This window comes from Homo sapiens, chromosome 7 (assembly GCF_000001405.40).
Source record: "Homo sapiens chromosome 7, GRCh38.p14 Primary Assembly".
NCBI lineage: Eukaryota > Metazoa > Chordata > Mammalia > Primates > Hominidae > Homo > Homo sapiens.
In genome coordinates, this window is record NC_000007.14 from 105,446,917 (window position 1) to 105,943,393 (window position 496,477).

Genomic DNA, 496,477 nt, shown 5'->3' on the forward strand with positions numbered 1-496,477 from the left:
GTGGCACAATCTCGGCTCATTGCAACCTCCGCCTCCCAGGTTCAAGCAATTCTCCTGCCTCAGCCTCTTAAGTAGCTGGGACTACAGGCACCCGCCACCATGCCTGGCTAATTTTTGTATTTTTGGTAGAGACGGGGTTTCACCATGTTGGCCAGGCTGGTCTCAAATTCCTGACCTCAGGTGATCCACCTGCTTTGGCCTCCCAAAGTGGTGGGATTACAGGCGTGAGCCACCGTGCCTGGCCAGCAATTTTTTTTTTTTTTTTTTTTGAGACTGAGTCTCGCTCTGTTGCCCAGTCTGGAGTGCAGTGGCGCTATGTCAGCTCACTGCAAGCTCTGCCTCCCAGGTTCCCGCCATTCTCCTGCCTCAGCCTCCCAAGTAGCTGGGACCACAGGCACCTGCCACCACGCCTGGCTAATTTTTTGTATTTTTAGTAGAGACGAGGTTTCACCATGTTAGCCAGGATGGTCTTGATCTCCTGACCTCGTGATCCACCCGCCTCGGCCTCCCAAAGTGCTGGGATTACAGGCGTGAGCCACCATGCCCAGCCAGCAATTTTTTAAAGTAGTGAAAAATTCACATGGTAAGAGAGGAGAGAAAATGAGTTATTGCTCCAAGCACAGATGACAACTCCTGGAAGACTGGGCCCAAGTTCTGGAGGGAAGATGATCCTACTTGGCATCACTTCGTCTTCCTACCTCTGTGGACAGCCAATCCCACCCAGATGGGACTGTGTACAGGCTTCTTCCTTAGCCTGCAACAGTGGGAACTGATGGTGCTGTGATGGGTCCACAAGGAGACATGTGCAATGGAGTTGATGACAATGTTGTTTAGGGTGATGAGGAGTTAGAGGCAAATCTGATGTCCATCCCTGGAGCTCCGTGTAGTCCACGTGTGATGGGTGCACTCCATGGAGTACTCTGCAACAGTTAGCATTGAGGGATTCTCTGGAGAAAGCTGAGGTCCGGAGGAGGGATGTGGATCTCTGAAGGTCTCTGAGCAACAGTCAGTGGCAGGGCCAGGACTTCAGCCTGTGCATTTTGACTCCTGGTTTGACGTCCTTTCCTCTTTATCACAGCAGCCTCCAGTGCTTTATTTACTTTTGGATTTTCACCTTTTGGAGTTATCCACATCATGACTTCCTCCTAATTAATGTGCAGGGGTCCTAAGAAACCAGGATGGCACAGGAAAGAAACAGACTTTAGCTCCACTTTATTAGACAGATATTATTATTAGAAAAAAGGATCAACTAAGACTCTATCATCTTTCCAGCTAATGGAAGGTGGCTAACTCGTTAAGTGGAATGACTCTGTGTCAGCTTGACGAGCAAGTTTTTTGGTAGTGAAACATTTGTCTAGGCCAAAACAGGTAGTAAGATCTTCTATGTTGAAAATTAATTTTGTAAACAGGAAGAGAGAAATGTAGAAAACAGGATGAATGTGGCTAGTAGAGAACAGACGTGGGTGCTGGGCTAAGGAGAGTTATGTTCCCCATTTGCAGCTCTCAGAGGGTGCAGGTGGAGTTGAACTGAGCTGAAACAAAAGCGTTCCCAAGTGCGCCTAAGTGGTTTTTTTTGTTGTTGTTGTTGTTGTTTGTTTGTTTTGAGACGGAGTCTCACTCTGTCGCCTAGGCTGGAGTGCAGTGGCGAGATCTTGGCTTACTGCAACCTCTGCCTCCCGGATTCAAGAAATTCTCGTGCCTCAGCCCAGCAAGTAGCTGGGATTACAGGCGCCCACCACCACGCCCGGCTAATTTTTGTATTTTTAGTAGAGACAGGGTTTCACCATGTTGGCCAGACTGGTCTTCAACTCCTGATCTCAAGTGATCCGTCTGCCTAGGCCTCCCAAAGTGCTGGGATTACAAGTGTGAGCCACCGCTCCTGGCAGTGCCTGACTATTTTCATCCTGTAAAGTTATGGTTGTGAATTCTTGCGCTTAACCCTGAGCCCTCCCAGTCATGAAAATCCATTTTCAGATGGTTACTGTGGACACTGCAGCAATCTAGTTATTATGGACACCATAGGAACTTAGTTTAGAAACAAAATTTCAATAAAGAATAACTCCTACAGCCTTTAAAACCCAACCCTCAGCTGGGCGCAGTGGCTCACGCTTGTAATCCCAGCACTTTGGGAGGCCGAGGCAGGCAGATCACGAGGTCAAGAGATCGAGACCATCCTGGCCAACATGGTGAAATCCCGTCTCTACTAAAAATACAAAAATTAGGTGGGCGTGGTGGCATGTGCCTGTGGTCTCAGCTACTCGGGAGGCTGAGGCAGGAGAATCGCTTGAACCCGGGAGGGGGAGGTTGCAGTGAGCCAAAATCACGCCACTGTACTCCAGCCTGGTGACAGAGCAAGACTTTGTCTCAAAAAACAAAACAAAACAAAAACCCAACCCTCAAGAAAGTAAAGATAGGCCAGGCTCAGTGGCTCAAGCCTGTAATCCCAGCACTCTAGGAGGCCGAGGCAGGCAGATGGCTTGAGCTCAGGAGTTCAAGACCAGCCTGGACAACATGGTGAAACCCCATCTCTACCAAAAATACAAAAATTAGCCTGTAGTGGTGTGTGCCTGTAGTCCCAGCTACTTTTAAGCCTGGGAGGTTGAGGCCTCAGTGATCCGTGATCGTGTTACTACAGACAGCCTGAGCAACAATGAGATCTTGTCTCAAAAGAAAAAAAAAAAAAAAAGAAAGTAGACAACCCATGGAATGGGAGAAAATATTTGCCAATCGTATACCTGGTAAAGGATTTGTGCCTAGAACATACAAAGAACTCTAGATCTCAACAACATAAAGAAAAATAACACCCCCCAAATGGGCAAAAGATCTCAATAGACATTTCTCCAAAGAATAGACAAATGGCCAATAAGCATACAAAAATATTCCACATAGTCATCAGGGAAATGCAAATCAAAACCGTAGTGAGAAACCACTTTATTTTCATTTGTTTAAATTTATTTTTATTTTTGCTTTTGAGATGGAGTCTTGCTCCCTCGCCCAGGCTGGAGTGCAGTGACGCAATCTTGGCTCACTGCAACCTCTGCCTCCTAGGTTCAGCAGTTCTCCTGTCTCAGCCTCCCAAGTAGATGGGATTACAGGTGCCTGCCACCATGTCTGGCTAATTTTTGTATTTTTAGTAGACATGGGGTTTCACCATGTTGGCCAGGCTGGTCTTAAACTCCTGACCTCAAGTGATCTGCCCAACTTGACCTCCTAAAGTGCTGGGATTACAGGCGTGAGCCACCACGTCCAGCAGAGAAACCTCTTTATACCCAAAAGGATGGCTACAATCACAAAGACAGATAACAACAAGTGTTGACGAGGATGTGGAGAAAATAGAACTGTCATACACTCCTAGTGGGAATGTAACATGGTGCAGCTACTTAGGAAAACAGTCTGAGAGTTCTTCAAAGATTAAACACAGTTATATGACACAGAAATTCCACTCCTAGCTTTATACTCAAGAGAAATGGAGACATATGACTGTACAAAAACTCATACCAAAATGTTTATAACAGCATTATTCATAAAAGCCAGAAGGTGGAAACAACCCAAACGTCTATCAATTGATGAACATGAATAAAATGTGGTATATTCATAGATGGAGTATTGTTTGCCTAAATAAGGAATAAAGTACTTTTACGTCACAAACTGGATAAACCTTGAAAACATTATGCTAAGTGAAAGTCAGTCCCGCATATTGTATAATTTCATTTATATCAAATGACTAGAAGAGACCAATCAACAGAGATTGAAAGTAGCAGTTGCCAGGGGCTGGGGCTGAGGTGATAATAGGAAGTCAACGCTAATGCATTTGAAGTTTCTTTTTGAGATTATAAAAAAATGGGCCGGGCACAGTGGCTCACGCCTGTAATCCCAGGGCTTTGGGACATTGAGGCAGGCAGATCACGAGGTCAGGAGTTCAAGACCAGCCTGGCCAATATGGTGAAACCCCTGTCTCTACTAAAAATACAAAAATTAGCTGGCCATGGTGGCACGCACCTGTAGTCCCAGCTACTTGGGAGGCTAAGGCAGGAGAGCCACTTGAACCTGGGAGGCAGAGGTTGTGGTGAGCTGAGATCACGCCACTCCAGCCCGGGCAACAGAGCGAGACTCTGTCTCAAAAAAAAAAGTAAAAATGATTGTGATAATGGTTGCGCAACTCCAAATATACCAAAATCCTTTGTACACTTAAATGAGTGAATTGTATGGTATGTAAATTATACCTCAATAAAGCTATCATTAATAAAAGCCAAAACAAAACCTCAGCCCTGCCTAATCACCTTGCCATCCTGTACAACCTGAGTTCTTAGCTTCATGTGCTGTTTTCACAAATTTTTTTTTACTTCTGACTCTATCCTTATTCTCATCTCCCAAACCTCAATTTATATTCCATGAACATGGAATTTAAAATCTAAATAGAAGGCTGGGCACAGTGGCTCATGCCTGTAATCCTAGCTACTTGGGAGGCTGAGGCACAAGAATTGCTTGAACCCGGGAGGCGGAGGTTGCAGTGAGCCGAGATCACACCACTGCACTCCAGCCTGGGCAACAGAGCGAGAACCTGTCTCAAAAATAAATAAATAAAAAATAAAATAAAATCTAAATAGAGGCTGCACTGAGGATTAGCTTTTCATTATTTATAGGTGAAAGAAAATTGTAGGGTGTTATCTGAATTGCTTGGAAAATTTCAAACACTCTGATAATATTTTAGAACCTAATAACAACCATGTTTGTTATGTGCTCCCATAGCAAAAGTATTTACTCCCAATCAGTATAAAACTTAACAATCCAGTAAACATTTCAAAATCATATTTAACTAGCTGTGCTTCCAACCTACATATTCCCAATTTAAAAAATCAAACCTTAATACTCAAATTTACCATTATACTGGTGACATGCAACAAAGAACAAGTGATCTTTCTGAAGACTCAACGTCCAATGTGGTAGCCATTGGCCACAAGTGGCTATTGAGCATGAAATATACAGCTAGTCCAAATTGATATATATTTTAAGTGTAAAATACACACTGGTTTTTTAAGACAGTACAAAAAAGAGAATGTAAAATATTTTTTATATTACTTATAAGTTGAAACGATATTTTGGATATGTTGCTTTATAGAAACTACGTCATTAATTTTACTTGTTTCTTTTCATTTTCTTAATAAGGCTACCAGAAAATTTCAATCACATACATGGCTCACATTATATTTGTATTGGACAAAGCTGCTCTAAAGATCCATGTAGGGCTTTTGAGGGGACTGTAAATATGCATTAGGAGACAGGGGCTTTGAATAACTTCTCCCACCATGGTTTCCTGTTGTCATCTCTTTTTACATACTGGGTACTTTCCAGGAGTCTAGCACAGCTGGATAAGCCGTAACAGAAAATCAACACAGTATACCCGAAGGACAACACAATAATATGGGCTTTCTGGCCATTCCTGCTTTTTGCAGCTGCTGCTTTCATAAGAAGCTACAGCCAAGGAGTTTTTAATTACAACAATTATGACTTTTTTAGAGGGTGGAGGGTAAATTTTCTGTATGGAGTAACAAGGCCACAGTGCCTTAAGAATGGTTTGACGAAACCTTTGGACAAGGGTAGCAAAGAAAGAAAAGGCGGGGAGCAGTGACCCACGCCTGTAATCCCAGCACTTTGGGAGGCTGAGACGCGTGGATCACTTGAGCCCTGGAGTTCGAGACCCACCTGGCCAACATGGCGAAACTTCTTCTCTACCAAAAACACAAAAACACTAGTCAGGTATGGTGACACGTGCTTGTGGTCCCAGCTACTCGGGAGGCTGAGGTGGGAGGATTGTTTGAACCCAGGAGGCAGGGGTTGCAGTGAGCTGAGATCCCGCCACTGCACTCCAGCCTGGGTGACAGAGTGAGACTCCGTCTCAAACAAACAAACAAGGAAAAAAGAATTATTAGTGATCCTGGAGGAAGCCAAAAAATAAGAAGCATGGAAGTGAGTTTAAGGAAGGCTCTTAGCGATCTCAAGTGTGAAATCTTAGATCATCAATATGAGCCTTGGATCTAATTACAATGTAATCCCTTTTGCACATATATTCATTGTTTGCCTGTAATCATCAGCATCACCAGGTGTTGATAGATGCAAGAGGAAAATACAGGGGAGGGTCCCAGGAGAATCTTGGACCGGCCTGAGCACTGGGAGAACAGGATGGAGTCAAAGAAGTTCATGCTGCTTGCAGGGGGAAGGAGCCTGGGTTCTTCAGTTCCTGTGTATGGCCTGGAATCAATCTGTGAGGTGGGGCCTGTTAGCAGAAACCCCTCTTGCTTTGCTGAGAGTTTTTTTTCTTTTGCCCATTTTGCCCAATATATTCTGTTCTGCTCACCCTTCAATGTGTCTGTGCCTAACTTTTTCCTGGTCATGACATAAGAACTTGGATTTAGCTGAACTAAGGAGCAGAAATTCTGCAACATTTGCAACTGTATTACTTTTTTTTTTTTTTTTTTTTTTCAGATGGAGTTTCCCTCTGTTGCCTAGGCTGGAGTTCAATGGTGTGATCTTGGCTCACTGCAACCTCTGCCTCCTGGGTTCAAGCAGTTCTGCCTCAGCCTCCCGAGTAGCTGGGATTACAGGCATTTGCCACTATGCCTGGCTGATTTTTGTATTTTTAGTAGAGACGGGGTTTCACCATGCTGGCCAGGCTGGTCTTGAACTCCTGACCTCAAGTGATCCGCCCGCCTCGGCCTCCCAAAGTGCTGGGATTACAGGCATGAGCTGCAGCGCCCAGCCTGCAACAGTATCACATCTGATCAGTGTAGACTCTCCTTTGTATCTCAGGTGATTGATTTATTAACTGCGTCAGTGCTGTACACCACAGAGCCACTAGCCATATATTTGGCTATGGAGCAGTTGAAACTGTGACTGAGAAGCTTAAGTCAAGTTTAAGTAGTCACATGGCTAGTGGCCGCTGTGTTGGCCAGTACAGGTCTGGAGCCTGGCTGCTTCGTGTGTAACAGCAGCACATGTAGGGAACTGGTTAGAAATGCAGTATTTCATATTCTACCTGGACTTCCTGAAATACATCCTGCAGTTTAAGAAGATCACCAGGTGACTGTTAAGTACATTAAAGGTTGGAAAGCACTTACCTAGAGTAGGGGGTCTTATTGAATACATTGAAGCCCCTAAAATTGTATAAAAAGTTTGCATGAATTTGTAACACACACACATATGGATACACTTTCCCGCTTTCCTTCTCCTGGAAGCAATGTCTATACTTCTCCCTCAGATTTTCCAAGGTGTTCATGATCCAAAACTAAGTTCTACCCTACACAAAGTGGAAAAGCAGATTTCACTGAACAAAGAAAGCCTTAAAGTTATCCTTTGCTGAGCAAGCAAATGCTTTTGAATTTACAAAGATGAGAAGCTGGCCATATTCAGCTTTGTCATTCTTCCAGTGTGGTTTCATTTCTTCATATATCTGAAATAAAAAACTACATGGTACACTCCAGGTCTGCTTTGGTTTCAAAAAGGCACATGCACATCAGTGCACATTGGTAGCTATAAAACATTTATATGTATTCTATTTTGTATTACACACACGCATCCTTATTTTTTTAAGTGCAAATTGACCACAAAATGCATTCCAGTGCAAATACCAGTCGATGTTAATTCATACAGCCTGGAGCAACTGGTGAAGTTTTAAGTACTGATGTAGTATTGCAGCTGTTACCAATTTTTTGGTTGATTCAGGAATCAACCAGAAATTTTTTAAACTGGTATAATGGCTGTCTAGTTATTACCTACAACATGAAACCATGAAGATTCAGGAAGCAATCAGGATTTTTTTTATTAGTATAATAGCAGTCTAGTTATTATCTACAACATGAAACCATGAATAAAAACATTGGAAAGAACAATTTTGATTATTTAGCTTCCTTTCCTGTTATGGAATAGTGTTGGTTTTACATTATAATAAAAAGAATGATCCTTTATTATTTCTTTTAGGCAAAAATTTAGGAAGCAATGATACTTTTATGTTGAGGATGAGGTTGCTTTCAGGCTTTATAAATTTGTCTAAGAGAAACTTCCTCCCTTTCCAAACAACAAAAAATGTTCTGAATTCTATGCTAAGGCAATGATTTATTTCAGGTTGAGTAAGTCCCTAGAGTTAGGTGGTGTGCCCCCTGAGTCTCAAAACAGCTTGAAGAATCCGCCTTGAATCATTATTTATCCACTGGTGTTTATGAAGAGACATGTACAAACTGGTACTAGCTAACACAGCCAAGAAAGTTAACAATAGAGCCGTAAGTATTTCCCAGATGAAGAAAACACAAGTTTAGCTTCACTTTTGTTTTGGAATGCAAATTTATACTGGTTGAGCATCCCAAATCTGAAAATCCAAAATCCAAAACTTGCTCATTGGAGCATTTTGGATTTTTGGATTCCAACCAGTAAGTTGAAGTACAAATCTAAAAAAAAAAATGAAAATCCAAGACACTTCTAGTCCCAGGCATTTTGTGTAAGGGATACTCAACCTGTAAATGCAGAACTGCTGAATGCAATTGCAACAGAAAGACTTAGATCCCTTCATAAATAATTTTCTGTCAGATGAAGGAGAACTCCAGCTATTACTGGAAGGTACAGACAGGACTACTATACATTTAATACATGTTTAGCTTTTGTAAGACAAAATATATATATATATATATATATATATATATTTGAGACAGGGTCTCACTATGTTACCCAGGCTGATCTCAAGCTCCTGGGCTCAGGCAATCCTCCCACCTTGGTCTCCCAAAGTGTACAGGTGTGAGCCACCGTGCCTGACCTAGGACAAAATATTCTTTCAAAACTAGCTAGCAAAAAGGATAATTTACTGGGCTGGGCATGGTGGCTCACGTCTGTAATACCAGCACTTTGGGAGGTAGCAGTGGGCAGATCACTTTAGGCCAGGAGTTTGAGACCAGCCTAGCTAACATGGCGAAACTCCGCATCTACTAAAAATACAAAATTAGCCAGGCCTGGCAGCGGTGCCTGTAATCCCAGCTACTTACGAGGCTGAGGCACAAGAGTCACTTGAACCTGGTAGTGGGAGGTTGCAGAGAGCCAGGATCACGCCACTGCACTCCAGCCTGGGTGACAGAACAACAATGTCTCAAAAAAAAAAAAAAAAAAAAAAAAAAAAAAAATATATATATATATATATATATATATATATAAAATTTACCATGCTATTTCCAATCTTTTTTAAGCCTCAGCAGTGTGGTGGTGATGGATGTCATTAAAACAAAAGGGTTGAAAAACAGTTCCGAATCTCATTTCTACTACCAGATACGAGACAAATGTCATTCACATTCCCATGGTGCAATGCTCCTGGTACGGTAGCTCTTTTCCATTCCTTTCTTTTCTACTCCATAAAGCACATTGGAAGGTGAGTGAGTGATTCCAATAACCTGGAGTCCAGTCCAACACAGTCAATTATTCGTAGCATTTGACTCAGATTATCCTCATACTTCACAGCTGATCACAACACATTTTGGTGTCACCACCATTTCTGATGAGGATCCCACATTCATTTAGTTCCTTACCTTTAGTCAAGGTCAAGATTCTTATCTGCACTCATTTTGATATATTTATTTGATTTATTTACATAACCAGTAGAAAGGAGATTTTAAAAATATTTATTACATTTGTTTCTAGAAATCATAGAAAATAAAAATTGATACAATTTTGATATACAACTTTAGAAAGGCATATTTATCCTTTCACACCAGAGAAGTTTATGCAATGCCAGACATGGAAATACCAAAGCCACTGGTGACAAAGGGTAAACGCTACTGATAGAAGAAAGCCTTGTCCATTTTTATAGTTTTCTTCTCTACCATTATTTATTTTTGAGCAAATACCAGTCCAGTGGAAAGAGTTCTGAACATAAAAGGCACCTAGAGTAAAAATTAGACCTTAACTAATAAAACAGCTGTACACGTTTACATCAAGAAAAAAAAACCCGGCCAGCACAGCTCATGCCTGTAATCCCAGGAGTTAGCCTCGGCAACATGGCCAAACCCCCGTCTCTACAAAAAAATACAAAAATCAGCTAGGCGTGGTGGTGCGCGCCTGTACTCCCAGCTACTTAGGAGGCTGAGGTGGGAGAGTCACTGGAGCCTGGGAGGTCGAGGCTGCAGTGCAAGATTGAGAATTGCAGGATTGCACTGCAATCCAGCCTGTGCTACAGAGTGAGATCCTGTCTCGAAAAAAAAAATAAAAAAATAAAATGGGCCTATCAATGCAACGTTCCTGCAAGGCATTGATAATATAAATGCAAAAGCCACCGCAACCAAAAAGTCTATAATGCTTGCCTGAATCTAGTACATAAGCAGGATAATGACAATCACTTTTTGTTTATAAATTTGTAGATGTCTTATTATTTCAGTCAGCATGAGTACTGTATTTATATTTGTGGGTGGCAGCTCTCAAATTATTTATCCATAGTCCAGATTTGTTTTGTTGCATTTGCTCTTAAAATGCATTGTTGTATACTCCATCACAGATGTGTCAAATACTCCTGCTGTCTTTTGAGAATGTAGCAAAACCTAAACCTGCTACTTTAAACCAAAGTCCTTTTTTTATTATTGTAAAGCTGACATTTTACTCTGATTTAAGCACCTGAAGTGTATTTTGACTAATTTATATTCTGAGCTAAAATTAAGAACCTCAGGATTTGTGTACATGTACAAATATTGCAAATTATTTCTTTAAGCTAATAAAAACTTAAAAATACAAATAATTTTTATTACAAAGATTTGAAATCCATATATGAGTCTGAACTAAGACAAAAATGCACAGGGAGCCAGGAAGCAAACACTTGTGTACGTTTTCTAATCTGTGGACAAGGTACTGCTCAGCGAAGCCAGGTTGTATTCAGCTGCGTCTGGTTCTTGATACTGGTATCCATTTTTAGCACTTCTCGAATGGCCATGGTGGCGTAAGTAGAAGGGGGTAGAGAAAAATCCATTTTCAGAGCCCTGTATTTGCCTTCTGCAAGGCAAGAAAGAAAACAGTCAGAAAATGAAGGCAGCTGCAGACAGACCAGCGAGAGTCACATAATCTCTAAGCAAATACAAAGAACTGTGCTGCTTTCCTTAGACTCCACTTCCTAGGGGGCCTTGGAGAATGAGACCATGGAAGTAAGAGATCTGTGAGTGTGAACCTGCTGAATGGTTACAGAAATTCTGCCCAGGAACTTTCACAAAAAGGCAGATGACAGAAGAACACAAAAGAGAAACGCATGTAAAGTTAAAGAAATAATAATAAATTACGGCCTGGGAAAAAACAGAACAAGAATTTGATGATGAGAATGCCAATTTAATTAATTAATTAATTTTTTTTTGAGACAGAGTCTTGTTATGTTGCCCAGACTGGAGTGCAGTGGTGTAATCTCAGCTCACTGCAGCCTCCACCTCCCGGGTTGAAGCGATTCTCCTGCCTCAGCCTCCTGAGTAGCTGGGATTACAGGTGCCCACCACCACGCCCGCCTAATTTTTTTTTTTGTATTTTCAGTAGAGACGGGGTTTTGTCATGTTGGCCAGGCTGGTCTGGAACTCCTGACCTCAAGTGATCCACTTGTCTCGGTCTCCCAAACTGCTGGGATTACAGGTGTGAGCCACCACGCCCAGCCACCAATTTTTTTTTTTTTTTTTTTGAGATGGAGTCTCGTTTTGTCACCCAGGCTGGAGTGCAGTGGCGTGATCTTGGCTCACTACAAGCTCCGCCTTCTGTGTTCACACCATTCTCCTGCCTCAGCCTCTCCAAGTAGCTGGGACTACAGGAACCCGCCACCACACCCGGCTAATTTTTTGTATTTTTAGTAGAGACGGGGTTTCACCGTGGTCTCGATCTCCTGACCTCGTGATCCGCCCGCCTCGGCCTCCCAAAGTGCTGGGATTACAAGCGTGAGCCACCGCACCTGCCCAACCAATTTAATTTTTTAGACTCTTCCTGAATTTTCACTCACCTTTGGTAAGTCTCTGTGGGGGATGGGGAGAAATACTCCATCACCTAATATCACAACCATCTATAACATGCACTTATTTTCAGGAGGATTTACTGGTTTTAATCACTAACTTTCAGCCATAATTGTGAAAGTAAGGTCATAAAACACAACAATGAAATCATGGGTGGTGGTAGTGCTTGTAAGAGCAGTTTTCAAAAAAAAATTATGTTTTTGTTTAACAAAACATTTCAAAGTCAACACAGAGCTGATGACTGAGTAAACTTACCAGAAGCAAAAACTGGTGGTGTCTTCCCTTCTAGGTTGTCCACATCTGTGTTGAAAAGTGGAATTTTGGGATCATCATATGCAACGACTTCCCTTCAAAACATATGAATAAAGATAAGTGTGAATGTGAACTTTCATAAAAGGTACTAAGCCACTCATCATCATTTATTTAGCAAGAAAAACAAGTAAGTTTACTGTAAATAATTATAGTTAGGAATCTTGAATAATATAGCAGGGCCAGATTTTATACCTAAGTTTTGCTTATATATATAATTTTTTTTTTTTTTTGAGATGGAGTCTCAACTCTGTCACCTAGGCTGGAGTGCAGTGGTGTGATCTTGGCTCACTGCAACCTCTGCCTCCTGGGTTCAATCAATTCTCCTGCCTCAGTCTCACAAGTAGCTGGGACTATAGGTGTCTGCCACCATGCCTGGCTAATTTTTGTATTTTTAGTAGAGATGGGGTTTCACTATGTTGGCCAGGGAGGTCTCAAACTCCTGACCTCAGGTGATCCACCCGCCACAGTCTCCCCAACTGCTGGGATTATAACGTGAGCCACTGTGCCTGAATATAATAGGCTCAATCCAATTATATTCTATTAGTTATTTAAAAATGCACAACTGGGGCCAGGCATGGTGGCTCATGCCTCTAATCCCAACACTTTGGGCGGCCGAGGTGGGATGACTAAGCCCAGGAGTTCAAGACCAGCGTGGGTAACATGGTGAAACCCCATTTCTTCACATTAATAATTAAAATTTTAAAAATGTACAACTGACAAATCTTTTTTTCTTAGACGGAGTCTCGCTCTGTCGCCCAGGCTGGAGTGTAGTGGCGTGATCTTGGCTCACTGCAAGCTCCGCCTCCCGGGTTCACACCATTCTCCTGCCTCAGCCTCCCGAGTAGCTGGGACTACAGGCGCCCGCCACCATGCCCGGCTAATTTTTTGTATTTTTAGTAGAGATGGCGTTTCACCGTGTTAGCCAGGATGGTCTCGATCTCCTGAGCTCGTGATCTGCCCGCCTCGGCCTCCCAAAGTGCTGGGATTACAGGCGTGAGCCACCGTGCCCAGCCGACAATTCTTTTTAAATGAAGTTGAGAGTCAGTAAACTTCACTTTGCACAGCTGTGATCAAATTACTTACGGCATTTACATTTTCTCCAGACTGGGTGCCACAACCAACAACAGCTTGTTACTGAGAAGGAACAGTTCTCTGGAGTGGGGAAGACAAAGTCCAACCATGTGGACCTCTTGCCTATACTCCAGAGAGGAGGAGGTAAGAGAGATGGAGAAGAGAAGGAAATAGGGAATAAAATAATTTCCTGGAAATAGGCAACTAGTTCAGGATTTCATTTTAAAATTATCAAATAAAGCTTTAGATAATACTGAGTATTAAAATTTGTTTTTGAGGCCGGGCGCGGTGGCTCACGCCTGTAATCCCAGCACTTTGGGAGGCCGAGGCGGGCGGATCACGAGGTCAGGAGATCGAGACCATCCTGGCTAACAAGGTGAAACCCCGTCTCTACTAAAAATACAAAAAATTAGCCGGACGTGGTAGCGGGCGCCTGTAGTCCCAGCTACTCGGGAGGCTGAGGCAGGAGAATGGCGCGAACCCGGGAGGCGGAGCTTGCAGTGAGCCGAGATCGCGCCACTGCACTCCAGCCTGGGCGACAGAGCGAGACTCCGTCTCAAAAAAAAAAAAAAAAAAAAAAATTTGTTTTTGAGACAGGGTTTCGTTTTGTCACCCAGGCTGGAGGGCAGTGGCGTGATCACAGCTTACTGCAGCCTCGACCTTCCAGGCTCAAGCAATCCTCCCACATTGGCCTCCCAAACAGCTGGGACTACAGATGTGCACCATCACACCAGGCTAATTTTTGTAATTTTTTGTAGAGATGGTCTTGCTATGTTGCGGAGGCAGGTCTCAAGCTCCTAGGCTCAAGTGATCCTCCCACCTTGGGCTTCCAATAAAGTATTTTTAAACGAACTAACATAAGTATATTTTCCTCTCTAGAAACATGATATTAAAACAACCAGAGCGGTGTTTGGAACTCACAGCTAATTCTAAGTAAGGTAATTTGCTCAGAGATAGCTCTGTAAGCAAATCTAAGTTTTTAGAAATAGGAAAAAAGTTCACTCTACACATTTCTTCAATAATTCAGTGATGCCAATAAAATGTAAATGAACTCACTTCCCATAACTGTTTATATTCAAAACAGCTTCTTTATTTCTTTTCTTTTTTTAGAGACAGGGTCTCACTATATTGCCCAGGCTTGTCTCAAACTCCTGACCTCAAGCAATCCTCCCGCTTCAGCCTCTGGAGTCTCCGGGCTTACTTATGAGACACTGTGCCCGGCTTAGCTTCATTTACTTCTTGATGATTTGAAAAATACAAAGTAGTAGCAGTAGTGGTAACAATAGTAGTAATAACAATAATAACTAACACTTATGAAACACTTAGATGCTAGGTTGTAAGCACTGAAAAAGTACAGTCATGCACTGCTTAACAAGAGGGACATGTTCTAACCCTTGTCAGGCATTTCATCACCGTGTAAACATCACAGAATGTACTTACACAAACACAGATGGTATAGCCTACTACACGCCTTGGTTACAGACTATAGCCTATTGCTCCTAGGCTACAAACCTATACAGCATGTTACTGTACTGAATACTGGAGGCTGCTGTAACACAATGGTTTAAGTACTTGTGCATCTAAACATAGAAAAGGCACAGGCTGGATGTGGTGGCTCATGCCCGTAATCCCAATACTTTGGGAGGCCGAGGTGGGAGGATTGCTTGAGCAGAGGAGCTTGAGGCTGCAGGAAGCCATGATTATGCCACTGCATTCCAGCCTGGGTGACAGAAAGAACCTGCCTCTATTAAGAAAAAAAAAGAAAAGAAAGAAAAGAAAAAGATAGAAAAGGAAAAGAAAAAGAAAAGGAAAAGAAAAGAAGATAAAAGAGAAAAAAGAAAAGAAAAAAGGTAAGGCCAGGTGTGGTGGCTCGTGCCTGTAATCCCAGCGCTTTGGGAGGCCGGGGCAGGAGGATCACCTGAAGTCAGGAGTTTGACACCAGCCTGGCCAATATGGTGAAACCCTGCCTCTACTAAAAATACAAAAATTATCCAGGTGTGGTGGCAGGTGCCTGTAATCCTAGCTACTCTGGAAGCTGAGACAGGAGAATCGCTTGAACCTGGGAGGCAGAAGTTGCAGTGAGCCGAGATCATGCTATTGTGCTCCAGCCTGGGTGACTAGTGAAACTCCGTCTCAAAAAAAAACCAAAAAAAAAACAAAAGGTAAGTAAAAATATGGTGTTATAATCTTATGATACCACCATCATATAAGCAATCTGTCACTGACTGAAAATTCTTGTGCAGTACATGACTCTATATAAAGTGAAGCAAAAGCTTACAACTTATATGGTAATTCAGTTCTATCTCATTCTAGATGATTACTCACCAGCTAACATTCTGAGGACGAATAATGATCTTTCGGTAGGCCCCTGACAAGGAATAATCTCGAATTTTGTGTCTCATGTTGTCAATATCAAGATTGTCAGCTGTGAGCATTTCCCTGTAGGCTTCTTGAACTAATATAAAATACAAAAAGTTAGTTGAAATGCAGCTTGTCAGTCAAGTTATCCTGAACTAGATTATAAAGAGAGTAACAATGTAAGTTCAGTTAGACTGCCCTAATAAAATTAGTCACCTTAATTTATAATCCAAAATCTGTTCCCTGGAATCAAAATTTAGTGACTTAGTAACTAGGACTACAGGGTGTACTGAGCTTTGGTTTGGCCAATTTTTCAGTTATTTTTGCAACCAGTCATAGTACCTGTGGTGTAAGGTTCCCAAGCCAACTACAAAAGGCCATTTCATCCAAAGTTGCTAAACTGCATTTTATATGGGCTGAGAGTTGGAAGACAGCATATACAGAGGCTTCAAACTCTCTCTGGAAGAGGCAGTTATAAATAAATGTATAAAAATAAGAGACCTTGGAAAACCATCTGGCTCACCCGCGCACCTGATGTAGAGTCTTTTTTATAGCACTCAAGAGAGACAGTTTTCCAGCCTTTGCTTGCACAGTCATTAATGGGGAAATACTTCTTTGTGAGGCATGCAATTATTAGAAAGTTCTTCCTATTCCAAGCTGAAATCCATTTTCTTCTAACTTCTGTTGACGCTTTGGAACACAGTGGATTAACTGTCTTCTTCCACATATAGTCATAAGTACTGGATCTTTCAGCCATATCTTCTCTAGACCAAACAATGCTTCCCTTAGCTGTCCCTCCTTTAACATTTCTGTATTTCCCACCAAACCTTTTATCTGCCCCAGGGTAACAGGCTCACATACAACAATAACTCCAGATATTTTAAGCTTTTTATACAAACTACTATCAAACTGGGCCTTTTCTATCGGCATTTGATCACTGGGCATAAATGTGGGAATTTACATTTATTCCTATTAAATACCTTCTGCAGTTCTTTTTTTTTTTTTTAACATCTTACTAAATTATTTATTGCAAACTTGCCCCTCTATTACAACTTTTGCTAGCCTTCTACTCATTCAGTAACTAATATAAGACATTGAATATGAGGTGTCATACATATTTGATAAATTAATGGATGGACAAATGCAAATACATTGAAATTGTGTTTTTAAAATTAATACTGCAATAGAATATTATGCAATTCTTAAATATGTATTTTTCATATAATTAATACTAACTATTTTGCACAATTTGCAAATATAACAAGCAAATTTCTTTGTTCAAGTTACTCATAAAAAATATTGGCTAGAACAGGTCCCTCACCACACACTAAGGACAACAGGGATCCCTCAATCAAGCACTGTCGGGTACCAGGTATGCATGTGTTACATACCCAGAAACCTGAAATATCACCCATCCAGTCTACAAATGGCCATCCTGGCTACAAGGTTTTCATGAATGGCTTTGTCAAAGGCTTTGCTGAGTTTATGTTCTAATTGGTACTGGCAAAGTTCCTGATCCCAAAAGGTTTAAGAGAGAAGAGGAAAATAATGTTTTCTTTCTTATGATAGTTGATTTTGGGTGTCAACTTGACTGGGGTAAGGGAGACCCCAACAGCTAGTAAAACATGATTTATTTTCACTGCTTCAGTAGGCACTGAGCTCAGCCTTCTTCTCAGAGGGAAATCCAGGTGGTTTGGCATTTGATTAGAGTGACCGGACTGTGCCAGCTGTGTCGGTGAGGGTGTTTCTAGAGAAGACTGGCATGTGAGTTGGTGGGCAGAGTGGGGAAGATCTGCCCTCAAGGTGGGCACACACCTCCAGTCGGCTGGGGGCCTGGATGGAACATAAAGGCAGAGGAAGGCTGAATTCTCTCCCTCTCCTTCCCAGAGCCAGATGCCCTTCTTCGCCTGTCTCTGGATGTCAACTCCAGGTTCTCTGGCCTATGGACTCTGGGACTTATACTGGTGGTTCCCCAGGTCTCAAGTCTTTGACCTCCAACTGAGAGTTACATCATTGGCTTCCCTGGTTCTCAGGCCTTCACACTTGGACTAAACCATTCTGCTGGCTTTCCCAGTTCTCCCATTTGCAGATGGCCTGTCGTGGGACTTCTCAACTCCACAATCAAGCAGGCCAATTTCCCTAACAAATCCCCCTCTTCCCTTTTTTTTTTTTTTTTTTTTTCTGAGACAGAGTCTTGCTCTGTCGCTGAGGCTGGAGTGCAGTGGCATGATCTTGGCACACTGCAACCTCTGCCTCCTGGGCTCAAGATATCCTTCCACCTCAGCCTCCCAAGTAGCTGGAACCACAGGTGTGCACTACCAGGCCCAGCTAATTTTTGTATTTTTAGTAGAGACGGGGTTTTGCCAGGTTGCCCAGGCTGGTCTCGAATTCCAGAGCTCAAGCGATCCACCCATCTCAGCCTCCCAAAATGTTGGGATTGATTATAGGCGTGAGCCACCGTGCCTGACCTATTTATTTTATTTTATAATTTCAACTTTTATTTTAGATTCAGAGGTAGAGTTTCTTAATTTAAATTTTCCATGTGAATGCATCCCTTTCTGGGAGACTGTCATAAATAACCAAAGTTTATATATGCTTGAAATAGTAGCTTCATTATGTTAAACTTGTTTTAACTATTTTCCCCATACAGGGAACTTACTTTTATGCTTTGGGTAGATAACATCGAAACCAGGCAAGGGCATTACCACATCATGGATAGAGTAATTATTAACATCATCTTCCTCAATATAGGTGGCTGTGGCTGTAAATTCACAAGTGAACAATAAATTAAGAAAATAGGCAATATTGTTATGAACTCAATCTTCTAAAATTATATACATCTAAGCAAGTCAGAAGTACAAGTTGGTACAGGTTCAGTGACTTAAAAGCTTAAATTATGCCAGGTGCGGTGGCTCACACCTATAATCCCAGCACTTTGGGAGGCCAAGGTGGGTGGATCACCCAAGGTTGGGAGTTCGAGACCAGCCTGACCAACATGGAGAAACCCCGTCTCTACTAAAAATACTAAAATTAGCCAGGCATGGTGGCGCATGCCTGTAATCCCAGCTACTCGGGAGGCTGAGGCAGGAGAATTGCTTGAACCCGGGAGGCGGAGGTTGCGGTGAGCTGAGATCAAGCCATTGCACTCCAGCCTGGGTGACAAGAGTGAAACTCCTCTCAAAATAAAAAAGAAAGAAAAAAAGGAAAAAGAAATTAAGCTGGGGCCAGGAGCAGTGGCTCACGCCTGTAATCCCAGCACTCTGGGATGCTGAGGTGGGTAGACTGCTTGAGCCCAGGAGTTCCAGAGCAGCCTAGACAACATGGCGAAACCCCATCTCTACAAAAAATATAAAAATTAGCTGGGTGTGGTGGCAAACACCTGTAGTCCCACCTACTTGGGAGGCTAAGGCAGGAGGATCACCTGAGCCTGGCAGGTTGAGGCTGCAGTGAGATGTGACTGCACTACTGTGCTCCATCCTGGGTCTTGGAGTGAGACCCTGTCTCAAAGGAAAAAAAAAAAAAAATTAAGTTTGGATATATATCCTTCTGTCTTTTCTACTCTACCCAAGAAATAAAAATCAAGGACTTAGAAAAAGTAAAAGAAATTCTTTTTTTGTTTTTTGAGACAGGGTCTTGCTCTGCCACTAAGGCCAGAGTGCAGTGGTGTGATTAAGGTTCACTGCAGCCTCAACCTCCTGGGCTCAAGTGATCCTCCTGCCTCACCCTCTCGAGAAGCTGGGACTGTAAGTGTGTGCTACTACGCCTGGTTAGTTTTTTAATTTTTTGTAGAGATGGGTCTTTGTTGCCCTGGCTGGTCTTGAACTCCTGGGCTCAAGTGATTCTGCTGCCCTGGCCTCCCAAAGTACTGGGATTACGGGTGTGAGCTACTGCACCAAATCTGAAGTAAAATTTTCAATGAAAATTTAAAAACATTTATCTCTCAGCTGCATCCACATTTTTTTGAATGCCTACTATTTAAAATCAGTTCCTCTATCTTTCTTAAATAAAGTAACACAAGAAAACACTTTGAAAAGCCACCATACTACAAAATCGTATTTGCAGTGGCATCATAAATGGATGCATTTTGCTGGGAAAAAAAAAAAAGTTAAAAAAAAAAACTGGAATGTACTTAAGAGGATGAAACACAGCGGCACCCAGGACATTAAAATACACTGGATGTGACCAACATGGCATGAGGAAAAGAAGCTAAATCAGGAAAAATAATTTAAAATTTCTGAACAGAGTTAGAACCTTAGTGGGTTTATGGGGTCTGCCTGCAGATGAGCAGATCATGTATTCAGCTAATAGATGGTAGCCTAGTATGCCAGAGACACACATGGAGTTTGGAATCAGATAGAACTCTGAATCCCAGTTTTTTCTGTTTTTTTTTTTTTTTTTTTTTTTTTTTTAACTAGCTGTGGAACTTTGGGCAAGTGACTAAACCTCACCTGAAAAAACAGAGAAAATACTTCACAGTAACACTGAGGCTTTAAACTAAAAGACACAGGTACAGGGCTTAGTGCCAAGGCCTGGCACACACAATGGGCTCCATGGAAGATGGGATATTAGGAGTGTCTTGGGAACATTTTGGGCATAGCATATACTAAATGCCCATTCTATTTGAGTTTGAAGAAACTCTTCTTTTTTTTTTTTTTTGAGACAGTCTCCCACTGTCGCCCAGGCTGGAATGCAGTGGTGTGATCTCGGCTCACTGCAAGCTCCGCCTCCCGGGTTCACGCCATTCTCCTGCCTCAGCTTCCTGAGTAGCTGGGACTACAGGCGCCTGCCACCACGCCCGGCTAATTTTTTGTATTTTTAGTAGAGACGGCGTTTCACCGTGTTAGCCAGGATGGTCTCGATCTCCTGACCTCGTGATCTGCCCGCCTTGGCTCCCAAAGTGCTGGGATTACAGGTGTGAGCCACTGCGCCCAGTGACTTGAAGAAACTCTTTAAGGTTGGCTAACAAGACACATCCAGAGGTGTATTTATTTGCTAGACCTAGATCGAAGTTTCGAAAGTGATTTCAGCCATCCATTTAGCCCAAATCCTATTTGAGTTGAGAAAAGGGAGGCCCAGAGAGAGGTGCTTACTCAGGCCGGGCACAGTGGCTCACACTTGTAATCCCAGCACTTTGGGAGGCCAAGGCAGGCGGATCACCCGAGGTGGGGAGTTCGAGATCGAGGTGCTTACTCAAACCAGATATACATTTTTTCTTTAAAAATACAGATACAAACTAGCCAATGTAAGTTTGCATGGTCCCTTCATCTCAAACTTACTAGACATCTCTTTTTTTTTTTGAGATGGCATCTCACTGTGTCACCTAGGCTGGAGTGCAGTGGCACCATCTTGGCTCACTGCAACATCTGCCTCCTGGGTTCAAGCGATTCTTCTGCCTCAGCCTCCTGAGTAGCTGGGATTATAGGCATGCACCACCACACCCAGCTAATTTTTGTATTTTCAGTAGAAACAGGGTTTCTTCATATTGGCCAGGCTGGTCTTGACCTCCTGACCTCAGGTGATCCACCCACCTTGGCCACCCAAAGTGTCAGGATTATGGGCGTGTACCACCGTGCCTCACCACATCTCTCTTTCTTAATTAATAGCCAGGATGGATTTTAAAGCCACTAGTGGCAACTAACTGAACCCTAGCTTAGCTGAGTAACAAAGACATCTGCCTTTTTACCTCCTTTGAGAACGAGGTCCCCTGGAACAGGTTTTAGTCCATAGTCTTCTATCCTCTTGCTTACCATGTTATTCCACACATAGCTTTGGTAGCTATGAATATACATTAAGCGATTATTTCTGGGTATCTGGAGGGAAGGAAAAAAATAGGCAAGAAAACATATTCTAAATATAAAAAGTGCTGTACTTTTTTTTTTTTTGAGATGGGGTCTTGCTCTCTTGCCCAGGCTGGAGTGCAGTGGCACGATCTAGGCTCATTGTAGCCTCCACCTCCCGGGTTCAAGCAATTCTCCCACCTCAGCCTACAGACTAGCTGGGATTACAGGGGTACACCACCACACCTGTCTAATTTTTGTATTTTTAGTAGAGACAGGGTTTCACCATGTTGGCCAGGCTGGTCTCAAACTCCTGACCTCAGGTGATCCGCCCACCTTGGCCTCCCAAAGTGCTGGAATTACAGGCGTGAGCCACCACGCCCAGCCAAAAAGTGCTGTACTTTCTAAGACATTTTGCTTGTTAGTGGTAATCGTAGTAATAAGAAACTTCTACTGTACTTATTTATTTACTTTTATGTATTTATTTTTGAGACAGGTTTTCATTCTGTCACCCAGGCTGGAGTGCAGTGGCATGATCATGGCTCACTGTAGCCTCAAATGCTCAGGCTCAGGTGATTCTCCCACCCCAGCCTCTTGAGTAGCTGTGACTACAGGCGTGCACCACCATGCCAGGCTAGTTCTTTGAATTTTCTTTCTAGAGACAGGGTTTTGCCATGTTGCCCAGGCTGGTCACAAACTCCCAGGTTCAAGCAATCCACCAGCCTCAGCCTCCCAAAGTGCTGGGATTACAGGCCTGAGCCACTGCACCCAGCCAAAACTTCTACTTTAATCTCTCATTTTTTCTTTTTCTTTTTAATCTCTCATTTTTCTTTTTTCCTTCTACTTTAATCTCTCATTTTTTTCTTTTTTATTTTTTTGAGACAAGGTCTCACTCTGTCACCTAGGCTGGAGTGCAATGACACGATCTCAGCTCACTGCAACTTCCGCCTCCCAGGTTCAAGTGATTCTCCCACCTCAGCCTTCTGAGTAGCTGAGGCTATAGGTGCGCACCACCATGTCCAGATAATCGTTTTATTTATTCATTTTGAGACGGAGTCTCACTTTGTTGCCCAGGCTGGAGTGCAATGGTGCCATCCCGGCTGAATGCAACCTCTGCCTCTTGGGTTCAAGCGATTCTCCTGCCTCAGTCTCTCAAGTAGCTGGGATTACAGGCGTCTGCCACCACGCCTGGCTATTTTTTGTATTTTTAGTAGAGACAGGGTTTCACCATGCTGGCCAGGCTGGTCTTGAACTCCAGACCTCAGGAGATCCACCTGCGTTGGCCTCCCAAAGTGTTGGAATTACAGGCGTGAGCCACTGCGCGGGCCTGTTTTGTATTTTTAGTAGAGACAAGGTTTCACCACATTGGCCAGGTTGGTCTCGAACTCCTAGCCTCAAGTGATCTGCCCACCTTGGCCTCCCAAAGTGCTGGGATTACAGGCATGAGCCACCATGCTTGGCCATAATGTTTTAGGAAAAGTTTACAAATTTGTGTGGGGCCACATTCAAAGCTGTCCTGGGCTGCATGTGGCCCGCAGGCTGCAGGTTGGACAAGCCTGCCTTACATCAATGGCACAGTCTTCAAACTTAAGGAATTTACACATCAATTTTCAAGCTAACAGTGCTTTTTTCTCCCATAATTCCACGGTTAAAGAGAGAACCTAAATGATTGAACTGACAACTAATTCCATGCAGCAAGAATTCTGCTTTCTTTGTGCATCTAGGAAAAGTAAGACTTAGGCTTAAGGGTTAAACTTTAACATTTGTTAACTTTAACTTTGTTGCTCAGGCTGGAGTGCATGGAGTCCTGGATTATACATATCCAAATACTGACATAGGCTACTCTTGAATCACCATGATGAAACCAGACTAAAATGCAACTATAGACTGCTTACTGTTCAACCCTTTTACTAAGGCAGTTTACAGTTCTGGTAACGGAATGATCAAGAAATGACTATACAATAGATTCGAAATTTCTCAAATACCAAGAGACTTAATTTACACAGAATTTCCACTGAAGATTATGTTTTCCACATTGACGCTTTTCTTGTGCCCTCAATAAGTAATGCCCGCATCCACCCCCAACATCACCACTCAGGGTCTGAACAAAGACTACTCAGGTGAAACACCTCAGAGATCACCAAAGGATCCTTATTTACCTTCTGCTCTTTCAAAGTTTAGTAAAATCTTTCAAGATGAAATTTAAAAAGCATTAAAACGCCTTGAGCCATTGCCTGACTTCACAAATTGCACTCACTATGCCAAATGCAGAGACTATATTCTTCATTCCATATTTTGAAAGTCCTCGAAGCAGCTGCCCTTCCACACACCTTTTGACAGGTAGTTTTCTGAGGGCAGCAGTTGGGTCTTTGGTCTTTGCCCATTCTTCTCTGCATTTAACCAAGTAGCCCTTTTCAGCTGCGGGGGGAAAAAGCTAGGGTTAAATGACTTACCCAATAGACAGACTTCCATAACTTAAAGTACACTTCACAGAGAACACAAAATTAGAAAATGCTACTTGAAATATAGGTGCTGTTTATAGCTACCACTCATCTGAGGAAGCGCAAAGATGGGAAATGTAGAAAGTTTACAGAACTATTTGGCTTTGTCAACATACAATCACCCTCAGGTCAAAAGTAAAAGCTATTTAACTGTTCATTATAACAGCTGATTCAACATGACAAAAACACGCTAGTACTTTCTTCCTTCTCTCTTTTTCCATTGTAATGTCAAGTTTAACGGGTTACTTTCCTTAAAATTAGATAATTTTATCTTTTTATAGTCTGCAAATGAATTACCCAAAGTGAGCACAATTATTTTGACAATCAGTAGTTTAATCCTTTTCATTCAAGATGATTTTAGAGATACTCTTTGGAAAGTTTTTGGTGACTTCTTCACACTGCAAATCCTCAAGGTGTTTTTGCCAAGTTTTTATATTCCATTACACTATGTTTTAACAAAATAACCACAAGTAAAATGTTTTAGATTCTTATACACTCAGATTTAGTAGTGAGTGAAGAAAAATATATATTCATTTTTAAAATATATTTATATTGAGTTATGAATTAATACACTGAACAAGCTAAAGAGCTAAAATAGAGGCTGGGCGTGGTGCTCACGCCTGTAATCCTAACATTCTGGGAGGCTGAGGTGGGCGGATCACCTGAGGTCAGGAGCTCGAGACCAGCCAGCAACATTCTGGCTGAGCATGGTGGCTCATGCCTGTAATCCCAGCACTTTGGGAGGCCAAGGCAGGCCAATCATTTGAGGCCAGGAGTTCGAGACCAGCCTGGCCAATGTGGTAAAACCCTGTCTCTACTAAAAATACAAAATGACCCAGGCATGGTGCTGCAAGCCTGTAATCCCAGCTACTCAGGAGGCTGAGGCAGGAGAATCACTTGAACCCAGGAGGCAGAGGTTGCAGTGAACTGAGATCATGCCATTGCACTCCAGCCTGGGAAACAAGACTAAAACTCCTTATCAAAAAAAAAAAAAAAAGCTAAAATAGGATATAAATTATAAATCTTAAATATACATATACAACTGTTGAAAAATATAAATAAACTTATACTTTTATTGTAAAAACAAATAAAATACTGAAACAACAACGTCAATTTGCACAAAAGCTTTTATTCAAAGCAATTTCATGAATACCTAGCCATACATTCTATTTATTTTCTTAACATGAATTTTATTCTCACCTCCAGAGCGGGGTTTCAATATTAAATCCATGACTTCTGTCCAGGAATTTTGTAGTATAGCTCTAAAATTAAACAACATTTATTTTACTAAATTTTGCATAAAGATAAAACTTTATATGCACAAATCTTTGAAGAGTCAACAAATCATATTAACTATACACCGAAGCCTTGACCTCCCAGGCTCTACTCCCAGGCTCTAGTCTAGTGATTCTCCCACCTCAGCTTTCCCACCATCCTGACAGTAGCTGGGACTACAGACGCACACCACCATACCTGGCTAAGTTTTTAATTTATTGTAGAGATGGGGTCTCACTATTGGTCTTAAACTTTTGGGCTCAAATGATCTTCCCACCTTGGCCTCCCAAAGTGTTGGGATTACAGGTATTAGCCATTACACCTGGTCCTACATCATCTCATTAAACTTAAAAGTAGGCAGAAAATCTAATATGATACAGATTTGAAATGTAAAAGAACTTCAAGTGCCAAAAGAACTTTCAAAAAAAGAATAAAATGGAAAACATAATGCTTACCCGTAACATTTACTATCATTTCAGTTTAAAAATGTGATAATAGTATAAATACTACATAGTCATGCTTTAAGTAGTAACACATGGTATTATTTATTTATTATTATTTTTTTGAAGTGGAGTTTCGCTCTGTTGCCCAGGCTGGAGTGCAATGATGCGATCTCGGCTCACTGCAACCTCTGCCTCCCGGTTTCACGCCATTCTCCTGTCTCAGCCTCCTGAGTAGCTGGGACTACAGGCACCTGCCACCTTGCCCAGCTACTTTTTTTTTTTTTTTTTTTTTTAGTAGAGATGGGGTTTCACCATATTGGTCAGGCTGGTCTCGAACTCCTGACCTTGTGACCCACCCGCCTTGGTCTCCCAAAGTGCTGGGATTACAGGCATAAGCCCCCGTGCCCGGCCCACATGGTATTATTTATATAAATCGCAGTTAAGTCTTTACGTGTGAAAACTTGTTTGAAACTTCTCAAAAGATTTATCTATGTTAATACCTTCTTGCCTAGGCAAATAGAATAAATACGATTTACTCTTATCATTCTTGTCAAAATGAAAATATCTACATATTTGATGATTATAAAGGTTATATGCTTTTTAAAAAAATTTTATTTGTTGAGACAGTCTCCCTCTGTTGTCTAGGCTGGAATGCAGTGGCATGATCTTGGCTCGCTGCAACCTCTGCCTCTTGGGCTTAAGCAATTCTCCTGCATCATCCTCCTGCACAGCTGGGACTACAGGCTGAGTCAGCATGCCTGCCTAATTTTTTTTTTTTTTTTTTTTTGAGATGGACTCTCATTCTGCTGCCCAGGCTGGAGTGCAATGGCACAATCTCAGCTCACTGCAACTTCTGCCTGCCGGGTCCAAGCGATTCTTGTGCCTCAGTCTCCCAAATAGCTGAGATTACAGGCTTGCGCCACCATGCCTGGCCAATTTTTGTATTTTTAGTAGAGATGGGGTTGTGCCATGTTGGCCAGACTGGTCTTGAATTCTTGGCCTCACGTGATCCGCCTGCCTCGGCCTCCCAAAGTGCTGGGATTACAGGCATGTACCACTGTGCCCGGCCAATTTTTGTATTTTTAGTAGAGACGAGGTTTCACCGTGTTGGCCAGGATGGTCTTGAACTCCTAGCCTCAAGTGATCAGCCCGCCTTGGCCTCCCAAAGTGCAGGGATTATAGGCATGAGCCACCATGCCTGGCCTATATATGCTTTCAAAAAACTGAACGGTACATAAGAAAGGTTATGTATTATTCAATCTCTAAGAAATTAAGCACTGTTAACACTTTAGAGCATATTTTTGTTGGCAAATCTATAAGTGTATGTAATTCTTCCTTTAACTTTTACTATAGTATTGCTGTACAGAAATTATATTTTGTGTATTACATCTGAAAGTTTTCCTTTAAGATTTCTCATCTTGGAGTCATGTTTAGAAAGACCCTTCCCTATCAAAAGAATATAGGAATCCCCTTCTATTAATTTTTCTGTTTTTCCAGTTAATTATGGTTCTTTATTTTCACATTTAAGTTACACAATACTGGGCATTTCTGGATATTAAATGATCTAAAATGCTATTTGGTATCTATCGATGACATCACCTGGATTTTCAATCCAATAATGTAATTACATCAACAGATTTCCTATTGCTGGCCACCACCACAGTCCTGGAACAAGCCATGTTAAATCAGTCCTTAAATATAGTCCTGGGGTGATAAATTATTTACTTGGATAATCTTTTAGCCAATACTGACAAAAAGAGTATAGTACTAGTTGGTACTAGGGACTGATCTGACAGATATAATACACATAGATTTTTACACTAAAAAACCTTTGTTAGGCCGGGCATGGTGGCTCACACCTGTAATCTCAGCACTTTGGGAGGCTGAGGCACGCGAATCACAAAGTCAGGAGATCAAGACCATCCTGGCTAACATGGTGAAACCCCATCTCTACTAAAAATACAAAAAAAAAAAAAAAAAAAATAATCGGGCGTGGTGGCACGTGCCTGTAGTCCCAGCTACTTGGGAGGCTGAGGCAGGAGAACTGCTTGAACCCAGGAGGCGGAGGTTGCAGTGAGCCGAGATGGTGCCACTGCACTCCAGCCTGGGCGACAGAGCAAGACTGTGTCTCAAAAATAAAACACAATAAAACAAAAAAACCTTTGTTAAATATCAATTACAGCCTGCAGGCACAATCTGATTGTCCACCTAATTCTGTAGTTTTATTGGAAAACAGCCATGCTCATTGCTTTGCATATTGTCCATGGCTGCTTTTGCAGTGTAACTCCAGAGCTCAGTACCTGCAACAAATATTGAATGGCCCACAAAGCCTAAAATATTAACTAACTGTTCCTTTACAGAAAACCTTTGCCAACACCTGATATAACATATTGAACAGTTTCTTAACTGCAGGACTTTTCAACACCTTTAAGATGCTACCATATACTGTAAAGGTTTAGTATACAATGCCATATTAAATATACAGAGATTTGGTTTACAATAGGCTGTACTATCTAGCACGCTGCACATTAAGATGTTTTGTACTTTTTTTTTTGAGATGGAGTCTCGCTCTGTCACCCAGGCTAGAGTGCAGTGGCACGATCTCGGCTCACTGCAAGCTCCGCCTCCCGGGTTCACGCCATTCTTCTGCCTCAGCCTCCCAAGTAGCTGGGACTACAGGCGCGCGCCACCACGCCTGGCTAATTTTTTATATTGTTAGTAGAGATGGGGTTTCACTGTGTTAGCCAGGATGGTCTCGATCTCCTGACCTTGTGATCTGCCCCCCTTGGCCTCCTGGAGTGCTGGGATTACAGGCGTCAGCCACCGTGCCAGGCCATTTTTTTTGTATTTTTTTAGTAGAGATGGGGTTTCACTGTGTTAGCTAGGATGGTCTCGATCTCCTGACCTCCTGATCTGCCTGCCTTGGCTTCCCAAAGTGCTGGCATTACAGGTGTGAGCCACCACGCCTGACCAGATGCTTTGTACTTTTCTTACTTTATCTTTCCTTCTTCTACCTTCTTTTATTTTATTGTGGTAAAATACATGTAATAACATTTACCTTTTTGGCTATTTTTAAGTATACAGTTCTGTGGCATTAAGTGCATTTACACTGTCAGGCAACCATCATCACTGTCTACCTCCACAACTTTTTAATCTTCCCCAGCTGAAACTCTATACCCATTAAATAATAAATCCCTATCCACCCAGCCCCCTAACCTCTGTAAGACACCATTCTACTTTCTGTCTATGGCTTTGACTACTCTAGGAACCTCATATAAGAGAAATCGTACCATATTTGTTCTTTTGTTACTGGCTTATGTCAGGTAACATAAAGTTTCCAATGCTTACCCACGTGATAGCACGTGTCAAAATTTCCCTCCTTTTAAATCACTTGAGCCCAGAAGGTGGAGGTTGCAATGGGCTGAGATGGCGCCACTGCACTCCAGCCTGGGCGACAGAGCAAGACTCCGTCTCAAAAAAAAAAAAAAAAAAAAAAAAAATTCCTCCTTTGAAAGGCTTACATATTCCATTGTATGTATGGGCCACATTTTGTTTGGATAAACACTTGGGTTGCCTGGGTATCTCCTACCTTTCGGCTATTGTGAATGCTGCTATTATGAACATGAGTGTACAAATATCTGGTGAGTTCCCACTGTCATTTCTTTTGGGTATATACTGAGAAGTGGAATTGCTGGTTCATAACATAATTTATATATATATATTTTTTGAGACAGAGTCTCGCTCTGTTGCCAGGCTGGAGTGTAGTGCTACCATCTCAGCTTACTGCAACCTCTGCTTCCCGGGTTCAAGCAATTCTCCTGCCTCAGCCTCCTGAGTAGCTGGGACTACAGGCATGTGCCACCACGCCCGGCTAATTTTTGTATTTTTAGTAGAGACGGGTTTTCACCATGTTGGTCAGGCTGGTCTCGATCTCTTGACCTCGTGATCTACCCACCTCAGCCTCCCAAAGTGCTGGGATTACAGGCGTGAGTCACTGCGCCTGGCCTATAATTAATTTCTTAAGAAATCACCATACTGTTCTCCACAATGGCTATACTGTTTTACATCCCCACCAGCAAAGCCCAGGTTTCTAATTTCTCTGTACCCTTATCAACACTTGTTATTTGTTGTTTTGTGATAATAGCCTTCCCAACGGATATGAAGTGGTACCTCGTGGTGGTTTCGATTTGTATCTCCCTAATGACTAGTGATGTTGAACACCAGTCTGTCTATCTTTGGAAACACATTTATTGAAATCCTTTCTCCATTTTTGAATTGGTTTTTCTTTGGTTGTTGTTGAGTTGTTCTTTATATATTCTAGATTTAAGTCTCTTATCAGATGTATGATTTGAAATATTTTCTCCTATTCTGTGGGTTATCTTTTCATTCTGTTGATAGCATCCTTTGATGCACGTTTTTAATTTTGATAAAGTCCAACTTATCTATTTTTTCTTTTGTTTGTTGCCTGTGCTTTTGGTCTCATATCCAAGAAACCACTGACATATCCAATATCATGAATTTTTCCCCATGTTTTCTTCTAAGAGTTTGCATAAGTGCAGCTCTTATGTTTAGATCTTTGGTCCATTTTGAGTTTATTTTATTTTATTATTTTTTTTTTGAGACAGTTTCACTCTGTCGCCCAGGCTGGAGTGCAGTGGTACAATCTTGGGTCACTTCAACCTCTGCCTCCCGGGCTAAAGCAATTCTCCTGCCTCAGCCTCCCGAGTAGCTGGGATTACAGGTGTTCATGCCACCACACTCAGATAATTTTTGTATTTTTAGTAGAGGCGGGATTTCACTATGTTGGCCAGGCTGGTCTTGAACTCCCGACCTCAAGCAATCCGCCACCCACCTCGGCCTCCCAAAGGGCTGGGATTACGGGCGTGAGCCACTGTGCCTGGCTCACTTTCTTTTTTTCAAAGTTTTTGCTGAGTTATTCAATAATTCACATAACATATAATTCACCCATGTAAGTGTACAATTCAATGGCTTTTAGTATTTTTAAAGAACTGTGGAGCATTACACAATTTTACAACATTTTTATTACCCACCCCCACCAAAAAAAAATCCTGTCCCATTAGTAGTCACTCCCCATTGGTCCTGTTCCAGCTCTTTTTCTATAGATTTGCTCACATTGGAAATTTCATAGAAATTGATTCATTCATTCATTCACAGGCAGGGTCTTGCTCTGTCATCTAGGCCACAGTGCAGTGGTGGTACACTGTTCACTGCATCCTCAAACTCCTGGGCTTCAGTGATCCTCCTGCCTCAGCCTCCTGAGTAGCTAGGACCAAAGCCAGGCAGCAGCACACTCAGCTAATTTTTTAAAAATTTTATTTTGTAGAGATGGGGCCTTGCTATGGTGCCCAGGCTGGTCTTGAACTCCTGGCCTCAAGTGATCCTGCCGCCTTGGCCTCTTAAATTGTTGGGATTACAGGCATGAGCCCCTGTGCCCTGCCTACTTAGCAATGTTTTCAAGGTTCATTCACGTTGCAGAATGTATCAGTACTTCATTCCTTTTTATTGCTAAGTAATATTCCACTGTATATTATTGTATATTACATTGTATATTTTGTTTATCCATTCATCAGTAGGTGGACATTTGGGTTGTTTCCAGTCTTTTGGCTGCTATGAACATCTGTATAAACTTTTGTGTGAACATATGATTTTCAGTTGTCCTCAGTATATACCTAGAAATGCCTGGGTCATAGGCTAACTTTATAACCTTTTGAGGAACTGTCAGACTATTTTCCAAAATCGTTATACCATTTTACATTTCCACCAGGAATGTATAAGGGTTCCAATTTCTCTAATCCTAACACTTGTTATTCTCTGCCTTTTTTATTTTAGCCATCCTAGTGGGTAAGAAGTGGCATCTCACTGTGGTTTTGATTTGCATTTCCTAAAGATTAGTGATAAGCATCTTTTTGTGTGCTTATTGGCCATTTGATTACATTATTTAAAGAAAGGTCTGTTCAGACCCTTTGCTAAGTTTTAGAATGCGTTGTCTTTCTGTTCTTGAGTTGTAAGAGCTTTTAATATTTTGGATACAAGTCATTTCTCCACCTATACAATATAAACTGAAAGTCTGTTTTTTCCCTCAGGAAATTCTATGGTGTTAACAGTGCGTTTCCTTGAAAGCAGGAAATATTCTTATGTTGTGAAAATGAATGATTTGGAATTTTGAGCTGACCGTACTGACCTTTGGTCACGCTATGTAATTTTTGTTGTGGGATAAATTTGACCTCATTTTAATTACTTATATTTATTTACACTATCTTTGGCATACACAACGTATAGGATTCCATGGCTGTCCTTCTGCCAAATTAATTACAAATTTACAGGTTGATACAGTGCTCCCTTATTCTGTCCCATAATACAATTAGCATTTTTACTATTTTATCAATGTCCTCTGACCATTAGCAAGGTTGAAAACATATTAGCAATCACTATATTCTAGGCATAAAAATAGATGTAGCATAAACATCATCTCACTTCATTTTCACCATTCTGTGAATTGGTATTATTATCTCCATTCTACAGATGAGTAATTTAAGCCTCAGAACTCAAGTCTGTTTTCACCTGAGCTTTTTAACCTCCTCAAAGAGGCAGAGGAAATATAGATTTTTATCATTTTGCGCTTTTAAAATCACAAAAATGAATGCAACTTCATAGTTTAGATGCTGAAACAATGGACTGGAAGCCCGGAAAACTCTACTCCCAAACTAAAGCCAAGCAATTGATGAGTTCAGGCAGACCTCTCAAAGCCTAAGTTTGCTAACATGAAGGGTCTGAAAGACAAGGAAGAACATGGACGCTTAGATAACTTCCAGCTTGTAACTACCACAATTCTAACTCCCACGCGAATAATTAGTTTATGTAACAGAGTCTCTGCTGGGCAACAGGATTCCAGAAGTAGATTTAGGAACCCAACTATTTATTGATGGGATTCCCACTGTAGGTTACCCTAGAGGGGTTCTTAATTGTTTAAAAGTAAATGACAATTCTTAAATTCCATGTCACTAATTTTATCATTTATTACATTCTTTAAAGAGTGAGGGAAGGGGCCCAGGCACAGTGGCTCATGCCTGTAATCCCAGCACTTAGGGAGGCCAAGACGGGCAGATCACTGGAGGTCATGAGTTCGAGACCAGCCTGGCCAACATGACAAAACCTCGGCTCTACTAAAAATACAAAAATTAGCTGGGTGAGGTGGTGCATGCCTGCAATCCCAGTTACGTGGGAGGCTGAGGCAGGAGAATCACTTGAACCTGGGAGGTGGAGGTTGCAGTGAGCGGAGATGGCACCACTGCACTCCAGCCTGGGCAACAGCAAGACTTCATCTCAAAAAATAAAAATAAAAAATAAAATAAAATTAAGAGCGAGGGAAGGGCAGATCAAAGTTTAATAAACGTGTTAACACAGATCAGAAAATGTGACATCTCTGTCTGGCTACTCTGGGTCTGAGTTACCCAACAGATTACTGTTGAATCACTTACTGAGCCAAGACTTACCTGTTACAAAATAAAAATAAAAATAGGGCTGGGCGTAGTGGCTCACACTTGTAATCCCAACACTTTGGGAGGCTGAGGTAGGCGGATCATTTGAGGTCAGGAGTTCAAGACCAGCCTGGCCAACATGGTGAAATTCCCGCCACTACTAAAAATACAACAAAGTTAGCTGGATGTGGTGGCAAAAGCCTGCAATCTCAGCTACTTGGGATGCCGAGGCAGGAGAATTGCTTGAACCTGGGAGGTGGAGATTGCAGTGAGCCAACATTGCACCACTGTACTTCAGCCTGAACAACAAAGATTCCATCTCAAAAAAATAAAAAATAAAAAAAATAGCTGGGTGTGGAGGCTCATGCCTGTAATCCCAGCAGTTTGGGAGGCTGAGGTCGGGGGATCACCTGAGGTTGGGAGTTCGAGACCAGCCTGACCAACATGGAGAAACCCCATCTCTACTAAAAATGCAAAATTAGCCAGTCATGGTGGCGCATGCCTGTAAACCCAGCTACTCAGGAGGCTGAGGCAGGAGAATCACTTGAACCTGGGAGGCAGAGGATGCGGTGAGCCGAGATTGCGCTATTGCACTCCAGCCTGGGCAACAAGGGCGAAACTCTGTCTCAGAAAAAATAAATATATAAAATAAAATAAAAAAATAAAAATAGAACCCCTGGATGGGTAACCAAGAGTGGTAGGAAAGCTCACTTTTCAGGTCATATCCTTTTGAACTCCGATTTTTTACCCTGTGCACTCATTAACTTAAAACAAAAATCATGAAACTGTGGTTCATTTGCCCCAGACATGGGAGAACGTAGAAATAATTAAAAACACCACCACCAACAAACCCTGCTTTGTTTATGAGAAAGCTATTTTTGATAAAAGAAATTAAATACCAACCTTCCAACCTGATACGTAGGGACAGCTGTGGTTCCAAATCTTTGCATTCCATAGTAGTTAATAAATCCAATCTCCTTGAGAGAGTTCATAGCTTGCTGTACTTGGTCATCAGTTCCTGTTATATTTCTACAGGGACACAAATTATCCAGAGGAAAAAAAGTTACAGTCAAATACTCAGGGATGCAGCTCATAAATGACTACGGCCTGGCTTCCAAGTCTTTCGTTCACTCTCCTGCAGCTTTCTCTCTACCTCCCAAGGGCTCTTTCTTTCTTTAAGTTGTGGTAAGATATTTATAATGTCAAATTTACTATTTTAGCCATTTTTAAGTGTGCAATTTGGCGGTATTAACCCATTTATGGCAGAGGTTGCAATTTTTTGAATTTTTGCAATCAGACCTTGGCGATGACCTTGAGCAGTAGGATATAAATAATTCCTACATGCTTAGTGTTCCAATAATGGAACACTAGCATAAATGGGTTAATTATATGCACAATGTTGGACAATCCTCACCACTATCTACTTCCCAAATTTTTTCCCGTTTCCAAAATGAAACTCTGTACCCCTAAACAGTAACTTTCCATTACCCCTACCCTACCCTTTCCCCAGTAACCACTATTTTACTTTCTATGTCCATGGATTTGCCTATTCTAGGCGCTTTAAGTGGAATCACAGGCTCAGTGTCTTTTTTTTTTTTTTGAGTTGGAGTCTCACTCTGTCCCCTAGGCTGGAGTGCAGTGGAGCGATCTCGGCTCACTGCAAGTTCTGCCTCCTCGGTTCACGCCATTCTCCTGCCTCAGCCTCCTGAGTAGCTGGGACTACAGGTGTCTGCCACCACGCCCGGCTAATTTTTTGTATTTTTAGTAGAGACAGGGTTTCACCGTATTAGCCAGGATGGTCTCGATCTCCTGACCTTGTGATCCACCTGCCAAGGCCTCCCAAAGTGCTGGGATTACAGGCGTGAGCCACTGCGCCCAGCCGGCTCGGTGTCTTTTACTACAATATTTGAAGGAGATGGTGTCTTTCCAAAGGCTGCACTAGGTTTTCAAGGGGCAAGGTGTCCACACAAATCCTACAGAGGTATTTGCTCTCACAGAGGTATCTGCTCTCCCAGCCCTGCCAGGCCCTGCTCTGCCCTCCCTTGCTGCCACTCCTGTTCTGTTAGTACCAGCTCACCAGGACCTTATGACCAACCGTGAGTAACATACTCAAGATGCCCTGGCCAGACCCTCTGGTCTACATTCCCACCTGCAGTTCTTTACCTGAGAACAACAGTGAAGTGGTTTCCTTGAAGCTCTCCCAATTTCAGTGGGTTTTTTTGATAGCTGAAATTCCCTAGCTTAAAGTTCATCAAGCACTTATTCAGGTGGGCAAGTCTTTGTGCAGTTATTCTTTAAAAAAAAAAAAAAAAGCAACAAAACAAAAAAGAGTAGAAAGAGGATCATGAGATACTGATTGTCTGCTTGGAACAGTACAGAAAACAAGATACAGCACACCTATGACCCCCTGAAAGGAAAAGGCACTGCAGCAGGTGAGGTGGGCGTGTCCTTCTCTTCTCTCTGCATTCTTCCTTCAGTGTAATGGTACGTGCTCCTGTTCAAATTGCATACTCCTGGCCATATTTTATATACTTAAAGCCTCTTGTTATTTACATGCTGATGAGTAACAGAACAATAATATCTGTGGAATTTTCTACTTTTTGTGGGGAGAGGGGTGAGAAAAGGGATGGGGACAGAGACAAATCCCATAGAAAGAATGGTATCAAGCATTTAAAAAAAGGTCATTATTTTTGTCAATCAGAAAAATTTTGTAAACTCATTACAGAAAACTTGGAAAATATAAAAAAGAGAAAAGGAAAAGAAATTCATATTTTCATTGCCTGAAAAAAATTTCCACTGACATCTAACTTTTTATTTCCTCCCTTTCTTTTTTTAAAAGACATGTTATATATAGCTGGAATTCTACCCAAATCTGTATCATGCTGCTATCAATATATAGAAATTTTCATTAGAAATTCCTTGCCTTCTTCAATAGGAAATGTATATAGAGAAACAGAGTACTGAAAAGCCTTTCTCCCCTTTTTATCTCTAGTGTCACCACTAACACCCAATGTTGTTTCTTTCTTTCCTTTTTTTTTTTTGAGACAGTCTCTCTCTGTTGCCCAGACTGGAGTGCAGTGGCATGATCTCAGCTCACTCTGCCTCCCTGGCTCAAGTGAATCTCCTGCCTCAGCCTCCCAAGTAGCTGGGCTTACAGGCGCACACCACCATGCCCGGCTAATTTTTTTTTAGTTTTAGTACAGATGGGGTTTCACCATGTTGGCCAGGCTGGTCTTGAACTCCTGACCTCAGGTGATCCGCCCGCCTCGGCCTCCCAAAGTGCTGAGATTACAGGTATGAGCCACCGTGCCCAGCTAATTTTTATATTTTTAGTAGAGACGGGTTTCACCATGTTGGCCAGGCTGGTCTTGAACTCCTGACCTCAGGTGATCCACCCACATTGGCCTCGCACAGTGCTGCGATTACAGGCGTGAGATAAGTTCAAGAGATTCTTCTGCCTGAGCCTCCCGAGTAGCTGAGAATACAGGTACATGCCACCACACCTGGCTATGTTTTTTTGTATTTTCAGTAGAGACAGAGTTTCACTATGTTGGCCAGGCTGGTCTCGATCTCCTGGCCTCAAGTGATCCACCCACCTCAGCTTCCCAAAGTGTTGGGATTACAGCCATGAGCCAGTGCACCTGGCCATCTTTTTGTTTTTTAGGCTGCCAGGATCCAATTGAGGATCACACATTGCAGCTGTGATGTCTGTTTGGTTTCCACTAAGTGATCTGTCTAGCCTTGTTTTTCATGATATCTGGCCCTTAGAAGAATCCAGGCCAGCGCTTTTACACGTCTTTCAATGTGGATTTATCTGATTGTTTCCTCATGCTGAGACTCAGGTAAACACTTTGGTAGAAATATTACTGAGGTGATATGGCCCTTTTCAATGCATCACATCAAAAGGCAGTGATTTTGTCCAACAATGATAATAACTTTAATCATTTAATTAGGATAGTATTTACTAGATTTTTACACTCTAAGAGTCTCTTTGTCTTTGCTTTTAATTAGTCATCAGTGGGGAAATACTTTTGAAATTGTGTAAAAATCCTGTTCCCCCAAAGTCTTTACCCAATTATTTAGGTACCCAAGCATGATTGTTGGCTGAATTGATTATTACTGTGTTGACTGAAACTGTGTTTCTATATTTGTTGGCATTCTTCTGTAAATAAAAACTATGTAGGGGCCAGGCACAGTGGTTTACGCCTGTAATCCCAGTACTTTAGGAGGCCTAGATGGGCAGATAGCTTGAGCCCAGGAGTTCAAGACCAGCCTGGCCAACACAGCAAGATCCCATCTCTAAAATTAAAACAAACAACTATATGGAGAAACTTTAGTTAAATTCATGAATCTTTTTTTCTTAAAAAAAAAAAAAAAAATAGCTCTGGGACCGGGCGCGGTGCTTCATGCCTGTAATCCCAGCACTTTGGGAGGCCGAGGCGGGCGGATTACCTGAGGTCAGGAATTCGAGACCAGCCTGGCCAATATGGTGAAACCCCGTCTCTACTAAAAATACAAAAATTAGCCGGGTGTGGTGGCACACGCCTGTAATCCCAGCTACTTGGGGGCTGAGGCAGGAGAATTGCTTGAGCCCGGGAGGCAGAGGTTGCAGTGAGCTGAGATCGTGCCACTGCACTCCAGCTTGGCTGTCAAAAAAAAAAAAAGCTCTGAGATTTAACTCATACTTAGGATGTCACCAGTCAGAGATTTTTTTTTTTTTTTTTTTTTTTAAGACGGAGTCTTGCTCTGTGTCGCCCAGGCTGGAGTGCAGTGGCATGATCTCAGCTCACTGCCACCTCTGGCTCCTGAAATCAAGGAATTATCCTGCCCTGGCTTCCTGAGTAGCTGGGGCTACAGGCACACACCACCATGCCTGGCCAATTTTTATATTTTTAGCAGAGATGGGGTTTCACCAGGTTGGCCAGGCTGGTCTCAAACTCAAGTGATCTTCCCGCCTCAGCCCCACAAAGTGCTGGGATTACAGGGGTCAGCCACCACACCTGGTCAGAGATTCTTTTTTTTTTAATCTCAAATGTAAGTAGAGTACTGTTTTTTGTTGTTGTTGTCGTCGTTGTTTTTTGAGATGGAGTTTTGCTCTTTGCCCAGGCTGGAGCGCAATGGCGCGATCTTGGCTCACTGCAACCTCCGCTTCCCGGGTTCAACCGATTCTCCTGCCTCGGCCTCCCGAGTAGCTGGGATTACAGGCATGCGGCACCATGCCCGGCTAATTTTGTATTTTTAGTAGAGACAGGGTTTCTCCATGTTGGTCATGGCTGGTCTTGAACTCCTGACCTCAGGTGATCTGCCCGCCCTAGCCTCCCAAAGTGCTGGGATTACAGGCATGAGCCACCTTGCTCGGCCTAAGTAGAGTCCTTTTAAAGTTGCATTTTAATGTTCAAATTTATGATCCACCTGGAATTTATTTAGCAAAGGGAAATGAGGTAGGGGAGCCACACTTAAATGGTTTTTTAGATGGTTACTCAGTTATCCAACATTTTTTGAATCAACCATTATTTTTTGAATCAACCATTATTTTCTCCACTTATCTTAAATGATACTTTGAATACGTACTAAATCCTTGGATGTATCTGGGTCTAGGATTACTCTATTCTACCTAGTCATGTTCCAGTATGAAATTGCTTTAAGTGCTATATCTCTTTTTTGTTTTTGAGACAGAGTCTCTGTCGCCCAGGTTGGAGTGCAGTGGTGCGATCTAAGCTTACTGCAACCTCTGCTTCGTGGGCTTACAAAGTCTCCAGCCTTAGCCTCCTGAGAAGCTGGGACTACCGGCATGCACCACCATGCCTGCCCACCCTGGCCTCCGAAAGTGCTGGGATTACCGGCGTGAGCCACTGCACCTATCCAGGTGCTATATTTATTTTTCTTTCTTTTTTTTTTTTGTTTTGTTTTGTTTTTGAGACAGAGTGTTGCTCTGTCACTCAGGCTGGAGTGGAGTGCACTAGTGTGATCTAGGCTTACTGCAACCTCTGCCTCTTGGGTTCAAGCAATTCTTCTGCCCCCAGCCTCTCAAGTAGCTGGGATTACAGACGCCTGCCACCAAGCCCAGCTAATTTTTGTAATTTTAGCAGAGACGGGGTTTCACCATGTTGGCAAGGCTGGTCTGGAACTCCTGACCTCAAGTAATCTGCCCGCCTTAGCCTCCCAAAGTGCTGGGATTACAGGCGTGAGCCACCGCACCCAGCTGTACATATTGATTTTTGTATATTTTCTTATCTTATATAACTTTTTCTTCCTTTTTTAGAGACAAGGAATTGCTCTGCCACCCAGGTTGGAGTGCAGTGGTGCAATCATAGCTCACTGTAACCTTGAATTCCTGGACTATGTATGGGAGCAATGGTAGAACCCAAGAGCACGAATTAACCCAGGGATTGTATCCCAAGGAATCTAGAAGCGGAGGATCAGTATGAACAGAGTGAGGAACGGGGGACAAAACTCCTCTTCAGCCAGGAACTACTGCTGTAGAAACTGACAGAACAATTCAGGGTCAGGAGCTGTCCTAGAGAGAGTGTTCCGGAGACTGCTTCCTGATGGTGCCACAGAAGTGCCTGATAGTTCTGTCCTTTTTTTTTTTAAGTTGAGATAAAGTTAACATAATATAAAATTCACAAGGCTGGGCATGGTGGCTCACGCCTGTAATCCCAGCACTTTGGGAGGCCAAAGTGGCTGAATTGCTTGAGATGAGGAGTTCGAGACCAGCCTGGCCATCCTGGTGAAACCCCGTGTCTACTAAAAATACAAAAATTGGCAGGGCATGGTGGTGCACACCTGTAATCCCAGCTACTCGGGAGGCTAAGGCAGGAGGATTACTTGAACCTCAGAGGCTGAGGTTGCAGTGAGCCGAGATTGTGCCACTTGTACTCCAGCCTGGATAACAGAACGAGACCCTGTATCAAAAAATAAAATAAAATAAATAAATATATATATACACATGTATAATTCACCATTTTAACTGTTATAAAGTGTACATGCCAGTGATTTTTAGTATATTCACAACAATGTGAAACCATCACCACTATATACTTCAAGAACGTTTCCATCACCTGAAAAAGAAACCCTGTACCTATTCAGCAGTCACTCCCGTTTCCTCTCCCTGCAGACCTCGGCAACCATTAATCTACTTTCTGCCTCTATAGATTTTCCTATTTCAGACACATCATATAAACAGAATCATACAATATCTGGCCTTGTGCGCCTGACTTCTTAGTGGAATGTTTTTAAGGTTTATCCATGTTTTAAGTATATATCAGTATTTTGTTTCATTCTTTTTTGTGGCCGAATAGTAGTATCAATTCTTGAATATACGATAGACATCCATCTCTAAATTCCACTGGCACAGCAAAAAGCAAGAACTATACTCAGTTCTGGTTGGTATGGGTGCTCCCTGAGAAATGGAATGAAGCTGACAATGTCTTCATGATACTATTCACAGTTTTAATTATGATGATCCCAGATCAAGGTCTTTGGTTGTAAATTTACAGCAAATTCAGTGAGTAACTAGGGAATATAAAAATCTTGCTTTTAAACATCAGGAACCAATTAAGCAACATGATGCACAGAAAACCTTAATTAACAAAGCCAGGGAAATACTGGCCCAAGTTCAGAAAGGAGACTGGCAGGAACAGGCAGGAAAAGAAACAAATCATTCTGAATGAGACTGTTCCTGCCTGAGACCCTGTTAAAATTACTAGGTGGCTTTAGAGTTTCATGAAGCTGAAAAGACGTGCTGCTTATCCCCAGGACCGATCAATCCAGCAGTCATTCAAATGCCTGTGTGGCAGAGTGGGTTTCTCCTGTTCACAAGTTCCCACGGGAAAGGCCAATCTGCCTGGCCCCATGTATCCATTAAACAAACTAAGGGTGTAGCCTGTATCCGTGAGATAAGTGCTGTGTGCTTTCAGAGGGCCAACATTTAGGTGTCTAACACAGTTTCTTACTAAGTCAACAGGAAGATGATAAAGGCAGCAAAAATCTGAGGACAGAGCAGTGTCCTGATGAAGTGTGACATCTGCTGGCTGACCAAGAAAAAAAAGAAATATTCTTGGTCTTCAACTATTCTAAGACTTCACATCAGAAAACGCAAAATAAAATAACAAGATGCCATTTTTTGACCCTCAAATTAGCAAATGACTCCCTGTCCCCATCATAACACCATGCTGAGGAAGATTCTAGGGAACCAGAATAAAGGTGGTAAATTGGTACCACTTTTTTGCAGGATAATTAGGCTTTGCTATTAAAAAAAAAGAGAGAGAGAATTTCTCTGTGTTTTGACCAGCAGATGGAAAGAAAAAAGACAAACCACATTAAAATGTCATATTCCCTTTAAGTCAGTAATTTCACTGCTAAGTTTATCTTAATGAAGTTATCACAGATGTGTGCCAAGATTTAGCTACAAATACGTCTGTCATGGACTGGGTTATAACAGCAAGAAACGAGAAACAATGTAACATTCAAAAATAGAGTAATAGTTTAAATTAGGATATATCCATACATTCAAACATATTTTGCTATATACCTACAGGAAATAAGGTACACCATCTATTGTTCAAAATAAGAATACATAAGTATTGCTGTTTAAAAAGGAAAAAAAGTCCCTCAAAAAATATATACCATGTTGTGAATAAGGTGATCTCGGAAGAAGTACAGTTATGGCAGGCCTTTCATTTTCTACCTAGTTCTTTCTGTGTTGAAAACAAAATAGGCAGAGCCCAGTGGCTCACGCCTGTAATCCCAGCACTTTGGGAGGCCAAGACGGGTGGATCACGAGGTCAGGAGATCGAGACCATCCTGGCTAACATGGTGAAACCCCATCTCTACTAAAAATACAAGAAATTAGCTGGGCATGGTGGCGGGCGCCTGTAGTCCCAGCTACTCAGGACGCTGAGGCAGGAGAATGGCGTGAACCCAGGAGGCGGAGCTTGCAGTGAGGTGAGATCCCACTACTGCACTCCAGCGTGGGCAACAGAGCGAAACTCCATCTCAAAAAAAAAAAAAAAAAAAAAGAAAGAAAGAAAAGAAAAAGAAACAAAATAAACTGACTTTTTTTTTTTAATCAGAAACAAAATTCACAGAGCCAGCTAGAAATCACAGGAGGTGACTAGGTATTTTAGATACCAAAAACAAGGCAAAAACCTTCTGTTGTGACCTCTATCCACAGAGGATGAGAAAGCCTGAGCCTTCAAACCCCTGTCCCCCTACCCCCATTCTTCTGAGTTTCTGGGGAGTCCCTGGTCCATTACCCACAAAGGTTATTTCAAATCTCCACTCTCTTTCAAGCTCCCTTACCCACTCCTGCCCCTTCACTCTGAGCAAATGACTCCACATTCTATATGCCACAGCGAGAAAATGAAACCAGGCCACCAGATAGGAACACCATCATCTTCATGTATTTACTCCTGCTCTCTTTCAAATGCTTCAATATTTGTACACACCACCAGTAAAAGCAATGGTGAGATGACTGCTTTTATGACATCATGCCACTGTCTCAAGGTCAAGGAAGAAAAAGAACTGGAATAAACATTACGATACAACCGGTTCAACAACTACATTATTTCAGGGGAATCAGAAAAGTAGTGGGAAAGAAGCCCAATTGTAGGGGATTATGGGGTAAAGAGGAGATACCACCATAAATTCTTTATAAAAAGATGAGGAAATTCAAAATAAATATATGGGCTGGGCGTGGTGGCTGATGCCTGTAATCCCAACACTGTGGGATGCTGAGGTGGGTGGATCACCTGAGGTCAGGAGTTCAAGACCAGCCTGGCCAACATGGCGAAACTCCATCTCTACTTAAAATATAAAAATTAGCCAGGTGCACTGGTGTATGCCTGTAATCCCAGCTACTTGGGAGGCTGAGGCAGGAGAATCACTTGAACCAGGGAGGTGGAAGTTGCAGTAAGCCAAGATCCCACCATTGCACTCTAGCCTGGGTGACACAGCAAGACTAAAAAAAAAAAAAAAAAATCCGAGAAACCAAAATAAATACATGTATTTAAGTAGAGGTAGCAAACATAGCGTACTTTATTTTTAATTGCAGTATGACTGACATACACTGTACACATTTAAAATGTACAAGTTTTGACATGTGTATAAGCCCATGAAACCATTACCATATTAAAGACAATGCATCCATCACCCCCAGAAGTTTCCTTGCCCCTATGTTATTTCTCTCTCCCACCATTCCTTGCCTCTGGAGGTATACTAATAAGACAGCCTAAATGTGTCTGACACAGTACAGCTATTAAATTCATCCTTTCTCTTTTACCTTCACTGTGACTAACTGGGTTCAGACCCTTATTCTCCCTCCCCAGAATACGTCAATAGCCCTGGTCTCTAGTTTTGCATGTCTTGCTCCACCGGCGATCCATAATCCAGCCTCTATACACCAATCCCCATTTAGATTAAGGTTGAGGCAAAGACCCTCAACCTGACCTAACAGGCCCTTCAGGATCTACATCCTGCCTAACTCCTAGATCCTTATTTCTCGCTATGCTCCTCAAAAACTAAAGTACATGCCAGGTACCAAATATGCTTTCCAACGTCTTTTCTTAACCTGCTTTTTTGGTTTGGAAAAAACAATCCTAAATCCTACCCAGCCCCAGGAAATCTCTACTCATCCTTCTAGAATCTAGACCAGTGGTTCCCAATCGGGGGCAATTCTGGCCTCAGGGAATATCTGACAATGCCTAGAGACATTCTTTGCTATCATAACTGGGCAAGGAGTTGCTACTGCTACATAGTGGGTAGAGACTAGGGATGCTGCAAAACATCCTGCAACGCACAGGACAGTCCCTACAACAAAGAATTATCCAGCCCCGAAGGGCAACAGTGGAGAGGTTGAGAAGCCTTGAACTAAATTAAAACTCAGCATCCCATTTTCTATGAAAGCTTTCCTGTGTTCCCTCCACATCAACTCCCATGCTTGTTGACAGGCATACATTAACATCCAAAGTATATCTCTATTTCAGTATTTATCTCACTGCAGGAGAAGTTCTGATTTACATGTCCGTCTATTCCACTAATTATAATTGCTTCAAAAACACAGACTATTGCTTTTATCTGTAGCTCTCGGGTGTACAACAAAACAGCATGTTCACTATGTTGTAATTTTAAATAACATATTTAACAATGAATGAACAAAAGAGAGAAAGAAGCATTATTCTCTTGGCTTTACCAAAAAAATCTTTAAAAATTACACAAATAATACACGTTTCATAGATAAGAAGAAGAAAAAAACAGAATGAAAAGTAATTTTTAAATAGGCAGAAGCACCATCTAAAGCTGAGAGAGAAACCCCCAAAGTAAATTTGAGAATTCTGAAAAGCAGTGCCAGGATATTTACAGTATAAATCCTGTTACGTGCTCTCTACTTACTTGAGAACAGCAATTTCTTGAACTGTTATAGCCCTTTTATCTTTGGTTCCCATGTAGGAGAATATATTTGGCTTGACTCTGGTAAGAGAGAAACAAGATCATCTGAAGTCACATACTGTAATATTATAAGGAAATCCTAATTCTCATAATTTAAGTTTTAATATAAACATACTTACAATCATAACACAGTAAGAGAAGAATGAGGAGAAACTTTATTTTAACATGAATCCAGGGAGGCTGGGCGCAGTGGCTCATGGTCTGTAATCCCAGCACTTGGGAGGCCAAGACAGGTGGATCACCTGAGGTCAGGAGTTCAAGACCAGCCTAACCAATATGGTGAAACCCCATCTGTACTAAAAATACAAAAATTAGCTGGGCGTGGTAGTGTGTGACTGTAGTCCCAGCTACTTGGAAGGCTGAGACAGGGGAATTGCTTGAACTCAGGAGGCTGAGGTTGCAGTGAGCTGAGACCACTCTGCTGCACTCCAGCCTGGGCCACAGAGACTCCGTCTCAAAAAAAAAAAAAAAAAAATCTACTAAAACAACATAAATTCATATGCAAGCTAGAAAAGTAAATGATAGCCAGGTGTGGTGGCATGCACCTACAGTCCCAGTTACTGGGGAGGCCTGAGGCAGGAGGACTGTCTGCGCTCAGGAGTTGGAGGCTACAGTGCGCTATGATGGTGCCTGTGAACAGCCACTGCACACTACACTCCTGCCTGGGTGACGTAGTAAGACCTGCTCTCTTTAAAAAAAAACAAAAAAGGTAAATGATGGCCAAATAATTCTTCGCTTTTTTTTTTGAGACGGAGTCTCTCTCTGTCACCCAGGCTGGAGTGCAGCGGCACAATCTTGGCTCACTGCAACCTCTGCCTCCTGGGTTCAAGCAATTCTCCTGCTTCAGCCTCCCAAGTAGCTGGGATTACAGGCATGCACCACCACATCTGGCTGATTTTTTGTATTTTTTTTTTTTTTTTTTTTTTTGAGACAGAGTCTCGCTCTGTCGCCCAGGCTGGAGTGCAGTGGCGGGATCTCGGCTCACTGCAAGCTCCGCCTCCCGGGTTCACGCCATTCTCCTGCCTCAGCCTCCCAAGTAGCTGGGACTACAGGCGCCCGCCACTACGCCCGGCTAATTTTTTGTATTTTTAGTAGAGACGGGGTTTCACCGTTTTTTAGCCGGGATGGTCTCGATCTCCTGACCTCGTGATCCGCCCGCCTCGGCCTCCCAAAGTGCTGGGATTACAGGCGTGAGCCACCGCGCCCGGCCGATTTTTTGTATTTTTAATAGAGATGGGGTTTCGCCATGTTGGCCAGGCTGGTCTTGAATGCTCGACCTCAGGTGATCCACCCGCCTCGGCCTCCCAAAGTGCTAGGATTACAGGGGTGAGCCACTGCGCCCAGTCAATAATTCCTTTCTTAGCAGTGTAAACATTTGTGGCTATTAGTAAATAACTGATGTTGTTCAAAGACTTGGCTAGCCAGCAACAAAAAAGGCAACAATGCACTTCCTATCCATCATCTACAATTCATTACATTACATAAGACAGTGAAAGCAAAGAAAAATGCATTCTAGAGATATAATGTACCACTATGAAAATTTATCTTCAGTTTTTAAAAAGTTATTGTGTGAATTTTCCATGCTGCTATTGCTTTGTATTAAAAAATGAAAAAAGCCAAATGAAATGCTAAAACTGGGATCTGAATAGTTTTGATATGAAGATAATAAGTAACCTAGTTAACTAAGAAGTATTTTATAAACTTAACCGTTCCATATGAGAAGGAAAAAGCCAGGAAGGATTTCTTAAATCCTGAGCAATCCTCAACTCCCGATCTTGGAGGAACTCCCTCCCCACCCACCTATTCCTGTCAAGAATCGTCTGTTCTCTCTGGCTCAGGTACAGGCATAGTAGCACAGACTCTCTCCCAGGGAGTTAATAAATAGAGCAAAATAAATGTTACTTAATTGGGTACTGTGTATTATGGGCTGAACTGTGTCTCCCCCAAAATTAGTATGTTGAAGCTCTGACCCCCCAGGACCTCAGAATGTGACTGTATTTGGAGATAGGGCCTTCAAAGAGGTGATTCAGTTAAAATGAGGCCATTTAGGGTGGGCACTAATCCAATCTGACTGGTATCCTCCTAAGAAGAGGAAATGGGGACACACACAGATACCAGGGGTGTGCGTGCACAGGGAAAATGCCACATGAAGACACAGTGAGAAGGCAGCCATCTGCGAGCCAAGGAGAGAGGCTTCCGGAAAAAAAACAAACTTGCCGACACCTTGAGCTTGGGACTGTTAGCCTCTAGAAGCATATGAAAAGTAATTTCTGTTAAGCCACCTGATCTGTGGTATTTTGTTATGGAAGTCCTAGCAAATTAATACACTGTTTCCATATTTAAAATGAGTTAAATATATATTGGAAACCAAATTTCCACAGCATACAGACTTGCTGTGGTGTGTAGCCACTTCCATTTTTAAGAAAAGCTTTGGCACCTTGCCGATCCCCAGAGATCCAGTCTCTGCTATATTTACATTCCTGTTAGAAAATCAGACCGGTCTCAGGTTTAGTCAGTCTCCAGGAATTGAGAGCTCCCAGTCTGGCAAAACCAACCTCTGCAACCACGTCAAAGGATAAGTATAGGCTTTCAAAAGAGAAAGTTAATTTTTATTTTCAACCAGATTGTTAACTCTCAGCTGCATGCGAATCATTTACTTATGGAATTTTCATCTTGAATTATTGGCACTACGTATGTGGGGGTCAAAAAAATTAATTCATCCATTGCCTAAGAAAACTATCCTCACGGCCTGGCACAGTGGCTCACGCCTGGAAGAAACAATGCACTTCCTATCCATGATCAGTGATTTTTTTTTTTTTTTTTTTTTTTTTTGAGATGGAGTCTTGCTCTGTTGCCAGGCTGGAGTGCAGTGGCACAATCTCGGCTTACCGCAACCTCTGCTTCCCAGGTTCAAGCAATTCTCCTGCCTCAGCCTCCTGAGCAGCTAACACTACAGGCACATGCCACCATGCCCAGCTAATTTTTGTATTTTTAGTAGAGATTGGGTTTCACCATGTTGGCCAAGATGGTCTCGATCTCTTGACCTCGTGATCTGCCTTCCTCGGCCTCCCAAAGTGCTGGAATTACAGGTGTGAGCCACTGCGCCAGGCCGATCGGCAATTCTTAATCCCAGTACTTTGGGAGGCTGAAGTGTGAGGACTGCTTGAGCACAGGAGTTCGAGACCAGCCTGGGCAATATAGTGAGACTCTGTCTCTAAAACCTAATAAAATTAGCCTGGCATTGTGGCATACGCCTGTAATCCCAGCTACTCAGGAGGCTAAGGTAGGAGGAATGCCTGAGCCCAGGAAGTCAAGGCTGCAGTGAGCCTGATCATACCATCATTCACTCCAGCCTGAGTGACAGAGTGAGACTGTCTAAAAAAAAAAAAAAAAAAAGAAAGAAAGAAAGAAAGAAAACTATCATTGGGAGGAGCATTTACTATCTGTAATCTGTGCTCCTCCTGCTCCTTTTTCCATTAGCATGGAAAAAGGAATATACGTTTCTGTTGCTTTGATTTTGTATAGGCATAACAACAGTAACTCACCTTAAGTATTTGGAGAGTACATTAATAGCATCCATGGTGTCTTTGTTTTCCTTATATAGTACGAAGTGGCAGTAACTTCCCCTAGATTTTGGCCAAGAATGTTTTCTTGGATCTTGAAAGCAAAAGAATTAACATTATATATACCATAATAAAAGTTATAGATGTAAGAGCTCATTTTTCGCTATAGAACCTTTGAGTGGAAAATCAGTTCTAGTCTGATAAAGAAATACAGGTTAAGTGGTTATAGCTGTGTGGACTAGAGGTATTACATTTCCTGTAATTGGACACTTAACATTATCTATCCATATTAAAAATAAAAAGCTAAAATGTGGCTGGGCACGGTGGCTCACACCTGTAATCTCAGGACTTTGGGAGGCCAAGGCGGGCAAGATGGCTTGAGCTCAGGAGTTCAAGACTGGCCTGGGCAACATGGCAAGACCCGTCTCCACTAAAAATAGCCAGGCATGGTGGTACACGCCTGTGGTCCCAACTACTCAGATGGCTGAGGTGGGAGGATCACATGAACATGTAGGGTGGAGGTTGTAGTGAACCGAGATCATGCTACTGCACTCCAGCATGGGTGACAGAGCAAGACCCTGTCTCAAAAAATAAATAAAAGAAAAACATTTTTAATTAAAAAAAAGAACATAAAAAAATTAAGCCAGGTTAAATGTTAACTTCTGAGCAGCTAGTGTTACTTCAGTTGTTCAATCCTGTGTTAAACAATGTAAGATTTAGGCCGAGTGTAATCCCATGCACTGTAATCCCAGCACTTTGGGAGGCTGAGATGGGCGGATCACCTGAGGTCAGGAGTTTGAGACAAGCCTGGCCAACATGGTGAAACCCCGTCTCTACTAAAAATACAAAAATTAGCTGGGCATTGTGGCGAGTGCCTGTAATTCCAGCTACTTGGGAGGCTGAGGCAAGAGAATTGCTTGAACCCAGGAGGTGGAGGTTACCGAGCCAAGATCGTGCCATTGCATTCCAGCCTGGGCAACAAGAGCGAGACTCCGTCTCAAAAAAAAAAAAAAGTATGCATATCTACACACACACACATATATATATATATATATATATATATATATAGAGAGAGAGAGAGAGAGAGAGAGAGAGGGAGAGACACATACATATATATGCTTTAGATTTAAGCTGCTCAAAATGTTTTTTTTTAAGTACTTTGGGAAAAATATGTAAGCCTAAACTGCACTTTATAGACGCTGTACAATAACATTCATGAGTCCTGTGTGGCACAGAGCTGCAGTTGTTACTTAAACAACACATCTAGTTCATTTGATTACTGTAACTCCATGAAAGAAAAACTGAAAAAATGTTTCATACAACAATTCCTAGAAAGAGTCCTCTTCTTTTAAAAATAATCCTTTTTCATGAACTCATGAATCCCTTATCTTCAGAGGCTTAAGATACTGCTGGTACCGAAGCTGGTACTTGGATACCTGGCTTTGTCAAGGCAAAAGCACTGTTTGGTAAGTTAGTGATAAGTTACAATGAAAAGAACAAAAGACTCCATAAACCATTTCAGAAAACTGCCATAGCATGTATGCTTAGTGAATCACCCTTCCTTCTTGATAAATATGTGAGTTTTTTCTGTCTTGGACAGAAAAGTATTACAAGTATTTCTTTAGTCCTTGGTGTGAATTCCTCACAAGTTCTTCAGAAAACTGTTGAGCAGGAATATCATTTTCGGTTTTCCTTCCAGCTCACTATCAGTTAAGCAAAGTTGTCTATACTTAGCACTTGTGACAAAATCTTTGGCATTTCACTTTATCTACATGAAATGCCAAATGCTCTTACCTGCTGCAGTTCTGACCTCTGTCCAAATGCACAGCATAAAGAGCACAAAAGAGCAATGTTTAATTTATAATATTAAAGTGCTTTAGAGGTGAACATGCAAATGATCGCATGGTTAAGTTTACACTGAGGACTTCTACAGCACCCGGTAGTTATGCGGTGGGTTAACAGCCATTTAGACATTAACAATGGAATGTTTTAGAGGCAAACAGTGAACAAGTAGAAAACTCTTCTACAGGTGCAGCCTCCTTGTCTCAATCCCTTCACAATGGGCATGTTAGTTCACGCTCAAAGCTGCACTGTCTGTACCCATGAGATGAAGCAAAAGGTTTAAGGATAGTAAATGCTTCCCCAAAAAGAGATCTGTTTACTTAAATATGGGAGGACATGTACCAAAATGCTATTTGTGATTATCTTTTTTTTGATAGTGAGACAAGTAACTATTGCTTTGCTTTTTCTGCGTTTCATGAATTTCTTGCATTGAATTATAAAGACTTTTAAATTTGAAAAATGTTAAATATTATAGAAAACAGCTAAGTTCTTTATAGATTAAAAAAGATTTAAGAGACGACTTAAGAGGCTTATCAATGAGTGCAATGTTCTGACCTTGTTTTTATCATTCTTTGAACAAGCCATCTGCATATAAAAAAGACATTTTTGAGATACAGCAAAACCAAATATGCAATAGGTATGTGATAGGAAGAAATTATTGTTGATGTTTTTGGATGTGATAATAGTTTGGGGTTTCAGTCCTCATCTGGCAAATAGATACTGAAATATTTATGAGTGAAAAGCCATGCTATGTAGAATTTCCTTTAAAATGCTCCAGCAAGAAAAAAAAGGAGGAAGGATAAATCAATAAAACAACAGAATGTTGATAATCTTAAAGATGGTTTATGGGTACATAGGTTCCATATACTATTTCCTCTATTTGACTGCAAGTTTGAAAATGTCCATAATAAAAACTTTAAAAACACTTGTGATAAAAGTTGATGAAGTGTAGCTACATTTTTCTCAACTACCCCTTTGGAGTATTCATAATTAAGTATAATGACAAGAAATAAATGAAGCCACAAGACTCAAAAACTAAATGCTGCTATACCTTAAGAGAAACCATGACAACAGAGTATGAGTTTTGGCTCACAAGCATGCATCTTCTATTTAGCAAATCCAAGCACTGAGCATGCATACAATTATCTCCTTTGCAAACAACAGATACAAGTATGCATTCTTTTTCTAAGTACACTCAATATACAAAATAGTAAGCATATGCATTGATTAACTGGGAATATTTTAAATAACAGAAAATCAATGAGTCTCCATTTATTTTGGGCAATTTGTGTGACTTTATAAAACTCCACCCCCTAAGAATGCTAAGCAGCATATACTTAGCTTTACAATTTGAATGAATTTAAAATAACTTGCAGACATTTTTGAGACACTGATTTATACTGCAAATGCACAGAATTCCCAGGCTGGGTAATATGGTTCCTATTTGAAGAAGGCTGCATCCAGCTTCTGAGGGCCTAACAAGGCAGTCCCAGTCTAGCAGAAATGGAAACCAGATAAAAGGGAAACCAAGTTCAGGAAGTTTGATTTATTGAGCACAGACATCTCCATGAATAAAGAAGGAAAAATGTTTCTAGCTGAGAAAGATGAAAAGATGGGGTAGCATGCGGAACATTCCTTCCTTCTTATTCAAGGTCATTCCCACCATCACACCCCTGCACACCAACCTTCAGCTTTTTCAGGGATCCTACTCCATCCATTATCTTTATTTTGTTATTTGCCTCCCTGAATTTTCACCTTCTCTCTCCATTGTCTCTTTCCTTTTTGAAAATATATATTTTTCTTTTTATAGAGATGAGGTTTTGCCATGTTGGCCAGGCAGGTCTGGAACTCCAGGCCTCAAGTGATCTGCCCGCCTCGGCCTCTCAAAGTGCTGGGATTACAGGCGTGAGCCACTGCGCCTGGCCCTCCATTGTCTCCCTTGCATATATAAATAACTCACAGCTCTTCCATCTTAAAAGCCTAACCTATGTTCCCCTCTCCTTAATTATGTTCGCTTCTTCTCCTCTTTGCAGGTTATTTGAAAAAGCAGTCTGTATATACTACCTTCCATCTCAACCTACTATGTAAACTGGTTTCCAACCTCATCATTCCACTAGAATGCTCCGGTGAAAAGACACCAACAACTTCCATGTTGCTAAACTGATAGACAGGTTTCAGAGTAATTATCTTGCTGGACCTATCTGTAGCATTTTCCATTGCCACAGGAATGGAAGCAATGGTAGTCCATTGATCACTCTGATTATTGGGATTCCCTATTCCTGTGGATTCTATAACACCAGTCTTTCCCAGAGAGCTTCTTTGTACCTGTCTAGCTCTTCCTCCTGAGTCTCTATGGATTCCTACATACAGGGATCCCTCCTGGGGACCATTCATTTCAGAAAGTATAGAGAACCTGTACCTATCACATGGCAGAATTTTCTTTTTTTTACATAAGTCTTTAAAAACTATGTTCTTAGAAGCATTTGGAATGTATACTGTCTCAAAATATAAATTAATTTATCAGTAATGTTATGATAGTTTAGATGGTATTTTAAAAAAAAATCACATATACATTTTGGTAGGTAAAGCAATGTGCCCTATCAGACTGGCTTAACACATAAAATAATGTCTGAGTTTAAATAGTTGGTAATTTGTGGTGTTTGGGAACAATGATTTAGAATCCACCACATCTATGTTTTAGGATGCACAGTTCTATCTGAGAAAAGTTCAGGTTAAGAATATTGTGAATCTGCTAGATAATGCATAATAACAATTTCTATCAGGATCTGGTAGTAATACAGCTAAAAAAAAACTGTAAATTACAAAGCTTTGTAATGATACTTTAAAAGCTAAATCATTCAAATGCTAGGCAAGATGGCTCAGGAGGACAAGCTGTCGCTGGTAGAGGGCCATGAACAATAATCTTTGGATACCAGCTCTTCCTCCTTTCCTAGGGGTGTTCACTTTAGGCCACTCTCAGCTTGGGGAGAGTGGGGTCTATAAAAATGAATGCAGGCTCCTAAGTGCCCATCTGTGCCAGGGGTGGCCTTCCATGAGGAGGTGGGAGAGATGGCAGAGATTTAGTCCATCTTTGAAGAAATGTCACAACACCACAAGCCCAAGAAGTGTGGTTCTCTATACAAGAGGGAGTTGATCCAATCTGACTTCCTTCTTGCTTCTTTTTAAAGTGAGAAATTCCTTTCTTACTGAAGGTGTCCAAACGAAAATGGGGAAGGGTGGTTCACATCGCACAGCTCAGTACTTCACTTGTAAAATCTTAAGGAAACTTCGTAACAACAACAACAAAAAAAAGAAAGGCGGGTGTCGCATAAGCAGAGAAAATGTGGATAAAAACACAACATGAGAGACCTGGCGCTGTGTTTAATGAAGGGGATGGGTAGAAAGGCTGTAATGGCTGCTTTGGCCTGCAAATGCCCTCCACCCTCTCACAAAACCCGGCATCCTAAGAAATGATTATCACTTCCAAGAAGCCACCAGTCAAAAAAACAGTTTTTGCTTTTTCCAACCTGCTTCCTCATGACCACACCAAGCAGAGTAAGACCTTGCCTTGTCTTCCCGCCTTCATAATGGGCAGCACTGCTGACCAACATGGGCTGTTTCTTGACAAAAAATAACTCCCTAGCAGCCTTCCCAACTGGGTTCCCTGAGAGAATTAGGACCAAGTGCCCCAAGGCATGGCTGTTTGTAGAAGTCACCTCTCCTCTCCATCTACAGTAGTTACTAGCTACACACTATCCTTGGGAGAACTGAACCAACAGTGGCTCCAATCACTTTCCACTGGGCTTACTCCTCTTTGAGCAACCTTGGCTGAAAAAAGGCTGCTCAGGTGACATTTTATACCATGACCCAGACATTAAAGAAACACACAGCAACCACACCATTCGTTTGTGGAGTAAAAAGTAATTCAGGACTCATGCCCCAAGCAGTTCCAGGACACATCATCTGGCTTTTCTTTACAGTGTTCACTGAAAACTGGCCTCTGATCTCCACCTCTTCCTCTGGAACTGCTCAGGTATCTCATCTCTATAGCACTATCCAGACTTGCTGCCTTGACTAGATTATTTCCTCAGGCACAGCGAAGCTTTCCTCCTGTTCTCTTTTTTGTTATACCCTCTCATTTCACTAGAAACATGGTTATAAGCAATTAAGGCTTCATCCATCACAGTATTATCTTTTGAATTAACCTAAAAGAATACTGACAGAGCCCTAATAAATAAACAGTTTTTTGTTATATGGTCTTAGAATTTTGCCCCAAATATATCTAGGAATAAATGTTCATTAATACAGGCCACCGCTAGTAGGAGAGGAGGGTGAGGAAATAACTTTTTCTTGTTGTAATTTTCATTTAAATTTTATCTGTCAATTTGGTAGGTGAAAAAAAAAATTACCTAATTTTCCTGAAAGGTTATATGCAAATAGAAACTTTTGTGGCTGTAGATAACACATTAGAACATAAATATCAGTGACTCACTGGGACTATGCCCATTTCAAATGAATGATACACAACAAAAGATGGGCTGAGATAAAAGGGTGTCTTTCTATATATTCCATATTTTTTATGTGTGACTGAAGAAGATACAGTTGGAAAGCAAAAGCTCTTTCAATATAGGGGCCTGGCAAAAAAATATGCCTCTTTCAATACAGGGGTCTTGGCCGGGCGCACTGGCTCACACCTGTAATCCTAGCACTTTGGGAGGCCGAGACGGGTGGATCACGAGGTCAGGAGATCAAGACCATCCTGGCTAACAAGGTGAAACCCCGTCTCTACTAAAAATACAAACAATTAGCCAGGCGTGGTGGCAGGTGCCTGGAGTCTCAGGTACTCAGGAGGCTGAGGCAGAAGAATGGCATGAACCCAGGAGGCGGAGCTTGCAGTGAGCCGAGATCGTGCCACTGCACTCCAGCCTGGGCGACAGGGCGAGACTCCGTCTCAAAAAAAAAAAAAAAATATATATATATATATATATATAGGGGCCTTGCAAAAAATGTGCCACTGGGATAGGTGACAAGCGTTTTTTGTTCATCTGAAAGCTTTCTTTCCTCCATGAAGAACACAGAATGAGCAATAATCCTTCTATTTTCTTCTTGAATTGCCACTCAGTATGCTCTGCTCTTCAGGGAACATATCAAATCCCTAAGACTCTCTCTCAGGCACTACTATAATTTCAGCAAATCTTTACTCACATAAAAGACCTAATGCCCCTTGCCAGGCAGGCTGCAGGACTGCGCTGGCATCTGAAGTGACAATACTCACCCTCTCTGAAGGAGGGACATGATCAATATTGTTCTCTGAGCAGCACTATAGTAGCCCTTGAACACGAACGGGCAAGGCTAACGAGGAGCGGGGCCTGCCGCTCACGGCTGCCTGGCAGGAGGAAGCTGCTCACAGACACCTACTTGCCAAAGCCTTTTTCCCAGCTGCGTGGTAGGCTACAATGTATTTCTTCCCCTCCCTATCCTCTGTTTTTGTCTCTAATCCTGGAAACAGAGATTTGATAGCCTGATGGATGATGGTTCTTTTCTCTTTGGTGTCCTCGATAACCTATTAAAAAAAACAGATAGCAATACCACCAAGTTAACAAACATTAAATAGGGAAGTAATACAGTGAATTAGTAAAAACACTGCTCACCTTATTAACTACGCAAAATAACAAAAGTGCCTGCATACGATTTCAAAAATCTTTTATTTTTATTTTTTTGACAGTCTCGCTCTGTCGCTCAAGCTGGAGTGCAGTGGAGTGATCTCAGCTCACTGCAACCTCTGCCTCCCGGGTTCAAGGGATTCTTCTGCCTCAGCCTCCTGAGTAGCTGGGATTACAGGCTCACAACACCAAGCCTGGCTAGTTTTTGTATTTTTAGTAGAGATGGGGTTTCACCATGTTGGCCAGGCTGGTCTCAAACTCCTGGCCTCAAGTGATCCATCTGCCTTGGCCTTCCAAAGTGCTGAGATTACAGGCGTGAGCCACCGTGCCCAGTCTCAAAAATATTTCAGAGCTTCCCAATATTGCAAATCCCGGGAGCCTGTTGATGGAGCACATCCATCTGCCAGACACTGTACAAAGCACTGTGGTCATCATTTTATTTAATCTTTGTAATCTCTCCATCATAACACCATTATATCTATTTAGAAGTGAGGAATTGTGTCTGCGGTTATATAGCTGGAAGGTGGTAGAGCTGGATTTAAAATCCAGGCTGTCAAACCCATGGGCCACCAACCCAGATGCACCTTCTCAGGGTCTCTGCTGGACAGACACCTTAGGGATCCTACATGAAAATGCAGGCAAAGCTAGGCCTTTTGGTATGTGAGAAGCTCAGTCCTTTGAACAATCCAACCTACAGCTGCTTCTTATTGAATTATATTCTGAATTATTTTATAATGAGGTTCTAGCACATGGGTTTACAGTAAAGAAAAATCAACATGATATAAACTCACTAGTTACATGATATTTTCAGCGTGTGAGTGCATCTCATACTGAGAATTTTCCCTCCCTCTTTACTCAATACAACCACAAATGTGTGTGTATATACCTCATTTTAAGAATCGAAAAAAAATTCACAAAACAAGATTCATACTATTTGCAATGCACAAGTATTTTCTATGTTATTGCTATTATTATATATATTTTTTGAGATAGGGTCTGGCTCTGTCACCCAGGCTGGAGTGCAGTGATGCGACCTTGGCTCACTGCAACCTCTGCCTCCCAGGCTCAAGCCATCCTCCTATCTCAGCCTCTCAAGAAGCTGGGACTACAGGCATGTGCCTCCATGCCCAGCTAATTTTTTTATGTTTTGTAGAGATGGCGTTTCGCCATGTTGCCCAGGCTGGTCTCGATCTCCTGAATTCAAGCGATCTGCCCACCTCAGCTTCCCAAAGTACTGGAATTCCATGCCTGAGCCACTGTGCCCAGCCCTTATTTTATTCCATTTTTTAAAAATGCTGGTTGAGATCCACTACTAAACTGATTTCATGACCCATTAATGGGTTGTAACCTGCAAGCTGAAAACATCGAGATACACTGCAACTGCTACTGGCTAAACTTGATGACACTTTTTTTTTTTTTTTTGAGACACAGTTTCACTCTTGTTGCCCAGGCTGGAGTGCAATGGCACGATCTCGGCTCACTGCAACCTCCACCTCCCAGGTTCAAGTGATTCTCCCGCCTCAGCCTCCTGAGTAGCTGGGATTACAGGTGCCCGCCACCACGCCCAGCTAATTTTTCGTATTTTTAGTAGAGATGGGGTTTCTCCATGTTGGTCAGGCTGGTCTCGAACTCCTGACCTTAGGTGATCCACCCACCTCGGCCTCCCAAAGTGCTGGGATTACAGGTGTGAGCCACTGCGCCCAGCAACTTAATGATACTTCAACAAAATAAAAAATGAAAAAAATCCACCAAACTACATTACGATTACAGGTAAATGACTTCTTCATAGCAAAAAGTGAGTCTAGATCTGAAATTACTGATAGCAAGGAGAACGACAGTTTGTGTATATGAATACATGTTTAGACCTCAAAAACTCAGAAAGTCCATCTTCATTTTACAAATGAGGAAGCTTGCCCATAGTTTATGCCTTTTAAATGTACAGACTTTCAGTAGATAGGAAAACCTCAGTTTTTAAGACAATAGTAAATTTTACCACATGTATACGAAAATACATATTATAAGCCTAAGATAAACCTCTGCATTGTACAAGCAAAGGAAACTTGGACCATCCTTCTGGATTGCTCTAGAAATCTGCCAGGAATTTTCCTCTTGGCATTGCTAAAGGTTTTGTCTAAAGATTTTTTCAGTAATGGAAGATTTCTAACATTGCAATACCACACGCTTTTGGGAAGCTCAGGTAAGGAGGGAGACAAGGAGCAGATAATGAATTCTGAAAAGTTGTAGTACGCTTATTAACTAGGAGTGCTGGGAGGGGGAATTTCAGACAACCGAAAACCCCATAGCTCATTAAAATGTAGTACAAAATTAATTTAACATAATTTTTTTTTTTTTTTGATATGGAGTCTCGCTCTGCCGCCCAGGCTGGAGTGCAGTGGTATGATCTCTGCTCGCTGCAACCTCTGTCTCCTAGGTTCAAGAGATTCTCTTGCCTCAGCCTCCCAAGTAGCTGGGACTACAGGCCTGCGCTACCACGCTTGGCTAATTTTTTTGTATTTTTAGTAGAGACGGGATTTCGCCATGTTGGCCAGGCTGGTCTTGAACTCCTGACCTCAAGTGATCCGCCCACCTTGGCCTCCCAAAGTGCTGGGATTACAGGTGTGAGCCACCGTGCCCGGCGAACAAAAGCTTTAACAACAAAATTTACTATTCTACTTAGTAGCTGAGCTCTCCTTTTCTTCAATAGCAGAATTGACCCACGATGAGCAAATAAATGCTCCCCTACTTCCTTTCCCCATTTCCTCCCCTTCCCAGAGTCCCAACTGAGGCCAAGAAGCTGCTGAAGCCAGAATCTGACCTGGGTCACATACCTGACAGACAGCAAATGGTGGTCCTGTTACAACGGACATTGTGGTATAATTGGTACTCTGGGATTCTAAACAACATATGTCGCTGTTCATTTGTGGTCCCTAAATTTTTTTTTCAGAGATGATGTCTCACTATGTTGTCCAGGCTAGTCTCCAATTCCTGGGCTCAAGTAAACCTCTGGCTTCAGCCTTCGGAGTAGCTAGGACTTTGGAATAGCATGTAACACTGTACCCAAATAAAAATGTTTTTAAACAAAAATGTAACTTTGGGGGGGGCTATAGTTTATCTGGGATACTAGTTATCTGCCCCAGTAAAAAAATTTTTTAGTGTAATATCCTTTAGATCCAATAGAGCAAAAAGTCACCCTTTGTTAACCATTGTAATTTTTTCCATAAACACTTAACATCCACCCAAAAAGCAACTAAAACCCTAAATAATTTTTCATATATTTTTGCATTAGTTACCTCAATGGCAACACTGGTTTCCTTATTTTTGAACAGCTGGAGCTCTTCCAATCGCTGCTTTTCTTCAGCTGTCAAAACTGTAAATATGTCTTCTGAAGGGTCCTTTAAAATAACCATGAGAACTCACAATGAATCATACATAGAATTCAAGTTTAATAAAGCTCTATATTTCTAAATCTCTAGGAAATGCTATTTTTATACAGAAGGTGACATTTGCTAAAGAGCTACTTCTACCTCCTCATCCACTGGAATGGACAAGTCATTCAAATGGCTGATCCGTCCATCTTTTCCTATTTCATGAACAACGAAGTCGGAGTATCTGATGAAAGAAAACATGAACTTTCAGATAATTAACATCCTGTTTTCTATTAATTTTAAGATAAAGTTGATCAACAGCAAGCCTTACTATTATGCAAAACAAGGAATTTTAAAAAATCTTCAGTGCAAAATCACATGGAGTTAATTTTTTTTTTCTTTTTTTTTTTTGAGATGGAGCCTTGCTCTGTTGCCTAGGCTGGAGTGCAGTGGCTCGATCTCCACTCACTGCAACCTCCGCCTCCTGGGTCCAAGTGATTCTCCCGCCTCAGCCTCCCGAGTAGCTGGGATTACAGGCACGTGCCACCACGCCCAGCTAATTTTTGTATTTTTAGTAGAGACGGGGTTGCACCATTTTGGCCAGGCTGATCTTGAACTCCTGACCTCAAGTGATCTGCCCATCTTGGCCTCCCAAAGTGCTGGGATTACAGGCGTGAATCACCACATCCGGTCTTTTCTGGTTTCTTAATGAATGCTGAGCCATACCTTGGCTCAAGTTTTATATGAGAACTTAAAGAAAAGACCCTCTTAGCTTCTAGAATATTCTTCCAGAGAAATGCAAAAACAAAAGCTTATTAACATTACCCTATGACGATTCAGGCAGCCCACACTAAATTAAATCACAAAATATGCTATATGGTTAATTGAATCAGAACCCAGTAAGTCTACCATGAACTAGCCTGAAGCTTACCTTTATGTTAAATATTTTACATGCATTATTCAAAATCCTCAACAACCCCAATGTGGTAATATGATCCATTTAAAAATTTTATTTTATTACTATTATTTTTTTTGAGACAGAGTCTTGCTCTGTTGCCCAGGCTGGAGTGCAGTGGCTTGATCTTGGCTCACTGCAACCTCCGCCTCCTGGGTTCAAGTGATTCTCCTGCCTCAGCCTACCGAGTAGCTGGGATTACAGGCGCGTGCCACTACGCCAGGCTAATTTTTGTATTATTAGTAGAGACAGGGTTTCGCCATGTTGCCCAGGCTGGTCTCAAACTCCTGACCTCAAGTGATCTGCCCGCCTTGGCCTCCCAAAGTGCTGGGATCACAGGCGTTAGCCACCGTGTCTGGCCTGATCCATTTTTTAAATAAGGATGCTGAGGTTCAGAGAGGCTAAGTAACTACTAAGTAGCGAACTTCACACTGGGATCCACCTGGCTCCAAAGACTACCTTCTTCTAACATAGTTGTGGCACATTCAAATGAAAAAAGAGTTTAAGATTATAAAACAAACTCAGGAGAAAATCTGAAACCATTTAAATGAATTTATTCATTTACTTATTTTTTTGAGACAGAGTCTTGCTCTGTCACCCAGGCTGGAATGCAGTGGTGCAATCTCGGCTCACTGCAACCTCCACCTCCCAGGTTCAAGCTATTCTCCTGCCTCAGCCTCCCGAGTAGCTGGGATTACAGGTGCCCATCACCACGCCCAGCTAATTTTTGTATTTTTAGTATAGATGTGCTTTCACCATGTTGGCCAGGCTGGTCTCAAACTCCTGACCTCAAGTGATCCGCCAGCCTCGGCCTCCCAAAGTGCTGGGATAACAGGCGTAAGCCACTGTGCCTGGTGAATGAATTTATTTGAGGCATGATCATGCCACTGCATGCCAGCCTGGGTGACAGAGTGAGACCCTCTCTCAAAAAAAGGGAAAAAATTAATTAATTAAAATTTAAAAATCCAAGGCTATTTATTCAGGCAGGTTTCCTTCATCCTATTCCTTTTGATCAGTAGTATAAACAAGCCTTGGAGATGGAAAGCTAAGTGGAAGAATATAAAGCTAATTTCTTTCTAAAGAAGAAACCTAATACAATCAAAATAACTTTATTCATAAACTAAATGTACCTTTCTTTTAAGATTCCCGAGAACCCTTGATGAGAACTCACAAACTTGGTGATGCCTACGTCAGCCTCAGTGAGTCCATGCTTCATCATGTCTGCAAAACTCTCTGATTCCTCCTCCTCGCACTCCTCTGAAAGTCCATCTTCCTCCTCTTCTTCCTCATCTTCCAACTGAGCCTCAGAATTCTTTCCACCTTTCCCAGTACTGACAGTGTCAGGAGGCCGAGGCACGTCTTCACTGATGGACAGAAAGTCATTCTGTAGCCCATCTTGACCTTTGGTTAGACTGCATTCCGACAGCTTCTGTTTTTTTGTCTCTTCAACTGGGACTCCACTGTCATTATCTTCGACAACCAGTGCCCCACGTTTCAGCGACACACCAGTCATTTCTGTCATCTCCATCTTTAAGGCTCCAAGAAAACATTTAAGAAAACCTGTTAGGAAAGAGTAGAAAGTAACAATCACCTATATAAAAGCTGGTTTCAGGCCGGGCGCGGTGGCTCACACCTGTAATCCCAGCGTTTTGAGGGAGGTTAAGGCAGGCAGATCACTTGAGGTCAGGAGTTCAAGACCAGCCTGGCCAACATGGTGAAACCTCATCTCTACTAAATATTAGTTAGGCGTGGGTGGCAGGCGCCTATAGTCCCAGCTCTTGGGAGGCTGAGGCAGGGGCATTGCTTGAACCCGGGAGGCAGAGGTTGCAGTGAGTTAAGATAGTGCCACTGCACTCCAGCCTGGGCGACAGAGTGAGACATTGTCTTAAAAAAAAAAAAAAAAAAAAAAAAAAAGGTCAGGCACGGTGGCTCACACCTGTAATCCCAGCACTTTGGGAGGCCGAGGTGGGCGGATCACAAGGTCAGGGGTTCGAGATCAGCCTGGCCAACATGGTGAAACCCCATCTCTACTAAAAATACAAAAAAAAAACTAGCTGGGCGTGGTGGTAGGCGCCTGTAATCCCAGCTAGTCAGGAGGCTGAGGCAGGAGAATCGCTTGAACCTGGGAGGCGGAGTTTGCAGTGAGCAGAGATCGAGCCACTGCACTCCAGCCTGGGGGACCAGAGCAAGACTCCATCTCAAAAAAAAAAAAAAAAAAAAAAAAAAAGGAAAGAAGTTGGTTTCAGCAGATAAAGGCATAGTTAATGTTGTTCATACGATCCTAAAAATCATTTATAGAAATAATTCTTCCAGATGTTGGCATACACTTTTTGTGGGACAGAAAACCGGCATAATACTTCCGCACATCATCACAAGCCTTAAAAATATGTATGCTCTTTGACCCAGTAATACTACTTTTAGGGATTTATCTTAAGAAAATAATTAAGAAATAATAAAGTTTTAGCTCTAAGGATATTCATCTCCATACTTTTTTCTTTTTTTCAGTGACAAGGTCTGGCTCTTTCACCCAGTCTGGTGTGCAGTGGCATGATCACAGCTCACTGCAAACTCCAACTCCTGGGCTCAAGCAATCCTCCTGCCTCAGCCTCCCCAGCAGCTGGGACTACAGCAGCATGCCACCAAGCCTGGCTAGTTTTTTTATTTTTATTTTTCTGTAAAGACTAGGTCTCGCTATTATTGCTCAGTCTGGTCTTGAACTCCTGGGCTCAAGTAATGCTCTCACTTTGGCTTCCCAAAGTGTTGGGAATATAGGTGTGAGCCACCCTGCCTGGCCACAGTGCTTTTATATTAGCAAAACATTAACAGCAATGAAACTTGGGTACATAAACTGAACAATATGTAGCAACATTGACAAGAAACTGGGAAGGGTGGTTACCTCTAGGAGAGGGTCTAGAAGTGGTGGCTGGGGACAGAGGTGGGAAATTTGCTGTTCTCACTCAATAACATGGTTGTAATCATTTGAAGCTTGTTTGATGTATATGTATTATCCTTTCAAAAAACTGATTAATATTGTGGCCGGGATCGGTGGCTCACACCTGTAATCCCAATACTTTGGGAGGCTGAGGCAGGCAGATCACCTGAGGTCGGGAGTTTGAGACCAGCCCGATCAACAAGGAGAAATTCCGTCTCTACTGAAAATACAAAATTAGCAGGGCATGGTGGCACATGCCTGTAATCCCAGCTACTCGGGAGACTGAGGAAGGAGAATCACTTGAAACCAGGAGGTGGAGGTTGTGGTGAGCTGAAATTGTGCCTTTGCACTCCAGCCTGGGCAACAAGAGCAAAACTCTATCTCCAAAAAAAAAATAAATAAATAAAATAAAATATTGTATAACCACGCTTACTGACATGAAAGCCATACCTATGTCATACCACATTAAAAAAAAGGAATGGGGAGGTGTCATACAGGTGGTATATAGTTCTGCAAGATGAAAAGTTCTGGATAGTGATTGCCTAACAATGTGAATACACTTAACTCTACTGAACTGTACACGTGGTTAAAATGGCAAATTTTAATTTTTTTTTTGAGACAGGGTCTCACTCTGTTGCCCAGGCTTGAGAGCAGTGGCACGATCTAGGCTCACTGCAACCTCCACCTCCTGGGCTCAAGCCATCCTCCTACCTCAGCCTCCCGGGTGGCTGGGATCACAGGCGTGTACCACCACGCCTGGCTAATTTTTGTAATTTTTGGTAGAGACAGGGGTTCACCATGTTGGCCAGGCTGCTCTCGAACTCCTGACCTCAAGTGATCTTCCCACACTGGGCTCCCAAAGTGCTGGGATTTCAGGCATGAGCCACCGTGTCTGGTCTAATTTGATGCTCTTGGTAAAATAAGGATAAAAACTTTTTCTATGTTAATTACATACAAGATGCTGAAGGTAACATACTGATGAATGTAGTAAACATATCCATAAATAAAGCAAATGAAAAGAAAATGAATATGCTAGTTCTCCAAGGCATGGTTAACAAGAAAGCCACCTATATAAGCATCTACAGCAAAATAATAATGATGATTAACTAAATGTTATTTATTTATTTATTTTTGAGACGGAGTCTCGCTCTGTCGCCCAGGCTGGAGTGCAGTGGCACGATCTTGGCTTACTGCAAGCTCCGCCTCCCAGGTTCACACCATTCTCCTGCCTCAGCCTCCCAAGTAGCTGGGATTACAGGCACGCCCGCCACTATGCCCAGCTTATTTTTTGTATTTTTAGTAGAGACGGGGCTTCACCATGTTGGCCAGGCTAGTCTCAAACTCCTGACCTCATGATTTGCCCGCCTCGGCCTCCCAAAGTGCTGAGATTACAGGCGTGAGCCACCGCACCTGGCCCCATTCCCGTTTAAACATCTGTATTCCCTGCCATAACATCTTTTGCCACCTATAGCTACTTGAAGTATGGTCTTGGAGCCTGTTGTACATTTAAGAATAAATTTTCATTTAAAAAAAAAAAAAAAAAGTGGTTGGGTACTGTGGCTCAGGCCAGGCGCATGGCTCATGCCTGAAATCTCAGCACTTTGGGAGGCTGAGGTGGGTGGATCACCTGAGGTCAGAAGTTCGAGACCAGCCTGGCCAACATGGTGAAACCCCTCTCTAGTAAAAATACAAAGATTAGCTGGGTGTGAGGGCACACACCTGTAATCTCAGCTGCTTGAGAGGCTGAGGCAGGAGAATCGTTTGAACCCAGGAGGTAGAGGTTGCACTGAGTCAAGATGACGCCACTGCGCTCCAGCCTAGGCAACAGAGCGAGTCTCCATCTCAAACAAAACAAAACGAACAAAACAAAACAAAAAAGTATTATGACAGCTACAAAAAATAGGAGAGAAGGGATTGAAAAAAATGTCAGTTAAAACAATTTCTGGCGGCCTGGTGCAGTGGCTCACGCCTGTAATCCCAACACTTTGGGAGGCTGAGGCGGGTGGATCACAAGGTCAGGAGTTCGAGACCAGCCTGACCAACATGGTAAAACCCCATCTCTACTAAAAATACAAAAAATTATCCAGGCATGGTGGCGGGCGCCTGTAATCCCAGCTACTCAGAAGGCTGAGGTAGGAGAATCGCTTGAACCTGGGAGGCGGACGTTGCAGTGAGTCGGGACTGCACCACTGCACTCCAGCCTGGGTGACAGAGAGAGATTCTGTCTCAAAAAAAAAAAAAAAAAAAAAAAAAAAAATCCTTTGAAAGACAAGAAATTAAATACAGAAAATGGAAGAAACTGAAACTGGAATAGAAGTAGACCACAACTGTAGTTACATAAAAGTATCCCTAATTCAAAGAAAAAAGCATTTACTCTTTGTCCTGAACAGGTGTAGTCAAAAAAAGAACGCTGGTTTATGAAATGCTGACACGATTTCACTCTCACCTTACAGCAACAAAACTACCCTCAGAGGTTTTGTACAAATGAAGGAGACAAAAATGGACCAGGGCTTACACAAGGACCGGGAGAACACACTGAAGACAAAACCTAACCAAAGACTACAATGCCTGGGCCAAATTTTGTGGCATAAGGAAGAGGAAGGAAAAGCAGGAGAAGGTCATTTGGGGTCACAGGTACAGCATGTGCAAAGGCATGGGGGCGTGGGAGCTCACAGAGTGCTGGAAGAGCAAAAGAACTCATCGCCCACTGTGGGGGTTAGACATACAAGGAGAGTCTGGGGTTACAGCTTGGGAGGGGCGGAGGCCACATGAGGCTACAAGGAGGGAGTCACAACCTGAAAACCAGACCAGCACTGAATTTGTAATTCAGAAAGATTCTGTGGCACCCCTTTGAAGAGAAACTGGGGTTAGGCTGGAAGACCAGGTAAGAGGGTACAGCTGTAATCTAGGCAAGAAATTAATATAATCTGATCTAAGGCTGAAGCAAGGGAGACAGAAAAAGGCGACTTTCAAGAACATTTAGGAAGTAGTAGCAGGGACAGGAGAAGGTGACAAATGTGGGAGGAAAGGGGAAATACTTCAGGATGACTCAAGTTTCCATCCCTGGGGAACTGAGAGGACAGTGGTGGTCCTCCTGATATGAGGGTCCCAGAAAGAAGAGCAGGTGTTGGAAGAAGATGAGCCCACCCATAGTCCTGTGGTGTTGCAGGTTCCTGGGGAGACATCCCAGTGGAGACGATCTGCGGGCACTCATCACATTGTGTCACACATGCCCTTACCAAAAACCTGCAATGCCTCCCCAATGACCATACAAGCTTCCCAGCTGGCATCACAGCTCTACCAGGAGATCCTGATGCCCTTCCAGAGGCCAGAACTCTCAGTAAGGAAGAAAGAGTGGCCAATAACGGCCATTCACACAGCTTGGCACAGGGACTTCACAGTCAGCAAAATATTCACCTCCTCTCCTTATGCAGAAAAAACATCAGGCCTCCCCCTCTCAACAATCTTGGAGACAGATCTAGGTTTTGCCATTTACTAAGTGGGTGACTTAACCTCTCGAATCTGTTTCTTTCTCTGTAAAAGTAAAATATGATGACTTGGCCAAAGGTCTGTAATAGCTCCTCTTATTCAACTGTTAGTCCTTAATAGTTATTATTGATGGGCTGGGCGCGGTGGCTCACGCCTGTAATCCCAGCACTTTGGGAGGCCAAGGCAGGTGGATCGCCAAGGCAGGCCGGATCACGAAGTCAGGAGATCGAGACCAACCTGGCTAACATGGTGAAACCCCGTCTCTACTAAAAAATACAAAAAATTAGCCGGGTGTGGTGGCAGGTGCCTGTAGTCCCAGCTACTCGGGAGGCTGAGGCAGGAGAATGGCGTGAACCCAGGAGGCGGAGCTTGCGGTGAGCCGAGATTGTGCCACTGCACTCCAGCCTGGGTGACAGAGCAAGACTCCGTCTCAAAAAAAAAAAAAAAATAGTTATTATGGATGATTTACATAGCTGAACTGTATTGTTGTTATGTCTGGAGGAGTTTAAAAAAAGAAAAAAAGCTGGCTGGGCGCGGTGGCTCACGCCTGTAATCCCAGCACTTTGGGAGGCCAAGGCAGGTGGATCGCCAAGGCAGGCCGGATCACGAAGTCAGGAGATCGAAACCAACCTGGCTAACATGGTGAAACCCCGTCTCTACTAAAAAATACAAAAAATTAGCCGGGTGTGGTGGCAGGTGCCTGTAGTCCCAGCTACTCGGGAGGCTGAGGCAGGAGAATGGCGTGAACCCAGGAGGCGGAGCTTGCGGTGAGCCGAGATTGTGCCACTGCACTCCAGCCTGGGTGACAGAGCAAGACTCCGTCTCAAAAAAAAAAAAAAATAGTTATTATGGATGATTTACATAGCTGAACTGTATTGTTGTTATGTCTGGAGGAGTTTAAAAAAAGAAAAAAAGCTGGCTGGGCACAGTGGCTCATGCCTGTAATCCCAGCACTTTGGGAGGCCAAGGCAGGTGGATCACAAGGTCAAGAGACCGAGACCATCCTGTCCAACACAGTGAAACCCCATCTCTACTAAAAATACAAACAATTAGCTGGGCGTGGTGACGGGCGCCTGTAGTCCCAGCTACTCAGGAGGCTGAGGCAGGAGAATGGCGTGAACCCGGGAGGCCGAGCTTGCAGTGAGCCGAGATCGCGCCACTGTACTCCAGCCTGGGTGACAGAGCGAGACTCCATCTCAAAAAAAAGAAAAGAAAAGAAAAGAAAAGAAAACAGAATCTAAAAGCTGTTGGAATCCCCAAAACACTTTTTAAGCCTTGAGAGAGATGTGACTATGATCTGAGTCACATATGGTTACAATTTGTTTTTCAGATTACAGATTAGCTTACTTTCATTTTTCCTGTTCCATATAATAACTAAAAATTCTCTCTCATTTTTTTTTTTTTGAGACGGAGTCTCGCTTTGTGCCCCAGGCTGGAGAGCAGTGGCGCAATCTCGGCTCACTGCAAGCTCCGCCTCCTGGGCTCACGCCATTCTCCTGCCTCAGCCTCCTCCCGAGTAGCTGGGACTACAGGCGCCCGCCACCACGCCTAGCTAATTTTTTGTATTTTTAGTTGAGACTGGGTTACACTGTGTCAGCCAGGATGGTCTCGATCTCCTGACCTCGTGATCTGCCCGCCTTGGCCTCCCAAAGTGCTGGGATTACAGGCGTGAGCCACCGCGCCTGGCCTACAATGACTAAAAATTCTTAATTAATGACCCTTGTTAGAGAGGAACTTTCCCTTTGGTGTCCTGCTTATGCTTAAACCGTATGACAGAAAACCCATAACTATTACACCTTCCCCAATGTACTCTCCCCAAAAAGAAACACTGCCTATAACCAATCAAATTGCTGTAACTATGTGAAAACCCTGTACGAAAAATGTTGTAATCCTGCTAAAAACTCCTGTCTCTGCCTATATAAAACCTAAACTTCCCTACTTCAGAACTTTGACTCCATTTTTTTAGAACTGGTGTTTCCAGGTGGGACATCCTCAAACTTTGCACTTGAATAATTTCTCTTTGTACTAGATTCTGACGTTTTTGATTATTTTAGGTTGACAACAGGCCTTTAGGTTGCCAGTCTTTTTCTTGATATTTGTGGACATTTGTCTGATCTCTTTTTCTTGATATATCTAACTGAAAAGACAAGAATAAACTAAACTCACTTTTAAATTTCAAATGAAATTACATTTTTCATTGTTTAAGTCAATGGCCCTATCATAGACAAATTAATTTTTTTTTGACACAGAGTCTTGCTGTCACCCAGGCTGGAGTGCAGTGGCACAATCTCGGCTCACTGCAACCTCCAACTCCTGAGTTCAAGCAATTCTCACGCCTCAGCCTCCTGAGTAGCTGGGCCCGACTAAGTTTTGTATTTTATTTTATTTTATTTATTTATTTATTTATTTATTTATTTATTTTGAGACAGAGTCTCACTCTGTTGCCCAGGCTGGAGTGCAGTGGCATGTTCTTGGCTCACTGCAACCTCTGCTTCCTGGGTTCAAACGATTCTCCTGCCTCAGCCTCCTGAGTAGCTGGGATTACAGGCGCGTGCCACCAAGCCCAGCTAATTTTTTGTATTTTTACTAGAGACGGGGTTTCACCATGTTGGTCAGGCTGGTCTCAAACTCCTGACCTGGTGATCCGCCCACCTCAAACTTGTAAAGTGCTGGGATTACAGGCGTGAGCCACCACGCCTGGCCTAATTTTAGTATTTTTAGTAGATACCAGGTTTTACCAGGTTGGCCAGGCTGGTCTGAAACTCCTGGCCTCAAGTGATCCACCCACATTGGCCTCCCAAAGTGCTGGGATTACAGGCATGAGCCACCGCACCCGGCCCAAATTAATTATTAAAGTATATATAGTACCAATGATTTTTAAATCACTTAATATATATTTTTCTAAGTTCTGTCCTATAGGCCTAAAAGCGGAGAGCATATTTACTAGAAGAACTGTTCAGAGCTCTGGACTAGGAAAGGCAAAACTCAAACTAGTGTCATTTTCGCAAGCAGGAACTACGTGAAAGGGAAGCTGAAATGGAATTTTTTTTTTTTTGAGACGGAGTTTTGCTCTTGTTGCCCAGGCTGGAGTGCAATGGCGTGATCTTGGCTGATCTCGGCTCACAGCAACCTCCACCTCCCGGGTTCAAGTGATTCTCCTGCCTCAGCTTCCTGAGTAGCTGGAATTACAGACGCCCGCTACCACGCCCAGCTAATTTTTGTGTTTTTAGTAGAGACGGAGTTTCACCATGTTGGTCAGGCTGGTCTCGAACTCCTGATCTCAGGTGATCCATCCACCTCGACCTCCCAAAGTTCCTGGGATTACAGGCGTGAGCCAGTGCGCCCGGACTGGAATATAATTTTTAAATTGAGGGTTGGGGAGAGGAGAGAGAGGTGATCTTATGAACATAGAAGAGGCCTGAGAGAATTAAATTGCAAAGAGAAAACAAGCCTGACTACCCCAAGGTGAGAGGCCCAAGGAAATCAGTTTTGCAGTCAGGAAAGCCCAAGCATTCTATCTTGAATGAAGATATAAAGTTACTAGATGTGAAAAGGGGGGAGAGGGCAGTTTTATGCATTTTTTGACATATTTAAAAGAAAAAATTTTAAGAAAACATGCTGCACAAATACACTATCCATGATAGTAATGATGGTATCTTAATTGTCAAGTAAAACCCCATAGACCAGAAGCCTGATGTTAAACCAGGAAGAGAATGAACTCCTCTGATACTTTCCCCAAAACTTAAAATCCTTCACATTTCTTTTTTTGGCGATGGAGTCTTACCCTGTTACCCAGGCTGGAGTACAGTGGTGTGATCTCTGCTCACTGCAACCTCCACCTCCTGGGTTCAAGTGATCCTCCCGCCTCAGCCTCCCAAGTAGCTGAGAGTACATACAGGCATGCGCCAACACGCCTGGCTAATTTTTGTATTTTTAGTAGAGACGGGTTTTCACCATGTTGGCCAGGCTGGTCTTGAACTCCTGACCTCAGGTGATCTGCCTGCCTCGGCCTCCCAAAGTGCTGGGATCACAGGCATGAGCCACCACGCCTGGCCAATCCTTCACATTTCTTTGGAGGGAATGCTAAAATAATGTTTTTTGTTTCCTCTGCACTCCAAATGAGACAACTGAGAATAGAAATATTATAATTTTAACAGTATTTTAAAACCCTTTTCATTAAAATACTAGATTCACCAACTAAGCTTTAAGAAGTACTCTTAGCTGGGCATGTGTGCATGTAGTCCCAGCTAACAGGGCGGCTGAGGCAGGAGGATTGTGTGAGACCAGTTTAAGGCTGCAGTAAGTTATGATCACACCACTGCACTCCAGTCTGGGCAACAGAGGGAGACTTCATCTCTGAAAAAATGCAGGCAGGTAGATGGCTTGAGACCAGGAGTTTGAGACCAGCATGGACAACATAGTGGGACCATGTCTCTGCAAAAAATTAAAAAATTAGCCAGGCAGCTGGGTGTGGTGTCTCATGCCTGTAATCCCAGCACTTTCGGAGTCCGAGGTGGGCAGATCACAAGGTCAAAAGTTCGAAATCAGCCTGGCCAGCATGGCGAAACCCCATTTCTACTAAAAATCCAAAAATTAGCCATGCATGGTGGTGTGGCCCTGTAATCCCAGCTACTCAGGAGGCTGAGACAGGAGAATCGCTTGAACTGGGGAGACAGAAGTCGCAGTGAGCCGAGATTGCGCCACTGCACTCCAGCCTGGGTGACAGAGGGAGACTCTGTCTCAAAAAATAAATAAAAATAAGCCGGGCAAGGTGGCATGCACCTGTAGTCCCAGCTACTTGTGAGGCTGAGGTGGGAAGATCCACTGCGCCCAGGACGTTGAGGCTGCAGTAAGCCGTGATGGTGCCACTACACTTCAGCCTGGGTGACAGAAAGACCCTGTCTCAAAAAAAAAATAAAATCCTTTACACCTATAACAAAAATTAAGTTTAGCATTTTCAAAATTTTAATATAACACTAACAACAGTCTCTTGTTTGTTTATTTATTTATTTTTTGAGACAGTGTCTCACTCTGTCACCCAGGCTGGAGTGCAGTGGCGTGATCTCAGTTCAATGCAGCCTCGACCTCCCAGCTCAAGCGATCCTCCCACTTCAGCCACCCGAGTAACTGGGACTACAGGCATGTGCCACCATGCCCAGTTAATTTTTGTATTTTTTGTAGAGACAGGGTTTTGCCATGTTGCCCACTAGTCTCAAACTCCTGAGCTCAAGTGATCTGCCCTGCCTCAACTGGGATTACAGGTGTGCACCACCGCCCAGGCCAAACAGTCCCTTATTAATTAATTCCTCCAAAATAAACATCAGAAAAACAGCCATTAGTCTTTTTTTGAATTATTTTTTATTTTATTTTGTATATTTTTTGAGACGGAGTCTCACTCTATTGCCCAGGCTGGAGTGCAGTGGCGCAATCTCGGCTCACTGCAACCTCTGCCTCCCGGGTACACGAGATTCTCCTGCCTCAGCCTCCTGAGTAGCTGGGATTACAGGCGCCCGCCACAACACCAGGCTAATTTTTTGTATTTTTAATAGAGATGGGCTTTCACCGTGTTATCCAAGATTGTCTCGAACTCCTGACCTCATGATTCGCCCGCCTCGGTCTCCCAAAGGGCTGGGATTACAGGCCTGAGCCACCGCGCCCAGCCTACAAAAACAGCCATTAGTCTTAATTCTATCATATTATATTTCAAAACTATCCACAACTTTCACTTTGTAAATACATCTTTCCTCCATCCCCTGCAAATTATCAGTAATCTCTATAGCTCTCACAATAGTGAGCATTTTCTTTAGGGCCAGAGCACAGAGAACACACTAATTTTTTTTTTTTTGGAGATGGAGTTTTCCTCTGTTGCCCAGGCTGGAGTGCAGTGGTGCAGTCTCGGCTCACCGCAATCTCCACTTCCAGCGTTCCGGCGATTCTCCTACCTCAGCCTCCCGAGTAGCTGGGATTACAGGCATGGGCTAAAATTACCACATCCAGCTAATTTTTGTATTTTTAGTAGAGAGGGGGTTTCGCCATGTTGGCCAGGATGGTCTCAAACTACTGACCTGACCTCAAACGAGCTGCCTGCCTCGGCCTCCCAGAGTGCTGGGATTACAGGCATGATGTCACCAGGCCCGGCAGACACACTGCATTCTAATATGCAAAATCATTAAGTCTATGAGGGTCATTCATTCTGCAAATATTTACTGAGCAAGTGTCCTATGTGTCTGGCATTGTTGTAGGTACTGGAAGAAAAGGGTAATACCATTTCCTGTCCTCATGTAGCTTACAATGTATTTGAGAATATATCTGAGAACAAAATAAATCTCAGGACATGCGAGCTCCAAAGAATTAAAACAGGGTAAGGGGCTGAGAGTAAGAGGGGTGTTCTTCAGTGATGCCTCGTCTAAGGAGGAGACTTCTGAGCAAAGACAAGGAAGAACCAGACAGGAAAAGATGTGTGTGAGGAGAGCTCCAGGCAGCCCGAACAGCACGTGTAAAGGACCTGAAACCGGAGCAAACTTAGTCGACAGTATGACCAGCTGGATTGTTCTCTCTCTCTCCTAGGTAAGGAAAAACGCTGCTTCATTAATACAGTACATGCATGCCCCTGCCTCTATCAAAAGACACGTTCAAGGCCGGGTGTGATGGCACACGCCTGTAATCCCAGCACTTCGGAAGGCTGAGGCGGGTGGATCACCTGAAGTCTGAAGTTCAAGACCAGCCTGGCCAACATGGTGAAACCCCGTCTCTACTAAAAATACAAAAATTAGGCGGGGCGCGGTGGCTCACGCCTGTAATCCCAGCACTTTGGGAGGCAGAGGCGGGCAGATCATGAGGTCAGGAAATCGAGACCATCCTGGCTAACACAGTGAAACCCCGCCTCTACTAAAAATATAAAAAATTAGCCGGGCGTGGTGGCGGGCGCCTGTAGTCCCAGCTACTCGGGAGGCTGAGGCAGGAGAATGGCGTGAACCCGGGAGGCGGAGCCTGCAGTGAGCCGAGATCGCGCCACTGCAATACATCTCCAGCCCTCAAGCTGGGTGAATGCTTAACGAGTGGATGGAGGTGCTGCCTCTGCAATACATGTGGGCGACAGAGCGAGACTGTCTCAAAATAAATAAATAAATAAATAAATAAATAAATAAATAAATAAAAATACAAAAATTAGCTGGGCATGGTGGCGTGCACATGTAATCCCAGCTACTCCGGAGGCTGAGGCAGGAGAATCGCTTGAACCCAGGAGGCTGAGGTTGCAGTGAGCCAAGATCGTGCCATTGCACTCCAGCCTGGGTGATGGAGTGAGACTCCGTCTAAAAAAAATAAATCAAAAAACAAAGATATGTTCAAGGCCGAGTGTGGTTGCTCAAGCCTGTAATTCCAGCACTTTGGGAGGTCAAAGCAGGAGGATTGCTTAAGGTCAGGAGTTTGAGGCCAGGCTGGGCAACACAGCGAGACCCTGTGTGGTGGCACATGCCTATAGTCCCAGCTACTTGGGAGGCTGAGGTGAGAGGATTGCTTGAGCCCAGGAGTTCAAGGCTGCAGTGAGCGATGATCACGCAACTGCACTCCAGCCTGGGCAACAAGAGCAAAATTCTGTCTCAAAAAAATTAAAAAAATAAAAATAAAAAAACCAAAAACATGTTCACAAGGAGTTGTTAAGTACGTACTGTTGGCTACTTTCCTAATGTTTGAACCTAACAATTGCCTAACCAACCCCTTTTCAATAGTGTTGTACAGTCTGATTTTCGACAGATCCCTCAATAGTCGAGGCTCCCCCAGGCCAATGGGGCATAGTCATTTCATAGATGATTAGAGGCTTGGGGATGGGGGGGAGGGAACCTTAGTAACCCTTTATTTTTGGAATGGAAAAAAAAAGTAGTCTGACGGGACCAAATATTTTAAAAACTAAACTCTTTGCCAACCCTACTCGGCAGGCAACGAAGGTGTGCTTCTAAACACCTCTGCGCAGGGCTGACGAGGAGGACTCGAATTTCAGCTTGCACAGCAGCACCTCCATCCACTCGTTAAGCATTCACCCAGCTTGAGGGCTGGAGAAAGCACTCTGAGTCTGCAGCCCGTCCACTCCTACTCTGGGAAATGCATACAAAGCAAGCAGTCCCCAGAGCCCGCGTGGCGCCTAGTAGGCTCCCAGTGAGCGGCGACGCAGGACACAGGGGTGGAACACGTGGGCTGGACCCACAGAAGGCAGGCGCGGCGAAGCAGTGGCACCGTGAAGGGCTTCAGGGCCAGTGTTCCTCTGACGGAGGGACAAGAGTTTAGGGAGCGTCCGGGGCAAAGAAAGGGAGGAGTGGGAAGGGGGCCCCCGGGGGACAGCGCCGCGCGGGGAGGAGGGGAGCGCTCGGGCGCGGCGCCTCCGGACGACTGGCCGGGCAGAGCGGAGCGGGGAGCGGGGAGCGGAGAGCGGCGCCTGCACCGCCGAAGCGCAGGACCCACTGGGTTCCAACCGTGCTCCCGCTGGCACGATCCATAATGGAGGCGCCGCGGGCTCTGACCACTGCGGGGCCGCCTTCCCAGTCCGCCTTCCCAGTCCGCACTGCCTCTTGGGGCGGGGCCCTGGGGCTGGGGCTGGGGCCAGGGCCAGGCCGAGGAGCCCCGGCGGCCGCGGGGAGGCCGCGCACTTACCCGGAGCCTGGGAGCGCGGGCGCGGCGTGAGCTGGGCGGCGAGGTGGCCAGCGCTCTGGTTGGGACGCAAGAGAGCGGCGAAGGCCACTTGGATGAGCCAGCGGCTAGGGCGGCCAGGCAAAAGCAGCGCTTTCCGCGCGGAGGACCAGATGCGCTCCAGCCGACTCACCGGCGGCCGGGCTCGCACACGTGCGGCGCAGCGACGCGCCGCGGCCCGACTGGACCCGCCCCGGGGGCGGAGTCCGCTCCCTGCCGCCGGCCCCGCCCCCGGCCCACCCACTCGGAGCGGCCTGCAAGCCAGGGAGCGCCCCAACGCGGACTCCCAGCCTACGCGCGTTCACCCTGGACCTTCCTCGCGACCGCGCCTGAGTCGCACCAGCGGCAGAGAGCGATTTCACCAAGCATCTAAGAGTTCTTTAGATCTTTAGGAAGTCTAAGGCAGCGATTGCCTCCTTTGGTGTTATATTCTAAGTGTTTCCTTCACATAGTTGTGGCCCTTTCACGTTGCACCGACCACGCAGTTGACAATAATGGAAAGAGAATCACTTTAGGGACTAAATATTGTTCTACATTTGATCCTGGGAATGTAGTGGATCTAAAAGCACCATCTTCCTACTTCTTACCGCTCTGGCTTGATGGCTTGCCATAGGATCTGCTTCAAGAAACCGGATCATAGGTTTTTTTTGTTTTGGTTTGGTTTGGTTTTGACAGAGTCTCGCTCTGTCGCACAGGCTGGAGTGCGGTGGCGTGAACACAGTTCACTGCAGCCTCGACCTCCCAGGCTCAAGCAATCCTCCCACTTCAGTATCCCAAGTAGCTGGGACTACAGGTGCATCCCACCGCACCCAGGCTAATTTTTTTGGGGGTGGGGGGTAGAGACAAGATTTCACTATGTTGCCCAGGCTCTAATAGTTTTTTTGCTTTTTGTTTGTTTGTTTGTTTTTTGAGACGGAGTCTTGCTCTGTCGCCCAGGCTGGAGTGCAATGGCGCGATCGCTGCTCACCGCAACCTCCGCCACCCGGGTTCAAGCGATTCTCCTGCCTCAGCCTCCCGAGTAGCTGGGATTACTGGCGCACGCCACCATGCCCGGCTTATTTTTTGTATTTTTAGTAGAGTACGGGGTTTCACTATGTTGGCCAGGCTGGTCTCGAACTCTTGACTTCGTGATCCGCCCGCCTCCGCCTCTGTGTTGAGATTACAGGCGTGAGCCACCGCTCCCAGCCTCTAATAGTTTTTCCGTTTTGTTTTATTTTGTTTGAGAGAGAGTCTCACTCTGTTGCAGGGTTCAAGCGATTCTCCTGCATCAGCCTCCCGAGTAGCTGGGCCTACGAGTGCTTGACATCATGCCAGACTAATTTTTTTGACGGGGTTTTTGCCTGTTGGCCTTGAACTCCTGACCTCAAGTGATTTGCCTGCCTAGGCCTCCCAAAGTACTGGGATTATAGGCATGAGCCACCATGCCCTGCCCAATTTGTTTTTTTGTTTTGTTTTTTACACAATGAAATATACTATTACCGGCCGGGCGCAGTGGCTCACGCCTGTAATCCCAGCACTTTGGGAGGCCGAGGTGGGCGGATCATGAGGTCAGGAGTTTGAGACCAGCCTGGCCAACATGGTGAAACCCCGTCTCTACTAAAAATACAAAAAATTACCCAGACGTGGTGGCACGCGCCTGTAATCCCAGCTACTTGGGAGGCTGAGGCAGGAGAATCGCTTGAACTCAGGAGGCGGAGGTTGCAGTGAGCTGAGATCGCACCATTGCACTCTAGCTTGGGCAACAAGATGGAAACTCTGTCTCAAAAAAAAAAAAAGAAATATATTATTACCATACAATTCAGCAATTACACTCCTTGATATTTACCTAAAGGAGTTGAAAACTATGTTCACACAAAAACCTGCACAAGTATGTTTATAGCTGCATTATTCATAATTGCCAAAACTTAAGGACGGGCCGGGTATGGTAGCTCACGCCTGTAATTCCAGCACTTTGGGAGCCCGAGGTGGGCAGATCACGATGTCAGGAGTTCAAGACCAGCCTGGCCAAGATGGTGAAACCCCCATCTCTACTAAAAATACAAAAATTAGCCAGGCGTGATGGTGGGCGCCTGTAATCCCAGCTACTCAGGAGGCGGAGGCAGAAAATTGCTTGAACCCAGGAGGCAGAGGTTGTGGTGAGCCAAGATCATGCCACTGCACCCCAACCTGGGGGACAGAGTGAGACTCCGTCTCAAAAAAAAAAAGACCAAGATGTCCTTCAGTAGCTGAATAAACTGTGCTGTATCCAAACAATGGAATATTATTTGGTGCCAAAAAGAAATGATCTTAGCAAGCCATGAAAAGACATGGAGGAAACATAAATAAATATTTTTTATTTTATGTATTTATTTATTCTGAGATCTAAATAGATAAGGTGATCTGCCCACCTCGGCCTCCCGAAGTGCTGGGATTACAGGCGTAAGCCACCATGCCCAGCCTTAAACGCATATTACTAAGTGAAAGAAACCAATCTGGGCCAGGCATGGTGACTCAGGCCTGTAATCACAGCATTTTGTGAGGCTGAGGCAGGTGGATCACTTGAGGTCAGGAGTTCGAGACCAGCCTGGCCAACACCGTGAAACCCCATCTCTACCAAAAATACAAAAAATTAGCCAGGCATGGTGGCACACACCTGTAATCCCAGCTACGCGGGAGGCTGAGGCGGGAGAATTGCTTGAACCTGGGAGGTGGAGGTTGGGGTGCGTCGGGATCATGCTATTGCACTCCAGCCTGAGCGACAGAGTAAGACTGTCTAGAAAACAACAACAACAACAACAACAAAAAAAAAAAACAAAAAAAATCTGAAAAGGACACGAGCTATATGAATCCAACTAAATGACAAAATGACATTCTAAAAAAGGCAAAACTATATAAGACAGTAATAAAATTAGTGGTCGCCAGGAGTTAGGAGAAAGGGAAGGATGAATAGGTGGAGCACAGAGAATTTTTAGGGAAGTGAAACTATTCTGTATGATACTGTAATGCTGGCTGTATGTCATGATACATTTGTCCAAGCCCATAAAATCTACAACAGGGGTCCCCAGCCCCCCCAAGTCACGGACTGGTACCAGTCAGTGTGGCCTTTTGGGAACCAGGCTGCACTGCAGCATTCCCGCCTGAGCTCTGCCTCCTGTCAGATCAGTGGTGGGATTAGATTCTGATAGGAGCGAGAACCCTACTGTGAACTGCACATGTGAGGGATCTAGGTTGCATGCACCTTATGAGAATCTAATGCCTGATGATCTGAGGTGTAACAGTTCATCCTGAAACCCATTCCTACCCCCTAGTCTGAGGAAAAAATGTCTTCCATGAAACTAGTCCTGGTGCCAAAAACATTGGGAACTGCTGATCTACAGAACTAACAGTGATGTAAACTATGGACTCTGGATGATAATGTGTCAATGTAGGTTCATCAATTATAACAAATGTACCACTTTGGTGAGGGAGAGGCTATGCACGTGTGGGGTCAGGAGGTATATGAGAAATCTCTATACCTTCCTCTCAATTTTGCTGTAAACTAAAACTGCTCTAAAAAAGTAAAGGCTTAAAAAAAAAATCTCTGAGAGGCTGGGTGCAGTGGCTCACACCTGTCATCCCAGTACTTTGGGAGGCTGAGGCGGGCGGATCACAAGGCCAAGAGATCGAGACCATCCTGGCCAACATGGTGAAACCCCATCTCTACTAAAAATACAAAAATTAGCTGGGTGTGGTGGCACTCACCTATAGTCCCAGCTACTTGGGAGGCTGAGGCAGGAGAATCGCTTGAACCTGGGAGACGGAGGTTGCAGTGAGCTGACATCTCACCACTGCACTCCAGCCTGGTGAAACAGCGAGACTCCGTCCCAAAAAAAAAAAAAAAAACTCTGAGAGTGCAGCCCAACTCCTCATAAACAGATTTAGAGGAAAGATTTTTCACATTTCTTTGGCCATTTCTAAGGTTTCTTAGACAAACCTTACTCGTTTTGCATTTTAGCCAAAACTGCCTAGGTCAAGGTACAAGTGAAACATGGATTTTTAGTTTTCTGTTTTCCAAAATGGGCAACTCTTTATTGGTTTTTTAATTAAAATAACACAAAAGTGTTCAAAACCTCTTCCTAGTATCAACTTCTTCTAATAAACATGTAACAGTTGAATGTTGTCTTCAACTTCAAAATTCCATTCTAACACGTCTATTATGTATAACGTACAGTATCCTGCTTTTAACTCCACCTCACACTACAGATTGCTAGGTGCCTATCACACACACTTTCTCTCTTCTTTCATCCTTATTATTGACTACTATGCTGTCCACTTCGGATGCCTTTCTCCATGCCCCAGATAGTAGTTCACTGTTTTCTGTGTTCCCTCAGTCATTGCCAACATTTCTGTTGTCAAAACTATACACTTAATCTTAAATTATTTATTTACCTATTTCCTTTATCAGAAAGTGGATTTTTCAGAAGCCAAAATTTGGGTTTAGGGCATTATTTTTTCTCCTTTAATTTTATTTTTAATTGTTATCAGAGTTATACATGTTGTAATTTAGAGTCAAATAATTCTGTAGAAACTTTGTAAGGTTTGCAATGAAGCAGCAGGGACTGTATTCCCACTTCAGCCCTCACCTGTTTCCATCTTCTCAAAAGCAGTCATTTCACCTCTTTTTTTTTTTTTCTTGAGACAGAGACTTGCTCTGCTGCCCAGGCTGGAGTGCAATGGCATGATCTTGGCTCACTGCAACCTCCGCCTCCCACGTTCAAGCTATTCTCCTGCCTCAGCCTCCTGATTAGCTGGGACTACGGGTACATGCTACCATGCCTGGCTAATTTTTGTATTTTTAGTAGAGATGGGTTTTCGCTATGTTGGCCAGGCTGGTCTTGAACTCCGGACCTCAGGTGATCCACCCGCCTTGGCCTCCCAAAGTGCTGGGATTACAGGTGTGAGCCACCGCTCCCGGCCCATTTCACCTCTTTTAACTAATTTTTTTGATATTTACCTTAATCTCTCCATGTAATGTGTTTGTATTGTTATTTCTTGATTTTTCACTTTTAGACATTATTTACTGACTTCACTTAATGGAAAATAAAGATTTAGCTCTCTTTCCTTCCCCTTTCTCCACCAAACTTTCCATTCCTTATACTGTCCTTTTTTTGGATTTATGTTTACTTCATTATGACTAGGTAAATATCATTCACATTTTAGGCAAATAAGAAACTATGATTACTTCTCTTCTGTACTGCTTTTGTTTTTCCTCTAGTTAATAATTATCTTATTTTAGTTTACTATTCATCACTAGACCAAGCCCAAACCCCTCAATGATTGTGTAAATCTCCCCTTTCCAGAGGTTTAGATGAGGTGTTCTATTTTCATCTTTCTGAAGCAGTCTCTTCTGGAACCTCCTGGCCTACGCCAATCTACGCCTATTGCACAGTTGTTCTCAGGGCATCTCTGTTCCTGTATTGAATCTTTCTGTTTCCTATATCCTATGTCATCTTTATTCTTGGTTTACTCTCTTATTTTAGTGGAGTACAACCTTCAGTAGCTTCCCGAGAAAGGAGAAATAAATGAAAGCTTGCTGGGCGCGGTGGCTCACACCCGTGATTCCACTTTGGGAGGCCAAGGCAGGCGAATCACCTGAGGTCAGGAGTTCGAGACCAGCCTGAGCATGGCAAAACCCTGTCTCTACTAAAAATACAAAAACTAGCTTGGCATGGTGGTGGGCGCCTGTAATCCCAACTACTCGGGAGGCTGAGGCGGGAGAATTGCTTGAACCTGGGAGGCAGAGGTTGCAGTGAGCCAAGATCGTGCCATTGCACTCCAGTCTGGGTGACAGAGTGAGACTCTGTCTCAAATAAATAAATAAATAAATAAATAAATAAATAAATAAATAAAACAAAAGCTAAATTTTTTGAGATCTTTAATGTCTATTTTTATTCTTGACTACAAGAGTGTTAAAAAAAACCCCACATTTTTATTCTAACCTCACATTTGATTCATAGTTCACTAATTAAGTACAGAATTCCAGTTTTTGGCCAGGCGTGGTGGCTCACAACTGTAATCCAGCAATTTGGGAGGCTGAGGCGGGCAGATCACTTGAGGTCAGGAGTTTGAGACTAGACTGGCCAACATGGTGAAACCCCATCTCTACTAAAAATACAAAAATTAGCCAGGTGTGGTGGTGCACACCTGTAGTCCCAGCTACTTGGGAGGCTGAGACAGGAGAATCACTTGAACCTGGGAGGCAGAGGTTGCAGTGAGCTAAGATCTTGCCAATAAACTCCGGCCTGGGTGACAGAGTGAGACCCCGTCTCAAAATAAAAACAAACAAACAAAGTGTGGGAAGATAAATGTTGATAAATGTTCTAGGAAAAAAAAGCAAAAAACAAAACAAAACAAAGAAAAGGCCAGGCACAGTGGCTCATGCCTATAATCCCAGCACTTTGGGAGGCTGAGGTGGGCAGATCACCTGAGGTCAGGAGTTCAAGACCAGCCTGGCCAATGTGATGAAACCCCATCTCTACTAAAAATACAAAAATTAGGCGGGCATGATGGCGGGCACCTGTAATCCTGGCTACTAGGGAGGCTGAGGCAGAAGAATCACTTGAACCCCAGAGGCGGAGGTTGCAGTGAGCCAAGATCGTGCCACTGCACTCCAGCCTGGGCAACAGAACGAAACTCTGTCTCAAAGAAACAAACAAACAAATAATAAATAATAAAAGGGGCACTCACTTGTGAAAATGGGGAGGATAAAAATAAATAAATAAAATAAAAAGAGCATTCAGAGAACAAAAAATATGACAGCAGAAATTAAAAGCCTCCTGGGTTCAAGCAATTCTTGTTCCTCAGCCTACTAAGCAGCAGGGACTATAGGTGCACGTGCCACAATGGCCAGCTAATATTTTGTATTTTTAGTAGAGACCAGGTTTCACCATGTTGGCCAGGCTGGTCTCGAACTCCTGGCCTCAAGCGATCCACGTGCCTTGGCCTCCCAAAGTGTTGGGATTACAGGCGTGAGCCACTGCACTTGGCCTATCTTTCCACTCTTGAAATTTTAATTTCTGCTGTCATATTTTTTCATCTCTGAATGCTTTTCTTATTTTATTTATTTTTACCCTCCCCATTTACAAGTGAGTGCTCCTTTTATTATTCATTTATTTATCTATTTAATTATTTATGTTTGAGACAGAGTTTTGCTTTGTTGCCCAGCTGGAGTGCAGTGGTGTAATCTCGGCTCGCTGCAACCTCTGCCTGCTGGGTTCAAGAGATTCTCCTGCCTCAGCCTCCTGGGTAGCTGGGATTACAGGCTCCCACCACCAGGCCTGGCTAATTTTTGTACTTTTAGTAGAGACAGGCTTTCACCATGTTGGCCAGGCTGGTCTTGAACTCCTGACCTCAGGCAATTTGTTCTGCCTCAGCCTCCCAAAGTGCTGAGATTACAGGCAGGAGCCACCGTGCCCAGCCAATGCTCCTTTTAAATAGTATCCTTTTCTCTCATATGTGGGAGCTTAACATTAAACAAATTGAATTCAAGGAGATAGAGAGTAGAATGATTGTTACCAAAGGCTGAAAGGGTAGCAGGGAGGAAGGCATAAATTGGGGATGGTTAATGGGTCCAAAAATACAGTTAGGGGCCAGGTGCAGTGGCTCATGGCTGTAATCCTAGCACTTTGGGAGGTCAAGACAGGAGAATCGCTTGAGCTCAGGAGTAGAGCCCAGCCTGGGCAACATAGCGAGTCACTGTCTCAACAAAAAAAAGTTAGCCAGGAATGGTGGTGCCAGTCTATAGTCCTAGCTACTCAGGAGGCTGAGGTGGGTGGATCCCTTGAGCCCAGGAGTTTGAGGTTACAGTGGGTTATGGCTGCACCACTGCACTCCTGCCTGGGCAACAGAGGGAGAACTTGTCTCAAAAAACAAACAAAAAAACCAAAACCAAAACAAATGACGACAACAACAACAATAAAACAGAGTGACTACAGTTAATAATTTATTGCATATTTTAAAATAACTAAAAGAGTGGAATTGGACTGTTCCTAACACAAAGAAATGATAAATTCTCAAGATGATCAATACCCCAGTTACTCGGATTTGATAGTTACACATTGTATACCTGTATCAAAACATCACATGTCAGACGGCTGGGCAGCCATGGCGTCCTATATCGATGAACACGACTGTGAGCCGTTGGACCCTCAAGCAGGAGACTCGAACCAACATGGTGCTGGAGCTCGTAAGGTCACTTTTGAATAGGATGGACTTTGAAGACTTGGGGTTGGTAGTAGATTGGGACCACCACCTGCCTCCACCGGCTGCCAAGATTGTGGTTGAGAACCTCTCCAGGACAGTCATCAGAGGCTCTCAAGGCTGAGCTCAAGTGCCCCGTGTATCTTTTGGAATCTGAGGAGGAGACTGCCATTGAGATGCTTCCCAACACCTTTTTCATTCCAGTTGCATTCTGCCCTGGCTAAGCAAGACAAATTCCTGTCCCTTGTGCCGCCATGAGCTGCCCACTGATGACTACACTTATGAGGAACACAGACGAGATAAGGCTCGAAAACAGCAGCAGCAGCAGAACCGACTGGAGAACCTCCATGGAGCCATGTACACGTGAGGAGGCTGGGGCTGAGCGCCGGTCCTCTGTGTCTTCCCTACAAACCTTGAATCCTCATTAAAATTTCTTTACCCGTCCCCCGCCCCGCCCCAGAAAAAAAGGCCGGGCGCAGTGGCTCACACCTGTAATCCCAGCACTTTGGTACGCCAAGGCGGGCAGTTCACCCGAGGCCGGGAGTTCGAGACCAGCCTGACTAACATGGAGAAACATCGTCTCTACTAAAAATACAAAATTAGACGGGCGTGGTGGTGCATGCCTGTAATCCCAGCTACTTGGGAGGCTGAGGCAGGCGAATCGCTTGAACCTGGGAGGCGGAGGTTGCTGCGAGCAGAGATAACGCCATTGCACCCCAGCCTGAGCAAAAAAAAAACAAACACACATGTACACTATAAATATATACGATTATGTTCCCATAATAGGTAATTTAAAAAATAGTATCCTTGTTTTTTTTTTTTTTTTTAAATGAGACGGAGTCTTGCTCTGTCGTCCAGGCTAGAGTGCAGTGGTGCGGTCTCTGCTCACTGCACGCTCCACCTCCCGGGTTCACGCCATTCTCCTGCCTCAGCCTCCTGAGTAGCTGGGACTACAGGCGCCCACCACCACGCCTGGCTAATTTTTTGTATTTTTAGTAGAGACGGGGTTTCACCATGTTAGCCAGGATGGTCTCGATCTCCTGACCTCGTAATCTGCCTGCCTCGGCCTCCCAAAGTGCTGGGATTACAGGCGTGAGCCACAGCGCCCAGCCATCCTTGTTTTATGCTTGCAATAGTAATTTGTAGCTCGATTATATATCTCTGTGCACATGTATTTGATTTTTCTTCTCACCGTGTGGTTTCTTTTTCCTCTGAGGGTTGCTTTCCCCCCCCCTTGTTTGTTATGGTCTCTATGGTACTCCTTCCGTGTTAGTTTGTTTAAGAGGCTGTCAAGTCCACAGGTCCTCTACACAACCCTTGCTGCTAGGTAGCTCCCTTTCCTCCTCCCTGGTAAAAGACAGGGTTTTGGGCGAAACACATGTTAGATGCTCTGTTCTCTTCATTCAGCTCCCAGAACGCTTATAACCACCTCTACACCCTCTAGGCAGGAAATCAGAAGCTCATCTCTAGGGACTCTGACCAACGTTAAAAGAAATATCTAAAGATACTGACATTCATTGGAAACCCCCAACTAAATATTCGAACCAAATAACCCTGCACCGAAGCTCCTAGTCAACAAGCCCCCCACACTCTCAGAACATCTGGATATTGCCTAAAATATAAATTTAAATTATTCATATTGAATTTAAGGCGTTGGGAGAGGGATATCTTAAAGTTCCATCATTAAGAGCTTCAATAAAGTGGAGGGGACTTTTACCGCGGTGGAGTGAGCGAATCCCTTCTCTGGAGCTCCATAGGGGAGGGTGCCCGCTTCCTGAGTGGCCGTTCCGACCTCCGGTCAGGAGGGGGAGGAACAGAGCACGGCCGGCGGCTGCACGGGCAGGGCCTCTCTGGGCTGAGAGGAAGAAACCAGTGAGACATCGAGAGGAAGTCGCTGTGGCACTCAGTCCTACGGCCTCCGAGGCTGGGTAGTGAGTGTGTCGCTGGCCTTAGCCAGACTCCACAGGCCACGCTGGCTGCGAATGGAGCCGAGGACTCGCGCGGAGGCGAGATGCTACCAGCCGGCGAGATCGGCGCCTCTCCTGCAGCCCCGGTGAGACGGCCCTGGCGTCCCTGGGAGGGGACATTGGTGGCCCATTGAGGTGGCACAGACCTCCCGGGGGAGATAGTCCCGGTGCGGTGGCCCTGTAAGCTTGTGAAGGTGCTTCCTGCGGCTTAGATTAGAGGCCCTTGTAAGACCTCCTAGAGGAGGCGGTAGTCCCCGTGAAGTGGCTTTGGCGGCCCTGGTGAGATGACAGATTTCTCTAGGGAGGTGGCTCTAGTGAGCAGGCAAGGTAACTCCAGGTCCTGCGGAGGTGACACACACCTCCTGGGAAGGTGGCGGTGGCACCAGGACAGTGGCACTTTGAGGTACCTGATTCGGACGGCCCTGGTCGCTCAGAAAGTGGGAGAGCGTCTGGAACCTCTCTTGCCTCCAGTGGGTGCCCTTTGGGAGCCCCGTATGCTTTCCATCCACGACTTTAATCTTAATGTGCTTGTCACATCTGTTCTTCTTCTAGTGCTGCTCTGAAAGTGGTGACGAAAGGAAGAACCTCGAGGAGAAAAGTAAGCCAGCTCCAAACACCTTAGCTTTTTCTTCCCGCCCAAACTCAGCCTTCCAGGGTCTGCAATATAGAAAGGTTCTTTGCCTATCTTTTAGATGCAGTACCGTTTTCTGCACAATATGCTTATATGGTAATACTGATGACCATGATACACATATTTTTGTCTTTCTAAAATTGTAAAATATGGGATGCTTTGGAGAAGAGCACTTCCCGATCCATACCTAGTACAGGGACTAGAGTGTTTTCGCTGGAAGTCTGCCTATCATACAGTACTCAGAATAATTGGGGCCTGCCTGTCATTTTAATGAAACATCAACTTACTAAGCATCAGGAATTTGGAGGGGCCCATGATCTAGGACAGACGACCACCACCCTAATTGGGTTCAAAGGAGGCAAATGACAGTTGTTTAGTTCACCTTCAGTAAATTGGCAATTTAAAATTGCTCTGGCAAGAGCACAACGGATAACTTGGGTTCTGGATCTTGGACTGGACAGGAAAGGGGGAAAAGGTCAGTACCACCATTTCCTCCCTAGTACGGGAGTATATGTCAGGGTTGTGGACTTTTGCCATTTTACTTTGATGGCAGGTTATTGCAAATCAAGGGCTCTTTAGGGACCTTTGAAGTGACATTTTTTGGGAGAGGAAGGGGAAAAGCATGTGATAGCTCTGCTATTGGGATTTTTGGTTCTTTTGACTGTGGCAAACAGTTGGGAATGTGTAGCAGTAAGAAAAACGGTGCCCACATTAGCACATGGCCCTTAGGAGTAAGATTTGCCCTTAACATTAGCGGCTGATAGAATCTGCCTCAGAAAGAAGGCTCTGAGCAGTCCATAGCACATGACTGTCATAACTGCCACATCTCAGCTCCTTTTTCTTGAAGGATTTCAGAGTGCCTTGTATCTCTCAGTTAAACCCTTCCCTTTCCATTTTCCACCTTTGCCTCATTCAGATGCCTGGAAAGTAGTCTGATGCCTACTGAGCTGTCATTTTAATAAAATAATAGATGTAGACTATCATATCAAGGACTTTGACCTTGTTCCTCTTTCCACAGCTCAAACTGCTTTGCAGTTAGGAGTGCTCTTTACAAAAAATAGAAAAGGAGACACATAAAAACCTCCCAAACCACCGGTGTGTCATTTTGAAGAATGTCATTTCACTAAGAATGTACTATGCCACATTTGAATGGTTACACATCAAGGGTGTAATTTTTTTTTTTTTTGAGACTTAGTCTCACTCTGTCTCTCAGGCTGGAGTGCAGTGGCGCGATCTCGCCTTACTGCAAGCTCCGCCTCTGAGTTCAAGTAATTCCCCTGCCTCGGCCTCCTCAGTAGCTGGGATTACTGGTGCCCGCCAAACACCCGGCTAATTTTTGTATTTTTAGTAGAGGCAGGGTTTCACCATTTTGGTTAGGCTGGTCTTGAACTCCTGACCTCAGGCAATCCACCGTCCTCGGCCTTCCAAAGTGCTGGGATTATAGGCATGAGCCACTGTGCTCAGTGGGTGTAATTTTTTTTAAAAAATGAAGGTAGAATTTCCTCCCTAAGATACAGCAACTTTAGCATTCACAAAACATTTCCTGCCTCCATTTATCTGCAGATACACCACACAAATCACTTGTTTTATTTAAGATTTAAAAAAGGCATTGTGAGTTCTGTACATAATAGTAGATTATTATACGTTAATATTATATATAATTATATAGTATAATTAATATATAATTTGTATTATATAGTCCCATTTATAACCTTGAGATATAGGCTGGGGCAAATGTTACAATTTGTTTTCTAGTTGGAAAATTGAGGCATAGTGTTATGTTAATATTGCCTCTCCTACCCTCTAAATTGTCAATTTAAAATTGCTCTGGGAAGGCACAATGTATAGCTTGGGTTCTGGATCTTGCACTGAACAGGAAAGGGGGAAAAGGTCAGTACCACCTCCTGATTCTCACAGCATGTGAAAAATCTTTTAATTTAATTCATATAAGTTAAGTAGAACAAAGGAAATTTTGTTTGTTGGGGTGTAGGGGTGGAGACAGGAACATACTCTGTATAAAACATTGGTATATATTCTGTTAATCTTTACATAAATAGTTGACCAATATCTGACATTTACATTTTGCACTTAGGCATATCATTATTTAGATATTAATATTAATAAGCCTAATGTGTATTGGACTTATTAAATGTCACAAAACAGGTAGTTTATTTGCCATGGAAAGAATCTCACTTTATACTATTTAGTGGTTGCATTTGTCATTTTGATTTTTTCCTAGTAATTTGTTCTCTCATATTTTCTTTTTTCTGTTTCTGACAAAGATATCTTTGTACAATGACATCGATGACATTTGAAGCTTAAAAACCTTTTTTTTTTTTTTTTTTGAGGCAGAGTCTCACTCTGTTGCCCAGGCTGGAGTGCAGTGGCGTGATCTCGGCTCACTGCAACCTCCGCCTCCCGGGTTCAAGCGATTCTTCTGCCTCAGCCTCCCGAGTAGCTGGGACTATAAGCGTGCACCGCCATGCCCAGCTAATTTTTGTATTTTTAGTAGAGACAGGTTTTCACCATATTGGCCAGGCTGGTCTCGAACTCCTGACCTTGTGATCTGCCTGCCTCAACCTCCCAAAGTGCTGAGATTACAGGCCTGAGCCACCTCGCCCAGCCAAACCTTTTTTACTTTTTTGTTTGTTTGTTTGTTTGTTTTTAAGAGATGAGGTCTTGCTCTGCTGTCCAGGCTGGAATGTAGTAGTGAGATCATGGCTCACTGCAGCCTCCATCTCCCAGGCTGCTCAAGCAATCCTCCCACCTCAGCCCACCTGAGACTACAGGTGTGTTCCACCATTCCTGGCTAATTTTGTTAGATGAAGTCTTGCTTTGTTGCCTAGGCTGGTCTAGAACTTCTGGGCTCAAGTGATCCTCCTGCCTTGGCCTCCCACAGTGCTGGGATTACAGGTGTGAGCCCCTGCGCCCGGTCTTTTTAAAAACACTTTAAAACAAGAGTCTTCTTTTGGTGTTGCCCTAGACCATACTACTGGTTCCTTACACATTTTGAAAAGGTATTATTCCTTGTCTATTGAAACCTGTGGTTACTGGATCACACTTTAGGAATTTTTCCTTTAATACTTCCCTCAGCTCTTAAGCATTTTGCAGTAGTTGTTTGATAGAGTGCTTTAGAGCTATTCTTCTGGGCATTTGTCTGTGTGTGTTGTTCTTTAAATTATTAACTTTGTTTTGTTTTGGTTTTGTTTTTTGATACAGAGTCTCTGTCGCCCAGGCTGGAGTGCAGTGGCGCTTTGTTTTGGTTTTGTTTTTTGATACAGAGTCTGTCTGTGTCGCCCAGGCTGGAGTGCAGTGGTGTGATCTTGGCTCACTGCAACCTCTGCCTCTTGGGTTCAAGGGATTCTCGTGCCTCAGCCTCCCGAATAGCTGGGACTACAGGCCTGTGCCCCCACGCCTGGCTAATTTTTGTATTTTTAGTAGAGACGGGATTTCGCCGTGTTTGCCAGGCTAGTCTTAAACTCCTGGCCTCAGGTGATGCACCTGCCTCAGCCTCCCAAAGTGCTGGGATCACAGGTGTGAGCCACCGTGCCTGGCAAAATTATTAACTTTTGAAGGCAGATAAACTGCTTTTATATGTTTTATATTTTCTTTAACTCCATAGTACTTAGTGGCGTTGAGTAATTGTTATTCTTTTGTTGTAGGTGACATAAATGTTACAGTTCTTATTGGAAGTAAACAAGTCAGTGAAGGTACAGATAATGGTGATCTCCCTTCTTATGTGTCTGCATTCATAGAAAAGGAAGTTGGAAATGACCTTAAATCTTTAAAGAAACTTGATAAACTCATAGAACAGAGGACAGTAAGTAAAATGCAGTTAGAAGAACAGGTAAGTATTGAAACTCACTGAAATAATTATCAGTGGAATACTTTTAACAATATAATATAAACATAATCTATTATATATAGAATTTTAAAGATATAGAACGTGACAAATAGTCTATTATATACTGTTTAAGAGGATTTAAGAACGTACATTGTATTACCTATTTTACAAATTAGGTAAAAGACAAAGTTCCTACTGATATGGTTTGTCTTCAAAACATAGTGAGACCTAACATTTTACATAGATTTTCATAGAGTGACTTTTTTTTCCTTTCAATCTGTTTCTAGTGAACATACAGTGACTTTTAAATTGCTTTTACAAGCAAATAATTTCATGGCATACAAAAATATATACCATGGTGTAAACACCATCATTTCAATTTTTTTTTTTTTTTTTTTTTTGAGACGGAGTTTTGCTCTTGTTGCCCAGGTTGGAGTACAATGGCGCCATCTTGGCTCACTGCAACCTCTGCCTCCCAGGTTCAAGCAATTCTCCTGCCTTAGCCTCCCATGTAGCTGGGATTACAGGCATGTGTCACCCTGCCCAGCTAATTTTGTATTTTAGGTAGAGATGGGGTTTCATCATGTTGGCAAGGCTGGTCTTGAACTCCTGACCGCAGGTGATCCACCTGCCTTGGCCTCCCATAGTTCCGGGATTACAGATGTGAGCTGCTATACCCGGCCACATTTCAGATTTTAATAAATGTACCCATAGGGAGAAGTATAAAGTGAAAAGAAGTATAACGTAACGGTTATTTCTGTGTGGTTGGTTGACAAGTGATGTATTTAAAAAATATTTTTAGGCCTGGCACGGTGGCTCACACCTGTAATCCCAGCACTTTGGGAGGCCAAGGCAGGTGGATCACCTGAGGTCAGGAGTTTGAGACCAGCCTGACCCACATGGTGAAATCCCGACTCTACTAAAAATACAACAAAAAAAATTAGCCAGGTGTGGTGGCGGGCACCTGTAATCCCAGCTACTCGGGAGGCTGAGGCAGGAGAATCGCTTGAACCCAGGAGGCGGAGTTTGCTGTGAGCTGAGATCATGCCATCGCACTCCAGCCGGGGCAACAAAAGTGACACTCCGTCTCAAAAATATATATTTCTATGTATTTATAGGTTTTTTTTTCTTTTACAATGAACATATCACTTAAAATAATTTTTTAAAAACCCAATGAGTATAAGCTTAAACAAAAAAATAAGTAGGCCCCTCTACTTGGCAATGGTGTGTTTGTCAAAGATAAAACATTTTTTTCTTTTTTTTTGAGACGGAGTCTGACTCTGTCGCCCAGACTGGAGTGCAATGGCGTGATCTCGGCTCACTGCAACCTCTGCCTCCTGGGTTCAAGTGATTCTCCTGCCTCAGCCTCCCGAGTAGCTGGGACTACAGGCACGCGACACCACGCCCAGCTAATTTTGGTATTTTTAGTAGAGACAGGGTTTCACCACTTGGGCCAAGATGGTTTCGATTCCTTGACCTCGTGATCCGCCTGCCTTGGCCTCCCAAAATGCTAGGGTTACAGGCATGAGCCACCACACCCGGCCAAGATAAAACATTTTTATCATATAGCTACTAAATTAGGTTAAGTAAATTCTGTGTGGGTTATTTCCAGGTTTTTGGTCATCGTATATTCTCCTGTCCCCATTACCTTAGGCCTCCACACCTTCCTGTCTTCCCACCACAACTACTGCTAGTCTTCAAGTTTAGCCTGGCTTTGTCTGCCTTTTCACTCCTGCAGGCAGGTTGTTGTGGGCCCAGTTGGAGGAAGTCATGCAGCTGAGTAGATTGATGCCAATCTATGTGTGTGGTCTGCCACCCTGGCTGAGTCTTCAGCCCCACCAGCAGTCCTTCCATGGGAACGTCAGCTCCTCTGCTACTCCCCTCAACTGTTCTTTCAGATTCTGTTTGAGACATCTACCCAACCTGTCCATTCTGCCCTTTCCTTTTCCCTAGCAGAAAAAAATAGAAGCCTAGCATGAATTTAGTAGCATTGAATTCAGTCTGTTGAATAGTCTATCCCACAATCGACAAATTTATGTGCAGTCATTTTTAACCTCTTCATTCAGCAAAGGATCAGTCGAAGGCAGACCTTATACCCCAGGTTCTCTCTGCCACCTCAGTAAACTTGTGTCACTCTTATAATTTTACCCTGTGTTCGTCAACCAGTCCTATCCCTTCAGCATGTGCACATAGACAGGTCTTTTCCATAAAACCTTAACAAAGAAACAAAAAAACCCATGATCTTTTAGCAGGTATTAGTTCTTTCCTTTGATTGTCAGGCTTCAGAAAGTAACCTTTGTTATCTATCTCTACTTTTTGTCATTCATCTTTTACCCACTGTAATCAGGTTTGTTTCCCTAATGACCACAGAAACTTTTACTGAAGTTCCTTATTGAACCTTAAATTCAGCATGTCCAAAACTATACTGATCCATTTTTTAGAGGCTTGTCTGTCTTGGTTAGATAATGGCACCACTATTTGCCTGTCACCCAGACCTGAAGCCTAGGAGTCCTAGATTCCTTCTTATCATCCTCTCATCCTCTATCCCATCACCAAGTCATCTGAGTTCAGCCTCAACATCTCTGGTATCCATCCCATCTTTCCCACTCTTTTTTTTTTTTTTTTTTTTTTGAGTTGGAGTTTCACTCTTGTTGCCCAGGCTGGAGTGCAATGGCACAATCTTGGCTCACTGCAACCTCCACCTCCTGGGTTCGAGTGATTCTCCCGCCTCAGGCTCCCAAGTAGCTGGGATTATAGGCATGTGCCACCACGCTCGGCTAATTTTGTATTTTTGGTAGAGATGGGGTTTCTCCATGTTGGTCAGGTTGGTCTCAAACTCCCAACCTCAGGTGATCTGCCCGAAAGTGGATCTTGGCCTTCCAAAGTGCTGGGATTACAGGCGTGAGTCACTGCTCCCGGCCCATCTTTCCCACTCTTGCTGATACCATGTTAGTTTAGGCAGATTGGGAGCTTTGTAGAAATGCAGAATCTCAGTCTTACTTCAGACTTACTGTATCAGAATCTGTATTACAACAAGATCTTTAGGTGATTAATGTGCCCATTCATTAAATATAGCCTGTCTATTTTATTGCATTAATCCCACTGTTGAAATTATTTGCTTACAACACTCTTATATACCAAAGTGACCTGAAGGACGGATGCTGTGTCTTGTTTATCTGCATATTTCTAGCGCAGTGCCTGGTACAGAATAAGTATCTAATCACTGTTGATTGAAATTATTCTATAATGTTCTTTGTATTTTGCTGATGACTAATATTTGTATATGTTTTCCCACATACTATAAGAAAAATTCACTTAATAAATGCCATTTTCTTTTTTTTTTTTTTTTTGAGATGGAGTCTTCCTCTGTCGCCCAGGCTGGAGTGTGGTGGTGTGATCTCAGCTCACTGCTACCTCTGCCTTCCGGGTTTCAAGTGATTCTCCTGCCTCAGCCTCCTGAATAGCTGGGATTACAGGCATGCGCCACCATCCTCAGCTCATTTTTGTATTTGTATTTATTTTATTTTATTTTTTGAGACAGAGTCTCACTCTGTCGCCCAGGCTGGAGTGCAGTGGAGCGATCTCAGCTCACTGTAACCTCCGCCTCCTGGTTTCACCAATTCTCCTGCCTCAGCCTCTTGAGTAGCTGGGATTACAGGCTCATACTACCACACCCGGCTAGTTTTTGTATTTTTATTAGAGACGGGGTTTCACCATGTTGGCAAGTGTGGTCTCAAACTCCTTACCTCAAGTGATCCACCAGCTTCTGCCTCCCAAAGTGCTAGGATTACAGGCATGAGACACTGTGCCCGGCTGAATTTTTGTATTTTTAGTAGAGACAGGGTTTCACCATGTTGGCTAGGCTGGTCTCGAACTCCTGACCTCCAGTGACCTGCCCTCCTTGGCCTCCCAAAGTGCTGGGATTACAGGTGTGAGCCACTGCACCTGGCCACTAAATGCCCTTTCTAAAGGCATTGCCTGGATATCATCTCATCAAGTCAGTGCTTCTTAGCCTGGCCTTAATTCAGAATCACCTGGGGTATGTTGGCAAAATATAGATGCTCAGCCTGTTAGAATGAGATCTTTGTTTCCTTTTTTTTTTTTTTTTTGATATGGAGTCTCGCTCTGTCACCCAGGCTAGATGGCAGTGGCGCAGTCTCGGCCCACTGCAACCTCTGCCTCCCGGGTTTAAGAAATTCTCTGCCTCAGCCTCCCAAAGTGCTGGGATTACAGGTATGTGCCACCATGCTCAGCTAATTTTTTTGTATTTTTTAGTAGAGACAAGATTTTGCCATCTTGGCCAGGCTGGTCTTGAACTCCTGACCTTGTGATCCACCCACCTTGGCCTCCCAAAGTGCTGGGATTACAGGTGTGAGTCACCGCACCCAGCTTGCATTTTTTTTTTTCTTCTTTGAGGAGTCTTGCTCTGTCACCCAGGCTGGATGGAGTGCGGTGGTGCAGTCTCAGCTCACTGCAACCTCCTCCCGGTTCAAGTGATTCTTGCCTTGGCCTCTCTAGAGCTGGGATTACAAGGTGTGTGCCACCAAACCTGGCTAGTTTTTGTATTTTTAGTAGAGATGGGGTTTCATCATGTTGGCCAGGCTGGTCTTGAACTCCTGACCTCAAATGATCCGCCTGTCTTGGCCTCCCAAACTGCTGGGATTACAGGTGTGAGCCACCGTGCCCGGCCCTTCCTTTGCTTTGAAGGAAAATATTTAGCAGGTAGAGCATGTATTAATAAGTTTTCTCGGCCTGGCACGGTGGCTTATGCCTGTAATCCCAGCACTCTGGGAGGCTGGGGTGGGCGGATCATGAGGTCAGGAGTTCGAGATCAGCCTGACCAACGTGGTGAAACCCCGTCTCTACTAAAAATACAAAAATTAGCCGAGCGTGATGGCACGTGTCTATAATTCCTGCTATTTAGGAGGCTGAGGCAGGAGAATCACTTGACCCCGGGAGGTGGAGGTTGCAGTGAGCTGAGATCACGCCACTGCACTCCAGCCTGGGTGACAGAACGAAACTCTGTCTCAAAAAAATAAAATAAGTTTTCTCTAGCTGGATCCTCTGCTGAGCCTATGGAGGCAGACCTCTAGATGCTTACTGGAGCCAGTGAGTTAAGTCCCTTTCTCTACATGTATGTGTATATGTATGTATGCATATATTTTTTATTTTATTTTTATTTTTTTGTTTCACTTATTGTTTTCAACACAAAGGCATACTTCTTCCTGCTATTTGTGTGTATATAAAACAGCATGTTATGTTTGGATTGATTAGTACAGGATGAAGAAATCAAACCTTTTTTTGAAGGTTTTGATGGATGATTTTCAGTTCTGTTACAAAAAATGTGTATTTTGAAGGGAACGAACTAATAAAAAAGGTTACATACAGCCTGGGCAACATAGTGAGACCTTATTTCTATTTAAAGAAAAAAAAAAAAGAAAAGCCAGGTGTAGTGGTGCATATGTGTAGTCCCAACTACTGGGGAGGTTGAGGTGGGAGGATTGGTTGAGCCCAGGAAGTCCAGGCTGCAGTGAGCTATGATGGTACCACTGCACTCCAGCCTGGGCAACAGCGTGAGATCCCCTCTCAAAAAAAAAATTATGAAAATTTTATCTGATTGCTGCTGTTCTTTCTTTCTTTCTTTTTTAAAATTATGGTCAGGTACTTACAATTTCATCAGAAATTCCTAAAAGAATTCGAAGTGCCTTAAAAAATGCAGAAGAATCAAAGCAATTTCTTAATCAGTTTCTGGAGCAGGAAACTCATCTCTTCAGCGCCATTAACAGCCATTTGCTGACTGCGCAACCTTGGATGGACGATCTTGGAACCATGATTAGCCAGATTGAAGAGATCGAACGTCATCTTGCTTACCTTAAATGGATTTCACAAATTGAAGAACTAAGGTAAAATGGGCCTCTTTGTTCTCACAATTACTATTTTCCTTTGAGGCTTCTGTCTTAGAGAGTACATGTGTGCCATTAAATAATTGAGTTAATTAAAGATTATAATAATATAATTTTACCAGTTGTTGTGAAAATAGCATTATGATAATGATTCTTTTCCTTTATTGTGAGTGAACATAAGCTTTTCAGGGAGCTTAATTAGCATTTGAAAGAAGGTAATGTAAGTACGTTAAACTTTTAAGTTTTTTTTTTTTGAGATGGAGTCTCGCTCTGTCGCCCAGCTGGAGTGCAGTGGTGCCATCTCGGCTCACTGCAAGCTACACCTCCCGGGTTCATGCCATTCTCCTGCCTCAGCCTCCCGAGTAGCTGGGACTACAGGCGCCCGCCACCATGCCTGGCTAATTTTTTTTTTTGGTATTTTTAGTAGAGACGGGGTTTCACCATGTTAGCCAGGATGGTCTCGATCTCTTGACCTCACTGTCCGCCAGCCTCGGCCGCTGGAAGTGCTGGGATTACAGGCATGAGCTACCGCGTCCGGCCAAACTTTTAAGTCTTACAGTTGGATTATGAACACATGATAAAAACTATTCTTTGTAATGCCAAATTAATAAAACACAAAGTTTGGTAATAGTTATTCTTATTTAATTTTTAGAACTGGTCAGTTAATGAAATGGATTGCTTTTGTATAATTTGAATATTTTTCAGTGGGAATCATAAGAGCTACACAGTATTCTTGGATGAATAACAAGAGTTCTGCTACCTCTGGGTAGGAAAAACAAAAAAGGAAGTAAGGCTTGACCTTAGTTCTTTTTGAGTTGAATACCTATCACTGGTAGTTAATTGTATCTAGCTTTGCCTTTCAGACAACCCAAAGTAACATTTCCACCTAGATTAGTAGATGATAAGGTCCCCACTATCCTTGCATTGTTTTAACTAGTACTTGCTGCAGAGCTGTCAGCAACCATTAATTTTGCCTGGAAAACCTGAGGGAGAAAAGTCTTCTGGGAGTCTTAATGTCCTGTTTCAAATGTATCATAGTTAATAAACCTGATATTACTTTTGTTATGGATATGTTTTATGTATTTCTTTTTCTTGCATATATTTCCCAAAATTTTAAAGAATTTTACATATCAATATAATATAGAAATCTTTGTTTTTAGGCCAGGTGCAGTGGCTCACACCTGTAATCCCAGCACTTTGGGAGGCCGAGGCGGGCAGATCACGAGGTCAGGAGTTTGAGACCAGCCTGACCAACATGGTGAAACCCCGTCTCTACTAAAAATACAAAAAAAAAAAAGAAATTAGCCAGGCATGGTGGCGCGTGCCTGTAATCCCAGCTACTTGGGAGGCTGAGGCAGGGGAATTGCTTGGACTCGGGAGGCAGAGGTTGCAGTGAGCTGAGGTTGTGCCATTGCACTGCAGCCTAGGCAGCAAGAGCGAAACTCCGTCTCAAAAAAAAAACAAAAAAAACAAAAAAACTTTGTTTTGCATGTATGAGGAGTTTTACATATAAAGTGGTTTAGAACATCTCATTCTTGTTTAGATAAATTATTTGCAGTGAAGGAATTTTAAACCTTGCTTTATTTTACTGCATTTCTCCTTGTCCCTCAGAAAGGAAATATCAGTAAGGGGCAATGTTAATAACTTTATTAAGTAAAATACGTTATTTGAAAACCTCACTCTTGTAGTAGCCAAAGTAATAGATTAACTAAATTAGGTCCATGGTTATTGATAAACTTTTCTTTTTTCTTCTTTTTTTTAACATTTATTTTATTTATTTTAATTTTCTTTTTATTTTTTTTTGAGTTGGAATCTTCCTCTGTTGCCCAGGCTGGAGTGCAGTGGCACAATCTCAGCTCACTGCAACCTCCACCTCCCGGGTTCAAGCGATTCTCCTGCCTTGGCCTCCCGAGTAGCTAGGACTACAGGTGTATGCCACCACGCCCAGCTAATTTTTGTATTTTTAGTAGAGATAGGGTTTCACTATGTTGGCTAGGCTGGTCTTGAACTCCTGACCTCAAGTCATCTGCCTGCCTTGGCCTCCCAAAGTGCTGGGATTACAGGTGTGAGCCACTGCACCTGGCCTTGATAAACTCTTCAGATATCTGAATTGTTTATAAGGGAAATATGCCGAGGGATTTATATTAGAAATAGGGATCAAATTCATAAGCAGGTAGAGCACAGTTATTTTTCTGTCTTTAATAATGTGTTATTTCCCTGAGGTCTTTTATGATAATCTCTCCATTTCCAGCTTTCCTTTAGAGCTTCTGGGATTTTCTTCATCTCTAAATTTTTTTATAATGGCCTATTTTTATTCTGATGTACATTGTCTTTTTTTCAAGTAGTTTCTTCTTGCTAGAATTAGCATCCTTACATTAGCTCTGTTTCTTGGATACTATAGTATAGCACTATCACTCTGAGTGAACCTTGTTTCTCTAGCTTTTCCTATGTTGTAAATGTCATTCATACTTTAGTGTTGTGAGGAAATCTATTTCATTCCTTCCTTAAAAGCAGTACTCCTGCCGGGCATGGTGGCTCATGCCGTAGTCCTAGCACTTTGAGAGGCTGAGGTGGGCAGATCGCTTGAGCTCTGAATTCTGTGACCAGTCTGGGCAACATGGCAAAACCCCATCTCTGTTTAAAAAAAAAAAAATCAGCCAGGCTTGGTGGTGAGCACCCATAGTCCCAGCTACTCGGGAGGCTGAGGTAGGAGGATCGCTTGAGCCCCGAGAGGTTAAGATTGCAATGAGCCGTGATTGTACCACTGCACTGCAGCCTAGGTGACAGAGTGAGACTCTTTTAAAAAAAAAAAAAAGGCAGTACTCATATTCTGTTTGTACATTTGAAATTCTTCTGTAATATTTGTATATATATATATATATTTTTTTTTTTTTGAGATGGAGTCTTACTCTGTTGCTGAGGCTGGAGTGCAGCGGCACCCTGTCAGCTCACTGCAACCTCTGTCTTCTGGGTTCAAGCAATTCTCCTGCCTCAGCCTCCTGAGTAGCTGGGATTACAGGTGCCCATGACCACGCCTGGCTAGTTTTTATATTTTTAGTAGAGACGGGAAGGGTTTCACCAAGTTGGCCAGGCTGGTCTCGAACTCCTGACCTCCGGTGATCCACCCATGTTGGCCTCCCAAAGAGGCCACCACGCCTGGCCTCTTTTTCTTTGAGACGGAGTCTCACTCTGTTGCCAGGCTAGAGTGCAGTGGCATGATCTTGGCTCACTGCAACCTCCGCCTCCCGGGTTCAAGCAGTTCTCCTGCCTCAGCCTCCCGAGTAGCTGGGATTACAGGTGCCCACCACCATGCCTGGCTAGTTTTTATATTTTTAGTAGAGATGGGGGATGGGGAAGGGGGGGCGGGGGGCGTTTCACCAAGTTGGCCAGGCTGGTCTCAAACTCCTGACCTCCGGAGATCCACCCATGTTGGCCTCCCAAAGTGCTGGGATTACAGGGTTGAGCCACCAAGCCCCGCCTGGAATTATATTTCTTTGAAGTGGGAAATCAAGTTCAGCTGGGCAAAGTATGTAACAATTGAAGACCATCATACTTGACTTTACCAGATACTACCACATTATTCCCTTGGATTAAGATACTGAAGACTTTGTAAAAGGCAGATTTATCAGAAATGAGTGGTGCCCAAAGGAATATGACACAAAACAGGTCTGTCAGGAGGAGTAGGAAGGGAAAGGTCCCGGGAGAGGTCTTGAACATAGGCTGCAGGCTGCTGCTCTTAGAAGAATGCAGAAGTAGAGGACTCTAGGCTCCCAGAGAGGCCTTGGTAAAAGGCCTCAGGGTGGTGCTTTGTTAAAAAACAAAGGCTACCTCAGGGTGGTGCTTCATTCTTCCTTGGATGTAACTTTATATAAAACATGAAGAAGAAGCACTTTTTCCGAATTTGAAATTATTCTGAGCAATCCGTTCTTTAAATTTGCTTTCGGCTGGGCACGGTGACTCACGCCTCTAATCCCAGCACTTTGGGAGGCCGAGGCGGTCGGATCACTTGAGGTCAGGAGTTCAAGACCAGCTTGGCCAACATGGTGAAACCCTGTCTCTACTAAAAATACAAAAAATTTAGCCAGGCATGGGGGCGCATGCCTGTAATCCCAGCTACTGTGGAGGCTGAGGCGGGAGAATCACTTGAACCTGGGACACAGAATTTGCATTGAGCCAAATCATGCCACTGCACTCCAACCTGGGCAACAGAGTGAGACTCTGTCTCAAAAGAAAAAAAAATTTGCTTTACTTTGTTTACAGTGATAACATTCAGCAATATCTGATGACCAATAATGTACCGGAGGCAGCCTCCACTCTAGTGTCTATGGCAGAACTTGACATTAAACTTCAGGAATCATCTTGTACTCATCTTCTTGGTTTCATGAGAGCCACAGTTAAATTCTGGCATAAAATTCTCAAGGACAAGCTTACAAGGTAGGGAATTTACCCATATTTTGTGGTAATTGCTTTCCGATGGGTATTTGGTGATCATTTGGTGATGTACTGAAATGTATGTGTTACTTTTCCATTGCAGTGATTTTGAGGAAATTTTAGCACAGCTTCATTGGCCATTCATCGCACCCCCTCAATCACAAACTGTTGGCTTAAGTCGACCTGCCAGTGCCCCGGAGATATACAGTTACCTGGAGACACTGTTTTGTCAGCTTTTGAAACTACAAACCTCGTATCTTTGTTGCAGCTGAAAACTTACTAAAATTTCTTTTTTCTAGAATGGGTTTGTGGCTAGAGAGTAAAACTTTTTCAAAGTGGCCAAGAAAGCCAAATAAGAATCCTGTGTTTGGACTTGGTCTGTAAATGTCCACTGAGTGGTGGACTGTACTCTTGCAAAGTGAATTGCTTGTAGGTGTGAGGGCTGTAAGGAAGAGTTCCGGGATACATGACTGATCCAAGTTCATAGCACAAAAAGGTCTCTTGGGGCAACAGAACAAATGGGCAATTGGGAGGAAACCTTTAGTGTCATAGCGTGAATTTAATCAAATGATACTTGAATTTTTTTTGTTACTATTTTAGGAAAGATTTATAGATTAATTCTAATACCATTTTTGTGCTTTTTTTTTTTTTTTTTTGAGATGGAGTTTCGCTCTTGTTGCCCAGGCTGGAATGAAGTGGCGTGATCTCATGATCTCGGCTCACCACAGCCTCCACCTCCCGGGTTCAAGCGATTCTCCTGCCTCAGCCTCCCGAGTAGCTGGGATTACAGGCGTGCACCACTATGCCCAGCTAATTTTGTATTTTTAGTAGAGACGGGGTTTTTCCATGTTGGTCAGGCTGGCCTCGAACTCCTGACCTCAGGTGATCCACCCGCCTCAGCTTCCCAAAGTGCTGGGATTACAGGTGAGAGCCACTGCACCTGGCTCATTTTTGTGCTTTTTTTAAAGACATGGTCTCACTTTGTCACCCAGGCTGAAGTGCAGTGGTGCAGTCATGGCTCACTGCAGCCTTGACCACCCAGGCTCAGTTGATTCTCCCACCTCTTCTTCCTGTGTAGCTGGGACTACAGGCACGTGCCACCATGCCCCGCTAATTTTTGTTGTTTTTTGTAGAGATAGGGTTTTGCCGTATTGCCTAGGCACGTCTCAAATTCCTGTGAAGTGGCCCAAGTGATTAGCCTGCTTCAGCCTCCCAAAGTGCTGGGATTACAGGCATGATTCACTATCATCATGCCTGGCTTTTTGTGCATTTTAACTGAATGTATATTCAATATAAAGAATTAACTGTATGTTTATTCAATATAAAATTAGGTTACATATTATTTGCATCATAATTAACTCTACTGAGTATCTGATACATTTGTTGGAAAAATTTATTGTGTGTGTATACATACATATGTGTGTGTATATTAGGTATGCTTTTGATTCTTTTTCCTTGACTTGATTATGTCAGAGATGAATTACTTACTGAGCCAAAGCAACTCCCAGAAAAATACTCTCTTCCTGCCTCCCCTTCTGTCATCCTGCCCATCCAGGTTATGCTGACTCCTCTTCAGAAGAGGTTCAGGTATCACTTCAGAGGGAACCGGCAGACTAATGTGTTAAGCAAGGTGTGTTTTGCCAGCTCTTGTCCTTGGTTTTTATTGGTAACAAATGTTAGAGTTTCTATACCTTTGCTGGTTTAAGTTAAAATCTGACTCTCTTCACATTTCTGTTTTTTTTCTAAAGGGCTACATTCCTGTTTTGTTACTGCTGTTCATACATATAATTGAGGACTTGTGTTCATATACTGTAGGAAAAATGGTATTTCCGCTCTTGGGCATCAGATATTGCTGAGTTATCATTGCAAAACAAAGCAAAGCAAATAGTAAGCACTTGGTATTTCTTTTCTTTTTTTTTTTTTGTGAGTTGGAGTCTCGCTCTGTCACCCAGGCTGGAGTGCAGTGGCACAATCTCTGCTCACTGCAACCTCCACCTCCCAGGTTCAAGCGATTCTCCTGCCTCAGCCTCCCAAGTAGCTGGGACTACAGGCACATGTCACCACACTGGACTAATTTTTGTAATTTTAGTAGAGATGGGTTTCACCATATTGGTCAGGCTGGTCTGGAACTCCTGACCTCAGGTGATCCACCTGACTTAGCCTCCCAAAGTGCTGGGATTACAGGAGTGAGCCACTGCGCCTGGCATGTACTTGGTATTTCTGCTCTTAAACCTGTATAAGACATGCGTAGTTTTTGTAATGCAGACTAGCAATTTTTTTTTTTTGGAACGAAGTTTCACTCTTGTTGCCCAGGCTGGAGCGCAATGGTGTGATCTCGGCTCACTGCAACCTCTGCCTCCCGCGTTCAAGCGATTCTCCTGCCTCAGCCTCTTGAGTAGCTGGGATTACAGGTGCCCACCACCACGCCCAGCTAATTTTTGTATATTTAGGTGAGACGGGGTTTCACCATGTTGACCAGTCTGGTCTTGAACTTCTGACCTCAGCTGATCCACCCACCTCGGCCTCCCAAAGTGCTGGGATTACAGGCATGAGCTGCCACGCCTGGCCAGCAATTTTTTTCTTGATTTACTTTTTGAAAATAAAAACCATAAGAAAATAATATTAAAATTATTTTCAAATGCTATTTCAAAAAATATAGGCCATCAGTTCTTTGTAATACTCATCATTTTACATATTATTGAAGTGCTAGGTTTTAAATATATATGGCATTGTAAATTTATGAGTTTATTGACTTAAGTCATATTATTGAAATTTGTTGGGAGTACATTAGCAAACATTTGATTATTAAGCCTTGCAGGAGTTTAAAATTTGGAGTAGAAATTGTGCTCTTACATACAGGAATTTTCAACTAATTTTTATAAGTGTTGTGCATATACAATTAAATAGAACCATGTAATTGTAACTTTCTAATTGGAATGACTTAAGAATTCAAACTATTTTCCTCCTTCCTTAGCCAGAATGGTACTTGGCTCAAGTACTTATGTGGATTGGAAACCATACTGAATTTCTGGATGAGAAGATTCAGCCAATATTAGACAAAGTAGGCTCTTTGGTAAACGCAAGGGTAAGAGACTCAGTCATAAGTGTTTCTGTTTTAGAACTGTATGTGTGCATGGATAACTTTTTATTTACATACCTCATGTTTGTGTATTTTTTTAGCTTGAATTTTCTCGGGGCCTTATGATGCTGGTTCTTGAGAAGTTAGCCACTGATATTCCTTGTCTGCTATATGATGACAATCTCTTCTGTCATTTGGTGGATGAAGTACTCTTGTTTGAAAGGGAGCTACACAGTGTTCATGGCTATCCTGGCACTTTTGCTAGTTGTATGCATATTCTATCAGAGGAAACCTGTTTTCAGAGATGGTTGACGGTGGAGAGAAAATGTAAGTGCTGATGTGGCCAGATGGTAGGGAGATATGTCTGTTTCTGTGGGTATACATTTTTGATATTTTTCTTCTCCAGTTCTAAATAGGAACTAGAGCCATTTGAAATTTCCTTTTCAGGGTTTTCTGTTTCCTTCAGAGATAATCTTTTCTTTACTTCACATGAAACTTCCATTTTTCCTGAAATTACACTCTACATATTTCTAGAGTGGAATAGTCAAGCCAGTGGGGTGTTTGTTTTATAGATTTTATCATATAATTTATTTTATTTTTATTTATTTATTTTGGGACAGACTCTTGCTCTGTTGTCCAGGCTAAAGTGCAGTAGTTTGATCTCAGCTCATTGCAACCTCCACCCCCTGCGTTCAAGCGATTCTCCTGTCTCAGCCTCCCGAGTAGTTAGGATTACAGGCACGCACTACCACGCCTGGCTAATTTTTCTGTTTTTAGGAGTGACAGGGTTACAACATGTTGGCCAGGCTGGTCTGGAACTCCTGACTTCAAGTAATCCACCTGCCTTGGCCTCCCAAAGTGTCAGAATATTTTATTTTTTTATTTTTGAGATAGGGTCTCACTTTGTCACCGAGGCTAGAGTGGAGTGGGCCGATCATGGCTTACTGCAGCCTCGACCTCTGGGGCTCAGGTGATCCTCCTGCCTCAGCCACCCCAGTAGCTGGGAGTATAGGTATATGCAAGCCATGCCTGGCTACTTTTTGTATTTTTTGTAGAGATGGGGTTTCCCTGGGGTTTTGCCCAAGCTGGTTGTGAACTCCTAGACTCAAGCAATCCACCCACCTTGGCCTCCTGGAGTGCTGGGATTACTGGTGTGAGCCACCGTGCCTGGCCAATAGAATATTTTTTACTGTAGCTTATCTAGTCAACATAACTATTTTCAGAATTTGGGGATGGGAGTAAAGTATCCTGTTTAAAGCATTAATTAAGTTAAATTTAGTACAACCAGTGGGATATTGTAGGTTTGTTTCTTTTTTATAGAAAAGCCATCATTCCTAAAAAATTACAAGTTGAATAATTAGGAACGACTGTAACTACTTAATTGACATAATTGTTTTGTCTGCTTATCAGTTGCTCTTCAAAAAATGGACTCAATGCTTTCCTCAGAAGCTGCCTGGGTATCGCAATATAAGGATATCACTGACGTGGATGAAATGAAAGTTCCAGATTGTGCAGAAACTTTTATGACTCTACTCTTGGTTATAACTGGTAAGTATGTCTTTTAAGATATGACTTTGTTTTAAAAGTACTGTTTTCACGTGGTAGTTTTTAAAGTAGCTCAGTAGGCTGGGTGCAGTGGCTCATGCCTGTAATCCTAGCACTTTGAGAGGCTGAGACGGGCAGGTTGCTTGAGCCCAGGAGTTCGAGAACAGCCTGGGGTACATGGTGAAATGCCCTCTCTTCCGAAAAAATACAGAAATTAGCCAGTTGTGGTGGTGTGTGCCTGTAGTCCCAGCTACTTGGGAGGCTGAGGTGGGAGGATTTTTTGAGCATGGGAGGTAGAGGTTGCAGTGAGCCATGATCACGCCACTGCAGTCCAGCCTTGGTGACAGAGTGAGACCCTGTCAATAAAGTAATCAATAAATAAGTGGCTCAGCAAATTAATATTATATGATGGTTGTTATCTTCAAATTCAGTTTCTATATTGGTAGAAATCTAACACAATATTCTAACTTTTGGGTTTTTAATAATTTAAGGATTTAAACATTGGTATACATGAAGGAAAACTTCCTGAATAATTACACAAAAACAATTAAATAGGAATTTAATTTTATTATCCAAACTGTCTTGCTATTGGGCTTTTTAGGTGTCTTCAGTAAATGGTGATTGGCCTATATTTTAAATATTGTCTTGATCTTGATTTATCAAAGATTGCAGAAGAGAGTAAAATAATGAAGTAATTTTAAGGATTGGAGTAGTAATAGGAACTTTTGTTACAGTGCAGGGATTCTCTGGCTGGAGGGTAGCCTAGCATCCTCTGGCCCTGGTTGGTCTTTAGCCAATCACGTTGCCCCCTTGTGGGCCTGCTTGTTGTCCAGGTGCCACTGGACCCTCATTGCCACCATCCCTGGCCCTCTTCACCTTCGTCAACCACTAGCCTGTCCGTTTCTTAGGCTTGTCTGGTAACCTGAAGAAGTATCATTCCAGCCCAGTCAGTAAATAATTCCTTTTTTTTTTTTTTTTTTTTTTTTTGAGATGGAGTCTCACTCTGTCACCCAGGCTGGAGTGCAGTGGCATGATCTCGGCTCACTGCAACCTCTGCTGCCCAGGATCAAGCAATTCTTTTGCCTCCGCCTCCCAAGTAGCTGGGATTATAGGCACCTGCTGCCACGCCCAGCTAATTTTTGAATTTTTAGTAGAGACGGGGTTTCACCATCTTAGCCAGGCTGGTCTTGAACTCCTGACCTTGTGATCCACCTGCCTCGGCCTCCCAAAGTGCTGGGATTACAGGCATGAGCCACCGTGCCCAGTCATCATTCCATATTTTTAACTATAAGAAAAATATGAAAAATACTAAGACAAAAAAATTAAGGAAAATTCATGTCTCTTAAAAACTTTTTATTCAGAAAATTTTCAAACATACACAAAAGTAGGATAATATGATGAACTCTCAGGTACCTATTGCCAAAGTTTAAAGCAATTATCACTTTTCTGTTATATTTTACTCCTCAATTTTTTTTTTCTGGAGTATTTCAAAGAAAATTTCAGACATCTCATCATGTCAATTGTAAATTCTTTTTTTTGAGACAGAATTTCGCTCTTGTCACCCAGGCTGGAGTGCAATGGCGCAATCTCGGCTTACTGCAACCTCCGCCTCCTGGGTCCAAGCAATTCTCCTACCTCAGCCTCCTGAGTAGCTGGGATTACAGATGCCTGCCACCATGCCTGGTTAATTTTTTTTTGTATTTTTACTAAAAATACAAAAATTTACAGGCAGTTGGCCAGGCACGGTGGCTCACACCTGTAATCCCAGCACTTTGGGAGGCTGAGGTGGGCAGGTCACGAGGTCAGGAGATCGAGACCATCCTGGCTAACACAGTGAAACCCCGTCTCTACTAAAAATACAAAAAAATTAGCCAGGCATGGTGGCGGCTCTACTAGAGATGGGGTTTCATATTGCCCAGACTGGTCTCGAACTCCTGACCTCAGGTGATCCACCTGCCTCGGCCTCCCAAAGTGCTGGGATTACAGGCGTGAGCCACCATGCCTGCCTGTAAATTGTCTTTTTTTTTTTTCTTTGAGACAGAGTCTCGCTCTGTCGCCCAGGCTGGAGTGCTGTGGCGCAATCTCGGCTCACTGCAAGCTCCACCTCCTGGGTTCACACCATTCTCCTACCTCAGCCTCCTGAGTAGCTGGAACTACAGGCACCCGTCACCATACCCAGCTAATTTTTTTTTTTTTTTTTTTTTTTTTTTTTGAGATGGAGTCTCACTCTGTCGCCCAGGCTGGAGTGCAGTGGCGCCATCTCAGCTCACCGCAAGCTCTGCCTCCCGGGTTCACGCCATTCTCCTGCCTCAGCCTCCCGAGTAGCTGGGACTACAGGCACCCGCCACCACACTCGGCTAATTTTTTGTATTTTTAGTAGAGATGGGGTTTCACCGTGTTAGCCAGGATGGTATTGATCTTCTGACCTCGTGATCCACCCGCCTCAGCCTCCCAAAGTGCTGGGATTACAGGCGTGAGCCACTGTGCCCGGCGAATTTTTTTGTATTTCTAGTAGAGACAGGGTTTCACTGTGTTAGCCAGGATGGTCTTGATCTCCTGACCTCGTGATCCACCCACCTCGGCCTCCCAAAGTGCTGAGATTACAGGTGTGAGCCACCGTGCCCGGCCAACTGCCTGTAAATTCTTAAATGTGTATCTTTTAATTTATTGAAGTTCTTTCTTTTTTAAAAAAATGCTGTTTATTTGTGTTGAAGAAACTGTCATTTTTTTTTCTTTCTTTTTTTTTTTTTGTTAGATGGAGTCTCACTCTGTTGCCTAGGCTGGAAAGCAGTGGTGCCATGTTGGCTCACTGCAACCTCCACCTCCCGGGTTCAAGCAATTCTCCTGCCTCAGACTCCCAAGTAGCTGGGATTACAGGCACACGCCACTACTGCCCGGCTAATTTTTGTAGTTTTGGTAGAGATGAGGTGTCACCATGTTGGCCAGGCTAGTCTTGAACTCCTGACCTCAGTTGATCCACCTGCCTTGGCCTCACAAAGTGCTGGGATTACAGGCGTGAGCCACCACGACTGGCCAAAACTGTCATTTTTATGTATAATTTTTTCATTTGCCTTTTTGAAAACTTGAGGTATAGTTTACATACAGTGTAATGTGCAGATCTTATTTGTATTGTTCAATGAGTTTTGGCAAATGTATATACTTTTGAAACTCACATCCTTAAGAGAGCTCAGAAATAAATCCATTCTTGACTACTGGTCAATTGATTTTTGACAAAAGCACTGAAGCAGGACAGTAGGGAAAACTTATAACTATATCATAGATGGTACCAAAACCTTCATATGTCTTAATAACTTTTTCCACAGACAGGTATAAAAATCTTCCCACAGCTTCCCGAAAGCTTCAGTTCCTGGAGTTACAGAAGGACTTAGTAGATGATTTTAGGATACGATTAACACAAGTGATGAAAGAAGAGACTAGAGCTTCCCTTGGCTTTCGATACTGTGCAATTCTTAATGCTGTGAACTACATCTCAACAGTACTAGCAGATTGGGCTGACAATGTTGTGAGTTAATATGCTTTTATATTAAGTAATATATACTAGTTCGAACTATTTTATTAATACTTTTCAAAATGTTGAATCTATTGCAAGCAAAAATAAACATGCTAGACAGAACCATAGTGCCATAATTAAAAGGTGTAATTAAAATACACATTTTTCTCAATCAAATCTCAAGTAGTTAAATAGTCCTGATATTTTAATGTATTTAATCATTGGAAAGGCAAGCAAGCCTTTCATGAAATAGTTGTTTATAGAGTGAACCATACTTGGAAATATTCATGTATGGTAATTGCAATCACAGGAAGAGCTAAGATTAAATAATGATGTCAAAAGCAATCCAGGACTTTAAGGAAAATAAAAGAATAATGTTTAATACCTCTTGAATGTCTTCAAAACATGACAGATTATAAAGAGTCATGAAAATAGGAAGAAACATTTAAAGTTTTAATTGTTTCATACATTAAAAATCTATTTGGCTGGGTGCAGTGGCTCATGCTCTTAATCCCAGCACTTTAGGAGGCTGAGATGGGAGAATTGCTTGAGCCCAGGAGTTGGAGACCAACCTGGGCAACATAGGGAGACCCCATTTCTCCAAAGAATAAAAAATAAAATAAAATTAGCCAGGTGTGGTGGCATATGCCTGTAGTCCGAGCTACTTGGGAGGCTGAGGTGGGAGGATCACTGGAGCCCAGAAATTCATGACCAGCTGTGCAACATAGTGAGACCCTGTCTCTACAAAAAATAAAAATAAGAAACTAACATTTCATGTATCAAATTTTCAAATATATGCAAGAGTAAATAGAATAGGAAAATGAACTTCTGTGGCGTGGCTATCACTCAACTTCTTTTTTTTTTTTTTGTGACAGAGTTTCGCTCTTGTTGCCCGGGCTGGAGTGCAATGGTGCGATCTCGGCTCACTGCAACCTCTGTCTCCTGGGTTCAAGGGATTATCCTGCCTCAGCCTCCTGAGTAGCTGGGATTACAGGCACCCGCCACCATGCCTGGCTAATTTTTTTTTTAGTAGTAGAGACGAGTTTTCACCTTATTGGCCAGGCTGGTCTCAAACTCCTGACCTCAGGTGATCCACCTGCTTCTGCCTCCCAAAGTGCTGGGATTATAGGTGTGAGCCACCATGCCCAGCTCACTCAACTTCTTACACCAATTTTGTTTTATTTAAACCTCTTTTCTGCCCCCCAATACTTGATTATTTTGAAGCAGATCTCAGATATCATATTTCATGGTAATATTTATATAGAGAGATATATATTAGTATTTATCTCTAAAAGGTAAGAACTCTTTTAAAAAAAAACAGCACTATGATTGTATCTGAAAAAATTAACTGATTTATTGGAAGGTATATTTTAAATAAATCTATAAATAAAAACCTTGGGTCCAGTTAACAAATACCATAAGGCCTTTTCCCTCCAGATTCTACTGACCCTTGCCTTCTCCATGCAGATTCTGACAAGATTTGATCTGCCTAATTAAGTTAACCTACTGACAGACTTGATATGCCTAAGTATAATTATTAAGTAGTAATTTATTTTTACTGTTTTTATTAATTCAAGGAATATCCTGGCTATCAGGACTCTTTGGCAACCAGATTTTCCAATAGATGCTTCCAAACAAAAGTCTAATTAGCCTTTATAACCTTGACATAGACAGATGAATTCTTTTAGATGTTTTAGATATTAACATAATCTCAGAGGACCTTCAGAACTCCCTTCTTGAACAGGGTGCCCTTAGGTTAAGAATCACTGTTCTGAGATCATCTGTGAGAATACAAAATCAACTTAGGTTTATACCAACTTGGGTGTCCCATAAAGTACATTTCATGACAGAACGCATAAACAGAGAACTAGGATGACTATGAAATGGTAAAATAGAATAGACATTAAATATTAAAGAAACTAACTATACGGAATAAATCTGATAATGACTATGAAAATTTTAATATGAATTATTAATATAAAATATATAATTGTGTCATAAAATGAAAACAGAAAGGTAAACAAGACAAATGCAATTTTAACTAAAGACTTAAATATACTATTAGAATGTGATAGGTAAAGTGAGAATTAAAAAATTGTAAACTTAAACAATTAGATTGATTAACTGAAGATTAGTGATACATTCCATAGTATAACAGGGAAAAACACAATTTTCAAGTGTGTCCAGATGAGTCACAAAGATGGACAAGATAAATTAATTTAAAATATCTGTACATTATCTTAATGCAATAAAACAGGAAATAAAAGCGGAAATGAAATATATTCAAACATGGACATGTAAAAACATTAAATGCCTGGATTAGGAAGGAAGTCTAGAAAGCATTAAATTTTAAATTATGAGTTTAGGAATAAAAATTGTAGTATACAAATTAATACACTATATAGTACATTTTGTTATATGTAGAACAAAAATTTATGGTTACTTCTAAAGCATTGTATAGCAGAAAATGTATTCCTCATAATACCTATTTTAATGTGAAAGAAAAAGCCAAACAAAAACCATTTTTATTTAAATTTTAAATAAGCCAAATAAATAGGGGGCAAAAATAAATATAATAAATATACTCATCATAGATATAAACAAGATAAAAATCTGATAAACACAATCATCATAGTTTATGCTTATCTGTACTCTGTCTGGGACTTAGTAATTAGTTAAAGTTTTTTTCCTATAAAAATAACTGAAATCCATGTGCATAATGTCATTCTGCTGAGCAAGGAAAATAAAACAATTATTTCATAATATGATTATAAGATAGAGGGTAATGATCAGTTTGTTTATAAAGTCAGCTAATCAGTCTGGGTGTGGTGGCTCATGCCTGTAATCCCAACACTTTGGGAGGCCAAGGTGTGTGGATCACCTGAGGTCAGGAGTTCGAGACCAGCCTGGCCAACATGGTGAAACCCTGTCTTTACTAAAAATAAAAAAAATGCCTGTAATCCCAGCTACTCAGGAGGCTGAGGCAGAAGAATCGCTTGAACCCAGGAGGCAGAGGTTGCAGTGAGCTGAGAATACGCCATTGCACTCCAGCCTGGGCAGCAAGAGCAAAACAGTCTCAAAAAAAAAAAAAAAATAAAGTCAGCTAATTAGCATACATGCATTCATTTTGTACTTTTATGTGTTGTGTTTCTAATTTAAGTAAGTATTCTCTCAGCACCCCCACAGCTCCATATTCTGCTAAGCGTTTTTAGTAATATGAAACAAATTGTTATTCTTGATTCTTGTGCCAGAATTTTTTCTTCAATGAAATTATTTGTAGAACATCATCAACTGCTTTACTTGGTGCTATAGTCTGTTTAAGAAAGATGGCTGGGCACGATGTCTCACACCTGTAATCCCAACTCTGGGAAGCCAAGGTGGGCTGATCACTTAAGCCCAGGAGTTCGAGACCAGTCTGGGCAACATGGTGAGACCTCATCTCTACAAAAAATACAAAAAATTAGCTGAGCATGGTGGCGTACCCCTGTAGTCCTAGCTGCTTGGGAGGCTAAGGTGGGTGGATCACTTGAGCTCAGGAGTTGGAGACCAGCCTGGGCAGCATAGGGAGACCCTGTCTCTACATAAAATAAAATAAATTAACTGGGCATGGCAGGCATGCTCTGTGGTCCCAGCTACTTGGAGGCTGAGGTGGGAAGATTGCTTGAGCCCGGGAGGTTGAGACTGCAGTGAGCCTTCATCACACTACTGCACTCCAGCCTGGGCAACTCCCCCCGCCAAAAAAAGAAAGATGAATTAGCCATCATCCCTACCCTTAGAAAACGTATAATCTCATGCTGAATTAACTAGGTTCTCTGTCAGCAGAGAAATAAATTTCAGAGTTGATTGTTCAAATTGTGAATGAATTGTGTCCTAGCATGGTTATGATGGTGCAAATCTGGCCGGGTGTGGTGGCTCACGCCTGTAATCCCAGCACTTTGGGAGGCCAAGGTGGGTGGATCACCTGACGTCAGGAGTTTGAGACCAGCCTGGCCAACATGGTGGAATCCCGTCTTTACTAAAAATACAAAAAATTAGCCAGGCGTGGCTGGGCACGGTAGTTGTCGCCTATAATCCCAGCACTTTTGGAGGCCGAGGCAGGCGGATCACCTGAGGTCAGGAGTTCGAGACCAGCCTGGCCAAGATGGTGAAACCCCATCTCTACTAAAAATACAAAAACTAGCCAGGCATGGTGGTGGGCGCCTGTAGTCCCAGCTACTCAGGAGGCTGAGACAGGAGAATTGCATGAACCTGGGAGGTGGAGGTTGCAGTGAGCTGAGATTGTGCCACTGCACTCCAGCTTGGGTGAGAGAGCAAGACTCTGTCTCAAAAAAAAAAAAAAAAAAAAAAAAAAAAGAAAAAGCCAGGTGTGGTGGCGGACGCCTATAATCCCAGCTACTCAGGAGGCTGAGGCAGGAGAATAGCTTGAACCGGGAGGCAGAGGTTGCAGTGAGCCAAAATTGCGCCGTTGCGCTCCAGCCTGGATGACAAGAGCAAAACTCTGTCTCAAAAAATAAAAAACAATAACTATATAGTGCAAGTTCTGTCTTAACCTCAAACATTCTTTAATCATATTCACAGTCCTTCAGCCAGTGAATACTGTATAAGTAAAAATTATTAAAGCTCTTGTATTGCATAATTAGAAAAAGGAAAAAGAATGGACAGAATTCACTTTCCATTTGTTTCAGGTTCTCTACTGATAACTGTCTGCCAGTTGCCAGATTGTGCCAAGCCTGAAATAAGCAGCCATTCAGAATTAGGAATTTTTCAGTTGTAGGTGACAGATATGAAATTCAAACTGGCCTAAGTTGGGATGTGGGGTGAGATATGGGAGGTGAGGATTTTAACTTTCTAAAAGGATTAGGCATGGCTGTTCTAAAGTTGTCAATTTCTGGTTTTGTTCTGAGGCAGGCTCTGGACGTGTGGCCACAGGTGGTTCCAGGCTCACATGGTCCTTCTGCAATCTCAAAAGAAGAGTGCTGCTTCTCTGATAGTTTCAGCAGAAATACCAAGGTGCCTCTCATATGTCCATCTCTGAACAATTACTAGTGCAGCCAGGGCATGGTATTACCAAGTTATGTGTGCATCCCTGGCACCAAAGGATAGGGCTGACACCACCTAAGTTGTCTCAGATTGGGGAAGTGTTTCCCCAAAGGAAAATTGGGGTACTGTTAAAAGGGGAAAAGTTGCCATGTAAAAGTAGTTGATGCCCATGACACATTGCCATGCAAAAAGATATGGGGCGGGGGCACGGGAGGAGAGAGGGAGATGGGGAGAGACAAAGAGAGATGATTTAGGTTCATGTTGGGTAGTCAGAATTTTAATAGTAAATGTATAAAAAAATTAACCACCAGATTTTATGGTTTGTTCGTTATCCATGAAATCTTTGGGAGAATTCTCAATGGCTTTTGGTTTTTAAAATTTTAATTAGTTTTATTTCAAGAACTTTAAAAGAAAAGCAACTGAAAATTCTTAAGAAACCATTTCAAGGGTAGCCAAATGTTTTTTATTTTGGTTTTTTTTTTGAGACAAGAGTCTCACTTTGTCACCCAGGCTGGATTGCAGTGGTGTGATCTTGGCTCACGGCAACTTCTGCCTCCCAGGTTCAAGTTATTCTCCTGCCTCAGCTTCCTGAGTAGCTGGGATTACAGGTGTGCGCCACCATGCCCGACTAACTTTTCTATTTTTAGTAGAGATGGGGTTTCACCATGTTGGTCAGGCTGATCTCGAACCTCAGACCTCAAGTGATCCGCCGCCCCGGGCTCCCAAAGTGCTGGGTTTACAGGCGTAAGCCACCGTGCCAGGCCATCAAGGGAAGCCAAATGTTTGATGACCTTAATAATGGCTTATGATGTGTTCACGGCCTAATGCTATTCAGAGTTTTAGAGAAAAAAAAAAAAAAACCTTGGCAAGGTGATTTATTTAGTCCTCTGTTAATTTTGGAAAAATAAAATTTCAGACCTTTATAATCTTATGCTTAAATGCTTGTTGATAGTGTCGTTTAAAAAATATTTTTAATTTTATTTAGAACAACGCCAGGCATGGTGGCTCACACCTGTAATCTCAGCACTTTGGGAAGCCAAAGCGAGTGGATCACCTGAGGTCAGGAGTTCAAGATCAGCCTGGCCAACATGGTGATACCCCATCTCTACTAAAAATACAAAAATTAGCCAGGTATGGTGGTGCTCGCCTGTAGTCCCAGCTACTCGGGAGGCTGACACAGGAGAATCGCCTGAACCAGGGAGGGGAGATTGCAGTAAGCCGAGATTGCTCCATTTCATTCCAGCCTGAGGGACAGAGTGAGACTCTTGTCTCAAAAAATAAAAAAAACAAGTAGATAGTGTCATTTTTTTGTTGTCATTTTTTGAGACGGGGTTTCACTCTTGTCGCCCAGGCTAGGGTGCAGTGGCACGATCTCGGCTTACTGCAAACTCTGCCTCCTGGGTTCAAGCAATTCTTCTGCCTCAGCCTCCCGAGTAGCTGGGATTACAGGCACCTGCCACCATGCCCAGGTAATTTTTGTATTTTTAGTAGAGATGGCATTTCACTATGTTGGCCAGGCTGGTCTCAAACTCCTGACCTCAGGTGATCCACCTGCGTCAGCCTCCCAAAGTGCTGAGATTACAGGCATGAGCCACCACGCCTGGCCGATAGTGTCATTTTTTTTAAGTTCATGATTACCGTACACAGAAGTTGAAAGAGAAAAATATTTTTCACTATATGTAATCCATGTGATACAAAATTCAAAAGCCACAAAACTGTATATATTGAAAATATATATATAGTGAAAATAAGTCTTAATTCTAATCTTCCCTAAAGCCAATCACTTTGATCAATTTCTTGTATATACTACTAAAGCTATTTATATAAATACTGGTGTGTGTATGTCAACGTGTGGTAACATACTATGCAAACTCTTCTGCTTTTTCCGGTTAACAATATATCTTGAGATTGTTCCATTTCAGAATAGTTTAACATTGACTAGTGGGAATGTAACATGGTACAGTTGCTGTGGAAAACAGTATGGCAGTTCCGCAAACTGTTTTTTTGTTTTCTGAGATGAGATCTCGTTCTTTCACCCAGGCTGCAGTGCAGTGGCACAATCTTGGCTCACTGCAACCTCTGCCTCCTGGGCTCCAGCAGTCTTCCCATCTCAGCCTCCTGAGTAGCTGGGAGGTCTGTGGCCACCACACTCAGCTAATTTTTAATTTTTTTCTAGAGATAAGGTCTCACTATAAAATGATTCTCTGGCCTCAGCCTCTTAAAGTGCTGGCACTATAGGCATGAGCTACCATGCCTAGCCTTTCAAACTGTTAAAACATAGACTTACCATAAGATCCAGCAATTCCACTCTTCAGTACATACCAAGAGAAATGAAACATATGTCCACATAAAAACTTGTACTGCCAGGCTTGGTGACTCACGCCTGTAATCCCAGAACTTTGGGAGGCTGAGGTGGGCGGATCATGAGGTCAGGAGTTTGAGACCAGTCTGACCAACATGGTGAAACACCATCTCTACGAAAGTTACAAAAAAAAAAATTAGCCAGGTGTGCTGGCACACGCCCGTAATCCCAGGTACTTAGGAGACTGAGGCAGGAGAATCGCTTGAACCCGGGAGGCGGAGACTGCAGTCAGCCAAGATCACCCCACTGCACTCCAGCCTGGGTGACAGAGCGAGATTCCGTCTCAAAACAAAAAACAAAAAAACAAAACAAAAAAAACTTGTACAAAAATGTTCACAGCAGCATTTGTTCATAATAGACAAAGTAGAAGCTACCCAAATGTCCACCAGCTGATGAATGGATAAATAAAATGTGGTCTATCTATATAATGGAATATTACCTGGCAATGTAAAAAAAATGAAGTGCTGATACGTGTTACAATATGATACGTGTTACAATATGGATAGACCTTGAAAATGTACTGAAAGAAGACAGTCACAACCAACCATACGTTGTATGATTTCATTTATATGAAATGTCCAGAACAGGCAAATCCATTGAGACAGAAAGTCAATTAGTGGTTGCCTATGAGTTGAGGGAGTGGGGAGACGGTATTAGAGGATAACGGCTTTTTTCTTGGTGATGAAAATGTTCTAAAATTGTGATGGATATACAACTGAATATATAAAAAAATCATTGAATTATACACTATTATTAGTTTTGAGATGGAGTCTCACTTTGTCGCCCAGGCTGGAGTGCAGAGGCATGATCTCGGCTCACTGCAACTTCCACCTTCCAGGTTCAAGCTAGGATTACAGGCACATGCCACCACACCCGGCTTATTTTTGTATTTTTAGTAGAGTTGGAGTTTCACCATGTTGGCCAGGATGGTTTCGAACTCCTGACCTCAGGTGATCCACCCACCTCAGCCTCCCAAAGTGCTGGGATTACAGGCATGAGCCACCGTGCCCGGTCGAATTATACACTTTAAATGGGTGAATTGTATGACATATGAATTCTATTTCAAACTGTTAAAAAAAAAGTATGCTAATGTGTTAACATGTTTTTGCTTTCAGTTCTTTCTACAACTTCAACAGGCTGCACTGGAGGTGTTTGCAGAGAATAATACTCTGAGTAAATTGCAGCTAGGACAGCTAGCCTCTATGGAGAGCTCTGTCTTTGATGACATGATTAACCTCTTAGAACGTTTAAAGCATGATATGTTGACCCGTCAAGTAGACCACGTTTTTAGAGAAGTTAAAGATGCTGCAAAATTGTATAAAAAAGAAAGGTATGTCCTCTATGTAAGTCAGCTCTTAACACCAGTTTGGTAAAAGTTAAAGAATATGTGGTCAGATTTTCAAGGTGTCTAGATAGAACCCGGTTTGGCCTTATGTACTTTATTGTTGATGGAAATATTTCTAAAGTATGTTCTCTTGGACATTTTTTTTGAGACAGTCCTACTCTGTCACCCAGGCTGGAGTGCAGTTGCACGATCTTGGCTCATTGCAACCTCTGCCTTAGAGGTTCAAGTGACCTTCCCACCTCAGCCTCCCAAGTAGCCAGGACTACAGGCATGCACCACCACACAAGGCTAATTTTTGTATTTTTAGTAGAGATGTGGTTTCACATTTTGGGCAGGCTGATCTCCAACTCCTGACCTCAGGCAAGCCACCTGCCTCGGCCTCCCAAAGTGCTAGGATTACAGGTGTGAGCCACCACACCTGGCTGACATTCTTAATCAGAATAAACTGATTATAATTTAGTTGTTTGTAAATATATCAATAGGATAGTGTGTGATCTGGGGTTGAATAGCCTAACCTGTCTCCCATTTTGCAAAGTAAAGTGCACCTGTGGTACTCTGCATACTTTTGTTGTGGTTTATCCCACTACCATTCACTGTGAACACCTGTGTTACTTTCATCCTTGATAGCAAGCAGTATCTTTTTGTCCTAGCATAGTCCCTGCCACACAGAGTGCTTAAAATTCGTTTATTAGTCCTGTTTTTACTAAAAATTAGAGGATAATATTAGCTGATGTCTTAATTAAAATGCTAAAATCAGGCTGGGTGCAGTGGCTCACACCTGTAATCCCAGCACTTTGGGAGGCCAAGGCGGGCAGATTACTTGAGGGCAGCAATTCGAAACTAGCCTGGCCAACATGGCGAAACCCTGTCTCTACTAAAAAATTCAAAGATTAGCTGGGCGTGGTGGTGGGCACCTGTAATCCCAGCTACTTGGGAGGCTGACACGAGAATTGCTTGAACCCTGTGGCTCTAGCCTGGCCAACAGAGCGAGACTCTGTCTCAAAAAAAAAGAAAAACTACATAAATAAAATGCAAAAATTAAGTGACATTTTAAATTGTAATTGCCTTATATCAGTAATTCACATATTAAAATTTGGGGATATTTTGGATATATCCCCATATTAAAGAGTATTTGAGAGTGAAAATATAAATACAGGTACATTTATTTTCTGATAGAGCTTTTAATGTTAGGCTGTATATTTTTTCTTATCCAAAATGCCCTAGGACAGAACACTTCCTCAAATTTAAAATGATTTAAAAACTTGAAAAATAGAAACTGATGAAAATTTTTTGGTAAAAATGTGTTTTTTCCAGATGGTTGTCCTTGCCATCTCAGTCAGAGCAGGCAGTGATGTCCCTGTCCAGTTCGGCTTGCCCGTTGCTGCTGACGTTACGAGACCATTTACTTCAGTTGGAGCAGCAGCTTTGTTTCTCCTTATTTAAAATTTTCTGGCAAATGCTTGTAGAGAAGCTGGATGTATACATCTACCAAGAAGTAAGTAAGAATAGACTGTTTTTGGGCTGTGATAATAAAGACAACTGTTATATGAATTATTCTTTGTTTCAGATAATTCTTGCTAATCACTTCAATGAAGGAGGAGCAGCCCAGCTGCAGTTTGATATGACTCGGAATCTTTTCCCTTTGTTTTCTCACTATTGCAAGAGACCAGAAAATTATTTTAAACAGTAAGCTCAACATTTAACAATTAATATTAATGTATCAAATTGTTACAGGAGGCTAACTCCTTTTAACTTTAGGGTTCTGGAGATGTTTGGGTGGGATAAGATCAGTTGAAATTTTAAAACATTGTCTATCTACTGTATGCTTACAGCACAATGGGGAAACCAAGATGATAGATGTGACCCATGACCTCAAAAAGTTTCAGAACTAGATATAAATTACCTGTTGGGTTTTGTTTTCTAGTATTTGGTTTAATGCTTCTAGTTGCTTAGTTACTGGAGGAATAAATAGAAAATGAAAACAAGTACAGTTGTGCCCTATTCACTAAATATAAGAAATTACAGGGCCGGGCGTGGTGGCTCACGCCTGTAATCCCAACACTTCGGGAGGCTGAGTTGGGCAGATCACAAAGTCAGGAGATCGAGACCATCCTGGCTAACATAGTGATACCCCCATCTCTACTAAAAATACCAAAAAAAAAAAAATTAGCCAGGCCTGGTGGCGGGCACCTGTAGTCCCACCTGCTTGGGAGGCTGAGGCAGGAGAATGATGTGAACCCGGGAGGCGGAGCTTGCAGTGAGCCAAGACTGTCTCAAAAAAAAAAAAAAATTACAAATATGTTTAATACCTAATAGGCCAGGCCTGAAAGAAATTTGTTTCCTTAAACATTTGACATTAATTTTGGTTCTAAATATAATTATAGTTTCAGAATTTGTTGATCTAAAATTTATAGGCCAGGCATAGTAGCCCACATCTGTAATCCCAGTACTTTGGGAGGCAGAGGTGGGAGAATTGCTTGAGGCCAGCTGTTTGAGACCAGCCTGGGCAACATAGCAAGACTCCATCTCTACAGAAAGTATTAAAATGAACAAACAAAAAAAAGCCAGGTGTGGGGGTGTGGACCTGTAGTCCTAGCTACTTGAGAGGCTGAGGCTGTAGTGAGCTATGATCGTGCAGTTTCACTCCAGCCTAGGTGACAGAGCAAGACCATGTCTCAAAAAAAAAAAGTAAAATTTAAATTATGTTTGGGTTTTGTGAGGTTATAAAGCATTCCTTTTAGACTTATAAAATGAAAGCTTATGTTTACACGTTTCATAGGACTGTTTTTAAAATTTATTTTAATGTTCTTTCTGCTGCTTTCATTTATCTCTTATTTTTGTCTTTTCCCATGTTCTAATCTACCTAAAGTTATAGCTATATTTAATATAGTGTTAATATTAAGTATTGTATTTAGGGAAATAACGGATACATATTGAAATAGGGATCGTATTACCTTATAGTAATCTAAAGAAATAGCAACTCTGCACCTGTGTAGTCTTACCATGTTAAAAGAACCAAATAATAAATCCATAAATATTTTTATAGAGAACATGTGGACCAGCAGTGCAGAGAAGCTGTTTAGGATTCTCAAAATTGTAATATAATTGATGCAGATAATGGAGATCTCATTTCCCTCCTTTGTTTTCCCTAAACAGTATAAAAGAAGCCTGTATTGTTTTGAATTTGAACGTCGGTTCTGCACTACTGCTGAAAGATGTACTGCAGTCAGCTTCAGGGCAGCTTCCTGCCACAGCAGCATTAAATGAAGTTGGAATTTACAAACTGGCTCAACAAGATGTTGAGATTCTACTTAATTTGAGGACAAATTGGCCTAATACTGGAAAATAATGTCTTTCAGAAAAAGGTTTCTTTGGTTTTTGTTTCTAAGAAAGAGGAAGCCAATTGGATTTCAAGTTATATGATGAAATTCTGAATTAATGAAACTGGAAAACTTTATAGAATTACTTATTATCTTGGATTTATGGTGTTATTAAAATGCTGACCATATTTCCTTCATCCTCTTGTTCCTAAGGAAACAAAAACAGAAAACGAAACAATGAAAACTCAATTCTATTTACAAGTATAAATGCTGAGTATGTCTGTTGAAGACGAGCAGAGATATTAAATTATAACCAACTTTCAATTTCCTGTGCTAATTAAGGGAAATTCTGTTGTGGATAATCAAACATAGCCAATAAATTTTTTTAAAACTCCCTTTGAATGCATATTTGTAATTGAGGCACCTGTATCTAGTTTGGGAATTAACTGTATTTCCATGAGGAAACTGGCAGGGCACAGTGTCTCATGCCTGTAATCCCAGCACTTTGGGAGGCTGAGGTAGGAGGATTGCTTGAGGCAGGAGTGCGAAAACATCCTGGCCAACATGTCAAGACCCTGATGCATGCCTGTAGTTCTAGCTACTTGGGAGGCTGAGGTGGGAGGCTAGCTTGAGCCCAGGAGGTCAAGACTACAGTGAGCTCTGATTGTGACACGGCACAGCAGCCTGGGCAAGCGAACAAGACCCTGTCTCTAAAGAACAAAACAAAACACATTGTGAGATGGTGAATAAGATAGGATTGTTCTTCATTTCTCACAAATGCCCTTCTATTTTAAATGCTTCCTAGTTTCATTCTGTGTGACAGTGGGCAACCCTTTCTTTCTGGATGAAACATTTCAGGCCATGGCACTCTGACTCAAACATTCCCATGTGGTAGGGAATGTAATTAAACATTTTTATTATTTATGTAACTTATGAGACAAAAGTCTCAAAAGTTTATTTTTTCTTGTAACTTTTCCTTGTCCTTGGGGTATATTCAATAATAGTTACTTGACTAATAAAATCTCAGAGTAAAACTCTTTAAAAAATTGAGCTAGATTCCCTGGAAACTTTCCACAACTATTAAATTTTATTCCAATGGTTTTTCTCTGACTTAGCAGTGGGTTAGTACTTTTAATCCTGTAATATCTCAAAATCTAAAATTATCAGACTAACATGCAGCCTATGCTTCTGATAAACATTTACTTTGTGATAATTTTGAGGAAATATTTTGAGATAGATTCTATTAGTATGTATTTTATAGAGAGAGTTTCCAGCTAGTGTGTTGAGCTCAAAATGTTTCTGTTTGTTAGTTGTCCTAGCATATTGGTGCTTCTTCACCTCATCCTTTGAGAATTGCTGGGGCTTCCTATTTAGAATGGAGCTGGCTGGGCACAGCCCATTACATGCCTGTAATCCCAGCACTTTGAGAGGCCGAGGCAGTGGATCACTTGAGATCAGGAGTTTGAGACCAGCCTGGCCAACATGATGAAACCCTGACTCTACTAAAAATACAAAAAAATTATCTGGATGTGGTGATGCGCATCTGTAAGCCCAGCTACTGGGAAGCTGAGGCAGGAGAATCGCTTGAACCCGGGAGGTGGAGGTTGCAGTGAGCCGACATATTGCCACTGCACTCCAGCCTGGGCAACAGAGCAAGACTCCATCTCAGGGAAAAAAAAAAAAAAAAAAAGAATGGAGCTGCCTCTGGAACTTCCTCTCTAACCCCAGCATTTTCCCTTCCTATTCCCAAGTTTAGGGACTTTACCGTCAGCCTTACCTGTCCTCACTTTCCAGTCAGCTGAAAGTTTCAAGGGAACAAAATATTTCTTTCAAAAGATAGGAACCTGTTTTAAAGGTATTAATTGTGCTTCAAAATCATGCCACCTTATTAAAATATTTGTCACTTAAAAATAAACTTACACTTCCTCCTTGAATTTATCCAAAGTTATTTTATGTCCATCATCTTGTAAATCTTCATCTTCAGTGCATAGACCCAGGGTTTTTAGGGCTGTAAAATAATGAGAAGAAATGAAGTGAGAATTTTACAAAGTGAGAAGTATTTTCTGCTAGAAAAAACTGTGGAATGACCACAAACTATTACCTCAATTTGTAGAATGTACTGACCTTCTTTATACTGCACAAATGATATGGTGCCTCTGCCTGAGGAGTCCATCATCTCAAACATAGCCACAATGTTAGAGTTATCCATAAAGAAAGGAAACGCCACGCCTGTTACTTTTGCAATTCTCAGTCGTTCCAATAGAGATATTAAATATTCTTTTGGTTTTTCTGCAAAAGAATAGTTCCAGCTCTTTCTGATACGAAATTAAAATATGTCGCAAATAGAAGTAGTCATTTAACAATTATTAAACAGCTATAGCAAAGGCACTGTACTAGGCGCTGGGGACACAGGCCTTAGTTTTCATAAACAGTCCAGCAAGAAGGTAAGACATTGAACACTTAAATAATTACATATACAAATGCCCTATCTCAGATGATAGAATAGAAAACTATAGAGACTGGACCTGGGCATTTTTTAGAAAAACTCCCCAAGTGACTATAAGTTGCAGACAGGGTTGAAAACCAAAAACATAGAGGGAACAGCATAATACAGGGAAGAAGTTGGCAACCTAAATAATTGATAAGATATAAATAATAGGCTGGGCATGGTGGTTCATGCCTGTAATCTCAGCACTTTGGGAGGCCGAGGAGGGCAGATCACCTGAGGTTGGGAGTTTGAGACCAGCCTGACCAACATGGAGAAATCCCATCTCTAGTAAAGTTAGCCAGGCGTGGTGGTGCATGCCTGTAATCCCAGCTACTCGGGAGGCTGAGGCAGGAGAATCGCTTGAACCCGGGAGGCAGAGGTTGCAGTGAGCCAAGATCACGCCACTGCACTCCAGCCTGGGCAACAGAGCAAGACTCTCTCAAAAAAAAAAAAAAAAAAAAAAAAAAAAAATATATATATATATATATATATATATATACACACACACACACATACATATACACATACACACACACATATATATAAATATAATAAAAACAAAGACTGATAAATATGGTCCTCCAGGAAGCACATGTACTCATTTCTAACAAAGCAATTTGGATAAATATTCTGTAGTTTAAGCAATTTTAAAAATAAAAAATCACGATCAACTTACTTTTCAGAAATAATGCAGAACAATCATGATGAAAAAGCCAAAAAGAGTAGTGATAGAGCAGTTTGGATGGTATATACCACTCCTGCTGCCTGACCATTTTATCATTTCAATCTTAAGCTTTACTCTTACATTTTTTTTTTTAAGTTAGAGACAGGATCTTGCTATGTTGCCCAGACCAGTCTCGAGCTCATGGGCTCAAGCAGTCCTCCCACCTCAGCCTCCCAAAATGCTGGGATTTATAGGCATGAGCCACCATGCTTGGCCAACTCATATTTTCTTTCAAAAATTTAAGTAACAGCTGGGCACGGTGGCTCACGCCTGTAATCCCAGCACTTTGGGACGCCGAGGCAGGTGGATCATGAGGTCGGGAGATCGAGACCATCCCGGCTAACACGGTGAAACCCCGTTCTCTACTAAAAATACAAAAACTTAGCCGGGCGTGGTGACGGGTGCCTGTAGTCCCAGCTACTCGGGAGGCTGAGGCAGGAGAATGGCGTGAACCTGGGAGGTGGACCTTGCAGTGAGCTGAGATTGCGCCACAGCACTCCAGCCTGGGCGACGGAACGAGACTCCGTTTCAAAAAAAAAAAAATTTTTTTTAAGTTACATCATTACTGAGAATTTCATGTTTATAAAAGTAGACAGAAAAGTAAAATGAACCCATCGCCAACTTCAACTGTTAAAATTTGTGGCCAATTTCACTACAGCCCTATCCACATCAATTTGTGAGGAACAAAGTTAATCTTGTTTGTGCCCTAATTGAAGAGGACTGACAATTAACAGCATAAACAATAGCCCAAACCATCTCAGTTGGTTCATTTTATGCAATTCTGACTGAAAAGGTTAAGCAAACTTTCCACTCAATCAGTGCCAAAACCATTGCACCAGATCAGCTGCAGACAAAAAAGCACAGCTTTCAATGGAAAATTTTAAACGTGGGATCAAGATCCTGAAGCAATTCTTCAAAGAACTGTTAACAGGAGATGAAACGTAGTTCTACAGTATCATCCCAAAGACAAACCCAATCAAAGCAATGGCTACCAAGAGGTGACATGGTCCAGTCAAAGCACAAGTTGACCGGTCAAGAGCAAAGGTCATGGCAACACTTTTTTGGGATGCTCAAGGCATTTTGCTTTTTGAATTTTTGGAGTCCCAAAGAATGATAGCATCTGCTTATTATGAGAATGTTTTAAGAAAGTTAGCCAAAGCTTTAGTTAAAAAAAGCCCAGGAAAATTTCACCAGAAAGTCCTTCTCTACCACCACAATGCTCCTGCTCATTCCTCTCATGGAACAGGGCAATTTTACAAGAGTTTCAATGGGAAATCATTAGCATCCACCTTACAGTCCTGATTTAGCTCCTTTTGACTTTTTTGTTTCCTGATCTTAAAAAAAATCTTTAAAGGGCACCCATTTTTCTTTAATGATATAAAAAAGACTGCATTGACATGGTTAAATTCCCAGAGCCCTCAGAGTTCTTTAGGGATGGATTAAATGGCTGGTATCGTTGTTTACAAAAGTATCTTGAATTTGATAGAGCTTATGTTGAGAAATAATTTTTAATCTTTTAATTCCATTTTTCCATGAACTTTTTGAAGTCCCCGTATACATACTTTTTCATGGTGAGAACACTTATAATCTACTGTCAGCAATTTTCAAATATAAAATATATTATTAACTGTAGTCACCATGATATACAGTAGATCTCTTGAACTTATTCCTCTTTTGTCTGAAATTTTGTATGCTTTGGCCAACATCTCCCCAATCCCCCTGCCTTTCAGCTCTTGAGCATCATTTAACTCTTTTTATGAGTTTGACTTTTTCAGATTCCACATATAATTAAGATCATGAGGTATTCTTCTGTGCGTGATTTACTTCACTTAATGTTTTCTAGGTTCATCCATGTTGTTGCAAATGACAGGATGTCCGTCTTTTAAGACTGAATAGTATTTCATTGTGTATATATCACATTTTCTTTATCCATTCATCCATGGACACTTAGGCTGATTGTGTATAGTGGCTATTGTGAATAGTGCTGCGATGAATACAAGTGCAGGTATTTCTTCAACATACTGATTTCATTTCCTGTGGATATATACCCAGTGGTGGGAATGCCAGATAAGTTCTATATTTAAGTTTTTGAGAAACCACCATATTGTTTTCCATAATGGTTGTACTAATTCACAATCCCACCGGTAGTGTACAAGGGTTCCCTTTTCTCCACATCCTTGCCAACACTTGAAATCTTTCATCTTTTGTTAGCGTTTTAGAGATGGGGTCTCATTATGTTGCTCAGGCTGGTCTTGAACTCCTGGACCCAAGTGATCCTCCTGCCTCGGCCTTCTGAGTAGCTGGGACTACAGGCATGTGCCATCGTGCTCAGCTCTCTTTTGTTTTTTGATAACAGCCTTTCTAACAGGTGTGAGGTGATATCTCATTGTGGTTCTAATTTGCATTCACCCGATTAGTGATATTGAGCATTTTTTCATATACCTGTAGGCCATTTCTGTATCTTCTATGGAAAAATGTCTATCTATGTCCTTTGCCCATTAAAAAAAAAATTTTTTTTTTTTTTTAACTATTGAGGTCTGACATGTTTTGGATATTAACCCCTTATCAGACATATAGTTTGCAAATATATTCTCCCATTGCATAGGTTGTCTCTTCACTCAGTTTATGTTTTTAAATCTTTTAATTTATAGGTTTCCACTGCATCTTTTTCATCCCTGGGAATTTATGTGTTGAAACCAGAAGTAGACTTTTAAATCTAATATTGTGCCTTACTTGTACAAATAGGCTCTAGCAATAAATAGGCTACTAAAGGCAGTCACATTTTGTATGAGGTCTTCTGTTTCTTCTTCCTGGACCATATATCAAATTCAGAAACTGGAAAAAGGCCAAGTTTGAATTTCAACTCACTACATTTCATTTTAAGGCTTGAATAAGTAAATAATGCTAATGGAACTTGGTGTACCACTTTGATGAAAATCCAAACCAGGCTTATTGTGTATCCTTTAGGCTGCATGGGATGTTACAATGTTTATGTTTGGAGACTACAATTTATACTCTACCTGCTTTTAAAAATGTTTTGAAAATGATCACAACATAAATATATATAATAAAGACAGAATCTTTTTAAATCATGAAAGGAAGAGCCAAATGTTACTAACCACCTATGTTACAATGTCAGCTGATATTAAAAACAATTTTTCAAGGGATACAATGTTCAGGTTCAACATCTTAATCATAATAGCTATCTGAGCCCTTACTATATGCCTGGTACTGTGTGAAGCATTTTCTATGGATCATTTCATTTACTCCTCAGAACAGTCACTTGCTCAAGGCCACACAGCCAGTATGAATCCAGGCAATGTGCTTCTAAAGCTTGCAGACTTTACCACACTCTACTAAAATATGGGAAGCATCTTCAATGGTGAAATCTAGTCAGTCATGATAGTCTCCATTGAGTTTTTTCTCAATAGCTTTCAAATTCATTTTACTCTACCACTCCCACAGCAATCTCTCTCATTTGGGTTACTATTAATATAATTGTCTAATTTTATTAAAGCCATCCCCTAAAAATTCATATTCCCTCTTTATACAGCATAGAATTGTCACTGGGAAATGGCAGCATAGCCAGCAACCATATATATACACACATACACACACACAATGTGTGTGTATATATATATATATATATATACACATACATATATATACACACACACCCATATGTATATATACACACACACGTATATATATAGACACACACACACCCGTATATGTACACACATATATACAGTATATATATATATATATACATATACACAGTATATATAAACAAATACATGTACTCTATTAGTATGTTTTCATGCTGCTGATAAAGACATACGTGAGACTGAGTAATTTATACAGGAAAAAGGGTTTAATAGACTTACAGTTCCACATGGCTGGGGAGGCCTCACAGTCATGGCAGAAGGCACAGAGGAGCAAGTCATGTCTTACATGGATGGCAGCAGGCAAAGAGAGACCTTGTGCAGGGAAGCTCCTTTTTTTTTTGAGACGGAATCTCGCTCTGTTGCCCAGGCTGGAGTGCAGAGGCGCGATCTTGGCTCACTGCAAGCTCTACCTCCCAGGTTCATGCCATTCTCCTGCCTCAGCCTCCCGAGTAGCTGGGATTACAGGCGCCCGCCACCATGCCCGGCTAATTTTTTGTATATTTTTAATAGAGGGGTTTCACCGTGTTAGCCAGGATGGTCTCGATCTCCTGACCTTGTGATCTGCCTGCCTCAGCCTCCCAAAGTGCTGGGTTTACAAGCGTGAGCCACTGTGCCCAGCCAGAAACTCCTGTTTTTAAAACCATCGGATCAGGTCAGGCGCAGTGGCTCACACCTGTAGCTTCAGCACTTTGGGAGGCCAAGGAGAGTGGATCACCTGAGGTCAGGAGTTCAAGACCAGCCTGGCCAACATGGTGAAACTCTATCCCTACTTAAAAAAAAAAAAAAAAAAAAAAATCAAAAAATTAGCCAGGCATAGTGGTGCGTGCCTGTAATCCCAGCTACTCAGGAGGCTGAGGCAGGAGAATCACTTGAACCCAGGAGGTGGGGGTTGCGGTGAGCCAAGATCGTGCCATTGCACTCCAGCCTGGGCAACAACAGCGAAACTCTGTCTCAAAAAAAAAAAAAAAAAGTGGCCATCAGATCTCTTGAGACTTATTCACTATCACAAGAACAGCATGGGAAAGACTTGGCCCCATGATTCAATTACCTCCCACCAGGTCCCTTGCACAATGTGTGGGAATTCAAGATGAGATTTGGGCGGGGATACAGCCAAACTATATCATATACATAAATATATATACACATACATATATATATATTTTTTAGATGAAGTCTCACTTTGTCACCCAGGCTGGAATGCAGTGGTGCAATCTTGGCTTACTGCAACCTTTGCCTCCCAGGTTCAACTGATTCTCTTGCCTCAGCCTCCCAAGTAGCTGGGATTACAAGTGTCCGCCACCATGCTCAGCTAATTTTTGTAACAACCAGCAATTATATTTCCCAATATACCCTAGCTGAGGCAAGTTTTTCCTACCAAATTATTTCAGGTCAGGTCAGGTCTTGCTGTTACACTTAACTTATGAAACTGTTGGTTTTTACAGCTTTCAGAATTTTGGAATTCAGAATGGGGGACTGCGTACCTGTTTCCTCAATAGTAATTGCCCAATTAAACTGTCTAGTCTTATTTTCTGCAACTCCTCTGTAATTCCAAGGTTTTCAAATTGGGACACATATCATAATACCTGGGGCTTCAGCTGGGTGCGGTGGCTCATGCCTGTAATCCCAGCACTTTGGGAGGCCGAGGTGGGAGGATCGCCTGAGGTTGGGAGTTCGAGACCAGCCTGACCAACATGGAGAAACCCCATCTCTACTAAAAATACAAAATTAGCCAGGCATGGTGGCACATGCCTGTAATCCCAGCTACTAGGGAGGCTGAGGCAGGAGAATCACTTGAACCTGGGAGGCAGAGGTTGCAGTGAGCTGAGATCGCGCCATTGCACTCCAGCCTGGGCAACAAGAGCGAAACTCCGTCTCAACAAAAAAAGAAATACCAGGGGCTTCACAAAGACACAGGATAAAGCTAGTGTGTCTTTCTAAGCATCAATCATACCTTGGTGAGTAATATAAAACATTTATATTAAGAAATAGGTATAGCTACGAAAGAACAGATCTCATGTATTTTTAGGACAAAACGACTTCAAAGAAACTTCTTATGCCACATCAGGCTAAGGTCCCAGACACTGAATGGACAAGTCCTTTCTCCTCTGCCATTAGGAGGACTTAGGCAGAAAACTTCAACAGCACTGCATACATACTCTGCATGCCAGCCCACCCCTTCTTTAGCTTCATTACCTTCTTATTCTGGCTCAGTGTTTCTGTACCTATGGTTTCCTCTCCCCAGCTTTGGTGTTTATAAAGATATTTTAAGGAATTCTCATCATCATTATTATTATTATTAAGACAGATTCTCACTCTGTTGCCCAGGCTGGAGTGCAGTGGCACAATCTCAGCTCACTGCAAGCTCCGCCTCCCAGGCTCACACCATTCTTCTGCCTCAGCCTCCTGAATAGCTGGGACTACAGGTGCCTCCCACCATGCTTGGCTCATTTTTTTTGTATTTTTAGTAGAGATGGAGTTTCACTGTGTTAGCCAGGATGGCCTCGATATCCTGACCTCGTGATCCGCCTGCCTTGGCCTCCCAAAGTGCTGGGATTACAGGTGTGAGCCACCGCGCCTAGCCGGAATTCTCATTATTGAAGATGGTACCCAGCCAGGTGCAGTGACTTACACCTGTAATCCAAGCACTTTGGGAGGTCAAGGTGAGAGGATCACTTGAGGTCAGGAGTTCGAGACCAGTCTGGACAACATGGCAAAACCCCGTCTCTACTAAAAATACAAAAATTAGCTGGGCATGGTGGTTTGCACCTGTAATCCCAGCTACTCTGGAGACTGAGGCATGAGAATCACTTGAACCCCAGAGGCGGAGGTTGCAGTGAGCCAAGATGTGCCACTGTACCCCAGGCTGGGCGACAGGGCAAAACTCCGTCTTAAAAAAAAAAAAAAGTGGTACCCATGTCTCAGTTTTAAAAAAACAGCTACACTATTTATGTGATAGGTATATAATTAATGTATGAGTATTCCCAGACTTCCCTTCCACCAAAGAGAATTTTGTCTTTATCTGCTTAGGTTCTTTTCCCCCCATAATGCCTTCTACTGGAAAATTCTGGTTTTGCCAGATGGGTGCAAGGCTTTTTGTGCTGGAGGAAAAAAAGAATCTTCAAGATGCTAAATTGTTTGACATAATAAAGAGCTGAGAAAAACATGCAAGATAGGGAGGAGACAGAAGAGTTGGATGGGCTGAGTGTCATGAATTTGGAACCTGATAGGATCTGCAGCTGCTGTGGAGAATACAGCTGGGAACAAGGAGGAAGGACTTTTGAGTGGTTTTACTGTGGATTATGAATTGAAGTCTTTTTGATTCCTTTCAAATTACTCTTGATTGCTGGAATGACTGTGCTGCTTTGAGTGTGATTCTGTGTTGCAACCGAGATGGCCAAATGGAGGCCTCTGTGTGTATTATAACTGTTTGAGATGCTCAGAGACTATCCTGAAGTTCACTCAGATCAGGTAAGTGGGCTCATGTTGTGACTCAGAAAAATTAAGTTTTCATTCAGTTGACCCATTGGCTGCCATGGTGCTTTTGTCTGTTCAATTTTTTTTTTTTTTTTTCCTTGAGGCAGAGTCTTGTTCTGTCACCCAGGCTGGAAGTGCAGTGGTGCAATCTCAGCTCACTGCAACCTCTGCCTCCGCGTTCAAGCGATTCTCCTGTCTCAGCCTCCCGAATAACTGATTACAAGCATGTGCCACTACACCTGATTTTGTATTTTTAGTAGAGACAGCATTTCACTGTGCCACCATATCTGGATAATTTTGTATTTTTAGTAGAGATAGTTTTTCACCACGTTGGCCAGGCTGGTCTCGAACTCCTGACCTCAAGTGATCTACCCACCTTGGCCTCCCAAAGTGCTGGGATTATAGGCGTGAGCCACCATCCCAAGCCTGTCTTTTTAAATTTTGTTGTTCATATCATGTTTAAGATACCCGTATTCAGGATAATCAAAGGTTCCAGTTGGCCTGGGACAGTCCTAGTTTACCATGTTGTCCTGGCATAATTATTAATAGTACCTATTTTCACTCAAAATATCCCCGGTTTGGATGATAACTCATACAGTCATCTTACCCATAAAGAACGACTAATGAAGACAGGAAATGTAAGTATAAGTCAGTGAGGAGCATCAAAATAACAATTTGGTAAATTCTCAAGAGAATCTGCAGATTCATAAATTGCATTCTTCTGATAAAAATTATACAACATATCAAGATGTAAAGTAAATTAGAAAATCAAGCCAAGATGTCCAATATCCAATAATAATTCCAGAAAGATATAGGTAAGGAAAATAAGAAAAATACTTCCTAGACCTGAAAGAAAAATATCTCCAAATTTAATAAGACCATAAAGTACCTAGAGCACAAACATTAACAGCAACCACAACAAAACCATTCCAAGGCATATATTTAGGACACCAGGGATAAGATAAAAAGACAATCCTAAAAAGTTTCTGGAAAGAATAAACTTGCCTCATAGCCAGATCAAGTATCTGATGACATATGACATCAGAATTCTTCAGAGCAACATGAGAAATTAGAAGACAATGGGGCAATGCCTTAAAAATTCTGAGGGCAATATGTTCCAAGTTAAAATTGTGTCCACTCTTATTTTATTTTATGAGACAGAGTCTCACTCTGTTGCTCAGGCTGGAGTGCAACAGTGAAATCTCAGCTCACTGTAACCTCTACTTCCCAGGTTCAAGTGATTCTCCTGCCAGAGTCTCCCTAGTAGCTGGGACTAGAGGCACATGCCACCATGCCTGGCTAATTTTTGTATTTTTAGTAGAGATGGGGTTTCACCATGTTGGCCAGGCTGGTCTCTAGCTCTTGACCTCAAGTGATCCACCCGCCTTGGCCTCTCAAAGTGTTGGGAGGTGTGAGCCTCCGTGCACAGCCTCCACTCTATTAAAAAGTTTTGAATGTAGGAACTCACATTTTTATATACGTGTGTTCCCAAAATCTTTACCCCTCAAAGCACGCTCTCTCAGGAAGCCACTAAAGGATATGCTCCACCAGAAGAAAGCGGTAAAGCAAGAATGAGGGATTACTGGCTGTGCCATAAAACAGGCTCTGAACACTAGAAAGGCGAGGAGTCGTCTTAGGATCAGAGTGAGGGGAAGCCGTGAATAACCACTGTGTAGCTATCAGTCCAGACTGGAGCAGGAAGACACACAGCTGGGGGTACGGGGTTTGGGTGGTGGTGGTGGGGGTAATTACCCAATGAATGCAAATGTAATGAGAGGACAGCTGTACTGTGGCAAAAGAGGGTATGGATGAATTAGTGATGATCACACAAATTTAAGCCAAAAATGTAAATATATTATTAACCAGGGAAAACAACAAGGGAAATATAATCAGCATACTATAAGGATTATAGATACTTGCCTAACAATATTAAAAATTCTGAATACTGAGGATATCAAAATTGTGATCTAAATTTATCTGGAAGATGGGTGTGAGTGGGAACAGGTGTATGAGGTGTGTGTTTAAGAAAGGCGCATTTTCATCTTCCACAGCATAAAGCTAGTATCTAACCTAGAGGGAAAAACATTAAGCAGCAGCAATATAGGCCTGTTATTTAGAAATCTCAAGATAAATAGCAAAGAATATTGCTAAAAGAGTTGAAATTATTCTGTGCAGAAGCTGGGGATAGCAACAGGAATGCTGTTATTATAAGCTTTGGAGTACTTTTCAATTTTTAAACCCCATACATCCACTTCAATAAAAATGAAATTTAAAAATAAATGTTGACAAATATTTTATATAACGAATGTAACATAATATATCCCTTGTTATGATGAAGAAAATTAACATTTGTCTTTATTTTTAGTTTTTTTTTTGAGAAGGTGTTTTACTCTGTCACCTGGCTTGAGTAGCAATCTCCGCTCAATGCAACCTCCGCCTCCCAGGTTCACGTGATCCTCCCACATCAGCCTCTTGAGTAGCTGGGATTATAGGCACGCACCACCACGTGCAGCTAAGTTTTTTTATTTTTAATAGAGATGGGGTTTTGCCATGTTGCCCAGGCTGGTCTATGAACTCCTGAAGTCAAGTGATCTGCCCACCACAGCCTCCCAGAGCGTTGGTATTATAGGCGTGAGTCACCGCCCCCAAGGAGCTTCACGAATAGCTGGGATTACAGGCATGCGCTACCACACCCGGCTAATTTTTTGTATTTGTAGCAGACACGAGGTTTCACCATGTTGGCCAGGCTGGTCTCAAACTCCTGAACTCAAGTGATCCACCCGCTTCGGCCTCCCAAAGTACTGGGATTACAGGCCTGAGCCACTGCTCCTGGCCTATTTTTTATTTTTATTTTTATTTTTGAGATAGGATCTCGCTTTGTCGCCCAGGCTGCAGTGGCGCCATCTCGTGCCCGGCCTTTTTTTTTCTTTCTAATATTTGTTTTAATACTTTAAAACAACTAGCAAGAACTCTGTCTCCTATACATGATATTGGTTGGGTGTTTTTTGGCAAAATTGGAATGTTTGGTATTTCCACTTCCTTACACAGAAGCAAATGGACAATTTTGGCATTTCGGACGCTCCATATGGAGGTCGGCAAATTACAATTCTGCACCCTGGGGAGGACATAAAACCATTTTCACCTAAATATAACTTTTAAATGACACACCACTCCCAAATTACAAAACGATTCAAATTTTGTAGGGGGTTCAGATGTGTAAAAAAAGTCAGGAAAAGCGATCCCCTCTAGAACATCTTCTATCCTACCCTATCAATTGTTTAGTTGCCAGATTAAAAACTTTGGCCGTGCGCGGTGGCTCACGCCTACAATCCCAGCACTTTGAGGCGCCGAGGCGTGCAGATCACCTGAGGTCAGGAGTTCGAGACCAGCCTGACCAACATGACGAAACCCTGTCGCTACTAAAAATACAAAAATTAGCCATGCATGGTGGCGGGCGCCTGTAATCTCAGCCACTCAGGAGGCTGAGGCAGGAGAATCGCCCCTGAGAATCGCCACCAGGAGGTGGAGGTTGTAGTGAAATGAGATCACGCCATTGTACTGCAGCCTGAGGGACTTTTATTGAAGGCCGCAGAGTTAATCAACAGCAGAAGGGCTCACGTGGCTGGGAGGCAGTGGAAAGCGAATGTGTAAGAGGGGGGTTTCGTGTGGGAAGCGAACCCCACATGGAGGTATGGCTGTACCGGGGCATGGGGGCCCTTACCCGGCCGAAAGAAAAGGAGGGCGCTGGTGAGGTAGCTAACCACCTCCTTGATCTGATGCTTTTCCAAATACTCCGCGGCTTGGAGCTCCCTGCTGCTGGTCTCCATCGCTCCGCGTCCCGCTGTTGCTAGGCGACTGCCTGGCGTCTCAGCCGTGCGACTCTGTCTCCCTCTACCCGGCGCGGTCACGTGACACGCCTGACTGCCCTGTGGCTGCGACCCGGACCTGGAATTTCTAGAGCTCACGGTTCAGGGCAAGCCTGGGGCATGTAGCAGGGCAGAGAGGGCAGGTGAGGTGTGGACCAACGTCACTGTCCGCGATCCAGGCTTAGGGCTGGGCCCAGGTGCCTTTTTCCATCTCTCTCTAGCACCTAGCTCGGTACTTGTTGATCCAATGATTAACAAGGCTTGAAGTGCTGGCATCACAACTCAGCATGAACTAATAACAGAAGGAACTTGTGCAATTTTGAGGGTGCCCAGTGGAGAGTTCTTTTTATTATTATTATTTAAGACCTTTATTAACAGGTGCTTGCAGTTTGTTGACTTTTTTGAAAAAATCAAGTTGTAAACTTTTATTACAAATTAAAAATAAAGTGCTTAAAAATCTCATCTTGACCAGATATGAAACAATTTAAAAACCTTTAAAGGCGTATTGAGAAAAACAAGGCTTTTTAAAAAAAACACGTTTGTTATTACCAAAAAGAGACATATTTAGGTAAAAATAATAAAAACCCCATGCTGCATAGATAATGCAGATAGTTCTATTTATCTGGTCAACGGGCAAAAAGCAAGCACTTAAGGTCTTCAGCTCCAATCTTTTGTTCATTTCTTATTGCTGGAATTTCATATTTCTTCTTGTTGGATGACTAAACCGGATGATGGTAGAGATGGTAAGCCGGCATTTACTCAGCCCCGCCCTGCTCAGCCTCGGGAGCAGACGAATTCTCAGCTGGTGGATTGGCTGATTTTGTCTCTTTGCCATCTTGTGATTTAGGGTTTTCTGGGCATCTGCGTTGGTAATTGAAGTTGCTGCGGTACCGACGTTGAGGTGGCTGCTGACCCTGGGTCTCATCTCCTTGATTTTATCTTCTTCATTGCCGTACTCTCTAGGCTGTCTTTGGCAAGGAGGGCCCCTGCGGAATCGTGGTCTATATCCCCGATACATATTCTGCCTCACTGGTCTACCTTGTTCTCCTGCACCCTGGTTGTCAGCACCCTCCATCACTTCTCCCTGCACAGGAGGGCTGGAATACTGTGGTCGACACCCATAGGGTCTCCGCATGTAGTAAGGTGGGAACCTTTGCCTGCGGTAGGGCCGGCATTGTTGGGCCTGGCCTTCGGGAGCATTCTCCGATCCCTCGGTCTTTTCCCCACTCTCACTGTTCTGGTAATTTTGCTGGTAATTGCGTGGAGGACCCCTATGACGTGGATAGCGTCTATAATGGTTACGATCTGCTGCATATTTACCGCCTTGAACTCGAACACCACCAGGATCTGTAACATTTGCTGCCTCCGCACCCTCTTCTCCTTCAACAACATCAAACTCCACAGTCTCTTCATCTCCTACACTGCGAAGGTACTTCCTGGGGTTATTCTTTATGGCAGTCTGGTGTACAAATACATCTTCCTTGGTGTCATTCCTGTTGATGAAACCATATCCGTTCCTTACATTGAACCATTTTACTGTTCCCAAAACCTTCACTGCGATGACCTTCTTGTCCACGCTGGCAGGCGCCGCCGATGTGAGGCCGCCCGGACCACCGCTCCCTGCGCAGCTGCCCGTAGTGCCGGGCTTGGTGTCGGCGGCGCTGAGGGCGGGGGCGGCGGGGGGACGGGAGGGGGGCGGTGGGGGGAAAGGCGGGGGCGGCGGGTGGCTGCTGGGTCTCGGCCTTGCTGCTCATTGGTTGCGGTGATGGAGACTGGGGCCGGCTGCGGCAGCTGCGGCTCCTCCCGTGGTATGACGGTAACTAGGCCGGCAGCGGCGGGGCTGCTCAGGGTTCTCTGGGGTCCGCTCTCCGGGGTCCGCTCTCCGCTCCCGCTACCGATCGAACTCCCCAGTGGAGAGTTCTAAGTGGCATCTCTGGTGTGAGCGGCCTGCAGGCATGGCGCTGGCCACCAGTCAGGAAGGTCTTGGCCTGTTGGCTCGACTGGGTTGTGGGCCACAGAGCAGCCTGGATCCTGAGCTTCAACCCCTGTTTGCTGGAGCTGGTTTTATGAGATGGAGACCACCTGACATATTTATTTATTTATTTAGAGACGGATTTTCGCTCTTGTCGCCCAGGCTGGAGTACAATGGCGTGACCTTGGCTCACTGCAACCTCCACCTCCCAGGTTCAAGAGATTCTCCTGCCTCAGCCTCCCAAGTAGCTGGGATTACAGGCAGGCACCACTACACCCTAATTTTTTTTGTATTTTTTAGTAGAGATGGGGTTTCACCATCTTGGCCAGGCTGGTCTGGAACTCCTGTCTGTTGCAGGAAGTCAGGCACCCCAAACGGAGGGACCGGCTGAAGCCATGGCAGAATATAAATTGTGAAGATTTCATGGACATTTATCACTTCCCCAGTCAATACTCTTGTGATTTCCTATGCCTGTGTTTACTTTAATCTCTTAATCCCATTGTCTTTGTAAACTGAGGATGTATGTCGCCTCAGGATCCTGCGACGATTGTGTTAACTGCACAAATTGTTCGTAAGCATGTGTGTTTAAACAATATGAAATCTGGGCACCCTGAAAAAAGAACAGGATAACAGCAATGTTCAGGGAACAAGGGAGATAACCATTAGGTCTGGCTGCCTGAGAGCCAGGCAGAACAGAGCCATATTTCTCTTCTTTCAAAAGCAAATAGAAATATCACTGAATTCCTTTTCTCAGTAAGGAACAGACCTGAGAAAGAGAATGCCTTTCCAGGGGTTGGTCTCTAAAATGGCCTGTCTTTCTAAAATGGAATGTCTTTTACAGTTGCAGATAAGGGATGAAATAAGCCCCAGTCTCCTGTAGCACTCCGAGGCCTATTAGGATGAGGAAATTCCCACCTAGTAAATTTTTAGTCAGACGGCTTGTCTGCTCTCAAACCCTATCTCCTGATAAGATGTTATCAATGACAATGCGTGACTGAAACTTCATTAGCAATTTTAATTTCGCCTGGGTCCTATGATCTCGCCCTGCTTCCATTTGCCTTGTAATATTTTATTTCCTTGTAAAGCATGTGATCTCTGTGACCCACACCGTATTCGTACACTCCCTCCCCTTTGAAAATCACTAATAAAAACTTGCTGGTTTTGCGGCTTGGGGGGTATCACGGAACCTGCCGACATGTGATGTCTCCCCCGGATACCCAGCTTTAAAATTTCTCTCTCCTGTACTCTTTATTTCTCGGACTGTCTGACACTTAGGGAAATAGAAAAGAACCTACATGAAATAACATTGAATTATTGGGGGCGGGTTCCCCTGATACCTGTCCTCAGGTGATCCTCCCACCTCGGCCTCCCAAAGTGCTGGGATTACAGGCGTGAGCCACCGTGCCTGGCCCTGACAGTTGTTTTGACGGAGGGTCACTGAGTAAGGTGGGATGCAAGTAGCTAGGAGGGCCTCTACTCAGTCATGGGAAGACCTGAGAAACTAAAACTCTGGGCTGGGCCATCTGTCCTTGAGGGCCTGTGCCCACATGCTTCACCCAAGAGTTAGCGCAGAAGCCCCACTTCAAGAAGGGGAATGACAAGTGGTCAGTGAACATGTGAAAATATTCTAAGCCTCTTTGACAATCCAGTAAACAAAACTATAAGAAAATACCATTTCACATCTACCAGACTGATAAAGATTATGAAGTTGAACAATATTAAGTGCTGGCAAAGATGTCACACAATTAATGAGATGGTCAGTGATCATGGGAGCATAAATTGGAACATCCACTTTGGAAAACGGTTTAGAATTATCTTGGTAATTTAAACATGTTTCTACACTCTGACCCAGAAATTCCACTCCAAGAGCAGCTCTTGTCAGTGTATACCAGGAGACATGTACAAGAATGTTTATAGCAGCACCATTCATAATAGAAATCACTGACAACGGCCCAAATACCAAGAGTAAAATGGATTTTAAAAACTATAGTATATTACACATGAATACTATGAACCATTTCAACAATCAGTTGTAGCTACTTGCAACAATATAGGTGAATTTCAAAAACATTGTTTCAATATATACTATATGAATCAATTTAAAGTTTAAAAACATGCCAAACTGAATATATTATTTACAGATTCAAACATATGTAGGAAATCTATCAAGAAACACAAGAGAATGGTAAACGCAAAATTCAGCACAGTGTTTGCCTTGGAGGTGGGAGAAAAGGGAATGGGTTTAGGGAGGAATATTCTAGGGACTGCAGGATTCATTCTAATGTGATTTTAACTGAGGGGTAGGTTCACAGGTGTTCATCTGATTATGATTCTTTATACCTTATATATGTATTTTATAAAATTTTTTGATCTGTTCAGCATTTAGTAAAAATAATTTTTCAGCAGTTGAAAAATAGAGTGTGTGGTGCTGAAGGCTATTATCCTTAGCTAACTAACGCAGGAACAGAAAACCAAATGCCACATGTTCTCACAAGTGGGAGCTAAATGATAAGAACACATTGACATAAACAAGGAAACAACAGACACTGGGGTTGACTTGACAGGGGAGGGTGGGAGGAGGGAGAGGAGCAGAAATGATAACTACAGGGTACTGGGCCTAATACCTGGGTGACGAAATAATATGTACAACAAATCCCCTTGATATCTGTTTACCTATGTAACAAACCTTCACATGTGCCCCCAAACCTAATATAAAAGTTACAAAAAATAGAGTGGAAACAGGAGATAGAAAATGAATGCTAGGAGACTGAACCAAGTCTGAAACAGAAAGTAGCCATGGTACTGGGGACATGTGAGCACTGTGTCTCCAGAGGGCAGGCCTACCTTGAGAATGCTGAGCTATCTGGCAGGCCAGAAAAGCCCTGATCATCTGGGAGAACTAGAGGAGATTTTAGGGCTAATGTTTGGGTCCTTGGTGCAACTTTGAACAGAGAGAAGGGATAATGCTCTTGTCCTCAAGTCTAGAGGAGGTGTTCTGAGGAGGGAAAAGACTTACTCTCTGAAAAGACTTGAAAGCTGTGTGCCCAGGGCAAGGTGAGGTGGCTTATGCCTATAATCCCAGCACTCTGGGAGGCCGAGGCAGGAGGATTGCTCGAGCCCAAGAGCTTGAGACTAGCCTGTAATGCAGGATTTTCTTCTGGGTCACTTTGCAAGGCAGGGACTTCTAGCCTGTGATGCCCTACCCAGGCCTCACTCTCCTGCTGCAGGAGATGGCCTGCCCACTCGGCCTACCCGGGCTGAGTCTGGCCTGTGCTCCAGTCCCGGAGTTCTTATCCCTAACCCAAGAAGAATGAGGATGCGCTGAGAATAGAAGAGAGAGCAAGGAGGGGAGTTTTATTGAGTGACAGAACAGCTCTCAGAGGCCATTGCGGGGAGGTCAGTCCCCAATCCCAACGGTCAGGTGGTTTCTCCCTGTGCTGCTGGGTCTGGGGCGTTTTATGGACTCAGAATGGGGAGTGTGTGCTAGTTGGTGTGTGAGTATGCAAAAAGGGTTAAAGTGAAGACACCACTCAAAGGTGGGCATGAGAATATAGAAAACCAATTAGGAAAGGGTAGGTATATGTATAATAGGGGAAGGGTGAGGATCAATCAGAGGAAACATGCCAAATGGGAAGACAAGTTCTCAGTCTGGTCTGAGGATTTAACCTGTAGCTTGGCTTTCAGGCTTTAAACTGTCTTTGGCTTGGAGGTGGGGTTTCACAATTGACTTACCCCTATCTGCCCAGGCTTTTGGCTGCCTCCTGTTGCTGTCACTTAAACAACATGCAAAACCCCATCTCTACTAAAAATACAAAAATTAGCCAGCTGTGGTGGTACACACCTGTAGCCCCAGCTATTCGGGAAGCTGAGTCATGAGAATCGCTTGAACCTGGGAGGTGGAGGTTGCAGTGAGCTGAGATTGTGCCACTGTATTCCAGGCTGGGCAACAGAGCAAGACTGTGTCTCAGAAAGAAAACAAAACAAAACAAACAAACAAAACTATGTGCCCAAATCTGCACCACTGGCTTGGGTTTGTAAGAAGGGTCTTTCAGAAGGATGTTGGAGACTGTTCTACAAACTTTTTAATAGCAGAATACTTAAAAAAAAAATCATATGTGGAATCTCTTCCCATTACCCCTGTCCACAAATACATATACAACAGATAAAAGAGCACTACACTGGAATTCACATAGAATAAGATCACATTTTCTTGTGTTTTTTTTTTTTTTGAGACTGAGTCTTTGTCACCCAGGCTGGAGTGCAATGGTGCATCTCGGCTCACTGCAACCTCCTCCTCCCAGGTTCAAGTGATTTTCCCACCTCAGCCTCCCAAGTATCTGGGATTACAGGCACCTGCCATCATGCCCAGCTAATTTTTGTATTTTTGTAGAGATGGGGTTTCACCATATTGGCCAGGCTGGTCTTGAACTCCTGACCTCAGGTGATCTGCCAGCCTCAGCCTCCCTAAATGCTGGGATTACAGGCATAAGCCGCCACGCCCGGCAGCAAGATCACATTTTCTAAGCTCCCTTGTTTTGTATCTTTCTTACAGAAGCATGGCTGGCTGCCTGTGTGATCATAGTGACAGAGTTAACTGGAGCCTGGGGAGCTCTGAGGCAGAGACAGAACTCAGCTGACAAAGTTGATGCATTGCTCTGGTGCCTGTGGATCCGAGGGCCCTCTCTGAAGCCTGGTTCCTGATGGGTTCCAGGGAGAGTTTGAAAACTACTGATGTGGATGTTATTCTTCAGTGGTTTTTTTTTTTTTGATCCACTCCCCTGGGGACTTGCTTTACTTTCAGTGGTAGAAGGGAGAGTAAAGCGTAAACAGGAAGACCCAAATTATGTGCCCCTCCTTCAAATTCTGGCTAAGTGCTTGAACCTGCAGGGTTGACCAAAGCTGTATGATCGCTTGGGAAAGCGGCTCTGGCTCTGCTTAGCGGCCAGTACAGCAGAGGCGAGGCGATGACAACAGGGATGAGAAATGGAGGGGGAGCCTGCAGTGGTGACAGTGACTATGAGAAGCAGGAGACCACAGGCCTGGGGAGGAGGATGCGAGTCACAGCAGACAGAGGGGGCTGCTTTACGTCTGCTGTCATGATATCCTTCAACTTGCCCAAGGCCAGTGTGGCCTAAACAAAACAAAGTGGAAAAAATGTAAGGAATATTCCTTAATAAGGGAGAGAAGACAAAGTCCTGATCCCCTGCATACAGTGGTTTCTGCTCAGTGCTATAAAGCACAAGACATTGGGTCTTCTCCTTGAGAACGTCATATATTATTTTTCTGAGACAGTCTTGCTCCGTCGCCCAGGCTGGAGTGCAGTGGTACCATCTCAGATCACTGCAACCTCCGCCTTCAGGTTCAAGTGATTCTCATGCCTCAGCCTCCCGAGTAGCTGGGACTACAGGCATACACCACCACGCCCGGTTAATTTTTGTATTTTTTTGTAGAGATGAGGTTTCTCCACGTTGCCTAGACTGGTCTCAAACTCCTAAGCTCAAGTGAACTGCCCGCCTTGGCCTCCCAAAGTGCTGGGATTACAGGTGTGAGCCACCGCACCTGGCCTATTTTTTATTTCTATTGAGACAGGGTCTTGCTCTGTCACCCAGGTTGGAGTACAGTGGTATGATCACAACTCACTGCAGCCTCAACCTCTTCAACTGAAGCAATCTTCCTACCTCAGCCTCTAGAATAGGTGTGACTACAGGCATGCACCACCATGCCCAGCTAATTTTTTTTTTTTTGTAGGGTTGGGGTTTCACTATGTTGCCCAGGCTAGTCTCAAACTCCTGGGCTCAATCAATCCTCCCACCTAGGCCTCCCAAGTGCTGGGATTACAGGTGGGAGCCACTGCACCTGGCTGAGAACATATTTACTTACTCTTCAGGAGTTACTTGGTCCCTGAATAGCTCTGCTCTTTGTACTCTGGAACCTCAAATGACACTGAAACTGCAATAGTCTGATTTCCTCTGGCTATGAAGTTAGGCTGAGGAGAGCACAGCGGGCCCTGCTGACCTCTTGCCAAGTTTCTGGTTGTTTTCTTTTCCAACAAGGCTGGGTCCTTTCTGCATCAGAGGAACGACACTGTGTGCTCAGCACTCTCTCAGCACAACTCAGATGGTGCCCTGCATCTCCCATTGCCCTGGAAACCACGCTGAAGAGAAGTGTCCGGATGCCACCTAGTGGAGTTAGCTATTCTCTGTTGGTGCCATCTGTTAATAAACCAAACTGGGCTTAATGAATCATCTTCAGCATCCTCATAGCACTGCTCCTTCCACAACTTGTCCTCACCTCCTCATCACTCTTAATATTATGACTAATTCTTTTAGTGGTTGTAGGGTGGCTCCAGGTGGGGGGCATTCATGCTGTGGTTCTCAGTCCGGGCAACACCTTAGAACCACCTGGGAGGCTTTAAAAAGTACTGGTATCTGTGCCCATTTCAGGCCGTGAAACACAATCTCCTGGGATGGGGCTGGGACATTGGTGGTTTTGCTGTTGTTGCTTTAACAGCTCTATTGAGGTATAATTAACATTTGATAAAGTGCACATTTTTAAAATGTTCTATGTGGTAAGTTTGTATACAGCCATGAAATCATCACTACAGCAAGATAATGAACATTCATTCCCCAACCCCATCCCCAGGCAACCACTGACCTACTACCTGTAACTAGAGATTTGTTCGCAAATGGAACCATAGTATGTGGTCTTTTTTTTGGTCTGGCTTCTTTCACTCAACATAATTTTTTGAGATTCATCCATGTTGCTACATGTATTAATATTTCATTCATTTTTATTCCTGAGAAGGATTCCACTGAATGTATATATGAGAATTTGTTTACCCACTTACCTGTTGATGCACATTTGGGTTGTTTTCAGTTTTGGACTATTGCAACTAAAGCCACTATGAATATTCATATACATGGATATACAATTTCATTTATCTCTGGGAAATACCTAGGAGTGGAATGGCTGGATGGTCGGTACTTAATTTTTTTTTTTTTTTTTTTTTTTAACAGTCTCACTCTGTCATCCAGGCTGGAGTGCAGTGGTGTAATTAAGGCTCACTGCAGCCTGGACCTCCTGGACTCAAGTGATCCTCCCAGCTCAGCCTACCAAGAAACTGGGACTACAGGCGTGTGCCACTATGCCCAGCTAATTTTTTTTTTTTTGGTAGAGACTAGGTCTCACTATGTTGCCCAGGCTGGTCTTAAATTCCTGGACTCAAGTGATGTGCCTGTCTTGGCCTCCCAAAAGTGCTGGGATTACAGGTGTGAGCCACCATGCCCGGCTTTTTAAATTTTTATTTATTTATTTAAGAGACAAGGTCTCACTCCGTTGCCCAGGCTGGAGTACAGTGGCACAATTATGGCCCACTGCAGCCTTGAACTGAACTCCTGGGCTCAAATAATCCTCCTGCCTTAATCTCCCACGTAGCTAGGAGTACAGACACATGCCACCACACCTGGCTAATTGAAAAAAAATTTTTTTTAAGAGATGGGGTCTTGCTATGTTGCCCAGGCTAGTCTCAAACTCCTGGCCTCAAGCAATCCTCCTGCCTCGGCCTTCCAAACTGCTGGGATTACAGGCATGAGCCGTTGTGCCCGGCCATGTGTCTAACTTCTTAAGAAACTGTTTTCTGGAGTGGCTATACCATTTTGCATTCCCAAGCTGATAAGCATTAAAAGCTTCCCACATGATTCTAATGGACAACCAGACCCGAGTCCCTGCATTACTCCAAGCTGGGTGGGTTGAGGCGAAGGGCTGGGCAGCGTTTGATCAGGAGTCCACAAGAGTTTGAGAGTACACAGCTTCTGCTTGGTGTAGACTTACTGTGATTCTTGACCCAGCACAAACACTGTAGTCTCCTGGGAAGGCTTTTTGAAAATGCAGCATATCCCACTGCTTCATTTGACTAGCCTAAAAAAGAGAAAGAAATTTAAAAAAGGAAAATGCAGTGTCTGCTCCCTCTTCCCCCAGAGAGTCTGATAAAATTGCTTTGCTCTGAAAGTAGGAGTGTGGGCCTGTTTCAGTCATCAGTTCATTAACAGCTCCCCCGCAGGGTTCTAGAGCATAGAGTGACCAACTGTCCTGATTTGTTATGGAGGGAGGGGTTTCCAGTGCCATGAAACTTTCAGTGATAAAACTGGAAAAATCCCAGGTAAACTGGAACACTTGGTCACCCTATGTGTGGACCACCAGCATAAAGACACTGGGCTTTAGTGTCAGGTAGACTTGTCAGTCTGCCTGTCAGCCTTGAGTTATAGCTCAGGGTGTGTGTTGGCAGGGGAGGGAATTGTATAAGATGGAAAATGAGGAGACATGAGTGTCCAGAACAGACTGGGGCCTGATTTCCTCTCTCCATTTTTTGTTTCAACGAGGAACAAGTCAGAGATGGCTCAGCTAGGAGTTTTGGTTGCTATTAAAAAGGAAGGAAAACAATATAAAGGGTAATTTCCTGAGAAAACACGCAGTGTGCCGTAATGGCCTTTGGAGCCACACTGCCTCACTTCCAATCCCAGTCTTACCACTGCCCGTTAACTGTGTCACCTGGGGCAAAAAGCTAGATTCTCTGCCTCAGTTTCCTCATGGATATAATGGGGATAATATATCTACCTCACAGGGGTTGTCTTCAGGACCGAATGAACCAATATATGTAAAGCTCTTAAAATGGTGCCAGGCATGTACTAAATGTTTGCCATTATCATCTTAGTCTTGTTAAAATGAGAGGAAAAGAAAAATTCCTATAGTCTCTATAACCTATGTCCATAGGCTGTCCTGCTTGGTTTCCTATGGAAATGTTTTTGGAGTAACATTTCAGATTTTGTGTGTGTGTGGTTTTTTTCGGTCCCAGGGTCTCACTCTGTTACCCAGGCTGGAGTACAATGATCCAATCACAGCTCACTGCAGCCTTGACCTCCCAAAGCACCACCATGCCTGGCTAATTAAAAAAATTTTTTTTTGCAGAGATAGAAGTGTATGTTGCCCAGGGTTGTCTTAAACTCCTGGTCTCAAGTGATCCTTCTGCCTCAGCCTCCCTAAGTGCTGGGATTACAGGCGTGAGCCACTGCACCCAGCCTTGTGTTGTGTTTTTTCAAAACTCTAGACTCTTGGTTCTATGTGGCAATGTGAGAGGAAGGCAAGATATTTATTATATGCTTAATATTCTTGTGCAAATCATAAGGGAGACATAAGTTTAGAATGTGATTTTACTTTCACCAAGTTGTTTCATTGGTGAGCTGCCTTTTTTTTTTTTTTTTTTTTTTTTTTTAAGATGGAGTCTCGTTCTGCCTTGCCCAGGCAGGAGTGCAGTGGTGCGATCTCAGCTTACTGCAGCTTCCGCCTCCTGGGTTCAAGCAATTATCTTGTTTCAGCCTCCCAAATAGCTGGGAATACAGGCGTGTGCCACCACATCCAGCTAATTTTGTATTTTTAGTAGAGATGGGGTTGTGCCATGTTGGCCAGGCTGGTCTCGAACTCCTGACCTCAGGTGATCCACCCACCTTCGCCTCCCAATATGCTGGGATTACAGGCATGAGCCACTGCGCTCAGCCAGGGAGCTGCATTTTTAAAGTTAAAAACAACCAACCAAGAACATAGACTAATAGTGACAACTATTAGAACTCAAATCTCAAAAGTTCCATCTCAGTCTTTGTAAAATAACATTTAACATCTGAGGCAGTACAAGATGGACTCGAAAAGTGTATCCAGCCTTTGCTCATTCTTCATGGACCTAAAAAGCAAACATGCTTAAAACATTTTAAAACACTAAATTCATTTTACCAAACATGAAAGTGTAGAAAACATCGAGTGGCCACAGTATGAAGGATGGCAGGACAAGGTTGGGATCGTGGGCCTATGATACCCCTTTACAGTACTTCATTAAAAAAACTTGCTTCTCCCGATGCTAATATCTCATAACTGTAGAATCAGTAAATTGACATTGCTACAATGCTATTAACTCAGCTATAGATCTTATTTGGATTTCACCAGTTTTTACATGCACTCTTTTTTTCCTTTTTTTTTTTTTTTTTTTTTTTTTTTTTTGAGACGGAGTCTCGCTCTGTCGCCCAGGCTGGAGTGCAGTGGCGCGATCTCGGCTCACTGCAAGCTCCGCCTCCCAGGTTCACGCCATTCTCCTGCCTCAGCCTCCTGAGTAGCTGGGACTACAGGCGCCCGCTACCACGCCCGGCTAATTTTTTGTATTTTTAGTAGAGACGGGGTTTCACCGTGTTAGCCAGGATGGTCTCGATCTCCTGACCTCGTGATCCGCCCGCCTCGGCCTCCCAAAGTGCTTCCTGTTTCATTTTTGAGGCTACTTCTGAATTTCAGAACATCATATTATAAACTGAGCCTAAATTTAGCTCCCATCACACTGGCTAGTTCTGTTTAAGCTTTAATTAGGTCCACCAAATTGAAGCCCAGAACAAAATTTATGAACACCAACACTCTTTGATCTTCTATATTATTTATATGAAAGGTGACCACAGATGATCTCCTATTTACACAAGTTACATGGGGAAGTCAAGGACCCTTTCCCAAGAGGCTTCCCCACTTACTAGCTGTTATGATCTTGAACAAATTACCTGATCTCTTTAAACTTTGGTTTTCTCACCTGTAAAATGGAGATAATAATCTTACATACCTCACAGTTATTTTGAGGATTAAATTAGAAAAACTGTGAAACACATGATCAATAACATTATTTACCACCACTGCCACCACCAGGGGAATCCTAGCCCTTTAGCTCATTTCTTGATATCAGAGCAGTGCCGGTACTGCTTAGAGCTGGGAGTCTGCCCTGGGTGCAGACTAGAAGTCTTTGCTCTCCTGGCAGATGGCGAGGTGGAAGGGTGTACTTTCTCATAGCTGGGATGATGGCCAGGTGGCACGCAATCCTGTCTTCCCTGGCTGAAACTGAGAATGCATTTCCCAAAATGCTACTGTATTGATATTAGACTTCAGGTGCATCATGGGGCCTTTATGGGTTGTCCTGCAACCTAATCACCCTTGATTTTGCATTTAAATGAAGATTATATTAGGTTGCAAATGAAACATTTGGAGCATAGCCCACAGAGCGGGGATCACTTATACGAGGAAGACAGATAGTTACTCGTATATTATTTTTGAAACTAAGACATCACTTTGCCTGAATACCCTTTTCAAGCAGAAATATGGTTAAAAGTTTAAAATGGTAAAATTTTTAGTATTGAGTGTTGGTCACTTCCAAAGGACAGCCAGGTTCTCATCGGTGGCTCTAGGGGATACATTATTTCACACAGTCGAACATGAATTAATATAGTATTGCTGGTCACAGTATGTCTGCTGCATTGGACAGAATCGGCAGTATACTGGAGCTGGTTTGCACAGCCTCAGGAGCATCGATGGTGTCTCTTTTCAGCTCTGTGTTCAGTGAGGACAGGCTGCTGCTAGCTTGATATTAGCCATGGTGGGCATATTTCTGTCACAGAAATTCACAGACGCTTTCCCTCTCACCCCCCATAGGCTGTTGTTTCACATTTACCAGCATACCACTAGCTCCTTCATTGTTCATTCAACAATCATTTGTTGTATACCAACTGTATGCCTGATGCTATTTAGGAACTGAACAACACTGAACAAGACAGCCCAGGTCCTTCCCTCTTGGAATTTTAAGGTGATCTCTAAAGACAAATTTGATGTTCACAGAAATATGAAATACACATATTTTTGGAATGAAAAAGCCCCAGAATGTCAATGTAACCCATATGGTAATCCACACCAAGCTTTACAATACAAAATCTCCCTTGGAAAATTGAAGCAGATTGCTTTTAAAGACATCCCAGGCATTCCCTTTTTAACCATTTCCAGAGAAATAGATTCCACAACTTTTCACTGTAATTATTTTTTATCACTTTCAGTTTTTCTCTGGTCCTGTATCCATCCAATCTCTTTAAGCTTCGAAGCACAGGGCCAAACACTGTACTTTGGTAAACATGAAGGTAAGATCACCTAATGGCTCCCCTATATTTCTTTTTTTTTTTTTTTTGAGACGGAGTCTCGCTCTGTTGCCCAGGCTGGAGTGCAGTGGGGCGATCTCAGCTCACTGCAAGCTCCTCCTCCCAGGTTCATGCCATTCTCCTGCCTCAGCCTCCCGAGTAGCTGGGACTACAGGTGCCCGCCACCACACCCAGCTAATTTTTTGTATTTTTAGTAGAGATGGTGTTTCACCATGTTAACCAGGATGGTCTCGATCTCCTGACCTCGTGATCCACCCGCCTCGGCCTCCCAAAGTGCTGGGATTACAGGCGTGAGCCACCATGCCCGACCTTCTTCTTTCTAAAATATAGACAAGATCTTGCTATGTTGCCCAGGCTGGTCTCAAGCGATCCTCCTGCTTCAGCCTCTCAAAGTTTTGGGATTACAAGTGTGAGCCACTGTGCCTGGCCTCTATTTTTTTTTTTTTTTTTTAATGTTTTTGCTTCGTTATTTTCATTTATTTTCTAAGGGTATGTTAAATTCCCTGAAGAGCATTTAAATACAAATGCCTGGATTCCTACTCCCTCTATAAATGCTGATTCAACCGGATTATGGGGTGGACCAGGCAACTGGTAACTTCTTATTTTTATTTATTTATTTTTGTTTTTTTTTTTTTGTTTTTTTTTTTTTGAGACAGAGTCTCGCTCTGATGCCCAGGCTGGAGTGCAGTGGGGCGATCTCGGCTCACTGCAAGCTCCGCCTCCCGGGTTCACGCCATTCTCCTGCCTCAGCCACCCGAGTAGCTGGGACTACAGGAGCCTGCCACCGCGCCCAGCTAATTTTTTGTATTTTTAGTAGAGACGGGGTTTCACCGTGTTAGCCAGGATGGTCTCGATCTCCTGACCTCGTGATCCACCCGCCTCAGCCTCCCAAAGTGCTGGGATTACATGCATGAGCCACCGTGCCTGGCTGGTAACTTCTTATTTTTTAATGTTTTATAATTTTTAATTAAAAATTTAAAAATAGGCCTGGTATCCTTGAGTCCTGAACCTCTGAGTGTTCCATTTAATTTCTCCGGAAAATAACCCTCCAGTTCCCTGCTAGGGACTGGGGGAAGTCACCACTGGGCTGCATAGGTGAAGGGGACTTGTGGGGGTCCAACAACCTCATGTGAGACTTTCAAACCTCCTTCTCCATTTTCAACATCTTGTTACACCCCATCCTCTGTGGTACCTACTGCCTCTGGGAGATGGGAGGAGAAAATGGGCTTCTCATCAGTATTCTCCTCAGAGTACTTTAACTTTCTTCTTCTGATAAGATAATTATCACTCCAAGTCTGCCGTTTGCCTTTTGTGTGTGTATAAACTTTCAAATTTAAGAGTGCATAATAAAATGAACATATCTTAAGTATATAACCTGATAAATATTTCACAAACGATTAGATTCATTTAACAAGCTCCCAGGTCGAGATACAGAGCATTTCCAGCACTGCAGAAATCTCTCTTGTGCCCCCACAAAGGTAACCACTGTTCTATAAATCAGTCTGTTTGTATTCATGGCTTTAATTCACCAAGGTTACTTTGAATACCCATTCATTAATTAAAATGTTAAACAATGCTGGGCTCAGCATGGGCCTGGCAGGAACAACCTCCCAGTGCTGGAAGGTGAGCACGGACTTGGAGGCTCCCTCTCCGGGTCTGTCCTACAGCAGAGTCAGCTGGTCCTCTTCATGTGGAACATCTAGCCCATGTCAAAATGTTCTCAGTTTATTGAGTTGCACAGAACCAAAAGACGTGTACACATTGAAAACAAAACCTGCCTCTGATTCTTTCCAAAAGAAAAGCTCCAGGATCCCCAAGATTTTCCTCCCCATGCCCTTCTGTTCCCTGGGGCTCTGCTTTGCCCTATTCCAATAATATGCAAGAATTATTACTCTCCTCCCCTAGCCTGCAAGTCGTGTTTGGATTGAGGAACATGGAAGAGATTTTTGGGGTACAAAGGGGACTAAAGGTTGGCTATGAAATCAGTAAGGTAAGTGAAGTAGGTTGAAAGAAAATGAAAATTCTAATAGACTTTAGAAGCTAATTTTTTTTTTTTTTTTTTGAGACGGAGTCTCACTCTGTTGCCCAGGCTGGAGTGCAGTGGCGCGATCTCAGTTCACTGCAATCTCTGCCTCCCAGGTTCAAGCAATTCTCATGCCTCAGCCTCCTGAGGTAGCTGGGACTACAGACACGTGCCACCATGCCTGGCTAATTTTTGTATTTTTAGTAGAGTCATGGTTTCACCATGTTGGCCAGGCTGGTCTCAGACTCCTGACCTTGAATGATCCACCCACTTTGGCCTCCTTAAGTGTTGGATTACAGGCATGAGCCATCACACCCAGCTACTTTTTTGAGACAGGGTCTCTCTGTTGCTCAGGCTGGAGTGCAGTGGCGTGACCTTGGCTCACGGCAACCTCCACCTCCCAGGCTCGAACCGTTCTCCACCCCAGCCTCCTGAGTAGCTGGGACTACAGGCTCCCATCAAGTCTGGCTAATTTTTGTATTTTTGGTATAGGCAGGGTTTCACCATGTTGCCCATGCTGGAGAAGCTCCTATTTTAATAGCAGCTTTCTCAGTACTTGTTCAGGTTGCAAAGGAAGCAAACACTTTTGTGATGATGCTGTTTGCTTTACAAATTTACTAAAATATTTGATGGCTGAAGGGGAAACCCAGAAAAGTTCCACCATTTTAAAAATGGAGAACCTTCCTAAAGTTAATGACCTTAGATCAGATTCAAGTTTTGAATTATCTCAATAAATGCAGCACCTCCAAATTGTTACAAGCTTCCCACAATGATTCTCCAATGATTCAGTCTTGAATAGGATTGATTTGGTTTTTGAGGCATTCAGCTTTCTTGGCATCTTTTTCATTTACTTTTCTAGTTGAATGGCTTATGAAGATGTGACGAATAGAAAATAAACTTATTAAAATAAATTCCTGGGAACTTTATTAGAAACATGGGTACTTAAAACCTGCTGCTCTGAATAGCCCCAATGAGATCAGAAAGCAAGAAATAATCCATTAGGCAAGTGGTTATTGCCTAATGGAAAAAAACAAAAAGGAGAAAAATATTTAAGTATAGTAAAACCTAAGTAAACCAACTAGAGGACACATTGAATTTTTTTTTTTTTTTTTGAGACAGAGTCTTACCCTGTCACCCAGGCTGGAGTACAGTAGTGTAATCTTGGCTCACTGCAACCTCTGCCTCCTGGGTTCAAGTGATTCTCCTACCTCAGCCTCCCAAATGGCTGGGATTACAGGTGCCCGCCACCATGTCTGGCTAGTTTTCGTGTTTTTAGTAGAGATGGGGTTTCACCATTCAGTGTGCCTGGCTGATACACTGAATTTTGAAACACCTTTATGGAAATACAGTGGTATAGGAAGAACAGTCTGTGGGTAGAGTTTTCTTTTTTTCTTTTTTTTTGAGACAGAGTCTTGCTCTGTCACCCAGGCTGGAGTGCAGTGGCAAGATCTCGGCTCACTGCAACCTCTGCCTCCCAGGTTCAAGCGATTCTCCTGCCTCAGCCTCCCAAGTAGCTGGGATTACAGGCGTATGCCACCACGCCCAGCTAATTTTTGTGTTTTTAGTAGAGATGGGGTTTTGCCATGTTGTCCAGGCTGGTTTTGAACTCCTGACCTCAGGTGATCCACCCACCTCGGCCTCCCAAAGCGCTGGGATTATAGGTGTGAACTACCGTGCCTGGCCGGTAGAATTTCTTTCTACAGGAAATGGAAAGAGCACTGTTTTGAAAGAACAATCGGGCTTGACCAACAGCCAGCTGTGAGGTCTTAGTATCTCATTTAAACTGTCCCAGTCTTGGCCAGGCGTAGTGGCTCATGCCTGTAATCCCAGCCATTTGGGAGGCCAAGAAGGGTGGATCGTTTGAGTACAGGAGTTCGAGACCAGGCTGGGCAACATGGTGAAACCCCATCTCTACTAAAAATACAAAATGTTAGCTGGGTGTGGTGGCATGCACCTGTGGTCCCAGCTACTCAGTGAGCTGAGGCCGGAGGATCACTTGAGCTTAGGAGGTTGAGGTTGCAGTGAGCCCTGATTGTGCTAGTCTGGGTGACAGAGTGAGACACTGTCTCAAAAAAAAAAGCCCCCCACGTAAACAAAAATAAGCTGTCCCACCTGTAGAAGAGGGTTCTAGGGTTAAGATCACTTCCAGCTTCCTATGGTTTTTCTAGGCCTATGACTAGTTTTGCAAGAGGCTTCACAGAGTTCTGGCTTTGGAAAAAAACAGAATGTACAGGCCCCTTTCACAACAGAGCTTGATGTTACCCAGGCCAGTGCATGGTGATGGACTGCCAGCCACAGACAAGGCTCTCAGTGAACTGGTGGGCAAAAGAAGTCCTTGGTGCAGGAAGTGCCACACTGCCGTTTTGTGACAGTGGGCAATATACAATGTTACAAACATTTATTCAACGTGCCTACTATGTGTCAAGTTTCAAGTCTGCTTCCTCTGGCTTTCTGTTCTGCACCATAGTGAAAATATTCACTCGGGACTGAAGCAAAATGGCAAAAAATCGCCTTAGTTTGCCTGACAGCTTTGGCTCCGAGTGGCCTTGCTCTGCTCTTCGGGCACTCCAACTACTCCCCAAGATGATCTTCTCCATGTCAGGATCTTAGACATGAATTTCAAATGTGCTCTCAGCACTGTCTGTCTGGCAATTTAGTTCTTTACTTTTTTTTTGAGACAGGGTCTCGCTCTGTCACCCAGGCTGGAGTGCCGTGGCTTGATCAGAGCTCACTGCAGCATTGAACTCTTGGGCTCAAAGAATCCACCCGCTGGGACTGCAGGTGCCCGCCACCATGCCGGGCTAATTTTTGTATTTTCTTTTATAGAGACGGGTTTTTGCCATGTTGCCGTCTTGAACTCCTGGACTCAAGCAATCCACCCACCTTGGCCTCCCAAAGGGCTAGGATTACAGGTGTGAACCACTAAGCCCAGCCCTTAATTCTTTCTTTACTTTTCTCAAACTTCTCCCAAGCTTTCATACACATTCATCTTGCCTCATGGTCACTCAGAAAACGGAAGCCATCAGCTGGGCATTCCCTCATCTTCCCAGCAATAAATCTATAAGCTGACTTCCTCCCCATTGCCTTAGAGGTGTCCCTCTTTCTACAAAGGCCAGCATCTCCCTCCCTCCTGCCATCTCAAGGACTTTTTTTTTTATTTAGTCAGATAACTCTCTTTTAAATCACCCTGTATGAGTCTGTTTTCATACTGTTATAAAGAACTACCTGGGATTGGGTAATTTCTAAAGGAAAGAGGTTTAATTGACTCACAGTTCAGCATGGCTGGGGAGGCCTCAGGAAACTCACAATAATGGTGGAAGGCGAAGGGTAAGCAAGACACATTCTTCACAAGGCAGCAAGAAGGAGACGTGCCGAGCGAATGGGCGGGGAGTCGAGGGCGGGGGTTGGGAGGGAAGAGCCACTTATAAAACCATCAGATCTCGTGAGAACTCACTCACTATCAGGAGAACCACATGGGAGAAACCGTCTCCATGATTCAATTACCTCCACCTGGTCTCCCCCTTAACACGTGGGGATTCTGGGGATTCTGGAGATTACAATTCAAGATGAGATTTGTATGGGGACACAAAGCCTAACCATTACCACACCTCTTTCTCTTGCTTTCTTAACCTCTCCCTCTCCTATTTACCTCAGTCTTACCAGCATATGGATTATAATCTGGTCTCTCCTCCCTTGAAAAACAAAAAACACAAAATCCAAAGCCTCCCTCGTGCTAAGCTCCTTAGGATTTGTCTGTCTACAAAAGGAATTCCCTTGCTTAGCTCTCACACACCCTCCAAACCACTCCAGTTTGGCTTTGCCCATGCTCCGCCCTCCCATGCCAACGCTACTCTGTCATACCTGTTTTGCTGAGGCCACTGTGGTATGTTGAATAGTGGCTCCCAAAAGATATGTCCTAACCCCCAGGCCCTGCCAGTGTGACCTTATTTGGAAAACCAGAATTTGCGGATGTTAGGCATCTCCAGATGAGATCATCTAGGATTTAGGGTGGGCCTTAAGTTCAGTAACAGTTATCCTTGTGAAAGAAAGGCAGTGGGAGATTTAAGACATGGGAGAAACAGGGAAGAAGGCCATGTGAATGTGGAAGCAGATTTGAGGGTTGAGCCTCTAAACCAGGGAAGCCAAGGACAGCAGTCACCAGAAGCCGGAAGAGGCAAGGAAGGATTCTCTGCTAGAGCCTTGGAAGGGAATGCAGCCTGCGGACGCCTTGATTTTGGACTTCTGGTCTCTAGAACCATGGGATAATAAATGTGTGTTGCTTTAAACCAGCACATTGTGGTCATTTGTCATGATAACCCTAGGAAACTAATAATTCACCAGTGACCGCCACGTTGCTAAGCCCTAGACACGCCGCCATCCCTGTCTTCCATTTTGCAGCAGCATTTGGTTCAGCTAACTGCTCCTTCCCCAAAACATGTACAGTCCTGGCTTTCAGGGAACCACTTTCTGCTGGGGTCACTCTTTGCTTTGAAGGGCTTCATCTTAGGGTTCCCTGCCAGCTTTCTGGCTCTACCCAATCTCTCTTCTCTTCTCCCTTTACATTCTCTCAGGTAATCACAACAATATTTTTTTTAGTAGAGACGAGGTTTCACCATGTTGGCCAGGCTGATCTTGAACTCCTGACCTCAGGTGATCTGCCCACCTTGGCCTCCCAAAGTGCTGGTATCACAGGTGTGAGCCACCGTACCCGGCCTGCTTCCGATCTTCACTAAACACTCCTGCTGCCAGCCCCTCAAAAAGCCTCTTCCTCCTTTGGTTTTCCATATCTGAAGAAATGACAACTCCACCCAAACTAATTGCTCTACCAGAGACCTGGGAGTCGTTCTTTACCTAAACAAATCTTATCAATTTCATATCTAAAATACATATATCTTGAATCCACTTCTTTTTTTTTTTTTTTTTTGAGATGGGGTCTCTGTTGCCCAGGCCGAAGCACAGTGGTGTGAGCACGGCTCATTGCAACCTTTGTTACAGGGGGCAGCTAATTAGGCACGGGCAGGGCAGGAGAGAGCTCCCTCACCCCCCACACACCAGGAGAGTTGGGTGGCCCTCAGGTCATGTTCGGGCAGTTGTTAACTGTTTCGCTAAAGTAATAATTGGTCACAGCCGGTGCCAGGGAAAGGCAGTCTCCTAATAGAAAACACTTGAAACTATCAGCCGCTTCCCAGTAAGATCTCAGCAGTGGGGAGAAGTAATGCAAGATCCTGGAAGTAGGCCAATGGATAAAACACCCAAGTCAAGAGATCAAGCTGCATGCTTGGTTTCTCAAGTCGCCTGCTTGGTCCACTTCCAATTGCACTTTCCTTCTTTCCTTTCCTTACTGCTCTAAAGCTTTTCTTTTTTTGAGATGGAGTCTTGCTCTGTTGCCCAGGCTGGTGTGCAGTGATATGATCTCAGCTCATTGCAACCTCCGCTTCCCAGGTTCAAGCGATTCTCGTGCCTCAGCCTCCTGACTCCTAGCTGGGATTACAGGCACGTGCAACCATGCCCGGCTAATTTTTTTTTTTTTTTGGAACAGTCTCTCACTCCTTCACCCAGGCTGGAGTGTAGTGGTGCAACCTCCGCCTCCCGAGTTCAAGTGCTTCTCCTGCCCCAGCCTCCCACGTAGCTGGGATTACAAGCGTGTACCACCATGCCCAGCTCATTTTTTGTATTTTTAGTAGAGATGATGTTTTACCATGTTGGCCAGGCTGGTCCCAAGCTCCTAACCTCAGGTGATCCACCTGCCTCGGCCTCCTGAAATGTTGAGATTACAGGTGTGAGTCACTGAGCCCATCCAGCCTCTAGAGCTTTTTAATAAACTTTCACTCCTGCTCTTAAACTTGCCTCGATCTCTTCTTCTGCCTTATGCCCCAGTTGAATTTTTCTGAGGAGGCAAGAACTGAGGTTGCTGCAGATCTGTATAGGTTTGCCACCAGTAACTTGGATACCTTCCACTGGTAACACCTTGACCTACCTCCCAAGCTCAAGCGATCCTCCCGCCTGAGCCCACCAAATAGCTGGGATCACAGCTGCGCACCACCATGCCCGGCTACCTTTTTTTAGGGACAGGGTCTCCCTGTATTGCCCAGGCTGGCACACACTTTTCTTTATAGCTACTGTCATCATCTTTCGATCACACTGATGTTCTTCACTTTGTCTCTTGCAATAGCTTCCCACTGATTCACCACACAGTGGCTAGAGTGCCCTTTTAACAGATCACAGTACCGTGGCCCTCCTTAAAGCCCTTCCAAGGATTCCCACTGAATTGGACACAAAATTCAAACTCCCTAAAGGCCTTCTGTGGCCTCGTCCCTGCCCTCTGTCCATCTCTCTGCCCCTGGTCTGTCCACAATGGACGCTCTTTAGGCTTCAAGAAGTGATCTCTGCCTTCAGATCACTTCTTCAGAGAGAACTTCCTGAGAGCTGCCTCCTCTCCATCGTAAATGTCTCTCCTGTTACTTTCTCTCACAGAATTCAGTTCTTTCCACCATAGCATTTGCCACAATCCGTAATTACACATCTGATCATGTGTGTATTTATTTGCTTTCCTTCTCACTGGGTTGCTTCCAGAAAGCAGCTGGGATCGTGTTTCTCATCCCTGCGCACAGAGCGCCTGGCTCAGGGGCAGGCACAGAGAGGGTGCTCTCTAAGTACTCGCTGAATGAATCCACTGTCTTCTCTTCTCCTCACAGTCGTCTCCTGCCTCAAACGCAGGTCTAGCAGAAAGGCTCTTTTGGTGAGAATACCTTCACCCCCGGCAAAAAAAAAAAAAAAAAAAAAAAAAAAAAAAAAGAAATACCAAAAATTTAAATTTTATGAAAACCCGAAGACTTTGTTTTACAAACATATAAATTATTTTATTTACAAAGCCATGTTACAAAAAAAAAAAAAGCAAAAAAAAAAAAAAAATACAATTGCTTACTGGAGAATATTTCCAGGCCTGGTGAGGAACCATGGCAGTATCAATAGATACATGTTTGTTCTTTCCTTTTAAAACTGTAAGCCATAGAATTTACTATTTACACCTACTTTAGACATTTATTCTGCTTACAATATCACAGGCATGGAATGAACTCTATCTGATAGTGCTAATACATAGAGGTGCGGGACGAAGAAGGAAAATACTTAGTGTTACAAAATATGGATTGTAGAAAAGAAACCCACTCCACAAGTGTGGCATTTGTTTAGAATGATCGGACATGCTTTCTTCAAAATTTTTCTGGAAAAGGTTCTAAAATTGGTAGTAGGAAAGGACAAATGAGCAGGTGCAAATTCTTGTCTGTGCAACAACAGTTATTTAATATACCCCATGACTGACCAGCTACGTAAAACCCACAGAGTTTTGTTAAAGTGCCATGGGCCGACAGCATAACAAAATATAAGGTGTAAATAGAAAATTTCTTTTTTTCCTTTTTTAAAACAAGAGTTCACTGAGAATCAGCAATAATAGAATATGCTGTATAAACTATTCTCTACAAAGGTTGATCAGCATTATTTACAATTGGTACATTGATACAAAAGAAGGCATACAAGTTATCCAAGTCGCTTTTTTTTTTTTTTTTTTTTTTTTATGGCTGACAGGTCTATGCATTGCGTTATGCTTCACAACCAGAGCTTTCGAGCCTCTATGGCTGGCGACAAGTCAGGAGATCTTCAGGCAAAGAGGGGTGTGTGCAGTCAAGGGGCTGGGAGAGAAGACTGAGTGGGTGTGCAGAACAGAAGGACCCAGAGGACATCACCCTAAAAATGTTTTATAGGCTGCTCCAGTTTAACTCCATTAAGACAAACCCAAAGAGAACCTTTTATTTGCATTCCATTTTTCAAGCTGCAAGTTTTTAATACATCATTGTAAAGTAAACCTGTGGTTGACTGCCAAGGAAGAATACTGTGGGCTTTCCCTTTTTGCCCAGTTTTCCAGAAATATCCTCACCTTGGTCATAGCCAGTCTTTTGACAAAGTAAGCAGCATTCGATGAGGGTGGGGGGGGGGGTGGGGGCTCTTTATTCCAGCTTCCAATTCAAGATGTAGAGAGCTACAATGTCTAAACCTATTGAATTGCTCCTTTAGTCCTTGAGACATTATTTCTCAGAAGCAGCCACTTAATCTCTCAACCTTTGTTTTCCCTCTTTGACTATAAGAGTTTATAAATCAGAGGGTTATTTTGTTGTGGAGATTTTGTTTTTTGTTTTTACTCCTGCAAGTTTTACAACTCAAAATAAATTATAAAAAACAACAGACCTCTGAAACCGAACAAGACAAAATTGTGCAAAAATAACAAAGATATGTACATACTTTTCAGTCTGAAGAAATGTACAATAAAAACATAATTCAAAGAACATTTTAAAAATATAAACATTGCTTAAACTTTCCTAAGTTTCATATTGTTTCTGAAACTATTCTGGTCAGTTAGCTCTGTAATATAGTAAAACATAAATTATTACAAAATTAACACTATAAAAATTTACTTTAAGAATATCTTCTAAACTTTTTTTCAAAGGGTCTAACCTTGTTTATAATTTCTTAAACATTTATAAGTCTTAAAATCTCCTTAACCTTTTTTTTTTAAAAAAAGAAAAAGTAACAATCATCCCTTCAATTTGCAGTCTCTTTTCCCAAGACGTAAATAAACCAGCATATAAGTGCACTTTTAACACTGTAGAAATAAAAATGAAATCATCCGAACTAATGTCCTGGTACTTAATATCAACTCCTGATTTTTAAACAAATCATTTTATATTAAAAAATTTAGTAATCCTATAAGAAACACTCACTGTCAGTGCAATTCCATTGATGAAAATCACTCCATTTGCCTCCCGTCTTTGCAATTCCAATTGTGTGGTGAAACTTAACAGTAGTCTGATCTTTGGGTTGGGGGAACGGGAAAGAAAAGGAAAACTTTGGGGTGGGGATGAGGGTTCTGCCCAGCTATGAAACTAGCATTCATTTCTGATTTAAGGATGAAACAAAACCTCCCAGTATCTTTGCTATACATCATATACAAAGTTACATGATTAATAGCACAGAACACCTATTTTATGTTGTGAATTCCTTTCCTGATTATGATTCCCTACTAGAGCTTATGGTATTGCTGTTTCTTTTAAAACTCCAGTGTGAATAGTTCTATGGCTGCAGGGCTCCAGCGTGGCTCTTCCAAATGGCTGTTCTTCACTGAGCAGTGGCTGTCCTTACCATTCCTTCATGGGGATGGCTGTCTCTAAGACAGCAAAAGCTGATCCATGGGTGTGCTGATCCCACCAAGTCCCTGTGGCCCAGGGCATGGGGGTGGGTGGGAAATGCTATTATTTATTCTGACAAAAGGTTTGACACATACCCTTTTGTGGAAGCTCTCCCTGGGGGGCTCTTCCTAGCCCAGGAAGGCAGCCTAAGAACCTTTAGCAGCTGTGGTCACCGTGCCTCCTCATGGAGTGGCTTTCTGGGTTCTCACGACCTTTTTCCTGGGATTTCTCCCTCCTAGCTCACCCTGCTGTGGGCACTGGCACACTGATTCCTGGAAGGGATTCTGCAGATTCCTGACCAGCTCAGACCACCACAGTCTCCAGTTTTTTTAGGGATCATCTCCTACCCACCATGCTCTGCTTGCTGCCACCTTCCCAAACCTGTTCTGGCCCCTGTCCCTGACTGGTTTATCCTTTCTGAGCTGCACAGCTGGACAGTGGTATTAGGTAAACCACATCACTAAACGGCCACTGTTCTCAATCTCGCTTCTAGCATTTGGCTCCAGCCATGGTGGGCTGTGGAAACTGGATGAGGGAACCCCACCCACCCTCCAACTCTCCACTCCCAGCTCCTCCCCAGCAAAGCCCCCTCTCCCTGCACACAATCCTGAGGGGATCCTATGAGAGCCAGGTCCTTTGAAGACCAGTGAGGACCCAGAGAGTGGTAGACGTAGGGATGGAAGGAATCGGGTGGAGATGACAGGAAGAAAAAGGGCTCTGCCTGTGCTACAGTTCAAGAGCTTCAGAGCATGCCAACCTGGAACCAACATTCTGCAATGTCTGCTCTCATGGCTGGAGCAAAAGGATGGTACAGTAGCAGCATCAGGAGCTAGGGGAGTGACCCCAAATTTGGAAGAATGTAAAAACATGGCAAATGAAAGGAAAGACAGCGGAAACCAAACACTGGAACTGTTTTCTGTAAATCTCAAATTCACCTTCTTTTGCCTTTTTAACTAAAAATTGGTCAATTAAAAAAAGAAGAAGAAAGGCCAGAGTCACAGGGAGTGCACAGAAAACAGACTCTCCCCCCAGCCCACTCCCCTCCCTCCTCCTCCCCATGGCCTCCTCGGATGGGATTAGGTGGCCTGGAATTGATGTGGAAGTGGCTTCATAGTCTTGTTATGGAAGAGTCCTTATCCTGCCCGTTCTGTTTGTGTTCTTCTAGGAAAGAAAAGAAAAACTTGTTTCAAAACCATACAGTTGAGATTACCCATGAGAATTCAAGGATGGAGACTTAGTTTTCTCATCTATAATAGAAAGGACAATATCCCACCTCCCATATCCAGCAAAGGGCAGCTGGAATAGCAAGAGATGATGGATCTAAAGGACCCAATAGCAAATGAGGTGACGGATCCATGCATGTAAGGCAGTCACAGAGGTCCTCACTGTGGAGGAAAACACAAGGACGAATGCCGCGGACATTCCTGGGAGTCCTCTTTGGGAGAGTGGACAGAATAATTGATGCCTTCATTTTTGTTCTCCATTAGTTCACCTTTTCCTACCTAACCTATAGATGACACTGCAAATTATCTCAGGAAGGATTCTAGTGTTGGGTTAAACACAGAGGCTCTGGAGAGAGAGATTTTGGGTTCAAGTTACTTGGCTTCTTAGTGTAGCCATCTTCATCTGTAATCATCTTGTCCCTCACAGGGTTGTGAAAAGGTTTAAATGTGTGTAGCGTGTGTAAAGGACACAGCACGTAGCCCTCTCTCTGCAGGCAGAGAGTGCTACACAAGTGGTGGCCATTTGTGTTTGTCAGGGCTGATTGCTGGCATTTTGGGTTCCCAGCAGGTGTACCCGGAGCTATGGGCACATGCAGGCTGTGTTTGGTGAGGGTGAAGTGTAGTCTGTAGGTACACATGACAACCTCTACAAGAGGCCCCATCAACAGAGGCTGACGGCCTGAGTATAAATGTGCCTTCCCACCCCAGCACACATGAAGGGCTGCAAGTGTTCTGGCACAAAAAGGACTCAAAATGGTGAGGAGACTCTCCCTGGCCTGGGGATACAAAAACCATTTCCCCATAATCTTTACCCAAACTCTACCCAAGATTTGTGGGAAAATCCCAAAGGGCAAAATACACACACGTTGCTATTTTGTTATTTGGTGTCTACAAAACATGCGGTACATCTCAGGCAACATAACAACACGGTTATATATACACGCACACCCACACATTTTCCAATCATGTGTAAGGGGCAAAACCCCACCCCCCAATCCTTCCTGGTCCTCCCTAGACACATATGCACACACTCCATTGAGAAAATCATTTATCACAGGTGTACACACCGACTACTCTTATACATCAAGTTTATAAAAACTACTAAGTCTACCCTGAATACTGCTGCCATGAAACTGCATCCTGAATGGTGGCTGCAGCTCATCAGAGGCTTTTGAGAGAGTGCTGATGGACAGACACCATGGGCAAGGCCTCCCCCTCCTCTTTTTTTTTTTGAGACAAAGTCTCACTCTATTGCCCAGGCTGGAGTGCAATGGTGCGATCTTGGCTCACTGCAACCTCCATCTCCCGGGTTCAAGTGATTCTCCTGCCTCAGCCTCCTGAGTAGCTGGGATTACAGGTGCGCACCACCATGCCCAGCTAATTTTGCATTTTTAGTAGAGACGGGGTTTCACCATGTGGGCAAGGCTAGTCTCAAACTCCTGACCTCGTGATCTGCCTGCCTTGGCCTCCCAAAGTGCTGGGATTACAGGCATAAGCCACCATGCCTGGCCTAAAAAAAATTTTTTTTGAGATAGGATCTCGCTCTGTTGCCCAGGCTGGAGTGCAAGGTGCAATCACAGCTCACTGCAGCCTCAACCTCCCAGACTTCAGTGATTCTCCTGCCTCAGCTGCCTGAATAGCTGGGACTACAGGCATCTGCTGCCATGCCTGGCTATTTAAAATTTTTGTAGAGATAGGGTCTCACCATGTTCCTTAGGCTGGTCTCAAACTACTGGGCTCAAACCATCCTCCTGCCTCGGCCTCCCAAAGTGCTGGGATTATAGGTGAGGCATCATGCCTGGCTGGCAAGTCCCTTTTTTACAATTTTTTTCTTGAGACACAGTCTCACTCTGTCACCCAGGCTGGAGTGCAGTGGTGCAATCTCAGCTCACTGCAACCTCCACCTCCCTGGTTCAAGCAATTCTCCTGCCTCAGCCTCCCGAGTAGCTGGGACTACAGGAACGCACCACCACGCCCGGTTACTTTTTGTATTTTTTAGTGGAGATGGTGTTTCACTATATTGGCCAGGCTGGTCTCGAACTCCTGACCTTGTGATCTACCTGCCTCAGCCTCCCAAAGTGTTGGGACTACAGGCATGAGCCACCATGCCCGGCCGCAAGTCCCTTTAATCAAATCATCTTCTTTAATTTTCACAATAGCCTTAGGAGGGAAGCATTAATTTTGCCTTTTAACGAATGAAAAAAACTGAGACTCAGAGAGGTAATGTGCGTACGCTCATACAGCTGGTAATAATAGCTAACACTTGTGGGTTTACTGTGTGCCAGGCATTTTCTAGTGGCTTTACATGAATAGGCTAATCCTCACAAAAGCCATAAAAGGTAGGGGCCAGTATGATCCCCACTTTATAGACAGAGGAAATGGAAGCACAGAGAAGTTAAGTAACTTGCCCAAGGGCACACAGCTAACTAGAAGGCCTAGGTTTGGAAGCCAGGTAGCCATGCTCTTAACTGGAGATGAGGTTTGAATCAGGGTCTGACCCCAGTGTCCAAACTCTTTCCACTCTGCTGATGACCATATGAATTTTTGCCCCACCCCCACCCTCAGTAACTTACCTGTCGGCTGTGTCCTGGGCTGGATATACTTGAAGGACTGGATTGTGACAAAGCTAGGCTGCTATTTTTCCCAACCTGAAAGACACCATTGAAGCCCCACTCAGACACACGAGCCAGCCTGGGAAGGGCCCGCCGATGCCACATGTTCTAGGGGAAAGAAGGGCTGCACAATGCCTCCTTCATTCCCTCAGATTGGCTCGGAACTGGTGTTTCCATCTTAAGTGGCAGAGAAAATGAAAATGTTGCAGAGGGTGCCTTGAGGGATGCCCTCTCCTTCCCAGAGGAAAAGTAGAATTGTGGGGACTCCTCATACTGCTCCCTAGCTGGCCGGGACAGAACAGGGAAGGATGAGGACAAAGGCATCTGGTGGAGATGCCTGGCCCCTCCTGGGAGCTTCACTCAGCAGAGGCTGGGCTTTTCTACCTGTGGCCAAACGGTCACACAGCTCATATACCTCTGACCCTCCGTCCCAAACCCATCTTGTTTCCAGCCCAGACTCCCTCAGCCTGGCTGCAGATAAAACACCTGGATCTTTTGCTGGGTCAGTTTTCCCGGCTAGGAGATGTAACGCACACGCAACTGTTCTTTAGGAAAATAGCACGATGGTGCTGGGCTTCTCCTTCATGTGGATGGAGGACAGGAACGCTATGCATGCGGGTGTGGCCACTGTGCCCTTCCCCTTCCTCTGGGACTGTCCTTCACACAATGGGCCCGGTCCTTGGGGAAGCTGATGCCAGGCACTAACCAGTCCCTGTCTAGTCTGCAAAGGCAGCTTGAACTTTCATCCTATAAACCGCTCCTCTTCTCCATTAACTTGCCTTTATGTAAAGATGTTTGCCTTACATTATTTTATTTATTTTTGAGACACAGTCTCACTCTGTTGCCTAGGCTGGAGTGCAGTGGCACGATCTTGGCTCATTGCAACCTCTGCCTCTGGGGTTCAAGTGATTCTCCTGCCTCAGCCTCCCGAGTAGCTGGGATTACAGGCACGTGCCACCCCACCCAGCTAATTTTTGTATTTTTAATAGAGACAGGGTTTTGCCATGTTGGCCAGGCTGGTCTCCAACTCCTGACCTCAGATAATCCACCCATCTCGGCCTCCCGAAATGCTGGGATTACAGATGTGAGCCACCACACCTGGCTACATTCACAGTCTTGATTTTTTATTCAGTTTAATAGCCCTGTGGCAACTTCTGGCCTTATATCAACCAGATACAATTAAATGGATCCCCAAATTGTTCTCAAAGCAAAGGTTTATCTTGGATTTCTCAATCTCATGCGTTGCCCCGACCCCGATCTCCTAGCAGAATTAACACAGATCCCAAGGGCCTTTGCCTTTACTGAATACTTGGAAATCACCAGTGATAAAGCCTTTTCTTAATGCCCTGCTGACAAGCACCGAGGTATCACCTGCGTTAGAGAACCAATGCTGACCATATCCAAGGCAGCCGTTAAATGCATCCGTTTTTTTGAATTCCCTCCTGATGAGTACTTGGCTGCTCCTTTCACCACCGCTTCTGGCTGACTCAGCATTTACTAAGCATTTCCTACAGTCCTGCAGACCAAAGTATCAACAGAGCCACATCTACTCAACACAGAGGGACTCTGTTAATGGCATGGAGGCTAAGAGGCCAGACTCCAGAGCCAAAATGCCTGGGTTTAAATCCTAGCCTAACTACTGCTTCGCTGTGTGATTTTGGGTGCCTTGCTTAACCCTCCTGTGCCTTGGTTCACCCATCTGTAAAAGGAGAGTAACAGCAAGTAATTATAAAATGAGTTAATACACCTGAAGTGCTTGGAACAGAGCCCATCATCTACGTGTTAGCTGCTGGGACTGTATCTAAAATGAGTGAGATACCACGGCCTTGCTGTTCAAGGCGTGGCCTGGGAGGCTGTTAGAAATGCAGACTCCCAGGCCCCTGCCCAGGCCTGCTGATTGAGAATCTGCATGTTCACAAGCCCCCCGGGGGATTCGTGTATATGTTCAAACTTGAGAGGCCTTGGCTCTGCCCTCCATCCTGGGACCTGGCGGTGGCACCCACCAGCAGTTTAGCCTCCAGGGAGAGCCCTGTGGGTGCCAGCCCCCCTCCCTCACACCCCTGGCCATGGGGAGTCAGAACAGTGCCCTCAGCTCGAGCGAGAGGACCTGTGTCTCCCGCTCCTCTCACCTTGGCCTCGGTTTGCAGCTTGTCTGGCCCTTGGGTTCCAAACTTGCTGTTTCTCATGTGTTTGTGATTTGTGAATCCCCCTCAGGCTGTGCTCTTCATGAGGTTATAACAAGTCTCATAAGTGGTGACATAAAACATTAAAACATCTTTTAACAACTGCCTCCCATTGCTCCAAAGTCCTCAGGTCCCTAGATGGGGCTGGGCTTGGGGTTTGGTGGCCTTGATTCTGTGTAACGGTCTCTGGACACACTGCCCTGATGGGTCTAGGCTCCCGGGCAGGTTGGCCGGCCCTCTCGTCAGACCTGGCTCCCCAGAGAATCCGAGGCCAGGCCCTTCCCCACGTCTGCTCCCTCATCTCTATGCCCAACTGGCCCCCAGAGGCTGGGGCGGGGGTGGTGGTGGGCTTTCCTAAGTAGCCCCCCAGCCGGAGGAGAAGGACTAGACTCAGGGATGAGAACAGAGCTCAAGGGAAAGAAACATGTATCCTTCCCAGACTGCGCCACACTCTCTCAGCTTCCTCACCATACACACTCCTATCTGCACCATGGCATTGAACACTTCTTTGCCAGCTGGTGACAGTTGCAGTTTTTCTTTAGGAAGGAAAGAATTCTATTAGGAGGAGGTGGGGGTCGAGGCAGCCTAGGAAAGTGGGAAGGACAATCACCCGGGAGCCGGGCACAGGCGCTCCCACTCCCAGGTGGGACCCTGGGTCAGCATTTAACCTGCCTGGGCCTCAAGCTCTTCCTAAGGGGGTTCCAACAGATCAGATCAAACCTCTTAGCAACAGAACTCTTTAATGACAATGTTCTCAGAACCTCAAAAGATAAAACTGACCGATGTGGAGTGGGGAACTCAGAATCTCTCTGTGCCTCAGTTTACTCATCTGTAAAGTGATAACTGCACTCACTGCACTGGGGTGTCGTGAGGACTCAGTGAGGTAATAACCGTAAAGTGCCGAGAACAGTGTCTAGCACATAGTGAGCGTGGTATCAAGTACTTGTTCAGTAAAGTGCTCTCAAAGCAGAGGGTGAAAACTGCCTTCGGGGAAAACGAGAACAGGAATCAAGCTTGTGTTACCTGTCGGAGCCGCCCGGCTAAGCAGGGGCGCTGCCCAGCTCCCCCTGCCCCCCAGAGCCGGTGAAGGCGGTGCCAGGAGGTCCCTTACCTGCCGAGAGGAGGTGCTGTTAACGGGATCGGGCACCGGTGCGAGAAGGCTGGGCGGGTTCTTTTTGTGAACGCTATTCATACCAGGCATTTTAGTGATTTTACAGGCTTTGCTACTAGAACTCGAGTTCTTACGCTTTTTTCCTTCTGATTTGTCAAAAGAGAGGGGCAGAGAAGACACAGCATTGTGTGAGGCCAGAGAGAGGTCCCCTGCGTGGAGCGCAAGGGAGGGCACAGAGAGGGGACAGGAGTCACTGCTGCCTCCCACCGCGCCCACCTGTCTCACTATGTCCGCGGGGCCGCCGGGCAGCGAGGTCCGTCCTGAGGGCTCCAGTTTGGCACTGAGTGGGCTCACCCCATTGTTTGAGTTGTGCACAGACAGGCTGTTATAGGGAGGGGCCGCCTGATAGGAGTTCAAAGCAGAACTGGCATTCAAAACACAGTTCTTTTTGTGAGGCCCTGACAGTGGAGACGAGAGGGATGTCTGCAAGGAAGAGGAGGAGGAGGAGGAGGAGGAGGAAGTCGAAGACTGTGGCTTCCTTTTTTTGTTACTTGGAGACTCGTCGCTACGGGTGGACAGGTCTTTGACTTTTGAGGATTTGCTGGTTTTGGTTTTGGATGGCTTGTGGGATGGGGAAGGGATGACGGCTGGTATCGGGGACACGGCGGATGGGGCCTTGAAGGTTGAGTCCATGATGCTGAGGGTTGCGGCCACATGAGGGAAAGCTGTGGTGTGGGACATGAGGGCGCTCGGGTCCGGCGATGTCACGAAAGCTGCGTTTGAGAGCATGGCTGATGTCATTATGTAAGAAGAGGTGAGCCTCGAGCTGATGGGAGCTGAAGGAAGATACACAGCACTGGGGTTGCTGAAAGGCTGCAAAACGGATGCTGGAACGGGGGTGGTGATGTGGGCTGCTGGCGAGGGCAGGGGGCTATCTGCCGCAGGAGGGATCTTCCTAAACATGAGAGAAGAGTGAAAGAGAATCAGTGAGACATCGGGTTGGCATTGCTCAGGAGGCTCGATGACGTTTGAGGATCAGGGCTACAGAGGACACCCCGGCAGAACCAGACTATGGAGAATGGAGCCTTGAAGGATGGGAGAATCTGAAGCATGGCCCCTCCTTATGGCACCCCCCATTGCAACATCCAGCAACCTAATTTTCATCACGCACAGTCTTTCAGATCCTTTTCTCCAGGCTTGGCTACTGGAGAAGGCCTGATTTGGGTTCATGAATAAAAGGTCAATGTTATTTAGAATAGAAATCTCCCCAGTATTCTCCTCTCTCAACCACTGCCCCCACCCCCCAACTCTCTTTTTTTGGCAGCAATGAAGGTGGTTTTTAATGAGAAGTGATCATTTCACATGTAGGTCCTGGTTGCAAGTAAGAAATGTGAGGACAGGGCTTTGCTACCTGGACACAGGGGCCGGAGCTTCCCCTCTCCACCCACTCCAGCTTCTGCCCAGAGACTCTCGGGGCTTTCCCCACCCTGCTCTGGGCTGGAGGCAGTTGGGGAACGGCCCTCTCCAAGGCCAGCATCCTCTCGCCTTTGCTGTCTGCAGCCTCTGGTTCCCTCTGCAGAGAGCCATTTCCACACTGACTCGCGGCTGCTGGCTCCTGGTGGCTGGGCCGTGGAGGGTTAGGGGTTTGGGAATGGTGAGATGGCAAGTTGCCCATTCCCAGGACTAGCTTTGTTTTTTCCTATTCAGCCCATTCTACCTTAGCTCTTGCTCAGAGGAGCTGTCTGGGGTGTGGCTGCTGACCACACCCCACACGGGTCTTCTTGTCCCGTGTTAGGAAATGGTGAGTGTGGGGACCCTCATATGTCCAGAGAAGGAGATCAGGGATTTCTAGTTTGTTCTGAAGATAAATGTAGGATGTGGACAGGAGGAGAAAAACAGGAGGGAAGGGGAAACCCACTGTTTTCTTCTTTGGTCTTCTTGGAGGCTGGGGGGTACCTCAGAGCAAACTCCCTGGAGCCAAGACCAGCACTAGGCTGTGGCTTACTCTTGGGGCCTCCCTGCAAACTCCATCTTCTGATTTGCGCTGGGAGTGACTCCTCCTTCCATCCTACAGCCTGGGGTGCTGCTGCTGCTACTCTGGGGACCGGGAGGAGGCACACGGCCACAGGGACGTTTGTTCGTGATTTTGCAGGAAAGCACATGGCCCTCGGGAGCCAGGTAAATGTGTTCAAGCTGGTCCTTTCCCATTTCTCACCTTGCTCCCTCTCCCGGTTTCCCTGGGAAATCATTTTCACTGTAGCTGGGGCTCACTAGCGATTAGGAACTAGCTTTCCTTCTTTGAAAGCAGCACATGAAGGTGAGCAGGCCCAGAGCCTGTGCCCCAGTGGGCTAGAACACGTGCAAGACAGGGCCTCACACCGTCCTTTCTCTTCTTTGGAGGCCACTCTCCCAGCTGTAGCATCAGGACCAGGTGCCAGCGAACTCTGGAAAGAGGCACTGCTGAGAGATAAATGTCTCTCCTAGCGTTCCTCTCTGAAGATTCTGCTTTTGGCCTGCACTTTGGTGGAGCCTGTGGCATCCATCTTTAGGGTAGAATCCAGAGGAATCCTTGTCCTTGAAAACGTCAGACCAAAGGGATCAAATACAAGAGAAAAATGTTGCCAAACTCACAATGGCCATGATGGCATTGAGAATTTACATTCTCTCAAGCCTAAAGAAGGTAAGAGATCCTGTAAGCACTCAGCAAGGTGCCCCATAAATACTTGTTGCAATGAATGAATGAGTGAATGAATGGATGGATGAATGGGTAGGTGGATGGGTGAGCAGGTGGATTCTCAGCAGCACCATACCCATATTGTCAGGAACTATGCATGGTGGGCAAGGACTCCCATATGATCAGACTGGAAATGTCTACACACATCCTTAGAACTGTCTGGCCCTGCACAACCCCTTCCTAACAGGGGCAGGGAACATTTCTTAGAGGGGGAGGAACCTCCCAACTTTCCTGCTGCTTTTGTTGCCTTGCTGTGGTACTATAGGCAACCCACTCCATCTTTCCTTGACTCAAGTTTGCTTACACTAAAGTATAGATAGAAATACATGTGGGCAGAGGTTTGGCAGTTACTTGGAATAAAAAGTTATTTACAAATACCAGATGGCTCATTTAGAGAGGATCCCAATCAATGACTTTGAATGGGATCCATTTTTTCCATTTTTTTTTTTTAGATGGAGTCTTGCTCTGTTCCCCAGGCTGGAGTGCAGTGGTGTGATCTCAGTTCACTGCAGGCTCCGCCTCCCGGGTTCACGCCATTCTGCTGCCTCAGCCTCCTGAGTAGCTGGGACTACAGGCACCCGCCACCAGGCCCGGATAAATTTTTGTTTTTAGTAGAGACGGGGTTTCACCGTGTTAGCCAGGATGGTCTCGATCTCCTAACATCGTGATCTGCCTGCCTCGGCCTCCCAAAGTGCTGGGATTACAGGCATGAGCCACTGCACCCGGCCTGAATGGGATCCATTTTTAATGTCTCAATTTATAATTTTCCAATTAAATAGTATAAATTCACACTTCAACTTGTGCTGACTAGCAGAGTTGAAGCCCTAAATCTTAACCTGGCTGACACTCAGGATTGGGATGGGTGCTATTTTTAGGCACGCTTTCTATCCTTTTCTTGCCTCACTACTCACAAGTGGATAGCAGGGGCAGGAGGGGAGATAGGGCAGGGGAGAAATAGGGTGAGGGGCATGTGGCAGCTCCCTGTCCCCAGGAGTCCCTTCCCCGCCAAGGCTAAACAGTTTATGTGTTTTTCTAGGTGTCAAATGGCAGTGGATTTCAGCTTTGCTGGGCTGTGCCCTGGTTTAAGCTTTGCACACTGGCCCAGGGAAGTCCCACACTAAAGCCCACAGATGCGAATAAATTACTGACAGTGCCCAACCTCCCCTGCCAGGTGGCATGGAGGTCCAGATGCTGACCTGGCTGAAAGAGAATACTGTGTTGGCGGCTCCTGATGCAGAGTTAAATGCTTGTTAAAGAAAAAAGAGTCTTGGCCGTTCCTTTTCTTCCTAATGTCTTCCACGCCCCCATCGGCTGCCATCCCTCCAGGTTCGGGCCCGCCGGGGCCTGGGGTTTGGGCAGCGAGGTTGAGAGGGTAGCGGGGTGCTACGCTCTCCAGAGTTGACACCCAGGCAGCCCCAATGTTGCTCAGTGACAGCAGATTGGTTAGGCAAGTCCTGAACAGGGGGGAGGGACCTGATGCCCTGTGGCTCGGGTTTCTGTGCCTGAGGAGGAAAGGAATATGGAGCTTGAGCTGACAGGACACCAGGGAGTGAAATACAGATCAACACATTCCTTCCACGTGTCCGGGATTGACACTTCCATAACACAGGGAGCAAAGAGCTGCGAGGATCACCAGGGCTGGCTGCCGTCTTGGGGAACAAGAGCAGAGGCTCAATCACCAAGTAACTGAGAGCACAGTCACCCCACGTGTAGCACCAATTTGTTGCTGTTTGGAATGGACACAAGTAAATATCAAGGGTGCCCTTTACACACACTGGGCAGTCACTTAAATGGGAAGAAATGATAAGCTTCTCTTGTGGCCCTTACCTACCTTATAGTAAATGTTAACATTTAGTACTAAGTCTGCCATGAGAGCTCAATTCAGACACAAATGGGGCTCACTTCTCCTAGAAGTTCAGGTCTGGAAGCTCTTTAGGCTTCCAGAAAGGGGCCTAAGGTGTCGTAGCTGCCTGGGGGAGAGGAGGAATCCTGGAAGAGGGGCAAATTTTGACTTCTGTTCCCTCCCGTTTCTTAGGAATCCCTTCCTTGCCTCTACTGGACCTCAGTGGGCAGCTGGGGGGCCTCAGCTGTTGTCCTTCCTGGACTGTCTAGGCCCAGATTTATGTGATCCATGACTCCAATGGATGATGATATCTTGAGAGCTCACCTTTGTAGGAGTGGGGGATGGGGATACCCAGTGGGCCGGCCTTACATTATCAAGCGGCCTATTATTTCTTACCAATAGCATTCTTCCAGATTAAGGCTTCTTCCCTGTTTATGAATCCCCTATTAAAATGTAAGTACACTGGGAAGTGGATAGTAAAGGAACTTAAGAGAAAGGGAACCTAAGTTGGAGTTTAGGGTAGAGAAGTACAAGTAGAGGTGGGTGGGGAGTCCTAAGGAGGCGGGAAGGGCCAAAGACAAACTTAACCAACTTCACAGCATTGCTCAGGATCTGCCCTGTTGGCAAGTGTACAGATGTTTTCACAGGACAGCAAACAACTAGAAATTAGCAATTGGTCCACAACCATAATGAAATCTTTAGTTTTTTTTTTTTTTTTTTTTTTTTTGAGACGGAGTCTCCCTCTGTCACCCAGGGTGGAGTGCAGTGGTATGATCTCAGCTCACTGCAAACTCTGCCTTCCGGGTTCAAGCGATTCTCCTGCCTTAGCCTCCTGAGTAGCTGGGATTACAGGTGTGCGCCACCACACCCAGCTAATTTTTGTATTTTTAGTAGAGACGGGGGTTTCACTATGTTGGCCAGGCTGGTCTTGGACTCCTGATCTCAGTTGATCCGCTCGCCTCAGCCTCACAAAGTGCCAGGATTATAGGCGTGAGCCACCGTGCCTGGCTGAAATCTTTAGTTTTGATATTGTAGTATTAACATCACAAACAGAAGCATATATATATATATATATATATATATATATATATATTTTTTTTTTTTTTTTTTTTTTTTTTTTTTTTTTTTTAAGAGAGAGGGTCTTGCTCCATTGCTCAGGCTGAGTGCAGTGGCACAATCATAGCTCACTGTGACCTTGAACTCTTGGCCTGAAGCGATCCTCCCACCCCAGGCCTTTCAAGTAGCTAGGATCATAAGTGTGTGTCATTACACCCAGCTAATTTTTAAAAATTATTTTTTGTAGAGATGGGGGTCTTGCTATATTGCCCAGGCTGATCGCAAACTCCTGGCCTCAAGCAATCCTCCTGCTTTGGCCTCCCAAGCGCTGGGATTACAGGCGTGAATCACTGCACTCAGCCAGAAGCATGTTCTTAACATCCTTAGATTCTCTAGGAGCAATAAAAAGGCCCTTTAACTTAGGTAAACAGACAATATATTATCTAACATCCTTCTCATTTAGGAGATTACCAACACAAAAATGGTCTCCAAAAAAGACAAAGCATGTAACACATCATTCGTGTTTCTCAAAACCTTCAGGCAAACCATTAAGAAGAGCTGGTATTTAAGAATTAATCAAGCATCCTGACTTCAGAATCATTTTGTTCTATGAAAAGTCAGCCACTGACATTTATTTAGAAAGTTAAGTTTCAGGTAACTGTGGGGCAGCTTGGATCTTATATTGCACAAAAGCTGCTCACTTACTTCCACATCTGTGAATTCAGGTGTTTTTCTACCATGGAGTTTAGTGCGAATCGAAAACGATCCCATCTTCTATCAAACACATAGTACCCTCGTCCCATGAGGCGACTCCCAAATGAGCAAAACTGTGAGGAAAAAAAAATTTTAATTTTGATTACAGGTTAATAAGCTAATATAAACTATACAGAGAAAAATAACATTTACATAAAAACATACAAGGGCACAGTTTTACTCAAAGAAGCAAACCGTACTGAAGCCAAAAATACTTCTGCAGTTCTGTAGTTTGAGCTCTGGATTTTCTGCAGAACCTCATATTACAACTCAACAATAGCTACATTCAATTTTCTGTGGCACAGAAGGGGCTACGTTTTCTACTTCTGGGATTGAGCCAGCATTTTTGGTTAAGAAACAAATAATGCCAGGCACAGTGGCTCATGCCTATATTGCCAGCACTTTGGGAGGCTGAGGTGGGCGGATCACTTGAGGTCAGGAGTTTGAGACCAGTCTGGCCAACATGGTGAAGCCCCGTTTCTACTAAAAATACAAAAATTAGCCAGGCATGGTGGCACGTGCCTGGGATCCCAGCTCGTAGGGAGGCTGAGGCAGGGGAATAGCTTGAACCTGGGAGGTGGAGGTTGCAGTGAGCTGAGACTGTGCCACTGCACTCCAGCCTGGGTGACAGGCTGAGACTGTCTCAGAGAAAAAAAAAAAAAAGAAACAACAACCAACACCCAGGGTGACTTTTCAGGACCATCTGTTTGTCCTATTATCAGCCACATTTTCTCAAGGAACTTGGTGGTTCCCTGCTTCTCATGATAGTAATGGAAACTGCTTGTGCTGGTGTCCCAGGTCCCACCTTTCCTATCTGATGTCAACAGAGCCACTTTGCTTCCAGCCAGGCTAAATGCCTTCGTTTCCCAGTCTCGACCACATTTCTGCCTCCAATCAGTCTTTGTAGGCTGTCCTGGGACACAGCACCACCTTGAAGCTTTTGCTCCTGCTGTTCCTTCTCCCTGTTGTCTCCTTCCTTCTTCTTTTTGTCAATCCCAATTTCCCCCTCTCTCTCCTGGTTCCCTTATCAAGACTCTCATTTCCAGTGGCTCTCATCTGAGTGATCTTCCCACTGTGAATTCCCATGGCACACCCATTGCCTGCTTTATTACATTTTGCCTTGGACTTATGACATGGCTGTTTTACGTTATACACAGGATGCCTACATACCTGATTCGACTATCAGTGTATAGACAGGGGAGCCCATCCTCTTCCTTCTCCTTAGTATGAGGATAGTAGGCATTTGGGCTAACAAATAGATGGGGGAGACAGGGATCCACAAAATGTTTAAAGCACACTATCTCTCTTAAAATATGTGGATGAAATATTGGCATTCAGATGTTTAATAAACATTTGATTATGATGTTAGGGCAACCGGAAGGCTAGCAGACAGAAATGCAAGAAGCAGCCTCAGAGAAGGTGACATTTGGCTGGTTTAGGGCTCAGGCAAGTCTGCAAATGACTCTATAACTCAAAAGCAGCTCTCCCCCTTCCTCCAGGCCTCCCAGCAGCTCCCTGGCCTCTCTCCCAGACACAGGGCTGGATTGGCACTCATTCCACAAACCCGTCCTGGAACCAGACTTTGGAACAACAGTTCTCAGGAGGAAATGCAAGACCTTCCCTTTGTTCTGTTTCTATTGGTGTTTTGGGGGGTTTCGCATTAAAATCTTATCACCCATCAAATCTGGTACTGCTGATGAAAAACACTTTTCTGCACCTTCATGTTAAGTGCTTACTGACCAAGCAAGAAAACACACAAAGGGAATTTTCCGACATAGAAGCTGGTCCCCGGCAGCATGTGGGAGCTGTTCCAGGTCTAGACATCATTTCTTCCCTCATCCCAATTGCTAAAGATGCACCGAGCAAGCATTCATTACAAACAATGATTTAATGTATCAACTGGCCATGAGAGAAAGGACAAAGCAAAGACACAAATCTGTGGCCTTTCCATTTAAATCAGCAAAACATTAAGGGCACACAGCTGCGCCACATCCCGAGTTTAGCGAATCCACTGCAGCCTGGCAGGTTGTCATCTGGACAAATGTCTTGATGTGCTCCAGAGTCTGGCCTTCTGGCAGAGCCTCATATTTCTTTCAGACTCAGGAGCTGGAGGCACCGTTTTGTCTTTGCTACCTGTGTATCTGATTCCGTACAGATGCGAGGCTAGGCCCTGAGAGGCTCCAGTTCCCGGCTGGCATGTTACGCCTCCAGCAGAGCTGTAGATCCTCACTGCGTGGGCCACCGTGGCAGACCCTACTGGTTGCCAACCTCACCAACTACCACCCACTCCCACCTCTCTCTGTCTTTTCCTTGCTAACAGAACCACACTTTTATTCTGATATCTGACACAGAGCAGTAATCAAGTGGGTCTCCTCCCAGAACCTTGGGATGAATCATGGCTGGTTCCTCCTGCGTCACTGCAACCCCTTCCTTCTCTGCTGCGAATTGATCCGGCGGGGGCATGTGACCCATTTCTGGTAGATATAAGGGGAAGTCTGCTGGGGTTTTCATAGGAAGATTTTCTTTCCTAACATAAGGCAACATCTTGGAAGAAGACCCCTTTTCTGTTTGTCCCTTTCCAACCTGAGTAGCACACCACTGGGTGAGGATGTAATATCGGAGCAGCAGCTGACGTACAGGGACCATGCGTGAAAAGTAGAGGGAATTGCAGAGATTGTCCCTCGGCTCCATGACATCGTGGAGAAGCTGAACCAAGCTTGGGAGCACCTGCCTCTACACGCCCTGCTACGTGAGATGATTAAATGACCTTAGCGCTTGTGCCAGATGAGTTGAATGTTCCACTTCTGGCAGTCAAAGGCATTCTTAATCGTCCCTATTTTCTGTACTAAACAAGAGGCAAAGTCTCAGGCTGATGGTGAGCCACAGGTAAGCATTATCCCCAGGAAAGGAAGTGAACTTGGCCTTCGTTCATGACATGGATAGGAGGGAAGAGGGATTCACTCGATCTTGATGCGGGACCAGGATGGATTTCACTTACACAGTCTAGAGACAGAGCTGATCCTGCAGGACTCAGGCTGGCACCAGAGTAAACCACCATGGGGTCCCATGTTCTAGGCCCCTGCATTTGGCTCTGCAATGGCAGCACCAGGCATTCCCTCCTCAAGTGCTCGTACGCAAACAATAAACAAGCCTCCAGGGGATGCCTCCTGTGAGGTGGGAAACTAAGGTCCCACCTCAGTGTCAATGACCTTCTGAACTGTCAGTGTGCACTCATTCAAGGAAATGGAAAGAAAGTGCCCTTCTTACTAATCAGCAATCATGGTGACCTGAAATGCTTCCTCTTTCCTTCAACACACACACACGCTCAGTTCTGGTGCCATATGGTCACACAACAGTAACACTTAGAACCAACAGGGGAGAATACCAACAAGGGCTGGCCCCTGACACGCTGCTAAGACAGTTTCCAGAGTAGGTGAACCGAGCTAACCCTGGACATCAGAGGCTCCGTTTTTAGATGGACAAGGCCAGAGGGTCAGCTCCTGAGTGCACTTACAGAAACACTATTTCTCACGCGTGCTCGCTTCAAAGCGGGCCATAAATACTCGGGATTATCCATTTTTTCCCCTTTTTTCTTTTTAGTAGTATGTGGAAGTACTTGGGATTATAATAAGCTGGGAGCCCATTCCTTTCCTTTTGTAATGTTCAAGGGTATTTCTAAGGCAATCATTCAAACTCATGGTAAGCCTTTTTGTAAAACACTGCGCAGGCAGCCTTGCCTTAGGAAGGATCATGCCTCTGGTATGATCACCTAAGTGTCTGCAAAGCACAGGCGAAGAACGCATGGCAAGGAACGGAAGGAGGCCTACCGCCAGAGGTCTGGGGTGGTGCGTGGAGAACTGACAGTCTAGCTTCTCGGATTCGTCGGCTCCGTCCATCTCCCCTTCATCACTGGACAGTCGGCTGGCGAGGTCACCTCCAACCGGTGGGAGTGGGGGCTCTGGAGTGTGGCCGCTATGATTTGAAGATGTGCTGCTGCTTATGCTATTTGCAGATGATGGTCTAAGGGCAAGAGCGGAGAACAAACAAAATAAACCAAATGAACCTTTTCTGAGGTAACAAGATCCACCCAGTTTAATGGTGCTCAGAAAACAGCCTGATTAAGGCCAGGTTCGGTGGCTCACGCCTGTAATCCCGGCACTTTGGGAGGCCAAGGCGGGCAGATGACGAGGTCAGGAGATCGAGACCATCCTGGCCAACATGGTGAAACCCCGTCTCTACTAAAATACAAAAAATTAGCTGGGCATGGTGGCGCGTGCCTGTAGTCCCAGCTACTCAGGAGGCTGAGGCAGGGGAATTGCTTGAACCCGGGAGGTGGAGGTTGCAGTGAGCCGAGATCATGCCACTGCACTCCAGCCTGGGCGACAGAGCAAGACTCTGTCTCAAAAAAAAAAAAAAAAACAGCCTGATTAGCCTTGCCAGTACCTCAGGGAGGGCACATTGGTGGTGACTTTGCATAAGGGAAAACAATCAAGGCTGAAGGGTTTGCAGTGACCAGCTCTCTCCAGTGACACAGTCAAGTTAGGTTCTGCCCCACTTGTTGTCCCTGGCGCAGATGACAGGAATGATGGGAAAGCCCAACAGTGTAAGTGGAACATGAGATATGGGAACGTGACAAAGTGAACTGAACCTACACCAGTCTTCTATGAATTCAGTTACAACTATTCACCCATTTGCAGGTAAGTAAGTTGTACTTGCCATACAGTTGCTTTCCTTTGAAAGTGGAACCTGACAGGAAGATCAACCAGGTAAACAAGATCAGGGCAATCACCAAAAATATCAGTAATGAAGAAATGCAGTCCTATGCATACGTTCTTTGATACAAAGCTATGATTTTAGGAAACTGTTATACTGGCATGAAAAAAAGTTTTGTCCTGGTGATGGGCCACTCATTAGTACCTTACTCGGCACCCATGCCTGTTACTTAATATTAAGTTGTAGTTTAATTGTATTTTCTGAGGATGAGTGTTTCAATTTACATTTATTTATTTATTTGTTTGTTTACGAAACACTCTCACTCTGTCGCCCAGGCTGGAGTACAGTGGTGTGATCTCGGCTCACTGCAACCTCTGCCTCCCAGGTTGAAGCAATTCTCCTGCCTCAGCCTCCCGAGTAGCTGGGATTACAGGCGCACACCACCATGCCTGGCTAATTTTTGTATTTTTAGTGGAGACAGGGTTTCACCATGTTGGCCAGGCTGGTCTTGAACTCCTGACCTCAGGTGATCTGCCCACCTCAGCCTCCCAAAGTGCTGGGATTACAGGTGTGAGCCACCGTGCCCAGCTTCAATTTACTTTTTGACAAGCCCTTTTACGCACTGTGGGGCATGATTGGCTCATAGTAGGTGCTAAAGAGATATTTTTTTCAATGAACCAATGAATGAATTCTATGTGTGTATAAAACAACCCAACACATGTCATCTTAATTATGGTTAAGCTTATAAAAAAGCAATGTCACAATAAGAGGTAGAACTACCTGCTTCCTAGGCAGTAAAAAACAAAACAACACAAGGCAAAACCAAAATCAAACACATCCGCATTAGCAGAAGAGTTAGATGAGGAATAGTCACAGTTAACTGTTACTAGCTTTTACTACTTCTCCACTTTCATCAGGTGATTGAGCAGGGAGAGGTGACAAAGATAGGGAGAAAAAGAAGTTTTAGAGAAAAAAATTGTTTTTCTGCTTTCTGCTTTGAAAGCTGCTCCTTCAAGTCTCATGAAGCAGCACTGCTGATCTGTCTCCCTTTTCTCTTATTTTCACCCTGGATACTTTGTTGCTTTGAAATCTTTTCAGGTCTCAAATACTTGAACTTAAAACAGAGTCCAAAAGTATAGTCACTTAAAAACAAAACCACAAACGTGAAAACAACCCAACTGTCCATCAACAGATGACAAGATAAAATATGGTATATCCATTCAGTGGAATATTATGCAAGCCTTAAAAATGAATGAAATTCTGCTACTATATGAATGACACTTGAAAGCATCACACTAAATGAAATAAGCCAGACACAAAGGACAAATATTGGATGATTCCACTTACATGAGATACCTAGACAGAAAGTAGAACAAGAGTTATCAGGAGTTGGAAGGAGCGGGGAATAGGGAGGGGGTATTTAGTGGATATACAGTTCTGGAGATGGATGACAGTATGACTACACAACATTGTGAATGTATTTAATGCCACTAAACTAGACACTTAAAAATAGTAAATTTTGTGTTATGTATATTTTACTATAAAAACAAAACAAGGCCACATGTAGTTTTTCAGTGTCATAAGAATTATGTTGGGATGACAATTTATAGTGGACTATCACCTTCCTGTACTATAAAAACAAAGCTGCCATTCATTCTGCGTGTCTACAGGCCAAAGAACGCATCTCTCCCGACGTTCCTCAATACCTGTTCTTCTGTATCAGGAAGAGCAACAACACTATTGTCTGCTTACCGCTGAAGACCCAAATAATAAAACAATTTAGATGAGGCTGAAACATAAAAAAAAGAAAAAAAACCAGTATCCATAACTCTGCCACCCAAGATCAAGTGTTATTAGCATTTTTATTTACATCCTTCCAGACGTTGTTACTGGGCACACACATGCAAATGCATTTTAAAGCAAGAACTGGATCACACGATCACCCGGAACATGAAATGTGGGTAGTACATACTATTTTGAGAGATGCTTTTTAAAAAACCTAGTGATGTTGTGGACGTGTTTCCATATATAGAACTATATCATTTTAAATATTCCCCAGTAATCCATAGTATGAATATATCACAATTTACTTAACAAATCTTCTGTTGATGAAGATTTGTTTCCAAACTTTCTAACAGGCTCTCTCTCTATGAAGCCCTCTCCATCATGATAGGACCTCCTTATCCTGCAGGAGATAGATTAAAAAGGAGCTGGATTTTACTAAGTGTGATAACAGCATCATGGTTATATAGAAAATTGCCTTTCTTTTTCTGTATTTATTTTTAATTTTTAGAGATAGGATCTTGCTCTGTCACCCAGGCTGGAGTGCAGTGGCATGATCATGGCTCACTGCAGCCACAAACTCCAGGGCTCAGGGGATCCACCCACCTCAACCTTGTGAGTAGCTGGGCTTATAGGCATGTGTCACAGTATCTGGCTAATTTTAAAATTTTTTATAGAGACAGGGTCTTGCTTATGTTGCCCAGACTGGTCTCAAACTTGTGGCCTCAAATGATGCTACTTGCTCGGCCTCCCAAACTGTTGGGATTGCAGGTGTGAGCCACTGTGCTAGGCCTTTTTTTTTTTTTTTAGAAAGAGTCTTGCTCTGTTGCCCAGGCTGGAGTGCAGTGGTGCGACCTCGGCTCACTGCAACCTCCACCTCCCAGGTTTGAGCAATTCTCCTGCCTTAGCATCCCGAGTAGCTGGGACTACAGGTGTGCGCCAACATGCCCAGCTAATTTTTGTATTTTAAGTAGAGACGGGGTTTCACCATGTTGGCCAGGCTGGTCTCGAACTCCTGACCTTAGGTGATCTGCCCTCCTCCACCTTCCAAAGTGGTGGGATTACAGGCATGAGCCACCACGCCCGGTCCTGTCTTTAGTTTTTTTTTTTTTTTTTTTTTGAGATGGAGTCTTGCTCTGTCACCCAGGCTGGAGTGCAGTGGCACAATCTTGGCTCACTGCAACGTCTGCCACCCGGGTTCAAGCGATTCTCCTGCCTCAGCCTCCTGAGTAGCTGGGATTACAGGTGTGTGCCACCATGCCCGGCTAATTTTTGTATTTTTAGTAGAGACGGGGTTTCAGCATCTTGGCCAGGCTGGTCTTGAACTCTTGACCTCGTGATCCACCCGTCTCGGCCTCCCAAAGTGTTGGGATTACAGGTGTGAGCCACTGTGCCCGGCCTGTCTTTACTTTTAAAAGATGCATTTGGAAGGCGTCTGAGGTGAAATGCCATGGTACTTGCAATTTACATCAAAACATATCATCAAAAAATGTAGATGAAGCAAATATAATTGCAAAATATTAATAAGTAACTGTTAAAGCAAGACCTGTAGGTGTTCAATATACTATTCTCTCTACTTTTCTATACATGGGAAAAATTTCATAATGAAAAATAGGAAAAACAAAAACAAGAAGAAAATAGAGTTAGTAGTACAGGTATATGTAAGAAAGTTATTAAAGAACTTCCTATTTTTTGGTATTTTATTTTTCTTCGGTTTTACTGAGGTATAACATCTTACACTTATAATACATAAATAAAATTGTGTGGCCGGGCGCAGTGGCTCACGTTTGTAATCCCAGCACTTTGGGAGGCCGAGGCAGTTGGATCACGAGGTCAGGAGATCGAGACCATCCTGGCTAACACAGTGAAACCCCGTCTCTACTAAAAATACAAAAAAAAAATTAGCCGGGCATGGTGGCGGGCACCTGTAGTCCCAGCTACTCGGGAGGCTGAGGCAGGAGAATGGCGTGAACCCGGGAGGCAGAGTTTGCAGTGAGCCGAGATCGCGCCACTGTACTCCAGCCGGGGCCACAGAGCGAGACTCCATCTCAAATAAATAAATAAATAAATAAATAAATAAATAAATAAATAAATAAAATTGTGTATATTTAAGGTATACAATGTGATTTGGTATATGTGTACACTGTAAAATGATTACCACAAGTTAGCTAACATATGTCACCTCACAGTTACCGGGTTTTTTTTTTTTCCCATGGTGAGAACACTTTTTATTTTTATTTTTTAGAGACACGGTCTCTCTCTGCCTCCCAAGCTGGAGTGCAGTGGAGCAATCACTCACTGTATTCACAGGAACTCCTGGGCCCACAGGATCTTCCCAGCTCAGCCTCCCTAGTAGCTGGGACTACAGGCATGAGCCACTGAGCCCAGTGAAATTTGCTTAAGATCTACTTATTTAGCAAATTTCAAGTACATAATACAGTATTATTAACTAGAGTCACCATGCTGGAGATTAGATCCCTTGAATGTATTCATCTTGTAACTGAAAGTTGTCTAGTATCTCCCCATTTCTCCCAACCCTTAGCCTCAAACAACTGGCACTCTACTCTCTCTGTGAATTTGGCTTTTTTAGATTCCACCTGTAACTGAAATCATACAGTAGTTGTCATTCTCTGTCTGATTTCACTTAGCATAATGCTCTCAAGTTCATCCATGTTGTTGAAGATGGCAGGATGTCCTTCTTCTTTTATTGTTAAATAATATATATAATTATATATTATTTTTTATATATATGTATTATTATTATTATTGTTACTTATTTATTTTTTTTTTGGAGATGGAGTCTCCCTCTGTCACCCAGGCTGGAGTGCAGTGGCGTGATCTTGGCTCAGTGCAACCTCCGCCTTCTGGGTTCAAGTGATTCTCCTGCCTCAGCCTCCTGCGTAGCTGGGACTACAGGCACCTGCCACCACGCCCGGCTAATTTTTTTGTATTTTTAGTAGAGATGGGATTAAGCCATGTTAACCAGGCTGGTCTCAAACTCCTGATCTCAAGTGAACCACCCACCTCAGCCTCCCAAAGTGCTGGGATTACAGGTGTAGGCCTCCGTGCCCGGTCTTATTATTATTTTTTTTTGAGACACAGTCTCACTCCTTCACCCAGGCTGGAGTACAGTGGTGTAGTCTTGGCTCACTGCAACCTCCACCTCCTGGGTTCAAGTGATTCTCCTGCCTCAGCCTCCCAAGTAGCTGGGATTACAGGCATGCACCACCACACCTGGCTAATTTTTTTATTTTTAGTAGAGAGGGGGTTTCACCATGTTGGCCAGGCTAGTCTTGAACTCTTGACTTCAAGTGATCCGCCCACCTCAGCCTCCCAAAGTTCTGGGATTACAGGTGTGAGCCACTGCACCAGGCTGAAATATTATATATATATATCTGCATTCATCCCTCAATGAACACTTAGGTTGTTTCCATATCTTGGCCATAATGCTGCCATGAGCATGGAAATGTGAAGAACTTCCTGTTAAACAGGGCAGATGGATCACACATATTTCTCTCTTCTCTCTTCCAAAATCTTACTAAAATAACAGTAAAGAGATAAAAAAGGCATTAGCTTTAAAGAACAATGAGATCAGCAGAAATGTGGTGATACTTACGACGATGACTTCCTAACATCCATTTAACTCCTAAACCAATAATAGGAATCTCTCATTTTGCTTGCTAATGATTGGTTTAGAAAAGGACATGAGAAATTTTTTAAAAAATATTTTTTGGCGTAGAGGGCTTTTGGAATGCTTTTCCTCACTTTTAAAAAGAGGCATCCAGTCTGGGCAACATGGTGAAGCCCCATCTCTACAAAAAATACAGAAATTAGCCAGGCATGGTGACAGGCACCTATAGTCCCAGCTACTCGGGAGGCTAAGGTGGGAGGATTGCTTGAGCCTGGGAAGCAGAGGTTGCACTGAGATCATGCCACTGCACTCTAGCCTGGGGGACAGAGTGAGACCCTGTCTCAAAAAATAAATAAATAAATAAATAAATAAATAAAAGAGACACAAGGCTCTGGTGGGGGATGTTGATAGTGGCGGAGGGAGGCTATGCATGTGTGGGCAGGAGGTATATAGGAAACGTGTACCTTCTGCTCAATTTTGCTGGGAAACTAAAACTCCTCTAAACATGAAGTTCATTAAGAAAAACAAAAACAAAAACAAAAGAGACACACAGGAAAGGTGGTCTTCAGCTTCATCTGGACCTTGTTATATCTGCATGTGCCTGGAATTGCTACAGTCATTTTGCTATAGGACTTTGAGGATGAAGCCAAAAGACTGAAGAGGGTGGAATAAAAGAAGGGCTGTGAAGGCGAGTCAATCTCTGATGGTTGGGGGCTGGTGCTCCTCCACCTCTGGACCTCATGTAGCATGCGGTAGTTTCCTAATTATTTAAATGTATGGTAATGTATGTTTTCTGCTACTTGCTCCTGAAGCATCCTAACTGATACAAGCATATGAGATTTTAACATTAAGAAAACAGGATGTGGCTGGAGAAGTATTAACTAACGGGAAAGGAACTGACCTACTATAGAACCTCCAAGAAGCTGGCCACCTCTAGGACATTCCTAGAGCTGCAAAAGTCATAGGTGAGGTGAGGACTAAATACAGCTCAAGAGTTAAAGGTCTTAATACATGGCAAGTGGACCTAAAGGTCATGTCTACCACCTTACACAACCAGATGATGAGTTATCACCATTTCTGCCAGGACACCCTCTTCTGTACCCCAGTAAACTTTCTGGAGTCTCGCTTTGTTGCCCAGGCTAGAGTGCAGCGGTGCCATCTCGGCTCATTGCAATCTTTGCCTCCTGGGTTCAAGCAATTCTCCTGCCTCAGCCTACTGAGTAGCTGGGATCACAGGTGTGTGCCACCACACCCAGCTAATTTTTGTATTTTTAGTAGAAGCAGGGTTTCACCATGTTGGCCAGGCTGGTCTCGAATTCCTGGCCTCAAGTGATCTGCCTCCCTGGGCCTTCCAAAGTGCTAGGATTACAGGCATGAGCCATTGCACCTGGCCAATGACAATAAACTTGCTAACAAGAGAGCAAAGGTTTACTTGCCAGAGAAGTTGAACTGGAGAGATTCTAGACACGGGGCCATCAGGCTCAGCGCAGAGTAGGAGTGAGGCACAGGGCTGGACACAGTGGAACTGCGGGCCATTTCTAGTCAGGGCTTCCAGATTGCCTATTGCCAGGCACATCACCAATCAGGTTTCTATCTTTGAGAAACTGAATGGCCCCAGAGAAGGCTTCCAGATCTTGCCTTTGGGAATCCTCAAACAAAAGGCTGAGTGGTGATCAGACAAATTTTGGTCGACAACCTCACACACAGACTTCCAATTAGGCTGTTAGAGCCTCTCTTCCAAATGTGCATGGTTAGGGATGGCCCAACACTGCTGGAGCATCCCCAGTGTGAGACTGCCCAACCAAACATCAAAGACATGAACAGAGGAAGGAAACAAACCTGGAAAAAACTAAGACGATGATGGAAAGAGAAAAAACTAAAAAACTTATCTTCAAAGATATTAGGATGTTATTACCTCTGAAAAACGATAGTATCTTGTGGTAAACAACCAGATAAAGAGAACCAGATCCTAAAAAATAGGAAAGCATCATAAATGATTTAAAATACCATTTTTGAAGATACAGTCAAAGAAAATATTTCAGAAAGTAGAACAAGGAGAGTAAGAGACAAAAAGAGGTAAGAGAGCTAAAGGTCCAACATCCAATTAATAAAAAGTCAAGAAAGAAAGAATAAAGACAATAGTGGGGAGAAAATTATCCAAGATGTAACACAGGAAAACATCCCAGAAGAGGATAAGTATCTCCAGATTGAATGAGCTACTGAGTACCCAGTATGATGAATGAAAATGAGCTACATCAAGAGTGATCAGCTGAGTGCAGTGGTTCACATCTGTAATCCCAGCACTTTGGGAGGCTGAGGGCAGGTTGCTTGAGCCCAGATGTTCAAGATCAGCCTGGGCAACACAGCAAGACCCTGCCTCTGTAAAAAAATAAAAAAATTAGCCAGGGGCAGTGGCTTGCACCTGTAGTCCCAGGTACTTGGGAGACTGAGGTGGGAGGATCATTTGAACCCAGGAGTTTGAAGCTGAGATAAGCTATGATTGTACCACTGCACTCCAGCCTGGGTTACAGAATGTAATCTTGTCTTTAAAAAAAAAAAAAAAAAAAAAAAAAAAGAAGAAGAGTGACTATTGTGTGAACTTTCAGAGTCCCCAGTCTTCAGAGAAAAAAAACTGGACGTGTGCAAAGAAATGATAATCAGAAAAATATTAAACTTCTTGATAAAATTTTCAATGTTACAAGTCAATGAAAAAATGTCTTCAAAATTCTGTAGGGAAATGATTTTCAATCCAGTTATATACTCAAATAGATTATCAATTTAAGTGTGAGAGTAGAATAAAAATATTTTCAAGTGTGCAAGGATTCTAAATATTGACCTCCCACAAATCTTTTCACAGGAAGCTAATGAAAGAGGTACTTCATCAAAATTTAAAGGCACAAACTAAGAAGGAGGCAGTCACTTGGATCCAGGAAACAGGCGCTTGAACACAGAAAGAGCAAAGACATGTTCCAGGATGACAGGAACTGTTTTCATTCTAATTATTTAAGCACAGTTTAATTTTTGAACTATGTGCCTATCTTACTCTGATTTTTAAAAATGCAGGCTGGGTGCGGTGGCTCACGCCTGTAATCCTAGCACTTTGGGAGGCTGAGGTGGGTGGATCACCTGAGGTCAGGAGTTTGAGACCAGCCTGGCCAACACGGTGAAACCCCCATCTCTACTAAAAATACAAAAATTAGCCAGCCTATGGTGGTGGGCGCTTGTAATCCCAGCTACTCGGGAGGCTGAGGCAGGAAAATCGCTTGAATCCGTGAGGTGGAGGTTGCCATGAGCCGAGATCAAGACACTGCTCTCCAGCCTGGGTGACAGGGGGGAGACTCTGTCTCAAAACAACAATAACAACAAAAAAAGCAGTGTAATTAAGAAGAAAAGTGGCTGAAACACTCTATAATAAGTTCCAGTTGCCAGATAAAAGAGAGGAGGAGATGAGTGGAAGATTCCTGGGGAGTATGCTGAGTGTGGAAGCTGTGCTCTAGCCCACAAAACTGGCTGTGGGAGCAAAGGGAGAAACAGGGACACATGACGGTGTGCTCGTGTGTGCACACACACCAGGAGGAGGGAGTTCCGCATCATTTCCTTTTTGGGCTCATTTCCCTCAGGGTGCATGCAGCCTCCTGGAGGTGATATAGTGGTGGATGCTTTCAGGACCTTTTAGCTCTGATTGCTGCACTCCAGGGTGATACCTGGTGGGAAGGAGTTCACTGGAACCAGCTTGGGTCTCGGAAAAGCTGAGGAGTGATAGGGAATGGGGCAATGAGCCACAGGAAGGTGTTGACACAGTCACGCAAGTTTGTTTAGTTGCCGTTCACTGTTTCCCCCTCCGTACTACATCACCCGTCCCCTGTCTGCCCGCCAGTCTGGTCTAACGTCAAAGCATAGGATGATGGGTCTTGTCCAGTTCAACTCAGGGAAATGCAGAGAAAATCCCACCTTACCACTTTGAGGAAGCAGAGCATCAGTTTGTCTGAGCGCATTAGGGAAGAGAGCAGAAGGCAATTGACCTTGATTCAGTCCTTACCATTTGACCTTAATTCAGTCCTTACTATGTGCCAGGCATGAAAGTACATTTCTTATTCCAGCCACCTTAGGTGAGTAAACTAGTATCTGCCTTTCTTAGATGAGAATTTTTTTTTCCCTTTTGGTGGAAAATGGGGTCTCGCTATGTTGCCAAGGCTGCTGTTGAATTCCTGGGCTCAAGCTACTTTCCCACTTCTGCCTTCCTAAATATTGGGATTACATACGTGAGCCACTGCGCCTGGCCTCAGATGAAAAAAACTATTATAAAGCTAATAAGAAATGGAGGGGTTTTGTGCCTGTCTGTACAACCTCAAAGCCCCCCAGACTGAGAAACAGATGTAGAAACAGCACAGGGACAAATATATAAGAAATCAGGGAGAGAATAAGGCGGGGTGCAGCAGCTCATGCCTGTAATCCCAGCATTTGGAGAGGCCAAGGCAAGAGGATTGCTTGAGCCCAGGAGTTCAAGACCAGCCTGGGCAACATAGTGAGACTCTGTCTCTACAGGAAAAAAAAAAAAAGAGAATTGGCTTGCAGTGTGGCAATATCACTATCCTAATGACATACAGAACGGAACAGAAGTTGCTTTTACCCCAGACTCATCCCTGCCCTTTGTCAGGAATCTAAGACCTTCTGCCTGTCTCCACACTGCCCTCGTCAGTCTAAGATTAGCTAAGTTTGCCCTTTTATACTTTAGACTGCATGTGTAAGCATCTATGAGACAGAGGGGACTGTGCCCAGATTTTGTGGCACCAGCTTCCTGCGGGCTCTCAGCCTGGCTTGTCAGATCCCAGCCCTCTTTGCCCTTTCCAACAGTCCTGGTGGGTTTGGCTGGGCTAGTCATCCACAACCCTCGGGCTTTTTGGAGCAAGCAATGTGTTCCTTTAGAGTTGGAGGCGAATAAACTGAACATATGAGTGTGTTATTCCAGGCCCCTCGGGCTGGGGGCAGAAGCACGGAGGGCAGGCATATGGAAACCAGGCAGTGTCAAGGCCGGCATTCACTGCCTTTGCCTTCCTGTGGAGTGCCCCTCCCACTCACTAACAGCTACCATCCATGGACTGCTTCTTATGTGCTTGGTACTTTCTCACTTCACTCTGATTAGCTCTGTTGTACAGATGAGCAATCTGAGGTGAGACAGGCTAAGAACCATGACCAAGCTTACCTAGTTGGTAGGCACGGAGTTGAGATTTCCACTTCAAATCCCATTCCAACCCTTGTTATCTAACTTTAACTTTTCTAATTCTAGACTCAAGTTCCTTTTTTAGCAATCCCTGACAAGAATGGGTTGCAATGTAAGAATATGAGAACTAAAATATTTTCAAGGTTAACGAAAAGATACGTATGAAATAAATTCACACACGTTAGCATTTCCCACAAAGGGAATTCACAAGTGGGAGGGGATGACAATAAATTCCATTCATGTGCGATAGTTTTTTTTTTTTTTTGCCAAGTACAGATAATCTGTGTAGATGAAACATCTATTATATATACATCAATATGAGTAAAGCAACGTTTTTGTAAGTTTTGTGTGATTACAATATTCAACTCTGATCATGCCTATTCAATCTTTAATTGCAGGGGATCTTGTCCTAAACTAAGTGCAGGACATTTTCCTGATTAACTTTGGAAAAGAGCTCACCCCTGAGTTTTCTGGTGCCTATCTCAATCTTGAAAAGCATCCTCAAAGATGACTCTGTGGGCCGGGTATGGTGGCTCATGCCTGTAATGTCAGCACTTTGGGAGGCCGAGGTGGGCGAATCACCTGAGGTTAGGAGTTTGAGACCAACTTGGCCAACATGGTGAAACCCCATCTGTACTAAAAATACAAAAATTAGCCAGGCATGGCGGCACACGCCTGTAATCCCAGCTACTTGGGAGGCTGAGGCAGGAGAATTGGTGGAACCCGGGAGGCGGAGGTTGCAGTGAGCCGAGATCGCGCCATTGCACTCCAGCCTGGGCCACGGAATGAAACTCTGTCTCAAAAAAAAAAAAAAAAAAGATTCTGTTACCAACCTGTGTAATGTGTTCCTCTGCCCCCCCCACCCCCACTTCTTTTCCAGAAACATTCTTTTCTCTGATTAACCTCACCCATCCTTTCCTGCTTCCTTAACAGAACACAAACAGCTGGCATTTCTCTATAGATGAACATTCCCCTGAAAATTAAACCCAAAAGGAACAGTCGGAGCAGATCCTTCAGGCTCCACTGTTTTATTCTTTAATGGCTGCTCCCTTCTTTCTCTGTTAGGCCAGGTACCACTGCTTGGTGAGAAGTGCCTCCATCAGTCAAAAATAGATGGAGATTTGTATAGTCAAAGAAGGCTTTCAAACTGGGTTCCCTGGAGTCCTTGGGGAACCCAAGGATATCCTTGAGAGGGTGTGGGGGACAATGGCTCTGGGTACATGTGTGAGCTTAGCCGGCTTCAGGTGGAGGCAAGTCTACTTTCCTATCAGGTACCCATAATAAGGTTGTGCTGGAATGAAAATGTTCGATAGCTACAAAGAAGTTTAAAAGTCGCTGTATATACAATTGAAGCCCCTTCCAGAAGTTTGGAACGGAATTGTTGCCTCAACTCTAAAACAAGGGTAATATCCCTAACCAACACCCCACATGACAGTGAGAAGTCATTATAAAATGATCTTGCAAAGTGAGGGGTGGCCAGGAAAGTAGCATGTCAACGGTGACAGTAACGCCACGATGGTGAGCATGATGGAAGTGTTGGGGATGGCAATTCCATCTGACCGCGTCCTCCTGAATGCCTGAGGCTGAGCTCGGCCATAATGACAGAGGGACTCTGGCTGTCAAACTAGGTCAGGCTTGCACCAACATGGAAGGCATCAGGGTGAGAGCCTGGCAGATCAGGAGCCACTGCTATCAAATATTTGTTTTTGCTTTAAAAATCAACTCCCTCCCCTTCTTTTACGACTATGTCCTCTTAAAGCCTATTTGCTACCCGTTGAGATTCACACTGTATGCATAAAAAACATCAGATAATACCGTTATCTGCACTTCTCACTGAGTATTATTAATGTTTCCTTTTTATAAAAATTATGGATACTTGTACCTCATTCTTTTAAACTCTAAATTCCTGAAAAGCGGGGTCTAGCTTCATTAATCTCTGTACCCCTGCCTGAGAGTACCTAACATGGAATCTTGCTTATGGAGCGAGCACTCAATAAATATTTTTGAATAAGTGGTTCTCTGTCGCATTATTTGGGAATTGAGCTTCTGCCCATCAAAATGGACATGCATGGATTTTAAATTACTTTTAATCCAAATGAGTGTTAATTCTGTTTTCTATTTTTTCATTTCTGTCCAGGACAACCACATAGAACCCCAAACAGGTGGCCCAGAAGAGTAGCTTTCCTGGTGTGGAGAGACATGTAAGGACAAACAACCTCTGCTATGCCAATTTCCCCTTTCATCCTGATGATAGGAGAGCGTGCAAAACAAATATCGTGGCAACTGGACTAGCATGGTGCAGTGAGCGTCTAAGAGGTGCTAACGACCTATTCACCTGGGTTTCCCTACTCCGCTCCAGGAATCGTCAACTAATATAAAAGCCCAGGCAGCCAGGAAGTCACCTGGCGGCTGATGTGTCACAGTTTCAGGTATTTATTTCCAGCTTACTCTTGCTGTGTAAAAACACACACTGTCTGATATAAGATCTGCTTGTCTGCCATGAAGTCCGCTGCTGCTGACAATGATGATGACAGTGATGATAATAATGATGACAGCAGTAAAATCTGTTGAACACTATGTGGCAAGCACTGGGCTGGGCCTCTTATGTACATTATCTCATTTAAACTTTACTACTTGCCTTAGGAAGTAGTACTATTATGATTTCCATTTAACATATAATCAGACCACATGCCACAGACCCAGCAAGCTAGTCACTTGACCAAGCATTCAGGGCTTCTATCGTCAAGGTGGTACTTACCTAGGAAGTACAGAGTTGGGTGGTCTGGATTTTGCAGGGGATGCAACTTTTGGTTCTGGCCCAGAGCTCCCTGAAGACCCTAGCAGAGAATCCTGTGCCGGCCCGGATTGGCTTGGAAGTATTTCCCTCGTGGAAGTCAGGAGATGCTCTTTATCTTTAACTTCTTTTTCCCGGGACTTTGCTTTGTGTTCTGCCAGGAGGAGGTCAAATTGCTTTTTCCGGCCTGGGACTGCCCTCCGATGGCTTAGCGAATGTGTCTAAGGAGAAGAGAAATGAAAAGCACAGCCTCTTTGATCAGCACATAAACCTGCTTCCCCAGGCCCTCCATTTCAGAAATAGCAATTCATGGAAATTTAGAGGTGCTTGAAAAGTCAACTTCAAGGCAACAGCTCCTGTTCTGTGGCTAGGAAGAGGCAGAGACCACACGAACGCAACCATGCCCTACACTCCTGGTGTTAAGAAGCCAAAGCTTCCTCCAAAAAATGGCATAGGATGACGAGCTTCAGCGCAGAACCCATGAAAACCTCTCTGATGAAAGGCAACTGCGAGGGAATGCTAGAGTTAATCCAGGTGCAGGTGGGAGGCTCGATTCGGCCCAGACAAACAGAGCCACCAAGCAGAGAGGGCCATCGCCTTGATCCCAAGAAGCACTAGCAGTTCAGCATGAAATACAGGGCTTTGGGCGACCCAATGGCGGCCGCCTTGGGTCAGCTGTTCCCCTGGCCACCCCGGTGTGGCTGGATCAGGGGCGCGGCATATCATCCTCCCCTCCAGGGCTGCCTTTCAGGGCGCTGCCGCCGCCGCCGCCGCCGCTGCCGCTGCTCCTGCATACATTAAAACGTAGCAGGCTTTAGAACCGCCTGTGAGTGCCTATAAATACAATTTACTGTCTGGCCTCACAAGTAACAGGGGAAGCCTAGTTTTTTTTTTTTTTTTTTTCTCCTTCTTAAAAAGCCAGCCAGCTTGAGGCAGGCACTCTGCTACCATGGACGAGAAGAAAGCATTTCCCTTACAAAGAACAGCTGGGGGTCATGTCGAGGTTCCACACCCTGCCGTGTGCAGAGAGTGGCATGCAAACATTTCGACAAAGGCCCCAGCGAGAGCAGGAAGTATTTTTTATGGAAAGAGAAATACCTTGCAGGTGAGGGATCTTGTGCAAGGTTTCTTTGTCTCGGGATCCAATACTCCACAGTGTTTATTTGGGTCAAATTCTCTCTCTGGTTTAAGAAACAAACAAAAAATATAAGAAAAAAGGAGACTAAATAGGATTTGGCATTAAGACTACATTTTTTAAAAAATGCACATTTGCACCAACAAGTGAGACATTGTCAGGCAATCTGTTTTTTGTTTTTTTGTGTTTTGTTTTCTCAACCAGCTGCTAAAAGTCTTCCAGAACCGCTCGGGGAAAATGGTGCTCCCCTCTGAACCCAGAGTTCCCAAGTCTAGCTTCGGCAGCACCGCCGAACGCAGCACAAGGCTCGGGGAATAGGGCGGGAGCAGGCACCGAAGGGAAGGAGAGGAGCCGTGCTGCTCTTAATGCTCTTAACGCTTTATTTTACTTGCAATGGTTCCACAGGTCCTTGGCATTTGGGCATAGCTGGCTGCAGACCAGGGAGAGCCACCTGAGACCCAACGACCCCTTTCCTGGGCTGCTCCAAGAGTACAGACACCCTGACTCCAGCTCCTGCCTTCCTGCTAGTTTTAGCCATGTAAATGGGAGATTACTCCTTGACATGTCAGAGTGACCTGCCTCTCTCATGCTTGACAAAGCTCTCGGCGCAGGCTTTGCACACAGCCTTGCTGACCACAAACACCATTTACCTGATTGAGGGGCACTCTAGCAGTGTTACAGGCAGGGGCAGGGGAGAAGGCTGAACTTGAAGGTGCAGAGAGGGCAGGGGCCTGCTAATCTCACAGCTGCTCCCCGCCCCCACTGCCCTGGGTCTGATGCTTCACGTGGGAATAAAACGGGGCAGGCTGCCCCACCAGGATGAAGGATGTCTGTGCGGAGAGGCCAGGCTTCCCCAGCTCCTGCCTTCCAGTTGACTGTGGACAGCTTGTGCGGAGGTTACTTCTAAGGAGCCTGCTCTTTCTATACCCATCTTGGGTCCTTCACCCCTGCCAGGAAGACAATCATGCTGTCCTCACCTTAAAAATGAGGGGATGTGAGGTGATCTCTTTTTTTCATTTTTATTTTTTGAGACAGGGTCTCGCTCCGTTACCCAGGCTGAAGTGCAGTGGTGGGATCACAAGGCTCACTGCAGCCTCGACCTCCTGGGCTCAAGCCTCAACCTCCTGAGTAGCTGGAACTAGAGGCATGCACCACCACACCTGCCTGATTTTGTTATTTTTTGTAGATACAGGGTCTCACTATATTGCCCAGGGTAGGTGATCTCTTAAGGATCTTTTGGGCTTTAAAATTCCACCTCTTGGATGGCCTGTGCCGTTTCTGGAAGGCACCGAGCAAACACATAAGTCCTGCAGAGCAGGAATGACACAGCCCTCTGGGCATGTGGGTAGACTGGCAGCAGTGTTGCTGGTGGTAGAGGGTGTACAGAAATTGGTGGTATCTCCTTAAGACCCTTGAATGGCTGCAAACTCAAAAAAGGTTCCTAGCTGGAAAACTGTCTGAAATTGGTGGAGTAAACTCCGAGCATATAACAATGCTCAGATTATACCATAATAAATGAATGTATTCTATTTTCAAAAGCTTTGAGGGTCATGGGGAGGTTGCAATGGTGTTACTGATGATATGCACAAGAAAACTACTCTATACCCAAGACAGATTCCCTGGCTGGTTACCAAAATGCCTCCCCCCTTTTTTTGCTTTTTGTCTGCCTTTTCTCTCTCTCTCTCTCTCTCTTTTTTTTTTTTTTTTTTTTTTTTTTTTTTAGCTTCACTTAGAAAAAAAACCTGCTAGGCCTGGAGATGCTGGTTTGCTCGGAGCCCTCTCTGGCCAGGCTGCCTGGTGTGGTGTTTTTTTTTTGGGTCTGTCAGAGTCAGGCCTGTGCCTGGTCCCACACCAGCGCCTCATGTCGACCTGGAGCTGAGCAGGCTGTTGGCTGAGGGTAGGAGCTGGCTGCCAAATGTGAAAGTGAGGCAGAAACAAGCAAAAGACCCGACGAAACAAGACAACCCACAAAATGCAAAAACAATGTGCGGCAAAAAAATCCCCAGACAACTTCAGATGGGGTTACAGGCTGGAAGCCACGGCCGTGCTTCTGCTATGGCGAGGAGCCCTCGGCCTCCAGCCACTGTGCCCACGCCTACCGGTTTTCTGGGGATGTTGCCACCACCTCTGAAGAGTGAAACCAAGCTTTCCATGCAGGAAGAGCCAGGTGCTGGGGGCTCCCGCCCGAACTGTGAGGCCCACAGTGCTTAGGGAGAGCACCAGGCTCTACCTTTCTTTCTTGACAGTGGGTGAGCAGCGCAGGCAGAGATGTGCAAGGTACAATGCCTGCTTTATCCGAATGCTTTGGGCTTGAGGGATTTTTCAGACATAATTTTAAAAAGAGTTACAGATGAAAGATAGAGAAACTAGAACTACAGACAAATACAGAGTAGACAATAAAAATTACCCACAATTCCTTGGGTGCTTAAAAATCAAGCTTAACCCGAGGACAGTTTCTCTGTCACAGGGTGGCTGTCACTGTATTTTACTTTCTCTGGCCACCATCAGGGAGTGCCCATGATGTAAGAAGAAGTTATGAAGTTTATAGCTTCTCCTGGTCTTTTGGAGAAAGTAAAAACTGCCACGTTTAGTTCTACAGCAGATCGATCCAAAGCAAACATTACCCACATAGGGGCCTCTAACAAATAACCATCATCCTGTGTGCCTCTTCTGGCACCCCAAGTGTCTGCTCAGACAACCAAGGAGTAGACCCACAAGAGACCGCCCCAGCACCCTATCGGCACTGCCAGCCCTACTGTTCCTGTTTGGGAATTCCAACCTGATTATGGGGGATCGACAGTTGTAAACTCAACTGCAGAATTAACCTGGAAACTCCCGAGGCCAAAGGACAGAGGCTGTGTGTCCCTGTGCAGCACAGCTGTTGGCGGGGCTGTCCCTCACATGCCTTGAGGCACCATGAGATCCCTGTGTGTTGTCCAGCTTCCCAGCAGTGAAGCTTCTATGGAAGCCAGGGCTAGTTCAACCTGTTTGTATGATACAGATACACAGAATCACCTGCTCACAAGACCCTCGGAATCTACAGAGTAGGTCGGTGCAGAGCACCCTGCCTCCTGGGTTGCTAGGGTAACTCCCGCTAAGCACTGAACTGAGTGAGGGACTTCATCTGCCCGGGGAAGAAGAGACCTGGTTTTCCCTTGCATTTTTAGGTGGGGTTCCTGTTTGCAGGTAAACTCTGCATCCCCCTTAAAATGAAACAGACCTGCTTAATGATAACAGCACATCACTCCTTCGTTATGGCTGCGACTCCCTTTCAGTCTAATCATGAGTCAGACCCTGACGACACTGACACATACCTGAAAGTCTCCTGTAAGGCTTGTTGCTGTTTTTGGTGCCATTTTGGTGTTTCTTGTCTATGGTGGTTGGCAGAATTCCTTTGCCATTTAAGATCTTCTCTGGTGAAGGTGGCACTGACTTGGACATCAGGACAGGCTTAATTAAAGGAGGGGTGGAGACGGCAGAGGACGAGGTGGAGGAGGCAGAAACTGCAGTAGTGGTTGTGGAGTTCATTTTGACATTGGCACCATCTGCCTTCACTAGGTTAGGAATTTTCTCTAAACTGACTACAGGAACTGGAACACTGAAAAATAAATGAACAAACACACACAATTGTCTTCTTTGATACATCTAGTCTGCTGAGGAACCATACCCGCTTATCATTATCAGAACATTTCCTTATCACTTATTTATACTCCTTCTATAAGCAAGCAGCATGAGTCCAGTTTTGATGGGAGAGAGTTCTGTGCCCTGGAAAGGATCAACAGGGGGTGCGAGGCTGGCACAGTGTCAGGGGTGGCATCAGGGCTGACTGATTACCGCCCGTGCTGAGCTGTCCCCATAGATCCTGCAACTCCCCACTTCCCGGGCCCTATAGGTTGGCCATTTCCAACACAGCACCTTGGGCAGAACAAGGCGCCTGTTGTGAAGCTCAGGAAGAGATACCGTTTGTCCCCTGAAGACAATGTGCCACTGCTGAATCACGCCCCCTCCCCCCGCTGCTCAGCTAGTCCCCCAGCCCGGCCCGGATCGGGCCTGACATCTGCTTAGCTCCGGAGTGCTGACAGGATCACACCACAAGGAGGCATGGCTTCAGGCCAGCGTGCTGCACGGCGTGCTGTCGGACGGCTTCTGGATCACTCTCACATCCTGGGGATGGGCTCAAATTGAGTGAGCCGCCATGTAGCATTATCCAATATTCCATTTTAGGCAGCTAGTTATGTAAATAGGCAATTCTCAAGGCTGGCAGGTGAAAGGATGAATTTTAAGAAGGCAGAGCACAAAGGTGTGCTTCACTCTTCAGAATCTGTCACCTTAGCCCCCTTCCCTGCTATTTCTCCTGTATGGGATGTGCATTTGATTTCTCTTCTTCTTTAATGCTGAAGGACCTGCGTCTGGGGGGCTGTGGAGAACTCCATCTCTGGGTCTTAAAAGATGAGATGAATAAGCTTTGCTTTGGTCCCTGAGCTAGATTCCCTTTCCTCCTGGCAGGAGGGAAGAATGCTAACATGGGCTCCCCAGTCATCTCTGAGCTGAGAGTGAAGCCTACTTAGCTATTTGAATGCCAAATGATCTAGAATATGGCTTTTACATTCCTGCAGACAATGTAGGGCAGGAAAGAGGGGCTGTTTTTGGCAGGAAAAGAATCTTATCTGTCCACATGGCTGGCTGGCTGGCTCTCCTTTCTCTAAGATTCATTCACAGATTATTTCTTTGATCAACTTGTTCATGAAATTATTTTAGCCCCCTCTCAGCCCCTGCCCCTTTTATGACTCTGAAATAGGATCCCAGCTGTTTGTTACAGATCTTTGCCAGCGAGAAGGGCACAGAGCAGCGGAACAGATTGTGGCTGGACATTACCGACTTCTCCCTTGGACCACGTAGCTTCTTGGCCTGGGGAAGGGTGACCTGGGGCTTCAAGTCCCATGTGAGGGGAAACTAGAATGACAGTTTTTTGTAACAAACCCTGCCACTGCCAATTCCGTCCCTGATCAGAGTGTCTCAATGTCTGAGATAGAGCTGAACTGCTGCTCCTTTCTATTTAATGGCAATTCTCAAAGCACTCCCATATCACTGAAGAATGGCACAAGAAACCCTTTGAGAGTGAGCACACCAAGATGCTAGACAGGTATTACCTGGTGAAATTAGTGCTGCATTCCTGATTTTTCCCAAATGATAAAAAGATGCAAAGCAATGTGATACAGAATTCTTCTAGGCTTATTCCTTGACACATTTAAAAAGCCACAAGTTAAGAAATCAGGGTCCTGAAGAGAGATCTGTACACCCATGTTCATAGCAGCGTTATTCACAATAGCCAAAGGTGGAGGCAGCCCAAGTGTCCATCAATGGATGAATGGATAAGCAAAATGTAGCATCATTCAGCTTTAAAAAGGAAGGAAATTCTGACACGGGCAGGAGCCTTGAAGACATTATGTTAAGTGAAATAAGCCTGTCACAAAAGACAAATACTGTATAATTCCACTTATATGAGGTACCTGGAGTAGTCAAATTCATAGAGACAGAAAGCAGAGCAGTGGTTGCCAGGGGATGGGGAAGGGAGAATGGGCAGTTTTTTTTAATGCCCGTTGAACAACTGTATAGAGTTTCAGTTTTGCAAGATGGAAAAAAAAGTTCTGGAGATTGGTTGCACAACAGTGTGAATGTACTTAATACTACTGAAATGTACATTAAAAACGGTTAATATGGTAAATTTTATGTTATGCTTATTTTACCACAATTAAAAATGTTTTACATGTACAAACTAAAAAAAAATGCAAATTACAAAACTCTTACAACCTAAATTATACTTCAATAAACCTGACTTTAAAAATACAGATCAGAGGCTGGGCTCAGTGGCTCACACCTGTAATCCCAGCACTTTGGGAGGCTGAGGCGGGTGGATCACCTGAGGTCAGGAGTTCAAGAGCAGCCTGGCCAACATGGTGAAACCCCGTCTCTACTAAAAATACAGAAATTGGCCACACGTGGTGGCTCACGCCTGTAATCCCAGCACTTTGGGAGGCCGAGGCAGGTGGATCACCAGGTCAGGAGATCAAGACCATCCTGGCTAACATGGTGAAACCCTGTCTCTGCTAAAAATCCAAAAAAAAAAAAAAAAAGAAAAATTAGCCAGGCGTGGCAGCGGGCGCCTGTAGTCCCAGCTACTCCAGAGGCTGAGGCAGGAGAATGGCGTGAACCCAGGAGGCAGAGCTTACAGTGAGCCGAGATAGTGCCACTGCACTCCAGCCTGGGAGACAGAGTGAGACGCCACCACAAACAAACAAACAAACAAACAAACAAACAAACAAACAAACAGAAATTAGCCAGGGGTGGTGGTGCATGCCTGTAATCCCAGCTACTCAGGAGGCTAAGGTGGGAGAATCACTTGAACCCAGGAGGCAGAGGTTGCAGTGCACTGAGATCATGCCACTGTACTCCCACCCGGGCGACAGAGCGAGTCTCTGTCTCAAAAAAAAAAAAAAAGTGTCAGTGGCCAGTTGTGGTGGCTCATGCCTATAATCCTAGCTCTTTGGGAGGCTGAGGTGGGAGGATTGCTTGAGCCTAGGAGTTTGAGACCAGCCCGGGCAACATAGCGAGACCATTCTCTACAAAATAGAAATAAAAATTAGCCAGGCATGGTGGCATGTGCCTGTAGTCCTAGTTACTTGGGAGGCTGCAGGTGGATCGCTTGAGCTCAAGAGTTTGAGGTTACAGTGAGCTAGGATCATGCTATTGCACAGAGCAAGACCCTGTCTCAACTCCCCCCTGACCCCACTGGCACCCCCCAAACCCAAACATATTGGCCAGGTATGGTGGCTCATGTCTGTAGTCCTAGGATTTTGGGGGGCCAGGGTGAGAGGATTGCTTGAGGCCAGGTGTTTTTTTGTTTTGTTTTGTTTTTGAGACAGTGTCTCTGTCACCCAGGTTGGAGTGCAGTGGCACAATCTCGGCTCACTGCAACCTCGGCCTCTTGGGTTCAAGTGATTCTCCTGTCTCAGCCTCCCAAGTAACTGGGATTATAGGCACCCGCCACCACACTTGGCTAATTTTTGTACTTTTAGTAGAGATGGGGTTTCACCATGTTGGCCAGGCTGGTCTCAAACTCGTGACCTCAGGTGATCTGCCTGCCTCAGCCTCTAAAAGTGCTGGGATTACAGGCATGAGCCACTGCTCCCAGCCGAGGCCAGGTATTTGAGACCAGCCTGGACAACACCGTGAGACCATGTCTCTACAAAAAAAAAAAAAAAAATTATAAATAAGCTGGGCACGTTGGTGGACACACACAGTACCAGCTACATGAGAGGCTGAGGTAGGAGAGTCACTTGAACCCAGGAGTTTGGGGCTGCAGAGAGCTAGGATTGTGCCACTGTACTCCAGCTTGGGTGACACAGTGAGACCCTGTCTTGGAAAAAAAAAAAATTAGAAGAATCTGTTCTGTTCAAAAAGATTTATTGATTTAATTTCTCACCCTTGTTCTGATCTGTTGACTTTTATTTCTTTAGGGAAAAAAATCAAACTTCAAGTGTTGATATGAACACATGGACAGCTAGCAAGAAGAGAAGGTGCTCTAGTACCTGGGCAGCCTTCTCTGATGTATTAATATTTCTTTGTGAAGCCAAGTTAGTTCAGGAAAGGAAATTAGAACTTGCAAGTTCCAGATCTAGTTCTTGTTGCATGAGCTGGTACGAGTTAACATAACGCCTCTAGTTTCTGTGAAAAATGCCCTATGTAGATGTTAGGTCCTCAGGCCTTCAGCAGACAAAGATATGATGCCTGGGATAGAATAATCCAGAGCAATTGTACAAATGGAAATACATTTAAAAAACCGGCTGGGTACGGTGACTCACGCCAGTAATCCCAGCACTTTGGGAGGCTGAGGCGAGTGGATCACCTGAGGTCAGGAGTTCAAGACCAGCCTGACCAACATGGTGATACCCCGTCTCTACTAAAAATACAAAATTAGCCGGGCGCGGTGGCACATGCCTGTAATCCCAGCTATTTGGGAGGCTGAGGCAGGAGAATCGCTTATACCTGGGAGACGGAGGTTGCAGTGAGCTGAGATGGCGCCATTGCACTCCAGCTTGGCAACAGAGCGAGACTCCGTCTCAAAAACAAACAAACAGCAAAAACAAGCCAAGCAGCCCTCAAATGCTCATAGCACAGTCTGCATTACTCCTCTAAAGTCAACGTCAGGCTCTGAATGTGCTCCTTAAGGCAGCCCCACGAGCACAGGTGCACCAGGTCCCAACATTTGGAACCGTGCCAGTTGACTCATCTCTTTGGTGACACTTCTTCCCAACTGTGTGTAACTGAGCTTGGGCCAGGCCAGCTAATGTCTGTGACTGTCTCCTAATTTGGAATTTTTTCTGCTTTATAATGAGTGTGGCCCAATCATACTCTACTGTCAATGATTCCAGAACTCAGCTGGATGCGAAATTGGAGCCCATCAGAAACAGGAAAGACAGCCTCACGTGCAGTCCTCTGGATTGAAGAATGGGAAGCATTGGGGAAAAAAGTCTGATCAAGAATGTTTCAAAGATTTCAAAGACCAGGTGAGTTGGTAAGGGGCTGGGCCACTGAGTGAACACCTCTGATGTGAGGTAAAAGGACTTGGCAGAAGGAGAGAAGGGAGACTGCGCTCTTTTGGGTGTGTTCTAAGGGTGTTCATTAGCTAATGGAGAAGGGCTTAGAAGAGTGAAGGAGAAGAACCTAGAGCTGTCCCTGATACTTTTTTCTTTGGTGTCCCTTCTCTCCCTCAAAAGCTTTGGGCTTTCTCTCTAAGGGAACCTGCCTTGGCCTGGACTGAGAAGACACAGAAGCAGGCAGCTGAGTGATGGTGGGAAAGGCATTTGACCTTGCCATCCTCTTCCCCAGTATACACGCTAGCCATCGGGCCAGCCTTTCTTTACTACAGCTGGCAACAGCCCCAAAGTCCTGAACTGAGAAAGCAAAGGAGGAAACGGTCACAGGATAGTGCCACAGAATCTGGAAAGCCAATCCCAGAGATGATGCTTTTTGAGCAAAAACATTCAGCTGACATAAGAGCCTATTAAGAGCCCCACCCCCCACCTCCCATACACACAGATCCCGCGTGTGCCTATGCTGCAGCCACAGTGCAGTCACAGGGAAGCCAGTGTCTCGGAATTGTCCTCTGCTTCCTCTCACTGGCCCCGTGTGCATCCCCCTCACTTCCTCTGCTGTCACCTTCCCCAGCCAGGAAAGTGTCCCAGCCTTGGGCACGCCCCTTCCAGATGGCTGTGGACCCTGAATGACAGGTTGGACTTTTTTTTCCATTTGGAAAGAATCCAAAAGGTTCTAACCCCTGCTTTCACAGTATGGGCATCTCCCATCTTCTTTGTGTCTAATCACAGTAACGCAAACACCTCCATGTGCAGGTGGTGAGACCTGGGAGGGGGTGGTGAGTTGGCAATAGCCTGATGGGTGACTCAGCAATTTATTACACTGTTTGCTTAGGTGACAAACAAGCCTGGCAGTTACCCCCGAGCTTAGCCAAAGCCCTTCAAAGTTCCTTTCCCTTCAGTCTAAAGGATGCATGTGCACACTTCCCAAAGTCGCACAATTAGTTGCATTTATCAACTCACGATTGTCCTTTCTTTGTGGAGCAGTGTTTGAAAGGGAAAGATGAGTCTCCACTCTTCCCCTGCTGCTTTCATAATGCCTGTTTTGTTCACTTGGGATGAACTCTTTCAGAGAGCTCAGGGCTGCAGCCTGTTCCCCTGCTGTGTCTAATATGCTGGGAGTAGTTCTCTCCTCATCATCTCTGTACCTCTGTCTCGGTCCTGGGAAAGAAACCCAATGCCGAGAACACCCTCCCTCATCCCCCTTGCTACGTGGGGGCGATATCTACCTCTGTTTCTTTTGTGCTGCTTTAGTTGCCCACGTCTTCTTCCTTTGTGCTTGGCCTGTCTGAATTTATCTTTCTAGATCAAGGCGGGTCCTCTGGCTTTAAGAAACATGGTTCTCTTGGCATCAAGTAGATTCCCCTCCCTGCCCAGTGATGTCTGCAAAAGAACAGAGGTGGAGACTCATGACGGTGCCATTGCAAGAGCCACCAATGTGCCGCAGGGCCAGCTGCCCACCTGCCAGCTACGCTTTCCTGGTGATCATGATCTATATTCTTTGATTATCAACAGAAATGCCTTAAGAGAATGGTTCTGAATGTCTCTAGGTCTGCAGAAATTATTGCCAGCCCTTCTTCACTTACCAGAGCACGGTAAAGATGAATTTGACAGGCAGGAGCCTGAAGACATATGGTATTTGTGCTGTGGGTTTTGTGTGTGATGAGAGTTCTCAGCTGTCTGATTTCCTCCACCAATTCCTTCGACAAAAGCCTATGTGCTTATGCTGCTGGCCTGGCAGAATTTTGAGAATCTCTGACTCACTGGCAGAGCCTTAGAAGGGCCATATCACCCAGCCTCTTGGCTTCCAAGCAGTGATAGCATTAAGTCATCCCCAATAAAAAGGAATTTACCCTCTTTTAAAATGCCCTTGGAGAAGGAATTCAATTTGGCTCTCTTGGATGTATTTTGGCAGCTACTATGAGGAAATTATTTATATCCAATCTAAATTCTTTAAGTTGAAGAAGTACTTGGGAGATTCTAGAAGTCTGAGGGGCAGGCAATCACTAAGAATCAGGGTAAATAACAGAGACACAAAGTCCTACTACCGTGGTATGACAGATACAGTTGATACTGCATAAATCCTGACAAGTGAATAAATGGTATTTTTGCGGTGTGTCTGGAAAAATATTGGGAAAACTTTCAGAAAGCCTGTCTGTAAACACCTTTAGCAAACAGAAAACAGGTATTCAACCACAGAGCATGGTAAATAAGAATATCTGCCAGATAAATCTAACATTATTCTGTGGCTGAGTGTCAGGCCTGGTGGTTAGAGAGGAAGCATAGTGTCTAATCTCTCCTGGCCTTTGCACAGTTTTGGATTCTCTCCCACATAACACACCTTCAGTAAACTGGGGAAATGTGGTCAGACCACACAGTTACCAGGTGAGTGGTCCTGGCAGCAGAGACAAAAGAAAAATGGGTTAGCAGGGCTCAATTTCAGCCTAGAGTGATACCATGCAGAGCTCGACAGGGACCCACTGCCGGCCAAGAAGGTCATAGTGTCTTCATCAGTGACTTGGATGATGGGCCAAGACTTTGCTCCTCAATTGGGTTAAGAGATGATTAGCTGCTGAGAACAATGATGTGAGATTTCCTCCTGAGTCAGTTAGGTGGGAGGAAAAATGAACAAGCTGACTTGGAAGAATTGTAAAAATGGCCAGAAGCAAATCAAATAAAATCAGGGAGAACAAGTATGACTGAATTGAAGGTCTGTGCCTTGTCAATATTCTGGCAAATTTATAGAATGTGGAGTGTTGGAAGATAGTTTATAAGGCTTAGATAAGGCTTAGAAATATAGGCTTTCAAATCAGACCAACCTAGACTCAAATCCTGCCTTTTCTGTTGCTGGATGCATTACGGTATCACAGCCTTCTGGCTACCCGGTTTCAGAGCCTCAGTGAGCTTATCAGGACTCTAAGAATGAGAAAGAGGACACCTGGCCTGGCAAGGAGTGAGTGCTGGTTTCAGTCCTGCCTTGGTGGGGTGGTCTCATGCAGTGCAAAGCCCACACAAACATATGTGGCTGCCCTGCCTAACTTATCTCAGGCCTTCCTGGCTCCATGCCTCAGTTTCCTTATCAGTCAAATGAAGATAATAAGAGATATTTGAAGTGATTAAATGAGGTAGTAGATACCAAGTGCTTAGCATAGTGCCAGGCACATAGCAGACTCTCAATAAACTCTAACTAAACCAAAAGGGCACAGAGGATCCCAGCATCTGCTCTCATCCACCGATACTTGAAAGGTATATATGTGGGGTGCAAATCATGGTCACCATCAGAAAACTTCTGCTTCCTTAGTCCCTTCTGGTCCCACCGTGGAAGGAGGGGTGGACAGGGTGGAGGCAGAAGCACCAGCAGAGGGTGGGAGCAGCAGCCTTCCACATTCATGCAGAGTAGAGGACTCCTTCTGGGTGAGGCAGTGAGGAAGAAAAGCAGAACGAGGTGGGGCCAGATTCAATGGCCCTTTTCCAGGACCTGTCAGCCCTACTTCACAAGCCCACCTGCTTCTCCATCTCTAGTATTCTAGGCACTGCTTAAGCCTGGACTAGTGGTTAAAGGTCCCATCTGTATAGGACATTCTGGAAGAGGAGTAAGGAGGAACTCCAGCCTCCTCATGCACAAACATGTTGTCTCCTGCAATCCTGAAGTATGTTAGGCATTGGGGCTCTCTGCTGGTTCTAAGATGCCTCCCAGAGAAATAACTCTATAAGCCCCCCTCTAGGCTGCTCCAATTTTCTGGAAGCAGGAGGCCCCAGCGCATGTCTCCCTGCTGGTCTGTTAGTCTCTCTTGTACTTCTGTTATTCATGGCTTCCCAGGGCATGGAGCTCAGAAGGTGGTCTCCAAACCTGCTGGGAGAATAAGGAGTGCTAAGTGTCCTGACATTCCTGGGGAGTCCTAGTGCCCTAGGACTGTGAACAAGTCAGCAAGTCAGAGAAGAGGAGAAGATAAAAAAGGAAAAATCGAGCCCTCATGCAGTAGGGCATAGGATGCTGCACAGGCTGCCTTTGGGACCAGCTGTGTCTGCAGCAGTGTAGCCTTGGGCAGGGAGTCCAGGAGCGTTTTAAGGATAACCCTAGACCTAATCAACTGCACCTGCTCAGTGCCTTTCCTCTGCAAATGAGAACGAAGAGCCACACAATTCCAATGAATGGCCATTGAAATTCACATCAATAAGGAAATGGTATCAGAGCCTGGGAGGGCAGGAATTGAGAACGTAGAGATTAGGAGGCAATTTGATTCTGCAGGGAGCGCTGGTGCAGGGTGAGGCAGAGCCCCAAGCACCCTGTCCCCAGCACTGGCCCAGAACAGGCTCCGCTCAGGAGCAACAAGCGGGAGCACTCCCCTCGGCAGCCACCAGAGGTCATTGGTTCCTGCTGTTCGAGCTGTAGGCTGCTCTGCAGTGCCTTCCAGCCAGTACAGCCCAGACAGTTACTGTTTCCCAACAGTCCTGGAGGAAACCCTGACCCAAGGGGAGACAGGGCAACTCCTTACAGAACACCCTCCATCCCCCTGCCAGGAAGGCTGGGAGCTGGCACCTTGAGCAGAGACCCTGGGCTCCCATCCTAAGCCTTTGGCCTTCAAGAAGCTTTTTCTGAGCACGCTGAAAGATGAGGAAATGGCAAAGCATCCCAGGCTACTTATCAGTGCTCCAGCTTCTGGCCAGGTACCCTGACACCTGCTGCTCCCAGTTTCCTGCCAGAGGAAAAGCCCTCAGGAGCACCTTCCCTCCCCCAGGCATCACTCACTCACTCTGCTTTTTCCTTTTTTGTATTAGAATCCGGTTCTGGGCAGGCAGCCTTGCACCTGAACCACCTCCATCCAGAAAACAAAGCACATTTTCTTTTTAAACCCTCAAGGGTTTATTCTGAATGGCATTTTTGCCATATTAAAAAAAAAAGTTTATCTTCACACTGACCTACAGCAAACTCAGGATATTCTTTGTTCCAAATTAAATAGACTTTTTCTTTTTTAATCTCTATGTTAGCAATATCAGGCCGGGCATGGTGGCTCATCCCAGCACTTTGGGAGGCTGAGGTGGGTGGATCACTTGAGGTCAGGAGTTGGAGACCAGGCTGTCCAACATCATGAAACCCCGTCTCTACTAAAAATACAAAAATTAGCCAGGCGTGGTGGTGTATGCCGGTAATCCCAGCTACTTGGGAGGCTGAGGCAGGAGAATTGCTTGAACCCAGGGGATGGAGGCTACAGTGAGCCGAGATCGTGTCACAGCACTCCAGCCTAGAAGCCAGGGAGAGACTCTGTCTCAAACAAACAAAAACAACAACAACCAAAAAACTCTATGTTAACAATATCAGCATCCAGTTAGAAACCAGCTCTTCCCTGAAATTCAGTCACTCACAAGTCAGTCTGACCAAAGTCCACCTCTTAAACAGCTGTTAAAAGGTCCAGGCCTCAGCATCGCTTGCAACCTTTCTGGCTTGGCCTCTCTGTGTGTTCTAATCTGTTTGCACTCAGCCACCAACGCAAATCTGACCATGAAAGTCTTTGTGGGCTGCCCAAGGCCCAGAGGTCCAAGTGTAACCTTCACAGCCTGGCCCACCCCACCCCTCCTGCCCCAGCCACCTTCTCCTGTAGCCTCGCTGGACTTCTCACTTCTCCTTGAACACCAGTGCTCCGGCCTGGCTCTGTGCCTTTCTGTGGGCCGGGCTCTCCTGCTGGTGTGCCCTCCCCCATTCTCCAGGTGAACACTCCCCCATCTGTCCAGATCCGGAGGAAACATCCTCTTCTCTCCCAGTGCCTGCTGTTCCTTCCTAGGTGTTTCTGCTGCACTCATCATGTCCTATGGCAAGGTTTTATTTCTACATCTATGTGTCCTGACCAGACTGTGAGCTGCCTGATGATGGGAACCCTGTCCCAGTATACATGTCGCTCTGGAATTATCCCAGCAGCCTATACATTATCTAGCATTTAGGAAGGGCTCGATAAATGTTTGATGAATGAATTAATGTTCTCAGTGGAAGTTAAATCACATAACACAATAAAAACCAAACTGGCACCCCACCAATGCTTGGTAAGAACAAATGCTTTAGGTGGGGATCAGGCTGTGCTGCCTCTCCTCTTCTGAGAAGAGATTGTGCAATGACAAAGGTGAAGTGTCCGCTCATAGCGGCACATGCTGCACACCTACCATGCATGAGCAGTGAGTTATGCACTCACGTGCAATACCGTGTTTAATCTCTATCCCCAATTTCATAGATGTGGAGCCTGAGGCTGAGAAAGGCTTGCCCCAGGTCATTCCACAAAATGAAGGGCAGAGAGAGCTTGACGTCAGGCAACACCGAGGGTGGTGCTCTTTACTGTAGCACTGGAAGCCAGAAGGCCAGGGGTCAAGTCTCAGCTCCTCTGCTGTCCCACTGTGTATGTAATCTCAGCCCATCGCTTCATCTCTTTGGGCTCTGTTTTCTTATCTTCACCACAAAATAGTCTTTAGGCTCAAATAGGATTGGGCTATCAAAACATCTAAAAATCATAATGAGCTATGCAGCTATGAAGGACCATGGTTACTAATCTCTGTGGCTCATCCCTCTTCTTTCCTTCAGGCCATTTTTTTTTTTTGAGACGGAGTCTTGCTCTGTTGCCCAGGTTGGAGTGCAGTGGCACAATCTCAGCTCACTGTAACCTCTGTCTCCCAGGTTCAGGAGATTCTTGTGCCTCAGCCTCCCAAATAGCTGGGATTACAGGGACACACCACTACGCCTGGCTAATTTTTTTTTTTTTTTTTGTATTTTTAGTAGAGACAGGGTTTCACCACATTAGTCTTGAACTCCTCACCTCAAGCGATCTGCCCGCTTCAGTCTCCCAAAGTGCTGGGATTACAGGCGTGAGCCACAGTGACTGGACACTTCAGGCCATTTTCTTCCTTCCCCAGCTGTCTTGGTCTTACTTTTCCTCCCAAAGCTGGATTCCCTATTTCTGAGCACTTCTGTGACTTCACAAGGTTGGCTGCATTTACACCCAAGGAGCTGTCCATTGTCCTTACCTTTGCTCATCTGAAAACCCAGTGAGCAGGCAGCCTTAGATGTTTAAATTCCCACGGCCTCCCTGTCCTGGAAGGGACACTCTGCCCCCAGCCGCAGCCCCCACATGCTTCAATATTCTGGTCTGTCTACCTTCCCACCCTCTCTTACCCCTTCCCTCTGAAGTCCATTACAAAAACATTAAACTTCTACTCTGTAGGCAAACAAGTGGGAGCCATCAAAGAGTTGTGGGCAGAACGGGCTCACATCACTCTGGGGGGGTGTGTGGGGTGGACAGGAGGATGGGCAGAGTGAGGGGCAAGGAGGCCAGGGAGAGGCAACTGCAAGAATCCTGCTGAGGAATGCAGGGCAGTCACAGGGGTAGGGTCCTTGCAGTGTCTGCGGCTCCTTGGGTTGCTCGTATTTCACAGCCTGAGACGACTCTCTGTGTCTTCAGGGAGCCATCAATCCTGAGCCTTGGTCTTGCCCCCAGTTCACGCCAGCACCAGGCAGGAAGAGATAAGCCGCCCAGTTTCTCCCACAGGCATCTGGCCAGGGCCTCTCAGTGATCGCTTCCCTCTCCATAAAGCGTTGGGAAGACTTCCAGAGTGCTTACACTCCCTCAGCCCCAGTTGCTCCGGGAAGACCCGCCTGGTAATTCCAAGCATTTGGAGAGGAGCCCCGCCTACCTGGGGAGAGGGAGCCCTCCCCCACCTGCTGCAGGGCATGCACAGGGAGGCCAGGGAGCCTGCTGATTTTTCTTTTGCTTTGGCTCATTTTCCTCCTGGAGCAGCGGGCTCATCTTCTGCATTTTTAATAGCTGAGCATATTTAGCATTCAACACACACGTGTGGGTTGATAAGGCCCAAAGAGAAGGCAACAAGCCATCCAGGGGAGGAAATCCTCCTCCTACCTCCTCTCTGCCTCCTGCCCACCTCAGCCTACAACTGTGGGTCTGAGTTCCCCATCAATTCGCCAGGCCAGACCAGGGTTACCGAAGTGATAGCAGCTGAGAGAGTCAGACTGGCTGACTCGGTCACTGTGCCAGGGTCTGGTCCCATGGCTGAGCAGGGACTCATAAGTAAAGGCTGAAATGCTCATCGGAGCTCAAAAGGGCCAAACAGCCATAACTCCTTCTTGATTCTTATGTGGGGACCGAGTCTTCTTGCCCACCTCCCTCCACTGTCATCAACTACATAGATGTCAACACTGTGAGATGGTGGCCAGGTACCCCCTGACCTCTGGCTCCCACAGGGGTGGTCCCCACTGTCAGGACAGTGAACCAGTGGAAGGGGCCTCTGAGAGGCTGAGTACAGGGCTGGGGATGCTGGGCAGCCTGTGGGTGCTGTCAGGCAGTTCTGCAGGGAACAAACCTGGTAACATGGCAATGCTCTGTTTTCCCCTTTCTTCTTCTTCCTTTTTTTTTTTTTTGAGATAGTCTCGCTCTGTCACCCACACTGGAGTGCAGTGGTGTGATCTTGGCTCACTGCAACCTCTGCCTCCCAGATTCAAGCGATTGTCTTGCCTCAGCCTCCCAAGTAGCTGGGATTACAGGTGCCCGCCACTACACTCGGCTAATTTTTGTACTTTTAGTAGGGACAGGGTTTTGCCATGTTGGCCAGGATCGTCTTGAACTCCTGACTTCAGGTGGTCCACCCGCCTCGGCCTCCCGTGTTGGAATTACAGGCGTGAGCCACCACGCCGGCCTCCCCCTTTCTTGTAATGCAGTTATTTTTTTAAGCTACTCAGTCACATAAAGGAGAAAATAACAAAACCACAGACCATTTAACCTTGTGCTGGAATGCCAGGAGGTCAGCCTGAACTCTAGAGTAGTGTTTTTATTGCTGTACATGTGAATTTGAGCTATTTGGAAAGGGTGGCCCTAACCTGCTGTTAAATCTAATCTAAGGGCCACGGTCCAGTATGGGTTGGCACTGCTTATGCTTTCTTGGCCAGTAGGGGGCGATACAGAGTTCACTTGGAGCAATGGAACGAACTTGGGCAGGGAGTTCTCTGCACCGCCTGATGCAGGTCTTCCAGGTCTGTTTCCACCACAGACCCAGCAGCACCAGGCCAAGGGGAGAAAGGAGTTGGAATTTAGCAACTCCTGATGGGAGCGTAACATTTAAAGAGATTAGAGGAGCCCAATTGACACACCATTGAATTGAAAAAACCAGAGGGTCCCACCCAGGGTCAGTGGCCTATGTGTCTAGATCCAGCAGCCACTAACCACTTCAGGCTACTAAGCATTTAAAATGTGGCTACTGTGGGGGCCAGGCACTGTGGCTCACACCTGTAATCCCAGCACTTCGGGAGGCTGAGTTGGGTGGATCCCTTGAGCTCAGGAATTCGAGATGGTGAAACTCTAACTCTACAAAAACACAAAAATTAGCCAGGCACAGTAGTGTGTGCCTGTCGTCCCAGCTACCTGGGAGGTTGAGGTGGGAGGATCACTTGAGCCCAGGAGGTTGAGGCTGCAGTAAGCTGAGATTGCACCACTGTACTCCAGCCGCAGCCTGGGTGACAGAGTGAGACCCTGTCTCAAAAAAAAAAAAAAAAAAAAAAAAAAAAAGATAAGAAAAAAAGTGGCTACTGTGGCTGTGGCTGAACGGGATTTTAAATTTCATTTAAGCTGAGTTTGTTGAAATTTAAGAACGGATACTTGATTCAGTTATTAGAAAATGTTTAAGTCTGTTTAGAACAACTTGGGTGTCAATCTATTTTATAACCTTTAGTTTTTATGAAACCTAAAAATGGGTCAAATATTTCTAATGAAAATTTAGTGTCCAAATTGAGATGTGCTGTAAGTGTAATAAAACACATGCAGGATTTTGAAGACTTATGAAAAGAAAATAATGTAATCTATCTCATTGGTTATATGTTGAAATGATAGTATTTTGAATATATTAGGTTAAAGAAAATAGTCATGTGTCACTTCATGATGGGGCTATGTTCTAAGAAATGCAATGAGAGGTCATTTCGTCATGCTAACATTGTAGAGTGAACTAACACAAACCCCTGCACACTGGCCTGGGCGACAGAGCTATACCCCATCTCAAAAAAAAAAAAAAAGTGACCAGTTCCACTTTTCCAATGGATTACCCTCTTCTTGCCGGTCTGGGCAGGATTCTGTCCTGTCAAGTATAAAAGGTGCTTGAACCTAAGCTGTATGGTATAGCCACTTGTTCCTAGATTACAAACCTGTACAGCATGTGACTGTACTGAATACTGTAGGCAATTGTAATATAAGTGTAAGTATTTGTGTGTCTAAACATATCTAAATATAGAAAAGCTATAGTAAAAATAGGGTATAATCATCTTATGGGACTGCTGTTGACTAAAACGCTGTTATGTGGCACATAACTTTTTTTTTTTTTTTTTTTTTGAGGTGGAGTCTCACTTGCTTTGTTGCCCAGGCTGGAGTGCAGTGCCAGGATCTTGGCTCGCCGCAACCTCTGCCTCCCAGGTTCAAGCAAGTCTCCTGCCTCAGCCTCCCGAGTAGCTGAGATTACAGGCATGCGCCACCATGCCTGGTTATTTTTTTTTGTATTTTTAGTAGATACGGGGTTCCACCATGTTGGCTAGGCTGGTCTCGAACTCTTGACCTCAAATGATCCATCCGCTTCGGCTTCCCAAAGTGTTGGGATTACAGGCATGAGCCACCATGCCTGGCCAATGACTACTATTAAAAATTAATTTCATGACTGGGCATGGTGGCTCACGCCTGTAATCCCAGCATTTTGGGAGGCCAAGGCAGACGGATCATGAGGAGTTCAAGACCAGGCTGGCTAAGATGGTGAAACCCCGTCTCTACTGAAAACACAAAAATTAGCTGGGTATGGTGGTGGGCACCTGTAATCCCAGCTACTCAGGAGGATGAGCCAGGAGAATAGCTTGAACCTGTGTGATAGAGGTTGCAGTGAGCTGAGATCACGCCACTGTACTCCAATCTGGGTGACACAGCAGGACTCCGACTCAAAAAAAAAATTAATTTCACCTGTTTCTTTTGTACTTTTTTCCAATGTGGCTGTTGAAAATGTAAAATTAACATGTGTGTCACACATTACATTTCTATTGGATAGTGCTAGTCTAAACAATTCTAGACAAAAGGTCAGCCATCTCCAGGAATGGAAATCTCAGAATCCCTTTCAATGGTCACATCCATTTCATTCAATTCGACAAATATTTACTGACACGAGTACCACGCTTGTTGAGTTGGTGAGAGGTTTCCATACAGGAGGCCCTGCAGTAACTACTGGGCAGGAGGAAGACAGGAAGTGGAGTCTATGGCCGACCAGAGAAAGTGTCACATGTGAGGTAAAAATTAAGTGCTCCGGGGATTAAAAGAAAGGCGATAGCATATCAGGTTGTTGGCAAGGAGGAAGTGAATGAGGAAAGGGCATTGAGAGAAGGTAGCCAGTGAAACGGGCAATAAGAATGGTAAGGATTATGGCCAGGAGAGAAGGGGACTGAATGCTGTGGAGACACCGGGCTTAGCAGACCCAGTGCCCTCAGACTCCTCTTTCCCTGTCCCAATCCTCCATGGCACCACCCTTGGCCTCTGTTCTTCTTCTTCTCACACCATATACCTCCCTGGCAGGCCCATCTGTACCCACAGCTTCCATGCCCACGTCTACACTGATGACTCTCTAGTCCTGGCCCATACCTATCTCTTGACCCCTGGTTCCAAACATTCAATGCCCACTCACATTTCTTTTCTCTTTCTTTTTTTTTTTGAGACGTGTAGATATTTCTTAGATACTTCAAAATCCACTGACTTCCCAGCTGAACTCATCCTTCCTTTCCCTCCCTCAACTCTGGCCCTTACTGTCCTTCCCTTGAGGAAGCGGCAGGACCACAACTCTGCTGTCGTAATGCCTTCCCTTGTACTCCAGCCCTACATATGACCAGCCCCAAAGTCCTGCGGAGTTTTCCCTCCTTAATATTTATCTCACCCAGCCCCTCCGTACACACCACTGCCTGGATCCAGGCTGTCACCACGCCTCGCCTGGGTGACACAACATCCTCACCGTTCTTGCTGCTTCCTGTGTGACCCCCCGAGCCATCATTCTACGTGGCTGTCAAGGTGACCAGACTACATGAGAAAACTGCTCCTTTAACACCGCTTTGAAATTTCCAGGGTGAAGTCCAAATTCCTGAACTTAACACATACAGCAGAACTTCATAATCTGGGCCTCACTCCCCTACCCAGTTTCACATCCTGCCTCTCCCCACATGCAAATACTTTTGCACATTCTGTTCCCTTTGCCTAGGACACCCTTCCAACTCTCTTAGATAGAATTTTTTTTTTTTTTGGTGGTAAAATAGACATAACATTAAAAATTTACCATTCTAATTCCATTCTCTTTGTCTACCTCCTTCCTACTACTTGTCCTTCTAATTTAGCGGAAGTGACCTTTTTTTTTTTTTTTTTTTTTTTTGAGACAGAGTCTTGCTCTGTCGCCCAGGCTGGAGTGCAGTGGCGCAATGTTGGCTCACTGCAACCTCCGCCTCCAGGGTTCAAGCGATTCTCCTGCCTCATCCTCCCAAGTAGCTGGGATTACAGGTGCGCACCACCACACCCAGCTAATTTTTGAATTTTTAGTAGAGACAGGGTTTCACCATGTTGGTCAGGCTGGTCTTGAACTCCTGACCTCGTGATCCACCTGCCTTGGCTTCCCAAAGTGCTGGGATTACAGGTGTGAGCCACCATGCCTGGCCAGAAGTGACCTCTTTTGAAAAACCCTTTCTGAGTCCTCAGCCTGGGTTAGGTACCCTTCTCCTTTGCTACCAACCTCATAGTCCTTATCACTTTGTACTGTGTTAGCTTATGTTTCTATTTACAGACTCCCTAAGACAATGTCTGTGTCTTAACTTTGTATCCCCAGGGCTGCAGTGTACAGTTGTATAGGTTATGCACTGTGAGAGGATGCCTGGCTAAGGAAATAAGCAGTGGATGAAGGCCATTAGTCAACTGTGCACCTGGTACAGGCCTGTATCCAGACTGTTTTCTAATTTGCACAAAGGTGCTTGTGTGACACCAGTGGGCCCTGTGTATCCCCTGTGCTTGTTATAGAGTTGGCACACAGTATTACAATAGGTGCTCATTAAATGTTGAGTAAAGATGGACGGATGTTCTAGGCAAAGGTACCAGGGGTAGAGATGGGGGGAAATCTGGCCTAATAGGGTGGTATTGGATACTCAGTATTGACTTAGGGTGGTTGCAGCTAGTTTGTAGAGGGTCCGTTATGTTGGGCTGAGGGACTAACTCTTTAATTCAGGAGGCAGTGAGGAACTTTGTGAATTTTTGATAGGACTGTGATATAGAATTTCAAAATATTCAGGCTTGAAAATGAGACTCAGAGAAGTAAAGTGACTTTTTCAAGGACACACAGAAAGTTAGAGGCAGGGCCCAGACTTGAATTTGATTTTCTTACTCCTAGCTCAGTACAGGTCTGGGGAACTGCACTCTGGGGAGCTGCACTCTGGGATAGCTCAGAACTGAGGCTGAGCCCTCTAAGGCTCAAAACCAAATCATCCCAGCCTTGGTGACTCTATCTCTTCCCTGACACATGTTCCTGGACGTGTTGGGTAAATGGATGACAGCCAGGCAGATGGGAGGTGAGGACAGTTAGGAGACCGCTGCAGTCCATGGTTCAGCCTCATTCATGGTGCACCACTGGTTCTGTCCTCAGAATATTTACCGACTTGCAGGCATGGCAAATTGCCCGTGCCTTTCTCTTCTTCCCACAGGTGAACATTCGAGTCTTTTCACTACGAGCTATCTCTCTCCTTACAAATCTCTTGGTTGCTCATCTCTGGACCTGGGCTAGTTTCTTTAGATTCTTTCTTTTCTTTCTTTCTTTCTTTCCTTCCTTCCTTCCTTCCTTCCTTCCTTCCTTCCTTCCTTCCTTCCTTCCTTCTTTCTTTTCTTTTCTTTTCTTTTCTTTTTTTTTTTTTTAAGCCAGAGTCTTGCCCTGTTGCCCAGCCTGGAGTGCAATGGAGCGATCTTGGCTCACTGCAACCTCCAACTCCCAGGTTCAAGAAATTCTCCTGCCTCAGCCTCCTGAGTAGCTGGGATTACAGGTGTGTGCCACCACGCCTGGCTAATTTTTTGTATCTTTAGTAGAGATGAGGTTTCACCATGTTGGCCAGGCTGGTCTTGAACTCCTGACCTTGTGATCTGCCCATCTCGGCCTCCCAAAGTGCTGGGATTACAGATGTGAGCCACTGCGCCCAGTCAGATTCTTTCTGCCCCTTTTTGCCCCTAGCTGAAGGGGACTTGACTGTGGCAGGTCTTAAGAAGTGTGTGTTGAGTTGGACTGGATTGAGTGTGGACAATGATTTGAACCAATGGTCTCCCTGAAGGTTTGCCTTTTGGGCGAGTGCTTTTTGGTGCCATGGGGCTACATGAGACCTCTCATTTGCTCTTTTACAAGGAGAGTTCATTGATGATCTTCCCCGAGCTCCCTGGGTCTCCTCCTGGCTTATGTGCTCCTTCCCTGGCTTTCCTTATTTTGTTTCTCTGTAGCTCATTTCTAGACTCTGAATAAATTATTTGATCATTTTTATCTTCACTCTGAGTCTGAAGAGCCATTTCTCTAATTTTTTTTAGAGAGATTTGACTTGTCAATCTTTATCCCAGGATGGAAGTGCTGTCCTTTGGCACACATGATAACATAGTAATAATAACCATGACGTTATGCTAAATTATTTATTGAACATATACTATGATCCAGATACTGTGCCTGCTGCTTTATAAAAACTAGCTCACTTAATCCTCACAACAATCCCATGGAATAGAGCTATTATTGGCCCCACTTTACAGATGAGGAAATGGAAGCACAATAAGATCAAATAACTTGCCCAAGGTCACCCAGCTGAAATTTGTGCCCAGGCCAGTGACTCCAGAGCTTGTGGTTACATCGGGACACCATGCAGCCCCAGTAAATAAACTCTCAGGCACATTCTCAGGTCACAGATAAGACGGATTGCAGGTTAGTGACTGGGAGACTCACATCGCCGGTGGGTGGGCAAACACCACTCTCCGGCTGAGTCTTCCCTAACCAGCTACAGCCTCCTGCAGGATGGACCCGCAATCCCAACAACCCAAGGAGAACAAAGCTTGCCCACGAGGCCCAGCTGTGTGGCAGGTAACTCCTCCACAGCCATGCCTACACCTTTCCACTCCATCACAAGAGGCTCTGTAATTGATCTGACATAATTAGCTCTTTACTAAGTTATCATAATTTCCAGTGTGCAGTGACAAACCCATTGATGGATGATTTTACTCTACAGCTTGCCTAGGTACGAACTTAAGTGCAATTAACTGTCATCAATTAATGGAACACTTTTTTTCTTTAAATACATAAATTAGATGGACTCCACACTTATCCCTTCTCTGTCTTCTCAAGGCTTGAAAGATAAGCATAGAGGTGCTGTCAGAAGCCAGTTCCTTAAGTACTCCAAGGTGGGTGCCAACAGCATTTGAAGATACTCATCTTCCTTGTTTTAAGTTTGGTTTCCTAGCTGTCTTTTCCACAGGCAACCTTTTCTGACTTTTTAGTAAGGGCTGAGATAACAAAATGAATTAAAAGCCTCAGATTTTTTTTTTCTTTTTTTTGAGACAGGAGTCTCACTTCGTCATCCAGGCTGGAGCGCAGTGGCACAATCTCGGCTCGCTGCAACCTCTGCCTCCCGGGTTGAAGCAACTCTCCTGCTTGCCTCAGCCTCCCCAGTAGCTGGGATTACAGGTGTGTAACACTATGCCCAGCTAATTTTTATATTTTTAGTAGAGATGGGGTTTCGCCACGTTGGTCAGGCCGGTCTTGAACTCCTGACCTCAAGTGATCTGCCCACCTCAGCCTCCCAAAGTGCTGGGATTACAGGCATGAGCCACCACGCCTGGCCAAAAGCCTCTGAATTTTCACAGCCCACTCCCCCAAAGGGGTGACCTTCTACTTGGCTTTCTTCTCTTTCTCCCATGGTCAGCTCCCAATTAGTTGCCTCTGCTGGTGGCTATTCCACTATTCCACAGGACCTGGGACCCAGTGTTGCGGGTAGGGCCGTGGTCTTGCTCCACACCAGGCACACTGTCAGTGCTTTTGATTTTACACCAGAGCTTCTCTTCACTGGGGTGGAAAATTGAGAGGTGGCAGCAGAACTGAGAAATATTTCCCTGTTACCCTTTTCTTAGACACAACTTGGCTCAACTCTCAAGAGAATTAAAAAAATCCCCCGTCAGGCATACGGTATATACATGTATATATCTACTCTGTCTCAAATATATATATATATGTATGTGTGTATATGTATAATATATGTATACATATATGTATAATATATGTATAATATATATATACATATGTATAATATATATATGTATAATATACATATATATATTATGTATGTGTGTGTATATATATATATTTGAGACAGAGTTTCACTGTCACCCAGGCTGGAGTGCAGTGGCGTGATCTCGGCTCACCACAACTCCGCCTCCCGGGTTCAAGCAATTCTGCTTCAGCCTCCTGAGTAGCTGGGATTACAGGTGTGTGCCACCACACCTGACTAATTTTTGTATTTTTAGTAGAGACAGGGTTTCACTGTGTTGCCCAGGCTGGTTTCAAACTCCTGACCTCAGGTGATCTACCCACCTCAGCCTCCCAAAGTGCTGGGATTACAGGTGTGAGCGTGGCCCATATGGTACTCTTAAGGTCCCACATGCCCTCTAATATTTAGGTTTATCTTTCCATCATTTTGGGTTTCTGTCCTTTCATTCCTCAGTCCCCCAAATTCCTGCATGTGACACCTAGGAACAAAGCCAGAGAGTAAATACTATTTCCCCATGGTGACAGGAACAGCAGGGGGGACAGACAGCAGCTGGCTGCCAGCCAGCTGACTCACCATGGTTTATCCCTTGATCCTTTCGCAGGAAAGACTGTGTGCTGTTTGCTGCTGGAGGTAAGTAGATTGTCTTTGGGCGTTTTGAATGGCTTTGAGGTGCTGCTGGCAGAGTGATGGCCGCTGAGACAGGCTTTTGTTTTCACCTGTACTAGTGATGTCCTGGGATTGGAGGCTGGAGACACTGGAGAGGGAGAAGGTCTACACATTGAACCGTGTCTTCTCTCTACAGGGGCAGAAAGTAGAGAACTCAGCACAGCATCTGTAGCAGGTGAGGCTCCCACACACTCACATACACTCAAACACACAACAGGCGGAGAGAAGCGCTTTCCCTACAGCACTGGCATTCCTGAAGCCTAGGTTCTGATGAGACGATTTGTCTTGACATATGCTCCTATTCCACCAGCTAGCAATAATTATGTTCTGGGTTTCTGTATCAAATGGCATGCTCAACTAACATCAGGGTTCTCATGGGAGGCATTTACCAGGCCATCTTTCTGCAAAACCACTTCCACAGGAGTAGCAGAGGGACACCAGGTGTCATCTGAACAGTGGGACAACCACACATAGCCAAAGCAATTCCTAGACAGCTACACAGAGGCCACAGGTCCATCAGGGCAGTGGACAGGGCAGGACTCTTAACAAACAGGAAACTCTTGAACCTGACAATCTGCAGGAGCACTAAAGTAAGACGGACCAGCAGGCTTGAATCGAAAGGACTTTGCAAGCGAGGAAGTGGCCCAGCAGCTGTCCTGGGACTGAGAGGACAGTGTCAGCACACCCCTGCTATGGCCTCCTCAGGGTCCACAGAGATTGAGGGCCACATGCAGGAGGATGTCAACGCTTGAGGCAGAATCTGCAATGTGGGGCATGGACTTGGGCCGGCGAGCACAACTTCCTGAGGTTCTACAGAGAATACCAGAGCTCTGGGCAGAGATGCCTCACTTGTTCACATTCTGTTAGCCACTGTGCTTTCGACTGAATGGGCAGGATGAGGATACTGACCAGGAGAGCAGATGCATGAAGTAAAGTTCTAGTGTGCACCCGCTATGGGGTTCTTAAATTGTTTTAGAATAACAGATCTGATAAAAATTTAAGAACCCAGCAAAACACACTTTTACACCTGCCCAAAAACTTTGTACATGATTACAGGAAGGAATCCCAAACCCTAAAAAAGACAAAGCTTCCTGAAACCCTAAGTCCTCTCTGGCTCTCTTATGTCTCACACATAATTAGTGCTTAATTAACATGTGTTGAATAAATAAATGAAATTATAACAGTTCTCCTGAACTAGAGATCTGAAAATCTGGCTGAATTTGATAATGCAAAATGTGACAGGCAAAGATGACAGATCATTCTCTCTCCAGCCCAAAGCTGAGCCTAGGCTTCTCTCATTAGGGCACCTTTCCTGGTTGCTTTTGCAGGCACCCTGACCTGGGAGATGCAAGCCTCCCACCTGTGGCCAGCTGCGACAGGAGTCTGGGGTTTTTCTCTGTACTCCCTTGTACCAATGGGTTGCCAGGCTGTCTCAAAGCAGACTGAATTTAGTCTTCTGATGCAATGGGAATTAGGAGGAAGCAGATTTTTGAGGATCATCCAATTGCTGGGTTTCTTTGCTTGACCAGTGCTCATATGCTGCCTACAAAGAATAAGTTTACAGGGTGCTTTTTCCTCATTGAATCAGAGTAGACCTTTGCATACAGCTTAGTTCTCAGAAGCCATCCTGTTGAAGCTTTTGAAAACAAAGAGCTAGTTCTGGGGCCTCTGTTTTGAGGGCTGGGAGCCAGGAGACCTGGGCTCCCACTCCAACCGCATATACACAGTATTAGGCTCGTGGCCTTCAGTTTACCACTTAAACTTCCTTGGTTCCTGTGTCTTTATCTGTGAATGAAGTGGGTCCCTAGATGGCTTCGAAGCCTCCTTCCACTCAATCACCATAAATACAAGGGATACTTACACCTGTTCCTTCCCTTCTCATCTCTCATGATTCCTGGATGTCAGAGCAGTAATAACAGCCAAAATATTGAACAATTTTACTCAGGCAAGATCTTCCTTGGGGGAATTCGTCCTTTGTAAAATTGTACTGGCTTTTACAACCCCTGTGACACAGGCAGGAAGCAGCCAGGGGTCTCCACCCTCCTCATGGCTGACTGGCCAAAGGAGACCCAGAGAGGTGAGGTGATTGCCAGGGTCAGGGCTACTCAAGGATCAGGGTGCCTCTGTGCTGAGTACATGGGCCTACCTGCCTCTCAGGAAGGCAGGAAACTAGGTGAATAAAATTCGAAGCCAGGAAATTAGAAAATGCAGAACTTAGAATCACTAAAGGTTAGAACTGTATCTTAAAAGTCAACTAGTGGCCGGGCGCGGTGGCTCACGCCTGTAATCCCAGCACTTTGGGAGGCCGAGGCGGGCGGATCACGAGGTCAGGAGATCGAGACCATCCCGGCTAAAATGGTGAAACCCCGTCTCTACTAAAAATACAAAAAATTAGCCGGGCGTAGTGGCGGGCGCCTGTAGTCCCAGCTACTTGGGAGGCTGAGGCGGGAGAATGGCGTGAACCCGGGAGGCGGAGCTTGCGGTGAGCCGAGATCCCGCCACTGCACTCCAGCCTGGGCGACAGAGCGAGACTCCGTCTCAAAAAAAAAAAAAAAAAAAAAAAAGTCAACTAGTATGATCTTTCTGATAGATGAGGTTATCAGTTGCCAGCCTTCAGGTTAAAGCTAGTTAGCGACAATCCTGAGACTAGAACCAAGTCTCCTAACTTCAAGTCTATCGACTTTCTGCCTCTCAGAAATGTCTTGTTTAGCAATTTCTTTTTCGGCAGAGGCTTCCAATATGAAAACAAGATTTCAATTTTTACCATTACTGCTTTAGATTTTTCTGCAGTCTTCATTCACTCCTTTGCTATTACTTACTCAAAGCTGGTGGTGGGTGGGTGTGGGATGTACAGAAATATTTCTTGGTTTAGGTGGGGAGATAAACCTGAATAATGAAGATACGTTTATTTTGCTAAACTAAGGGTTAAAAATTATGCAAGTAAACAAAGATAAATCACAAGGAAGTGTGCCATGAAGGACAAAATAAATGTGCCAGGCCAGTGATTCTACAATCACCTTCTAAAAGAATTCTCGTTAGTGGTTCTGGCTGACACATTCTGCTGCTAAATTTACAGAAAAAACCTTTTTTTTGAGACAGAAAAAAAACTCTGTCACCCAGGCTAGATTGCTGTGGCACGATCATGGCTTACTGCAACCTCTGCCTTCCAGGTTCAAGCGATCCTCCCAACTCAGCCTTCTGAGTAGCTGGGACTACAGGCATGTGCCACCATACCCGGCTAATTAATATGATCTTTTGAGACAGAGTCTTGCTCTGTGGTCCAGGCTGGAGTGCAGTGGCAGGATCTCATCTCACTGCAACCTCCCTCAAGAGTTTCTCTTGAGCCTGGGAGAATCAAGGCTGAAGATTCTCAAGATCTCAGTCTCCCAAGTAGCTGGGATTATAGGCATGCACCATCACGCCTGGATAATTTTTATATTTTTAGTAGAGATAGGGTTTCATCATGTTGGCCAGGCTAGTGTTGAACTCCTGGCCTCAAGTGATTTGCCCGTCTCAGCCTCCCAAAGTGCTGGGATTGTAGGCATGAGCCACTGCGCCTGGCCCCGGTTACTTACTAATTAAAACTTTTTTTTGGTAAGGCCAGGCATGGTGGCTCATGCCTATAATCCTGGCACTTTGGCTGGCCAAGGTGGGTGGATCGCTTGAGCCTGGGAGGTAGAGGCTACAGCAAGTTGTGATTGTACCAGAGCACTCCAGCCTGGGCAACAGAGCAAGACTCTCTCTGAAAACATATATATATATTTTTTTTTTGCAGAGACAAAGTCTCTCTATGTTCCCAGGCTGGTCTTGAACTCCTGGGCTCAAGAGATCCTCTTGCCTTGGCCTCGCAAAATGTTGGGATTACAGGTGAGCTACCACATCTGGCCCACAAAACAACTGTATCAGTGGATAAGCTTTTTTCTTGGTTTCATATTTTATTTTTTGAGACAGTCTCGCTCTGTTGTCCAGGCTAGAGTCCAGCGGCGTGATCTTGGCTCACTGCAACCTCTGTCTCCAGGTTCAAGCAATTCTCCTGCCTCAGCCTCCTGAGTAGCTGCGATTACAGGTACGCACCACCATGCCTGACTTATTTTTGTATTTTTAGTAGAGACAGGGTTTCGCCTTGTTAGCCAGGCTGGTTTCAAACTCCCGACCTCAAGTGATCCGCCTGCTGGGATTACAGGTGTGAGCCACCATGCCTGGTTTCATATTTTAGATTCAGAAACTTGCCTTAAATTGTCAATTGAAAGAACAAGTTGCAGTGAGGGAATATTAATTAAAACCTGAAGACAGCCCTTTGCCCTTAATATAAGTTTTTTTTGGTTGTTTGATGTGTGATTTTGTATTGTAATAAATAGGCGAAAGCAGTATGTCCTACTTGTGAAACTGAATTAAATCAGAAGGGCTCTCACAACCCTTGAGCTATGGGAACAAGCTTGTCCCCTACCAGTGCAGGTGAGAAAGGTCATATAAGAATTTAAAGGCCCAGCACGGTGGCTCACGACTGCAATCCCAGCACTTTGGGAGGCCAAGGCGGGTGGATCTTAGGCTGGGAGTTTGAGACCAGCCAGACCAACATGGGGAAACCCTGTCTCTACTAAAAATACAAAATTAGCTGGGCGTGGTGGCGCATGCCTGTAATCCCAGCTACTCGGGAGGCTGAGGCAGGAGAACCGCTTAAACCCAGGAAGTGGAGGTTGTAGTGAGCCGAGATCGAACCATTGCACTCCAGCCTGGGCAACAAGAGCTAAACTCCATCTCAAAAAAAAAAAAAAAAAAAAATTAAAGTGGAGGGACCAATAGAGTCAGTGGTCAGGGATTCACTCTGGAGGTGAGCTGTAGCTAGGCTTTTGAAAATGGGTAGAACTGATGTCCCAGGTAGGGCAGAGTGAGTGGATTTTACAAAAAGACCTATTCAATCTTTGTTTCTCTAGTCTATGAAGACCTGCCTGTAGTGGACTTACACAGTTTTGCGTTGGTGAGGAGGCGGGTTAGGTTAGTGATAGAAGAAGGCAGGGTCTTATCTTTTGCAAAAAGACGCTGCTGTGCAGGTGAGGTTTCTCTGAGTGAAGCTCTCCTGCTGTACATTACAATCATTCAGATACAAGCCTTCACCCACTTGAGGCTCAATCATGTCTTTCTATGTTTTGATTAAGGGACTGCCTAAGGTAGATCCCTATAGTTATTCTAATTCCATTTGCCCTGCCCAGAAAGAATTTGTAGTACATGATATCCCTCATTGTTAAAATATTTAATACTTAAGCAATTTTAGAGAAAAAGAGCACTTTCCTCTAAATTTTCTTAGTCTTCGTTAATGCATATAGCTTTATTAAGAAAACTGCAATCAATGGATATTTTGGACTATTCTTTGTCAGCTAACATTCTACATATACGTATCAAATTCCCACAAACTTGCTATTTTAAACTGTTAGGTAATATTCAATCATTAACATGGCGCAGATTATTTAGCTACTCTCTTGCTGTCTACCTACTATTTATCTTTAAAAAAAAAAAAACTGATTTGGCCGGGCGTGGTGGCTGACATCTGTAATCCCAGCACTTTGGGAGGCCAAGGTGGGTGGATCACAAGGTCAAGAGATTGAGACCACCCTAGCCAACATGGTGAAACCCCATCTCTACTAAAAATACAAAAATTAGCCGGGTGTAGCCGGGCGCGGTGGCTCACGCCTGTAATCCCAGCACTTTGGGAGGCCGAGGCGGATGGATCACGAGGTCAGGAGATCGAGACCATCCTGGCTAACACGGTGAAACCCTGTCTCTACTAAAAATACAAAAAATTAGCCCGGCGAGGTGGCGGGCGCCTGTTAGTCCCAGCTACTCGGGAGGCTGAGGCAGGAGAATGGCGTGAACCCGGGAGGCAGAGCTTGCAGTGAGCCAAGATGGCGCCACTGCATTCCAGCCTGGGCGACAGCGAGACTACGTCTCAAAAAAAAAAAAAAAAAAAAAAAAAAAAATTAGCCGGGTGTGGTGGCGGGTGCCTGTAATCTCAGCTACTCAGGAGGCTGCGGCAGGAGAATCACTTGAACCCGGGAGGCGGAGGTTGCAGTGAGCCTGGATTACACCACTGCACTCCAGCCTGACAACAGAGTGAGACTCCGTCTCAAAAAAAAAAAAAAAATTTATTTAAAAAGTGATTCAGAATTATTTCCTTGAGGTATAATTCCCAAAGTGAAAGGCTGCAGCTTTATAGCTCTTGCTACACATTTCTTTCCAGACCGTGTAACAGAAAGACCAAACCAATCTACTGTGCTAATATTGAATATAAGCACCACTCACCTACTTTAGGAAAAACAGAAAATCACTATCAGAACACCCGTGCAGAATTAAGTATTCAATACATCAATAACAACCTCAGTGAATGATCTTCAGCCAGCAACCTCTGCTCTCACCCGTTCTGTCCTTTGATCAATAGTAATAATAGTTTTAAGATTTTTCAGGTGGGTACAGTGGCTCATGCCTGTAATTCCCGCACTTTGGGAGGCTGAGGCGGGTGGATTGCTGGAGCTCAGGAGTTCAAAACTAGCTGGGTAACATGGTGAAACCCTGCTTCTACAAAAAATTAAAAACAATCAGCCAGGTGTGTGCCTTTAGTCCCAGCTACTTAGGAGGCTGAGGTGGGAGGATTGCTTGAGCCTGGGAGGTCAAGGCTGCAGTGAGCTGAGATTGTTCCACTGCACTCCAGCCTGAATGACAGAGTGAGACCCTGTCTCAAAAAAAAAAAAAAAAAAAAAAAAAAGAATTTTTTTTTCTTATGTGCCAGGCACTCTTCTAAACACTTTGATTTACCTTATAGCATTTCATTCTTACAATACCTTAAGAGAGGCACGGCCGGGCGTGGTGGCTCACGCTTGTAATTCCAGCACTTTGGGAGGCCCAGGTGGGTGGAACACGAGGTCAGGAGTTCGAGACTAGCCTGACCAACATGGTAAAACCCGGTCTCTACTAAAAATACAGAAATTAGCTGGGTGTGATGGCAGGCGCTTGTAATCCCAGGTACTCGGGAGGCTGAGGCAGGAGAATCACTTGAACCCTGGAAGCGGAGGCTGCAGTGAGCCGAGATCATGCCACTGCACTCCAGTCTCGGCGACAGAGTGAGACTCCGTCCCCTGCCCCCCCCAAAAAAGAGAGGCACTACTAGTTTCTCTTTTCTACAGGTAAGTTTGATTAACAAAGCTGTAATCAATGGATATTTTGGACTATTCCTTGTCAACTAACATTATTCTGCATATACATATCAAATTCCCACATACTTGCCATTTTAAACTGTTAGGTAATATTCAATCATTAATGTGCTGTAGATTATTTAGCTATTCTCGTACTGTCGACCTACTATTTGTCTTTTAAAAAACTGATTTAAAAAGTGATTTAGAATTATTTCCTTGAGGTATAATTCCTGAGGCTCAGAGATACAATGAGTTGCTTAAGGTCACAGAGCTAGAAAACATCAGATCTGGGGATGTTTTCAGAGCCCCTGTCTTAACTCTGGGCTCTACCACCTTGGAATCCTGGAAGATTCTGCTACAGATAGGAGGAATCTGAAAGAGCCAGCGGGACCTCTCCTTTCCCACTGTCTGTGGGCATTTCAGCAGGGCACCTGACTCCCCTAGGGAGAGGAAGAAACACTTTTTAGGTGTTAGGCAGCTGGCAGGTACCAGTCAGCAGCTCATACCATTGCCTAAGACCTCAATCACAAAGAGTTGGGGGGCCCCAGTACCAAAGAAATGAAAAGCCAAATCCTTTTACTTTTGTGCATTTCCACCACAGGAAGTCCAGGCCAAGGCCTCAGCAGCTGACTGTTTCAAGACCACCTGCTTCCCCACAGCCTCCTTAAACATCCAGGTGCAACTCCAGGGGCAGTCCTGGAGATCAGCCAAGCAGGGAGCTTGCAGACACCAGCTGTCAGCATCCCAAAAATCTGATAGGCGCGGGGAACCCTGGTGTCTCCAGTTTGCTCCCCTCACTCTCTGAAGATAAAATCCATCAGGTTCTCAGGCAATCCCATTTCAGTAAAAATTCAGTGTTCCCTTCCCCATACGCTTATTCATGGAGATATTTTCATACTTGCAGCATCAGTGTCCTGTATTTAAAACCTTAGCACAGATGCCTCATGAATGGCTGAGCCGGCTGCAAATACTCAAGGTGGCTCCCTGCACCATTTTTAGAAAGAACTTGTTGAGAATTTTCCAATATGGCTTTTAAGGGACTAACCCCCTCCCAATAGACTTTGAGCACCACAGTCGCTTGTGGCCTGCCATGGTTGTGTAAGCACACTTGGGCTTAGGCCAGCACCTGGCTTACTCACTTGACAGCATGGAGTCTCCTTCAGCCCCCACTTTTGAGGGCAGGTGCTTGGCAAGTCATTAGCCGGTTTCTATCTTATCAGTGGGTTCAATCTGCTTTTGTAGCTGCAGTCAGGATGCTGCCTATAAACACCCTGATTTCCAAGGGGCCTTCTTCCAAAAGTAAACTGGAGTTGGAGAGAGAGGCAGGGCTGGCACCTTGGCACTGGGAGCCGTGCCAGGAGCCAGGCCAGCTGTACTTACAGCCGCTTGGTGAGGTAACGATTCCCCCCAGCTGTGGAAATGGAGACAGACTGCATTTGAGAAACTTGCCCAAAGTCATAAGACTATTAAGTGGAGGAGCTTGGGCTAGAACCTGGGCCTGTTGTCTCATTTGTCACCATCGTAGTTAGATACTAAACTTACTGCCATGGTGTAAGGGGGGATATTGAATCAGCCTTGCTCAGCAGAGGAGGAAATGAAGACACAGGAAAGTCAGGTGATAGGACAGGCTGCGAATGCAGGCAGAGCTGTGCCAAGCAGTTTCCATGCCAGGAGTGCTTGTGAGCTTTTCTGGAGTGCCCATTCCCTTCTCAGACTGCAGTACCTCTTTAAAAGATGGCAGGGCTGAGGAGCCGAGGAGGCGTTCCTTAAGCAAAGGTTATGCTAGGTCTTCTTTACCCCTCTTCACCTCCTACCCACTGCTGGGCAACATGACCTATCTTGGGCACTAAGTTCTTTTGACAAATATGAGTGTGGGCCTGTGGTCTACACTGTTCACACCAACACCAGCTCAGTTCCCAAATCCCTAGGCTCTGGGATGGTTTCTTCGTCATCTGGTCACCCCATGCACATTCATTCAGTTAGGAGGGAAAGCAGGCTTTCTTGAGTACCTACTATATATCAGGCACTGTGTAAGCTGCTTTTCACTCACCAGCTCATCTACCCAATAACCCTACCATGTGGTATGATACCGTTAGTTGCCTTGTTATAGATGGGGAAATTACTATTATTTTTTTTTCTTCTTAGATATCAGATGGGGGAAATTAAAGCTTAGCAAGATTGTGAAACAAGACCAAGGTCACGCAGACCTCAGCAGCTGGCAGGAAAGCCCAGGCTTGCCTGGCCCCAGAGCCAATGCCCTTTCTACCATGCCACCCTGCCTGGGATGTTCCTTTCCCTCCACGCTTTAGAAATGCAACTGGGATGATTCTTACAAGGGCATTTCCCATTCCAGAGCTGCTGTGAAGTCATGTAACTTAGGATCCTTTTTAACTTTTCCCCTGTGGTGGCATTCCCCCTTCCTCCTCCTCTTCTATTTGTCATTTATACTAAGGTGCAAATTTCTGGCATCACCACTATTGGGCAGGATCTGGGGAGTCCCAGGGGCTTTCCAGGGCCCTGAAATACTTCCATCAGCCCCCAGGGATGCCCTCACAAGACACCTAGACTAGCTAAAAGGAAAAACTACAGAAATAGAATCTGTGGGGAGACAAGCACATGTACACCTTGCCAGCGGTACTTTCAAGGGATTACATTTTTCTGGAGAGCAACCTGGTGATAATAACAGGAACTAAAAAGCATCCATAGCCTTTCATCTGGTAATCTGGTAATGTAAGTTTGGAAAATAGGCCTCCAGGAAATATCCCAAAGGGAAAAAAAAAGTTCAAAGATATTCTCAGCACTGTTTACTACAGTTAAAAAAAAAAATACTACAAGCAACCTGAATAATCCATAATAAAGCAATTGGTAGGAGACAGGTAAGAGAGTTATCTCAACCTAAGAAAATGTATGCAAAATAGTACACTCACATTCACAAGGAAATTCAAAATGGCACAAATAGTATGTAGAGACTAATCACTACTTAAAGAAAAATATTTGAGGCTGGGTGCGGTGGTTCACTCCTGTAATCCCAGCACTTTGGGAGGCCGAGGTGGGTGGATCACTTGAGGTCAGGAGTTTGAGACCAGCCTGGCCAACATGGTGAAAGCCCGTCTCTACTAAAAACACAGAAAAATTAGCCAGGCGTGGTGGTGCATGCCTGTAATCCCCGCTACTCGGGAGGTTGAGGTGGGAGGATTGCTTGAACCTGGGAGGCAGAGGTTGCAGTGACCTGAGATCACGCCACTGCACTCTAGCCTGGTGACAGAATGAGACCCCATCTCAAAAAAAAGAAAAAAAAAAGCACTTGATAAATACATGATGATGAGGAAAAAAGAGAATGATATAAGATGCATTGCTTAATAGGCTCTGTCTTTTTTAAAACTGTTTAAGTTCATCCAAGAAGATAAAAACAGACAACAACAAAACACTAACATATCCTTAAGCAGAAAAGGTGGAAGAGAGAAAGTAGGTGCCAATACAAATGCAGGAAGGAGACAAAAATATGGGTTAAAATGAAAGCTATTTCATTCATTCATTCACTCTTTTTTTTTTTTTTTTCTTAGCATTTCCTTGGCACCTACCATGTGCCAGACACTGGGCTATGAGCCCTGGGTTATTACAGTGATGATACAATAGGTTGCTGTCACTGCTAGACCTTTGTCATCAGAGGGCTTCCTGTGCTCAGGGGACAGCACTCTCCAGATCCTGGCTCGCTGCCACAGTTGTCACTCTGAGTGGAGGAGAACGGACGCGGCCCTCAGAAGGCAAGCTGCTGCCCGAAGGACCTGAGTCTGCCGGACTCCACCTGGAGCCAGAACCACGATCCTCTTCATAACATGAGGCCTTTTATGGCTCTATCTGCTCCCCACTGTCTGGGCCCAGTGGTAGCAGAGGGGTTGACAAGGACTCCACATGCATGGCACTGAACTTCTCCATCAGAGTAGCCCCCTCCAAAACCACAAACACACACCGCACAAGTCACATGTGTTTAAACACAGGAGTCACCACAGCTTTGGTGAAAACTGGGGGCTACCAGCTTGCAGATAAGCTGTTGAATTCTACCTTAGGATGACACAGCTGATATCGCCCCCAGAGCACTGATGGGACAGGTATGGCAGACAGCTGGACCTGGGCACGGGGGAGCCACAGACCCCAGGATCTTGGGGAGAAGATCCATGAGCTGGGATTCCCCATATTTAAAATACCTGATAGAATGGCTGGGCATAGTGGCTCACACCTGTAATCCCGGCACTTTGGGAGGCCGAGGTGGGTGGACCACTTGAGGTCAGGAGTTCAAGACCAGCCTGGCCCACATGGGAAAACTCCGTCTCTACTAAAAATACAAAAATTAGCCAGGTGTGGTGGCATGTGTCTGTAATCCCAGCTACTCGGGAGGCCGAGGCAGGAGAATCGCTTGAACCTTGGAGATGGAGGTAGCAATGAACCGAGATTGCGACACTGCACTCCAGCCTGAGAGACAGAGTGAGACTCTGTCTCAAAAAAACAAAACAAAACAAAAAACCCCCCAAAACAAACCTGCACATGTACCCCTTGAATCTAAAAGCTGAAATTTTAAAATAAATACATAAAAATACCTGAACAGCTGGACCGAATCTTCCCAACGCTGTCTTGAGGCAGCATCAGTGACCTTTGCCCTGGTGCCTTGAGCTAAGGCCTCATGGCTTGCCAGGCCCCGTGGAGGGAGGATCCTGGCTGCAGGAGGCAGAGCAGGTGCCAGGCTGCACTTCCACATCAGAGAACACACAGTGCAGCAGCCACTTCTTTACTTTTGGACAGCAGGGCCAGGGCCCCCAAATCTGTGATTTTTTAAAAGGTCCTGAGGTGATTTTCATGCTCCATGAGCTTCGGGAGTCACTGGAAATGCCGACCAAACATGCTGTCTTTGGAATCAGAAAGATCTGGGCTCAAATCCCAGCTCTGTCACTCATTAGCTCTGGGACTTGGGGAAATAACTTAACCCCCTGAGCCCCAGTCTCCTTACCTGTAAAATGGGGACAATAATACCCACATCATGGAGTTACAACAGGACAGGTGCTCGAGTACACTGAGTCCCTCATCTTAGCGCACATCACACGCTGTAATTACTGGTTTACTGGTCTAAGTGTCCTGTGCCTGGACACACCCAGAGGGCAGGTGTCCTGTTTACTCTTTTATCTCCAGCGTTTAGCACAGGGTTTTGCCCTCAAGAGCACTCACTCTATTCACTGTGGAATAAATGGGTGTTGGGAGGATTGATAACATGTAGAAGGTGGCTACCACAGTGCCAACTCATGGGAGACGCTTAACATTAAGTTCCCCTGATACATGATAATGTCCATTAAAAACACACACACAGGTAGTAGCTTTCCTCAGTAGGCAGTTCTCAGCCTTATCCCTGCCCCTGAATTAAATTAGTCCACTTACAAGAATCCTATGGGAGCACACTGTTTAAGGACCACAGGCTGATAAGAGAGGCCACCACTGCTTTATTTCTATCTGTACCAGTGTCTACTTTCAACAGCACAGGGCCATGGTCTCTTATAAGAGAAGGTGAAAAGTCTCCACTCACTGCTAAGCTCATGGTGTCGCTCAGAGCCACTCACCCCACAGACTGTCGTGGTCCCACAGCAGCCACTAATAACGGAACCATTTCTGTTCTCCTTGGAGTGGCAGTTGGCAGCGGCAAACAGGAAGTTGTCTTGAAGTAGGGTGTGGTTATGCCCTGTCAACATATGCGTACAGACACATACTTTTTTTTTTTTTTTTTCCTTTCTGGCCCCCTTTTCTCTCCCTTCTTTAGAAGCAAAAGGTCTGAGTTATTTTGGTGAAAACAAACTTTTTACATGATTTAAGATCAACCATCACTACCACACAAACAAAAACCCAGGACAGAAAGGGGCCTAAAACACAGCAAAGGGTCTATTTTCCTGCCACCAGTCACTCGCTTGTGGCATTTAGTTAGGAACTGACTGTGTGTGTGAGTGGGTGTGCTTTTTCCCCTTTATTTCTCTGGGCACACAGGAAACAGAGCCCTAGCTAGAAACCAGCCAGACACGCTGCCCAGCATCCTAGTGAGCCCGTCAGTCCACCTGTGGGCCAGTCGCCTGCGTTGATTCAGGGCCTGCAGTGTGCATGCACTGGACAAGGACCATCGTGGACAGGAAAGAAGGAAAAAACCAGGGTGCTAGTTTCAAACAATTTGTACAGTTTGAATAGAAAGGACCCTGAACATGTCTTAACACAAAGTACATATAAAAACAACAAAGAAACACAATGACTGAGTAGATAAGTGCACTGAGTAGATAATACACGGACATAAACATGGGGCGTTGGGGTTGACACGCCGGGAAGGTTCATTGCAGCTGGCTTCCCGGTGCTCTGAAAGGTGTGCTAGAAAATTTTCCACTCCACTCCTTCTCAGGCCGGAGGCTGGTGCCTCCAGAAGGGCTGTCCAAAATAGACTGGTCCCCAACCCAGCCTCCTACTCCTGACCTCTTTCTGAGGCAGCTACTCTCCCCGCTCCCCGCCTCAGCCCTGTCTCGGCTCCAGCTCCAGCCCACAGCCGGAGAGCACTGTCTATGCTAACACTCATTTTGCTAAATGCCTCGTGGGCTGCCAGCATGATCTGCCTGCCAGGATCTCTGTTCCGTGACCTGCGCCCAGCCCCACGCCGTCCTGTGTGGCCCTCGTGCCCTGCGCTCACACTTACACATCCCGGGGAGGCTGCCTTGCCGTTTGGATAAGGAGGCTGACACACGCTGGGCAACGCGACTCGTGGTAGTAGATGTTTCCTGGCTCCTGGATGAGGGCCCTGGCCAGTCAGAACGCACCACTTCCCCTTTAAGAGAGCACGCCCAGACGAGATTAGGGAAAGGCAGAAAGAAAAGCCCGGAACAGTCAGGGTTGTATCCTGAATTTGGCAGATGAACTTGGGTATTCCTGAACCACACACACAAGGTGTGGTCAGAGGCAGCAGGCTCCTCAGAGGAGTATCAGAGCCAGCGCTGTGTGTGCAGGGCTGGGCCTTTCCGCAGCCCTGGAGCTGCTGTCTGTCTGGCCTGGGTCCCCGGTCCCCAGGCAGCCTGAAGACACCTCAGGCCTTCCCACTCCCTCTTCGCTCAGGGTCTGACCATCTTGATAGGCAGAGTCCACTTCATTACCTAGCACTATGCCTTAGAGAGAGTAGAGAGGTCATTATAATGATTGGAAAATACTTTTGTGGGTTGTTGGAACTATTGATTTAAGCAGGGAGATTTCATTCATTCTGGATATTTAGAAAGTTTGGTCCCTGATCTTGGCCAAGGACAGTAGATTTGGAGGGGGGAGAATGCCTACCAAAACAATGGTTCACAAAGGCCACACGTTATATGAAATGTCCAGAATAGGTAAAACCATAGAGACAGAAAGCCGACTTGTGGTTGTCAGGGGCAGGCTGGGAAAAGAAGGCGGGGGGAGTGACTGCTTAATGGGCACAGGGTCTTCTTTAGGGGTGATGGTTGCACAACATTGTGAAGGTACTCAATACCACTGAATTGTACATTTTAAAATGGTTAATTTTCTGTGATGCAAATTTCACCTCAATTAAAAAAAAAACAGTGGCAAAGTACGCTTTGCGCATCTTTATCTTCTGCTAGGACCTCTCCTGTGTGGCATCCAACATTTCTTTGCAAAACCTGGTTATTACCTGATGAATATTAAATCAACCTTAGATAAGGGGTACATGCCTTTTAGTAAAAAAAAAAAAAAAAAAATTAAACCTTTAAGACACAAAAGTATTCCAAGACTCAGAAGTATGATTTTCCTGGAGAATTTTGGACTGTGGGGAGACAGCACTCCCTCACGTCATGATCACATACTTCCTCTCATCACACACAAGCTAGGCAGAGCCTACTAGGCATTAGAGAGATTAGAGAGGGCATTATAATGACTGCCTATGTAAGATGGTCTCCTGTGGGGACCATCCCTTCAGCCACTTGAAAACATAACCAAAGCCAGAGACAGTGAGTCCCCCGTGGGAGAATTATTCAGGGAGAACATGACTGGACTTCTGGGTTCTTGGCTTCCTTTTCCCCTCTTGTTGAGAGAGTTTCTTCCCAGAATTGAGGAGAATTCATCAGTTTCAGATTGAGAGGGAGTTGTGCTGGCTGGCAAAGCAGAACTAGTTTCCACAGTTCCATTTGTTTGGAATGTAGTAGGGGGGTGTTGAGGGGGTATAAACTGACCACCCATCTGACCAGCCCTCGTTTTCAGTCATTTGCAGCTTTGGCTGGAGATTGTCTGTTCCCAACAGTTAGGCTGTGGGCGTTGTTCCCTGATCCCAGGCTAGCAGGTCAAGGGCCCCTGGGCACATTCCCTTCACCCAGGGGACTGTGGAGTAGAGGCCTGCTGGATGTTGCAATGCTTAGAAGAAACACAGATGAAAGGGCAGGCCCGAGGCCTGGGAACCTGAGTCTTTCCAGAGAAAAACGTGAGTTGCTTTCCTAGTATCTCTGCAAAGAGTTTCAGGATGACCTGGAGGACAGAGATGGGAACAGCTACTCTTGGGCCAGCTCTCCCAGAGCAATCTGGACCTTCTAGAGCATTGGCCCCTGCCTCTTGCAGCCCTGCTCTCCCTCCCTATCTCAGGTGCCCGTGTAGGCTCTTGGTAGCCTTACACCTGAGGTAGCGTAAGTTCTCAGCAAACATGTGGCTTAGGATAATAAGATGCAATATTTACTCTAGCTTCTGAAGAGCAGCAAGTTTAGAACCGTAACTCTAAATACAAAAACAGGCAGGTTCAATCTAATTTAAAAATGGGCAAAGGGCTGGGCACGGTTGCTCACGCCTGTAATCCCAGCACTTTGGGAGGCTGAGGCGGGTGGATCACGAGGTCAGGAGTTCGAGACCAGCCTGGCCAATATGTTGAAACCCCATCTCTACTAAAAATACAAACATTAGCTGGGTGTGGTGGTGGGCACTAATGACTCCAGTCACCAGTCATTAGGGAAACGCAGATCGAAATCACAGTGAGGTATCATTTCACACCCACTGGGATAGCTGTTAACAAACAATGAAAATAACAAGTCTTGGTGAGGATGTGGGGAAGTTGGATCCCTCGTGCACTGTTGGTGGGAATGTAAAATGGTACAGCCACTATGAAGAAGAGTATGGCGGTTCCTCAAAGAATTAAAAATTGATTCAGCACATGATCACACGATCTAGCAATATCACTTCTGGATATATATGCAAAAGAACTGGTATCTCAAATGTGGGTATACCCACATTCATAGCAGTATTACTCACAATAGTCAAAAGGTGGAAGCAACCCAAGTGTCTATCAATGAATGAATAGAGAATCCTATAATGGAATGTTATTCAGCCATAAAAAGGAAATTCTGACACATGCTACAACCTGGACAAACTTTGGGGACACTATGCTAAGTGAAATAATCCAGTCACAAACAGACAAATAATGTATGATTCCACTTACATGAGGTGCTCGAGATAGTCAAATTCATAGACAGAATGGCGGTTGTCAGGGATTGCAAGGGAGGAGGAATGGGGAGTTATTGTTCAATGGGTATAGAGTTTCGGTTTTGCAAGATAAAGAGTTCAGGAGAGGGCTGGGCACAGTGGCTCACACCTGTAATCCCAGCATTTTGAGAGGCCGAGGCAGGAGGATCTTTTGAGTTCAGGAGATTGAGAGCAGCCTGAGTAATATGGCAAAACCCTTTCTCTACAAAAAATACAAAAATTAGCTGGGCGTGGTGGTGTGCACCTGTAGTCCCAGCTACTGGGGAGGCTGAGGTGGGAGGATGGCTTGAACCCAGGAGGCGGAGGTTGCAGTAAGCCGAGATCACTGTACTCCATCCAGCCTGGGTGACAGAGCTAGACCCCGTCTCAAAACAAAAAACAAAAAACAAAGAGTTCAGGAGAGGATGGTGGTGATGGTTGCATAACAATGTGAATACACTTAATTCCACAGAACTGTACGTTAAAAATTAAGATGGGTAAGTTTCACGTTAAGCATATTTCACCAAAATTAATTTTTTAATAAAAAAGTTAAATATAGAATTACCATATGGACCAAAATTCCACTCCTAGGTATATATCCAAAGGAATTGAAAACAGATACTCACACAAATCCATGTCCACAAATGTTCATAGCTGCTCTATTCATAAGAGCCAAAAAATTGGAAACAACCCAAACGCCCATCCATGGATGAGTGGATAAACAAACACTGTGCTACATACATACAATAAAAGAATACTCAGCCATAAGAAGGAATGAAGCATGATACATGCTACAATACAAATGAGTCTCAAAAACATGATGGTAAATGAAAGAAGCCAGACACAAAAGGTCATATATATATAGTATGATTCCATTTAAATGAAATGTCCAGAATAGGTAAATCCATAGATAAGAAAAGCAGATTGGTGATTAGCAGGGGCTGTATGTGGTGGGGGAGGGGGAATAACTGCTTAATGGGTATGAGGTTTTATTTTGGAGTGTGATGAAACATTTTGGAACTAGATAGAAGTGGTGGTTGCACAACATTGCCAATGTACTAAATGTCACTGAATTGTTCAGTTTAAAACAGTTAGCTTTATGTTTTGTGAATTTCATCCAAATTTTAAAAAAGCCTGCAGAAAGTAAGAGCAAGGATAATCTACAGCAGAACAATTAGTTTCAAGATAACTGAGTTACCTTTAAAACCCTTTCTGAAATCACTTAAAGGAGGTAATTTTTAAGTTAAAGTAATTAAGGCAGCCAGCAGGATACAGCAAACAGGCACTCTAAGACAGCAGTTCCCAAACGCTAATGCTACCAATTTGGGTCCACAAAGAAGTGTTAATTTGTCTTAAACAATGTGATACATAAACACACACATGCATACACATGCATATGTACATACAGATTTTTCTGAGTTTACATCCTCCCTACCTTTCTGCGTTAGGATCTCCTTTACGTATTGATACTGAAGATAGACTGGTTGTGGTGCTTTGTTACTCTTTAGGGGGTGTTGTTTTGGTTTTAGTGCCCATACTTCATAAAATAAAACCTGAATTCAGGGCCAGGCACAGTGGGTCATGCCTATAACCCCAGAACTTTGGGAGGCCAGGGTGGCAGATCACTTAAGGTCAGGAGTTCAAGACCCTCCTGGCCAACATGGTGAAACCTTGTCTCTACTAAAAATACAAAAATTAGCCGAGCGTGGTGGTGCACACTTGTAATCCCAGATACTCAGGAGGCTGAGGCAGAATCGCTTGAATCAGGAGGTGGAGGTTGTCGTGAGCTGAGATTGTACCACTGCACTCCAGCCTGGGTGACAGAGCGAGATTCCGTCTCAAAACAAACAAACAAAAACCCTCTGAATTCAAACAACTACCACCGCCACTACCAATGCCACCACACACAAACACACGCACATGCACACACACGAACACAGGCTCCACTAGCTATTTACAAATGGGACACTGAGGCACAGCTCTTCCTCTTGCCAACCTGATCGTTCATCCCTGATACAGCCGCCATTTCCATAAAGGAATCATCATTCTCCCATGGACTCAGATCTTAGACCTTGAAGTTGGGACTAACAGACTCTCAACAGGCAAGAAAAACCCCACAGGTAACCATTCTCTGCAGGCCCCCTTCTTCAGGAGTGCAGTTGCTCATCCACACTCCTGCCCAGGGGCTGCCAGGCATAGCTTCACTGCAGGCTCCATCTGGGGCGGTGCATCAGGTAAGCAGTGTGCCAGATAAGCGGTGAGCCAGGTAAGTGGTGTGACAGTTTAGTGGCACCTCCCGAGTTCAGTCCCGACTGTTGAAGAGTTCTCCTTTATGCCAAGCTCCCGTGTAATGACCACTCATGAATCCCATGTCTGCGTTGTGGGAGTCACTATGAACCAGTCTAATCCCCCTTCCATGGAACATCTTGCCAAATGTTTGTTCCTTGAAACTTCCTTCTCTCAGGCTAAACACCCTGAGATGACTTCTTAAACTATTCTTTACAAAGCATCATTTTCATTACTCCCTGATCTTGGTTCTCTTGGCTCCTCTTGTTCTTCACAGACCATGGAACTCAGAAGGGAGAGCATTACAGATGGGGTCTGACCAGCTCCTACAGATCTGTTCTGGACATTATTCTCCTATTAATGCAGCCAGAGATCCAATCTAGATTTTTTATTTGTGATAGCTGCCTCATCCCTAAGTTTTATTTCACACATTTTGCTGCCAAGCTGCAAATCCACAGGTATCCTTTAAAAATGTCATCTTGTTGGATTTAGTCTACTGCTCCAGTCTGTTGAGATCTTTTTGGACTCTGATTCATTAACATAATCTGCTCTCCCTCCCAAATCTACCACCTGAAAACTCGATCGGCCTGCCATCAATGCCAATCTTCTTCCAAGTGCTCATACACAACGTGGAAGAGGACAGGCCCAAGAGGGCAACTCGATACATCCCTCAGTGCAACAGTGGCCTTTGAAAAGCACTCTTGAGATATGGTTGTACCGAACCATGTGCCATTCAGGGCAGGTGTCTCACGTGGCCCACATTTCTTCATCTCCCTGGTAGGATCTTGTGGGTGACTTTGACAAATGGGACTAATGATAGGCCTCCTCTTACTGTTGGTTGTGAAGGTTAAGTGCAAAGTTCTTTAAGCAGGGTATTACACACAATGAGCAGTCCAACACTGCCTTTAGTACAGAGAAGAGATGATAATAATAATAATAATAATAATAATAATAATAATAATAATAAATGGTTTTCCAATTCCCAGACAAACTACCTTCCTTATTGGCAACCACATACAGACATTAGAAAGCTGTAATCTATAGAAGGAGCACTGACATCCAAGAGCTGGAGTCCAAATCCCGGCTCTCCTTCCAGAATGTCTATGCTCTGAGGTTAGCAGTACCTCCCCTCTCCAGCGCTATAGCGAAGAGTCAATGACATCAGGCATGTAAAAGAGGTTTCAAAGTTGAGTCAGACTATGCAAACATAAAAGAATAGTATGCTGATTACTGTTATAAATAAGTCAAGATACCATTTCCATTGGCAGAGACCTCCCTGTGAAGCCAAGGAGGAACCTATAGATGTACTCAGGCTGACAGGAGGAACAGGTCTTTCAGCACACAGCAGCTGGATTACTTTGATAATGAGATTCCTGATCTCCTCTCCTGGTAGCAATCATCTCCTCTCTCATCTCAGACCAGAGCCAAAGCTGGCTTATAAAGAAAAAGGAGTGGGTCTTCCTACCATATTTGCAGAGGGGCCCCTCAGCCTGTGGGAACACACTTTCTCTCCATGGTCCCCTTGTTGAGACCAGAACCTGAGTATCAGCAGCAGGGAACCGGCAGGTGATGAAGGGCCGTGAGAGTTACTTTTAGCTCCCCTACGGCTTGACCCCAGTCAATCCCTGAGCTTCCATCCTGGATGGTGGTTTCTAAGAACAACTAGGCTTTAGGCTCTGACATTCTCAGGGCAGGTTCTCAGAAACCCTGTTCTCACTCCAGCTGAGGATGTTGGTGTCTTCAGGGAATAAATGGTCTTCACTAAAAACCAATCTTGGAAACATTTTGCAAAGCATGGTCAGAGGTCACCTGTTGGCCTTTAGAATCTCAGGATCAAGGATATCCCACAGCAGGGGAAGAAGGAGAGGAAGTGGCATGGCCAAACACATGCCTCTGAGAAGAGAGCAGCATTAAGATGGGAGGCAATAACTAACATAAATGAATTTTCCTCTCCTCGTCCATCTAAGGTTAGTTTCCCAACTTCCAGGGGGAATGAACACTAAGGGCAGATTAAAAAAAAAAAATACACAGATGCTCTCTGACTTACAATGGGATTATATCTGGATAAACCCATCATAAATTGAAAATATCGTAAGTCAAAAATGCATTTAAGGGCCAGTCACAGTGGCTCATGCCTGTAATCCCAGCACTTTGGGAAGCTGAGGCGGGTGGATCACCTGAGGTCAGGAGTTCAAGACCAGCCTGGCCAACATGGTGAAACCCCATCTCTACTAAAAATACAAAAATCAGCAGAGTGTGGTGGTGGGCGCCTGTAATCCTAGCTACTTGGGAGGCTGAGGCAGGAGAATCCCTTGAACCCAGGAGATGGAGGTTGCAGTGAGCCAAGATTGTGCCATTGCACTCCAGCCTGGGTGATGAGAGTGAAAGTCCATCTCAAAACAAACAAACAAACAAACAAAACCCACCCATTTAATATAATAACCTACTGAACCTCATAGCCTTAGCCTACCCTATCTTAAATGTGCTCAGAACATAACCTACAGTCGGGCAGAATGCCCTAACACGAAGCCTATTTTATAATAAAGTGTTGAATATCTCATGTAATGTATTGCATATCATATTGAAAATGAAAAACAGAATGGTTACATGGGTACTTAAAGTACAGTTTCTATGGAATGCATGTCACTTCTGTACCATCTTGAAACCAAAAAATCATAAGTCGAACCATTGTAAGTCAGACACCGTCTGTATCTATATGTAATTGTTGGCAAGACACTGAGAGGTTTATGCCAATGAATCTATTAACAGATCAGGGAGTTGGCCCAGAAAGGAGGTGGGAGTGAAGGGGCCCAGAAGGGAAGGTAACAATTCCTGACATAGTTTCTGGAGCCTACTGGTCCACAAGCTTCCCTTACTCAACCTACCCCTAATAAGAGTCTCTCTCGAGACAGGTGAGCTGCCACAGTCACCTGAGAATCATCATAAGCCATATGAAAGCTAATTCAGACTTTCATAGCCACTGATGACTTTTAAACATATTCCTATCTTTCTCTCATTGCATTTCCTTTGACTATGCACCCACACAGAGATGGCGCCTGGTTCTATAAACTGATGCATGAGGGGAATAAACTCACAGATGAATCTGTACCCCATGGAGGTTCCTGCAATGTTCTGATGCTGAGGCAGGACCAGGCTTGGCAGATTGGTGTTATGGGTTAAATTTCTCCACTTCAGACTTCATATGTTGATGTCTTAATCCCTAGTACCCGAGAATATAAGCACATTTGGAGAGAAAGTCTTTGAAGAGGTGACTAAGTTAAAATGAGGCCATTAGGATGGGGCCCTAATCCAATAGGATAGGTGTCCTTAAGAAAAGGAAGGGACGACAATGGCACAAGTCCAGAGGGTGGATCACATGAAGAGGCGGCAAGAGGGCAGCCATCTGCAAGCCAAGAAGGGGCCTCAGGAGAAACCAAACTTGCTGGCACCTTAATCTTGGACCTCCAGCTTCCAGAATCATGAGAAAATAAACTTTGGTTGTTGAACCCACCCAGGCTGTTTCATTTTGTTATGACAGCCCTATCATACCAAGACCAATACCTAAAAACCATGCAAGTTCACTAGATCAGGGAGAAAAAGTATAGGATGGAGGCAGAGGCCTAGGTGCAGCTCGGATGCATCCTCCTCCTTGGGCTGTGTTTCAGAGCAGTGTGACAGAGCAGGAATGTGGCCTGGCTTCAGCTACCCGCAGAAGAGCATTCTTTCATGCATTCCCACTGACCATGAGACCCACACCACTACCTCACTGACACCATACCCACTCACCCCAAGGCTTTAGTCATACAAAGAAAAGAGCCATTCTATATTGTTCTTCGGTGCTCTCATAATGTTTAACCATGCTTTTTACTTAAAGAATTCCAGGAACTGGACTGAAGAGATCCAAAATATGGAACCAAGGTTGCGGAGTGTCCCACCTCAGGAAGGAATGCTGAACAACTGATTTATAGCCTTGTTGTTGCCGGCTAGACCACCAGGTGGCCCATGACTCAAGATAATCATCACAACCAGATACATTGACTTGCATACCCTAACCCTCACATGCGTTGCCCAGCCCAGCCTGCATACCCTACCCTGATATCAATTCCTGTACTTCGCCTAATAAAAAAAATCCCAACTGGGGACGGACACGGTGGTTCATGCCTGTAATCCCAGCACTTTGGGAGGCTGAGGCGGGTGGATGGCTTGACCTCAGGAGTTTGAGACCAGCCTGGGCAACATGGAGGAAACCCCATCTCTACTAAAAATACATAACTTAGCTGGGCATGGTGGCACATGCCTGTAGCCCCAGCTACTTGGGAGGGTGAGGTGGGAGGATCACCTGGGTCCAGGAGGTAGAGGCTGCAGTGAGCCGTGATCGTGCCACTGCACTCTAGCCTGGGCAACACAGAGCAAGACCCTGTGTCAATTAAAAAAAAAAAAAAATCCCAATCGGCTGTTTTCAGAGGGTCAGTCAGGGAATTCTCTCTCTCTCTACCTTATGCCCTGGCGTAAGCGCCAATGAAGCCTTGTCTGGGAAGACTCTTTTCGCCTCATTTCTATTGCACCAAAAGCCCAAGAACCCATGGTCAGTAACAGCAAGGTCAAGGTGGGACAAATCTCCTAAACCCTGATAACTGGCAGTCTGCCTGCCCTGAAGTCCTGAAGCTGAAGTAGTCTACAAGTACACGGAGCAGGTGTGAGTAGCTGGTCTGAAAATGTATGACTCCAGGTCATAGTCTGGGAGTGATCAACTCCTTTTATCAGCTTACTTTCTTGTTTCACCTCTTACCCAAAAAGTAATCTGATTACTGGTTCTAATTAATGTATATGTCATGGCTGTTGTTCCAGAAAAGACAAGACCTTGGGGGTGAATGGACTATGGCAAAGTGAGGTCGCTGTTAGCAGACTCCCAAAGGTTTGACGAAATTACACAGACCATCTGGCTCAGTGCTGCCTTTGGCTGGGAATTCACTGGTCTCTAGGTTCTGCCTGGGTGCCTTGGTCTTCCCGGAGTGTAGGGTGGACAGAACCACTCCCCTGGGGCCAAGAGAGAAGGAGTGGGCTCACAAATGCTCACTGCTGCTAAGGTGCCCAGCTGCCCCGGATCAATTAAGTTTAAACAGCAGCTATGTCACTGGGGCTGGGGTGGAGGGAAGAATCAAAGTGAGGAAGGAGGGTGTTTCTAAGATATTGGCAGGCCAATGTCTGGAGGGCCTGGGAGGGGCAACGTGCTCTAGGAGACAGAGCTGAAAGGCCTTTACTTTCCCAAGGATGGCAGGGTGGGAGGGTTTAGCTCATTCAAATGCAAAAGCCTTTCAGTATTTACTGCCACTCCTCCCAGCTCCAACATAAAGGCCTATAGGTTCTCTTCACATCTTTCCATTCACTTGGGCTGTGGGGGTGATTGACACAGCTGGGGGCAGCCCCCATAATCATTCCTAGCTGAGATGCATACAAACCAACACACACCTCAAGCTTGACACCTTACGAAGGTGGGCCGAAAGTCCTCCCGGTCCCAACCAGACATACGGAGGAGGCACGGGGAAGTGGAACAGAGGCCCCACACACAGGGGCAGATTTGAATCAAATTAGAACAAAGAGTCCCTTAGCATCGTGTCATAGCCAGTTAGCCCAGAGCAAATGGGGGCATGAGGAGGCGAAGGTCCGATGGATCATGTCCGAGCCCGAGTTTTAGCTTCTCAGCTCCCCTGTATGAGCCAGGCCCCAAAGCCAGGCTTTTCCTACTAGGACCAAAGGGCTGGACTTGGCCCCCACCAGCTCAGTGGGGCCAGTGTGAGAAAGCACAGGACAGACTCTAAACGTCAAAGGCCTAAAGCAAGGAAGCCTCATCATTATTCTCTGCAAGGTTAAAGGAGACAGGGCACTTCTTTTTTTATTTTTGAGACGGAGTTTCGCTCTTGTTGCCCAGGCTGGAGTGCAATGGCGCGCTCTCGGCTCACAGCAACCTCCGCCTCCTGGGTTCAAACAATTCTCCTGCCTCAGCCTCCCGAGTAGCTGGGATTACAGGCATGTGCCACCATGCCCAGCTAATTTTTGTATTTTTCGTAGAGACGGGGTTTCTCCATGTTGGTCAGGCTGGTCTCGAACTCCCGACCTCAGGTGATCCGCCCGCCTCAGCCTCCCAAAGTGCTGGGATTACAGGCATGAGCCACCGCGCCCAGCAAAAAAAAGCATTCATATGAATGAGAGAAACATGGAGGAGAAAAGAAAGCCTCTCTTGGCAGCACTCAGCAGTTAGAACTATGTCAAGCCTCATCCTAATGGTCACATTTACCACCTTGGAAATTTCCGTTTTCACTGTCCGTTCTCATTCATGTGATGCTGGGGGTGGGGTTGGACCCATCTGTGTGGGACTCAAGGTCTTGGATCTAAGCAGACCCGCTCCTCAGAAGGCCTTCCGTGAGGCCTAAATGATGTTTGTCGTCTTCTCCTTCTTTTGCGATTTGTTTAGTTTAAAATATTTAACCCGAGGCACAATGAAGTGTCTCATTTACAAGGTTCTCCCGGACCATTAGACTGGGACTCCACATTCATTATGCTGATGAACGCGCTACTTACTCATGCAAATTCCAAGAGCGGCAGACTCAGAGATGGGAGGTGCTCAAGGTACGATATCAAGGGCTGATTTAATTACACAGCCATTCAGTGGGACAAGCACGGCAATTTTTAGCCAACTGTTCTAGTAAATATTACGGGAAACCCTTTTATAGAGTGCTAATTCCGGCTTAGTGTTTTCGCTAAGCTTTAGTTCTTACTCAAACATGCACACGGGCCCCCAAAGATGCTACCACCAGGCCAGAAAATCACACAGATAAAGCATGAGCCCATATGCCATCTTGCAGTCAATCATCCTTTTAAAAATGTTATAAATGTCTGCATATCACTGTCATTTAGGTGGGGACAAACTAAGGTCCAGTAACTTCCCTGTGTCTGTTCTTCCTCCGTCCCCCTCCCCCGTGACTCTGAGTCCTGCAGACCAGCCCTTGGGCATGTTTTGGGTCACCAAATGCCACTGCTCCCAGGAGTTTGACAAAACAACCGCTGTAAACTCATTTCAGACGTTTGAAACAATACCCAATCACTGCATCCACCCTCGAGGAGCGCCCCAGAGGAAATGGCATCATTACTTTCATTTTACTCCGTTTGTGAACGACTAAAGGAAAACAACACGTCCTAGGACTCTCGGGAACGTTATTAAGTGACCCCTAAGAAATTAATCATCAAGAGCTAAAATAACCCTCTGCTGCACATACACCGCCGTTTCTCTAAGTGGAGAAACAAATTTCACTTTCCACAGTTGGAACAGAAACTCTTATGCATCCCCGTTTCTTCAAAAAAAAGTCTATAAATAACCTAGGATCAGCAAAATTATGCAAAACATCCTGCTAGAAGAAGAAATGTAAACTAAAACCACTTACAGAGAGACTCAGGCTGCCAACTTAATCTGATGCTACGACGACTGTAAACATGTTGTACTTTTGGAACCTGAAGCGATCCACATTAGCACGGATGTCAGTAAAAAAAAAAAAAAGAAAAAAAAAAAGAGAGAGAGAGAGAAAGAAAAAGGAGGGAAAAAAATCGCAACGACTAAACAACAACAAAAGCCCAGCCCCAAACAGAGCAACGTGATACGGTATTCTGCACGGTGCACAGCCCGACGGCTGACCAGCTGCAGTCAATACCAGCTATCCGCGCTTGCACACGCCAACTGTTTTGACTACACGCACTTGTTAAACACGGAGTTTCAGGTCCTACCAGTTGGACACCAGAAGTTCATAGAACTGACCCAGTGCCAAGAACAACAAGCACAGAAAGCGAACCGGCTGCCTCGTGCGGGTGTTTTTGTTAACTGTTTATGCAAGCCCCAAAGCAATTGGGTAACAATTACGAATAAAAAAGAACTTAAATTACAAAAGCAAAAGATTACCACCTTGAAGGAAATGTAGATATTGGCAGCTGAAGGACAGACGTCATGCTACTTTATTGGTGGGGTGGGTGGGTAGTTTTCAGAGAGAACTGGTTGGGGGAGGGGGAGGTGTCACATGACACACTGCGGTTATTAGCAGAAGGAACTGGGTGCTTCCTCGAAGCATCTTTTAGAGATTGACTTAGATTTTGCAAATGTGGAGGCTTTGCTGCACATGTGGGGGTGATGGCAGGAGCACTAGAATTTGTCAGTTGGTAAATCCCATAGGAGAAGAAAGGGACATGCTGGATGAATTTCTTTCTTTCCTTCCTTCCTTCCTTCCTTCCTTCCTTCCTTCCTTCCTTCCTTCCTTCCTTCCTCCCTCCCTCCCTCCCTCCCTTCCTTCCTTCTTTTTTTGAGATGGAGTCTGGCTCTGTCACCCAGGCTGGAGTGCAATGGCGCTATCTTGGCTCACTGCAACCTCTGCCTCCTGGGTTCAAGCAATTCTCCTGCCACAGCCTCCTAAGTAGCTGGGATTACAGGCATGCACCACTACGCCTGGCTAGTTTTTGTATTTTTGGTAGAGATGGAGTTTTGCCATGTTGGCCAGGCTGGTCTCGAACTCCTGACCTCAAGCGATCAACCCGTCTCAGCCTCCCAGAGTGCTGGGATTACAGGTATGAGCCACCGCACCCAGCTCTTTCTTTTTTAGAGACCTTTTGCTCTGCCACCCAGGCTGAAGTGCAGTGGTGCCATCAGAGCTCACTGCATCCTTGAATTCCTGGGCTCAAGCGATCCTCCCGATTCAGCCTCCTAAGGAGCCGCACCACTGCCCTTGGCTAATTTTTAAATCTTTTGTAGACACGGAGTCTTGCCACCAGGCTGGTCTCAAACTCCTGGCCTCAAGCGATCCTCCTGCTTTGGCCTTCCAAAGCACTGGGATTACAAGCATGAGCCGTCATGCCCAGCAGAAACACTTCTTAAATTGCTTATTTTAACAGGCTTTTCCATTTTTCCCAGAGTGCATCAAGCAGTATCTCACTGTAGGACCAAGAGAATTAACCAAATAAAATTTTAGTTACCTGAGGAGTTCAGAAAACAATTCCAAGAGAACCTGGGTGTGGACGTAAGAGTGAGAAATTTTTTTTGTTTTTGTTTTAAATAGAGACAAGGTTTCTCTCTTGCCCAGGCTGGAGTGCAGTGGTGCCATCATAGCTCACTGCAGCCTTGAACTCCTGGGCTCAAGGAATCCTTCTGCCTCAGCCTCCCAAGTAGCTGGGACTATAGGTGTCTGCCACCATGCCTGGCTAATTTTTAAAGTTTTTGTAGAGACAGAATCTCACTATGTTGCCCAAGCTAGTCCTGAACTCCTGGCCTCAGGCAGTCCTCCCGCTTGGGCCTCCAAAGTGCTGGGGTTACAGGCTTGAGCTACTGTGTCTGACCGAGTGAGAAATTTTAAATTGCTGGGTGGACTTAAATCTAATGCCCCATCCATCCATCCATCCATCCATCCATCCATCCATCCATCCATCCATCTAATTTGAAGAATAAAATGTCACCCCCTTCCCACTCCACAGGTTTTGGGGAAAGTAATGAGTAAGTAGAAACAGGCTGTTTGGAAAAGCCACTGTGACTGTGGGCCAGCTTCACCTTTGTTTTGGAGAGCAAAGGTTGCTCTTCTGGTTACGGGGCCACCAGCGCCATGGTGGTGAACAGGAACCCACATAGTGGCTTTCTCTTTCCCCTCAAAGTAACCCACATTTTATTACCAACTATATATAGAAATTGTTTCACTGGGATCTGAAATGGAGCCACCCTGGAGTGAAATGCAGCAGTTGCCTGATACATCACAGGAGAAGAGCAAAGGCAACTTAGCACATCCAAGACCAAGGAAGGAGCAGGGGAGGAAGAAGTCGGGAGCAAGAAGTCTGGGGTGGGGAAAGGAGGAGGGTGGAAGGGATGCAGCAAGAGAGAAGTTTCAGGTCCTGAGGGAGAAGTGAGCCTTTTTTTTTTTTTTTAAGGCAGAGTCTCGCTCTGTTGCCTAGGCTGGAGTGCAGTGGTGCCATCTTGGCTCACTGCAACCTCCGCCTCCCGGGTTCAAGCAATTCTCCTGCCTCAGCCTCCCCAGTATCTGGGTCTACAGGCACATGCCACTGCACCTGGCTAATTTTTATATTTTTAGTAGAGATGGTTTCACCATGTTGGCCAGGCTGGTCTCGATCTCCTGATCTCAGGCAATCCACCTGCCTTGGCCTCCCAAAGTGCTGGGAGTACAGGTGTGAGCCACTGCACCTGGCTGAGAAGTGAGTCTTCAATCAGCCCTGTCCTTGGGGTCAGCAACTGTTAAAGTAGCCCCAGGATTTCTGTGGGTTAAAACCCCACAGTTTATGTCTCTTTCATGCACATTACATTATTTGATCCTGTGAGGTGGGAAGGGCGGCTATTATTACCCCCATTATGAAGGAGGGAAACAGGGTTCAGAGAAACCTGTGACTTTCCCAAGTTACACACCCAGGAAAGCTTTCTGATGTCCAATCCTGGGTCTCAGCCTCATGGCCGATAATGTACGCTGGTGTGCAGCTTCATTATTCACAAAGCAGCTTAAAAGGGGCAGACTTTATTATTCCCATTTTCACAGACAAGTAAACTGGGATTTGGAGAGGCTATGTGATTTGGCCAGGGCCACACTGCAAACCACAAACAGCCCTAGGTCTTCCAACTCCTGGCCCGGCCCTCCTTGCTTCCCTCTATGGCGCTTCCAGAGAAAACAATGATAAAACTAAAAAGGCCAATGGAGTTGTTTGACTCTAAAAGCACAACCTCAGCCAGGCACGGTGGCTCACACCTGTAATCCCAGCACTTTGGAAGGCTGAGGCGGTGGATTGCCTGAGGTCAGGAGTTCGAAACCAGCCCAGCCAACATGCTGAAACCTGTCTCTCCAAAAAATACAAAAATTAGTTGGGCGTGGTGGCCGGTGCCTGTAGTCCCAGCTACTCAGGAGGCTGAGGCAGGAGAATTGCTTGAATCTGGGAGGCGGAGGTTGCAGTGAGCCGAGATCACACCATTGCATCTCTACTAAAAATACAAAAATTAGCCGGGCGTGGTGGCCGGTGCCTGTAGTCCCAGCTACTCGGGAGGCTGAGGCAGGAGAATTGCTTGAATCCAGGAGGCAGAGGTTGCAGTGAGCCGAGATCACACCACTGCGCTCCAGCCTGGGTGACAGAGCAAGACTCCGTCTCAAAATAAATAAACATTAAATAAAATAAAAGCACAACATCGCCCTCAATTTTCTCAACATTCCCTGTCTTCATGGCTTTTCTAGTGTTTCATAGTGAATGTGCCTAACACAGAAGGGTTCCTTTCCACAGTGTGGGGGGAGCTTCGGACATCTGCACTCCAGAGCTACTATTTCAATGGAAAACAATCGTCTTGATCCAGTTTGCACCCCATCCTTTGATTTGATCAGTTCACCTAAATGCCAACCCCTGGTTCCTTACCAAATACTAGTCTAAGTTGCAGCGAAGTGGAATGTCCCAGCAGGCCTGACAGCTGTACATTATGAAGCTTGTATATCCACGGTGCACCACTGCACATGTAGAGGGGATCTAGCTTAGCACATGGTTTGGGGGATCGCTTCTCTAAAAGGTGTTTCAAAGTTAGGCCTTTGCTGAGTTCTTTGCAACAGAGGTCACTGAAAATATTGGACCAAATGTAGGTTTCCACTGTCATGTTCCTTTGCCCATGCCAAATGGACACACGCACAGCTTAATCTGGCCTGATACTACTTTTATGTGATACAGGCTGAGCAGGTTCACTGCAGGCGTTGGGCATTTGCTCTGAGGGACAGGGTGGTGGGTTACTGCAGATGGCCAGGAGGTTTGCAGGTAGGGATGAATAGAGGTGTTTGTCAGGAAGTGAAGGCTTGGGGGGCCAAGATCAAAGATATTGAATGTAGAATGCAGAGGGGAGCCTGTCAGGAGCTGATGGTTAGGAAGTTACAGAACGTTCTGCCACGCCCTTATAAATCTGCCTGTCACACTTCTTTCTCCCTGAAAGTACAACACAAGAAAACATACACCCGAAGGTCAGGGAAGTTGGGTGTCAAGGTGGACTTCACGTTGACTGTTATGAAGGTCATGAAGACTAATGAAATCTATGTGCTCCTGTTGACTGGAAATGCTCTGCAGCTTGGCGGGAGGTATATGTAGTGCTTCCCACTGCTAGTGAATACTCACTCTCAAGGGGGTTTCTTCAGGTGGTTTTGGTAACCAGAGGACATTTGCATCCATGCTGCCTGAAAGAATATGGGTGCTAGGTGAATCAGAACAGTCTTGGCACGGAAACTCGTTTGCTTGCAAGACATAAAGTGAGGAGAATATTTCCACGTAACATGTGACTTCTTTGATCATAGAGCCCCACCCATCCACCCCCACTTTTTTTAAGCCAAAAAAGAAGGACCCATGATTTGACAAGCATTGGCATAATAAGGAAAGATAGGGTAGGCTATTTAAAATCAGAACTTCTGAAAGTCCATGAGGCCTAGCCACTGAACTTGTAATATCACATTAAAATGCGCTAATGGAGAGATGTGGAATATTAGCAGGAATCTGTTGTAATTAGTACTGGCATGCTTAACCAAAGCAGTTCCACCACAAACCAGACAAACGCTGTTTTGCTAATGCAGACAGAGAAGGGAGTTTGGAAAATGCTGGAGAGCTCAGTACATCCACCCCACGGAGGATGAAGCTGGGTAATGGGGGACCTGCCCCGAAAATCACGTAGGTTCTTTTCTATTTTCCTAAGTGTCGGCCAGCTTGAGAAATAAAAGGACAGAGTACAAAAGAGAGAAATTTTAAAGCTGGGCGTCCGGGGGAGACATCACACGTTGGTAGGATCCGTGATGCCCCACACGCCACAAAAACCAGCAAGTTTTTATTAGGGATTTTCAAAAGGGGAGGGACTGTGCGAATAGGTGTGGGTGACAGACATCAAGTACTTAACAGGGTAATAGAATATCACAAGACAAGTGGAGGCAGGGCGAGATCACAGGACCACAGGACCGAGGCAAAATTAAAATTGCTAATGAAGTTTCGGGCACTATTGTCATTGATAACATCTTATCAGGAGACAGGGTTTTGAGATCAACCGGTCTGACCAAAATTTATTAGGTGGGAATTTCCTCTTCCTAATAAGCCTGGGAGCGCTATGGGAGACTGGAGTCTATCTCACCGCTGCAATCTCGACCATAAGAGACAGGTACGCCCCAGAGGGGCCAGTTCAGAGACCTACCCCCCTAGGTGCACGTTCTCTTTCTCAGGAACGTTCCATGCTGAGAAAAAGAATTCAGCGATATTTCTCCCATTTGCTTTTGAAAGAAGATAAATATGGCTCTGTTCCGCCCGGCTCACCTGCGGTCAGAGTTTAAGGTTATCTCTCTTACTCTCTGAACAATTGCTGTTATCCTGTTCTTTTTTCAAGGTGCCCACATTTCATATTGCTCAAACACACATGCTATACAATTTGTGCAGTTAATGCAATTATTACAGGGTCCTGAGGCGACATACATCCTTCTCGGCTGACAGGATTAAGAGATTAAAGCAAAGACAGGCATAGGAAATCACAAGGGTATTGATTGGGGAAGTGATAAGTGTCCATGAAATCTTCACAACTTACGTTTAGAGATTGCAGTAAAGACAGGCATAAGAAATTACAAAAGTATTAATTTGGGGAAGTAATAAATGTCCATAAAATCTTCACAATCCACGTTCTTCTGTCATGGCTTCAGCCGGTCCCTCTGTTTGGGGTCCCTGACTTCCTGCAACAGCTGGGGCCCTGTGCCCATGCCCTGGATGTTTATACTCCTCCGAGCGAAGGCAGCTGCCTGACTCCATATGTGGAAGAGGAAGCTGGGCAGGGACGAGCACTGTCTTTATACATGGTCTGGACATGTGGAAAGCTGGCCAAGAAGAGGATGGAGCCAACACAGGATGGAGACTGAGCTTTTGGGAGATACAGAGGCAAGGAAAGCATGTTGGTAGCTGTGGGGGCTATTGGTTGCAGGCTTGGCTTCAATGCTTGGGCTCTAGTGCCTGACATTGCCATGCAGACTTCCCAGTCGTGTCCGCACTCAGCTCAACACGCCTCACTTGTGCCCTGTTACCTGGATTCACAGGGACTAAGCCAGTCTTGCCTGATCATACCTGCAACTAGATTTTGGCTTAATCCTTTGTGATGTGGACCCACAAACCAAGACATTGTAACTGATGTCACAATGTCAGTTTTGCATCGATGGGGCTACATATGCTAGATTTTTCTTTTTTAAAAATAAATTTTTTGAGACAGGGTCTTGCTCTGTCACCCAGGCTAGAGTGCTGTGGTGTGACCATTGCTCACTGCAGCCTTGACCTCCTGGGCTCAAGTGATCCTCCCACTTCAGCCTCCTGAGTAGCTGGGACCACAGGCATGCACCACCATGCCTAGCTAATTTTTTATTTTTTGTAGAGATGGAGTTTTGCCATGCCGCTCATGCTCGTCTCCTGGGGTCAAGTGACCTGCCTGCCTCGGCCTCCCAAAGTGCTGAGATTAAAGGCGTGAGCCACCGTGCTTGGCCATACACCAGATTCTGGGGGAGAGTGAGTATCAATGTCAGCCAGCCTTAGCCAGTACTGCATTACAGTTTGAAAGATGACTTTATGATAAAGATCTTAGATGTGGGTTGACTGGAATCCAGACCACTGGACTGAAGTTCCCTGAGGGCAGGTTCTGAGTCTCAGCTATCTTTGCATGCTAGCCAGAGCATAGAAACTTTGCTATGTGTTTTAAATACGTGTTTTGCATGAACAAATGAAGTCTCTCTTAATCTGAATTAAAAAGATATATATATATACCTTACTAGGCATATCTGGAAAGTGAATATCTTTATATTAAATATGCATCAAATTTGGTGTTTCTAAAAAGTTGTTTGTGGTTCAAGTTAGGGAGAAGGCAGAAAGCCTTTCCATTTAAAATTTATAATGCCAAATCTTTAAAAAGATTGTAGCCACAGTGGAACAGGGCTCTTTCCAAAAGATCTTCATTCCACTGTACTTTTTTTTTTTCTTTTTGGGGTGGAACCTTGCTCTGTCACCCAGGTTGGAGCACAGTTGTGCAATCTCGGCTCACTGCTATCTCTGCCTCCCAGGTTCAAGTGATTCTCCTTCCTCAGCCTCCCAACTAGCTGGGATTACAGGCATGCACCATCACGCCCAGCTAATTTTGTATTTTTAGTAGAGGCAGGATTTTGCCGTGTTGGCCAGGCTGGTCTCAAACTCCTGACCTCAGGTGATCTGCCTGCCTCAGCCTCCCAAAGTGCTGGAATTACAGGCATGAGCCATCATGCTCGGCCATTCCACTGTATTTTGATTTCTTAAGTGGTATACTTTGAATGTTACTTGATCCTTTTTTGATAACTCAAAGTCACTGTTACAAGCATTAATTGCTATAAAATTATGACTTTAGAGCCTACGACTGCAGCTGTCAAACTTTTTGACCCTAATTTACCTTAAGAAATGAATTTTACAGTGCAACCTAGTATTGCAGATATGTAGATGAGACACAAGTTCCCAAAGATAATACTTATCTTCACTACCTAAAAAGCACTGTGATCTCTTGTCTTCTGTTGTTTAAAATGTTGGTCAGGATTCACTAAACCATGATGATTGCCCCATCATCATGGGTGGTGCCTATGGTTTGCAAACACTGAGAAAGAATGCAAGGACTTTCAGCTTCCCCGCTTTCTGGCTTTTACCTGTATTTTCCTGCAGTCTGGTGTCACTTCTTTTTATGTGAAGGCCTGCCCCCACAATCCTCCTTAGAGTTCTAATTTCCTGAACTTGGAAATCAGACCATCAAGTTTGCTGGTATTATGTATAAACTGAGAGTAAACTGTTTCTCAATGACAGCCTGAAGGTGCCCTGGACCATGGCGTGGAGCTGAGGAGCAGCGACTCAGAGCCCCTCCGAGCCGCTCTGAGCTCCTGGCTGGGTTCCCATGCAGCTTCACTCAATGGCAGAGCTCATGATACTGAGATATTATGGAATGCACTACCTGTAAACACCTGCATGTGCACACGATGTTTTCTTTTGTGAAAGGAATATTCCAATGACTGGGGCTGGTGGTGCTAGAAAATGACAAGGGGGGCTGGGCGCGGTGGCTCATGTCTGTAATCCCAACACTTTGGGAGGCCAAGGCAGGCGGATCACCTGAGGCCAGGAGTTCGATACCAGCCTGGCCGACATGGTGAAACCCCATCTCTACTAAAAATACAAAAAATTAGCCAGGCGTGGTGGCATGCTCCTGTTGTCCCAGCTACTTAGGAGGCTGAGGCAGGAGAATTGCTTGAACCTGGGAGGCAGAGGTTGCAGTGAGCTGAGATTGCACCACCATGCACTCCAGCCTGGGTGACAGGGCAAGACTCTGTCTCAAAAAAAAAAAAAAAAAAAAAAAAAGACAAGGTCTCCTGGCAGCAATGTTGCTCCATGAATGACCATATCTGAGCCCCTGTGTATGAGGAGGTTATTCCTAAAGTAATTTACTGCCTCAGGCAGTTTGCAACGATGTGATACCTTGGCTTTCTACCCTGAGCTGCCTTTGCTCTATTATTATTATTATTTTTGAGATAGGGTCTGGCTCTATCACCCAGGCTGCAGTGTAGTGGTGCATCTTGGCTTACTGCAACCTCCACCTCCTGGGCTCAAGTGATCCTCCCACCCCAGCCTCCCCAGTAGCTGCGACTACAGGCGCACACTACCGCGCCTGCCTAATTTTTGCATTTTTTGTAGAGATGGGGTTTCACCATGTTGTGCAGGCTGCTCTCGAACTCCTGAGTTCAAGTGATCTGCCTGCCTTCGTCTCCCAAAGTGCTGGGATTATAGGTGTTAGCTACTGCGGCCGGCCCCTGTGCCTTATTATTTATAGCTCCTCCTAGTGTACACTTTAACTGTCATGGATCTTTCCACTTAAATGCAAACAAAGACAAACATTAATATATGAAATTGCAAAAAGTGTGTCAAGTTTGTGTGTGTAGATATCTTATATTGGTTTCTAAAAATTACAGCAAAAGGGGTAGATACTGTACCCCTAGACAACCTAAATCACAAGCAATCAGGCACTAGTTAAATAAATTATTGGCACATCCATTCAATGGAATGCTGGAGATGCATAAAAATGATGATGCAGATCTATATTTACTAAAATGTATCCATGATAATTTTAGATGAAAAAAAGCATGTTTCAAAGCAATGTCTATAATAAGATTCTACTTTTATTTTAAAAATATAAAATATATGCATGTAGATACATATGTACAACACACAGACAAACACATACACATAGAAAAAAGATTGGAAAGTTTTACATGGAAATACTTATTTTCTTATTTTACTTGTTTAGACTTTTCTGAAATATTGGCAGTTTTTGCAGTGCATTCCTTTTATAATAAGAACAAAGGCAATTTTAACTTTGAAAAAAATAAAACTATATTATTATGCAAAACAGCACCTCTGTTTGGAGCACCACTCCTATTTGCACCCCATCCCATCCTCAAGTCAAACTTTCAGAAGAGTTCTACTCATACAAAAAAAGGGTAAGTTAAATCTTTATTGGATAATTCTTACATTAATGCATTTTATTTTTTTAGAGACAGGGTCTCGCTCTGTAACCCAGGCTGGACTGCAGTGGTGTGATCACAGCTCATTGTAGCCTCAAACTCCTGGGCTCAAGTGATCCTCCTGCCTCAGCCTCCTGAATAGCTGGGAATACAAGCATGAGCCACGGTGCCCAACTCATTAATTCATTTTAAAGCAAACCACTGGCTTATGGTTTTACTTTTAACGTCATGTTCTCTTCCCTGATGGAATTATGGAGGTGGAAACTCAAGCAGACGTGTTTGCTAGTTACTTCCTTGGCAGCAGCAGGCTATGGGCCTCTCCAGCCTTGGAGAAGACAAGTTGAAAAGCTCACATGACCTATATTCTGATGCTAGTTTTCCTAAGCCAGAGTCAATTCAAGTGTAAAACAATGTTAGTTTAAAGATGGGAATGATCCCTAACTCTTGCTAGTGCTTTTCTCTTTACAAAGTTCATTTGCATCCGTGGCATAACTGGTATCTCACAGAAAACTGACTAGGGAGGGAGGGCGAGCAGAAGCATCATTCTCAGTTCACAGATGAGGAATCTAAGGTGGGGCAACTTGCCCAAGGCCACCCTATGGGGACTGGTACAGACGGGATCCAAACCTAGTTTTCCTGGGTTTGTTCTCTTTATTCTGTGCCATTGCATTCTTTCTAGAAATACAGAAATCATATAATTTATCATCCCAACTAGACAGCTTTGAAAGTAAAAGGGGGTGCTAAATGGATGGGCTCCAGGGCAAGAGGTATAAATTGTGACTCTCCCAGGCAAATTAGGACTTCTGGTCACTTTAGATATAACCCAGCCCCTTACACACACACAGACCCACAACACACACACACACACACAGACACACATACACACACACACAGGGCGAATCACATCTTTTAAATAGGAAAGAGAAATGCAGCAGGGTAACAATGCCTATAAAGTGCTAGAGTATTAAAAAATAAAAATAAATAAGTAAATAAAAAGTACTTGAGGCCTGGCGTGGTGGCTCATGCCTGTAATCCCAGCACGTTGGGAGACCAAGGCAGGCGGATCACCCGAGGTCTGCAGTTTAAGACCAGCCTGACCAACACGGAGAAACCCCGTCTCTACTAAAAATACAAAAAAATTGCCGCCGGGCGCAGTGGCTCATGCCTGTAATCCCAGCACTTTGGGAGGCCGAGGCAGGCAGGTCAAAAGGTCAGGAGATCGAGACCATCCTGACTAACAGTGAAACCCCGTCTCTACTAAAAATACAAAAAATTAGCAAGGCGTGGCGGCGTGCGCCTGTAGTCCCAGCCACTTGGGAGGCTGAGGCAGGAGAATGGCGTGAACCTAGGAGGCGGAGCTTGCAGTGAGCCCAGATCTTGCCACTGCACTCCAGCCTGGGCAACAGAGCAAGACTCCGTCTCAAAAACAAACAAACAAACAAACAAAAAACCCCCAAAAAATTAGCTGGGCGTGGTGGCAGGTGCCTGTAATCCCAGCTACTCAGGAGGCTGCAGAAGGGAGAATCGCTTGAACCCAGGAGGCAGAGGTTGCGGTGAGCCGAGATCCCGTCATTCCACTCCAGCATGGGCAAGAAGAGCGAAACTCCGTCTCAAAAAAAAAAAAAAAGCACTTAAGTATAACTTGTATTTTATTGTTTGTGGAAGTTAGTCTAGGCTTTACATTTCCAGGTCATCAGCTTGCAGGCAGTAAGAATACAAAGTCTAGATTGGGCAACTGGTATTAATCAAAGTGAGCCACATTCCAAATGTGGCCAGTTTAAGTTTTTCTGTTATCCATATTTGGTCCAACATTCTGAACACAAAAAATGGGTTTTATTGTTGAAACTTGTGACTTAGTATAATCACTGCTAGAAACAGGCTTTTTACTGGTGCAATTAACGGTATTCAAGGTATGTAGCCTGGCCAAAACCCTGAGAGACACTACCCACCCTTGTATAAACAGGTATTAGAATCCAGCCAGGCCTGTCCCTTCAGGGATGGTGCTCTGGGCTGCCCTGTGTCCAGCCACCAAATCTGGATGGTTTATGAGGGGATGATGCTGCTTTGGGAAAACAGTGTAACAGTGTCCCCTCTCTAGAGGATTCTTGTAGTTGCCTAGGGCGAACCTTTCGTGTCAGGTGTGGTTGGAAAACCTCAAAGGAGAGAGGGCTGGGCCTTTGTCAAGCTTCCCAAACAAGCTGAATCAACTGTTTTGTTTCTACTTGTCAATAAACGTTTGTTTGATAAATGCCTGCATCTGTGGCAGAATTCAGTCTCATACCCACATTCATTCACATGGTATTCACAACTGCAAGGTTGTGCGGGAGAAGCTGACCCTCACCACATCTATCTTTTACAACCTTTTACGCTGGCAACTGTGTCCTACCAGAGAGAACCCAAGAGGCCTATGTGGCCAAACCACTTTAGGTTGGTCCACAACAAACATGCCACTTGGTGAATCTGAAATGGGTAGACTTCAGGAAGGGATCCCTTAGTACATTTTCCTCATCACCAGATTTTGAGCCTCAGGAAAGCAGAGACGGGGTCTGTCTTGTTCACTACTATAAGCCTCATGAAGTGCCTGCCCACAGGAAATGTGTAATTTACATTTGTCAAATGAATAAAATAAGAAAGAATTTTGTCATTTCTAGATCTGGCTTATTAACTGTAATCTGTGATTGTTCTTTATTCTGCTAATGAGAACTGATCTGCACAGATCACAACCTGTTCTTTGCCCTGATTAAGTTAGTACTTCAAAAAGCAACAAATAACAGGCTAATAGTAAAAACCACTGGGATGATACTGTTTAATTCACACAATAATGCAATGAGATTGGTATCATCACCCCCATGTTTGGATGAGGAAACCAATGTCCAGAGAGGTTTTATCTCTTTTTTTTTTTTTTTTTTTTTTTTTTTTAGACAGAGTCTTGCTCTGTTGCCCAGGCTGGAGTGCAGTGGTACGATCTGAGCTTGTTGCAACCTCTACTCACTGCAACCTCCCGCCTCCTGGGTTCAAGTGATTCTTGTGCCTCAGCCTCCCAAGTAGCTGGGACTACAGGCATGTGCCATCACACCCGGCTAATTTTTGTATTTTTAGTAGAGATGGCGTTTCACTATGTTGGCCAGGCTGGTCTCAAACTCCTAACCTCAGGTGATCTGCCCCCCTTGGCCTCCCAAAGTGCTGGTACAGTGGCATTAGCCAAGTTAGTAAAGCCAAGACTTGCACTCAGTTCTGTCAGACTCCAAACCCAAGCACACTCTCCTGTGCTGTGCTACCCAGAATTAGCAATAACTCAGTTTTGTAGAGATTATTTTTTATTTTATTTATTTATTTATTTATTTATTTTGAGACGGAGTCTTGCCTTGTCACCCAGGCTGGAGTGCAATGGTATGATCTTGGCTCACTGCAACCTCCTCCTCCTGGGTTCAAACAATTCTCCTGCCTCAGTCTCCCAAGTAGCTGGGATTTACAGGTGCGTGCCTCCACGCCTGCCTAATTATTGTATTTTTAGTAGTAATGGGGTTTCACCATGTTGGCCAGGCTAGTCTTGAACTCCCAACCTCAGGTGAACCACCTGCCTTGGCCTCCCAAAGTGCTGGGACTACAGGTGTGAGCCACCATGCCCGGCCGAGTATTTTTTATTACTTTTACTCTATTCACTTTCTGCTGCGCTATTGAACACATGCATCTTTTTGGCACTTCATCTTATTTTATCAAAAGCTTTTTTTGGGGGAAAAACTAGATGGATGTTGGAATATATAAGCCTGCCTTCCGGTTCTTTTACTTTTAATTATTTTGATTGACATATGGCCTTGAGGGATGTCTAAGGGCCTCTCCTATCTTTGAGCTGCAGAAGGATCCGTCCCCAGGAATCTGTCGCAGCTCTCCCTGTCTCCAGGGCACCACTCCGACACCCTCCCCCCATGCACCCCTGCCACTTGCCACACTAGACAACTGAGAGCCTTTTGTTTCACGCCTCTGTGGCTTGGTGCACAGTGTTCTTTCTCTGGAATCCTGGTCCACTCGTTTGTTCTTCACCTTGGTTAACTCCTTGTTTTCTTTCAGGATCTAGCTCAAACATTAGCGCATTTGGGACACTTAGGAGATTCCCTGCTATCCTGAACCTCTGCCAGGTCTCACCTGAAGCCCTTTCTCTCTGCTCTCTGGACCCACTGAGCACACCTCCACCTTAGCACCTGGCACGTGGCTCCGTAGTAACAGATAGATTTGCCACCCTTCTTCGCATATAAAGAGCCCAAGTCAGGAACTTTTTCTTAGTACTGGTACATAGCAGGCACTCCAAGTGTGTTAGATAATAAATGAATAAATCAGGAAATAATTAGCCAATCCACAGTAAAGCAAGAGAGAAATGCAGGGATCAGTGGGCAGCAGTCTGCAGTGGTCTGAGAGCTAGCTAAACTGAATTATTTCTCTTAGCCACTGTGCTTATTTTTTAACTTTAAGAGCATCATAGTTGTTTTTGTTTTTTGTTTTTGTTTTTGTCTTTTTTTTTTTGAGATGGAGTATCGCCCTGTCGCCCAGGCTGGAGTGCAGTGGCACTATCTCAGCCCACTGCAACCTCTGCCTCCCGGGTTCAAGTGATTCTCCTGCCTCAGCCTCTGGAGTAGCTGGGATTACAGGCGTGCATCACCATGCCCAGCTAATTTTTTTGTATTTTTAGTAGAGATGGGGTTTCACCATGTTGGCCAGGCTGGTCTTGGACTCCTGACTTCAAGTGATCCGCCTGCCTTGGCCTCCCAAAGTGCTGGGATTACATAGTTGGTTTTTATGAGACAACAGACCATTTAATTCTGAGTGTTCTGCTCCTTTGCCTGTTACAGCAAAAAACACCACCACCACCACCACCAAAAAAAACAAAAACAAAAACAAAAACAACAAACCTCTGGAAAGATATTCCTTTGTGGCCAGTTCTCCATCACTATGCCAGCCACCAGCATCCCCTCTGGGGACTGGGGTGATCTGATAGCGCCCAAGGACAGGCTGCACTCACCAACTCTGTGGCTTCTAGGTCCCCGATGTAGACCAACAAATGACCTGAGCAGAGCTATAGCTCGATCCAACTGTGGGACTCTGGCCTAATGAAAAACAATTCCCAGCATAGCCTGACCCCTTCAAAATGCAGATAAAAATAATTTAGTGATTTCCTCCCACTAAACTCTTGGGCATCAACCAAGAAATCTGCAGTGTGGCTGCTCTGATGCCATTGTACAATGGCAAATAGTTAGGTTTTCTTTGTGCTTTTATCAGTGCTTATTAGCAGGAACACACCTGGCATTTTAAGAGGGTTAATTCTCCGTTGGGTGGAATTGTTCCATGCAATGCACAGCATTTAGCACTTCTACTCCGATGGATGCCAGTTACCACAACAGCCCCCAAATGAACATTTTCCAAACATCTCTAGTGGTAAGAGCCATCAGGAATACTGGGCTTCCTGGTGGAGTTAGATTTGATTAATTTTGCAGCATCTTAGAAGAAATGGAAGAGGCCACCCAACCCAGGCGGTGGGTTGAATTCTAAAGGGACAAGGTCCAGGGAGTTAGACAGCACACATGAAGCAATGAGCCAGTTGGACCAAGGCTTGTTTGTGGGAAGAAGTGGAGGTCCTGAGAGCAGAGAAGGTGCACTGGTTCCTTGAATGAAGAAGTCAAGGCAGCGAGGAAGATGGGCTCACGGAACCAAGAGATCTGAGCTTGGGTAGAGGTCAAAATGGTACAAAAAAGATGAAGAATGAGTGGGGGATGGAGGAAGGCTGGGCTATGGGCTGAACCCTGGCTGCAGTCTGAGCCTCCTCCTCACAGCCTTTGGTATGCAGGGCATACCAAAGAAGCCAAGAAAGTCATCGATTCTGGACAGCTCCAACAGCTTAAAGTTTCTAGTTAGGAACTAGCTGTCTTCTCTTGCTTGGCCTTAAAAGAGCAACAACACAGCAACAACCCTATCACCACTGTGGTCACACCCTGCGAACATGACCTCCTGCAGAGAACTTCTATGTTTCCCAAAGTGACCTAAAAGGGCATTTGTATCCCAAAGGGGGAGAGGCTCTAAAACAAGCCCAGGAGAAAAATCCACTGAAGTGCTGAGTACAGGGCATGAGTACAGAAATCATTGCCCATCACTCTGATTTAATGGCTAGAAGCTCAACAGCTCTAACAGGAGAGCAATGGGCAAAGTTGCAGTGAAGCTACTTATTCCTGTGTCTCATCTTTCTCACTTATTTTAAATTTATTTTATCTTGTTCTGTTGTTTGCAACTTTATAAGTGGCCTTAAATCCTTTTGCAACAAAGATGGGTATAAATAAATAAAGCAAAGAAATAAAATACGTGGCTGCTGTTGTCAGCACTGCCAGACTGGGCGCGAAGTGTTTTATCTCTGATCTAAGAGGAAGGACGTGCTCTGCTGAAGTGAGAAGGGAGGAAGAAGGAGGAGAAAACTCCACAGTGTCGTGGAGAACAGTTGGCTGTGGACCCAGAGGCCTGCGTACTGTTCCGTGTCTGCATCAAAGAATCACAGAACCTCATGCAAGTTACTAACCTCTCGGGCCTCAGTGTCCCTACCTTTAAAATGAAGGATTATATTGAATGATTTCAATGGTCCCCTTATTTCCAAGCACTGTGATTCTGTGAGGCACCCACATTTGGCTCTTGTTCCTCTTCCTCTCTTCCTCAATAAAACAGCCTCTCCAAGTTGAGTGGGCCAGTAAGGGCTCCTTCTAAAGGAGTTTCTAGGGGTGAAGACAAATATAAGTCAGATGAGTCATCCAAAGAAATATTTTTGCCCCATTAAAATAAATTGGAGCGCAACTTATTTGGGAATGTAGGAAACTAAGATTTCATTGGATAATTAACTGATCAATTTTCCCACTGTGAAATGGGTTAAAAATGTTGGCTTTTATCTCTATTCACTGATGAGGTGTTAAGTTCCTTCCTTTCAAATAAGTTCTGTTATAGAAAGTAGTTATCATCTGTTTGTATAATATCTTAAGACTGCTGTACCATTCATTAGTAACAATCAAAAGAATATTATTAGCATATGTCCAAGAAATGGAAGGCATTGCTAATATTCTGGGACATTCTTCTTTTGCTTTCCATTTAAGATTTTAGACTTGTTTTGGTGTACATAGTCTCACAAAACCATAGTCACGCGCCCTATTTGTATACAGAATGTCTTAGGACAAATGTTGCTTTTAGCAGACCCAATTCAGAACATCAGAGAGTAGTGCCCTAGAGCAGTGGTTCTCAAACATCAATGACTCCAGTCTCTTGTTAAAATGCAGATCCTTATTCTGTAGGTCAATGTATTTTAATCATGCCTTTTAAAATTTTTTCTTATTTCTGGCCGGGCGTATTGGCTCATACCTGTAATCCCAGCACTTTGGGAGGCAAGGTGGGTGGATCACCTGAGGTCAGGAGTTAGAGACCAGGCTGGCCAACATGGTGAAACCTTGTCTCTACTAAAAATACAAAAAATTAGATGGGCATGGTGGCGGGCGCCTATAATCCCAGCTACTTGGGAGGCTGAGGCAGGAGAATTGCTTGAACCCAGGAAGCGGAGGTTGCAGTGAGCCGAGATAGTGCCACTGCACTCCAGCATGGGCAACAAGAGTGAAACTCTGTCTCACAAAAAAAAGAATTTTTTTTCTATATTTCCAGTGCTTTGACTTCGTAGGGCCTTGCTTAACCTGGGGAGACTGCTCTTCTCAGGGCCAGCCAATTCCTAGAGATAGTAAAGGACGCACCTACAAGGAGGAGTATATATGCAGACCAACCAACCCGAAGCCCACACCCCAACCACCTCTTTTGTCTGGCTCTTACAATCCAGACCACTAGACCCCTTCCCTAATCACCCCAGGGTTAGGTACCAGACAACTAAAGACAGGCTCTCTACCCTAGAGCCTGCTGAGATTATTCAAACTAGCCAATCCTGAACTGGGTTACTCTGCCTAGCCAATTCTTTCTGGTGGAAATCACCAGAAAGGCTTGCCTACATTTTCTCTCATTCCCTGTGCCTCCTAAGCACTCCTGGTGCTTCCTCATGTGGCTCTGAGGTGTGGTGTGCCCCCTTCTCTTGGGAAGTGTGAATAATGAACTATCATTTCAATGGCAGCCATCTCCTGATCTTCTGGTTTCCCCATACCCAAATAATAATAAAGCTTGCTTTGCTTTTTTTTTTTTTGATACAGAGTCTCATTCTGTTGCACAGACTGGAGTGCAGTGGTGCAATTATAGTTCACTGCAGCCTTCATCTCCTGGGCTCAAGTGATCCTCCCACCTCAGCCTCCTGAGTAGCTGGGACTACAGGTGTTTGTCACCACACCTGGCTAATTTTTCTTTTGTAGAGGCAGGGCTGGTCTTGAACTCCTGGACTCAAGTGATCCTTCTGCCTTGGCCTCCCAATGTGTTGGGATTACTGGCATGAGCCACTGTGCCTGGTCAAAGTTTGCATCTTAAAACAACCAGGGATGATATATTAGTCCATTCTCACACTGCTATCAAGCTCTACCTGAAACTGGGTAATTTATGAAGAAAAGAGGTTTAATTGACTCACAGTTCCACAGGCTTAACAGGAAGCATGACTGGGAGGCCTCAGGAAACTTACAATCATGGTAGAAGGTGAAGGGGAAGCAAGCACGTCTTACTATGGAGGAGCAGGAGAGAGAAACAGTGAAGAGGGAGGTGCCATGCACTTTTTTTTTTTTTTTTTTTTTTTTGAGATGGAGTCTCACTCTGTCACTCAGGCTGCAGTGCAGTGGCGTGATCTCAGCTCACTGCAAGCTCCGCCTCCCAGGTTCATGCCATTCTCCTGCCTCAGCCTCCTGAGTAGCTGGGACTACAGGCACCTGCCACCACGTCTGGCTAATTTTTTTTGTATTTTTTTAGTAGAGATGTGGTTTCACTGTGTTAGCCAGGATGGTCTCGATCTCCTGACCTCGTGATCCACCCACCTCGGCCTCCCAAAGTGCTGGGATTGCAGGCATGAGCCACCACACTTTTAAACCATCTTTTTGGTTTAAACACTTTTAAACCATCTGGCCAGTGCCACACACTTTTAAAGCATCAGATCTTGTGAGAACTCACTCACTATCACAAGAACAGTGTATTAGTCCATTTTCATGCTGCTGATAAAGACATACCCGAGACTGGGCAATTTACAAAAGAAAGAGGTTTAATGGTCTTACAGTTCCACATGGCTGGAGAAGGCAAGGAGGAGCAAGTCACGTCTTACATGGATGGCAGCAGGCAAAGAGAGAGAATGAGAGCCAAGCAAAGGGGGAACCCATATAAAACCATCAGATCTCATGAGAATTTATTCACTATCACGAGAACAGCATGGGGGAAACCGCCCCCATGATTGAATTATCTCCAACTGGTCCTGCCCTTGACATGTGGGGATTATTACAATTCAAGGTGAGATTTGGGTGGGGACACAGAGCCAAACCATTATCAAACAGCAAGGGGAAACCCATCCCCATGATCCAATGACCTCCCACTAGGCCCCTCCTCCAATTCAACATGAGATTTGGATGGGGACACAAATCCAAAGCATATCATCTGTCCCTGGCCCCTCCCAAATCTCATGTCCTTCTCACACTGCAAAATACAATTATCCCTTCTCAACAGTTTCCCAGTCTTAACTCATTTCAGCCATTAACTCAAAAGTCCACAGTCCAAAAGTCTCATCTGAGACAAGGTAAGTCCCTTTTACCTGTGAGTCTGTAAAATCAGAAACAAGTTAGTTACTTCCAAGATACATTGGGGGTACAGGCATTGGGTAAATGTTCTTGCTCTAAATGGGAGAAATTGGCCAAAACAAAGGGGCAACAGGCCCCATGCAAGTTTGAAACCTAGTAGGGCAGTCATTAAATCTTAAAGCTCCAAAATAATCCCCTTTGACTCCATGTCTCACATCCAGGCAACACTGACATAAGCAATGGGGTCCTAAGGGCTTGGGCAGCTCTGCCCTGGTGACTCTGCAGGGTACAACCCCTACGGCTACTTTCATGGTGTTGAGTGCCTGTGGCACTTCCAGGCGCATGGTGCAAGATGTTGGTCTATCTACCATTCTGGGGTGGGGAACAGTGGCCCTCTTCTCACAGCTCCACTAGGCAATGCCCCAGTGCGGACTTTGTGTGGGGCTTCCAACCCCACATTTCACCTCTGCACTGCCCTAGTAGAGGTTCTCCTTGAGGGCTCCGCCCCTGCAGCAGACTTCTGCCTAGACATCCAGGCATTTTCCATACATCTTCTGAAATCTAGGTGGAGGTTCCCAAACTTCAACTCTTGCCTTCTGTGCAAATGCAGGCCCAACGTCATGTGGAAGCTGCTGAGGTTTGGGGCTTGCACCCTTTGAGGTTTGGGGCTTGCACCCTTTGAAGCCACTGCCTGAGGTGTACCTTGGCCCCTTTTAGCTGTGGCTGGAGCTGGAGCGGCTAGGATGCAGGGCACAGTGTCCCAAGGCTGCACAGGGCAGCTGGACTCTGAGCCTGGCCCACAAAACCATTTTTTCCTCCTAGGCCTCTGGGCCTGTGATGGGAGGGGCTGCTGTGAAGGTCTCTGGAATGCCCTGGAGACATTTTGCCCATTGTCTTGGCTATTAACATTCAGCTCCTCTTTAATTATGCAAATTTCTGCAGCAGGCTTGAATTTCTCCCCAGAAAAATGGCTTTTTCTTTTCTACCACATGGCTGGCCTGCAAATTTTCCAAACTTTTATGCTCTGCTTCCCTTTTAAATACAAGTTCCAGTTTCAGAAAATCTCTTTGTTCAGCACATGAGCATATACTTTTAGAAACAACCAGGTCACATCTTGAATACTTTGCTGCTTAGAAATTTCTTCTGCCAGATACCCTAAATCATCTCTCTCAAGTTCAAAGTTCCACAGATCCCTAGGGCAGGGGGGAAATGCTGCCAGTCTCTTTGCTAAAGCATAGCAAGAGTCACCTTTGCTCCACTTTCCAAGAAGTTCCTCATTCCCATCTGAGACCTCAGCCTGGACTTCATTGTCAACATCACTATCAGCATTTTGGTCAAAAACCATTCAACAAGTCTCTAGGAAGTTCCAGACTGTCCCACATCTTCTTGTCTTCTTCTGAGCCCTCCAAACTGTTCCAACCTCTGCCTGTTATCCAGTTCCAAAGTCGCTTCCACATTTTCAGGTATCTTTATAGCAGTGTTTCACTCCTGGTAGCAATTTTCTGTATTAGCCCATTCTCATACTGCTATAAAGCACTACCTGAGACTGGGTAATTTATGAAGAAAAGAGGTTTAATTGACTCACAGTTCTGTAGGCTAAACAGGAAGCGTGACTGGGAGGCCTCAGAAAATTTATAATCATGGCAGAAGGCAAAGGGGAAGCAAGCACATCTTACCGTGGCAGAGCAGGAGAGAGAGTGATGGGGGAAGTGCTAGACACTTCTAAATCATCAGATCTTGTGAGAACTCACTTGCTATCACGAGAATAGCAAGGGGGAAATTCACCCCCATGATCCAATCACCTCCCACCAAGCCCCTCCTCCAATTTGACATGAGATTTTGGTGAGGACACATATCCAAACCATATCAGATGGGGCCTGGTGATGATGATGCAGCTGATCAGAGAACCACACTTGGTGTAGCCAGCCTCTAAATTCTGATGCTGTTACAGAATAGGGTGCCACCATGGCTGGGGTCTGACGGGAATGGCTGTGTTATATGTGTCTGGCCTGTGCCAGAGCCCAATGCGTTGCAGGAATAATGTGGGTGGAGTGGCCCAGGCTACTGCAGAGAGGGCCCTGAGGATAACTGTCAGGTTTCTGTCTTACTTTCCAAACGATGTGGGTCTGTGGAGCTTTACTAGATAGACATTAAATAAAAAGCTGCAGGGAAAAGAAAGCAGGGCCTGAGGCCCTTAAACTATAGCAGGCACAGTGGCAATAAGGGTGACTCAAGGCCCAAAGGGGAAAGGTTAGGACTCCGCAGGTTGGCTGGCTCAGGGCACCCATGGCATGCTGCCAACCTGAGCCATGTCAGACATGGGGCCTGGATGACACACATGCACCCTCAAGAAACCCCAGTCAGGAGGCCTCAGAGGGCCTCCAGGGTAAGCCTTAAAGATCCATGCAATTTTCTGGTACCCCACAGCAAGAAGCTACCCAGATGCCCATTAGCCCTTCTGCCCAGAGGTACATGAGGGCTCTGAGCACCTCACTCTCTCTCAGACGACCCAGGGATTTGAGAACTGACCTAGACAGGATCTCAAAACTTCTGACTGCAAGGCCAGAGCACTTTTCTCCACTCCAGGACATCGTGGTTCCATGTGTTGCTAATAAAAGCAAACCCTGATTAAGAACTATCCATTTGAAATACTTCACATAGCTTAGCTCATCTAATCTCCACAACTCTATATAGTAGCTGCTCTTTAAATCCTTATTTTCAAGATGAGTAAGCAAGCCTAGAGAGGCTAAGTAGCTTGCCCAAGCCACCCACTAATTGGCAGGGTCAGAATTTCAATCCAAATGCTATACAACTGAACCTTCATTCTCGATTGCCACCCCTGCAGGACACACTAGGGCAGTGTTATTCCAGATGGAGCCCACAGCTCTGGATCGGAGGCATCAGTGCCTCTGGCAGGAAATGCCCCACCCTCCTGACCAGCTGAATGGGAATCTCAGGGGTGGGTCCAGGAATCTGTGCTTTACAAGCTCCTTGGATGAGTTTGCTATATGCTGAATATACCTATACTAGAGACATCCCTGAGGGAAGCTTATTTCCCAGGCCAGGCCAACAATAATAAGACCATATTACTATAGTAATATTATAATACATATTACAGTTTTGAGTCAGAAGTTTTGAGATCCTGTCCAGGTCAGTTCTTGAATGCCTGGGTCCCCTGAGGGACAGGGAGGTACTCAGAGCTCTCATATACCTCTGGGCAGAAGAGCTAATGGCATCTGGATAGCTTCTTCTGTTTTTGTTTTTGTTTTTGTTTTTGAGACAGTCTCGCTCTGTCGCCCACGCTGGAGTGCAGTGGCACCATCTCGGCTCACTGCAATCTCTGCCTCCTGGATTCAAGCAATTCTCGTGCCTCAGCCTTCTGAGTAGCTGGGATTACAGGTGCCCACCAGCAAACACAGCTACTTTTTGTATTTTTAGTAGAGACGGGGGTTTCCACCATGTTGGCCAGGCTGATCTTGAACTCCTGACCTCAGGTGATCTGCCTGCCTCAGCCCCACTGGATAACTTCTTGCTGTGGGGCACCAGTAAATTGCATGGATCCTAAGGGTTACCCTAGAAGCCCTCTGAGACCTCCTGACTGGGTTTCTTGAGGGTGCGTGTGTGGTGTCTAGGATCCAAGGCTGTCCATGTCACCCATGGGTCCTGGATGCCACACAGGACAGGTCTTCTTACAATAGTAGTAAGACCATAAGTGTAACTTGAAGTATAGACTTCACTGCTTAGCATAAACCCTGGGAGGCAGCTTGGTATATCAGAAAGAGATCACGTGTGGGCTCAAAACCAGCTCCAGCAGAAGGTACAAGCTTGGAAACTTTGGGCAAAGAACTTAACTTCTCTGAGCCTCACCTTCCTCATGTGGAGAATGGAAGTATACTATCTTACTCCCAGAGTTCACGTGGGCATCAAGTGAGATAACTAGGTAAAGTGCTGTGCTCCATATCTAGCACCCAGGAAAGACTCTGTAAATAGCAGCCTCGGTACTTCCTCAGAGCTTCCCTGTTTTCTAAAATTCATGTCCTTTCCTAGCATCCTTTACAACAGCATGAATCTTGAATTCCTTTGGCTGCCAAGCCAAGGGAATAGCTTTCAAAAAGAAAGAGGCAGCTACCCTCCTGGATAACTGGAGTAGTATGCTATCTAAACAATGCCTAAAGGCATTTCTGTAGATAGTCACTTGGAGCACATGCTCAAATGTCATCAAACTGTGGGTAGGGGTGCTCACTCAGGGACCAAGGAAATTCACATTTAAGCAATGGTTTTGTTCTCATCTCTGTGACTCAACTATACCTGGTAAAACTGTGACTAGTGGCATGTCATTAAAAGTGTATCCCCACTGCAAACCCCAGAGGTGGAGAAATGACAGTGGTGGTGAAAAACTGGCTGCAAGCACAGACCAAATTCTGCAGTGACATTTCAGTCCTTTGAGTCAAACCAATCCTCCATTTCTGGGCATATGGATACCTTGGAGGAAGCAGTTCTTCACATTTGCTGTGACTGGAGCGTCCTAATTGGCACCAGCAGGCTTCAGGTATAGGCAAAGAAAAGGAACCCCTACCCTCCAAAAAAAGCTGGGGTGGAGGCGGGGGGGATGGGAAGAGAAAAAAGAGATGGTGTTGGAGAAGAAGGAGCTTCAGGGGGCATTTATGTCATTATTACTTAAGTCATCTGAGGCCACATCTGTCCTAAGCCATTATTAGTCTGTTTTTCAATCTGGAGGAGAAGGTACAAGTAGAATTTAAGGGATATTTTTCCAAAGATGAAGAAAAAAGTCATACTACATACTTCATTATATAAATTCATTATATACTTATTATATATTTCATTATATAAATGAAAATCCCACTAGGAGATGTCAGTAGTTACTCTTCATATCTGTAATATGAAATTTCAATAAAAGGGTGCAGGTGGCAAAATAGAAACCTGAGCAGACCTCATCTTCTCATTCTTCCCGCAGCGTTTGGAGACCTCTGCAAAGACAGACTATTTTATATGGGGGCCCAGTTGTTTTCTGATCTTTTTAGATGCTGGCCCAGAAAAACAAAACCAAACCAAACAAAAGTGAGTTCTCTTGTACCTTAACTCTGGCCCTGTGGTTCTCTGTTTTTTAAAATTACAAAAAGGTCCAGGTGTGGTGGCTCAGGCTCATAATCCCAGCACTTTGGGAGACCTAGGTGGGCAGATGGCTTGAGTCCAGGAGTTCCAGACCAGCCTGGGCAACATGGCGAAAACCTATCTCTGCACACACACACACACACACACACACACACACACACACACACACACACACACACACAGTACAAAAATTAGCCAGGTATGGTGGCATGCACCTGTAGTCCCAGCTACTTGAGGGGGTGAGGCAGGAGGATCAGTTGAGCCCAGGAAGTCAAGGTTGCAGTGAGCCATGATAGCACCACTGCACTCTAGCTTGGATAACAAATCAAGAATCTGTCTCAAAAAAAGTAAATGAAAAAAAAAGAAAATTTAAAAAATCTAATTATTAAAATGATAAGTGTATGATAAAGATTTTAGAAAATTCAGATATGAATGAGGAAGAAACTAAAAATGACCCACAGTCACCATACCATTTCAGTCAAAAATACACAGATATGTACATAATTTTTTAAAAAGTGATCATACTAAGCATTGTTTTAAATGCTGTTTCCCCCCACTTTTCACATTATAAACATTTTTTCATGTTATAAATTTATTTATTTTTTTGAGATGGGGTCTCGCTCTGTCGCCCAGGCTGGAGTGCAGTGGCACAATATCAGTTCACTGCAACCTCCACCTCCTGGGTTCAACTGATTCTCCTGCCTCAGCCTCCTGAGTACGTGGGATTATAGGTGGACGCCACCACGCCTGGCTAATTTTTGTATTTTTAGTAGAGACGGGGTTTTGCCATGTTAGTCAGGCTGGTCTTGAACTCCCGACCTCGTGATCTGCCCACCTCGGCCTCTCAAAGTGCTGGGATTACAGACATGAGCCACTATGCCTGGCCTAAAATATTTTTTAAAAGATTATTTTAGAGGCTACTCTGTAGCCTATATTGTTTGTTATTCATATTGGTTGCAATTTTTTGCTATTATGGATAATTCTGGAGTGGATATCCCTTAAAGGCATGCTTGTACGCAATTTGATTTATTTACTTTATATAAATTCTGAGAAGCATAAATTTTGGTTCCAGGTCCTTGATACATCTAGTCAAATGCCCAACATGAAGGGAGCCCCAATTTACATAACCAGCAGCTTGACGGAAAGTCTGCTTTGCTTTTTCCTCATGACCACTGGGTATTACAGTAATTTCTAAACACTTGTCATTTTCATAAGTGAAAAATACTATCTGATTGTTGTAACTTTTGTTCTTAACTGCCAGTGAGGTTGAACATTTTTCAGGTGAAAATGTTTCACTCAAAATTCAATGTTTTCACTTGAGTTTCCTCCATTTTGCCTGCTCCTACCCATTCTCTAATTAGTATATTTTTTCTCATTAATCTATAAGAATTTTTGTAATGGTAAGAATATTAATATTTTTAAATTAGAAGTTGAAAACTATAACTGTTTCTTAAGACAACTATGAAATAGTTAATATCATCAAAAGCATTAAAACGTTCTTTTGGTAAAGCAGAGGAAATGGAAGGGGCAGTGAAGAGTAAATTAGATAAAATAATTCTGTGTCAAAACCTCTCCCCTTTTAAAACAACAGCAACAATAAGAAAACACCACCCATACAAATCATGATAGAGCGGCACCTTGGATCGAGTCCTGTAGCTATGCTAGATAGCCCCACACCTTCCCAGTTAATCAGCTATAGGATACCTGAGTGGGGAAGAAAGTGCACGTGGGCACTGTCCAACCCCAGTGGCCACAGGGAAGGCAGGGTATTTTGCAGAATTGGAGCCAGCAAGTAAGCAGTCCGAATTCCGAGTTCCTGGGTGCCAACTGGAGTGAGCTGAGTGATCACTAAAAAACAATATAAATGGGATCCACTTCCACCTTCAGGATGGGCAGGATTAAGGCGTATTTAAGGAAGCCACAACACAGCAGTTTGCTCTACTCACTGTTCCAAAGAGGCAGGGTCATATCTACCTTTTGGTGTGTGTGCCTGGAGGCTCCGGGGAGAGGTGGACACAGATAACCCTGAAACCTCCCAGGCAGGGAATCACCTCTTCACACACAGTTTGCATCTCTGCAGTTGACGGCAGGAGCAAAAAATGTGGCCAGCCAGGTTGGAAGGGTGACAACTGATGGAGGCATGGAACCACCTTCGGCTTGGGGCCAACCCAGGTTACTAATCACAGGTCAGGTATTCAGGTCAGATGTCCACCATTCACACGGGCTCTTTGTCTGCCAAGGCCTGGGTCCAGGCTATGAGTGTTCAAAAATAGAACAGGAAGTTCAGAAAAAAGCAGAAGCCAAGAGAAGGTTACAGCATGGGAGGGCAGGCTTGGGAGAGAGGATTTATCTTGTGGGGAGGACCTCCCAGTTTAGGAGAGAAGCACCTGCTCTAGGCACAGGAAGACATCACAAACAGGTGATGAACAGCAGCCGGGAAGCAAGGGGCCTGTTGTGTTTCCATGTTACATCCTGATTCCAGGATGAGCAAGACTAGGAAACAGACCAGTTTACAGTGGCCACCAGCCTCACAGACTGTACCTATTAAAATGGAATGATTCTTCTGTCCTTTTGTGAGCAGGAGCCGAAGAACAGGTAAATGAAGGGAAGCAAAGGAAAGAGAAAGAGGCCTGGATGGGTGAGGGGAGCATTTGTGATCTTGGCCCACTCAGCGCCCATCCCCCTTCTTCTCTTCTTCCAGTAACAGCACCTTGATTTTCCTCCTGGGAGCACCCTCCTCCACATTCAGTCTGGGAGGCTCCCACAGAGTAGCCCCCGCCCTACAGGGTCTAGTTCAAGGACCCTCATGAAGTCCTCTCAAGGGGATGTGGGTAGTTGATAAAATCATTATCCCAGATATTTGTGTAAGGCCTTATAGTGTAAGGGTTTCCTTATAGAAATTTCCTATTTGGGGCTTTGGGTCTTTCTGGCTTCCTAAATTCATGTATAACCTTGTCTCTTGGTTCACTGGGTTGAGATTCCCTAGCCCCCTGCTGTGCTAACTGTACCCCAGGGACATATCCCACAGCTTCCTCCTAACTGCAGCAGGAGCCAGCGCAGAGAATGAGGTCAGGGCTCTTGGCCTTCTCAGAGAAGCGGACTAAGCCTAGGAATGATTAGATTTTGCTTTGGGGAAATCTGATACCTATTCAAATAGGGGGTGTACCTGGAGCCCACAGTGGAAATGGGAAGGGTTAGGATTTGGCAGCTCCATCAACAGAAGACAGATAAAAACTCACCACTTACAGAAAAAGCAGGGGCAAAAGCAGTGAGCGTTCCTTTTGGAGTAGATTTCTGCTTTTCAGCAAGCGCAGGGAACAGAAAGATCCAGCTGTGAAGGGGCCAGCGAATCATGCATTTAAAAGTTGCAATGCCAGGGCCTAGGAAAGGAGGCCTCTCTTCAGCCGTGACCCCACTTTGGATTCTTCCAAAACCCAGGTGATCATATAATCCTTTAAACGTCTCTGGCCCCTTTAACTACCAAAGCCCAGTGACATCTTAATAAGAAGCCTGGTGGCATAGTCTTGGATCTGGAGCCAGGAGTGTGCTTCTTGCTTCTTTAAATAGTCCGAATACCATGTAGGAAGCCTGAAATCTTGATCTTGGTATAGCCCTTGGGTCAGTTACCTCTCTGGACAGCTTTCCCTAGTGCAGGTGGTTAATTCTTTCATATCTGCAGAGTGCAGACTTGAACAGACAGAATTAACACTGCCTCTTGCCTACAGTGCTTACGCCTGTAATCCCAGCACTTTGGGAGGCTGAGGTGGGTGAATTGCCTGAGGTCAGAAGTTCGAGACCAGTCTGGCCAACATGGTGAAACCCCATCTCTACTAAAAAAAAATACAAAACCTGCCTCTTGCCTAGGTTAGTGCTAGGTACCGTTCATTCATTCATTCAGAGACAGGGTCTTGCTCTGTTGCTCAGACAGCAGTGCAGTGTTGTGATCACAGCTCACGGCAACCTCTGCCTCCCAAACTCAAGTGATCCTCCCACCTCAGCCTCCCGAGTAGTTGGGACTACAGGCATGTGCCACCATGCCTGGCTAATTTTTAAAAAAATTATTGTAGAGATGAGATCTCATTACATTGCCCAGGCTGGCTTTACTATTTTTGGTAGAGACGGGGTCTCAATATGTTGCCCAGGCTGGTCTTGAACTCCTAGGCTCAGCGATCCTCCAGCCTCAGCCTCCCAAAATGCTGGGATTACAGGCATGAGCCACTGTGCCTGGCTCCTTCTCTACCGCAGAGGAGTTGGTGGTGTCTTCTGGGTATCCACTGGAAAATTCCAGGGCACTCTACCTGTCCAGCAGAGCTGAGCACACCTTGGGATGTGCTCCCAAGGGAAGCTCTGCCTCCCTCCACTCAGGCCAAGCTACTTGCTGGACTTCCTGCCTATGGCCTCTCCATTCTCTTCAGACCTCGGGCTGTAGGAAGTTTCCCTCAGCACCACACATGGCTTCGCTGCCCTGCCTCTAACCCCACACAAATTCTAGCCAGGAGACCCTGCACCCACCCCAACAGGCTGAGCAGCAACAACCACGACCACCCAACACCAAATGTTGCTGCCGGGTGTGAAGTGGCCGGTCCAGAACACGGGGTCCCTGACTGGACTCACAGGGCCAGGGCTGGGAATCTTCCCCGCACCTCTCTCAGCTGGCACAGGAGAGAGGGCACACAAGAGAGAGCTTCAGGGTGACAGGGCACAGAAGTCACCCAAATCTCTGACTCTGTTCATGGCCATCATGGTTTCCAGCTTCCCTTGAGGGAGGCAGAAAAAGGGGAGAAACTGAAGGCCTGACTCAAAAAATAAAGGGTTGGGTGGGGGACAACGGGGTGCGAAGCGGAGCTGCTGGAAGGATTCCTGGACCATTCAGCACAGCGGCCTTGGAGCAGCTCATCACTAATCACGGTGTTCTGAGGCTCCGAATGCTCTGCGCAGGCCAGCTGGGGCACCGCTCTGCTGTGCCTGCATCCCGCCCTTACAGATGCTCACAGCCACGCCTGAGGCTTTGCCACATGGGAAGTAGTCTCCTCCCAGGGCTCTGGTCGGGGACAAGGGGACAGTACGAGGCTTGCACTAACTTGGGTGTCATTCCTTTGTGACCTCGTTTTGTAAAAATCGTGAACACCCTAGACCTGAGAGGAGGACCAGCCCAGATGAAAGCTTGGAAGAATTCCCAGGGGCTGGTGGCAGTCTCAGCCTGGCTGCTCTGCCCAGGGACATGGCCCACAGGGCTCTGCTTTCCCTGCTGCCAGCTCCTCAGCTGGAGACAGCATGGCCAGTGGAGGCCTCCTGTGGCTGCTTCTCTCAGACCAAACTCCTTTGAGAAATTTTGACATGAATGAGAATAGGGTAGCCTAATTGAAATACAATGGGGTCTTCCTCCTAAATTCCCACCTCTAAGCTAGTTTTCTCTTGGGAGGGACTAGTGCTCTCTTTTTAAGAGGGGTGTGTGTGAGTGAGTGAGTGAGTGTGTGTATGCGCACACATAGGTTAACAGTTTGGTTCTAATTTAGTTGCCTGTCCCAACTGCATTGTTTACTGGTAGTGGTAACTTTACTTCATCATATAACCTGCTCTTCACAGTGGCTTCAAAATGCATTGTAACTCATCACTGGTACTACCATGCCCTCAGACATCATGAAGACAGGCTGAGGGCAGGGCTGGGACTATGTGTGTACACGTGCGTGCCTGTGTGTGCCCTCACAGTTAAAGTGGGGTCCATATTAAGAAGATACAAAGGCCGGGCACAGTGGCTCATGCCTATAATTCCAGCACTTTGGAGGCCAAGGCAGGCAGATCACCTGAGGTCGGGAGTTCAAGACCAGCCTGGCCAACATGATGAAACTCTGTCTGTACTAAAAATACAAAAATTAGTTGGGCATGGTAGTACAGGCCTATAGTTCCAGCTACTCAAAAGGCTGAGGCATGAGAATTGCTTGAATTGGGAGGCGGAGGTTGCAGTGAGCCAAGATTGTGCCACTGTACTCCAGCCTGGGCAACAGAGTGAGACTCTGCCTTAAAAAAAAAAAAAAAAAAAAAAAAAAAAAAAAAAAAAAGGTTGGGCTGTGGCTTACGCCTGTAATCCCAGCACTTTGGGAGGCTGAGGTGGGCGAATTGCCTGAGGTCAGGAGTTCGAGACCAATCTGGCCAACATGGTGAAACCCCATCTCTACTAAAAAAAAATACAAAAAAATTAGCTGGGCGTGGTGGCATGTGCCTGTAATCCCCACTACTCGGGAGGCTGAGGCAGAGGAATTGCTCGAACCAGGGAAGTGGAGGTTGCAGTGAGCTGAGATTGCACCACTGCATTCCAGCCTGGGCGACAGGGTGAGACTCCGGCTCAAAGAAATAAAATAAAATAAAATAAAATAATAAAATAAGATACAAGCCAGGTGTAGTGGTGTGCACCTATAATTCCAGCAACTTGGGAGGCTGAGGAGGGAGGATTGCTTGGAGTCAAGAGTTTAAGACCAGCCTGGGCAACATAGCAAGACCCTATTTTAAAAAATGTACAGCACCACTGCCAGTTTTTAGGGAGTGTGGTTCTGGGTCTCGATGCCCTCACTCTTTGGATACATGACGTGGGGTGTATCATTTCATACTGAGGTCTCTGCAAAGCAGAGGGGCTAAGAGGGCTCGGGGTTAGACACACCTGGGTTTGAATCCTGATTCTGCCACTTTCTAGCTGTTAGTCTTTGGTCAAGTTCCTTTTCTCTGTATGCCTCACTTTCCTCATCTACAAATTGGAAATATTGAGAGTTCCTATTGCAAAGTATTGCTGTGATGACTAAATATGTGAATACATATCAAGCGCTCAGAAAACTTCCTGGCACACAGTATGTATTCAATAAATATTTAGTATTTATATTATTCAACAGATAGCAGCTGTTATTATTATAAATAAAAAAGGGTGGGAAGTTGGACTGAATCACACTTAGGTCTTTTGCAGCTCTAAAATCCCACAGTTTTATGATGTTATGGAAGACTCAACAGATCCTGAATGGATCCTTTAAAAAACACACTAGCCAAAGGGAGAGAGGCCACAAAGAATTTAAGATGAGGCTGCCCACCCTGCTCCTGGCCCCTGTATGTGCACTTTGTGTCAAAGCCCATGTGTTTCAGGTTGGCACACACCAAGACAGCACCACAGCCCTGCAGCCTCTTCCCTTGTGAAGGCAGCGGAGCGAGGTCAAAACCCTTTTTGTTTTGCCTGTTTGTGGATTCTAGCTCCATCTCCCAAGCTGCTGCTCCATTATGCTGGGCTGTTTAACAGGGCCGCCAGGGTCAGGGCTAGCAGGCTTCAAGTGTCCATGCGGCTGCTGAGACACTCTACTGGTACTTGACTTTGCTGCAAAGTAGGGAGGAAAAGGAGAAGTGATGCTTGCTGAAAAGTCTGGATTTTAGAACTGAAAGACACTGCTCGATGTAGGACTAAAATCCTTCTTTGATGTAACGAGGATATTTGGGTTTAAAGTCTCCTTTTTCAAGAGGACCAAAAGATGAGGTGTATTAGTTTCCTAGGACCGCTGTAACAAAGTACCACAATTTGGGGGGCTTACAACAACAGAAATTTAGTTTTCATCATTCAGGAGGCCAGACTCTGAAATCATGGTGTTGGCAGGATTGGTTCCTTCTGGGGGCTCTGAGGGAGAGCCTCTTGGAATTATTTCCTACGTGGTTGGAAGTTTGGATGGATGTGTGAAAGCTGATAATTTTCTGTGCTGCTGTTTAATCAGAAATGGAAATTAGGGCCGGGCGCAGTGGTTCACACCTGTAATCCTAGCACTTTGGGAGGCCAAGGCAGGCGGATCACTTGAGGTCAGGAGTTTGAGACCAGTCTGGCCAACGTGGCAAAACCCCATCTCTACTAAAAATACAAAAATTAGCTGGGTGTGGTGGTGCATGCCTGTAATCCCAGCTACTCAGGAGGCTGGAACACGAGAATCACTTGAACCCAGGAAGCAGAGGCTGCAGTAAGCTGAGATCACGCCATTGCACTCCAGCCTGGACGACAGAGCAAGACTCTGTCTCAAAAAAAAAAAAAAAAAAAAAAAAAAAAAAGGAGGCCGGGCGTGGTGGCTCACGCCTGCAATCCCAGCACTATGGGAGGCCGAGGCGGGCGGATCACCTGAGGTCTGCCTCTCTCCTCACTTCTGTTGTCACCAGTGATCTTCACTGTTCTTGGGATTGTGGCTATATCACTGTCAATCTTCGGCTTGGTCTTCACATGGCCTTTTCCCCTGTGTGTCTCTGGTTCTAAACCTTCTCTTATTCTCTTTTTTCCCTCTGTTTTTGTTTTTTGGACACAAGATCTTGCTCTGTCGCCCAGGCTGGAGTGCAGTGATGCAATCATAGCTCACTGCAGCCTCAAACTCCTGAGCTCAAGGGATCCTCCCACCTTAACCTCCTGAGTAGCTGGGATTATAAGGCATGTATCACTATGCCTGGCTGACTTCTTTTATTGGTGCCCTATAAAGATTGGTACTACCTGAATTCAGTACAACTTCATCTTTACTTAATTACATATGCAGACCCTAGTTACAAATAAAGTCACATCCACAGGTAGGGAGTGGGTAGAATTTGAGCCTATCTTTTTGGGAAGACACAATTTAACCCATTGTGACCTTGTTAACAGGGCAAACAAGGTCCAGAATACAAAGCTAAAGAGAGAAGAAAGAGAGAGTTTACTGTCTGGCCACTGGTAAAACGAAAGAAATCACCTCTGTTATGAGACAAGCTATAAAACAATAATAGGTGGAAGCAACCAGACCCCCTCCATCTTTGCACTCCCCATGCCGGAGCCAGTTGTGACAAATTACAGGACTGTTGGGGGAATAAACCATTAATGATTGATGTTCCAAGAAAAGCTGCCTCACTAACCTTTAGAAAAATCTATTTGAATCCTTCCTTACTTCCTCTTCAGATGGTGTAGTCTACAACATTCCCCAGTGCATGGATTGGCAGGTAGAGCTCTCTTTGTGAGGAATCTGCTCTCCAAATGGGAAGCACATACATTGCGAGCAACTTTAATTTCCATTTCCTTTTTTTTTTTTTTTGAGATGGAGTCTCACTCTGTCATCCAGGCTAGAGTGCAGTGGCGCCATCTTGGCTCACTGCAACCTCCCCCTCCCAAGTTCAAGTGATTCTCGTGTTTCAGCCTCTAGAGTAGCTGAGATTACAGGCATTCACCACAACGCCCAGCTAATTTTTGTATTTTTAGTAAAGATGGGGTTTCACCAGGTTGGCCAGGCTGGTCTCGAACTCCCGACCTCAGGAGATCCGCCCGCCTTGGCTTTCCATAGTGTTGGGATTACAGGCGTGAGCCACCACGCATGGCCTCCATTTCTTTTTTCTTTCTTTCTTTTTTTTTTTTTTTTTGAGACAGAGTCTTGCTCCGTCGTCCAGGATGGAGTGCAATGGCATGATCTCAGCTTATGCAGCCTCCGCCTCCTGGGTTCAAGTGATTCTTGTGTCCCAGCCTCCTGAGCAGCTGGGATTACAGGCATGTACCACCACACCCAGCTAATTTTTGTATTTTTAGTAGAGATGGGGTTTTGCCACTTTGGCCAGGCTGGTCTCAAACTCCTGACCTCAAGTGATCCGCCTGCCTTGGCCTCCCAAAGTGCTAGGATTACAGGTGTGAACCACTGCGCCCGGCCCTAATTTCCATTTCTGATTAAACAGCAGCACAGTGAATTATAAGCTTTCACACATCCATCCAAACTTCCAACTATGTAGGAAATAATTCCAAGAGCACAAAGAAGGCTCTAGGAGCATACCTCTGGCCTGTGGCAGGACAGAATCCACTGTTCACCTTATTTTAGGATGCTTAATGTATCCCCCATCCCTCAGGCAGCACAGAAGTTACCTTACATGTCCCTTAGTGTGAACAAACCAAGGCTGAGCAGAGAGTCTGAGGTGATGGCTGGCAGAACCAGGTGTGGACAAATTCAGGAAAGCAGCGCTGTCACCTTCCCCTCTGTCTCCTTAGTGCTGGGCTTCATGCTTGGCACCCAACACACACTCAGCCAAATGGCAAATGACAGGTGAGAAATACAGCGTTGACCTCTGCAGATGCATTTTGGGAGTGTCCAGTATGGCAAAGGGCATCCTAGTCCAGCCCTTAGGAGATGATCAATCATGTTTGCCCAGTGAATGAACTCATGAGCTTCCTACTCATCAGGAGCACATGAGAGACCAGGAAGGATTCTGCCCTGTGCCTGCCATCTTGGTCCTCCTGTGCTGCAGCATCTCAGGATCCTATCAAGCAAATAAGGAGTTCCTGTAGCTTCATACAGTTGTGGCAGCATCTACTTTAGCATCACTGACTGAAAGCTGGGTAGACCATTATAGACACTATCCCTCTTCTATTAATTTAACAATTAACATTTAAAAAGCACTGGAAATCATCACAGCATGAGGTTCTTTTAAATAACAGACTAGGTCTTACCTCCGTATTCACTATTCTCTAGAAATAAACATTAAGACAAATTAAAAACTAGCAATCTGGTTCTCTTCTGTGTCCCATGCAGTCATATAATAAGGAACAAGATTTTTTTTCCAGGGTGAGTATACCAATGGGCAATTTGACAGTAGTTGTTAAAACTGAAATGTGTATATGACCCAGTCATTCCTGAATAAACACTATGCACAAGAGTGTTCACTAGAGCACTGCCAATATTAACAGGGGGGAAAATGTAACCAACACTTTCATTCTATGGAATATTACTCACGAAGCAGACAGTCACGCACAGGCTTGAAAGATACCTAAGTTGAATGGTTTGGAGAAAAACAGAGTTGCAGAACTTATATATGGTACCGTTTATGTTGAAAAACACACAGCAGGCCAGGCGTGGTGGCTCATGCCTGTAATCCCAGCAGTTTGGGAGGCCGAGGCGCGTGGATCACGTGAGGTCAGGAGTTCAAGACCAGCCCGGCCAACATGGTGAAACCCCACGTCTACTAACAATACAAAATTTAGCCAGGCACGGTGGCACGTGCCTGTAATACCAGCTACTTGGGAGGCTGAGGCATGAGAATTGCTTGAATCCTGGAGGCAGAGGTTGCAGTGAGCCTAGATAGTGCCATTGCACTCCAGCCTGGGCGACAAGAGTGAAACTTCATCTCAAAAAAAAAAAAAAAGAAAAGAAAAACATACAGGAATACTAGATATTTTTCCATAGGGGTGTGTGTGTGTATGTGTGTATATATATATATATATATATATATATATATACACACACATACACACATATATATATGTATATATGAATATAAAGGCAATGTTATATATATGAATATAAATGTTTTCCATATATATATATATGCAAGAAAAATGTTTGGACAGACACATCCCAGACTAACAACCGTATGTATGTTTAGGGTAGGGACTGGGCTTGTAGTAGTATTAAGAAGGACTTTATCTTGTAATAATGTATTACTTGTGTAATGTAAAAATTATTTTTAAAAACCCAAGAACAATTTTAAAAAGTATGACTGTACTACTTTGCTTCTCATGGTAGTTGTTCTTTGTGAATTTATTATCTAGCTGGAGATAAAATGTTAAATTAAAAGGTATTTCCTTAGATCTTAGGAATGAATGCAGACAGTGGCAAGAAAATCTAACTGTATTACAAACGTGTAAAAAAACTTCACTGAAGAGGGTTGAGGGAAAAGTGCTGACCTAAGTAACTTTGAAAATGAGTAGTCCCTAAGACTAAAGGCAAAAGTGAATATAAGCACTGTCCTCTATTCGATAACATTGTTTCCCATGGGTTATAATTCTCATACTGTTATTCATGCATATTGGAACTGAACAATTAAGAAAATGGATAGCATATGGTAGATGCTGGGTTTCTTACTGTTGCAGTAGAAATTTATAGATAAGCAAAGGGAGGGGACTAGAATGATCCATATGGTAATTGGTTAGAGTATGAACTCATGCTTAATATAGATATAGATGATTACATATAGAAATATTTATAGGTATATGATACCTATTTATAGCTATAAATACACAGTTAGAAGACACACACTTATTTTCTTGTTCTGCCATCTGAGAAGGCCCAGAAGCAGCAACACTCCAGCTGCAATGAGCATAACTAGTACCCAGATCTTGGTTTCTAGTATCATTCTCCTATAAAAGGTGCCAGGACTCCCTGGAGAAATGGCTGATTCTGGGGCAGAGGCAGGAAATATACAAGATGAGCCTGGGGCATCTTACAGTACCAGAAAGTAAGGCAGTGCTAAATAAATAATAAAATCCTACAAGGATAGGTGTGTATCAAAGGGACACAAGAACCACTTGAAAGAGCTTCCAGTGGCCAAAACTGGAGGAATTTGAGAAACAAAATAAAGTAGTATTGGATTATAACCCAAAGTACAAAATAAAGATCTATGAGTCCATACTGTTATAAATGCATGATTGAATAAATAAATGGGCCACGCGTGGTAGCTCACACCTGTAATCCCAGCAGTTTGGGAGGCCGAGATGGAAGGATTGCTTGAACCCAGGAGTTTGAGACTAGCCTGGGAAACACAGTGAGACCCATCTCTACAAATAATAATAATTAATAATAATTAGCTGGGCATGGTAGCATGCACCTGTAGTCCCAGTTACTCAGGAGTCTGAGACAGGAGGTTCACCTGAGGCCAGGAGGTCGAGGCTACAGTAAGCTGTGACAGTGCCACCACATTCCAGCCTGGGTGACACAATGAGACTCTGTATCAATAATAAATGAATGAATGAATGAATGAATGAATAAATAAATAAATAAATAAATAAATAAATAAATGGAGGAGAAGATACAAATTTTCCTTGCAGAAAAATTCCAAATAATATATACAGACATTCCATCCTTAAGGCATGGAAGCATAAATCCCTACTTCTTTTTTTTTTTTTTTTTGAGGCAGAGTCCTGCCCTGTTGCCCAGGCTGGAATGCAGTGGTGCAATCTCAGCTCGCCACAATCTCTGCCTCCTGGGTTCAAGCGATTCTCCTGCCCTAGCCTCCCACGTAGTTAGGATTACAGACCTGTGCCACTACACCCATCTAATTTTTATATTTTTAGTAGAGACAGGGTTTCACCACATTGCTCAGGCTGGTCTGGAACTCTTGACCCCAGGTGATCCACCTGCCTTGGCCTCCCAGAGTGTGGGGATTACAGGCATGAGCCACTGTGCCTGGCACCACTTCTTTTTTTTTTTTTTTTTCTGAGATGGAGTCTCACTCTGTCGCCCAGGCTGGGGTGCAGTGGTGCGATCTCTGCTCACTGCAAGCTCTGCCTCCCGGGTTCACGCCATTCTCCTGCCTCAGCCTCCCGAGTAGCTGGGACTACAGGCGCCTGCCACCACGCCCAGCTAATTTTTTGTATTTTTAGTAGAGATGGGGTTTCACCGTGTTAGCCAGGATGGTCTCAATCTCCTGACCTAGTGATCCGCCCGTCTCGGCCTCCCAAAGTGCTGGGATTACAGGCGTGAGCCACCACTCCCGGCCCCTCCCCACTTCTTAAGTGTGGGTTGTGCACAGTGACTTCCTTCCAGAGAGTACAGCATGGAAAAAGCAGGGCAGGAGAGGCTGTGGGAGAAGAGTAATTTCACAGAGGACAAACTTGACAAATACTGCCTCAAACACTACCTCAGTCAGGTGATCAAGGTCAACATTAACAGTGATAAACCATGCTGAGAGTACATTACCCTTGATGTATGTGATGAAAATGGCACTTTACCTCTGTGGTCTTTACCCCCAAAACATATAACCCAAGTCTAGTCATTAGAAAACACATCAGGCAAATATCAACAGAAGGGTATCCTATAATAGGCCTGACCAGAACTCCTCAAAACTGTCAAGTTTATTTAAAAAAAAAACAAGGAAAGCCTGAGAGACTGGCACAGCTAAGAGGAGGCTAAGGGCCAGGCGTGGTGGCTCACGCCTGTAATCCCAGCACTTTGGGAGGCCGAGGCAAGTGGATCACATGGTCAGGAGTTCAAGACCAGCCTGGCCAAGATGGTGAAATCCCGTCTCTACTAAATGTACAAAAAATTAGCTGGGCGTGGTGGCATGTGCCTGTAATCCCAGCTACCCAGGAGGCTGAGGCAGGAGAATCACTTGAACCTGGATGGCAGAGGTTGCAGTGAGCTGAGATCACACCAGTGCACTCCAGCCTGGGCAACAGAGTGAGACTCCATCTCGAAAAAAAAAAGAAAAAAAAAGAGGCAGCTAAGGAGACATGACAACTAAATGTAAGTTGGTGCCCTAGACGAGATCCTGGAAGAGAAAGCTATCGTGCAAAACTAAGGAAATCTGAATAAACTACGGACTTCGGTTAATAATAATGTGTTAATATTGGTTCAAGAATTGTAGCAGATGTACCACACTAATGTAAGACGTTAATTATAGGGGAAACCAGGTGCGGGATATATATGGCAGCTCTCTGTACAGGTCGAGAATCCCTAATCAGAAAATCCAAAATGCTTCCAAATCTGCAACTTTCTGAGTGCTGACATGATGCCACAGCTGAAAAATTTCACACCTGACCTCATGTGATGGGTCACAGTAAAAACACAGCTAAAACTTTGTTTCATGCACGAAATTATGAAAAATGTTGTGTAAATGTACCTTCAGGCTATGTGTATTAGGTGTATATGACACATAAATGAATTTTGTGTCTATCCTTGGGTCTCATCCCCAAGACGGCTCATTATGTACATATGCAAATATTCCAAAGTCAGAAAGCATCTGAAATCCAAAACACTTCTGGTCCCAAGCATTCTGGATAAGAGATATTCAACTGGTATTATCGTCTCACTTTTTCTTTAAATATAAACTGTCTTAAAAAATAAAGTCTCTTTAAGAAGAAAAGGTGTACCCTTAACCTACATTACTTCTTACTCCTTTTTTTTTTTTTTTTTGAGATGGAGTCTCGCTCCTGTTGCCCAGGCTGGAGTGCAATGGTGCGATCTCAGCTCACTGCAACCTCCGCGTCCTGGGTTCAAGCGATTCTCCTGCCTCAGCCTCCCAGGTAGCTGGGATTACATGCACCCACCACCACGCCCGGCTAATTTTTTTATTTTTTAAGTAGAGATGGGGTTTCACCACTTTGGTGGCGGGTCTTGAACTCCTGACCTCAGGTGATCTGCCCGCCTCCACCTCCCAAAGTGCTGGGATTATAGGCGTGAGCCACTGCACCTGGGCTTTCTTACTCCTTAAAAAGAAAAGAAAAGAAAAGAAAAGAAAAGAAAAGAAAAGAAAAGAAAAGAAAAGAAAACCCAGCTGGGTGCAGTGGCTCAGGCCTGTAATTCCAGCATTTTGGGAGCCTGAGGCAGGTGGATCACCTGAGGTCAGGAGTTTGAGACCAGCCTGGCCAATATGGTGAAACTCCATCTCTACTAAAAATACAAAAATTAGCCGGGCATGGTAGCGGGCGCCTGTAATCCCAGCTTTTCGGGAGGCTGAGGAAGGAGAATCGCTTGAACCCGGGAGTCGGAGGTTGCAGTGAACTGAGATTGTGACACTGTACTCCAGCGTGGGGGACAAAGTGAAACTCTGTCTCAAAAAACAAAACAAAACAAAACAAAAGCCAAAATAAGCTGGGTGTGTTGGCTCACTCCTGTAATCCCAACACTTTGAGAGGCCAAGGTGGGCAGATCACCTTAGGTCAGGGGTTCGAGACTAGCCTGACCAACATCGTGAAACCCTGTCTCTACTAAAAAATACAAAAAAATTCGCTGGGCGTGGTGGTGCGTGCCTGTAGTCCCATCTACTCAGGATGCTGAGGCAGGAGCATTGCTTGAACCTGGGAGAAAGAGGTGGCAGTGAGCTGATATTGCTCCCCTGTATCCCAGTCTGGGCGACAATAAAAGCCAAAATCTAAATAAACCTAAGTACAGATTACTAATGTATATGAATTATGGATTTTTTTTTCCCTTGGGAGAAGTTTTAGGACTATGAGGTCACAACTACTTCAGATGATAGTGGAAATAAATTCATAGTTTGATTTAGCAGCTTGGGACCATGGACCCCCAAGGCCCCTCCAGCACCCAGGGACAACTGCTGAGTATGCAGTTGTTCTGAGTGGGCATTGTAGGTCAATACCAAGCAGCATGGTGCCTATGTTGGCAGGGGTGGGATCACCATCAGGTCTGTGGGTAACCCTTCACCACACTAGCAGCTAATTTAGATGGCAGCAGTAGCTTTGGAGATCCATCACTCTTCTGCTCAAATCCCTTTAATCTCCTGTAGCTGTCTGCCTCGTTTACTTCCCCCTCCAGTCACGCTGGGCTCATAGCTGTTCCTCAAACCCACCAAGCATGTTCCTGCCTCAGTGCTGTTGCACCTGCTGTTTCTTCTGACTGGAATGTTACTCCCCTAAAAAACTTCCTGACTTGTCTCCTCAATTCTTTTGGGTCTCTGCTCAAATGACACTGTATCAGAGAAACCTTTGTGGTGAAAATAGCAACCCTACATCATCACTCCCTTTTACCTCATCAGCTTCACTTTTCTTTCTCAGTACTAACATATTGTCTATTTAGTTGCTTGCTGCCTGCTGTTGCCCATTAAAAGGCGATTTCCATGAAAGCAGGGGCTTTACCTGTTTTCATCTGCTTTGGTTCACTGTTGCATTACCAATACCTAGATAGAATCTAGTAGATAGTTGGCACTCAAAAATATCTACTGAAGAAATACATGAATGAATGGGTGATTTTCTACATCACAATATGGTGAATCATATGTGCTCATAAATAATTGTATCCACAATGCATTTGTCAGTCCTTTCCATTCTTTAAAGCTCAGAAAGTTACCTACATACAAAGTATATGCATAGACAAGCAGATTATTCATTCAACAAATATTTACTGAGTGGGTCCTATATGTCAAAGCATTGTAGTGGGCATCAGGGGTACAAAGGTGAGTAAGATCCACTTTTTGACCTCCAGGAGGTCCATCCATCCACCCATCCATCCTTCCATCCATCCACCCATCCATCCATCCATCCATCCACCCATCCATCCATCCACCCATCCATCCTTCCATCCATCCACCCATCCATCCATCCATCCATCCACCCATCCATCCATCCATCCATCCATCCACCCATCCATCCATCCATCCATCCATCCATCCATCCATCCATCCATCCACCCATCCACCCATCCATCCATTCATCCATCCACCCATCCATCCATCCTTCCATCCATCCACCCAACCACCCATCCATCCACCCCTCCATCCGTCCACCCATCCATCCATCCTTCCATCCATCCACCCAACCACCCATCCATCCACCCCTCCATCCGTCCACCCATCCATCCATCCATCCATCCATCCATCCATCCATCCATCATCCATCATCCATCCATCCATCATCCATCATCCATCCATCCATCATCCATCATCCATCCATCCATCCATCCATCCATCCATCCATCCATCCATCCATGCTTTCAATCCTTTTGAGCCCCAGCCAAATTCCAGCCACTGCATATTTAAGATAGTATTTGGCACATCATCTTATCTTTCTCTCTGGATTGTTAACCCTCCTAATGGCAGGGAACTTAATAATTTAGTTGTAGCTCTGTAAAAATCACTAAATTCTGAGTATTAGTTTCCTCATCTGTAAACATGGGTTTGAGACCTCTGGTCAGCCCACCTTACAGGGATGCTGGGAACGTCCAATGAGATGATTCAGAAATAAAATAAGCTTTCCACATCATGAAGTCCTAAACACATATAAGGGATTCTCAGTCAGTAAATGCTAAAACCGAAACCAAAAACCCAAACAAACAAAACAGACAAAAAAACCCAACTACAGTCCTTTCCTCAGACTGCCTCTCAGTGGGCCTCAGAGCCCGGGGCAGCTGCTGCAGCTGGCGAGGCCAATCTGCCATCACTCAGAAATTCCACAGTTGGACAGAAATCAGGACAGGCAGCCCAGCTCCCGTCAAGGTGATCCTCTGCAGATTAAGTAGACCATCAATAATCTTTGGTAAACATCTGACTCAAGCGTGCACCAGCTCTTCCCGCCCTCCTTGCCCTCCAGCTGAGGCTCTGTTGGCTATTGTGTGCTGTTCTGAAGTTTTAGCAACCTCCTTTCATGTTTTTTTTTTTTTTTAACCTGGCTGGCTTTGGAGTTTCTTACGTGATGGAGCTTGAGAGTAAATGAAAGTGATTCCTGAATGTTGACATGTAAACATCATTGACCAGACCAGGCCCTATTCAAAAGGAAGATATTCTAAGTCTTCCAAACTCTAATCAAAGTGAATAGAGAGAGAGAGAGAGAGAGTGAGAGAGAATACAAATATGGGACAAAGCAAGAAGGTAAAGGAGCAAGCAAAGAGAGAATACCTATTAGAACATTCTTCCTGGAGCCATGAACAGATCTCTCCATAAGCTCTGGAACTTTCTAGCCTCCACACTTATGCTTTCCCTTCCTGATAGAGTGCCTGACATTGTCAGCATTAACTGAAAAGGTGGAGGCTGCCAGACTGAGCTGGTGAAATAATTCTATGGGAACAAAGACTCACACTTCTCCTCTGTGCATTCTCACCTATAAGGGCTAAAACAATTTCAAATTAAATACCTCGAAGAAATCCTTTTTTCCTCAGCCACTTTCCCACTAGATCCCCTTGACCTGGGCTATAATAACAACATCTACAATAATAATGATGATATCTGCTGGATACCTTTTATACAGTACTAGCTCAGCCAGGCATTGTATAAACACTGCCAACCACAAGAAGCGTATCTACACTGAGACTCCAGTCCTTCTTTTGGGATATTCCCCGTGATTTCAGGGTCCAGGACCTTCCATCAAGTTATGCGCTAATGGAAGCTCATCCCTATTAACATGTTGTCTTTCTCTTGTATTATTATTATTTTTTTAACATGGTAAGGCACACTTTATTCAAGAGGGCTCTGGCGATAGGCATAGAGACCTTTGCGATGAGATCTTGCAGCTGGCAAGAGAGACTGGACCCAACATTCTCCCTTGTACGCTTTGATTTTATGGAAAAATTTCAAACATACACAAAAAGAGAAAAGTGCAACAAACACCACATAGGCCTACTACCCAGTTTCAACAATTAATATCCCGTTAATCCTGTTTAATCTATTCCCACCCCCTAAATGTTGTTTTTAGGGAAGATTATAAAGCAAACACCAGACATTAGACCATTTCAGCACCACCCCTTGGCATTATTTGTCTTTTCTTTTCACTTTGTTGAATGTTGCAATGACTCTGAGGACCCAGTGAGATTTCCTGCTATGGATGGGAGGTGGTGTGAGGTATACAGGAATATAATTAATTAATCATATATTAATTAATCAAATCTATATTAATCAAGCCTAAGCCACCAATCCACTCACTTATTTATTTTTGATATTGTTTTATGGTAAGAATTGTTCAAGTTGCCTTATACTTATTATTTAATGAAACAAGGGATTGAAACTAGATTTACCCTTAAAAACTGGGGCTGAAGACAGACAGTAAAGCTAATCATTTTCTTGGCTTCTGAAGATGGGTGATCCAAAGGGACTCTAGAGTTCCTTGTCAGGGAACACCAACCACTGGAGAAATAGGATCCAGTCCCTCCCTCTTCTGTGGGCTTCCCAGGACTGAGTGATGAGGCTTCAGTCACCGAGTGGCAACAGTCCTATCCATATTGGGGCTGAATATAGGAAATGCAGAATGCATGAGGAACAGGGAAGCTGAAAACATAGATTGACTGTGTGCACACATTGCTATTTAATTATTTATGTGAACTGCTTGCCACGTGTGCTTAATTACCTTGCAGCACGATAATGAACAGGTCTGTCATTAAAATCCCATTGGATTCTAGTGATGAAAACTCTCTCTGGGTTTTCCTGGCCTTCTTTTGCAGCAGGCAAGGTTGCTGGCTCAGAACTTAAAAATATGAGTGGTTTGTTCCTGGCTAGGTCTCTGGTCTCTGAAGCTATGGCAATTGCAGTTTTGTGGAACACGTTTAAGGCTCTGATGGGAGATTTGGCACATCTATGGCCAAAGAATGGCTCTCTTACCCCTGATCATGCCAAAGTTTGGGCAAAAAGTCTCTTCTTGAACTTTTATTGAGATGGGACAGATTGGAGCTGTAAACCAGGCCTGTGGGCTTATATAATTTCCAGTTCCCCTAAAGCAATTGTTCCAGAGAGCTGGAAAACATATTTACGGACCAGCTCTTCCCCAGACTAATTAAATCAGGATCTCTGGGAGTGGGGGCTGGTGCTGCCCAGGTGGAGACCCACTGCTTTAAAGCAAGTACATGTTGTGCACACAGAGTCTTACTTTCTTCTCCATCTTTCTCTGTTAAGATAACCTTTTTTTCTCAAAGCTTTTGAGATAGAAGAGATGTGTTCTTTTTAGGTTTGGGTATTCAGGTCATGCTGGCTTCATAAAACGAATTGTGGGAAATTTTCATCTTATGCTATGGTCTGAAATAGTTTGAATAACAAAGGATCTATCTGGTTTTTGAAGACTAGCTAGTACCCGGTTATAAGACCATGAGGACTTTTAAAAAAGGGAATCTCTTTAATAAAATTTCTAATGTATTTTATGATTATTGGTCTATTCAGGTGTTCCACCTCTTTGGGGACATTTTATTTTGCCAGGAACTTCTCCATTTCCTCTAGATTTTCAAATGTATTGCCATAGATTTTCACATACAACGCTTTGATAAACTCTTTTGCGCCTTTCCCAAATGGTGATTAAATCTTCTTTCTCACTCTAATAAACTTTTCAAACTTCCTCCATTGTAACAATATTAGCTAATGCTTATTGATCACTGATCATGTGCAGAGCACACGGTCCTAACTGCTTTACTTGTACTAAACTCAGTTCATCCTCATGACAATTCCACGAAGTAGATACTCTTATAATCCTCATGCTACAGTTGGGTATGTAGAGAAGTTAAACAATTTGCCATTAGGTCACATAGTAGCATGCAGCTCTAGCATGCTGCCTACTAACGTCCCCGTGTGTGTGTGTGTGTGTGTGTGTGTGTGTGTGTGTGTGTTAAGAATTAGCCTATCATTTGACCATATAGGGTTAAGACTTAGAGGGGAGGGGGACTCTTCACCCACCCTCTCCTCCTTGTGTCCTAAGATGTGCTGCCTTGGGTATAAAATTAATTGGAGGTGGGGGTGATGTCATAGCTAACCCCAAATTCTCATTAAACAAAACAAAACATAAAAATAATGAAGGGGCGGAAGGAGTAACAACAGCGTGGAGCTGCAGGTTCCTGCTCAAAGCTCGTAAGCGGGGAGTATGAACTTTTAAGAATTTTGTGGCTGGAAGGTGACAAGAGTCCAATGGCAAAGAGTGGCCCAGAGACTTGGGGCCATGAGTTCCAATGTCTAGATGGAGGATTCTGTACTATGTAATCCTTTTGGTGACCTGGCCCAAGGTTACTTACTTGTTTTGAATGTTCACTCAGACAATGAGAGGCCCACACCAGCAACATGGAGCAGACACGAATAGGGATGAAGAAAATAACCACAACCACCTAAAAGGGGTGAGTGGTTATTATGCTCTACTCACAGCCACATCACACTGGGCAACCTTTGTATGAAAAGATAGATTTAAAAGATCTTCCAGGACGGCTCTCTGTCACTTCCAGAACAAAAGCTCAACTCTTTCGTGTGGCCTTGAAGGATTTCCACCAACTGACATCAAGTGGCTTTCTAAGCCCATTTGCTGCTGCTCCCCTCAGCACTACTGCTGTGTCAGTTGAACTAAACTCCCAGCTCTATATGTCATTGTATGTCTGTCTTTCTGCCTTTGCCCATGTTGCTCCCACCACCAGGAGTGCCCTTTCTCCACTTCTGAATATCAAAATGTGATGAATACTTCAAGGTCTAGCACAAATGTCATGATACTGCTTTCAATATAACTAAATCACACTAGCACTCACATATACTTACCAGCAATATAACTAAATCACACTAGCACTCACATATACTTGTCAGCACTTGATATTCGTTAACTGATTTAACTTGTAAAAGAATCCTGTGAATTATGTACTATTCTTATCCCTATTTTGTAATTGGGGAAATTGACGATCAATGATTTTTCCAAGACTACACAACTGTCTAGTAGTTGAGTTGGGATTTGAACCCATGTAATCCGGCTCCCTGCTCTCAACCCCTCTGCACGGTATCTGTGCCTCTCAGCAGGCATGAGCTATAATGACTTTTGTATTTTTCTTACTACACCTACCAGACAATAAGCTCCTCCAAGAAAGGCTGTGGGTCTGGTGCACCTTTGCATCCCATCCAGTTGGATGTGCCATAACTATTTGCTGGATGCAGAGCGCTAAGCCAGAGTTGGTCATGGAGCTTGTTACAAAGCTTAGTAAACATTGTAGAGAAGAATACAGTACTAGGTGGATGAGGTGGGGAGGGCAAGGGGGAAAAATTTGCAACCAAGGTCCATCCCTTCTGACAAGATACTTAGGGAGGCTGACTTTTAATAAATGATACAGTGGAAAATCACTGCTGAAGAGTGATCAAATGCAAATCCGGAAGGTACAAACTGAGCTAGGCAAGGGAGATGCTGGCAGAGGTGTGGAAATCTTCAGGCTTTTAGGGACCTGGAACCATGCCTTAAGGCCTTGCTACAGAAAGCGTGGTCCCTGGACAAGCAACAGCATCAATGGGAGCCCATTAATCACGCTTTTTGCCATTTTAAAAAATGGGTTCAAATCCCATTTTTAATGGCAAAAACCACAATTACGTTTGCACCAACCTAAGAGAAATGCCCCACCCCAGACCCATGGAAGAAGAACCTATATTTTAACAAGATCCTCAGGTGAGTTGCATGTACCCTAAAGTTTGAGAAGCACGCCCAGAAGGCCAGACATTCAGGCCCACCTCCATAGACTGTGGCTTAGTTGGTTTGGGGTGGGGCTAGCCAGGGCAACCACATTTTCAAAAACTTTTACAGTTAATTTTACCTTGCAGTCTGGGCCAGAACCACTGCCTTGCTCTTCTCTAGAAACTGGTGGAGTGAAAAGATGGAGGAGGGCAAGGGATGGAGAATCCCACTTCTGTCACTAATGAGCTATGTGACCTTGGGCATGTCATTCAATATCAAATGAAGAAAGTAGATTAGATCAGAGGTTCATGAAACTCAGAATCAGAAAATACACATTCCTGGATCAAGTGAATTATAATTCCCAGCACTGGGCCTGAGGAATCAGCGTTTTCAACAAGTTCCCTAGGGATCCTTGTGTAGCCGCCTGGCCCTGGTATTGGGGATCAGTCGGCAACATGACCTCTAGGTCTTTTCCTCTACTATTCCATGATCTTAGAGAAGGAGAATTTTGCCCCAGGTTCTAAAAGCAATGATAAATATGTGTTGGTATAGGTTCAAACATTTCATTTAAACATTCAACAGTTCAAACATTTTTGACTGCACTGGAACCTGCTGTAAGAAATATAAGTACTTTTCATGAAGACTATATACTGTATATATAGCTCCACACCTTTCCCTTACTGTGATCCACTCTGTTTCCTTCTTTTATTTTCAAATGTACCACTCTGCTGATTTCATGATACACTAGTGGGTTGAGATAATTTGTAAAACCTGGTGCAGACAATCTCTGAATCAAGAACAAAGTCAGGGCCAGAAAGCCAGAATCTGTGTCACCTAGCAGAGGCCAGACAGCACCATGCTGACCTGTCCAACCCATAAGGAACCCAAGGGGCAGCTGATCACAACATGTGAAACTACAACAAAGGGACACTGGTTGGGAAAGCTGGAAAGGAGAAGAGAGGTTAGTGGAAGGCTCAAGACTCCAGGCTGAGGAGTTTAGTGACGATCACAGAGGCAATGTGCACTCTCTGGGGCTTCCAGAACAGGCAAGATCCACAAAGCATTTACAGCAGTGGTTCTCAACACTAGAAATACATCAAATTGCTTGGAAAGCACTCACAAAATACCAGTATCCACTCCCAGAGATGCTAAACCGCTAACCCAAAGTTCTCCCAAGTGAATGGACTATGTAGCTGGGATGGAAAAACCACTGATCCAAGAGTTAGTTAAAGAGGCAGGGTGACGTAACACAAGAAATGTGGGCTTTGGGGTCTCTTAATTTCTCTGAAGTTTCCTGTGGATGAAATGGGCATAACAACATCCACCTTAGCAGCTTGTTGTGAGGATTAGAGAGGAAGTTACATACACACAGCAGCTGCTCAGTCAAAGGTGGCTCCATTCATTTTTTTTTTTTTTTAATGGAGTCTCACTCTGTCGCCCAGGCTGGAGTGCGGTGGTGCGATCTTGGCTCACTGGAAGCTCCGCCTCCCGGGTTCAAGCCATTCTCCTGCCTCAGCCTCCTGAGTAGCTGGGACTACAGGCGCCCGCCACCACGCCTGGCTAATTTTTTGTATTTTTAGTAGAGATGGGTTTTCACCATGTTAGCCAGGATGGTCTCGATCTCCTGACCTCGTGATCTGCCCGCCTCGGCCTCCCAAAGTGCTGGGATTACACGCGTGAGCCACCGCACCCGGCGGTTGCTCCATTCTTAAGCCTTCCTCAGGACCAGTGAGAACCCTAAGCCCCAGAAAGGCAGGTCCAAGTTCACGCGGCTGGGCTGCAGCAGAGTGGGGATGTGCGGAGGCTCAGCTCTAGATGTGAATTCTTTGGCACTGTGGGCCTCCTCTCAGGACAGAACAGAGCTCAGGGAGGGTCTTGTGTATCAGGCTCATCTAAATCCAACTCAAATGACCTCAAATGGCCATTTCTCTCCTTCCCCCACTGAACTTCTGTCAGAGCACTGGGCCAACAGAGAGTCTGTCACACAAAATAAAGCCTTAGTTTTCTTTACCCAATAACCAGGTCATATCCTCTCCCTAAACATTATACAAGCTTGCCTTTCAACAGGATAGTGTTTGATTTTGACACATTTGAGCTTGACGTTCTTTTCTCATAGAAGTATCAGTACGATGCCTCCGTGGTGAAAATGCAGTCGAAGAATGATTTTTCAGCCCGTGTGGAAGGTGAGTGGGATGGGAAGAGAGGGGTGATGGATCGGCCAGCTGGAAGGCAGTGTCAGCAATTCAGACATGGGTGGAGGAATTGTGAGTTTTATGGGTTCTCTCCCTAAAAGATGTTGAAGTCCTAAACACTAGCACCTGTGAACGTGACCTTATTTGGAAATAGAGTCTTTGCAAATGACCAAATTAAGACAAGGTCATGAGGGTGGGCCCTAATGTAATCTGACTGTGTCATTACAGAGGGAACTCTGGACATAGAGAGTGACATGCACAGCGAGAGCACCTGGTGAAGATGAAAGCTGAGATGGGGGTGAGGCATCTACAAGCCAAGGAATGCCCAAGCCTTCCAGCAAACCACCAGAAGCCAGGAGAGAGGCAGGGAGCAGATTCTCTCTCGCAGCCCTCAGAAGGGACCAATCCTGCTGACATGTTGATCTTGGACTTCCTGCCTCCAGAACTGTGAGATACATTTCTGTCACTTAAGATATCCAGATTGTGGCACTTTGTTATGGTAGCCCTCGCAAACTAATGCAGTGGTGTCAGATCCTTGTTCAAAGGACACATTGTCACGAACAGAGGCAAAGAGCCCCAACTGTCTCCTTTCAAGAGCTAGAACTTCAGAAGAGTAAGCATGCTCTGTCCTACAGGTGACTCTTAACCCGCAGTTGAGATGCCTGGCTTTATCTTCTGCAGAGATCTAGCCTTGAAATAAAGCTTGTGATCTAATTTCAAGACTACCAGCCTTTTTGTTGGTGTTCTCAAATATGCCTGCATCGGAGCAATAACCAGTGGCAATTTTCATATGGACTCTCTCATCAGTACAATAGGCAATAACCCTTACCTCAAGCTTAACATATGTGAGGCATTTGCCTTTTGTACATGAATCCACCCAATTTTCACAACCACCCTATTATGTGTGTACTATGCTTATGCTCATTTTACAGAAGAGAAAACTGAGTGAGACACATAAAGGTAGAGTGAGACACACAGAGGTAGAGCAACTTTCCCAAGGCTGCACAACTAGAAATGTTGGAGCTGGGATGGGGATGCAGGCAATTTGGTTCCAGAGTCTGTGTCCTTCTACACTACAAAAATGGCTACCACATGCTGAGGGCTTACTCTGGGCAGGCACTTTCCAAACACTGACATTATTAATCCATTTTACACGCACAACCATTTAGCTAAGCTTGCAGACTGTTTATTTTCCATATTCATACTTCCAGGGAAGCTATTTTAATTTTAAACATAAGATGGCCAGCCATTACCCCCACTTCCCAAACACATACGCACAGCCTGGGCCCTCCTCCAAAACAGGTCACTGGCTGGGGATCCTATAGCTTCCCTTGACGAGTATCTTCCAGCATCCCACGATTCACCTCTCCCCCTCTCAACATGCTTATGCCCTCCCCAACTTCCAGTCCTTATCTCCCCAGCCAAAATCAGGAAGTGATTCTTTGTGGGCAGCCCAACCTCTGAAGGTCAAGCTCATTGCTTTTCAAATTAGAATTTGAAGGGTCTTTTCCTCTCCTGGTCAGAGATGAGTGGGAGCTGTCAGATCTGGCCTCCCAGCTTCTGTAATTGATTTATATTTTGGTATAAAATAACTCTTGATTTTACTGAGGGAGTCAGAGGAGGGGAAGAGGTACAGGGGATCCACACGGAGGCAAAGAACAGACAGAAAATAAAGGAGAAGAAGAAAAACCAAGAATGATTACATATCTGTGCCAAGAACTGGGGCCAGGTACTCAGCACATTGCTCCTATTGCCAACAGCTGAGAGCGGTTAGGCAGTGTGTGGCAGGAAGCTGGATTGGAACCCAGTACTCCTTCAGCTGCACCTGAGTAAGAGTCCCAGGGAGGCTGCCGGCTGGCTCACTGTCTCTGACAAGCAGCAAGTCTTCTTCAGGAGAATTCTCGGTTGCATAAGGAGGCAGTTTACAGGACTCTAACAATCACTGTCACCTCTGGAAAGTCAAGGAAGGGAGCTCTCCAAGGTTCCCTGTGCCACTCAGGGCGACACTGAGAAAGCAGATATGATCGCTTTAGAAGTCCGTGACTATGCTGAATGTTACATAGCTGCATTGCAGCAGCCTAGGAGGTGGCCACACTCATGTGGCCTTCTTGGACCTTCTGACCCACCAGCCATAAATGCTAACAATGCCAAATGCGGCACAGCTTCCTTTCAGAATCAGTCAGCAAGACACCCTGTGGTTCATGCTTCCCTCCAAATCTGCTTGCTAACTTATGAGGAAATAGATCTTTCCGCCTCAGTAACAACAAAATTGGTCTTTGCATCTGCGAAAATTATGCTCTAGATGACAGCAATCCTGAACATTAATCAAGTATCAATCACTGACATGAGTGGAAAATGGAGCTGGCGTCTTTATTTAAGTCTTGTTTTGAGCAAAGCAAAGCAAGGACTGATTGCGGAGAAAACCCTTTAATGGGTTTGAAACAGCACGTTGCAGCATGAGCTTGATGGCTGAGGTCTGGTTCAATGCCCAGTTCTCTCTCTAAATGGCTGTGCTCCTTGTGCCTCAGTTTTCCCATTTGTTAAAAAACAGAAACATCATCACCTCTCAAGTCACCAAAGGATTAAATGAGACAACACATCCCCACACAGAAACAATGATCTATTAGATATATTCAGAATAACCTGGGTCTGTGTCCTTCTACACTACAAAAATGGCTACCACATGCTGAGGGCTTACTCTGGGCAGGCACTTTCCAAACACTGACATTATTAATCCATTTTACATGCACAACCATTTATCTAAATGGTTGTGGGAGACTAAATCCGCTAGGGAGAGAGTCCCTTATCTTGCCCAAGAGCTTAGAGTATATTTAACATGCTCTGTGCCCACACCAGGGGAATATTCTTTTTTTTAGGGGAATATTCAGGTTTCTGAGCTGCCCAGTCCCCACCCAAAGGGCTTGTTCTCCATGTGTCAGCAGCACTGTCCTGATCTCCCTCTGGGCTCATCCCAACTTGCCAGACTTAGATCTTACCCCCTTAAAAAAGCCTTCCACCCACAAATGCAAAACCTGAATCCAATCACAAGGAATCACCAGGTAAACCAAATCCAAGACTTGTAATCTTTAAAAACATGAAGGCCATGAATGACAGAGACTGAAGAGACACAACAACTAAATGCAATATGTACTCCAGGATTAAAACTCTTTCTTTACTTTTTTTTTTTTTTTTTTTTTAGATGGAGTCTCCCTCTGTCACCCAAGCTGGAGTGCAGTGGCACAATCTCGGCTCACTGCAACCTCCGCCTCCTGGGTTCAAGCGATTCTCCTGCCTCAGCCTCCCGAGTAGCTGGGATTACAGGCGCCCACCACCACGCCCAGCTAATTCTTGTATTTTTAGTAGAGATGGGGTTTCACCATGTTGGCCAGGCTGGTCTTGAACTCCTGACCTCAGGTGATCCATCTGCCTTAGCCTCCCAAAGTGCTGGGATTACAAGCATGAGCCACTGTGCCCGGCCAACAACTATTTTTTGCTCTAAGGGATAACTGGCAAAATTTGAATAAGCTTTAATCAATGATGTTAGTTTCCTGATAATTGTACTCTGGTTATGTAAGAGAATATCTTTGTTTTTAGAAAATACATGTTGAAATATTAAGGGGTGAAGGGATACAGTTTTGCAACTTACTCTCAAATGGGTCAGGAAAAAATTAAAAATATAAATATATATTAAAAAACCAATCTGTATAGATACACATATATATAGGGGAGGGGGTGGACAGTTTTTGCAACTTTTCGGTAAGTTTGAAATTAACTTCCTCTCCCCAGAGGAGCACTCCACAATTGATTACACTCTTTCCTCTTTCTCTTTTAACATCCTTGTAATATATTTTTTCATGTGGGCCGTGTACGGGAATTCCGTTTGTACGCCTCGTACCACTTGACTTACAGGCAAATAACATTACAGCTGGAAGGAAAGGTCCTCAGAGACCACATAATTTGAAACTTCTGGGTGCTGCAACCAGGCTGAGAGGGGTCCACGGCTGTTGTCACCCAGCTGACCAGTTCCCGAGCTGCCCTGTGTTCTAGGGGCTCTTTCCCCTACTTCACACTGCATGGCCACGCAATGCAAGAAGCTGCAAAGGAGTGGCAGGTGCAACCGATCCCCTTGGCCTTTGGGACGATGCTGGGCCTGTTGGGAGGGGCAGGAGGCCCTGGAGTCCCGGTCTTACTCTCTGTTTACCCAGAGTGGAGCCATGATGTGAAAAATGTCAGGAAGCTGCTCTAATCCCATCTGTTCCCAGGGCTCTAGGTAACACCTATGTGTGAATGGGCCTCAAATTTGTCTCTCTAACCCTGACCTCCACCTGAGGTCCACACTCCTATATCCAACTGCCAGTTCTTGAACATTGACTCAGCACCTCTAACATAACATGTCCCAAACCAAAGGTTAGATTTCTCCCTTCCCCTGCTTTTCCCTGTCTCAGGTTCAGTGGACCATTCCCCCAGTGGTTCAGGCCAAAACCTCAGGCTCATCTAACCTCCTGTTGTTCTCTCACACTCCATATCCTAGCAAATCACGTGGGCCCTATTTTCCAAACATATTCAGAATCTGGCTTTTCCTCAGTGCCGCCACCACCAGGCTGATACAGGCCACCAGGACTGCTCGGCTGGACTTTTACAAGCACCTTGTGACGGTGTCCTGTTCCCACCCTTCCTGTGTCTACACTGTATTGCCTACCCAACAACCGCAGTGAGCATGTCTCTCTCTGGCTCAGAACCATCCAAGGGCTTCTGTGTCACTTATAATAAAATCTGCATCCTTAGAAGGATTTACCTGACTGGATCCCTCCCTGAGCAGTCAATCTCTTTTCTCACATTCTTCACTCCTTGACACTTCAGGCATCTCATCCCTGTGTTGTCCCAGGGGCATGAGAGCCTGGCATGTCCCCAGCTTCTGCGTCTCTCCCCTGGTGCCCTCTCTGCCTAGAGTCCTTTGGCCAAGTATCTACAAGACCCTCTCGCTGACTGCACTCCCTGATTACCTTGTGCAAAAGAGCACTCTGCCCTTCCTGCACTGACTTTTCTTCACCTGACATCATACACTTCTTTGTTTACTATTATATCCCCCAGGAAGTTTCTAGACACAGGGAATCTATGTGGTTCTCTGTGAATCCCAGCCACTGCTTGGCACATAATAGGATCTCCTTAGTACTGTATTTACTAGATTAATAAATGAATGCATTATTAAGTCAAAAAGCAAGGAGCAGAATGATGCATAAAATGCACACTCATTTATTTTAAAAAGGAAAAATATACACATGTATACTTGCTTATCTTTGGGAGGATGGAACAGCCTTGCCTTCTGCAATGGTGAATGGGTGACTGCGGGCAGGAGTAGGAGGGAGACTTTTCACTGTATACCCTTCTGTGATTTTTTTGAATTTTGTAGTAGATACATGCGCTATCTGTCCAATGAATTAAAAACAGAAAAACATATTTGCCCCTGTGATATTGTGAACTATATATTTGGTCTTCAACCCATTTTTTGGCATTCAATTCTTAAAATCCTTAGAAGCGCCAAAATGATGTCTTTTGCACGCTAATGAGTTGACTGATGGCAGCGGGTAAGTAGCTTCAGGATGGGGGCTGTTCACCAGAAAGACCAAGGCAGGATTAGAGGGCGGGGACTTTCAGCTCCACCTGCCAACCTCTGGGAGGGGAGAGAGGCTGAGGGTTGAGTTCATCACTAATGGCCAGTGGTTTAATCAATCATGCCTACATAATGAAGCCTCCATAAAAACCCAAAAGGGTTCGGAGAACTTCTGGATAGCTGAACACGTGGATGCTTACAGAAAGATTAAGAGGAACTCACTTTCAGGGCAGGGTGGCACACTCTAGCTCCATAGGGACAGAAATTCTTGTACTCGGGACCCTCCCAGACCTTGCCTTATGTATCTCTTTATCTGGCAGTTTATTCGTATCCTTTAAGATATCCTTTATAATAAACCAGTAAATGTGTTTCCCTGAGTTCTGTGAGCCACTCTGGCAAATTAATTGAACCCAAAGAGGGTGTTGTAAGAGTCCCAACTTGAAGCCAGTAGGCCAGAAATTCTGGAGGCCCAGACTTGCAACTGGTGGGACAGTGGGGGGACTGAGTCTTGGGGACTGAGCCCTCACCCTATGGGATCTGATGCGATGTCTAGGTACATAGCGTCAGAATTGAATTAGAGGACATCCAGCTGGTGTCCACTGTGGAAGTGATTGTTTGCTTGGTGGTGGGAAAAACTCCAACATGTTTGGTCTTAGAAGTCTTCTGTTGGCCGGGTGTGGTGGCTCACACCTGTAATCCCAGCACTTTGGGAGGCTGAGTGGGCGGATCACCTGAGGTCAGGAGTTCAAGACCAACCTGACCAACATAGAGAAACTCCGTCTCTACTAAAAATACAAAATTAGCCAGGTGTGGTGACACATGCCTGTAATCCCAGCTACTGAGGAGCCTGAGGCAGGGAATTGCTTGAACCTGGGAGGTGGAGGTTGTGGTGAGCCAAGATCGTGCCATTGCACTCCAGCCTGGGTAACGAGCAAAACTCCATCTCAAAAAAAAAAAAAAAAAAGAAGTCTTCTGTTGATGATTGTTGTGGTGTAAGAGCAAAGGAAAAACACATTGAGCATGATTTTTGCACACACAACACCCAACTCTAATAAAATGATTATGGGAAGACATATTCAGAGCAGACTTAGTCTGCATTTGTGACAAGGGACAAAGGGCAGCGGTGGGATGCTGGACCTGGAATGTCTAGGAGAGTGGTCCAGCTCTTCTCTACCTGTGAGACTCTGGCTGGGTTGCCTGTCTGGTCTCAGTAGGTCCCGAGTTGCTCTACTGCAATAAAGGGTTGGGGAGGTTAGATCCGACCATCTTAGGGATCTCTCTCCAGCTGCATGGCTCTGTAGTTCCATTTGATTGGATGTTACCTGTTGGACCACACAAATGGACAGGTCCTACGCTATGCCCTCGTGAGATCTCTGCAGACCCAGCACCAATGTTGCAGGAATCCTCCTGCCAGTGACACAGTTAGGTGTCCCCCTGGTTACCTGGGCCTGGGTATGACTGAGCTAGAAAGCTGAGGCTCACCCTCCTGCTTCCAGAGTCTTCTCCCTCAGGCCTGAGGCTTGGGGCTTTTGCACTGTGTACCTCTGCCACTTGAAACTCTCTGGGGAGCTGAGCAAAACAGCACTCAGGGCCAAGTGTGGACAGGGCTGCCTGTGTCTCTAGAGCTGGGCCCACCCCGGAGATAAGGAGATCGTCAGGTGGTCTCATGAGGCAGCAGGGCACACTAAAGTAAACTTTCCTTTCCTGAAAAATGTTAGTAAGAAAAAACTGCAAACGAAAAGAGCTTTCAGAGTGTTTGGGGGAAGGCCCTCTGCTGGGGAGGAATGTGAGGAGTGAGAGAGACAATGCTTGGGCACCATTCTAAATTATCTGCATGAGGAGAAGGAAGGGAACAGCTTGGGGGCACAGGAATTCGCCCCTCACTTTGGAATGCCCCACCTTACTGTTTTCCTTATTAGATTTGTCTTGTTGATGATTTTAGACTGAGACTAATGTTAATATGAGTTTAGATTCTGTCTGCACAGGCCAAGGGGTTGGTGGAGAAATGTTTGGAAGTGTTTTGGGTTTCAGAGGAAATTCCTTGCAGGATTAAAGAATTTTCTCTGGATAGCCCTCAAAATAGAGTTTAGGGTATAGTTACAGTACAGGAGAGTAAGGAAGGGTAAAATCATCATACTGCAAGTCAAACAAGAATGAGAAAGAAAGTGGGCTTTTCAAAAGAAGTTTGACAATATCTTTAGTCCTTAACCAATGATTTTAAGTCTAATTCTACCTTTATTTTGAAAGCTCAAGAGTTCTAGTCTTCGGAGTTGTCATTTGGGGGTGGAGATAGGGGCAGGATGTACACACAGTTGTCACCCTGAGAAAAGGGGCCACTAAGAGAGGTTGTATGGGACACACAAGAATCACCTGAACCCAGGAGGCAGAGGTTGCAGTGAGGTGAGATTGAGCCACTGTCCTCCAGCCTGGGCAACAGAGTGAGACTCTGTCTCAAAAAAAAAAAAAGAGTGAGAGGTTGTATCCCTTAATATCCCTGGATTAATATCTTTCATATCCTTGGATATTAAAGAAAGTAGTAGACAGCATTAGGTTGATTTCATCTGGGCAGCACCAGATCACTTGTGGGGCTTCTGACTTGGCAGGTCTCAGGTAGGGTCTCCACTTCTTTATTTCAAAAAGCTTCAGAGATGACTGTAAATCAACACAATTGTCTGTTGTCACCCCTGCTTCCTTCTCCCCCAGGTCCAAACCCACCGTTGAGGATCACTGTTGGCTGTATTCTGGGCACTTACTGCCTAAAAATGGACTAGTCTGTGAAGGTTCTTCCTGCACTATGCACCTGCACGATACACCTAAAATCTTAATTTGCCTTTAACAGCTGTACCCCACAGGAACCTATGAGGTCTTCAAAATGGGAGAACTTGGGATTGACTTTTTTCTTCCCACTCATTTAAGTGCACTTTGAACCATGTGTAGACTGCAGGCACTTTAGAAAGAAGCTGAGACTGAAAAGTCTGTCTTGACTTCCAAGGAAGGGTAAGTCCCTGTTTGCAGCCCCGGGGCCTGCTCATTGTTAAGTTTGTGTTTCAAACAACATACTTTGTGAGCAGTTAAATATGATGGATAATATAATTTTAGATTTATAATTGCTCTTTTTTTTTTTTGAGACAGGATCTCACTCTATTGCCCGGGCTGAGTGCAGTGATGAGATCTCAGCTCACTGCAGCCTTGACCTCCCGGCTCAAGTGATCCTCCTGCCTCAGTTTCTTGAGTAGCTAGGACTACAGGCACGTGTCACCACACCTGGCTAATTTTTGATTGTTTTGTAGAGACAAGGTCTGCTATGTTGCCTAGGCTGGTTTTGAACTCCCTCCTTGGCCTCTCAAAGTGTTGGGATTACAGGTGTGAGCCACCAATCCCAGCACTTTGGGAGGCAGAGGCGGGTGCATCGCCTGAGGTCAGGCGTTCGAGACCAGCCTGACCAACATGGTGAAACCCCGTCTCTACTAAAAAATACAAAAATTAGCTGGCCATGGTGGCAGGCGCCTGTAATCCCAGCTACTTGGGAGGCTGAGGCAGGAGAATCACTTGAACCCGGGACGTGGAGGTTGCAGTGAGCCAAGATTGCGCCATTGGACCCCAGCCTGGGCGACAGAGTAAGACTCTGTCTCGAAAAAAACAACAACAAAAAAAGTTACTTTTATCAATCACTCCTTTGGCAAGCGGCTTTTCCTTTTCCTCAGTTTGCATTCAAAGCCTTCCACGATCTGGTTCCAATGTGATTTTCAAACTGGCTTCTCTCATAGCTCCTGCAACCCACTTTCGTTGCTTCAAGTTGACTGGCTGCCTCACTGTTGTTTTTTCCTTCAATGCTGTAATAATGGCATAGGATTATATCATTAGAATGATGAATGTATCTTGACTTAACTACTCCCCAATTGCTGAACATTTTTCTATTTCCCTTCTCTGTGTTTTACTTTGCCAGGAAGGGTGTCTAAGGAATCATGCAGTCTAGTGGCTTTCAGCTTTGGCCAGTCACTGGAGTATGGGATTACTCCATACTCCATGGGAAGGGATGGATGGGAAGGTGGGAGGGAGGTGGGAGTGTTATAAAACTCTCAATGGAGTTATGCATATAGGAAAAGGCACAAATCACACATGTGCTGCTGGATGCCTATTCACAAACAAAATCCCCACGTAACCAGCATCTGGATCAGAAATGACATTCCCAGCACCCCAGAAAGGCTGGGGTGTAGTGGCTCATGCCTGACGGGTGAATCACTTGTGTTCTGGAGTTCGAGACCAGCCTGGGCAACATGGGGAAACCCCCGTCTCTACTAAAAATACAAAAAAAATTAGCTGGGCATGGTGGTGCATGCCTGTAGTTCCAGCTCCTTGGGAGACTGAGGTGGGAGGATTGAATAAGCCCAGGAAGTCGAAGCTGCAGTAAGCTGTGATCTTGCCATTGCACACCAGCCTGGGCAACAGAGTGAGATCCTGTCTCAAAGAAAAAAAAAAAGTCTCACCTTCAGATTGGTCATTTGATAGCTGGATTTCTGGATCTGAGGTAAACCCAGGAATTTGCATTTTTCAGATTCTCCTCAGGGGCCTCCCATTTACCACTAGACTTGAAGACTACTCATCTACCAAGGATTTTCAAAGGGTGCCCCTCAGGTGTCCCCCTGGGGATGTGGGGGTAGAGACAGGGAGCCGTCAGCTCTGCCTTTCCATGGATCAAAATCACTGGAATCTCTTTCTTATACTGGGCCTCCTTCGGTAGATAGCAATCCTTCAAACAACCATAATCTTGAAAACCACCCATATCAGCTCTCAAGGGAAGAAGCAGAACACAAGGATTAATACAGTACAGACATATCTATCAGCATTTACATGAATTTATTTCAGGTATTGACCTTTTGCAATAGTAAGAGCTGGTTAAGCAGCTTCTACAAGGTGGTTGTTTTTGCATCTGATGTGAGTATGTGAGGTTCACAGGACAGGCAGTCGGGAAGAACAATTGCGAATTCACAGGCCTTAACTGGAACCTCATGAAGATGGACTGAAACTCATGTCACTTCTTGTTGCCTTTGACCTCGATGGTACAAATGTCCTGCAGAAGCTGCAGCTCTTCAGCATGGAGCTAAATGCACACACCTGGCCCAGGAGTCAGAGAAGCTGAAGGAGGATCCAGAAGGTGGAACAGTTGCAGGCCCGGCTGGCAAATGAGTGACAACGTATGTGTTGCAAAGTGCTGCTGCCTTTCCATCCTTGGAATCTCCCAAGAATTTCTCTTAGGCTCCATCCCAATTAGAAACTCACAGGACAGGGAATTCTAGGAAATGTAGTTCACCCTAGTCTAGGATGTGTGACAGCCACCACACCACCCTCTGACTATCATTCCCATGCTTGGCTACCACTGGAACTATGCAGAGTGTTAGCTTCCCAGGTGGCTCAAACATGTAGTTGAGGCTGAGAAGCACTGGCTGTCAACTGTCACGTGGATGTGAACTTTGAGACTGCCCCAACCCAGGTCCCAAGAAGATAAATTCTACACTTTTTTCATCGCAAGAAGAGCATAAAAAGGTCTGGTTATTTTTCCTAAGGTCCTAAAATGTGGCTTTTCTCATTATCCTGCCTTCCTCCTGTCTGTCTTGTCTCAGCTAACCCAGCTACAACCTTCCTGTAGTCCTCAACACAGTGGCCGCACCCTGAACAAAGCCCTCCCTTGTTTACCCTCCCGGTACAAAGTGGATTAAGAGCACAGCTGGAAGACCCCAAGATCATCCAAATGCCACCAAGCTCATAGTGAATTGAAGACCATAGTGAATTGAAGACTCAGAAGTTTTCACTATTAGGCTTCTAAATAAAGCATCTTTTCCTCTGTGACACAGACTAATTAAATGATTGTAACACAGCCAAGTGGTCAGTGAACACTTAACCACTGTGATGTGAGCCACAGAGCTGGTGAGAGCCAGTGCTGCAGACTCACAGGTGGCTGAGCTGCTGCTGCTGAGTCTTTCTCAAGGACGGCTGAAGGAGAAGCCACTGGAGGAGATAGGGGCGGTTGTAGAAGTGGGAAAAGAGTTGGGGGCTGGAAAGAGCTCTGGTGCAAGTTGCAGCTCTGCAACTAAGTGGCCACTGGGGTTTGCACAAGTCACTTAAATTTTCTAAACCTCAACATCAGCCCTACCTCCTGCACAGGATAATTGAGACATCAAATGAGAGAATACACGTGATACAGTCTGGGAGGAAGAAAGTCCAAAAGCACGGACATTCTGTGTTAGTAGTTTTAACTCTGTTATAGATGACACTGGTATAAGGTGAAGATTATCTAGTTTATAGATGGATTTTTATTTAGATATTTTGCTTTCTTTTTCCTATCTATGATGTGGTTGTTTCTAAAGAGGTCTGCTGGAGTGTGAGATTGACACAAGTGACTAAAATGGGATCTTTGGGATTAACTTTGGGTTTTTATTATTTATGCTCTCCCTCTCCTCTCCATTACAGCAGACAGCTGAAGACAGGCTGAACCACCCATTCTACACTCTGGAAATAAGTTTACATAGAAAGAACCCTTCTAAGAAAAAGCAACAGCTAACTCATCTTTCAGAGCATCCTTGAGGAGTAAAACTGGGAAAGGATCAGGCAGTGCTGCTCTATGTTTATTGGTATGTTCACTATTTATGGGAGTTTTCTCTTTCAGAATCATATTTTCAGCTTCTTGAGGGCAGGTCTGAATCCTGATGAGGCTTTCTGTCTGCATTAGTGCCTGGGACAGTGCAGTAGAAAGGATGTGGGTTGTAAGGATCCAAAGTTCTGAGATCTAGTTACAGCTCTGCCCCCCCAAAAGCCATTTTAATCCTTCTCGGTCTCAGTTTCCTCTCTGTAAGGTGGGAATTACCCACTGCATGGGAGTATTGTATAGCACAAATTAGACAATCTGTGGGAAAATACTTCTATGACCCAAAACGTGCTGTGCAAGAGGGATAGACTGCGGTAAGAGCTCTGACGTCTCAAGAACTCTATACTGGTTGATTTTCCTGTTGAGGATAGGCAGGCACAGAGCACAGGTGGTCGACCCTGGGCTTCAGACGGGAAAACACTCAGGAGTGGAGGAGAGGGGAAGGACATCCCTGGCAGCCCCTGGAGAGACCACAGACACTTTCTCACTGCCCATCTTGGAAGATCTCTGCACTATCTCTTTTGCTTCAAGCTGTTTGTTAGTCTGGTCCCTTGTTTATTTGTTCTTTTCTTTTCTTTTCTTTCTTTCTTTTTTTTTTTTAAGAGACAGAGTCTCACTCTGCTGCCCAGGCTGAAGTAAAGTGGTGCGATCATAGCTCACCGTGGTCTACATCGTGCAGCATTAGTAGTACAGTGGTGAGCGTAGCTGCCTTCCATAGCTCATCGCAGTCTCAAATTCCTGGGCTCAAGGGACCCTCCCACCTCAGCCTGCTGAGTAGCTGGACTATAGGCATAAGCCACTGCACCCAGCATATTTTAAATTTTTTTGTAGAGACAGGATCTCACTATGTTGGCCAGGCTGGTCTTGAATTCCTGGCTTCAAGCAATCCTCTCCCCGTGGCCTCCCAAAGTTCTGGGATTACTGGCATGAGCCACCATACTCAGTCTATTGGTTCATTTTTTAAATCAGATGTTCACTGAGCACCTACTATGTGCCAAGCACTGTGCCAAGAATTGAGAATTGAATGGTAAGCAAAACCAGGTAAGGTCCCTGCCCTCATGGGGTGGAATCTGGCCTGTTTCTTCCCAAACATGACTTGAGTTTGGACTCAAGCCTATGCACTAAGTCCTGTGGGTACCATCCAGCCCTGGGGACAGACATAAATGTTGTGTTTTAGTGGGATTCCAGATATAAGCTGAAAAATATCAACAAGTTTAGGCCAGGTCCAACAAGGAAAAAAGAAAAGGCAAAACTCCCAGCAACCTCTTTTTTGGGTCTTCCTTCCTGTGCCCTCATCGCCGGTTTCCAGAGTCATACTCTTTATGGTTTTACCCTCTTTTGGAACTCTCACCTAACTCATTCATATTAAGGTGTTTCCTTCTCTAGAAGCACTGAATTTAACAGGGAAAAAAACCTTAAAGAAATGATACCCCAGCTGGAGGGATGTTAGAGGACATCCTAAATCACACCACTAGGGTAGTCATTTCAGAATGGCACTTTCAGGGGCAACAGGTATAGAGGAAATGGGTGCTGGCAGCAGGGATGGGTTCCCTTAAGCAAATCTCTGTGCTCTTTAAACATTACTCAAGGTAAGGAGGGGAAAGGCAGGGAGCAATATGGCTGCCATCAGGGTCCTTGTTTTTGTTTAGAGGAGGTGAGTTTGCAAGGGCTTATTCCATTACTATAAGTGATAACTACATTATTCACTGTATAAATGAACGTGGAAAAAAATAAAGACCAGGGGAGTCTTCTGTAGCCAGAGCCTAGAAAAGCCCCATCCACTGGTCCTCTTTTTAAATTTTTCTCTAATTTCTGACCAAGCTGTCAGACAATCCTACTGGTGAATTTCCAGCTGGAATTTCAATTTCCCTCTTAGTGAGAAAAGTGAGACACATTTTATTATTAGATCCTAATCCCTAAAGTGAAATTCCCGAAAGACTGTTGGTTACGTGAACCCTGAGTAGACTCATTAAAAGAAAAGCTTTGTATTGTAAAATAAAGCATGGGCACTGAACACCACACGAAAGAGATGCTCTGCGTTGGGAGGGATGGGAAGGGCAACATCCAGGTAACCGTCATGCAGGTGGAGACACAGAACTTTGCCAAGCACCCCACTCCATGTGTCTGGTCTGCTTGTAGCCACCCACCTCCCTCCAAAAGTAAGCAGACTCCTGGCTCCACAGTCTTTGTGTCCTTGTGTGTGTTTATGATGTCATCACCCACGCGTGTATCGTCAGAGGCTGCATTTCAGTCCTCCCATTTTTTGCATGCCTTTTAAACTTATTTTAAGTGACCAATTTCCCCCTCATTCTTTTCCTTACAATTTTTCTGTTGAAGACTCTTGCTGTCCAATCTGCAGTTTCTCACTGTCTGGATTTTGCCCTTGATGCATGCCAATATGTCCAAATGCACTCATTTTCATGCAAATAATCACCCATTTAAAAAAACTCTGTTTGCCAGCCATGTTCTTAAGGAGGGCACAACCCACCATAATCACTTTCTCATGAGCATGTGGGCAAAGGGAGTGCTCACAATAGAGGTAATGAGACAGAGAGAAAAATGTGAATGTGATTTATGAAAAAGAAATATATATATTTCCAATTGGAAGCGACCAGGGAATGCTTCTCTTTAATGCCTTTCAATATAGTTTGCTTTAGTAGGAAACACATTTGGAAAGGGATTTGGCATCATGTTGTACTCTAGGGTCCAGGGTTGCATGCATTAGTTTTTATCAAAGATGACTGCATAATAGGAACCTGGATGTAGCAAAAACCTAAGGAATCTAAACCACTAACCAAGCTCACCAAATGTAATAAATATAAATCACAGATGAAAGGAAGATTAAATCTGGCTATTCACTTATGCAAGAAATGAAAGCTTTAAGATTTTTTTTCGTTTTCTAATCTCAGCAGGCAGGCCCATGAACATAATTATTAGTATTTTCAAGGCTTGATCAAATATTGGCTAATAAAGAACTCATTCACTTAACGGTGATGACCTCCAGGTACCTGCAGTAAGTCCAGAACCCTAAATTATATGCTCCAGAGCTACGGCACCTACATGATGGACAAAATAAATGAATAGTGTTATACTAGTAGATGGGAGTTTTTTTTAACACTTAAAATTAAATATGCCTGAATTAAATACCTGTTTCGATTTGCAGAGGGGGAAAAAAGCTCCCAAAAGATGGATATGATAAAAGGCTCCCTTCACACCCAACAGACTACAAATACTACCTTCAAAACCATCACAGCATTAGTTGTACAGTCACGAAAGGGGCCAAAAAGACATAGAGGGGAATAAAAGAAATTAGGCGAGGGCCTAAATGAGCACATGCTCGCTCTCTATTCTTATTTCTTTCCTTGGTTTTCCTAGGGATTGTATTTTTGAAAAAAAAAATCAGGTTTGTGAGGCCTCCTCTCTGCTCACATTCACTAGAGAGAAGGTAAGGACAAAAAGGGATAGGGAGGGAAAAGATAATCACAAGAAGGATGGAGGCAAATTTCACAGGCAGACTGATATCTTCCTTGGGCTCAGGAGTTTTAAAACTCTGCTTGCAAGATTAGGTTCTTGCTTTTATAGTATAGATGGTAAGAGATTTCCAACTCTGATTTTACAATGCTCTGGGGTATATGCAATTATTATGATGTGTGCATTTAAAATTCTCAAAGCCAAATTAATTTGAATTCTTTTTCACCAAAAAGGCAGACATTCAAAAGCTTTTTTTTTTTTTTTTCAGTTACCATCCTAGTCTACCTTTCTGTATTTTTTTTTTTTTTTTTTTTGAGACAGGTCTCACTCTGTCACCCAGACTGGAGTGCAGTGGCACGGTCACAGCTCACTACAGCCTCCATCTCCGGGGCCCAAGGAGCGATCCTCCCACCTCAGCCCCCTAAGTAGCTTGGGCTACAGGCATGCAAAACCCCGCCTGGCTAATTTTGACATTTTTTTTTTTTTGTAGCAATAGGGTCTCATTATATTGCCCAGGCTGGTCTCAAACTCTTGGGATCAAACAATCCTCCTGCCTCAGCCTCCAAAAGTACTGGGATTACAGGTGTGAGCTACCATGCCTGGCTCTTTTTGAAAGATTTGATACTCCTTGGAATTTACCCTGCCTGGGCCCTGGTACACAGTTGCTCTGTTTCAAGGCTAAGTACTTGTCTTCCCAGCTGGCTGGTGCTCTTCTTCCAGGCCCTCTCTGGATCACTAGGAATTCCATAGTTCTTCCCTAAGCCTTTTTTCCATCCTTGTCCCTCTTCCGAGTCCCTACTCCAAAACCCCTCATGGACTGCTCTCTTCTTGAGGTTTCCCACCTCGGCCTCTAAGAGCTATGGTGGAATGAAATTCCTGGTGGGCAGGCTGGGCTGGCTCCCAGCAGTGATATGTGAAGGGGGAAGCAGAACTTCGCAAGGGGAATAAACCTATCAGGGCCTTCCATGCTTCCATCAGCTCACTTCTCCTCCTGGGCTGGGCTCAATCTAAGTATGTTACATCCATGACGGTGATTAATCCTCATACCACCTCTCTGAGAAGCATGATTATACCCATTTTCCACACATGAGAAGATTTACACTCAGTCAGAGCAGGAGCTAGACAAGGCTGGCTGAGCAGTGAACCTTGCTCCCAGCCCGGCTCTGAACCATCACACTCTTCAGTGTGAAGCAGGAGATTTTAGCCTCACGTTTCTGGACATTGGAAGGACTCAAGAGCTTTGGGGTTTGCTCCTTTGGTAGCCAGTGGAGGACAGATCAGTGGTGACAGGTTCTGGCTCTGTGGCCCCCTGCCATGCCACTCTGAAAGGGGGCCCTCCCCTGCCTGTGCCTAGGCCTCCCTGGCCACCACCCAGTTTTTCCATGAGGGTCTACCGCAGAATGCAGGTGTGAAGTCTTTACTCTGTACCTCCCTACACTGCCCAGGGTAGAATGTGCTGGTTCTTCTCAGGACTGTGCCATCTGTAGATAGACCAGGGCCTTAGCCTTCCTTCTTAGCAAACGAAGTGTATCAGTTCATAGGAAACCACTCTGCTGATGACACTCAACATCTGAACACAGGACAGTAAAAAAGGCCCTTGATTTGGGAGGTACGGGGAAGAGAATGGAGACAGGCACGATTCTGTCTTTACATCTTGAGCCATCCCTGCGGAAGGGGGTCCGTGGGGTGGCCGGGGGTGGTAAGGCTTCAAATCCTTTCTTTGAACCATTTTAAAGTTTTCTTGCATGTTGCCTCCTTTCCCCATAAACCCATGTAACACATCACCAACTACTACACAGAAAATGTTAAATATATAATAAATATACTAAATTATATAAAAATATTATTTAGTGGCCTTTTTTTTAGTTTATTCTTACTTTTTTTTTTTTTTTAATCCAGGTACCCAATTTTATCAGCCACGTTTGGAGTAATGGGTTGATGAATGTTGATACAGTCATGGGGTTTCATTTATTCATTATGTCTTCCTTCTTCTGTGGGAGGCAGCGCTGAGATGATAAATGCTGGGCTCAGATCCAGCTTGGGCCACTCACTCCCAAGATTCATACACAAACAGACCAGCTTGATCAGGGCCCAGCAGGGAGGTGAGGCTTAAACCTCCTCGCTGGAGGAGGAGCCAATAAGAAGACTGGCAGCTTGGATAGTGAGTGTGTGTGTGTGTGTGTGTGTGTGTGTGTGTGTGTGTGTGTATGTCAGAGTGACCTATCCCAGGTGGATGCTGGGAGTGGTGGCAGGAAGTGGGGTGTGATCAGAGAGACAGGAAAATGCTCAGAGAAATGTGTGATAGCTCAGATAGGTCTCAAACCACAAGGCCCTGTCTACACATCCAGCACGATTCCTTCTGGAACACAGGGAGTTAAAGATGAAACAACTCTAGAAACTGAAACCAATTATCCATGGCAATTTATTAAATAACTAAGGTTTCTAGGCCTTATTAAAATAAATGTTTAGTGTATTTTCTTATTCTCTGACATTCAGTTCTTTACTTGTCAGCACCTGCTGGCAGCAGCTGGAGTAATCTTACCAATTTTGCCATATGTGCAAATCAATTTGATTTCCGCCCCCCCCAAAGATAGAAATCAGTAAAGTGATTAAGTTACAATTAAGGCATGTCATTGAAAGCCCAGATAACATGAAAAGGCTGAGGAGGAATCAGCTGGAGGTCACCAGTGATTTCCTTCCACCCAGGTTAAATGATTTTCCCCCCTCATTCTCCTGCCTGCTCTACTGCATGTGACACTGTGGATGAATCAACAAGCCTCCTCCTACTTCTGGGAAGTCTCTCCTTTTTCTGGCTTCCATCATGCTTTCCATATGCCAAGTTCTCCTCTTGTCACTCATACTGGCCCCCTAACTGTTAATCTGTCTGTCCATCTATCCAACCATCCACCCATCCAATAGATGTTTAATGACCCAGTGTGTCATGCACTGGGAAAAGTGACAAAGGATATTTATGTATGGTTTTACAGTTAAAAAAATGCTTTTCCATATATTATTTAATTAAATTCCTGCTACAACCATATGAGGGGGCTGTTAGGATCCCCATTATTTTATATATGAGGAAACAGGCTCTGAGAGGATCTGCAATTTATTTAAAACAGCACAGCCAGCAGGTGGCAGGGTCTAGACATGAATTCAGGTTTTCATCCCATTAAGAATTCCTAATGGTACTCTCCTATATACTGGTGAGGTATAATTTCTCAACTAGCCTCACTGTTCCTAATGAAATGTCACGCTCCAGCTATCACGTATTAACTGAGACTATGTTAGGCTCTGAGGGATGCAAAGACTGAGTCCCCATCCTCACAGAGCTTGTGGCTGAGTTGGGAAGGCAGACATTAAACATTTCTGTTCACACAAGAAATACTTGTTTTCAACATATAAGGGAGAGCTCATCTAGTTGTGAAAATTAGGGGAGTCTTCCAGAAGGAAGTAATCATTAAGATGCAGTCTGAAGGATGAGTCAGAGTTAGCTTTGGAAAGCGGGGATGAAAGAAAATCACATGTACAGAGGGAAAAGCATGTATGTGCAAGGGCCTGTGGCAGAAAGACCCAATGTGCTGAAATTTTGAAGGCCAGCTTGACTGGAATATAGACAATGAAAGGGAGCCTGGCACAGGATGTGGCCCAGACCACACAAGACTTTGTAGCCATGATAATGATTTTTACTTTTAGCTTAAGAGCAAAGGGAAGCCACAAGTCAAGAGAATGACATGATGAACTTTGATTTTGATTCTGACTTCTGCGTGCAGAATGAATTGTAGAGGAGCAAGAGTGGAAGCAGGAACAGCTGGAAGGCTTTTGCAGTTGTCCAGGTGGGAATTGATGGCAGCTTAGACCAGCTTTGTGGTGGTGAAAATGAAGAGAAGAACCCCACAGGTACCCCCTGCTCTGCTCAAGCCCATTTCCTTACTAGATCCTGACACCAGAGTGTGCTCACGAATTTGCAGTGAATGGAAGCTTGTCCACACTTCAGGGCTCTGCTGGAGTCTCCTCTTCCAGGAAGCCGTCTCCAGACAATGCCAGTCCTCTGAGATCTTTCAGAAGTTGTACGTCTCTTCTGCGTTTTCCATTCTCACACCTGATGCTTCTCTATGGCTTGGCTGCTCTCTGGTCCACTCCTGGAGATGCCTTCATTTCTCCTGTTGTCTTGCTTTCTCCCTTTGGAAAGTAAATGCTTTGTTGGCATTTGCTGAATGGTATCAACATGGCTCCTTTGGAAATTATATTTGTAAATGATTACTCATGCCAATTGCCATGTTTCCCCCTAAATTAAACACTGGTTGCTTAAATGCGTCTTCATGATCTTGTTCTATCAAAATGTATGTCCCAATTTTTCCATTACTTCCTCTAAACTCTTTTCCATATTTCTCCTAGTAGAAAGCAGTTTCAGGGGGAATGGAATGGCGGTGGGGTGGGGGCAGGAGTGCAAGACCTGAATTCCTATACCTTTTTAATGGGGTATTTGATTAATCCTTTTCATGGGCACCATTATTCATGCCTTGATAGAATCTCATTTTATAGCTCTTAATACATGGACCCAATTTATCCACATCACATTGTATTCTAATACTTGTCATCCAAGTTATTAGCTATCTCCTTCTCAGTGTAAAATCATCAGTAAGTTTGATTAGCTTATTCCCTGGGGATGATAGGGGAGATAAGAACAGACACAGTACAATATGACCCCAAGGGCTCTGCATTCTCAAAAGAAGACTGCTACATGGAATCCATTTATGGAGCCAGGGTGGCCAAAACAAACATCCACCCCATGGGAGGGACTCTGTGCAACCCAGGAGCTGTAGCCATGAAGGGCTGACTGCTGCCATTACTGGCAGGACTGAGCTATCATCCTAAGTGGGATTTTAATAAAAAATAGTGGGGTTCTTCCACCACCTGCTTAACACTCCCTCCCAATGACTTTCCTGAGAATCACAGCCCAGAAGCTTCTCTTTACTCCTTGACACCCTTCTGCCTTCAATCCCTGTTCTTTTCCTACTGGGCACCTGGCAGGGCGGACAACCTAGAAGGAGATGCACAGTGCTGTGTACTGCTCTTTCTCCAGCACAGCCTTGGGTCTAAGCCTCCAGCCCTGTCTTTCTCTTCTCTGGAACCAAATCTGAGCCTTGGGACTCATAGGTGGCTTTGCTTTTGTAAGCAAAGTCACTCTTTAGCTTGAAAGAGAGAAGGGGCCTGCACAACCCCTATAGGATGGTAGGCTCCAAGCCCATGGAGAGTTTCTAATGCCCCTTCCCCTACCCAATCACCTTTCTTCAGCCCAATCAGGTGCATCCCTATGGCCCCAATGGCTGCAGCCCTCCTCATCTTTACACCAAAGGCCCTGTCAATGATTCTTGTGCTTTTCTGAGCCTGGCAAGAGTCTCACTGAGGTGACACTCTTCCTTTCCAAAGGTGGAGCCCAATTCCCTTCCTGCAGTGTGTGGGCTGGACTTAGAGACTGATTTCTAATGAACAGAATAGAGTGGATGTGACAGCGTGTCCTTTCTGAGACTAGGCCATAAAAGGCATTTTGACTTTCTCCCTCCCTCTCTTGGGTTGTTGGCTCTCAGGGAAGTCAACTGCTATGCTGTGAGCAGGGCTGTGGGGAGGCCTAAGGTACTGAGCACCAGGAACTGAGGCCTCCAGCCAACAGCCATGTGAGGGAGTCATCTTAGGAGTGGGTCCTCCAACTCCAGTTAAGCCTTCAGATGAAAGCTTGACTGCAGCCTCATGAGAGACTCTGAGCCGAACCACACAGCTGAGCCACTCCCAGATCCCTGGCCCACAGAAACTGTGCAAGACAACACAGATTTGTTGTTCTAAGCTGCTAACGCTGGAGTCATTTGTTATGCGGCAACAGGTTACTAACACACTCTTCCTACTTTAGGGTAAGGCTCTCGTCTTCTCCTCCCCTTCAATTCCCTTCTTAGGTTCTATTTTCATCTCTTCTCTCTTGAGGATGTCTGGTATCCCTGTTGCCCCCTCCACTGACCCATCCCTCTGTGTCCACTCAGTCCTCACAGTCTCAAGGACTCTTTCCCAAGAAGGGGGAATGGAGGAGGGAGGAGCTCCCCAGGACCTGGGTTTGCAATTCCACTCTTGCCTGCCATCCAGAGTGACATCTGGCATTAGGAGAATGACTTTTTTGCAGAGGGCAGTCTTCCTCAGGCCATGAGGCTGCCTCTTGTTTTTAAACCTGGGGGCATAATAACTTCAGCCAGGCCCACAGCCAGCATGAGAAGACTTTGCAAACATCATGTTCCCCTTTGTATCATATGCTCATCTCCTGTGCCCTTTTTGCTCATCTGCAATTTCTGCAAAAGGTCATGTCTCATTTCAGCTTTGCCATTAAGTGCATTTGACACTAGGTGGGAATTCCAAAACTGGATGAAGATGCAATCTGGCTTAAATGCTGCAAGGTGGGCCGCTATACTTCACCCCAACCAGCTGTGTCCTGCTAGCATAGACACCCATGCAGGAGGTGGCAATCTGATAGTCACTTCCTTCATAATTATACATGGGGCAAAATGTAGTTTTTTTTTTGTTGTTGTTGTTTGTTTGCTTTTTTTGAGATGGAGTCTTGCTCTGTCACCCAGGTTGGAATGCAATGGCGTGTTCTCGGTTCACTGCAACCTCCGCCTCTCGGGTTCAAGTGATTCTCCTGCCCTAGCCTCCCAAGGAGCTGGGATTACAGGTGCCCGCCACCATGCCCAGCTAATTTTTATATTTTTAGTAGAGATGGGGTTTCACCATGTTGGCCAGGCTGGTCTTGAACTCCTGACCTCAGGTGATCCACCCGCCTCAGCCTTCCAAATTGCTGAGATTACAGGCATGAGCCATGGTGCCCGGCTGTAGTTTTTAACTAAAAACAAAAAAATCCAGGTAGCTTTTCCATCTGGTCAAATCCTAGTAATTTTTACAAAATCAATCTCAGTTTAACGGAGCAAAATCAGACAGAGATAGATGTCAATTTTCTAGAAGGCTTGGCAAAGCTTAAAGAAAAAAAAAAAACCACAATGGACCTAAGCAGTGGAGTGGACCCCAAAGCAGTGGTTCTCAAAGTATAGTCCCAGGGCCAACAGCATCAGCGTCATCTGGGGACCTGCTAGAAATGCACATTCTGGGGCCCCAACCCAGATCTACTGAATCAGAAACTTGGGATGGGGGAGCCGCAGTTGATTTTAACAAGCCCTCCAGGGGATTCTGACACATGACTACAAGTTGCGTATCACTGACTTAAAGGATTAAACATCTAAATCATTCATTCAGTCATAAGCTATTGACTGAATACCCACTATTTGTCAGACATGGTGAACTCTGGGGCAATGTGGAGGAATGAGAGGGAATGTCTTCCTCAAGGAGTTCACAATACTCTCTTCCCTTGCTTTATTACAAAGCTTGAAAAGAATGCAGGAATCTGAAGACATAATCCAAGGAATGGAAATTATTCTTTATATGTAACTTTTCAATGGACAGGAGGCACATCAAAATTTTTTTTTCCAGGAACGATCATACTCTCAAAATAGTAACCTTTCTAAAGTAAGTAAATGTGTGGGTTTAATATATCATGTACAGCTGGCTCAGGCTTTTAGGCTTAAAAAAAAAAAGATTATGAGATTCCACCATGAATGAAATGCAGGATTATTTCAAAGATTCACTTAGGCATCTGTCTGTCTTAATGAACAAACTATTCAGTGTTACCATCTTCCTTGAAGTAGGAGTTCTTGCCACCTCTCTTAAAATAAGTCTAGGCCGGGCGTGGTGGCTCACACCTGTAATCCCAGCACTTTGGGAGGCTGAGGCAGGTGATCACTTGAGGTCAGGAGTTCGAGACGAGCCTGGCCAACATGGTGAAACCCCGTCTCTACTAAAAATACAAACATTAGCCAGGCATGGTGGGGCATGCCTGTAATCCCAGCTACTCAGGAGGCTGAGGCAGGAGAATTGCTTAAACTCAGGAGGTGGACGTTGCAGTGACCAGAGGTGGCGCCACTGCACTCCAGCCTGGGTCAGAAAAAAAAAAAAAACCCTCTAAATAAGTCATAACAGCTCATTTGTATTGTGTGCTGGGCTTGGGATATCTGTATTCATTAACTCATTTGATCCTTCCCTGATCCTACAAAGTAGATGCTGATCCTACAAAGCAGATGTAGCAAACACATACAGTCTGCAGATGAACAGAGTCTGAAAGAGGCAGAAACAGGAACCCAGACTCATCTCTTAACCCCAGGCAAATGATCCTCCTGTGCTGTCTCTCATCCCCCTTGGGTCATCTTGCTGCTCATTAAACTACTAATTGGGAAAACATAAAAGGAAATACTACTCTCCCCTAAAAGGTTTCCAGTATGAAATCCCCGGCTAAAGCTTAAACTGTGGGATTTATTTTGAAATTTTAAAGTTCATGCTAGATTTCTCCTTCAATACCATAGATAATGAAGAGCTGGCTATAAACTTCTTATGGTCACCAGCATTAGTAGCCTGTGTAAGAATCCGATCCATGCTCAACAGATCCTGCTTGGAGACGATGCTCCACATTTCCTCCTTTCTCAAGGTGTCTCAAAGATGCTTATGGACTCACTGTAATACTATCAGAGTAGATGACTTTCCTGTATCTGGGATGAACTTGAACTGATCCAGTCAAGCCTGGGCCCTTGTGACCAAGGATGTCTAGTTAATCTGGCAGCTGTGGGGATGAAGAATGTGACCTATGGCCACAGAAGAAATCAAAACTGTCTGGCTAGACCAGAAACACACTCAACCCTTTGGCATAGGCAGGAGGTGTGCCGAGGGGCTGAGCTCATTCGCCACACAGGCTTATCCTTCATTTACAAAGGAATCGCAGGTCAACCATGTTTTGGCAACTAGATCAGGAGCCCTCTTCTGCCTATTGCATCCTTGGACATAATCTGGTGGCTTTATCGATATATAAGCAACAAATTCAAAGTCCACGTGGGCTGCGTAAAAAACTCTGAATGTATCTCTCAAGCCACTTACAGTGCGTGCAACGTGAAGGAAACTGAAATGTATGCACCTTTCCCACTGACTTTCTGTAATCAAGTCTTTTTAGCACAAAAAGTTCAACTTCCATCTGTTTTTAAGTCAGGGATGCTTGTTGGTTTGTGCCGAGACATTGATTTGATTAGTAGCATTCTGTGGAACTACAGACATGAGATGTTGAGCTCACAAACGTATGATTCATTTCGGAATTTTGAAATGAGAAATGCACCTATCAATGACACAGAAGCTGGGAGATTCTGAGAAAGCATTTCATGCATATAAATGGGACATGTGATGAAAAAATATGCTTATGGTTACAACCCCGAAGCCAGGGACCACCCCACTGTGCTCTCCACCCTCGAGAAGTGACGGCTCCAAGGGAAACCGCTGGGATTAGACGATCCTGTGTTTGGACACCCATATGCTGCCTCATTTATCTACCTGTGACAGGGACAGTGCTGGAAGAGAATCAAAAGATGACAAATTGCTTCTGGTTTTAAAGGAGCTGTTCAGGCTGGGTGTACACCCAGGGGGAACCAGCTTCCGTGCCAGGAGCCATCACTTCATCCCAGTCTAAGGCCACATTTTGGCAAACATCAACCAGCAGATGACTGCTGTCTCCTTTCACCAGTGGATTCAAAGACGCTTGCTCTGAAAGCCCGAAATTCAGTCTTTCTGAAGACGTGTGCAGCAGAGAGCAGATCTGCCCACACACTGCAGTGAGGCAGGACGGCGGGCAGGAAGCAAGGGTTCCAGATGACAGGGATTTTTCCCGTGTTGAGGCAGACAGATAACAGGGGAATGATTTTGCAGGGGAATGACTCCAGAGCAGAGAAAGTATAATATCAGTAAATGACCCTAGAAAAGACTGATACAAGTGAAATAAGTGCACAAAAATTTCCAAGATGCTGGCCACTGGAATCCGCTTTTGGGGACACAGAAGCCCCCAAGATTCCAGCTTTCCTGGGGGTAGAAGGGAGGCCCACCGGGAGTTTCAAGAGGGTCCACCTGAGCAAAACCCGGCCCTCCATAAGCCCCTATACTCGCCAGCCCCTGGTCCAGCCAAGGCCATGTATCCATCCAGCTACGATCCTTGCTGCTTCTCTCCCGCCATGCGTCCTCTCTGGGAATGACTATGTAATTCATGGTTAACCCACTCAGTCCTCTGGAGGTGAGCTTTCCTCAGCCAGTCCAGCTTGTTTCTTCTCTGCCATGTGCTGAAATTCACAAGGCCAGAGAAGTGCCTTGCTGTGTTTAAGTGTATAGATGTCTGGTGTTCTCCTACATGTTGCAGTCCTATTTACTTATTTTATCCTCCTGACAACCTCTGAGACAGGTACTATTATTACCCCCATTTTGAGCTTGATGAAATTGAGGCACAGAGAGATGAGGACTGGCTGAAGGTCATACAGCCAGTGAATAGCAGAGCTAAGGTCAAGCCCAGATAGCTTGGCTCCAGGGTCTGGCTCTTTCAGAACCCCTCTGCTGCCTCTCCGATAGAAAGCTCCTTGAAACCCAGCAGCTGCAGCCCATGTGGGCACTGGCTTGCTCAGGCCTTCCTCCTTCTCCAGTCCACCCCTCTGGAGTTCGACTGGTACTCAGGGCTGGAGTGCAGAGCCTGCAGTGTGAAAAGACAGAGGCTCATCTCCAAGCCCCTTATTTGTTTCTAAATTCAGGCCAGACGTCTAAACGTTTGTTTTGTGCTTGTTTTGAACATTCCATCGTGATGCCCAAGGACGCTTCATAGATGATCTCTCTGTTCTCCTTAGTGAGCATCTGGCCCCCTCTCCTCAAACCTCTTGTCTCTGGGAACACTCTTCCTGCCACCAACTGATGTTCCCTGCCTAACCTCATTACACATTTCAGCTAAAAATGCCTATTTTCCATGTGGCAGTGAGGTATAATTATAGCACAAGTTACATGCCAAGGCATTTTCAAATTTATCATTTCTAATAATAACCTTGGTATATAACCACCATACCCATTCCATAGATGGGCAAACAGAGGTAGGAGGTCATAGCAAGGTTGCAAGGGACTCCCAAATTGCCAGGTCACTTGAGCCACTTGCATACAATTCTCTCTCCAGATCGCTTTCTCTCAACTTCCTATTCAACAAACTTATCTGTGGCCTAGGAATGAGAGACGTTAACAGGATCAAGTTGTATCTGTGCCTGTACTCCAGCTCTCAGAATACTAACAAGCGACTCTAAGCTTTGGTGGCAAGGTTATCAATGCTTAGCTTTCAGCCAAAACCCATCACGAGTAGGTTTACATGCATGAAACATGTACTTGGAGTTTTTGGTCTGCACAGTTCTCTTATTACCCATTGTAACTAATCAGAATGCTGAAGGGATTTATTCCCAGCATCTGCTGAAATGACCATAACTTTTGTTCTGATAGAATCTTCTGGCCAAGCAATGAAAGGGTAGACTAGAACCTACAAGAAGACGAGTAATCTTCCTTCAGAGTCAAAATCGTAAAACTGGTTTTCAAATAGTTATTGCAGAAAGCTTGGGTCCTGAGTAAGGAAGATAGAAGACAGCTAGAGGATGTATTCATTGCATGTAAATCTAGAATTAGAAACTGTAAATGTTGGAAGTTTCATAAAAGTAAATTTGCCTCCTGTACTGGGTGCATTTTTTTGCTGCTCTGTAAGCCTTTTCCCCCCCTGGGGTCTCTATCCATGGAAAATGCAGTTGTGGGGAGTCAGGAATCCTGACTTCTAGTCCCAGCTCTGCCCCTATCACTTGTGTGGCCTCAGGCAAATCACTGAATTTCTTTGAGCTTCCAAATCTGTGAAACCAGTTTCCGCCAGTGTACCTTACTGAGTTGTTATGAAAATGAAAATGAGTGAGCTACAAGAGTGCTTTGGAAACAGCAAGATACTGTAGAAATGGAAGATATTTCTATAGGCAAATGATCAAGCTCAAAAGGCAGTCGTGAGTACAGAAGACTCTCAACTGTTTTCAGAGGAATCATCTTCCAGAGACATTGCTGAGAAGTGGCTTCTGGAAGCGTGACCATGGAAGCGTGACCATGCCAGTCTACCTCACGGTATTCAAAAACAGGCGACGGCACACTATTTTGTGTGTTTGCTGTCTCTACTCGTGTTCGTGCTTGACTCTCTTATCCCACCACTCAGGCAATGCTTGGCCCATAGTGGGTGATCAGAAATGTGAGACAAATTAAGGAATGCCAGCCTAAGTATTTTAGTCCCCCGAGCACAGGAAGTTTGTTGGTGGGAAGGAATGGGGGCGAAGACGGGAAATTTCTGGAAGCCTGAGTGTAGGGTGACCGGCTGACTCAGGCCTAAGGGATTTCCCAGGACAAGATGGTCATTCTACCTGGATGTCCTATTTGAATATCCACTTTGCTTCCTCCCAGTCAGCAGGGCATACAGTATCTGAAGAGAAGACTGGTAGAAGGCATAAGTGTCTCTGAGTTCCTGAAGAGTAGATCCCTAGGGATTTATAGCCTGGGCATTTTCTTTTACCTTTTTGTCTCCTTAGTTTCAATAGGTGGCATCATCTTTTCACCATCAGGAATCCCACAGAATCATGCCCCTTCCATTTTTCCTGCATCAGATTGTCACCTCTAAGTTATTTTCCTGATCCTTGCCAGTGGCGTTCTGCCACCAGCTGAATCTTCTCCCTAACAGCTCGTGGCATTCGGCGTAAAACTGCAGCCTTTAGCAGGACTTGCATTTGGAATTGTTACAAGTGCTTTGTGCAGGCTTCACCAGAAACACGTGCACTGCAGAATTGCTGCCTGGATCAAGATCTGACTGGTGCATGTAGCAGGGAGATGACATTTTGGGCCAGTGCAGTGATGTGATTAGTTGGGGATTTCCCCTTTAAAAACTTACGGCAAAAGCCTGCCTGAGACAATTCAATATTCATAAATGGAAAGCATAGATGGCGTTTCTGCTCTGCCAAGAGCAATAGCTATTTATCATGGCAAATGACTGAAATAGTTGTACATACAATGCTTTACTCAGCGCTGTAAATTACAGTATACAGAAGATTAAGCTTAAGCCTAATGCTACCCTTGAGCTTCAACAGCTGAGTCCTATAAATGGATACCCGTTAAGAGGAGAGAATCTTTTTCCTGGTTACTACTTAGGAGTGTATCTCTATTAAAAGCTTGTCTTAAACATAAATTACCAGGAAGCCTGCCCCTTACCCCAGGCAGACTTTTCCTCAGGGCATTGACTCACATGAGTCACATCTAAATGACACAGTGACAGGCCTGAGACTATAAGTGTGTGCTGTGCTGACCTCAAGAGGGACAGCAGAGGAAATGGGGGTGGAGGTGGAGGGACTTCACAGAGCACTGAATGACCACTCACTTTTAGCCAGTCTGATCTGAGCCCAAGGAGGGATGGAGAGACCCTGCCAGACCTTAAGGAGACCTTTAGAATTAAAATAATCCTGAACCCCAACCCCTTCAAAGAGAAAGTTTCTTTATCTGTTATTCTGTAAGCATCAAGGAACCATGACCTAGAGCTGAAACTTAAATTTCCTAGCTAAATTCTATTCTCCAAGCTCTTGCTTCTCAAAGTGGGTTCTGTGGACCAAAAGCACCAGCATCACCAAGGATCATGTTAAAAATACAGACCTGGGCTAGGTGCAGTGGCTCATGTCTGTAATCCCAGAACTTTGGGAGGCCGAGGCAGGCGGATCACGAGGTCAGGAGTTCAAGACCAGCCTGACCAACATGGTGACATCCCGTCTCTACTAAAAATACAAAAATCAGCTGGGTGTGGTGGTGGGCACCTGTAATCCTAGCTATTCAAGAGGCTGAGGCAGGAGAATTGCTTGAAGCCAGGAGGCAGAGGTTGCAGTGAGCCGAGATCGCGCCACTGCACTCCAGCCTGGGCGACAGAGCAAGACTCCGTCTCTGATAATAATAATAATAATAATAATAATAATAATAATAATACAGACCTACTGAATTGAATCAGAATCTGCATTTTTACAAGATTTTTTGGACGATGTATATGCACAGTAAAGTTTTGAGAATCAAAGGACAGGGAAGCAGGTGTCAAGCAGGGAGGAGGAGCCCCCTGATGTTCTCACTGAAAATTATGACAAATGACAAATCTGATTTATGAAAATAGGTCCTAGTAGTGGATCATAGGATTCTGAGTTCCCCTTTGTCCAATCCTACTTCAGAACACTTTCGGGAACTTGAGAGAGAGATTATGAGCTGTGAATGAAGTATCACTTGAACTTGAGATGTGCCCCAAAGCATCTCAGGGTGTAAAACAGTGAATCAGCCAAAAGTTCATGCTTCACAAATTAATCAGGGTGCCTCTAATCCCCTATGAATTAGTAGGCTGAGAAGCATTGCCAGTGTTTTGGGCCATGATTTCAATTCTTTATTGTAATTACCAGTTGACTGTAAGTGGGTAAAGTATGCAAAGATTTTTGTGTTATCTGAGAAGACAGAGATTGTGGATAACTTTAGTCTTTAAAAACTAAAGTTCTGTATGCATGTTAAAAACGTAATGGCAATCATTAAACATATAGATTTTAGAAATAAAATCTATTGTGACCAAGATACCAGGGGGAAAAATGGGGACAGGTTAAGGAAAATTGTACTAATCTAATGGAAGGCAGAAAAGGAGAACAAAGAAGCAAACAAAAAGCAATGTAAACGGAAATATAAATTAGAAGTTAGAAATAAGTCCAAATATATAAAGTAGTTACAATAATTGTAAATGGATAAAACTCACCTATTAAAAGACAATATCAGATTGGAATTTTTTTTTTTTTTTTTTTTTTTTTTTTGAGACAGAGTCTCGCTCTGTCGCCCAGGCTGAAGTGCAGTGGCACGATCTCGGCTTACTGCAACCTCTGCCTCCAGGGTTCAAGCGATTCTCCTGCCTCAGCCTCCTGAGTAGCTGGGATTACAGGCACATGCCACCACACCTGGCTTATTTTTGTATTTTTAGTGGAGATGGGGTTTCACCATGTTGGCCAGGCTGGTCTTGAACTCCTGACGTCAGGTGATCCGCCTGCCTAGGCCTCCCAAAGTGCTGGGATTATAGGCATCAGCCACTGTGCCTGGCCAGATTGGACTTTTTAAAAAGCCAGCGATATACTGCTTTACAAGAGAGACACCTAAAACAAAATGACACAGAAAAGTTGAAAATAAAAGATTGGAAAGAAATAAATGAGGCAAATACATATTGACCCAAAGAAAATTGAATAGCAATCTTAATCAGATAAAATAGAACCTAAGGCAAAAGCATTAATAGGCACAAAGACACCACTACTAAAAAGACCTCACAATTAAGCTTACATATACCCAACAGGACAGCCTCAAAATTGTAAAGCAAAAGGTGTCAGAGTTACAGGAGAGACTGACACACTTAGAATTATCACAGGAGACTTAAAACTCTCTTCCCAGAAATTACAGAGCAAGCAAACAAAAAATGGCAAGAATGAATAAGATTTAAACAAAATAAACAATATATGGAATACTGTACACAAGAGAGACATTAAATAAATTTTCTAATAATACATGATCTAAATTACAAAATATACAATAAATATATGGAACTCTGCCCACAACAGAGAGATTATATACATTTTTCAATCACGTGAGACATTTACAAAAGTGGTTCACATGCTAGCTAGTCACAAAGGAAGTTATCATGAATTATAAAATGGATAACCTATAACTAATGTTCTCTGACCACCATCAATTAAACAAGAAATCAAAAATAAAACAATAGTAAGGCCACTCCCTCACCATCCTTTACATCTGAAAACTAAAATCACATTCCTAAATTACCATCTGGCAGTGGTGTGGTTTTTTTCCTATGTGTGGCCTAGTTGCTATGGGACTAGTTAATTTACATGACAATTATCAGGGGTATCACAAGAAGCAGGAAACTCCCAGACCATTGTAGCTTCATTATTTTCTATTTTGAACTAAACTCTAAGCCAAAGGGAAAGTGAAGCACCTGATTCCCACAAGACAAGAAGGGCATGTGTGAATTAATTATGACCTAGTCATACGGCACTAGAAGCTGCTCTTGGTACATTCCCAGGCCCATGCCCTGCACTGCCACACTATACCCATCTCTTTCTGCTCGCCAGTGCTGGGTGGATGACGAGACTGTCCTTGAATTGCCCCTGGGACCTGGGAAAAGGTGCTATTTAATGGCTGTGGCACCTTACAATTAATGTCATCCTGGAATCGAGAAAATACCGTAGTTAACTGTTTGTAGGGGACCTTCTGTCTGCTCTTTCACTTCTGAAAAAGGAGTGGGAAAGGCTAAACAGGAGACACAGGGGGAAGATATAGGCCCAGGTATCTCAGGAAAAATGAGCACTTCCCCCTAAAAATCCCCCCAATCAAAACCAAAACCAGATGGATAGTTCCTCCCCAGGATGTGCTACCAGTCCAATGCAACTCCAGTGCCGGCTGAATAATGAAACAAATACAAAAAAGAAACCCCCTAACAACTTAAAAAGGATGGAACGCAGGATCGTGGTAACATTGATCAAATCACATTGATGGCAGGCCTACAAGTTGTGTAGACAAGTGAGGGTCGGGGAGAAGTGGTTAAAAAAAATAAATGATAGGACCGTAGTTCTTCAGCCTGCATGTGGGGCACCGGGGAGGGCAAAAAGTCCAGTGGTTTCTTGGCTCACAAACATTACAAGCCACAGAGGAGGGCAGCTCTGGGGTACACCCTCTTCCTCTGGCCACCCCACTTGTCTCCCAGGCTGGCTCTGCACTGCCACCATCACCAGTACCCACCTCAAAGAGCAGCTAAGGCAAAGGTTGGCCATAAGGGCTAGAAGTTCCTCACCACCAAACCCTAGGGACCCATGGGTTTGTTGTAAGAATATGACAAAGGCAGCTCAGCCAAGAAAGTGGGAGGAAAATTTTCAAAGGGCCACCATCTAGCCCCTGCCTTCTTAAACGCACCGGGAAACTTGATTCATGTTTTTGGAGCTAGTGTCACTATCAGGATGATGCCCAGAGCTGACAAATGCAGGTCACAGGATTAGGGTGTCAGTCAGAGCCAGCAACCCTTTTTTTTTTTTTTTTGAGACAGAGTCTCCCTCTGTCACTCAGGCTGGAGTGCAGTGGCACGATCTTGGCTCACTGAAACCTCCACCTCCCAGGTTCAAGCGATTCTACTGCCTCAGCCTCCCTAGTAGCTGAGATAACAGATGTGTGCTACCACACCTGGCTAATTTTTTGTATTTTTAGTAGAGACGGGGTTTTGCCATGTTGGCCAGGCTGGTCTCCAACTCCTGACCTCAAGTAATCCACCTGCCTCAGCCTCCCAAAATGCTAAGATTACAGTGTGAACCACCGCGCCCGGCCCCGCAGCCTTCTCATTAATAAGAAGAGCACTACCATATACTCATTAATAATGAGTATTATTAATGCGCTTTGGTTAAGAGGGTTGCCTCATTTAAGAAGGTGCTTGTTTAAGAAGATTACATATGGGGTGGAGGCAGCCACTTATAAAGATGAGCAGAAAACCACAGCCACAATGTAAACTAAGCCATTGTTATCTTAGGAAAATGCACCCCTAGAGAAGGCTTCGGAATTTGAGAAAATAATTCAGGGGGAGAAAAGCAAAGTATCTATGACGCTAATAAACAAACAAATAACAGAAACCAAATCTTAAGACATCTGTAGTTCCAGCATGGTAAAACAAAGACAATGGTTGCTTTCTCTGGAAAAAAAAAAGATTATTTTTTCCAGGTAAAGTGGGATTCATCATAGTGAAATGGTTTACTGACTCTTTCATCCTTTATGCCCCCCAATTTATGTTTTGCCCTAGACCTATCTATTTCCTATGAGTCTCCTATGCAGCATTCCCAAATTTGCACCCAGTTTTCAGAAGCGCCTGGCCCTGCAAAGGAGCAAGGGAAAGGTCCTACCCAAACAATCAACGGTATTCCCCGATTCTAGGATGCCATTAATTGTGAGATGTAACATTAGTTTAACAGCACCTTTTTCTGGGGAGGGGGGAACCCAGAAAGAAAGCCTGGCAAAGTAGCTCTACACATCATGGGAAGAAGCACTGCGGGTTTAGAAAAGATATAGCTTGGAAGTATCTTTAGAGATTTGTAGCATCTGGGGGCAAGCCTGCACACAGGTTTCTAGCATGTGACACTCCAGGAAGGAGTCAGTAACTCTCCGTGATCCCAGATGAAGACATAAGAATCGGCTCCTTGAGAATACTCCGAGGGCCTCCCTAAAGAAAATTGATGCAGAATGCTGCAGCTTACATGGGATTGGGTTCTAGTGTCAGGGTGGGAGGCGAAAATCCTGTAGGACAAAAACTCCTCTTGAAAGAGTACAGTACACGTAGTATGTGGGACAGTGGGCCCTTCCCATGGCCAGTTTCTCCTCCAGAGTTGGGAAACATCTTTGTTTCTTTGCTCAGACACCAGACGAAAGGGTGAGCTAGTGTCTAGGCCCACGTTCTTAGGAAAAACATGCAGTTTTGTTGTTCTTGTTGCCCACTGCATGTGGCTGAATTTGGATGAGGGCGATGTGACTCCAATGTGAAATAGATGCATTTTTGTTTTTGACTCCAAGACCTCTTGGCGCTTTAATGTGCTAATAGCTGCTATGAGGCTCTGGGAGGGGGAGTCTGGCACAGTTTCCCAAGGGTATGCATCTACCCAAACCCTTGTTCTTCGTATGGGCTCACTGTTCCAGAGAAAGCACTGTTTGGGAGATGCTTCTCTGCTTATGGCTCAGGATAGGGAGAATTCCGAGATGACCTTTTGAATCAGCGCTGCTAACATTCTTTACTCAGATTTAAATACAGGAATGTTTGTTACCCGAATTCTCCTCGGTGGATACAGCTCTGAGGAATGGAATGGAGCAGCCTGTATGGCAAGGACACACCAGTGATGAGTCAGAAGCCAGGGGTCACGTTACAGCGAGAGCCCTCCAGCAATCAGCTGTGGTCAGGGATCAAAGCCATGGCCTCCCCACTGCTCACAGAGGGATGCCTTTCCAACTGCGTCTCAACAGAGTTGGTCATTCTCTTTCAAGCAGCCATGTCTTCCAAATGATTGTACTTGCTTACATGTGGAATTTGGCTTATTCATAATTGGTGAGCCAATTTCCCTTCCTTGCTGGCTTCCTTCCTTCTTTCTTCCAAGATTCTTTTTTTTTTAAGAAAAACAAACAAACAAACAACCCCCCCCCCAAAACAAACAAACAAACAAAAAACAGTATATTGGGCATCAACTTTTGAGATCCAGCACTCCTTGTGTGGACTCAGGGAATTGAATGGTGAGCCTGACAGGGGTCCTTGTTCCTTGAGAGTGTGAGAGGGGGGAGGGGTGGATAAGTACATAAGAATTTGCACCAGCCACCATATATGCTAATATTGGTGAAGCAGAAGGTGCCAACAGCACTTGAATTTGGGATTGGAGGAGTGCTTCCTTCTGCCTGTTTATCCACCTGTTTATCCCAGACACTTTTTTTTTTGAGACATAATCCTGCTCTGTCACCTAGGCTGGAATGCAGTGGCACAATCTTGGCTCACTGTAATCTCTGCCTGCCAGGTTCAAGCGATTCTCGTGCCTCAGCCTCCTGAGTAGCTGGGATTATAGGCACGTGCCACCATGCCTGGATAACTTTTGTATTTTTAGTAGAGCTGGGGTTTTACCATGTTGGCCAGGCTGGTCTGGAACTCTTGACCTCAGGTGATCTACCCACCTTGGCCTATCCCAGACACTTCTGAGTGTCTACTAGAAGCCAGGAAAAGTGCTCCCTGGTGGGACTCAGCGATGCCCAAGGAACAGTCCTAGCCTTCAGGAACTCACTGTCTAGTGTTCACAGTGACTCTTCTGCACAGTAATCAGTGCTATAGGTCACAGAGATGCAGAGGGCAAAGGAGCCAGCTGACGATTGAGTTGGGTGGCAGCTAAGCCCAGCATACATGCCAATAAAACACTGAGGGTACTGCCAGCCTAAAAATGGTGCCTGTTGGTGAAGCAAAAATGAAGTCATCTGTCCTTGGAAAAAAATCTCAAGACACAAATAAAATCACCTATTGTCAATTGGCTATTGTCAAGGCCAACAACCCTCAGGTTGCTAACTTAGCGACCTCTTCTCTTTAGTGTCTTACTCAACCTCTTGGCATTTGACATGATCTATGAAACGCTTTCTTCTCTTGGCTTCCGTGTAGTCATTCTCTGCTGCTTTTTCTGCCAAGTCACTGGCCATTCTCCTTCAACCTAACTCTAAATAAATGTTGACTCTTCCCTTTCCAATCTAATCCAATCCATTCTGTCAGCAAATTCTGTCAGCTACATTTCCAAAATAGATCTCGAGTTTATCCTTTTCTCTCCATCTCCACGGCTACCACGATGATCTGTTACCGCTAGCTATGCATTAGCTCCTTCCGGGTCTCCTGGGCTCCACTGCAGCCAGAGTGAGCTTCAGAAAACAGAAACCAGATTATGCCTTTCCCTCACTCAATACCCCCCAGTGTCTTAGCACCACACGTAGAGTAAAACCCAACCTTCAGACTCTGTTCTACATGACTCTGACATTCTGGTCCTTGTCTACTACTCTGAAGCCCTCAAATGTGCCTTGTTTGTTTTTACTCTTCTGTGTTCTCTGCTGGGACACTCTTGTGACAGCTTTTCACATGGCTTGATCATGTATTTGTTTATGTTATTTAACCTACCAGAACATAAGCCTCAAGAAGCCAGGCCCTTATTTGTCTTGTTCACTAATGCATCTGCAGCATTAGAACAGTGCCTGGCATATAGCAGGTGCTCAATAAATATTTTTCAAATAAACAAATGAATTGAAACCATGTGACTCTGGAGAATGTAATCCAAGACATTCAGCCTTCAAGAAATAGGCTTTGATGAGATAATAAGTAGAAGATTGTTTCAATTAAAAATGAATTCTGGCTGAATGTGGTGGCTCATACCTGTAGTCCCAGAACTTTGGGAGGCTGAGGCAGGAGGATCGCTTGAGCCCAGGAGTTTGAGACCAGCCTGGGCAACATGGCGAAACCCGCATCTCTACAAAAAAAAAAAAAAAAATTAGCCAGACATGGTGGCTTATGCCTGTGGTCCCAGCTACTCGGGAGGCTAAGGTGGGAGGATCACCTGAGCCTGGGAAGTTGAGGTTGCAGTGGGCAGTGATCATGCCACTGCACTCCAGCTTGGGCAACAGAGGAAGACCCTATCTCAAAAAAAAAAAAAAAAAAAAAAAAACAAAGACTAAATAATCCTAAAGTTATGAAGATCCTATTAATTTATTTCTAAATTTGAACTGAACCATTATATCTGCTGTGTGCTTATTTGCAACATTTCTACTCGATTCACAGAAACATGAAAAAAGAGAATTTCACTGAATGGAGGAAATTTATCTACTCTTTGTGAGTCTCATGGATCTGCTCATTTGTTGGGGATAAACAAGAAACTACAGGTAGAATTTTTAGGAGAACATATGTGGTACCCACTCCATCTCTTCTACAAGCTTCCTTCTTTTTGCTTTCATGTATTTAAAGGTCTATTTCAAATGCTGTGGTTAAGGCTCTAAACACATTCCCTATTACCAATTTATTTCTCCTTCTCCCTTACCTCAAAATTGTGTTCAAGTTCTCTGCCTATGCCAATAAGCAGAGAAGATCAGTGGTGTGGATTAAAATGAGAAAGAGCAATGAAGCTCACCTGCCCCAAGCACCTGTTATTTACTTTTCAGCATCCTACAGGGGATGGAAATGACTTTTCTGCATCAAAGTTTAGTTATGGTATTGCAGCGAGTTTGAGACACAAAACATATAACTGATGTAGTAGTTAAGGCACTCTGGAGTCAGACATTGGAATTCTGGTTCTGCCAGTTACATCAGCCTGATCTTGAACAAATTTCTTAAGTCCTCCGGGTCTCCCTTTCCTTGAGTGTGAGATAAAGATAACACGACCAGATATCACCTTAGGGTGATGGCATGATTAAATAACACATTAAAATGTTTAGCACATAGTAAGTGCTCAGTAAGTGTTTTAGCTTTATTGCTGTTATTTTTATCCTGCATTAGGGGAGTGAAAAGTGGGACCAGGTCAACCTGCTATGTTCTGGACCCAGCATTAACTTTAATTTGAGCAGTAGCAAGTCCAAAATATAAAAACTTGAAGTGAAGCAAAACATGGTCCTACTTAGTCGTAGATTCTCTCGGTTGTAATGCTTGATTTATGGGATAATCCTTCGTTAATCAGTCATTCTGTCATTTCTTTCCTTTGAGATTTTCCTAGGGTCCATCATAAGGATTTCCTTAGCATCTATAGTGTAACTGCACTTTACTAGGGATGGTGGAAAAATGAAATAAGCAAAAACAATAGCAGACATTGTTTCTGATCATAAGGAACTCAAAAGATGATATCAATACCAGGAGTTAATTCTGGATTTGGGAAAGACTGATCAAATTCAAGTTAAAAAAATTCTACTGGTGAAATAAAGTTTGCACAGATTCCTGTGCTCTTGCCAAGTCTTATTAATTAATGTTATCAAACGACAAAGAATATGTTCAATGAGAATAATTTCCTTTATTTTATACTTCTGATGTTAAAAAAATCTAGTCATATAAAAGACAACTAACAATAACAGTAACAACAATTTAATGTCAGCAAACAAATCTAACTTAATTGACAAAAAAACCCAAGCCCCACGCAATGGCAATCAACACCTTCAGAAAGGAAGTCTTGGCGGGATAATTAGCAGGTGATAATGCCCCTGACACTCTGAGAAGCCCAGGGGGCACTGACATCAGGAGGGACTAACTCTCTCTAGGGCTCAGAGGCACACATGGTTTGTCTCTTCCTCAACCAGAGGTCACCTGGAGATAGACAAAATAAAAAGAACAATTGCAGGGAACCTTGGATCCTCATGATTTAGGCTCCCATGTGTAGCACTGCTGAGACATGCTGTTCTCAGTATCCAACCAGCATCAGCATCTGGATGTACACAGAAGGATGGGGTGCCAGCCAGGACATGCCATGCCTCACTCCAGGGGTGAGTTTCTGCCACTTATTTATTTTTCTGCTCAGCCTCTCTGCTTTAGCTCACAGTTCATTAAATTCTACTGCATCACCATCAACATGAAAAACAGCTACTTGAAGGGCATTCAAAAATATAATCAGAAAAGGGAATAAAAAGCCCTCTCTGAGAAGGAGGAAAAAAAATCTAATCCTCTCTTGTCTATTGAATGACATCCAGGTTCTCTGGTTCTAAACCATTTTTTTTTTTTTAAGTAGCAGTGACATCCAAGGATTATCTCTGTCTGATGGGCGGGGTGTGCAGCCGTATGGCCTTCTGCTGAGAGGACTAGTGCCAAGTGTGGCAGACAAATTCTGTGGGATCTGTGTACATGAAGGTGTTATTTCTTTTGCCTTTAAAAAAAAATTATTTTGAAGTGGAAAGGACTGCAATTTTATGGACTGCTGTAAGATAACTTGTTTTACACTTTGCATGTATGTGTGATGGGGAAATAATTCCAATGGCTAGCTCTGTGCAAGCTGAAGGAGTCAACTTTCTACATGCGGCTGTGATTCCACAGAAGTCATTTCTGGGCATAAACACATATTTTACTTTGATAAAAAATTTAAATACAGAAAAGCATGAAATACAGTATAATAAACAGGGGCATGTTATATTTTACGGCAGTAGTTCCCAACTGGGGGCGATTTTGCACCCTAGGGGCTATTGGCAATGTCCCGAGATGGTTTTGGTTGTCAAGATTAGGAGTGGGGTAGAGACTGCTATTGCTATCCAGTAGGTAGAGGTCAGAGAAGCCACTCAACATCTTATAGTAAGACACAGAATGAGCCCCACAGCAAAGAATTATTCAGCCCAAAATGTCCACAGTGCCCATGCTGAGAAACCCTGCTTTACTGTAGGTAGTTATGTAACTATATTAGAAGATAAGGACCCCCCAAAAAATCCTACTTCTTTCATTTAGGCAAATCAGACAACTCACCATAAACGTTCACCCCAATTACAAAACTACAACCTGGATCTACCTATTATTTTTTTCTTTAATTACAATAGTCCAAATTGACTGAAAATACACAATTACTAAAAAGTAATAAAAAATTTTTTTCCAGTATAGGCACCTTGCACCTCCTTGTTTTTGTCTTACATACATGCCTGTGCACACACACAGAGCATCATCCTCTGCCCTGTCCCTGGATTCTCTCTGGGCTGAGGTAAGGACCCACCACAGCTCTGACAAGACGAAGAGTCACAAACATCTCCTTTTCCACAGTAATCACAAGTGAAAACTCTGGACAAGATTTCATTATAAATCTCTGTAGCTTATCCCTCAGTTAATAATTGTGAAACTTTTTTTTTAAAGCAAACTTTGTTGTACCACTGTGCTTTCCACATGCAAGTTCCTTTAATCAACATGAAACTTTATGAGATAAACTATTATTTCCATTTTAATACGGAAACAGAAACACAGAGGCAAAGTAACCTGCCCAAGGTCACACAGGGAATAAGGTGCAGAGCTGGAATTTTTTTTATTTTTATTTTTTGAGACAGGGAGGGTCTTGCTCCATTGCCCAGGCTGAAGTGCAGGGGCACAATCTCAGCTCACTGCACCCTCCACCTCCCAGGCTCAAGCAATCCTCCCATGTCAGCCTCCCAAGTAGCTGGAGCACAACACTACGCCTGGCTAATATTTTTGTATTTTTGGTAAAGATGGGGTTTCTCCATGTTGCCTAGGCTGGTCTCGAACTCCTGAGTTCAGGGTGATCTGCCCATCTCGGCCTCCCAAAGTGCTGGGATTACAGATGTGAGCCACTGCGCCTGGCCTAGAGCTGGAATTTTAATCTATCAAATGGGTCCTAGAGAGGTTACACTCAACCACTAGGCTCACACGCCATGTCAATGCATCAAATTGGGATGGACAGCTACGAGGGACAGAGATGCCTGCAGAGTGGAACTGGGACTCCCAAGGTAAGGCTTCTTGTTTCTGTTTCCCCCTTTCTACAACTATTCCTAAATAAGCTTATCCATTCACCTAAGGGACTTTAGAAACAAACTAATCCCTTGAAATCCTAGATCTCGTGGGGAGAAGTTTAAAAAGTGTCTAAAAGGCTGTTGGTACAGACTTAGGAAACAGACCCTAGGAAGCCATCCCTAATGGGGTGACACAGAACGTGGCTCCAAGAGCACTCCACTTCCATGCCAGGCAAAGGGTCTCCCCAGCAGTGGTTGCACCTGCTTTCTACATCTGGGATGCCAGCATGGGGCACACGATCAGGAGCAGAAGGACTGTGGCCAGCCCTGGGCGGGGGGCTCCATGTCACCCCTGTAGGACGCTATGGCACAGGCTGGATGGACCTCGGCAGGGAACGCAGAGAGATACTGGAGCTTCACGGCATTTCTAAAAGAGCTGCCATAGGGGCCTAATGTGAATGTAAACCAATATTTGCAAAGCCAAGCCCTCAGGACTCCTAGCAAATGTAATCATATTCAGGCCAGCATTTCTTGCCTCCAAGAGTGTGGGAAGCAAAAGATGAATCACAGGCGAAAGTCTGTGGGCTGACCTCAGCGTGCACATCCTCTGAGACAGGGCAAGAAATGAAGGCAGGAAGCACTTGACTGAATTGGTTTTCCCATTTTTCATAAGAAACATTCAACTTAATAAAAAATAGCCACAATTTATTGACAATCCTTTCTTTATTCCCTTACCATGTGCCAGAAAACGATACAACCTTTTTCTGTGTTCTTCACAGGAACTCTGCAAAGCAGGAATTGCCATCCTTATTTTATAGACGAGGAAAAGAAGGCTCAGAAGGTCATATAAGTAGCTCAAGGTCAAACAGCCCGTAAATGTTAGGATTCTAACCTGCCTCTGTTTGACTCCAAAATTCATGACTTTTCCACTATGACATTCTATTTTTCACACTGGTGCTGTGATATTGTGATATAATAGGAAACATATATTTGGTCTTTATCCCCAGTTTCTGGCACAGAGCTCCTAAAACCCTTGTAACTTCCTGAGTGACAGGGGTGATAGGAATATCTTTCATTGTATTGGTCTTAGTCCTCAGTTTCCTGACACAAGAGCTTCTCAGACCCTTGGGATCTCTGGAGTGTCTTTTTATGCTAATGAGATGACTGGTGGCTGGCGTACATAGGCAGTTTCAGGCTGGGGGCCGGTCACCAGAAAGACCAATTGGAGATTGAGCCAATCACCAATGGCCAATGATTTAACCAATCATGCATGGAACCTCCAAAAAACCCTAAAGGATGGAGTTTAAAGAGATTCCAGATGGGTACACACATCCACATGCTGGGAGGGTGGTGAACCCCAACTCCACACAGGGACAGACGCTCCTGCACTTAGGACTCTTCCAGACCTCACCCTATTATCTCTGACTGTTCATTTATATCCTTTATAATATAAATAAACCAGTAAACATTAGTAAAATGTTTCCTTGAGTTCTGTGAGTTGTTATAGCCAATTATTGAACATAAGGAGGGGTGTGGAGACCCCTAATTTGTAGCCAAGTCAGACAGAAATGTGGGTAACCTGGGGACCTATTACTTGTGACTGGCATCTGAAGTGGGGACACAGTTTTGTGGGACTGAGCCTTTAACCTGTGGGGTCTGTGCTAACTCTGGGTAGTGTTTTTTTGGTTCATGTTTTTTTGAGACAGGGTCTCACTCTGTTACCCAGGGTGGAGTGCAGTGGCACCATCATAGCTCACTGCAACCTCAACCTCCTGGGCTCAAGTGATTCTCCTACCTCAGCATCCTGAGTAGCTGGGACAACAGGCACATGCCAACATGCCTGGCTAATTTTTAAATATTTTTGTAGAGATGTGGTTTCACCATGTTCCCCAGAATGGTCTTGAACTCTTGGGCTCAAGCAACCCTCCCTCCCTTGGCCTCCCAAAATGTTGGGATTATAGGTGTAAGCCACTGCGCCCGGCCCCAGCTACAGGTAGTTATTGTCGGAACTGAATTAAATCGTAGGACACTGAATTGGTACCTGCAGAGAATCCCCTTGGTATGGAAAACTCACAATTTGGTATCAGAAATGTTGAGTAAGCAACAGTTTTCCTTTAACCACAAATTTCTGAAGTCCCCATAACTGACTGGCTAAACACACACACACACACACACACACTTTTTTCAATTTAAGTTAAATGACTAGTATACCAAGATCTTGAACACTGCCATGCACCCATGGGAGAAGCGGGAGGTGGCACACATGACAGCATGGCAGGAGGGGAAGTGGCACAGGAGAACAGAGTTTTGTGGCTGTTCAGCACGAAGAACTGCATCCAGCTGGGGGCGATGGGGAAAGACGCCATGGAGAGAAGGGAAGAGAAAATGAACCTTAAGCCTCACATCAGTCACATCATCCCAGCAACCCCCTGAGGCAGGCAGAGTACCCATTTTACAGATGAAGAAATGGAGGTGAAGAGGGATGAGGTGAGCTGCTCAAGGTTGCACAGTTAGTGGGGGAGTCGTGAATTGCTTTGTCTCATTCCAAAGCCCATGCTGTCTCCTCTACATCAACAAAGTTCAAATAATGTTCTGTGGAGCCCTGGCAGGTGGGGGGTGAAAAAAGTTAGGAGAAGGCTGCGTCCATGGGGCTTGGACCCCTGCCCCAATTTTAACCTCAACAGCTCTGCTTCCCATATATATTTATGGATTGGGGTTTTATATAAGATTCCATTTGAAAGAAAGTTTGGCAGTTAACCACAGGGTGTTGGCCTGTGCCCAAAATCAGACCTCGGGCAAAGCACTGACCTCCTAAGCCTTAGCTTCCTCAATTACAAAATGGGTATAACATTAACACCCATGTCACAGGGCTGTTGAAAAGATTACATGCTCAAAGCGATGGAGGCTGGGCACGATGGCTCATGCCTGTAATCCCAGCACTTTGGGAGGCCAAGGTAGGCAGATCACCTGAGGTCAGGAGTTTAAGACCAGCCTGGCCAACATGGCAAAACCCCGTCTTTACTAAAAATACAAAAATTAGCCAAGTGTGGTGGCGGGCACCTGTAGTTCCAGCTACTCTGGAGGCTGAGGCCGGAGAATTTTTTGAACTGGGGAGGCAGAGGTTGCAGTGAGCTGAGATTATACCACTGCACTACAGTCTGGATGACAGTCTGACTCAAAAAAAAACAAAACCCAAAAGACAAAACGAAACAAATAACAGATATGGAAAGCACTTGGCACAGTGTCTGGCACTCGGCACACTGGCATTCTTATTAACTTGTGGAAAATAGCAAGGCCAGTGCTACAAGGAAAGAGAAAAAAAAAAGAATATTGCTATGGACTGAATGTTTGCGTCCCTCGCAAATTCCTATGTTGAAATCCTACCCGCAATGTGATGGTATACGGAGTTGGGGCCTTTGGAGATAATTAGGTCATGAGAGTGGAGCCCCCATGAAGGGGATTAGTGCCCATATAAGAGACCTCAGAGAACTCTTGTTCTCTTTCCACCATGTGAGGACACAGTGAGAAGCTGGAAGTCTGCAACCTGGAAGACAGTCCTCGCCAGAATCTGACCTTGTTGGCATCCTGACCTCAGACTTCCACCCTCCAGAACTGTGAGAAATACATTTCTGCTGTTTATAAGCCACCTAGTCTATGATACTGTTATAGCAGCCTGAACTGACTTAGACAATCATGAAGCTATTGCAGGAATTTTTAGGGACACTAAAAAGTACTCCCCACAAAGAGCTACAATGGTTCTAACCTCTGCTTTGCACTCTCTGGGTCTTGATAAATGTAAGTTTGTATTTGTACTAGGACACACACCTAGAGCTGAGGGAGGCCTTGGTGCCTCAATTTGCTGAGTTGTGATCATGTCCCCATTGCTGCTTGTCAGCTTGTTCAGCAAGAAGCTTAACGGAGACTGGGCTTTGAGGGACGAGATCAGTAACCCCAAACCCCCAAACTAATTTACTGCATTGCTCAGAGCTCCCAAAGCCATGGGCTGTCCCCTAAGCTGACTCTTGGCTCTTATGCCAAGAGCCCCAGGGTTGGGGGAGGCAGGTGTATCAGCTCTGCTAAACACCAGAGCCTCCTCCCTTGGCAATCTGGGACCTTTCCCCTGGGAAGAACTCTGCAGGGGACAGCGGGGTCCCATGTTTTGGGTCCCTTTCAGGATCCTTCCATCAAAGACTCCAGTGAATTAAGCTCTCAGTGAAGATTTTTTGGGTTTCGTTTTGTTTTATTGTTTGTTTCTCTTGAGACAGGGTCTTGCTCTGTTGCCCAGAATGGAGTACAATGGCACAATCATAGCTCACAGCAACCTCGAACTGCTGGGCTCAAGCAGTTCTCCCCCTCTGCCTCTCCAGTAGCTGAGACTTACAGGTATACCACCACACCTGGCTAAATTTTTTTTTTAAGAAATGGGGTCTCACTATGTTGCCCAGGCTGGTCTCAAACTCTTGGCCTCAAGTGATCCTCCTGCCTTGGCCTCCTAAAGTGCTCGGATTATAAGTGTAAGCCATTGAACCCAGTCCCAGTGAAAGTTTTGATGGCTTACAATAGAATGCAACCCCTTGTTCCGTGCCTATAACAGCTGCACATCCTTGTGAATTGAGTGAATGAAAATCATATTCAGGATGATGTAGCCTCTGCGTTCTCACAAGACGCACAGAAGCACTGGTCACGGAGCTTCTATGCCTGGTCACTGAACCACTGGCTGGGTGGGACCTTCTTGCCATGGCTCTGCTTTGGATTCTCCACCTGTCATCTCAGCTGGTGGTACCAGCTGACAGTTTCTCTTTGGAGAGGTTTAACCCTTTCTCTCTTCCAGGCAGTGGAGAGGGTCATTTGGTACAGAGCACTAGGCAAGAAGGTCAACTTGTGCCAGGCACACGACTTGCTCCTTTCCTGCTCAGTCTGCCAGAATGAACATGTCAGAGCTGGACACACCCACAGAAGTCATCTTCCCATGGTAGGGACAAGGAAACCAAAGCCCTGAGACATCAAGCAAGTAGCCCGAGGACACAGTGCTGGCTGCAGGGAGGGGCAGAAGACTTGGCCTCTGACCAAACCTCCTCCTATAGCGCTTTCTAGGGCCCTTGCTTTGCCTTGTGCTGGTTTGAAAGTCCTGGACTCACTCCCAGAGGTGCTCCGTAAGCCTGAATTCTACACATTACAAACACAAAATATGCCTACAGTATATACACAGATACAGATTATATATATGTAGATATGTATATATCATATACATACATATACACGTGTTTGCAGTTGATAATTTGTATATAGAGAGACTGTTAAAGAGCTTGGATAAGCTCAACTCCCTTTATTTTATTATAGAATAATGATAACTGAAGAGGTGGGGAAAAGTCAGAAATTCGGAACGTGAGAAAGGGGAAATGTGCGTAATTTGCAAAAGCATATTCAATATTATAATTGCTTTGACTTTTTTTAGGCACAATAGAATGTACTTCGAAACCTTAATGGTAAGGAGGGCATTCAGATTTTATGTTCATCAAAAGGGAATACAGCTTAAATAAAAAGATTGGGAGATACTGTGCTGGACTCACAGCATATTACAGCTTTGGAAATTGTCTAATCCAATTCCCTGCTATAGATAAGGAAACTTCCACCCAGAGAGGTTAAGTGACTTCTAGTCTAAGGCCAAATGGCTGTTTATTCATCCCCGGGGTGGGGCAGCCACGTGGACTTTATCTGTTCTGTCCATGGTTTGTTGATGACCAACTGAAGGAATTTATTACATCAAGGATGTTTAGAGACGGAAAGCAGTTCCCAACCCCACCTGGGATTTTTTTTAACAAGGAGGATTCTTGGGAAAGGTGAATTGGAATGTAAGGTTTTACTGATGCACCATTTCCTTGGGGCAGCACCCCAGTGGGCCACACACTGGGCTGTGCTTGGCCGCAGCCCTCCTTTTTGTAAGTCTCGGGGAGACTCTCTCCTGACCCTCTTTCAGGGGGAGAAAATGTCTGGCTGCAGGAGCGACTCCTTAAGCAGCTCTCCCCTCCCCTGGTCACCTGCAGAGGCCATCGCTAGGCTGGGCAGATGGCTTCAGTCTAGTCCCATCGACCGAGACAAGTTGCAGGTTTTCTCTCATTTGTTCTGACAGGACTGCGGATTTCAGCAGAAGGACTACAGCTCCTAAAACAGCCTGCGAGCAGAGGCAGCAGCCCAGGAAGACTTTACCCACAGCCTCAGGCTGAGACAAGACATGGCGAGACCCTGTCGGGGAGCCCAGGGGAAGGCGACTGTCCCCAGGGCGGCAGCTGCAGATGTGGCCGACGGTGCAGGGGTCCACTTACCGCAGTGCGACTGGAAAACCTGTGGCTTGACGACCTGGTTACAGGCACTGCACACTACGAGATAGAAGTCGTCATGTGCTGGGTAATGGCCAAATAAGTGCATATCTGTGGGGGAAATGAAAACAAGTGTGTTTTGAAAAAGCAATTAAGTCTCAGAAGGTGTACAGTTTCCTCTTGGAATTTCTTCAAGGACAGTTTTTCAAACACAACACGCAGAAAGGCAATAATCTTTACTAACGGGAACTCGGTTTGTCATAAGGCAACTCCCCGCCTCTTAGAGAAGCAAGTGCTTCAGAGAATCCCTCCTTATTTCTCCCCTGGAAATGCACTGCGGCTGCTCCTGATTCAGTCTGTGGTGTCGAGGGGCTGCTCTGAGTCACATGCTATGGGAATCACCCTGTCCTGAGAGAACCCACATGTTAGCTGGGATTCACACACTGAGGCTCTATATAGCTCAGGATGCGGGGAACTCCCCCAAACCCATTCCTGCATAAGCAGCGGTCCCTCAGGGAAGTGAGAGGTGTCTGGCTGGGGACAGAAGAAGTCATTTGGCCTCGGCAGTGCCTGGGTTTCCCCATCACTTGAGGGACATGCTAAGGCTGAAGGAGTCTGCTGAAGAAGTGGCTCATTTGCTGCCATCATTACCCATTATTCATTCAGTAAATATTTACTGAGTGCCTGAATGTGCCAGGCACTGTGCTAGGTGCTGGGAAAAACTGGGGAACAAGAATGAGTTCTCTGCTCTCCTGGAGCTTAAGGGAGCAGAAGAGAGAAGCATTAGGCAGACCACCACACAAGTCATCATTGCCTGCAGCTGTGTTAGGGGCTATGGAGGAGACACACGGGGTCCCCTGGGAGTGTGCGGCAGGTGGCCCTAACCTAGTGTGAGGCAGAGGAGAATGCTTCCCTGAGGAGGGGGCAGGTCATCTGAGACTCCAGGATGAGTAGAGGTTAAGGAAGCAAAGGGCCAGGCAGGGGGAAGGCGGAAAGTTTGAAGCTGAAGCCAAGGAAGGAGGCTCTGTGCATGGAGGGAGTCTTGGCGCCTCTTGGCTGGAACAGAACAGGGGAAACAGCAGGGTGAGGCTGGCCAGGCCCAGAAGCCATGAACCTTCCATGCCCAGGTGAGGATTTTGACTCTGACTTTAAGAACAATGAGAAGTACTGGGGCTTTTTAAGCAAAGAAGTGACGGGATCAGGTGCATACTGTTAAAAGATCAGTTACGTGGCAATACCTCCGAGACAATGAACACATATGTACATGGATGTTCACAGCAGCATTACTCAGAATAGCCAAAAAGTGGAAACAACCCAAACACCCACCAATTGACGAGTGGATAAACAAAATACCACAGAACATTATCCATCCACTGAAAGGAATAAGTACTGATCCGGTCTACAGTGTGGATAAACCTAGAAAATATTAGGCTAAATGAAGAGAGGCAGACACAAAAGGTCACATATTGAATGACCCCATTTATATGAAATGTCCAGAATAGGCAAATCTATAAACACAAAAAGGAGGTAAGTGCTTGCCTTGGGTTGGGGGGCCTGGAGGAATTCGAGGGTGACTGCTAACAGGTATAGAGTTTCTTTTTGGGTCAATGAAAATGTTCTAAGATCGATAGTGATGACAGTCACATAACTCTGAGAACAGACTAAAACCCACTGAACTGTACACTTTAAATGGTGAACTGTAGAGTATGTGAATTATATCTCAGCTGGGTGTGGTGGCTTACACCTGTAATCCCAGCACTTTGGGAGGTAGGATGATCAAGACCAGCCTGGAAAACGAAGTGAGACCCCCATCTCTACGAAAAATGTACAAAAATCAGCCGGGTGAGGTGACTTGTGCCTGTAGTCTCAGCTACTCAGGGGGCTAAGGTAGGAGAGTTGCTTGAGTCCAAGAGGTCAAGGCTGCAGTGAGCCATGATCACACCACTGCACTCCAGCCTGGGCAACAGAGTGAGACCCTGTCTCAGAAAGAAAAAGAAAAAGAAAAAAATTATCTATCTATCTATCTATCTATCTATCTATCTATCTATCTATCTATCATCTATCTACTATCTATCTACTATCTATCTATCTATCTATCTATCTATCTATCTATCTATCTATCTGACAAAAAAAGGTCAGTTATAGGAAACCCATGGTCACATCTTGTGCACCATCGGGTGGAGACAGGGCTCTGGCAGGCACCTCCGCACTGCCTCCTTTTAGCTGACTGGCTTTGAGAGGGCAGCCATGAACACTGGCAGGGGTGATACAGGAATTAAACCTCCTCTGGTTGAGAACCCCCACAAGCCTTCATCTGCTAGGTTCAACCTGTGTCTTTAATGAAACCCCTCAAACACGATGGTTCCCCTGACCACGATCCTAGGCCAGAAGAGGGGAAGGTTCAAACCCAACAGACACCTAAGGGAGGCCCCCAGGCTCTGTGCTGCATTCCCAGAGCAGCCCTGCTGCTTCAAGGGAAATGGAACTGACAGGTTTATCATAGGCAAGGGGTGAGGCCCCCACTTGCCCTGAAGGAAGCCTATGATTGAAAGAGTGGACCAGGCCTGCCTGGAGGCAGGTGACTCACACTGTAGGGGCCTCCCCAGGTTTCAGGTGCCCGAGGTGGCTGCTTGCCTCATGGAGGGTGACCAGGACACAGGCCCAACTGTATTTTAAAGGGTGTGGCCAGTCATCCCCCTCATCTCTCCCTACTGCCACTTCTAAGACTGGCACACACTGTCTTCTGGGAGTTGCTGGAGGGGAGCGTTATTAGTCAGGGCCTGGTAGGCAGGCGGGAGGCCTGTGGGAAGAGAGGCTGAGACAAGAGCCCGAACCTGGGCCCAGCCAACACCCTGTGGGCAGGCAGGACCCTCAGTTCAGAGCCTTAGAGCCGCGGAGATGACCCTTCTTGGGCCTTAACTGTTGACACAGCTCTCGATTTGCTTTTAATTTACAGGTTATTTTTGTAACATATATTCATTTTTTAAAAATAAAACAAAAGGGATCCAAGTTCTCCGAAGATACATTTGAAAAAATACAGAAAACCTAGAAGAAATTAAAGAAAAATACCATTACCAGAAAACTTTATTAACACTTCGCATCTCATTTCGACTTAAAGTCACATTTTATATCCAGGAACAGGTAAAACCAGGAGCTGATGAGGGCTACAACTTATTTATTTATTCAATAAGCATTTATATGGCTGCCTGACATCCTTTCTGCAACAGGTCAAGCTATGAAGGAATATAAGGTGATATTAAAAATTAAAACAACAACAGCAACAAACCAAACCAAGCATTAACAAAAATTTCTTGAACATCTACTCTTGTGCCAGAAACTGCCGAGTGCTGGGAGGCTGAGACCAGACATTGGAGGGTGTGGGGAATTTGTCCCTGCACCTTTGTCTTACATGCTGGGTGACCTGTCGAGGCCTGTCAGGCTGCCACTGACGCCCCATTCTTCTGTATTCCTCCAGAGACCTGCAGAGCCCATCCCGTCTCCCCCACCCCCACAGTCACACACATCTGTTATGTCAGTGAGCGGAAGGTAAAGGTTCGGCTCCTTAGAGACTGTGGCCACCTGGAGGTGTGTTCCCCTCCAGGCCTTTCCCGTTGAGACTTTTCCTAGTTTCCCTAGAGGGAAGTGTCAACCTTGTACGTGTCTGATCTGAGCATGTCTCCTGTGGAAAGTGAGAGGACCTGGGAATCTGCTTGATTATTCCTCAGTGAGTCAACCTTAGGATCTCCTCTACAGGCTGCCCAGGTCCTGAGGGCCCTGCCGATGGCGAGCAAAGACAGGCAGCTGGCTCCCAGGAAGACCACCACTTCACACGGCTGGGTGTTCACAGGCACTGTGCTGTTCCATTAGAGCAATGCGGGCTGGGGGACAAAGCAGGGAGGGAGGGCAGGGAGAGAGGAGAACTAATGACAGGCATAATGCTAGGCACTCTGCTAATTAATTCTCTTTCCTTCCCTCTCTCTCTAATTTACCCCCAAGCAAAACGTTCGGTGCACAGTTAAAAACAGTGGTGAGCTGAAGTGGGCTGATACCAGCTTGTGAGAGCCAATCATACATGTCGTTTTCCAATTTCATGTTTAGTGTCGTCATGGCAGTAGCTTGAAATCAGCCATGGTGGAAGTATTTACACCAAGGAAATGGGCAAACACTACAAATCAGGCTTTTTGTTTTTCTTTTGTTAAATATTTACTGGTACACCACTGAATAAAAACGGGCAAAAAAGTGAAGAGTGAAACCACCTGTAATGCCACCACCTAGTGATAACCACTGTTGACATATTAATATATATCTCTCCAGATTTGTGATGTGATAACGTTATCTTAGTTAATCTTCATAATGAACCTGCAAAATTGTCAACATCTCCACTTTCCAGGCAAGGCAACTATAGTAAAGTAATTTGCTTGCAATCTCACAGCAGTGATTTGTAAAAAGTAGCATGAGATTCCCGGATACTCTGACTCTAAAGCCATTTCTCTTTTCTCAGCAAAATGCTTCTTACGTAGAACAACATCCCATTTCACAGATAAGAAAACCAGTTTGGAAGGGCTTCCTGGATGACTAACAGGCTGTCCTGAGGCTCTGAAGGGGCTGTTGGCCTGGGCACTGGCCTGGGGTCAGAAGGTGAGGTTGGGAGCAGAGGGCTCATTGCTGAGCCTTTCCTAGGGTGAGTGTCCTCATCTCTGAAAATGGCTAACAGTCTCTGCTTCATGGGGTTGCTGTGATGACTCCTACACACTGCTTGGCCTTGTACCTTTTTCCAGGAGGGACTCAGGAGAGAGTGTGGAGAAAGCTTTCATCATTACCTCTCTTATTTTTAAAAGTTCACTAGTTCCCTCCAACACAGAGTCCTTGCTCCTAAGGACTCTCCCCCATGACATTTCACAGCAGACTTAGGAAGGCTGATCCCTCTGACTGCAGAACTTCATGTGTGTGTATGTGCACATGTGTACACATGTGGACAGAGGAAGGCTGAGAGCCACTGGGAGGCATCTCTAGGCTGTGGCTGAATGCCAAGAAAACATGTGCCCAATGAAGACGGAACTTTGTCCAAACACAATGTACAACCATCTCCCAAAGAGACAAAGCCAGACCTGTCTGCTTTGCCCTGTTTTGTCACCACAAATGGATAAACTGTGGATTAGATAGAGTGCTAGCACCACCACAGCATTATCACAGAGTGATCTGGTCACCCCCTGGCCTGATCACAGGCAGGGAGGAGGCAACTCCATTAACTCCATCTTTCAGATGAGAAAACAGAGGTACATTGGCTTCTGGGTCAATATTTTTAGTTTTTGACCCCAACCCGCTATAGACATGTAGTCATCCATCCATCTATCCATCTTTCCATCCACCCACCCACCCCACCCATCCATCCACCTATCCATCCACCCATCCATCCATCCATCATCCATCATTGAAACATGTGGTGTACACGCTGATATTTTCTGTTGTTCTATTCATTTCTTCTTATTTTACTCTATTCTATTTCATTTAAAAAATGCTCATTCAGCTCCCTAAATTAAGTTCAGGACTGTTCAATGGGTTACAACTCAAAGTTTGAAAAACACGCTTCAAGGCACTGTAGTGAGAGGCTGAGCAGAATCTGAGAGTTAAGTTGGGATTTAAAGTGGTCTGAGCTGGTCCTCAGTGGTCATCCAAGAGCCTGAAGCCAGAAACTGAATCATTAATGCCATTATGCTGCAGCCAGCTAGTACCAGCTCACAAGAGCTGAAAATGTGCAATTCTTCCCAACTCTGCATTCAGTGATGCCATGTTGGTAGCTTGAATCAGCCAAGGTGGGAGTATTTACACGATGGAAATCGGCATCCACTACAAACCAGGACTTCTTCCCGCAGAGAGCTGGTTGTTAAAACATTTACACCAGCACTTCGCTGACTAGTGTCCCCTTCTAGCATCACTGCTTCCTGGCTCGATTTCTCCAGCTATAAAATGGAAAATTATATTCATCATGTACCATACTGGGACGCAGACAGGTTTTATGAACTGAACTGAAATGGAAATCATTATATTAATTTAAAATTATGGTTACCGCATCAATTATTGACCTAAGAACTTATGCCCAACAGAGCCAGGTAAACAAGTTGATCACCTCCTGTGTCAAATGAGGCTATAAATTGTCATGGGTGGGGTGGGGGATGGGGAATTAGGTTACTGGAGTTCTTTCCAATGTCTATTGACTTAATGCTTACTCATTAAAGATTATTCAGGAGATTACTCACAGATCAGGCTTGTAGCATTAAATCAGGTCTGCTTATAAATTTATCACACTCTTCTCAGTGCCTCTGTTTCGAGCAAGCAGCCCTCCACTTCCCTTACTGAACTTCTGGTACAATTCCCATTCATGGCAGAGTCCATCACATTCACGTTATCAGCTTGGTCTGGCACTCAGCCTGCTTCCCAATAGCACTGAGGTTCTCCCAGGCCTCTGTCCACTCTCACAGCCTTCCTCCCGCTGAAATCTGCTTCTCACACCCCCAGGTGGCAGAGGAGGGAGGGATGGAACAGAACTCAGTTGTGACGTAAGGAGACACAAAGTTTGGGACAACAGAATGGTTCCTACAAAAGTAAAGTACTAACTGACTTCCCAGTGTAGTTGGTAAAGTGCTTCTGAAGTCAACACTGAAAAAGAAACTGGCAGCATGGGAGCAGCGTTTTATTCCAGATAAACAGCCTTCTAGAGAGAACACTTTTGACAAGCAAAGTCATGTGTTTATAAACTTTAGTTTATATCCAATATTCACTTTTGAAAATGGTTACAGTTAAGGAAAAGGCAGGGTGACATCTCCAATTCTCTATTTACACAGGACTTGTTTCTAAGATGGGAAGACAGCTGGTTTTGTGGATTCAGGATCAAGCTAGATGCTGCGTGCCTTTGAATTTGCCCCTGGATACCTTCCAAGGCTCGAGACTTTGACATTATGAAGCAACAACTGGTGAGAGCTCAAATGATGAAAACCTTAAGAGAGACTAAATAAGGCTTGATTCCTCCCTTTTGCAAGCAGGAATTCCAGGTGAAGCACCAGATGTACAGAGAAGCTGCAAGAAGCAGACACTACTTTGAAGGCAGTCGGACAGCCTATTGGCAATCAGTGATATCTACGCTCACCATAGAGAATCCCACGGTCGGAAAAAAGAAGACAGCAAAACAGACAACCTTAAATTCTAGTTTCTTGGAAAAAATAACACAGCTCCTGAAAATGGCCTTAGATTTCAGGGTTGTGAAACTACCTCAGTCGCTATAGGAATTACAAAAATGTCAAGATGGCATACGCTATAATGCTATAGCTATTAACATAATTTTATATAATTTAAACATTATGCTTTTCATTTTAACTTACTCTAAAAGGTACTGTAATGAAAAAAATTGGGGCTGTATTTATGTTAATTTAAACATTCCAAGCTCTTTCCAGGAAGGTAGATGTGAGCTCTACCTAAAAAGTAAGTCTTAGCTGGGCGTGGTGGCTCACGCCTGTAATCCCAGCACTTTGGGAGGCCGAGGCGGGCAGATCATGAGGTCAAGAAATTGAGACCATCTTGGCTAACACAGTGAAATCCCATCCCTACTAAAAATACAACCATTAGGTGGGCGTGGTCGTGCGCACCTGTAGTCCCAGCTACTTGGGAGGCTGAGGCAGGAGAATAGCTTGAACCGTGAGGCGGAGCTTGCAGTGAACAGAGATCGCGCCACTGTAATCCAGCCTGGCAACACAGCAAGACTCTGTCTCAAAAATAAATAAATAAATTAATTAATTAAGTCTCTGCTCACTGGGAGGTAACTGGACCCACAGATCTCGGTAGGACCTACGGATGTGACAAACCTGTGACAATGGCCAGAGGACCAGGTGCTATTGATCTTCCTTGGAAAACTATCAAAAAGCTGTGCTGGTGGCTGACAGTGGTTTTGATCTGTGGGCTTCTGCTTACATGAACTCAGACAGGCCAAATTCCTGAGAAGAACAGCAACTGTAGTTCAAGGATATGTGATTCACTCCAAGCAGATTCAAATCTGGACATAGAATGGCTGGTCCTAAGAGTCTTCCTTTCCCCTAATAATCTTTATGCACTTATTATACTGTATTTATTAATTTTTCTTTTTGCTATCAGAGTTTTCAGTTGCATTTTAATCACTTAACGGTGCATGGAAAGCTTAAGGCAATATACAAAGATGTTTCTCCTTTGCTCTGACAGAATGATTTTATTTGTTCCCCAATTCTAAAATCTCCTTAAATTCATAGAACAAAACAAGTTGGTGTCTGAAAATGACCTCAGACTCGACATCTCCTACTTCCCCAGCAGAATGTTGAGCTCCCCTCTAGGAAAATGTGATCACTTTCTGTTTCTCAGATCTCTGGAAACCAAGGGCTCCATTGTGAGAGATTCAAAATCAGTGAAATCTGCAAAGGGAAAATGAAGGAAGAGAACTAGAAAAGCAAGCAGCAGCGGTGAGCTCTCCAGCATCACTCCAGCATCAAGGGGAGTGAGCGTGCGGGTGCGTGCAGGCGGCAGCAGCAAAGCTTTTCTTCTTTTGCAAACCAATGGCTAAAATGACTCCTGGCCTCTTCCTGCCACGGCTAGGCTGGAAGGCATCCCCTCCCTGGCTACAGCCCAGAGCCGGGCCTGGTAGCAGGTCAGTGCTGAGAAACACAAGGGGCAGGTGGAAGCTCCTCATTAGGCTGCATGAACAGGATGTCCGCCCCCGGACCCCAACCCCAACCACCCAACAAAACATGACCACACAAGACAGTCTCAGCCCCACTTCCTCAGGAGAAGGACCTTTAAAGACCAGCATTCAAGATGTATGGAGGCGAAGGGGCTGCACTGGGTCCCCAGGATGCTTCCTTAGGCCTCAGGTCTCGCCCAGAGTTGAGAACAAAAACTATTAGAGATGGGCCTTAAAAATGCAGTGCCTGCTTGCTGAGCCCTGGAGTTTGGAAGCCCAAGTTCAAATTTGGCATTTGGCTTATAATCTTCTCTAAGCTTGTGTTTCCACACATGGAATTAGATGACTTATTTGTGAAGAGGCTGGCACACAGAAGGGATATAAAAAATAGAACATGTTATTATCTGTGGCCTTCTTCTCATCTCTCCCACTCACCTGGCCTCTCCTCAGGGAAGCCTCCCTCTCCCCTCCTGGTGCGCCCTCACTCGGCAAAGCCCGGCAGCTTTCCTAAGGCTGTTGTGGAGTGGCTGGTTTATGTCTCTGACTCTCACCAGACGGCAATCTTCCGGAAGACAGGAATTGTGACTTATCGCCCTTCCTATCTCCATAGTCAAACAGTCTGGCATGTGGTAGCTGCTTAATCAATGGTAATATGTTAACTAGGCTGAGGTTCCCAAGAAGTTGATTTATTTTCCATACTCATTCATTTTCTCTTCTCTCGAAAGGGGAAGTAGTAAATGATAATAAATTGCCCTAATATCCATGCTGCTATCTAAGATTACGAGGTCAATAATTGTCTCTATTTATTCACTCTTTGAGCTCCTTGGAAGATAAGCACTAAGGGAATCTAAGGCATGATCCAGGTGAGCCGTCAGTGGAGAAGTGGTCTATTCCTGTGCCCACCATGCCAAGTGCATGAAAGCTGTTCCTTCCCCCCACCCCATGGCAAACACAGCTACTCTGCACTCAACAAGGCCCCCTTCAGAGCCAGTGTTTGGGATGGGCTTGGGTGTTTTTTGGATGCTCTCTCTGGTCCCATTTTCTACTTCCTGACTTTGGGCTGCCATTGACATCCAGACTGTGTGTGATCCTGGGCCTGGAAGATCTAGACTTCTCCCTCCCCTTCCTGTCTCAGCTCTGCACTGTCTGACACTGGGCCAGCATGCAGGGGGCTAACTGAGGGCACATGTTGGCAATCTGAGCCCAACCTGGCAGAGATCTCACTGATTGGCTAGACAGTGATGACCTTGGTAGCCAAGAGAATAACTGTGCAAAGGGCTCCCCTTGGCCTATGCCTGCCTTAGGCTCATGCATATCTTCATCTTCCCCACCCTATCATTCACAGTTCCATTCACAGTAGGAGCTAAGTAGAAGTCTTACTTGAAGATCTCCTTGTAGGCAACTGAATTCAGCCTTCTCTCTGACATTTAAGTAGACTTTGGAATAAAAAAATAGCTACCCTGAAGTATAATGAAGAACTTGATGTCCGCCATATTGCTTCTTGAGATTCACATGCTGAGAGGCTTTTCTTCTATTTGGATGAAAAAAAGATAGGAATCCCAGGCAAAGAAATGGGGTGGATGATCAGTTGTATGTGGGAGCTAAAACGCTGTATTAAGGGCTCTCATAGCTCCGCTAAGACTAGAACAATGATGAGAAACGCAGTTCTCACTAGGTCTTCTATTACTGTTTAGAGATTTTAATTTAGAAATGGACCAAATAGCCTCAGGAGGGGCCAGGCAGCAGCATCCATCTACCACAGACAGAGATGCACCACCTGTCCCAACACAGCATTCTGAGAGATTTCTTGGATAACACGTTGCAGGACTACACTGGAAGAGAGTCCATAAAGAAGCCCTCCTGCGGTGCCTTACATGTGCAGGAATGTGACATTTGTAAAGGCACAAGGAGAGGCCTTTGCCAGTGGGACTGCATCGCAGCAGGCCTCAGCTGTCAAGCTATTACTACAAATGTCATCCAGAACATGTGATGGAGACCACATGAAAATGCCCACTCCAGAAAATTCCCCCATCGTGTTGCACACACCAACCCCTGCTCAGTGGTAGGGGGGTTATATCAGTGTTCTGCTTGAAGATTCAGAGATGAAGAAGAGACACACTGCTCGGAATCCCTGAGACTAGAGTTCAGGAATGACAGGCAATCCCACGGCTGATGGTCTTAATGGGTCCTACTGGCCATGGTGGGCGAGAGACCTCTGATCCTGTGGCACTTGTTAGTGTTTCCAAGAGGAAAGCAGAAGTTGGTTCTGGCTGTGACTGATCTCTAACTGGCAAAGCAATTGCGACATTTTTTTTTCTCCCTATGGAACGCCTTTAGTCAAGGCTATTGGATCCCCACAAGCCCCTCAAGATTACAATAATCGCCCAAACGATGCTGCCAGAGCTCAGAGGTAAATGTGCTCACTTCGAGGTCAGTGTCCACTTGGGAGAGCCAGAAAACAGTGGAAAGGAACTGTGTAATGTCCCTGGGAATCGGTGTTCAAAGCACTCCAGCCACTGGGACAGCCAGACTACAGGAAGCTGCTGACAGATATCCCAAGGCATTCTCCCAGGAATGGGTGCTTATAAAGGGAACCAGAACCACTCCAGCTGGACTGGCTACCGACTGCACCAATGCTGCCGAGGGACAGAAATAAACTTTTGCTGTAAGGGAACAGAAAGAAGCACTGGGGCATCTCAGCACATCTGGGCCCCTCAAGCCAGTCGTATGTGCCTGGAAGACCACTTTGAAGGTGCTGGGGCCTAAAGCACAAGGGCACAGGAATTAAAACTCCCCCATAGAAGAGCTACAGAAAGTTGTTTTAAGGTAATGGAAAATAAGATCGATCAGCTAGAGGAGAAAAATCACAATGTCCTTAATCACAAGTCAAGCATGAAACTAGTTATGGGCCAAAGAAAAAAGGGACACTGTTGGCAAGATTCATGAAGCCCTGTGATTGGGCCCCAATCCCTGGGTTCCCAGCTTCAGTTTCCACCAAATCCTCTTTCACTGCTGCCCATCCCCGACTCTTCCCTCCATACTTGCCAAAATCCTGTGTATCCTTCAAGGTCCAGCTTGGTGTAGCCTCCTTCAGGGAGCCTTCTTCAATTCCCGCAGAAACAACAAACACTTTCTCTGTATTTGCACGCTCCTCTGCATCTTAGTGCTGCACTTAGCCCACTCTGTCTGGTGTTTAAAGATAGTGGTGGATACGGCTGTCTTTCCCATTTGTACACTGTTTTATATACAGACTCAGACATTTATCAGTCAAAAGTGAAGACTGCCAGAAACGTACTCAAATGCTTAAAAAAGCACCAATGAATCAAAGCTGCCTTAGACTAAAGAACCACACAGGAAACTTAGCTGGGCAGCTGTGGGGTAGTGGAATGAGCAACAAATTCCTGTTCTGCCTCCAGTTGGCTGTGCAACACAGGGCAAGCCACAGAACATCTCTGGATCTCCCTTCCCTCTTCCAGAAAACAGTGTCTTACCTCCCCTGTAAGGTTGCTGCTAGGATTAAATGAGATAACTTATGCCAGTGATAGCATCTTATAGGTATTCAATTAAATGCTCAAGAAATTTAGCTGAATTTTAGCCTGAATTCGCTAAGTAAAAAGCCAAAGACCCTCAAAGGAACACTATTTTACAGAGGCAGCCGTGTTTTGCTTAGAATGCAGGTTCTGGAGTCAGATCGCCTGAACTTGAATTCTAGCACCACCTACTTGGGAAATTTCTCTGGGCCTCAGTTTCCTCATCTGCAAAATGGGGTGGTAATAATAGGGTAGTTGTCAGAATAAGATGGGATAACACATGTCTGATGTCTGATACTTGGGATGCTGTCAATACATATCATTTAGAATCAGATTTTGCATGGTGGGATTTAAAAAAACAGAGCAAAACAGTTAGTATGAAGTTTCACTGGAGCAAAACAGTTAGTATGAGGAATAAAATCACTGTTAAAAGTCACCAGACCTTGAACTTCCAGGCTTCTAAACCACAGGGTGAGCAAACAGTAGATGAGGGCTTCTCAAAGTATGAATACGACCTGTAACTTTCTTGCCAAACACAGATGACTAGACCCCATCTCAGATCTAGGAAATCAGATTCTCTGGGGTATGGAGTCGAGCAGAATGCTTTTTAAGCAAGCTCCTCAAGGGATCTGATAGCTCCTAAACTTAGCCAATCATTGTCCTATCATGATCACTACTAAAGTGGAGACACCCGCTGATATATTCCAGTATTAATGTGGTAATATGGAACTTCTTGCTAGTTAAAAGATTCTGTTAGCTAAGGGGAAAGAGTGTTCTGTACATGTAGGGATACTGAGGGTACACCTGGCACATGGTTCAGTTTGCCCCTCTGAATCACCTCTACTTGTGAGCTCTTTGGATATATGCGTTGGAGGCCCATGAGCTCAGTGGTGTGCTGGAGCCGAATGGAACTGCTCATGACAGCCAATTGTGCACATCTTTTCCCAACTTCATATTTACAGACTTCACATTGGTAGTTTGAAATTGGCACAGTGGGAGTAGTTACACCTTGAAAATTGGCAAACACTACAAATCAAGGCTTTTACATTTCTTCAGAGAGCCAGTGTATTGGCACACCACTGGTTCTCATTCATAATAAAATTCTGTGCAGGAACCCAAACTCGACGGAATGTGGCCCACGGCATTAAATTTAGGTCCGGGGAAGGTTTGGGGTCACTTAAAGCCTGGTGTCTGAAAACCTTCCTAAGATGCTAATGATGTTCTAGCATTTTAATCTGCATAGCTTGGCTCAAGAGAAAACTTCCCTTGTGCTCTGTGGTCATCCTCTAAACCCCAGCCTTGGGCCAACCACCTAGCAAACTGCAGTCTTGATACCCAAGTGGAACGAGTCAAGGCATAGACGCTTCAGGGTCAATCCTTCATCACCATTAGAAAAGCAACCTGTTCTCCCGAGGGCTGCCCAGTGGCCTCCATACCTCAGTAAACCGATCTATAATATGTGGACGGCGCAGAGGTCCGACAATCAATCTCTCATCTCTGGGTTCAGAGGTAAGGTGGTCTAGCTAAGCATCAGCCCCCAGTCCCCAGCCTGCTGTTCAGACACCCCCAGCTGCCTTTTAAAAGGTCACCCATAAGGAGCCGTAAGCCCTGCAGTTGGCCCTGTTTCAGCAGATACCACTGGGGAAACACAGACCTTTCCTTTAAATTCCTCCCCTCAGCAGTCAGGTGAGTCAGGGAAAATTCAATCCAATTTCCCAGCAAATCCTACTATGCTCTGGAAGGACATGGTTTGAAAAATCTATTTTTGTGCTTTTATTTACTTAAGGTCTGCATGCCTGAGGAAGTTTTTTCATAGTGCCATCAAACTGCTTCTTGCTTACCAGGAAAAACAAAGATCCCACCTTTCTGTAACACCACCAGCCCAGCCACAGAATCCAGAGGAACTGCAGCTCCAGGCCCTTGATTCCCAGCAGCAGAAGGCTCACTCCAGCACCCTGCACAGCAGCCTGGCTCTAGCGTGGGGCTTTCCCCTCCCTGGGCTGCCCAGGGCTCACACAGTTTTGTTTTTCCTGGTTTAAATGAAGTTTCTGATTCAGAGGCATGACCTGTCTCTATGGGGTTTGTGTCTGTGATTCCAGCAGCTTCGTAGTGTAAACTGCTGGGGTCAGGGCTGGGTATCTCTGGATGGTCCCATCTTTCTAGAAGGGTCAAATGCCCACATGAGAAAACAAAACCCCTTCAATCTATTCAGGACTTGGAGTTGTCTGTATTGGTAAACTTAGACTTTGTCCCACATCTACTTTCTACCCCTGTGTCAAATCCGTCAGCCAGCCAACTTCAACTGAGACTCTTAACAGGACTCAATGCAACACACGGGCTTCACTCTCCACCTGCCCAGCAGTGGTGGGTTGTAGAGTGGCCCCTACATTGCCATGGGAGGCCAGGGAGGGCAGTGGGCCGAAGCAGAGGGCATCCATGCATCCACACCACAGGGCTCTGAAAGAAATGGCCAAGGGCCCTTCTTCTCTGCCCTAGCTCTTTCTCAGCTCCCCTGGGAGCGTGGCCTGCTGGGACCCCATGAGTCAGTGCTCCCCTGCTGGCCCCACCCTGATGTCCAGGATCCTATCTAGTGGAGGGACGGCTCCAGCCCTGGCTGCTGTGAGAAGGTGGCAGGACTTGAGCAGTATCCTCGGTGCTCTGGGCCTTTATCACTAACTTTTCAAGGCATGAGACCTCTCTGGGGCCCTAGAACACCTTCCACCTTTACTGCTGAGATAAGGCAGCGGGACAGGTTAATGGGTCCATACCTAACTGTGCATTGGAATCTTTCAGGAGCTCTTAGGGGACAGATGACTGGGTTCCAGCCAGCCTGACTGAACTGGAAATTCTGGATATGCTTCCATTGCAAGAATCTGCATTTTGGAACAAAGTTTTCCAGGTAACTTTGATGTAGCTGTTCAACCCGGCACTGGCCTAGACTTCCCTAATGGTAACTTCCCATAGGAACAGTCTATGATTTTACCTATTTCCACCCAGTTATGAACTGGAACAGGGAAGGCTCAGGGGTGAGAATCATGTGCTTGATTTGCCTCTCCAGTGATCAGAGATGGGACTATAATACTGTCCCCTCTCTGAGGCGGCTAAGTGGTCCAGGAAGGAACCCTCCACAGGTAAGGGACTGAGAGCTGTGTTCAATAGGGTTTGTGTCCCTGTCCCCTCCCTGACTCTCAGTGGGCAGGACTTCTACCAGCCTTGGCCAGAGGGAGAGAAATGGGCATCCCTTAGCCAGGATGCCTCCACCTGGCCAAGCTCCAGAGGCTAGAATGGGGTGCCCAGCTTCCTTTCTGGCCTTTGAGCAGAGTCTTCCTGGATGCCCTGTCAGGTCCCTCAGGGTGTCTTCCCAGAAAAGCCCTTCAAGACAGGTGATAGCCATGCTGAGACCAAATCAAACCAGGAAAGCAAACCCTAAACTCTGATATGAATAGAGGGGAAGGGTCTAGCTGTCTTGCTTCCAAAAAGGCCTGATTAAGAAGGGACTCCTGAGACTGGCTGTCCCCGACATGTGCATGTATGGGTGAAGAGCCAGCATAACCCACCCTGCCCCAAGGTAAGGTTCAGAACATGGGCTGTGTTCACAAGAAGGAAGCTCTTGTTGGAGATGAGTGGAAACATCTTAGGGAAAATTAGCCTCTCATTCCAACTAACAAGGAAGGGGAAGCATTTCAGGGTAGCCCTAGAAATAAATTTATATGCTCGCCTGACAGTTCTACAAACACTTATTCTATGTGTTGGGTGCTGGCCTGGGGCTAGACTATGATAGACCCTTAAGGAGAAGATTTATTGATAAAATAATATTATTGAAAAAACATCAATCACAGCAGCCGGCATTTATTGAGTATTTACTCCACGTTAGGTACTGTGCTAAGTGCTGTTCATTGATTGTTTCATTGAATCCTCACAGCAGACCTGCAGGGGTGACATTATCTCCATTTTATAGATAAGGAAATAGAAGCTCAAAGAGGTTAAGCTATTGGCTCCCAGTCTCACAGTTTGGGAATGCTGGAGCCAAAATCTGAACTCAAGGCTGCTGGATCTTAACTCTTAGGATGTTGTACCTTTTTAAAGAGGACGGCAGCTGGGAGAAAGGGAGACAGGCAGGCAGGGAAGTAACAAGAACTCTGAGGTCAGTTATGAATAAACACCCGTGGCGTAGCATTTACCAAATGTCCAAGAACCAATAAAGAACAGAAGCTCCTGTCTACAATGAGGATCAGCTAGGATGACAACATACACACTTAAAACAACGAACGAGCCGGACAGTAGAGTGAGCTGATGTAGTGAAGGGCTAACCTGAGCCAGACAGTTAGAGAATGGGATGGCATAAAGTGACATGATTAAACAGGCAGAAAGGGCAAAGTGTGCTAGAGGAGGGAGCCATGAGCTCTGGCTAAGGTGCCAAGGGCTTTCTCTATAACCGGCCTTCCTGGGGGCAGGCGAGAACTTGCCAGGGCCCTTAGTGCTGTGGGGTGGGAAGGAGAACGCCAGCTGCTCCAGGACTTGGTAAGTTGGATATGCAGGAAGTTCAGGGGGCTGGCAGCTAGTGGCACTTGTGCCAGTGGGGAACCTGGGGTGACTCAGTGTGGGAAACAGGAGGTTGTTGGTCTCACCCACTGCCCTCATCTACTCACTCATTTATCCAACACTTATTTATTGTCATTGATTATATGCCAGACACTGGGGTACAGAGAAATGAATGCGATGATTTATGCCCTCAAGGAGCTCACAGATCATGAAAAGAGACAGGGCGAGACTCACAAGCCCACAGTACACTTGGCAAGTGATAAATAGGACGTGTGCGTGGCTCATGCTGCGGCAGAGGGCAGGGAGAGCTTCACCAGGATGACCCCAGAGTCGGTTCCTGAAAGATGAGCACAAGCTTCCAGGCAGTCGCAGGGGGAGGGGCAGCCCGGGTCGTGGGAACAGCAAGAGCAAATGCAGTGTGGTGAGATGTGCTGGCCTGGTGAGGGTGCCACAGGTGGGTGAATATAGCAGGGAATGAGGATGCTGGGGGGAAGGGCAGGAGATAAGGCCAGAGAGGTGCGAGGCAGAGTTTTACCATGTGCTCATGAGTATGAGAGAGAGAATGCAGAGAGCAGTGATCGGGTGTTTGTTTTGGAAGCAATGCTGAGCTTGCTGGAACAAGGCTGGAGGTGAGAGGGCTGCTGCAGGGTCTGGGGCTGCAGGGACAGAGAGGACGCAGGACCCAAGAGACATTTATTTGGAACTGACCACTGTGGGAAATGACTTAGAGCTTTCTGGCTTGGCCTACCAGGAAGAGGGGAAGACAGATGGGAATGCAGGTTACATGGTGCTAGAGACTGAACTGCGTCCCCCTGGATTCATGTACTGAGACCCTAGCACCCAGTGAGGTGGTATAAGGAGATGGGACCTTTGGGGAATGATGAGGTTTACATGGGGACCTAAAAGTGGAGCTCCATGATGGGATTAGTGCCCTTGTAAGGAAAGGAAGAGACACCAGGGCCCTCTCTGCCCAGTGAGCACCCGTCCACTCACCATGCGGGCACCCTGATCGTGGGTGTCAGCCTCCAAAATTGTGAGAAATAAACCTCAGTTGTTTAAGCCACCCAGGCTATGGTACTTTCTTATAGCAGCCCGAGCAGACTGAGGACATATGGGGAGGAGAGCTTTGTTTTGCAGCCTACTAAGTGTGAGAAACTGATCTGCAGTCCAAGAGGCAAGCTGGGGCCAGAGAGACAGAGTGGGGACATCATGAGCAAGCGGGGGCCAAGCTGGGGTTGTGCACAGTCTCCCTGTGAAACAGTGTTGTCTGACAACAGGGTTAAGGCTAGAATTTGGGGAACACCAATAAATAACAAGAAGATGAGAGGAGGGAAGGGGCCAGTGAAGGAAGCTGAGAGGAACGCTCGCAGAGGGAGGAGGTGAGTCATGAGGAAGTGCCCAGGAGGACCCAGCAACAGAGTCAGAGGCACAGAGAAGCCACGTGGGAAGCACTGCAGTGTTCAACACCTCTGACAAGGAGTGAAAGCTCTGGGGAAAAAATAGGGTGTGGAAGTCAACTGGCAGTTGCTGTGGGGGGATGTACAACCAAGAAAGGGTGACTTACTTGTTTCAATTTTAAACAACAAATATGTGAACAGGGCTTTAGTCTGCAAGAAGCCAGCAGAGCCTTCTTTTCCCTTTTGCCATCTTCACCTGGCCTCCTGGGCCAGGGCACGCTGCCATCCAGGTGTCCAGCCAAGCTTCCTGTGCATGGATGACCACCTGTTGCCCCAGGATTTGGCACTGTCCAACTTCCCAGCATAGCTGCCTTTCTGCTGCCCCACCACAATGCCAGCTACATTGGGTGCTGACCACATGCCACACACCCTGCTCCACAAACATCAGTTAGTGTCCTGAAGAACCTCATGAGGGAAACTTGACCAGACCCAGCTTAGAGGTGAAGAACCCAGGCTTTAGAAAAGTCAAGTCACCTGCCTGATGTCATACTGCTGGTAAATGCTGTGCAGAATTTGAACACTGTGTGTCAAACTCCACTGCACTTCCCTGCCTCAAAAGAGCCTTTCATTTCTTCCTTGAAAGAGCTGCCCCACACTGACACAAACCCATGCAGGGCGAGAACAGGACACACCTTCTGACGCGGCACTCCTGGGTAGGCTGTTGCAGGAATGGCCCCCCAGTTGTTTATACCTTCCAATCTTCACACCCTTGGGTTCCCCCTTTTCACATTGATTCTGGGCTCAGTCACATGACTTACTTTGGCCAACAGACCATTAGCAACTGTGACAGACACTTATAAAATACTTATGCACTGGGTTTGTGTGCCCTCTCTTGTTCTCCTTGGAACCCTCATGTGGAAAGCCCGGGCTGGGCTGCAGTAGCATGGACGGACCCACATGGAGCACAGGTGAGCTGTTCCTGCCCAGACCTCTCCAGACCGAGCAGCCTCCCAACCACCAGACAGGTGAGGGAGGGCCTCTTTGACCATCCAGCCTGGGCTGCGCTATCCGCACCAGAAGAAACACCCAGAAGACCCACAGAATCATAGTAAGTAATGTTTACTGTCTTAAGCCATCAAGTTTTGGGGTGGTTTGTTGCACAGCAAAAGCTAGCTAACTGATACAAGTCCTTAAAGAGGCCTGAGCTAGCATCTCCTTCCAGCTCTGAAGCACTGGAGGATAATTCTTGGATCTCTAGTGTCCACAGACTCTTTCTGCAATGTCAGAACCACCCAAGAATACAGCACTGTCCTTGGCCTGGAGGGTCACTCTGCTCCTAGAAAGCAGGAAAAGGAAGAGGCCTTTATATACCTTCTCCCCAGGACACACAGGGCCTGCAGGCAGCCCTGGTGGGTGCCAGGTTACTTAGGGACAAGGTGACAGTGGCATGCTTTTGCCATTTGTCCCCAGCCAAGTGTTTTTCCACTGATGTGAAAGGAAAAAGATAATTTCTCTAGTGAGCCCTACTGCAAAGACTCTGAGGCAGCATTTCATCAAAGGGTGCTGGGAAGCACTGGGGAGACAGCAAAACCCAAAAACCTCCAGCTCCACTCAGCAAGGAGCTTGCTGCTTCTGTTTCCAGAGAGGCGGAAAAATGAATGAGCACTCAGGAAAGCCAACCTGATCAGTGGCACTTTGATAAGATGACAAAATTGCTCCCTCCTCCAGTCCAAATCCACTCTCTGTGGTGAACTATTATGGGAAGGAAGCATCAACTAATTAGAAGCATCTCTGGGACATGAGAAAAATCAGCACCTAAAATGCCTAAGCAGAGAGAATTCCTTGTTAAGAAGAGAGAAAACAAAACAAAAAACTGCTAGGATGTCACTTTGCCCAAGCATATTTATAAAGGGAGGAGGAGATAAGAATTAATTGGGACAGGAGCTTCTACCTAAGTGACATAAAAGACACAATTATTTTTGCTGCTTTTACAGATCAAGTGCCCCTTCCAGGTGGGGATAGAGCCCTGGCACCACCCACCATTTTGAAAAATGACTTTTAGTCTTCCGTAGTTCTAACTAAGCTTGAAATTAAGATGGTTCTTTTGTTTACTCCCCCTGTTGGGGAAGCTCTAACCACCTATCAAAAACACCAATGTCTGGATTATTTATTTCTCATTGTCCAACCTACGGGGCATAGAAGAGTTTTATGAAGCCAACATGTGAGGCGTTTCTCCCAAAGAAGCGTGGATGCACCTCCCCATATTGCAGAGCCCTTTTATACTATGGTCCTTTGATAATCTGGATTTTGACAGACAGAACTAATGCCTGACTTGGAGCAGGACAAAGAGCCCTGGAAGTCAGAGGCTTCATTCTTGTCACCCTCTTTCCTTTATAAGCTGCGAGCACTTGGGTAAGTCCCTTAACCTTGAGAAAATTCAATAAAACAAAGGGTTAGTGACTAATATATTACATCCTTTTTAAAAAACAAGTTGTGGTTTAAAAAGCCCCATATAACATGAGATCTACTGTCTTAACACATCTGTGAGTGTATAGTACAGTATTGTTAACCATAAGCACACTGTTGTAAAGCAGATCTCTAGAACTGACTCAGCTTGCACTACTGAAACTCCACGCCCACTGAGCAGCAACCTCACTTCCTCCTTCCTCCGGCCCCTGGCACTCAACCATTCTATGTTCTGCTTCTACGAGTCAACTGCCTTAGATACCTCATATCAGTGGAATCAGGCAGTATTGGTCCTTTATGACTGGCTTATTTCATTTAGCATAGTGTCCTCAAGGTTCAAATATATATCCTTACAATGATACTGACATGGTACTCACTGTTTCCATGGTAAGTGGTTACATATATTAACGTATTTAGCCCTCACAGAAACCCTTCAAGGTAAGGTGGCATGATTATCTCCTTTTGATAGATGAGGAAACTGAGGCAAAGGGAGGTGAAGTGAGGTGCCTATGCTTACCTGCTGTGTAAGTGGCTCCAGACTCCTTTTTTTTTTTTTCCAAGACAGGGTCTCACTCTGTTGCCCAGGCTAGAGCATAGTTATGCTATCATAGCTCACTGTAGCTTTGACCTCCTGGGCTCAAGTGATCCTCCCAACTCAGCCTCCCAAGTAGCTGGGACGAAAGGCACATGCCACCACATCCACCTAATTTTTTAAATTTTTTGTAGAGACGAGGTCTCACTATGTTGCCCAGGCTGGCCTCGAATTCCAGGACTCAAATGATCCTCCAGCCTTGGCCTCCCAAAGTGTTGAGACTACAGGTGTGAGCCACCACACCCAGCCCAGACTCCATTCTCTTGAACATAACACCATGTTCTTTCTGTACAGTTTAAAATTTCTATTTTAGCAAGTAGGCTCACAGAGATACTGAAGTCACTGAGGAAGATGGCAAAAGATGGGGCAGGGAGGATAAACGAGATGTGGTGTTGGAGAGATCTACCCTTGTATAGTTCAGAGTGGTCTTTCACAGCAGGAAGAGGATGGCCTTGGAGCCAGGGAGACCTGGGCCCAGTCCTGGCTCTCCCTTGCTCTAGGCCCTTGGGAAACACCAGTCACCAAAACTGGCAAGACCCTTGCCTTGTAGACATCACATGCTAGCAGGTGAGACAAACAACAAACAATAAGTATTCCCAATAATGTCTGCTATAGAAAGGGTAAAGTGTTATAAAAAAACAAACAAACAAAACACTGGTGCTGGGAAGGCTGGCTGGAATTGTAAAAAGGGTGCCACTGAGAAGGTGATATCTGAGCAGACTAGAAGAAGGTGAGAAGGTAGATTGTGAGGCTGGAGCACATCTAGGGGATGGTGTTCCGCACAGAGGGAAGAGCTAGTGCAAAGGTCCAGAGAAGGGGAGAGCCTAGGACGTATGAGGGAGAGCAAAGAAGCCAGCCTGTGTGCAGGAGCCAACGCGAGCCAGCGTAGAGGCACTGAAGCCGGGGATGGCATGGGGGCGGCGGAAAGGCTGTGCCAGTGACTCTGAGTGGTGTGGGAAGCTATGCAGGCTTTTGAGCAGAGGAGTGACATGAACTGATACTTGGCTTTTATAGTAATTTAGGTGATGGTGGCTCAGATCAGGGCAGCAGAAGTGGAGGTGGGAGAAGCAGTTGGTTTTGAACCTAACCTGTTTCCTAGTGGACTAGATGTGGATGGGAGAAAAAGATGGGAGTCAAGGATGACACCAAGAGTTCTGTCCAAAGCAACTGGAAGAATGAAGTGGCTATCAGCTAACCTAGAAAGGCCACAGATGAAGAAAGTTACGGGGTCCCTGAAAAGATATGGTGAAGTCCTATCCCCAATACTTGTGAATGTGGTCTTATTTGGAAACAGCGTCTCTGCAGAAGTGATCAAGTTAAGATGAGGTCATTAGGGTGGGCCTTAATCCAATATGACTGGCGTCCTTATACGACGAGGAGAAGAGACACAGACAGGCCTGGAGATGATGTGAAGGTGGACAGGGAGAACACCATGTGATAAAGGAGGCAGAGCCGGGAGTGACACAGCTATAAGACATGGAAAGCCAAGGATGGCTAGCCACACCGGAAGCATGCAACAGATTCTGCCCTGGAAGCTTCAGAGAGAGCGCAGCCCTGCCAGCACCTTGACTTTGGACTTTGGTCTCCAGAACAGAGAGAGAATGAATTTCTGTTATTTTAAGCCATCTAGTTTGTGGTACTTTGTTGCGGCAGCCCTAGCAAACTATTACAGGGGGTAAGCTAACAATTCAGTTTTCCACATGTTAAATGCTGGAGATGTCAAGCAGGTGGTGGGATGTCTGAGTCCCAAGTTCAGGAGAAAAGCCCAGGCTGCTGACAGGAGTCTGGGACATGTCTGCAAATAGAATGCATTTATAGCCATGGGGCTGGATGAGGGCAGCAAGGAATAAAAGTATACATGGGAAGGGAAGAGGGCCAAGGATTGAGCCTGGGGCACTCCAAAGCTGAGACTGGGAGAAGCAGAAACTGGCAAAGGACTCTGAGTTGGAGCAGCCCAGGAGGTAGAAGAAAAACCAAGAGTGCCAAGTCCTGGGGCCTGCATTTCTTCCCTGGCCCCATGGCTCCTGGTGGGCCAAGGCCTCCCTGCTGACCTACCTGCAGCCACCTCTCCTCTTCCCCTCACAGGCTAAGTCCCAGAGAGCCCACTGAACAGACCACTCTCAACTGCCCCCATACCTTGTCTTCAGACAAATTGTCTCCTCTGCCAGCTTCCCCTTTCCCTTCTGTTTTCTGGGTCTCAGCCTAAGAGCTCCCCTGCCTTGTGAATGCTTTGGACCACCCCAGGCACAGGGAGGCACCCTGCTCCCTTCTCAAGCCCCCCTGGATGCTAACCTTGCCTCAACCTTAGTGCTCATCTCCTATCCCGGGGTTGATGGGGATGTCTGTCTCTGTACACAACCAGCTCCCTGGCACAGAGCAGGCCTGCAATAAGCATTTGTTGAAACTGATGAATCCAAACATGGATGGCTGAAATGGGACTCTTCTGGCAGCTACCGTATTAACACTAAGTTTGGAGTCAACGAAAACATATGAACTTTAAAAGCAAGGTTTCTTAAGTTATATCTTTCCTACCTGTTCAGTTGATTTCCAAGTCTCAAGAATAGTAGTTTACATATATTCCTGTTAAACTTTTAGTTCTTGAGAGATCTAACTCAGACTAGCAAGATATTTGGGTCTTGATTCTATCAGTTTCTAAACTAGTTTTCAGGCTTAGCTTTCTGTTCTCCACAAACTTTACTGAGCATATCATCAATGTCTTTACTCGAGTCCTTAATACGAAACAAAGCAGGACAGGGGCAGGAAAGAAGCCTGTAACATTTCCCTGCAGTTGTCCCTCTGGCTCAGTTACGGCCCACTCACTGTACAGATATTTACTAAGCACCCACTGTGGCATTGTTCTAGGTGTCAGGAATTCATCAGTGATAAACAAAGATCTAGCTGGGCATGGTGGCTCACGCCTGTAATCCCAGCACTCTGGGAGGCTGAGACGGGTGGGTCACTTGAGCCCAGAAGTTCAAGACCAGCCTGGACAACATGATGAAACCCTGTCTCTAGAAAAAACACAAAAATTTATCTGGGCATGGTGGCACACACCTGTGGTCCTAGCTACTTGGGAGGCTGAGGTGGGAGGAATATCTAAGCCTGGGAGGTCAAGGCTGCAGTTGGCTGTGATTGCGCCCCTGTACTCCAGCCTGGGTGACAGAGTGAGACCCTGTCTCAAAAACAAGACAAAACCAAACCAAACCAAACCAAACAACCCCACCACCAAAACAAAGATCCTTGCTCTGACTTCTCCACAGATACCGCCTTTCAACTGTTATGAATTTACCTACTTGTATGACTTCATGTGGATTCCATCTTTTCCACATACATTTCATGACAGACTTTTGCCAAATGCTTTGTTAAAACCAGAGACACTGTATCTATAATATTTCCTGGCCTCCCAGCCCAGGAGAAAAGGAGATGGGATTTCTCTGGTGTACACAGTTCTTAGTAAACCCAGGTTGGCTCCTGGTGTTCACTACCTTCTTTTCTAGTATTCACAATCTACAATTTTTTTTTTTTTTTTTTTGAGACGGAGTTTTGCTCTTGTTGCCCAGGCTGGAGTGCAATGGCACAATCTCAGTTCAATGCAACCTCTGCCTCCCAGGTTCAAGCGATTCTCCTGCCTCAGCCTCCCTAGTAGCTGGGATTATAGGCATGTGCCACCACGCCCAGCTAATTTTGTATTTTTAGTAGAGACGGGGTTTCTCCATGTTGGTCAGGCTAGTCTCGAACTCCCGACCTCAGGTGATCCACCCGCCTCGGCCTCTCAAAGTGCTGGGATTACAGGCATGAGCCACTGTGCTCGGCCCACAATCTATAATTTTAATAATGCACACTAGACTCTTCCTTTATCTGTAAATTCTGAAATTAAGTTTTTTTTCCTTTTCTGGAAACCAGAAAATCATTTGGCCACTTTCTGTTTTCTGGGAACTCTCCTTTTCTCTCTGACTCTGCTAAGCTTACCAAAAGCAATTCTATCTCTCTCTCTCTTTTTTTCCCCCAGTATCCTAGGATGTCATTATCTGAACCTGAATTCTGAACTTGAGATAGCTGGGTGTTTTCTGATAATTTCTCCATGTATCCTGGATTCCAATTTCCTCCCACCAGTATGAGTCCCACCCTTCCAAGTCTCAAATCTTTCTTTTTAATGCCCCTCTAGCCTCAATCCTTTCTTCCTCTCTTCCTCCATTTCACCTTACACAAAAGCTGTCCTTCCAGAGGAGACGTCGTCCTCAGGAAATCAGTCTAATAAAACCAGCTTCGCAGCAGTCCCCATTCTCTGTAGGGTCCCACATCTATCAGGTGCTCAGACCCTGCCCTTCAGGATGTATCCTCTCTACCTGGGGACCATCCAGTGTTTTCTCTTACTCGGCCTCCAATTGTGATCGCAATGCCAGCAGCTGTGCTGATGGCCCCCTGAAATTGACTTGGCAATTCACTATCCTCACTCCAGTGAGCTTCTAAAAACTCAATAAACTTGATCTTTGCCCCGCCTCCTGCCACTTGAAGCTTTGGTGGCAATGATGATGGTGATGATGATGATGAAGATGTTGAAGAAGGGGATGGGGAGAAGGGAGAGAAACTATCAATTCAGTGTTTTCCAGCAGGGTTTTTTTTTTCCAGGTTGTATGTCTGAGGAATATGAAAGCTAGGATGCCCATATACATTAGCATAAATATTGGATTATATTTACATATTTTAGGTTATTCATAGGTACTTTATGATTACTTGACTTTCAGGCAGTTGCTTTTTGTTTTTAGTTTTTTTCTTCTACTTCTTAATTCCTTCCTCATTACACAGGCTTGTTGACTCCAATGCTTAGAAATCCTTTAAAATACAAGTGAGGAAGAATCATGTATGAGAAAGGAAGGAAGAAGAGTCAGAAAGGGGATTGACAGAGTTGCAAAATACTTGCAGAATTTAAAAGATAACATTTTAAGTTGTCTCTCACTCCTCATGGCTAAACATTCAGAAAAGATACAGAAAATCTCATGTACAAATAAATTCTTTAAATAAGAAGAGAATGTTCTGAATGGCTTCCTCCTGGGGCTTTGTATTTATTACTTGGTTTCACAGAAATTGCCAGTCTAGAACAATCAGTTCGTAGGACTGTTACAAAAGATCATTTACTAGAAACATATAAGAAATGGAACTGCTGCTAAGACAGGATGGGGGGCAGTGGATGGGACTAGTCCTTTCTGGAAAGGGGGGCCCACAATGCTCTCCTATTCCTCTATCCCCATGTCAGTTTTGCCTCTTCAGGGAAAAGATGTGAAATCACTCTTACACGTATATAAAGGTGTTCATTTCCTCTCTCTCAGACGTTCTGAAAACTGCTTACTTGTGCCTGAAGAACCAGGTATTATGGAGCGAAGAGGGGGAGAAGTACCAGGTGCAAGACCATCTGAGAGTCAGAAATCATTGAAATCTCACATTTGCATTTTGTGCTTGGCTCTAGGAAAAGGTATGTACACTGCAGGCTGACTTTCTACCTTATTATTAAGAGTTGTGTGATTTTGAAACCCCTAACTGTTCTACATTGAGATCACTTAGCTTTTTTAAAAAATGATAAAGAGGATATCTCATAAACTTCCAGAGAGAAAAACAGGTTGCATCAAGGACTCAGAATGGCACTGGGCTTTTCATTAGTAACACTGGAAGCTGGAAGGCAGTGAAGTGTTAGCTTCAAAAGTTGGAGGGGAAATTATCTTCAGCTGAAAACTCTATACCCAACTAACCATTATTCAGACTGAGGGAAGGACAAAGGCACTTTCAGACCCACATGGCGTCAAAAACTTTGCCTCCCAGGCACTCTTTCTCAGGAAGCTGTCAGAGGATGTACTCTCCCCTAAAATGGACAAACTAAAAAGTAGGAAGAAATAGGTCCAAGAAAAACAGGGATCTAAGCCTCAGAGGCACAGCAAAAGGAAATCCCTGCATGATGCTCGGCAGCTTGCCTAGGGAATCACAAGTCTAGGCTGGAGCAGGAGGTGGAAGATTCGGGAGCTGGGGACCGAGAGTTCACAGGATGCTTGTGAGCGTTTGGCAGATGCCACTGGTAGGCATTTAGGAGAATGTGCAATGGGCATCTCATAGACAAAGCGGTCTTTTAAAGGCAATTATTAAAAGAAAAACAAAAAGTTATGTAAGAAAGGAAACCTAATCCCAGTACACTGGTTGGCTCCCTAGTGAATAATATTTAAATCACCATCATACTGTAAACACTGACCATGAATTTTGCCTACCTGTATAGCTGTACTGGGAGGATGGGGAGGAGAAGTGAGGGTGGGTGGTACAAGAGGGCCAAATTCTTCTAACGGGAAGTCAGTAGGCAGTGTTTAAAACCAATAAATCAGGAACGCAGTCTAAGCATCTAATTTAGAGGGGTTAATACCAGAAAAAATAACAAAAAGATTTTAAAGAGGTTGTTCTGGGGAGAGGGTCTGGGGGCTGGGGAGAGTCTGAGAAGGGCACTAGCTGAATTTTAAACTGGTTTTAGAAAACTCTGAGAGAAAACAATTTAATGAGGAATGCACTGCCTTGAAACTGAAATTTTTATAGACACTAGCTTTTAATAGGCGAAATGGGGTGACAGAGCAACTTAAAATGAGAGGTTAGGGTGGAGGAGGAGAAAGAGGAAGTATTACAAAATTCTTAGTGTGAAATGGTTCAGATTCAGAACCTATAAATGTGATTTTCGTGCTGCTGAAAACTTCCAAGCACAGCACTCTTGCAATGCTCCTTTCCCCACAGCCCTCAGGGAAGGGGCCCAGCAGCCAAGAAGTTTCCCAACATCGCTGCCACCTTCACCATACCTGTTCCTGGCCCAAGTGGAGGCCCCAGTGGGAAATGTGTGTGCTGTCTCACCTCCAGCTGGGAGCTGGAATGCTCTGGAAGGTTCGTTCCTATGCAGGACAAGCCAAGAACTCTAAGGAGTTCTAAGCTAAGTTCTCTAAGCCAAGAACCCTGCAGAGTGCAGGGAGCACGGTGAGATGCAGCTGATGACAGCTGTCACAAACACTGACCACTGAATTTAGAAAACAGGGGGAAACAGGCATGGGTCACTTATCAGTAATTTACCCCAGCAGGTGGGGTTCATGGTGAAAGTCAGTCAAGGAAAGGAAGCTCAGCAAAGAGGATACAAAGGATATTTTATTTAGCGGAGAGCTTCTCCTCCTCTCAAGGGCCGTAGACATAAAAAAGCAACATTTTCCCATCGGACCAGGAAAGTGTTAAATTATACTGGTGTTTACTCTCTCATTTCCAAGGCCTGGGAGCAGGATGGGATATTTATTTTTATTATCTCTCTGATGTGTTTAGAGTCCCTAATGAGGGCAGAAAGTAAACAAACATTTGATTGAAAACAGAGATGTCAATATGCACCCTCTACCTATTGTTGATACAGGAGAAAGCAATTTCAATAAGATTGAAACAATTAGACTTGAAGATTGCTGTATGCAAACCACATGAAAATGGAAGCCTACTGCTCAGTGTGTAGAAAAAAATAAACCACTGTCTGTTGGTGGTTTTTTCTTCTGATTATATTAAAGTAAATGCTTGCATGTTATATTTACTGAAGTTGAAAACTGTACTGAGGTTATGTAAGAGAATATTCCTATTCTTAGGACACATACACTGAAGTAATTGGTAAAATACCACGAAGAATGTAACTTGCCCTCAAATGGTTTAGAAAAATATTACGTGTGACTATTGAAAATATATCTGGATCGGTCTGTCTCTCTCCCATTCCCTACCCCCAAGAAACAGAAGGACAAAGCAAATGGAGCAAAATGTTAACAACAGTTGGGCCAGGGGCAATGGCTCACACCTATAATCCCAGCACTTTGGGAGGCTGAGGCTGGAGCAACATTTGAGGCTGGGAATTCGAGATCAGCCTGTGCAACACAGCGAGACCGCTATCTCTAAAAAATAAGAAATAAAATAAAAAATTAGCTGATGCAGTGGTACACACTTGCAGTTTCAGCTACTCCGGAGGCTGAGGTGGAAGAATTGCTTGAGCCAGGAGTTCCAGGTTACGGTGAGTTATCACTGCACCCCTGCATTCTAGCCTGGGCAACAGAGCAAGACCCTGTTTCAATAAATAAATGTTGAATTTGGGTAAAGGCTATAGAATGTTCTTTGTGCTATTCTTATTTTTGATGTTTTTGGAAATTAGAAATTATTTCCAAATAAGGAGTTAAAAATAATATAAAATCAAATGAAGCTGTAAGAAAATCACTGAGGTTTCACAAGCATTCCAAAAGCATTCTGGTGAGTGCTGGATACCAGACTCTCAATGTAACAAGCTGCCTGGGCTAAAATCCTTGTCTTTTCAAATTAAAAAAAAATTTTTTTTTGAGATGGGGGGTCTCATTCTGTTGCCCAGGCTGGAGTGCAGTGGAGAGATCTCAGATCACTGCAACCTCTGCCTCCCAGGCTTAAGCAATCCTCCTGCCTCAGCCTCCTGAGTGGCTGGGGCTACAGGCACGTGCCACCACGCCCCAGCTAATTTTTGTATTTTTTGTAGGGATGGGGTTTTGCCATGCTGGCCAGGGATCCTCATGGGATCCTCCCACCTCGGCCTCCCAAAGTGCTGGGATTACAGCATGTGAGCCCCCATGTCCAGCTCCTTGTCTTTTGAAATAGATTTAGAACCAGTAAAACAGGCTTAGAATGTTCAAAGTGAAAGAAAACGACTCTTTCAGGGTTTAACTCTGTAATGGCCCAAATTCAAGGCTGAATGATCAGCTGCCCTAACACAGCTTTGTTTAAAAGAAAGGAACCATCTAGCTGACTTACCAAATTAAGATAATTCAGAAAAGGAAGTCCCCAAAAGTTTGGGCACTACTGGGTAAGTCTGCAGCCTCCAAAGATGCAGCACACATTGAAGCTGGCATGTATTAGGATAAAGCTGCATAAAAATGCATAATGTACCCAGGGGAAATCCTTTACCGAAAAACTGGGGTACCAGAACCACTCAGGACCCCAAAACACTGCAGCTAGAAAAGATTATGACTCTATCCCTTGTTGTTAAACACATGGGGACAGCTAATCTACCCACTGCATTTTTTTTTTTTTTTAAGTTCTAGGGTACATGTGCACAATGTACAGGTTTGATATAGGTATACATGTGCCATGTTGGTTTGATGCACCCGTCAACTCATCATTTACATTAGGTATTTCTCCTAATGCTATCCCTCCCCCAGCCCCCCACCCCCGGAGAGACCCCGGTGTGTGACGTTCCCCACCCTGTGTCCAAGTGATCTCATTGTTCAATTCCCAACTATGAGTGAGAACCTGCGGTGTTTGGTTTTCTGTCCTTGTGATAGTTTGCTGAGAATGATGGTTTCCTACCCACTGGATTTAAATTTGGTTTTTAAATTTCAGGATCAAAGTTAATCTTGCACAGAGGGGATAAGTCACTGGGAGGGGTTCACAAATGGCATCTTGGTAACCCTTCAAAGAGTGATAGCCTCATACGAGTTTGTACATTTGTTTTATGAAGCTTTCTGTATCTGGGTTGGCTATTAAAAAAAAATCTGTATATGCTGGATATTTAACAATAAAAAATTTAAAATTAGAGCAAAGCAAAATGCATTAACTTGTATTTGGGATTTAAAAAAAAAAAAAAAAAGAGTGTCCTTTCCCAGGGGGCTGCTGAAGATGGCGGAGGGGCAGGTCCTGGTGCTTGATGGTCGAGGCCATCTCCTGGGCCGCCTGGCGGCCATCGTGGCTAAGTAGGTACTGCTGGGCCGGAAGGTGGAGGTCGTACGCTGTGAGGGCATCATCATTTCTGGCCATTTCTACAGATACAAGTTGAAGTACCTGGTCTTCCTCCGCAAGCAGATGAACACCAACCCTTCCCGAGGCCCCTACCACTTCCGGGCCTCTAGCCGCACCTTCCGGCTGACCTCGAGGCATGTTGCCCCACAAGACAAAGCAAGGCCGGGCCGCCCTGGAGCGCCTCAAGGTGTTTGACGGCATCCCACCGCCCTATGACATGAAAAAGCGGATGGTGGTTCCTGCTGCCCTCAAGGTCATGCATCTGAAGCCTACAAGAAACTTTGCCTACGTGGGGCGCCTGGCTCACGAGGTTTGCTGTAAGTACCTGGCAGTGGCATCTACCCTGAAGGAGAAGAGGAAGGAGAAAGCCAAGATCCACTATCGGAAGAAGAAACAGCTCATGAGGCTATGGAAACCGGGTGAAAAGAACGTGGAGAAGAAAACTGACAAATACACAGAAGCTCTCAAGACCCATGGACTCCTGATCTGAGCCCAGTAAAGACTGTTTATTCCTCAAAAAAAAAAAAAAAAAAAAAAAAAAAAAGCGTGGGCCTCATTCAGATGTCCTTCACCCCATCTGTTCCTGATGCCTGTAGGTCACAGCAATAGAAGCAAAGCCTTTCAAACTAATATTCAAGAAAATCATCAAAGTGTACCTATCACCAGCAAGTCATATATTGGCTTAATATTCATACTGGGGTATAGATGACTGATAGCTTAGTGACTTTCTAGAGCGCAAGGCTTTTTGGAAGGAGTGAAGAGTGAGCACTGTGGGATGGGTATGAGGTGAGGAACATGCTGGGCAGTGGGGTGAAGGTATTAAAGTTGGAGCAAGACCTCCAAGGCTCACCAGTCCCTTGATGAGGCTGCAGCTTGGCTAGACAGAGAGCTGTGGTTCTCAGCACAACAAAGCTCGGCCATGTAGCTGCCTTCTGTGGGGCTAATGCTTTCTTACTTGCACTCCAGTTTCCAGTAAAAGGGCAGGGTTGGGTTTTTTTAAATTGCAAATTTCCCTCCATGTCCTTGGAAGACTCAGTTATAATAAACCAACAGATCACCTTGATATGGTTTGGATGTGTGTCCCCTCCAAATCTCATGTTGAAATGTGATTCCCAATGTTGAAGGTGGGCCCTATTAAGAGGTGATGAGATCATGGGGGTGGATCCCTCATGAATGGTTTAGCACCATCGCCTTGGTGATAAGTGAGTTATCACTCAGTTCATGTGAGATCTGGTTGTTTAAAAGTCTGGGACCTACCCTCCACCCCCTTGCTCCCACGCTCACCATGTGACATGCCTGTTCCTGCTTTGGCTTCAGCCATGATTGTAATCTTCTTGAGGCTTTTACCAGATGCCGAGCAGGTGTTGGTGCCATGCTTCCTGTACAGCCTGCAGAACTGTAAGCCAATGAAACCTCTGTTTTTTTGTTGCTGTTGTTTGTTTTTTCAGACGGAGTTTTGCTCTTGTTGCCCAGGCTGGAGTGCGATGGCGTGATCTCTGTTCAATGCAACCTCTGCCTCCCGGGTTCAAGCGATTCTCCTGCCTCAGCCTCCTGAGTAGCTGGGATTACAGGCATGTGCCACCACACCTGGCTAATTTTGTATTTTTAGTAGAGATGGGGTTTCTCCATGTTGGTCAGGCTGGTCTTGAACTCCCAACCTCAGGTGATCCACCTGCCTCAGCCTCCCAAAGTGCTGCGATTACAGGCGTGAGCCACCACGCCTGGCTGAAACCTCTGTTTTTATAAATTATCAAGTCTCAGTTATTCCTTTATAGTCATGCAAAAAAACTGACTAACACACACCTGCTGCTGCTGCTTTAAGATCCTGTGCAGTGAGTCTGGGTTTCTAACCTCAGGAGAGTGGCTAGCAAAGGAGATCGCTAGTCTCCTTCCAGTTTTGTCCTGTTGAATGGCGTAGAAGATTGATTGTATGGGTATCAGAGAGAGGAGTCACTAACAAAGATGAAAATATAGAACTCATTTGATAGGTGGAAGAGTAGGGTGGTTTCAGGTATAGGTTTTGGAGACAGAGCAATCTGAATTTGATTGTGGCTCCGCCATGATTGTGAGCAAGCTACTTAACCTCTCTCACTTTCAGTTTCTTTAACTGCAAAATGGAAATGGAAACAGTGAGGATTAAATGGGATCACACGTGGCACACCTTGCACAGGCTTGCATAAAGCAAGTGCGCAGTACAGTTAACTGTGATTGTTGCTCCTGTGCTCACAACACTTCCATTAACTGGTGCTTGGAACATCTTATTTTCCCTTTGCATAATTAATCCTCTACTTTGGTTGACGCCAGAAATGCAGTTTTGCTATACGGTGACATTGCACATACTCCAAGTGTGTAAGCCCCAGACACCTTTCAGTGACACTGCTGTAGGGCTTAGTGACTTGCCACCAGGCAGCTCACATAATTGTCTTGCTGAGGTCATAGAGCCCTTCCCTATACTTCAGCTGGACACACTGAAATTCTTCAAGTCTTAGGAACAACATTGCTGCTTCTCAACATTAGATTTACTTTCTCAAAATCCATAATGTCAGCTGGGCACAGTGGCACACAGCTGTAGCTCCAGCTACTTGGGAGGCTGACGTGGGAGGATTGCTTGAGTCCAGGAGTTTAAGGCAGCGTAGGCAACACAGCAAGACCCTGTCTCCAAAAATAAATCCATAACATCTATAGTGTGGAAAACATAACACCCTTGGAGCTGTAGGGAGAAAGGTGCTCTCCTGTGAATGGGGAGGATGGTACTGACTAGCTGCAGAATTTGGGCTTGAGTTGCTTTGTGGTTTTGTCTCTCTTTTTAAGTAAGGATGAGAGACTTTCACTGTTTCATTTGTCCACCTTCATATCATTACTTCTTATGACCTGCAGGAAGGATATCTGGGGTGGTGGAATAAACTCAGGGAGAAGTTATTGGCTGGGGCATGGAGGTGGCTAACTGGTCACACAATTGAGTTTGCATGTTGCTGAGCGCCTTGCAGTTTATAAAACACCTACAGAGCTCATTTCATCCTCAAAGCCACCCTATGAGAAAGCCAGGGAAATTGTAGTATTTTTATTATCACTTTACAAATGAGGAAACTGAGGCTTAGAATTAAGTAGCTTGCCCAGTATCTCATAGCTAAGCAATGGTGGATGGTATGACCAAGTCCTCATTTCCATTCTCCCAGTGAGTTGTTTCTAAGTGAGCTTTATATGCCCAAGATGATCTATTAGGATGGGGAAACATATTAAAACTTCTAATTCTAGTTATTTTTAGCTTGCCCTTTTAACTTTTAAATTTTGTTTCATAGTATCACTAATGTATTAGACTAGTATGCGCATGTAATTTATAATTAAATACACATACTCTTGGGTTCCAGCTCCAAAAATTTTTACTGATAAGGGTGCATGATTAAAATAGCTTGAAAGCCACAGCTCTAAGCTAGTAAGAGTCTTAGTAATACTGGAGATTAATACATCCTCTGGCCCTTTATCTTTTTTTTTTTTTATATTATTAGTTACTTTTGGTCAGGAACTTTGATTGGTCTGTATTCTTCAGATTAAACCACAACCTTGTGAAGTGGTAATCCTGATTTTCTAGAGTAGCAGAAGGTGTTTTCTATCTCCTACAAAGTCGAAGGCTGACATGAATCATCTTTTGTTGTAAAAGGCTATTCCGGTGCTTTGCAAACTTGATGGCTCCCAGCTCATACAGCAGAGGCAACCCCATTTCCAGTATCATTTGTGATCACTTACAAACAGCAAGGGTTCAAGTAAGCATATGGGTTCACAGGTGTCTGCACATTGGTTCTTGAATCGTAACAGGCCCAAGCTTCTCTTTACAGGTTTATGTTGCTAGACTTGCTACTCTGTGGCATTCAAGAGCATGGTACTTCCAATAAACACTATATTGGAAGTTTTAAGAAGGAAGGAATTATTGTCTGATTTGTTCACTTCTCCATCCCCAGCAGTGCCTTGAACCCACTTGGTTCCACTATCTGTTGATTGGCTGAATGAATGGTGGATTAATGGTTACTCCTCAATTTTATCTTTTCTCTTGACCAAGACACCCCTAAAATGATGGTAAAGAAGTGAAAAAGAGTGCAAAGACAATGGAAATGGGAGATATCAGCAAACAAGCACATGTTTTTGGAAGACAGGTGAGGAGTGATTGCTGACTGGGCAGAGTGGAGGAAACAGTGATCTATGTGTCTACAGAAAGGTGTTTGGATGCAAAGTGAGTATATCCGCCTGGGATATAACCCTTGGGAGGCCTGGGAGCTGAAGGCACTGTGTACTTCAGATGGCAGGGGTAATGTGAGGGGAGACTGCTTGAGAGTCTGAAGGTTTGTTTACTGGAGAAATGGGTTAGAAGAGGATCCAGACCAGGGGACAGGAGGCATGGTGAAGGGATGGGGTGATGGGCAGGCTAAACAGAGTGGATGGACTGAGGGTGGCCACTCTCATGGCGTGATGCCCTTGGGCCTCTGCCTCCATCTGCTCTTAGAGCACCCTCCAGGCAGGAAAGGGGATAATTCATCTCTGAAAAAACAGAGAGGAATTCTTCTAAGAAAATGCCTCCATATGCTGGCAACTGAAAATTCTCCAAAGAAATGATGAGTTCGCAATGTAATCCCCCTTTACAATGGGCCACCAGTAAAAAGCTCCACTAAAACACCCTGAACCTCCAAGCCGCTTGTAGTGCCTCACTCTTAAATATGAATGGCCAAGAATCACCAGACATTTAAAGACAGCACCCACCTGAAAGAGACTGAGACACAATAACCAGGAATAGAGGAATATAGAAGCTCCACAATGAGTAGAAGAGAACTTCAAAAACACTTATTAATGTCCTCAGAGAGAGAAACCAAAACCAGGATGCAACGGTAAGAAAAAAAGCAGAAAACAATCAAGAGCTCTTGGAAATTAAAAATATGATAGGTGACATAAAAATTTTACTAGAAGGCTTACAAGAGCCTTCAAAAAAGAAAACAAAAGCAAACAGAAAGTAGAAACTGATAGAGTTTTAGAATCCATAAGGTCCAATATCTGACAAAAGGAATTCTAGAAAGAGAGAACCAAGTGAATGGGGAGGAAGAAATTAAACAAAACAAAACAAACCACCACCAGTAAAAGAACGTTTTCCAGAATTGAAGAATATGCATTTCCAAATTAAAAGGGCCCACCAGTGGAGTGCCCAACCCAAAGAAAGAAAAAAAGACCTCCATGGGTGTGAACCTGGTAGGCAGGGCTTGCAGTGAGCTGAGAGCTGAGATCACGCCACTACACTCCAGCCTGGGCGACAGAGTGAGATTCCGTCTCAAAAAAAAAAAAACAAAAAAATAAAAAAAACAAAAAAACCTCCATGGCATATTATTAAGTAATTTCAGATCAACAGTGTTACAGAGAAGATCCTAAAAGCTTTCAGAGAACGAAAGTGGTCTCACACAAGACTGGCATCTCATATTAAGAGTGACACTAGAGCCAGAGGACAATACGAAAATGTCTTTAAAATCCCGAGAGAAAATTACTTCCAACTTTGAATGTTCTGTAGCCACCAAATTACTAATCAAGTCTGAGGACAGATCCAAGACATTTCCATATTTTGAAGACTCGAAAAATTTACCTTTCATGTAGGATGCCCCTGGAAGATTAGTCCTAGCAAAAGAGGGAGTAAATTGAGCAGGACGAAGACAGGCTTCCAGTCAGTGGACTTCCCAAGACAATGAAGAGGGAAGCTGTTGTCACAGACCAGCAGCACAGTAGGCTGAGGGGCTAATGGGCTCCAGAAAATACAGGGGAATTGATGGGTTTATTCAGTATGTCTGACCAGCTGGGCCAAAAATAGTGACAGGATATACCCAATCTAGTGGCCAAAATTAAGGATAAACATATAGGTAAGAATGCAAGTAAAAACCATGAGGCAATAATTTTAGGACAAGCAAAAACCTACATACGAGAGGAAGTGGAATTGCCAATATTGCCTAATATTGGTAGACAAAGACAGACTCAATAAGCATGTTTTTAAGACACAAGGAAATAAATACTCCTTGGCTCTGTAAGTGAACAGTATAGATGCCTCTCACTATCCAAACACTTAGCCTTCATCTTTTAGAAGGGAACAGATTTGGATACTTTTCTGGAATCTGTTCCTCATCATTTGAAATTCCACTACTCACATCTGAAACCCAGAAACCAAATAAATTTGGATGTACAGTGTCTCTCATTTTCTGAGCTTGTTATCTGACTTAGAAACTGGATAGATTCAGATACTTGATATTTACAAGCTTGATGTAACCACATACCTTCACTGAGAATGGAGAAGCCATAGGGAAGGGATGGAGGAAGGAAAGGGGGTGGAGATGTGTGACAGCCAAACCCTCCGGTATGTGATGGAAGGTTCCGAGATCCTAAATACCTAAAACCAATAAATGAAGAAGTACTCATATATATACCCTTTATAGAGATATGGAGTAAATACTAGAAGAAACAGCTAAAAGAGTGAAAAGTGGTTGCCTCTAGGGAGACAGGACTAGCAGTGGGTAGAGACAGGGCAAGGGACTGCTATTGAATTAAGTTTTTAGTACAACTTGGCTTTTAAACTGTACATATATTACTTTGGGGGAAAAAAGCACATAAAAAGTTTAATAAGAACACTAGCCTGGAGAACTGGGTTCTGGCTCAATGTCTGTCACCAGCCAACTGTGTTTGGTTGAGCAAGACACTTTGATCTCAGGTCTCAGTTGCTTCATCTATAAAACAAGGAGTTGGAGTCCTTCCCAACTGTCCAATTCTATGACTGCATGGTTCTAATGTGCAAATTTGGGTTCTCTGCCAATGTTGGTGGTATCATCCAAACTTGAATTACTGGACTGTAATATTATTTAGCACTGTGCTAAGAAAATAGCATTTTATTACATAGACATATACCTAAAAAATGGAGACATTTGGAAAAATGTGCAATAAGGGAGTCTTGTGATTTGCCAGACACAGAGGAATGTAAATTGTGACTATTTTGCAGAAGAATGCAATATGGAAGAAAACACAGGATCGTCAAAGAAGATAAAACAACATGGCCACCAAGAAAAAAACAAAGCAATAATAATCAAATAGACAAGGAGGGTTAGACCCAGACCAGGTCTAAATGAGAAGGAGGCTGGACAGTGGAGAAATAGGACCTTCCCATGGTTTTTATACAGGTGAACAGAGAAGTCTGAATGGTAGATGATTTTGGCAAAAGCTTGAGACTGGGGATGAAAAATGATGAGAAAGATAGTAGCTGTAATATTTTACAAGAGACTTACAAATATTTTACCTTTGGGATATAGAAGGAAGAGCTGATACGGTTTGCCATCGAGGACAAAGGTATGAAAAAGACACAAGACAGCAGGGACCACCTGAACTACAGGTGTCCAGGAAGCACAACATCTCAGAGTAAGGCCACCTTGGATTCCACTCCAACCTGTGTTTAATGTATGCAGAACGGAAGGCGAGGTTGAAAAGGAAAGGATGGGGACTCTGTCTTTGCTGGCATAAGCAAGCTCTGGGTCAAGAATACAGAAGAAAATCTGACAGTCAAAGTGGCATCCATATTTGCTGAAACTGACTTCTCTTGTTGGATTTGGAGCCTCTTTCCAAAACAAACAGCAAACTTCCTTTAGATCCAGGCAGTAAAATTCATTTTTATATCATTCATTAAACATTTAAACCATTCACTTAAAAAGAGAACAAACATTTTTACTGTGGTAAAATAAACCACTCATTCTCATGGACACAGTACTCTTTTATGTCTTTAGGAGAATAATAGCAAATGTTTATTGAGTATTCACAGTTCAGAGACCATTCTAAGAGCTTTATGCAAAATATAGTTGACCCTTGAACACCATGGGTTTGAATTGCGTGGGTTCACTTATATACCAAAGTTTTTCAACCAAATGAGGTTGAAAATACAGTATTTGTGAGACATGAAACTCGCCTGCACAGAAGGCTGACTTTTCATATATTCGGGTTCCGCAAGGCCGACTGAGGGATGTGAGTAAGCATGGATTTGGTATACCCAGGGGTCCTGGAAGCAATTCTCCGTGTACACTAAGGATGACTGTATCTTGTTTAATTTTTTCAACAACCCTATGAAGTAGCTACTATAGATCCACAATCCCTTATCCAAAGCTCTTGGGCTTAGTGGTTTTCCCAAATTGAATTTATCAGGTTTTAGTAAGGTCATATGGTGTACATTATATAACACCCCAGCAGTCGGGCTGCATCCTATAATCAGAAACACTAATATTTCTGCAGTGAAACATAGGAATAATCACACTAATTTGGATAAAGTGCATAATAAATAGTCATATGTCAGTTCAGGGCAGACTTTGATGCCAAATGAGTGTGCCTCAAATTTAGGGGAAAAAAAACAACTTTGTTTTCAGAGTGCTTGAAATGCACTCTTCAGAAATACAGATCAGAATTTTTATCCCTATTTGATAGATGAGAAAACCAAGGCACAAAAAAAAATTACATAACTTGCCCCAAGGGTCAGGGATTGACCCAGGCAGTGTGGCCCCAAACCTAGGTTCTTAACTGCCCTTGCCATATTGCTTCCTTGTATGTGGCTCACAGTTTAGGATTGGGGTTTAGAGGGCATAAATTACATTTTTACCGCACAAGTAGTTAAGGAACATGGTATTCAGAACCAAGCAGAGTCCTGCTGATATGGAAGACAGCCAGGTGACATCAATGCTTCCCATCCCTGAAGGACAGGGAGAATGACCTGGAGGAAGCCCAAGGCGTGGAGTTGTCCATAGAAGATCTTGAACCAGAAAGGCTCCAGGCACACACAGCATCTTGGAAAGGGGCTGTGCTTGCTTTTAATCCCATGGGATGAGGAAAATACAACAAAGTCCCAGATAAACCAGGTAAATATGGTCAGGGAGACAGGTGAATATGAATGTAAGAACTGAGGAGGCAACAAAGAGAAATAATGACTACTCTTTATCAAACACATACTCTATGCCAACTACTGTACTAAGCACTTTGTAAGCAATATCATGTTTTTTCCATGCAAAAAGTTTCTGAGGGAGAAACCATTATTATTCTCATTTTATAGAAGAAGAGGCTGAAGCTAAATGCACACAGTCCACAGTTTGTTGGAGGCAGAGCTTAAGGGGAAGAAAGAACTGGTGGGAGAAAAAGTACAGGGTTTGGAAGCTAGAAAATTCACTGAGGGAGATGAGAGCTGTGAGCACTGACAATTTCTAAAGAAGCAATACATGGACTCCACCGGCAAGGGTATTCATGGCTTATGCAATGAGAGCTATTTTCTATGAAGATACTTCTCAAATTATGTCTTCATGGGATAATGCCTTTGACAGGGTAAATGAAAAGCAAGTTTAAATACTAGATAAGCAGTCTTATTTGCTTTTTCACTAGGGAAGATAAGCAAATATGTAGCTCCCAATCTCCAACTTGGAGAAGGCAATCAATACATTTGACAGGCTGCCTGCTCAGTCCTCAAATAGTGAAGTGAAAAAACAGCCATTTCTGGGCCAGGCGCTGTGGCTCACGCCTGTAATCCCAGCACTTTGGGAGGCTGAGGCGGGTGGATCACTTGAGGTCAGGAGTTCGAGACCAGCCTGGCCAATATGGTGAAACGCCATCTCTACTAAAAATACAAACAAAACAAAACAAAACAAAAAAATTAGCTGGGCGTGGCGGCGTACACCTGTAGTCCCAGCTACGCGGGAGGCTGAGGCAGGAGAATCACTTGAACCTGGGAAGTGGAGGTTGCAATGAGCCGAGATCAGGCCATTGCACTCATTGCACTCCAGCCTGGGTAACAGAGTGAGACTTTGTCTTAAAAAACAAACAAACAACAACAACAACAAAAAACCAGCCATTTCCCACTCAGAGAGAAAGCTCCTATGGGCCAGCATGGAGGAAGGAGGGGAAATACTGGGGCAATTTTATGGTGATTTACTTAACGTAATTAACAGCTACAAAACACCCACAAATATACACTCATTGAGAAGATCCACACTACTGCCAGGGTCCCCATCTTCAACGTAACCAAAATCATAGATTTCAGCATGCATTATCAAAATGCATTTACTAAAGTAAGGCTACTTCCAAAGACAGAGGAGAAAATATAAAACTTCCTTTTCAAACTGGCCAAAGACAGAGTATTGTTTACATTCCAAGCAAAATCACAAGCACTTAACAACTGGATGTTACTACGACCTTACAGGGACCTTCTCTGGAAAGAAGAGGTTGAAAAGAAAACAGTAGTTGTTGCAAACTGTGCAAATCAGGTTTTCTAAAACATTCCCTGCAGGAAAGCTGTTGTGGGGCTCAAAGCTTACCCTTTGGGGGCAAGCCTTCTAAGTAGGCAGTAATAAGAAGCCTCCTTGTCACTGGGGACACACGAAGTGGCTCACTCAAAGCTAATAGTGGTAGATGTTACCCCATCCCCCGACAGCCCCATTTTAAAGATGAGGACAAGAAGGCCCTGGGAGGCTCAGTTATTTATCCTACTAGGTCACGACAAGTATAGGAGGTAGATCCAGAAATGACCTGGGGGTCTGTCCCTATAACTGGAGCCTCTATGGCAGAGCTGGAAGAGGGGCTGGAGTCTTTATTTCACTTCATCCCACTCTTCAACTTGAGCAGGGGTTCCATGTTTATCTGTTTTACTGACTCGGCTTTGCCTTAAGATTTTCTTTGGAAAATGATTCTATCCTTCAAACAACAACATCAACAACAAAGACAACGGTTTTGAAAACCACTGCCCCATACCTGTGACTAGAAGAGTTGTTTAATTCCCCCTCCCACCCAGCCCTGCCCCATGGCGGGTGTGGGGTATGGCCATTGATGACTGTGGAAGAGGATAAGATGTCACTGTGTAGGAAATGTTATACATACCTAACGTGTGATTTGGCAGTGGAAGATAACATCTGAGTCATCAAGCAGCCCCACATCAAAACAGTAAATCAAAAGCAAATGATGTGGGAAAACAAATTCCTGTATTCTTACAGAGCCTGTGTTGGGAGGATTCCCATCCCAGGGCTCTTAACCCATAAATCAACAAATCTCTCTCTTCTCTAAGAGGCAGCTAGAACCAACATTCCTGCTTCCACTTCTGTGCCAGGAAAGGGAGATTAGGACAGTGCCTGCTATGCCATGTCAGGTCCAGTGGCCTTCCATGGGACCTGCACTTCCTGGGACTGCACTTCCTGGGACCCCAGCTGCAAAGAGTGTTTCACTTCTGCAGAGCAGTAAGCATTTGAAAAGGCAGGGTTCACAGAGCTGTCCTATTGAGACTTTAGAGACATCTTCAAGTCCAGTGCTTCTCAATCTACGTCCACAGGAGCCTGGGATACCTTGGAAGTATCTCAGTTCATTCTGGGGGCATCTGCCCCTTCTTCAACCACAACAGTTCCTCTTTTTGCGTTTTATACAGAGGGCTCTGTGTAAAGTTTGGATAAAGAATGAGGTGCTCCAGTCCACCTTTACCGTAGATGGGGTGACTGGGGCCTAGAGAGCAAAAGTAAGTTGTGCAGTGTACACACTTGTTGGTGACCAAGCTCCACCCTGCCTGACCAATGCATGCCCTTTATGCTACCCTGGTTACATGAAGAATTCTACTTCAAAATAGCTGTATAAATGCAAATGCCATGTAGTCTCTTCACTGTAGCGAGAAAGGCTGAAAGCACATTAGGCTCATTCAGGAGGTCTCCTAAATTGCTCTGGGAAAACCCTGGGAGATTTAAAATGCCTAGAAAGCAATTTGTTGTAACAGCGCTTCCAAATTTCCAATTTCCAACTCTGTGGGCTGAGCTGGGCAACAGGTGGACAAAATCATTACATAAGGAACATCTGCTGACACCCACTATAAAAAGGTCGTGGCCGAGGAACTATGAAAAGTGCTCTGGGATGCTTTTTGTTAAATATGGCAGGTTGATAAACTATGTCTATCTCTACTCTCTCCTGAAGCCCCACAAAAAATGACAGTAAATTTAATTTTAAAAAGCGTAAACTACCAGAACAATGTGATAGTCCTACAATATAGGAGATGAGAGTAGACCCAAGATGCCAGTAAAATTCTGGATGCTGCTGCAGAGCAGTTGGATAAATGGTAAATGACTTAGCTGAACACAGTTAGTGGGTGGGGTGAAGTGGGGGGCATTGACATGGGCTGATTTTAGCCCCCAAAGCCCAGAAAGGCTACCCTTGAGAACAGGGATGTGGGGTGGGCTAGGCATGGGAAGCTTGGTGGGAACTCTGTATAACCTTCTACCCTGGTATCCTTTGCTTCTTCTCTGCAAAAGACTGAAGAAATCAGAGTTGTTTAAGAAAGGACATGTAATAATAGTATGGCAGGTCATTCAGCTGTGAGTAATACTCACATGATCATAATAATATAAGCCCCTAATGCTGATTTAGTGAGAAATGGCCATGTGACTATATTGGAAGGCTGCATGGAAAAGGGGTGTGCAGTGGGGAGGGCCTATTGAAGAAATAAGCCCTCACTTTTCATGGTGGCAAGTTAGTAGATAATATAAAGCTTTTAAGAATCTTGAGATGGCAGGAAAACCCAGTTACTTGACATTATAGAAGTAAACAGAAAAGAACAGTGAAAAATTTTTTCAAAGTATTTGCATTTGGGGAGTAGAAATTGAGAATAGGGAGGGGATTGCTAATTTTCTGCAATTCGGAAACTCAAGAGCTCTGAAACCAAGTTTTACCTAATTTGGTGACTAAACTGCCTTCATAACAACACCTGACCTGAACTAATGTGAGGCTATTTCTAGTCTTTATTAATCTGTTTAAGTGTGAAGATTACGATTTGCTACAGAAATACCTTATGTGTTTGATGACAGGTGACGCCCCAGACCTCAGTGAGTGTAAATCGATTACTTTTCCAAAGTCTGAATAATTCTGAATTCGAAAACACACCTGCCCCCAAGGGCATTGCAGATGCCCCTGCACCTTCTGTGCACCAACAACTTGGAGTAGTTCTGGCCTCTTCCCTTCCTCCAGTGCTCACCCAGCCACTGCCTGCCTGACTTCTCCACGGAAAGCTTTGAAAGGTGAAGTTTCCACTTTGCATTCAACATGTCCAGAACGGAACTACTGATTTCTCTCCTCCCCAGAGCCTGCTTCTTACACAAGTCTGCCCATCGTAGTTATACCACCATCATTCACCCAGTTGCTTAGACAAAGAATCTAAGAATCTTCCTTGACGCCTCTCTTGCCCACATCCCACCTTTAATCCTTCAGGAAGTAGAGCCAGCTCTACCTTCACAGCTGCTAACCACATCCATTACTATCCCAGCACAAGCCTCCCTTTCTGACTTCCGTGCTTCTACCTTTACCCCAGAAGAGCAGATTCTCCACAGAGCAGAGCTTTTAAAAACAGAAATCAGACCATGTCTCTCCTGATTAAAACCCTCTAATGGCTTCTCACCACACCAGGATAAAGTCCTTACTCCTCACATCACCTGCAAAGCCCTGTATGGCTTGGCTTCTGCCTCCCCCTCTGACCTCCCACCCTATCATGTTCCCCTTCCTGCCTCAGGGTCCTTGGATCTGCTGGTCCCCAGGTCCCCTAGACTCTCCTGACCCTCACTGGCTGTTTCCTCAGATCATTCAGTCTCCCTTGACCACCCACAGCCCCTCACTCACTATCTCCCTGCTGCATTATCTTTTGTTCACTCATCTTGCCCCTACTAGATCGTAGGTGCCGTAAAGGCAGGGAATTCTGCAGTCCTGTTAACCCCTGGAGCCCCTGTATTTAGGGCAGAGCCTGGCACACGCTACATGATAAATGAATACCCATTAAATAAAAGAGCAAATAGATGTACTCACACCATTTAGAACGTAAAGAATACAGCGAAGAAAATAAAATCAGCCTTGGAATCCATTGCACAGATATAGACATATACAAATAAATATGTGTGCTTAGTAGTAAAAATAATTGGTAATGTTCTATATCTTAATAGGGATTTTGGTTTCATGAGAGTATCCATTTGTCAAAACTCAGAGAAAGTATAGTTAACATTTGTACATTTCACTGTATGTAGTTTTTTCCTCAAAACAAAAAACCAAATAGTTAACACTAGTTAATGATATGCATGCTGGAGTATCAAGGGGAAAGCATGCTGATGCCTGAAATTTACTTTAAAATGCATTTAAAAATCAGATGCATTATTGGATGAAGAAGAGGGGGTATAGATGATAAAACAAATATAATAAAATGGTAATGATACAGCCAGTGGTAGTTATAAGGAAGATTTCACTGCAAAATTCTTTCAACTATGCTATGTGTTGAATATTTTTATAATAAAATGTTGGGAAAAATTAATTCGGATATTGATTACAGTCAGTATTCAACATGGTTTACTGAATATTTTATGGTATTTTCCCATGTCATCATTGTCTTTGTTTTGTTTATTATTTATTTATTTTTGAGACAAAGTCTCACTCTATTGCCCAGGCTGGAGTGCAGTGGTATGATCTCAGCTCACCGCAAACTCTGCCTCCTAGGTTCAAGCAATTCTCCTGCCTCAGCCTCCCAAGTAGCTGGGATCACAGGCATGTGCCACCACGCCTGGCTAATTTTGTATTTTTAGTAGAGACAGAGTTTCACCATGTTGCCCAGGCTGGTCTTGAACTCCTGACCTCAGGTGATCCACCTGCCTTGGCCTCCCAAAGTGCTGGGATTACATACGTGAGCCACCACGCCTGGCCTCATCATTGACTTTGAAAGCTTGGCTTCACCCAGCTGTATAGTATGCCACTGAATGGATATATCACAAATTACTTAACCAGTCTCCTATCTTTGGAACTATGGGCCACCTTCAATTTTACACTTTTATCAACAACAGAGTAATGAAAATCCTTGTATATAAATCTGTGTGCCTAATGTTTGCCTACTCAGTTTATGTGCCCAGAAATGCAATACTAAGGTCAAACGTCATAACATTTTAGGATCCTGATACGCACACCTACCTTGCTGAAGGGTGCTATTCTGATGGGTATATTCTTATTTTCTGATGAGTCTGTAAGTTTCTTGAGAGAGAGCAACTGCTTTGCTCTGCCTCCCTCACTGGGCTGAGCGTACTGCCACACACACTGTAGGCTTGCAGAAAAACAACTTCAATAACGTTCAGAGAACATGACTAGAACGAATCCTGCCACACTGCTGAGAACGGGGAGAGGTACTCTTCTTTACAGGAAATTTGAGGCTGCCTTTTTGTGATGGAGTGGAGGGGAGAGGGCTGCAGACGAAACGCAATCTAGCAGCCAAAACCAGGGTCTTTCAGATGCCTACTGGGAATCCAGGGCCAGTTTTTCCCAGGGCTAAAAGTGGTCTCTGGGACTCACTGAATGGGTTTTGGTTGAACCAAAACAATGGAATCCTCTTGACCCTTAAACAGAATGAGGTCAAGCTGCATGAATGCTGGGGGAGAGGCAGGGTGCAGGAGGGGCTTCACTTTCTGTGCTCCATGCCCCTGTGGAAGCTGTTTTTTTTTTTTAATAATTTATAAGTGTGTGGTTTTTTTTTTTTTTTTTTTTTTTGAGAAAGGGTCTCACTCTGTCACCTGGGCTAAAGTGCAGTGGTGCAATCATGGCTCACTGTAACCTCTGCATCCCGGGCTCAGGTGATCCTCCCACCTCAGCCTCCTGAGAAGCTGGGACTACAGGCGCATGCCACCATGATAGGCTCATTTTTGTATTTTTTGTAGAGATGGATTCTAGCCATGTTGCCCAGGCTGGTCTTGAACTCCTGGGCTCAAGGGACCTGCCCACCTCAGCCTCCCAAAGTGTTGGGATTACAGGCGTGAGCCAGTGTCCAGCCTTAATTGTATAATTAAAAAAAAAAAAAGTTTCCGGAGGTAAGGGGCCCAAGTTGGTGGGTTGACTCTTTCAGACCACGCACTTGAAATCAGCATGTGAGTCTTTCAGCCTGAACTCCAGTAGACCAGCATTTCCATTTCAGAGCTCAGCGGAGACGGACTCCTCACTTCACACACTGGTCTTAGTCCAAAAGTTCATTTGTAAGTTGTGGTTTGGAGCTTGGAACATATTTCCCTATACAATGGAGACAGTTTCTCTTCTGGCCAACAAGAGCTTTTCTGACCCTTCATAAAACCAAAATAAATCCCATTTTCTTAAAGGATAGAAAAACCCTATTAACAGAAATACTGAAGGGACTTTCACAACACTGGTGACAGAGGCAGAAATTTTTCTAAAAAAGAAACTTTCTTGGGAAGTTTGGCTAGTGGCACCCTTCTCTCTCTCTCTCTTTTTTTCAAGAGGAAGAATACCAAGGGAAAAAAACCCTCAGAACTTTCTGAGGAAACCAGCTAAGGGATAAAATGTGAGAGGGTAAAGAAGTCTTCAGAAACTGTGAGAACAAGCTTGCTCTGAGGTGAAATGTCCAATTTATCCAGGGAAGAAGCAGCTGGCACGCGCTGCATCCCCAGAGTAAATTAAAAGTAGAACGGTGACAGCCAAGAGAGGCAGTGCCCCAAACCAGGAGGGCTGGGGGAGAAGGGGCATGGGATGGCACTGGGCTATGGGGGACCAGAGATGAAACCCACAGGAACCCCAAACTCTTGCAGTGAAGGGAATATGCCTACTGCACAGAACATGGAGGTTTCTATCATGTTCAAGAGAAAATATTTAGCCGAAAGTACTCTTATACCTGGACCCTTGAGAATTTAAGCCTCTGAATCACACAAGAGCTTCAGGGTCACCCAAACAACCAAAATGACCCAAAGATCAGAAAAACAACCGAACAAATGAGACGAATGTGTTAAAAAGCCCAGGAGAGAGTGATTAGGGAGAAAATGGGATGCCAGCATTTAAATGGTAGGGCAACAAACTCCCAGCTGAGGGTGATGTTTCCAGAGAAGCGGGGAAGGAAAAGTAAATTATCAGGGACAGATGGCAAACAATATCAGGTGGCATAAGCATCCCCAGAAGAAAGTGTTAGAACTGGGAGACATCAGGGCAGGTGGTTCCCTCCACACATCTGCCTACTCCATAGCACCTGGCCCTGAACAGAGTCTCAAAGGACATCTCAGGATTTGAAATCATCTTGAAAGCAGTCTGTTAGGCTGTTCTTGCACTGCTATAAAGAAATACCCGAGGCTGGGTAATTTATAAGAAAATAGGTTTAGGCTGGGTGTGGTGGTTCACGCTTGTAATCCCAGCACTTTTGGGAGGCTGAGACAGATCACCTGAGGTCAGGAGTTTGAGACCAGCCTGGCCAAAATGGCAAAACCCCATCTCTACTAAAAATACAAAAATTAGCCGGGTGTGGTGGTGTGTGCCTGTAATCCCAGCTACTCGGGAGGCTGAGGCAGGAGAATCGCTTGAACCCAGGAGGTGGAGGCATGGTACTGACATTGCTCGGCTTCTGGGGAGGCCTCAGGGAGCTTTTACTCATGGTGGAAGACGAAGCGCGAGAGAGTGAGTGGGTGGGGGGAGGTGCCACACACTTTTCAAAGATCAGATCTTGTGTGAACTCAGAGCGTGAGTTCACTTATCACCAAAGGGATGGCTCAAGCCATTCATGAGGGGTCCACCCCCATGACACAAATACCTCCCACCAGGCCCCACCTCCAACACTGAGGATTACCTTTTAACATGAGATCTGGGTGGGGACAAATATCCAAACTATATCATAGTCATCCACTGGCCTTCTGATTCCTTCCTACTTCTTTGAATCTACAATGCCCTAAGATGCACCATTATTTTATCTACTAGTAAGAAACAAGAAACCAAACTACCCAATGATAACACAACATGAAATTTAAGATGGATCCCTGCTTTGGAGAAGTTAAAATGTGAAAAAAAAAAAAAAGTGGGCATCTTAGAATCAGTGAAATATGAAGGGTTGGAAGGATATACTACTATCTGGCTGTTTTCAGAAGGGGTGCATGGGACCATGACACTGCCTCCCATCCACAGCACCAGTGAAAGGGTGCCAGTGAAAAGATTCACTTGGCATAGATGTATCATCCCCAGAATCCACATATGATGGGGGAAGGAAGAGCTGAGAAGGAGGTGAACGCATGAACAGGGAGCAGCAAAAGACAGCAGGGACGGAAGGACTCCCTGGGGATCTGCTTTACTGTCTCTGTGGAGGGTGGACTCAGCCATGGAACACGTCCCTGGCCACCCTTCTCCACTCACATGGCGAGCCCGATGCCAACAGCGGAGGCCTCCGTGAGACAAGTGGCACTCTGGACCTCTGGGGACGTTTGCCAAATGCCTGCCTCCCTCGTGAATGAACACTACACATGTGCGCTCGCTCTCGATGGCGCAGGTCCTAAAAGCAGGAGTCGGGCTGCACAGGAAATGTTTTGCAAAGAATGAACCAAGTCTTCTCCCTCGGAAAATAGCTTCCCTCCAGCCTCCTTCAAGGGAGTTGGAAAGGAATGCTTCCCATTTGCAAATCAATAACTTACATTGGCTGTGTAGACAATAAAGCGCAATATGTGATCCTAGAGACCCATAATGGCTCAGTGTTCTAACATAATCCTGCCCTCCAAGAAGCAGACAAGAAAACGACACAGGCCTCCCAGCTGTGTCTGCCCAGTGCCACACCAAAGGCTGGTGGTCTGCCTGTCGTTCTTTCTTTTTTTGGTGGAAAATCAGAAGGCTTCGGCTGAGCATGCTGCCAGGAGCCGAAGACACTCGACATTTTACCATTTCCTACTTTTCACAGCTATTTGCATAAGCGTTGTTAGGAAAATACCTATACCAGGAGGGAGATGGTTTAATGGAAAAAGCATTTCAATCATTCACTTTCAGCCAGAATTTCACACACTCGGAGGCACTTGACATTATCCTTGGAAACCAGGAGAGAAACAGCTGCTGCATAGGCCACACCCCTAGGGATTTCAGCCTTTTGATATAAGAGGAGTGGCCTGTGCAGAAATCGGTTAGATTCTGTGAAATTCCAGCCAGGAGCAGGGGCTGAGAGACTGGGTAATAAACTGATCTCTGTCCCACCTGGATCAGCCCAGTATCCAACCCACAGGGACAATAAAAAAAGGCCTGTGGCTGGCAAACATCATCTTCCCTGATTGTTCCACTCCTTTCTAATTACTCTGCGCGTCTGGCACCCAAACAAGGGCCCAGAGCAACGTGGAAATGACCCGAACTCCTGGATCACCGGGCACCCTGCCAGCCAGGTCTCTAGGAGTCTAGGAATGTTCCATTATCAATCCACTTGCCTCATCTGAAGAGTTGGCTGGAGCACACCTCTACTTCCTTTTCACTCACGAGAAAGACTCTAGGAACCTCAGTCACTCCCAACAGAAAAGCAAAGGAATCCATTCCTTCACGAAGCATCATCTCTGCTTAAACCAGGCATTCCTCAGGTTAGGCAGAAATCTCTGAAGAACTCGGGACTGCCCACTCAACTTTAGGAAAGCCAGCCCCTGCGGGAAGCCACCCATGCAAGGCAACCAATCAAACTAGCCAGCAGCATCTGACACATTCAGCTGTGGGTGTTCTAGATACAAATACAGAGGTTTTTCCTTTTACAAAGGCCAAATAGCATGCTGTTATGGGCAATGGCTCAGCTGAGAGACGTTTTTAGGAAGCTGTTGCTGCTGCATGAAAAAAAAAAAAGCTTGTGGATTTTGTGCACTTAAAATGAAAATCAAAACTTGAACATGGAAGATGGTTGCCTGATGGTTTGGCATCTCACCCTGGCCTAAACACTCCAAATCCAACCCTGGGCTTTCCATGTCTCAGCCCGATGCACTCTTTACTGCCTTCACTCCCAGTTTGCTGGGCACATGGGTGTAAATGCTGGCAGCTTCCCCGTTTGGACTGGGTTCAAGATGGTACCTGATTAGCACATATGAGCCTGTTTGGCCATTCAGCCTACACTGAATGGTCCATCTGGGGTGTCTGAATGGCAGCTGTTACAGTTAGAGCACAAGGTGAGATGAGATGAGTCTTCTCCCTTTTCTCCCTGCATCTCTGCTCATGATACCCAGAGGAGAGGAAGAACTTAAACACCCCACAAGGGATGACAGCCTTAGGTCCAGCCTCATATGCAGGGCAGAGAGGACTGATGAGTATCTACTTTGTTGCACTCAGAGAGCCCATGAACACCCATGGGAAAATACACCTACTGAGCACCTACTATGTGCCAGGCATGGGAAAGAGGAATATAAATGAGACATACGGTCTGTGTTAAAGGCACCCAGAGTCCACCAGAAAGGAGGACAGGTGAAATAAGAAATAATACAATATTATTATATGCTGTAACAGAAACACCTGAAATGTGCTATGTAAACAGATGAGGACTTGGCTAATTCTGCATGGGTCTGAGGTTTAGGGTGGTGTCAGGGAAACCTCATTTGAACTGGGCCTTCATGGATGAGTAGGAAGTTGCCAGGTGGACCAAGGCAGCAGTCAGGATCAGAGGAGTCAGAGGAGAGGGTGAGTGGTCTGTGGAGAGCACAGGGACTCTGCCGGCAGGCAGTGGCTGGGCCTGGGAGGGCCCACAAGGGCCACAGTGAGGGGCTGTATGCCAACTTCACCCAGCAGACCCCAGGGAGCCACTGGCATGAGTGTAGGAGCAGAGTGACAATCCGATCTGAGTTCTGGAAAAGTCATGCTGGAGACAGTAAAGCTGGATTGGAGAGTCACTAACCAGGCACTAACCAGGAGAAAGCCCAGTCAAGAGGTTACTATGAAGGTCCTAGAGAACGGGGGCTTGGATAGCCTGCTGCTGTGGCGAAGAGGAGGGGCCAGAGCAGAAGTGCTTCAGGGTGGAGTCCACAGGGCTGCAGGTAGCAGGAAATGATGCCTGCCTGGGGCCAAAAAGCCTGGCGCCTTGAATGTGTCTGAGTCCAGGCTGCCAACACACCAGCTCTTCTGCCACATTTTCTGAACCTTCCTGATTCTCAGATTCACCAGTGCCAGAATCTGAGCAACACCCCGGCTCCCAGCTCTGTTGTATCTTCTCCAGATCACACATACTGCCCCCCAGAGCTTACAACCCAGCTGTCAAATGCTGGGCCAGAGAGCCTCCCTGTCCAACCCCTGCATCTCCAACGGCTCCAGGGCCAGAAGCCCCAAGAAAGAAATGGGGTATACTTCCCACTTGATTCTGTCTACAGACCGCCTTCTAAATACAAAAAAGAAGTAACTTACCGGCGGTGAGCACACTCTTCCAGGTTTACCTGCCCCAGCTGGTGTCAGGAATTCCAGTATTCATCTGGTTTACCTTTGCCCCCAAGTTCTGGCCCCATGGAGTGATGGCAATCTCAGGGTCCTCTCAGAACCCTTATAGGGACATTTTCCTGTGTCCAGAGAAATCTGGACATAAGACAATCCTAATGTCCTTGGTGAACTCCAGGAGGAATGCATTTTGGGTAAGGCCAGGACAGATCACTTGGGCAGATGAGCTCCAGGTGTTTTTTCTATAAATCTCATTGCTAATATCTGAGACAGGAGCAACACTGAGCTTTGTGCGTGCTGCACAGTGTTTTTGTTTATAAGACAGTTTCCCGGTGTCTAATGGCATTGGATCCCACAACACCATGGGAGGTCGGGGGGTCAGGCACTCCTAGAAGGCCACATGGAGCAGAGCATGAGACCGCAGGTTCTGCAGTTGAAATGCCTGTCCTGGAGCACTGCTCAGCCTCTCACTGGCTGCCTCACCTTGGACAAGTACTCTGTTTCCTTGTGCCTCATTTTCTCCAGCTGAAAAGTGGAACTAATACAGCAGTCCTTGCTTATCCACGGTTTCACTTTCCAGTTTTAGTTACATGCAGCCAATCATGGTCCAAAAATATTAAGTGGAAAATCCCAGAAGTAAACAATTCATAGGTTTTAAATTGTGCACTGTTAAGAGCAGCTTGATGAAATCTCATGCTGTCCACTCCATCCCACCTGGGATATGAATCATCCCTTTGCCCAGCAGATCCATATTGTCTATTCCACCTGCCTATCAGTCACTTAGTAGCGTCTCAGTCATCTGATGGAAGGCTGTGGCATCTCGGTGCTTGCATTCAAGTAATCCTTACTTTCCTGAACAATGGCCCCAAAGCGCAAGAATAGTGATGCTGGCATATTGTTATAATTGTTCCATTTTGTTACTAGTTATTATTGTTAATCTCTTACTGTGCCTCATTTAAAAATTAAACTATCACAGTATGTACGTATGCATAGGCAAAAATGGTAGACACAGGGTTTAGTACTATCTGTGGATTCAGACATCCACTGGGGGTCTTGGAACTGTATCCCTTGTAGATAAGGGGGACTACTGGACTAATGCCTAGCACATAGTGGGTACTTTATAAGCATTCTTAGAGAAAGATCTGCAATTTAGAATGACTTAAACAGGGTGCTCCAGGCTGAGGAACTTGCCTGAAGTTGCCCGGCTGGAATGTGAGATGGGGAACTAGAATTCTTTGGCTCCCAGACCGTACTCTTCATGCCACGTCAAGCCACTCTGGGAAGCACCTATTCTCTGGCCAGTCCCTCTTCCTGCCTGGGAAAGGGCCTTTACATGGCAAACAATGTATATTGTCATCTTACAGCAATAACCATTAAAGTAGAAGGGTTTTTTTTTTTTGAAAATTTTTATTGAGGTAAAATTCATATAACACAAAATTAATTATTTTAAACATTGCAAAGTGTACAATTCAATGTGTAATCCTCAATGGTGTGTAGCTACTACCACTATCTAATATGAGAATATTTTTACCACCCCAAAGAGAAACCCCGTACTTCCCAATTCCCCTTTTTGCTCAGCCTCTGGCAACCACTAATCTATTTCCTCTCTACGGATTGCCCTATTCTGAATGTTTCATATGCATGGAATCATCCAATATATGGTCCTTTGCTTCTTTCTTTCACTTAACATAATGTTTTCAAGGTTCATCCATGTTATAGCAGGTATTGATATTTCACGCCTTTTTTTGGCTGAATAATTCTCATTGTAGGATATACTACATTCTATTTATCCATTTATCATTTGATGCACATTTGGGTATTTCTACCTTTGGGCTATTGTGAATAGTGCTGCTCTGAATACTGGTGTACAAGTTTTTGTGTGACCTTAGGTATATAACTAGAAGTGGAATTGCTGGATCATACCATAACTGTATGCCTAACCTTTTGAGGAACTGCCGAACTGCTTTCCACAGTGGCTGTGCCATTTTACATTCCCAACAGCAATGTGTAAGGGTTTCAATTTCTCCACAATCCTCGCCAACACTTGTAATTTTCCTTTCTATTTTAAAATATATATAGTATTATAGCCATCCTACTGGATGGAGAGTGGTGTCTCTTGGGGTTTTGATTTGCATTTCCCTAATGACTAATGATGTTGAGCATCTTTTCATGTACAGTACATCTTTAGGTTCTTGATATTATGGAAGTTGAAATAAAAGATACGAAATCTTCAGCTTTTTTTCTTAAAATGAAGGCGTGAGCTTGGTGCAGGCAGAGCAAGCTGATCCACCTAGAGACTGCAGCAGGGAAACCGAATACCCAACAGACAGGGTCCTTTGGTCATTTCCTATGTTCAGCAAGCAAATGGTGGCCCCAAGGTTAGGGTGGGATTTGGGAAGGCTGCACCAGCTCACAAAAGCTTCCACATCTAGCTGGGGCCCACCCTGGTTCTGTTTCTCTGGTTATTAGGTCCTATCTGTCTTTAGAATGGCAGTCCAACTTTGTCCACAGGCTTGAAGGTGGGATTAGCAAGATGGTCTGAGATGCTCAGCTTGCAGACCAATTGCGGGCCTCAGAAAAGCCGGGGCATTAAGGATAAATGCCACATGACAGATCCATCTAGGAAGCTAAGTGAGCGGATGGCCCCAAATGCCAGCCAATGGCAGGTCTGGGCACTCACAGAAGCAAAACCCTCCTGTGGTACAGGGGCAGCAAAGTGGCTGAAGGCTGACTGATGTGTGAGCCCTGTGAGCCTTTGACTCACTCTGCCAAGGGCAGAGGCAGAGTACAGCTAGGCAAGCACCTTTTGGAAAACGGGCCACTGGCCACCACTGTGAGGGGTGGTTACCCTAGGCATGGGTGTTCCAGGACCCAGGTTCCCTCTTCTTTTCAATGCTGCCTTCTGGCCATTTCATTTCTCAGGGCCTTCTCAAGAGACAGGAGATAAGAAAACACCATTGCATGTTTCCACAATTCTTGTAGAAAGCTATGGCCCAGGGATGGCTGGAGCCAATGGATTCCTGCTCCATTACTGTGTAAAAAGCTACCCCAAAACTCTGGTTTAAAACCACAATTTGTTATTATCTCTCACAGTTCAATGGATTGACTAAACTCAACTGGGCAGTTTTCCCTTACAATCAGATGTCAACTGAAGCTACAGCAGTATCTGTAGATCTACTGAGCTGGATGTCCAAGATGGCCCATTCACATGGCTGGCATCTGATGCTTGGTGTCAGCGAGGGATGTTGACTGGAGGGCCTCCACCCCAAATGGCCTGCACTTCTTATAGCTTGGTAGCTGGATCCAAGAAGGTGCATCCTGACAGTGAGTTTTCAAAGAAACTCAGGCAGAAGTTGCAAGACCCTTGTGACCCAGGCTCTGTGTCACTTCTGCCATATTCTATTGGTCAAGACTGAGTCACAAGGAACACTCTCCAACTCTTTGAGGCTAGTATCACCTTACCAGACAAAGACATCATAAGAAAACTAAATCCCTTCTGAACATAGACATAAAAATCTCCAACAAGATACTAGCAAACCAAATTCAGCAATATATAAAAAGGATTATGTACCATGAACAAGTGGAATTTATCCCAGCAATGCAAGAGTGGTTCAACATATGAAAATCAATCCATGTAATATACCATATTAACATAATAAAGGGCAAAACTACACTATCATCTCAACGGACACAGAAAATGCATTTGACAAATCCAATCCCCTTCTTAATAAAAACACTCAACCAACAAGAATGGAAGGAAACTTTTTCAACTTGATAAAGTGTATTTATGAAAAGCCCACAGTTAATATCATACTTAATAGTAAGAGATTTAATGCTTTCTCCCCAAGATCAGGAATAAGACAAGAATGTCCACTCTCACCATCAGTACTCAATATTATACTGAATATTCTAGCCAGAGCAATTAGGCAAGAAAAATAAATAAAATGCATTCAGATTGGAAAGGAAAAGGTAAAACCATCTCTATTTGCAGATGACATGACCTTATATACAGAAAGCCCTAAGGAATAAATACACACAAAGAAAACTATGAGAGTTAACAAACAAGTTTAACACGGTTGCGGAATAAAAGAACATACATAAGAATCAGTTGTGGGCTGGGCAAGGTGACTTATGCCTTTAATCCCAGCACTTTGGGAGGCTGAGGTGGGAGGATCACCTGAGGTCAGAAGTTTGAGACCAGCCTGGCCAACATGGTGAAACCCTGTCTCTACCAAAAATACAAAAATTAGCCGGGCATCGTGGCGGGTGCCTGTAATCCCAGCTACTCAGGAGGCTGAGGCAGGAGGATTGCTTGAACCTGGGAGGCGGAGGTTGCAGTGAGCCAAGATTGCACCAGTGCATTCCAGCCTGTGTGACAGAGCAAAACTCTGTCTCAAAAAAAAAAAAAAAAAAAAAAAAAAAATCAGTTCAGTTGTATTTCTACACACTAGCAATGGACAATCAGTAAAATTAGGAAGACAATTTCATTTACAATAATATCAAAAATAAAATACTTACCAATAAGTTTAGCCAAAGAGATGTAAGACTTGTACATGGAAACTATAAATACAGTTGACAGAAATTAAGATCTAAGTAAATACAAAGCCTTCCCATGTTCATGCGTTGGAAGACCTAATGTTGCTAAGATGGTTTGCATTCTCTAAACTGATCTACAGATTCAACGTAATCTTTGTAAGTACCCAGTCTTTTTTTTTTTTTTTTGAAGAAATTGACAAAGTAATCCTAAAATTCATATGGAAATTCAAGAAGTTCCTATTGTTTAAAGCCAAAACAATTTTGAAAAAGAACAAAGTTGGAAGACTCATACTTTCCAGTTTCAAAACTTTCTATGAAGCCACAGTATCCAAGATAGTGTGTTACTGGCATTAGGATATATAGATCAATGGAACAGAACTGAGAGTCTAGAAATAAACTCATATTTATGGTCAACTGATCTTCATCAAGAGTTCCAAGACAATTCAATGGAACAAAGAATAGTCTCTTTCAAAAAATGATGCTGAGACAACTGGATAGCCACATGAAAAAGAATTTTGGCCCCTACTTCACACCATGTACAAAAACATACCTCGAAAGACACCATAGATCTAATGTAGGAGCTAAAACTACAAAACTCCTAGAAGAAAACATAGGAGCAAATCTTGTGACCTGAAATTAGACAATGGTTTCTTAGATATAACACCAAAAGTGTAAGCAATAAAAGAAATATTTGATAAACAGGACATCATCAAAATTAAAAGCTTTTGTGCTTCAAAGGACATCATCAAGAAAGCAAAAAAGACAACCCACAGAAGGGAAAAATATTTGCAAATTATATCTGATAAGAAATATATAATTTCTTATACATATCCAGAATAAATAAAGAATTCTTAAAACTTAAAGAGAAATAATCTAATAGCTATTAGGGATGCTAAGGTGGGAGGATCGCTTGAGCCTAGGAGATTGAAGCCACCGTCGGCAACACAGCGAGACCCTGTCTCTAAAAGAAATAAAATTTGTAAAAATGGCCAATAGGTGCCATCAAGCACATTAAAAGATGGTCAACATCATGTAGTCATCAGGAAAATGCAAATCAAAACCACAATGAAATACCACTTAAAACCCACTAAGATGGCCATGATAAAAAAGACTGATAATAACAAATGTTGGTAAGGATATAGAGAAATTAGAACCCTCATACATTGTTGGTGGGAATTTAAAATGGTGCGGCTGCTTTAGAAAACAGTTTCACAGTTCTTCAAAAAATTAAGCATGGAGTTACCATATGATTCAGCAATTTCACTCCTAGGTATATACCCAAGAGAAAACATATGTCCACAAAAACTTATACACATGCTCACAGCAGCACAATTCAAAATAGCCAGAAGGTAAAAATAATCCAAATGTCCATCAACTGGTAAATGAATAGACAGAATGTAGCATATCCTACAGTGGAATACTGTTCAGCTACAAAAAGGAATGAGGTATTGATACCTGCTACCACATGAATGAACCCTGAAACATTATGCTAAGTGAAAGAAGCCACACATAAAAGGCCACATATTATATAATTCCATTTATACGAAATGTTCAGAACTGGGCAATCCATAGAGACAGAAAGTTGATTCGTAGTTGCCAGGGACTGAGGGGAGGAGGGAATGGTCAGCAACTGCTAATGGGTACAAGGTTTCTTTCGGGACTAACAGATATGTTCTGGAATGAGATAGTGGTGTTGGTTGTACCACTTGTGAATATATTAATACCAAAAACAACTTTAAAGGAGTGAATTTTGTGGCATATGAATTATATCTTAATGGCAATTATTAAAACACATACATAAAGTGTGTCACAGGGTGAGCCAAGCGTCACAGAGAAGAGACTACATGGGAGGCGTGTTCCCTGAAAAGGCACCTCTGAAGACCAGTTACCATGTGCACTCCAACTCACTTCTTGGCTTGATGGGTGAGAACATTGGGAGTTGGCCACTAGATTAAGGACTGGATGGATCTAGTTTTAACTTTTGATCCTGAAATTTGAGAGAGAAATCATATCCTGGTATCTTTTGGGCTTCTTTATCAGTAGCAAAACAGTCAGACAGGACCTCTAGCAACAAGGAGAAAGCATGCAGGCTGGAAGCCTAGAGAACAGGTCCAGCTGAGAAATAATGTACAGCAGCAAGGGCAGGTAAAATCAGGGCAGGGTTGACTCTTCTAGAGCCAACCAACAGGTCCAGATGTGGATGGTGCTAAGGAAGACCTAAACTGTAAAACTATTGTTTACCCCAAGAACAAGAGCTCAGGACAGTAGAAAGTACATGGGTGGTAGAGATGAACAGATCCAGGTTCAAATCCTGGCTCTGCCACTTATTAGCTGTGTGATCTTAAAAGAGCTTCTTAATTTTTCTCTGCCCCAGTTTACTCGGCTCTTTGCAGGGTGATAAGACTGAAAGGCTAATATATATGAAAAGTGCCTGGCATATAATAGTTGTTCAGTAAATGGTAGTTTTTATTATTAGTACTGTCTTGTCAGCATAACTATTCATACGAAATGGCCCCTGCCAGCATTCAGTAACACCTGCCATGTGGTTTGAGAATTATCTGGAAATTTCTATTTTCCTAGCTACTTTGGTCCTATAGGCAAGATTGGATAGAAAATGTTTGAGCATTAAGATTTCCTAAAACTCATGTGATCCAAATATGACAGACATGGGTAAGTTAGCCTTAATCTATAGAGGGCTCTTAGAAAACAATGGGAAAAAAGATTAATAGGCCAATGGAAAATTAAGCAAAAACCATGAAAAAGCAACTCATATAAGAACATACACAAAGCTAACGAAATGTTCAACCTTATTAGTAATCATAAGAATGAAAACTAAAATAAGATAACATTTGAACTTATTAAATCATCAAATATCTGACAATCTTTGGTGAGATATTGGCCAGAGTTGGGAAAACAGCCACTCTCATACACTCCTGATGGGAGTATTAATTGGAACAATATTTCTAGAGGGCAATTTAGCAATGAGTATCAAAAGCCTCAAAAACAGCACACTCTTAGACTCAGCATTCCACTTCTAAGAATTTATGCTTTAGAAATAATCATGAATGTGTGCAAAAATTTAGCTACAAGGATATTCATTTGATTGCAATATTATTTTTAATAATGAGAACCTGAAAACAACCAATATATCCAATGACAGGGAATTAGTTAAATAAATTATGAAATACATTTACAATGGAATACTTAATAACTAGGAAAGGTACTCACCATAATCAACATAATACAAAATTATCCCATTTTTGTAAGTTACAGGAAACAAACAAAAGGTCAGCACTGGTTAATTCCAGATGACAGGGGTATAGGCTAGCTTTTTTCTTCTTTTGTTGATGTGCATCTTCTACAGTGATCACATATCACTTTTGCATGAAGAAAAAGCATCATTAAATAAATCTACTCATGGAGGTCCAGGCCCTCCATGATTGCAGCTCCGTGCACCCAGCCTAGAGCATGCTGCTCCTCGGCCCAGTGACTATTCTTCTAGCCTCCAGTTCCCTCAGCCTGCCAGCCCAGAGTGTGTTCTCAGGGCTGGGTCACTGCTTTCTGCTCCTCTCTGGGCCCTCTCCCTGCACTGCATGGCTCTAGACTCAGGTCTGCCACTAGCTATCACCCCAGTGGATCACTTGGTCTCCTCACCTCCATTCCTCCACCTGCAAGTCCCATGACCTAAGGCTTATCCTCCACTCCTAACCCCACGACACAGCAGTCTGAAAATAAAACTGCTCCACTGAATTTGACCATTATTGCACCATTATCACCACCCTATTATTAGTCCATCAGAGGGGACAGGCCATCACCACTGGCCTGAGAGGAGATGGACAATCTCAACAGGGCTTGGAGGTGTGATTTCACTTCCCTGCCAAGGAGGTGGCAGAAGGCTGGTCACCACACCAGGGCGTCACTCCTTGACAACACCACAACTGCCCAGAGTCCGTCCCTACGTAGTGATATGCAGGTGGGGAGGGCTCTGGCAAGAAGTTAGTGTAACCAGATCCCTTCTGACAGACCTGAGATGCGCAGGAATTCTTAAGGGCAAGAGGGTCAAGCCTGGTTTTCTCCCTGAATCTCCACCCAAACACCAAAACACCAGGGCTGGGCCCCCGCTAGAAGATGTGCTGCTCATGGGTCATGCAGGCTGTACTGAAAGACAACAAGTCACAGGAAGCTGCCTCTCTTACAGGGTGGTGCCGTCCTGTGGTTTCCCACCCTCTTGGAGGTGTAGCCATTGTTTGCTTGGTTTCATGACACCTCTTCTCCTCCTGAAAGTGCTGTATGTTGATTTTCCTTCTAAGTGAAGTGAACACAAATGATTCACCAGGGGCCCTGAGGTCACTGGGGCTCCCTGAGGATGTTCAGGCCCCTGAATGACAATGGGTGCTCTGAAGTCTGGGCCACTTCCTTCCCTCCTGCTTCCCATCTGAACTTAGAGGCAGATTAAGCCCCAGCTGCTCTCAGCTCTTTAAACAGAGTTGCCCTGATGGGCTGGCAAGTTCACACATACCTGCACCTTCTGAGGCTACCACAAGAGCTTTCTGTGACTCTTCAAATTTCATGCTTTATCTTAAAAATTAATGCAAATTTTCCTTGATACTCTATTTTTGCCCTACTGTATTTTATTAATTCTAAGCTGCACTCACCCCCACTTCCATTGTAACATCTTTAAAATCAGGATGTCTTAGAATCCACAGTGGCTGTAGTTTAATTGGCAGTGCTTTTTCTCAGTGTTACATAAAATAACAATGTATTTTCTGATAAATGGCATCTTAGAGTTGATGAAATATAATGATAAAAAAATACTTTCCTGTAGAATTAGAGTTGAACTGACATTCTGAAAGATGTGCCACCACGTTTGCACACTCCTGGCTCCCTGCCTAGGGCCCTGGTTTAAGGACCATTTCCAGATGTCATTTCCTCATGCCTGTCATGCCCCATGGCATCGGGAATACAGCCTTCACCAGCACACTGTTCCCACAGGAGAGGACCATGAGGAAGCTCATCCTGAAGGACACCCCCTAGTCCTCTGTTCCAGGGGCTACTCAATGGCAACCAAAGGAAATGTTCACTGCGCATTTCCCATGGGCCATGCATTGAGCTAAATGCTGTGTGTTCACTTCCTTCAACTTTGCCAACAACCCTATGAGCTACCTGTGATATCCCATTAAGCAGATGGGAAAAATAAGGCTGTGAGAGGTTATAGGACTTTCCTCTGTGCTGAACCCAGATCTCTCTGACTTAAGAGGCCTAGCACTGATCCCTGTGCCTCCTGAAGAACGAGCACAGAGCGAGCATGGGCTTCTGCTGCAAGACACTGTGGTGTCTCCTTCTGCACAGAAGGGGTACCCATGCTCCATATGGCCTGCCTGTTTGGAAAGTGATCCTCACTTGCCTGCAAGAGAGTCCCTCTCAGGAGCTCCCGGTTTCCCATCTCCCCAGACTCTGCAAATGCCCTCAGTGGGGGCCCTGGTGTGTAGGCTGAGCTGGAGGACAAGATACAGACAGATCTCAGAGATAATGAAAGTCAATATCAAAAGGGGCAGAAAGCCATCTCTGCCCCCAGGATATGTCACTTCAGTTCTTATTCCTTCCTGCTGCCCCGCTTCCTTATAACTTACCTCTTCACCTAGACACTTCCAAACTCAACTTCCCACAACACCTCCCTCCCCTTGCTCTCAAATTCTGGCTCGTTTTTTATGTGTATCCCACAATGATTTACAACCCTGAAACTAACCCAGGGAAACCACTGGATTTCTCAGACCTGCCCTCTCCTCCAGGCAATAATACCAGCTACCATTTTTCTGACCATCTATAGGATGGCAGCTGGTGACTTATCCCTAATCTTCCTAGGTCTGGTCCTGTTGTCCAAATGAGCAAGCAGAGGAACAGAGAGGCAAGGTAGCTAGCCTAAAGTCACACAGCAAGCAAGCAGCAGGGCCAAGAAGTTAGCTAAGGTCTGACTGCAAAGCTACGCCTTTCCCCCTGCACCATCGAGTTCCTCGACGATCAACTATACGCAGAGATGGGACTGAAAGGTGGCTTCTCCAGCTAGCATACATATTACCAGTCTTTCTCTGTATCTCTGTCAGTCTATCTCCCAGTAAAAATCCAAACACCAATCATGTCAATAGGGCTAGATTTGCAAGTGGCTGTCCCCAGCCCTTTACCCCAAACAGGGAGGACTCTTCCTCAGGAGATTTGCATGTATCACAAACCCTAACACCAAAATGCAACTTTTAAAGCAGCAAGCTTATTCCTCACGTGTTTCCATCCCCCTCCCATGTGGCTCACCCCCTTGTTATTTCTGGGCACAGGTGTGTCTCCCCCACAAGCTGTAAATTTCTTTAAACATTTTGTTGTTGTTGTTGTTGTTGAAAGGGCGAAGAAGTCCACAGGAAAGGAAAAGGAAAAACCACAGAACCATCCCCAGGAGAAATGTGCACACACAAAACACGCCCTCACACCTCTGCAATTCTTCATGCAACAGGAGAGCTTCACAGGGCACAAGTGAAGAATCACGATTCTGTTTCCCTCTTGCACCCTCTATTCTGTGTCTGTACACAGTAAGTGCTGAATAATTTTATGAAGGATCAATGCCACTACTTCTCTCTCCTCCTCCTTCCACCACCATCTTTGGTCAGAAAGAATGTAGCTGTTTACTTTATCACACTTTCTATGAGGCGCTTCCCTGGCTCTCAGATTTCTAAGTTCTCTGTACCATCCTCCCTCTGTGAAGTTCCATCACCTTCCTGTTCTATGTCGTCCATACCCTGTTCCCAGAGGCTTGCCCCTGCCTCTCTCTAGTCCCCCATGAATTTTGCCAGTTCTTTATTGACAGGCAGCCCTATACTACTGGCAGGGACCTTACAGTCCTCCCCTCATCTCACAGATGGAGATCACCAGGACTTGCTCTGTAATTGCACAAGGTTGCCCTGTTTTCTGACAGAGGGAGACCCAATCCCAGGAATCTTGACCCAGTTAGTTCAGCCTTCCTAACCCTCCCTATACAACCTCTGCCCAGCAATCTGCTGCCTCCTCCCTGGAAAGCAAAAGCACTAGTGGCCTTGTGTGATCCTGGCCTCTCAGATTTTCAGCTCTGGCAGGACTCTTCCAGACCATGAAGCAAGGACCTTTGTGCAAGCTAGAAAAAGGCACCCTCTCTGGTCAGATGCAGCACAGGGGGCGCACAGTTTGGCAAGCAGAGTGCCAGCTTGATCTGACCCCTCGGCCAGCAATCCTGCACAGGGCCCTTCCGCACACACATTCCTGTCAGCTCTGATGGAGAGGTGCACCTCGGCTGGCTTATCTCGGAAGGACTGAAGCATCATCCCAGTCACATCAGTTCTCTCCAGGTCTCTGTTTGACCCGCTCACAGATAGAAACAGGTATACATTTGACCCACTCACAGATGGAAACAGGTATACCCGCATTCACAGCAGCATTATTCACAATGCCCAAATGATTGGATAAATAAAATGTCAAATATACATACGATGAGATATTATTTAACCTTTGAAAGGAAGGAAATTCTGGTACATGCTACAACATCGATTAACCTTGGAAACATTACGCTCAGTGAAAGAAACGAGTCGCAAAAGGACACACACTGCATGAATCCCCTTATATGAGGGGAATAGATGATTAGAATAGGTGACTTCATAGGAACAGAAAGTAGAATAGAGAACGTAGAACAGGTACCAAGGCTGAGGGGAGGCAGGAATGGGGAATTATTGTTTAATGGGTTTAGAGTTTCTGTTTGGGATGATAGAAAAGTTCTGGAAATGCATAGTGGCAATGGTTGCACAACACTGTGAATGTCCTTAGTAACGCTGAATTATACACTCTAAACTGGTTAAAGTATTAAAATTTTAAGTTACATATATTTTTAAAAGTTTAAAAATTAAATGTAGGCTACATGCAGTGACTCACGCCTGTAATCCCAGCACTCTGGGAGGCCGAGGCGTGTAGATCACCTGACTGAGGTCAGGAGCTTGAGACCAGCCTGGCCAACATGGTGAAACCCCATCTCTACTAAAAATACAACCATTAGGCTGGGCGTGGTGGCAGGTGCCTATAATCCCAGCTACTTCGGAGGCTGAGGCAGGAGAATCACTTGAACCCGGGAGGCGGAGGTTGCAGTGAGCAGAGATCGCACCATTACACTCCAGCCTGGGTGACAGAGCAAGACTCGGTCTCAAAAAACAAACAAACAAAAAACAACAAACAAACAAAAAAAACAAAAAAAGCCCCACAAAAATGAGCTGGGCGTGGTGGTGGGCGCCTGTAATCCCAGTTACTCGGGAGGCTGAGGCAGGAGAATTCCTTGAACCTGGGAGGCGGAGGTTGCAGCGAGCAGAGATTGCACCACTGCACTCCAGCCTGGGCAACAGAGCGAGACTCTGTCTCAAAAAACAAAACAAAACAAAACAAAACAAAAACAAATTAAATGTGCTCTATATTGTGGCTTTAACAAAAAGGGCGGGCGGTAGGGAACAACAGCACCTGGCTGTACCTCTCTCTGAAAAGATGAGGATTCATAATACTTCCCACAAGCGCTTGATGCACCAGGAGCAGCACCTCATTTCCCGGGGCCCGACACCTCCACAGGGGCCTAACATCTGTGGACACGCGGCGGTCTAAGCACCGACTGGCTGAAAGGTGCCACATCGATTTAAACATCCCCTTCATCCTGGCCGTTCCCTCCACCCCCAGAGCCCATCTCTGCAGGCAGGCAGTTTTCCCTATAAGGCCGCGGCAGCCAGGCCCATTCTTGGTAGGCGTAAACTGCCATCCTGCTATAAATCCTTTCCCACAAAGCACTGGAGACTGGTCCTCTCACTGTGCCAAGAAGTCTTTTTCTGACCATCTGTAATCCATTCAAAGGCAACCGGCAGGAAATGGCGGCAAGGAAAACCCCTGCAAAATGCAACTGGTGGGACCACCTCTCCTCCCGCTAGTGGCCAGAAACAGGAAGTGGGCCTTTCTTGGGACACACAACATCTGTGGGAGTTCTGGAGGCTGCTGAGCGTCTGTCAGGGGCTGAACGGCTCGAGACAGATGCTCACAAAATTTGGTAAGAAAAGCATGCTGTATTGGGTTTGAAAATTAGCTCTGAAAAAAAAAAAAAAAAAAGCATTTGAAAAACCAAAACAAACCCCAGACCCTTATAGAGGAAAAAAAAAAAAACACAAAACACAAAAACCCCATCATATGAAAACTAACCTCAAAATTGCTTTCTTCTGATTTCTATGGACAATTAGACCATAATTTCAAGCAGTTCAAATCCTTCTTAGTGAGGCTCCCCCTCCAATCTGGTATTGTCAGCTGCTGCTGCTTAATAGTGACAGCTTCATTTTTGGCACTAAAAGCTGAAGCCCTCAAAGCTTTGCAGTTGTAAGCTGGGGCCAGCTTGTAAAGGCTCACAAGAGCTGATTGTTAAATTCTCAGGAATGTGGTGAGCCAATTATTAAATTATTAAAAGTTATATGACATAAGCTTACAATTGAATATAAAACTCATCATTTCCAATTTATCTTGCTACATTTCACTTATTATCTATGCTTTGAGTATGGGTTGGGAACTTTCTCTTTTCTTCTTCTTCTTTTTTTTTTTTTTTGAGATGGAGTCTCACCCTGTCACCAGGCTGGAGTGCAGTGGTGTGATCTTGGCTCACTGCAACCTCCACCTCCCAGGTTCAGGTGATTCTCCTGCCTCAGCCTCCCAAGTAGCTGGAACTACAGGTGTGCGCCACCACGCCCAGCTAATTTTTGTATTTTTAGTACAGATGGGGTTTCACCCTGTTGGCCAGGATGGTCTTGATCTCTTGGCCTCGTGATCCGTCCGCCTCGGCCTCCCAAAGTGCTGGGATCACAGGCGTGAGCCACTGTGGGTAGTAAAAATTTTAGGCTTTGTCTCAACTACTCCATGCAGGCATTGTAGTGCAAAAGCTAGCACAGACAATACATTAAAAAATGAGTGTGGCTATGTTCCAATAAAACTTTATTAAAAACAGGCAGCCCATGGGCCACACGTTGCTTAATCCTGCTCTCAAAGTCATTTACCATCTAATGTATCTGTATGGAGGATATCCTACGTAACAGTGTGCTGATGCATATCTCTTCCCAACTCTGAGTTCTGTGATATCACATTGACAGCTTGAAATGCAGTGGTAGGAGAGTTTACACCATGGAAATCATCACATACTACAAATCAGGGCATGATTTATTATTTTTTTGATTATCAAAATTTAAGAAAGTGATGGAGAAAATTTTAATGATGTAAGTTAAATTAAAAGAATAGTCAACCCTCTGAATCTGTGAGTTCCACATCTGCAGTTTCAACTTAATTGCAGATCAAAAATATGTGGAAGAAAAAGAAAAGATGCCTGAGTCTATACTGAACATGTACAGACCTTTTCCTCTTGTCATTATCCCCTAAACAATTCAGAATGACAACTATTTACACAGCATTTACATTGTATTAGGTATTATAAGTAATCTAGAGATTATTTAAAGTCTATGAAAAAACTGTATAAGTTATATGTAAATACTACACCATTTCATATAAGGGATAAGAATCCAAGGATTTGGGGTCTCAGAACCAATCCTTCGATATCAAGGGACAGCTGTATATCATGTCTCTAGCTTTATTGTGAATACTACAAAACAATGAGGACATATTCTTTTAGTACTTGAAAACCATTATTCAGTTCAGCAAGAAAGTCACGTCACTAACAATCAAGTGAAGTTTTAACATTTATCTTTGTTCTTTCCCTTTCAACTTACTCACTGACTTAAATGAAAATATCAACCAATACTTATGTGGGGTTTACACCTGTTTGTCAATTTAAACCTTAGGAAGGTTGGGGATATAAGAATTTGGCAGAAGTCAACCAAAGCATTTGGTAAGAATCTATAGACTATATGAAATCTACAAAAAAGAATTTAGGCTGGGCATAGTGGCTCAGGCCTGTAATCCCAGCACTTTGGGAGGCTGAGGCGGGTCGATCACCTGAGGTCAGGAGTTCAAGACCAGCCTGGCCAACATGGTGAAACCCTGTTTCTATTAAAAATACAAAAATTAGCGGGGCATGGTGGCAGGAGCCTGTAATTCCAGATACTCGGGAGGCTGAGGCAGGAGAATCGCTGGAACTTGGGAGGTGGAGACTGCAGTGAGCCGAGATAGTGCCATTGCACTCCAGCCTGGGCAACAAGAGTGAGACTCAGTCTCAAAAAAAAAAAAAAAAAGAATTTAAATATTTTATTCTTTATAAAGCATATGCTAAACAGCTTTTTTAAATCAGTAAAATGTATAATAAACATATATTTCCATATGCACTAACTTTTTTAGATAGCAGATTGTTAAACATTTACTAGCACAACACTGATTCTAATAGAAAAGAACTTACAAATTAATTGGTCAGCAGCACCCAAAAAGTGTGTGTGTATGTGTGTGTGTGTGTGTGTGAGACAGAGAGAGAGAGAGAGAAAATAACTCTCCCTCCAGCACCCTGAATGGAGAAAGCAAAACAAACACTAACACTACCAAAGAAAACAGAAGGCTGTTTTCTGAAAACTCTACTTCAAAAAAAGACGGCATGGAGTTAGGCACTGAGTGTGTCTACAACTGGAATAAATTATGAACTGTTTCTCTTTGGTATTAATGGAGTTTCACCATAATTTCTTTTTCTAAAAGCAACCTCTTGAGGAACTCATAGCCCTCAAAGCCTTTGCTTAAGCTCTTCCTTCCCTGTACAATGCCCTGAATGTCCAAATCCTAGCTGCTGTGTTGCCTCTGCACGAGGTGTCCATTCATTCATTCTTTCATTCATTTTTCAAACATTAACTTGACTCCTACTAACTATCCTTTACTGTGGCCCATGTAAAACCACAAACCAAACAGCCTCTACCTTTAAGTCAAAGGTCTGAGACCCAGGTTAAAGGTCTGGCTGACCATAGACTGAGATATCTTCCTTCCCTGGGCTCTAAGGCATTCTAATCACATTTCATTTTCTAAGCAACATCAGAGTTCCCAGGTGCTGCAAGTGAGTTCCTAGAGGGCAGGGCCACTGTTCCACCTTCACATTCCACACAGAGCCCAGCCCAGGGCCTTCCACCTCCTGGACAACTGGTCACTTTCTACGCAGTCAGCAATGCAGGAAGCACAGCTCTGGCTTCTGACTTGCAGAGCATCACTCATCATGACTTCCCATTTAACTTCAGTGGTTCACCAGACCCAGGCTAAATACTGTGCTCCCTCTGAAAGGTGGGAGAAGGATTATTTTAAGTATAATTATCTTCTTCCTTCCCCAGGTTAAAGTAGAGGGTCACTTGACTGTGTGGGATAATATTTCTCAATGTTTTTAAACTCATGCTCTACCAAGATTGGATCACACTTTACTTCCTGAGGTTTGTACTACAAAGCTCACTTTCTCTCTAAGACTTCCCACTGATTGTGGTTTTCACACTATACAAGCATCTTCTTGAAATTCTAGTGTACCCAGTCCTAAACCTTGTTCCTCCTTAGCTTAAGAATCACAGGCCATCACCTTCACCTTCAAGATTAGGCTACAGGGGGAAAAAAAAAAGAATCATAGGCTGGTGCAGTGTTCATGCCTGTAATCCCAGCACTTTGGGAGGCTGAGGCAGGAGGATTGCTTAGGCCCAGGAGTTGGAGACCAGCCTGGGCAACATAGCAAGATCCTGTCTCTACAAAAAATAAAAAGTTGGTGTGGTGTGGTAGTATGTGCCTGTAGCCCCAGTTACTCGGAAGGCTGAGGTGGGAGCATCGCTTGAATCAAGGAGGTCAAGGCTGCAGTGAGCTATGATCATGCCACTGCACTTCAGCCTGGGCAACAGAATGAGACTCTGTCTCTCAAAAAATGAAAATGAAATAAAATAAAAGAATCATCAGTGTTCAACTACTTACTATGAGCACTGATAATTAAAGAGAAAAACTTAACTCTGCCCTTTTAGGAGGAATTTAATAGTTCATCCCCTGTTGATGGGAAAGATGTCTTCTATATTGAAGAATGTCAACCAATAAAAGCAGATCAGAATGACAGAATTTGAAAATGACCATCCTACAATCCCCAAAGAAATAACTGATCCAGGCAAGGGTCATCAATGAATGCCCAGAGGATTCCACAAAATTTCCTTTTGGGGGACAGGATATTCACTGGGTGTCAAAGCATTACCCACAGAATGACATGCTAATTGCAGAAGGAAAATACAACGTTTGCAATGGGCAGCAGTGGTCACCACCTTACGAAGTCATCCATATCTAATAATAGGGCACCCTGATATCTTGTAACCCCTGGATGGGATGCTTAATGAAGCACTCAGAATCACCTGGGACACATTTGCACCAAAATGTTGAGTCTGAATCCAATGATACTTAAGCTCAAACTTCCAGAACAGGAGAAAAACAGGGAATAGCAAAAACAAGGTAAGACACCACAAGGAAGTGACAAGACAGACCAGAACAGGAAGCATTTTAAATGGCAATGTTTTATATATTTATATATAAAAATATGTATACATATATATAGAAATATGTATTATACATATATTCACACACATGTGGGGGAGGGACACTGTTCTAGATTAAAAGCTACTGAAGAGATATAACAACCAAATGCAGTACATGAACCATAACAGGATCTAGTTTGAAAAATGCAGCTATAAGCTTTTGGGGGTGGGGGCATGACAGGTGAATTTTGAACGAGAACTGGGTATCAGATATGAGTATGGAATTACCATTAGTTTTCTAAGTGTGATACTGGTATTATGATTAGGCCAGAGAATGCCTCTAATTTTAGGAGATGCATGCTGAAGTATTTAGGGGTGTCATGCTGTCTGTGACTTACCAAATAGTTCAGCAAAAACATACATACATATTTATGTATGATGAGGCTCTGAGAATTTAAGTGAACAGCTCAAGGTAGCACAATCAAGATGTGGAAAAATGATAAATATTTAAAGGTGAAGTGTCGTGATGTCTATAACTTATTTTCAAATGCTACAGAAATATAAATATATATATATACACATACATATACATATACACACACACAGTCGCATAATGACACTTTGGTCAACAACAGGCCCATACTCAGTGGTCTCATAAGAGTATATAATACCATATTTTTTACTGTACCTTTTCTATGTTTCAATCTGTTTAGAGACACAAATGCTTACCATTGTGTTACAACAATTACCTACAGTATTCAGTACAGCAACATGCTGTACAGGTTTGTAGCCTAGGAGCAATAGGTTATACCAATGGGAATATCATAGAGTGAACTTACACAAACCTAGATGGCATAGCCTATTGCACACCTACAAAATCACCTAATGACATAACTCTCAGAACATATCCCCATCATTAAGGAATGCATGACTGTATATTTCTTTTTCTTTCTTTCTTTTTTTTTTTTTTTTTTGAGACAGAGTCTCGCTCTGTTGGCCAGGCTAGAGTGCAGTGGCACGATCTCAGCTCACTCCAACCTCTGCCTCCTGGGCTCAAGCATTTCTCCCACCTCGGCCTCCCAAGTAGCTGGGGTTACAGGTGTGTGTGACCATGCCTGGCTAATTTTTGTATTTTTAGTAGAGATGGGGTTTCACCATGTTGGCCAGGCTGGTCTCGAACTCCTGACTCCGGGTAATCCACCCGCCTTGGCCTCCAAAGGCTGGGATTACAGGCATGAGTCACGATGCCTGGCCTGTATATTTCTTTATAAGACATATATACAGATAGATCTTTATATGTAAATATATATATATATATATACATATATATATATATATATATGAAAACAAGACAAAATGTGAACTAATGTTTAATTCTATAGGTGATCATGGTACCGTTATTTCAACCTTTTTATACATGTGAAAAATTTTAACACTGAGCTGCAAGGGCAAAAAAGAGAATGGTGCAGAGTGGGGGTTACTACTGAATATTAAATGAAAAACTTTAGGTGCTCAAAGATGTCTGTGACTCTGCACCCCAGCGGTAGCATTTTTTCATGGAATTTTCTCTGCTGACCTAGGATGCTGGAGCTAATGTCCTAAGGTGAGCTGTGTTTTGCATTGTAGCTCCAGCTATCCACTTGAACAGAAACTTTAGGAGTCCTTCCAGTTCTTAGAATCTTGACAACTTCAAAATATCAGATGGTGAATCAAAAAACCTCATAGGCCATCTCCAGACTGACTTTTTAAAAATGAAAATACAAATGGGAACTGTTGTTTCATGGGTATGAAGTTTCAATTTTGTAAGGTGAAAAGAGTTATGAAGATTGGCTACACAATCATGTGAATGTCCTTGACACTACTGAACTTTACACTTGAAAATGGTTAAGATGGTATAGTATTTTACCACAATTTTCTTAAAAAAAGAAAAAGACAATACAGGTATTTCAAAAACAAGATGCTTAGTCGAACTATAACACTGCTGGTTGAAAGATAACTTAGGAAAGAAAAGGGGATGATATGATCGCTTTTCCTCCACCTTGCCTCCAGAAGATTCTAATGCAGCTATGATGACAAGACACATGTGGACCATGGGAAGAGTCTGCAGCAGTGCAAGGAGGTGCGAGATTTGGGGGCAAAGTACACGCTGGGCATGGCTAGCATGCACAGGGTGCGGAGAAGGTCCAGGCGGGGTGGCCCGAGCGGCAGGGTGGCTTCCTTAGAAAGTATGGCTGGCCCTGGGGAAGGAGGATGAGGGGCAAGGGGAAGGGGAGAAGGGGAAGACACTAGATGCAGAGGGCAGGCAGAGGCAGAGAAGGGGGCAGGGAAAGGACTCCACTTGTCCAAAGTGCTGCTGCAAAGGGCAGGCCACCTGTCCGGATAGGAAGGGACTGAGGACTTTGAATGCTGTGTTAACTGGTCGATGAGGGAGTGCTGAGAGGTTTTCACTTGAGGAACAAACTGATACATGTGAATTTTCAGAAGATTAATTTTTGAAGTGGTGTGCAGGGAAGATACAGACAGGAAGACCAATTAAATAGCTATTATAAAAATCTAGGTAGGCTATGAGGCAGGCTAGCTGGGATGGGGGTGGGGGAGTGGAGAGAGATGGAGAGGTGCAGGGAATTGCTAAGATGGGAGGGAGGGAGGAGAGGAGGAGGGGGTCTTTCTAAAGATAGTGATGGGGAAAACGCACAGGCTCGGCTTGCTCTTGGGTCTAGTGGAGTCTGAGATGCACAATGACATCTGTGAGGGGCTGTCTGGTGCGGCACCCGGGGGTGGGATGAGCACTCTGTGGAGGAGAGGTCAGGAAAGCTGCAGGCATGTCAGAATCGCCACACACAGGGACCACCTGGGGTGTGAACAGGAGCCAGGGTCCGGAGCAAATGCAGAGCAAACCGAGGGCAAAGCCTCACGCTCCAAGGGAGGAGCTGGCAGAAAGGGCACAAAAGCGGGTGCCATGAAAACTTCTGTGAAGCAAATATGATTTTCAAAAAGCTGTAGGGTTGTCTACTGTTTAAAGAAATGCCCAGTAACTCCATTTGGAAAGCAAATAAGCCCCTACTCTGTTTAAACCTGGCTTGTGTACCGGGTTTGTGTTCTGCCATTAAGTCTTTTGTCTCAGCCACTGAAAGTGGCAGGACTCATCTGAGTCCCTAATTCTCTCTGGGTCCTGCCCCGCTTCTGCAAAAGATGATGAGGAAGGGCACAATGATGGAAGGAGTAACTCAAGGGAACAGAAGCCTGGAGTCTGGGGACTTGGCTAACAGGGCTGTTGTACATGGGTTGGCCAAATGGATTCAACCTTAAGCAAATGTAACCAGTTCTGGTGGGCGTGGTGGCTGACTCCTGTAATCCCAGAACTGTGGGAGGCTGCAGTGGGAGAATCGCTTGAGCCCAGGAGTTCGAGACCAGCCTAGGCAACATAGGGAGACCCCGTCTCTAAAAATAATAGAAAAAATTAGCCAGGCATGGGGGCGTGCACCTGTGGCCCAGCTACTTGGGAGGGAGGCTGAGGTGGGAGGATCACTTGAGCCCGGGAGGTCAAGGCTGCAGTGAACTATGATTGTACTACTGCACTCCAGCCTGGGCGACCGAGCTACTGCCCCTTCCCACCCAAAAATGTGACCAGTTCCTCTTTTCCAGTGGATCACCCTCTTCTTGACAGTCTGGCTGGGATTCTGTCCCATTAAGTGTAAAAGGTGCTTGAACCCACAAGCTCCAGGTCCTTATCAGAAGAATCAAACCACCAGCTGGTAGACAATGGGGTCTGGGGCCCATCGAAGGTCACCTGAAACCCCACACAGAGGAGGTGATTAATTAGGAGAGGGGACAGCACTGAGGAGGAAAGGACTGTCAAGGACTCTTCTGGTCTGTGAAACCACTGAGAGAGAGACAGGGGGGTGACACCAGCTCCTCTGGGACCAGCAGGGCAATCACTATAAAATGCTTAAATGTCCCAGTTAATGGAGAATGGGTGAAATCCAAAGTCACGGGAAGTAAATGTTGCCACATCGCCCTGTCCTCATGTGGGAGATGCATTCTGTGCCTTTCCCAGCCACTCCAATCCAAAGGATCCTCTTTGTCACTGCCCTCTCAGAGACAGTGACAACTAGGGCATCTCTGTGGCTGAAGAAGGTAAAGGACTTTCACACCCACTTAGCAGGCATATCACCATCAAAAGGACACCTCTAATGTGGCAGTATTGAAGAGTGATCTCCGCTCCATCATCCTAGAGAGCACACCCTTCATGAAATTACTAACAATCCCAATGCCATGAGGGAAACTGAACAGCGGCCTAGAAGATGTTCAAAAGGAGGAAAAAGAGAGAAATCATCACTCTAGATAGACGCCCCTGGAGTTGCTTGGCAACCATCTTTGCTAACACCTTCTCCCAAAAAGGAACACAGTTTGCATTAGCTCCTGTGATTTCCCTGAGGCCAGGACTCTGGCCACAGAGGCCCCAAAGCTGGGGCCTTGGAATGAGAGAGCGTTTCCCTGATGGGGAGACCCAGGGCCCTATCAGGAGGCCACTGGCTTACACAGTCAAGGGGGAATGAAAGGTAGTTCAGCCTTGCCATTTTGCTTAAAGAACAAGCTCTCTTGGCCAAGGATGGTGAGAGGATGAGTGAAGTCAGGTGCCCAGGTGCAACACTTAAGGGGCACTCACTCCGCACTTGCAGAAGCCCACGTGAGCCCCTCCTTAAACAGGTGTCCTGGGTGCCTGCTTGCTTCCCCTTAGTCCTAACCCTGCTCCTAGGATGACAGACATCAGGACACAGTGCTTAGAGCACAGTCTCTGGAATCAGCCTGCCTTGGGGTTCAGGGCAGCTCTACTATTCCCCAGCTATGTTACCTTGGGTAAATCACTTGACCTCTCTGAGCCTCAGCTTCCCAATCTCTGAAATAGGGTTGATAACAGGATTTGCCTCACAGGGTGGTCATGAGGATTAAATGCGAACATGCACATTTAGCCCTGTGCCTGGCACCTAGTTAATGCCCAATAAAAGACAGCTAGGATTGTTACTTAAAAACAAAACAAAACAAACAAAAAAACACATAAGTTGGGCTGTGTTTAGCCCAAAAGGTACCAGAAAAATAAATTTAAAACACAAACAAAAAACTCCAAAAGGAAATACATAAGCAGCTCCCTAGAACCCCTGAACCTGGATCTATAGAATCAGAATCTCTGTGGGTGGTCCTGGCATATTTGCTTTTAAAAAGCTTCCCAAGGAATTTTCAAGGTAGGCAGGGTTGAGAACCACTTCTCTCAACCAATAAACAGTAGTTCTCAAAGTTCAGGAAACAACAGAGCCACCTGAGGAGCCTGTTTAAAATGCACGTTCCTGGTCAGGTGTGGTGGCTCACACCTGTAATCCCAGAACTTTGAGAGGCCGAGGTGGGAGGATCACCTGGGCTCAGGAGTTTGAGACCAGCCTGGGGAATATAGCAAGACCTTGTCTCTACTAAAAGTCAAAAAAAATTAGGCAGGCATGGCAGCACACGCCTGTAGTCCTAGCTACCTAGGAGTCTGAGGTAGAAGGATCGCTTGAGCCCTGGAGATCGACGCTGCAGTGAGCTTGATCATGCCACTGCACTCCAGCCTGGGTGGCAGAGAGAGGCCCTGTCTCAAAAAAAAAAAAAAAAAAAAAAAAAAGGACATTCCTGGTTCCTGTGCTTCACTCCCGGTTGTTTCGTTTTAGTATGACCAGCCTGGGGCCGGGGGCACGAAGTACCCTACAGGACAACACAGCAGGGTCTCCAGAATGAACACACTTTGCAAAACATTGAAACAGATTCATTCGTTTTTTTTTTTTCTTTTTTTTGAGACGGAGTGTCACTCTGTCCCCCAGGCTGGAGTGCAGTGGTGCAATCTCGGCTCACTGCAACCTCCGCCTCCCGAATTCAAGCAATTCTTCTGCCTCAGCCTCCCAAGCAGCTAGGACTACAAGCACATGCCACCATACCTGGCTAATTTTTGTATTTTTTTTAGTAGAGATGGGGTTTCACCACATTGGCCAGGCTGGTCTCGAACTCCTGACCTCATGATCCACCCGCCTGGGCCTCCCAAAGTGCTGGGATTACAGGCATGAGCCACAGTGCCCAGCCCCAGATTCACTCTTGAAACTAACAGTACAGGGACACCAGTCCAATCCCTTTGTCTTTATTCGGGGCATCCTTAAAGAACTGGAGACATACAAGTTGACAAAAGATGCCTGGTGAGCCCCGGGCATCCCCCGGAGCAGTAAGAACGCAGTCTGTCCCCTGGAAGTGGCAGCTCTTAAGACAAAGGCGAAGACCCAAGTGCCCGGTAAAAACAACGATCATCACAACAAAGGCTTCCATTACTGAGTACCTACTTTATACCAGATAGCATCTCATTTATTTCCACAACAATTCTGATAGGTACTATTATTCCTACTCTGGAAAAGAAAAGTAGAAATTGAGGCTTAATTTAATACACAGCCAATAAATGGTCAAGATTTAAATAATGCTCCATTAAACTCCCAAGCCTGCAATGCCAATGAACCTTTTTGTGTGTGGTAAAATACACATAACATAAAATTTACCATTTTAACTTTTTTTTTTTTTTTGAGACAGAGTCTCGCTGTGTTGCCCAGGCTGGGGTGCAGTGGCGCGATCTCAGCTCACTGCAACCTCCGCCTCCCGGGTTCAAGTGATTCTCCTGCCTCAGCCTCCTGAGCAGCTGGGACTACAGGCACGTGCCACCATACCCAGCTAATTTTTTGTATTTTGAGTAGAGATGGGGTTTCACCGTGTTAGCCAGGATGGTATCGATCTCCTGACCTCGTGATCTGCCCACCTTGGCCTCCCAAAGTGCTGGGATTACAGGCGTGAGCCACTGCACCCGGGCCATTTTCACCATTTTTTATGTGTACGGTTAGTTCTGTGACATTAAGTATATTCACAATGTTGTACAACCATCACCACAGTCCATCTCCAGAACTTTTGCATCTTCCCCAACTGAAACTCTGTATCATGGCAACACTAACTCTCCGTTTCCCCTCCCCCAGCCCCTGAATACCCACCATTCTACTCGCTGTCTGTATGAATCTGACTACTCTAGGAACTTCATTATACATGGAATCACAGAGTATTTGTCCTTTTGTGACTCATATACTTTTTGAGAACTGGACTATCACCTTGGTCTGATATAACCAAACTGGGACCATGTCTCCAGCATCTTCCATACCCCTGGAATGCTGAACTCACCTGTGGTTAATATCATCGGACTGGGTGTCCTGTGTCCCCACCCCACCCCAGGACTCTGTGGCCTGTCAATGCCTTGAGGTAAGGTCACGTAACTCACACTCCCCCTACAGTTAAGGGTATCCTTACACCATTAATGTTCACAGATTTACAATTAGCATCACAGAATCAGGTACACCGGTAAGTGCTTCTGTGTTCAAAGAGCCTGTCATCGACTCACTTTTATCTTCCCCATTATGGTGACCTGGTGCCACTTCGTCCTGCCCTGGAGAGTATTTATTTGGTTTCCATTTCTTCTGTAAGCACTTGATCCCTTAAAATTGGCAAGCAGAATTGTGTTGAGAAACCACAGGTACAAGGATAAAGTGTCTCCATAAAAACATTGCTTTCCCCACAGCAGAATTCCAGCTTCACTTATAGACGACTAGGGCAGCCAGGTCTAGCCCCTGAATATTAAGGATGCTCCGCTGTAGCCTCAGCCCACTTGCAAGAAGGGATTTCCTGAGGTTTCATCATTAGTTCAAGCGCCTCAGGGTCCAAATCCAGGTCCATTTGGCAGTCTGAGCTCTACCACAGGAGAGAGTAAGAGAATGCCAGCCAAACGGCATCAGCTGGGAGCACGTAATCAGCAGAACACTGGACCGGGAGATTTAGGAGACAGTCACACACAGAAGTCAGTCCTTGCCATTCCTACAATATTCTGAAAAAGTAGAACCCACTGGCTAAAGCTCTCCCTCTCCATTACGGCTATGTTTGATTATTGCAATCACTCAGTGACCACTGTCTCCAGATGTGAATAGTGGGCCACCTCAGTGTGTGGGGTCCTTAGAGAAGAGGGATTTGACCAGGACAAGGTCTCACTGCATTGAGTACTACCATCTTATGCCTACTTCTGAAATATGTCATGAATGAAACAAAATGTCATAAACGAAACGTTAACCTGAAGGATATAAATGCAACCAACCCGGAAAACCATACAGAAACAAATCTGCCTAACTTTTCTAAATCAATTCTGCAGCAGAGACGGCAGGCCCCTGGGAACCGCCGGCTGAAAGCATCAACATGGCCTCACAGTCTTAACTGATGCTGCAGACCACCTGGCACACAGGTCAGAAGGCCTCAGGAATCAGACCCTCCCCTGCCCTTTGTACCTTCCCAGGCTTAACATGGAAATCATGAAAGCAGCCACTTTGCTTTCCGTCATGTGCATCCCCATTTCAGACATATCCCGTGGGTAATCAAACTGCAGAGAACGCCAGTTGTATTTTCAGCCTGACTTTAAATATAAACTGAAATCCTTACTGCTTCACCAATGCGATGTGGTACTTTTGACATCGGGGGCCACTGTATAATAAATGCCATCATTACCAGAATTGATGCTTTGGGTCTCCTCCACCCACAGTGAAGGAGGGTTGGGCCACCCAGAATTAGAACCTGCAACTCACTATTGTCACCAGTGACTGCAGACTGGACTCCAAGGTTTGGAAGAGTCATCTTGGGAACTTTGGGAGGAGGGTTCCCTGGGGGACCGAGGCTTCTCTCTCTTTAGATCCTCCCAAATGTAGCTCAGCGCCAGGGGATAGTCACAGTACAGGTATATCTGCTGAGTAATCGACAAGGCTGACTTACATGGGCTGAAGGCCTAACACATGGACAGATATTGGCAGAATATTTCTGTATCTTAGTCTATTTTTCTTGTGTTCTTACCTCTCCAGCCTCACCAGCCAGTGATTCTCTATCAGAGCGATTTGTCCCCCTGGGACATTTGGCAATGTACGGAGATATTTTTGGTTGTCTAAACTTGGGGGAGGGGAGGGAGACACTGCTGGCATCTAGCAAGTGGAGGCGCAAGATGCGGCTCAGCATCCTGCCATACACAGGACAGCGCCCCCAAAAAGAAGCATCTGGCTCAAACCATCAGTGGTGCCACTGGTGAGAAATATTATACTACTGTGTGCTTTGCTATCTTTACTCCAGCAAGAGGACTTTTTAGGTTCAGAACAGTCTATATTCTCTGGCACTTGGGCCTTTATCCCTGTCGTTTCCTCTAACTCTGTCCTGCCCAGCTCTACACATGGGTAACTTCCTGTATCCTCCAGGTTTTAGCTTACATAAAATTTCCTCTGGGAGGCCGGCACTGAGCCCCTACCTCAGTGAGGCCCCCCCACCATGACCTCCAGCAGCACCTGAGTTTCCCTATCAGAGCACTCATCGCGGTCTACCTGTACTTTCGCCACCAGGCTGGAAGCACCCTGAGGGCAGGCAGGGGTTGTGGTTTTTCACTGCTGTGTCCCTGGTGTCTAGCCCAGTTCTGGCACGTCAGGAGAGCTCCCTCCAGGTCAAACACATAAGGGAGGCTGAGAAACAGTTGAGCGTATTAAAAACTTGGCAAGACACCCAGAGGCTTAAATTGTTACCCTACTATGCAGGCACCAAAAGAGAACATGGCGACTTCTCATGAACTGACATGGACAGCTCTCTAAGATAAATGGAAATGGCAAGATATCAGCTAATACTATAGGTTTCTATCATTCACGTGAGAACAAGAAGACAAAATTATATATGTATCTACTTGAATGCACACAGAATATCTTTGGAAGAATACACAAGCAACTGGGGATGGGGTGGGAGGGAGACTTACTTTCCACTTGGATAGCCTTTTGAATTTTGTAACATGAACATTATTAAAAAAAATAAGTAGTTTTAAAATGAATGTGTATGTGTGTGTAATGGTCTACATCTTCTAGCAGTAAAAACATTATTCTCATAGAATGATACAGGATGAGACCCTGGTACAGGGCAACTTAGAAGGCAAATTATCATATACAGTGTTTCCGTGTGTCCATTCTAGCTTCCTGTTGTGGAAGTAGACAGAGCCACATTTCTTCCACACGGGAACCCAGGCACAAGGAAATAATTGTATGTATAAAGAAATACTCATTTTGGAAGCTTTGTATTTTCCAAACTAGATGATCAGGATGTCCTTTCTCATCTGTGTTGTGTTGGTTGTGGCATGCCCCTGCTCCATCAGTGGGCTGCACCTGTAGAGCTTATAGGTCTCCAAGCCCTTCCCTTCTCCGTCTCATCTTTCCTCCCTACCACCTTTAAGCCGCTCCATCTCTCCCATCCTTCCATCCCAAAAGCTGGGCCAGATAAGAGAGATGATAATGTAACGCCAAAGTGAACAAATGTTACTGCTTGTTAGCAAAAGGGGAGGAAGGTAGGCTTAATGGGGAATGAAGTTGAAATTAATGGTAAAAATGAGGTTTATCTGTGTAATCTGTGGACTTTGTGTCTTCCCATCTCCTATTAACATAGATAACAGAGTTGTCTATAATGATAAAGGGAAGCTGTTCGCAGTTTCCCATAAATCTCCATGGCCTGCTGCTGGCTTCTCTGGCTTGGATTCTAAGAAAACTTCATTCTTAACCAGGTCAGTTGCCACCTTCTCCAATTTGCTCCCATCCAGCCACAACTGCAAGACTCCTAAGCCTGAGCTGAACATGCTCCTATGTTCTCTGCACCCTCCTATATTCCAGCCCAATTCCACCAGCATCTCAGAAGAACAGCAAACTCTTATAGTCACAGCAATATCTTACTGGCCCCAGCACAATTTTCAAATTGGAAACTTTCCACCAGTTTATCTACATCACATCAAAACATGTGGGAACGTTAAAACACAGGCAAGTTTTCAAAGTGACAAGTGTAGGCTTCCAAGAGACCCAAACAGGAATCTATTCAGGACTTTTTTTTTTCTCAGTGATAAAATAAAACAACTTATCGATCATTGAAAAAAGTTTTTTAGATCTCCCAGTCCCTAGAAAGAACTTTGTATAAACTCTTCTTAGCCATAGGCCATATACAGCCTAAGTATTATTCGACAGCTATTGATAAAACTTATCAATGATCACTTAACTGCACTCTATTAAAAACATTGATATCTGGCCGGGTGCGGTGGCTCATGCCTGTAATCCCAGCACTTTGGGAGGCCGAGGCGGGCGGATCACAAAGTTAGGAGATCGAGACCATACTGGTTAACACGGTGAAACCCAGCCTCTACTAAAAATACAAAAAAATTAGCCAGGTGTGGTGGTGGGTACCTGTAGTCCCAGCTACTCGGGAGCCTGAGGCAGGAGAATCACTTCAACCTGGGAGGTGGAGGTCGCAGTGAGCTGAGATCGCACCACTGCACTCCAGCCTGGGTGACAGAGGGAGACTCCATTTCAAAAAAAAAAAAAAAAAATTTGATATCCATAGAAATTGTTTCTTTAAAAAATCATTAGTGTCATAAAATTACAACAAAATGGTTTACTCTAAAAATAAAGTTTCTGCTACGTATCTTTTCTTTTCATCACAGATTAGTTTAAAATCCTAATTAGAATAAAGTTTTCTAGAGCTAGCTTCATTAATAATGATAATAATAGTAAAAGCCAACATTCATTAAGCACTTACTATGTGCTAAGCCCTTTTGTATTATCTCATTTAATCATCACAACAACCTTATTCTTTTCTGTCTTATAGTTAGGGACACTTATGAGGCACAGGAACCCTATTCCTTATCTATGAATTGGTATTCTTTAAAAAAAAATTCAGGTGAGGCAAGGGGAACATCTTTCTAAATCACTGAGAGCTTTTCCCTAATTAGCTTGAAAAAGCTGAGGAGGAAATTATTTGAAAAGGTTAGCACAGAAGAATGGCCGTCCTTGGAATTTTCTCTCATAAACACCTTTCACAGATTAGGCTAATAAGGTTTCTGGGAGTCCTCCTCTCAGGAAATCTGAATGCCTGACTGATCCAAGCTGACTGGGGTCAAATCATTCCTCACTAGGGGAACACATTGGGTTTTGGACTCAGAACCCCACTTTTCTCGGAATGCTGAAGGCCAAATACCATTCACAAATGATTTGCAGCAGAATATTGCTTGTGTATGAGATGCAGTGATTTTTGCCACCAAGAAGTTATAAATTGAGAAAATAAACCCAGTTATTTTTGAAGTAGTTTAAGATATTTTTAATGTGAGGGCTTGGGTTTTTTTTTTTTTTTTTTTAAGTTTCTTTAGAAACAGTTTGCCTGCTATAACTGCATCTCAAAGGAAGGTACATTCAATAGAGAAGCTTGGGTTCAGAGGTCTCAAAGGGACCTTAGAGGACATTCAGTTCCACCCCCCTTTCTTTAAATATGGGCAAATAGGCCAAGAGAAGTGAAACGACTTCCAAAGGGCATAGATCAAAATGTAGGAAGCTGACTCAAAGTGCTATCCTGCTCCTTCCAGTACCCAGGTTGTCCTGGATATAAGCCCATCTAAGCATATCCACCCATGGATCTAGCAACGCCTTCTGAACCCAGGTGATGACAACATTCAAAAGTATTTGGGGCCAGGTGCAGTGGCTCATGCCTGTAATCCCAGCACTTTGGGATGCTGAGGCAGGCAGATCACCTGAGGTCTGGAGTTCGAGACCAGCCTGGCTAACATGGTGAAACCCATCTCTACTAAATATACAAAATTAGCCGGGCGTGGTGGCGCATGCCTGGACTCCCAGCTACTTGGGAGGCTGAGAAAGGAGAATCGCTTGAACCCACGAGGTGGAGGTTGCAGTGAGCCAAGATCATGCCATTGCACTCCAGCCTGGGCAACAAGAGCGAGATTCTGTCTCAAAAAAAAAAAAAAAATTGGCAAATTCCTCTTAGCTATAATTTAGCTAATTTTAGATGAAATAATAACAATGACATGAAAACTTTATTACAGACATTTCAAAGCATCCAGTTAACATTTCATACTTTATAGGTGGAGAACTGAAAGAAATGGAAAGAATTGAAAGAAAGTTTAAAGGGGTGAGGAATGGGGAACTGTATTACAGTAATCAAGTTATTCAAAAAGTCTGCAAGTCCTTGCTGTGTCTTCTGAAGTTGTGGCCAGATAGAGGTAGAAACCAAAATAATTTTTTTTTTTTTTTGAGCTGGAGTCTCGCTCTTTCGCCCAGGCTGGAGTGCAGTGGTGCGATCTTGGCTCACTGCAAGCTCCGCCTCCCGGGTTCACGCCATTCTCCTGCCTCAGCCTCCCAAGTAGCTGGGACTACAGGTGCGTGCCACCACGCCCGGCTAATTTTTTGTATTTTTAGTAGAGATGGGGTTTCACCATGTTAGCCAGGATGGTCTCGATCTCCTGACCTCCTGATCCACCCACCCCAGCCTCCCAAAGTGTTGGGATTACAGGCGTGAGCCACCATGCCTGGCCAAACCAAAATAATTCTTATTTCACATTTCCAGCCTAACTTCTCTTCCTGAGTTTAGTCTATTAAAAATATATGACACCAATGTTCATAGTGGCATTACTCAAAATGGCCAAAATATGGAAACAACCCAAATGTCCACCAACAGATAAGTGGATAACAAAACGTAGTATATATACACAATGAAATATTATTCAGCCTTAAAAAGGAATGAAGTACTGATCCATGCTACAACATGGATGAGCTATGAAGAGATGCGAAGTGAAATAAACCAGATACAAAAGGATACAGATTGTATGACTCCACTTATATGAGGTATCAGAATAGGCAACTTCATAGAGACAGAAAGTAGAACAGTGGTTACCAGGGCTGAGAGGAATGGGGAATGGGGAGTGATTGCATAATGGGTACAGAGTTTCTGACTGGGATGATGGAAAATTTGGGAAATGGAAAGTGATGATAGTTGTGTAATATTATGAAAGTACTTAGTGCCACTGAATTGTATACTCAAAATGGTTAAAATGATAAATTTTATGCTATGTATATTTTACCACAAAAAAAAAAAAACATCAAAATCGGAACCACCCGCCGGGCACGGTGGCTCATGCCTGTAATCCCAGCACTTTGGGAGGCCGAGGCGGGTGGATCACGAGGTCAGGAGATCGAGACCATCCTGGCTAACACGGTGAAACCCCATCTCTACTAAAAATTCAAAAAATCAGCCGGGCTTGGTGGCGGGCGCCTGTAATCCCAGCTACTTGGGAGGTTGAGGCAGGAGAAGGGTGTGAACCCGGGAGGCGGAGCTTGCAGTGAGCTGAGATTGCGCCACTGCACTCCAGCCTGGGCGGCAGAGCAAGACTCCGTCTCAAAAAAACAAAACAAAACAAAACAAAACAAAACAACAACAACAACAAAAATCGGAACCACTTCCCTTCAATTCCCAGTTGGAATTTCTAAACTGTATTTTGTTCATTCATTCCCATTAAAGCCGAATTTCTTCTCAAGACCTGCTTAAAGCCAACAGTGTCATGGACAATCTACATACATTCATAAGCACAGGTACACAGCCACACACAGGCTACTTTGTGTCCTGCAGTGACCCATCCACAAACATGTATCCGTCCCAGGACTTTGTTGATCACTCCAAAAAGAGGGCCCATGGCAAGCATTACTGGAGATCCAGGTAACCAAATAAACACCCTGTCTCAGCTCAACCCTTCAATTTCTCACCATGGGGGAATACGTATTCAGTATATAGATATTTTATCTATAAAGAAAACTGCATGCATATATACCAGAAAGACCATCAGGAATTGCTCACCCAAGTCTGTTCCACCAGGCCTGTGAACAAAGAGATTTCAGCCCATATATGGCTATTTTGGTGAAGTTAGCAATTTCAAGTTACACTGAACAGTGGGTGTCCTTAATGCAAATATGTATAATTAGGAGCTAAATCTTCGTACCTTTATAGGACAAAGGACCTAATAAGCGGGATGTACCACCTGTGACTTCTGAGGAAAGGAGAGCTTTTCATTTTTTCTTAAAAGAATCCGTTTCTCAGCCAGGCACGGTGGCTCATGCCTGTAATTCCAGCACTTCGGGAGGCCAAGTGGGCAGATCACGAGGTCAAGAGATCAAGACCATCCTGGCCAACATGGTGAAACCCCGTCTCTACTAAAAATACAAAAATTAACTGGGTGTGGTGGCACGTGCCTGTAGTTCCAGCTATGCAGGAGGCTGAGGCAGGAGAATCGCTTGAACCCGGGAGGCGGAGGTTGCAGTGAGCCAAGATCGTACCACTGTACTCCAGCCTGGCGACAGAGTGAGAATCCGTATCAAAAAAAAAAAAAAAAAAAAAATCTGTTTCTCATGAGGCAAAGAGAATCTGAGAACAACAGTCTTCTGAAATAGAAACAGGGACTGGGGGGAAAGGATGTGAGTTTTGTGTGTGATAGTCATAACGCATCACCCAGACCTGAGAGGTGACAATCCTGTGCTATACCATGACCTTTACTCAACTTTAATTTAAAGATTTCCACAGCCTCATCATCTTTTATGGACACGTTGCCAGTAGCCTGATAACTGGGTCTTGCAAGCACTTAGAGATCTCAAGAGTTTGTGTGTGAAGAAAAATAATCTCTAGTGATGCTTCCCACTGCCAACACACATGAACATTTAACACAAATAAGCTGCCACTTGTAAGAAGTCCACTTGACATCAATCCCTCGTGCATCCTGAAGACACCTGTCAAGATCACACTAAGATATTTAGAAGCAAACATCTTTAGAATAATGTTTTGTTCCCAAAGTGCTTAATTAGCAGAAACATTATGCTAGGGAACTGTCCTTGAATATGTACGCATTTTAACCTTCATGTTATTTTTTCTGAAGCACAAAATTTCCTCTCAGTGGATGGTCAGGAAATGATTGGGCACAGAAAACCAACCATCTGAAGTGTTGATTCATAAAATGAGTTCCATCTTTCCACGCAGGCTTCAGCTGCCTTCCAGGGTGACATCCCTTTTTATGAGGGGGACCATTCTTTGGCATCTAATGGCCTTTTCTCCATTCATTTGGGATGACCAATGCACCTATGGCCTACTTATGTCTGAACTCTTTCAATACCACCAACCTCTTCTGTCCCCTTGTGCCATCTTCCCACCCCCAATTTCAGCCAATTATGTTTATAAGACATCAGTTAGTGAATCACAATTCAAATGAATCCACCTATTTGCTTAGCAGCAAGTGGCCCCCGGAGTTGCTCCATTTGAAGCCCATAGGCCAGAGTTACATACGGCAGGCTTGCAAATGAGAACAGGATATGATTTATTTATGACGACCATATGTGTTTGATGCCCAATTGCAGCAGGTTGTGGCTTCTCTTGCATATCTTGGTCTGGGATGACCTATCTACTCAGTGTGTCCCATTTCAGGTACCGTATTTCCATGCTGGGAAAAGAGAGATGATGACTGCTGAGGGGCTGCACATACAGATGCTCCTAACCCTGCTTGCCACATAACAATCTGTGACCAAATGCAAAGTGGGCCAAATGTAACTTGCTGCAAAGGTTTGCCATGTACAATGGTTTTCAGTGGTGAGTGGAGAAGTAGCTGCTGGAATGACTGACCATGTGGGGTTCATTAAGCTGTTGTGCATTCACCCACGAGAAAGGCTGGGATGCTTGTGAAGGGAACTCCACTCTTCATTTCAGAAATTTTAACGCCCCACCATTTGGCAATGATGCTCCCAAGGAGAATGGCAGATATGCATCAGAAGGTTCAAACGTGGAGTCCAACTGAAGTGCAGTAAACTTCTGCCTTCAACAGTCTCACCCCCCTTTACCCCCCCCCCAGTTGTATTTATACTTTGAAAGAAGTTAACATGAAGCAGTAGTCACCTGGGCGTGCTCAATTTTTGACAAGCCTTAGTCACTCTGTACCCAGCAGAACAATTCACATTATATTCGAAATCCTGTGAAGATTCTGCCACACATGCTAACACTAAAATGCCAGTAGCTCCACTTACCTTCTTTATTAAGCCTCATAACCTCCCTGCTTTTTCCACCCTCTTTTCCAGCCTCTTCTAAATCTACATCTGCAGATGAAAAAGAAAAGGAAAACAGAAAATAAGGAAAAAAGGGGGGAAAAAAGCCAAAGTCAAGGGGGGAGGGAGAGTGTTTATTTGCAAACAGATCGATATAAATACTGTATATGAAATTCTTTCAAAAATTGACAATGCAACATTTTCTCCCAAGTCTGGGTTTCCATCTACCTGGCCCAGATAGGTACCCAAAAAACTATGCAAGCAGCAACAAAGTAGCCTTTTAAACGGACAACACCGTGGGGCTGCGAGCCCACCCCGCGGGCTGCCACGGGGAGCCGGGCACAGACAGACAGACAGCCCTGGCAGCCGGGCCTCTCCCTGTGCATTGATGATCTGTCTCTGTGTGTATTTATTTAGAGAGAGAGGGAGAAGCATGGAGGACACCGGGGGCCACTCTCTCTCTCACACACACACTTTTTCCCAGTGGCTCTAGGTGAATGGAAAGGTTACAGGATAATAAAAGGAGGAGGAGGTGGTGGGGTTCTTACTGTCGGAGCAGTGTAATTTGGCGGCGTCGATCCAGGAGGACCAGGGTTTGCCCAGAAACGCCTCCGGACTGGGCACTTTGCGATCCAGTGTCGCCATTGCTCTTCCTTCTTGTTGCTTTTTCCCTGTTCCTTCGGCAGCAGCAGCCGAGAGACACGGGATTCGAGAACGCTCCGACGTCATCTTCGGAACGTTCCGACATTGAGTGTTCTGAAAGGGGGAGGGAGGGAGGAAGGGCGGGATGGGAGGAGGGCGGCGGAGGAGGAGGGGAGAGGGAGCGGAGGAGGGGCGGGCGCTCGGGCTCCCGGAGCCGGCTCGGTGGGGCTCGCGCGCCCGCGGCCGCCAGGGGCAGCAGAGAGGCACCTGCAGTCCGCGCCCGCCCGCCCGCCGGGGCCGCCCGCCTGCCGGGGAGGGGCAGCGCGGACGGGCGAGCGCCGCGTGCGGGAGAGCGAAGGCTGCAGCGCGCCCGGCAGCCGGGATGCAGCGGCGCCGCCCAAGCCTGGGGCGCAGGGGTCGGGGCACACGGGGATAGGCCCGACGCGGGGCCGAAGGAAGGGTGGTCTTTCCCGCAGAGTTGCCGCTGGAGGACCGAAAGTTTTGCAGGCAGCCCTTGCTTCCAGCTTGTCGCTCTCTCCCCGCGTCCCTGTCGCCCAACGCGAGGCGCCCCCGCTGGGGTCCCGACGGCTTGGTGGGGAGGAGCCGTGAGGGGTTGCGCCCCCCACCCCCACCCGAGCCAGGGAAGGGACCCTGGTGACCTCGCCTCCCAGCCCTCACCCCCGTCACCCCTTTCTTCTCTTTCCTGGAGGACTTTGGACCATGGAGATTCTGCAGTTGTTGCTCTAGGAGCTGAAACCAGTGGGTAGATGTCGTTCTGAAACGCAGGTGAGTTTGGAGCGCTACGAGCTACCTTCCCATCTCAGGCTGCGGGGCGTGCAAAACTCAAAAGTTAGGGCCCCCGGACCCCCGGGTTCCCCGCGCGGTGCGTATCTCCGGCTCTCAGAGAACCACTGCATGGACTTTGCTCCAGGGTCAGCAGAGCGGGAGGGCGAATTTACGGCTCTTGGAAGACGACGCTAACGGGCCTAGCCCCTGAGCCGTTTCCAGCGCTCCCTGCCGTGAGACGAGGGTGGCCCGGGTTTGCGCAGGCAACCTTTGGCCAGGAATCTGATTCCTGGGAGAATTCACTTCAGGCTTAACTGCTCTAGCCAGCTAGAAAGGGAGCGCTAGATTTCCTCTGGATTTTGGACGTTGGGTGCTTTAGTTGAGATTTTCACCCTTTAAAGAAGGCTTTAAAAAGTCTTCTGTTACTTCTTTTTAACAAATCCTTTTGTTTACTAGAATTATCTAAACTATATGGACACCGCCCTCACCCCACAAGCGACATATTTTTTTTTCTCTTTCGCCAGCACCCTTTTAGCTCTCACCACTGCTGTTTCCCAAGTTGTCACAGCTGAAGCGCACTGATTGGAAGTTGCTTTGTACTGACTGAGTTCTGCCCTGGCTGAACCATCTAATAATTTCCCTGAGCTTGGCACCCTGTATCGCTAAGCCAGTGTTAGGATGGGCGATGAAGGAGGAGCTGCGGATTTGCCTTTAGTTGTGATGTTTGTGTGAGTCGGCTTGTTTGTGTCAGACTCAGATAAACTGCATTTGCCTTTGCTCTCTTTCGAAGGGCTCCTACATAGCTAAGGTGTCGCTGGGTGAAGAATTCCCATTGTAAGAATTGGTGGTGTTAACAAATATGTATTACTTGTTGACCTCTTGTTATATGCTAGACCCTGGGCTTGACATTTCCTTCCTTCCTTCCTTCCTTCCATCTGTCCATCTTAAGTCAACCAATATTGCCTGTCATGGAACAGCTGTGCCCTCCTGTCAGGAGGGAAAGATGAGTGAGACCCATCCTCACCCTCACAGAGATGCAGTCTGGTGGTCTCTGGAAGAAGGAAGTTGTGAAACTTACCGATTCCTTGGGAAAACAGGCAGGTACACAGGGACTGGCCTGTGCAGTGGGTGGGGTGGTCTCTCAGCTGTGCCAGTTCATAGAGGAACCGAAATCTAGTTAGGAGTGAACAGAAACTGCGTAACAGAAGATGGGCTCTGCTCTGCATCTTGGAAATTGCCAAAGATTTGTAATGGTAAGGTGAAGACTGGTCTTGCGGAGGGAGGGGGAATAATGGTATTAGCAGAGGCTTCAAGCTGAGTATAAACATGGTGTGTTTGGGTGTTGAGCATGGTTTGCCTGGGATGGAGAATTGTTACTGGGGGCTTGGGGGTGATGCATTTTGATACCCAGGCCTGGATCAAATTATGGAAGGCACCAAACGGCAGCCTAAAGAGTCTGGATTTTGTTTGACAATGGGGAGCTACTGAAGGGCTTTCTGTACCATAAAGATAAGTTAAAAGTGTGAGTTAGAAAGATTGGAGTACGGAGCCTGGTTAGAAAAGTAGTGCTGCAATATTCATGGTGTGAAGAGATGAAAGCCTGAACTTTGGTGGTGCTATGCAGGTAGAGAAGAGGAGACAGGTGTGAGACTGTGAAGAGAGCACCTGATCAGAGGGTGTGCTGTTGGGCTAGATTTAGAGGTGGGGAGAGAGAATGCGAGAGCTCTGAGGCATGAGTAATTAGATGCTGGAACACTTTCCCTTTCCCTTCTGCTTCCCTATTTTCCCTCTATTTATTATCTATTTTGATGTTTATTCCTGTGTTGTTGTGCATGCAAGGAAGGTGTAGGCAGCAGCTAATGTGGCCCCAAAGGTCTGTACCTCCTGGTGTTCATGCCCTTGTGTAATCCTCTTTTCTTTAGTGTGGGCTAGACTTAGTCACTTGCTGATAACAAAGAGAATATAGCAAAAGTGGTGGGATGTCATTTCTGAGGTTAGGGTACAAAACTGCTGTCACTTCTGTTGCTCTCACTCTCTCTTGCATGCCCTGTCTTGCTCTAAGGGAAGCCCACTTCCATGTTGTAAGCTGCCTTATGGAGAGGACTGTGTGGCAGGTAACTGAGGGAGGCCTCTGGTCATCAGCCAGTGGGGAACTGAGGCCCTCAATACAACAGCCAGTGAGGAGCTTAATCCTGCTAGTAGCCATGTGAGTGGGCCACTTGCTGGGAGTCAGTGACTTGAGCTTCCAGAATGCTGTCTCCTCTTCTGGGAGCTACTGTAAACCACTCAAAAAAATCAAAGGTGGCTTATCATCAGAAGTCAGGACACCTCAGTTATAGTGAAGCAAATCAGTGGTTCCATATTTTAACATGAGCTTACTTTCCCAGCAGAGTCTGTCAAGTGGAGGTTACTACACAGGACCTTGAAGAGAGTCTGACAGCCCAAATATTATTTCCTTCTATTTGGGATGATTTTACTCCACAGTACGGTAAATTGTGGGCTAGAATCTAAAAGTGATTTAGCATCTCTACAAAAGAAGACTTCACAGGCATTGCCACATTTAATTGATAACAGAGTATGTCTACATTGTTGCAGTTAGTTATGGAGTATAATTGTAGAGTTGCTTTACTCTAAGCCTTCTCCAGTCTCTCCATTGACTATAGACATAATAATACTGACTTGTTGAAACTATAACCCATCTATGACTGTGTTGGATAACATGACTGTCAATCAAATTGCATAACTGAGAGGCAGAGAATAAAGAAAGCATCGCTCATCAAACTACTAGACATTTACACTTGACTTTGGATGAAAATTGAGGTCAGTTGGAAGTAGTGTTCAGGTTTACATGCTGTGTATGTATTATATACATATCAATACTCATATATCAACTATATATGGTGATCGATTTATTACAGAATTGAATTCCTTTTGGTAGTAAATAATTACAAATGCTGTTAGAGGCAACAAGAATCTAATACATCCTTAATAAGGATAAAGTGACCTGTAAAACAGTAATTTAAAGCATATTAGTATAATGTCTATGTGATAAAACTATCTAGCAAAGGCAAAACACCCTCTTCCCCTCATGATTAATGTTTAGGAAGAAAAAAGGATGTAAATATTTTTATTGTTTTATTATCTTTCTTAGGAAAATGACAGTGTGGTTGGTTTAATTAAAAGGGAGAGTCTCCCATAGACCAAATAAAGAAATCTGTTCTGTTTTAATGACAATGGAAAATACCTATTTAACTTGAATAACACCTGGTTCTGTAGAAATGTGCATCTATTATGTATCCTGCATTCACTTAGTCTGATTCATGTGCTGTTTCACCACATTACTGAAAAGAAGAGAAGAGGGAATGTTAGCTCTCTCATTTGAGGATATTAAACTCCTGCCGTGGTTGAGGCACGGTGTGAGCACCCTACTTCCTACCTAGACTGTTGGGAGTTACCTGGAGGCAATGAGGAGAAAATGACATGTTCCATTAGAATGAGGCATCCCTGGAATTATTTGATGTTCTTTGCCTTAATTGAATCCATCTGTCCCATCTGCCACTCTTCTCTCTAAATTTATTTCCCTAACCCTTTCTCCCTGAGAATTATAATTTGGGGGAAATTTGTTACCTACATTGTTACCTTTTATAAAAGCTCTCGGCATCTGGAGGGCAGGTGTGCCTTCTACTCTGCCTTGCTAGACAACTTTACCTGCCTCTTTCCTGCCCCTTGCAGGCTGCTGGATTAAAAACAGGACTGGATAAAAGGCCCCCAGTAGCAACAGGAGTGGGAACGAAAATAGAAATTCCAGGCTTTTACTTATTGGTTTCAATACAGAGCCCTAGCCATGTGCCAGGCCTGGCTAACCGTGGACTCTATTAATAAATATAACTACACAAACATTTGCATTCTGACTGGGTCAGAACAGCCAGCACGGGAGTGTGTTATCTCAAGGGAAAGCTGTCTTAAAACTCTTGACTGATTCACCTGTGACTTTGGCCAGTTGGTGCTCCCTGGAACTGCTCTGGTGCTGAAGGTTGAGGTCATCTCTGTTCCCCAGAATGTGGCAGATCCAGCCCCATTCCTGACCACTATCCTTTGCAAGGACGAGACAGGAGAGATGATAGCTTCTCTTTAGGATTCTTGTAGAAATCACTTTTGGCCCTTAACCTACATATAAAGAAATTTAACATTAATGTACACATATTGATTTGAGCAAAGCCCATCCATATCTCCAAACCTACCATTTACTATGGTGCAGGAGGCAGTACAGGGTGGAGGCCAGAGCATAGGCTTGAGATGGGCAGGTATGAATTAGAATTGCCCTTTAGTCATTTGCTTGAGAACCTGCCTTGATCCTTCTGAACCTCAGGCTCCTCATCTCTGAAATGGGTAGTAAAGCTCTTCTCTTGGGATTGTTGTGAGGATTAAGTGAGATTCTGGATACTGAGCCCCAGGCATAGGGCCTGGCACACAGTGGACAGTGGTTCAATGTTCACTGTGATGATTACTTCAGTTTCAGTGCATCGTTTAGACAGCAGCTGCCAGTCAGAGACAGGCTGACACTGACCTAGGAGTAGCTCCTCTGGTTGCTTCTGACAGACATCCTTCTGCTTAGAAAGGAAACTTAAAGCACTTCTCTCTTTTACACGGAGCTGCTGGCCTGCATCAGTTATGTGGAGGCCTCTGTCTGAAACCTCTGCCCAAAACCTCCTCTTGACATATACATCATGGTAATATATAAATATACCTTTATTCAGGAAAGGTCCTAAAAGACCGTTTGCTATGCAGAGGGACTGCAAAATCCAGTTTGGTTGCAGACAAAACTGCCTTTGCATGATGAGGTAAATAGTTGTCTTAAAACTAAGTAGAGTGTGATTTCTGCTTGTTATTGTTTTCTTTGAAAAATTTGTTTCTTCCATAAAAGAAACTTGACAGTGAATTTTGAAAATCATGTGATATAGTTTGGCTGTGTCCCCACCCAAATCTCAACTTGAATTGTATCTCCCAGAATTCCCATGTGTTGTGGGAGGGACCCAGGGGGAGCTAACTGGATCATGGGGGCTGGTCTTTCCCATGCTGTTCTCGTGATAGTAAATAAGTCTCACGAGATCTGATGGGTTTATCAGGGGTTTCCGCTTTTGCTTCTTCCTCATTTTTCTCTTGCCGCTGCCATGTAAGAAGTGTCTTTTGCCTCCCACTATGATTCTGAGACCTCCCCAACCATGTGGAACTGTAAGTCCAATTAAACCGGTTTTTTTTTTTTTTTTTTGGAGACAGAGTCTTGCTCTGTCACCCAAGCTGGAGTGCAATGGCACAATCTTGGCTCACTGCAACCTCCGCCTTGCAGGTTCAAGTGATTCTCCTGCCTCAGCCTCCCAAGTAGCTGGTATTACAGGCATCCACCACCACGCCTGGATAATTTTTGTATTTTTAATAGAGATGGGGTTTCACCACGTTGGCCTGGCTGATCTTGAACTCCTGACCTCAGGTGATCCACCCACCTTGGCCTCCCAAAGTGCTGGAATTACAGGCATGAGCCGCCATGCCCGGCCTAAGCCTCTTTTTGTTCCCAGTTTTGGGCATGTCTTTATCAGCAGTGTGAAAACAAACTAATACATCATGAATAAACATGTTCTCCTCATGAGATAGTAAAACAATAGAGATAAGGGAGAAATATCCCCTTCAAATGTGGTCACTCCTGTACCCCCAGGTCTAAAGGCATTTTTCATACCATTTTCTACACATTTACCTACGGTATATGTCTGTCATTATGGGTGTAGATGATATTGCTGTGTGCGTTGTCTTTTTTTTTTTTCTTTTTAATGTGAATAGTATCACTTCACGGACATTTTTCTGTAATTTTCTTCTTTCACACGTGCTGTTAAATGTTATTATGTGTGGAAATACCTCATTCTTTTAAACTGCTTCATGGTATTCCATAAAATGTTCCAGGGTCTATTTATCTGTTATTTTTATTCTTATTTATTTATTTATTTATTTTTCGAGACAGAGTCTTGCTCTGTTGCCCAGGCTGGAGTGCAGTGGCGCAGTCTCGGCTCACTGCAACCTCCACCTCCCGAGTTCAAGTGATTCTCCTGCTTCAGCCTCCCAAGTAGTTGGGATTACAGGCATCTGCCACCATGCCCGGCTAATTTTTGTATTTTTACCAGAAGTGGGGTTTCACTATGTTGGCCAGGCTGGCCTTGAACTCCTGACCTCAAATGATCCACCCACCTTGGCCTCCCAAATATTTATCTGTTAAGTTGATAGACATTTAGGTTTCTAGTTTTTATGAAAAATAGGTAGTCAACGTCTTTATTTTTATGTATGTTTCCTGGGCACGTGAGGAAGTATTACTACCCAGAAATAGAATTGCTGGGTATGTGCATTTTTAATTTTAATAGTTCTGCCAGATTGTCTTCTGAAGTAGCTGAGTAATTTATACTTCCACTAGCAGTACAGAGATGTGCCCATTTCCTTAATTAATGCTCCACATTTTCAAACCTTTTAAATTTTGCAAATGTTATGAGTAAAAAAAATTTGATTTGTATTTCCCTCATTTGTGGTGTGTTTTTGAGCATTTTCCTCTCATGTTCATTGTATTTGTACTCTGTAAATTGCTGTTAGTATCCTTTGATGATTTGTCATTGGTATTATTTAGAGCTGCTTATTGATTTGTAGGAATTCTCTATGTATTCTCGATTTGGATCTTTTCTCTATTTGGAAACAATGTAATTTTCCACCTTGTTGCTTTTCTTCTTTTGACCTTGTTTATGGCATCTTTTCCACACACGCTTTTTCTCCCCTTTGGAAATAGTCGACATTTCAGGCTTTTCCTTGAGGCCTTTTGTTTTCTGTGTCTTGCTTAAGAAGACCTTCACTTCCTCAAGGTCATAAAATAGTTTCTTATATTTTCTCTTTATGCTTTATAGGTGTTTGGTTTTTTATTCAGATCTTGGATCTTTTGGTTAATGATGTGAGGTAAAAAGTTAATTTTCAATCTTTTTCCAAACAGTTACCATTTATCCTGAGAACCATATATTGAATAGTTTATCCTTTCTGTAGAGATCTTTCTTATGCTTATTTTCCAAACACCTGGGTCTGTTTCTGAGCTCTTTTTCTGTTCATTGTTTGAACTGTTTCTTTTCCTGCACCAATTAATTACTCTTCTTTAAATAATATGCTTTGTGGTCTACAAAAAATCTTTTTCATTATAGATTTAGTAAATTCTATCTCTAAAAAATTATTATTATTATTATTATTTTTATTTTTTTTTTTTTGAGACGGAGTCTCACTCTGTCGCCCAGGCCGGACTGCGGACTGCAGTGGCGCAATCTCAGCTCACTGCAAGCTCCGCTTCCCGGGTTCACGCCATTCTCCTGCCTCAGCCTCCCGAGTAGCTGGGACTACAGGCGCCCGCCACCGCGCCCGGCTAATTTTTTGTATTTTTAGTAGAGACGGGGTTTCACCTTGTTAGCCAGGATGGTCTCGATCTCCTGACCTCATGATCCACCCGCCTCGGCCTCCCAAAGTGCTGGGATTACAGGCGTGAGCCACCGCGCCCGGCCAAAAAATTATTTTTTTTAATTCCTGGGAAGTGTGTTATACATGACATTGTTCAACATTTGCCATGTCTAGAAGATCATAGGAAACAGAGCCTCACCTCATGCCCACAGGATGCTGTAAAGATGGGCCCAGCGACTACAGCCACCTCGGCTCTTGGTGAAGCTTCCCCTGAGATGATTTTCCAAGACAAATATCTCAGACTTGGGGAACTGAATTATTGAGAGATATTGTCTTCTAAGTTTCTAAAAAGGCCAACCTCTGTGGGTGGTGGTTGGGAATTTTCTTGAATGATGTGGACGCTCCCAGCTGTCCGTCAGGCCAGAAGGGAGAAAGTAGAGCCATGGAAAGTGAAGGCTGGAGGAGAGGGAGACAGCAGACCTGAGACAGGGCATGGAACCCCTGGGCTTCCCAGAGGGGAAGGGACTGAAGGTCTCCCTGGGTGGTGGGAGAGAAGCAGGTGGACCCTGTGGGCTGGGAGCTGGGCCAGGCAGCGTCTGGAAAGAGGACCTGTCTGGAATGACCAAGGTGTGACTCTGGAATCCTTCAAATCCAGTACCCAGTTGTAAGGTTTTCTGTGTTGTCATTTCTTTTATTTTACCCAAGTTTTTATTAAATGACCTAGCCTTCGATAGCTGTGCTATGGGAAACTAAATTATGAGTTGATACTGCTGTAGGAGCCACAACAGGAAGGCTGCAAGTATCCAGCTTCATGCCAGCCCTGTGTGGTAACAGCACCATTATTCAAGAGAAGATGGCAATGCTGGGAACCTGGCAGGCAGCCAAGTACCAAGTGAGCAGAGGGGGATGCCTGAGCTGTGATGTTGTCCTTAACACTTTCCCCCAGCCCTACCTTTTAATACCCTGCAAAGGAGGAAATCCTGGAAGTGAGAGACCAGAGTCTGGGTTTTATTTATATGACAGGAAGTAGAAGCTAGAAACTTTAAGGTCACAGAACACCCATAGTAGAACTTAAAGTCCAGGTCTCCTTTGGTGGGAGGCCAGCTTGCTGTTTCCCAAGAATGATGCTACGGCCATAAATTTGAATTTCTGTGTAGGCCAGTGTTTCTCTACTGTGGGCAGTTTTGCCACCCCCTCGTCCCAGAGGACATTTGGCAATGTCTGGAGACATTTTTGGTTGTCATGACTGGGGGGTGAAGGTGCTACTGATATCTAGTGGGTAGAAGCCAAGGATGCTGTTAAACTTCCTACACTGGAATGCACAGGACGGCCCCTACCTCAAAGGTTGATCACGTCCAAAATGATAGTGATGAGATCGAGAGAAACCCTGATGTAGGCCAGTTAATTTTAGGTTTTCTTTTTTTTTTTCTTTTTCATTCCTGGATAATAAATGCCTAACTCTCACCAACTACCTTGCCATCATGGGCTTCTTCGATCAGAAATCTAGTAAGAGAGTATGGTGGGGGCTGCGAGACCCATCATCACTACCAAAAAACATGAAGTCTTTTCACTTTCAATATGTGAAGACCTAAATTATGTAATTGGATGAATGATATTTGTAGAGTCAAAGAGAATGTGAGTTCTCCGTCTTATGGGTATAGTTATTATGTAATAATCAAGTAATGTGGTCTTTTATTGTCTTAATCTTTCACAAACCATTGCTTTCCTACTCCAATAGGAAGCCTGATCAGATACTAGATAGCTCTTATTATTGCCAATGTATGGATGATGAAACTGAGGCTCAGAGAGGAAGTAAAATAAAGCATGGCTCCCCCCTACTGGTTTACTATATTCCAAAGTTATTAAACACCTGGCCAGCACTGCTGTGTAGGTTGTACACTGCACAATTGTGTCCCTTCTAAGGAGTCAGTGTTCAAATCACAGACATCAGAGATTTATTATGATAATTTTTCTGGCAGATGGCAGTAAAGTAGCTTATTCTAACAAAATTGGGAATATAAAGACTATTTTCTAACAGATGGAAGTAGTTTTTTGAAGCAGGTGAGCCTTTTCCTGATGCTCACTCAGGTGCTAGATGGACTAGCAGAAAGAATGGCGTCATTGATGTCCCTTTGTATGTGTTACCAGTTCATCTGGGAATTTTACTTTTTGCTGGAAAAGGAGTCACCCTCCCTTGCCAACCACATGTGTGGTTATACATTGGTATTGCAGAGTGATGCCATTTACAAGTAATACATTTGAGTTGGCAGATTTCCCAAGGTTTCTTTTGTATATGAGAAACATAGTGCCTTGGGTCATGGAATAAATATAAGAGCCTCGGTATCTAATTTTGGTTGTTCACACTTCAGTTAGGGCTTAAGTCATCCTAAGCTAGGCTTGGAAGAAAGAGACATTGACATTTGTATTAGTTTAATAAATTTGGCAGCAGGGAGGTGCAAAGAATGTTATTTCAATTATAGATTGACCCATGATTGATTTAGCAACATGCGTTGCTTAGGTTGTAATCGATGCCAAGTAATGGCAGGTTCTGGACTCTTAGGAAGGTGGGCACAAATGTTGGGGAATTGATCAATGGATGAGCTCCATATTGGCCTTCTACAGGGAGAATAAAAATACAAGTAAAATATTGTAAGATGGGAGTGATAGCATTGCAGATGTTAACACAGCCTGTCCAAGCTTTTATCCTTTGTACCTACGCAGCCATTTTTTTTAACACATGGGACACTATTCTTCAACAGATTTGTTCTCTTCTAAGTTTGTTCTGAATCTGTAGTGTGTGTCATTTCACGGTGTTTTAAAGAGGAAAAGGCCTTGCTTCAGTTGAGAAGGCTTTGATTTTTCCACCTACACAAATACCCTGGCATTCAGGGAATCTGGCTAATTTAAAAAATTATCTCTTATAATGCCTAGTTACTACCCCAGTTCGTGTTGGAGGTGGAGTATACAAAGGAATTACAACCCCCACTTTATAATCGGGATAAGAGAGGTTGACAGACTTACCTTGCCTGGCCCAGTGCCAAGTGCCACGTGGTATAGACTAAGAATAGTTGCTTCTCACGAGGAGCTTATTTAGTTTGGGGGAGATTGTGTGCAATCAATAATTAGGAAACAGGATAGCCTGTGAGAAGATGCTGATCTGATGTGCAGGTAGGAAATGTCACAGGAGGCTGAGCAGCACGGATGGCTGTGGTGGGCAGCAAAGTCTCAGGAGAGAGGAGAAACTTGAGCCCCGCTGTGAAAGGCAGGGAGGATATAAATAGCTGGTGGGCAGAGTGACCCAAGGCTGAAGGATGTGAATAGTGGCCATCTTAAGTAAGAGCCTCAGGTCACAGAGATAACAGTTCCCTGTATAAAGACCTTAGTGGAAACCAGGTGAGTCTCAGGAAGTTTGGAATCAAGAAGACTTTAAAAGAGTTGCACAGTGTTTCCAAGATTAAAATCTGCAATGTGACATAGTATAGCTAATAATACAATGTGTTCTTAGTCACAGGGTATATTTCTTTTTTTTTTTCTTTCTTTTTTTTTTTTTTTGAGACGGAGTTTCACTCTTGTTGCCCAGGCTGGAGTGTAATGGCGCAATCTCGGCTCACTGCAACCTCTGCCTCCCGGGTTCAAGCGATTTTCCTGCCTCAGCCTCCCTGGTAGCTGGGATTACAGGCATGTGCCACCACGCCCAGCTAATTTTGTATTTTTAGTGGAGAGGGGGGTTTCTCTATGTTGGTCAGGCTGGTCTCGAACTCCCGACCTCAGGTGATCCGCCCCCCTCAGCCTTCCAAAGTGCTGGGATTACAGGCATGAGCCACCGCGCCTGGTCTTAAGTGGTATATTTCTTTGAGAAATACTTTTTATCAAGAGCAAATCTCTAAAATTAGAGCTCTGTCGATCCAAACAAGCTAATTAGGTGAGAAAAATGAACTTTTCAAAATCCTTTAACCATCTGGTTGGCATGTTTAAAAACTACAACCAATCATACTGATAAAAGGGTAGTCTCTACATTTGTGGCCTACCCTTGAAAGCTCCAACACTGGGTCGTTTTTGTAGACAGAGTATATAAAATTTTCATTCTAAGTAAGCTGACCAAACAGCTGAGTCTGCCTAGGAAGTCCTGGATTATGCTACTTGTCCCAGTAAAATTATTAATAGCTTCCCCTTTCAGAATCAAAAGTGTCCTGGTTTAGATGATAAATTATATGGCTACCCTAATTTTAAATGATGCACTTTAGTCTTTTTTGTTTACTCTGTGAGTTGTCAGTGGCCAAAAAAGATGTTTCCAGCTTAAGAGTATTTGCCCACATGTGAATCCTGTCTTTATGAAATAGTTGTATTTTTTCCCTTGCGCAGAAAGCAATCGTTGCAAAAAACTCAGAAGGAATTGAAAGGCATAAATAAGAGTTATAAGCCTATAAATAAGTGTTAATATTTTGATATATATATATAATGCCACGCATTATCAATAATATATTTATATACCTTTAGATCCCCAATCTCCAAACCAAGCCACCTTATATATATTAAATATCTAGAACTATATGATAACACAGCCAATATAGATCAATATAATCACTTTTTAAATAGTTGCTTTTAGAGACTATAATATTCTAGTGATTGGTTCTTAAACTATAATATTTTTAACTAATCCCCAGTTTTGGCTTTTAGGTTTTTCTAATATTTCTATATGTTATTGACAGTGCTGCAGTAAATGTTGTGTGTAGCTAAATCTTTTTGCACATCTACGATTATTTCTTTCTCTTTCTTTTCTTTCTTTTTTTTTTTTTTTTTTTAGATGGAGTCTTGTTCTGTTGCCCAGGCTCACTGCAACCTCCGCTTCCTGGGTTCAAGCTGTTCCCCTGCCTCAGCCTCCCAAGTAGCTGGGACTACAAGTGCCTGCCACCACGTCTGGCTAATTTTTTATTTTTTATTTTTTTGTAATTTTAGTAGAGACAGGGTTTCACCATGTTGGCCAGGCTAGCCTCTAACTCCTGACCCCAGGTAATCCACCTACCTCAGCCTCCCAAAGTGCTGGGATTACAGGTTTGAGCCACAGTGCCCAGCCTATGATTATTTCTTTAGGATGCTTTTCTGTAAATGGAATTGCCAAGTCAAAGTGGATGCACATTTACAATTTTGAAATTGCCAAACTTTGCCAGGGTGTATGAGAATTCCCATTTCCTCATGGCCTCATAGGTGCTGTATGGATGATTCTTTTTCATCTTTCAGTCTGAGGAGAGAATTTCATCTCCAGCTTGTTTCAGTTGTATCTCTGCTTATTGATGATTTGTATTTCATTTTTTTGTAAATTGCCTACCTTTCTTTTAGAGTGTTCACCTTTCTCTTAATGAATTGTGAAAGCTCTTTATATTTTAAATAAAATACCCCTTTATGTTATAAATTGCAAGATTTTTCCCTGACTTGCTATTTGTCTTTTAACTTTATTTATGGTAGATTTATGTGTATACAGATAAGGTAGATTTATGTAGATTCAGAAGTCTTTACTTTTTATACAGTTATATCTATCAGTCTCTTCCTTTATAGAGTTTTGTACTTTTTAAAAGGACCAGGTTTGCAACAAAATTAACCTGTGAAACTTTTACAGTCTTATCTGATGCTCTAAAACCCTTGATCTCCTTGTTTCAAACTTTATAGTATGGGCATTGCACATAGGTGAGATAATTTTTGTTTCCATTTCCGTGGTTCATTATATCCTTCAGAAGGGGTTTAGGCACTTTAGAAATTCACAGATAAGTCACTGCAAGTAAGAACTAGCGATGAGCATTCTTTTCCTCAACCACAAACCACACGTGCCTCTATTTGTATAATAGAAGGCTATAATGGGAGTCAAAGGGACTAGTTTGTTGAGAATGTTGCTGAATATATCATGTTGTCCCATTGATGTGCTTTATAATTGCACTGATGTGTTTTCCAGAAAACTGTGGCACCAACCCAGGATTCTAATACATAGTCAAGAAAATGCTACAGCCTGTTGTAGCTCCCCCAAAGCAAGCAGCTCTCCATGGAATGGCGTCCCCAGGCTTCACACCATGGTCAGGAGGGCCTGCCCCACAAGTGCACATCCTGCTCTAGCTAGGACCATTGTGCCTGAGTTTGCATCTGGGTTCCTATGCTGGTGTGCTGGCTTGAACCACATGTGAATCTCAACCCCTTCTTTGTCTTTGAAGGTAGATACATCAAGAGAACTCCATCATGGGTGGGGTGTCTTGGGGATGAGCACCAAGGAGTGAATGTTTGGTTTTGATAAGGAATTATGAAAGAGCAATAAATATGCTAACTGTAGAATAACCTGCTCCAACAGCAGAGAACCAGGTTTCTGATCCAACTCTGGGGTCCAGACCAGGGGCTTGAGAATAGTTTTTATTATGAAATGACCCTGTTAGGGGTTTAATTGGCCTCCTCCCAAGATGCTGTACTTTTATGTGAAGTGCATCAGGGGTCCCTTCTATTTGGAGAAGATAAACTAATTTCCTTCTGTCTATCCAGTGCCATTTGGTCTCCCTCTCCCATCCTCCTATTCAGTAGCCAAAGAACTAATTTGGCTACAATACAACCCTCTTCAGAGTGCTGGGGAGAGAGAGAAATCAAATATGAGCAAAGCCCACACCCTCTGTAGTGGGCAAAGCTCATTTGTAAATAATTTTAGTCTTGTTGCTCATTCAGTAATTCTGTATCCCTCCCAATAGGTATTGGCAGCGTGTCAGATGGCCACCAGTTATGAAGAGCTTCCCCATTTCCGAAACCCCCTAGCTTCTCAAGGGTCTGTGAACTGGGGAAACCAGTTATGCTAAAGGAGTCATAGACCCATTCTTTTCTCTTTTTGAGGGCTGGGGTGGGGAATGGTAGAGTGGAACAACATCTTCTATTCATCTACTCATTCAAGAAGCATTTACAGAGCTCTCCTCTGTGGCAGGCCCTACCCGAGAGGTGGAAAAGAGAAATCTGGACACATCGTATGTCTCAGTTTTCCAAAGGCATTTCACAAAATGAGTAATAACCTCTGTTGGGCTGAATGGTGGCCCCTGAAGATATCAGGTCCTAATACTTGACACCTATGAATGTTACCTTATTTGGTAAAGGCTTTGTAGAGGTGATTAAGTTAAGGATCTTGAGTTGGAGAGATTATTCTGGATTAGCCAGTTAGGCCCTAAATGCCATTAAATGTATCCTTGTATAAGAAGGAGACAGAGAAATAATGACACACGCAGAGGAATAGGCGATGTAAAGATGGAGCAGGAAAGGTTTAAAGATGCTAGCGATGGAGATTGGAGTGAGGCAGCTACACACTGAGGAACACCGCAGCCAGCCGGAACTGGAAGAGGTGGGGAACAGATTCTCCCTGCAGAGCTGCTGGAGGAGTGAGGTCTTTTGGCACCTTGATTTTGGCTCACTGAAACAGGTATGGGACTTCTGGCCTCCAGAACTATGAGAGAATAAATTTGTGTTTATTGACTCCTCCAAACTTGAAGAAAATGTGTTATACAGTAGTCCCAGGACCATCCTTGCAGGTAAAATGGAGACGTGGGTCTAGAAGACAGTGCAAGTAGGTGTCAAGGTATTTGACCAACTCTGTCTGTTATTCAGTCACATGGGAAATACTGACTGACTACTCAAATCTACAGTGCTTCAGGCACTGGAGCAGTGGATAAGGCAGACAATATCCCCACTGACACTGGGGTAGGGGGAAGGAGCAGCTAATAAATAGGTAAATGAAAAATATGAACAAGGTAACTTTAGCAATTGACAAGTGCCTTAAAGAAAACAAAACAGGATAATGTGGAATGGCGGACGGGGATCCTTTTAGACTAGGTAGTAGGAAGCCCTTTCTGGTGAGAAAGCCTTGGAGCTGAGTCCTGAAGATCATGAAGGAGCTACCATCTGGAGGGAGAGCATTCCAAGTGGAATGAGTGGCAAACACAGAGGCTTTGAGATGGGAATGAGCTTCCTGTGTGTGAGAAGCAAACAGAAGGCCCAGACCCCTCTAAGTCAACAGGGATATCATTGCTCAGGGAGGGCTGTGGGATTCTGTCCTAGGCTCTGCCCTGTACAATTTTCATTTTTTATAATTAAATTGGAAGAAAACGTAATGCATCATAAATGTGCAGGCAATATAAAGCTTGTAGGATGTGTACTGGGTTAGAGTCAGGGGTTGAGTTTCAAAATACCTTGACAGGCATGAACAAAACAATGAACTTCAGCAGGGACAAACTGTGAAGTCCTGACTTGGGTCTGAGAACAAGTATTTGCCTAAGTCAAGAATGGGAACCTGATTTGAGTGCGGTACTGGTGTGAAGTCCCTGAAGCTGAGTGTCAGCACGTAGCATGATGTGACTGCCATAAAAAAGTCAAGCACTTTTACAACTTTTTTAAACTGTGGGGTACAACTCCAGGGAGGAAGTAGCCAGGGGTCTGTTTGTGGAGGACTGAGTGGGTATCACATTTTATGGGGTCACAGAAACAGCTCATTATTTGTTTATTCATTCAATTAATAAATGCTTAATGAGCACATATTATGTGCCTGGCACTGACTAGGCTTTGGGGTAAATAACAGTGAATAGGATGGAAACATTTGATGACTTCATAGAGCTGACATTCTAGGGAGAAGATAGACATGGCAGATTTAATTATACACATATCTTTTTCACTGTATTAGATTTTTTCAGATTATAAAATTATAGTAATAAAATAGCAATATCAAATATTACTGAAATACATAACATAGGAAAAAATATGCCCTGTCAATTCATCCTCCCTCCCCAGACGTAGCCACTGTCAACCAGTTTGTGCACGTTTTTGTAACTTTTAAAAATATACATGCAATGTATTTTTAAAGCATAAAAGGGGAATCATACACGTCTGAATTTTGTTTTTTAGCTTCATATATCTGGGATATCCTCTCACATGAACACAAGGAAATCTACCTCATTCTTTTTAATGTCTGAATAATATTTCATGCTATGGATGCATTATAGTTTATTTGACTAATATCTTGTTGAAATGCATACCGTTTCCATTTTCACTATTATAAGGATTTGCAAACAATTGTTCTACATACCTTTTTATATAGCCTGTGGTCATATTTCTAAAGCACAGATTCAGAGAAGTGGGAATACTGGCTGGGCGTGGTGGCTCACGCTGGCTCACTATGACATCTGTAATCCCAGCACTTCGGGAGGGTGAGATGGGCGGATCACCTGAGATCAGGAGTTTGAGACCAGCCTAGCCAACAGAGCAAAACCCCGTCTCTACTAAAAGTATAAAAATCAGCTGGGCGTGGTGGTGTGTACCTGTAATCCCAGCTACTCAGGAGGCAGAGGCAGGAGAATTGCTTGGACTTAGGAGGTGGAGGTTGCGGTGGGCCGAGATCAAGCCACTGCACTCCAGCCTGGGCCACAGAGCGAGACTCTGTCTTGCAAAAAAAAGGAAAAAAAAAGAAGTGGAAATACTGTATCAAAAGGTATGGAAAATTTAAATGATAGATACCACGTTTCTTACCATTCAGGATGTACCTCAGTGAGAGTGCAGATGAGATCACATGTTTTCTTGCAGCCTCAACATTCCAGGCAGTGTAGACAGTGCAAAGGTCCTGTGGTAGAGGGAACCTGGTGTATCAGCAGGACTGAACAGATTCCCTAGGGGCAGAGAGCAGAGAGCCAGGTGGGGAGTGAAGAGGGAGGCATGGGCCAGACCTTGCAGGGCCTTGCGATTCATCTTGAGGGTTTTGGTCCTTATCCCAAGAGAAAGGAGAAGCCAAAGGGAATTTCATGCAAGCTGACATGATGAGATAGGCATTTTGAACAGGTACCTCTGGCTGCTGTACAGGCAATGGACTGGGAAGATGGAAAAGTAGATGTGAAGAGCACCTGGGGTAGCTATTTTGGGAGTCCAGGTGAGAGATGATGGTAGCCTGGACTCGGGTGGAGGCTGGCCATGGAGAGGAGTGGCTACATTTAACCGTTTTTTAGGCCACAGAACTGATGGAAGCTGATGCCTAAGTGGGCTTAGGTGGGGACTGAGGAAGAAGGCAGTGTCCTGGAAGAAAGATGGAATGGGAGTTATCATTGGGATGATGAGATGTCAAAGGAGCAGGTGATGATTGGCCAAAAAAGTGAAGATCCAGAGGAGATACCTGCTTTAGAGAGCAGCCTTTGCACCCTTGTCTCTCATGCCCGCAGCTCTATCAAAGGCAGGCTGACCATGGGATTCTGCCACCCTGGCCACAGCTGATTGGAGTGGGAAAGTACCTGAGCCGTGGCCATAACGTGGTCTGGAGTGAAAGCCTGCCCATGAAGGGGCAGTGCCAAATGGAGCTGATGAGATGTCCTTCATGGAGTTTGAAGGAGAACCCAAGTGAGTGGCAATGTTTGGAGCTGGGGAGTCAGAAGAAAGGCCACACAAGGAGAGGGCAGGAAATGGAAGTCGTAAGTTAAAGTCACAAGGAAACAAGGAGAGAAGAGAGAAGCAGGTGCAGGAGAAGGGGCTGAAGACCCATATAGCGCTAGAGAGGGATGGATGACCTCTGTTCCCAGTATGGCTGAATGCTTAAGAGCCAGTCTTTCAAGCTGAGCAGATCTGAGTTTGATTTCCCACCTCTTGTGCTAACTAGCTCAGTGACCTTGAACAAGCCACCCAACTTCTCTAAGATTGTTCTGTTCATAGACATTAAAGTATTTATTTCTCGGAGTTGTTGTGAGCTTTAAAGAGATGTGCGTGAATACCAAAGAAGATATTCACAACACAAAACCACCAGAGAACTGGTCTCCAGACTTTTTTAAAAAAACAAAAGTCTCTTACAAATCAGTAAGAAAAAGGCAGGCAGCCCAGTAGATAAACAGGCAAAATACTTGAACAGACACTTAACAAAAGAGGATAGTAAAATGGTCAAAAAAAATGAAAAGATGATCAACATCATTAATAAAGAGAAACACAGTGAGATTCCATATGCAACAATGTGGACGAATCCTATGAACACAACGTTGAGCTAAAGAAGCAAGATAGAGATGAATGCATAAAGTGATTCAATGTATTTAAAGTTTAAAAGAACCAGGCATTAAAACTCCAATTAAATATTTTATACTCTCATCAGAGAGGCATATGTGAAAAATCGGATGATACCAACTGTCGGTGAGGATACAGTACAACAGGAAATCTGTATGCTGCTGATGGAATGTAGGTTAGTATAACCATTTTGGAAAACACCTTGGCATTATTGAATAAAACTAAAAACATGCATGGTACACAACCCAGTAATTTTGTTCTTGGGTGTATGTATATAAGAGGAACTTTTCATATATACCACGTATACATATACATATATGTGTATGTATGTGTATATACATATACACACATACAAGCATGTCCATAATTTTATTGCTATCATGGCCTCAGAAACAGTGCAAATACCCATCAACTGTAGAATGAGTAAGTAGATTGTGATATATTCACATAATGGAGTACTATACGGCACTGAGGGAATTAACTATGCTATAGAGAACAATATGAATGAATCTTATAAACACGATGTTGAACAAAAGAAATAATATGTATTATTTTACTTTAGAATTCAAAAATAAGCAAAACTAAACTATAAATTATATAATATAGTTATATATTGATATTATATAGCATAGACTGTTGAGGAAACTATAAAAAAAAGTAAGGAAACAATGATCACAAACATCAGAGTAGTGGTTACATCTAGGAAGGGAGGGGCCCTGGGGCCTGAAGGGAGTGCTCAGAGTGAGAGGACTCTGCAGTGCTTGAGCATTTTCTGTTTCTTGACAGACCAGGTAGTTACACAAGTGTTTGCTTTGTGATTGTTCATTATACTGTATATTTGTTTTGAACACTCTAAGAGTATTTTATTCCACAATTTAAGCAGGTTTTTTAAAAAAAAAAAAAAAGATAGCTAACACTTGTAAAATGCTTGGCATAGTGCCTGGCCCATATTAAGAGCTCAACAGATGGCAATTTTATTTACTGGTATAACCCAGTTGTTAGAGCCACATTGTATCCTAAGCAACCTTCCAGCTCCTGAACCAGCTCTAGTCTCCATGCGGTCTGGCTTTGAGGTTGAGATTCCAGATCCCTCTGTTTCCCAGGCTGGCCCCAAATAAACCCTATTACTTAAGGCAGTGCTTTTCAATGGATATGTGATGGTTTATTTTATTGCCTTAAATGCTTCCCAAGTGAGCTGCAATGTGTAAGATGTTTTTTGGGAGCATTTCTGTTGTTATACAGTTCTGGAAAGCTAGATTGCTAATTGAGCACCGCATGATGTGGGATAGAGTCAGAGTCTAGCCTGCTGCAGGTCAGAGTTCAGGCAGCAGAGGTGGAACCTGATGGCAATGTAGTGCCAAAGAAAAAAGACCTGGGTTTCAAAGACAGAGGCTATGAGGGAAGTAAAGACACACTCAAATAGCAGTCATGTGGATGGGGACCAGAGGAATCCCAGGACAATTGTGGATACCATTTTAAGCCTTCAAGTGTGTAACCCCAAATTCTAGCATTCCACAGAAAGAGTGACAATCACTGATTTAAGGTAATCTGAGAATGTCTATTCCTTGCAAGCCTAATAAAGAAGTTTCCATTTCATAGTCATCAGAAGGATTGTTGTATGCAATAGCTAATGATAATACTAGCTAATAATTATTGGGTGCTCAACAGAAGCCAGGCACTGTGCTAATATTTCATTCTTACCTCAACCCTAGGAGGTAGGTACTGTTATCTCCCTTTCAGTAGATACAGCTGAGGCACAGGGGAGTTCAGTAACTTGCTGAAGGTCACGCAGCTGGTAAATGCTAGAGCCAGGAAGAAGGATCATTCTTAGTCTCTAGTTCTAGAAGCAAGGGTGTGGCCCAGGGTTTAGGAGTTAGATGGAATGACATTTTGCTAACAGTAAGCAAAAACATGCCAACAGGCCAATCCAACATTGGAATGGGGAGTTTTAGAAAACAGCAAATTCTCTCTAAGCAGCATGACTATCAAATATGTTTTAGAAGAGATTTTTGCATTGGGTAGCAGGTTGGACTAAATGCCTTTCAAGGTCCTTCAAAGAACCCAAGATTAAAAGTTTAGATCTTGGTAGAGCTTCAGATTGGGAGCTGGACTGTATGCTTTTTATTTTTTTTTTAATTTGAACTTCCAAACTCCAATGCATACCCTGATGCATAAACTATGTACACTTTTTATTTTGATGTTCATGAACTTCTCAGAACTCTTGAGGCATGGTAAAATTATTTTCCCTATGTGGTTTTTTTTTTTAAGTCTTTTAGCTGACGGTAGTTGTGTAGCATCTTTCTGACCAGCAAGAAAATGCCTTTCTAATCTCTAGAAGAGAAATTGTTTGCATAAGGTGTTCTCCCACATTTATGTCTTTAATTTCAGACGAGAGGCACTGATCTTTTCATAAGGACTTTCCTGCTACACCTCCCACAAATGGTGTGTGTCTTGTGAACTCTATAGGTGTGGCATTGATAATGGTGTTTGATAGTGTTTGGGCTGTTCAGAATCTGCCCTTTATACTGAAATGGTATGTCTAGCTTTGTTTCCAGGATTACAGAAACTTCTTTGGTCTATTTCCGTGACTGCATTCAGTGGAGACACATTACTTTCTGCTTTTCAGAGCCTGAGACCACCTTCCAGGACAATGGAGGCATATGGTGGCATTTCTAGTTGGAGTTGGCGCTGATTGAGCCTTTGCCATTACTTGGCAAAATTAATTTGGTTGTGGTTGGTTGTTTGACCCGGGGGTGGCATTTTTCTGTGGGCAGAATAGTAGAGCTGAGTTGCATATAGTTGTTTTTAAGGTCTTTGGATAATAACCATTTTAACCAAATGTGTAGAGGCTTTGAAATTGCCATATGTGCAACTTAAGTTATCATTTCACATACAAGTAGTTCATTAAATATATTAATTGAGTTTATTGAACATATGCTTTTAAAAATAGACTTTGTATTTTAGAGCAGATTTAGGTTCACAGCAAAACTGAGCAGATAGTACAGAGATTTCTCATATACCCACCCACTTGCATAGACTCCCAACTAACAACATCCCCCACCAGAGGTGGTACATTTGTTAGAGTTGATGAAGCAACACTGACACCTCATTATCCCCCAAAGTCCACCATTTATATTAGGGTTCACTCTTGGTGTTGTACATTCAGTGGGTTTGGACACATTTTTAATGACATGTATCCATCATTATAGTATCATACAGAGTAGTTTACTGCCCTACAAATAGTTTGTGTTCCACCTAGGCATTCCTCCCACCGTTCTAATCCCTGGCAACCTTTTTTTTGTTTTGTTTTACCTTCTCCATGGTTTTGCCGTTTCCAAAATGTTGCAAAGTTGAAATTAACAGTATGTAGTCTTTTCCAATTGGCTTTTTCACTTAGCAATATACACTTAAGTTTCCTCAATGTCTTTCTGTAGCTTGAGACAGCTCATTTCTTTTTAGAGCTGAATAATATTCCATTGTCTGGATGTACGGCAGTTTACTTATCTGTTCACCTACTGAAGGATGTCTTGGTTGCTTCCAAGTTTGGGCAGTTATGAATAAAGCTGCTATAAACATCCACATCCAGGTTTTCGTACGGACATAAGTTTTCAACTCTTTTGGGTAAACACCAAGGAGCATGCTTGTTGGATCGTATGGTAAGAATCTATTTATTTTTGTGACAAATTGCCAATCTGTCTTCCAAAGTGACTGTGCCATTTTGCATCTGCACCGCAGTCAGTGAGAGTTCCTGTTGCTCCACATCCTTACCAGCATTTGCCATTGTTGGTGTTTTGGATTTTGGCTTTTCTAATAGGTGTGTAGGGGTATCTCATTGTTTTAATTTGCATTTCCCTAATGACATATGCTATGGAGCATTTTTATATGCTTTTTTGCTAGCTATATATCTATATATAGCTATATAAATATATATTTTTTATTTCAATAGTTTTTGGGGTTCAGTTGGTTTTTGGTTAAATGGATGAATTGTATAGTGGTGAAATCTGAGATTTTATTTTACCTGTCACCCAAGTAGTGTACCCAATATGTAGTTTTTCATTGCTCTCCCACCTCCCCCTTACCTCCTTCTGAGTCTCCAGAGTTCATTACACCACTGTGTATACCTTTGCATAGCCATAGCTTAGCCCCTAATTATAAGTGAGAACATATGGTATTTGGCTTTCCATTTCTGAGTTACTTCACTTAGAATAAATGGCCTCCAGCTGCATCCAAGTTGCTGCAAAAGACATTATTTTATTCTTTTTTATGGCTGAGTAGTGTTCCATGGGGTGCACCTGTGGATAGCCTTTCCTGAACACTTCAGCGGGGCTGCCTCTCCACAGGCAGCGTGCCCTCCAGTTGCAGGCTTGCGCGAGGGGTAGAGTCACAATCCATCTCAACATGGAACATCAGCCTTCCTGCAGATGAAAAGAGGTGTCTGTCTGATCTGAATAGCTGGGACACTGGGTCAGGAGTGTGACTAGGAGGTGGATCACTTTCAGGGGAGCTGAGGTGTCCGTCCCTTCCTTCTGAGAAGACCTCCGTGCATTTCACTGAGAGCTCCCTCAGCTGCCTCTATTAGGGCTGGGACCTCTACCCATCATTGGGTATTGCATTTACCCACTTTGCTTTAGCCACCAATTTTTTTTTTTTTTTTTTGAGACAGGGCCTCACTCTCTCACCCAGGCTGGAGTGCAGTGGTACAGTCTCAGCTCATTGCAACCTCTGCCTCCCAAGTAGCTGGGATTACAGGTCTGTACCACCATGCCTGGCTAATTTTTGTACTTTTGGTAGAGACAGGGTTTCACCATGTTGCCTAGGTTGGTCTCGAACTTCTGAGCTCAAGCAATCTGCATATCTCAGCCTCCCAAAGTGCTGGGATTACAGGCGTGAGCCATTGTGCCCGGACACCACAATCGGTTTTTACCTGTGGACACCTCCCCTTCTGGCTGGAAGCTCAACCTGTTCAACCCAGTAAATAAAGTGCTAGGGAAAAAATTAAAAAATGCATACTACTGGAGAACAAGATAAGCTTTGAGAGACCTCTGCCATTCTGACCCCACAGGAGACAGTGAGCACATTGCTGCTACAACCAGCAGCTGAGAAAGCCACCATACAAAGACTCTCTATAACCAAGGAACTCACACAGAGTCTTCACCCCTGAAAGCACCAGGAGCAGAATTAGGTGACAATAAACTGTGTCTTTTTTTATAAGGTGTCTATTCAGATCTTTTGCCAGTTTTTCAACTGGGTTGTTCGTATTCTTATTGTTGAGTTTTTAAGAGTTCTCTGTATGTGTTAGGTAAAATTCTTCATCAGATGTCTTTTGTAAATATTTTCTCCCAGTCTGTAGCTTGTCTTCTCATTCTCTCGAATATACACTCCTCTGACGGTGCTCTGTTAGATGTTTTATGGGCACAGAAATTATATTTAGCACGGAATTTCTCCCTTTCAAGTTGCTCTCATTCTTATTGGCAAATACCTATTTCCTGGGTGCAGAAAGATCCCCATTGCTGTTTCCTATTGGCTACTCATGAAGCTGTTAAGTGGATCGTGGGAGCAGTAAACACTCCAGATAATTTGTTTATTTGGGAAACTTGCTTGGATAGTGTTTTATGTCAGAATTCTATGACAAACTGTGCTTTGGTGACTTATGTATTCAGACTCTGACTTATCTGGGAAGACAAAATGTCATTAGCATTCTAAGAAATATTAATGACTGCTATTTATATACCCCATCCACACCACTTTCACTGGCATCTGGCATTGATGATTGTGAAGTATTGATGACTTTTCCAAATAAGATGGAATATGGCAATTTGGTAAAGAGCAAACATTTTTATTTTATTTATCTGGGGTTAATTTTTTGTATTTTGAAATATTCAAAAATACTTAGTAGAAGGGATCATTTCTTTTTTCTTTTCTTTTTTTTTTTTTTTTTTTTTTGAGATGGAGTCTCCAGGCTGGAGTGCAGTGGCATGATCTCGGCTCACTGCAAGCTCCGCCTCCCGGGTTCATGCCATTCTCCTGCCTCAGCCTCCCAAGTAGCTGGGACTACAGGCGCCTGCCATCACGCCCAGCTAATTTTTTGTATTTTTTAGTAGAGATGGGATTTCACCGTGTTAGCCAGGATGGTCTTGATCTCCTGATCTTGCGATCCACCCGCCTTGGCCTCCCAGAGTGCTGGGATTACAGGCATGAGCCACCACACCCGGCCACAGAAGGGATCATTTCTAAATAGCATAGAATCACAGGGAGTACACCTCATGTGACTTCACGTTTAGAGTCAGCATTTGCTCATAATGAATTACATATCAGTAAATGAACATGACATGCTTCAACTTCAATAATATTAAACAAAACTCTTTCAGTGTGCTTATTCATAGATGAAAAACAGGGCCTGAAAACCCAGTGTGACTTGGGTGTCATATATCTTCAGTTTGGATGCACTATATCAGTGCTAATCAATAAAGGCCAGGAATGATTTTGGAGTATAATGTCCAGCCTTAAATCTTAAATGAAAGTGAAATTCAAACACTTAGCCCAGCAGTAGAAGAACAAACACTAGTGAGACAGTATAATTTGTTAAGACGAACATGGGCCAGATCCATTATCTAATATATGTGTCCTCGACAGTATGTACCGTCTCGAAGAGGAAGAAATAGTCAAGGTACCCAAATGAGCCATTCCTCAGAGACAGCCAAAGAGCTCTGAGAGAGAGCAAGTGTGGGCAAGAAAGAGGGGACATTTGTGTCTCTGACCATGAACATATGCTGAGTCACCCAACTGCAGGTCCATTTTTTTGGTGAGACTGATATAAATGTTCTTCCAAACTGGCCAAGCTGCAAGGTTTCCAAAAGCAAAGCTTAAGGCTGGACGCAGTGGCTCCCACCTGTAATCCCAGCACTTTGAGAGGCTGAAGTGGGAGGGGTTTGAGACCAGCCTGGGCAATGTAGCGAGACCCCATCTCTACAAAAAAAATGCAAAAAACAAAACAAAACAAAAACCCAAAACAAGCAGGCACAGTGGCTCACACCTGTAATGGCAGCACTTTGGGAGTCTGAGGCAGGTGGATCACTTGAAGTCAGGAGTTTAAGACCAGCCTGACCAACATGGTGAAACCTGTCTCTACTAAAAATACAAAAATTAGCCAGGCATGGTGGTGTGCACCTGTAATCCCGGCTACTTGGGAGGCTGAGGCACGAGAGTCACTTGAACCTGGGTGGTGGAGGTTGCAGTGAGCTGAGATCATGCCACTGCACTCCAGCCTGGGCAATAGAGCAAGACTCTGTCTAAAAAAAACCCAAAAAACAAACCAAAACCAAAACAAAAACAGAGCTTAAAAAGCAAGACTTGCAGAACATTAGGACTAGGAGGTAGCTGTGGCCAGGGCTCTGTGTAATGCAAAGATTATGTCTATAGGACCTCTGCAGGCCTGGGTTTTACTCCTAGCTGTGTCCTTACTAGTTATATCATCTTGGGCAACTTATGTAAACCCCTGAGCCTCAGTTTCTTCCTTTGTAAAATGGGAATAACAATTTCTGCCATTCAGTACTGTTGCCTAGATGAGTGATAATTTGTGTCAAATACCTGGCACATACTAGGGACTCAATAAATTTTAAGTACAGTAATGTCACTTAACAATGGAGATATGTTCTGAGAAATGTGTCATTAGGTGATTCCATCATTGAGCAAACATCATAGAGTGTACCTACACGAACCTAGATGCCTACTACCCACCTAGGATACAAATCTGTACAGCATATTACTGTACTGAATACTGTAGCAACTGTAACACAGTGTTAAATATTGATGTATCTAAACATGTAAACATAGAAATGTTACAGTAAAAATATGGTATTATAATCTTATGGGACCACTGTTGTCTTTGTGGCCTATCACTGATTGAAATGTTATGTGGCGCATAATTATAATTTTAAAAAATCACTCAGACCTAATGTATGCATTTAATGACTCCACTCTAAGGAAAGCCCAGATGCACTTAAATATACTTCTGTTTATACTGCTTTCATTGGAAATGAAATGCCATGTCAACTATGATGCTTTCAGTTGTAAGTAGCAAAACTGCCAACTCAAACTAGCTTAAAAAATAAAGTGAATTTATTGGTTCATGTAACTGGAAAGTCTCATGAAAATGTCAGCTTCAGGAGAAGCTTGACCCAGCAGCTTCATGATGTATGGAAATACCTGGGTTTTTTGTTTCTGCTCTGCTACTGTGGTATCAGCTTTATTCCAAGTCTGGCTTCCTTTGTTGTTGCAAAATGCTTGTCAGAAGAAGCCTGGGTCCATCTGTTAGGATTAAGTTTACTCTGTATGCTGTAGTAGTGGCTATGACAAGATAGAAGTGTATTTCTCCTCCATATAAAAGAAATCCAGAGATAGGCAGTCCAGGGATGGTATGTGGCTCCACTATGTCATGGACCCAGACATTTAACTTGATGCTCCACGTCCTAAGGTATGGCTCCTTTTCTCAAGTTCACCTCAAGGTCCAAAATGACTGCTAGAGTTCCAGCCATTACATCTGCATTCTAGGCAGGAGGAAGGGGCAGAAGAAAGGCTTGCCTCTTCTCTTTTAAGGAGACTCATTGGAAGTGCCACACAATCCTTTGCTTACAGCTTATTGGCTGGCACATAGGGTAGTTGCCAGGGAGACTAGGAAATAAAGTCTTTTGTTCCCCCTCCCATCCTCAGTTCCTTTTGCACTGTGCTAAACAATTCTAGGACTTTTAACAGAACTCTTCATAAAAGTCTTGAATTTTATTGTATTTATTTATTTTTGAGATGGAGTCTTACTCTGTTACCCAGGCTAGGGTGCAATGGTGCTATCTTAGCCCATTGCAACCTCCACCTCCCACATTCAAGTGACTGTCCTGCCTCAGCCTCCTGAGTAGCTGGGACTCCAGGCGCGCACCACCACACCTGGCTAATTTTTCTTTTTTTTTTCGTAGAGACAGGTTTCACCATGTTGGCCATGGCTGGTCTCAAACTCCTGACCTCAGGTGATCTGCCTGTCTCGGCCTCCCAAAGTGCTGGAATTACCAGTGTGAGCTACCATGCCTGGCCAAAAATCTTGGGTTTTAGATCCCTTCTTTATTTTTTTGGATCTTTTCTGAATCTTCTCCAGTCTTTCCTGATTCACAAGGGGCACAGTCATAAGCCAGGAAATCCCTAAACCTTTATATACTTTAGTTTCCCCATCTATAAAAAGATAAAAGATAATTGTAGCTACCCTTTTTCCTCCAGAGATTAAATAAGATGCATGCATGCTTGATGCAGTGAACATTTAATGAATGTTAAGTAATAAATGTAATACTTTGTGATTCACGGGTCCTGTCTCCTATTTGTGTTTTTATCTATCATGCTTGTTTCTTTACCTGAAACCTCCAAATCTCTTCTTGCTCAACCGCAGCTTCTGCTTCTGTAATTTGTTTTTCTCCCTTTAGAAATGCTTCTTAATAAACGCCTTTGAGTCTATTTCTGACTTCATCTCGAATTTGCCAAGGTAGTTTTTTCAGTGTCTGAAAATATGACAATAAGAGAAAATGATTCAGGAGGGCAAAGAGCAGAAAAGCAGCTATAAAGAGTGGGCAGAGGGGAAGGGGAGCGTTGGCCTCTCCCTGGGAGCTCCAGGCTCCATGTGCACACACAGGCTCATCCCCGCTTCTGTCAAGCTCTTGTTCCCAGGCTGAGTTACTTAGAAAAGGAAGAAGAATGTTTCCTATTTGTTCATGTGAATTCACTTAAGAAACACATCCTCAGTGATTAGGCGTTAGAGCTAATTTGTCTACATGCAGCTTAAAGTTAAGCTTGGGAATTTATTTTATTTGAAATTCAAAGGATGAAGCCCTCTTTGTCTTAAGGGCTGAGAAACGCAGCTCAGCTGCGTCTAAGATGGTTTGTACTCACTCTCTTCCTCCCTTCTTGCTTCGGCAAGGATGGAAGGGCTGGGAGGATTTGCATTCAGTTTCTCATGCAAAGAGCTCCTCACGGAATTCCTGCCCTTTGCATATGCTGGACAAGACCAAGATTTTCCAGGTCGCTGCTTGCAGTTGTATTCATAACTGTGGGGGGAGATAATAGCTAACATCAATTGACGGTCACTAGAAGCATTTTGCATGTATAATAACAGTAACAGCCAACACATAAAACGGTGCCTACTATGTGCCAGGCATAGTTTAAATTATTTTGTATACCTCAACCAATTTTATTCTTTCATATTCCTCTGAAGTAGTAATTACCATTACCTACATTTTACAGAAAGGTTAAATGTGGGCTCAGAAAGGTTAAATCACTTGCTGAGGGTTATATTCAGCTAGTGTCAGAGCCTGGATTCAAACTGATCATATGGCTCTGTGCTCTTTTTCTTTCTTTTTTTTTTTTTTTGTTTTGAGACAGAGTCTCGCTCTGTGCTCTTAACTGGTACATTCTACCATCTTCCTAGGAGGGGGTTTTAGTATTAATATTCTTATAAAAAGGAGACTGAGGCAGGGAGAGAGGAAGGAATCCTGGATTCCAGCGTACGCAGGAGACTCCAGAGCCCGGGTCTTCTTTGCTACCTCCTCCAGGGACATGCGGAGACATCTCCACATCCAGCACTTCACATAGGAAGTACCCTGAGGACCACGTGGGATGACATAACCCATCTGGAGTAACTAGTGGCATGGTGCAGGGTGCAGAGCTGTGCTTGAGGTGCTCCCTAAACCCTATCAGTCCTGATACTGCTTCTGGGGCCTGGAGGGGAGTAAGGGAGGCCAGTGTTTGGGGGACAGAAGGCGGCAGCCCTGTGATAAACAAAATCATGTTTCTGGCACCAGGAGCAGAATTCATGTGTGCTTTTACTGCTTCCTGTGCTCTTCCTCATTTTACCCCAGGGCCATTGGTCATGGTGTCCTGGGACCCTCTGGGGGCTTGGAGCATCGATACCACAACCATAGTCCCACCTGTTAAGTAAGAGAACTAGCCAGGGAAGACATCATTTAAAGTGTAATTTATTTATTTGTATCTTGCCTTGCTCCCCAAAGCTTTTATGACAGGATACAGAAATGCTTCACATACTGGAAGAGTGCCTCAGTTAGGTGTGTGTGTGACAGTGTGGCTGCAATCCCAGCTCTCCTTCTCTCCTTCCCAGGAGCCATGGACAAGTGCCAGCATCTTTCTGGCACCGGATTTTTCTGCCTCTAATGTGGGAATGATGTCTTCCCAGTAGAATTAGGGTAGACATTAATACCAGTTCATGTAAATTTCTAGCACTAGCCTGGACCACAGAGGTGCTCAGTGGATAATTATTATTATTACAAGGCATAGAATTATTTAACGGAAAGAAATCAAGGGGTGGGGTCATAAAATAGAGCCAAGAATGAGGTCCATACAAAAATACCTACTATGAAGTCATACGCACTTTGTCAGGGCCAGTGTGATGAGAGAAACCTGATTATTAAATCACTCACGATGTTCACAAGAGGAAAACAGTGGGCTCAGGAGAGGCAACCGCTCAGAAAGAGCTCTTTAGAGGCCTTCTGAGAAGGGCACTGTGCAACGTTATAAACTGTTCTCAACAACTTCCTCAGAATAAACCCAGTGATAAGTGCCACCGGCTTCCCTTTAATAGAGGCTAATGGCAACAAGCCACAGCATCAGCCAATAGAAACCATTCCTGAGAGCCAGCATCATAGAGTCCAGGCACAGTGCTTGCAGGGGCTGTGATTTAACCAGGGGCAACAACAGCGAGTGCTTACTGAGCGTCAGGAGGGCCAGTGAGAGCTCTGAGCCCTCTGCATGGATCACCTCGCTTAAGTCTTACAACACCCATATGAGATTGTAATATGGTCATCCCCATTTTACAGATGAGTAAACTGAGGCCCAGAAAAGCTAAGAAAGCTTCCCAAGGTCACTGAGCTCATTATCCCTAAGCAGCGTTCAAACCCAGGCAGTCAGGCAGGCAGGCAGGCAGGCTGGCTCTGGAGCCTGTGCCACTGCCCTCTCTGGTAACTGATTAGGACCAAATATCCCTGTGATAGTCCTTCATAAAGGCTGTCCTTGACAGCTGAGCCTTTGACAAATCTTGGGCAGCAGTGAGTTTAAGGAAATGTGTGAATCCTGATGAGTTCCTGAGGGGCCAACATTCTGGAGGGCTAGTTACTGTGGAGCCGTATGCTTTACCCGTGGGCTGAGATGGAATAGGACCAACAGATTTCCGCTCAGGGTCCCAGTATGGGCTCTGGCTTGAACTGAAGGTGATCCATGAGCTGGGTTCAGAAAAGGGGGTAGGCAAATAGGGAAGCAAGGCCAAAGTGCACCTAGAAAGTAAGCTCCAGTCCACTCCAGTGCACAGACAAATGGATGATTGAGAACCCACAGTTCATGTATCAGGGCTGCCATAATTTTAATCGGAAAAATTCTTTAAGGCAGTTAAGTTTCTGTTCTGGCTATTTTGAAAAAAATAATGAATAGGGCCAGGGGCACTGGTTCACACCTGTAATCCCAGCACTTTGGGAGGCCGAGGTGGGCAGATCACTTGAGGCCAGGAGTTCGAGACCAGCCTGGTCAGCATGGCAAAACCCCATCTCTGCTAAAAATACAAAAATTAACTGGGTGTGGTGGTGGGTGCCTGTAGTCCCAGCTACTTGGGAGGCTGAGGCAGGAGAATCGCTTGAACCCGGGAGGCGGAGGTTGCAGTGAGCCGAAATCGCACCACCACACTCCAGCCTGGGCAACAGAGCAAGACTCTGTCTCAAAAACAAAAAATAATTTTATATGTGTGTGTGTGTGTGTATATATATATATACATATATAAGTGTATATATATATACACACATATGTATATATATGTACGTATATATGTAGGTATATATATATACATATATATGTATCCTATATAGGTATACATATATGTATATATACATATATATGTATCCTATATATGTATACATATATGTATATATACATATATATGTATATATGTATCCTATATATATATCCTATGTATATATATGTGTATATATGTATGTATATATATGTGTATATATGTGTGTGTATATATATATGTATGTATATAGTATCCATAGGATACTTAGTGCACATCTCTTTTATTGTGATTTCTGCCTAGTATATTGGACCCCCAAACTGTCAGACAAAAAACACTTCCAAAGTCTTCTCCACCCCATAATCACCATCCCAGCAGAATTTTCCAGAAAGGCAAATACAGTATTGTGCTATTTCTGCATGGTAGACATTGCATACTTATAATTCTGACACAGCAGGACTCTAAGCCATCCAGTCTTCTGGGCTCCTCTTCTTGTGTACCAAGATTAACGAGCAGAGTCCCACTCCTCTTCTGTGAAAGCCGAGTCCTCCTCAAGATGTCCTGAGACTGTCTCTGAGGACTCACAGACTCCTGGTCCAGGGTTGTCAGCATCCTGGCAGTGACTGCCCTTTCCCTGACATGTCACCCTGCTGTACAGGGCCCCAGTTTCTCTATCCTTTCTGCCTTAGGCTGCATTTGCCTGAATGCCAAGGAATTGGAGCACAGCATCATAGGGGCAATCGCAGAAGGCCTAATGTTCTGCCCTTTAGCCAAACCACTTGCCATGTCCCCTTAAGGCCTTGCCTTGCCATTACCTTCTTGGGCTTTGCTCTTCTCCAGAAGTGGCTGTCTACTCAACTAACAGCTTCCTGCAATCCCCAAATTCTGGTTACTTCCCACCGGAACACAACACAGCTTGTTCTTCATTTTTCTTTGTTACTTCCCAGGCTATACCCAGAGCTTGCATTTCTCACCTACAAGTCCCATCAAGGCTCATGGTATTATTTCTTCCCTATAAGAGAATGTATGTCCTATTACGTGAAAGTGGCTACAGTCATGGCTTTAAATAGCATTCTCCCACTGCTACAATATGTGTATTGAAGCTTACAGAATAGTTGATAGTTAGGAATTAAGCCTAAAAAAGTAAGGACCAAATAACAATATAACAAAAATGACCCCAAACAAGAGATGCCCAAGCAGTATGATCAAGCAAAGAATGGTGGTACCAAAAATAAGGGCAAAGAAGAGGAGATGGCTGATGGCGGGGATGGCCCCATTGGGCTCTCACGAGAGAGGTGAAGGTGGATTGAGTATGAGGGATGGAGGATGTGATGAGCGGGGAGAGACTAGGAGGGTGTCTCAGGGAGGAGAAACCACTTGAGCAGAGGCAGGGAGGTGGCCTGACACGTGACCCACTGGCTTGGAGGAGTGAGTAGGAGTAATCCAGGCTGGCGGGGAAGAGCAGGATCTTTACCAGGCCAGAAGGAGAAGCAGAAACCAGACGATGGAGACCCTGCCAATTGTCTTCTGATAGCAGTTCTGAAGTGAACAAGTTGATTGCGGTTCTCTGAGTGTAAGACACTCAACAATGTAAACTGCTAGGATGCAGCTCTCTAATTAAGACTATTTTCTTACAACATGTGTTTGTTTATTACAGAGAGCTGTGATCACTTGAGGGTGTCATGTCAACCTTGTCTCATGCACCAGCTGAATTCAGTGACACTAACATCCTGGATCCTGCAGATGAGAGTATTATGACTGCACTACCAGGGAGGCTGCCCAGGGCTGGAGATTGCTCTGCTCCAGAGGTGCTTGGTTTGCAGTGTGGGCGGACTCAACCTGAGCGAAAGCCACACAAAAGCGCCTTGAGCTGGAGCCCCATGCTAGTGTTGGTTCCACCAGTGGTTCTTTTTTTTTTTTTTTCTGAGATGGAGTTTCTCTCTTTTTGCCCAGGCTGGCGTGCAATGGTGTGATCTCGGCTTACCACAACCTCCACCTCCCAGGTTCAAGTGATTCTCCTGCCTCAGCCTCCCGAGTAGCTGGGATTATAGGCATGTGCCACCACGCCTAGCTAATTTTGTATTTTTATTAGAGACGGGGTTTTACCATGTTGGCCAGGCTGGTCTCGAACTCCCGACCTCAGGTGATCCTCCTGGCTTGACCTCCCAAAGTGCTGGGATTACAGGCATGAGCCACCGTGACCAGCCAACACCAGTGGTTCTTAAACTTCAGCCTGGGTCTGAGTCACCTGGAGGGCTATGAAAACACAGAGTGCTGGGCCCCATCCCCAGAGTTTGTGCCTTCAGTAGGTCTGTGGGGGGCCTAAGGATTTGCGTTTGTAACAAGTCCCCAAGTAATACGGGTGCTGCTGGTTGGGAGATCCCACTTTCGAATCGCAGGTTCACTCTACAGTCCCATTGTTAACTTATAAAACTCTTCCTCTCTAGTTCTTCTTTTTGTAAAGGTGTGTCCTGAGGAACCTCAGATTTGAAAGAAGAGTGAATGGAAGTCAAATGTGGAAACCACTCAAATGTCCATCAACTGATGAATGAATAAACAAATCATGGTATATCCATACAAGGAATATTATTCACCCATAAAAAGGAATGAAGTCTTAATACACCTACAACTGGATGAACATTGAAAACATTATGCTATCCATTCTGCTTCAGGTTGGAAAAAAAAATACGATCCTTACCTAAAGAAGCCATCTACAAAAGGCCACATATTGTGTGATTATATCATATGACCAGAATACGCAAATTCATAGAGACAGAAAGCAGATTAATGGTTGCCAGGAACTGGGGGAAGGGGAGGAATGAGGAGTGACTAACTGTGTTTTTCCCATTGTGATTAAAAAAAAAGTTCTGGAACCAGATAGTGGTGATGGTTGCACAACATTGTGAATGTACTCAGTACCACTGAATTGTACACTTTAAAATGGTCAGTTTTGGCTGGGCACGGTGGCTCACGCCTGTAATCCCAGCACTTTGGGAGGCTGAGGCAGGGGAATCACCTGAGTTCAGGAGTTCAAGACCAGCCTGGCCAACATGGTGAAACCCCGTCTCTACTAAAAATACAAAAATTAGCTGGGCGTGGTGGCACACGCCTGTAGTCCCAGCTACTCAGGAGGCTGAGGCAGGAGAATCACTTGAATCTGGAAGGCGGAGATTGCAGTGAGCTGAGATTGTGTCACTGTACTCCAGCCTGGGCAACAAAGTGAGACTCTGTCTCAAAAAAAAGAAAAGAAAAGTTAGTTTTATGTAATGCCTATTTTATCACAATAAAAAATTAAAAGAGTGAATGGAGTGTTGTTTTAACTCCCATCATGGGACCAGTTGAAAGGTTTATAGGATAGAGGTTGGAAATGCAAAGGGCCTAAACCAGTGGTTTTCAGCCCTGATTGAGCCATCCTATCCTTGGAGAGTTTTATGTCTTATCCTTGTCTTAGCTGCGCCCGAGACCAATTAAATCAAAATCTCTGGAGGTAAGGCCCAGGCATCAAAAAAATTTTCAATACATCCCCAGATGATTCTAACATACCATCAGTATTTCAAACAGTGGCCTGAAACCTCAAGGGTCAAATGAGTTAATGACTTTGGTGCAAACTGACTTGACCCATATCATAAACAATGTGCCTTCATCTTCTCCCATACTTGCTTGGGAGGGGATGTAGAGTAGAATGAGGAGGCTTTCAGAATCAGATCTGCCCAGGATTTGAAAACTGGCTCCATTACCAACTAGCTGTGTCTCCTTGGGCAAACCACATAACCCTTGTGGGCATGTTTTCTCCTAAGTGAAGAACACCATTTCAGAGGGTTTTTGTGAGGCACACATGAAGCAGCCAATTTCCCAGCTTTACCAGTGTCAGACCCTGTTTAGTCATCATTCCTTTCTTTCCATCTCATTCTAGACCGGAAAGGAGAAACAGTCTAAACTGCATGAAAGTCCTGGTACTGCTGTATCTCGTACTATAAGTTCAGTTTTCTCCCTTCACCTGAGGGTAAGTTGAAGAATAACTTCATAAGCCAGGGAGAGATACGTTTGGATCAGGAGTTAGTGATAACAGGTGAGCCCAATAATAATCCTTTTTGCGCTCATGCTCAGATGTTTTTTATGCACCAAGCTTTATAATGATGTAGATATACTCTAAGACAAAAACAGATAAAACTCACCTATAATTTTGAATCATAAAATAGTTTGGATTTTTCCATGTTTCTGGGTAGTCCTTACTCTTTGATAATATAAGGAATATATTTTTATTCAACTACAGTTAAGGCATAGATATAATTTTATACTCTGCATTTTCTTTATCTTCAGCATTCGTTATGTTTCTATAGTTCATTATTGACATTTTAATGACTACATAGTATTTGATTGAATAGCCTTACTGTAATTTATTTTGATATTCCTCTATTAAGCCTTTTGACTGCTAAGTTTTCAATATTAGAAATTGTACATAGTAAAAATATTTCTGCACGTAACTTTTAATTTCCTTTGACTTCTTTTCTTTTTTTTTTTTTTTTGAGATGGAGTCTCGCCCTGATGCCCAGGCTGGAGCGCAATACCACAATCTCGTCTCACTGCAACCTCCGCCTCCCGGGTTCAAGCGATTCTCCTATCTCAGCCTCCCGAGTAGCTAGGATTACAGGCGCCTGCCACCATGCCCAGCTAATTTTTCTATTTTTAGTAAAGATGGGGTTTCACCGTGTCGGTCAGGCTGGTCTCAAATTCCTGACCTCGTGATCCACCCACCTTGGCCTCCCAAAGTACTGGGATTACAGGCATGAGCCACCACACCCGGCCTTGACTTATTTTCTTAAAATATATTTCCTTTAAGTTACTGGATCAAGGGGTGTGAACATTTTAAGGTTCTTGAGTGCAGTATCAAATTGCTCTGGTAAAGGATTGTACCAATTTACACTGCTACCAGCAGGGTGTGGGTGTACATTTTCAACAACTTGCCAGCACCGAATTTCATCATTTAAAAAGGGTTTACAGATTGTACATAATTTAATTTAATATAAACTAATAAATTACTGTGTCCAACTTTTGAGCATGCTTAAAATTTTTTCCCCATTTCTTTTTTGGTGGCATCCCTACTATTTCGTAAACTGCTTGAGGGCAGTTTACAAACCTTGCACATTGTAGAAAATCAATAATTGCTTTTTGAAACAATGAATAATTCAGGGAATCCCTGTTCCCAATAATTCTTCAGTTTTGATAATAGCAGTGGGTTTTGGGTTGTTTTGGTTTCAAGATAAACTAAATTACACTTTATTTCACTGATGTTGGCAGCCCCAGAGGACTCTGTTTGCAGGAAAAAAAATGTATGAAGATTTTCCTAGGTGGGAAGTAGACCTCTCCCACACAACGAGAAGAGCAGCTAAATCATTGCTCTTTTCTCCCAGTCTCTCCCTGCACTCCCATCTGATTTCCTGTCTGCTCCTGAAAAGCCAGCTCAATATGAACTAAGGAAAAGCTATTTGTAGTGCTCATGGGAGGACAAAGAACACAAATAGGCTCTTCCTAAACTATTGAGCTTAGCTTTCACTCTTTCCAGCAGGAAAAGGGTCATGCATGTCCAGGTGATACTACTTGTACTTTGGTACCCATTGATTGGGACAGTGTGTGCCGATGAAAAGGTGCTGTGAATTCAGTAATGCTTTTTAAATACGTATTTTAATTTCAATAATGTCTACATAAATTTCAAAAACAGCAATTAAAAAATATGCTTGAGACCAATTTATCCGGCTACACCTATTTGGTGCATATTTGCATTCTTAGATTCCTTAAATGTCCTCTGCACAAAGGTTAGGAAACTGTGCCCTGACAATAAAGCAGTATCTTATTAGAACTAAGAGATTAACCAGTAAAGAGGACTAGAGAAGTCGTTGTTAACTGATACTTTATTAGTATTTAATACAGTAACCTGCCTCTGCTAGAAGTAAGGACTCCTCCTCAACTTTTAAAGATAGCTAATTTTATAACTCTGCTTCCTACCTGTTCACCTTTTTCTCATTGGTGACAGCAACAAACAATTAATGGCTTTCTTAAATGTCTTGCTGTCTGAAATAAGATCTTTTTCCAATTAAAAAGTAACAAAGGCTGCATCTCTCCTCTGTTTCCTTCTTTGGCTGTAACATCTTGACATCTCTCTCTCTGTCTCCTGTTTTATCCAAGACCGAGTTACATGAAAACAAAATGGGTCATAGGCTTCCATTGTGGGGGCGGGGCGGGGGGGCAGATTATTTGTGACTTTGGTTTTAAAGAAAATTTATGCTGGTGGTTTGCAGAAAGTTGACATATATCCTAGGGTTTCCTTGTCAGAGGGCAGCAGGGTCCCCATGGGTTCACATCGTTGCCTGGACAAGGAGTCTTTGTACCCTAGTGGTGCCTGGGTTGTCGCAGGGATGGGGTAACTCATTTATTCACACTCTTTCTCCTTTCCTGTTTCCTTCAAAGATACCCTGGTCCTAGTTGACTCTACTTTACTGTTCAAAATTCAGCTCAACATATGTCAAGCTGTACGTTCTTAAACTCAAGGAAACAGAAAGGTTATAACCCCGTGGTTTCCAAGCCTGGCTTTTCATCAGAGTCTCTTGGTGAACTTTTAGAAAATCCATATTCTTGCCCCCACAGCCATTCTGATTCATTAGGACTGCTTGGGGCCATGGAACTTATATTTGAAAAAGCTCTCCTTGTGTTTCTGATGATCAGTCCAGTTTCAGAACACCAAGCTAGCCAGGCTCCCAGGGTAAGACCTCCTTGAGTATCATCTCTGGCAGGTGGTTCTATAACCTCCACTGTAAAACCTCCAGCCATGGGACGCTCACCACTTTTTATGAGTGGCCTGAGTTGAGACATTCTTCCTTGTGCTGAGTGGAAAGGCATTTCCACCACAATAATTTCTACCTGTTGATTTCAATTATGCCTGTTGGAGCAATACCAAAAAAAGTTATTCTTCCCCATAATAAACTTTCAAATATTTCAACCTCTCAAGCAGTTATTGTTTCCTTCTCAGGATCTCTCTTCCCTTTTCCAGACTCTTAGTCCAGGGTCCTTCTCTGATTATGGTTGGAGTGAGAGTGTTGATTATGTGCCAAGTGCTTTAGACCTGTCTTTTAGATAAAGTCTTGAGGGAAATTTATGGTGTCACTATCTTCCCAGTATTTGGGATGAGAAGACCAAGGGCTAGAGAAGTCATATGACCTGCCCCAGCTCCCACAGCTAAGTAGCTAAATTGAAATTTGAACACTCTATCTGACTCCAAATTCTACATCCTCAACTAACATGTTATGCTTCAGAATTTTTCTTTCTTTGTTTTTAAATGCGAAATAACAAATGCTAAATGTGCATTAAATCAAGGTATGTAAAAGTAAAACCGTCCAGTTTAAAATTCTACTCTAGAGGCTGCCACTGCCAAATTTGAGAAGGCCCTCTGCAGCCCACCACCACAAGCTGGAAGTTATAGTCACAGCAGAGGGGAGCCTTCGCCTCCTTTGCTCTGGACACCATCTGCAGTGACTGCGGCCTCCAACTGCACTGTGGGCTTGGAGCAGTGAGTAGGTTTCTTTTGACCTTGAAGCAACTAGACCCTGAGTTTTTTGTTTGCTTTAAATAAACTTGTTCAGATGGCACTCATTTTATATCCTTGCAAATGTGTTTCTTGGTCTTAGAAGGACTTTATATCTATCTCCATTATTTTTCTTGTTGGTTGTGATCCATTATATCAACTTATATAGATCTTTCAGTTCTTTCAATTTGATCACCGATTAAATTATCTCGCTCAATGTCATTCTCAGATCTTAATACATGTGATGCCTCTCTTTGTCCAAATAATTGATAAGAGCTTTGTTAAAGGTAGGACCAAGGACAGAGTCTTTGAGCACTTGTAGGGGAATTAATCAATTAATACTCCTGGGCTACAGTTTTTCAACCAAATATGAACACACCTGATTGTATTATCATTCAGTCTTGTCTATAAGGGCATGAAAAATTTGGTCAAATGCCTTTCTGGCCACAGCATTTTCCTGATTAATCCAGTAAGTTTATTCAAAAAAGGAAGTATTCAATTTTATTCTTGGCAAACCTATGTGAGTTCCTACATACCATCACCTTTTCTTCTTAGGGTTCAGAAAATATTTCTTTTATGGTCTGTGCAAGAACTTTGCTGTGGATTGATACCAAACTTACATTTTGGCTGGGCTTCAAGTGACTCAGAAAGGGGCTGGGTTCAGGCTGGGATGTCTGGAGCCTGTAGTGGTGGCAAGGCAAAGGCCAGCAGGGATAGTGAATAGAGGCCTCAGTGATGAGGTGGGTGCGTTGGTTAATTGCACAGGTGATAGGGCTGGCTAATTAGGGTAGGGAATTGACTAGCTGTCAGTGAGGTGAACTGAAGAATCCACCCTATGAAGGTGTCAAGGGGCAGGGAAAGAACAAGAATGGAATCAAGGTAGATGTCTCTTCAGAGAGCAGCCAACTGGGCAGAGAAAGGCTGGAGGCTGAAGCTTGATTAATGTACACTATGGTAGAAACCATGAAAGCCCAAGGATCCAGGAGGTGAAGCTGATGTAAGTCAAGGGTGAGAAACGGTCTTGGGGAACTGAGGCCTCATCGGGGCTTGTGATGAGACAACTGTATTCCCTGTCTCAGCAAATGATGCCAACTACCCAGTTGTCCAAACCAGAAACCTGGTGTCCTCCTGGAGTCCTACTGCTCCCTCAGTCTCCCCATAGCCACTTGAATTATCAAGCCCTATCATTCCTACCTCCCTCTAATAGTTCTCAGTGCCCATTTCTCTACATTGTTCTACCACCCTTGCCACTGTCATCTCTTCCCTGACCCCCCATTTTTTTATTGTGGTAAAATATAAATAATATAAAATTTACCATCTTAAGAATTTTTTTTTTTTCTTTTCAGACAGGGTCTCACTCTGTCACCCAGGCTGGAGTGCAGTGGTGCTATCTTGGCTCATTGCAACCTCTGCCTCCCGGGTTCAAGCGATTCTCCTGCCTCAGCCTCCTGAGTAGCTGGGATTACAGGCATGCGTGCCACAATGCTCAGCTAATTTTTGTGTTTTTAGTAGAGATGGGGTTTTACCATGTTGGCCAGGCTGGTCTTGAACTCCTGACCTCAGGTGATCTGCCCGCCTCAGCCTCCCAAAGAATTTTTAAGTGTACAGTTCAGTGGAATTAAATACATTTACCATGTTGTGCAACTATTACCATCATCTGTCTCTGGAACTCTTTTCATCTCATAAAACTGGAACTCTGTGCCCATTAAACAGTTATTGCCCAGTTTCCTCTTCCTCAACCTCTGGCAACCAACACTCCACTATCTCTATGATTGTGACTAATTCTAAGTACTTCATATAAGTGCGTTCATATAGTATTTTTCTTTTTGTGACTGGCTTATTTCACTTAACTTGTCACAACATATCTTGTAACATGTTACTTAACATTTCACTTAACATGTTCATCCATGTTATAGCATATGTCAGAATTTCCTTCCTTTTTAAGGCTAAATAATATTCTAGTTTATGTATATATCACATTTTGTTTATCCAATTATTCGTTGATGGATGCTTGGGTTAGTTCCATTTTTTAGCTATTGTGAATAATGCTGCTATAAATGTGGACATAAAAATAGCTCTTTGAAAAGTGGGATTAATGGATCATATAGCAATTCTATTTTTAATTTTTTGAGGAACAATAATACTGTTTCCACAGTGGCTGCACCATGTGACATTCCCACCAACAGTGCACAAGAGTTTCAATTCTCCATATCCTCACCAACACTTGTTATTTTCCAATTTTTTGATAGTAGCCATCCTAGTGGGTGTGAAGTGGTATCTCATTGTAGTTTTGATTTACATTTCCCTAATGATTAGTGATGTTGAGCATCTTTTCATGTGATTATTGGTTATTTGCATATATTTTAGGAGAAATGTCTATTCAAGTCCTTTGCCCATTTTTTAATTGGGTGGTTTTGTTGTTGAGTTTTAGGGCTTTATATATTCTGCATTTGAATCCCTCTTGAGATACAGGATTTGCAAATATTTTCTCCCACTCTGTGAGTTGCCATTTTACTCTTAATAGTGTCTTTTGATGCACAAAATTTTTGAATTTTCATGATGTCTAACATGTCTATTTAAAAATTTTTGTTGCCTATGTCTTTGGTGTCACATCCAAAAAAGTCATTGCCAAATCCGATGTTGTAAAGCTTTGCCCCGTGTTTTCTTTGAAGAGTTTTATCATTTTTAGCTCTTGTGTTTAAGTCTTTGATGCATTTTCAGTTAATTTTTGCATATGTTGTTAGTTAAGGATCCAACTTCATTATTTTGCATGTGGATATTCAGATTTTCTAGCACTATTTGTTTAAAAGACTGTCTTTTCCCCCATTGAATGGTCTTGCATTCTTGTCAAAAATAATTTGACTCTTGTCATCTCACTCTTGAATCACAAGTCCTCTAGCCTCCAGATGTGGCTTCCCATTCAGTCTGTGTATTGTAGTTACAGCCCTTATTTTGAAATAAACTTGATCATATCTCTCTCGGGCTTAAAAAGTCTTCAGTGGTTTTCCTGGCACCTTCAGAATAAAATAAAGCCCTTCAGCATGGGATACCTGCCCCTTCCTAGGGAGGCCTCACTTCTCACGCCCCCCTGCTTCATCTTGCATGCCTCAGACTCTGGTGGTCCGTCTACTGGTTGATCATAGTGCTCTTTTATGCTATTGGACATGTTACTCCTGCTGCCAGAAATATCTGCCTCCCACCTAACTCCCGTTCACCTAACTCCCATTCACCTACTTGCTGCTCTACTCAGTATGTCTCCTCTGTCTACCACAACCTGCTCCCCATTATGAGAAATGTGCCCTTCTTTGAATGCCCTTATCTTATTTCTTTCATAGAACATAATTGCTCTGTGTTGGAATGATAGATTTATCTGCTTGTCTCCTCTCTAGATTGTGAGATCCATGAGAGCCCAGAAAATATCTTAGGATCCCTAGTGCTTAGCACAGAGCTTGGCATATGGAGGTAAGCAAAAAGATTTTTTAAATCCAGTTGTCCATCCACTCATCCATTCAATATGAATGAGAGAACAGCCCTTTTTTAAAGAGGGATGGCCTTTTCTTAAAAGACCTCTATCTTGAGGCATTATTTTCCCTTATTCAAGTCCCAGTTTATTAGGTCCTGGTACTTAATGGTGATAAAAGGGCATTATTATTGAAAGGTTGGGTATGTCAGGGGCACAATATTAGTTCAAACAGTGAACTGAAGCTTTTTTGCCTGGAATCCATTGGCTTCTTTGATGGGGATAGGAAGCAGCCTGGGACTATTGCTGTGACATGACATCAATCTTGGTGGCTAACGGGAAGGGGTTATGAAGAAGGGGGTGGACTTGGGGGATGAAGAGGACCTGTGGCTCCAGTCCACCAGAATGAATGACCTAGGCCATGGGAAGTAAGACTGGGAAGTGTTTTTCATCTTCTTAGAGTTTGGGATATATGGATGAATTGAGTGAAATGAGGATTTTAGTGAGTATCTCTACTAGGTTCCTGACAGGGATGGTTTCTCCAGGGATTCAACTGAATCTTATAGGTAGATCTGATCTGGTGAAAGATAAGGTATAAATTGGCCTGTCAACAGGACATTCGTACTGGTAGTTATTACTACCATGATGGCTTTAAGAGATTTTGGGGGCTGGCAAGAAGTAGAGTAAATGTAGCAGAACAGATGGATGTTATAGGGAAAATATAGCTGTAAGGAACAGTGAGAGCTTAGTGATGGTGGCAGTAGAGCATAAAAGACAAATTATCTTTAACTTTGGCTTTGCAAAAATTGGGGTATAAAGTGGGGCTATATTACTGAAGCAGTCCGATTAGGAGGATTCATAAAAATGAAATGCATTTCATATGCACATCTGGGCAGCTATAGCCACTGTAGGTTTCTTGTAGGTCTGATAGAAAATGAGCCCTGTTGGTGAATACCTTAGCCAATATGATGAATACCTTAGCCAATATGATGAATAGTAGTGAAAGGCTGTACCTTGGGAGGCTCAGGATTATACTGATGCACCCATCACTCACAGTTACTAGACATGTGGCAGAGACTGAATAAAGGGTTGACCCAGGGACACTCCTTGAATATGTCCCCTTTTTTTGATCAGCATATCCTTCTAACCTCCTAGAAGTTCCAATTTACAAAATGTAATGGTGGGAATGAACAAAGAAGTAAGGCACAATTACTCTATCTGGGTGTTAGGGGTACTTGGCCTCTGTGGTTGACACAGCAAGGCTGAGTTGTGGTAAATTCTTGCACATTCTTGCCCATTGATCCTGCCGCCTTGAGCAGGGCCAGGTAGCCAGTCCTGTGGTCTAGAACATAACCCCCGTGGTTTTGGACGCTCAGGGTGCTGTGTGTGTTGATGTTGAATGAGTAGGCTTGGTTCTTAGTTGAGCTTTCAGAACTCTGGAAATGCTTGAGTTTGCAGTGACTCGTGCACAGTAGAATGGAATGCCTAGTATTCCATGGTGTATATGTGCCACATTTTCTTAATCCAGTCTATCATTGTTGGACATTTGGGTTGGTTCCAAGTCTTTGCTATTGTGAATAGTGCCGCAATAAACATACATGTGCACGTGTCTTTATAGCAGCATGATTTATAATCCTTTGGGTATATAGCCATAAAAAATGATGAGTTCATGTCCTTTATAGGGACATGGATGAAGCTGGAAACCATCATTCTCAGCAAACTATCGCAAGGACAAAAAACCAAACACTGCATGTTCTCACTCATAGGTGGGAATTGAGCAATGAGAACACATGGACACAGGAAGGGGAACATCACACCCCGGGGCCTGTTGTGGGTTGAGGGGAGGGAGGAGGGATAGCATTAGGAGATATACCTAATGTTAAATGACGAGTTAATGGGTGCAGCACACCAACATGGCACATGTATATATATGTAACAAACCTGCACGTTGTGCACATGTACCGTAAAACTTAAAATATAGTAAAAAGAAAAAAAAAAAGAATGGAATGCCTGATTCTGCATCCCTCTAGATGGGATCAACAGGATCAAAACATGACCTTGATGGCCAAGCCAAGTTCTCTTTTTCCCAAAGGGTTTAAATCTGCCCTATTTAATATGGTAGCCGTAGCCATATGTATTTATATTAAATTCAAATTAATCAAAATTTAAAAATTAGTTACTTAGTCACACTAGCTACATTTTACATGCTCAGTAGCCACATAAAGCCAGTGGCTGCTGTATTGAACAGTGCTGATTATGGAATATTTCCATCACTGCAAAAGGTTCTGTTGGACAGCAGTAATCCAGATCTCCTTTGTAGAAGAATTGGCACCTGGGGCTGCCTGATCTTCAAGGGGCACATCACAGAGCATGGTGTTGACCCATCTGGATACCATGTTTGAAGTTGACATGGCCCAGAAATTTGACTTCCACCAGTTAAAAATGTACTTCGACAGTTTTGTATTTAACCTGTAAATCCAGAAGCATGTCAGGGCCTTCTGGATGGAGCACTGTGAAATTAGCATACACTTCAAACCCTCTTCCCTAAAAGATCATGCACTACTGTGCTGTACATGGTAGACCTATCTCATAGTGTAGGCTTCAGCAAATACTCTTTGACAAATAATTGGTTCTGTGCTGATGATAAGCCTAATAGGTGAAAGATGGTCTTTCCCTTAAAAAATTGAGATATATGATACCAGTCTCATAAACTCTAATTCACAAGCCCTGGCATTATGAGAGGCACTTAAAGTATGAATGGTGTTAAGATTATCCTTTAATTTTGCAGTAGGCAAATGACCTCCCAAAGATATTCACTTCCTAATCCCCGGAATTTGGGAATACATTACCTTACATGACAAAGGGGATTTGCAGATGTGAATAAGTGAAGGATTTTGAGATGGGGAGACTATCCTGGATAATCCCAGTGGGACTCATGTAATCACACAAGTTCTTAAAAGTGGAGAACTTTTCCCTGCTGTGGTCACAGAGAAAAACGCAACCAATGTAAGAACGGTCAGAGAGATTCAACATTGTTGGCTTTGAAGATAGAGGAAGAGACCACAAGCCGAAGAATGCAGGCAGGCTCTAGAAGCTGGGAAAGAGAAGGAAACGTATTCTCTGCAGAGCTACCAAAATGCATACATCCCTGTCTACACCTTGATTTTAACCTGGTGAGACCTGTATTGGGCTTCTGACCTATAGAACTCTAAGATAATAACTATATGTTGTTGAACATGCTAAGTTTGTGGGAATTGTAACAGTAGCAATGGGAAATGAATACACCTTTTATACAGTGGAGGATGACTAAATAATTTATTTTGAAAATACAACTGTCACAAGGATGAAATATTCATGATCACAAATTGGTGCATTCTTAACTGTGGATAATTATGTATGAAGCCAAATTGTAATAAAACTGTTATTTGCCAAACATAGAAACCTTGCTTCGTGACTAGGCTGAGCCCAGAGTGTTATTCTCTTCTTCTGCCTGTTATGTATCTGGGCAATTGTAGGGCCTTTGCAGGTGAATCCAGTAGAGAACATGCTAAGAATGAGCAGCAGTCATGCATGACTGTATCATTGAAAGCCTTCTAGCCATTTTACAGCTTCACCTCCGTGGTTTTATTTTTTCAGAGGGGACTGAAGGAGATGAATGGATAATAAACTATGGCTAAAAACTTGGTCTGGATGAACTCTTTGATGCGGGGCATCAGGGGGGTGGGGGTGATGGGTGCGTACCATGGGATCAGTAGCCCTGCACCAGCTCAGAGGTATAATTGTGAGGCTGGTGGAAATGCTCATCGGGGAGAAGGAAATCAGGATCACAGCTTCTGAGGACTGAACATGCTCTCAAATATAGAATCATTAATGGCCTTGGCATTCATGGTGTTAGCCTTGACTCAAATGAGAATGCCTCGACCCTTCCCAGGTTCTCCGAGGCCCCTAAGTAGACTGTCACTGGGACTTGGGGACATGGAGCTCAGTTAATGGCCTCTTATTTTTACTATGCCATAGCATCCACCTGATTTCTGGAAGGCATTGCTTCACTTTCATAGACAGAAGATGTAACGACTGCCACGAAGATCCCTGGAGCTCTGCCTGGCGATTCTCACTCCCACTGGGTAGCTGACAAATTTTCCCTGAGAAGACATGGTTTCCTCCAGCAGCAGCAGAAGGAGTCATGGGTTTTTCTGTTTCATGGCTCAAACTGTTGTGACTCGGAATTATACTAGGACAGGGCCCTGACTTATTCTTCTGGGCTGGGCTGAGTAAGGCCTGGCTGAGTGTAGCTGGGTACACAGGTAGGGGTGGAATCAAAGCTGGAGGTACCCATAATGCTGGTTAGGAGGATAACTAGCTAGAATAAGGTTGGCAAGAACTGGGTGAGCAGGGATAGGAATTAAGACTGAGGACTGGGCTGAGGGTAGGTCAGGGGTTCTGGCAGCAACACAGCTGGAATGAATGGAGAAGCACACAAACAAAACCAAGCTAAGAAGAGCCTAGATCAAGCTTGTCCAACCCATGGCCCACAGGCTCCATGTGGCCCAGGATGGCTTTGAATGTGGCCCAGCACAAATTTGTAAACTTTCTTAAAACATTATGAGATTTTTTGGTGATTTTTTTAGCTCATAACTATTGTTATCATCTCCAGAAGGTGTTCAATTTACCTTGTCTAGATCCATTAGAGGAATCACTGTCTATGACAGCTGTAGCTTTATGAAATGTATTATATTTCTTAAATAGTAAAACTTGAAAGTTGAAATTATATATTGATCCATGGGCTGCAGAATGAATGTTGTGTTAGCAAGTATGAAAACATCATTAATCTCCTTACACATCTCCATCAGAGCTCTTACGTAACCAGTGCATTGTCAATGAACAGTAATATTTTGAAAGGAATCTTTTTTTCTGAGTAGGTCTCAACAGTGGACTTAAAATATTCAGTAAAACCATGCTGTAAAAAGGTGTGCTGTCATCTAGGCTTTGTTATTCCATTTATAGAGCACAAAGCAGATTTAGCCTAATTCTGAAGATCCCTAGGATTTTTTAAATAGTGAATGAACATTGGCGTCAACTTAAAGTCACCAGTTGCCTTAGCCTATAACAAGAGAGTCAGTCTGTTCTTTGAAGTCTGAAGCCAGGTATTGACTTCTCCTTTCTAGCTATACAAGTTCTAGGTGGCATCTAGATGGCATCTTCTCCCAATAGAAAGCTGTTTTGTCTAAGTTGAAAATCTGTTGTTTAATGTAACCACCTTCATCAATGATCTTAGCTAGATATTCTGGATCTTGCACTTTTATGTGCACAAAGATGTCTTTTATGTTAACTAGATGACTTCTTTCCTTAAACCTCATGAACCACCCTCTGGTGGCTTTAAACTTCTCTTCTGCAGCTTCCTCACCTCTCTCAGTCTTCATTGTACTGAAGAGACTTGCTCTGAATTAGGCTTTGGGCTTAAGAGAATGTCGTGGCTTGTTTGATCTATTTAGACCACTAAAACTTTCTTCATGTCAACAACAAGGCTGTTTCACTTTCTTATGATTTGTGTGGTTACTGGAGTAGCAATTTTAATTTCCTTTAAGAACTTTTCTTTTGCATTTACAACTTGGTTAACAGGAGCAAGAGGCCCTGCTTTTGGCCTGTTTCAGCTTTGGGCATGCCTTCCTCAACTAAGCTTAGTCATTTCTAGCTTTTGATTGAAAGTGAGAGATGTGTGATTCTTCCTTCCACTTGAACAGTTAGAGGCCATTATAGGGTTATTAATTGGCCTAATTTCAATATTTTTGTGTCTCAGGGCATGGGGAGGCCTGAGGAGAGGAAAGAGATGGGAAAATGGCTGGTTTCTGGAGCAGGAAGCACACACATATATTTATTTATTAGGTTTGACACTTTATATGGGTGCAGTTTGTGTCACCCCCAAACAATTACAATAGTAACATCAAAGACCACTGATCACAGATCACCATAGCAGATATAATATTGAAATATTGCAAGAATTACAAAAATGTGAGCCAGAGACATGAAGTGAGCACATGCTGTTGGAAAAATTGCACTGATAGGTCTTGCTCAACACAAGGTTGCCACAAACCTTCATTAAAGAAAAAATGCAATATCTGCAAAGGGAAATAAAGTGAAGTGCAATAAAACAAGGTGTATCTGTAGTTGTGCTGCTGCAAAAATTATCTGTGCTCTGTCTATTCATCCTTTCCCCCTCCCAATCCCTGGCAACCACTGATCTTTTTCCTGTCTCCATCGTTTTGCCTTTTCCAGAATGTCATACAGTTGGGATAATAAAGACAGTACGTAGCCTTTCAGATTGGCTTCTTTCACTTAGTAGTACACATTTAAGCTTCTTTCATGTCTTTTCATGTCTTTTCATGGCTTGGCAACTCATTTCTTTCTAGTACTGAATGATACTCTATTGTCCGGATGTATCGCAGTTTTTAAAATCCGCTTACCAACTCTTAACTTTTAATCCAGTGATTTTCAAACTGGGGCCTTTGGAGATCTGGGCTGAATGTGTATTCTTGAGGACTCAAGAGTTTTAGAATTTGAGAGATAACTAGCCAAGCATATAGTATGTGCTCAATAAGTATAATCATTAGTGACAGAATTACGACTATTGTAAAAGAAGCTACAAGTGTTGTGAAGCAGGGCTGGGTGGGGCATGTGTTCACAAGCGTTATCCCAGAGAGGAGAGGCATGTCAACGGGATTTGTAGTCAATGCTGTTTATTTGCAGCTGGAGAGGGTTTGAACTTCCTGGACAGCTGCCTGGGGCTGCCCAGGCTTCAAGGGCCACATTCCTGGGGCAGATGCTGGACACTGCTGTGGCCTGACAGTTTCTGACAGCCCCATTTTAAAAACCTGGAACATTTTCTTACCTTGAGTTTTCTGGCACTGTTCCCTTGCTCAGTGATTTTCAGAGATTACGGTGTGATTCCTCAATTACCTCTGAAAGGTCTTCCTGTTCCCTGGGCTGTAATTCATGGGGCCTGGAGACCTGAACTCATTTGGGCTGCTCGGGGCTCCCTAAATCTCTGTCCATCCATCTTTAGCTTCTGTTCTCTCTTAACCATCTGTGTTCTGCTCCACTAATATTGGAGATTTTGCTTCCAGATGGCAAGGCTAGAGTAAAATTGCAGCTGGGCAGTGTCATCATCTGTTCCACCATCTACCCCAGGCCATCACCTTCCTTTGTTCATCTTCTTACCTGAAACACAATTTTACAAGGTCCATGTTTTGCTATCTGAGCACTGCACAGGCCTGAGGTCAGAGCTGTGACCATGACCCAGCCTCTCCTGTACTGTCCTTTGTCTGTGCTCCCCTCTACCTGCATAGTGAAATGCTCCCTGCACTGACACACAGCTCAGGAGTTTAAGTACCTCCTCCCTTGTGTTCATCTGGATTATGCCTTACTGTATTTCCAGAATTTCATTTTTTTAGAGCCCTCTGCTTCTTAAGTCATATTTTGTTTTAGGGACGGGGTTCTCAACCCTGGCTGCACATTAAAATGGAGAAATCAAACCTCTAGGGTATGGTTTTCCAGTTAATCATAAAAAAATCTCTCATGTTTATGTTCTCCATATAATCATAAAAGAAAAAAGTATTAAAATGAGCTTCATCAAAATTAAACATTCCTGTTCATCAAAAGCTACTGTTAAGAAAAAGAAACAAATCACAGACTGGCAGAAAATATTTGCTACACATATATCTGACAAAGGACTTATAACCAGTATAGATTAGCAATTGCTACAATTGAGTAATAAAAAGAAGAAATTGATCAAAAAGCTTGAACAGGCACTTCACAAAGGAAAATTTGTAAATGATCAGTAAATACATAAAAAGGCATTTAACATCAGTAGTCATAAGGGAAATGTGAATTAAAACCTACTAACATGGCTAAAATTTAAAAATGACAACACCAAATGTTGGCAAGGATGCAGACCAACTGGAACTCTCATTTGTTTCTGGTAGGAGTATAAAGTGGTACAACCACTTTGGATACTGTTCTGGCAGTTTCTCATAAAGTGAAACATACACCTACCCAATGACCAAAAACACTACTTCTAGGTGTCTACCCAAGATAAATGAAAATAGACACAAACTAGTAGACTTAAAAGCTTTATTAATAATAGCCCAAACTGGAAACCATCCAAATGTTCCTCAACTAGAAAACTAATAAACAAATTGTGGTATATCTCTACCATAAAATACTGCTCAGTAATAGAGAAGGAGCAAACTACTGGTTCCCATGACAACACAGATGAACCTGGAAAACATGATGCTGAGGGGAAGAGATCACACACAAAAGGGTACCTACTACATAATTTCACTTATATAAAGTTCTAGAACAAGTAAACTAAAATACAGAGAACCAGAGCGGAGGTTGTTTCTAAGACAGGGCATCTATGAGTGTCTGGAAACTGCCAGAGAGAACTTTCTGGAATGTGTCTGATGTCTTGATAATGGTGGGTTGTTACAAGGCATAGGCATTTATCAAAACCCATTTTCAAATGATGTCTTAAGTGTTGTATATTTATTATCTATACATGCAATTTACAAATTATATATCAGTAAGGAGAATGAAATTTTCAAAACGTTCCCTAGATGATTTTGCTACACAGTAAGGGTTGATTCAATGCTACGCTGGCTCAGTTCATAAAATGTCTCTGTCTTTTCCCTTCAGTTTGAAACCTTCTTTCCTAACATCCAGGTCCTTTGTCTGCCAGCACCATATTTCAGTCTCTTGTAATTAGGAACCCAATAACACCATGAACACTCACCAATGATGTCTTTTTTTCAACACACCAACCTTACCTCTCTGTTGGACAAAATGAAATCTAAAACACCAGGTCTCCTTTCTGAGCAAGGGAGTTATCAGTTGGATAATGGGAAAAATGACTGCCATTCCAGGTGGATAACTGGAAGAATCACTTCTTGTAGGAGAACGAAATGTGTAGTAGCTGCCGAGGAGGTGATGTCCTTTGGCCCTACCCTCTTATCTGTATGCAGAAATGGGTGTGTTCATATTATGTTTTGGGAAAGCATTTTAGATTCACTTCATCAGATGAGCATCTTTTTGCTCCTAGGCTTACTGATTTCGATGTAGTTGAATAAGTTCTTATTTAACGTGAAGTTCTGTTTCTTTTTGTTAGACGTACTTCTTTTGAATAAAACATAGTTTTAAAAATTACTATTTCCATTCTAACTTCTCTCTTGCCAAGACCCAAGGATATCTGGGAGAATTTTTTTTTTTTTTTTACCGTGATGTGTTTATATGTTTGGACTACTTATTACCCATCTTTGCCATATTTTCTTATCTGTGGAGATGCTGAGACCTAATTTAGCTTATTTTCTGAAAAGCCAGTGTCAAATACCTGTGAGCAACACAGAAGAAATAGATCACCTACTCAGCAGCTTTAACTGTCTAGGACTCAGCTAATAACTGAAAAGTAAGCCACAAAGAGACCCTGAAGACACAAAATAGATGTCATAAAATCCACACACTTTCCTCAGAGGCCAGCCCATCGGAGTCTCACTCACAGTCAGTTTCCTCTCACCTGGGACACAGGTGTAACATCTTCACAGCTTGGTTAGATGCACCAAGTTAGAAGACAGAACAAAGATGGCCTTTACAGTCAGGTATATTGATAGCTATAAAAAGGGACAACTGACAGGAGAGAAGAGAGAATCCTTTTCATCCTCACTTTATCCTATTAAAATCAAAATGAGCCTGGGCACGGTAGGTCATGCCTGTAATCCCAGTGCTTTGGGAGGCCGAGGAGGGAGGATTGCTTGAGCCTAAGAGTTCGAGACCAGCCTGGACAACATGGTGAAAGCCCGTCTCTACAAAAAATACAAAAATTTGCCTGGTGTGGTAGCACATGTGTATAGTCCCAGCTACGAGGGAGGCTGAGGAGGGAGGATCACTTGAGCCCAGGAGTTCAAGGCTACAGTGAGCTATGATGGTGCCACTGCACCCCTAGCATGGGCAGCAGAGTGACACCCTGTCTCTAAAAAGAAAAAAAGAAAGAAAGAAAAATAAATAATGGGCAACAGAGTGACACCCTGTCTCTAAAAAGAAAAAAAGAAAGAAAGAAAAATAAATAGAAAGATCTAGCAGCTATTTGTTTCTGGAGCACCCATGTAAAATCACTCTCAAGGAGCTCTAGAGGCATGACCACATTTGAGGTCAATGCAAAACAGTCATTGATGGTAATGCCTTTAAGCCACCAAGAAAAGGCCGAATGTTCCATGCAGTAATCTTTGAAAAAGGCAGAGAAGTGTGTAATATGGTTTAGAAAGGTCTCTATCAAATTGGGCGGAAATAAAAGTTTTGACTGTTTAAGTGAGTAAGGTGCAGTATCTCAAACCTTCACTGTCCTGGCATAGTGGCCTTGAGGACAGTTCTGGGGTAATGACAATTATGGAGGCAGAACCAGACCCTCTCTGCTATCTTCCATAACCAGCCCATTCCCCCTTTCTGGATGGGGGAGTGCCCTCCTCTAACTGCAGCCATTGCTGTGTGGGCCTCAGCTCCAGTCCGCCACTCCTTGTTCATGCAGCACTTGCTACCCTTCTTCCTTGAAGCCTCTGCCACCTGCCACCCCATCTCCTCCTTGGACCTCCAAATCCAACAGACTCTGGTTATCTCTGGGTGGACTCTTCACTCTCCAAATCCATCAGAGGCTCATCTCTTAATCCCATGAATCTGAAATAAAAAGTAGCAATGCATAAAGAAGTTCTACAGATGAAATGTTAATGACACTTGGAATTTGTTTTAAAACAATCCAGCAGGAGTGGGGATAGGAAAGGTGTAGGCAAAACAAGATGGCTATTGACAACTGTCGGGTTTGGGTGATGGTGTCATGGGGCACACTGCCTCTCTTTGTGTATATTTTTAAACATGTCCATTTAAAAAGGAGGTTGGCCACAGTGGCTTACACCTGTCATCCTAGCACTCTGGGAAGCCAAGGTGGGAGGATCATTTGAGGCCAGGAGTTCTTGACCAGCCTGAGCAATATAATGAGATCCCATCTCTACAAAAAATTTTTTTTAAAGTAGCTGAGCATAGTGGTGGACCCCTGTAGTCCCAGCTACTTGGGAGGCTGAGAAAGAAGGATCGCTTGAGCCCAGGAGGTCGAGGCTGCAGGGAGCCATGTTGTGCTACTGCACTCCAGCCTGGGTGAGAGAGTGAGACTCTATCTTTAAAACAATGAAAATTAAAAATTAAAAAAATTTAAAATTTTTTAAAAAGTTACAAGGACGATATAGGATGTCATAACGCCTAATCAATTCTCATATCTTCATGGGTTTCTGGACAGAGAATGTACCTTCACTTTACCATTAGCCTAAGATCACTCAAAACATCTGGAAGTTATTATTTTAAAAAGAATCTCAGAAGTATGCCTGCCTCTCACTGTTAAATATATGTGATGGTGCAGATTATTCAGAGCAGTGTTAAGGCATCAACATAAGTGCAGCCCCATGGAGTCAGGGACAGAGGTCAAGGTGAAGTGTTTCTTTACCTTTGAAGACTTCTGGCACCCAGGCTTACACCTACACTTCAGCTCGGCAATCCGGATGTCAGGGAAGTGAGAGGCGAAGTTTGAACCCATGTGAACTGTACATTTTGGGACTTGAGTATTCAGGAACTTGGCTCTCTTTGATGAGAAATTACTTCCCTCCTCCATCGGCTCAGCTTTTCTTCTTCCACCTTCCCTTTCCTCCCTCTCTCCCTCCTCTTTCCCCTTCCTCTCTTCTTCCTCTTTCCCTTCCTCTCTTCCTCCTTCCTTTCTTCCTTCCTCCTTTTAAGTCATCACCACCACCAGCACTACAAAAACCTATAGCATGTTCATGTCAGAACTTCTAAAGAGTTGTTGTAAAGATTAAGATACAAGTGGGGAAGAAAGAAATTTAAATTCATTAGAATAATTTTGATCATCATAATTAAAACAATTTTTCTTTATTATGGACACTTTCAAGCATATAAACATCTGACTAATCCAATGAACCCCTTGTACTAATCACTCACCTTCAGTAAAGTTGGCCAATCTCTATTTCATCCTTTCATCTTTCTCCCCAATCATGTCCACCCTCCTCCTGACCCCACCTGAGATTACTTCAGAACAAATCCAAGGCATCATATTGTTTCATCTGTAAATAATTCAGCAGTATTTATAAGAGATAATCTCTCTTATTTTAAACATAATCACAATACTATCATATCTAAAAAAAATAATTTGTTAATATTATAAAATATTCAGTCAGTTCTCAAATTTCCCTGATTATCTCCTTTTTATTCTTGGTTTGTTCAAATGAGGACCCAAATAAGACGCACTCATTGCATGCTGCTGAAATAGCTCTTGTCGCTCATAGTCTGTAGGCTTCCTTGCCCTCCTGTTTTCTTGCCGTTTATTTATTGAAGAAACTGAGCTATTTGTTTTGCAGAATTTTTACCATTCTGCATTTTGCTGATTGCATCTTCATGGTATCATTTAACATGTTCTTGTAATTCCTGTAATTACCTAGAATTCCTGTAATTACCTGTAATTCCTATCAGCTGATAGTTATACCTAGAAGCTTGTCATTATTAGTAGCAATATCAAAAACTTCACTTTTGAGACTGGCAATTTCTACGTCTGACATCTTACCACAGTGAACAAGGCAGCATCCCAAACTCTTCTGAGTCAATAAGAAAAGGGTAACTCTTGCAGTAATGCCAAGTTCAGTTTCTGTTCACTTTGCAAAAAATGTATGCCCACTACTAGACCCATGACTGTCAACTAGAATGTGCTGGGCCTCCTCTCCTGTCTGTGCATGGGAATGGGCACAACCAGGTGGAAAGAACATGAACTTGGGAGTCAGATAGCTCTAGATGTGAATTCTGACTTCAGGTTTTATGAAGTACATAGCTTGTCTAGTGAATTCATATCTCCACTTCTCAGATTCCTTGTATACAAGGATAATGTCTGTCTTACCAGGCTGCCAAGATGTACCTGACATGTAGTATGTGTTCAATAATTGTTTCTTTTCCAGCTTAGGTTAAAAATGGGAATTTTCAAGAAACCACAAACCCACAGAGTTTGTTTAGATCCAAACACAGATATGGCATTTGCCAGCCTCATAAACAATAGAGGAGGCTTTCAGGCAAGCCCCAAGAAAGCATGTTCAGAAAGGGGAAGGAACGTGGGGACAGGAACTATTGCTCCCCTTCTCTCTTTGTACTCAGAAAATCCAGGAAATTCTTCCTCAAGAAAGCATGACCCATTTCAGCCTAAAAGCGTGCTTTTCTCTGGACTGTGCTGGCTTGAGAACATATTTCTTTTACCAAAAAATGAGTTCACAGTAAGTGACTCAGAAGCATATGGATGAAATTTCCTTTAAGCCACTCAAGGGATTAGAAATTAAGGGAAAGAGTGCCTGGCAAAATGCATTTGGGGTTTTGCCAAGCCCAAACCAACTGAGAAATAGTTAAGACACAAGGCAGATCTCAAATGCTGCCAAGTTTACCCATCTTAGCAGGACAGGGATTTATAATTAGAGCTGCTCAGAAAAGCACTGCCTTACGGGTGGCAAAGGACAAAAAAGGCTTTGTCCCCAACATCTCCACAGGCTGCGGTTTCCCAGATGGGCCCTTAACAGTGTACACACCCTCTCCATCGCCAGGGTCCTCAAAGCCACCGCCTCTACCAAGCAAGGTTCGACTTCTACACCACGCCCCTGACATTCTCTCCAGGCCTCTTTTGTTTCTGGCCCAGGCTGGATGCATCACACTGTGAATTCCTGGATGAGGAAGAACAAATCTTGCGGAGTGTTCTGGAATTACAGAGGAGAGCCATAATGGGAAAATGTGACAAAGCAATTCCCTTCTCTGACATACACATTTTACCCCTGTCTCTCACCTTTGTCACGTTTCCCCATTTTTTCACCTTCTGTGGGTTTCTTTTTCTGTAAAATGAAGGGATTGGATCTGCTGGTTTCAAACTGTGCTACCTGGAGCCACTTGCGGGCCTGGCGGGGCCCAGTGGAAGTGGATGGGGAGATGGTGAGAAGGGCTCTCTTCAAAAAAAGCAGGAGGGGGCTCCAACATAGCATTTCAAGGAAATCAAGGGATCCAAAGTTAAACAATTTGAAAATCACAAGTCTGGACGAAGTCTCATTGTTCTTTCCAACTGAACACTGCCGGTGTGGTGTGCCTCACTTCTCAGTCTCCATTCACTAACCCAAATATCCCCAAAGATGTGCACCAATTTTTCTGTCTAGCATTCATCAGAGTGCTCCTGTGTGCCAGGCCCTCTGCTAAGCACTGGGCATACAGCAGTGAACAGAAACCCCAGGGGGCTCATAGACCAGTTGGGAAGATTGGCATTAAACAAATGAATATGTAAATCCAAATCAAGAGGTATGAACACCATGAAAGACAAAATCATGGTTGAAAGTTGAGTGGGCCTGGGGTTGGAGAGATACTGCCCTAAGCATCTCCCCTCCCCACCTGGCTTGCCACTTGCCCCTTTATAGAATAACTAATCGTTGTTCAGTCTTTGATAGTTTCCACTGAAAACATCCCTCTTCTACCTGACAGAGGAGGGTCAAGACACCCAGAGCACAAAGGAGCTGATGGGTTTAGTTAGCTGTTACTGCGGAAAGCCAAGAGGATGAGCTTGAGAGAACAGACTGAGGGCTTTAGATGGGTGAATGTGAGAAAGTCTACAGTGCTTGCTGTGCTGAGGAAAAAATCCAGGTGGATCACCTGGAGGTGACCCAAAGTGCCAATGAAGTGCATGTCAATGGCCCTCTTCACATACTTCACTACTGTATCTGGAGCTCTCCTGAACATCTTTCTCCCATTCCTCACTGAGTTTTGCTAGACATGGCAAATGTTAACTCATTACCAACTCTTAATTGTATTGCTGTTTCTTTGCCCCTGTCTAGCTCTTTCTATTTGTACATTTTGTAAAGAGAAAAGGAATTTAAAAAATAAAACCAAAACAATCTCTGGAGACATTTCTGTGGTTTCCGCTATAGGTAAGGGGCAAACTCACCGTTTCTGGCCTGCAGCGTGTCTGGCCTCTTACCTGGGAGGGAGATGGGGGAGCTAAGCAGAGGGAGACTGGCTTGGCTGCTTGAACAGTGAAGACTCCTGTGGGGCACTAGATGGCAACATTTCTCCAAATCTAAACTTGGCAAGGCCCTGTGGACACAAGGTCAACAGTGCACAGTTGCTAATCCCAACACATTTTATGAAACTCAAGCTTGTGTGGAGGAGAAGACTGAAGCTAGATCTGGTGGACGAGAGGTCCTAACAGTCTCTCTCTCAGAGCTCGGCCCATAGTAAGAGGCTAGTGGTGCTATTTCTACCACTACCACCAACACCACTGCTACAACCATGGCCATCGTCACCACCACCACTATCACCACCACCACTACCACAATTGACTCACTCATGTGGGTATTGTTTTCATTGGTGCTGAAAATTAAACCCTCATTCAGACTAATTCTGGGAGGAGAGATCTAGTTAGCGATATACATCCTTTCAATGTTTTTTCAAATATATGCTACAGCTAGATTAACAAACTGCTGCCCAGTATAGAAACTCAGGAGAATTGCTTTAATGAATAGATAAGAATGGTTTGTATCCGCATATCACTGCTTTTGGTAGATAAGTAGTTGCTTCTTATCTACTTAAGCAATATTTGAAAATAGTATTGTTCTATGTGAACTGAAAATCTACTCCGGAGTTGTGTTTGCATTGTCAATTGATTTAGCATGCGCTTTCTGCTTAGTAACCAGCCCCACTCCCAGGCCCTGCCCTTTTAATTAGTCACCTGTCATCATATTGAAGTGTTCCTCTTGAGGCACCAGTGACCCATGGAGAGTCAAAACCTGGCACTTGACACAGAAACAAACATTTGCTGAACTTATGTAATCGGGCTGGTCAGATGAACTGTTTCTTGGTGATCATGAATTGAACTTACGTGAAAGAACAGGAATCAAGGTGGTCAAGAGGGTGGGAATGTCAAGGGGAAGAGGGCCACCAAGCAGAGTTATAGGACCCAAATTTGACTGCTGGCCACTTCTGTAGATGCCTTAAAGCCCCAGTGCTCCATAGCTGCCACTTGACAGAGGTAGATTTTTTTGCATAGTTGCATTCATGTACTCAATCAACAGATAACAATTAACTTCTGACATGTGTCCAGCATGCTTTCAGGCTCTAGGAATACAGCACTGCACAAGGTACCTGCCCTTATAAGGCTTACATGCTGGTGGAGGAAAGAAACAGAAACAAATAAACAAATTAATAAATATAACTTAGGTTTGATAATACAAAAAGTAAAGCAGGATTCAGGCACAGTGACAAGTAATGGTGTGTGTGTGTGTGTGTGTGTGTGTGTGTGTGTGTGTGTGTGTCCTTTGATTAGTTAGATTCATTAGGGAAGGCTGCTTGGAAGAGATGACATTTGAACAGACAGACTCGAATGAGATGAGGGGGTGAGTCACGTAAGAGTCCCTCAGCTAAAACTAAACCACGTATCACCATTATAGTGAACTGACCTAAGTCAACTTGGTCATGATGCACCACTCTTAAGTTCTTTTTAGTTGAAAATCATTGTTGAAAGATTGAGATAAATAATTTCTATGGTTTGAATGTATGTATGTGTGCCTCCAAAATTTGTAAGTTAAAATTTACACTCCAAGGTGATGGTATTAAGAGGTGGGCCTTTGGGGAAGTGATTAAGTCCTGATGGCTCCACCCTTGTGAACTGAATTAATGCCCTTATAAAAGAGGCTTCAGAGAGCTGCTGACCCATCCTCCATCCCTTCCACCATGTGAGCACAGAGGAAGAGGCACCATCTTGGAAACATAGATCAGCCTTCTCCAGGTACTGAATCTGCTGGTGCCTTAATCTTGGACTTCCCAGCCACTTAGGTTCTCTGGAAGCAGATACTGAGACAGATACTAAGATGGAGAAACCTCATCTCTACTAAAAATACAAAATTAGCCGGGAGTGGTGGCGCATGCCTGTAGTCCCAGCTACTCAGGAGGCTGAGGCAGGAGAATCACTTGAACCCAGGAGGCGGAGGTTGCGGTGAGCCGAGATCGTGCCATTGGACTCCAGCCTGGACAACAAGAGCGAAATTCTGTCTCAAAAACACAAAACAAAAAAACATATATGGCCAGCTAGTTCTGCTTTTAAAAAAAAACTCAAAATAATTGAATATCACAAAGAGTACAGACCATCTTTAAACTTCATTTATACTCTTTACACTTATTTTCTCTTGCTAGTTTATCAAAAGTACGACATGATTAGGAGTTTATTTCCATGTTGATGGAGCTTTATAATCTACAAATTGAAGGGAATTATTAATGGTAAATAACTGCTCTGAGTTTTTTTGTTTGTTTGTTTTTACTGGTCTGTTTGAATTCTCTTCTGTTAGCAGAATTTAAGTTCAATAAAGTTTAAGGTAAGTTAAAAAAAAGAAAAAGGGAAGGAATCTAGATTGGGCAGAGGGAAAAGTTGAACCATAATGCACATCCAACAAAGCCTCAACCAACCCAATGTTGAGTTTTAGAGTGAATATTGTAATGAGAAAAACCTTCCCCCAAACTGGGAGGGAGTGGAGAGACCAAAAAATGACTTAAACAAGTCCAGCCTAGCAAATAAATGAGTTTATTAGGACTTACATACAAGGAACTCTTGGACGGCAGCAGGACAGCTTTAGAGATCCACCCTGCCCCCCATCCCTAAGCTGCTTTTAAGCTAATTTTCTGGCTCTTTGCTCTGTGTGTGTGTGTGTGTGTGTGTGTGATGGGATTGCTTTCCCTGGTAGGTTTGCAGATACTCTCTGGGATGTTTGGTTTCTCAGGGATACCTGCTCCTCAGCTGGGTACCATGGGCTTGGCTCATGGCCTGGCCTTCGGGGTTCAGGAAGCAGACACACATCCCTCAGCAACCTGGCAGGGGACACATCACACTACAAATATTAGCCATCAGGGTTATCTTGCACTGGGTCAAATAGCTGCGTCTTTATCCCTGACCTGGCTCAGGCAGCAGATAAGGGCTGTGGGTGAGGAGGCTCTCTGCATCTGAAGCAGACCCCGAAGGAGCAGGCAGCTGCAGCTGTCCCCTGATGGTACTCCCCACAGCTGGGTAGCAAGTCCTTCCTTGAAGGAGGACTCTGGGCCACACATTTATGTATCTACCACACTGTCAGAGGTGTTTGAATCAGAGCAACTCCATCTTGAATAGGGACTGGGTAAAATAAGGCTAAGACCTACTGGGCTGCATTCCCAGATGGTTAAGGCATTCTAAGTCATGGGATGAGATAGGAGGTCAGCACAAGATACAGGTCATAAAGACCTTGCTGATAAAACAGGTTGCAGTAAAGGAGCCAGTCAAAACTCCCCAAAACCAAGATGGTGACAAGAGTGATCTCTGGTCATCCTCACTGCTACAGTCCCACCAGCACCATGACAGTTTACAAATGCCATGGCAATGTCAGGCAGTTACCCTATAAGGTCTGAAAATGGGAGACATGAATAGTCCACCCCTTGTTTTCATATAATCAAGAAATAACCATAAAAATGGGCAACTGGCAGCTCTTGGGCCTGCTCTGCCTATGGAGTAGCCATTCTTTTATTCCTTTACTTTCTTAATAAACGTCCTTTCACTTTACTGTATGGATTCACCTGAAATTCTTTCTTGTGCAAGATCCAAGAACCCTCTCTTGGGGTCTGGATTGGGACCCCTTTCCATTGCAGTGGAGAATGTAACATCTAAAATACGTTGGCCCATCCACACATCTTGAATACCTTTAATTTCACAAAGGAGAGTCCACTTCTAATATTCATTGTACTTATTAACGATGAACTAATTTAAACAATAAAAATCCATTTCTGACATTCACGATGCTAATTAACAAAGCCTCAGGTATTCAGGGAGACATCGATCAAAGAAGCACTTAAAGTGGCTGCCTCTGGAATGTGTCCTTTCTGATAAAATACTAGCTCACTACCCTGGAGTAGAATTTTCCATTAGAGCAACTGACTGCCCTTAGAGTAAAAGCAGAAACGAACCAGCACACACATAATATCCCTGTCTCTACCTCACTGGAGTATTTAAAGTAAATTGGAGACGTCTAAACGGCTCTCATTTAGATATGCTTGTCTTTGGGGTCTTAGATGCTTACTCTCTGATCTTGTCCAATCATGCTGTCTTATGGATTATTTGGTTGCAAGGGACAGAAACATACCTGGACTAGTTGGAGTTTAATGGGGGTTACTGTATGGATCCAAGGATTTGACAGGCAACCTCCAGATACCAAGGTTGACAATGAAGGCTCAGAGTGGAACGAGGATGTTGGGATCCCAAACGTTCCCTGCCTCTCTCATGAGGCCACAGTCTTCTCTTCTCTCTGCTTGTCTGTGTGTCTGCTCCTGTCTTCCTCTTCTCTCTGCCTTTTCCATTTCCTCATTGGCACACTTCTCCACTCCTGAGTCTATATAACCATTGAGTTGGAGCACTCTTCATCACTGAAACATCACCATGTCTCTTAGGTCAATGTCTTGAAAGAGAAAAAAAACAAAGAGAAAGTGTGACAGGCACAGCACTGCCCATGGCCTGAGGTCTTTTGGGTTAGAGTGTTCAGTCATCAGTGGACAGGGTGTGATAAGAGCAGGGTAAATGAGGCCGGGCAGGGTGATACATGCTTATAATCCCAGCGCTTTGGGAGGCTGAGGTGGGCGGATCGCTTGAGGTCAGGAGTTTGAGACCAGCCTGGCTGACATGGTGAAGCCATCTCTACTAAAAATACAAAAATTAGCCAGCGTGGTAGTGCATGCCTGTAGTCCCAGCTACTCCTCGGGAGGCTGAGACAGGAGGATTGCTTGAACCTGGGAGGCAGAGACTGCAGTGAGCTGAGATCACGCCACTGCACTCCAGCCTGGGTGACAGAGTGAGACTCTATCTCAAAAAAGATAAAAAAATGAGCAGGGTAAATGAGAGTCCTCCTTGGAGCTGTAGAAGGACAGATTACCCCAGAAAAGGATGAAGATAGGGAGGCTGTAATCACCATCACGCAGCAGTCCTACTTACTGGGAGTACAGCATCTTTCTAGAAAATTCCTTGATTTGCACAGGTACACACATGTACACCATGCATAGTCAAACCAACCTAAGAATTACTCCGAAGGCTATATATTTAAATTATGATTTTTAAACTTATGATATTCAAATGTACACATAAGGTGGTTTCCTAGACTCAGCTCATAAAGAAATGTCTTCTTGTTATCTCTCTCTGAGACTCCCTTTGCTACAAATACCACCTTCTCGGTTGTAATTCAAGGAGGTCGGAATTGACTTTCCTGGTCATGGCCACTTCCACCAATCTGGGTACCACCCAATAGCCATGGCTAGAATGGCACAGTCCATCCCTCATAGACATTGTCAAAGGCTGTGAGTCAAGTAACTCATGACCAAATCTAGTCTACAGTGAATTCTCCAAGGAAACTCCGGCCTCTATCCCAACTGTAGCAACTGGACCACAGCATAGGCTATCAGCCCAGGGATTTGATTCATGAAAGCAAAGCTGTCCTCCAGCCTGAGTACATAGAAACCTCATATTGTTCTCAATGTTTCCTGTCACGCTTGTTTGCATCACTTACAATTTCCCAGGGACACTGGTGTGTCAACTAATCTTATCAGCCAGGCATCTGTAAGCAGGCATGGCAATAAAGCAAACAGAGCCCTGTGTCCAGTTTGTAGGAGCCGGTCCCTTCTGCCCAGGGCAGCGACAGGACTCTGTCCAGGCCTGGGGGAGGCTCTCTCCTGTCAATGGAGTCCTTTCCCTCTGGCTTCCTATCCCTTTAACAGGGGCAAAGCCTTTATCCCCAGTCAGAGGAAATGCAGAAACTGGAGATGCCTCAGGCAGATAGGATTTTGCCTAATGAAAAACCTCAGAAATGCTTGAAGAGAAAAGTCTTGTTGCTCCTACTCAGACCCCACCCCACACCTTGTTAGGGGTAGGAACAAGCAAGACCTGAGTGCCCTGGGCAAGTATCCTTAGGCCAGTAGTACTGCCCCTGCCCCATGGCTGGCCCCATTGACAAATAAGTCCCAGACATTTTTGCCCTGTTCATGGCCTCCACCCAAACCCAAACTCACCCCACTCTCCATTTTCTCTCCTATTTCCAGTTGGTGCTGAACCCCAGTTACCTGTTACTAAGAGCCTCATTCTTCTCCTTCAGCTCTGTAGGTCTCTCCAGCTCTCACTCTGCTGTTTCCCCTTAATTCAGATTTACAGTCTCCCTTTGGGTCCTGTACTTCTCTTCTTCCCCAATCCTGACCTGCTCCTGGAACCCTAACTCTAAGATGGGACTCTGTGGCTGGCAACCCCCCCCAGGTCTCCCACAGACCCTCAGATCAGGAGCCTCTGAAACACAGAAAAGTAAATTGGAGTGGAATTCGTGCTACACCATGGTGAAGAAGAGGAACTCTAGCAAAATCTGTAAGCAGCATATTTTCTTGTCTCCATGGAGCACCCTAAGTGCAGAACCAGAATGCTCTGAAATGAGAGTTTGACAGTAGTGCTTTCTAATCTCCTCTCACTCAGGTAGACTGGAAAAATGAAACGTTTCTGTACTTGGCCTGACAGGGCTCCCTGGGGACATCAGAGGCAGCCCCCAGTTGATGAGACAAACATGGTGGGCGTGGACTGTAGGTTCCTGGTTTGGCCCTTCTACTGAAGTGGGAGAGCTGGAAAGTCCACCATTTGCACCACTTGGGTTCCAGGTGTGAGTATCTCCGTAATACTCGGGCACGATAATGTCACCTAGAACTGGCTTGAGCCCTTTCCTGCAAGACAGGTGAAACATTTACACTCTTGCTGCTCACCCCACCTCCCCGATCATCAGCCATTTTCCTTAGGGGTCCTCTCGCCTCAGAGGCACTGGTCAGGGCTGATTTAGGAGTCTGCCTTCACGATCCCCCTTCCCAGGCCTTTCCCTAGAAATCCCCTGGGGGTTGGGGCTTTTTTATTCTCCCCAAACAAAGCCCCTAAAAGAGACCCCTGAGCTTAAAACACCAAAGATCCTTTCCCCCATCTCTGACAGCCAAGAGCACCCAGGCCCCATTCCTTCCTGATGACCAAACCCCTCCCACCTGCTCAGTGATTGACAGTGGGATTTCTTGTTATAGCAGCAAACAAATGAACCAAAGGAGGAACAAAATGGAACCAGATTGAATTCTCAGTTCTGTGGGTTCTTCTCCTCCACCTCTGCCACACACAAACACCTTTGTCCAGTTACTTTTCTTTCCAGTGATTATGGGGGAAGGAATAAGAAGCAACACCAGGAGATGGGATCACCATTCTATTTAAGAGGACAAATGTGCTGTTTACTATTTATTTATTTATTTATTTTTGAGATGGAGTCTTGCTCTGTCACCAGGCTGGAGTGCAGTGGCATGATCTCGGCTCACTGCAATCTCTGCCTCCTGGGTTTAAGTGATTCTCCTGCCTCAGCCTCCCGAGTAGCTGGGACTACAGGCACCCACCACCACACCCAGCTAATTTTTGTGTTCTTAGTAGAGACAGGGTTTTACCATGTTGGCCAGGATGGTCTCCATCTCTTGACCTTGTGATTCACCCACCTTGGCCTCCCAAAGTACTGGGATTACAGACATGAGCCACCACGCCCGGCCTATTTATCTATTTTAAATTTATTCTTAATTGACAAAATTTGGTATGTATTTATTGTGTACAATATAGACAAATGTGCTATTTATGTATGTAAGTGCTCTGAATAGTGCAATAATTGAGGACAGAGGGGCTGCCAGAATCCAGACTGGAGCCAGATTGCCTGGGATTGAATCCTGTCTCTATCACTTCCTAGATTTGTAAACTTAGGCAAGTTACTGAACTTCTCTGTGCCTCAGTTTCCCCACCTGTAAAATGGGGGATGTAGATATTAGTACAACTGTCTCACAGTGTTGTTGTGAGGATTAAAGAGTTATTCTATATTAAGCACGTAGAACAGTATCTGGCAATGGAAAGCACTGTATAAATCCTTGCTCTTACTATAGATAGCTGTGATACAATATTTCTGTTTCTGTCACTATATACTTGGTCATCATAGTTTGTATTATAAGTGGGGAGCAAGTCTAATTTATAGTTTATTTATAATGAATGCCCAGCTACTTCCAAAAGATATTTAAAGTAGTTGAACAATGACAGTCACTGGAAAATTCATCAATTAGGGTCTTATTTGTAGTTCTTTTATAGAAGATTATAATTTTTTATCTCAAGGGAAAAACTGCCCTTTTTGTTTGTATGTTTACACTTGTGGGGTAGTGGAAAGCATCTTAAACCATAAACAAGGAGACCTTGATTATAATAATGAGAATGCTGGAGGCGCCCTGTAACTTTTTGTGGAATGTGAGAATACCGTTTTGAGCACCTACCATGTGCCAGGACTCACTACTTCACCCAGATGATCCTCTTTGATTCTCACAATCTGTTCTGCAATGGAGAAGCACTCTTGCCCCCACTTTTCGATGAGGAAGCAGGATCAGGGAGCTTAAGTAACCTGCCCAGAGTCACAAAGCAAGTGCTTGGAGGAGCGGGGTTCAAGGCCAAGTCCAATGCCAAAGTCCACATGCTTCCTGCTCTGCAACTGCCTACCCTATGATTGGACAAAACTCTGGACCACCTCCTCCAGACCACCTAAGCCTCAGGTTCTGTGGAGTAAAAATGAGAGTAACTGGTACCTTCTGACGCTTCACATCT

The 496,477-nt window shown here is 44.4% G+C and overlaps 4 protein-coding genes, 1 long non-coding RNA gene and 3 pseudogenes across 30 annotated transcripts, besides 75 other annotated features; 4 read left to right on the forward strand and 4 right to left on the reverse strand.

Annotated features, from left to right (window-relative positions):
- Positions 1,253-1,372: an enhancer, noted in NCBI's record as "active region_26462". NCBI's record gives its function as "activates an Ori minimal core promoter by ATAC-STARR-seq in GM12878 lymphoblastoid cells {active_cell/tissue: GM12878}" and the evidence as "EXISTENCE:reporter gene assay evidence [ECO:0000049][PMID:35858748]".
- Positions 9,585-75,355, reverse strand: PUS7 (pseudouridine synthase 7). 9 transcript variants are annotated; one of them, XM_017012367.3, is made up of 17 exons: positions 75,136-75,355; positions 61,199-61,604; positions 59,273-59,357; positions 59,039-59,140; positions 55,504-55,648; positions 50,038-50,055; positions 48,226-48,337; positions 44,624-44,701; positions 35,396-35,524; positions 34,136-34,261; positions 25,216-25,277; positions 23,772-23,932; positions 21,421-21,547; positions 18,397-18,498; positions 15,705-15,834; positions 12,252-12,343; positions 9,585-11,010 (listed from the first exon to the last, which is right to left on the reverse strand). In XM_017012367.3, the coding sequence occupies exons 2-17, from the start codon at positions 61,594-61,596 to the stop codon at positions 10,874-10,876; spliced, it is 2,004 nt and encodes a 667-aa protein (XP_016867856.1). In that variant the 5' UTR covers positions 61,597-61,604; positions 75,136-75,355; the 3' UTR covers positions 9,585-10,873. The 9 variants fall into 9 exon arrangements, with proteins under 9 accessions (XP_016867856.1, XP_005250519.1, XP_011514638.1 ...); XM_005250462.5 differs by having other exon boundaries at positions 61,199-61,628; XM_011516336.4 differs by lacking the exon at positions 18,397-18,498 and having other exon boundaries at positions 61,199-61,628.
- Positions 20,634-21,182: an enhancer, noted in NCBI's record as "H3K27ac-H3K4me1 hESC enhancer chr7:105107997-105108545 (GRCh37/hg19 assembly coordinates)". NCBI's record gives its function as "activates a minimal SCP1, AML or CMV promoter by ChIP-STARR-seq in naive H9 embryonic stem cells {active_cell/tissue: H9 hESC(naive)}" and the evidence as "EXISTENCE:reporter gene assay evidence [ECO:0000049][PMID:30033119]".
- Positions 73,250-73,867: an enhancer, noted in NCBI's record as "H3K4me1 hESC enhancer chr7:105160613-105161230 (GRCh37/hg19 assembly coordinates)". NCBI's record gives its function as "activates a minimal SCP1, AML or CMV promoter by ChIP-STARR-seq in primed H9 embryonic stem cells {active_cell/tissue: H9 hESC(primed)}" and the evidence as "EXISTENCE:reporter gene assay evidence [ECO:0000049][PMID:30033119]".
- Positions 74,182-74,836: an enhancer, noted in NCBI's record as "H3K27ac hESC enhancer chr7:105161545-105162199 (GRCh37/hg19 assembly coordinates)". NCBI's record gives its function as "activates a minimal SCP1, AML or CMV promoter by ChIP-STARR-seq in naive H9 embryonic stem cells {active_cell/tissue: H9 hESC(naive)}" and the evidence as "EXISTENCE:reporter gene assay evidence [ECO:0000049][PMID:30033119]".
- Positions 74,182-75,483: a biological region, named in NCBI's record as "H3K27ac hESC enhancer GRCh37_chr7:105161545-105162199".
- Positions 74,379-74,524: a silencer, noted in NCBI's record as "fragment chr7:105161742-105161887 (GRCh37/hg19 assembly coordinates)". NCBI's record gives its function as "represses an EF-1alpha promoter that drives an FKBP-Casp9 reporter gene in an ReSE screen in HepG2 liver carcinoma cells {active_cell/tissue: HepG2}" and the evidence as "EXISTENCE:reporter gene assay evidence [ECO:0000049][PMID:32094911]".
- Positions 74,734-75,483: a silencer, noted in NCBI's record as "silent region_18522". NCBI's record gives its function as "represses an Ori minimal core promoter by ATAC-STARR-seq in GM12878 lymphoblastoid cells {active_cell/tissue: GM12878}" and the evidence as "EXISTENCE:reporter gene assay evidence [ECO:0000049][PMID:35858748]".
- Positions 76,120-76,620: an enhancer, noted in NCBI's record as "H3K4me1 hESC enhancer chr7:105163483-105163983 (GRCh37/hg19 assembly coordinates)". NCBI's record gives its function as "activates a minimal SCP1, AML or CMV promoter by ChIP-STARR-seq in naive H9 embryonic stem cells {active_cell/tissue: H9 hESC(naive)}" and the evidence as "EXISTENCE:reporter gene assay evidence [ECO:0000049][PMID:30033119]".
- On the forward strand, positions 83,274-83,829 carry LOC100131785 (ring finger protein 181 pseudogene; annotated as a pseudogene).
- Positions 84,566-84,615: an enhancer, noted in NCBI's record as "active region_26463". NCBI's record gives its function as "activates an Ori minimal core promoter by ATAC-STARR-seq in GM12878 lymphoblastoid cells {active_cell/tissue: GM12878}" and the evidence as "EXISTENCE:reporter gene assay evidence [ECO:0000049][PMID:35858748]".
- Positions 84,903-85,480: an enhancer, noted in NCBI's record as "H3K27ac hESC enhancer chr7:105172266-105172843 (GRCh37/hg19 assembly coordinates)". NCBI's record gives its function as "activates a minimal SCP1, AML or CMV promoter by ChIP-STARR-seq in primed H9 embryonic stem cells {active_cell/tissue: H9 hESC(primed)}" and the evidence as "EXISTENCE:reporter gene assay evidence [ECO:0000049][PMID:30033119]".
- Positions 85,066-85,365: an enhancer, noted in NCBI's record as "active region_26464". NCBI's record gives its function as "activates an Ori minimal core promoter by ATAC-STARR-seq in GM12878 lymphoblastoid cells {active_cell/tissue: GM12878}" and the evidence as "EXISTENCE:reporter gene assay evidence [ECO:0000049][PMID:35858748]".
- On the forward strand, positions 85,285-120,761 carry RINT1 (RAD50 interactor 1). 10 transcript variants are annotated; one of them, NM_021930.6, is made up of 15 exons: positions 85,285-85,441; positions 85,908-85,953; positions 89,649-89,833; positions 95,492-95,733; positions 99,994-100,167; positions 100,268-100,417; positions 101,638-101,794; positions 103,139-103,249; positions 103,345-103,570; positions 104,654-104,791; positions 108,112-108,311; positions 116,817-117,031; positions 118,361-118,541; positions 118,614-118,732; positions 120,203-120,761. In NM_021930.6, the coding sequence occupies exons 1-15, from the start codon at positions 85,400-85,402 to the stop codon at positions 120,393-120,395; spliced, it is 2,379 nt and encodes a 792-aa protein (NP_068749.3). In that variant the 5' UTR covers positions 85,285-85,399; the 3' UTR covers positions 120,396-120,761. The 10 variants fall into 10 exon arrangements, 9 of the variants coding, with proteins under 9 accessions (NP_068749.3, NP_001333529.1, NP_001333530.1 ...); NM_001346600.2 differs by having other exon boundaries at positions 103,143-103,249; NM_001346601.2 differs by having other exon boundaries at positions 101,640-101,794.
- Positions 85,456-85,635: an enhancer, noted in NCBI's record as "active region_26465". NCBI's record gives its function as "activates an Ori minimal core promoter by ATAC-STARR-seq in GM12878 lymphoblastoid cells {active_cell/tissue: GM12878}" and the evidence as "EXISTENCE:reporter gene assay evidence [ECO:0000049][PMID:35858748]".
- Positions 85,456-86,057: a biological region, named in NCBI's record as "H3K27ac hESC enhancer GRCh37_chr7:105172844-105173420".
- Positions 85,481-86,057: an enhancer, noted in NCBI's record as "H3K27ac hESC enhancer chr7:105172844-105173420 (GRCh37/hg19 assembly coordinates)". NCBI's record gives its function as "activates a minimal SCP1, AML or CMV promoter by ChIP-STARR-seq in primed H9 embryonic stem cells {active_cell/tissue: H9 hESC(primed)}" and the evidence as "EXISTENCE:reporter gene assay evidence [ECO:0000049][PMID:30033119]".
- On the reverse strand, positions 118,208-134,577 carry EFCAB10 (EF-hand calcium binding domain 10). 5 transcript variants are annotated; one of them, NM_001355526.2, is made up of 5 exons: positions 134,442-134,577; positions 122,491-122,655; positions 122,287-122,374; positions 120,551-120,574; positions 118,208-118,531 (listed from the first exon to the last, which is right to left on the reverse strand). In NM_001355526.2, coding segments are annotated over exons 1-5 (384 nt in total). In that variant the 5' UTR covers positions 134,548-134,577; the 3' UTR covers positions 118,208-118,530. The 5 variants fall into 5 exon arrangements, with proteins under 5 accessions (NP_001342455.1, NP_001342459.1, NP_001342460.1 ...); NM_001355530.2 differs by having other exon boundaries at positions 118,208-118,699; NM_001355531.2 differs by lacking the exon at positions 120,551-120,574.
- On the forward strand, positions 124,167-126,744 carry EFCAB10-AS1 (EFCAB10 antisense RNA 1). The gene has a single exon (NR_182303.1). It is a non-coding gene; the product is annotated as an EFCAB10 antisense RNA 1 (long non-coding RNA).
- Positions 133,969-134,481: an enhancer, noted in NCBI's record as "H3K27ac-H3K4me1 hESC enhancer chr7:105221332-105221844 (GRCh37/hg19 assembly coordinates)". NCBI's record gives its function as "activates a minimal SCP1, AML or CMV promoter by ChIP-STARR-seq in naive and primed H9 embryonic stem cells {active_cell/tissue: H9 hESC(naive and primed)}" and the evidence as "EXISTENCE:reporter gene assay evidence [ECO:0000049][PMID:30033119]".
- Positions 134,482-134,992: an enhancer, noted in NCBI's record as "H3K27ac-H3K4me1 hESC enhancer chr7:105221845-105222355 (GRCh37/hg19 assembly coordinates)". NCBI's record gives its function as "activates a minimal SCP1, AML or CMV promoter by ChIP-STARR-seq in naive and primed H9 embryonic stem cells {active_cell/tissue: H9 hESC(naive and primed)}" and the evidence as "EXISTENCE:reporter gene assay evidence [ECO:0000049][PMID:30033119]".
- On the reverse strand, positions 134,941-136,491 carry YBX1P2 (Y-box binding protein 1 pseudogene 2; annotated as a pseudogene).
- Positions 139,275-139,334: an enhancer, noted in NCBI's record as "active region_26466". NCBI's record gives its function as "activates an Ori minimal core promoter by ATAC-STARR-seq in GM12878 lymphoblastoid cells {active_cell/tissue: GM12878}" and the evidence as "EXISTENCE:reporter gene assay evidence [ECO:0000049][PMID:35858748]".
- Positions 142,622-142,811: an enhancer, noted in NCBI's record as "active region_26467". NCBI's record gives its function as "activates an Ori minimal core promoter by ATAC-STARR-seq in GM12878 lymphoblastoid cells {active_cell/tissue: GM12878}" and the evidence as "EXISTENCE:reporter gene assay evidence [ECO:0000049][PMID:35858748]".
- Positions 144,826-145,120: a silencer, noted in NCBI's record as "tiled region #14983; K562 Repressive non-DNase unmatched - State 23:Low". NCBI's record gives its function as "represses a minimal TATA promoter and a strong SV40 promoter by Sharpr-MPRA in K562 cells {active_cell/tissue: K562}" and the evidence as "EXISTENCE:reporter gene assay evidence [ECO:0000049][PMID:27701403]".
- Positions 153,816-154,593: an enhancer, noted in NCBI's record as "H3K27ac hESC enhancer chr7:105241179-105241956 (GRCh37/hg19 assembly coordinates)". NCBI's record gives its function as "activates a minimal SCP1, AML or CMV promoter by ChIP-STARR-seq in naive H9 embryonic stem cells {active_cell/tissue: H9 hESC(naive)}" and the evidence as "EXISTENCE:reporter gene assay evidence [ECO:0000049][PMID:30033119]".
- Positions 153,866-154,160: an enhancer, noted in NCBI's record as "tiled region #12225; HepG2 Activating non-DNase unmatched - State 22:ReprW, and K562 Activating DNase matched - State 5:Enh". NCBI's record gives its function as "activates a minimal TATA promoter and a strong SV40 promoter by Sharpr-MPRA in HepG2 and K562 cells {active_cell/tissue: HepG2 | K562}" and the evidence as "EXISTENCE:reporter gene assay evidence [ECO:0000049][PMID:27701403]".
- Positions 157,856-429,683, reverse strand: ATXN7L1 (ataxin 7 like 1). 5 transcript variants are annotated; one of them, NM_020725.2, is made up of 12 exons: positions 429,462-429,683; positions 428,896-428,964; positions 341,688-341,792; positions 218,150-218,372; positions 195,922-196,205; positions 192,571-192,653; positions 191,437-191,693; positions 177,159-177,351; positions 173,284-173,405; positions 166,946-167,900; positions 163,613-163,687; positions 157,856-160,974 (listed from the first exon to the last, which is right to left on the reverse strand). In NM_020725.2, the coding sequence occupies exons 1-12, from the start codon at positions 429,640-429,642 to the stop codon at positions 160,936-160,938; spliced, it is 2,586 nt and encodes an 861-aa protein (NP_065776.1). In that variant the 5' UTR covers positions 429,643-429,683; the 3' UTR covers positions 157,856-160,935. The 5 variants fall into 5 exon arrangements, with proteins under 5 accessions (NP_065776.1, NP_001372525.1, NP_612504.1 ...); NM_001385596.1 differs by having other exon boundaries at positions 157,856-160,977; NM_138495.2 differs by lacking the exons at positions 341,688-341,792; positions 428,896-428,964; positions 429,462-429,683 and adding an exon at positions 232,136-232,239 and having other exon boundaries at positions 157,856-160,977.
- Positions 168,544-169,045: an enhancer, noted in NCBI's record as "H3K27ac hESC enhancer chr7:105255907-105256408 (GRCh37/hg19 assembly coordinates)". NCBI's record gives its function as "activates a minimal SCP1, AML or CMV promoter by ChIP-STARR-seq in primed H9 embryonic stem cells {active_cell/tissue: H9 hESC(primed)}" and the evidence as "EXISTENCE:reporter gene assay evidence [ECO:0000049][PMID:30033119]".
- Positions 169,046-169,545: an enhancer, noted in NCBI's record as "H3K27ac hESC enhancer chr7:105256409-105256908 (GRCh37/hg19 assembly coordinates)". NCBI's record gives its function as "activates a minimal SCP1, AML or CMV promoter by ChIP-STARR-seq in primed H9 embryonic stem cells {active_cell/tissue: H9 hESC(primed)}" and the evidence as "EXISTENCE:reporter gene assay evidence [ECO:0000049][PMID:30033119]".
- Positions 191,940-192,601: an enhancer, noted in NCBI's record as "NANOG-H3K27ac-H3K4me1 hESC enhancer chr7:105279303-105279964 (GRCh37/hg19 assembly coordinates)". NCBI's record gives its function as "activates a minimal SCP1, AML or CMV promoter by ChIP-STARR-seq in naive H9 embryonic stem cells {active_cell/tissue: H9 hESC(naive)}" and the evidence as "EXISTENCE:reporter gene assay evidence [ECO:0000049][PMID:30033119]".
- Positions 194,108-195,075: an enhancer, noted in NCBI's record as "H3K27ac-H3K4me1 hESC enhancer chr7:105281471-105282438 (GRCh37/hg19 assembly coordinates)". NCBI's record gives its function as "activates a minimal SCP1, AML or CMV promoter by ChIP-STARR-seq in naive H9 embryonic stem cells {active_cell/tissue: H9 hESC(naive)}" and the evidence as "EXISTENCE:reporter gene assay evidence [ECO:0000049][PMID:30033119]".
- Positions 201,039-201,255: a silencer, noted in NCBI's record as "fragment chr7:105288402-105288618 (GRCh37/hg19 assembly coordinates)". NCBI's record gives its function as "represses an EF-1alpha promoter that drives an FKBP-Casp9 reporter gene in an ReSE screen in phorbol 12-myristate 13-acetate-treated (for megakaryocytic differentiation) K562 erythroleukemia cells {active_cell/tissue: K562(+PMA)}" and the evidence as "EXISTENCE:reporter gene assay evidence [ECO:0000049][PMID:32094911]".
- Positions 201,266-202,465: an enhancer, noted in NCBI's record as "MED14-independent group 3 enhancer chr7:105288629-105289828 (GRCh37/hg19 assembly coordinates)". NCBI's record gives its function as "activates an origin of replication core promoter dependent on BRD2, BRD4, P300/CBP and CDK7 cofactors, and independent of MED14, by STARR-seq in HCT116 cells {active_cell/tissue: HCT116}" and the evidence as "EXISTENCE:reporter gene assay evidence [ECO:0000049][PMID:35650434]".
- Positions 205,764-206,487: an enhancer, noted in NCBI's record as "H3K27ac-H3K4me1 hESC enhancer chr7:105293127-105293850 (GRCh37/hg19 assembly coordinates)". NCBI's record gives its function as "activates a minimal SCP1, AML or CMV promoter by ChIP-STARR-seq in primed H9 embryonic stem cells {active_cell/tissue: H9 hESC(primed)}" and the evidence as "EXISTENCE:reporter gene assay evidence [ECO:0000049][PMID:30033119]".
- Positions 208,646-208,940: a silencer, noted in NCBI's record as "tiled region #7350; K562 Repressive DNase unmatched - State 8:EnhW". NCBI's record gives its function as "represses a minimal TATA promoter and a strong SV40 promoter by Sharpr-MPRA in K562 cells {active_cell/tissue: K562}" and the evidence as "EXISTENCE:reporter gene assay evidence [ECO:0000049][PMID:27701403]".
- Positions 208,646-209,382: a biological region, named in NCBI's record as "Sharpr-MPRA regulatory region 7350".
- Positions 208,659-209,382: an enhancer, noted in NCBI's record as "H3K27ac-H3K4me1 hESC enhancer chr7:105296022-105296745 (GRCh37/hg19 assembly coordinates)". NCBI's record gives its function as "activates a minimal SCP1, AML or CMV promoter by ChIP-STARR-seq in naive and primed H9 embryonic stem cells {active_cell/tissue: H9 hESC(naive and primed)}" and the evidence as "EXISTENCE:reporter gene assay evidence [ECO:0000049][PMID:30033119]".
- Positions 217,986-218,280: an enhancer, noted in NCBI's record as "tiled region #5075; K562 Activating DNase matched - State 8:EnhW". NCBI's record gives its function as "activates a minimal TATA promoter and a strong SV40 promoter by Sharpr-MPRA in K562 cells {active_cell/tissue: K562}" and the evidence as "EXISTENCE:reporter gene assay evidence [ECO:0000049][PMID:27701403]".
- Positions 218,030-218,223: a silencer, noted in NCBI's record as "fragment chr7:105305393-105305586 (GRCh37/hg19 assembly coordinates)". NCBI's record gives its function as "represses an EF-1alpha promoter that drives an FKBP-Casp9 reporter gene in an ReSE screen in phorbol 12-myristate 13-acetate-treated (for megakaryocytic differentiation) K562 erythroleukemia cells {active_cell/tissue: K562(+PMA)}" and the evidence as "EXISTENCE:reporter gene assay evidence [ECO:0000049][PMID:32094911]".
- Positions 228,993-229,493: an enhancer, noted in NCBI's record as "H3K27ac hESC enhancer chr7:105316356-105316856 (GRCh37/hg19 assembly coordinates)". NCBI's record gives its function as "activates a minimal SCP1, AML or CMV promoter by ChIP-STARR-seq in naive H9 embryonic stem cells {active_cell/tissue: H9 hESC(naive)}" and the evidence as "EXISTENCE:reporter gene assay evidence [ECO:0000049][PMID:30033119]".
- Positions 229,368-229,417: an enhancer, noted in NCBI's record as "active region_26468". NCBI's record gives its function as "activates an Ori minimal core promoter by ATAC-STARR-seq in GM12878 lymphoblastoid cells {active_cell/tissue: GM12878}" and the evidence as "EXISTENCE:reporter gene assay evidence [ECO:0000049][PMID:35858748]".
- Positions 232,016-232,955: an enhancer, noted in NCBI's record as "H3K27ac-H3K4me1 hESC enhancer chr7:105319379-105320318 (GRCh37/hg19 assembly coordinates)". NCBI's record gives its function as "activates a minimal SCP1, AML or CMV promoter by ChIP-STARR-seq in primed H9 embryonic stem cells {active_cell/tissue: H9 hESC(primed)}" and the evidence as "EXISTENCE:reporter gene assay evidence [ECO:0000049][PMID:30033119]".
- Positions 232,089-232,228: an enhancer, noted in NCBI's record as "active region_26469". NCBI's record gives its function as "activates an Ori minimal core promoter by ATAC-STARR-seq in GM12878 lymphoblastoid cells {active_cell/tissue: GM12878}" and the evidence as "EXISTENCE:reporter gene assay evidence [ECO:0000049][PMID:35858748]".
- Positions 233,760-234,259: an enhancer, noted in NCBI's record as "H3K27ac hESC enhancer chr7:105321123-105321622 (GRCh37/hg19 assembly coordinates)". NCBI's record gives its function as "activates a minimal SCP1, AML or CMV promoter by ChIP-STARR-seq in naive H9 embryonic stem cells {active_cell/tissue: H9 hESC(naive)}" and the evidence as "EXISTENCE:reporter gene assay evidence [ECO:0000049][PMID:30033119]".
- Positions 241,658-242,333: an enhancer, noted in NCBI's record as "OCT4-NANOG-H3K27ac-H3K4me1 hESC enhancer chr7:105329021-105329696 (GRCh37/hg19 assembly coordinates)". NCBI's record gives its function as "activates a minimal SCP1, AML or CMV promoter by ChIP-STARR-seq in primed H9 embryonic stem cells {active_cell/tissue: H9 hESC(primed)}" and the evidence as "EXISTENCE:reporter gene assay evidence [ECO:0000049][PMID:30033119]".
- Positions 242,334-243,009: an enhancer, noted in NCBI's record as "OCT4-NANOG-H3K27ac-H3K4me1 hESC enhancer chr7:105329697-105330372 (GRCh37/hg19 assembly coordinates)". NCBI's record gives its function as "activates a minimal SCP1, AML or CMV promoter by ChIP-STARR-seq in naive H9 embryonic stem cells {active_cell/tissue: H9 hESC(naive)}" and the evidence as "EXISTENCE:reporter gene assay evidence [ECO:0000049][PMID:30033119]".
- Positions 243,010-243,685: an enhancer, noted in NCBI's record as "NANOG-H3K27ac-H3K4me1 hESC enhancer chr7:105330373-105331048 (GRCh37/hg19 assembly coordinates)". NCBI's record gives its function as "activates a minimal SCP1, AML or CMV promoter by ChIP-STARR-seq in naive H9 embryonic stem cells {active_cell/tissue: H9 hESC(naive)}" and the evidence as "EXISTENCE:reporter gene assay evidence [ECO:0000049][PMID:30033119]".
- Positions 243,686-244,361: an enhancer, noted in NCBI's record as "NANOG-H3K27ac hESC enhancer chr7:105331049-105331724 (GRCh37/hg19 assembly coordinates)". NCBI's record gives its function as "activates a minimal SCP1, AML or CMV promoter by ChIP-STARR-seq in naive H9 embryonic stem cells {active_cell/tissue: H9 hESC(naive)}" and the evidence as "EXISTENCE:reporter gene assay evidence [ECO:0000049][PMID:30033119]".
- Positions 244,362-245,037: an enhancer, noted in NCBI's record as "H3K27ac hESC enhancer chr7:105331725-105332400 (GRCh37/hg19 assembly coordinates)". NCBI's record gives its function as "activates a minimal SCP1, AML or CMV promoter by ChIP-STARR-seq in naive H9 embryonic stem cells {active_cell/tissue: H9 hESC(naive)}" and the evidence as "EXISTENCE:reporter gene assay evidence [ECO:0000049][PMID:30033119]".
- Positions 248,392-249,155: an enhancer, noted in NCBI's record as "H3K27ac-H3K4me1 hESC enhancer chr7:105335755-105336518 (GRCh37/hg19 assembly coordinates)". NCBI's record gives its function as "activates a minimal SCP1, AML or CMV promoter by ChIP-STARR-seq in naive and primed H9 embryonic stem cells {active_cell/tissue: H9 hESC(naive and primed)}" and the evidence as "EXISTENCE:reporter gene assay evidence [ECO:0000049][PMID:30033119]".
- Positions 249,920-250,681: an enhancer, noted in NCBI's record as "OCT4-NANOG-H3K27ac hESC enhancer chr7:105337283-105338044 (GRCh37/hg19 assembly coordinates)". NCBI's record gives its function as "activates a minimal SCP1, AML or CMV promoter by ChIP-STARR-seq in naive and primed H9 embryonic stem cells {active_cell/tissue: H9 hESC(naive and primed)}" and the evidence as "EXISTENCE:reporter gene assay evidence [ECO:0000049][PMID:30033119]".
- Positions 250,006-250,300: a silencer, noted in NCBI's record as "tiled region #8747; HepG2 Repressive non-DNase unmatched - State 23:Low, and K562 Repressive non-DNase unmatched - State 21:Repr". NCBI's record gives its function as "represses a minimal TATA promoter and a strong SV40 promoter by Sharpr-MPRA in HepG2 and K562 cells {active_cell/tissue: HepG2 | K562}" and the evidence as "EXISTENCE:reporter gene assay evidence [ECO:0000049][PMID:27701403]".
- Positions 319,877-319,936: an enhancer, noted in NCBI's record as "active region_26470". NCBI's record gives its function as "activates an Ori minimal core promoter by ATAC-STARR-seq in GM12878 lymphoblastoid cells {active_cell/tissue: GM12878}" and the evidence as "EXISTENCE:reporter gene assay evidence [ECO:0000049][PMID:35858748]".
- Positions 322,041-322,542: an enhancer, noted in NCBI's record as "H3K27ac hESC enhancer chr7:105409403-105409904 (GRCh37/hg19 assembly coordinates)". NCBI's record gives its function as "activates a minimal SCP1, AML or CMV promoter by ChIP-STARR-seq in naive H9 embryonic stem cells {active_cell/tissue: H9 hESC(naive)}" and the evidence as "EXISTENCE:reporter gene assay evidence [ECO:0000049][PMID:30033119]".
- Positions 322,543-323,042: an enhancer, noted in NCBI's record as "H3K27ac hESC enhancer chr7:105409905-105410404 (GRCh37/hg19 assembly coordinates)". NCBI's record gives its function as "activates a minimal SCP1, AML or CMV promoter by ChIP-STARR-seq in naive H9 embryonic stem cells {active_cell/tissue: H9 hESC(naive)}" and the evidence as "EXISTENCE:reporter gene assay evidence [ECO:0000049][PMID:30033119]".
- Positions 325,387-325,886: an enhancer, noted in NCBI's record as "H3K27ac hESC enhancer chr7:105412749-105413248 (GRCh37/hg19 assembly coordinates)". NCBI's record gives its function as "activates a minimal SCP1, AML or CMV promoter by ChIP-STARR-seq in primed H9 embryonic stem cells {active_cell/tissue: H9 hESC(primed)}" and the evidence as "EXISTENCE:reporter gene assay evidence [ECO:0000049][PMID:30033119]".
- Positions 328,739-329,322: an enhancer, noted in NCBI's record as "NANOG-H3K27ac-H3K4me1 hESC enhancer chr7:105416101-105416684 (GRCh37/hg19 assembly coordinates)". NCBI's record gives its function as "activates a minimal SCP1, AML or CMV promoter by ChIP-STARR-seq in naive H9 embryonic stem cells {active_cell/tissue: H9 hESC(naive)}" and the evidence as "EXISTENCE:reporter gene assay evidence [ECO:0000049][PMID:30033119]".
- Positions 328,739-330,490: a biological region, named in NCBI's record as "CDK7 strongly-dependent group 2 enhancer GRCh37_chr7:105416274-105417473".
- Positions 328,912-330,111: an enhancer, noted in NCBI's record as "CDK7 strongly-dependent group 2 enhancer chr7:105416274-105417473 (GRCh37/hg19 assembly coordinates)". NCBI's record gives its function as "activates an origin of replication core promoter dependent on BRD2, BRD4, P300/CBP, MED14 and CDK7 cofactors, with strong dependence on CDK7, by STARR-seq in HCT116 cells {active_cell/tissue: HCT116}" and the evidence as "EXISTENCE:reporter gene assay evidence [ECO:0000049][PMID:35650434]".
- Positions 329,323-329,906: an enhancer, noted in NCBI's record as "NANOG-H3K27ac-H3K4me1 hESC enhancer chr7:105416685-105417268 (GRCh37/hg19 assembly coordinates)". NCBI's record gives its function as "activates a minimal SCP1, AML or CMV promoter by ChIP-STARR-seq in naive H9 embryonic stem cells {active_cell/tissue: H9 hESC(naive)}" and the evidence as "EXISTENCE:reporter gene assay evidence [ECO:0000049][PMID:30033119]".
- Positions 329,907-330,490: an enhancer, noted in NCBI's record as "H3K27ac hESC enhancer chr7:105417269-105417852 (GRCh37/hg19 assembly coordinates)". NCBI's record gives its function as "activates a minimal SCP1, AML or CMV promoter by ChIP-STARR-seq in naive H9 embryonic stem cells {active_cell/tissue: H9 hESC(naive)}" and the evidence as "EXISTENCE:reporter gene assay evidence [ECO:0000049][PMID:30033119]".
- Positions 336,493-336,722: a silencer, noted in NCBI's record as "fragment chr7:105423855-105424084 (GRCh37/hg19 assembly coordinates)". NCBI's record gives its function as "represses an EF-1alpha promoter that drives an FKBP-Casp9 reporter gene in an ReSE screen in K562 erythroleukemia cells {active_cell/tissue: K562}" and the evidence as "EXISTENCE:reporter gene assay evidence [ECO:0000049][PMID:32094911]".
- Positions 341,049-341,584: an enhancer, noted in NCBI's record as "H3K27ac-H3K4me1 hESC enhancer chr7:105428411-105428946 (GRCh37/hg19 assembly coordinates)". NCBI's record gives its function as "activates a minimal SCP1, AML or CMV promoter by ChIP-STARR-seq in naive H9 embryonic stem cells {active_cell/tissue: H9 hESC(naive)}" and the evidence as "EXISTENCE:reporter gene assay evidence [ECO:0000049][PMID:30033119]".
- Positions 344,890-345,448: an enhancer, noted in NCBI's record as "H3K27ac-H3K4me1 hESC enhancer chr7:105432252-105432810 (GRCh37/hg19 assembly coordinates)". NCBI's record gives its function as "activates a minimal SCP1, AML or CMV promoter by ChIP-STARR-seq in primed H9 embryonic stem cells {active_cell/tissue: H9 hESC(primed)}" and the evidence as "EXISTENCE:reporter gene assay evidence [ECO:0000049][PMID:30033119]".
- Positions 345,449-346,005: an enhancer, noted in NCBI's record as "H3K27ac-H3K4me1 hESC enhancer chr7:105432811-105433367 (GRCh37/hg19 assembly coordinates)". NCBI's record gives its function as "activates a minimal SCP1, AML or CMV promoter by ChIP-STARR-seq in primed H9 embryonic stem cells {active_cell/tissue: H9 hESC(primed)}" and the evidence as "EXISTENCE:reporter gene assay evidence [ECO:0000049][PMID:30033119]".
- Positions 347,555-348,754: an enhancer, noted in NCBI's record as "MED14-independent group 3 enhancer chr7:105434917-105436116 (GRCh37/hg19 assembly coordinates)". NCBI's record gives its function as "activates an origin of replication core promoter dependent on BRD2, BRD4, P300/CBP and CDK7 cofactors, and independent of MED14, by STARR-seq in HCT116 cells {active_cell/tissue: HCT116}" and the evidence as "EXISTENCE:reporter gene assay evidence [ECO:0000049][PMID:35650434]".
- Positions 349,824-350,324: an enhancer, noted in NCBI's record as "H3K4me1 hESC enhancer chr7:105437186-105437686 (GRCh37/hg19 assembly coordinates)". NCBI's record gives its function as "activates a minimal SCP1, AML or CMV promoter by ChIP-STARR-seq in naive H9 embryonic stem cells {active_cell/tissue: H9 hESC(naive)}" and the evidence as "EXISTENCE:reporter gene assay evidence [ECO:0000049][PMID:30033119]".
- Positions 353,765-353,814: a silencer, noted in NCBI's record as "silent region_18523". NCBI's record gives its function as "represses an Ori minimal core promoter by ATAC-STARR-seq in GM12878 lymphoblastoid cells {active_cell/tissue: GM12878}" and the evidence as "EXISTENCE:reporter gene assay evidence [ECO:0000049][PMID:35858748]".
- Positions 359,459-359,628: an enhancer, noted in NCBI's record as "active region_26471". NCBI's record gives its function as "activates an Ori minimal core promoter by ATAC-STARR-seq in GM12878 lymphoblastoid cells {active_cell/tissue: GM12878}" and the evidence as "EXISTENCE:reporter gene assay evidence [ECO:0000049][PMID:35858748]".
- Positions 359,789-359,838: an enhancer, noted in NCBI's record as "active region_26472". NCBI's record gives its function as "activates an Ori minimal core promoter by ATAC-STARR-seq in GM12878 lymphoblastoid cells {active_cell/tissue: GM12878}" and the evidence as "EXISTENCE:reporter gene assay evidence [ECO:0000049][PMID:35858748]".
- Positions 360,479-360,528: an enhancer, noted in NCBI's record as "active region_26473". NCBI's record gives its function as "activates an Ori minimal core promoter by ATAC-STARR-seq in GM12878 lymphoblastoid cells {active_cell/tissue: GM12878}" and the evidence as "EXISTENCE:reporter gene assay evidence [ECO:0000049][PMID:35858748]".
- Positions 362,000-362,069: an enhancer, noted in NCBI's record as "active region_26474". NCBI's record gives its function as "activates an Ori minimal core promoter by ATAC-STARR-seq in GM12878 lymphoblastoid cells {active_cell/tissue: GM12878}" and the evidence as "EXISTENCE:reporter gene assay evidence [ECO:0000049][PMID:35858748]".
- Positions 362,190-362,299: an enhancer, noted in NCBI's record as "active region_26475". NCBI's record gives its function as "activates an Ori minimal core promoter by ATAC-STARR-seq in GM12878 lymphoblastoid cells {active_cell/tissue: GM12878}" and the evidence as "EXISTENCE:reporter gene assay evidence [ECO:0000049][PMID:35858748]".
- Positions 372,554-373,211, forward strand: RPL13AP16 (ribosomal protein L13a pseudogene 16; annotated as a pseudogene).
- Positions 383,034-384,233: an enhancer, noted in NCBI's record as "P300/CBP strongly-dependent group 1 enhancer chr7:105470396-105471595 (GRCh37/hg19 assembly coordinates)". NCBI's record gives its function as "activates an origin of replication core promoter dependent on BRD2, BRD4, P300/CBP, MED14 and CDK7 cofactors, with strong dependence on P300/CBP, by STARR-seq in HCT116 cells {active_cell/tissue: HCT116}" and the evidence as "EXISTENCE:reporter gene assay evidence [ECO:0000049][PMID:35650434]".
- Positions 383,507-383,801: an enhancer, noted in NCBI's record as "tiled region #14333; HepG2 Activating DNase unmatched - State 8:EnhW". NCBI's record gives its function as "activates a minimal TATA promoter and a strong SV40 promoter by Sharpr-MPRA in HepG2 cells {active_cell/tissue: HepG2}" and the evidence as "EXISTENCE:reporter gene assay evidence [ECO:0000049][PMID:27701403]".
- Positions 390,424-391,281: an enhancer, noted in NCBI's record as "OCT4-NANOG-H3K27ac-H3K4me1 hESC enhancer chr7:105477786-105478643 (GRCh37/hg19 assembly coordinates)". NCBI's record gives its function as "activates a minimal SCP1, AML or CMV promoter by ChIP-STARR-seq in naive H9 embryonic stem cells {active_cell/tissue: H9 hESC(naive)}" and the evidence as "EXISTENCE:reporter gene assay evidence [ECO:0000049][PMID:30033119]".
- Positions 391,282-392,138: an enhancer, noted in NCBI's record as "OCT4-NANOG-H3K27ac-H3K4me1 hESC enhancer chr7:105478644-105479500 (GRCh37/hg19 assembly coordinates)". NCBI's record gives its function as "activates a minimal SCP1, AML or CMV promoter by ChIP-STARR-seq in naive H9 embryonic stem cells {active_cell/tissue: H9 hESC(naive)}" and the evidence as "EXISTENCE:reporter gene assay evidence [ECO:0000049][PMID:30033119]".
- Positions 406,983-407,732: an enhancer, noted in NCBI's record as "H3K27ac-H3K4me1 hESC enhancer chr7:105494345-105495094 (GRCh37/hg19 assembly coordinates)". NCBI's record gives its function as "activates a minimal SCP1, AML or CMV promoter by ChIP-STARR-seq in naive H9 embryonic stem cells {active_cell/tissue: H9 hESC(naive)}" and the evidence as "EXISTENCE:reporter gene assay evidence [ECO:0000049][PMID:30033119]".
- Positions 429,726-429,935: a silencer, noted in NCBI's record as "silent region_18524". NCBI's record gives its function as "represses an Ori minimal core promoter by ATAC-STARR-seq in GM12878 lymphoblastoid cells {active_cell/tissue: GM12878}" and the evidence as "EXISTENCE:reporter gene assay evidence [ECO:0000049][PMID:35858748]".
- Positions 437,836-438,019: a silencer, noted in NCBI's record as "fragment chr7:105525198-105525381 (GRCh37/hg19 assembly coordinates)". NCBI's record gives its function as "represses an EF-1alpha promoter that drives an FKBP-Casp9 reporter gene in an ReSE screen in K562 erythroleukemia cells {active_cell/tissue: K562}" and the evidence as "EXISTENCE:reporter gene assay evidence [ECO:0000049][PMID:32094911]".
- Positions 441,444-441,640: a silencer, noted in NCBI's record as "fragment chr7:105528806-105529002 (GRCh37/hg19 assembly coordinates)". NCBI's record gives its function as "represses an EF-1alpha promoter that drives an FKBP-Casp9 reporter gene in an ReSE screen in both phorbol 12-myristate 13-acetate-treated (for megakaryocytic differentiation) and untreated K562 erythroleukemia cells {active_cell/tissue: K562 | K562(+PMA)}" and the evidence as "EXISTENCE:reporter gene assay evidence [ECO:0000049][PMID:32094911]".

Bases quoted from the DNA above. Each gene is read 5' to 3' on its own strand.
- EFCAB10 (NM_001355530.2), bottom strand. From the start codon at position 134,547: ATGGAGACCAGCAGCAGGGAGCTCCAAGCCGCGGAGTATTTGGAAAAG. The intron at 122,375-122,490 runs GTCAGTACATTC...ATTATTTTACAG, and splicing joins ATTTGTGCAGTATAAAGAAG to CCCTAAAAACCCTGGGTCTA. The intron at 120,575-122,286 runs GTAAGTTTATTT...TTGTTTCCTTAG, and splicing joins GATAAATTCAAGGAGGAAGT to GAACAAGAGGATGAAGGAAA.
- PUS7 (XM_017012367.3), bottom strand. From the start codon at position 61,596: ATGGAGATGACAGAAATGACTGGTGTGTCGCTGAAACGTGGGGCACTG. The intron at 25,278-34,135 runs GTTGGTATTTAA...GTTTAATTTTAG, and splicing joins CCTACGTATCAGGTTGGAAG to AGCTATACTACAAAATTCCT. The intron at 18,499-21,420 runs GTAAAAAGGCAG...GTGAATTTACAG, and splicing joins GGACCTCGTTCTCAAAGGAG to CCACAGCCACCTATATTGAG.
- ATXN7L1 (NM_001385596.1), bottom strand. From the start codon at position 429,642: ATGACGTCGGAGCGTTCTCGAATCCCGTGTCTCTCGGCTGCTGCTGCC. The intron at 163,688-166,945 runs GTAAGGGACCTC...GGTGTCTTTCAG, and splicing joins ACAGCACCTCCTCTCGGCAG to GTTGGGAAAAATAGCAGCCT. The intron at 160,978-163,612 runs GTAAGTTACTGA...TTTCTTTCCTAG, and splicing joins GCCCAGGACACAGCCGACAG to AAGAACACAAACAGAACGGG.
- RINT1 (NM_021930.6), top strand. From the start codon at position 85,400: ATGCTACCAGCCGGCGAGATCGGCGCCTCTCCTGCAGCCCCG. The intron at 85,442-85,907 runs GTGAGACGGCCC...TTCTTCTTCTAG, and splicing joins GCGCCTCTCCTGCAGCCCCG to TGCTGCTCTGAAAGTGGTGA. The intron at 118,733-120,202 runs GTAAGCTCAACA...TTCCCTAAACAG, and splicing joins CCAGAAAATTATTTTAAACA to TATAAAAGAAGCCTGTATTG.